Source organism: Phyllobates terribilis, unplaced genomic scaffold, assembly GCF_046119375.1.
Source record: "Phyllobates terribilis strain yellow unplaced genomic scaffold, ASM4611937v1 Scaffold_3__8_contigs__length_932513732, whole genome shotgun sequence".
NCBI lineage: Eukaryota > Metazoa > Chordata > Amphibia > Anura > Dendrobatidae > Phyllobates > Phyllobates terribilis.
In genome coordinates this window covers 242,232,754-242,744,874 of record NW_027362763.1, presented here as the reverse complement: position 1 = coordinate 242,744,874, position 512,121 = coordinate 242,232,754, and the positions used below count along the sequence as shown (strand labels likewise).

The following is a 512,121-nucleotide window of genomic DNA, read 5'->3' as shown; positions in this document are numbered from 1 at the left end:
AACACAAAAGAGAATGAAGCAAAAATCAAATCATTGATCATTTCACACAAAACTTCAAAAATGGGCCAGACAAAAGTATTGGCACCCTCAGCCTAATACTTGGTTGCACAACCTTTAGCCAAAATAACTGCGAACAACCGCTTCCGGTAACCATCAATGAGTTTCTTACAATGCTCTGCTGGAATTGTAGACCATTCTTCTTTGGCAAACTTTTCCAGGTCCCTGATATTTGAAGGGTGCCTTCTCCAAACTGCCATTTTGAGATCTCTCCACAGGTGTTCTATGGGATTCAGGTCTGGACTCATTGCTGGCCACCTTAGAAGTCTCCAGTGCTTTCTCTCAAACCATTTTATAGTGTTTTTGGAAGTGTGTTTTGGGTCATTGTCCTGCTGGAAGACCCATGACCTCTGAGGGAGACCCAGCTTTCTCACACTGGGCCCTACATTATGCTGCAAAATTTGTTGGTAATCTTCAGACTTCATAATGCCATGCACACGGTCAAGCAGTCCAGTGCCAGAGGCAGCAAAGCAACCCCAAAACATCAGGGAACCTCCGCCATGTTTGACTGTGTTCTTTTCTTTTAATGCCTCTTTTTTTTCCCTGTACACTCTATGTTGATGCTTTTTGCCAAAAAGCTCTACTTTGTCTCATCTGACCAGAGAACATTCTTCCAAAACGTTTTAGGCTTTCTCAGGTAAGTTTTGGCAAACGCCAGCCTGGCTTTTTTATGTCTTGGGGTAAGAAGTGGGGTCATCCTGGGTATCCTACCATACAGTCCCTTTTCATTCAGACGCCGACGGATAGTACGGGTTGACACTGTTGTACCCTCGGACTGCAGGGTAGCTTGAACTTGTTTGCATGTTAGTCGAGGTTCTTTATCCACCAACCGCACAATCTTGCGTTGAAATCTCTCGTCAATTTTTCTTTTCCGTCCACATCTAGGGAGGTTAGCCACAGTGCCATGGGCTTTAAACTTCTTGATGACACTGCAAACGGAAGGCACAGGAACATTCAGGTCTTTGGAGATGGACTTGTAGCCTTGAGATTGCTCATGCTTCCTCACAATTTGGTTTCTCAAGTCCTCAGACAGTTCTTTGGTCTTCTTTCTTTTCTCCATGCTCAATGTAGTACACACAAGGACACAGGACAGAGGTTGAGTCAACTTTAATCCATGTTAACTGGCTACAAGTGTGATTTAGTTATTGCCAACACCTGTTAGGTGCCACAGGTAAGTTACAGGTGCTGTTAATTACACGAATTAGAGAAGCATCACATGATTTTTCAAACAGTGCCAATACTTTTGTCCACCCCCTTTTTTAGGTTTGGTGTGGAATTCTATCCAATTTGGCTTTAGGACAATTCTTTTTGTGTTTTTTCATTGAAGACAAATTAAATGAAGAGAATAATACCAAAGAATTTGTGATTGCAATCATTTTCAGGAAGAAACTGAGTATTATCTGACAGAATTGCAAGGGTGCCAATACTTTTGGCCACCACTGTAAGTGTGAAATAAGTGGTAATAGCTAATAAGTCAGTTCTCTCACATGTCAGCGCAAAAAGTGAATTTAGCTTTTCAGGCAGATCAGTGTGCACAATGAATTGTAGCAAGGAACTAAAGGGGGAATTCCACATGTTTTTTTTCCACCATGGATTTATCCTCAAGGAATCCACTATAAAATCCATGTGTGACGTCTCGGACTAAATGCATGCAGATTACACACTTTGCCATAGATACAGTACAGACCAAAAGTTTGGACACACCTTCTCATTTAAAGATTTTTCTGTATTTTCATGACTATGAAAATTGTACATTCACACTGAAGGCATCAAAACTATGAATTAACACATGTGGAATTATATACTTAACAAAAAAGTGTGAAACAACTGAAAATATGTCTTATATTCTAGGTTCTTCAAAGTAGCCACCTTTTGCTTTGATGACTGCTTTGCACACTATTGGCATTCTCTTGATGAGCTTCAAGAGGTAGTCACCAGAAATGGTCTTCCAACAATCTTGAAGGAGTTCCCAGAGATGCTTAGCACTTGTTGGCCCTTTTGATTTCAATATGCGGTCCAGCTCACCCCAAACCATCTCGATTGGGTTCAGGTCTGGTGACTGTGGAGGCTAGGTCATCTGGCGTAGCACCCCATCACTCTCCTTCTTGGTCAAATAGCCCTTACACAGCCTGGAGGTGTGTTTGGGGTCATTGTCCTGTTGAAAAATAAATGATGGCCCAACTAAACGCAAACCGAATGGAATAGCATGCCGCTGCAAGATGCTGTGGTAGCCATGCTGGTTCAGTATGCCTTCAATTTTGAATAAATCCACAACAGTGTCACCAGCAAAGCACCCCCACACCATCACACCTCCTCCTCCATGCTTCACGGTGGGAACCAGGCATGTAGAGTCCATCCGTTCACCTTTTCTGCGTCGCACAAAGACACGGTGGTTGGAACCAAAGATCTCAAATTTGGACTCATCAGATCAAAGCACAGATTTCCACTGGTCTAATGTCCATTCCTTGTGTTCTTTAGCCCAAACAAGTCTCTTCTGATTGTTGCCTGTTCTTAGCAGTGGTTTCCTAGGAGCTATTTTACCATGAAGGCCTGCTGCACAAAGTCTCCTCTTAACAGATTTTGAAGAGATGTGTCTGCTGCTAGAACTCTGTGTGGCATTGACCTGGTCTCTAATCTGAGCTGCTGTTAACCTGCGATTTCTGAGGCTGGTGACTCAGATAAACTTATCCTCAGAAGCAGAGGTGACTCTTGGTCTTCCTTTCCTGGGGCGATCCTCATGTGAGTCAGTTTCTTTGTAGCGCTTGATGGTTTTTGCAACTGCACTCGGGGACACTTTCAAAGTTTTCCCAATTTTTCACACTGACTGACCTTCATTTCTTAAAGTAATGAAGGCCACTCGTTTTTCTTTACTTAGCTGCTTTTTTCTTGCCATAATACAAATTCTAACAGTCTATTCAGTAGGACTATCAGCTGTGTATCGACCAGACTACTGCACAACACAACTGATGGTCCCAACCCCATTTATAAGGCAAGAAATCCCACTTATTAAACCTGACAGGGCACACCTGTGAAGTGAAAACCATTTCCAGTGACTACCTCTTGAAGTTCATCAAGAGAATGCCAAGAGTGTGCAAAGCAGTCATCAAAGCAAAAGGTGGCTACTTTGAAGAACCTAGAATATAAGACATATTTTAAGTTGTTTCACACTTTTTTGTTAAGTATATAATTCCACATGTGTTAATTCATAGTTTTGATGCCTTCAGTGTGAATGTACAATTTTCATAGTTATGAAAATGCTGAAAAATCTTTAAATGAGAAGGTGTGTCCAAACTTTTGGTCAGTACTGTATGTAATATATGCCGATTTTTTCAGAGATCTGTTGCATGCAAATCCACAGCAGAAAAATACACAGAGTATGAATCTATCCTTACTGCTTAAAGGGGTTTTCATATAAATGGATAAAATTGCAAAATTCTTGCAAAAACAAGCAACTTTACGATTTACTTCTTATTAAAAATTCTCTCTGTTCTGAAAAATCGAGGGCTTTTTAATGTTAATTGTTTAAAGCTCATTGCTTAGGCTACTGGCCATTGCTGCAGTCTATCAAAGGTGGCTGATCTCCTAGACAATGATAGAAGTGCATACAAGCTCATTTCTATAAAGCTTGAAAGAGCTGACCTGAAGCTGGCCAGAAAGCTTCAGTGCCCAAGCGCTGCTCTGATGCTCTGTTTACAGCATGGAAGAGGGCACAGTTTGGTCAATCAATCAAGAATTTAGTTCTTCCTGGCAAGCAGGAAGCTGGCAAGGCAGGGAAGCGATGTGCTCCTGAAGATGTTGAGGCAACATCTTTCCTTTAGAGAGTAATTTTTATTTCAGAAATCAATAGTTCTCATGAAAATACAAAAGTTTGTTATATATCTTATAAGAGAAATCTGCTTATTTCTCCCCAGAACTAATCATTCATCTCTGTCTTTAGCTCCTCCCTTCTTCTTCCCCCCTCCTTACATAGAATCTTATCAGCACCAGCTGTCATCTCCTATATCAGTTATGTAATAATCTGTCTTCACTGAATACAGATTTTACCCAGGAAATTCGATTTTTTTAAAATGATCAGCCCGATATATTCCAAAGTTTCTTATTTTCATATGTGCTATTGATGTATGAAATAAAATGACAGTTACTCTTTAAATGTAGAGGTTGGAACACAACGTTCATACATGCTCACACCATGTAAGGGAAATCTATGGGTCTTTGTCAATACCACATATTATTATGGAGCTGAGCTTTTGTTTTTCTAAAAGTGGCTGACAAACAGCACGTCTGATATTTGCTGTAATAAGCATAGTAAATTGCTGATTCCACATCGACGACTTTCTGGACAGAAACACATTTACTACTGATGCGTACTCATTTTCAGCTACATTCATTTTCTATTAAGTAGTCTATGGCTGTCCCAACAATTTTACCAGGCATGTCCCAAGAGAAAACCATGATTATGCTTTATTTCCTCCTACATATCCATGTCTCTTTCTTTAAAAGGATTATTCCCTGACAGAAACAGCCAAGTACTATACAGTATTCGGCTGCTTGGGTCAGCCCCATAATAATGCACAGAGCGGGGTGGACAGGCACCCATTGTTCTTCCATCAGCCATCTGTCACCTAGAGGCTTCAATGTGGAAAAAAATGTTGCATTTACCTTATACATTTTAATGGTTTACTCATTTCTACCATATTTGCAAAGGGGATCAGTAGGTAAAAGGGCCCACTCCCTGCAATAGCCCACTACAATAGCATCTTAGTATAATTAGATAGTGCTGATACATTTCACAGCTCACAATTACGGGTATAGGGTTTGTGGCGCCCTGCTGCGCATTGGTGCCACAGAACCCAGAAGGGTGCATGGATGGACTTCTCCACAAGAGGCCCTCACTACATTCATACACCTCCACCTTCCACCTCAAACCAGCAGAGGGAGCCCGTTAGGGACATATATAGGGAGGGTGGAGCTAGGCAGCTCAGTGAGTGTGAAGTCAGTGTTCAGAGAGGAACACAGCTCAGAGTAAGCTGAGAGTGTGCCAACGCTTAGAGAGCGGTGAAGACGGAGCAAGCCAGCTGCCAAGTAGTGAGGGCCCCGAGTGTGGTCGACGACGAGAGGAAAAGGAGAGTGGAGCTAAGGGGGCAGAGGGGCGTAGTAAGCTCACCCCGATTTATGTACCGGACACCGGGTCCGCGCCTACAGGGACTTCTTATACTCAGTAGGAACCACCGGAACCCCTGGAGAACTACAGGTCCCAGGTCCACCTAATGCTGATTGTAGTACCAGGGCTAGGAGTCATAGAGGTCCCAGCATCCAGGGAGAGTGATCTCCAAATAGAAGGCCCTACCACCAGGTCAGCAGGTGCAGAGAGAGACAGTAACCAAGCTAGGCCCAGCTCCAGGCAGGCCAGAAGCTTAGAGAAATAAGCAACGGATCAGGAGGCCCTATACCCGCTCACTGGGGAGAGTCCAGAAGTGCGCCCTTCACCTGGAGTACCCTGAACCGTGCCTGCAGCATCACCAGTAAAGGTACTGAAGCTTACCCCTGTGTGAGTGTCCGTCCTTCCTCCGGGACCATCCTGCCGTCTCTCCCCTGCACCACCACCCAGTACATCCCCCACGGTGCCCTGAGGCCCGCTCCACCTGTGGGGAGCCATTCCATCACAAGCCGCCCTAACATCTGCCTCAGAGGACTGTTGCAGAGCTGGTGATCCTCACCAGACACCACAGGTGGCATCACGAATAATCCCAAAAACCCCATATAAAAGTATTCCCCCATTTCACTGATCACCCTGGGTCACGGACCGGGCCAGCCACCGTGATATCCCCCGGCAACCAGAGGCCCGGCTGCCGAGTACCCCACGGCCCTGGGGGCGAGTCAGGTTAGAGAGACATAAAAGAGTCCTCTATATTGAGCAATTCAATAGCATGGAGCCATATATTATTCTTGCTGACTGTGTCCACCCCTGACTGCTCTGTATTGTATACCTTTAATAAGATTGTCTTGCAAAGAAAATGTGCCAAATCCGGCATATGGCAAAAATCTGACATGTAACTGGATTGATTTAAATAGGCTTCAAGTTGGCATCTCTGCTTAAAAAGATCTGTGAATGGCAATTATCTATGGTTCTGGGATGAAAGTATTGCCAATATAAAGAAGCCATTAAAGGCAGGTGGTCTTTATATGCCCAGAGGGTCTGTACTTCTCTGTCTCTAATAATCACACAGGATTATGAAAGGTTCCAAGAGGAACTAAACATTGCCATTTGGATATGCGCTAATAAATGCATCCTATGTTTTCACTTACAGTGCTCAGCATAAATGAGTGCACCCTCCTTGAAAAGTAAGGTTTTAACCAATACCTCACTGAATACAAGAACAATTATCACAATTTTGACAAGACTGATTAAAACATTTTATGAAATGTAGTTCCCCAACACCAGCAGCATTCATGCAGCCCCACATAAGGACACTGCCACCGCTATGTTTCACCGTGGGCACCAAGCATTTAGAAAAATTAATTTAGACGTTTCATGGTGCCTACAGTGAAATATGGTGGTGGCAGTGTCCTTATGTGGGGCTGCAAGAGTGCTGCTGGCGTTGGGGAACTACATTTCATTGATGGTGTCATGAACTCACAGATTAGTACTTTATATTGAAAGCGAAGATGCTACCATCACTCTATGCGCCTTGGTAAACGTTCACTTTTCCAATGTGGCAATGATCCAAAACACACATCTGTTGCATTTCTGAAGAACAGGGTGAAAGTGATTCAGTGGCCAAGTGTGTCTCCTGATCTGACCCCAGGGCCGCCATCAAGGCATTATTGCCCTTAATACTGCATTGTGTGTGTGTTAGTGAGGAGGCGACGGGCAGTATATGTGATAGTGAGGGGGATGCTGCTGAGGGGAGGCTGATGAGAGTGAGGCTACTGAGGGGAGGCTGATGAGAGGGAGGCTGCGTTTGGGGATGCTGGTGAGGGGAGGCTGCTGAGGGGAGCCTGTTGAGGGGAAAGCTGCTGAGGGGAGGCTGGTGAGGGGGAGGCTGGTGAGGGGGAGGCTAGTGAGGGGGATTCTGCTGAGGGGATTCTGCTGAGCGGAGTCTGCTGAGGGGATTCTGCTGAGGGGAGGCTGCTGAGGGGAGGCTGTTGAGTGGCTGCGGAGCGGGGGGCGCCAATTTTGTTTTAAGAGGGTGCCAACCTCTGTAGACAGGTAGGGACCAGTCTAAATGGGGTGGCCCCCCTCCCCCCTTTACCCTTCACTACTTGATAATTTTTTTATATTATCACTTTGAGTTATATTTTGAGGTGTATTTACATTCTAAAATGTATAGGTTTTTAATGAATACCAATAAAGATATTTTTAGTAGTGTATAATTGGTAAATACATTACAGACCAAAAGTTTGGACACACCTTCTCTACCTCTTGAAGCTCATCAAGAGAATGCCAAGAGTGTGCAAAGCAGTCATCAAAGCAAAAGGTGGCTACTTTGAAGAACCTAGAATATAAGACATATTTTCAGTTGTTTCACACTTTTTTGTTAAGTATATAATTCCACATGTGTTAATTCATAGTTTTGATGCCTTCAGTGTGAATGTACAATTTTCAAAGTCATGAAAATACAGAAAAATCTTTAAATGAGAAGGTGTGTCCAAACTTTTGGTCTGTACTGTATATATGCAATAATATACCCTATTTACATGTATCAATTCGGTGATCGCAGGCTGCGGCAGTGGGCAGGTGGCGGAGGTGGGCGACCATTAGATTCTTCTTGACTTCTTGACCAGTTTTTGGTTGGGGAGGGGAGGGAATGATTGATGGAATCTGCAATCAGAAATGAAAATTATTTAAAAAATTGTCACAATCTGGTTACAATTAGTTTTAAAAAATGTATGTGACACATTCCCTTAAAGAAAAATGAATAAAATATACCTAAAAAAAGAGTATTGGATATTTTTAAGAAATGTTTAATAGGTTAGAGTAGAGTAGGGCCCGGCCAGAAGAGTCTCCTTGTTGTGGTGGCCAAAACAAAAGCTGCTGGCTATGTGTGTGATATGGTGTTCGATGGGAACTGTTAATGTGTGATGGTTGAGGACGTGGTGCGGAAGTGGAGTTTTTCCAAGAGTGGGCAGTGAGATCGTGGAAGGTTCGAGGAGTGGGGGAGGACCTGGGGTGGCGCCTGGGCGGAGTCTCAAGGGGGCCCGGAAATTTTGACAGTATGGGGCCCTGAAATTCCTAGTTGCAGCCCTGCCTGACTCAGCCGAACACCTGTGGGGAATTCCGAAGTTGTCATCACTCTCCATACAGGCTCTAAAAGACGTCGTTCTTGAAGAATGGAAAGAGATGTTGTAATTTGTCACCAACTTGTTCATCCCAGGCCTAGAAGACTTGGTGCTATCCTTAAAAATCATGGAGGTCATACAAAATACTAGATGTAGTCATTTTTGATGTGGGGTGTATTTGTTTTGGCATCAACTAATTTGAGGAAAACTGAAGATTACTTTCATATCATGGGATATAAAATGTTCTATGAAACTTGTCAAAATTTTGGAACTTGCTGTTGTGTTCAGTGAGATATTGATTAAAAGCTTACTTTTCAAAGGGGGTGTACTCATTTATGCTGAGCACTGTATATGGAGGAATGTTGCAGTTTTTGGGCAATATCAATTGTGTACAAGATTCAGCTCTGAATTGGATTTGCACACTATGCTGTTACTATGCTGTTAGTATTATACTTACTTTCTATGTATAATAATTAAACCATGTAGATAGTGACTCTCAGGTCCTATATATCATGTGTTATTGTACTAACTACATTTTAGGCGAATGATTATTTTAGCCATTAAATCTAACCCAGTGAAAAAGATAAACGCAGTGTCTTGGATAGCTGATTTTCTCAAAAAACAAATAAGTTTCTGTAGGGAAATTTAATAGGCGACACCTCTACTGAAAGGCTGCAGGGTTGAGTCCAATTATAGAAAAGAAATATGTTTATCCGTAGGGACGATTAGCGCCTGACGTATTTTACTCTTTGTGTTGTCATTACTACAGTATTTATGTCTTGTTACATATAGTATTTGGCCAGGTTATAGCTTACCCTTCACAGCTGTCAGATATATAATGATGTCTGGTAGACTAAATTAATGGGCTCAGCCAAGAGTTAAGTGCGCTCCTTAATTCTGTGTTTGCAAAGGAGCGCAATATTGTCCTGTGAGTCCCTCTAGGGGTGAAGTTGTGCTATCATTGTTATGACAACAGACTTCTGTGATCAGTTCGGAACCCATATCAGATTCCTAAAGCTTTGTTCACATGTCCAGTTGTCATTCGTTTGTATGAATCTAGTTTTAAAAAACTGGATCCGTTATATATGGAGGAAAAAAAGGAAACCAAGGTGTCCAGTTTTTAATTTATCCATCTTTGAAAAAAAAAAAAAGTGGATCTGTTTAAAAACAGATACTTTGCATCCATTCTTACTAAATGCACCTCTGAACTCCTCTGCTAAATGCTAAAAACACAGTAATCAAAATATTTTGCACAAATTTGGTACAAATAGAGTTTTCATGATATACATGATGAGAGAAGAAGGCAGTACTACCTGGGCCTACATAATGTTCACAGAGGCAGCAGTATCTATACAGTGGCTTGCGAAAGTATTCACCTCCTTGGAATTTTTTGTGTTTTGCTACCTCAAAACCCGGAAATTCACTGTTTTTTGAGGGTTTGCATCAGTTCCTGTAAAGAACATGCCTACAACTGTGAACATTTGGTTATATTTTTATTGTGAAGCAAACAAAAAATAGGACAAAATAACTGAAAACTTCAATGTGCATAACTATTCAGCCCCCTAAAGTCAATACTTTGTAGAGCCTCCTTTTTCAACAATTACAGCTACAAGTCCCTTTAGATAAGTCTCTATGAGCTTTCCACATCTTGCCACTGAGATTTTTGCCCATTCCTCAAGGCAAAATTGCTACAGCTCCTTCAAGTTAGATGGTTTCCCCTGGTGAACAGCAATCTTCAATTCTGACCACAGATTCTCAATTGGATTAAGGTCTGGTCTTTGACTAGGCCACTCCAAAACATTTACACATTTCCCTTTAAACCACTCGAGTGTTGCTTTAGCAGTATTCTTTGAGTCATTGTCTTGTTTGAAGGAGAACCTCCATCCCAGTCTCAAATCAGACAAACTGAAACAGGTTTTGCTCAAGAATATTCATGTATTTTGCATCATCCACCTTCCCCTCGACTCGGACCATTTTCCCTGTCCCTGCATCCGAAAGACATCTCCACATCAAGATGCTGCCACCACAATGTTTCACTGTGGGGATGATGTTCTTGGAGTGATGAGCTGTTTTGGTTTGGCAAGACATAGCGTTTACCTTGGTGGCAAAAAAGTTCAATTTTGGTCTCATCTGACCACAGAACCTTATTTCATACATTTGGGGAGTCTCCCACATGTCTTTTGACAAATTCAAAATGAGCCTTACAATTTTTGTGTGTAAGAAAAGGCTTTTTTCTGTCCACACTTCCATAAAGGCCACCTCTATGGAGTATATGGCTTATTTTGGTCGTATGGAAAGATACTCCAGTCTCTGCTGGGGAACTCTGCATCTCCTTCAGGGTTACCTTTGGTCTCTGTGCTGCCTCTCTGATTAATGCCTTCCTTGCCCGGGCTGAGTTTTCCCTGTGTACAGTCATTTAGGTAGGTAAGAATTAAATGTCTCAAAATATTTCTGCCCCATGATCACAACATGTCATGCACTAATTAAAAATATAAAACTGCACTCCTTGGCCCAGACACAAAGTAACACACAGATGATCTTTTATTAATAGAATAAATGCTCCCGTCCTTTCTAAATTCTTCTGTTGCAGATCATCAAGGGACTGATGGGGCCCACCTCTACCCGTTCCTGCTCTTCTGCCTTATCCCGAATGCTGCAGCAGACACTATAGCAGGGCTTGGTGTCAGAGTAAGGTTTAGGAATGGGAAACAATGAGTTTCTGAATATCCAGTCATAGGTCCACATAGAGTCAGATTGACCTGTAAGTATACACGTGTAGAGTGACTGTACTCTTCTGTCTTCGTCTGGATATATTTGTTGATATTTTGGGATCTAATGGCTGTAAATAAGGGAGGGGGGCTGGGTTCTTAGCCTCAACTCTGTAAATGGGGATCTGTAAATAACTGGGGTTCGGTCTGGGATCTATAAGCAGATGTAGTCTGGGTCCCATATTTATCTAAGGGACTTGATGTCAGTTTTTTATTTATTTAGGCCTTTTTTAAACCCTTCATGGCTAAACTCTTGTACTTCTTTTTGTGCTTCTGTATTTTCCTCCCCTTCCTAACTTACGTATTCTTTTCTCCAACATAGGCATATGAGGGCTTTTTTTTGTGGTTGAAGTTGTAGTTTTGAACTACAACATTTATTTTTACCTGGAAAAAAGAAAAAAAATCGAAGTTTGATAAGATTTAAAAAAAAGCTGATTCCAGCATTGTTTTTTGATTTAACGGTGTATGTTGTGCAGTAAAAATGACTTTGAAACATGATTCACCATGTTAGTAGCCTTACGGTGACACCAAACAGGTATGTTTTTTTTTTTTTTTCTTAAAGGAGTTGCCCGGCATTAGGCTACAAGTCTACAGCCACTCTATGTGACTGCAGACTTGTGAATCCTCACAGCGCGCGCACTGCAAGGATTCTCCTGTGCCGGGAGTGGCAGGCGCATGACTGCAAGAATGTGATTTGCATACATGCGGTCAAGTGCCAACTAGACCTACTCGGTCTCTCTCAATACAAGTGTATTGAGCGAGGCCAGAAACGTTCAGTCGGAAGGTGGCCGGAAGTATCAAATACTTGCGGTCACATGACTGCTCACTCCTGGTGCTGACACTGGGGTAACCTCATAGCACACAATGTGCGCGATGTGAGGATTCATTCACAAGTCTAAAAGGCCATTAAAAAAATAGATTTCTGTCTTCATTATCTGAGAACTGTAACTTTTTTATATTTCTGTCGATGTAACTCAGTGGGGGCTTGTTTCATACATGGCGAGCTGACATTTTTACTAATACTTTTTTGGATAGATGGAATGTTTTGATCTCTTTATTGCAATGTTTTAGTGTCATCTAGAAACCCAAAAAAACGTAATTTTGGTGTTCCAATTTTTGTTTTCATTACCGTGTTTATCCTTTGGGTTAATTCATTTTATATTTTGATCGATCTGATTCTTATGGCTAGAGCAATAGCGAATATACATTTTTTTTCTTATTTATTAGTAATGGAGTTAGGGGGATAATTAAACTTTTTCTATATTTTTTCTATATATTTTTTTTTACTTTTTTAATTTTTTACTTTATTTTTAAGTGTTACTTTATATTTTAGTAGTGAACTTGATCCTGAGATCATCTGATTCTTTATCCCCTTTACCCAGAAGGTGGTTTGCACATTAATGACCAGGCCAATTTTTGCAATTCTGACCACTGTCACTTTATGTGGTAATAACTCTGGAACGCTTCAACGGATCCCACTGATTTTGAGTTTGTTTTTTCATGACATATTGTACTTCATGATTGTGGTAAAATTTCTTTAATATGACTTCCGTTTATTTGTGAAAAAAACGGAAATTTGGCGAAACTTTTGAAAATTTTGCAATTTTCAAACTTTGAATTTTCATGCCTTTAAATCAGAGAGCTTTGTCACACAAAATAGTTAATAAATAACATTCCCACATGTCTACTTTACGTCAGCACAATTTTGGAACCAAATTTTTTTCTTGTTAGGAAGCTATAAGGGTTAAAAGTTGACCAGCGATTTCTCATTTTTCCCAAAAATTTACAAAACCATTTTTTATGGACCACATCACATTTGAGGGACCTTTATAACAGAAAATACCCAAAAGTGACACCATTCTAAAAAGTTCACCATTCAAGGTGCTCAAAACCACATTCAAGAAGTTTATTAACCCTTCAGGTGCTTCACAGGAATTTTTAGAATGTGAAAGAAAACAATGAACATTTAACTTTTTTTCACAAAATTACTTTAGACACAATTTTTTTTATTTTTGCAAGGGTAACAGGAAAAAATAGACACAAAATTTGTTGTGCAATTTCTCTTGAGCACGCCAATACCCCATATGTGGGGGAAAACCACTGTTTGGGCGTACGGCAGGGCTCGGAAGGGAAGCAGTGTCATTTGACTTTTTGAATGTAAAATTTGCTTGAATAATTAGCGGACGCTATGTCACGTTTGCTGAGCCCCTGATGTGCCTAAACAGTGGAAACCCCCACAAGTGACACCATTTTAGAAACGAAACCCCTCAAGGAACTTATCTAGATGTGTGGTGAGCACCCTGAACCCCCAGGTGCTTCATAGAAGTTTATAACATTGAGCAGTAAAAATAAAAAAATCAAACGTTTCAACAAAAAATGATCTTTTAGCCCCAAAGTTTTCATTTTCACAACAGTAAGACGAGAAAATGGATCACAAAAACTGTTGTTCAATTTCTCTTGAGTATGCCGATACCCCATATGTGGGAAAAAAACACTGTTTGGGCGAATGGCAGGGTTCAGAAGGTAAGGAGCACTGTGTGACTTTTTGAACGCAAAATTGGCTGGAATCGAGAGCAGACGCCATGTCGCGTTTAAACGGCACCTGATGTGTCTAAACAGTGGAAACCCCCACAAGGGACCCCATTTTGGAAACCAGATCCCTCAAGGATTTTATCAAGGGGTATGGTGAACATTTTGAACCCAGAGGTACGACACAGAATTTGATAACATTAGGTCATCATATTGAATAAGTTGTCATTAGTTTTGAGCACATGTGCTAGCTACTTGAGTTTGCATCAGGTACTCGGGTATGCACCATGTATCGCGGGTGCTCGAGTGACATGCTCGAGTCCCCACCCCACATGTTTCATGGTTGTTAGACACCCCAAAAAAAACATGCGGGGATTTTTTTGGCTGTATAACATCCACAAAACATATGAAGCGGAGACTCGAGCATGTCACTCGAGCACCCGCGATACTCAGTGCCTACCCGAGCACCCGATGCAAACTCAAGTAGCAAGCACTTGCGCTCAACACTAGTCACTATATCGTCATCATTTTGTTTTTCTTTACTTTTGAAAAATCCCAACCCCAACACAACCCTAACCCTAATAAAACCCCAACCTTAACACAACCCTAACCCTAATACAACCCCAACCTTAATACAACCCTAACCCCAACACTAATACAACCCTAACACAACCCTAACTTTAACCCTAAACCTAACACAACCCTAACCCAACCCTAATACAACCCTAACCCTAGCACAACCTTAACACAACCCTAACCCATTCCTAACCCTAACACAACCCTAACCTTAACAATAACTCTAACACAACCCTAACCCAACCCTACCCTAACCCAACGTCAACCCTACCCTAACCCTAACACAACTCTAATACAAGCCTAATTCTACCCCTAACACAACCCTAACTTTAACCCTAACACAACCCTAACCCTAACACAACCCTAATACCATAACTCTAATCCTAGAGTTTATTTTTTACGCCGTTCCTCGTGCAGTATAAATGATTAGACGACTTTATTCTTCGGGTCAGTGCAATTACAGCGATACCAGATTCATATCGGGCTTTTATGTTTGGCAGCTGTCACACACTAAAAGACGCTTTTTTTTGCAAAGACTAGTTTTTGCAACCATTTTTCCATATTTCGGCCGACAGAGTCATGTAAGGGCTTGTTTTTTTGCGGGACAAGTTGATGTTTTTATTGGTACTCTTTTCAGGCAAATTATATTTTTTGATCGCTTTCTATTCCGATTTTTGGGAGACAGAATAAATAGAAACCAACAATTCAGAAATTGTTTTTTTTACACCAATCCGCGTGTGGTAAAATTAATAAGGCAGCGTTATTTTTCGGGTCAGTACGTTTACGATACTACATTTATATAGTTTTTTATGTTTTGGCGCTTTCAGACATTAAAAACTATTTTATAGAAAACAAATTCTGAGAGCTATAACTTTTTTATTTTTCGGCTGATGGAGCTGTATGGCTTCTTGTTTTTTGCGGGACAAGATGTCGTTTTCAGTACCATTTTTATTTACATTCGTTGCGTTTTATTCCATTTTTTGTTTTGACGGTATGATGATAAAGCATCGTTTTTTTGCTTAGATTTTTTTTTTTACCGTGTTCACTAAAGGGGTTAACTAGTGGGACAGTTTTATAGGTCACGTCGTTCTGAATGCGGCAATTCCAAATATGTGTATTTTTATAGTTTGTTTGGGGTTTTTTTCATAATATTTATGGGTACAGTATATTTTTATTTTTTTGGATTATTTTTTCTTTTTTTTTTATATTTTTACAATTTTTTTTCACTTTTCTTCGCTATACAGGCTGTCAGCCCTGCAGACACACGTTAGATAGATCGTGCACTGTGCATGATCTATCTAACTTCCTGATGCCTGGTGACCCTGATGTCGTCATGACGACATCGGGTTACCATGGCAACGATCGGGACCCCACGCAGATCTCTCCTTGGTTCCGGAATGCTGCAATCGGGTCCGCTCCTGGCACATAGTAGCAGCTGACACCCTGCGGCGATTGCACCCGCACAGCTTCTGTGCGGGCGCGATCGGTGAGGCGTAAAAATACGTATCTGGTTATTAAGGCCAAGGTCACAGAAACATATTATTATGCTTCACGTCAAAAAGGGGTTATTCTATATACTATACCTAGCTATCAGTTATCTCCCGTGTTTCTCAGCCAGTATCTCACAGGTATGGAGCGGGCTCAGCTCCTGAGCCCTGTCACGGGTGTGTCAGATGTGACAGACAGTCGCCCTGCAGTTGGTTGCAGAAGATCTCTTCGTTTGGCATTACAGACACCTTCTTAAACCTGTCTCATTCTAGGACCCAGCGGCTATCTCCCTCCTGCTAATTGACACTGAGGCCTGGGTGTTTAAATACTTTCTGTTTGCAGCAGGGTGGGGTCGGCGATATTCACATGTTTCATTGTGAAGGCTTGGAGCTGCTGCAGTCTGCTTACTTCCTCTCTGGTGCTAGGAGGACGTTTGGTATAATCTCTTTGAAGTCGGTTCAAGCTAAGTTACTTGTCCCCTTGTGTGTCTCCCTTGTTTTCTTTATTTGCTAGTGGGGACTGACTAGTGCTCATCCCCCTTCTCTATCCAGGGCCAAGCACTAGAGAAATACAGGGCTTAGGTTCCTGTGCGGCAATTTGTGAGGAACCAATATAGGGACGATAGGGAAGTCAGGGTGATATCAGTTCAGCCTAGGAGGTCTCCACTTCCCCTTACCCTAGCATCTGGACTCCCTTTCCCTCTTCCCTTCGTGTTGCACTTAGTCTTTCCCACACCTTACGTGACAAGCCGACTCTATACATTGTCACCCAACATATGATGTGTCCATAAGTTATATTTCAGGAATGGGGTTAAAGCAGAGCTGGGTAAACTGCGACCTTTGGGCACATCCAGCCATCTGGCTGTTCTAGTCTGGCCCGACAACAGAGACAGCTGAAGGGCTGATGGTTCATGGGCTGCACCATGATCTCGTCCTCTGTCGGTCTGCTGCTGCCTGCTGTCTCCAATATCCAGTTCCTCGGGATGCAGACAGTGGTGAATACTTTGGAGGTGGAGGCCGCCAGCTGCTTCTTCCACCAACCACTTGTGAGCCAGCAGACGTGATGACGTCATTACATCATGTCTGGTATGCAAAGAGTCAGTGTATCGGAGACCAGTGTTGAGGAAAGTATGTGTTGTTTTTTTGTTTTTCTTCATGCGTGTATGGGATGTTTACATGTATATAGGAGGCTATGTGAGGGTTCATACTGTACTTTGGGGGCTATGTGGGGGCTCATACTGCATATAGTAGCTATGTGGGGGCTCATGCTGTTTATAGGAGCTAATACTGTATATAAGAGGTTATGATGGGGCTCAAACTGTATATATGGAGATATGTGAGGGCTCATATTGTATATAGAGGCTATGTGGGGGCTCATACTGTATACACAGGTTATGTGGGGGCTCATACTGTATATAGAGGGCTATGTTGCGGTTCATACTCTATATAGGGAGCTATGTAAGGGCTCATATTGTATATAGAGGCTATGTGGGGGCTCATACTGTATACAGGGGTTATGTGGGGGCTCATACTGTATATAGAGGGCTATGTTGGGGTTCATACTCTATATAGGGAGCTATGTAAGGGCTCATATTGTATAGAGAGGCTATGTGGGGGTTCGTACCACATATAGTGGGGTGTGGGGGCGCATACTGTATATAGTAGGCTATGTGAGGGCTCATACTGTATAAAGGAGATTATATCGGGGTTCATACTGTATATAGGTAGCTATGTGTGGGCTCATATTGTATATAGGGAGGCTATCTGGGGGCTCATACTGTATATAGAGAGGCTATGTGGGGGCTCATGATGTATATAGGAGGCTATGTGGGGGCTCATACTGTATTTAGGAGGTTATGTGGGGGCTTATACCATATATAAAAGGTTATATGTGTTATGATCTGCAACATAAGCTAAGGAAAGATAGGGGAAAGCTGTCCCTACAGTAAGACTAAGCTGAATCCCTACGATGTAGCGGGCTGCCTGTTCCTTGTGAACAGACCCGCCTTAGTCCTCGGCTAGTCTGAACGAAGACCTATAGCATTAAGGGAGGGGTCCCTAAATAAACTAAGGACTGGGACAAAAATGGGACACCTCCTAAACAGAAGTTGTTGCAGAGCACAAAAGACAAACTGACAAAAAGTACCAGAGGTCCCAGAGGACCAAGCGAACTAGACAGAGATAGGCACCGAAGCACCTGGCTAGAGAGACAGTCAAACAACACTGAAGTCCAGCAAAGCCAGAAGGGCGGAGCTGGAATATATAGGCAGATGGTCACGTGGAGAGGCTATGTGGGGGTTCATACTGTGTATAGGAGGCTATGTGGGGCTCATACTGTATATAGAGAGGCTATGTGGGGGCATATACTGTATATAGGGGGCTATGTGGTGTCTCATACTGTATATCAAGGGGCTATGTGGTGGGCTCACACAGACAGTGGGCTATGTGGAGGCTCATACTATATATCAGGCTATGTGGGGGCTCATACTGTATTTAGTAGGTTATGTAGGGGCTCATACTGTATGTAGTGTGCTATGGGGCTAATATTCTATATTAGGGCTATGGGGGGCTAATTCTGTATATGGGGGCTATGTGGGGGCTCATAATGTATATAGAGGACTATGTGGGATCTCAAACTGTATATCAAGGGACTATATGGTGGGCTCATACAGTAGACAGTGGGCTTTGTGGGGGCTCATACTATATATAGCAGGCTTTATGGGGGTCATCATACTGTATTTAGTAGGTTATGTAGGGGCTCATACTGTATATAGGGGCTATGGGGGGCTAATACTGTATATGGGGGGCTATGTGGGGGCTCATACTGTATATTGAGGGGCTATGTGGGGGCTCATACTCTATATAGGGGGCTGTGTATGGGCTCATATTGTATATAGGAGGATGTCAGCATACTTAATTCAGGTTAATATTAAGTGATAAAATTATATTAATTATAATTATTTTATGGTAATATTAACATTGAGCAGAATTAGTTTGTCTATTTGTTCGGCTCTCCACAACAGTGACAGTCTCTCATGTGACCCCTCGGGAAAATTAATTGCCCATCCCTGGGTTAATGGATCTGATCTGAGGTCTTTATATATTTATTGCTTTGTATTTGTTTAGGTGGGTCTGATCTGGGGTCTGAAGGTGTTCTCAAGGGAGTCGACTGTATTATTTGTGATTAAAATGCCATATGTTGGGCCGGCAAATGTGTTCTAATAAAATGGAGAAGGCATAAAGATCAATGTGTCCCATTCCGCACACCTTATGTTCTTCCCTTTAAGTCTTCTTGATATCCCTTCAACTTCACATGAGCCCAGTAGAAGACAGCAACCAATTCGACAAGGCAAGTTTTTGAACAAGTGTTAAGTACATGTGTTAAGTGTTAAGCCTTTATGGTTGCCTAGCTGTCTTTGATTGACTGATGATGCAGTTCTCCTTACCCCCCAATAGCAATTGATCTAATGGGGTCCTGTTATCAACTACTTATTAGGGATATTTATACAAGTATCATACAATAGACTAAAATAGATTTGTTGCTACTCACAGTAGGAAGTACAGCTCTGAAGCACAAACTACTACTCTATAAATAAAATACTATGCAGACTGTGCAGAAGAACTTCCTGGGCAATTAATTATAATTAGGTCATACTAATAAAGCTTTAAAGTATGATACCATTACACGTTCACAATATTATCATTGCGGTTCAGGAAATGTTCACTAGATAGAAGAAAAATATTTTTCATGTGGTGAAGCAGTCAGGCTACACCTTTCCTGTTCAGCGATCAAGCAGTCAAGTAAAAAATGTCATATGTTTTCTCTGCAAACTATTACATGTTTACTGGGTTTAAGTTACCGACCTAACAATATTGTAGCTGCAGTCATTAGTTCTTCTACAGCATGTGCTTATTTAATGAAAATGATGGTTCTACTGGTCCAAAACGAGAACCATTTCTTGCAATTCCGCATTGTGCATTTAATGGACAAGAACAAATAGCACTCTCAGTTATCAACTTATTCATGCATTTCAAGTAGGAGTAACAGAGGAACGGAAGAGCAGAGTTCTCAGATGAGATAATTAATATTTGGTTGCACACCCTTTGGAATATATAACTGCAATCAATCACTTCCTACAACCATCAACAAGCTTCTTACACCTCTCAACTGTAATTTTGTACCACTCTTCTTTTCAAAACTGCTCCAAGTCTCTCATATTTGAAGGGTGCCTTCCCCAAAAGCAATTTTAAGATCTCTCCACGGGTGTTCTGTAATGGGGCAGGTGGTGAAACCACTGTGCTGTGGTGCGAGGAGAGACCGGAGGGGCGTGACTAGGTGCCTCACCAAATCCAACCTTAGATCTACGGCGGCTTATCGACTCCGTGATCTGAGGAGGGACGAGGGAGGTGGACCAGGTGCTACTCCGGTACTAACCTCGGGCAGCTGACCCCCAAGGACAGAGGGCTGGCATGTTGACAAACCGGCTGGCATGGCTGAAGGACAGGCAGGCTGGCATGGCTGATGGACAGGCAGGCGGACACGGCTGATAGACAGGCAGGCGGGCACGGCTGATGGACAGGCAGGCGAGCACAGCTGATGGACAGGCAGGCACGGCTGATGGACAAGCGGACGGGCGCGGTTGATAGGCAGGTGGGCGCGGCTGATAGACAGGCAGGCGGGCATGGCTGATAGGCAGGCTGGCGCATCCACTGGGACCTAAGAACTGAGAAGAGTGTTACTAACCAACTAGCAAAGTAGCACAGGCACCTCCATATTGGAGGAGGTGCCTTAAATAGTTAGTGTCCTCTGGATATCCCCTTGCACCCTAAGCACAGTGCAAGGTGAGCTGTATGCAGTGTGCACACCCTGGGCAGTGTCCTCATGGTGAGAGGATGCCGGAGCAGGAGACCCCGGCCAGGGGCCGCGGCAGTAAGGGGATCGGCATCTCTGCCGGGGAATGAGGGCAGGAGGCAGAGACACCAGCGCTACATCTTCAATGGGATTTAGATCCAGACTCATTGTTGGCCACTTCAGACCTCTCCAGCTCTTTGTTTCCATCCATTTCTTGGTGCTTCTTGAAGTATGTTTAGGGTCATTGTCCTGGAACACCCATGACCTATGACGCAAACCCAGCTTTCTGACACTGAGTGCTAAATTGCCACCCAAAATCCTTTGGTAATTTTCAGATTTCATGATGCTTTGCACACAGTTAAGGCACACAGTGCAAGAGGCAGAAGGACAACCCCAAAACATATTTAAACTTCTACCATATTTAACTGTAGGTACTGCGTTATTTTCTTCGTAGACCTCATTCCATTTTCGGTAAACAGTAGAATAATGTGCTTTACCAAAAAGCTCTATCTGTCTCATCTCTCCACAAGATGCTTTCCCAGAACAATTTTGGCTTACTCACGTGCATTTATCAAGCTGCAGTCTAGCTTCTTATGTCTCTGTGTCAGCAGTGGAGTCCTCCTTGGTCTCATGCCATAGCGTTTCATTTAATTCAAATGTCAACGGATAGTTTGTACTGAAACTGATGCAACCTGAGCCTGCACGATAGCTTAAATTTCTTTGGAACTTGATTGGGGCTGATTATCCACCATCCGGACTATCCTGCATTGCAAGCTTTCATCAATTTTTCTCTGCCATCCCCGTCCAGGGAAATTAGCTACAGTGCTATGTGTTGTAAACTTTTTGATTATGTTGTGCACCTTGGACAAAGCAACATCAACATCAAGATCTCTGGAGATAGACTTGTAACCTTGAGATTGTTGATATTGTTAAACAATTTTGGTTCTCAAATACTTAGACAGTTCTCTTCTCCTCTTTCTGTTCTCCATGCTTAGTGTGGCACACAAAGACACAGAATGAAAAGATTGAGTCAACTTCTTCCCTTGTTATCTGGTTTCAGGTGTAATATTCATATTGCCCACACCTGTTACTTGGCACATGTGAGTTTGAATGAGGATCATATGCTTGAAACAAAGTTGTTTACCCACAAATTTGGAAAGGTTCCAACAATTTTGTCGGGGCCATTTTGGGGGTTTTGTGTGAAATGATGTCCAATTTGCCTTTTTTTCCTCTTTTTTTTTGTGTTGTTCCAATACACACAAAGGAAGTAAATATGTGTATAACAAAATGTGCAATTGCAATCATTTTCTGGGAGAAATACTTCATTTTCTGGAACAATTTCCAATTTCAATTTGGCCACCACTTTCGGCCATGACTTTATATATACTGTATAAATATATATGGATATTGTATAAATAAATAAATAAATATATATATATATACAGTACAGACCAAAAGTTTGGACACACCTTCTCATTTAAAGATTTTTCTGTATTTTCATGACTATGAAAATTGTACATTCACACTGAAGTCATCAAAACTATGAATTAACACATGTGGAATTATATACTTAACAAAAAAGTGTGAAACAAGTGAAAATATGTCTTATATTCTAGGTTCTTCAAAGTAGCCACCTTTTGCTTTGATGACTGATTTGCACACTCTTGGCATTCTCTTGTTGAGCTTCAAGAAGTAGTAACCGAAAATGGTTTTCACTTCACAGGTGTGCCCTGTCTGGTTTAATAAGTGGGATTTCTTGCCTTATAAATGGGGTTGGGACCATCAGTTGTGTTGTGCAGAAGTCAGGTGGATACACAGCTGATAGTCCTACTGAATAGACTGTTAGAATTTGTATTATGGCAAGAAAAAAGCAGCAAAGTAAAGAAAAAGGAGTGGCCATCATTACTTTAAGAAATGAAGGTCAGTCAGTGTGAAAAATTGGGAAAACTTTGAAAGTGTCCCCAAGTGCAGTTGCAAAAACCATCAAGCGCTACAAAGAAACTGGCTCACATGAGGACCGCCCCAGAAAAGGAAGACCAAGAGTCACCTCTGCTTCTGAGGATAAGTTTATCCGAGTCACCAGCCTCAGAAATCGCAGGTTAACAGCAGCTCAGATTAGAGACCAGGTCAATGCCACACAGAGTTCTAGCAGCAGACACATCTCTTCAACAACTGTTAAGAGGAGACTTTGTGCAGCAGGCCTTCATGGTAAAATAGCTGCTACCAAACCACTGCTAAGGACATACAACAAGCAGAAGAGACTTGTTTGGGCTAAAGAACACAAGGAATGGACATTAGACCAGTGGAAATCTGTGCTTTGGTCAGATGAGTCCAAATTTGAGATCTTTGGTTCCAACCACCGTGTCTTTGTGCGACGCAGAAAAGGTGAACGGATGGACTCTACATGCCTGGTTCCCACCGTGAAGCATGGAGGAGGAGGTGTGATGGTGTGGGGGTGCTTTGCTGGTGACACTGTTGGGGATTTATTCAAAATTGAAGGCATACTGAACCAGCATGGCTACCACAGCATCTTGCAGCGGCATGCTATTCCATCCGGTTTGCGTTTAGTTGGACCATCATTTATTGTTCAACAGGACAATGACCCCAAACATACCTCCAGGCTGTGTAAGGGCTATTTGACCAAGGAGGAGAGTGATGGGGTGCTACGCCAGATGACCTGGCCTCCACAGTCACCAAACCTGAACCCAATCGAGATGATTTGGGGTGAGCTGGACCGCAGAGTGAAGGCAAAAGTGCCAACAAGTGCTAAGCATCTCTGGGAACTCCTTCAAGATTGTTGGAAGACCATTTCTGGTGACTACCTCTTGAAGCTCATCAAGAGAATGCCAAGAGTGTGCAAAGCAGTCATCAAAGCAAAAGGTGGCTACTTTGAAGAACCTAGAATATAAGACATTTTCACTTGTTCCACACTTTTTTGTTAAGTATATAATTCCACATGTGTTAATTCATAGTTTTGATGCCTTCAGTGTGAATGTACAATTTTCATAGTCATGAAAATACAGAAAAATCTTTAAATGAGAAGGTGTGTCCAAACTTTTGGTCTGTACTGTATATATATATATATATATATATATATATATATTTACACAAACCAGAGAAACCTGACCAGCACCTCCTAATGTGAACTGGTGCCAGCTGCTGTAGCTATAAAATATATCAAAAGAATGCCGCAGCACTCTGTATGGCCAAGATACGTCTTAACAATGAAAATATTAGATCTAAACTGTTTTGCTCAGCAACAAGTACTTACAAAAAACGAAGGTTTTTAGCGCATAAATTGGCCAATTCATGTGTGCCCATCAGCCACGGCAAGGTAACCTCCCCCTGATGGGTAACTACTCTGCCTTCCATGCCACTTTTGGGCTACAAGCTTACAACTAAACAGACAAACATGTCTTGTTCTGGGCTAAAAACACCTACATTTAAAGGGCGAGCAGAGCTATTTATTCATCACCTGCTGGTTAATGGGAGGAGTGCAGAATCAGGCAAGAGGCAGTTACACCCCCTTATAGTAATACAAACCAGAGAAACCTGACCAGCACCTCCTAATGTGAACTGGTATCAACTCAAAGTTGAAGTTACGCAGGGGATGGATCTTTCAGCAAGACAATGATCCAAAACACCGCTCCAAATCTACTCAGGCATTCATGCAGAGGAACAATTACAATGTTCTGGAATGGCCATCCCAGTCCCCAGACCTGAATATCATTGAACATCTGTGGGATCATTTGAAGAGGGCTGTCCATGCTCGGCAACCATCAAACTTAACTGAACTGGAATTGTTTTGTAAAGAGGAATGGTCAAAAATACCTTCATCCAGGATCCAGGAACTCATTAAAAGCTACAGGAAGCGACTAGAGGCTGTTATTTTTGCAAAAGGAGGATCTACTAAATATTAATGTCACTTTTCTGGTGAGGTGCCCATACTTATGCACCTGTCAAATTTTGTTTGAATGCAGATTGCACATTTTCTGTTAGTACAATAAACCTCATTTCAAGGCAGAAACATTACTGTGTCCAACAGTTATTACATATATCAAACTGAAATAGCTGTTGCAAAAACACCAATTTTTATGAAACATTAAGCTTAAGATTAATAGGGGTGCCCAAACTTTTTCATATAACTGTATATATATATATATATATATATATATATATATATATATATTATATATTGTGGTAAAGTGACTTGCTCGGCTCTCCCAGAGGCAGACACAGGACACACATCTCAGGTTAACTTCCTGCTGGTTTATTTAGACGGTATAAACTCCAGCAGGTTTCCACAAAAATATACAAGCCCTTTCCGGGGTAACGGAAAAACAAAAGATAAAGTATAACAGAGTCCATTAGCAATCGAGACTTCGCCCGCTTTGGTTAGCACAGTGAAGTCTCACCGAACACCAGTCCTTCGGTGTTGCTCTCTGGCTTCACCAAACATAGCCTGGAAACTTCCCTCTCCAGGCCACACACTCCAGAAAAAACAGTGACTGGAGCATTTAAACTCGCTCAGCCAAACCCTGAGGGGAGGTATTGTGAATGGCTTCCCAACCTCTTTGCCATTCACAAAAAAACACACCCTTTAAGTGAGTTAACCCCCAGCATATAATACGCTGGCAGAAAGTTTGTAGGTTTCTGTTCACACAGGCTAGCAGCCAGAGTGACACATATGTTACACGCACGCCACTAGGTTCAGATAGGGGTGAGACAGGTTGCATAAATTCTTTGGAATCATGGGGGAACCGTTACTCAGGGCGACCATAGACCATGTGCTGCAGCTTATCTCAGGCACACAGGGGTATTGACCCGCAGGCACAGACACGTAGGTTGTTTCACTTGCTGACCAGACACACTTGATAAGAGTCCTCATAAACGGTAGAACAGTAGCATTTAATAAGAAGTCGCATAGCCAGTGCAAGTTAAGTCTTATGAGCAACAGGCTCCATTGACAAACAGTACAGTTTCCTTAGAAGCACAGAAATTCACAGTCTTCCCAGTAGTACAGGAGAGCACAGTTATATTGCAAGGGCACACTAATGAACACAGAATTCTTTATAGCACAGTGAGATGGAGGAGGGGGGAGGGTTTGCTGAGGGAGATGATCCCTGTGACACCATTTCTTCCAGTCCTTATCTTTCTGCCTGACAATACTCTGCACTGCTAGTTCAGGAACTCTACCTGACCTGTGCTTAGCTTCACTCCTGACTTGAATCCTTTCACTTGTAGGGGCACTTCTGTGAGATACAGAACACACACCACCTTTCTTTTTGGCACCAGACAGACAGTAAACAACTTCCCCACAATCCCCCTGGTCTCTGCTAAAACTCTCCCTGTCTCCTGTGACTGTGTTAACCCCTCTAGTTGCTGGATGCTTTTAAAGCAACAGCGCTACTTCAGCATGTCACACATACCTCCCCTTGTATATAACACCTGTGACTCTGTCACATATTCCCCTCTGCCCAAAGCCATGGGTATGGGCACCTTCAGATACCAAACAGGGAATTCTAGAGAGGGCATCAGCGTTCTCGTTTAACTTCACTGGCCTACGCTCCATGTGAAAGTTAATGTCCTGAAGACCTAGGAACCATCTAGTTACCCTAGCATTTTTACCCCTCTTTTCCCTCAACCATATCAAAAGGGCATGGTCTGACACCAATTTAAACTTCCGGTCTAGTAGGTAATATTTTAGTGTGTCTACGGTCCACTTTATGGCTAAACACTCTACTATTGCGTAGTTCTTCTCGCAGGACGAAAGCTTCCGGCTCAGATAGAGAATGGGATGTTCTTCCCCATTTATCTCTTGAGAGAGTACGGCTCCTAGACAGTCGGGCACCCCGGCGTGCTATGGGACCCGTGAGCGCTGTGGTGCCAGCGCCCGCCATCCCCCCCCGGCTTGCTCAGGGCGCGGCACAATACTTACTTCTCCCTATGCCTCCGCAGCAGGCCTGGTCTCTTCCACGGCTGCTGCACTGTGACTTCTCAGGTCAGAGGACGCAGTGACGTCTGTACACCGCGTGCTCTCCTGAGCCATCACAGCGCAGAGCGGGAAGATGCTGGAAACGCGGCTGAGGAGTCTGGAGCAGCGGCAGCAGGTGAGAAATTAGGTGAGTATTTTATTTTTTTTATATGTATGGAGGCATGGGGCATTATATAGGGGGAGACAAGTGACATCCTGCATGGGGCATTATATTGGGGGGGGACAAGTGACATCCTGCATGGTGCATTATATGAGGGGGGAGAGGTGACATCCTGCACAGGGCATTATATGGGGGGGAGAGGTGACATCCTGCATAGGGGATTATATGGGAGGGAAGTGACAGCCTGCATGCGGCATTATATGGGGGGGTGACATCCTGCCTGGGGCATTATATGGGGTGTGACATCCTGCATGGGGCATTATATTGGGGGGAGAGGTGACATCCTGCATGGGGCATTATATGGGGGGAGAGGTGACATCCTTTATGGGGCATTATATGGGGTGGTGACATCCTGCATGGGGCATTATATGGGAAGGAAATTACATCCTGCATGGGGCATTATATGGGGGGAAGTGACATCCTGCATGGAGCATTATATGGGGGGGAAGTGACATCCTGCATGGGGCATTATGTGGAGGCACAGCCTGCATGGGGCATTATGTGGGGGCCAGTATTCTGTATGGAGCGTTATAAGGGGGCCAGTATCCTCTATGGAGCATTATATGGGGACCAGTATCCTGTATGGAGCGTTATATGGCCACCAGTATCCTGTATGGAGCGTTATATGGGGACCAGTATCCTGTATGGAGCATTATATGGGGACCAGTATCCTGTATGGAGCATTATATGGGGTCCATAATACTGTATGGAGGACTATGTGGTGCCCATAATACTGTACGGAGGACTATGAGGGGTCATTATTCTGTATGGAGCAATATATGGGGCCCATAATACTGTATGGAGGACTATGTGGTGCCCACAATACTATATGGAGGACTATACTGTCCGGTCTTCACTGTGCGCTGCGAGGATTCGCCGGTTTCTGAGCTTTTGTAGAATTTACAATAGTTATCGCTTATGTAATGTAAGAAGTGAAATCTTCGCCATTGTAGTATATATATATTTTTCTGCGGTACCTGTGCATCATGAATCGTGGTATGTATTAAAGGGGCCCACTGAGACTCTTTCGCCCAGGGCCCACAAAAACTTGGAGTCGGCCCTGCTCCTAGACCAACCTCTGAAGCGTCTGTCTGGACCACGAACTCTTTCTTAAAGTCTGGTGCAACCAGAACCGGCTGCTTACACAGTGCTAGCTTCAACTGTTGAAATGCGGACTCTGTTTTCTCCATCCACTTCACCATGGTTGATCTGGTGCCTTTCAGGAGATCCGACAGTGGCGCGGCCATCATGGCAAAATTTGGTATAAACCGCCGATAATATCCCACCATTCCCAGGAACGCTCTCACCTGCTTCTTGAACAGTGGTTGCGGCCAGGTCTGGATTTCCTCCACTTAATTGACTTGCGGCTTTATTTCACCTCTCCCGATGACATAGCCCAAGTACTTGGCCTTCTCTTTTCCAGCGGCACATTTCTTTGGATTTATAGTAAATCCCGCCTTCCTCAGAGCATCTAGAATGGCCTGTAGTTTAGGTAGATGAGTAGCCCAGTCTGGGCTAAAGACTACAATGTCATCAATGTAGGCTGCGGCATACTTCTCATGTGGGACTAGGATCAGATCCATAGCCCTCTGGAAGGTGGCTGGGCCCCCCTGTAGGCCGAATGGCATCCGAGTGCATTGAAAGCACCCATCAGGTGTTGAGAAAGCCGTCTTCTCTTTGGCCGTCTGGGACATGGGGATCTGCCAATAGCCCTTCGCCAGGTCAAGGGTGGTGATATACCTCGCTGGTCCCAGCCTCTTGATGAGCTTGTCGACGGGGGGCATAGGGTAAGCGTAGCACTTGGACACCTCATTGAGCCGGTTGGGTTTTGGCACGAGGACGATTGGGCTCGACCAGCCACTCTTTGACTCCCCTATCACACCGAGGTCTAACATCCTCTTCACCTCATCTGAGATCACTTCTTGGCGTGATTCAGGAATTCGGTACGACTTCAGATTCACTCTTACATGTAGCTCTGTTAGTACGTCATGCTCTACTACCTGAGTATGCCCCGGCAACTCTGAGAACAGGTCACGATTCCGCTGTAGCAGTTCTCGACACTGTTGCTTCTGGGCTAGAGTTGCTTCTGGGATAGAGTCTCTGCTATAGTGACCTCTTCCACCTTGCCTTCAGGAGCGGCTCCCAGGCAAGGAGTTTCCAAAGGTTCCCGATCCCGCCATGGCTTGAGCAAGTTCACATGGTACACTTGATGCGACTTTCTTCGGCCAGGCTTGCGGACTTTATAATTAACTTAGCTGACTTTCTCCACCACGTCACACGGACCTTGCTATTTGGCCAGGAACTTGCTCTCGACTGTGGGGATTAGCACCAACACATGGTCCCCGGGCTGGAACTGGCTCAGCCTCGCCGATCAGTTATAGACCCTTGCCTGGGCTTCCTGCGCCTGGAGGAGATGCACCTTCACGATCGGCATCACTTTCGCTATTCTTTCCTACATCTTGACGACATGTTCAATGATGCTCCGGTATGGCGTAACCTCGGCTTCCCAGGTTTCCTTAGCAATATCCAGGAGCCCTCGCGGATGTCGTCCATACAGTGGATCAAACGGAGAAAAGCAAGTAGAGGCTTGTGGAACCTCCCTTACTGAGAAGAGCAGGAATGGCAGAAGGTAGTCCTAGTCATGTCCATCCTTCTCTACGACCTTCTTGAGCATAGCTTTCAGGGTCTTATTAAAGCGCTCTACTAGGTCGTCTGTCTGCAGATGGTAAACAAAGCTTCGCAGTTGGATAATCTTGAGAACCTTGCACAACTCCTTCATTACCTTGCTCATGAACGGGGTCCCTTGATCAGTTAGGATTTCTGGTCAAACTGGTCCTGACAAATATATGGACAAGGTCCCTGGCTATGCATTTGCTCGATGAGCTCCTTAGCGGTACCGCTTCGGGATACCGGGTCGCATAGTCCATGATCACCAGAATGTATTGGTAGCCTCGGGCTGATTTGACTAAGGGTCCTACTAGGTCCATAGCAATCGGGGACCTCTATCACCGGTAGTCGAACTAATGGACTACGGAAGTGGGAAGAGGGAGGGGTTTGGCAGGTGGGGCAGGACCTACAATAGTCTAGAATTTCTCGGTAACATCCTGTCCAATAAATCCTTCTCAATATCCTCTCCTGAGTTTTCTCGACCCCTAGGTGTCCCCCCAGAACACATGAATGGGCCATATCTAGTACCCTCCGTTTGTATGGCCCTGGCACAAGCAGCTGTTCCACTATCTCCCCATCCCTTAGTTTGGCCACCCGATATAACAACTCCCCCTGAACTGCAAATCGGGGGATCCTGGTGTCAGCCCCAGGCTCTTGAGCAGCCCCTTTACATACGGTGACCTGGTCAAATGCCTCCTTTAAGGACAGGTCCCGAACTTGAGCAGTCCCAAAGTTCTCTCTGGACACATCTAACTCAGGGAGGTCTGCCTCCTCGGTCACCGTCTCGCCCTCATCGCCGGCAAGGACGCACAGAGGGAACTCATCCAATTGAGACTGCATCAGGGGTTCTTCCCCAGGGACCTGGCTTTTTCCCACACTACTTAGTCTGGTTCCCTTTCCCCACAAGTCCCAAAACAAAGCAAAATCACGTCCCAGTATGACGGGATGTATCAGGTCCTTAACCACCCCAACCTTGTAAGATTGGGCACCACAGTCTGTTCCCACTGTCACTGTGGCTATGGGATAGTCCTTCCTTCCCAATGGATGCACCAAAAGCCAACAGTTTTGGAAGGAACCAATTAGTGGGGAAGGGTAGCTCTGATTAAGCTCACCCTCCCAGAGTCTAACAGTCCAAGCACCTTTACTCCATTAATCGATACGGCACACACTTGCGGCCCCTCGCAGGGTCCACTTCAGGCTGGATAAGCATAACACCGTCTGCCTAGGCTGCAGTTCATGAGCTCAGGGGACATATGACACCGGGCAGCTACGTGTCCAGGGTTGTGACACCACCAACAGACTATATCCTTAACAACATTCCTTGCGGCACCTTCAGTGAAAGTGGGACACCCCCCAGTTATGGCTCTAAACCCCTTCCATGGTGAACCCGCCCCCTTTTGGATATCCCAATACGGGGAAGTGACTATATCCGGTTTCTCCAACAAGCCTACCACCTTAACTACTCAGTAAACTAACTTTCCCCTGTCCCCTCCTTCTAAATATTATTCGGAATCTGCACCCTACTATTCATCTGTCTCCACACCCTCCATGCACACGATAACTGCACTCGATTGAGTATTGCACTTAAACATATGGGCTGATGATCATGCAGCTTTATATGAAAATCCCAATTTATTATAATTGCCAGACCTGAAATAACAAGCACTTTTCACCTATTGTGTCCACCTATTGTGTCCCCCCATTTCCTTGTAGAATGTAAGCTTGAGAGCAGGGACCTCACTCCTAATTTAACTGTTTAAACTGTCTTAAATTGTATTGAATTTATTGTGTGTACATGTCCAACTTAATTGTAAAGTGCTGCGGAATATGTTGGCGCTATATAAATAAAAAAATATTATTATTATTATTATTATTTCTCAACCACCTGGTACCTGTCTATCAGGCCGATGAAGTCATCTGTGTTCTGGGGATCGCCCTGGGCAACCCAAGTCTGTACCGACTTGGGAAGGGAGTGTATGAATCTATCAATCACCACCCGCTCGACCATCTGTGCCAGAGTGGAGGACTCTGGCTGCAACGACTTCTGAACGAGATGCAGTAGATCAAACATCTGCTAGCGAGGGGGTTTGTCGTCGGCATACGCCCAGTGGTGGACTCGTTGGGATCTCACCACCATATTTACTCCCAGGCGTGCCATGATCTCTGTCTTCAGTTTAGCATATTCCTTGGCATCCTGCAGTGCCAAGTCATAATATGCCTTTTGGGGTTCACCCGACAAATATGGCGCCAGAACTTCTACCCACTGTTCTGGTGGAAGTCTCTCCCAATCAGCCACCCTCTCAAAGACTGTCAGAAAGGCTTCTACATCATCCCCGGGGGTCATCTTCTGCATGGCCCGTCTTACTGCCTTCCTGACATGTGAGTCATCAGTCGAGCCTGGGGGCGGGGCGGTTTCTCTGCCCTGGATGGCGTCCGTAAGAAGCTGTATCTGCTGTTGCTGCTGCTGCACCTTTTGCTGCAACTGTATCTGTTGCAGAAACAGTTTAGTCTTTTCCTGATGCTGCTGCATGCTCTGCTGTCTCTGCAAGTGTTGTTGGTGCTGCGCTTGTTGGCTTTGAAGCAGGTGTTTGAGGAGCTCCTCCATGCTGCCGGACATCTCTGGCTGGCTGACGGCCTTCACCCAGGACATCCACCGTTCTCTGTGGCAGGTACACATGTTCCTGGCATCTTACCAGCACTCTCACACCAACTGTGACTTGCTCGGCTCTTCCAGAGGCAGACACAGGACACACATCTCAGGTAAACTTCCTGCTGGTTTATTTTGACGGCATAAGCTCCAGCAGGGTTCCACAAAAATAAACAGGCCCTCTCTGGGGTAACATAAAAACAAAGGATAAAGTATAACAGAGTCCATTAGTAAGTGAGGCTTCGCCCTCTCCGGGTAGCACAGCGAAGTCTCACCGAACACCAGTCCTTCGGTGTTGCTCTCTGGCTTCACCAAACATAGCCTCGAAACTTCCCTCTCCAGAGCACACACTCCAGAAAAAACAGTGACTGGAGCATTTAAACTTGCTCAGCCAAACCCTGAGGGGAGGTATTGTAAATGGCTTCCCAACCTCTTTGCCATTCACAAAAAAAACACCCTTTAAGTGAGTTAACCCCCAGCATATAACATGCTGGCAGAAAGTTTGTAGGTTTCAGTTCACACAGGCTAGCAGCCAAAATGACACATATGTTACACGCATGCTACTAGGTTCAGATAAGGGCAAGACAGGTTACATGAATTCTTTGGAATCCTGGTGGAACCGTTACTCAGGGTGACCATAGAACATGTGCTGCAGCTTCTCTCAGGCACACAGGGGTATTGACCCGCAGGCACAGACACGTAGGTTGTTTCACTTGCTGACCAGACACACTTGACAAGAGTCCTCATAAACAGTAGAACAGTAGCATTTAATAAGAAGCCGCACAGCCATTGCAAGTTAAGTCTTATGAGCAACAGTCTCCAGTGACAAACAGTACAGTTTACTTAGCAGCACAGTAGTTCACAGTCTTCCCAGTAGTACAGGACAGCACAGTTCTAATGCAAAGGCACACTAATGAACACAGCATTCTTTACAGCACAGTGAGATGGAGGGTTCACAGAGGGAGATGATCCCTGTGAGCACAAAGTTTGTAGGTTTCAGTTCACACAGGCTAGCAGCCGGAGTGACACATACTACCCCTCGTATATAACACTAGTAACTCTGACACAATATATACATATATATTGCAATGCAGCGGCTTGCTGCATTGCTAAAATATCCAGGGGGTGTGTTCTGGCAGACCATTTACCTCCCCCTCAGGTGACTGATCACATGACAGTGACATCATCACAGGTCCTGTGTGCACAGAAAGATATATAAATCCTGGTGGTTTTGAAATAGAGAGAGAAAGAGGCCTGGTGAGGCCTGGTGAAGACTGGAAGGCAGAGGCTGGATCCCTGTGTTTGGGATACCAGTAGCCTTGGAAGGCAAGAGGCCTTATCCCTCTGTGGGACTCCACTAGCCTGGAAGGCAGAGGCTGGATCACTGTGTTTGGGATACCAGTAGCCTTGGAAGGCACGTGGCCTGGAGGCCACATCTGGGAAGCCTTAAAGCCACAGCTGTGGCAGAACCGACCTGATAGAAGCAGCTGAGACCCGGCAAAGGTAAATCGATGCTATAAGTGAATATTGTTGCTGTACCTTGCTGAAGTCTGTATTTGAAGTCAAGCGGGCATAGCTGTCACTGAAAAGGCTCTAGGATACATGTGTAACATCCCGGACGAGCCCCAATGGACAATGTTATGAGCGGTTTATAATATGTAATAAACTGCTGGTTTTCATATTACCGGAAAACGTTGCATGTGTGCTTTAATTGATCCGGTGAAGCGAGTACCCCCAGCGTGATGAATAGCGCTACCTTACATCTGGTTGGAGAATGCGGGCAACTGCAGCCTGGTTGCTAGGGGTAACGGCACAGGTCGACGATTGTGGATGCAAGCATCTTGCTGTGGCTCGGCGGGGTTACGAAAATTGTTGTCACACTCAAACCTGGTTTGCTGTGGCTCGGCGGGGTCACAAAGTTTAAAGCATCTGGCTGTAACTCGGCGGGTTTACGAAAATTGTCGTCGCACTCAAACCTGGTTTGCTGTGGCTTGGTGGGGCCACGAAAAATTTTCCGGGGAGATTGGTATGAAGTGTCTAGTGTGAACTGTGAACCGCGATGTCTATGAATGGAGCAGTATCCCCAGACGGAAGGGAGAAGTGGTTAGTAGTGTTGAGCGAACATGCTCGACACTGCTCGGTACTCGCCCGAGCATCATGCTACTCGGGATGTTCGGTGAGCACCGAGCATTTCCGGGTTACTCGGACGGGAGCTTGGGTCTCCGCCCTGCATGTTTGGCGCTCTTTACAGAGCCAATGAACATGTAGGGATTGCCAGCCAGTCACTGTAATGCTGCAGCCATGTTGCTTGTGGGCATTACATTGATTGGCTGGCCGCACAGCGTCACCTCGACTATTTAAAAACCGGGCGCCGCCATCTTGGACACAGACGGCTGGGATCAGACAGTGTAGGGAAAGTGTAGTAAAGGCTGCCAGATCAAACAAACAGTCCTTCTCAGGACTAATATCCATCCCAGATATCAGGCAGGCAGGCAGGCTGTATAGGAGACACAGTGGTTATACCAGCAAATGCTGCATTACAGTCCTGTGTGCTCCTGTTGCTGAAATTGCTGGACTTAGCTCCAGGTCTTGGGGGCCAGGAAAAATACTTTTTTTTTCTCATCTAAATCCTCTTTTTTTCTTTCCTCCTTCACACTGTACAAATACCCATCTTATTAACCTTTTGGTGTCCCGCCCCCCCCCGCCCAAAAAAAAAAAAAAAGTGTGCGTCTGTGACAGTTCAGACACAAATATATTTTTAAAAACAGTCCGGTGTAGGCCAGAGAAATAGAAGTGTGGTTTTGCAGTTCCACGGTTCAAACCTCTCTATTATCCACTTTTTGGCCATTTTTACCTAAAAAGAACAGTTTGAGTGTGTCGCGCACTGTTCAGCGGCAAATATATCTATTTAAAAAAGTCTGGTATACACCAGTAAATTACAACTGTGGTTTTGCCGTCCCACGGTAAAAAATCTCTATTATCCAGCTTTTGGTATTTTTTCCGTAAAGAAAAACAGTAATAGTGTCTCCTGATTGTTCAGACACCAATATATCTGTTTAAAAGAGTCTGGCATACACCAGTAAATTATAACTGTGGTTTTGCCGTTCCACGGTAAAAAATCTCTATTATCCTGCTTTTGGCATTTTTTGCCGTAAAAAAAAAAAAAATAATAGTGTCTCCCTGATTGTTCAGACACAAATATATTTGTTGAAAATAGTCTGGTGTAGGCCAGAGAAATAGAAGTGTGGTTTTGCAGTTCCACAGTTCAAACCTCTGTATTATCCACTTTTGGGCCATTTTTACCTAAAAAAAAACAGTTTGAGTGTGTCGCTCACTGTTTAGCCGCAAATATATCTATTTAAAATTGTCTGGTATACCCCAGTAAACAATAACTGTGGTTTTGCCATTCCACGGTAAAAAATCTCTATTATTCAGCTTTTAGTATTTTGTTCGTAAAGAAAAACAGTAATAGTTTCTCCCTGATTGTTCAGATTGTTTAAAAGAGCCAGAGAAATAGAACTGTGGTTTTCCTCTTCCACGGTTCTAATCTACTTTGTATTACCCTTTTTCCATTGATAGTGCGAGTGTAAGCTATTTTACTTCCTTTACAATGTGCAAGGCGCGTGGCAAGGGACGTAGAACTGGATGTTCTGGTGATGGTGCGTGCAGAGGACGGGACCGTAGCCAAGGTGAAGATGTGCCACAACCAACAGCCACATCTTCTCGCTCCCACTTCTTGACCAAATTACTACGGAAGCACAGAAACACTACAACACCAGTATTGCGAACTGATCGGTGTGAACAGGTTATTAATTGGATAGCAGATAATACTTCCAGTTACCTGGGCACCACAACCTCCGGTCTTTCTTCCACACGGTCAAATCTTAGTAGCCGTGAGTCTCGACCGCATACTCCTCCTCACCCTGATGCTCCTTCCTCCCACCATGCCGAGTGTCATCAGACAGCAACTGATCCCACACTTGGACACTCTGAAGAGCTATTCACGGGTCCATTTCCAGATTTGTGCCCCTCGCCTGCTCCGCTTGAAGTGGTGGAAGAGAATATCCCATGTAGCGATGCCCAAATATTTGAACAGCCACGGCCACAGGAAGTCGACGCTGGCAATTTGTCACAAGAGGTGGACGATGACGAGACACAATTGCCAGGAAGTGAGGAGGAGGATCATGGTGCGCAAGTGGAAGAGGAGGAGGTGGTGGATGATCTAGTAACTGACCTAACGTGGCAGGAGGACATGCAGAGCGAGGCCAGCAGCACACAGGGTGAGGGAGGCAGAGTACCCCAGCAGGCAGGAAGAAGCAGTGTGGTGGCCACACACAGAAGGCAGGCAACAGTTCCCCGTAACACCAACACAAGGGACGTTGCCAGTACAACCTGTAGGTCTTCCAGAGTCTGGAATTTTTTTAAAGACTCTGCTGATAACCCCAAAAAGGCCATTTGTACCACCTGCCATGCCAGCATCAGCAGGGGTGACAAAACTACCAGCCTGACCACCACCAGCATGATCAGGCACATGGCAGAAAAGCACCCGACTTTGTGGGGTGAACCCCAGGGTCCACGACCAGTGTCAGCGGGTGTCACTACTGCTTCTTTCGCTGTTGTGCGTGCAATAGAAACCCCTGTTGTGTGTACAAGGCAATCCCCTATCCATACTGCATGCAAAGATGCCCCCTCCTCTCAATCTTCACTTGTTATGGCAGTTTCTCAAGAAACAGCATCAACGTCCACGTCCACGTCCCACCGCAGCGTTCACTTGTCCATATCCCAGACCTTTGAACGAAAGTGGAAATTCACAGCCAACGCCCCACAGGCCACAGTCCTAAATTCGCACATTTCACGACTGCTTGCGTTGGAAATGCTGCCTTTTAGGCTGGTGGAGACGGAATCCTTCCGCAACCTTATGGCGGTGGCCGTCCCTCGGTACTCGGTCCCTAGCCGACACTATTTTGCCCGATGTGCCATCCCCGCACTACTCAAGCACGTGTCCCAAAACATCTGCTGTGCCCTCAACAACGCAGTTACTGGGAGAGTCCACCTGACAACGGACACGTGGACAAGTGCTTGTGGCCAGGGACGGTACATCTCCCTGACGGCACACTGGGTAAACATAGTGGAAGCCGGGACCCAGTGTTACGGATCCGGGTGGTGGAACCTCTGTGCCGCGGTGCAAGGAGGGACCCAGAGGGGCGTGACTAAGTATCAACTCAGGCCGACCCTGGTCGTACGGCGGCTAACGACTCCGTGACCAGGGAGGGACCGAGCAGAGGGACCAGGTGCTACTCTGGGGACGACCTTGTAAGAGAGCACGTGGCTCCCACGGGTCAGCAGATTCGGACTGACCGGTATAGCGGATGGACACAACAGGCAGGCAGAAGTCTCTGGATAGTTGACGGGTAGTCACGGCACGTGACGGTAGAGCAGGTTGAAGTCTCTAAGTAACAGACAGGTGGTCACGGCAAGTGACAGCAGGAGCCTCCAGGTAGGCTACGGCAAGTGACGGCCAAGCAGGCCGTAGTCTCTAGGTTAGCAGGCGGGTGGTCACGGCAAGTGACCGCAGGAGCCTCCAGGTAGGCTATCAGGTAACAGGCAGGTAACAGGCGAGTGCTCCCAGGTGAGCCGGCTAGTAGGCACGGCAGGTAGCAGGCAGGTAACGGGCAGGAACAGGCAGGTAACAGGCGAGTGCTCCCAGGTGAGTGGGCTAGCAGGCACGGCAGGTAGCTGGCAGGTAACTGGCAGGTGCTTCCTGGTAAGCAGGTGGACTTGCCCATAGACAGACTGGCGGGTAGAACGGAAGGCAGACTGTCGGGCTAGAGTGTAGTCAGACTGGCGGACTGGAACAGTAGTCAGGCTGGCAACTGGACCTGAGGGCTGAAGCAGAGGTAAGTATACTGTGCAACAACTTTTGCTTGGGCACCTCCACTTTGGAGGAGGTGCCTTATATAAGGGAGGACCCTTGGCCATTGGCCGGGGACTCCTTAGGACAGCAACAGGAAGAGGAGCGCAGGAGGACGCCGTGCGGGGAGCGGAGAGGTGAGAAGGACGGCGTCTCTGCCTGGCAGGGGGCAGAGACGCCGATGCTAAAGTACCCCCCCTTTACGCCCCCTCTTTTTTAGGCCAGAAAGAAATTTTTCAAGGAGAAGCGGGGCATGGATGTTCTCCTTGGGTTCCCAAGTTCTCTCCTCTGGGCCAAACCCCTTCCAATCCACCAGAAAAAAGGTTTTTCCTCTTACCCTCTTGGTGGCCAGAATATTCTCTACCTCAAACACATCCTCAGCAGAAACCAGAGCAGGGGAAGAACCTGGATTGTTGGAAAAAGAGTTAAAGACAACTGGTTTGAGGAGAGATACGTGGAAGGAGTTGGGAATCCGCAAGGTGGCTGGGAGTTTCAACTTGTAGGCCACTGGATTGATTTGCTTAAGGACTTCAAATGGACCAATGAACCGAGGACCCAACTTAAAGGAGGGTATTTTGAGCCGAACATGTTTGGAGGAGAGCCAAACCTTGTCTCCCGGACGGAATTGAGGCGGATCCAGACGTCTCTTGTCAGCATGTCTCTTCATCTGCTCGGAGGACTGAAGAAGCGCGGACCTAGTACTCTCCCAAATGGTGGAGAATTCGTTGACCAGAGACTCCGCGGCAGGGTTGTCCATAGAAGCGGAGACGGGAAACGGAATCCGGGGATGTTGACCATAGACTACAAAGAACGGAGACTTGGAAGAAGATTCACTCTCATGGTTGTTGTAGGAGAATTCGGCCCATGGCAGGAGATCCACCCAATCAGTATGGTGAGCGTTAACAAAGTGCCGGAGGTAGCTGGTAAGGATCTGGTTGATCCGCTCCACTTGACCATTGGACTGTGGATGATAAGCGGAGGAGAAGTCCCGGGTGACATCCAGCAGCTTACACGTAGCTCGCCAGAAACGAGAGGTGAACTGAACCCCTCGATCCGACACGATGTGGAGGGGTAGGCCATGGAGACGGAAGATGTGGAGGAAGAAGTCCTTAGCTAGCACTGATGCAGACGGGAGACCAGGCAGGGGAATGAAGTGAGCCATTTTAGAAAAGCGGTCGGCGACCACCCAAATGACTGTACAACCGGCAGAGACAGGGAGGTCTGTGATAAAGTCCATAGCAATGTGTTGCCATGGAGCATCAGGTACGGGAAGAGGCAGGAGATGACTGGCTGGTAGATGTCTGGGAACTTTGTTGCGGGCACAGGACGAACAGGCTGAGACAAAGTCTACCACATCCATGCGCAGGGTAGGCCACCAGTAATGCCAGGTGATGAGCAGGAAGGTCTTCTTTTGGCCAGCGTGGCCAGCTAGTTTAGATGAATGACCCCAGCGAAGAACCTTCACACGATCTGGTACTGCTACAAACGTCTTACCGGGTGGAAGACGAGTCAGATCCAAGGGGGCCACATTCAGGAAGGATCGGGACAAGACGTCGGCTTTGACATTCTTGTCCGCCGGGCGGAAGTGTAGGACGAAGTCGAAGCGGGCGAAGAACAAGGACCACCGGGCCTGGCGCGGGTTCAGTCTTTGGGCATTCTGGAGATATGCCAGGTTTTTGTGATCCGTATAGATGATCACCGGGTATAGAGCCCCTTCAAGCAGGTAACGCCACTCCTCCAGCGCCAATTTAACAGCTAACAGTTCTCGGTCTCCTATGGAGTAGTTGCGCTCCGAGGAAGAGAAGAGTTTGGAGAAGAAGCCGCAGGTTACCATTCTCCCGGAAGAAGACTTTTGGGTGAGCACCGCTCCGGCTCCGGAGGAGGAAGCATCTACCTCCAGGTAGAACTGTTTGTTGCAATCCAGACGGTGCAGCACTGGGGCCGAGGAGAAGGCTTGCTTAAAGGAAAGGAAGGCCTCCTCAGCTTCGGGTGACCATTCCTTAGGATTTGCTCCCTTACGGGTGAGCGCAGATATGGGAGCAGTCCGAGAAGAGAAGTGCGGGATGAAGAGATGATAGTAGTTGGCGAAGCCCAGGAATCGCTGAATCGCCTTCAACCCCTCCGGACGGGGCCACTATAGGACAGCAGAGAGCTTCTCAGGATCCATTTGTAGGCCTGTCTGGGAGATAACATAGCCCAGGAATGGAAGAGAGGTCTGCTCGAAGAGGCACTTCTCGTATTTTTCATAGAGGTGGTTCTGCCTGAGCCTAAGCAGGACCTGACGAACATCCCTCCGGTGTGTGGGAAGATCCAGAGAGAAGACCAAGATATCGTCCAGGTATACCACCACGCAGGAGTAAAGAAGATCACGGAAGATGTCGTTGACCAATTCTTGGAAGACAGCGGGAGCATTGCAGAGACCGAAGGGCATCACACGGTATTCATAGTGACCGTCCCGGGTATTGAATGCCGTCTTCCACTCATCTCCTTGACGGATTCGGACCAGATTATACGCTCCGCATACAGTACAGACCAAAAGTTTGGACACACCTTCTCATTTAAAGATTTTCCTGTAATTTCATGACTTTGAAAATTGTACATTCACACTGAAGGTATCAAAACTATGAATTAACACATGTTGAATTATATACTTAACAAAAAAGTGTGAAACAACTGAAAATATGTCTTATATTCTAGGTTCTTCAAAGTAGCCACCTTTTGCTTTAATGACTGCTTTGCACACTCTTGGCATACTCTTGATGAGCTTCAAGAGGTAGTCACCGGAAATGGTTTTCATTTCACAGGTGTGCCCTGTCAGGTTTAATAAGTGGGATTTCTTGCCTTATAAATGGGGTTGGGACCATCAGTTGTGTTGTGCAGAAGTCAGGTGGATACGCAGCTGATAGTCCTACTGAATAGACTGTTAGAATTTGTATTATGGCAAGAAAAAAGCAGCAAAGTAAAGAAAAACGAGTCGCCATCATTACTTTAGGAAATGAAGGTCAGTCAGTCCGAAAAATTGGGCAAACTTTGAAAGTGTCCCCAAGTGCAGTTGCAAAAACCATCAAGCGCTACAAAGAAACTGGCTCACATGAGGACCGCCCCGGGAAAGGAAGACCAAGAGTCACCTCTGCTTCTGAGGATAATTTTATCCGAGTCACCAGCCTCAGAAATCGCAGGTTAACAGCAGCTCAGATTAGAGACCAGGTCAATGCCACACAGAGTTCTAGAAGCAGACACATCTCTACAACAACTGTTAAGAGGAGACTTTGTGCAGCAGGCCTTCATGGTAAAATAGCTGCTAGGAAACCACTGCTAAGGACAGGCAACAAACAGAATAGACTTGTTTGGGCTAAAGAACACAAGGAATGGACATTAAACCAGTGGAAATCTGTGCTTTGGTCTGATGAGTTCAAATTTGAGATCTTTGGTTTCAACCACCGTGTCTTTGTGCGACGCAGAAAAGGTGAACGGATGGACTCTACATGCCTGGTTCCCGCCATGAAGCATGGAGGAGGAGGTGTGATGGTGTGGGGGTGCTTTGCTGGTGACACTGTTGGGGATTTATTCAAAATTGAAGGCATACTGAACCAACATGGCTACCACAGCATCTTGCAGCAGCATGCTATTCCATCCGGTTTGCGTTTAGTTGGACCATCATTTATTTTTCAACAGGACAATGACCCCAAACACACCTCCAGGCTGTGTAAGGGCTATTTGACCAAGACGGAGAGTGATGGAGTGCTACGCCAGATGACCTGGCCTCCACAGTCACCAGACCTGAACCCAATCGAGATGGTTTGGGGTGAGCTGGACCGCAGAGTGAAGGCAAAAGGGCCAACAAGTGCTAAGCATCTCTGGGAACTCCTTCAAGATTGTTGGAAGACCATTTCCAGTGCATATCTCTTGAAGCTGATCAAGAGAATGCCAAGAGTGTGCAAAGCAGTCATCAAAGCAAAAGGTGGCTACTTTGAAGAACCTAGAATATAATACATATTTTCAGTTGTTTCACACTTTTCTGCTAAGTATATAATTCCACATGTGTTAATTCATAGTTTTGATGTCTTCACTGTGAATGTGCAATTTTCATAGTCATGAAAATACAGAAAAATCTTTAAATGAGAAGGTGTGTCCAAACATTTGGTCTGTACTGTAGATCCAGCTTGGAAAAGATCCTGGCGCCCTTAAGGCGATCAAACAACTCGGAGATGAGCGGCAAGGGATATTTGTTCTTTAACGTGATTTGATTGAGTCCTCTATAATCAATACAGGGGCGTAGCGAGCCATCCTTCTTCTTGACAAAGAAGAATCCGGCTCCAGCCGGGGAGGTAGATTTCCGGATGAATCCCCTAGCCAGATTCTCCTCAATGTACTCAGACATGGCCCGGGTTTCGGCCGCCGACAACGGGTAAATACGCCCACGGGGTGGAGTGGCGCCAGGTACCAGGTCGATCGGGCAATCATATGGCCTATGAGGTGGCAGTGTCTCTGCTTCCTTTTTACCGAAGACATCCGCGTAGGACCAGTAAGGAGCCGGTAGACCGGGTAAATTAGCTGGGGTAGGTGGAGGACGAGTAGGGCGAACCGGAATCAGGCAGGTCCTTTGGTAATCCTGCCCCCATCGGAGTACTTCACCGGATTGCCAGTTCAGCACGGGTTCATGTGTCTGGAGCCAGGGTAGACCTAGCAATAGGGAGTGAGAGAGTCCGGACAGCACATGGAAGGAGATTTTCTCCAAGTGCAGCATTCCCACCTGCAGGGTAAGGGGCTCAGTGACGAGCAGGATGGTCACCGGAAGGAGTCTTCCATCCACGGAGGCGACGGACAATGGTTCAGCCAGAGGTTTGGTGGGAATTCGGTATCTCTCTACCAGGGAAAGGGAAATGAGGTTTCCAGCAGCTCCAGAATCCAGAAGAGCAACTTCAAAGAGACGGTTCTCTCCCCAGGAGATAAAGACAGACAAAGTCAAGGATGGAGAGGGCTTACTTTTGCCTAGGACAACCTCTCCGAGCGGTCCTAGACACTGAAGTTTCCCGGCCTCTCCGGGCAGGAATGGATCAGGTGCTCTTTACTGCCACAATAGAAACAGCTCCCCTCGGCTCGACGTGACTCTTGGCGAGATTTGACCATCTTGGTCTGGTCAATCTGCATGGGTTCGGGCGAGTGCGCCCGGGGAGTGACTGGTTGCGAGGCAGGTCTCTGAAAAGTAGGAGCAAGGCGGGGGAACTTTCTCTCCTGGGTGGTCTCTTTGGTGCGTTCTTGGAACCGGATGTCAATCCGGGTAGCGAGTGACACCAGGTCATCCAGAGTGGTTTAGAATGTCCCGACCGGCTAGCTCATCCTTAATCCGACCGGACAGACCCACCCTCCATAAGATGGACAGCAGAGCCTCGTTATCCCAGGCAAGCTCAGAAGCGAGGGTACGGAACCGTATGGCATATTGGCCCACGGTGAGACTCTCTTGGCGAAGACGTAGCAGAGAAGAGGCTGAAGAGGTTTTTCGCCCTGGTTCATCGAAGACTTTCCGGAAAGCAGCGAGGAAAGATGACAGGTCAGACACCAGGGGATCCCCTCTCTCCCACAGGGGATTTAGCCATGCCAGTGCTTCCCCAGTGAGATGGGACATGATGAATGCCACTTTGGCCCGGTCGGAGATGAACTGATGTGCCAAAAGTTCAAAGTGCAGGGTGCACTGGTTTATGAAGCCTTGAGCTAAGGTGGGGTCGCCACCAAAACGAGGAGGTGCAGAAAGTCGGGGACCGGGGCTGGATGCCATGGTATTGGTGGGCAGCGGCGCTGCCGGAGCGGGAGTCGTACGACTTGAGGTGGACACAGGAGGGACAGGCAGTGTATCTAGGCGGGAGTTGACACTCCGCAGGAAGTTCAGAATGGTTTCCTGTTGGGATCTCTGATGGGACACCTCCTGGTATAGGTCAGAGAGCGAGGGAGCTTGGGTGCCACAGGGTTCCATGGCCCGAGCAAACTGTTGGCCCGAGCAAACTGTTACGGATCCAGGTGGTGGAACCTCTGTGCCGCGGTGCAAGGATGGACCCAGAGGGGCGTGACTAAGTATCAACTCAGACCGACCCTGGTTGTACGGCGGCTAACGACTCAGTGACCAGGGAGGGACCAGGTGCTACTCTGGGGACGACCTTGTAAGAGAGCAGGTGGCTCCCACGGGTCAGCAGACTGGGACTGACCGGTATAGCGGATGGACACAACAGGCAGGCAGAAGTCTCTGGATAGTTGACGGGTGGTCACGGCACGTGACGGCAGAGCAGGTTGAAGTCTCTAAGTAACAGACAGGTGGTCACGGCAAGTGACAGCAGGAGCCTGAAGGTAGGCTACGGCAAGTGACGGCCAAGCAGGCCGAAGTCTCTAGGTTAGCAGGCGGGTGGTCACGGCAAGTGACCGCAGGAGCCTCCAGGTAGGCTATCAGGTAACAGGCAGGTAACAGGCGAGTGCTCCCAGGTGAGCGGGCTAGTAGGCACGGCAGGTAGCAGGCAGGTAACGGGCAGGAACAGGCAGGTAACAGGCAAGTGCTCCCAGCTGAGCGGGCAAGCAGGCACGGCAGGTAGCTGGCAGGTAACTGCAGGTGCTTCCTGGTAAGCAGGCGGACTTGCCCTTAGACAGACTGGCGGGTAGAACGGAAGGCAGACTGTTGGGCTGGAGAGTAGTCAGACTGGCGGACTGGAACAGTAGTCAGGCTGGCAACCGGACCCGAGGGCTGAAGCAGAGGTAAGTATACTGTGCAACAACTTTTGCTCGGGCACCTCCATTTTGGAGGAGGTGCCTTATATATGCGAGGACCCTCGGCCATTGGCTGGGGACTCCTTAGGACGGAGCGCGCGGCCCCTTTAAGAGAGAGGGAGCGCGCGCCCTAAGCACAGTGCCCGGGAAGCTGCGCGCGCCGGCAGCGGGAAGAGGAGCGCAGGAGGACGCCGCGCTGGGAGCGGAGAGGTGAGAAGGACGGCGTCTCTGCCAGAGGCGCCGATGCTACACCCAGTCGGACTTTGGGATGGAACATATCCTCCCCACACCGAGGATTGCGGACCCTATGTCAGTCAGAGTTGCCCTCACAGTGTACAGCTCCTGCGCATCATCCTCCTCCTCCTCCTCATGTTCAGCCTCCATCTCAGATATCAACACACCAGTTACAAGCTGGAAGCACTGCAGTACTGCCTCCGCCAAGCGGCAACAGGCTGTGCTGAAACTCATAAGCTTTGGTGAGAAACCTCACACTGCTTGTGAGTTGTGGACAGCTGTGAAAGAGCAGGCAGATCTGTGGCTGAGACCGCTGAACCTACATCCAGGCATGGTCGTGTGTGACAATGGCCGTAACCTGGTGGCGGCTCTGAGGCGAGGCGAGATCACACACGTACCATGGCTGGCTCATGTGCTTAACCTCGTGGTTCAGCAGTTTCTTAAATCGTACCCCGAGTTGCCAGATCTGCTCGTCAAAGTACGCCGCCTGTCAGCTCATTTTTGCAAGTCGGCTACAGCTTCCGCTGCCCTTGCTGTGTTGCAGCAGCGTTTGCAGCTTCCGTCACACCGGCTGGTGTGTGATGTCCCCACACGTTGGAACTCTACCCCCCACATGTTGCAAAGGATTTGTGAGCAGAAGAGAGCATTTGTGGAGTTCCAGCTACAACAAGGCCGTCGATATTCAGGTCAGACTCCACACATAAGACCTCAGGAGTGGACCTGGATGTCTGACATATGTACCATCTTGACAAACTTTGAGGAGTCCACCAAGATGGTGAGTGGCGATGACGCCATCATTAGCGTCAGCATTCCACTTGTCTGTCTTTTGCAACGCTCTCCGCAGAGAATTAAAGAGGAGGCATTGCAGCCAAAGTATGATGAGATGGATCAAGAAGCCGTAGCAGTCGATTACACACAGCCCAGCCTCATCTCATCCCAACGTGCATTGAGGGACAATGAGGGAGAGGAGGAGGAGGAGGAAGAACAGGAGCTGGTATCATGCGCTGTAGACGGTAGTACCTGTACAACTGTCATACCATCGGTTCAGCGTGGGTGGTCTGAGGACAGGGGGGAGGAGGAGGAGGAGGAGGAGGAGAGCATGGTCAGTCGTCATCTTGGTGAGGACACGGAAGTCTTGCCCGATACCAGTCTGGCACGCATGGCTGACTTTATGTTACGCTGCCTTAACCGTGACCCTCGCGTTGTCAAAATGTTGGGTGACAGTCATTACTGGTTGGTGACACTTTTAGACCCCCGCTACAAGGAGAACTTTCACTCTCTTATTCCTGAGGTGGAGAGGTCTACAAAAATGGGGCAGTACCAGAAGGCCCTTGCTGCAGAACTGTTAAAAAAATTCCCATCTGAACATGCTAGCGGCAGAGGTCACAGTTCGTTGCCCAACCAAGGCGTACATGCGAGAGAGACGCAACTCCAGTCCAGCAGAGGCAGGGGAACACTGTCAACATTCTGGGACAGTTTTCTCAAACCCTCCCTTTGGACAGACCCTGAGGCGCGGGGTACTCTCACAAGGAGTGGAAAGTTTCAAAAGATGGTGAGGGAGTACCTTGCCGACCGTACCAGCGTCCTCCCTGATTCCTCTGTGCCTTTTAATTATTGGGTATCCAAGCTGGACACTTGGAATGAACTCGCTCTGTACGCCTTGGAGGTCCTGGCCTGCCCTGCCACTAGCGTGTTATCGGAGCGTGTTTTTAGTGCCGCTGGGGGAATTATAACTGATAAGCGCACTCGCCTGTCAACTGACAATGCTGACAAGCTGACCCTTATCAAAATGAACAAGGGCTGGATTGGGCCAGACTTCTCATCACCACCAAATGACAGCAGAGTAACATAAAGTCAAATCCACTGTGTTATTTCGGGAGGTGTATTCACATGCACCGCTTCACACCCACACATGGGTATACACTTCCTCATTTCGGCTGTTTTATGTTCTTCTCCTTATCCTCAGCCTCCACCACCACTATACCACCAGGGTGACCGTGGTCCGTGTTGCCATTATTGAAAGTTCCTCCGTCCTTATTTTTGTCAGCTTTTGCTTGGAAGGCATAAGCAAAGACTATGGGAGACCCAGTCCCCAATAATAGTAATAATGTTTGTAATATGCTGTACTGCATGGCTCTTGTAAGGGGCATTGCAAGTTTCTCCTTCCTAATTTTTGGCAGCTTTTGCTTGGAAGGCATAAGAAATGACTATGGGAAACCCACTCCCCAATAATGGGAATAATGTTTTTAAGATGCTGTACTGTATGGCTCTTGTAAGGGGCATTAAAACCGTCTTGTTAAGCTACTGCGACCTCCACCACTTTTCCAAGGGGCATTCAAACCGTCTTGTTAAGCTACTGTGACCTCCACCACTTTTCCAAGGGGCATTAAAACTGTCTTGTTAAGCTACTGCAACCTCCACGACTCTTCCAACGGGCATTGCATTTCCTCCTAATTTTAGTCAGCTTTTGCTTTTCAATGCATAGGCGTACACTAAGGGAGACCCACTCCCCAATAATGGGTAGAAGGTTTTTAGTACGCTGTAATCCACGTCTGTTTCAAGGGGCATTGCAGTTCCTCATAATTTTTGGAAAGCCTTCCATTCACTGCTTAGGCCAACAGTGTACAGGAGACCCAGTTGCTATAAATGGAAAAAATAGTTTAGTTAAGGCCCTCTGACCTCCATGTCACTTACAAGGGGCATTGGAGTGCCTCTAAATTTTTGGTAGGCATTGTGACGCGCCCCCTGGGCCCCGTGTGTGTGAGGATACCCGGAACCGGACCTTTTGTGGATGCTGGGGGTTGTAGTTCTTGCGTGGCGGGGACCCGGTCCCGTGGCTCAGGGTGGTCAACCCAAATGGCGGTCTATTTATAGGGTTTTGAAATTAAATGTCCGACTACGCCACCCGTGGATTGCGACCAGAGTGAACCGCCGCTGCAGGGCAGACCGCTGAGGCTGGTGTTGTGGGTGCAGCTGAGGGTAGTATAACTCCCCACGGGAGGAGTATAGCCTCAGGGCAGTAAATAGGGATGTTGGTGGTGATAGTGTGCGGGAGCAGCAGTAACCACACGGAGTCTGTCATGCAATTCGGGGTCTTTACTGTTGGTGGTATTAAGGGACCCATCCGGAATACAGGTTAACAATGGAGGCCTGGTCAGTCTGAGAGCAACTGGGAAATCCCGCTGGTCAGGGGGGGTTTGTAGGCCTACCGTGCTGACTCCACTCTTTCTTGGCTATCCCGCTGTAGTGTAGTGGTAGCCCACGTCTCTGAGTGTACCGTGTTGTTCTCACCAGTATGACTGGCGACTCGGGCCTTCCGTACCTCTCACCCCTCCGGGGCAGTAGTGGTCCCTCTCGTGTGGCTGAGCCTCCGGGCTTCCTTGGGCCAGAGGACTTGAAGTCCCCTGCGTGGTGGTTTTCTGCTGCTGGGCTTATAACCCTCACAGCCTCGGACTCCAGTGTCCGGCTTTGTAAGTCTCTAGCCAGGATGAGCTCTTCTAGCTCCCCTCCTGGCCTTGTGTTCCTCCTCTGCCTACAGGGACTCCTCAGCCTGCTGCTGACCTGTCCCTATCTGCAACCTCACTGGAGCTTGTCTCTAAGTCGTCTGTCTAACCCTGCCCCAGATCCAGTTTATAAAGGACAGATTTCTCCCCTCCCTGGACTGAGGCAGGAGGTGCTGCATGCTAATTGTCCCCAACCATGGAACCTCCCACCTGCTCTCAGACATGACATTGCTGCCACTGTGGTGACCAGACCTGGGGTTCCACATTCCCCCCTAGTGAAATTTAGTACTCCGGGACTAAACATATTTTGCAAAAACACAACAGGTAATAACAATACAGTAACATATATACAAGAAGTTTAGTCTTTTTAGGTCACGGCGCTTCCGTAACCAGGTGTCCTTGTCACCCACTTTGAGGGACCCGTCCCAAACCCTCCACGTAGGCCCTGGGGTGGCTACAGGGCTTTGATGATCCGGAGTTGGACCACGTCTTCAGCCACCTCCACGGGTTTTGTGTTCTATGGTCGTCTTCAAAAGAGGGCACCTTACCAGGTGCAACTATGTACAAGGTACAGTTCCGGCTATCCATTGTCCATAACCTGTTTGTCCATTGAACTAGAAAAATATAATTAATAACCAGGTAACACAGACATTAAACATTTCCAACTTTTGCACTTATACAGGTAAATACGACATATTAGATTCTCCAGCGAGCGGGTACCTGGCCTTTAGTGCTCCTGTTCGACCTACGTAACCCACTGTCTGGTGGTACTCTATTCTGGTCCCCTGTTTCCACCCCCTGTGTACTGGGTGTTCTCGTGTCTGCACTAGAGGTGTTTGCAGCTTTCTGCGTACTCTTTGGCTCACCACGGGCATGGCAGGTTCACTACTAGCAGAGGGTTGATTCTCCTGGGCTGCTGGTATGTACTCTTCTGCCTCCGGGGCCACTTGCTCTTCCAACACTACTTGCTCTTCTGCAGGCCCTAAAGGGGCTGGCTGGAGAAAGGTAAGGACAGGTACCACTATAGCGTTGTTGATTTGTGTCCAGGACCGGGGAAATTCTCCGAGCACTGTACTGACCATTTCTTCCCTTTCCTCTGCGGGTTGAGGGCTATCTTGGTCTTCATCAGCGCTTTGCAGCTGCTCGGGACACTTCTTCAGGTGGTCTCTGGAGACAGTGGCTGTGGTCTCTCCTCTATCCTTACTGATAACAAATACCTTTGGGTTTTCATGGCTTGAGGGCAGTACGGTGTACGGATCTCTCTCCCATTGGTCATCCAACTTGTGGAGCCGTCTCTTCCTCTTCAAGACCTGCTCTCCAGGTGCCAGGGGAGCAGCAGGAGCATGCTGGTTGTAATTCCTCTCTTGCCTCTCTCTTGCTTGAGACAGACTTTGCTCCACACTCTCCTGTACTTTCCGGTACTGCTGCTGTCGTTCTGTGTCCCAGTCTGCTTCTGGTGAGGTGTCCTCAGGTGTCAGGACTCCCATCTCCAGGTCAATTGGCAGCTTACCAGGTCTTGCTCTCATTAGGTAAGCTGGGGTGCAGTTGGTAGAATTTACTGGGATATGGTTATACAAGTCCACCAGATCCGGCAGTTTCTCAGGCCACAGGCTGCGTTCCTCCAGGGGCAACGTCTTGAGCAGGTCTATTACTACCTGCTTCATTTTCTCACACATCCCGTTGGTTTGGGGGTGGTAAGGCGTTGTCCTTATCTTCTTGCAGCCATACAGGTTGCAGAATTCCTGGAAGACTTCAGCCTCGAACGCTGGACCTTGATCAGTCAACACTTGCTCTGGATACCCGTGTGGACGGCAGAAATGCTGCTGAAAGGCTCTGGCGGTCGTCTGAGCTGTTAAGTCTTGGACAGGGACCACCACTAGGAACCGGGAGTAGTGATCTACGATTGTGAGGGCTTAGACGTATCCCAATCTGCTTGGAGCCAGCTTTACGTGGTCCAGGGCCACCAGCTCAAGGGGCTGCTTTGTGATGATGGGCTTCAGGGGAGTCTTCTGGCTGGCGCGGTCCTTCCTCCTTAGGTTGCACGGGCCACAGTCTCTACACCATCTCTCTATAGCCCCTCTCATGCCTACCCAGAAGAACCGCTCACGCAACAGGTACTCCAGCTTCTTCCATCCAAAGTGCCCTGCTCCGTCATGGTATGCTTCTAGGACCATAGCCGCATCCTGCCTTGGGACCACTACCTGCCAGGTCAGCTCGTGTGTTCGAGAGTTGACAGTTCTGCGGCACAGCCTCCCCTCGTAGAGAAACAGCTTGCTCCTCTCCTTCCACAGCTGTTTGGCCTCTTCTGGAGCATCCGGATCAAGGTGGGTATCAGCCCGGGTCAGCATCTCTTTTACAAGGCTGACTGCGGGGTCACTATCTTGTGTCTCTGCCCAGCCGTGGTGGGGTAAGGGATTGAACGTAGCGGTGGCAGAGCACCTCTCCTTTACGCAGTGGGAACACTGGGTGATCCCATGACGGTGGAATGCAGGGAGTTCAATTTCTTCCAGTTCTTCTGGATCCTCTTCCCCGTCCTGCAAGTGAGGCATTCTGGACAATGCATCTGCGTTGGCATTTGCGCGTGTTAGAACCTTGCTCTTAGGTTTTTTCTATTGCTGGTCACATGACCTTGTTGGCCTATTTAGTCCTGCTCAGCCCTTCTTGCTTTGCTGGACTTCATTGTATTACTACTCTTTAGCTAGCCGGTGCTCAGTATCTAACTCTGTTAGTTTGCTTGGTCTTCGGACCTCTGTGTTCTATATTTATTATTTGTTCGTCTGTCTGCTACTATTTCTGTCAGGAGGTGTCCATTTTGCTCCCAGTCCCTAGTACTTGTAGGGATTCCTTCCCCACATCTATAGGTTTCCGTACAGACTAGCTGAGGACTTTAGCAGGTCTGATTGCAGGATCAGGTCCCCTGTTACATCGTAGGGATCAAGCTGAGTTCTATCGTAGGGACAGATCTCCTCTCTTTCCTTAGCTCTGGTAGCAGAACATAACAGTAAGTCCAGCCCGCAAATTCTCTAAGGAAAGATTTTTCTGTTCCATCATGGTGTCGGTTCAGGATTTGGCTAAACGCCTGCAGGGACTCTCTCTGGAGGTGGCCGAGCTCCATCAGCACGTGAGTAACTGTTCTGGAGCACATTTCTTGGAGCCTAAGGTACGTTTGCCTGATTTATTTTTTGGTGAACACCAAGAATTTTTTTCATTTAAAAATGCTTGCTTATTGTATTTTCGTTTGAGACCCAGGTCCTCTGGGGATGAATCCCAGCGCGTAGGGTTCATAATGTCACTTTTGCGCAAAGAACCTCAGGAGTGGGCCTTTTCTTTGCTACCTAGTGATACATGCCTTAGATCAGTGGATAGTTTTTTTTCTGCTTTGGGGCTATTATATGATGATCCTGACCGTGTCTCATCTGCTGAGACTGAGTTGAGACGTTTGAGACAGGGATCAGGTAATGTGGAAAAATATTGTACTCATTTCCGTCGGTGGTCTACTCAAATAGGGTGGAACGATTCTGCTCTGAAGAGTCTGTTTCTGGCAGGGCTTAGTGAAAGGGTTAAAGACCTGCTAATTGCTTATCCCACACCTGAAGATTTGCAACAGGCTATGCAATTAGCTATACGGGTGGATAGGAGAATGCGTGCAAGGGTTAATGAGAGCAAATCCTCTGCTATGTCAGTTTCTGGTCATATGAATGTGTGTACTAACAGTGGAGAGCCGATGGAGATTGGAGCGATGGCACCTCGCTCTCAAGAAAAAGACCGCAGATTTTCTGAAGGTTTGTGTTTCTATTGCGGAAATTCTGGTCATTTCATTAAAAGCTGTGTGCTTCGTATGAAGAAAGAAAAAAAAATGGTCAGTCATGCCCGTATTGCCTGTTTAAATTCCAAGGGTGTATTTTTAGCTGCTTCCACTATTGCTCAGGAAAAATTAATGGAATTTCGGGTGTTTGTCGATTGTGGGTCTACTCTGAATGTAATTGATGGGGGATTCTTGGAAAAACTCAATTTAAAACCCGAACCTTTGTCATCCCCCATTGCTGTGGTTTCTGTGGATGGCTCCCCTTTGAAGAATGTTACTCTCAAGGTCTGTGAATTTCCCCTCACTATTAATGGTGTTCACCATGAGAAATTGGATTTGGTAGTTTTGAATAACTTGCCTTCTCCGGTGGTGTTGGGATTGCCCTGGTTAAAATTGCACAATCCTGTACTGGATTGGTCTACCAATGAAATTAAATCCTGGAGCCATAAATGTTATGACAAGTGTTGTAACGGGCGCATTGCAGCTGTGGATAGGGGGGAATTGCCTGTTCCTATTCAGGATTTTTGGAGAGTTTTTTCTGAGAAGGAATCGCAGGTTTTGCCTCCCCATAGAGACTATGATTGTACTATTGAATTTGTCCCTGGAGCGACTCTTCCTAAGAGTCGTTTATTTAATCTTACTATTCCTGAGAGAAAGGCTTTGGAGGAATACATACAGACAAGTTTGGCCGCCAGTCACATTAAGCCCTCTAAGTCTCCTGTGGCGGTTGGATTTTTTTTGTAAAAAAAAAAGGACGGCGGTTTACGTCCTTGTCTGGATTTTCGTGAGATTAACAAAATTACTGTACGCAATCCTTACCCACTGCCATTGATTCCTGATCTGTTTAACCAGTTAGTGGGGGCCAAGTGGTTCTCTAAAATTGACCTTCAGGGGGCATACAATCTGTTGCGCATGAAGGAGGGTGACGAATTGAAGACTGCTTTTAACACTCCTGTGGGTCATTTTGAGAATTTGGTTATGCCTTTTGGTCTTACTAATGCTCCTGCATTTTTTCAGAATCTTATTAATGACATCCTTAGACCTTTGATCGGCAAAAATGTGGTTGTGTATTTGGATGACATTTTGATTTATTCGCCGGATCTGGAGTCTCATTGGCGGAGCATACGTGAGGTATTACAGTTATTAATGGACAATTCACTTTTTGCTAAGCTGGAGAAATGTGAGTTCGCTGTACAGAGAATTAGTTTTTTGGGCTACATTATCTCCAGCGAAGGTTTTGAGATGGACCCGGTGAAAGTTCAAGCTGTGCAGGAATGGCCTAGGCCTATTGGTTTGAAGTCGATACAGAGGTTTTTGGGTTTCGCCAATTATTATAGAAAATTCATTAAAAATTTTTCTATTATTGTCAAACCTCTGACCGATCTCACCAGGAAAGGTGCTGATGCGGTTCAGTGGACTTCTGAGGCCATTGAAGCTTTTGTGTATCTCAAGGAGAGGTTCACCTCTGCTCCCATCCTTATGCAGCCTGATGTGACTAAGCCGTTTTTGGTTGAGGTTGATGCTTCCTCTGTGGGGGTTGGCGCAGTATTGTCTCAGGATAACGGGGATGGAGTACATCCCTGTGCCTTTTTTTCAAAAAAATTTTCGGAGACTGAACTGAATTACGATATTGGTAATCGGGAATTATTGGCTATTAAACTCGCATTTGAACACTGGCGCCACCTCTTGGAAGGTGCTGAATTTCCCGTTCAGGTTTTTACGGATCATAAAAATCTGATATATCTTGATGCTGCCAAGCGCCTGAATGCCCGTCAGGCTAGGTGGGCACTGTTTTTCTCGCGGTTTAATTTTTCCGTTACTTACATCCCAGGTACTAAGAATGTTAAGGCGGATGCCTTGTCTCGCAGTTTTTCTCCCATAGTCGGTGCTGAGAAAGAGGAGAACATTTTACAAGAAGGTGTTGTGATAGCTGCTTTGGACTCCGTTTTGGAAGATGAGATTCTTAAAGCACAGGAGAATGCCCCATCTAACACTCCCCATGGGAGGTTGTTTGTGCCTGGGACCTTTAGGAGAGATTTGTTTCTTGAGTGTCACGAATCTCGGTTGGCAGGTCATCCCGGAATCTCTGAGACCAAGAGACTGGTGGGTCGCAGTTTTTGGTGGCCTGGATGGCAGAAGGAAGTCATTAAGTGGGTGCGTCAATGTACTATATGTGCTAGATCTAAGTCCTCACATACTCCTGCTGCGGGGTTGCTTTGCCCTCTGGAGGTTCCCAGTGCTCCTTGGACACATTTGGCTATGGACTTTATAACTGACCTTCCCCCCTCTGAGGGTTTTACTGTCATCTGGGTGGTCGTGGACCGTTTTAGCAAGATGTGTCACTTGGTTCCCTTCGTCAAACTGCCCTGCGCTAAGACTCTCGCTAAGGCCTTTGTCAAGGAAATTGTCAGACTTCATGGCGTTCCTACTGACATTGTTTCTGATAGGGGACCTCAGTTCGTGGCTCGTTTTTGGCGCGCCTTTTGTGACAGGTTGGGAGTTCATTTGTCGTTCTCATCCGGATATCATCCTGAATCTAATGGCCAGACAGAAAGGAAAAACCAGGATGTTGAGCAGTTCTTGCGTTGTTTTGTGGCAGACAATCAAGAGGGGTGGTCTGAGTTTCTGCCACTTGCTGAATTTGCTTTGAACAATCATACATCTTCTTCTGCTGGTTGTTCGCCTTTTTTTTGTTGTTCTGGGAGACATCCGTCGTTTGGGTCGTTCTCCAAGTTGGTATCTGCCGTGCCTGAGGAGGAGAATTTTTCCGGCGATTTGGAGAGAGTTTGGACGGATGTGCGTGGTAATCTTCAGGAGGCTAACAGAAAATCTAAAGACTACTTTGATAGGAAACGACAGGAGGTTTTGTTCGCTGTTGGTGACATGGTTTGGTTGTCCTCTAAGAATCTGCGGTTGAGGATTCCTTCTAAGAAATTGGGTCCCAAGTTTGTAGGGCCCTTTAAGGTGCTTCAGGTTGTCAACCAATCTGCTGTTAGGTTGGAGGTTCCTACCTCCTGGAGAATTAATCCGGTGTTTCATGTCTCTCTGTTGAAAAAAGCTGTTGCGTCGGATTGTGACGCCTCTGCCTCTGTTCCTCCGGTGGTGGAGGACGGGGAATATGAAATTTCTCGCATCCTTAATTCTAGACGGTATAGAGGTAGTTTGCAGTATCTCGTGGCCTGGAAAGGTTTCGGACCCGAGGATAACTCATGGGTGAGGTCGGATGATGTTTCCGCGTCCAGACTTATCAGAGCGTTTCACAGGAGATTTCCTGATAAGCCTGGTCCTAGGGGATCGGGAGGATCCTCTTAAAAAGGGGGGTACTGTTAGAACCTTGCTCTTAGGTTTTTTCTATTGCTGGTCACATGACCTTGTTGGCCTATTTAGTCCTGCTCCGCCCTTCTGGCTTTGCTGGACTTCATTGTATTACTACTCTTTAGCTAGCCGGTGCTCAGTATCTAACTCTGTTAGTTTGCTTGGTCTTCGGACCTCTGTGTTCTATATTTATTATTTGTTCGTCTGTCTGCTACTATTTCTGTCAGGAGGTGTCCATTTTGCTCCCAGTCCCTAGTACTTGTAGGGATTCCTTCCCCACATCTATAGGTCTCCGTACAGACTAGCTGAGGACTTTAGCAGGTCTGATCGCAGGATCAGGTCCCCTGTTACATCGTAGGGATCAAGCTGAGTTCTATCGTAGGGACAGATCTCCTCTCTTTCCTTAGCTCTGGTAGCAGAACATAACAGCGCGCCCTGTCCGGTATTTGATAGTAAATTCATAATTGGACAGCCGGGCCATCCATCTCTGCTCTAGGGCACCAAGTCTTGCAGTGTCCAGGTGTGTCAACGGGTTGTTGTCCGTGTACACAGTGAACTTAGAAGAAGCCAGGTAATGCTTGAAGCGTTCGGTGATCGCCCACACCACTGCCAGGAACTCTAGCTTGAAGGAGCTATAATTCTCAGGGTTTCTCTCTGTGGGTCTCAGCTTTCTGCTAGCATAAGCAATTACCCGTTCTCTGCCCTGCTGGATCTGGGACAGTACGGCTCTTAGCCCCACGTTACTGGCGTCGGTGTGGAGGATAAAAGGCTGGCCGTAATCAGGGTAGGCCAGGATCTCATCCCCTGTGAGGGCCATCTTCAGCTGGCGGAAAAACTCCTCCTCCAGCTTGTCCCACTTAAAGGGTGGCTTCTGACTTTTAGTCTTTGACTGACCTAACAGGAGGTCCTGCATAGGGGCTGCCATTTTGGTGAACCCGGAGATGAATCTTTGGTAGTAGCCTACCAACCCGAGGGACTGCCGCACTTCCTTTATGCTGGAGGGTCTTGGCCAGTCCTTAATCACCGTGATCTTGTCAGGGTCTGGGGCTACTCCGTCAGCACTCACCACGTGTCCCAGGTACTGTACTTTTGGCTTCAGTAGATGACACTTGGAGGGTTTCACCTTTAGGCCGAAGCCTGCCAGGGCATCGAATACCTCTGCCAGGTGCTTTAGATGGTCCTCATAGGTCTTGGAATACACAATGACATCGTCCAGGTAGAGTAGGACCGTCTCGAAATTTCTGTGCCCCAGACAGCACTCCATCAGCCTCTGGAAGGTCCCTGGTGCGTTGCAGAGTCCGAACGGCATACAGTTGAATTCACTGAGACCCATCAGGGTGGTGAAGGCGGTCTTCTCCTTGTCTGACTCTGCTACAGGAACCTGCCAGTACCCGCTAGTGAGATCCAAAGTAGAGAAGAAGTTAGCAGATTTTATTGCAGCCAAAGACTCCTCTATCCTAGGTAACGGGTACGCATCTTTGTGTGTTATTCTGTTGACCTTTCTATAATCTACACACATCCTCATAATGCCATCTTTCTTTTTTACAAGAACTAGAGGAGCTGCCCAGGGGCTACAACATACCCTTGGCATTCTGATAGTGTGCAGGGGGTACAGGCCGGTATCTCTCTTTTATGGGTGGATGGTCTCCTGTGGGGATTTGGTGTTCCACCCCCTTTACTTGCCCAAAGTCTAGCGGATGTTTGCTAAAGACTCTTTCGTACTCCTGCACCACCCGGTAGACTCCCTGTTTTAGGTGTGAGGAAGTGGAGTCGGTGCCCACATGCAGTTTCTGACACCAGTCCTCCATTTGTTTCTTGGAGCCGTTACCCTCCTCTGGTGAAGATGGAGGCAAGGGTTTGGTTAATGGTGAACAATTTGGCTAGAGTGGCATACCGGGGCAAGTGTACTTCTCTTTCCCCAATATTTAGGATGCGGACTGGTACCCTCCCATGGCGGACATCAACCACCCCCTGTGCTGTCAAAATGGTGGGCCTACTGTCTGAGTAAACGGGTTCTACCATAGCTTGGTAGTCTCTACCTCTTAACCCGATTGCAGTTCGGCACCAGATCATCATTTCACTTTTTGGGGGCATGGCGATAGGGAACGGGTCGTTCATCCTAACGCTACCAATCTCACCACCAGACAGTTCTACCTGTTGCCGCTTCATCAGGACTCTGATCTCTTTTTGTAAGACACGCTGCTGGCTGGAGCTGGCATTCATTGCAACCTGCTGTAATATACCAATTATCTCTGAAAGACAATTTTCAATAACGTTAGTACCCAAGGTTATTTTAGGGTGACTTTCACGACGGTCAATGTCCACAATAATCAGTCCTTGCGCTGGCAGTTCAACTTTACCAATTTTGATGGTCACCTCCTTGAACCCCACCTGCGGCATGGGCTGACCATTGCTGGCGATGATGCTCAAGTCATTATCTGGCTAGCGGGTAATATCCGTGTCATTCCTGTACCGCTTGAAAAGTACATAGGGGATGGTGGTTACCTGTGACCCGGTGTCCAACAGTGCACTCATAGGAATGCCATCCAGTACCACAGGCAAGACTGGTCGTCCCCCCACATACTTGTTACGCCAGTTTGACGGGCCTGATGATCTTACGCCTGGGGGTTGGCCCTCTGCCCCAGGTTGGGCTCATTTAAATTACAGTACCTCGCAATATGTCCTGGCTGGCTGCAGCTGCGGCAGATGGGTTGTCCATCCTGGTCGTAGCGGTCCATTGGCTTCCCTCTGGACGGTGGGATCCTCTTCTGTCGGCGCCACGGGACGTCCTCCGGACTGGTAGCCAGCTGGATCTTTCCTGGAGAGGATACCTGTAACGACTGCACAGTCCTGGTTAGTGCGGCAACGCTTTTGGTCAGTTCTTGGACCTGATGGTGCAGGTCTGTAGACGGGGTACTATTCATAGTCTGTGCATTGGCTCCTGCAGGTTCTGTAGACTGGGGCGCCGCCTCCTGGTGATAAGTGATAGCAGGGCGCCTGGAGGCCGCAACGCCACCGGGTGCGGGTTCTCGGAGTACCCGGATGGCTCTGTCCTTAAACTGCGCAAAGTATAACTCAGGGTTCTGCAGGGCCATTAGGCGTAACTGGGTTCGGTGGGCGCTGGACAGCAGACCCTCAATGAATTGTTCAGTCAGCAGTTTATCTGCATTCCGCACACTGTCAGGGTCTGCCTGCTTAATGGCTCTCAGGGCTTCTTGCCAATTCAAAGCATAGTCTCTTATACTGTCTTGGGCCCGCTGTTTGCACCCATAAAATCTCATTTTGATCTCTGCTGAGGTGCAGGTATCAAAAGTGTCCTTTAGACAGTCTAGAATCTCCTTCACGGTCCCCTTGTCCCTGACTGACCAGGACTTTACTTCTCGTTGGGCCGCACCGGTTAACTGGCCTTTCAGTATGCTCGCTTTTTGTTCCTCCGTCAGGTTGTATACTTTAAATAGGCTATATAGTCTCTCTTTAAAGTCGCTCAGGGTATGCGACTCCCCTGAGTACTGAGGCAACCAGGCCGCTCCGGGGATGTAAGGCATCATGAACGGCATTACTGTGGCAGCGGCCGCACTGGCAGTTCCCTCCGCTTCCAACATCTTCTTCCCCCCTAGTCAACCGTGGCCTACCTTCCGTTGATTTTCTTGTGTAGGCCGTGGCTCCGCAGGCGACCGTCGGGGTTGAGGACCTTGCGTCGAGTCCTGGTGATGTCAGCGTCCGCTCGCTCCTTTCAGGACCTTGCGCAGCGTCCGTGCGTAAGGTGGGGCTCCAGTTCTTGCGCGCTTTCGTCGTCCACGCCCCTCTTCTTCCCGCGTGGCGTCCCAAAGATGGCGCCCGATGGCGGGAAAATGGCTGCGGATGGCGGGAAACTCCACCAAGGTAAGTATTACAGTCTTTTTCCAGGCACGCAGTACCCGTTGGTGGCGGGCACGAAATCCTGCCGACTACGCCAAAAGTTGACGTGCCCCCTGGGCCACGTGTGTGTGAGGATATCCAGAACCGGACCTTTTGTGGATGCTGGGGGTTGTAGTCCTCGCGTGGCGGGGACCCGGTCCCGTGGCTCAGGGTGGTCAACCCAAATGGCAGCCTATTTATAGGGTTTTGTAATTAAATGTCTGACTACGCCACCCGTGGATGGCGGCCAGAGTGAACCGCCGCTGCAGGGCAGACCGCTGAGGCTGGTGTTGTGGGTGCAGCTGAGGGTAGTATAACTCCCCACGGGAGGAGTATAGCCTCAGGACAGTAAATAGGGATGTTGGTGGTGATAGTGCGCGGGAACAGCAGTAACCACACGGAGTCTGTCATGCAATTCAGGGTCATTACTGTTGGAGGTATTAATGGACCCGTCCAGAATACAGGTTAACAATGGAGGCCTGGTCAGTCTGAGAGCAACTGGGAAATCCCGCTGGTCAGGGGGAGTTTGTAGGCCTACGGTGCTGACTCCACTCTTTCTTGGCTATCCCGCTGTAGTGTAGTGGTAGCCCACGTCTCTGAGTGTACCGTGTTGTTCTCACCCGTATGACTGGCGACTCGGGCCTTCCGTACCTCTCACCCCTCCGAGGCAGTAGTGGTCCCTCTCGTGTGGCTGAGCCTCCGGGCTTCCTTGGGCCAGAGGACTTGAAGTCCCCTACGTGGTGGTTTTCTGCTGCTGGGCTTATAACCCTCACAGCCTCGGACTCCAGTGTCCGGCTTTGTAAGTCTCTAGCCAGGATGAGCTCTTCTAGCTCCCCTCCTGGCCTTGTGTTCCTCCTCCGCCTACAGGGACTCCTCAGCCTGCTGCTGACCTATCCCTATCTGCAACCTCACTGGAGCTTGTCTCTAACTCGTCTGTCTAACCCCACCCCAGATCCAGTTTATAAAGGGCAGATTTCTCCCCTCCCTGGACTGAGGCAGGAGGTGCTGCATGCTAATTGTCCCCAACCAGGGAACCTCCCACCTGCTCTCAGACATTACATTGCTGCCACTGTGGCGACCAGACCTGGGGGCCACAATTGCACTCACTGTATACCCTATAACTGTGTAGCCGAACCGCTCCTTCTGGTACAGAAACATATCCTACAAGACATGTGTGGTTGACTGGCCTGATATTGATGTGAATGGTCCCTGTTCCTCCTGCTCTTTCTCCTTTGCCACCACCTCATCCATCATTTAATACCTGAAGCTTTGTTTTAACGGGAGTCATAGAACTGGGATAGTAGCAGGAAAACATCCAGCAATCCTCAGAGGAGGTAGGATATGCGCCAAAATGCTGACCACCTCAGGCCTAGCCGCTACAACATACATGCGCTTGCATTCCAAGAAAACAAAGCAGATGCTAACTTCTATCATCATCATCATGTTCCTCACCTTGGCACTCTCAACTCCCCTGATGGAGAAGCCAGGGTCCACTGGAGGAGTCTGGTTCTCTGGTGGGCTCGTCCAATGCTGCCCTAAAGCAGGCCAGGCTAAGAAAAGTGTGTAGGAAGGTGACAGGAGAAATAGGGGCGGCTGGGGACCGTTTATGGACACCCGGCCGCCCCCATGCGGCCGGGGACCGAGCGTGGACACCCGGCCGCCGGGCGGCCGGGGACTGAGTATGGATACCTCGCTGCCGAAGCAGCCATGAGGTAGTGGCCAGCTTCGGCCTCCTCCAAACTAAAAGGCCCCATTTCAAGTGAAAGCTAGCAGTATGGTATTGCAGCCTGCGGGTGGGTGGGTGGTTGGCTGCATATTTGCGCTTGCATTGCAAGGAATGGGAGAGGTACAATTGAACACTGCCCTGGGACAAGGACTTGCACGGGGATAGTTGCAAGTCTGCATCTTCTGATGCGGCAAGGATCACTTCTGATGGGCACACTTTTAGGCAGTGACCTGGGAGTCAGAGATGCTTCCAGGGGTCTTCCCCATGCTGTTCCCATGTCTTTTCAGCACTGTATGCATGTGTCACACAGCACATGGCCAGATAAGGTTGTAAAATGTTAAAATGACATTTCCCGGTGAATGCATTTGTCACGGTTGAAAGCAATACAAAAGTGCTATAACGCATGAAAAATCCTACTTGTGAACATAGCCCAAGGTGTGTAGGAGTATTTTTGTTTTTGGCTATTTATTTTACCTTATACACAAGTCTTTACCCTGGAAAGGAAATTCCTTGACATATTTCACAGGAAAACAGTTTCAGTTTCGTTTTTGAACGTTTTATTGTGAGCCCGTAAAAGTGGCTTAATACCTCTGACCACGTTGTTGACAGCAGTGACCTGGGGGTCAGAAATGCTTCCAGGGGCGATCTCCATGCTGCCCCCATGTCTTTTGAGCACTGTCACTATCGTTTTGGGCACTTTTTAGGCTTTCTACAGACTGCCGTGGGTGCGCCGCAAAAATGCTTGGGTCTCCCATAGACTAACATTGGGCTCGTTGCTCGGGTCGAGCACCCGAGAATCACGGTGAGCTGGCCCGAGCTTTGAGCACCCGAGCATTTTAGTGCTCGCTCACCACTAGTGGTTAGATGTCCAGCTGCAAACGCTCTTCAGCAAAATAGAGTTTCCTGAAGAAATGCAGGAGTTGATAAAGATAGCTGTGAAGGGAGCAGCAAATGAGACTGAAGCTGTTGAACGATTAAAGTGCCTGTTAAAATCGCAGCAGCAGGCATTTGAGAAACAGCAGCAGGTATTTCAGAAACGACAACAGGACTCGCAGCAGGCATTTGAGAAACGACAACAGGACTTGGTACAGGAAGGGCAGGAGCTGTTGGCCCTTTACAGAATGGCGGTAGCGGACCATTCCTTGAGTTCTCCTGTGGCGCCGGTACTACCCCAGAGTGCCCAGGGAGGTAGTAAGATATGTTGTGAACGGGGTCTTAAGACTATTGCGGGTTTGTTTTTTTAAAGTACCCCCTACAGGTGCGTTTGTCCAAAAGGGGGTGGAGTCTCAAAAGGGGGCAGAGTTTCAAAAGAGTGTGGAGTATAGAAAACCAAAATTGGTTACTGGTTGTGGGTTGGTACCGCCTAAAAATGACAATTTGACCGTTGATAACGGGGTAGCTCCAGTAGAAGGGGTTGACGTCAAAGTGGGAGGTGACTTGTTGGTCCACAACACCATGGGGAGTGACACAGACCCCGTAGCTGACGGTGACACTACGAAAGTAGAAAGAGAGTTCAGTCAGGAGGAGGTAGACGATGTGATGAAGTCCCCCTCTCGTCGTCGACGGTGCAAGGGCCACAAAAAAGTTGCTCCTGTAGCCTTTGCTGAAAGGGCAAATAAAGAAAATGCAATGTTGTGTGCCTTCATTCGGAATGTGGATCCTCCTTTAGAAGATCAGGAGGAAGATTTGGATGCAGTTCTGCAGATTAGTCACAAGCAGGATGATCTACTAAGACAGAAGGATCAGGAACCGACAGCCCTGAAAGAGGAGGTGGCCAATGCTGACCAAGAGCTGGAGCCTATCAGGCAGCAGTATCAGAGTGACGTGCAGCAACTAAAGAAAAACATGGAGAACGTATCCCCGGACCAGCTGAGCCTGGAGTGTGAACGGCAGAAAATAAATCAGGTTGTGAGGAACTTGCAGAGAGAACTGGAGGAAATCAACAAATGGAAGGAAAAGTTCCAGAAAAATAAAGAGGAGGTTTTTCAGTTGGAGCTTGACAAAGCGGAGTTTGAAGATGAGCTGTGCGAGATGAAGGATCGTTTCTCCCTGGTACAATTAGAGCTGATGCAGGTGAAGCAAAAGCTGGATGAGGGTCTACACCAGAGGGATAGGGAGCTGTCCGCCTTAAAAGAGGCTCTGCAGGATGAAGTTTCTAGACGTGATCAAAACCTAGAACGACTGCGCGAACAGTTCAATCGGGAGCTGTGTGAATCCAAGAAGGAGTATGGTGAACTCAGTAATGATCTGCATCAAATTAAGAGAGACTATGAGGATCTCCTCAAGGTTAAGGGAAAACTAGAGGATGATAAGGCAGATGCAGAGCACATGCGCCGAGTGATTGAGACCACTCTACAGGACACCCGGGATGAGAATGAAGATCTCCGCAGAAAGATCCCAGGACTGTAAGCTCAGGGTAAGGAGCTGCAGACGTTCTGTGATGATCTCCAGAGGGCAGAGACGTGCCTTAAGGATAGAATCTGCAAGGTGGAGGAGTCTATCGAAGAGATAAGTATGAAATGGAAGTGGTCAAGATGAGAATTCTTGAATTCATAGCTGTGAGTCAGCTCAGGGGAAGCATACAGGGTGAAGAAGCTGAAAGTCCTTGTCCCTGAAACCTGAGCCTGATGATCATTTGAAGACCACTGGTGAGACAGAAACGTCTCGGTACAAGTGTCTCATAGATGTACCCGAAGATTTGAGAGAAGAATGCACCAGAGAGTCAGTGCATGAAGAGTTTAAGAAGGCCATGGGAGCCTGTAAGGTGTACTCGACCTCAGAAGCTAAACAGCTTGTGGTCCTATCCACAACCGAAGTCACAGTGAAGAGGGTGGCTATCCTAAGTGACATGCACTGGCGATGTGTTTTCGCATGAAGCGGTTTGTCCGGTTGAAAACGGAACAAGCCATTAGCCAACTGGAGCTTATGAGAAAAGCTCAAAGTCTGCGGGAAGAAGTCATCCGGGTGCCTCATGCTTTGGTAAGAAAGCTCATTGGGAGAAATGGCCGAACCATGCAAATGATGGTAAAGAAGTCTGGTGTGATGAAAGTAAGTAGTCCACGTGATCGTCAGGACTGGATACCAGATGAAGACGGCATGGTCTCATTCTCCGCTGTCGGAGCGGAAGAAAATCTTGCATATATACACATGCTGATGGAGTACCGAGTTACCTACCTGCGAGAGGTAGAACAGTTGAATCTCGCCAGACTGCAAATGGAAAGACAGCATCGTCTGAGCAGCAGAAGAAGGCAGCCGTCTATAAGTTGTGGGACCAGACAGAAAAAGGGCCCTTCAAATAATAGGACGGCTACAGTAGAAGTTAGAGACCTTCCAAGATTTCCTGAGGAGAATGGGCGTGGGTTTAGAGGTAGTGAGACCCTCCAGTAACTCAGGTCTGAGAGGCCTATACAAACGACCCAATAGAGTATGGTACAGCACAAAGTCAGACCTGACCTTAGATACAAGGGCAAGTGAGTCGCACTGCTGTATTGACCGCTGGGAGCGGGGGAGGTCTGACAAGGTTACGACTGACTGCTGGGAGCAGGGGAGGTCTGACAAGGTTACAACTCGGAAATGTGACTTGACGAAGTTTGTGACAATGACAGATGGTAGGTCCTTACGGAATGGGCTAATGTTGATGACTAATGTTCCAGGGGCTGAGCAGCGCAAATGTCAAGTACATGGTCTCTGTGTGAACTGTGGGTTATAATGATTGTGTATATTATGTGTTCAACCCCACAAGTTTGAACAGAGGGGGGGATATGTAATGCAGCGGTTTGCTGCATTGCTAAAATGTCCAGGGGGTGTGTTCTGGCTGACTATTTACCTCCCCCGCAGGTGACTGATCACATGACTGTGACATCATCACAGGTCCTGTGTGCACAGAAGGACATATAAATCCTGGTGGTTTTGAAATAGAGAGAGAGAGAGGCCTGGTGAGGCCAGGTGAAGCCTGGAAGGCAGAGGCTGGATCCCTGTGTTTGGGATACCAGTAGCCTTGGAAGGCACGTGGCCTGGAGGCCACATCTGGGAAGCCTTAAAGCCACAGCTGTGGCAGAACCGAGCTGATAGAAGCAGCTGAGACCCGGCAAAGGTAAATCGGCGCTATAAGTGAATATTGTTGCTGTACCTTGCTGAAGTCTGTATTTGAAGCCAAGCGGGCATAGCTGTCACTGAAAAGACTCTAGGATACATGTGTAACATCCCGGACGAGCCCCCATGCACTATGTTATGAGCGGTTTATGATGTGTAATAAACTGCTGGTCTTCATATTACCGGAAAATGTTGCATGTGTGCTTTAATTGATCCGGTGAAGCGAGTACCCCCAGCGTGATGAATAGCGCTACCTTACAATATATATATATGTGTGTATACATACAAACCAAGAGAGCTGTCCACTACAGTCAACCATACATTAGACTAGGGGTCTCAAACTCAGCCAGATCAATTGGCCTCACATATAAGAAATTTGAATATGAAGGGCCGTGTTATTTGCGGGAGAAGATTACGTTTTCAGTGATACCATTCTTTTTCTAAATTACATTTTGATCATCTTTTGTTTTGCCATGCTTTTTATTCTTTTTAATGATGTTTATCATATGGGTTATGGTACGGGTCTTCTCTTTTAATTCAATTTTTACATAAAACAGCAATTTTAGTGGCCAAATATTAATCCATTATTTTTTATCCTTTAATTTACTTTTTTTTTTTAAATGTTTTGCTTATTTTTTACCCCAATCAGCCTCATACAGTGATATAGTTTTACAATTAGCCCCATATAGTAATTCTGGCTCCCATCCTGTAATAATGTGTCCAATCTTCTAATAATATCCCAAGCCCGCAATAGTGTCCATCAGCTTGTAATAATGTACCAAATCCTGTAATAATGTCCCCAATCCTGTAATAATGTTCCTCAGCCTGTAATGTCCCCTGTCTTGTAAAAATGTCCACAGTCCTGTAATAATGTTCCTCAGTCTGTAATGTCCCGTCTTGTAATAATGTCCCCAATCCTGTAATAATGTTCTCTGTCCTGCAATAATGTCCCCAATCCTGTAATAATTTCCGCTGTCCTGTTTTAATGTCCCTTCCTGTAATGTCCCTCAGCCTGTAATAATGTCCCCAATCCTGTAATAATGTCCCTTGTTCTGTAATGTCCCCAATTCTGTAATAATTTCTCTCAGCCAGTAATAATGTCCCTCAGCCTGTAATAATGTCCCCAATCCTGTAATAATGTCCCTGGTCCTGTAATAATGTCCTATCTTATAATAATGTCCCCTGTCCTGTAATAACGTTCCTCAGCCTGTAATAATGTCCCCATCCTGGTCCCCTTCTTGAAACAACGTCCCCCATTCTGCTGCTTTTCACATACACATAAAAAAATTCTTCTCACCTGACCACGCTCCTTCGGCTAACATTGTCCTCTTCCTCCTACACAGCTGGGGCGCTTAGTAATGACCTCATGTAGGGCCGTGCTGGGATGCCGGCTTCTGATTGGCCGGTGGCTGGCATTGGTATTGTGGTGCAGAGAGCTGGTCTCTATTCCACAATACATATCAATTGAATGTGCGTCTGAGGATGCACATTCAGTTGAAAAAAAGCGGTGAAGTAGAAGGGCACCTGGCTCACTGGACACGATTGCTTCAGGGGCCCTCGGGCCACACAACGGATCCTCAGGGGCTGCATGCGTCCCTCGGGCTGCGTGTTTTTGACCCCTGCATTAGACAATGCGGAAATGGGTACGTTGTGGGCATTATTAGAAAGTAAACTCAATGCCTTTAAATACAAAGTAATGTCATAGTCATCACAAACTTACCTGTCCCTGTTCTCGGTCTGATTCTCTCAGTCAGATGCGCCCCTGCTGGATTTATTGAAATTTTTAAAGGTCAATTAAATTGTCTGGCTGAGGGATCAATCAAAGCATCCGGTTAGGGGACCAGTCAAGGAATGGGTTTAGAAATTGGATTAGTCTCCTGGGGCTCTATTCAAATCACTTGTATATGTAAATCTCCTGTATCAACTGTACCCTTCCTCCCTGATGCAGTTTTGTATTGCTATTCAGTGTATGGGCTGGTTTTTTAGTCATTCTCCTAATTAATCCTTGGATTCTCCCAGTGGCTTGACCTTTCTGACATCTCTCTGCCATTGACTGTGATTGATCCCCTAGATCACTGATGGCGAACCTTGTAGAGCCCGAGTACCCAAACTGCAACCCAAAATCCACTTATTTATCGCAAAGTGCCAACACGGCAATTTAACCTGAAGACTGAGATTTTAGTTTAGAAAAAACAACTCATACAGAGAGTAGGCATGGGCAGTAGAGAACAGACGGGGCAGCAGAGAACAGATGGGTTCAGCAGAGAGCAAACGGGGGGCATGAGGGCAAGCAGAGGCAACAGAGAGCAGGCAGGGGCAACAAACTACAGCCACAGACAGGAGCAGGGGTGCCAGACTGCAGATATAAAGGTATATGCTCCCTCATCCTGGTATATGCTCCACCATCCTGGTATATGCTCCCCCCATCCTGATATATGTCTCCCTACCCTGGCACATGTTCCCCATCCTGGTATATGTCCCTCCATTCTAGTATATGTCCCTCCATCCTAGTATATGCACCCTATCCTGACATATGTCCCTCATCCTGGTATATGGCCCCATCATGGTATATGGCCCCTCCATCCTCGTATATGCACCCCATCCTGGCTTATGTCCCTCATCCTGGTATATGTCCCTCCATCTTGGTATATGGTCCCATCCTGGCATATTTCCCCCATCTTAGTATATGACCCCTCATCCTGGAATATGTTCCCTTATCCAGGCATATGTTCCCCCATCCTGACATATGTCCCCCATCCTGACATATATTCCCCCATCCTGACATATGTCCCCTCATCCTGGTATATATTCCCCCATCCTAGTATATGTCCCTCATCCTGGTATATGTCTATCCATCCAGGTATATGTCCCTCCATCCTGGTATATGTCCCTCCATCCTGGTATATGTTCCTCCATCCTGGTATATGTCCCTCCATCCTGGTATATGCACCCCATCCTGGTACATGTTTTTCCATCCTGGTATATGTTTCTCCATCCTGGTATATGTCCCTCCATCCTGGTATATGTTCTTCCATCCTGGTATATGAACCCCATCCTGGTATATGTTTCTCCATCCTGGTATATTTTCCCCCATCCTGGTATATGTTCCCCCATCCTGGTATATGTTCCCCCATCCTGGTATATGTTATTCCATCCGGGTATATGCACCCCATCCTGGTATATGTTTCTCCATCCTATGTATATTTTCCCCCATCCTGGTATATGTTCCCCCATCCTGGCATATGTTCCTCCATCCTGGTACATGTCCCTCATGCTGGTATATGTCCCTCCATCTTGGTATATGCACCCCATCCTGGTATACAGTACAGACCAAAAGTTTGGACACACCTTCTCATTTAAAGATTTTTCTGTATTTTCATGACTATGAAAATTGTACATTCACACTGAAGGCATCAAAACTATGAATTAACACATGTGGAATTATATACTTAACAAAAAAGTGTGAAACAACTGAAAATATGTCTTATATTCTAGGTTCTTCAAAGTAACCACCTTTTGCTTTGATGACTGCTTTGCACACTCTTGGCATTCTCTTGATGAGCTTCAAGAGGTAGTCACGGGAAATGGTCTTCCAACAATCTTGAAGGAGTTCCCACAGATGCTTAGCACTTGTTGGCCCTTTTGCCTTCACTCTGCGGTCCAGCTCACCCCAAACCATCTCGATTGGGTTCAGGTCTGGTGACTGTGGAGGCCAGGTCATCTGGCGTAGCACCCCATCACTCTCCTCCTTGATCAAATAGCCCTTACAAAGCCTGGAGGTGTGTTTGGGGTCATTGTCCTGTTGAAAAATAAATGATGGTCCAACTAAAAGCAAACCGGATGGAATAGCATGCCGCTTCAAGATGCTGTGGTAGCCATGCTGGTTCAGTATGCCTTCGATTTTGAATAAATCCCCAACAGTGTCACCAGCAAAGCACCCCCACACCATCACACCTCCTCCTCCTCCATGCTCCACAGTGGGAACCAGGCATGTAGAGTCCATCCGTTCACCTTTTCTGCATCGCACAAAGACAAGGTGGTTGGAACCAAATTTGGACTCATCAGACCAAAGCACAGATTTCCACTGGTCTAATGTCCATTCCTTGTGTTCTTTAGCCCAAACAAGTCACTTCTGCTTGTTGCCTGTCCTTAGCAGTTGTTTCCTAGCAGCTATTTTACCATGAAGGCCTGCTGCACAAAGTCTCCTCTTAACAGTTGTTGTAGAGATGTGTCTGCTGCTAGAACTCTGTGTGGCATTGACCTGGTCTCTAATCTGAGCTGCTGTTAACCTGCGATTTCTGAGGCTCGTGACTCGGATAAACTTATCCTCAGAAGCAGAGGTGACTCTTGGTCTTCCTTTCCTGGGGCGGTCCTCATGTGAGCCAGTTTCTTTGTAGCGCTTGATGGTTTTTGCAACTGTACTTGGGGACACTTTCAAAGTTTTCCCAATTTTTCGGACTGACTGACCTTCATCTCTTAAAGTAATGATGGCCACTCGTTTTTCTTTACTTAGCTGCTTTTTTCTTGCCATAATACAAATTCTAACAGTCTATTCAGTGGGACTATTAGGTGTGTATCCATCAGACTTCTGCACAACACAACTGATGGTCCCAACCCCATTTATAAGGCAAGAAATCCCACTTATTAAACCTGACAGGGCACACCTATGAAGTGAAAACCATTTCCGGTGACTACCTCTTCATCAAGTTCATCAAGAGAATGCCAAGAGTGTGCAAAGCAGTCATCAGAGCAAAAGGTGGCTACTTTGAAGAACCTAGAATATAAGACATATTTTCAGTTGTTTCATACTTTTTTGTTAAGTATATAATTCCACATGTGTTAATTCATAGTTTTGATGCCTTCAGTGTGAATGTACAATTTTCATAGTCATGAAAATACAGAAAAATCTTTAAATGAGAAGGTGTGTCCAAACTTTTGGTCTGTACTGTATGTTATATGTACAGTATATTTCAATTCAGCATGGATTATCACCATGAATCCACTGAGGTTTGTATACATAGAAGCAGACTTTCCAAGCAAGATAAGATCTGCCTTATTTTAACAGATGCACGTACAGGAATAAAATAAAAAAATTATGAACTTTTGCAAATATTCTTTATTAAAACTAATTATTTCTACTGCTCTTGTACAGATCCGTGTCTCTGTGTTACAGGCTACAAGCCCTGTGTGGTTTTATCCAGCAGTCATCTCACCATACATCTTTCCCCTACTTCTTACTAACTTGCCATGTCATTATGGAGTAGGGCAGTGATGTACAAATGTGAAGCAACTTTAACAAGAATTATGGTATTGATTGAAATCAAATCTACGTAAACTTAATACAAGTTATAACCGTAAGAAAATTGGAAAACAGTCATACGGATACAGGTAGTTTATTGGGCAGTACAGTTCCTGGAGGCAAAATATGAGTCCCGAAAAGGCTCTCATCCACTGGCCCTGTTCTACTTAGAGCACCATTCCAGTGTTTTTATTTTATTACAGCGCTAGAGTGGTGAATCTTATCTAAGGTCCCTGCCCCAGTTTTATACTTACCGGCCGAGAAAAAAAAATTGTGCGGCACATGGATGGCGATTGACTTGCAATGGCAAGTGCGATCCGATTCTCGCTTCCAATGGCCGCATGTTATGATTTTTTCCTCATCAGTCAGATTTGAGCTGAGAAAAAAAACACAGATCGGCACTGTCTCATTTACTAACATTGGTCAGAGTGTAATGCGATGTTTTCTCGCATTGCAATCCTCCGTATTATACGACAGTGTGAGCGAGCCCTAATAATAATAAATAAAAAATGTTCTAGTAAATTCTCCTATATCTGTCTCAGGACTGCAGTCACTGTGCTCCATGTAAAAACTGCCTAAAGGGAAGCTCTACTGACACATAACCTGACCAACAACAGCAATGCATCTCCGGCATGTGTGGGGAATAAATGAAGAGGCTATGGCCGCCTGCCCTTCATTGTCTGCACACAGTAGTGCCGCTATGCCTGGTACAACTCCGTCCCGTACACTTGATGGTATAGTGGTGCAAACAGAAGAGCTACTTTGTCTGGGCAAACAATGACGGAGAAGTAATAAGGTCCTTCTGTCCTCTTCTCAATGTATTCTCAGCATTAGTTACTTATGTGCATTTCTGGGTAAAGCTGACAACTGACCTAGAGATGTGGCCATGCTCCGTAGAAATGGGATATACTGTAAGTGAAAACAATCTGTATTAGTAACATAGTTTTTAAGGTTGAAGGAAGACTAAGTCCATCTAGTTCAACCCATAGCCTAACATGTTGATCCAGAGGAAGGCAGAAAAAAACCATGTGGCAAACACTAAGCTCCACATTGGGGAAAAAAATTCCTTCCTGACTAATTCCCTGGATCAACGCCCTATCAAGGAATCTAGTATATATAACCTGCAATATTATACTTTTCAAGAAAGGCATCCATGCCCTTCTTAAATTTTAGCAGTGAATCACTCATTACAACATCATGCGGCAGAGAGTTCCATAGTCTCACTGCTGTTACAGTAAAGAATCCGCGTCTTATGATTAAACCTTCTTTCCTCCAGACGTAGAAGATGCCCCCTTGTCCCCGTCTCTGGCCTCAGAGTAAAAAGATCAGTAGAAAGGTCTTTGTACTGTCCCCTCATATACTTGTACATAGTAATAAGATCACCCTTAAGCCTTCTTTTTTCCACAGTAAATAACCCCAAGTGTAATAACCTGTCTTGGTATTGCAGACCCCCCAGTCCTCTAATAACCTTGGTCGCTCTTCTCTGCACCTGCTCTAGCTCAGCTATGTCTTTCTTATAGACCGGAGACCACAACTGTACACAGTATTCTAAATGTGGTTGCACTAGTGACTTGTATAGAGGTAAAATTATGTTCTCCTCATGAACATCTATGCCTCTTTTAATGCATCCCATTATTTTATTTGCCTTTGCAGCAGCTGCCTGACACTGGCCAGGTCTTTTTCAGTTACAGTTTTGCCCAGTGATTTACAATTAAGCATATAATTATACATTTTATTTCCTCTACCCAAGTGAATTACCTTACATTTATCCCCATTAAAGCTCATTTGCCATTTATCAGCCCAAGCTTCTAGTTTACATAGATCCTCCTGTAGTATAAAATTGTCCTCCTCTGTATTGATTACCCTGCAGAGTTTAGTGTCATCCGCAAATATTGAAATACTACTCTGTGTGCCCCCTACAAGGTCAATAATAAATATGTTAAAAAGAAGCGGGCCCAATACTGACCCCTGTGGTACCCCACTGTTAACTGGGACCCAGTCTGAGTGTGTTCCATTAATAACCACCCTTTGTTTCCTATCACGGAGCCAATTCTTAACCCACATACATATATTTTCCCCTATCCCCATTGTTCTCATTTTATGTATTAACCTTTTGTGTGGAACCGTATCAAAAGCTTTTGAAAAGTCCATATACACAACATCCACTGCATTTCCTTGGTCCAGTCCGGAACTTGCCTCCTCATAAAAGCTGATCAGATTAGTTTGACAGGAACGGTCCCTCGTAAACCCATGTTGATATTGGGTCATGAGGTTATTCTTCTTCAGATACTCTATTATAGCATCTCTTAGAAAACCCTCCAGGATTTTACCCACAGTAGAGGCTAATCTTACCGGCCTATAATTTCCAAGTTCGGTTTTTGTCCCCTTTTTGAATATTGGCACCACATTTGCTACACACCAGTCCTGTGGTACAGACCCTGTTATTATTGAATCTTTAAAGATTAAAAATAATGGTCTATCTATGACGTTACTTAATTCCTGCAGTACTCGCGGGTGTATCCCATCCGGGCTCGGGGATTTGTCAACTTTAGAGATTTTTAGACGCCGCCTTACTTCCTGCTGGGTTAAGCAAGTGACATTTAATGGAGAATTTTTGTTATCACTGATCATGTTTTCTGTCATGCGATTTTCTTGTGTAAATACTGTTGAAAAAAAATCATTTAGCATATTGGCTTTTTCCTCATCCTCATCCACCATTTCACCCAGACTATTTTTAAGGGGGCCAATACTATTATTTTTTAGTTTTTTACTATTTATGTAGTTAAAGAATATTTTGGGATTATTTTTACTTTCTCTGGCAATGAGTCTCTCTGTCTCAATCTTTGCAGCTTTGATTTGGTTTTTACAGAATTTATTTAATTTTCTATATTTATTTAATGCCTCATCACTACCTACTTGCTTTAGTTCTCTAAATGCTTTCTTTTTGTCACTTATTTGCGCCTCACTATTTAGCCATAGTGGTTTCCTCCTATTTCTAGAATTTGCCTTCCTGAAGTTTAGTGTCCTTGTAACCCCTCTACTACACATCTTATTAAAGGTTACATGAAAACTTATTATTTTGTGATCACTATTACCCAAGTGACCCCCAACTCGTATATTTGATATGCAGTCTGGTCTATTGGCTAATATTAGGTCTAGCAGTGCCCCCCTTCTTGTTGGGTCCTGAACCAGTTGTCAAAGGTAATTATCTCTCATAGTTGTCAAAAACCTATTACCTTTGCTTGAACTACAGGTTTCTGTCCCCCAATATATTTCAGGGTAGTTAAAGTCCCCCATAATAATGACTTCTCCTTGAGTCGCTGCTTCATCTATTTGCTTTACGAGGATATTCTCCGCTGCTTCCATTATTTTTGGAGACTTATAACAAACCCCTATCAGTAATTTATTATTTTTTACCCCTCCCCTTATCTCCACCCACAAGGACTCTACATTTTCATTAGATTCACATATATTCTCACGCAAGATGGGTTTTAAGGATGATTTTACATATAAACACCCCCCCACCCCACCCTCGCTTGTTTGTACGGTCATTTCTGAACAGACTATAGCCCTGTAAATTAACTGCGCAGTCATGGCTCTTGTCCAGCCATGTGTCAGATATCCCTACCATGTCATAATTATTTTCCAACAAAATTAATTCTAATTCCTCCATTTTGTTGGTGAGGCTTCTGGCATTAGTGTACATGCATTTTATGTATCTCTCTGTACCTCTATTCCTTCTTACTATAGTGACTGTTCTAACCCCACCCCCAATTTCTTTATTTGTGCCCAGGTCACTATCTGCACTATCTTCCCCACCTATAAAATGAATACCCTCCCCCCAATCCCTAGTTTAAACACTCCTCCAACCTTCTAGCCATTTTCTCCCCCAGCACAGCTGCACCCTCCCCATGGAGGTGCAGCCCATCCCTAGCATAGAACCTGTAGCCAACTGAGAAGTCGGCCCAGTTCTTGAGGAACCCAAACCTCTCCTTCCTACACCAATTCCTGAGCCACTTATTTATCTCCCTAATCTCCCGTTGTCTTTCTGGCGTGGCACATGATACAGGCAGTATTTCAAAGAATACCACCTTGGAGGTCCTTGCTTTAAGCTTGCAGCCTAATTCCCTGAAATCATCTTTAAGGACCTTCCACCTACCTCTAACTTTGTCATTTGTGCCAATGTGCACCATGACCGCTGGGTCCTCACCAGCCCCTCCCAGTAATCTGTCAACCCGATCAGCGATGTGCCGGACTCGAGCGCCAGGTAGGCAGCACATTGTTCGACGATCCCTGTCTTTGTGACAGATTGCCCTATCTGTTCCCCTAATAATTGAGTCCCCCAATACCAGCACCTGCCCGGCCTGCCCTGCTCTCTTATTTCCCCCTTACTGGAGCTGACACTCCTCCCGCTTTCAGAGGACATGCCTTGCTGCAACAGTGCTACCCCTGTACCGACACCCCCCTCATCTGCCAACTTTGCAAACTTATTGGGGTGTGCCAGATCAGGACTAGCCTCCCTGGCACTCTTCTCTCTACTTCCCCTTCTGTCACCCAGCTAGCTGCTTCACTGTCCTGTAGCTCCCTACTACCACCCTCCCCCACATCTACCCCAGTGAGCAGCAGACTCCTTTCCATATTGTCAATTAGGAAACGTTCAAATTCACACGCTCAGTATTTGGTCAGTATTTGACATCAGTATTTGTAAGCCAAAACCAGGAGTGGGTGATAAATACAGAAGGGGTGACGTGTTCCTATTATACTTTTCCTTAGATTGTCCCACTCCTGGTTTTAGCTTATAAATACTGATGTAAAATACTTATCGTGTGAACGATTCCTAATACAGATTCTTTTCACTTCCAGTATATCCCATATCTACGGAGAATGGCCACATCTCTAGGTCAGTGGTCAGCATTCATATTGAAAATCATTGGTAACCTGGTTATGCTGAGCGATGCTGGAGCCACATGTATATTTTTCTCAGACCACAGTTGTCGTAAACTCTATGACACATCATCATTTTTTAAATAATTTTTTTGTCTTGTCTTTCTTCTTGCGCTGGCGATTTGCCACCACATTTATCAGAATAGTTGCATAATGTTTGATGAATCGGTGCAAATTCTAAGATTTGAATTGAACCTTTTTAGAGTAAAAAGTCGTAGGATCCTCTCAATAAGCTTTAATGTGTCGTCTGTCAGGATTCAACTGCGCAAAAAAACTAATTAGACAGATTTCGTCCTCCGCTCGTGTATAATTGTGCAAAAATGTTGTGACCTGTAGAAAAGCTGAAGATGAATTAGGTTAAACCATCTGATAAGGAAAATTGCATTCATAGCACTTATGCCACCCCCAAATAAAGATAAAACCAGACGAAGCCAAGTCTCCAAGATCCTATCCCAATATGTAGTAGGTGTAATAATAATAATATTAGCAAATATCTCCAATTAGAAATGTAGTATAGTTCTTCTGACTCACTATGTCACTTACCCCATTTGCAGGGCATTGCAGTAGCTTAGGTGTCTGTGGTTTCAACCACTAAGAGCTGTTTGTAACCATGTATACCTAAGCTACTGCAATGCCCTGCACATGGGGTAAGCGACATAGCGAATCAGAATACTATACTACATTTCTAATTGGAGGTATTTGCTAATATTATTAGTATTACACTTAATACATATTGGAATAGGATCTTTGAGATAATAACCCTATAATGAAGACACAAATTAATAATGCAGCACAGATAAAAAATAAATCAACATTAGAAATAAGTCACACAGATGAGGATGAATCGGCCTCGGTGATTTTTCAGGGGCTTTGAGCAGTAAAATTACTATTGGAGGGAGGAGTAGTCCAGCATAAATAGGTGAGGTGCAGTTCAGGCTTCTAGGGCTAGGTTCCCATGATGAGCTTTTGGTGAGTTTTTGACACTGCGTGATTTCCCTGCATCAAAACAGCAGAATCTTGGGGTATGTGCAAACGCTGATGATTTTGTGTGCAGAAATTTTTGCATCTCTTGGCAGGAAAATACAGTCTCAAAAACATTGCGTTTTTTTGCCTGCGTTTTTTCAGTGAATTCAATAGGTGAAAAACACAAGCAAAAACGCACAGAGAATTGAATAATGCAGATTATTTTCTGCACCAAATCTGCAAGTCAAAAATACTCATTGCGTGCATGACGCTTCAGGTTCCTCATTCACTTTTCTGGCATCAGGTTTTGCTAACAAATCCACACAGAAAAAAACGCATCGTGTGCACATGGCCTTACAGTTCCAACAAAGTGGATGGATTTATAGAAATCTCCGGCTCACTGTGCTTTTTTTTAACTTGGCATAAACTGCCCTGCTGTGCGTATTTCACATCCACATGCCAATTTCACTTGCGGGTACACTGCGTTTTATGTGCGGATTTTCCCCATAGACTTAGGCTATGTGCCCACGATGCAGAAATGAAGCAGAAAATTTCTGCAGCATTTCTGCATCTCCCTGGCAGAAAAAACGCATGCAGATTGTACATGCGTTTTTTCCTGCCAAATACATGCTTATTTGAAGAGTTCTTCACATGCATTTCCGCATGCGGATTGACAAACGCTTTCCAGGCGATTTTAGCATCACTTGGAAAGTGCTTGACAACTAGGTCACACTATATAAATCCATGCAAACAGCATGGATTTATATAGTGTGACCGTAAAAAAAATGGTAAAAAATAAAAAAATAAACCTATACTTACCTTCCGATGGCCCGGCGTGTGTTGCTGCGCTCGTTCCTGGCTGCCAGCTGATCGCAGGACACTGCACTGAAGGGCCTGTGGTCCTTCAGTCCTGCCCGCAAGCACAGGGAAGGAGACCGGGGGCCGTCGGAAGGTGAATATAATCTTTATTTTTTATTTTATTTTTTTTACAGGTACAATGGTACCCAGAGGGGGAGAAGAGGGAACTCCAAGAACCCAAAAATTAGACCAGAGGGTGAAGAGTTGGCACAAGGGTACCGGATCCCAAGCTGGTGGAGGGCCCTAATCCTTAGCCAGAGACCGGAGGTCGAGGGCAGGATCTGCCACGACCACCCACTAAATCCACCCGGAAGGCAAACCGTGAATAGGGTCAGGGAACCCAGAGACAAGGGTTTTACCAACAAGAGGCCCGAGGGAGCCGGACTTAGGTGGATCCCTGGTGGGGAAGGCCAGAGAGAAGGACAAGTCAGAAAGGGAGCTCAGGACCACGCTCCAGAATCACCTGGGGGTTGGCCGAGTCCAGGACCTGGTGGACGCAGCACGGCTCGGGCGGTCACTCAAGGCCGGAGTGACCAACACAAAAGCAGTAAGTAAAACCCTGAACTGCACAGCCCGACTCGGAGTCTTATTACTACTCTCACTGCACCACCACAACCACCACCCTCTACAGCTGACCCCCTGAGGCTATACCCCTCCCGTTGGGGGTTATACTACCTGAGCTGCACACACACCACCAGCCTCAGCGGACCCTGCTGCAGCGGCCGTAGTGACCGCAAATCAACGGGTGGCGTAGTCGACACTAAAGAACATCCAGTAACATCTGTAGGACTGCCACACACTGAGCTTGACACCCTGGGCACGGACCGGGTCACCGCCACTCGGAGACTACAACCCCCATCTGATCCGGCTCCGGGTATCCCCCAAACAACACTGGCCCAGGGGGCGCATCAATAACATCACTTGGAAAGTGCTTGACAACTAGGTCACACTATATAAATCCATGCAAACAGCATGGATTTATATAGTGTGACCGTAAAAATCAAAAAAATAAAGCTATACTCACCCCGATGCCCCGGCGTGTGCTGCAGCGCTCGTCCTGGCTTCTTCCGGGTAGCCAGGCTATCGCAAGACAGCCTGCGGTCACATGACCGCGACGTCATCTCAGGTCCTGGAAGATAAGCGCTGCCGGCAAACAGAGAGAAGCCGCCGGACAGGTGAATATAAACTTTATTTTTTATTTTATTCTTTTTTTTTTTTACAGGTAGAATGGTACCCAGGTCTGGATGAGAGTCTCCTCTCCTCCAGAACTGGGTACCATCCGCACATTGCGACGCATGATATCCGCTTGTACAAATGTACAGACGCGGATATTATGCGTCTCAATGCAAGTCAATGGCGGCCATTCCACTGCGCTTCCGCAAAATGAATGAACATGCTGCGGATTTATGAGCGCTGCAGAAACGCTGCGGAAAAATCCGCAGCATGTGCATTGACATTGCGGAATGCCATTGGGGACCATGGGGTGCGGATTACCATGCGTTTTTGAAGCGTTTCCGCTGCGGAAATTCCGCAGCGGAAACGCATCGTGTGCACGCAGCCTTACGCGGCGGAAATTCCGCAGCATAAACGCTTGAAAAACGCATCGTGGGCACACAGCCTTACATTAGATGCGGAAAATCCACAGATAAAAATTGACAAGTGTTTCTAGTGTGTTTCCACCTGGGAAAAGTATCAAAAACACATGTAATCCGCACCTAAGTTTGTCAACAAGGTTCTGTCAACATCAAATACCAGGAAGTATCACACACACTAAAACCGCAAGTAACCTCATTTACATAATTGGTGCAGAAATGGGGCAGCAATTCTGCAGGGTCAATAACGCATCAAACGCTTATAGTGGGAACGTAGCCTGGGAAAGCTGGGTGATATGAGCCCTGTGATGGATGGGCAGCCACCAGACTTTTCCTGACACAGACACTAGTGGGTGATCGCTCTGTGACATTGGTGCTGGTTCTTCCATCTCAGCAGCACATGCAGAATTCATTCCACGTCTGTAGCATCTGCTGGGAGAGTTGTGAGCCGGGATCCCCGGGGATCGCACACTGTGACCCCAGTCCCGGCTGAAGACGCTGCTGAACTTTGTATCAAGTCAGATAAGGAGGAAGAAAGTGAGTTCCGCTTCCTTGAGCTGCAGAGCAGCAGTCACAGCGCAGCAGAGCGGGTGACGTGCCATCATCTGCCCGCCCGCCCCGGAGACCTGTCCGCACCGCCTGCCCCATCCCGTCCTCCCGCCTCCTCTGCAGCCTCCCTCCCCTTGGACGGCCGGTTGCCCCCGGTGATCGCTTTGATGGAACCTTCCCGGAGATTCACCAGAAGCCTCCTGAAGCCGGGCACGGCGGCGGAGATCAGGCAGAGCGCCTCCAAGGCAGTGAGCAGGGAGCAGCGCAGGGTGAGTGCTGGCAGGGCGCCTATAGGGCCACCCGTGTAATGGCAGGTCTGCACGATCTGTGCTGCTCTCCATGGCATCCTTTCCTCACACTGTGCATGCACTTTGTTGCTTTGTTTTTTTTCTGTACAAAAAGTAAAAAAAAAAAGAATCTGCAGATCAGGATTGTTGGAAAGAAAAAGAATCTACAATTGTAGTGGAAAGTTCTGCAGCTGACCCAGTAATCTAAACACCCCATTAATCTAAACACCCCAGTAATCTAAACACCCCATTAATCTCAACACCCCAGTAATCTAAACACCCCAATAATCTAAACACCCCATTAATCTAAACACCCCATTAATCTCAACACCCCAGTAATCTAAACACCCCATTAATCTAAACACCCCATTAATCTAAACACCCCAGTAATCTAAACACTCCATTAGGATAACTAGAACCAATATTCAGTTGTGGAAATTTCCCCAACAAAATTTGCAGCGTGGGAATTCATAAGGCTATGTGCACACGATGAGTTTTTCATTCTGCTTATTGTCAAAAAAATGAAAGTAACCTATTTTACTTAATGGGTGCAGAAAATCTGCCAGATTAAAAGCTCATAGTGTGAACATAGCCTTATGTCTGAGGGCAGACCGCAGTGTCTGGACCCAAATTCACCAGCCTCAGATATGCTCGTGACACCAACCCTAATGAGTTTTAATATCTGCACTTTATATTCCTCTTTTGAAATAGTTTCTAACATTACAAGTTATGTGATTACTTCTTTATCTGACTCAAAGATTTGTAATAGAACCATATGAGTTGTAGTGTCAAAAACACAGCAAAGAAAACATGTATTCGAAAGAGTTAGCAATACAGTGTAGGTCTGTAATCCACAATGTGGCAAAAAAAGCCAAGCTTATATATATATATATATATATATATATATATATATATATATATATATATATATATATATATTATGTATAAATTTATATATTTTTTAAGAATCACAAAATGCAGAAGAAAAAAACCCCACTGTGTGACCATGATGTTTCTTGCCTAAAAAAATGCGAATAAACAGGAGAAATTTTACATTTTAGTTTCTGACCAATACCCATGGGTGACATGCATCTGTGGTCTGGCAGGGAGTTCTATGAGGGGTGTGATGACTACCAAACCCCACAGATACCACAAATTCATGGCTGCCTGCTCTCGGCTCTCTAATGTTAAGAAAACAGAAATTTTTTAGTTTTTTTTTTTTAATGAATCCGCTCTTCCAGTCTTCCAATTCATTTCTATGGAAAATCTACTTTGCTGTTCACTAGGAGTTTTTTTCAATGTTATATTTTTCCTGAAAAGGTTTTGAGAAACTCCTGGTGGGAAAAAGAAAGTGCAAGTCGTTTCTCTGAAGCAGATCCTTATGGAAACACTACAAACGAGGCACCGTCCAATAACAAGATGACAAATCATGCATCTCCTGAATGCCCTGGTATAGACAGTACAGACCAAAAGTTTGGACACACCTTCTCATTTAAAGATTTTTCTGTATTTTCTTGACTATGAAAATTGTACATTCACACTGAAGGCATCAAAACGATGAATTAACACATGTGGAATTATATACTTAACAAAAAAGTGTGAAGCAACTGAAAATATGTCTTATATTCTAGGTTCTTCAAAGTAGCCACCTTTTGCTTTGATGACTGCTTTGCACACTCTTGGCATTCTCTTGATGAGCTTCAAGAGGTAGTCACCGGAAATGGTCTTCCAACAATCTTGAAGGAGTTCCCAGAGATGCTTAGCTCTAGTTAGCCCTTTTGCCTTCACTATGCGGTCCAGCTCACCCCAAAACATCTCGATTGGGTTCAGGTCTGGTGACTGTGGAGGCCAGGTCATCTGGCGTAGCACCCCATCACTCTCCTTCTTGGTCAAATAGCCCTTACACAGCCGGGAGGTGTGTTTGGGGTCATTGTCCTGTTGAAAAATAAATGATGGTCCAACTAAACGCAAACCGGATGGAATAGCATGCCGCTGCAAGATGCTGTGGTAGCCATGCTGGTTCAGTATGCCTTCAATTTTGAATAAATCCCCAACAGTGTCACCAGCAAAGCACCCCCACACCATCACACCTCCTCCTCCATGCTTCACGGTGGGAACCAGGCATGTAGAGTCCATCCGTTCACCTTTTCTGCGTCGCACAAAGACACGGTGATTGGAACCCAAGATCTCAAATTTGGACTCATCAGACCAAAGCACGGATTTCCACTGGTCTAATGTCCATTCCTTGTGTTCTTTAGCCCAAACAAGTCTCTTCTGCTTGTTGCCTGTACTTAGCAGTGGTTTCCTAGCAGCTATTTTACCGTGAAGGCCTGCTACACAAAGTCTCTTCTTAACAGTTGTTGAAGAGATGTGTCTGCTGCTAGAACTCTGTGTGGCATTGACCTGGTCTCTAATCTGAGCTGCTGTTAACCTGCGATTTCTGAGGCTGGTGACTCGGATAAACTTATCCTCAGAAGCAGAGGTGACTCTTGGTCTTCCTTTCCTGGGGCGGTCCTCATGTGAGCCAGTTTCTTTGTAGCACTTGATGGTTTTTGCAACTGCACTTGGGGACACTTTCAAATTTTTCCCAATTTTTCGGACTGACTGACCTTCATTTCTTAAAGTAATGATGGCCACTCGTTTTTCTTTACTTAGCTGCTTTTTTCTTGTCATAATACAAATTCTACCAGTCTATTCAGTAGGACTATCAGCTGTGTATCCACCAGACTTCTGCACAACACAACTGATGGTCCCAATCCCATTTATAAGGCAAGAAATCCCACTTATTAAACCTGACAGGGAACACCTGTGAAGTGAAAACCATTTCCGGTGACTACCTCTTGAAGCTCATCAAGAGAATGCCAAGAGTGTGCAAAGCAGTCATCAAAGCAAAAGGTGGCTACTTTGAAGAACCTAGAATATAAGACATATTTTCAGTTGTTTCACACTTTTTTGTTAAGTATATAATTCCACATGTGTTAATTCATAGTTTTGATGCCTTCAATGTGAATGTACAATTTTCATAGTCATGAAAATACAGAAAAATCTTTAAATGAGAAGGTGTGTCAAAACTTTTGGTCTATACTGTAAATGAGATTCTAGCCTGCCTTCCACCATGATATGTACACAAACCCCATACAGCAGCAATGGCCCCTGTGATCACATGTTAAACAAGAAGAATCGGGGCCATAAGGGTTCGACAGTGCGCGGAAGGCACAGAATTAATAGGATGGGGATACTTTTGTTTCTCAGTTTTAGTTATATTACAATATTTTCCACCTGGTTGCACCTGGCAGCCTTAAAGGGGTTGTCCATTGAAAACAAATTAATACCTATCCACAGGATATATGATAACTTGCTGATCGCTGGGTGTCCGACTGCTGGAACCTGCATCGTTCAGCAGAAAGGGGAATTTTTATCCCCGGCAACCTTTATTACCTGACTACTGCTCCATTCATTATCCGTGGGGCTGCCGAAAAAGTGGCTCAGCCCTCAGCCGCTTCACAGGGAATGAATGCAGTGTATGTCGCACATGGGCGACCTACACCCCCAGTGATCGACAGGTTATCACCTATATTCTGGATAGGTGATTAAATGGGTTTTCCAGAGAAAACAAGTTAAGGGCTTGTTTTATGTCCCCAGATCATGGGGGTGCTGGGTGTTGGAACTCCATGGATTTCAAATTGAGATAAGCCACTAATATGTCACTACCGGACAACCCCTTGAATCCACCAAACATCTAATCATTAAAAGGGTTGTCCACTACTACACAACCCCAGCTTTATCAATTCACGATCCCATATCTTCTAAAAACAAGGGATACTTACCTCCAGTTCCCGGCGGTGATGTGAAGTTGTGGTCACGTCACTCTCTGGGAATGTCGGCGCCGCTGTGGGAGGTGAGAGTACAGTGTTTTATTTTATATGGGGTCCTGAATTGATTAGGTCGAGATTGTCTAGTAGTGGAGAACTCTTCTAACTTTGTCTGGATCAGTCAGCAATGTGCTCTTAGCCTTGGACTGGATGGATTTGGCCTCTCTGCTCTTATTTTCTCCCAAATAAGCAGTCCGAGGGGTTTGCACATTTATTTGAATGGCACAGTGTAATTCTAAAAGAAGTGACAAGACCGTGGAAAATGATGGGAGCATCTCCACTCAAGGATATGAGCACACGTGTTGTTGAGAAATAAAGCTATATGTCAGCTGACGAAATACAAAATACAATGAGGTTATTCTCCGGAAGATGCTTGTTCATGGTTACACGTAGTAATACTGTGAGTGAAAAAGGGAAATGGGGTTTGCTTATCTTGTAGTCCCACTCGGTAGTAATATCTGTCCTGGCGGCTTCTACTTTACTACGAGTTGCTGAAATATTAGCAGAAAACAATTGCATTTATAATATTAGGTCACTTGAACATTCAGTGATAAAGCACGTGTTCATATCTATTCTGATGATGTTGGGAGGGGGACAACTATACGGGGCCAACTTGCCCAATTAGAGGCCTCATTATTAAGAGCCTTTACTAGAAGCCAACCCAAAAAGATATATGCCAGTACTGAATTGCTATTCACATTGAATAGAAGTCTTGGGGTAAGGCCTCCTTCACACTTCCTGGTGTTTCCAGTACTGGAAAAAACAGTACTGGTGAGATCCATGGTCCGTGTCCTTGTGACATCCATGTGACATCCGTGTGTCCATGTGCTGTCCGTATCCATGTGACATGTATGGAATGAAATGCATCATAGAAATTAAAGAGTGGTAGGTATTAAAGATGTTCAAAGATAGAGTTAGATAGCAATGAGGAACATAGATAGAAATGTCAGTGTGACATATAATCAGTTCTTTGCGTGTGTAATTTTCTGTACTTGAATTTATTGAATACATTTTTATTACGCAGCTGAGGGACAGCAGACAGCTGTGGACTGGTGTTATTATTCTGGGAAGGGGCCAATATCCATAAAGGTTCCCAGCCTATTAATATCAGCTCACAGCTGTCTGCGTAGCCTTTACTGGTTATTAAAAAGCGGGGACCCGGGGAGGCGTGGCCAGGACCTCAATGTGAGAAGAAGTGTGTGTGAGGAGCTCCTGCTGAGCTGAACACAATAGAGGCATAGAAGAGGCAGAGTGCCGGCATTTTCACCTCAATTACAGCACACATGGGGCCACGACGTGCTAGGACACCGGCATCCACTCCAGGGCCAGTGATAGCGACCGCACTGGACACCTTTCTTCAGAAGGACTCAGCACCTCATGGTGTCCCTTGAGCAATTTTGGCTGGAACCGACCGGGCTGCAGCAGCCTCAGACAGAGCACAGAGGTGAGGGGAGTGGGAACCAATCTCAGCTTGCGGCCCCTGCTGATGTGGATTTGCAGGGGCACCTAACAGCAAAAAGTCGAGGCAGAGCTGTGAGAGTCGTCTCCTCTGCAAATAAGACTGTTACAACTCACACGAGGTGCACATCAGAGCCCCCCTCCCCCTCCTCCCCACAGACAATTGCACAGATAACAGCATGTGCTGCTGATCATCCCCAGCCCCCATCAGAAGACGGGGAGGCTGCCGGGGAGACTGAGGGAGAGGGGAATATTTTCACTGTCCATGGTAAAGGGGGTGGAGACTTGTCCTCTTCCCCTGGCTGTACTGTGGATGAATGGGGGGTTGGGAGCCTGTGCCCCTGCATGGCAGAGTTACCTAGAGCATTTACCCTCCAAGACAGACTTCAAAAACCTTATAAAGGAAGTCAAGGATACCTGCAGGTCAGAGATTGCTTGTGTGAGACAAGACCTGAGGCACTTGGCAAATCGTATAGAAATACTGGAGGATGATCATAATACTACTAGAGCTCATGTAACAAAACTACAACAAGTGACCACCCAGCAAAAATCAGTGATGCAGGATATGCATGCCCACATTGAAGATCTTGATAATAGGGGAAGAAGGAGCAATATACGGGTGACTTGTCTCCCCGAGTCGGAGGGGGTGGAGGATCTCAGAGCTATACTTCAGGAGATCTTTAACTCTATCCTGGGTGATAGTCAGCCTGCCTCGATCAAATTTGATAGAGCTCACAGAGCCTTGAAGCCAAAAGGTACTACAGCATTTCCGAGGGATGTAATATGCTGCTTGCATGACTTTGAGCTGAAAGAAAAGATAATGGCCAAGGAACGGGCCCAGAAAGCCATAAAGTATAGGGGGGCGGACATCCAGCTCTTCCCGGACCTGTCTAGAATTACCCTGCAGAAGAGAAAGCATCTTAATCCTCTGCTCAGCATGCTCCTGGATAAGAAGATTCCCTATAGATGGGGCTTCCCCTTTGCTTTAATGGCTCGCAGGGATGGGGTGTCGGCAGTGCTCCGCTATCTTCTCCCCCCGGAGGCTCCACCTCCCGTATGGCAAAAGGTGGGGAGGCGGGGCAAAGAGGGAACGACACCTCGCAGGCCTGGAGAGCAGGGCCCGCCCTCTGGAGTGCATAAGAATAACTATGGTTGACTGTAAAACCCGGAGCATAAGCGGCTTCGCTTGAGGGTTTACTTTTTGTCTTTATCGCTCTTTTTCACTTACAAGCCGGTACTCGACGTCAAGTTCTGAAATACTTATGTTTGATATTTTTCTATGCCTTAAATGAATGAATATTTTAAAGTGTCACTTTGACAACCTGTTTATAAATGCTCAGTGGGGTTCCTTGGGTTTTGGGACAAGGATTTTGGTTATTGTTTCTCTTCTCACAGGAAGTTTTTTTTTTCCCTTTTTCTGGACTCCCTCCAATATATTTTTCCAAAGGGTTGTTGGACAGCAAGGACATTGTGATTTCCCTTAACTGCATAGTACGTTTTTGAACTTAGTGGGCTCACCTTGTGCCACGGTAACAACCCTTCTCCAAGAGTTACTCTTGGGAAAATTGTTCTGATCTGTTTTGATATTTGTACATGTTTTCTCTTAATTTTGGTTTGCTTCAGTCTGTGTCTCCCCCACATCCCACTGTCTTTCCCCTCCCTCCTTTTTACCTTTTCTTTTCCTTATCAAGAGAGCAGGGGTCATTCATGAAGCTCCATGGCAGGTCATTATGGGGCGGGAGGCTGCAACGATTGTCAGTGAATATGATTATAAGCAGTAGTTCACCTTTTCTCACTAGCAATGGTTAAGTTGATCACTTTGAATGTAAAGGGGCTTAATTCCCCTAGAAAAAGAAGGCTCACACTGCAGGAGTTGAAGGCTCAGAGAGCGGACATTGCCTTTTTACAGGAGACCCATTATGACCGGAGTGGGACGTTTATATTTGCGGCCCATCATTACCCTTCTGCCTACTCTGCCTATAATAATAATAAAAAGGGTGGAGTGGCCATACTTATAAAAACTTTATGTCCAATTCAAATCTCACGAGGACCCGGCAGGTAGATTCTTGATACTGGAGGGCTTTTTTCAGGGCAAAGCAATAATATTGTGCAACATTTACGCCCCAAATTCGGGCCAAATACCCTTTATTCGCAAGGTTCTAACTAGCCTTCGACGGCTGCAGCCTGGGGCATTGTTGGTGGTGGGGGACTTTAATATCCCGTTCTCAGAAATAAATGATAGGCTTGCTTTGAGGGGGAACCCGCCATCTGCTGGTTCGTCCCGATTATTATTGGAATTTAGAAAATTGATCCGGGCAAATTCCCTTTTTGATATGTGGAGAATAGATCATCCCAAAGAAAAAGCTTACACTTTTTATTCAAATCCGCATCAGACTCATACCAGAATCAATTACTTTTTTGCTAATATTGTCACACTTAGAATGCTAGAGAATGTGGAGGTGGGGTCCATAACATGGTCGGATCATGCGCCGGTAATATTAAATTTAAAGTTGGGTCTCAGTTCCTGCAGAGCCTGTCACTGGCGACTGAATGAATTTCTGGTAAAGGATCCCTGTATTCAAAAATCTTTATCAAATCATTTAACCCAGTATTTTGAACTAAATTTGGGATCTGTGCCCTCCCTTCCTATTTTGTGGGAAGCGCATAAGGCGGTAATAAGAGGGTGTTGTATTGCAGAGGGAGCGAGGCTTAAAAAAAATTCAAGGCAACTTTTCTCGAATCTTAATTCTCAGATTCGCATTCTGGAACGTAGATTTGCCTCTTTTCGGTCAACTGGGACTCTGAGGAAGCTGTTGGCCACTAGGGACAAATTGAAGGATCTCTCCATCCGTAAAGTGGAGAAGATGCTTGTATTTTCAAAACAGAGATATTATGAAAAAGGGAACAAGGCCCATACCCTGTTGGCTAGGCAATTGCAGGATCGCTCTGTGGCCGCGGCTCCTCAGGCTCTTAGAGACGATGAGGGAACTACCCACTATGACCCGGGGGAATTGTCAAATATCTTTTATAAATTTTATAAGAAATTATAATCTTCAGGACCCACTGGCAGGCAATCCAGAATATAGGCGATCAGAGATAGACAGCTTTTTTCGGAGGATTAGTCTGCCAGTTCTTTCAACGGAGGCACAAGAGTCCCTTAACAAACAGATCACTCTTGAAGAATTAACTGACATTTTGAAAGATTTGCCCCTGGGTAAGTCACCAGGCCCGGACGGTTTGACATATCTATATTATAAAACTTTTGCGGATATACTACTCCCCTATATGGTTGACCTTTTTAACTCCTTCCTGATGGGAACCCCGATTCCTAGCTCGCTGTCTCATTCATATTTGGTGTTAATTCACAAGGCTGGTAGAGATCCCCTTGACTGCGCCAACTATAGGCCCATAGCCCTCTTGAACTCGGATTTAAAAATATTTACCCGTCTCCTTGCAAATAGACTGAATGTCTGGCTCCCGCACATGATTCATAAGGATCAGGTGGGGTTTGTGCCCTTCAGGCAAGGAGGAGACAACACAAGGAGGGCTGTGGACCTGGTGGATGTGGTCAATAGGAATAAGTCTCGGGCGCTTCTCCTCAGTCTTGATGCGGAAAAGGCTTTTGATCGCCTTAATTGGCCCTTTATGTTTGAGACAGTGAAGAGTTTTGGGATATCAGGTGCTTTTCTAACAGCACTAAAGGCCCTTTATTCTTCTCCCACGGCGTCCATTAAACTTCCCCATTGTGTATCACCCAGTTTCTCTATAGCAGATGGTACAAGGCAAGGCTGTCCTTTATCCCCACTCTTGTTTGCCATGTGTATCGAGCCTCTAGCGGCAGCAATAAGAGTTAATCCTGACATATCGGGGGTGGAGGTAAGGGGTAAAGTATTTAAAATTTCCCTATTTGCAGACGATGTGCTACTGACCCTCACGAATCTGCATATCACCCTCCCTAATCTTAAAGTGAGACTTCGGGAATATGGCATGATCTCAGGATATAAGATTAATTCTAAAAAAACAGAGGCACTTCCACTAAACCTTCCCCATGAAGAATTAGATCATCTTAAACTGAATTACAAATTCCGGTGGAAGTCAGAGAGTATCAAATATCTGGGGATTAACATGACGTCAGACTATGGGACCCTGTTTGCTCATAATTTTCCGCCCCTTTTTAAAGAATTGAAGGGTCTTATGGTCAAGTGGGCCAATCTTCATATCTCATTTTTGGGGCGTATATCGGCGGTTAAAATGTCTCTTATTCCTAAACTCAACTACTATTTTGAAACTCTGCCAGTTGGGGTTCCTATGGGGGAGTTGAGGGCTCTCCAATCCTGTATAATGAAGTTTATATGGAATAATGGGAGGCATAGAATCTCCAAGCAGGTACTGATCTCGGGGAGGGAGCAGGGGGGTTATCGGTCCCGGATGTGGTTAAATACTATTGGGCGGCTCACTTGAGAAGGATTTCCTCGTGGTCATCCCTTTGGGCATATAATAAGTGGACAGAAATTGAAAAATTATGGACAGCCCGAGTTCATCCGAATTCACTACTGTGGTCTGAGAAATCTGTTAAACTCCAAACCACTTTACTGGGCCCTATGCAATTCACTAGAGACATATGGGACACCTGTAGGAGGAGATTTCCTCTTTCTTCTAAACACTCCCCGATGATATCGTTTGTCTTTCAGCCTTTGCTCCCTCAGAGCCAAGAATCATCGATGGCTCATCCCTGGATCAACGCAGGATTGTTTAGATTTGCGGATATAGTGGACAGAAACACCTTAGTAATACATCAGTTTGATTATTTAAAAGAAAGTTTTAACATCACTAACCGGGAATTCTATCAGTACATACAGATTCAGTATTTTGCAAAATCCCTGTTTGGCTCATATAAAGTGTCCATCCCCACAGAGTTTGAGAGGCTGTGCAGGAGAGGTCCCTCTATCAAGGGGTTGATCTCGGATATATATAAAATAATCAATTCACCGGTGGGTGGACCCATCTTCCAGCACCCTTATATGTCTAAGTGGGAGGGATTCTTGGGAAGGAGGCTTTCCCCTCAGACATGGCAGACAATATGGTCTAAAGCAGCTAAGACATCAATCTGTACCCTATACAAGGAGAACCAATATAAAATTTTAATGCATTGGTACCACACGCCCGATGTCCTGAATAAAATGAACCCGCAGGTCCCGAGTATATGCTGGAGATGTGGATCATCTGTCGGCACTCTGACACATGTTTTCTGGTTCTGCAGCAAAATAGTTCCCTTTTGGGAAACAAAAAGAAAACTGATTCAGGAGGTGCTATTTACAGAGATTTCTCTGGAGCCCTCTGTTTTCCTTCTCAATGTGACCCCTGGGGGAATGGATAGACATTCTTCCAAATTGCTCCTCCACTTGTTGACAGCAGCGAGATGCATGATTGCGCTTTGCTGGAAAAGGGACTCACCACCCTCTAGACAAGAGTACTACGCTAGGGTCTGTGATGTGAGGCGGATGGAGTCCTTGACCGCAAGTCTTAATGCAAAGATGGACCTGTTCGAGACAGTATGGGCCCCATGGGACTACTATTGGGCGCAGCGTAGTGAATGATCAACTGCTTCTTGATCTTTTGTCTATATCGTTCTTCCTTTCCCTTCCTTCTCTCTGTGTTGTCTTTTTTTTTTTTCATTGTGTTTCATGGACTGTTATTTAAAATGGATCTCATATCAGATATTTGAATTTGAAAGCTTTAAAGTGATCTCTAATGGGCCAGCCTGTTGGAGGCCTAAGTGTTTCTCTGATATGAAAATGTGAATGACTTTTCTGTGTTCTATGTTTGCTAAAATATGTGAAAAATTGTAATAAAAATTACAGTTATAAAAAAAAAAAAAAGCGGGGACCCAAAAATAAAATTACGTGGGGTCACCCCTTTTTAGGGGATGCACCATTTCTGGAGAGGCTGAGGGCTGGTGTCATTAGTCTGGGAAGGGGGCCAATATCTATGGCCCTTTCCCAGCCTACTAAGATCAGCCTGCATCTGTCTGTGTAGCCTTTGCTGGTTATTAAAAAACCTGACGTGCTCACTATCATTGAATACAATGGGTGTGCGTGTGTCCATATTTACAGTTCTTAAAAAACTGATTGCATACGGGCATAAAAAATGAACGTGTGAAGAGGGCCTAACTTAGAAATGTGAGTACATGGGCTGCATGTACTATTAGTATAATAATCCTAAGGCCATCCCTGACAAAGCATTAGTGAAACGTGCGTCGGGTTGTTGGTGGGTGAGTCTATATGTATATATTCTTCTTATTATATGTCCTTACATCCTTTACCTTCTTTCTAGGGCTCCCACACCTTTCATATCTGCATTGTGCCATGTTGTATACTAATTTCCCTATTCCTTGCTTTTAACTATATTTCTTAATAAAGATTTATATCATTTGTATGTATATTATGTTGTCCTAGCGCTATTCCCTCCTTGGTGCTCGTTGCATATTGCATGCAATTAGGACATTTACCACGCTTGGAGTTACAACTCTATTTATACATTTATAATTAGAGGTATTTGCTAATATTATTATCATTATTATACCTACTACATATTGGGATAGGATCTTGGAGACTTGCAACTTGGCCTTCAAAAAAAAATACGGACAGGTGAAAATGGGTACATGTTCTTTCTGTGAAAAACGCAGAAAGAACATGTAAGTAAAATACGTACGTCTGAATGAAGCCTTACAGAAGGGCTCTCCCTTTAAGCCATATACTATAAGAGGACATAGACAGGTGGCCTTGATGAAATAACTAAGTTAAAATGTTGTACCCTAAAGAAATGTTATCCTTTGGTGATTATGAATGTTTGACCGCGGGGACACCCAGTGATCCCAAGATGTACTTTCTCCGACAGTCGCATAAACAATGAAAGGAGCAGAGGCTGGGCATGCGCACCTCTGCCGCTTTCAGGATGGAGTCGAACCCCAAGGGAATTTTTTTTTTTTGAGAATTAACTCTTCAAATACATGTTAATATACTAAATTGTAAAGTGTATTACAGAACTTTTGGCATAAGAAGAATATAATAAAGCCATAAAATAACCCTTTAAGCTCTGTTCACACAGAAATGGGGCCAACTGTAGCAGAAAGCCCTCATTGACTTTAATGGGGTCCATCTGGTTTCCGTTTGGTGTCCATTGTCTGAAGAGAACAAAAAGCCCTCCATGATGCGTTTTTCTGTTCTGTTCAGAAAGTGCACTATGTTTCAAAATGATTTTTTTCAACTTGGATGTAAAATGTCACAAGCACATGTATAAATAGCTTGTAATTTAGCCTTTTAACCTTCCCTAAAAGCAGTGTAATCAATGACCTTGGGAATAGCATCAGTATGTGAAGGACAGATTCCCATGTCACCATCGCCTTCCCCTGTGTGCACTGCAGGAAACAGATTTTCTATACAGAAATAAAGATATGTTAAAAATGCTTTGCTGGGTCACACAAACGAGACAGAGGCACATACTGCACACACTCATACAGTTGAAATCAGAAGTTTACATACACTATATAAAAGACACATATGCATGTTTTTCTCAATATCTGACATGAAATGAGAATAAACGTTTCCCGTTTTCAGTCAATTAGGCTTACCATAATTTCGATATTTGCCAAATGCCAGAATAATGAGAGAGAGAGAATGTTTTAAGGTATTTTTATTAGTTACTGTAAAGTCAAAAGTTTACATGCACTAAGATTACTATGCCTTTAAACAATTCTGGACTGCCCATATGATGAGGTCAGGTGTTTGGAAGCTTCTGATGTGTTTTTGGCAATATCTGAGTTAATTAGAGACACACGTGTGGATGTATTTTAATGCATACCTGAAACACACTGCTTCTTTGTGTAGCATCATGAGAAAATGTATAGAAATCAGCAAAGATATCAGGAAGAGAATTGTGGACTTGCACAATTCTGGCTCATTCTTGGGTACAATTTCAAGATACCTGAAGTACCTCGTTCATCTGTACAAACAATTACCGTATTTTTCAGACTATAAGGCGCACTGGACCATAAGACGCACCTAGGCTTTAGAAGAGGAAAATAGAAAAAAAAATGTAAGCAAAAAATGTGGTCATGATGCCCTGTTAAGGGGGAGGGGGTCTGCTTCTGACACTGTTATAGGGGTAATGTCCCCCAATTCGGTTAATATCCCACATCCTGGTATATATGGCCCCCTCCTTCCTGTTATACGTGGCCCTCATCCCCATCCTGATTTGCATACCACCACAATCCACCATCCTGGTATGCATGGCACCCCAATCCCCCATCCTGGTATGCATGGCCCCCTCATCCCTCTTCCTGCTATGTATGGCACCCTTCATCCTGTTATGTATGGCCCCCCTCACACCCATCCTGTTATGTATGGCACCTTCATCCCTCTTCCTGGCATGTTTGGTACCTTCATTCCTCTTCCTGGTATATACGACACTCTTCACCCATGGGAGTGGTGAATATTCATGGCCTTTAATAGCGGGCACACTGACAGCTGAGCGCAGCAGGAGCAGTGCTGCGGCTACAGCGTGCGCGCTATTAGGGAGAATGAATGGTGACTGCTCCCCACGCATGCAGTCCCGGCGTGGGGAGCAGTGACTATTCCGGCACAGAGCGGGACACAGCGCTGGAGGAGAGAGAAGGTGAGTATGAAAGTTTTTTTTTTTTTCTGTGCAGCGTGACGGGGATCAGGGGGTGCGAAGCATACCAGGATGATGGGGCCATACATACAGGGATGAAGGGTGCCATACATACTGTGATGAGGGGGGCCATACATACAGGAATGAAGGGTGCCATACATACCAGGAGCCGCGCTGCAGGCACAGTGTGTCGGTTATTAAGGAAAATTAATATTCACTGCTCCCCAAGCCCATGGGCGTGGGGAGCAGTGAATATTCATTTTCTTTAGTAGCGGGCACAGTGTAGGCTGCAGCAGGCGGCTGCTGCCTCCTGTGCACCGCTACTCCGCCACTGTCTCTTTCCCCACATCACCCGCCACCCACAGCCACAGTATTTATGTATATCAGACTATAAGACACCCCCCCCCATTCCACCAAAATTTTTTGGGAAAAAACTGAGTCTTATAGTCCGAAAAATATGGTATACACAAGTACAAACAAGATGGGAATGTCCAGCCATCATATTGCTCAGGAAGGAGACGGGTTCTGTGTCCCAGAGATGAATGTGCTTTAGTACGACATGTGAATATGAACCCAAGGACAAAAGCAAAAAACATTGCAAAGATGATGGCGGAAGCTGATAAGATTCTGTCAATATCCACAGTGAAACGAGTACTGTATCAATGTGGGCTGCAAGGCCACTCTGCCAGGAAGAAGCCATTACTCCAAAAGAAACATAAAAAAGCCAGATTAATGTTTGCAAATGCACACAGGAACAAAAACCTTAATTTTTGGAGACATGTCTTGTGGTCTGATGAAACTAAAATGTAACTTTTTGGGCACAATGACCATTGTTACATTTGGAGGAAAAAGGGAGAAGCTTGGAAGCCTGAGAACACCATCCCAACTGTGAAACACAGGGGTGGCAGCATCATGTTGTGGGGTTGTTTTGCTGCAGGAGAGACTGATGCACTTCACAAAATAGATGGCATCATGAGAAAAAAAGATTATGTGGCAACACTGCAGCAAAATCAGAAGACATCAGCCAGGAAGTTAAAGCTTGGGGGGAAATGGGTCTTCCAAATGGACAATGACCCGAAGCATACTGCCAAAATGGTAACAAAGTGGCTTAAGGATAACAAAGTCAATGTTTTGGAGTCGCCATCACAAAGCCCTGAACTCAATCCTATTGAAAATTTAGGGGCAAAGCTGTAAAGGCAGGTGCAAGCAAGGCGACCTACAAACCTGGATCAGTTACACCAGTTTTGTCAGGAGGAATGGGCCCAAAGCTTGTGGAAGGATATCCCAAACGTTTGACCCAAGTCATTCAGTATAAGGGCAATGGTACCAAATACTAATGAAATGCATGTAAACTTTTGACTTTGCAGTAAGTAATAAAAATGCCTTAAAACATTCTCTCATTATTCTGGCATTTGGCAAATATTAAAAATTATGGTAATCCTAATTGACCTAAAACGGGAAAGGTTTATTCTGATTTCATGTCAGATATTGAGAAAAACATGCATATGTGTCCATTTATATAGTGGATGTAAACTTCTGGTTTCAATTGTATGTGCTGATTAATAAATGTGTAATACGCTCCCTGGCTGAACACGGACGAGGGAATCTTCGGAAGGTAAATGTTCTCTGGCATTGTATTTGAACATAGGAGGCTGTGACTAGTATATGGGACGGTATCAGATGCATTATAGTTGCTGTGTTTGGGAAGCATTGTAATTTGCATTCTATGGTGAAGATACTGTGGTTGGTCAGTTACTGTATATTGTCGGTCAGTCCTGCCCGCGAGTACCTCTTCTTCTCTCCACCCTCTATGTATTGCCTATTATACATGGATAGAAATATCTTAACAGTAAGGCTGAGTTCACACGATGCGTTTTTCATGCGTTTCCGCAGCTTTTTTGCAGTTGCGTAAACGCCGCGGAAACGCATGAAAAACGCATGGTAGAAGGGCAGCAATGTTCCCCAATTGAAATCCGCATGTGCTGTGCCCATGATGCGGATTTTTCCGCAGCGTAAACGCTGCGCTCAAAAATCCGCAGCATGTCAATTAATTTTGCGGAAACGCTGCTTTTTTGGTGCCATTGACTTGCATTAGACCGCATGGAATCCGCATCACTGTATATGTTGATGCGCTTTTCATGTGGTCTAATGTGCGGATGGTACCCGGGTGTGGAGGAGAGGACTCTCATCCAGACCCAGGTACCATTAAAAAAAAAAAGAATAAAAGAAAAAATATATATATTCTCACCTTCTGACGGCCCGCGCAGCGCTCCTGCTTGGTTCCCCGCACTTCGCGGTTGAATGAAGAAGGACCTTCGCTGACGTCAGAGTCATGTGACGGGTCACGTGACGCGGACGTCGGCAGGTCCTTCAGTCTTCACTGCCGGTAGCCGGGACTGAGCGAAGCAGGACACCGGGGGCCATCAGATGGTAACGTATAGATTTATTTTTTATTTTTTGACATTCACACACTATATAAATCCATGCCGGTTGCATGGATTTATATAGTGTGAAGTTGACAAGCACTTTCCTAGTGATGCTAAAATCGCTTGGGAAGCGCTTGTCAACCCGCATGCGGAAATGAAAGTGAAGACACCTTCATTTCCGCATGTCCCTGGCAGGAAACCGTATGTACAATCTGCATGTACAATCCGTATGCGTTTTTTCCTGCCAGGGAGATGCAGAAATGCTCAGGAAAAAATCCTGAGCATTTCTGCATCGTGTGCACATACCCTAAACGATCTGTAAACAAATCAACAGTAAAGGTGCTCACATCAATTTTAGGCTCTGTTCACATCTGCATATGAAATTTATTCAGTGGGCAGATCTGTCAAATATTGGTTGTAAACAGCACCCAATAAACATCATTGACTGTAATGGGGTTATTTGTGTTTCCATAATGTTTTTCATTTTATTAGTATACGCAGCATGTTGCACTATTTCTTTTATTTATGCAGTATGTTGCACTATTTCTTCTCTCTATGCAGCAGGTTGCACAATTTCTTCTCTCTATGCAGCAGGTTGCACTATTTCTTCTCTCTATGTAGCCTGTTGTGCTATTTCTTCCCTCTATGCAGCCTGTTGCGCTATTTCTTCTCTCTATGCAGCCTGTTGTGCTATTTCTTCTCTCTATGCATCATGTTGCGCTATTTCTTCTCTCTATGCAGCCTGTTGTGCTATTTCTTCTCTATGCATCATGTTGCGCTATTTCATCTCTCTATGCAGCATGTTGTGCTATTTCTTCTCTCTATGCAGCATGTTGCACTATTTCATCTCTCTATGCAGCCTGTTGTGCTATTTCTTCCCTCTTTGCAGCATGTTGTGCTATTTATTCTCTCTATGCAGCATGTTGCGCTATTTCTTCCCTCTTTGCAGCCTGTTGTGCTATTTCTTCTCTCTATGCAGCATGTTGCGCTGTTTCATCTCTCTATGCAGCCTGTTGTGCTATTTCTTCTCTCTATGCATCATGTTGCGCTATTTCATCTCTCTATGCAGCATGTTGTGCTATTTCTTCCCTCTTTGCAGCATGTTGTGCTATTTTTTCTCTCTATGCAGCATGTTGTGCTATTTCTTCTCTCTATGCAGCCTGTTGTGCTATTTCTTCTCTCTATGCATCATGTTGCGCTATTTCTTCTCTCTATGCAGCCTGTTGTGCTATTTCTTCTCTCTATGCAGCCTTTTGTGCTATTTCATCTCTCTATGCAGCATGTTGCGCTATTTCTTCTCTCTATGCAGCATGTTGTGCTATTTCTTCCCTCTATGCATCATGTTGCGCTATTTCTTCTCTCTATGCAGCCTGTTGTGCTATTTCTTCTCTCTATGCATCATGTTGCGCTATTTCATCTCTCTATGCAGCATGTTGTGCTATTTCTTCTCTCTATGCAGCATGTTGCACTATTTCATCTCTATATGCAGCCTGTTGTGCTATTTCTTCCCTCTTTGCAGCATGTTGTGCTATTTCTTCTCTCTTTGCAGCATGTTGTGCTATTTCTTCTCTCTATGCAGCATGTTGCGCTATTTCTTCCCTCTTTGCAGCCTTTTGTGCTATTTCTTCTCTCTATGCATCATGTTGCGCTATTTCATCTGTCTATGCAGCATGTTGTGCTATTTCTTCCCTCTTTGCAGCATGTTGTGCTATTTTTTCTCTCTGTGCAGCATGTTGTGCTATTTCTTCTCTCTATGCAGCCTGTTGTGCTATTTCTTCTCTCTATGCATCATGTTGCGCTATTTCATCTCTCTATGCAGCATGTTGCGCTATTTCTTCTCTCTATGCAGCATGTTGCACTATTTCATCTCTCTATGCAGCCTGTTGTGCTATTTCTTCTCTCTATGCAGCATGTTGCGCTATTTCTTCCCTCTTTGCAGCCTGTTGTGCTATTTCTTCTCTCTATGCAGCATGTTGCGCTATTTCATCTCTCTATGCAGCATGTTGTGCTATTTCTTCCCTCTTTGCAGCATGTTGTGCTATTTTTTCTCTCTATGCAGCATGTTGTGCTATTTCTTCTCTCTATGCAGCCTGTTGTGCTATTTCTTCTCTCTATGCATCATGTTGCGCTATTTCTTCTCTCTATGCAGCCTGTTGTGCTATTTCTTCTCTCTATGCAGCCTGTTGTGCTATTTCATCTCTCTATGCAGCATGTTGCGCTATTTCTCCTCTCTATGCAGCCTGTTGTGCTATTTCATCTCTCTATGCAGCATGTTGCGCTATTTCTCCTCTCTATGCAGCATGTTGTGCTATTTCTTCTCTCTATGCATCATGTTGCGCTATTTCATCTCTCTATGCAGCATGTTGTGCTATTTCTTCTCTCTATGCAGCATGTTGCACTATTTCATCTCTCTATGCAGCCTGTTGTGCTATTTCTTCCCTCTTTGCAGCATGTTGTGCTATTTCTTCTCTCTTTGCAGCATGTTGTGCTATTTCTTCTCTCTATGCAGCATGTTGCGCTATTTCTTCCCTCTTTGCAGCCTGTTGTGCTATTTCTTCTCTCTATGCAGCATGTTGCGCTATTTCATCTCTCTATGCAGCATGTTGTGCTATTTCTTCCCTCTTTGCAGCATGTTGTGCTATTTTTTCTCTCTATGCAGCATGTTGTGCTATTTCTTCTCTCTATGCAGCCTGTTGTGCTATTTCTTCTCTCTATGCAGCATGTTGTGCTATTTCTTCTCTCTATGCAGCCTGTTGTGCTATTTCTTCTCTCTATGCAGCATGTTGCGCTATTTCTTCTCTATGCAGCCTGTTGTGCTATTTCTTCTCTCTATGCAGCCTGTTGTGCTATTTCATCTCTCTATGCAGCATGTTGCGCTATTTCTTCTATCTATGCAGCATGTTGTGCTATTTCTTCCCTCTATGCATCATGTTGCGCTATTTCTTCTCTCTATGCAGCCTGTTGTGCTATTTCTTCTCTCTATGCATCATGTTGCGCTATTTCATCTCTCTATGCAGCATGTTGTGCTATTTCTTCTCTCTATGCAGCATGTTGCACTATTTCATCTCTCTATGCAGCCTGTTGTGCTATTTCTTCCCTCTTTGCAGCATGTTGTGCTATTTCTTCTCTCTTTGCAGCATGTTGTGCTATTTCTTCTCTCTATGCAGCATGTTGCGCTATTTCTTCCCTCTTTGCAACCTGTTGTGCTATTTCTTCTCTCTATGCATCATGTTGCGCTATTTCATCTCTCTATGCAGCATGTTGTGCTATTTCTTCCCTCTTTGCAGCATGTTGTGCTATTTTTTCTCTCTATGCAGCATGTTGTGCTATTTCTTCTCTCTATGCAGCCTGTTGTGCTATTTCTTCTCTCTATGCATCATGTTGCGCTATTTCTTCTCTCTATGCAGCCTGTTGTGCTATTTCTTCTCTCTATGCAGCCTGTTGTGCTATTTCATCTCTCTATGCAGCATGTTGCGCTATTTCTTCTCTCTATGCAGCATGTTGTGCTATTTCTTCCTTCTATGCATCATGTTGCGCTATTTCTTCTCTCTATGCATCATGTTGCGCTATTTCATCTCTCTATGCAGCATGTTGTGCTATTTCTTCCCTCTTTGCAGCATGTTGTGCTATTTTTTCTCTCTATGCAGCATGTTGTGCTATTTCTTCTCTCTATGCAGCCTGTTGTGCTATTTCTTCTCTCTATGCATCATGTTGCGCTATTTCTTCTCTCTATGCAGCCTGTTGTGCTATTTCTTCTCTCTATTCAGCCTGTTGTGCTATTTCATCTCTCTATGCAGCATGTTGCGCTATTTCTTCTCTCTATGCAGCATGTTGTGCTATTTCTTCTCTCTATGCATCATGTTGCGCTATTTCATCTCTCTATGCAGCATGTTGTGCTATTTCTTCTCTCTATGCAGCATGTTGCACTATTTCATCTCTCTATGCAGCCTGTTGTGCTATTTCTTCTCTCTATGCAGCATGTTGCGCTATTTCTTCCCTCTTTGCAGCCTGTTGTGCTATTTCTTCTCTCTATGCATAATGTTGCGCTATTTCATCTCTCTATGCAGCATGTTGTGCTATTTCTTCTCTCTATGTAGCATGTTGCGCTATTTCATCTCTCTATGCAGCATGTTGTGCTATTTCTTCTCTCTATGTAGCATGTTGCGCTATTTCATCTCTCTATGTAGCCTGTTGTGCTATTTCATCTCTCTATGTAGCCTGTTGTGCTATTTCTTCTCTCTATGTAGCCTGTTGTGCTATTTCTTCTCTCTATGCAGCCTGTTGTGCTATTTCTTCTCTCTATGCAGCCTGTTGTGCTATTTCTTCTCTCTATGCAGCATGTTGTGCTATTTCTTCCCTCTTTGCAGCTTGTTGTGCTATTTCTTCTCTCTATGCAGCATGTTGCGCTATTTCTTCCCTCTTTGCAGCATGTTGTGCTATTTCTTCTCTCTATGTAGCATGTTGCGCTATTTCATCTCTCTATGTAGCCTGTTGTGCTATTTCATCTCTCTATGTAGCCTGTTGTGCTATTTCTTCTCTCTATGTAGCCTGTTGTGCTATTTCTTCTCTCTATGCAGCCTGTTGTGCTATTTCTTCTCTCTATGCAGCCTGTTGTGCTATTTCTTCTCTCTATGCAGCATGTTGCGCTATTTCTTCCCTCTTTGCAGCCTGTTGTGCTATTTCTTCCCTCTATGCAGCATGTTGCGCTATTTCTTCTCTCTATGCATCATATTGCGCTATTTCTTCCCTCTTTGCAGCGTGTTGCGCTATTTCTTCTCTCTATGCAGGATTTCGCGCTATTTCTTTAAGACCGGCGTTGTTCAGGGCTGGTCTTGATTAATTGAAGCCTTTGTCTTTCTTGCTTCCATACACTTCTGTATTTTCTACACAGAATTATTTTTATGTAACACATGACTGGTTAATGTCTGTGATCACATATAAAAATGTCACACAATTTCGCAATTTATGATGAATATAATTGATAAATATATGAATAAGTAAAAATGAATACATATCAATATAGAAAACACATTTATGGTGGTCATACACTTGGATATCAGCTTATCCTGCAGGACAAATTCTCTTTATATTTTCCTCATATTTGGGGAAAGTCTGACACTTTTATAAGCATTAAATAACTTCTTATGTGTTCGGTTGACTTACGGTACGTCTTATGAGTCTGGCCACCACAGTGTAACCTTGTGCATGGAGCCTGACCTGAGACCCTTCGTCACTACAGAGCCCAAGAAACGTTTTGTGCTAATTCCAACCAGGATATTGCATCTGTATAGAAGATACTCCTCCTGATTCGGTGAACGCTCTAAGTTTGGATGACTTCCCCTCTGTTTAGCTTTAGGCAGACCATCTTTGTGACATATGCTTGAAATTTTTGGGCTGGTCAAGTTCTTTAGCATCTTCAGTTGGAGGCCTGCCATTTCCTAAACAGGAGATGAAAAAGCAGGAGATGAACTAAGACTTGATATGTTACATACAGATGACAGATAACCGTGTGACAGTTTAGAGGAAGTGCTGGATTGTGAGAATTGAGGAGCATGCGCTAGTAGACCTTCAAGAGGACAGTATTATTTCCTCATGTTTAGGTGCAGTATTGCGATTTACATCGATATAATGACACTCAGTATGTACTGTCCTCCCTAGAAGGGCAAGCAGTCAGATAACAGAGAGAATAAAGCACCAAGGAGCACATGATGCTCCTAAGAAGTACAATATCTGTACTCATAAAATATATTAATGAGGTTGGCCAACACTTTTTTTATTGATGGCCTGTCCTTAGGGTAGGTCATCAATATCTGATCAGTAGGTGTGTGACACCCGACAACCCTGCCGATCAGCTGTTACCAGCGCTGGCAATATCCGGAAGTTCTCGGATGCTGCCGGAACAAAGCAACTTAGTCAAAACTATAGTGGCCGTGGCCGGGTACTGCCGATTCACCTCCTATTCACTTGAGCTATAGAAATGACAGAGTTACTGTGTTATGGCAGAATCCGAGAACTTCTGACTGCCAACTTCAAAATCTGATCACTAGGGATGCTGGATGTTGCACCCTATCCAATCACATATTGATGGCTTTTCAATAGGAAAGTAGTGGCCAACCTCGTTAAAGAACCCCTTTAACATTGATTTTTTTTTTCAATAGGCCTAAGCTACTCTCGATTTTGTTTTCTGCCTGACCACACCCCTTTAACAGATTTCACCCCTGCTTACCCATTCTCTACGCACTTGACACCTTCACACCTCCTCAAGACACTGGGGCATAAAAAACCTCATGAAATTACTTATTTGCAGGAGGTTTCAGCAGGACCTGGGAGATTTGCTAACTTTTGGAATGCAGTGTCAAGTTGATGTTTGTTTCAACTGTAAGGCTATGTTCACACATCATGTTTTTTTCTGCTTTTTCTGCAGCAAAACCTGATCTCTTGCAAGGAGTTTTTTCAGGATTTTTCTTGCGTTTTTTGCTGCGTTTTTTCAGCGTTTTTTCCACCACCCATTACTTCCAAAGGATGAAAAAACGCTGAAAAAACACTGAAAGAAGTGACATGTTATATTTTGCAAAAAAACATTCAAAGCACAAAATCCTGACCCAAAAAAAAAAAACGAGCTCTGTGCATGAGGTTTCTGGAATCTAATAGACTTTGCTGGTACTGTGAAACGCAGCTGTAAATTTGCATAAAAAAAGCATAAAAAAACGCTGGAAAAACCATGATAGCCTTAGTAGTTGCTGCAGGCAGTTATGGTTTAATTAGGAAAGACAAAGATCATCTTTTACATTATTTTGTCTCACTTTATGTATGTTTGAAGCTTTTTACATTGGCTGCTGTGTCTTTTAGTTACATCTTTATGGTCTGAGCTACGCGTAAAAACAGATTTGTGGATGGGCAGTAATGTAAAAACATATGTTATCCAGATGCATATGAAATGACTTTTAAACACGCATGATCCTGATCCTTTTATTTATTAAGTCATCCTGTCTTCTTCCTAAATGTGGAGTGATTGTAAGCAAAGAGAGTTTGTCAAGGGAGAAAATATTCCTTTAAAGGGGTTTTCCCACAAACAAAAGTTGATTTTAATCACTAGATCTTAAAATAATAATAACTTCCACAATTGAATGTATTTAAATAAAATGTTCCTGTGCTGAGATAATCTTATAAATGTGCCCCTGCTGTGTACTGTGTAATGGCTGTGTCTGACCGTACAGGGACATGGTCTGATCATACCACAACTCCTGGGCAGGGGAGGAAACAAAAGAGGATACAGACAGGACAGCAGGGGATACATTTAAGGTTGTGAGGTAAAACATTTCCCTGCCTGTTTTACTTCAAAGAAAGAATCATTTGCGATCCCATGCTGTAACGTCTGTATACTTTTTTTTTCTTATCTCCCTCCTGCCCAAGAGATGTGGTATGATGAGACCATGTTCCAGCACGGTCAGACACAGCCATTACACAGTTTATTTAAACACATTCCATTGTGGAAGTTATTGTCAGGGCTGTGGAGGCGGTAAGCCAAACCTCCGACTCCAACTCAGACTCCTCAGTTTCCACAACTCCAACTCCGACTCCACGACTCCCTCATACATGGCTCATGTTTAAGTGATAAATTTACTGTAGCACAGATTCATCTCAGCTAAAAGTCTAGACCCTTAGATCAGGACAGATATTTACAGGACATTTCATAACTTTCCCAAATTCTTATGAAAAAATATTCCCCACAAACTGCATTGAGCTACTGTACCCAATTCATTATATATTTTAGGAGTTGGAGTCGGTCCATTTTATACCAACTTCGATTCCGACTCCACCAAAATGGGCTCAGACTCACACTCCTCAGCGCTGGTTATTATTATTCCAAGATCTATTGATTAAAATCAATTTTTGATTGTGGGAAAACCCCTTCAAGTCTCTTAATTCGAGATCACTAGCTCTGACTACCGGTACAGGAGTGACTTGAAAAATCATTCCTTGGGATCACAATTGTAGCTAAAAAGTACAATTCTCATGATACTTTGATATTTTGCAGCTGCAAGATATGACGCACCTGTCTATGTCTTCATAGTCAGAACAGTAATTTAAACAATTAAACCATTCAAAGCATAAACAACAGACATGCTGACTTTTGGACTTTGAAAAAAAAAACAGTCCTACTGAATAACATTGGTCCGCCTGGTGGTTATTTTTTTTTCACCTACAGTCCAAAAATATGATTATGTGAATGTGGCCTAAAAGTGTAAACATACTGATAATGCAAAAATATATATATATTGTCATGTAGGAAGACTGCAACTATTACAGATATTGAGATGGATTTGAACTGTGTGGTAGATCTTTGTAATAATACCGCTAAAATCTATGACTTAGATGGGACATTTAGAATGTTTAGAATTATGATAAACACTTGGAATTACTATAAAAATGACAAATCCATCATTTGGCTGAATACATGATCATTAATCTCTGTCTTTATGTTATAGTAACCTTACTTGCTTCAACGGCCGTGTTGTTCAATCTGTTTTATGCATTACAATGACAGATTTAGTGACAGCAGAGTGCTTCTGTCTCGCATTTAAGTTGCAAAGTGACAGCTGAATCTTATTTGCTGATCCTGGAACTCGATAGAAAGATATAACTATACAAGTGCTATGTGCTGCTGCAAGATTTCATATACAGTATGGGGCAGTTACCTTGTCCCAGTATTTATTTCAGCTTTTTTCTGTGTTTAGTAAACTCTTGATTTACCAGTTCCTTTTATGTCCAAAACTCTGTTGGGTCAGGTTTCCAAAAGGTCTTTAGGGGAATGGGGCAAAATTATCTTTTCTTGCGTCATATTTTGCCACGTGATCCTTCAGAGACCCTTGTGTTGATTCATTTAAATTTTTTTTTTTAACGACCTTTGGCTCGATCTCGAGCCATGGTGACTTGATGGATCTGTTGGAAGATCAATCTTTTGCAAGCCTACATAGGTCCATCATGATTTTCTCTGCGGTTACCTTGATAGTACCAAGCCAACGGTTTGCTGGTCTTCCTCTTTGTCTTGTTCCTTCTATTCTTCCGACCATGATGTCCTTCTCCAGTGATTGCTGTCTGATTTCGTATGAGGTGTCCAAAACAGGCAAGTTGTAGCTTGGTGATCCTTGCTTCGAGTGACATGTCTGGCTTGATTTTATCCAAAATTGATTTATATGTTATTCTTGCCATACTTGGTATTGATAACATTCTTCTCCAGCAACACATTTCGAAGGCGTTGATTCTTCTTCTGACTTGTTTCTTTATTGTCCAGGTTTCGCATCCATATGTTACCACAGAAAAGACCAAACTATGTATCTTCATAGCCAGTGAAATGTTTCTCGATTTGAAGACGTTGACCAGTAACTTTATTGCTGAATTGCAAATAGCTATTCTCCAATTGACTTCCAGTGTCATCACTGCATTTTGAGTGATCATTGATTCAAGTAGATTGAAGTCCTTTACAACTTCCAGTTGGCCGCCGTCCATCTCCAATGTCTCCCAGTCGTACCTGATAGTAGTCAAGATCTTTATCTTCTTTGTATTGAGTAGCAGTCCCATGTTCGAGCTTTGCATATTGACACTGTGTAATAAGTCCTTCCTTCCATCTATGTTTGTTGCTATCAATGTTGTATTGTCTGCGTATTTAAGACTGTTGATGATTCGTTCAGCAATTTTGATTCCTTCTTCTTTTGCTGCAAGTCCAACCTTCCTGAAAATAGCTTTTACATATAAATTGAAGAGAAATGGTGACAGGATGCAGCCTTGTCTGATGCCTCGCTCTACTTTAAACCATGCTGTGCTCAGTTCAGACTGTTGCTTCTTGGTCGATTTAAAGCTTCCTAATGAGGCTGATCAAATGGTTCAGCACACCCGTATCCTTCATGATGTTCCAAAGTGTTTGGTGATCTACACGGTCAAATGCTTTGCTGTAGTCGATGAAGCAAAAATAGTTATACTTGTATTATATGGCCTTTTCCATTATCCATCTAATGTTAGCAATAAGATCTCTTGTTCTCTGCCCTTTCTGAATCCTGTTGTTCCTCTGGCAGTTTTTATTGCCAAGGTAAGGCCGTAACCATATTTTTAGCATCTTCAGTAATACTTTGCTGGCATGAGGTATGAGCACAATAGTCCGAGAGTTTCCACAGTCTCTAGAAAAATATTTAGATTGGAGAGTCCTGAGTGGTTGATACCTTTTAATGGCTAACTGAAAAGATGGTAACAAATTGCAAGCTTTCGAGACTACGCAGGTGTCTTCATCAGGCTAGTATAACATAAAATCTGAAGAGTCACATATTTATACACAATAAGACACAAAAATAATGCTACACAGTCTGTAGCATCTCCCTTCTTCGGAATAGGAATAAACACTGATCTTGTCCAGTCCATGGGCTATTTACCAGTTGTCCATATCTGTTGATACAGGCATGTGATGACAGCAACTTCTGCTTCAGCTTTATTGGAATATTGTCACATTCAGGTGCTTTGTGGTTTGACAGATGCTCTATCGCTGTAACGACTTTGTCTTTCATGATGTTCGGTTCTCTATCATTACCAGTCTCAGTTTCTTCCTATATCACCAAGTCGTTCTTGTAGAGGTGCTCCGTTTACTCATTCCATCTTTCCTTGATCTGTTCTGGCTCAGTTAGTTTGTTCCAGTTGGCATTCATGCCCATTCTTGGTTGAAACTTTTGTTGTATCTCTTTAATCTTTAGGTATGCTTTCCTGGTCTTGCCCCTCAGATGTTTGCCTTCTGTCTCTGCACATATCTTTTGGTAAAATAGATCTTTGCTCAAATGGCTCACTTTAGTCTTTTACTGATGTTGTCTGCGGCCTGCTTGTTACCTTTCCCTTTTGCCATTCATCTTTCTTTGATGATTTTTAGGATCTCTTCTGCTAACCATGGCTGTGGGGGTTTCTTCTACCTCTTGTTTATGGTCTTACTTGCTTGTTTAGTGATAATAGTCTTTATATGTGTCCATGTGTCCAGCCTTTCTTTCATCTGTATCCAGCAATATAAATCATTAGTGCAGACCATTCCAAAAAACTTCAGGTTTGTTGGTCAAATCAAAGTTGGAAATAACCTGTTGTCTAGTCCATTTGCGCAGTTTAAATCTAATCGTTGATGTCAAAAGTTCAATCATGACTAGTTTCACAGTCAACTCCTAGCCTTGTTCTCACGGCATTGATCCGCATCCTCCATCTTTGCTGAACACATATGTAGTCAATCTGATTCTTATACATAGGCCCTATTTGGTGATGTCAATGTGTAGAGTCGCAGTTTGTGATTTTGGAAGAAGGTGTACATGATGGACAGTTGATTTGTCGTACAAAAATCAATTTTCCTCCAGTCTCATTTGGTTCACCAAGTCCAAAGTTTCCAACAACGGTTGCATGTTTCCCATGGCCCACTTTGGCATGTATCAATTCTCCCTTGATAATGAGTAAGTCTTGTTTTGGCGTCTTGCCAATTTCTTCTAGAACTTGATTGTAGAATAGTTCAATGTCCTCCTCCTTGGCATCTGTTGTTGGTGAGTAGACTTTTATAACTGTGACATGGTTTGCGCTACTTGTAGTCATATCGAGATGACTCTATGACTGACTGCATTGTACTTCAGGATAGTGCCTTCCAGACTTCAGTTGAGAGTAAAAGTGACACCATTTCATCTTCGGTTATCACTGCCAGAATAATAGACCCCATAATCATTTGACTAGAAACATCCAGATTGAGTCCATCTTAATTCACTAATTCCGAGTAAGTCGAGTCAATTTTGGCTTTTACGATTTCAAGTTTGTCTTGGTTCATCGTTGGTACATTTTAAGTTCCCTATATTCCAAGTTACGAACTTTATTATATCTATGCAGCTTTTGACCATCCCTTTCAAACAATCGACATCTGCACCAAGGCGTCCTTGTGGTTTTGATCCTGACGCTACACAAGCATTGATCATACTCGGGTCGACCATTGGCTCTTCCCCTGTAGCTTGTTGAATGCCTTCTTCCCTAGGGTAGGGGGGCATCTTTTAGCACTATATTGAATTCCTTTAGTTGTACTCGCCATCAAATTTTCTTGGCATAATACAGAAGTAAATTGCCAGGCATTTTTTACGCGCAGTAATATGGACTCGTGAAGGATCCTTACTAGTGTTGCGCGAGCATGCTCGACACTGCTCAGTACTCGCCCGAGCATCACGCTACTCGCCCGAGCACCACGCTACTTAAGATGCTCGACGAGCACTGAGCATTTCCGGGTTACTCGGGCGGGAGCTCGGGTCTCCGCCCTGCATGTTTGGCGCTTTTTACAGAGCCAATGAACATGCAGGGATTGCCAGCCAGTCACTGTAATGCCGCAGCCATGTTGTTTTTGGGCATTACAGTGATTGGCTGGCCGCACAGCGTCACCTCGAGTATTTCAAACCGGGCGCCGCCATCTTGGACACAGTCGCTCCGGATTAGACAGTGTAGGGACAGTGCTGCTGAGCTAGGGAGAGATTTATCCTGCAAAATAGTTAGTGTAGGGTCTGTAAAGGCTGCCAGATCAAACAAACAGTCCTTCTCAGGACTAATATCCATCCCAGATATCAGGCAGGCAGGCTGTATAGGAGACGCAGTGATTATACCAGCAAACGCTGCATTACAGTCCTGTGTGCTCCTGTTTCTGAAATTGCTGGACTTAGCTCCAGGTCTCGGGGGCCAGTAAAAATCCTTTTTTTTTCATCTAAATCCTTTTTTTTTTTTCCTCCTCACACTGTACAAATACCCGTCTTATTAACCTATTGGTGTCCCCCCCCCCCCCCAAAAAAAAAAGTGTGTCTCTGATTTTTCAGACACAAATATATCTGTTGAAAAGAGTCTGGTGTAGACCACAGAAACAGAAGTGTGGTTTTGCAGTTCCACGGGTCAAATTTCTGTATTATCCAGTTTTGGGCCTTTTGTATCTAAAAAAACAGTTTGAGTGTGTCGCTCACTGTTCAGCTTCAAATATATATATTTAAAAAAGTCTGGTATACACCAGTAAATTATAACTGTGGTTTTGCTGTTCCACGGTAAAAAATCTCTATTATCCTGTGTTTTGCCTTAAAAAAAAACAGTAGTGTCTCCTGACTGTTCTGACACAAAAAATATATCTGTTGTAGGCCCGACAAATCCAAGTGTGGTTTTACAGTTCCACGGGTCAAATCTCTGTAGTATCCAGTTTTGGGCCTTTTGTATCTAAAAAAAACAGTTTGAGTGTGTCGCTCACTGTTCAGCCGCAAATATATATATTTAAAAAAAGTCTGGTATACACCAGTAAATTATAACTGTGGTTTTGCTGTTCCACAGTAAAAAATCTCTTTTATCCTGTTTTTCGCATTTTTTGCCTTAAAAAAAACCAGTAGTGTCTCCTGACTGTTCTGACACAAAAATATATCTGTTGGAAATGGTCTGTTGTAGGCCCGACAAATCCAAGTGTGGTTTTCCAGTTCCACGGGTCAAATCTCTATAGTATCCAGTTTTGGGCCTTTTGTATCTAAATAAAAAAACTCTTTGAGTGTGTCGCTCACTGTTCAGCCGCAAATATATATATTTAAAATTTTATGGTATACCCCAGTAAACAATAGCTGTGGTTTTGCCATTCCACGGTAAAAAATCTCTATTATTCAGGTTTTGGTATTTTTTCCGTAAAGAGAAACAGTAATAGTTTCTCCCTGATTGTTCTGATTGTTTAAAAGAGTCGGGTGTAGGCCAGAGAAATAGAACTGTGGTTTTTCTCTTCCACAGTTCTAATCTACTTTGTATTACACTCGCACTATCAATGGAAAAAGGGTAAGTTATTTTACTTCCTTTACAATGGGCAAGGCACGTGGCAAGGGACGTGGAAGTGGAAGTTCTAGTGATGGTGCGTGCAGAGGATGGGGCCGTGGCCAAGGTGAAAATGTGCCACAACCAACAGCCACATCTTCTCGCTCCCACTTCTTGACCGAATTACAAGGGAAGCACAGAACAACACCAGTATTGCGAACTGATCAGTGTGAACGGGTTATTAATTGGATAGCAGATAATACTTTCAGTTACCTTAGCACCACCACCTCCGGTCTGTCTTCCACACGGTCAACTCTTTGTAGCAGTGAGTCTCAACCGCATACTCCTCCTCACCCTGATGCTCCTTCCTCCCACCATGCCGAGTGTCGTCAGACAGCAACTGATCCCACACTTGGACACTCTGAAGAGCTGTTCACTGGTCCTTTTCCAGATTTGTGCCCCTCGCCTGCTCCGCTTGAAGTGGTGGAAGAGGAGATCCCATGTAGCGATGCCCAAATATTTGAACAGCCACGGCCACAGGAAGTTGACGCTGGCAATTTGTCACAAGAGGTGGATGATGACGAGACACAGTTGCCAGGAAGTGAAGAGGAGGATCATGGTGCGCAAGTGGAAGAGGAGGAGGTGGTGGATGATCTAGTAACTGACCCAACGTGGCAGGAGGACATGCAGAGTGAGGCCAGCAGCACACAGGGGGAGGGAGGCAGAGTACCCCAACAGGCAGGAAGAAGCAGTGTAGTGGCCGCAGACAGAAGGCAGGCAACCGTTCCCCGTAACACCAACACGAGGGACGTTGCCAGTACAAGCGGTAGGTCTTCCAGAGTCTGGAATTTTTTTAAAGACTCTGCTTATAACCCCAAAAAGGCCATTTGTACCACCTGCCATGCCAGCGTCAGCAGGGGTGACAAAACTACCAGCCTGACCACCACCAGCATGATCAGGCACATGGCAGCAAAGCACCCGACTTTGTGGGGCGAACCCCAGGGTCCACGACCAGTGTCAGCGGGTGTCACCACTGCTTCTTCCACTGTTGTGCATGCAATAGAACCCCCTGTTGTGTGTGCAAGGCAATCCCCTGTCCATACTGCATGTAAAGATGCCCCCTCCTCTCAGTCTTTGCTTATTATGGCAGTTTCTCAAGAAACAGCATCAACGTCCACGTCCCACCGCAGCGTTCAATTGTCCATATCCCAGACCTTAGAACGAAAGCGGAAATTCGCAGCTAACGCCCACAGGCCACAGTCCTAAATTCGCACATTTCATGACTGCTTGCATTGGAAATGCTGCCTTTTAGGCTGGTGGAGACAGAATCCTTCCGCAACCTTATGGCGGTGGCCGTCCCTCGGTACTCGGTCCCCAGCCGACACTATTTTGCCCGGTGTGCCATCCCCGCACTACACAAGCACGTGTCCCAAAACATCTGCCGTGCCTTCAACAACGCAGTTACTGAGAGAGTCCACCTGATAACGGATACGTGGACAAGTGCTTGTGGCCAGGGACGGAACATCTCCCTGACGGCACACTGGGTAAACATAGTGGAAGCCGGGACCCATTTGGACCTTGGGACGGAACACATCCTCCCCACACCGAGGACGGGCCCTATGTCAGTAAGAGTTGCCCCCACAGTGTACAGCTCCTGCGCATCATCCTCCTCCTCCCCCTCATGTTCAGCCTCCATCTCAGATATCACCACATCAGTTACAAGCTGGAAGCACTGCAGTACTGCCTCCGCCAAGCGGCAACAGGCTGTGCTGAAACTCATAAGCTTAGGTGATAAACCTCACACTGCTTGTGAGTTGTGGACAGCTGTGAAAGAGCAGGCAGATCTGTGGCTGAGACCGCTGAACCTACATCCAGGCATGGTCGTGTGTGACAATGGCCGTAACCTGGTGGTGGCTCTGAGGCGAGGCGAGATCACACACGTACCATGCCTGGCTCATGTGCTTAACCTCGTGGTTCAGCGGTTTCTTAAATCGTACCCCGAGTTGCCCGATCTGCTCTTGAAAGTGCGCCGCCTGTCAGCTCATTTTCGCAAGTCGGCTACAGCTTCCGCCGCCCTTGCTGTGTTGCAGCAGTGTTTGCAGCTTCCGGCACACCGACTGGTGTGTGATGTCCCCACACGTTGGAACTCTACCCTCCACATGTTGCTAAGGATTTTTGAGCAGAAGAGAGCAGTTGTGGAGTACCAGCTGCAACAAGGCCGTCGATATTCAGGTCAGACTCCACACATAAGACATCAGGAGTGGACCTGGATGTCTGACATATGTACCATCCTGACAAACTTTGAGGAGTCCACCAAGATGGTGAGTGGCGATGACACCATCATTAGTGTCAGCTTCCCACTTGTCTGTCTTTTGCAACGCTCTCTGCAGAGAATTAAAGAGGAGGCATTGCAGCCAGAGTATGATTAGATGGATCAAGAAGCCGTAGCGGGCGATTACACACAGCCCAGCCTCATCTCATCCCAACGTGCACTGGGGGACAATGAGGGAGAGGAGGAGGAGGAAGAACAGGAGCTGGTATCATGCGCTGTCGACGGTAGTAGCTGTACAACTGTCATACCGTTGGTTCAGCGTGGGTGGCCTGAGGACAGGGGGGAGGAGGAGGAGGAGAGCATGGTCAGTCGTTATCTTGGTGAGGACACGGAAATCTTGCCCGTTACCAGTCTGGCACGCATGGCTGACTTTATGTTACGCTGCCATGGCTGACAACCCTTGCGTTGTCAAAATGTTGGGTGACAGTCATTACTGGTTGGTGACACTTGTAGACCCCCGCTACAAGGAGAACTTTCACTCTCTTATTCCTGAGGTGGAGAGGTCTACAAAAATGGGGTAGTACCAGAAGGCCCTTGCTGCAGAACTGTTAAAAAAATTCCCATCTGAACACGCTAGCGGCAGAGGTCACAGTTCGTTGCCCAACCAAGGCGTACATGCGAGAGAGACGCAACTCCAATCCAGCAGAGGCAGGGGAACACTGTCAACATTCTGGGACAGTTTTCTCAGACCCTCCCTTCGGACAGACCTTGAGGCGCGGGGTACTCTCACAAGGAGTGGAAAGTTTCAAGCGATGGTGAGGGAGTACCTTGCTGACCGTACCAGCGTCCTCCGTGATTCCTCTGTACCTTTTAATTTTTGGGTATCCAAGCTGGACACTTGGAATGAACTCGCTCTGTACGCCTTGGATGTCCTGGCCTGCTCTGCCGCTAGCGTGTTATCGGAGCGTATTTTTAGTGCCGCTGGGGGAATTATAACTGATAAGCGCACTCGCCTGTCAACTGACAATGCTGACAAGCTGACCCTTATCAAAATGAACAAGGGCTGGATTGGGCTAGACTTCTCATCACCACCAAATGACAGCAGAGTAACAAAGTCAAATCCACTGTGTTATTTCGGGAGGTGTATTCACATGCACCGCTTCACACCCACACATGGGTATACGCTTCCTCATTTCGGCTGTTTTATGTTCTTCTCCTTATCCTCAGCCTCCACCACCACTATACCACCAGGGTGACCGTGGTCCGTGTTGCCATTATTGAAGGTTCCTCCATCCTGATTTTTGTTAGCGTTTACCTGGAAGGCATAAGCAAAGACTGTGGGAGACCCACTCCCCAATAATGGGAATAATATTTTTAAGATGCTGTACTGTATGGCTCTTCCAAGGGGCATTAAAACCATCTTGTTATACCACTCTGACCTCCACGTCTCTTCTGAGGGGCATTAAAAGCATCTTGTTATACCATTCTGACCTCCACGTCTCTTGTAAGGGGCATTAAAACCATTTTGTTATACCACTCTGACCTCCACGTCTCTTCTGAGGGGCATTAAAACCGTCTTGTTATACCACTATGACGTCCACGTCTCTTCCAAGGGGCTTTAAAACCATCTTGTTATACCACTCTGACCTCCACGTCTCTTGTAAGGGACATTAAAACCGTCTTGTTATACCACTCTGACCTCCACGTCTCTTCTGAGGGGCATAAAAAGCATCTTGTTATACCACTCTGACCTCCACGTCTCTTGCAAGGGGCATTAAAACCGTCTTGTTATACCACTCTGACCTCCACGTCTCTTCTGAGGGGCATTAAAAGCGTCTTGTTATACCACTCTGACCTCCACGTCTCTTCTGAGGGGCATTAAAAGGGTCTGGTTATACCACTCTGACCTCCACGTCTCTTGTAAGGGGCATTAAAACCGTCTTGTTATACCACTCTGACCTCCACGTCTCTTCTGAGGGGCATTAAAAACGTCTTGTTATACCACTCTGACCTCCACGTCTCTTCTGAGGGGCATTAAAAGCATCTTGTTAAGCTACTGGGACCTCCACGACTCTTCGAACGGGCATTGCATTTCCTCATAATTTTTGGAAGCTCTTGCTTGGAAGGCATAAGCAAATACTATGTGAGACCCACTCCTCAATAATGGGACTAATGTTTGTAATATGCTGTACTGCATGGCTCTTGTAAGGGGCATTGCAAGTTGCTCTGTCCTAATTTTTGGAAGCTTTTGCTTGGAAGGCATGAGCAAATCCTATGGGAGACCCACTCCCCAATAATGGGCCTAATGTTTGTAATATGCTGTACTGCATGGCTCTTGTAAGAGGTATTGCAACTTGCTCCATCCTAATTTTTGGAAGCTTTTGCTTGGAAGGCATAAGCAAATACTATGGGAGACCCACTCCCCAATAATGGGACTAATGTTTGTAATATGCTGTACTCTTGTAAGAGGCATTGCAAGTTGCTCCGTCCTAATTTTTGGAAGCTTTTGCTTGGAAGGCATAAGCAAATACTATGGGAGACCCACTCCCCAATAATGGGACTAATGTTTGTAATATGCTGTACTGCATGGCTCTTGTAAGAGGCATTGCAAGTTGATCCGTCCTAATTTTTGGAAGCTTGTGCTTGGAAGGCATAAGCAAATACTATGGGAGACCCACTCCCCAATAATGGGAATAATGTTTTTAAGATGCTGTACTGTATGGCTCTTGTAAGGGGCATTAAAACCGTCTTGTTAAGCTTCTGTGACCTCCACGTCTCTTCCACGGGGCATTGATATTGTATTTTTATTCCACTGCGACCTCCACCACTCTACCAAGTGGCATTAAAACCATCTTGTTAATCTACCGTGACCTCCACGTCTCTTCCAAGGGGCATTAACACAGTCTTGTTAAACCACTCTGAACTCCACAGCTCTTCCAAGGGGCATTAAAACAGTCTTGTTAAGCTACTGTGACCTCCACGTCTCTTCAAAGGGGCATTAAAAGCGTCTTCTTAAGCCACTGTGAACTCCACAGCTCTTCCAAGGGGCATTGAAATGTTGTTTTTAATTACCTCTAATCTCCACGACTCTTCCAACGGGCATTGCATTTCCTCCTAATTTTAGTCAGCTTTTGCTTTTCAATACAAAAGTGAAAACTAAGGGAGACACACTCCCCAATAATGGGTAGAACTCTGTAATCCACGTCTGTTTCAAGGGGCATTGCTGTTCCTCATAATTTTTGGAAAGCCTTCCATTCACTTCTTAGGCCAACAGTGCACAGGAAACCCAGTTGCTATAAATGGAAAAAAAGGTTTAGTTAAGGCCCTCTGACCTCCATGTCATTTCCAAGGGGCATTGGAGTGCCTAAAAATTTTTGGTAGGCATTGCACTCACTGTATGCCCTATAACTGTGTAGCCGAACCGCTCCTTTTGTTACAGAAACATATCCTACAAGACATATCTGGTTGACTGGCCTGATATTGATGTGAATGGTCCCTGTTCCTCCTGCTCTTTCTCCTTTGCCACTGCCTCATCCATCATTTATCACCTGAAGCTTTGTTTTAACGGGAGTCATAGAGCTTGGATAGTAGCAGGAAAGCATCCAGCAATCCTTGGAGGAGGTAGGATATGCACCAAAACGCTGACCACCTCAGGCCTAGCCGCTACTACATACATGCTGTTATGCACACGCCCGGACTGACTGGCGTGTGCGGGTGTTGTGGTTCCACTGGACCATGGACCGGAGAGTGCCTGGAGGGGCGTGACTAAGTATCTGGCCGATCCGACCAAGGTGGAACGACGGCATACGACGCCAGTGCACCAGGGAGAAACCGGGCAGAGGGACCAGGTGCTACTCCAGGTCAAACTCCGGACACGGGGGTTGACCCACGCTGGGATTACTGGAACAGGCAGGTTAGGCTGGCACAGACTGGTGGATGTAAGCAAACACGGCAGGTATGCAGATGGGTGGATACAGGCGAGTATGCAGGCAGGGAGGTACTGGCCGAAAGGACGGGCTGGAGCACAGAGAGGTTAAGACCCAGTACAGACTGGGTCACAGAACCGCAGATGCGGTAGACAACCACAGCAGAGAGGGAACGCCCGAAGCGGTGGGCAAGAACAGAGCAGGACGGGGCTGCAGGAGCAGCGAGCACAAGCAGGGCAGGACAGGACTGCCGGAGCAGCGGGCAGAAGCAGGGCAGGGCGGAAACCGCAGAAGCAGTAAGCAAGAAAAGAGCAGAGCAGAAACCGCAGGAGCGGCAAGCAAGGCAAGAGCAGAGTGAAAACTGCAAGAGCGGCAAGCTAAGCAGGAGCAGAGTGGACACCGCAGAGCGGTAAACAAGGCAGGAGCAGAGCAGAAACCGCAAGAGCGGCAAGCTAAGCAGGAGCAGAGCGGACACCGCAGAGCGGTAAACAAGGCAGGAGCAGAGCAGAAACCGCAAGAGCGGCAAGCTAAGCAGGAGCAGAGCGGACACCGCAAAGCGGTAAACAAGGCAGGAGCAGAGCAGAAACCGCAAGAGCGGCAAGCTAAGCAGGAGCAGTGCGGACACCGCAGAGCGGTAAACAAGGCAGGAGCAGAGCAGAAACCGCAAGAGCGGCAAGCTAAGCAGGAGGAGAGCGGACACCGCAGAGCGGTAAACAAGGCAAGGGGATAGGACTCTGTTCACAAAGAACAGACGGAGAAGGAAAGGCAGAACCAGAAGCACGCACGGTACTTACATAGAAGTAGCGAGCGTACACTAAATTCACAACAGAGGTACAGAGACGACGAGAAGGAATTTAGGAGCGAGTTCAGACTCTGCAGAAAGACACAGAAAACAGACATAGAGGGAAAAGGGAGACAAGGTTAAAGTAGAAACGAGGCACAGACAACAGGGAACAGAGGAACGGGAACAGAGACAGCAAGGCAGGAACACAAACAGGACTCTGTTCAGACGGGAACAGATACCGCAAGGCAGGAACACAAACAGGACTCTGTTCAGACGGGAACAGATACCGCAAGGCAGGGACACAAACAGGACTCTGTTCAGACGGGAACAGATACCGCAAGGCAGGGACACAAACAGGACTCTGTTCAGACGGGAACAGATACCGCAAGGCAGAGACACAAACAGGACTCTGTTCAGACGGGAACAGATACCGAAAGGCAGAGACACAAACAGGACTCTGTTCAGACGGGAACAGATACCGCAAGGCAGGGACACAAACAGGACTCTGTTCAGACGGGAACAGATACCGCAAGGCAGAGACACAAACAGGACTCTGTTCAGACGGGAACAGATACCGAAAGGCAGAGACACAAACAGGACTCTGTTCAGACGGGAACAGATACCGCAAGGCACAGACAGGCAGATCTAGGAATACGGCCCCTAGAAGGCGAAAGAACAGGCAAGAAGCGTGTTCACAAGAACAGACCACAGTTCAGACACAGAACTGGAAAACAGGAAGGAAAACAGGATAGGACCTGGCATGTCAGAGACAAAAAGCCAACTGACAAGAAACAATGCTCAGGCGCCATCTTGAGGAAGAAGGTGGTATAAATACCCAAAGATGGACAGCAATAGGCTGAAGGTGCAACAGGGGCGTGTCCGCAGCAGGTACAAGAAACAGGAAGTTCAGCGGGCGTCGCCCTATGCAGCCAAAACAGACAAACAGACAGCAAGGAGGGAAGCCAGAGAGACATTCTGGACTGGAGATCAAGTGCGCGCTCTTGCACAGTGGGAGATGGACCACCATGCAAGGACGCCGCCAAGTATGTTACACATGCGCTTGCATTCCTTGAAAACAAAGCAGATGCTAACTTCTATCATCCTCATCATGCTCCTCACCTTGGCACTCTCAACTCCCCTGATGGAGAAGCCAGGGCCCACCAGAGGAGTCTGGTTCTCTGGTGGGCTCATCCAATGTTGCCCTAAATCAGGCCGGGCTAAGAAAAGTGTGTAGGGGGAAGTTGGCAGGAGAAATAGGGGCGGCTGTGGACCGTTTATGGACACCCGGCTGCCCCCAGGCGGCTGGGGACCGTGTGTGGACACCCGGCCGCGGGGCGGCTGGGGACCGAGTATGGACACCCGGCCGCCCCCTGGTGGCTGGGGACCGAGTGTGGACACCCGGCCGCCAGATGGCTGGGGACTCAGTATGGATTCCAGGCCGCCAACGCAGCCATGACGTGGTGGCCAGATTCCGCTTCCACATGCCTAAAAGGCCCAATTTCAAGTGAAAGCAAGCAGTATGGTATTGCAGCCTGGGGGTGGGTGCGTGTCAGGCTGCATACTTGCGCTTGCATTGCAAGGAATGGGAGAGGTACAATTGAACACTGCCCTGGGACAAGGACTTGAACGGGGATAGTTGCAAGTCTGCAACGACAGGTGCAGGGTGGAAGGCATCTTCGCATGTACCATGAACAGCGGTTTGGCATGCACACACTACAGCGGAATAGGCTGTCCTTCCCACTAAATGCACTGAGGAGGGCACAGGTAATGTTTTGGTATGCGCGCTTAATCTTATGTATAAGGCACACCGGGACAAATAGGGGCGGCTGGGGACTGAGTATGGATACCTCGCTGCCGAAGCAGCCATGAGGTAGTGGCCAGCTTCGGCCTCCTCCAAACTAAAAGGCCCAATTTCAAGTGCCAGCTAGCAGTATGGCATTGTAGCCTGGGGGTGGGTGGGTGGCATGCTGCACACTTACGCTTGCATTCCAAGAAAACAAAGCAGATGCTAACTTGTATCATCATCATCATGCTCCTCACCTTGGCACTCTCAACTCCCCTGATAGAGAAGCCAGGGTCCACCGGAGTAGTCTGGTTCTCTGGTGGGCTCGTCCAATGCTGCCCTAAAGCATGCCGGGCTAAGAAAAGTGTGTGGGGGGATGTTCCAAGGAGAAATAGGGGCAGCTGGGGACCGTTTATGGATACCCTGTTGCCCCCAGGTGGCTGGGGACCGTGTGTGGACACCCAGCCGCAGGGCGGCTGAGGACCGAGTATGGACACCCGGCCGCCCCCTGGTGGCTGGGGACCGAGTGTGGACACCCGGCCGCCCCCTGGTGGCTGGGGACCGAGTGTGGACACCCGGCCGCCCCCTGGTGGCTGAGGACCGAGTATGGACACCCGGCCGCCCCCTGGTGGCTGGGGACCGAGTGTGGACACCCGGCCGCCCCCTGGTGGCTGGGGACCGAGTGTGGACACCCGGCCGCCGGGCGGCTGGGGACTGAGTATGGATTCCAGGCCGCCAACGCAGCCATGACGTGGTGGCCAGATTCCGCCTCCACATGCCTAAAAGGCCCAATTTCAAGTGCAAGCTAGCAAGCAGTATGGTATTGCAGCCTGGGGGTGGGTTGGTGGCAGGCTGCACACTTACGCTTGCATTCCAAGAAAACAAAGCAGATGCTAACTTGTATCATCATCATCATGGTCCTCACCTTGGCACTCTCAACTCCCCTGATGGAGAAGCCAGTGCCCACCGGAGTAGTCTGGTACTCTGGTTGGCTCGTCCAATGCTGCCCTAAAGCAGGCCGGACTAAGAAAAGTATGTGGGTGGATGTTCCAAGGAGAAATAGTGGCGGCTGCGGACCCTTTATGGACACCTGGCTGCCCTCAGGCGGCTGGGGACCGCGTGTGGACACCCGGCCGCGGGGCGGCTGGGGACCGAATATGGATTCCAGCCCACCAACGCAGCCATGACGTGGTGGCCAGATTCCTCCTCCACATGCCTAAAAGGCCCAATTTCAAGTGCAAGCAAGCAGTATGGTATTGCAGCCTGGGGGTGGGTGGGTGGCAGGCTGCATACTTGCACTTGCATTGCAAGGAATGGGAGAGGTACAATTGAACACTGCCCTGGGACAGGGACTTGAACGGGGATAGTTGCAAGTCTGCAACGACAGGTGCAGGGTGGGAGGCATCTTCGCATTTACCATGAACAGGGGTATGGCATGCACACACTACAGTGGAATAGGCTGTCCTTCCCACTAAATGCACTGAGAAAGGCACAGGTAATGTTTTGGTATGCAATCTTAATCTTATGTATAAGGCACACCGGGACAAATAGGGGCGGATGGGGACCGTTTATGGACACCCGGCTGCCCCCAGGTGGCTGGGGACCGTGTGTGGACAACGCAGCCATGACGTAGTGGCCAGATTCCGCCTCCACATGCCTAAAAGGCCCAATTTCAAGTGCAAGCAAGCAAGCAGTATGGTATTGCAGCCTGGGGGTGGGTGGGTGGTTGGCTGCATATTTGCGCTTGCAAGGAATGGGGGAGGTACAATTGAACACTGCCCTGGGACAAGAACTTGCACGGGGATAGTTGCAAGTCTGCTTCTTCTGATGCGGCAAGGATGACTTCTAATGGTCACACTTTTAGGCAGTGACCTGAGAGTCAGAGATGCTTCCAGGGGTCTTCCCCATGCTGTTCCCATGTCTTTTCAGCACTGTATGCATGTGTCACACAGCACATGGCCAGATAAGGTTGTAAAATGTTAAAATGGCATTTCCCGGTGAATGCATTTGTCACGGTTGAAAGCAATACAAAAGTGCAAAAACACATAAAAAATGTTACTTGTGAACATAGCCCAAGGTGTGGAGGAGTATTTTTTTGGGGGGTATTTATTTTACCTGATACACAAGTCTTTACCCTGGAAAGGAACTTCCTTAACATATTTCACAGGAAAGCAGTTTCTGTTTAGTTTTTGAACGTTTCATTGTGAGCCCTTAAAAGTGGCTTAATACCTCTGACCACGTTGTTGACAGCAGTGACCTGGGGGTCAGAAATGCTTCCTGGGGTGATCCCCATGCTGCCCCCATGTCATTTGAGCACTGTCACTATCGTTTTGGGCACTTGTTAGGCTTTTAAAAGACTGCCGGGGGTGCCGCCGCAAAAATGCTCGGGTCTCCCATAGACTAACATTGGGCTCGTTGCTCGGGTCGAGCACCCGAGTATCACGGCGAGCTCGGCCTGAGCTTCGAGCACCCGAGCATTTTAGTGCTCGCTCAACACTAATCCTTACTGATTCAGAGTTGTATGTTGTCAATACATTCCGCCTCATCACGCAGCGTCTTGCTGCCGACCATTTCATTATATAGAAAATAAAAAATCTAGTTGACAATTTGTTTTCAATTTCATCAGATTAAACTAATATTGCATTGCTCACACAAGTGTAAAACGAGCTGTACGGTTTGTATCTCACTATTTTTTATTCTTTATGTCTGTTCTTAAATTCGCAAAACATCACTTTTCTAGCTTGTCATTTACTGCTTATATAAGACAACTCCCTTTCTATCATTTAATGCAGAACTTAAGGCCATGCTCTATCAAAAATCACATTCTCTGCATGATTTTTTCCTTTATATAGTTTTCACTTGAAATGTTACAATCAGCAGAGTTCTGCAATCAGCCTGACAAGGGAAGCTGAAGCAAGAACTCATAATATAAGTAGCTGCTGTATAATCAACAGTGCTGGACAATCAGGTTTTTCAATACCAGATAAGACCCTCTGACGTTCTAGACTTGAGTTTCTATCAATACAAATAATTTTAAGAATAAATTGTAAAACCTCATGTACAATGTTATATAATGGCTCTGATTGTACAAAGTCCCAAGACTTTGTGAAGGATGGCACCAGAGAGATCACGCAGTATGCCACAACATTTGAAGAATCTGCACCTTGCCACTATTACGTCTGACGGATCACTTAATGTGGTCTCCCCACTTTCACCAGCGTGACGTTCCGCACCCCCTTGAGACATGTACAGTCAGACTGGTACAGTTTTACACAGATACCCCTGTCCGCACGGGCCCAGGAAGGCGCAGGAAGTGAGAGGAGGCGACCCACACATTCACTGACGTGGCACCGCACTCGCTCACACCTCTGAGAAGCCTCTTTCACTAGCCCCAGTGAAACAGAACCTTATCAGCCCAGTAGGACTGCCACTAGTTCCTCATTCGATATAAACCCGGTCCGTTAGCGGGATTATAGCGGGCGAGAAACCAGCCCCGATAGCATAGAAAGTAAAACCAAGAAACGGACTTGTGGATCGAGATAAAAGAGCACCCAAGTTTAAATTATATATTTAATCACCTTAAGGTCACACTAGACAATACGCTATATACACAATGGTTATACATATATAATGATCAGTTATGCAAATACAGGTGATGGTACAAGGTATGCAGAAATATAAGACAGTTACCAGTCAGATGGAAAGCCTGATTGTGGGGGAGGTGCTGCCACATGGGAGGCTTACGGACCCCTCTGTTGCTGTACTTCTCCCCACACAATATGTCGTCGTGACTTCCCCGGTTAAAAAGCACTAGGCCATGCTTTGCAGGAGCATTTAACCTCTTGGTGTCACACACCTCCTGCCCCCTGGGCTGGACCTGAATTCACTCCTCTTGCCTCTGGCAGCTAAAGGCTCCAAAACCTAGGATGGGTCATAACTCCTTAATGGACGGTCCTAGGGAGGCGATTCTGGTGCCATCGGATTCAGCAAGGCCCTTGCTACACATTAAGACCAAACACAGCTTTACTATCTGGTTGCTACTAGCTGTTCTATGTATCTTCCTATCCCTATGTGCTAGAACTAGTTGAGGCCCAGGCGGGCAATCTACATGGGCTGGGGATCTTATAAATATACACGATGTATGGCTAGGAAATATAGTATATCCATAACTCTTTATGGAATTCTTAGCTGTTTGAGCAAAGCAGACTGCATGGTTTGGATCCACAGGGGGTCAGCTCGGATTCTAGCTATCTGGTGGGGGAGTGAGTGCTGACTTTGCAGCTGAAAGGTGGGATCTCTTACTGAGCCAGGTGTCTTGTTACAGCTACACATACTTACAGGATGATTGTAAGCTGCCATTACATTCCCTCTCATCCTTCACATGCTTCTATAGAGGTGCCGTGTGTCTACTGTACCATTATACTACATGCCATTGATTTCATACATAATGCATTTTTTTTTCTTAAAGGGAATCGGTCAGTCAGATCAAGCCCCTTATCGAAACCTTATTTATGGTCATGCAGATCTTGGAAATGTAACTCCATTGACACCTTTACATCATCTATGTGTTACTGCATTCCTGAGAAAATAGGATTTTAAGTAATATGCAAATGAGCCATTAAGTGCTCTGGACATGACAGAGCTCTTAAAGGGAACCTGTCACCAGGTTTTTATCATATGAGGTAAGACCACCACCTTTCAGCCCTGATATGCAGCATTCTATAATGCTGTATATATACCCCCATCCCAGTCTGCAAGACAAGAAAAAGACGTTTTATTATACTCACCTGCTGGGCGGTCCGGTCCGAGGGGCGTTGTTTGTTTTGGTCCGGTGCCTCCCTTCTTGTGATGATCTCCTTCTTGCTTTGTGTGGATGACGCATCCCGTACGTCATCCACACAGTCTCCCCGGCATTGTGCTCCTGCGCAGGCGTACTTCTCTACCCTGACCAGGGCAGAGTAAAGTACTGCAGTGCGCATGCCCCGGGGCTCTTTGATCTTTTCCGGCGCATGTGCGCTGCAGTAATTTGCTTTTCCCTGTTCAGGGCAGAGAAGTACGAGGAGACTGTGTGGATGAAGTATGGGACGCGTCATCCACACAAAGCAAGAAAGCGGACGGTATTGCATGAAGAAGGAAGGCATTGGACCAAGGCGAGCGACGACCCTCGGACCGGACCAATCCGCAGGGGAGTATAATGAAACGTCTTTTTCTTGTCTTGCAGGCCAGGTTAGGGGCATATACAGTGGGGAAAATAATTAACAGAAATTTCCAGAGTCACATAATCAGTATAACAGCATCCCCATATGGGTGTGTCGTATTGGAAATTCCACACAGAATCATATAGAATAAAACTGCACAAAAGAACCACATTAGTAAAGTGAGACAGAATCTTAAGAAAAAATCCAGAAAATCACATTGTATGATTTTTACATAATAAATTTGCATTTTCTTGCAAGAAATATGTATTTGATAGAATAGAAAAAGAGAACTTAATATTTGGTATAGAAACTTTTGTTTGCTATTACAGAGGTCAGACGTTTCCTGTAGTTCTTGACCAAGTTTGCACACAGAGCAGCAGGGATTTTGGCCCACTCCTCCATACAGATCTTCTCCAGATCTTTCAGGTTTCAGAGCTGTCGCTGGGCAACATTGAGTTTCAGCTTCCTCCAAAGATTTTTTATTGGATTCAGGTCTGGAGACAGGCTAGGCCACTCCAGGACCTTGAAATGCTTCTTATGGAGCCACTGCTTAGTTCCCCTGGCTGTGTGTTTCGGGTTATTGTCATGCTGGAAGACCCAGCCATGACCCATCTTCAATGCTCTTACTGAGGGAAGGAGGTTTTTTGCCAAAATCTCACGATACATGACCCCATCCATCCTCCCTTCAATACGGTGTAGTCGTCCCTCTGCAGAAAAGCACCCCCAAAGTATGATGTTTTCCCCACCATGCTTCACGGTTGGGACGGTGTTCTTGGGGTTGTACTCATCCTTCTTCTTCCTCCAAATACGGCGAGTGGAGTTGGTACCAAAAAGTTCTATTTTGGTCTCATCTGACCACATTACCTTCTCCCATGCATCCTCTGGATCATCCAGATGGTCTTTGGCAAACTTCAAACGGGCCTGGATATGTACTGATGTGAGCAGGGGGACCTTGCGTGCCCTGCAGGATTTTAATCCATGACGGCATAGTGTGTTACTAATGGTAATGTTTGAGACTGTGGTCCCAGCTTTCTTCAGGTCGTTGACCAGGTCCTCCCGTATAGTTCTGGGCTGATTCCTGGCCTTTCTCAGAATCATCTTTATTCCACAAGGCAAGATTTTGCATGGAGCCCCAGACCGAGGAAGACTGACAGCCATCTTGTGTTTCTTCCACTTTCTAATAATTGTGCCAACAGTTGTTGCCTTCTTACCAAGCAGCTTGCCTATTGTCCTGTAGCCCATCCCAGTCTTGTGCAGGTCTACAATTAGACAGCTCTTTGGTCTTGACCAGGGCCGGCTCCAGGTTTTTCTGGGCCCCAGGTGAAAGAGTCTCAGTGGGCCCCTTTAACATATACCATGATTCATGATGCACAGATACCGCAGAGAAATATAGGTATAGTACAATGCAAAGATTTCACTTCTTACATTACATGAGTGATATCTATTGTAAATTCCACAATAGCTCAGAAACCGGCGAATCGCTCCACACAGTATACTGGTCCTCATAAAATGCTCCATACAGAATACTGGCCCCCATATAATGCTCTATACAGAATACTGGCCCCCATATAACGCTGCATACGGAATACTGGCCCCCATATAACGCTCCATACAGAATACTGGCCCCCATATAACGCTCCATACGGAATACTGGCCCCCATATAATGCTCTATATGGAATACTGGCCCCCATATAACGCTCCATACGGAATACTGGCCCCCATATAATGCTCCATACAGAATACTGGCCCCCATATAACGCTTCATACAGAATACTGGCCCCCATAAAACACCCCGTACAGGATACTGGCCCCCATATAACGCTCCATACAGGATACTGGTCCCCTTATAACGCTCCATACAGGATACTGGCCCCCATATAATGCTCCATGCAGACTGTTCCCCCCACATATTGCCCTATGCAGTTTGTTCCTCCCTTATAATGCCCCATGCAGGATGTCACCCCCCATATAATGCCCCATGCAGGATGTCACTCCCCCCATATAATGCCCCATGCAGGATGTCACTCCCCCCATATAATGCCCCATGCAGGATGTCACTCCCCCCCCATATAATGCCCTATGCAGGATATCACTTCTCCCCCCCATATAATGCCCCATGCAGGATGTCACTTCCCCCCCCCCATATAATGCCCCATGCAGGATGTCACCTCTCCCGCCCATATAATGCCCCATGAAGGATGTCACTTCTCCCCCCCATATAATGCCCCATGCAGGATGTCACTTCCCCCCCCATATAATGCCCCATGCAGGATGTCACCTCTCCCCCCCATATAATGCCCCATGCAGGATGTCACTCCCCCCCCCATATAATGCCCCATGCAGGATGTCACCTCTCCCCCCCATATAATGCCCCATGCAGGATATCACTTCTCCCCCCCATATAATGCCCCATGCAGGATGTCACTCCCCCCCCCATATAATGCCCCATGCAGGATGTCACCTCTCCCCCCCATATAATGCCCCATGCAGGATGTCACTTCTCCCCCCCATATAATGCCCCATGCAGGATGTCACCTCCCCCCCAATATAATGCCCCATGCAGGATGTCATCCCCCCCTTATAATGCTCCATGCAGGATGTCCCTTTCCCCCCATATAATGCCCCATGCAGGATGTCCCTTCCTCCCCCCCATATAATGCCCCATTCAGGATGTCACCCCCTCTTTATAATGCCCCATGCAGGATGTCACCCCCCCATATAATGCCCCATGCAGGATGTCACCCCCCTTATAATGCCCCATGCCTCCATACATTAAAAAAAAAAAAATCAAATACTCACCTCACTCCTCTTCACCTGCTGCCGCTGCTCAGGTCCGGACTCCAGCATCGCCAGCGTCTTCCCACTCTGTGATGCCTGTGACGGCTCAGGGGAGGGCGCGGTGGAAAGACGTCACCGCGCCCTCTGACCTGAGACGTCACAAGGAGCGCACAGCAGGAAGACAGCGGATCTGCGGCGGCACGGGAAGAGGTAAGTATCCGGATGCCGGGGCCCTGAGCAAGCAGGGGAGAAGGGCGGGCGCTGGCACCGCTCTCCTCTGCCCATAGCCCGACTGGGTGCCCGACCGTGAGTGGGCCCCCCTGCCTGCTCAGGTCCCCGGCACTTGCCCGGGTGCGCCGGGTGTTGACGCCGGCCCTGGTCTTGACCATGGTGGAGTGGTTGAAGTGTGATTGATTGAGTGTGTGGACAGGTGTCTTTTATACAGGTAACGAGTTCAAACAGGTGCAATTAATACAGGTGCAGAGTAGGAGGGCCTCTTAAAGAAGAACTAACAGGTTTGTGAGAGCCAGAATTCTTGCTGGTTGGTACGTGATCAAATACTTATTTCATGCAATAAAATGCAATTTAATTATTTAAAAATCATACAATGTGATTTTCTATTTTTTTATTTCTAGATTCTGTCTCTCACAGTTGAAGTGTACCTAAGATAAAAATGACAGACTCCTCCATTCTTTGTAGGTGGGAAAACTTGCAAAATTGGCAGTGTATCAAATACTTATTTTCCACACAGTAGACACCATTATAGAATGCTGTATATCAGGGCTGAAAGGTGATGGTCTTGCCTCATATGGTGAAAACCCGGTGACAGGTTCGCTTTAACTGGTCTCTGCCTCCCCAGCATGATTCCAGCCCAGCACTAGCCTCATTAGTTTCATTGATAGCTCACTGTCGGATTGATAGCTTCCTTGCCTGATGTCACAGAAAGTGAGCCATTAATCAAGCTAAATAGCATGGTGCTAGGCATGGAAACAACCTTAGAAAGCAGAGGCTTGGGATGTATTCCATCATGCACAGAGCACTTAAAGGCGTTGTCCACTACTATTGAAAATAGCCCAATGTATTTTTATGATGAAAATACGTTTCTTTGTAAATACCCTCCTCTGCTGTTTCTGCCTGTGAGCGGCGCTATCACTGGCCGCTCATAGGCATCACGTGACCCCCGACTGCAGCCGGCTCTGCTGACATCCGCTGATGTTACGTCATGGTTGCGGATGCAGCCGGGGGGGGGGTCCCTCTTCCACGTTCCACGGTGGCTGCTGAGTTGTGGGCGGGGTTACCCCCCCCTGTGTCACACCCGGCATCCACCGCGCTCTCTCCCTCTCCCCATTCATTGGGAAAGCGCGCGGTGGATACTGGGTGTGACGCAGGGGAATAACCCCACCCACAACCCAGCAGCCACCGGGGGGACCCCAGCGCTGAGTCACGCCTCACTTGATGTGACGTCAGCAGGGGATCACGTGCTGCCTGTGAGCGGCCACCGATAGCGCCGCTCACAGGTAGAAACAGCAGAGGAAGGCAATTACAAAGATACTTCTATTCATCATAAAAATACATTAGGCTATTTTCAATTGTAGTGGACAACCCATTTAATGCCTTATGTGCATATGAATTAAAATGCTAATTTTTATATAACAAATCATTTAATTAAAGATGAACTATGACTTGGAATAAACACTAATAAATAAATATTTTTTCCTCTGGTGTAAAGGTTGCTGCTCCTTACTTACTGTAGCATTGTTTCTCTTTTGTTCCTGCTCCTCTCCATTTATAAAATAAAGCCTCCTCTTCCATGTATGTAAATCTAATCTTTTTAACAAATAGTGCGTGGGCCTCTAAATTCCCTACAAAAGTTTTCTTGAGGACCACGCCCACTTGATAACAAGACTAGATTTATATACCAGGATGTGAGAGTGATATCAAGACAAAGAGGCGCCGGAACAAAAAATATACAGTGCCAGATTTAGGAGAACAGCAGCATTTACAACAGGTAAAAAATTACTTATTTATGGAAAGTGATTGGTCCTCCTTAAAGGGAACCTGTCCTTTCCCCAAACACTAATTGGTTTGAAGATATAAAGTTAATCTGCTAGTTAGTTATTCCAATGCTGCCCCGATGCATAAAGAAAAGCGTGGCTATCAGGAAAAAATTAGCTTTATTCCTCCCAGAAGCCGCCGGCTTTCAGTCATAGTGGTGTCCGGCAGTGGCTACAGTCATCGCTTACAGCATTGTTAGTGGCGGCTATAAGCATGCCCCAGCACTTTGACAGCTTGTGTGCACTGCAGGGCTGTCAATCAAAGTGCCAGGGTATATACTTACTGCTGCCAATCGCTGTGTTCTGAGCAGTGATTGAAGCCACTACGGCAGTGCCTCTATAACTGAAAGCTGACGGCTCTCATGAAGAATAAAGTTCATTTTGTGCTGTAAGTAAGACAGCCGAACAGCATTGAAACATTATTAACCTGCATATTAACCCTATATCTGCGGGTTAATAGTGTTTTTTGGGGACATGCAATGTAAAGGTGATTTCCTTGACTATTACTTTTATAGCCTATCCCTAAAAAAGCTGATTGGTGGAGTCTTGCCCTCAGGATCTGATAATCAGCACAATTACGAGGCACTTATTTTCCTGTAGGCTTCTGCCATGTTCCTTACATTCTGTGTTGTACTGTTGCGCTGTTATTCCTACTAGAAATGTATCTATAAAATGACAAGTGGGTGTTACCAGCTGGGGTCATCCCTGCCTGTGGACTGTGCAGAGACACACCCACTTGACAAGGGGATGATAACACCCAGGTTTAAATTTATTTATACTTTTTAGGAGAAATAGGAAATGTACAGCGCTGAGGTCGAAGAAAAGAGGTTTCAGAATTATTAGCGGATTTCATGGGGACTTAAGGTAGTTACAAAGACAGAAATGACAGGACAGTCCTACTTTCTAAAATCAATTTCCAGAGGCTTTTATGTAGATACATAGATTTTTATTCATCAATATATTTTCATATACAGATGTAGCAAAGCATAGTTCATCCATGTAACAGAGCTGAGCTCTTTATTTGGCAAGATGTATAGTGACATTATGATGTGTTCCTGCACATAGACATACTCACATATCTGAACTCATCAAAAGGCTCAAAAGAGATAGTTATCTGACAATGTTCACTCTGCTGCATCTGTATACATACAGTGTAAATATGGTTGTGTCTCTACATCCATGGCTTTCTATGCAGCTTGCATATTGTGAAACAAGGTCAATAAATGCTGCTTGCCTCAAGCTATAAGTGACGCATGAACCCGTTTTGCTTGACCGCAGCATACAGCTACATATTCCGAGAGAGACAAAAGCTGCATAGCAATGTGTCTGGATGTGGGCAGTGCAAATGAATCCTTCCCATTTCATATAATGTAAAGTGCACTTATTGTACTGAATACTTGTTTTGACGTATACAGTATATACAGTGGTGGCCAAAAGTATTGGCACCCCTGCAACTCTGTCAGATAATACTCAGTTTCTTCCTGAAAATGATTGCAATCACAAATTCTTTGGTATTATTATCTTCATTTAATTTGTCTTCAATGAAAAAACACAAAAAGAATTGTCCTAAAGCTAAATTGGATACAATTCCACACCAAACCTAAAAAAGGGGGTGGACAAAAGTATTGGCACTGTTTGAAAAATCATGTGATGCTTCTCTAATTCGTGTAATTATCAGCACCTGTAACTTACCTGTGGCACCTAACAGGTCTTGGCAATAACTAAATCACACTTGCAGCCAGTTAACATGGATTAAAGTTGACTCAACCTCTGTCCTGTGTCCTTGTGTGTACCACATTGAGCATGGAGAAAAGAAAGAAGACCAAAGAACTGTCTGAGGACTTGAGAAACCAAATTGTGAGGAAGCATGAGCAATCTCAAGGCTACAAGTCCATCTCCAAAGACCTGAATGTTCCTGTGTCTTCCGTGCGCAGTGTCATCAAGAAGTTTAAAGCCCATGGCACTGTGGCTAACCTCCCTAGATGTGGACGGAAAAGAAAAATTGACGAGAGATTTCAACGCAAGATTGTGCGGATGGTGGATAAAGAACCTCGACTAACATCCAAACAAGTTCAAGCTGTCCTGCAGTCCGAGGGTACAACAGGTCAACCCGTACTATCCATCGGCGTCTGAATGAAAAGGGACTGTATGGTAGGATACCTAGGAAGACCGCACTTCTTAACCCGAGACATAAAAAAGCCAGGCTGGAGTTTGCCAAAACTTACCTGAGAAAGCCTAAAACGTTTTGGAAGAATGTTCTCTGGTCAAATGAGACAAAAGTAGAGCTTTTGGCAAAAAGCATCAACATAGAGTGTACAGGAATAAAAAAGAGGCATTCAAAGAAAAGAACACGGTCCCTACAGTCAAACATGGCGGAGGTTCCCTGATGTTTTGGGGTTGCTTTGCTGCCTCTGGCACTGGACTGCTTGACCGTGTGCATGGCATTATAAAGTCTGAAGACTACCAACAAATTTTGCAGCATAATGTAGGGCCCAGTGTGAGAAAGTTTGGTCTCCCTCAGAGGTCATGGGTCTTCCAGCAGGACAATGACCCAAAACACACTTCCAAAAGCACTATAAAATGGTTTGAGAGAAAGCACTGGAGACTTCTAAGGTGGCCAGCAATGAGTCCAGACCTGAATCCCATAGAACACCTGTGGAGAGATCTCAAAATGGCAGTTTGGAGAAGCCACCCTTCAAATATCAGGGACCTGGAGCAGTTTGCCAAAGAAGAATGGTCTACAATTCCAGCAGAGCATTGTAAGAAACTCATTGATGGTTACCGGAAGCGGTTGTTCGCAGTTATTTTGGCTAAAGGTTGTGCAACCAAGTATTAGGCTGAGGGTGCCAATACTTTTGTCTGGCCCATTTTTGGAGTTTTGTGTGAAATGATCAATGATTTAATTTTTGCTTCATTCCCTTTTGTTTTTTTTCCTTGCAAGCAAATTAAATAAAGATAATAATACCAAAGAATTTGTGATTGCAATCATTTTGAGGCAGTAACTGAGTATTATCTGACAGAATTGCAGGGGTGCCAATACTTTTGGCCACCACTGTACATATATATTACAAAAAATATATACAGTTTGTGTGTGTATATATATATTGAAATTGCGACGCAAAGAAGGAAAAGTCATGCATGGCATTATGGAACTCAGGATCGATAGACAGATAAATGATATGTGAATGATGAAATAATGTAACAAAATTTTCTAAAGATCTTGACTTATTCGGCCTTGAGTATGAGCACCACTTGCAGAAATACCTGCACTTCCACACCTTTTCTTGCTATCAGTGAGGTTATGAGTGGTTTTCTGAACATTGCTCTAGCACACTGAATGCACTTGGGCACAAAAAATCATCAAGATCCACTGCTGGCTGTTTCCTGTGCAGTTGCTGACCAATGACATCCCATATGAGCTAGATAGGATGCAAATCCAGAGACGCTGCAGGAAATATTAGCACGTTTAGGCAATGCAGGCTGCTCACAGTGACACAAGCAACATAATGTATGGACCCCTCTTATCTTCATTTCTGGTACAGTACACTCAGCTCATCGTTACTTTGATTTGGTCTTGGCACTAGTGATACGTCCATTTCTACAAAGTGTCCCAGGAAACATTTTTCAACACAACATTGCCAGTCTACATATGGCAGGACATTCCTTAGACAACCATTAATAACCCCATTGACAACATGCCAAGGCGTGTATGTGCCTGTATTTCTGCGTGTGGCGCTCATACACAATGCTGAATACATTAAGCTGTTTTGAAAAATTTGATTCCATTTTTTCATCATTTACGTTTTATTAACATGTGTATCGATCCTATAATTTCCATAATTCCACGACTTTTCTGACTTTACCTTCTTGGTGTTATAATTTCAGTATTAAGAAGTTTGTATATATAGTCAATGTCATGGCCAAAAGTGTTGGCACCCTTGAAATTGTTCCAGAAAATTATTGGAATTACCCACGTTTTGTTATACACATGTTTATCTCCATTGTGTGTATTGGCACAACACAAAAAAAAACAGAAAAAAAGGCAAATTGGACATCATGTTACACAAGACCCCAAAAATGGGCCACACAAAATGGTTGGCACCCTCAACTTAATATTTGGCTGCACACCCCTTGGAATAAATAACTCCAATCAATCGCTTCCTATAACAATCAACAAGCTTCTTACACCAATCAACTGGAATGTTGGACCACTCTTCATTTGCAAACCGTGGACAAAGGAACATCAAAATTTCTGAAGATGGACTTGTAACCTTGAGATTGTTGATATTCAACAATTTTGGTTCTCAAGTCCTCAGACAGTTCTCTTCTCCTCTTTCTGTTCTCCATGCTTAGTGTGGCACACACAGACACATAATGCAAAGATTGAGTCAACTTTTCCCCTTTTTATCTGGTTTCAGGTGTAATTTTCATATTGTCTACACTTGTTACTTGCCACAGGTGAGTTTGAATGAAATAAAGCTTGAAATAAAGTTGTTTATCCACAAACTTTATCCACATTTTTTTTTTGTGAAATGATGTCTTATTTGCCTTTTTTTCTGTTTCTGTGCTGTTCCAATACACACAAAGGAAATAAACATGTGTATAACAAAACGTGTAATTGCAATAATTTTCTGGGAGAAATACTTCATTTTCTGGAACAATTTGAAGGGTGCCAACACTTTCACCCATGATTAATAAATATATATGTCATAACCAGCCTTGTCATTTCCCACCATACAGTGACCATATTATGGTAATGTCAGTTCTACACCAGTGCTCTGCAGACCATATATGTGTGTACTGTCCAGGTTCTCACCAAGGATGTTCTCACTGAATGTAGTCATTCATTTTCCCTTTCCTTTTTCATTCAGCCCAGACCACCATGATCACTACTTCCATCCATAACTCGTCCCTGCAACATTTTACATAGAGACATCTTTGGCTTACTGCTTTTCCAGGACCCTCTTCACATTCGCCATTTCTACACAAACTGTGTATTGCTGTAACCAGTGCCCTAGACAATAATAATACCCCCTCTGTGCCTTGTATAGTAATAATAATAATACTGTATAGTAAAAAAAAGAAACACACAATAACAGTGCCCTCTCTGTACCTGAATAGTATTAAAGGGGTTGTCTACTACTAGGACAACCCCTTCTCATACCTCACGCTTGGCTCCGATAAAATAAAAATACTTCATCAGCGCTGGCGTCATTGTCCCCGCCTTTTGTCGAATTGAACATGAAGAGGAAGGCCTGGCTGCAGCTGATCTCTGACTTACTCTTTACGTTCAATTTGTCTGAAGATGCCAGCGCTGATTGGGTGCCTGGCTCACGTGTCACAACAACTGCACGGGAGCCCTGGGACCACAAATGCAAACACCGGCACCGCTTGGCCAGCACCAGCACGAGAGGTGAGTATAAACTTTTTTACTTTATCGGGGCTAAGCGTGGAGGATGAGAAGTAGTTGTCTAAGTAGTGGACAACTTCTTTAATGTTCCTTCTGTACTTCCTCATAGTAATAATGTTCCCCTGTGACTCATTACAGTTATACAGCACCTTATAATAATAATGCCCCTGTGCTTCCTTTAACAATAATCCCCCATGCATCCTTCAGAAGCCGATACTGTTATGATTGCTCAATGCGGCCAATTGCCAGACTAGCTCATTTGCATTTGCCCGATGGCCAGTCCGGCCCTAGCCATAACCTCAAAACTACCTGCCTCATGCTATATTTGGTAGACTCTGCTATAAAGTCATGTATAGAGCTGATACCTGTCATTGTTATCCTGCCTCTGCTGATAAGGAGCCTTGCTGAGAACTTTTCATTAAATGACAGGAAGTATGAGTCTTAATGCCCCAGTGACCACTGTGAAAATTCCAGTGTACAAATTTTGTCCTTTTTTTTTTTTTTTATAAAGATCGTGATATAAAAAAATTCAATAACACAAAAACCTAATTTAAACAATAGTGTTATTTTCTAGAAACCCCAATAAATAGCCATCATAACAATGATTGTTAACATTCCTAATAATTTGACAGGTCTCTTTCAACTTTCATGTCTATAGCCTGTGGTAGATCGCTCACTCGCCTGCACACGGAGGTAGACACAGGTATGCCGTCTCTTTAAATCTTTGGTTGGTTTATTATAATATGGCATAAACCAACCTTTAGTCCGTGAAAATGAACACAGGAAAACGAAATAAAAAATGGTAACACAAAGAACACAGTCCTTGTATTAGCACGGATTCGCCTGCTGAGAGTTCAGCAACTCCCCATGGTTCAGGAACAAACACAAGCTCCCTTCTGGAGCTAACTTTTCCAGACAATGAACCCTGAATGCCTCAGCTGGCCGAGTATTTAAACTCCCCACAGATCACACCCTGAGGTGGAGATATGGTGAATGACCTCCCACCCTTCACAATGGTCATTCACAAAAACCACTCCCTTTACAAATGGACTTAACCCCTTTCAACAAATAACATTCTGGGGGAAACTTAATGGTTTTAGTTCACTAAAGCTAACAGCCTCAGGGAAAAGCATCTCCCCTCCAGTACTTTACCAGTGACTTTTTCACATATCCCCCTCCCCTGCCCAAAGCTGGGGGTTTTGGCACCTTCATTCGCTAAACAGGGTAGTCTGGACAGGGCATCTGTGTTTCCATGTAATTTCCCGGGCCTGTGCTCTACATGAAAATGAAAGTCTTGGAGTGCTAGAAACCACCTAGTCACCCCTGCATTCTTCCCTTCCTTTCCCTCATCCATCTCAAGGGCGCATGATCGGACACTAGCCTGAACTTTTGGCCTAACAGGTAGTATCTTAGGGTCTCAATGGCTCATTTCATGGCCAAGCACTCCTTCTCTACGATGGCATAATTCTTTTCACAGGAAGAGAGTTTCCTACTCAGGAACAGGACTGGATGTTCATCCCCATCTATTTTTTGGGACAACACAGCTCCCAAACCGACCTCGGAGGTGTCCATCTGCACCATAAACTCCTTAGTGAAGTCAGGTGCGACTAAGACCTGCTGTCCACATAGGGCGAGCTTCAACTCGCCATCTCCACTTACAAGGACCATTTGGCCATGGATGTCTTTGTACCCTTAAGAAGATAAGTCAGGGGGCGGCTATCATGGTGAAATTTGGGATAAATCACCGATAATACCCCACAATTCCCAGAAATGCACAAACTTGCTTCTTGGAGTTCGGTTGCGGCCAGCTTCGGATAGCCTCCACCTTATTTACTTGCGGCTTTATTTCACCCCTTCCGATGACCTAGCTCAAGTATTTTGCCTCTTCCTTCCTGATGGTGCACTTCTTTGGGTTTATCGTAAACCCTGCCTTCCTTAGCGCATCCAGTACTGCCTGGACCTTCTGTAAATGACTTCCCAAATCCAGGCTCAATATTACGATGTCATCCAGGTAAGCTGCAGCGTACTTCTTGTCAGAGGCTAGTAACTGGTCCAAGGCCCTCTGGAAGGTAGCTGGGGCTCCGTGCTGACCAAACGGCATCCCGGTGTACTGAAAGCACCCATAAGGAGTAGAGAACGCAGTCTTCTCCTTGGCACTTGGGTACAAGAGAATCTGCTAGTACCCTTTCGTTAGGTCCAGGATGGTGATATATCTAGCTAACCCTAGCCTCTCAATAAGCGTATCGACTCGGGGCATCGGATACGTGTCGAATTTTGACACCTTATTCAGCTTCCGGTAGTCATTACAGAACCGCCATTCTCCATCTGGCTTCGGCACCAGGACAATGGGGCTCGACCAGCCGCTTTTTGACTATTTGATGACGCCCAGGCTCAACATTCTGCTCACCTCTTTGGAGATCACCTCGTGACGAGCTTTCGGAATCCGATACAGCCTTTGATTCACCATCACATGCGACTCTGTCAAGATTTCGTGTTCGACAACCTGGCAGCTCTGAAAACAAGTCCCGGTTCTGCTGGAGCAGCTCTCTGCACTGTTTCTTCTGGGCCGGTGATAGTGTCTCTGCCACTGTGACATCCTTGACTCGGGCTTCCGGATGGGCCCCCAGGCACGTAGCTACCACCGGCTCCCTGTCTCGCCAAGGTTTGAGCAGGTTAACATGGTACACCTGATATGGCTTTCTTCTCCCTGGTTGGTAGACTTTGTAGTTGACGTCACTCAACTTCTCGACCACCTCTTATGGCCCTTGCCACTTGGCTAAGAATTTGCTCTCCATCATGGGGATCAACACCAACACTCGGTCTCCAGGGCTAAATTGTCTCAGTCTCGCCGACCGATTGTAGATCCTTGCCTGGACCTCTTGGGCTTGAAAGAGGCTTTCCCTTACAATCGGCATCACCCTTGCGATCCGGTCTTGCATCTGGGCCACATGCTCGATGACGCTTTGGTGGGGTGTTACCTCGGCTTCCCAGGTCTCCTTCACAATGCCCAACAGTCCCGAGGGTGCCGTCCGCAAAGCAGCTAGAACGGTGAGAACCCCATAGAGGCCTGGGGAATTTCCCTAATGGAGAATAGCAGGTAGGGAAGTAGGCAATCCCAGTCTCGGCCATCCTTCTCCATGACCTTTTTAAGCATGGACTTCAGGATCTTATTAAACCTCTCCACCAGGCCGTCCATCTGCGGATGGTACACTGACGTCCTGAGTTGTGTAATCTGGAGAGCCTTACACAACTCTCTCATCACCTTCGACATGAATGGAGTTCCTTGGTCTGTCAAGATCTCCTTTGGCAGGCGTGTTCAGGAGAAGATATGTACCAGCTCTCGGGCTATACTCCAGCAGTGGAGTTTCTCAATGGTACCGCCTCGGGGTACCGTGTTGCGTAGTCCAGCACTACTGGGATGTATTGGTGACCCCTGGTGGACTTAACTAAGGGCAATCCCAGGTCCATAGCAATGCGGTCAAACTGAACCTCTATAATGGGTAATGGGAACAGGGGACTACGGAAGTGGGACACGAGAGCAGTTAGCTGGCATGTAATACAGGACCAACAATAATTAACCACCTCCCGATGACACCCAGGCCAGTAAAACCTTTGAAGGACCCACTCTTAGGTTTTGTCTATGCCCAGATGCCCCCCTCAAGACATGAGAATGGGCTAGGTCTAGCACCCTATGCCTATAGGGTCCTGGTACCAACAGCTGCTCTAACACTTCCCCTCTCTGTTTGGTGACCCGATATAGCAAATCCTCATTAACTGCAAAATAAGGAAACCTGGTGTCAGCCCCCGACTCTTTGACGACCCCATTTATCACAGTCACATTGTCCCATGCCCCTTTTAACTTAAGGTCCTCCATTTGAGCAGTCCCAAAATTCCCCCTAGAAACCTCCAATTCTGGAATCACATCCTCATGGGTCACAGTCTCGTCCTAGTCACCTGCAAGGAATCACAAGGGAAACTCTTCCTCTTCTGACTGCAAAGATGATTCTTCATGGATGAATCGGCTCTTACCTGAGTTAGTAGATACTCCCGCCTTTCCCCACAAATCCCAGAACAGTCTGAAGTCCCGCCCGATTATTACTGGGTGTAGCCGGCCCACAAACACCCGTCTCAGACCCAGAGTTAGTTTTTATTGTCACTTGGGCGACGGGGTAGTAATTTGGCATCCCCGTGGATACAGCGGATGCCAATATACTTCCCCGGGATCAACTGGTGGGGGAGTGTGGCCTTTACCAGGGTCACCAAACTTCTTGAGTCCAGGAGTCCCGACACTAATACTCCATTTATGGTTACGGGACAGGACTGGGGCCCTTCACAGGGTTGATAGTCCACACTGCTGGCGGGGTAGGCATAGTATGAGCAGCGTCTTCCTACTCTGCAGTCCATCTGCTTAGCGGAAATAGGACAGCAGGCAGCTATGTGTCCAGGACCGCGACACCTCCAGCAGATCATGTCTTTCCCAGCGGCCTTTTGTAACCCCTCAGCAACCCCTTGGGACCTTGGACTTCCCCCAGTCATGGCTCTACTCCCCCTCTTTTGGGACTCTGGCTTCCCCTGAGTACCCCAGTATTGGGATGCAGCACCTCCCGGCTTCCTTAGGGACCTCTCGACCACCTGGCATCTTTCTATGAGGCCGACCAGGTCATTCGCATTCTGGGGGTCTCCCTGGGCAACCCAGGTCTGCACTGGCCTAGGTAGGGAGTGCACAAATCTGTCCATGACAACCCGCTCAACCATCTGGGCTGGAGTGGAGGACTCCAGCTGCAACCAGTTCTGGTCGAACATTTGGGAGCGAGGGGGTTTATCCCCATAATACGCCCAGTGCTGAACCCTTTGGCCTCTGACTGACTTAATCACTCCAGCACGTGCGAGTATTTCAGTTTTAAAGGGAATCTGTCACCACTTTGGAGTTATCAGACCTCTACTATGGGCATACAGGGTATAGAAAAGTAAATCTATACATACCTGTATGGCCCATGGTAGAGGTCTGAATGCAGAGAAATGTAGTTGTATCTCCTCGGCTTTTCACAGGCTTGGCATCCCCCGGACGCCAAGCTATCCCCTCCGATTTGCTTATTCCAATTTCCGCCTATGTCCACGTTTACCATATTTCCCCCCCTCCCCGCACGTCACAGGTCCTTGTGACGTGCGCTTTTTTTCCCCTCACCTCCCGGCGCATGCGCAAAACGCGGCTCACAGGGAGAACGCTTTGTTTCCTCCCGGGCCCGTTTGGCTGAGCACAGTGCCACAGTGCTCTATTGCGTATGCGCCGGGAGGTGAGGGAGAAAAGCGCACGTCACAGGGACCTGTGGTGTGCGGGGAGGGGGGGAAATATGGTAAACATGGACATAGGCGGGGAATTGGTGCAATAATAAGCAGATGGGCGTAGATAGCTTGACGTCTGGGGAACGCCAAGCCTGTGAAAAACCGAGGAGATAAAACTACATTTCTCTGCATTCAGACCTCTACCATGGGCCAAACAGGTACGTATAGATTTACTTTTCTATACCCTGTATGCCCATAGTAGAGGTCTGATAACTCCAAAGTGGTGACAGATTCCCTTTAAGTTTAATATACTCCTGGGCATCTTGCAAGGCCAGGTCGTAATAATCCTATATATATATAAAAACAGGGGGCCAGCACTTCCGACCACTGCTCTGGCGATAGCTTCTCCCGCTCTGCCACCCGCTCAAACACAGTCAGAAACAACTCCACATCATCACCTGGGGTCATTTTTTGCATGGCTCGCCTTACCGCTTTCCGGACGCTCGAGTCATCACCTGGAGTTGGTGGAGGGGCTGTCGGCCTTTCATGAACCGCCTCTGCGTGCAATTCCATCTGCTGCTGCTGTTGTCGGAGCTGGTCCTATTGGTGCTGCTGCTGTTGGTGGATTTGCTCCAATAGTAGCTTGCTTGTCTCCTGCTGAGCTAGCACCAGATGCTTGACCAGGTCCTCCATACTGTCGGTCTTCGTTTCCTGGCTTATGGCCGCCTTTACCCAGGACATGCGGTTTGTCCTCAACCGTTACACGTGCCTCCTGGGGATTTTGCCCGCACTTCTACATCCACCTGTGGTAGATCGCTCACTCGGCTGCACATGGACGTAGACACAGGTATGCCGTCTCTTTAAATCTTTAGTTGGTTTATTATAATGTGGCATAAACCAAACTTTAGTCCGTGAAAATGAACACAGCCCGCTGGGCAAAACAGGTAGACAAAAGCAAAAATGGTAACACAAAGAACACAGTCCTTGTAGTAGCAGGGATTCGCCTGCTGAGAGTTCAACAACTCCCCACGGTTCAGGAACAAACAAAAGCTCCCTTCTAGGGCTTACTTTTCCAGACACTGAACCCTGAATGCCTCAGTTGGCGGAGTATTTAACCCCTTTAGAGCCCATGCCGTATTAGTACGCACATTTGCATACTGCCCGTTCAGTGAGGGCTGCTGCGCTGAGCCCTCACTGAACGGAGCACATGTCAGCTGATTCTTACAGCTGACATGTGCCCGCAACAGCTGCGGGTGGAATCGCGATCCACCCGTGGCTGTTAACCTGTTAAATGCCGCTGTCAATCTCCGACAGCGGCATTTAACGCGCGCTTCCTGGAAGCGCGTCCTAAGCCCCGCCCACCGGCGACCCCGTCACGTGATCGCAGGTCGCCAATGGGCGTGCTTGACAACCCAGGGTCTGCAGCAGACGCCTGTGGTTGTCATGATCTGGTCGCTATGAGCGCCACCTAGTGGTCGGCGCTCATAGCACAGGACCAATTCTGCTATATGCAGGGGATCTGCTGGTCCCCTGTATGTAGCAGAGCCGATCAGACAACTGCTGCTTCTAGTCTCCTATGGAGACTATTGAAGCATGCAGTAAGTGAAAAAAAAAAGTTTTTAAAAAAAATAAAAAATATATAAAAGTTTAAATCACCCCCCTTTTGCCCCATTCAAAATAAAATAATAAAAAATTATCCCCACATACACATATTTGGTATCGCCACGTTCAGAATCGCCCGATCTATCAAAATAAAAAAAGAATTAATCCGATCGGTAAACAGCGTAACGAGAAAAAAATTCTAAACGGCCGAATTACGTTTTTTGGTCGCCGCAAAATTGCAATAAAATGCAATAACGGGCGATCAAAACATCGGATCTACACCAAAATGTTATCAATAAAAACGTCAGCCCGGCGCGCAAAAAATAAGCCCTCACCCAGCCCCAGATCACGAAAAATGGAGAAGCTACAGGTCTCGGAAAATGGCGCTATTTTTTTTTTTTTTACCAAATTTTGGAATTTATTTTCACCACTTAAATATAAAAGAACCTATACATGTTTGGTGTCTATGAACTCGTAATGACCTGTAGAATAAGAATGGCAGGTCAGTTTTAGCATTCAGTGAACGTGGTAAAAAATAAAAATAAAAAACAACTGTGGTATTGCACTTTTTTTGCAATTTTACCGCACTTGGAATTTTTTTCCCGTTTTCCCGTACATGATATAGTAAAACTAGTAATGGCGTTGAAAAGTACAACTCGTCCCACAAAAAGCAAAAACGACAAAACCCAAGGTTGCGAAAGGGTTAAACTCCCCCAGATCACACCCTGAGGTGGAGATATGGTAAATGACCTCCCACCCTTCACAATGGTCATTACAAATGGACTTAACCCCTCTCAACAAATAACATGCTGGAGGAAACTTCATGGTTTTAGTTCACTTAAGCTAACAGCCTCAGGGAAATATATCTCCCCTCCAGCACTTTACCAGTGACTTTGTCACAAGCCAGTGATTCCATGGTGCAGTACATATGAGAAAGGGTTACATACAAAATACAAATAATATGGTTGTCTAACAATTTTTAAAGGGGTTTTCCAGTTATTCTCTTCAGCACGTTGACGTCATGTCAACAGCACTGCAGCCAATCAGTGAGCTCAGTGGCTCTGTCCATGAGCCGCAGACCTCACTGATTGGCTGAGACTCAGCGCTGGACCCAGGGAGGGTGAGGTGAGTAGAGCACAGTTTTTTTTGTTTGAAGAAAAAAAGTCTACAGCCAGAGGACAGGGGCTTTACTAAACAGGAAAAATTCATTTAATCACAACTGGGGATTAATGCTGTGGTACCTGAAGTATGTCCGACATCTTTTTTTGCATTTTTTGCCTGTTAAATCCAGCCTAATTTAGAGGATTATTCCACATCATAGGTGACAAAATATCTTTTTTATTTTCTAGAAGTTTTTATATACAGCACTTGAAATAGCCGGCAGACATGCAGGACGCGTACAACTGATGTATCATATGTAACTGGCTGGATTACGGTCTGCAAATTAACCATTAGATGGAGCCCTTCATCAGATGCTGCTGTTCAAGGCACATCATTCCCTTTCCCATTAATTCTAATAGGAGAGTCACAATCTGTCTCTGTCCTTCTTATTACACTGCTTCATCGGGTCATTAGTTATGGTGACAAACATGACCTTACTTCTTACTTGTTTCTAACAGTCAATGGTTCCAGTGTTTGCCCTTGGAATGCCCATAACAATTACAATTCTTTGTCAGTGAATTAAATATAACAGGAAATGATACAATGTTAGCCAAGAGAACAAAACACAAGACAATTGGAACTCAGATCGTATATAATGTGAAAATACCCCTCTGTGTTCACCATGATCACAGTTTTTATCTGTTTATTATTTTATGTAAATTAATTTTTATCACTTATTCTCATTTCAAGCATTTATGTGAAATTTATCAAGGATGCTGCACCAATTTTTTGGTGGAAAAATGTCACAAATTTGTCAGACACTGTTTTTGCACAAAAATTTGTGTTTATTTGCAATTTTACACCACTGTAATGGATGGGAAAATGGGAATGGTTATACACGTAGATAAACTGGAATCCTGATTCATGAACTTTTTATAATGTTGCAAAAAAAATCTGAATTCTCAATGACTTCGGCCTCCTTCACATATCCGTATAATAATGGTACCGGAAAAAACGGTACCGGTGTTATCAGTTTTTTGGATCAGTGTGCCATCTGTTTTTTTCTGTAATGGCTTAAAAATAATCACTTCCAAAGTTTCTCCTATACTTTGCAATGTTAAACACTTACAGCACACGGATGGCACATGGACGAAATCTGTGTGCTGTACGTGTTTTTCCCAGACCCATAGACTTGTATTGGCCTTTGTCTTCCGTGCTGAAGGAGAAAAAAAGGACATATGTGCAGCACCATAGGTTATAATGGGTACATGTAGCATCCATGAAAAAAATAGATGCCACACGTACTGCAAGCACAGATATGTGAAAGGGGCCTTAGGCCTCCTTCACATGTCTGTATAAAACTGGGACCGAAAAAAACAGTACTGGTGTCATCAGTGTTTTGGATCAGTGTGTCATCAGTGTTTTTCCGGTATGGATAACGAAAGAGTGAAATTAAAAAGCTTCTCCTGTACTTTGCAATGTTAAACACGTACAGCATACAAATGGCACACAGATGCCATCCATGTGCTTTATGTGTTTTTCACAGACCCATAGACTTGTATTGGCCCTTTGTCATCTGTGCTGCCGGTAAAAACAGACACATGGTGCATGAAAAACATGTGCATAGCACCATAGGTTATAATGGGTACATGTGGGGTCCATGAAAAAAACGGAAAAACACGCGTGAAGGCCTCAATCAGATGTCCGTGTTTCACGTACATGTTCTGTGTTTTTCAAGAGTACAAAATTTACCCTTTATAGTCTATGGGGCTGTCCACATGTCTGTGTTTTTTCTTGGACCGTGTGTAAGTGCAAATCTCACAGAAAAATGCAGTTTTTCTCTGGTATCATGGTTTAAAAGTGCCCATATAAGTCTTTGGGTCTGTGAAAAACATGTCACAAAGATGCCATCCGTGTGTTGTCCTTATTTAACATTGTAAAGGATAGGAGAAACTTTGTAATTTCTTTCTTTCTTTATAGATCTGTGAAAAACGCTTATGACACTGATGGTAAAAACGGACACACGGACTGTACACTGATAAGTCACTGAATCAAAACACAGATGAAACCGGTGCCATTTTTTTAAACACGGACATGTGAATGAGGCCTTAACATGTGAATGAGGCCTTAAAGGGAATCTGTCACCACCTGGGACGTATATACTAATATGGACAACATACAGGTGATAGAAATGTTCAACTAGTCCTACCTGTATGCCTCATATTAGAGGTCTTGTTGCTCAGAAATCTTATTTTATAACTTTATCCTAATGTTTCTTCCAGGTCCCGAGCCCGGAAGGAATCCCCTCCTCTTCTCTTTATTATAATACCTCCCCTGCACATCACTCTGTTCTGTGATGTGCAGTTGCGGTGCCGTAATCCCGCGCCTGCGCCCTGCACTCCCTCCCTTCTATGGGCAGTGTATGCAGGGATCTTTTGCACAGGCGCCGACAAGTCACTGCGACTTCCGCTCCAGTGACTTCTGGCGTGCCAACTATAAGGTGCTCTCCCCACTTCCTCCCTGCATAGTCATCGCTAGGAACCATGTGTATATATGTATACATGTGTATATACATATACACGTATATATACACACATGTATACATATATATGTGCTAGGAACCATGTGTATATATATACGTCTATATGTGTATGTACAGTGCCTACAAGTAGTATTCAACCCCCTGCAGATTTAGCTGGTTTGATAAGATGCAAATAAGTTAGAGCCTTCAAACTGCAAACGAGAGTAGGTTTTATGAACAGAAGCATAAATCTTACAAACCAAAAAGTTATGTTGCTCAGTTGAATTTTATTAAATTTTAAACATAAAAGTGTGGGTCAATTATTATACAACCCCTATGTTTAATATTTTGTGGAATAACCCTTGTTTGCAATTACAGCTAATAATCGTCTTTTATAAGACCTGATCAGGCCGGCACAGGTCTGTGGAGTTATCTTGGCCCACTCCTCCATGCAGATCTTCTCCAAGTTATCTAGGTTCTTTGGGTGTCTCATGTGGACTTTATTCTTGAGCTCCTTCCACAAGTTTTCAATTGGGTTAAGGTCAGGAGACTGACTAGGCCACTCCAACACCTTGACTTTTTCCCTATTGAACCAGGCCTTGGTTTTCTTGGCTGTGTGCTTTGGGTCGTTGTCTTGTTGGAAGATGAAATTACGACCCATCTTAAGATCCTTGATGGAGGAGCGGAGGTTCTTGGCCAAAATCTCCAGGTAGGCCGTGCTATCCATCTTCCCATGGATGCGGACCAGATGGCCAGGCCCCTTGGCTGAGAAACAGCCCCACAGCATGATGCTGCCACCACCATGCTTGACTGTAGGGATGGTATTCTTGGGGTCGTATGCAGTGCCATCCAGTCTCCAAACGTCACGTGTGTGGTTGGCACCAAAGATCTCGATCTTGGTCTCATCAGACCATAGAACCTTGAACCAGTCTGTCTCAGAGTCCTCCAAGTGATCATGAGCAAACTGTAGACGAGCCTTGACATGACGCTTTGAAAGTAAAGGTACCTTACGGGCTCGTCTGGAACGGAGACCATTGCGGTGGAGTACGTTACTTATGGTATTGACTGAAATCAATGTCCCCACTGCCATGAGATCTTCCCGGAGCTCCTTCCTTGTTGTCCTTGGGTTAGCCTTGACTCTTCGGACAAGCCTGGCCTCGGCACGGGAGGACACTTTCAAAGGCTGTCCTGGCCGTGGAAGGCTAACAGTAGTTCCATAAGCCTTCCACTTACGGATGATGCTCCCAACAGTGGAGACAGGTAGGCCCAACTCCTTGGAAAGGGTTTTGTACCCCTTGCCAGCCTTGTGACCCTCCACGATCTTGTCTCTGATGGCCTTGGAATGCTCCTTTGTCTTTTCCATGTTGACCATGTCTGAGTGCTGTTCACAAGTTTGGGGAGGGTCTTAAATAGTCAGAAAAGGCTGGCAAAAGACATCTTTAATCCACACATGTGAAGCTCATTATTCTTGGTGCCTGAACTACTTCTTAATACTTTAGGGGGACCAAACAGAATTCTTGTGGTTTGAGGGGTTGAATAATAAATGACACTCTGAATTAACTTTTTACGTTTTAAAAAAAAAAAAAAAAAAAATTTGCTGCAGTGCATTTCCCACTTCCAGGCTGATCTACAGTACAAATGTCACAATGCCAAGTTAATTCCGCATGTGTCAACCAGCTAAATCTGCAGGGGGTTGAATACTACTTGTAGGCACTGTATATACACATGTATACATATATACACATGGTTCCTAGCGATGACTATGCAGGGAGGAAGTGGGGAGAGCACCTTATAGTTGGCACGCCAGAAGTCACTGGAGCGGAAGTCGCAGTGACTTGTCGGCGCCTGTGCAAAAGATCCCTGCATACACTGCCCATAGAAGGGAGGGAGTGCAGGGCGCAGGCGCGGGATTACGGCACCGCAACTGCACATCACAGAACAGAGTGATGTGCAGGGGAGGTATTATAATAAAGAGAAGAGGAGGGGATTCCTTCCGGGCTCGGGACCTGGAAGAAACATTAGGATAAAGTTATAAAATAAGATTTCTGAGCAACAAGACCTCTAATATGAGGCATACAGGTAGGACTAGTTGAACATTTCTATCTCCTGTATGTTGTCCATATTAGTATATATGTCCCAGGGGGTAACAGATTCTTTTTAAAAGATGGCGTACAAAGAAAAAATAGCACTAGACAGATGTGTTACATCATCATCAATACTGATAAAGGTTGGTAGAAATAATGACACAGCCTCAAGCCGAATTGGCTTCAAAAATTCCCCTCATGATATATCCCTATTTCTATTAGAATCATTTAGCATTGCCATGGCCCATGATCCGACATGCTGAGTAAGATACACTGGCTCAGTTATAAAGTGTTTCTGGAAGCTTTGACATTGCTGACAGATAAGTGGAGCTAAGGGGTAACGTCTCTCCTTGTGGAGAGTGACATGCCGGTGTGCGGAGCCCATGCAATGCTCCTCTGGGAAATTATAAATGCAGATTGTCTCTTTAGAAAGAAAGAGGCTTGAACCAGTGGCGGACATATCATTGGTGCAACATGTGCAGCTACCCAGGGGCCCAAGAGGTAAAAGGGCTCATTTCGACCTTAAAAGCAAGTAGAATTGTGCATTATGAGGATCTATTGGACTGCAAAAGGCCCATATACTTTTCTTGGACAGGGGCCCTCTTCTTTCTTTGTCCACCAGTGGCTTAAACTCTAGCGTCACCTATAGGAAGCAGTACTAAAAGTCAGTATCAACCCTTTAACGAGCCTTGCCACAAGACTTAGGATAAAAGCCAAAGCAAACAGGTGCTTGGGGTGTTTGCCCCTCATTAGTGCAAAGCAAGAGGTCTGATTTGGCATGATGAGATGCCTCTGAGGGGGGTCTAATACATTCCCAGTATGAGATATATATGGCATATAACTTCTAGAGATTGTATTTGGCCTGCAAGCAAAATAAAATGCAATACTCAATACATTAACTCTTTCTTAGCCAGTGAAGTATGCTTACTCCAGCAGTATTAGGGTTACTCAGGGTTACATAAGATGCTTAATGGTCTCATGCAGAAATAGTCCACTTGGCACGTTCTTGCTTTAGAAAGTTATGACTTTGCAGAGCGTAAATGGAGATAAAAAATCTGCTTCTAATTTCCATGCGAAAATGTTTGGCACGTGTGTGTAGTAACGTGGAATTTTGAATGAAACACGTAAATTCGCCAGTATCTAGTCAGCAGTTTACAGGGCTGCGGTGTTCTGCGCTACAGCTGCTTTGCCTGGAAAAAATTTCAAAGCATTAATTCCAACAGGCTCCAATCATTTCCTATTTGTCTTCATACATAAACCTGATCTGGACGGGGCTCCTCAGGGGATACAGATTTTGTCGATTCATAAGATATTTCAGTCCTGAGAAGTTTCTCTTGGAATGCAATGTGGTGGCCAATCCAATGTAGCTGGATATGAATATTGTGTAGTGTGAATGTACAGCATATGGTTTCTCCGCATGATACTGTGCCACAATGTAAATCACCAGCTGTTGCCAAGTCATGTCCATGTCCATGGTGTTTGCCCAATATATATCTATCACACGGATATATGTTCTCTTCATTGCTCCATTCCAGAGTTATTCTATTCTACACAGCTGGTGATAGTGGAGCATTCAGTTGTGAGTTTCAGAAAGTAAGTGCTGCCATTATTATGTTATAAAGTGTCAATGCTGCTCAACATTTTCACTTCAAATTATATAGTAGCAAAATATAATAGCTTTGCGTACGTGTCCTAATTCAGTAGGAATGAGCCGCTCCACGAGCGGGCCCCAGAGCTGTGCTGAGCTCAGTAGCGGTGTCCTGTCACTCAGTGAGCTCCACTCAGTGCAGGGCGCCCCGCTCGCTGAAGTGGCTCATTCTCCCAAGTTCCTCGGCGTCATTGGTCAGATGATTACAGCAGGGGACATCACTGGACAGATGAGTATAAGGATTTTATTATATTATTCTTATTTTTACACAAGGACACTGCGGGAGCAGACACTACTACCCTCATCATTGTCCTTGCTTGTGCTGATCACAGCGCGAGCAAGGGACAATGATGAGGGCAACGTTCAGCACCTGGCGCTAGGGAACAGCGCTAACTGTACACTGATTCCCAGGTGGCGGTACGTGTGCTCCTGATGCGGCACATGGGTGGCACACAGTCACACACGGACACGGATATCTCCGGTACCGGAAAAATCAGGACTTGTGAAACCGGCCTAAGACAGCGATCTAGCGGTCTACACGTGGCAATCGATCGCTCTACAGCTATTACAAAACTACAGCTCCCAGGCAGTCAAAACATGCTAGCAGCTTTAGTTTTGTAACAGCTGGTTTGCCATCACTGCACCTAGGAGAACAAGTCCTTTAACTGTCATATATAACAAACTTACAAAAATTGTTTAATATTGCAACCCTGTGACAAATACCAAGTAAAAAACTCTGACATAACCAGGTTTGATTCCGACTCGGCATGACATCAGGAATTCTGAATTCAATATATGAAATATACTGAAGAAAGAAGTGCGTGATTTGTCATGTTGTTAAAGGGTTAAAATAAAAAGCAGATCAGATGAAGGCTGTCAGACTTGTGTCTCACATGTACTTTGGCATGGAGTGATACTATAAGAAAGCATACAGAGTCTTGGGATTGCTACAAATGACTGTGCGGTAGGTGAGATACGCAGTTTTCATCATCTGTCAAGTTCAATTTCTCTTTTGTAAGTATCTGGAGAATTGTGTCTAAGCTGTTCAGTCATGATGTGCCAGCCTCCGCTGTGTTACATGGGCCTTCAGAGAAGTCCTTGCCAAATGGTTATTCTCAAATGTTTTAATCAAGAAAGCTCCTAGAAACTTTTACCACTGACTGATACATTACATTTAGAAACTGCACGAAATGCTAAAGAAATTAAATATTTATGTGACTCCGTAATACCCTTCTTTTTTCCCTGGCGTCTTGCTTGAACCACTTGTGGGTTTGTCTTCGAGCCAGAGAAGATCCTTCGACATATGGAACATTTAATTCTTCAGATTATTCATGCTCTGTCTCCTAACAAATGATATTAGACCAAATCCATTTCAAAGTAACTGACTGCACATAATGCAGAACTTGAGATGTCTAAGGGGGGACATGGTTCACATGTACAAGTACGTAAATGGGCAACTGAAAGCTGTTTCATGTCAAACTCCATCAAAAACCAGGGGGTTTTCCCTTTGTCTGGAGAAAAGTTTCAATTTCCGGAAGTGACAAATGTTCTGTACCATGAGAACTATCAATCTGTGAAACAGCCGCCCTGAGAAGCTGGTCACAGCCAGAACCATTGATGGTTTAAAAAAGGTCTTAGATGCTTTTCTAGAAGAAAATAAGATAGATACTAATGTAAAAGTGTGGGATCCAAGGGGTAACATTTCTCCTTGCGGAGAGTGACATGTTAAGCATGTCAAGTTGAGGAGACTTTTAGGCTGTGTGCCCACGATGCGGATTTAATGCGTTTCCGCGGCTGCATTTCCACCGCAAAAACGCATTAAAAACACATGTTAAGTTGTCTGCCATGTTTCCCAGTGATAATCCACATGTGCTGTGCACATGCTGCGGAAATTTCCACTGCGGATTATCATTGCGGAAAAATCCGCAGCATGACCATTCATTTTGCGGAATCGCGGCGAAATCGCTGCTATTGACTTGCATTGGACCGCATGACATCCGCATGACTACATGTGCACATGCGGATATTACACGGATCAATGCTAGGATGGTACCCGGGCCTGGAGAAGAGGAGACTCTCCTCTAGACCCGGGTACCATAGTACCTGTAGTTAAAAAAGAATTAAAACAAACAAAAAAAACATATACCGTACTTACCTTCTGATGGCCCCTGTCTGCTCCCGGCGGTGTTGCTGGCTCTTCGGCTGCTCGCGGTGGTAAAAGGACCTTCCATGACGTCATTTAGTCATGTGACAGGTCACGCAACCGCCGACGTTGGCGGTCGCGTGACCTGTCACATGACTAAATGACGTCATGAAAGGTCCTTTTTAGAGCACCGTGAACCGCCGTAGACACCGGACGCACCGGAGAACGAGACCGGGGGTGAGTATAGTGTTTTTTTTAAATTTTTTAAACTTTTTTTTTTTTTTTTTTTTTTACTATTGATGCTGCATTTGCAGCATCGTAACTTGGTCACACAACATAAATCCATGCTGGTTGCATGGATTTATATAGTGTGACCAAGTTGTCAAGCACTTTTCCAAGTGATGCTAAAATCGCTTGGAAAAGCGCTTGACAACCCTCATGCAAAATCGCATGTTCAAAACACTTCACAAACGCTTCTACCTGGCAGAAAAAAACACATGGAGAATCCGCATGCGTTTTTTCTGCCAGGGAGATGCAGAAACGCTCCGCAGCATTTCTGCATCGTGGGCACTTAGCCTAAAGCTGCAATGCTCCTCTGGGAAATATGCAAATTGTCTCTTCAGAGAGGAAGAGGACTAGAACTCTAGTGCCACCTAGAGGAAGTAGCAATCCTAAAAGTCAATATCGACTCTCTAACGAGCCTTGTCACATGACTAAAGTGTAAAATTCTTGTTCTCAACGTTTATCCAGGCGACTGATATTCGGGATCCGGAGAGAAAACGTTGTTTTTTCGATCAGAGTTGTGCATGGACATTTGTATTTTTTTCAGCCATACTATGTAATGGTCACTCAAGCCAGGTGGACAATATATGATTTATTGACCTTGTTTTTAAGAACTGAATGAAAAATTCTGCAGATACAAAAGTGAAGCAGTACTTTCTATGAAGGCTTTAAAACTTAAAAACTACTTTTACCAAGTTATTTTAACTAGTATTATACTTTCCATTGGGTTACAGTGGCCTCAGGTTACAAAATATTAAATTTATAAAAGTTTTTCTGGGCTCATAGTAATTTTAAAGTGAATCTGTCACCAGGTTTTTATGTAATCCGAGAGCCCCATAATGTAGGGGAAGTGATCCCGATTCCAGCGATGTATCACTTGCTGGGGTATCTGCTGTTGTTTTGATAAAATCATTGCTTTTTCTGCTGCAGATCCAGCATTGCTGAGCTCTGTGTTATCCTGCCCACACCACTGATTGACAGAAAGCTGCTAATCAGTGCTGGGGGCAGGGTTATATAGAACAAGAGGACTACATGACACAAGACACTTAGTTCTCTAGTGATAATCTCCTGCTGATAAACCACTGATTTTATTGAAACTACAACAAGCAGTCCAGTAAGTGACACATCACTGGAATTACGGTCTCAGCCGCTACATCATTCTGCTCTCAGATTAAATAGCAAAAACCTGCTAACGGATTCCCTTTAAACCACATTCAACTGTTCCACATGTAAGGACAACCAACCATCCAAATGCAGCCACAGATCTGTTGGCTTTTAGAGCCAGGGGCAGCTGCAGGCAACTACACATGAATGCAGTGCAAAGAACATCTTCTTCACAGCAATTATTCCTCTTGTTAGGCTATGTTCCCACATGTTGTGTTTTTTTACATCAGAAATCTGCAGCAAAACTGATCTCTGGCTGGAAATCAGCTGCGTCAAAAACGCAGGTGTTGCTGCTTTTTTTGATGCGTTTTTTTCACTGTCCTTCTGTCTCTATTTATGCATGTACATAAAGTTTTATGAAAAAAAAAGAACCCAATTCTATTTTGCCATCAAAAATGCAGAAAAAAATTTACCTGCTTTTTTGGTGCCTTTTTGGAGTGTTCTTTCAGCATTTTTTTTCACCACCCATTACTTCCTAAGGGTGAAAAAACGCTGAAAGAAGTGACATTCTCTATTTTCCAAAAAACCCAACGAAGGCACAAAATACACAGCAAAAAAAAAAAACAAACAAGATGTGTGAACAGAGAATTCTGGTTTCTCATAGACTTTGCTGGTACTGCAAAACGCAGCTGAAAATTTGCATAAAAATCTGCAGCAAAATGCGCTGAAAAACCCAACGTGTGTGAACATGGCCTTACTGTGATGGGCAGAGCCTTGTGTCTCTTTGTGAAAGGGATTGGACACAGATATACTCCTGCTTGTAGGGCTCTGTTCACACTGATGTGTTGAGGTCTGTTTTCACATGATAATGGATCTAATTACTCACCTTGTTTTTTTTTTTTAAAAGGGTAATATCGCAGTAGACTATTTTATTAGAAACCATAAAAATGAGTCTAAGTCTGGGGCTACACAGCGAATTTCGCTGCAGCATGTGACCAAAGTTCTCTAGGTGTCGCTTCTACATTGCAATGAGATACCAGAGCATTCACATTAGGACCCTGAGGATACTGCGAGTGCAACAAGCAAGTCACAAGAAATTCAGTTTGACTTCTTGCTACTTGCTTGCCACGGTTGCAGTAAAGCCAGGGTCGCGATGTGGCCCCAGTTTACTTATATTGTGCTGTAATATAGGAGCGTCTCCGAACGATCTTTGGTCGCACCACTAGTGTTGCAGCCAAAGTCGCAGTGTAGCCCCCGCAGAATGGTTAAGTTCACTTTCATGTCTGTATTAAACTCATAGGAAGCAGAATGCACTTTATACATTATAGACAAGCTCAGAGAATCCATTTTAATATGTCTATGATTGATCATCTAAAAACAAGACAGTTAATGACCTTAAAAAAATACTAACAAAATCATACAGTATTTCCTCTCAGACCCGGCTGCCATCAGTATATTTTGGATGCAATGTCTACCAGTCGCAACGTCAAAAGAAACATTCTCGTCTTATTAGGGCCGCCGACAACTTGAGCAGCCAAACTTAATTCAGTTTTTGCAACTGTGGTCTGTAGCCACTAACCATATTAGTGGGTGGCCCTGGCATCATGCATGATCTACCAGTAAAATGTATAATAGCAGATGTTCTAAGGTTTGGCTGGCACAGATGGGCGGCCACTCTCACACTTCCCATTAATACATATATACAAGGGGTCTTTCATTTCTCAGTTCAGAGAGGACTAGTATAGTAGCCTAATTTTACTGTGACTAGTCTTTCTGGAGGAAAGTATGGAGATATGAAAATGATTGTATTGTCACTGGCCATGTGTTTCCTTTAACCCCTTCATGACCTTGGGATTTTCCATTTTTTTACTTTTTTCGTTTTTTGCTCCCATTCTACCTAGACCCATATCTTTATTTTTCCATTAATATGGTCGTGTGAGGGCTTGTTTTTTTGCAGAGGAGTTGTACTTTTGAACAACACCATTGATTTTACCACATAGTGTACTGAAAAATGGGGAAAAAAATTCCAAGTGTGGTGAAATTGCAAAAATAGTGCAATTCCACAATTGTTTTTTGGGATTTTTTTTTACCATGTTCACTAAATGCTAAAACTGAACTGCCACTATGAGTTTCCATTTTCCAGACCCATAGCGTCCCCATTTTTTGGGATCTGTTGCTGAGTGAGAGCTAATTTTTTTCGCGCCAAGCTGACGTTTTTATTGATATGATTTGGGGGTAGATATGATGTTTTGTTCACATGTTATTGCATTTTATTGCAATGTTTTTGGCGAACCAAAAAAACTTAATTCTGGCGTTTTGATCTTCTTTTTTCTTGTTACACTATTTACCGATCGGAGATAGACAGGGCGTTTCTAAACACTGCGATACCAAATATGTGTATTTTTTTTTTCAATGGGACAAAGAGGGGTGATTTGAACTTTTTATATATATTTTTAAGAACTTTTTTTTTCTACTTTTTACTTGCTTCAATAGTCTTTTTAGGAGATGTGAAGCTGCGATCATCTGATCGCTTGTGCTTGAGCACTGCTATGTGTAGCAAAAATCATCATCTGCTATGAACGCCGGCCATGGGCCAGCTAAGTATATGTGACAGATGTAGGGTTTCAGCTCTCTAGTAGCCACTTGGATACACACCGCCACAGGTTTTTATATCAAAACAGCACAAAGTTTATTGTCCATCATAAACTTTACATCTTTCTCCAGTACAAATGAATAACATAAACAGTCCTTTCTTCAGGCACAATGAAGCAAAGTAAATATAGTAGCCTCACTGACCTCAGTATTTCAGGCCAAAGCAGCTGCAGCAGTTTAAACACATTCACCAGACAAACACACCTGTATTCTGCTCCAGCCCGCGCTGCACACGGCTAAACTAACCCAGTTGCCATAATTAGGCTAGATTATGGGAACGACCTTTTTCACCCAGGCTCTTTTGGTTGCTCCTAAATCCTGGACCCAAAATCCAGTCAAATTAAAACTTTCTCAGTAACCTAGTGTTACTGGTACAGACTTTACATTACCGAGGCCAACCACCTCAGTGACACATATCTGCCATCCAGTACCTTACCTTCTGCTTTCTTACACAGAACATAGAATGGGTGGGGTAGATATACAGTATTATTAGTTATATGATTGTGTCTGCAGCATCTTTATTACTAGTATTACATTTCCCTTTACAGTAAACCTGTCCCTAGGAGAAGTCACTATACACTAGGATGTTCTTAAAGATGACCTTGGGCTCCTAGGGTTGAGTTTCTTTGCTGAGTTCCCTGTCACTTCTTGGTGCTTAGATGTCAGCCACATTGGGGTCACTGGGTGAAGAGGTTTTAAATGTCAAGTCCACCCAATGCTAGATTATTTATAATTTGGTGGTATTTTCCTGTAAAAATGAGACAAGTGCCATCAGATGATTCCATGGAAGATTCCTGAAATTATCTTTCAACCTAAGCCTAATGTGAGAGAGATGACTATCTATTCTAATAACAATATGTTGGCAGTGATGTAACTTCTAGCTACGAACCTGTTTTATTCCAGCAGATGTTGTGGCAGAGCTGATATAACATATTTCTTTAGGCTTTCCTAAGAACTGATGAACAGACAAACGTATGTTCATAGGAACGCTAATTCTTGATCGTTGCTCCATGTAAAGTTTCCCAGGGAGCAGTTGATAAAAAAAAGTGCTCACATGTCTGCTGAATTCATCTTCCTAAAAAGTGGGGGGGTTGGCAGCACAACCCCTCATGTGAACAGGCCGGGCTAACAACTGTAATGACAGAAGGGCAAATAAATGATCTTTATGGTTTGATCACCCATGATGGAATGATCATTCGTACAAGCAATTAAAGGGAAAAATGCAATGGGAAATTAAATATGCCAATTGTCTCTTCAGAGAGACAAGGAGAAACATTACCCATTAAAGCACACCTGTCCGCAGGATTGTAAACTACAGTAAACTACATACACTGTCAGGTGGGCGAAATTACAATAATTAAAATGTAAAGAAATCCGTCCTGTAGTTCTTGTGTAATCTTTACTTTCAGTTTGGAGATAATGATATGCCCGTTCTCCGGGGTGACCTGTGGGGTGGGCTCTATCTGGTGCTCTTCTTATATATTCATCTGTATGCTCTTACACAAGAACCATAGGACGGATTTCATCAACCAAGGTATCATATTAATCAGTGTCATGTCGCCCAATCTGACAGTGTATGTAGTTTACTGAGCACAATCCTGCTGACAGGTGCGCTTTAAGCCCCAGTCAGAGGGCTCTTGTCATGATACTGTAGCAGGATTTCCTGGGGCAAGGGGCTTCTTCCCTGTCCCTCAAGCTTTGAGGACCCTAGGCTATCCCTGTTCCCCAAATTATCCCTGATGGTGGAGATGCTGCGGTCTCGTACCTTGCTATGCTCCTATTTGCACGCTGATCTGTTTCCACCCCCATCCAAGGAGGTATGGGACAGAATTGTATAGGATAACACAAACATGACAGACAGGGGAAACAGACAGGGATATAAGAAAACTACTATCAAACAAATACACTCCGCAACAACCGAGTGGAAATGAAGGAAACAGAAAGAGGGACAAACCAAATGGGAAGAGGATTATGATAAACTCACAATACCAAATCCATGCAGATATCTCCTGTAAACAACACCAACTGACTGCTACTAATTCAGACTACTCCTTCACCACCAAACCAGGAAGTTGTAAACTATCACCAGCAATTCCCTAGTGTAAGTGGTGAGCTTATATACCTGAGAGGAGTGGCCAACACAGAACAGCTAAGACAATTCAGGACGGAGAGCTCCAGGAGATGGACAGAACTGATAAACCCTTGCTATAACAGAGCATGGAAGACCTGCACTGCTAAAAGGAAGGTGAAGCAGATCTTATACGTGCAGGGGTTTGTGTAACCAGATGCCGCAATCTTCTGGCTCCTCTCTGCTGCGGTATCCCCGTGACAGCTCTCATACAGCCAAATTAGATCACATGCTATGCACTGATGAGGGGCAACACCCCGAAACACTTGTGTGCATATTGAGATTCTGGTTTAACTTTTATCCTAAGTCATGTGGCAAGCTAATTAAAGGGTTCACATTGACTTTTAGGATAACTACTTCCAATAGATGGTACTATAGTTCAAATCCTCTTCCTCTCTGAAGAGACTATTTTCATATATAATTTCCCAGAGGAGTATCGTACAGCCTATAAGACTCCTTACCTTAGCATGTCAGGCATGTCACTCTCCATGAGGAGAAAAGTTACTCTTTAGATTCATACATATAAGGATATGTACAGTGGCAACCAAAAGTTTTGCATCTTTTTTAAACGTGTGATTACTTCTGTCTGGTTGTTGTGATGCCATTTTGCTGATGATTTTAGTAAACCAGAGGTAAATGGTTGTGAGCAATAAGGACAAATTGTTTTATCCCTTTACATGTTAGTTTTCAACATTTGCTGTGCCAAATGTTTTGCATATTTTGTCATGGTTAGTTGAATTTTGCCTAAATTTTATTATTTTTTTTTTATTTTTATTTTTTTAAGCGTGTATTTTTAGGTTAAAACATGGCAAAGACAAAGCCAAAATTATCACCATATGTCAGGAAGCTTATTATTCTGAGAGTGAAGTCAGGCAAAAGCCAAAAAGAGGTAGTTATGGAATTCAACTGTTCTCAGAGTCAAGTGTCACGTATATTAAAGAAAGAAAAAGAAGGTTATGGAACAGCTGACAAACCTAAAAGTGGACAAACATGGAAAACTTCCTCCAGAGTTGATGACATTATTAAGAAAAAGTCAGTATCTGATGTCCATAAAAGTGCTGTACAGATTTCGCATGAAATGAACAAAGAATATGGGGTCAAGGTGAGTCGCCAAACTGTGGTGCGACGGCTAAGAGCAGTACGGTTGAATGCACGAGTTCCAGTCAAGAAGCCTTTCATCTCTGCAAAGAACCGGAAGGTCCGACTTGAGCTTGCCAAAGAACACAGCCAATGGGAAGAGACAGATTGGTCTAAGGTGTTGTGGTCGGATGAATCCAAGCTCAATCTGTTTGGTAGTGATGGCAGCACTATATATGTCGCCCAATTGGAAAGCGTAATGATGTGAGGTACCAAACACCTACAGTGAAACATGGTGGTGGCATTTTCATGGTTTGGGGCTGCTTTTCTGCATCTGCCATTGCCCTTCTGCATAAAATTGATGGAAATATGAATGCTACCATGTACAGGGATATACTGGAGAATGTAATGCTGCCACATGGTAAAACAAAAGTAGGCAGGGGATGGAAATTCTAGCAAGACAATGATCCTAAGCATACAACCAATTTACTCAAAAATTGGTTAGCAAAGAAAAATGTTTGCCTGTTGCAATGGCCAAGCCAATCACCTGATTTACACCCTATAGAGCACCTTTGGGCTGAGTTAGGGCAACGGGTTGGGGCCTGTACCCATAGTAATAAAGATGAATTGTTTGCAGATTTGCAAATGGAATGGAGCAAGATCGCTCAGGATGTCTTGAATACCCTAGTGGCTTCAATGCCCGGTCGGGGTGGTGCAGTAATTAAAGCTAGAGGTTATGATACAAATTATTAGTTATGGCATTGTAAGCAATGAATTACTCTCTATTTTGTGATCAATAAATAGTATATGCAAAACTTTTGGCAGTCAGTTTTCTTTAATTAAATGACCATACCTATACTCAAAAGCATTTTGGTTAAAATTAAGGTCTTGCATGATGACAACTTCATTCACTTTCAATTCAACACCAGGGAAATGGCCTCACAACAACCAGACAGAAGTAATCACACTTTAAAAAAAATGCAAAACTTTTGGTCGCCACTGTACATAGATATTTCTTAAATTATATATGCTTTTTATCTTTTCCCACTTTTTATGTCTTTTTGTTTCTTGTCTTGGAGATTATTGAGAAACATTATCCCAGTGTCATCTAATCTGGTCCTGTACAGATGTGGCACAGTTTAGCAGACCTCTGCTCATTAGTTTGATGCTTTTTGTCTGGTATGCGTTCAGGAAGCTGAAATACTTTTACAGTCTGCTGTGGTTTGAGAAGAGAGAAAGTAGTATTTCTCACTGGTCTTTTCTGTTGTTTCCATTTTCACTACGCATCATAGATCTTGAGGAAAAAAACACACGATGAAAAGTTGCACTTCAAAAAATGAAAGGGACATTACCCTTTTAGCCATTTAAGGCATGTCCACACCATATACTGTACTTTAAAGCAAACTTGCCATGTCCCCAAATGCTATTAACCTTCAGATATGGAGTTAAAGGAGTTGTCCACTACTTTCACATTGATGTCCTATCCGTAGGATAGGCCATCAATGTATGATCGGTCGGGACCCACACCTGGCACCCCCGCCGATCAGCTATTATCGGTGCCAGCGGCAGCAGCCACCGGACGAAAGTCCTTATCTGCTTTGCTTGGCCGTCCATCTGTAGTGGCCGCCGCAGGGTACTGCACATCTGCCTCCCATTGAATTGAATAGGAGGCGTATGTGCAATAACAAGCGCCAGCCACTACAACTTGACGGCCAAGCACCGGCCGGCGGCCGCTGCTGGCACGATAACAGCTGATCGGCGGGGGTGCCGGGTGTGGGATCCCGGTCAATCATACATTGATGCCCTATCCCATGGATAGGGCATCAATGTAAAAGTAGTGGACAACTTCTTCAATCTGCAGGTTAATAGCGTTCTACAGCCGACTGCCTGCTGCACTGAAAGCCTGGTTGCCAGGAGAAAATGAACTTTATTCCTCCCAGCTGCCTCCAGCTTTCAGTCATAGAGGCTCGGCTTCAGTCACCGTTCAGTATACAGCGAGCGTCTGTAAGTACGCACCAGCACATTCACTGGTGTCAGACAAGGTGCCAGGGCATGTGTACAGCTGCTGCTCACTGTATACTGAATGGTGTCTGAAGCTGCGCCTGTATGTGTATGTTGGTGAAATCTCTCACTGTGTTCGTCGCTCACTGCTCTGCAGTTTGGTGGAAAAAAGTCTAGATGTGAATGTAAGAAATGAATCTTTAAGGACCTGTTACAGTCAAGATCCTTATATGTTTTGATATTTTCCACCAGCTCATCATAGTTCTCTGCTCTTGAGTTTTCCAAAAAGTTAGTTACCATTAATGTGAATGCTTCCCATGCAGCCCTTTCCTTGCTCTGCAACAGAGAAACTCCTCATCTTGAAGAAGCTTATGAATCTGAGGTCCAATAAAGACTCCTTCCTTTATATTTGCTTTACTCAATCTTGTCAGTGAGATACTTGAGTGCTTTTGCATTTTTATCCATTGCCTTTACAAAAGTTCTCCATTAGGCCCAACGTGATATGCAATGGTGGTAACAAAATCTTATGTGGGTCAACAAGTGATGGATGTAGGACATTTTTACTCCCTGGCTGAAGTGAATGTCGGAGAGGCCAGTCTCTCTTATTGTAGTGATATTCTCTTGCATGACTTTCCCACTCACACAGAAAGCAGCAGTACTTTGTGTATCCACCCGGCTAAGGAAGAGAGCAACAACCTGTAAGTCGCCATAAATGTTGGTCATAGTTCTGTCATCTCAACAGCTGCGTCATGTTGTCACAGGTTTCTTTCATGTGGACTGCATAACCAACTGGAATTGAAGTTAGCGCATTGCTATAATACAGCAAGACGGCTTTTAGGCTTGTTTTGGATGAATCTATAGAGCTTCCATTAAACTGTTGATGTTGTTGCATGCCACAAGATCTCTATGAAGAAGTATTGGACAAGATCTTTGTCACAGTTGTGGAACAAAGGAATCCGAATATCGCCCGCTGGGAGCCGCGCATGCGCTGTGACAAGCTGCTCCGGCCGCACACAATGAAGCTGGGAGCTACACAGCTTCACAGCGCATGCGCGGGAGCCGCTCGTCACAGTGCATGCGCGGCTCCCAGCTCTGCAAGCTTTGCTGGTTGGCCATGTCATACTGCGCAAGCACGCCATACTTACTTCAGCGCGAGCCGGGAGCAGAATTCAAATGCATGAGCGGCGCCAACCCTGACTGAATCACACCCCTATGACAGAACGCGCAGGTATGATATAAGTATATAAAGTGCGTTATACTCATGATATTAACGCCAATTTTAATGAAAAAAGCGTGTTAGTGATGCACATTGCATCACTAACAACACTCTGGGGGCAGTTTACATAGTAGACAGTAGTAATAGAAGACGCAGCACTACTGGAGTAGGGTCCAAAACCGTGAGGATATGTGGAGAAACCTCGGCACACCAAATAGTAGAATTTTGATATTTTTATTTTTTGCAGTCCACAGTAATAAACGTTTCAGTCAGTAAGACCTTCATCAGTGTACGGCAGGTGAAAATGAACAGACAAAACATATCATATTTAACAGAAAAAACAACAATTAGAAAAAATAGGTCACAGTGTCTCATAATAAGATATCATATATGCAGTACAAATGCAAGTTCAGATAACCTACCCAATTACTGGGAAATAGGGCAAGGAGTTGGAGAGCGCAGTGTCCCAGTGCTGGGATTCCTATAAGAGGAAGGCACATGGTGGTTCAGTGGAAAATAGTGTGAAGCTGCTGGGTGGAAGTGTCAGGCTGGACTAGACATACCTTGGGCGCAGTGATGAGTGAGGAGGCTGGCATGACCGCGGTGTCCACCGCTGCTAGTTGATGTGGTGATGACCATAGAGCTTAGTATACAGTTATATGAAAAAGTTTGGGCACCCCTATTAATCTTAAGCTTAATGTTTTATAAAAATTGGTGTTTTTGCAACAGCTATTTCAGTTTGATATATGTAATAACTGTTGGACACAGTAATGTTTCTGCCTTGAAATGAGGTTTATTGTACTAACAGAAAATGTGCAATCTGCATTCAAACAAAATTTGACAGGTGCATAAGTATGGGCACCTCACCAGAAAAGTGACATTAATATTTAGTAGATCCTCCTTTTGCAAAAATAACAGCCTCTAGTCGCTTCCTGTAGCTTTTAATGATTTCCTGGATCCTGGATGAAGGTATTTTTGACCATTCCTCTTTACAAAACAATTCCAGTTCAGTAAAGTTTGATGGTCGCCGAGCATGGACAGCCCTCTTCAAATGATCCCACAGATATTCAATGATATTCAGGTCTGGGGACTGGGATGGCCATTCCAGAACATTGTAATTGTTCCTCTGCATGAATGCCTGAGTAGATTTGGAGCGGTGTTTTGGATCATTGTCTTGCTGAAAGATCCATCCCCTGCGTAACTTCAACTTTATCACTGATTCTTGAACATTATTGTCAAGCATCTGCTGATACTGAGTGGAATCCATGCGTCCCTCAACTTTAACAAGATTCCCGGTGCCGGCATTGGCCACACAGCCCCAAAGCATGATGGAACCTCCACCAAATTTTACTGTGGGTAGCTAGTGTTTTTCTTGGAATGCTGTGTTTTTTTGCCGCCATGCATAACGCCTTTTTGTATGACCAAACAACTCAATCTTGGTTTCATCAGTCCACAGGACCTTCTTCCAAAAAGAAATTGGCTTCTCCAAATGTGCTTTTGCATACCTCAGCCGACTCTGTTTGTGGCGTGCTTGCAGAAACGGCTTCTTTCGCATCACTCTCCCATACAGCTTCTCCTTGTGCAAAGTGCGTTGTATAGTTGACCGATGCACAGTGACACCATCTGCAGCAAGTTGATGCTGCAGCTCTCTGGAGGTGGTCTGAGGATTGTCCTTGACTGATCTCACCATTCTTCTTCTCTGCCTTTCTGATGTTTTTCTTGGCCTGCCACTTCTGGCCTTAACAAGAACTGTCCCTGTGTTCTTCCATTTCCTTACTATGTTCCTCACAGTGGAAACTGACAGGTTAAATCTCTGAGACAGCTTTTTGTATCCTTCCCCTGAACAACTATGTTGAATAATCTTTGTTTTCAGATCATTTGACAGTTGTTCTGAGGAGCCCATGATGCCACTCTTCAGAGGAGATTCAAACAGGAGAACGACTTGCAAGTGGCCACTTTAAGTAGCTTTTCTCATGATTGCATACACCTGGCTATGAAGTTCAAAGCTCAATGAGGTTACAAAACCAAAAAAATTGCTTTAGTAAGTCAGTAAAAAGTAGGTAGGAGTATTTAAAACAAGAAAATGATAAGGGTGCCCATACTTATGCACCTGTCAAATTTTGTTTGAATGCAGATTGCACATTTTCGGTTAGTACAATAAACCTCATTTCAAGGCAGAAACATTACTGTGTCCAACAGTTATTACATATATCAAACTGAAATAGCTGTTGCAAAAACACCAATTTTTATAAAACATTAAGCTTAAGATTAATAAGGGTGCCCAAACTTTTTCATATAACTGTATATATACCGGGGGTGGGGGGCGGGACTGCCAGTGGCTCATGGCCAGTGTGAGGAGCTCTGAGCATCATGGTGAACGCTCATATCCGGTGACGTCACCGGAAGTGACGCGGAACGGGCGAGTGCCCGCGTCTAATTGGTCAAAGTTCGCACATGCATGCGTGTCACCCGGCGTCATAGTGCATTCCAGGAGACAAGAAGTAGCGTCCAAGGGCAGCAAGGTGCATTCCACTGCGGGGGGGTGTTGCACAGTGCTGGAGAGATATGAGGAAGGCATAGATGGGAATGGGAACAATCCTTTACAATTTATCTGGAACATAAGGAAAAACAGAATTAGGGTAAAGCCATCAATATAAGATACAATATAATATGCAAAAACATGATCTGCAAAAACATGCCTCTGTAAGGTGTCCACCTTTATCTCAATAAACAGATACAATATTACAGGATGATCATATAAGACCAAGAGGTTCACATGAATGAGTGCAAGTCATAGTCTCTATTGAGTCCCCTTGGGGACAGGGATTGCAACTCGTGAATCCAGATATGCCTCTCTCTGAGCATACTTATGCGGTCGCCTCCGTGACTAGGTGGCTGAATTTGTTCAATCACTTGAAAGCGTAGTTGAGCAATATTGTGTCCTGCTGCAATGAAATGTTGAGGAATGGGTAGAAGTAAATTCCTGCACCTAATTGTGGACTTGTGTTTAGAGATCCTGTCTTTGATAGGCTGTGATGTTTCCCCTATGTAGATTAAGCCACAAGGGCACTTAATGAGGTACACGACATAATTGATGTCACATGTGAAAAAATCTTTTATAGCATATTTTCTACCTGTTTGGGGATGGTGGATGGTGTCACCTTTGAGGATATTGTGACATTGATGGCATTGGAGGCATGGAAACGTCCCTTTTTTAGGGGTTTGTAAGAACCTCTGACGGGGCCCTGGTTTAGTCGACCCTATATCTGCGCGGACCAATGAGTCCTTGAGGTTTGGTGCCCTTCTAAAACATGGTAAAAAGGGTTGGTGGAAAGCAGTTATAGTTGGGTACCCTGTTTGGAGGATGTTCCAATGTTTACTTATTGTACGAGGGTCAGTCAATAAGTAATGCCTCCTATTTTTTTTCTCCTTAAATAAGGAAGTTATGTTAAATATTTGAATTTGGCACAATTCCTCAAACTTTCTTCTCCAATCCACAGCAATTACAACTTCCTGCACCGACAGGTGGCAGGACTGTATCCTTTTGCAAAATAGCTGACATCAGTGTTTTTATTAGACAACGTTCTGTGATTGAATTCTTGCATGCAGAAGGTGAAACGCCCATTCAAATTCATGAGAGACTGAAAAATGTGTACGGTGATGCAACAGTGGATGTCAGTACTGTTAGACGATGGGTTCGTCGCTGTAACACAGCTGAAGGGCATCACCGTTGGCTGACAAAATGCGGAGTGGCAGGCCAGTAACCGCAGTGACTCCAAGCAACATTCAGCGAGTCGATGACATCATTCGTGGTGACCGCCGGGTGACTGCAGATGAATTGTGTGGCATTATCTGCCTCAGTAAAGGCAGTGTGATGAAAATTATTGGACAACTGGGATACAGAAAAGTTTCTGGGCGGTGGGTCCCAAGAATGCTTTTTACCATGCTGGAATACATGCCCTTGTTAAACGGTGGACCAAGACTGTGGAAATTGATGGAGATTATACTGAAAAGTGACAAATTAATTGTTAATGTTGTGGTTTTCAACCTATGTAATTGCATTTGAATTTCTTGCCAATTAAAAGGAGAAAAAAAATAGGAGGCATTACTTATTGACTGACCCTCGTATGATGTAGAATATAGGCCAAAGGATGGATTGTATGGACAAATGGGATACGGTCGGTCGCGTCTGGACGAGGTTGTCTGTGAGTCTCATGTTGGTCAAGTAGAAGCTCACGGGGGTATCCTCTTTCCTCGAATTTGCGAGTCACTGCGCTCTCCAACTCCTTGCCCTATTTCCCAGTAATTGGGTAGGTTATCTGAACTTGCATTTGTACTGCATATATGATATCTTATTATGAGACACTGTGACCTATTTTTTCTAATTTTTGTTTTTTCTGTTAAATATGATATGTTTTGTCTGTTCATTTTCACCTGCAGTACACTGATGAAGGTCTTACTGACCGAAACGTTTATTACTGCAAAAAAAAATAAATCAAAATTCTACTATTTAGTCAGCCAAGGTTTCTCTACATACATAGTAGACAGGACATGACAGGCTCCCTTTAATGTTTAGGAAGTGATTGTCCAGTAATATACAACCCCTTTACATACAAGCCTCATCCATTGTACACATAATACTACAAAATACAGCTGTGTTTTGGTACAGTATATGTTGTGTAGGAGGGAGTGATATCTTTATAAATATTGATCATAACATCATTTTTAGCATTTCTATTGTACTGTACTTGCGACCTTTTATATAGTGAGACATGTGACACATCTTCTATTAAGACACATTCAATACCACAAAAAGGGAAAGGCAATAACCAGTTGCTCATCAAAGACAATTTTTACCTAGAATGAACTTTGGGCGCTTAACATTGTACTGTTTAATTTCTGTGTATCACAAAGTACACATATTGTATGTGGCTGTGTGCCCACGTAGCGTTTTTCAAGCGTATATGCTGCGGAATTTCCGCAGCGTAAACGCTTGAAAAACGCATGTAGATCCGCACCCCATGGTCCCCAATGGCATTCCGCAATGTCAATGCCCATGCTGCGGATTTTTCCGCAGCGTATATGCTGCAGTCAAAAATCCGCAGCATGTTCATTAATTTTGCGGAAGCGCAGCGGAATCAATGTGCGGATGGTACCCAAGTCTGGAGGAGAGGAGACTCTCATCCAGACCTGGGTACCAAAGAACCTGTAAAAAAAAAGAATAAAATAAAGTTTATACTTATCTTCTGATGTTTTCCCTCCGTCGCGCTGTTGTCTGAAGGACCTGCCACGTCATTGAGTCATGTGACCCATCACATGACTCAATGACGTCACCGCAGGTCCTGCACACAACAGCGTGAGCCGCTCAAGCCTCCGGACGGGGCAGAGAATGCATCAGAAGGTGAGTATAAAGTTTTTTTTTTTATTTTTTACCATTCTGAACAAGTTGTCAAGCACTTTTCCAAGTGATGCTTGGAGAAGTGCTTGATAACCCGCATGCGGAAATGCATGCAAAGACGCCTCACAAACGCTTCTACCTGGCGGGAAAACCGCATGTAATATCCGCATGCGATTTTCCCGCCAGGGAGAAGCGTAAAAAATATGCTTCAGGTCCGCAACGTGGGCACATAGCCTGTGACAGCCATTGCAGAAAAGGGACGGGTGCACGGCAGCGTTCCCAAATGAGATTACTGGATACAGAACCTGTTGTGTCCAGCAAAACTTTACTTTATATCCTAAATAACTATTTTAGATACATATTTTAGTGTTAGCGTTTTAGTATTTATTTTTACATTTACAGAAAAGTCCACGTCATATTTATCTGAACATTGGTATATATTAGGCAAATTCCATTTTTTTCCAGACATGTTTCCCTTAAGAAAAAGATTTAAAAGCTGAGACTGTCTCTAAAATATGCACATCTGCCGTAGTATCAGCTGATACTTTACTGTGCACTTGTAAATTGCGACTGGCTTCTATTGACTTTCCCTTTTTGTGGTATTTATACCAGATTTGGGGTTTATTTTCTTGTCTGGGAATGTGACCCTTTACATATATAGATATGTATAGTTGACGTTGACTGTGATTGTTTTGGGAAAGCAATGTCAGCAATGTTCTTATTGATTCCTATGCTACTATCGTGTTACTGTAGTGTTTGGTGTCCCAAGAGCTTAGAAAATGTAAGCATGTAAAGCTTTTTCACTTTATTTCTATTTTATACTATACGCTGCACAATATGAGTGTTTCTGACTCTTTTCACATTAGATGCCGTTTACTTTTGCATCTTTGTTTCCATTTATAATGGAAACCCAACACTTTGCCAGAGACAGCACACAGTGGATACCATTGGTGCCCGATAAGCCTTGGAAACTTGAGGCCGCGGTTCTTACTGGCAAATCTGGTGGTGAATGGGAATGGCTGCAAGGGTAGACGAATCGATAGCTACAACACCTCACACAGAGACAGACACTCACCCCCATACACAGTGCTTAATGTAATGGGAATACATAACATTGACCAATACTTCACAAACTGTTTACACGTCACAATTTGCACAAAATTGTTGTTTTATGCACCATGCACACCAAAAACTGAAAATTGCGCCAACAACTCTGAAATCCTACACTATTTTCTCCTTGCTGCTGTTTGCGTCCCCTGTTTCTCTATTAAAGTGTTATTCTTAAAGGGGTTGTCCACTACTCAGACAACCCTTTCTCAATCATTACATTCCACCCTATAAAATAAAACCAGCCTATACTCACCTGCAGTACCACTGCCGTTCCGAGTAGTGAACATTTAACATGTGTCTCAAGCAGCTTGCTGCTTCAGAGCCTCTTTTACTTCCTTGTTGCTGGAGGAGGCGATCACTCCTCCTTTAGTGACAGTTCTGGTTCAGGGGCTTCATCCATCTGTTGAGCTGCTTCTTGCTACTGTGACACATTAAAGGGAATCTGTCAGCAGGATTTCATCCTCCAAACTATATATATGTGTATGTAGCTTTTTCAAAGACAAGTCGAGCAATAAGTTTACATGGCCAGTTCGTTCCTTCATTAAAAATGGCTATAGTAGATTTGATGCCTCTGTCACTCCAGTTCTATTCTCTGCCCAGCTCTGACCCTTCCTGACTTCAGGTGAAGGAGTCATTAGTCAAGTAGGGGAAAATACTGGGCAGTGAATAGAGCTGGAGTGACAGAGACAGAGGCTTCATATTTACAAGTAGTTCTTCAGCTACATTTTCATATCAATTCAAACTCTGATTCCTCAGTAATGGAATGGACTGGCCATGTAAAGGTATTGTTTACATGCTGCCTAACTAAAGCAATTTATTAACATGAGATTACCCCATTAATGTTCTTAATGCTTGTAATGATGTGTTGTCCATAGGCTCCTTACATATAGTGAGTGGCTACACCCTATGTATATAGGCCCTTATCAATAGTGCCTCTAAATTCCCCCTATAAATAGTGCAACTGAATGTCCCCTATAAACAAATATGACAAATTACCATAACACATGGTATACAGTTCACTCACATCCTCCTGTTAACCCGGGGGTCATCTCTTTTCCTGTGGACTAGCCGGATGCTGCCTGGAGATCAGTCTGACTGGACCTCCACAACAGAAGACCTTAAGTATGAAAATTGCATTTGTGTGGTCAAGTAGTGACCGCTGGAACCAGCAAGTAGAGCCGAATCCTGAAAGTGAGTACGGTATATTACACAGTGTTATGATTAGGCATGCTGCAGTGCTTGCCGGAAAATTGCTTAGGCCCGGAAAACCCTTTTAACCTAAATATCGTAGTGTATATGTAAAACCAAGGCTGCAAGCTTCTTATGAGCACAGGATTTTCCAAGATTTTTTTTGTTTATTCGATAGGCTTGAAGACATATAAAATAACAGTCTCAGCTATATCACCCTCTGCCGGTCAAGTGCTGCCTCTCCATTGCTGCTCCAGTCTTTGTTGACAGCCTGCAGTGTTGACGTCATGATTCCAATTCACATGAGAGCTGCACCCAATCACTAGAGTCAGCCTTATTAGCCTTATATAGCTATAAGTGCCACACTGTCCACGCTTATTAGCTATAACTGCCACGCTGTCAGCCCTTATTAGCTATAACTTTCACACTGTCTGCCCTTATTAGCTATAACTGCCACACTGTCTGCCCTTATTAGCTATAACTGCCACACTGTCCAGCCTTATTAGCCATAACTGTCACACTGTACGCCCTTATTAAACTATAACTGCTACACAGTCCCCCTTATTAGCTATAACTACCACGTTGTCTGCCCTTATTAGCTATAACTTATATGCTGTCTGCCCTTATTAGCTATAACTGCCACACTGTTCACGCTTATTAGGTATAACTGCCACACTGTCTGCCCTTATTAGCTATAACTGCCACACTGTCCAGCCTTATTAGCTATAACTGCCACACTCTCCCCCTTATTAGCTATAACTGCCACGTTGTGCGCCCTTATTAGCTATAACTTACATGCTGCCTGGCCTTATTAGCTATAACTGCCACACTGTCCACCCTTATTAGCTATAACTGCCACACTGTTCACGCTTATTAGCTATAACTGCCATGCTGTCAGCCCTTATTAGCTATAACTTTCACACTGTCTGCCCTTATTAGCTATAACTGCCACACTGTCTGCCCTTATTAGCTATAACTGCCACACTGTCCACCCTTATTAGCTATAACTGTCACACTACGCCCTTATTAACTATAACTGCTACACTGTCCCCCTTATTAGCTATAACTGCCACGTTGTCCGCCCTTATTAGCAATAACTTATATTCTGTCTGCCCTTATTAGCTATAACTGCCACACTGTTCACGCTTATTAGCTATAATTGCCACACTGTCTGCCCTTATTATCTATAACTGCCACACTGTCCAGCCTTATTAGCTATAACTGCCACACTCTCCCCCTTATTAGCTATAACTGCCACGTTGTCTGCTCTTATTAGCTATAACTGCCACACACTCCCTCTTACTAGCTATAACTGCCACGTTGTTTGCCCTTATTAGCTATAACTGCCACACTCTCCCCCTTATTAGCTATAACTGCCACACTGTCCACCCTTATTAGCTATAACTGCCACACTGTCCACCCTTATTAGCTATAACTGCCACGTTGTGCGCCCTTATTCGCTATAACTTACATGCTATCTCCCGTTATTAGCTATAACTGCCACAGTGTCCAATCTTGTTAGCTATATCTGCCACACTGTCGACCCTTATTAGCTATAACTGCCACACTGTCAACCCTTATTAGCTATAACTTCCACGTTGTCCTCCCTTATTAACTCTAACTGCCATGCTGTCCACCCTTATTAGCTGTTACACTCACACTGTCCACCCTTATTAACTATAACTACCACTCTGGCAGCTTTTGTTAGCTATATCTGCCACACTGTCCACCCTTATTAGCTATAACTGCCACCCTGTCCGCTCTCTTTAGGTATAACCAGTACACTGTTCCTAACTCAAGTGTCCCACCCTAAGCAGTCCTCTTTGCATACTGGCCCCTTCTTTACACTGCTCCCTCAAATTGTCCCCCAGCTCTTACCCCTCTTTATTTTCCCACACTACCCAATCTGTATACTGAACCGCCTCTTCACACTCCCCCTCCCCCCATACTATACCCTTACACTACTACCCCCAATAAAACGCCCTTATTTCTTCGGATCCATAGAGCACTTAGCATCCCTATATCTTCTGTGGCGTAGTAGTAGAGTCAACAGCATGATCAGGTGACCTCATCATGCTACTGCATGTCACCTTAACCCCAGAAGTACCGATGTTCAGAACATTAGTTGTATTTGTAGTTGGGACTGGTTAACAACTGTTTAGGAGAACAGCCGAATCCCACTCTTGGCAGTTGCAAAATTTTGCCCTATTGGAGACACCTCAGACTATGGCCTGAGGCAAAATGCTAATGTCATATCTTGGCAGAAGTGGCTCAACAGCACCCCCCGTGCTCCCTATGCCTTCCCTTCTAATTACACCCCTGCAATAGTGCACATAGTGCTTTTTTTGCCTTGTGTTTTTTTTCCAATTGGAAAAGGAAGCGTGATTTCAATTCATGTGGCGTTTCTGCTTGAAAAAAAATTCTCCAAATTTGACTGCTGAATAAATAGAAGAACGAAAACCCCATACACCAAAAGCACATTAAAAAAAATGTAGGTTTATTTTTACTTGGATCTTTTAGACAGAAACATTGAGCAGATTCCCATTATAGCCAGTGTGCCAGTGCCATTGTGCAGCATGCACTATTCTGGTCTGATTTACGGACCAGCCTAGTGTAGCTGGCAGCTCCTTCACTTGTCCTCGTTGCTTATGAGTACACGGAGCGGCACTCGGATCCAGTCATGTCTGTGTGCTGTCTGCGATTTTCACAGATCCATAGACTTGTGTTCTATCCATGATCCATGAAAAACACACATATGTGACTTACGGACGTCTGAATGAGGACTTAGGACGGGTTCTCATGAGTGTATTTCATGGTCTGTATATGAACCTTAATGCCTGGACAGACCGCTGGTCTTTCTACCTGAACTTAAAGCCCCATACACACATATGAGGCGTTAAAGGGGTATTCCCATCTCCAAGATCCCATCCTAATATGTAGTAGATGTAATAAGAACAATATTAGCAAATACCTCCAATTATAAATGTAGTATAGTTCTTCATTAAAATCTATTTATTTCTTTTTGAAATTTTTGCTTCAGTCTCACTTTTCTGAATGTGGTATGCAGATATCCATATTCCTAACATTCCCATTTATGGAAAAGAAAAAGATTTTACAGTTCCAGAATTTTCTGGAACAAAATGGCCATCTGTGAACTTACCCCTACAGTGTCTTGGGGTAATCCCCAAAATCAGTCTGTGCGGGGATCGCTGAAAGGACCAGTCCTGTTTGGCATAATTTAACATTTGCTATTCACAGTTGCTTTAAATAAAATAAGACATTTTCCTGATTTTTACTTTTCCAGTACGTCCATGCATTATTTGAACAGATGATTTTAATAGAAGCATGAAAATGCAAGTCTCTTCTTGGGAAATAGGAAAACAGGAAAGCTTTTGGTCTTCTTTCGATTCCAGAATTATTTGGAGCCTGCCTCATGCCCTAATGCCTGTGCAAGTGTTCAGTTACAGTGGATGAAGTCTTTTCCTTTAGCTGCATCCAAGCTCTTTAGTTGTGATCAGATGATCCGGGCAGCAGGGACTGATTGGAGAGGCTGCTGGCTGCAGCTGCAGTGTAGGCTGCTTCCAGGGACAAGGAGCCACTGTTGTACAAACATAGCATCAACATAGAAGTTATTTTGTGGGCTTCAGGATGCAGAGATGGGCTGTGCTGCCAGCATTGTTCTGCTCCAAGCCTTTCGCTCTGTGGTACAGAGGAGCTGTCCTCACATTTGCACCAGACGACAAGAAGATCTGTCACATGAAATTGTGCTACAGGATGATGTGGATGAAATAAGCAGACCGAGAACTCTGATCATAATGGTAGAGTATGCCTTGGCAAACTGTGACAGCGGCGGCAGGATTATCTATCCACATCCAGCTGTGCATTTATAATTTAAATTAATCCCTTCTGATTTTTGCCTAGTTTTCTCTGCTGTTTTATATTATTGCGATGCCTATGCTATGCCGTCTATATGTTATGTCTATACTGTGCCGTCTATATGTTATGTCTATACTGTGCCGTCTATATGTTATGTCTATACTGTGCCGTCTATATGTTATGTCTATACTGTGCCGTCTATATGTTATGTAACACAATTCTCCTTTGCTGCTGCATGATGTGACTTGTGATTGCTGCTTAGATGTTGACGTCTTATTGATGAGTGACATGACGGGGGTGACAGGCACAAGCCTCACACCGTACATGACAGATCGCAGTAGGGCAGAGTACAAGGTGCAATTATTTTTTTTATGTTATATCATTATGAAAATAATATGCAATTAGCATTTTATTAAGTGTAGACAATGGGATATAAAAGTGTTTTTATCCAATACGTGACATTTTATGGAAGGCCTGTGGCAAGCACTGTAGCTGGCTGGTAAATATTCATGGGCACTTTTGCTCTGGGCATTAAGTACAGTTGAGGAATGAAGATAACATCAGTGCAGGGCTTTCAGTATGGGATTTGTAAAGGTTTATTGTATGGACACAATGGTCATCATTATAATATACTCCTTGTCTGTATGTGCATTAGTGCAGCAGTGGAGACATCTGGAACAAAATACCGGATCGTCTTCTTTTACAGGATCGGTGTTGGTGTTGGCCTTTAGACTAGTGTTGACAAGCAGGCCAATAAAAACTAGCTCAATGGCCGTTCCTAGAACCACAGAATCTTCTTCCTTAGGCCCAGACAAGACTTGTAAAACAGAGTATCCTGTATACTGTGCCTCAGAATAGCCCAATTCAAGGTCTGCGCCGCAGAGTTTTTGCTTATTTGTTAAAAATTTGCTTAAAGGGGCACTAATCTTAAAGCTTATTGCATTACCATTTAATGAGCATATTAGTGCAATCTATTATTATCTGTTATTGGCCAGTCCTACTTGTGTTCTTCAGTAGAATTACTCATACCGAAGCTGGAAAAATATCTAGCTCCATGATCACTATGGAAAACCCACAGACACATTTATAGGAGGTTGTATTTATGACCGACTTACTTTAAGGTGGACCCAACACCAGATTTTATTTTTTTCAATTTTTTTTATCTCCCAAACTGTTCCAGAGATATGGGTCTTTTTTATTGAGTGCTAATATTTGTGGGCTTTACTTTGGGGGCATTTCTCTAGGCTGCTCAGTAGTGATGAGCGAGCATGCTCGGGTGCTCGCCGAGTATCTTCAGCGTGCTCGGGTGTTATGTTTCAGTCACTCAGTGCTCATGATTTGCGAATGTTTGGCAGCTTTAATACATGTGAGGAATGCCAAAACAACAGGCATTCCTCACATGTATTAAAGCTGTCAAACAGTCGCAAATCATGCGCATAGAGTGACTGAAACATAACACCCGAGCACACTGAAGATACTCGGCAAGCACCCGAGCATGCTCGTAAACCTCGAGTAACGAGCATGCTCGCTCATCACTACTGCTCAGCATTATTATCCTATGAGCACTTCCCGCTTGTAAAGACCTTGAAAATTAAACATACCTCTGGAAATGTGTGGAAGATTTAAAAACAATACCAAAAAAATCAGCAGGAATAAAATAAGAACAAAAATTGGTCACTTTTGACCTGGTCACAGGTCCTCTTTAAGTTGAAAGGGGTGGTCCAAAATAGTCATTTGCAGGGGCGATGCTAGTCTCTGCATGCCGAGTATTTATCTAGCAACATGCACTGACAGTGCGCTCTGTTGCCAGCTTGTTATTTCTGATCTGAGCCGACGAGAGTGCACTGTCTTTGTGCACATCGCACAGTGACACAGCAGGGATTGGCCCAGCCCTGAAACGAAACTGTGACCGCAGCCTCTGCCCCTTAATGACACTTTGTTGAGTATCAATGAGATTCTCAAAATGGAAGTTGTAAAAAAAATAAAAATAAAAAACATTAGTGTAGTGAGGGAAGAATAGGGAATTTTTTAATTAAAGTATATTAGAAAATTGTTTAGATTATGACATTAAATAGATAGGAATTTAGGATGAAATTTAATTTGCATTTCGGGCCACCCCTTTAAAGTTTATTTGGAAAGACTGATTCTGATTGGGGCCTGTTTACACAGGAGGCTGATGAATTACTTATGGGAATAGAACAATCATTAAAATGACCATTCAGTCCCATATCTTCTGTTAGCCTGTTGTAATCAGGGTGATGTGTTGCCGATAACGATGATTTTTTTATCATCATAAACAATCCAGCAAATGAGCGTTTTGCTCATTCGTGTGATCGCTGCCATGTTTACATTTGGTGGATTATTAAGAGCTGGTGTTCTTATGAATGCTCATTCTCCGATTGTCGGCTTGTCTAATTACACCTTTGCATTGAGGTGTATTTCAATGTTAGGATGCGTAGTATATGAAATTAGAAGGATTTTATAATCATTACAACAAATCATTCACTGTTTTCAGCATGAAGCTCTTTTAGACATTGGATAAGAAAGTAATTCAGCTTTATGGCCTATCATACATTAATTAGCCGTAGCAATTAAAAACAACCCCTTTCAGAATTCAGCAAACAGCTGATATTGCTGGGGCTTTGGTGATCACCTTCTGTGGTGGACATGGTATTACATGGTGGCTCTTGCAGAGTGGCACTGCATTTTAACCCATAATTTTAAATCATCAATAAGTGGCGTACTGCAAATGGCAGCAGACCATGCGGTTGCTATGGGGCCCATGAACAGAGGAGGGTCCAGCGCCAGTGTCATCTTCCCCCCCTTACAACCCTGCCCCTCATCACAAGTTCAACTGTATGCACATCCTGGATACAGTTGAAAGCCATGATTAAAGGGGGAGTGCAGCGGGCACTAAGATGTCACTACATTGCGCCCGCTGCAATGAGGTGTGTGGTACTTCAGAGAGCTTGCTGCAGAGACCGGAGAAGCGGGAGAATGAGGAGGAGAGGTGAGTATTGTATTATTATGTTTTTTAAATTAATGAGTACATTGTGGTGGCCATAATACTGTATAGAGGACTATAGGGTGTGCATTATACTGTATGGAGGACTACGGGGTGTCCATTATACTATATGTAGGACTATAGGGAGTGCATTATACTATATGGAGGACTATGGGGTGTGTATTATACTGTATGGAGGGTGCATTATACTATATGGAGGACAATGGGGGTACATTATACTATATGGAGAACTATGAGGTGTCTATTATACTATATGGAGGACTATGGGGTGTGCATTATACTGTATGGAGGACTACGGGGAGTGCATTATACTATATGGAGGTGCATTATACTATATGGAGGACTATGGGGAGTGCAGTATACTATATGGAGGATTATGGGGAGTGCACTATACTATATGGAGGACTATGGGGTGTGCATTATACTGTATGGAGGACTACGGGGAGTGCATTATACTGTATGGAGGGTGCATTATACTATATGGGGGTGCATTATACTATATGGAGGACTATGGGGAGTGCATTATACTATATGGAGGACTATGGGGAGTGCATTATACTATATGGAGGACTATGGGGTGTGCATTATACTGTATGGAGGACTACGGGGAGTGCATTATACTGTATGGAGGGTGCATTATACTATATGGGGGTGCATTATACTATATGGAGGACTATGGGGAGTGCATTATACTATATGGAGAACTATGGGGAGTGCATTATACTATATGGAGGACTATGGGGAGTGCATTATACTATATGGAGGACTATGAGGTGTGCATTATACTATATGGAGGACTATGGGAAGTGCATTATTCTATATGGAGGACTATGGTGTGTGCATTATACTGTATGGAGGATTGTGAGGAGTGCATTATACTATATGGAGGACTATGGGGTGTGCATAATACTATATGGAGGACTATGGGAGTGCAATTGCAAAGGAAGCTGCCAGCAGCGGATCTTGATGATTTGCATGTCCAAGTGCATTCAGCACAGCAGAATATTCTCCAGACAACCATTAATAACGTCATTTATAGCATTCCAAAGGCATGAAGGTGCGTGTATTTCTGCGAGTGGTGCTTATATTAGATATTGATTAAATCAAGATCTTTTTAAAGTTTTCTTTCCATTTTTTTTGTCTTTAAAGTCTAGAATATTTCAGATGAGCTCACCTTTATGTGGGTGACAACTTTTTGATTATGTTGCAAGGGAGCAGGAAACCACTGACCACGAGTTTGTTTGTAGAAGGTAGATCTCCATCAACTTTCTGTAATAATGCTGGAAAATTCAGGTATTAAGTGTGCTCATGAGTGACAAAAATCATACCTTTGCATTATCATTTGCGTATCGTTAACATGTCTATTGATTCTGTGATTTCAATACTTTTATGACTTTTCTCTCTTAGTGCTGCAATTTCAATCAGTGCTTAGTTTTCCTTGTGTATCATTATGAGAAGGTTTAGAAAAGTCCAGAATATTTCAGATGAGCTCACTTCTTTTGTGGGTGACAGTGACGTGTAGGTCATGTTGCAATTGAGCAGGAAACCACAACCCAGGAATTTATTTTAAGATGGTAGATGTCCAGCAACTTTCTGTTATGATGCTGGAAGATTGCGGTAGTAAGTGCGCTCATGTGTAAAAGAAAAATAAAATCAAACACCCAAGATTTTCATTTAAAAACATGAAGAACAATATACACATAGTAAGAATGTCAGATAATATCACATTACTCACTACTAACATGAAATATTACTCACCTTACAGTGTGTGTTATTCTGTTTCCATCCTTTGATTGGCATAGTGGATTCATTGTATCAGATGGTAGCTGCTGGCTGAAAGCGCTTGGGTAAAGCCGGATGGAGTGGCACTAACTTGGCCACAATGAAACTGGAAACCGCAGTAGCGTGTTGTTAAATTGATTATTAAAGGGCGCATGACTTTGCAGCAGAACTACGGTCAGTGCTGATCAGTCTGGCCAAACCTGTTGAAACAAACAAGCATCATGTAAAAAATCCCTAAATAAAGTTGACCCCAAAGTTTGCAGACCACACTAGACATGGCCTTCTTCTTCACTAGAATGACCGGTGCAGAAGCGAGCCGCAGAAGTGAAGAAAATGGTCAGTGTCTGCCATGATCTGCTAACGATGCAGATTGCGCCAAACACTGACAGTCTTCTTCATGAGGATCTTATCAGACTGGCACCTCCCTGGGGAATGATGATGCTTGCACTAAATCACTGGTGGGTGAGGGTTGCCACTAGTGATGAGCGAGTATGTTTTGTTAACCCTTTCGCTGAGTATACTCGGGCGAGCGCCGAGTAGTTACAGCGTGCTCGGTGATATGTTTGAATCACTCCCGTGTGCATGATTTGCGACGGTTTCACAGCTTTATTACATGTGAGGAATGTCTGCTTCTTACACATTCCTCACATGTATTAAAGCTGTCAAACCGTCGCAAATCATGCACACGGGAGTGATTCAAACATATCACTGAGCACTCTGTAAAAACTCAGTGCTCGTCCGAACATACTCGGCGAAAGGGTTAACAGAACATACTCGCTTTTCACTAGTTCCCACTGAAGGGAGAGTGATCACTGACAGGAGACATGTGGTGGGCGGAACGGATAGGGAAGAAAGGCAGCAGAGCTGTAGGTGCAGCGCCCGCCCACTGCATTTGTGCCTCATTTGCACAACAATTCAACAATACATTTCTCAGTTTGATCAGAGGGGGACACATTTTTCTCAGATGTGGAGAATAAAGAGAAATAAAATTCTCCATTTTCTCCATTCTGTCAGTCATATGATGTCGTCAGAGTGCGGTCTGATTTTTTTTTCACAGACCCATAGACTTGAATGGCCGAGTTCGATCCAATAGTAAGAGGCAAATTGTGGATGCTGTGTTTTTTTTCCTAGGACCACTTGGTCCAAAAAAAAAAAAATCGGACGTGCACGGCCTCAGTGAATTACATTGGTCCAGCTGCGATCCAGTGTTTTGATGGAGCGCAATCGTACCATATCTACAGTGGTGTGCACGAGCCCTTACAGTACCTTTACATAGATGGCATTAGTTTGGGATAGAAAAACCTGATGACAGGTTCCCTTTAAGCAAGATTCCTTGCTAGACTAGTGCATACATTTTCCTCTTTATTTTACGCACCTAGGTAGTAATTCATGGTTGTGAAGTGCACATACCCTACAACTATTCTCCTGGCTACAGGATCCTTACATTGTCATTTTGTGGAGCCTTATAATCCAATTTTCCCTTCATCATATGTCCAGAAACATAAAGCTGGTTCTGTACTTGTTACACAGAGAAGTGAATGCGACAATCGGACCTTGTGTTACAGCCTCTTAGCAAAGTCTAGAAGACAAACGTTTACTCACGATGAGGTATCACTTACTCACTGACCCAATGCCCCTCCAGCTTAGGACAGTATCTGAAGTAAATAATGTATGTACAGTAAGAAAGCCACATAGTACTGCACATTAGAAGTGTCCCACTCTCTGGTATCAATACTGAATAACATTGTGATTGTCTGATTAAGACACCTCATTAATGCCCTATTAGTACATGCTGGATTATGTGGGGGGCCGGGTCGGTTCTGGATAGAGCAGCGATCAGTTATAAAGAACATCTCATTTGCTGCTGGGTCCATAACATTTGATTACTGGGGATCTCTGCAGCCGGACACCCGGGGAGCGATCAGTTTATCATCCTGGAAATGATTTCACAACTGATGGACAAATGCCTGAGTGTAATGGTGAAAAGTACAAGTGTCATTATGAAAAGCAGGAATAGTATAGCGTTTCCTGCAGTGTCTGCGTATTGCTATAAGGCATCAGATGCAATGCCATATTGAGGCTCCATATGTCTAAGATATAATGAGAAACCAAAGATATTGAAGAAAGAAAATAAACCGCCATATACCTCAGATTTCATGTGGAATACGGCAACCTATTAGGGGGAGACTTCAGATCCTGGCAGCATGGATTTGATGTATTCCTCTAAGGGCTCATGCAAAGACGACTGTAGTTTCGCTCTGTGTGAAATCCGTCAAAACATTGGATCACACTCAGACCAAAGTTATTTAATGAGGCCGTGCACATGTCCGACTTTTTCCTCCGACCATTCTCAAAAAAAATTGCATTATGCACAATTTGCCTCCGGTAAGTGGATCGCACTCAGTCATTCAAGTCTATCGATCTGTGAAAAAAGTCTGACCACACTTAGATGATTTTCACGGACAGACTGAATGGAGAAGTGTTTTTTTTTTTATTCTCTAAATCCAAAGAAATCGGATCATACTCTGATCACATTCTGATCAGAGTGTGATTAGTATAATCGGACTGATTTCCTCGGATGGAGAGCATGCGGTCGCCTGACCCGAGCCTAACATGGCAGAGTAACCCGTTAATTCAGGTTGTTCTGCTGATTATTTTTGTTTTGCTCCTAACTCCAACCCGACCATAGTCTGCTACTAACCTCAGTTTGCATTAAATATATAACATGTCCTAGTGTATGTAGCTATAGATTACCCTACTACTGCTCTTCTCACTGTCGTGGATGATGAGGATCACAGCTAGATATAAACCTTCTGATAATGGTCCCAATTTGTTGTTCACTGTAGAGTCAGAGAATTGACGGTTTTGCCAGAAAGTAATGTAATTGTACCTGGGTGTAGATAATAAAAAGAAATGTCAGCGAGCATTGTCTGCTTACCGTATAGCCTGCATACTTATTACTGTGTCACCGTGTGACTAATTAGTGCCATAAGTACTAAAGACTTCTTTCTATTAACAAACCTATGAACTATATAAAAGATTACGTTCCTTGTACTTTATTACTACTTCATCCTATTCCAGTCTTTTATACCATGCCACTGCTGGGTTTAATGAGTCGCCGACGTCCTTTATTCCACTGGTCAATAAAAAGGCTCCACAAGATTGGATTTGCTACCATTGTCTGCTAATTTTATGGAAAGTAAGGGTTCCTTTAATTGATTATAGGTTCAAATGGAGCCAAAATATACCCTCAGTTATAAAAATAATTTGCATTGTTTATGCAAAGACTTAGGCTATGTTCACACTTAGGTTTCATATGTTGGAAAAATCAGCTCTTATTTCCAGAGAATCAGCTGTAGAAAGCCGAGGCTCGATCTTGGGGATTTGCTGTCTGGAATGCCATGGATCTACATGTATATTGCTTACCCCGTCACTAAGTGACATGTTACTTTTTTTCTGTGACACAGATTTCATATTTACAGATGGGGAAAAAAGTCATCGCTGCATCAAGTCTGACTTTTATTGAAATCTATAACAGAAGGAACGCTTGTTTTACATGAATTTCTGTGCAGAATAGAGGTTGAATATACTATACTGTATATTCACTTGCCTGCAGTTCAAATATTGCAGTACAGCATTTTTTACTAATAAAATTAGTTGTTTTTTTTTAGGTTTTATAAATACTGATTTCGGGCATGTATCCCTACTAGATGAGGTTCGCTTTGATCATAACACAATGATATTGTTTTCTTCGACTTTTCAGGAGAACAATGTATTATTATGTTGTTAATGTTTGTTTCAAGGTAAGTGGGGAAGCGAAGTACCCAAGAATAACATAGTAATGTAGGTTGAATAAAGACCTAGGTCCATCCAGTTCAACCTTCCTCCCCCAATTGTACTCTCTACACCAACACTACAGTAACTTACTGGGACTAGGCCTCACAATGTATTACCATTTTTATTTCATTGATGCATTGTACATCTCTTGCATGCAGATCATCATTATAGTTATTTGCCTTTTATTCTTTTGCACTTCGTCTCCCCACTTACCTTCTTCACTACCCCCAATATTATTAGCACGACCGCACCATCAGTTTATTCACTCTACTTCTCCCATTTACGGCCACCACACAGGACTGCAGGTCTCTTTGCAGCTTTTAGTACCGTGTTCACCTTCCCCCCTGGGTGCTAGCGTATGTTCACTTTATACATCTTTTAATGTTTATTTCATGTTTTAGTATTTTTTGTTGCCTATGGTGTTACAAGGAGGACATTTGCAGACTTTGTGTATTGCTTTAGTAGGAAACATTTATGTGAAAATAACAAACTTCAAACACGGAGTAAATTCATTAGTTTGATCACAGGGACAATTTCTGCATTATGAAAAACTCACCAATATGAGTAATTTCTACATGGGAAACATAGCAATATATGGCAATTATTCAAATTAATAAGTAATTATGTGCTCTAACATGGGATACATGGGCTGTACCCTTCCCTTAGCAGCTCTGTGTTGTTACTAATAGACCTCCATGATGTCCACATGCCTTAGACCAAGTTCAGACAGATGTATGCAAAACCGTCTGATTTTCATCCAGAAAAAGCTGATGATATTTCGGCGATTTTATGATTTTTATGCAGTCCATATTTCCTTTTTTTACATCTGTATGACATTCCGTTTGTAAGTACTGAGATATCCCCAGCTGTCTGACATACAGCACCAGGACAGACAGCCATAAAGGGGTGGCACACACTGGCTTGCCATTCAAGCAGAGCCAGTAAACTTTCAGGGCACTAATGACCCTATTATCCTCACTCCGGTGCTTAACCACCGTGCCCACCCCTGATTGACCTTACCATTACGACATCCTTCAGGCTGGCCACCAAAGCCGTGCCTGTTCACCACCATGAGGTTTTACGTCCTCTGTTAGTCAAAATTAGTCTACCTTAACTTGTCTGCAAATTCTAACTGACTCCTAAACCGAAAAGCTGTGACCGATTATAAATTCCAAGCCACATATGACACTTTTCATAAAAATTTTATCATTTATAATAATAATTTTTATTTTTATAGCGCCAACATATTCCGCAGCACTTTACAATTTTAGGGGGGACTTATACAGACAATACAGAATAAGCATATCTCATATCAAAAGGAGTGAGGGCCCTGCTCGCAAGCTTACAGTCTATGAGGAAATGGGGGAGACACAAAAGGTAAAATGTACATATATTGTATAACGCAGCCTTGATATACTAAAAAGGATAAATAATAATACATAGACTGGTCGCCAGCCAGTATGTGTACAGTCCTTACCGAGGCTATTAAGTGCATGGATGGTATGAACCTGAAATTGAAGAAGATTTTAATATGGGCCAAAACTGGGACGGACAGATAGTGTGTTGAGGTGATACGCCAGTCTAAAGAAATGAGTTTTTAGGGTCCGCTTGAAACTGTGGGTATTGGGAATTAATCAATCTGTCCTGGGTAGTGCATTCCAAAGAATTGGCGCAGCACGCGAGAAATCTTGGAGACAGGAGTGGGAAGTTCGGATTATGGAGGATTTTAGTTTTAAGTCATTGGCAGTACGGAGGGCACGTGTAGAGTGGTAGACTGAGACAAGGGAGGAGATGTAAGGGGGTACTGAAGCATGGAGTGCTTTGTGGGTAAGCTTGATAAGTTTAAATTGAACTCTATATTGGATGGGCAACCAATGCAATGACTGGCGCAGGGAAGAGGCATTGATGTTTAAACACCTATTTCAATTTAGTGAACTTTTATAAAGCAGATGCCCCAGCAAAAACTTTAAGGAGACTAAACATGGCAAACCTCCGACTCACAAAGAGTCATCCAACAGAGCACTGCACAGGAAATCTCCCCTGTGGAGGAAACCTCCAGGGAACCATGGCTGAAGGATTGCTCTTCCCTTGGGCTTAAAAGGTTAATGCTAACGTTAACTCTTTATAGCCATGATAAAATTGGACATGGTGCAAGATATACAATGGCTAATTCAACAAATATAATAAAGCATTCATCATTATACAAGTAATGGTTAAATAAAGCGTTGTAGGATAGTGATTATAACAGGGCAGGAGAGTGGGTAATGTTATCTCCAGTTCTTCTGGTGAGAGACAGAAGAAGAGAGAGATAAGATAGGAAGATACGTCCTCTTTATAAACCCCACCCTCCTCTCAGTAAGACACCAGGCACAGATATACTGTTCTCTTTCCTCTTAAAGCAGAATCACTCTTGCTTAAAGTCTACACATCTATTCAAACAAAGCTGAAGTAGTTATAGGTCCATCCCTTCCAAAGCCATGTCCCACTTTGCTTAGTACTTCGGGGGTTTCTTTATGGTAAAACCTCATGGAGTTTTGTTTAGCTTTTGATTGCCCAGACACACTACTGGTACCTTAGATTACCCAGTAACTAGCTGTGCACCTTTTCCAGTAAAACAAGATCAAGACAGGTTTTCTGCTTCATGATATAAACAACAATAGTTCTATTCATTTACAGCTGGCAGAGATCCTGAAAACGGAAAGGAATTAAAACTTTGTTACACAATTACTAACCATTATTTAAATAAAACTAGAAAACTCCTTTAAATATTCCCTGCAAGCTTGTCACTTGTGAATGCTCATATCAGATATCAATCTGCTTTCTTTACACAGCATCAGATGTGGATCAGCAAGCTCTGTAGAAGTGCTTATTCCTGTCCCACTGTAATGCTTACAATCATACTCGTACCATTTCTTGTGAGCGCATGTACCTTTTAGGGCTCACTCACACTGGCGTACTACATGGCTGAGTGCTATCTGATGTTTTACTGGATTGCACTCAGCCCAATGTTATACTATGGGTCAGTGCAGATCTGCAATTATTCTCTCATGCCGATTCGGCATAAAAAAAACAATCTCACCATGCTGCGTGTTGCTCCATATTACAAGTCTATGGGTGCATGTGAAACATCGGACTGCACTCATATGTCATCCAAGTGCAGTCCAATGTACGCTCACAGAGACAATGAAGATGGAGAAATTAAGTTTTCTGTCTTCTCCACACTTGTGCTGCGATTCTCTCATGCAAGAAAATCGGATCACATCCAAGTGACACTCGGATCAAGCTCTGACAGAGTTTGAGCTGAGTGTCATTAGCACAATTGGCCCGATTCTCTCCCATGAGAGAATCAACGCCAGTGTGAGCGAACCCTTAAAAGGGATATCCGGGACTTTGTGAAAAACAAAAAATGCTACCTACCAGCCTATTGTGCCCGGCACCGTCATTCGTCGGCACAGAGCGGTCACATACCGCTCCTGCCAGGGATTCAGCTGCCTCTGCTGATGTCATGTCAACAAAGGTGAGGCTTCTGCTCCACCCGGTTATGTCGAGGGGGTGTGACTTCTGACGTCATTCTGATTGACAATGGGCTCCCCCAGCCAGGGGTTGCATAGTCGAGGTATCTACACAGGAAGTAATGGGTAAGCAGCAATTTTTGTCACCATGCTAATGGTAATCTAGTGTTTAGGTTTTAGCACTATATTTTACTGCTTGATCTCATTTGGTATCATGTACTTGACATTTACATACCATAGATATACGTATTCGTTAAATTGTTGCCTATGTGCTCACCCGTACTTTGTGTCATTAACCACTATATTGTCAGCTTGAGTTCTCACCTTTTGATCCAGATTTTATGTAACGGGTCTGGGAGGCGGAACCTCTGAGCTACTATACAAGGGGGCGGTCCTTGTAAGGGAGCGGGTGGTGACCGGGACAGTCTCTGGAAGAACGGGCAGGAGATCACAACAAGTGACTGGGGCAGTCTCTGGGTGAACGGGCAGGAGATCACGGCAAGTGACTGGGGCAGTCTCTGGGTGAACGGGCAGATGGTCACGGCAAGTGACCGGGACAGTCTCTGGAAGAACGGGCAGATGGTCACGGGAAGTGACCGGGGCAGTCTCTGGGTAAAGGGTTGGTACGACCTGTGGCGGCTGATGGTAGACTTGAGCTCCCAGGTGAGCAGGCGAGAGTCTCTGGATAAACGGGTGGTCACAGCATGTGACGGCGGAGCCTCCAGGAAGACCAACAGACAGGCGGCAGATGAGCGCTCCCAGATGAGCGGGCGAGAGTCTCTGGATAAGCGGGTGGTCACAGCACGTGACGGCAGAGCCTCCAGGTAGGCTAACGGACAGGCAGCAGATGAGCGCTCCCAGGTGAGCGGACAGGAGTCACTGGACAGGCAGGTGGTCACAGCACGTGACGGCGGAGCCTCCAGGTAGGCTAGCAGACAGGTAGCAGATGTGCGCTCCCAGGTGAGCGGGCAAGTTGGTCCATAGACAGACTGACAGGAGTTGGAAGGCAGACCGTCGGACCTCAGGCAAGCAGGCAGGTAGCTGAAGTGCGCTCCCAGGTGAGCGGGCAAGCTGGTCCTTAGACAGACTGACAGGAGTTGTAAGGCAGACCGTCGGACCTCAGGCTAGCAGGCAGGTAGCGGAATATCAGGCAGGAATAAGACAGCAAGCTGGCAGGAATCTGGCAGGTATCTGGCAGGTAACTGGCAACGGGACCTGAGGGCTGAAGCAGAGTAGTGAACAGTGCAACAACATTGCTCGGGCACCTCCATTTTGGAGGAGGTGCCTTATATATGGTGAAGTCCTCCGGCCATTGGCCGGGGACTCCTTAGGACGGCGCGCGTGGCCCCTTTAAGAGGGAGGGAGAGCGCGCGCGCGCGCCCTAAGCACAGTGGCCGGGAAGGAGCGCGCGCTGCCAGCAGAGCGGGAGGAGGACGCCGGGCACGGAGCAGGGAGGTGAGGGGAACAGCGTCCCTGCCTAGCAGAGGGCAGGGACGCCGGCGCTACATTTTATATATGTATCTTTTTGTTATTGTGCTTTTTTAAATAAGATTTTTAATTTTATTATTGGCGGATGTATGACTCCTTGTTGTAAGATTAAAATTATTATATCAGGCAGGCTGCCCAGCACTATATAAGGGTACCCCACAGGGGAAGACACCAACACTATGGGGCCTGGCTGCACCCTGGAAGTTGAAAAAATGCATGAGGTCTTAGTTGATATTTGGGCCAAAATGCGCAATCCGTGTCAAGGGTTCTCATTGTCTTGGAAATTCATACACTAAAATTAAAAGCAATTCACTGAAAAGGACATAAATCCCCAAAATATCACAGATAAAAGCAGCAATGATTACCAATGTTTGGTCACAATACTTATGCACTACAGGATGCAACAATCCCCCATGAAACGATGTAATACTGATGAGACCTCCTCTCACACTGACCATTCATGGAGGCCGGCTTAGTCTTATAAATTTACTCAGATAGGGGCTCAGTTCAGATGTCAGTTTTTCACATACGAGTTCAGTAGGTGTTTTTCACGGATAGAGCTTGTACCTATTATAGTCTTTGGGACTGTTCACATGTCCCTGTATTTTTGCGGACCAAGTGGTCAGCGCCAATGCAAGCCTATCAGTCTGTGAAAAATCAGACAGTACTCAAAAGCCATCCGTGTGCTGTCTTATTTTCATGGACTGTTTGCTAGTGGAGCTTAAAAAACCTAATCAGTTTATTTTTTGCATATGAGAAAAACTAAGTTATTACCATCAGACACTGACCAAAAATAAATGACTGATGAAAATTGGTCAATTTTTTCAGTATTAGAAAAATCATTCAGATTGGAGACCTGAGGCTAGTAAATGTTTTGATCTTTGCAGAATGAAGCCAGCCCCTCGTGTTGGTGTGGGGTAATGGGTGTCTCCCTGTGGGGTGCACTTACATAGTGCTTGGAAGCCCCTTGATCTAATAGTATTGGTGTGAGCAATAGGCTGTAAGCCGGCATGGTGCACTACATGTACCGGCACCTTATACTAGCCTTAAACCTCTTAAATGTAGGTTAAAGTACAAATTGTTGATAAATACTCTGTAGATATGGTCTTTAATTCAATATGTTCGAAGGTTCAGGATTAGCTTTATAAGAAGCTAGACTTTTATTTATTCATTGAACTTCTGTGTGGTACAATATTAAAGGAGTTACTGGCTTAGACAAGCCTTTGTTATTGCCCCATTAGGGAGCTATGAGCTAATAGAGGATTATTGTAACTGGCCTATATCAGAGAATCACATGCGTCAGTCTGCCATTCACTTTAGCTATTAGTATGTGAATATGAGCCTGCTATAGAGAGGAATTTTTATATTTACTGTAACTTTTGGGAGAAAATCCATTCTGCACTAATTACAGTACCAGATTTCATTAACGCTCTGTGCAGAAACTCCTCAGTGAAAAATGACCGGCGCTGTGGATACAACATCTGCCAAATGACAATTTGTGCTGTGGATCTTCACTGCAGGTTTCACACATTGCAATGTAAAAGTCCTATGTGCATATACCCTAAGGCTATATTCTGACATAGCAAAAAAGCTGTGGATTTTTCACTGTGTCTTTTCTTGCAAAAAATCCTCTGTTTTAGAGTTCCAGCAAAGTACATTCGATTTTTAAGAAAAATATCTGCAGCGTAAATCGACTGCGGGTTTGAGAAATAAATTGACATGGTGCGGATGTAGGTGTGAATTTCATCCTTGTCAATGCAAAGGGTAGAATTCATGGCTCCTGCTCCTTCTTTGCAATGATGATATATCAGTGCGGTATCTCCACTGCAGGAAGCACACAGTGGACATGATGCATGGGGTCCATAGCCTAAAATTACAGCACTCTTTACATCGGGGTCTGTGAGGAGTAACATTCGTGAGAAACACTAGTTGGCCACATTCAGCGCCCCTAGCCTTTGCTGACCACTATCAATGTAATACCAACAGACCACCAAAAAAAAGTGAAGAACTATTATGGCCAGTCAAAGTACATACATTACCAGGTAAAGAGCACTTTCCACATTCTGAGACACAGTGACCCCAAAGGTATGCAGAGTGTGGAGCCCATTGACAGTCCTTCTATTTACCAGCCATGATTCCCCCATTGACTGCTACTGTGCCCCTTTGATAATTATAAGAGTCCCCAAAGGGGATTTTAGCTGCTTTTTATTTTAGCTACTCTTTATGTATAACTATTTCCTTCAAGTGTGTAAAATCAGTTTTCAGGGATGAAAAGATCAACTTATTTTTTCCATATAACAAATCAGTTTTTCACAATTATCCTTAATATAAGAACACATTGTGCTGTTTGATAAGGAGACTTTATAGAGATATCATGCTTTCTTGCCTGCATCACACAACACCCACTACACATATAGGTAGAGGGAAAGTAGAGTATAGACAATTCATATTTTTAAAAAAATTTTTCCTTTATTTAATCCATTAAAAAAGAAATATATTTAAAATTAAGCAGGAGGAAAAATGTTCAGCACCAGGGTTTATGTATAGGTCTCAAACCTATAGGATCAGTCAACACCAGTGAATTTATATTATTGCTGAGTTTAGAGCATATATTTAATCAATCACCAAATCCAAGTTCCTTTCTCATAAAGTGCAACTATTGATAAAGTGTCCAGTGCCATCTGCTGAAACGGACCTTACAAAAATGTAAAACAACAGACAAAAGGTGTCTAGTGCTAGCAGCTATAATGGTTACAAAGCCGTATATAAGCTGATGATATCCCACTATCCATTGTGACACAGACTGAACGATTCACATATCTCAAAGTATAATGTATAAATATGTGGTTCTAGCCGTGACAAAAATTACTATCAAGAAGGAGGTTACAATTCAGTCTTTCTCAAACTGGTGATTAACTTACAGGAGAGAGTAGTATCCCCGTGGTCCTGGCGCTGCACCCCGACGGCCGTTTCGCCACGCTTCTTCCTGGGGGCGGTAACTACCATGTGACAGCTGGGACCTTTAAATACTCATTGCTACCAATGATTTAGCGTTGGGGCACCCACGTGATGTTCGACGTAGCGGGCGCATGCGTGCCGTACGGCTTCTCATATATGAAAAGGCGGACTTCCGGTTTAGGTGCTTGGAACGCAAGCGTGAGACGCATGACGTTCCCCGGTGCAACCCACCGGAAGTCCATGAGCGCCGACAGCCGCGCATGCGCACCCATCGAGGATAACGAAGAAGAGTATAGAGGATGCTCCCTAGGTGGATATATGAAAATAAAAAGATAATGACAAGAAAATGGAAAGAGAGTGACAAAAGGTAAGAAAGAAAAATAAGATAAACGCCACTAAAAATAGAATTGGTGATGACAATAAGGAGATGGCATTAATAAAAGATTCATATGCGTTAGATATAATTAGAATAATCAGTATATGCTGATTAATGATGACAATTAGGAGATGGCATTTATAGTAGAAGATTTGTATGCGTTAGATATAGTTAAGGTAATCAGTATATGCTATTCAAACTGTATCCAGTACAGTACTGTACTACAGTTTAAAAACTATTTTTTAAAACTATAGTTATCTCCTCATAATGCTAATGAATGTTAAAATCCTACATTTTTAAAGCCATTTTCAAAGCCATGATTATCTCCTCTTAATACTAATCAATGTTCATCACCAGCAAAATGTGAAAAAAAGTCTACCAAATAATGTAGGGGTTTGGCCCCTGATAGACCTCAATCCCATTCCCCTTACCCGTCATTCTACTAGTAATGTTGTTAAATCCTATGAAGATCAAGAACACCACATTTTAAAAAAGACATAGACAAACTGGAGCAAGTTCAGAGAAGAGCGACCAGAATGGTGACTGGTCTGCAAACCATGTCCTATGAGGAACGGTTGCAGGATTTGGGAATGTTTAGCTTGCAAAAAAGAAGACTGAGAGGAGACTTAATAGCTGTCTACAAATATGTCAAGGGCTGTCACATTGTAGAAGGATCATCTTTATTCTCTTTTGCACAAGGAAAGACTAGAAGCAATGGGATGAAACTAAATGGGAGGAGACACAGATTAGATATTAGAAAAAACTTTTTGACAGGGTGATTAATGAGTGGAACAGGCTGCCACGAGAGGTGGTGAGTTCCCCTTCAATGGACGTCTTCAAACAGAGGCTGGACAGACATCTGTCTGAGATGATCTAGTGAATCCTGCTTTGAGCAGGGGGTTGGACCAGATGACCCAGGAGGTCCCTTCCAACTCTACCATTCTATGATTCTATGATTCTAACAGCATTAATCATCATTGTGAGCTAAGTCCAAATAGAAATATAACACATAGTTAATAGACCTTACATCCCTATGCATGACAATATTCTACATATAGTCTTTTGTCCTATCTATGAGACCTCCATAACCATGTATGAGAAACAAAAGGAAGATTCTCTGATTGAGGGCTCGCCCTCGTCCGCGTAAATAAAATCGCTCTAATGTTACTGAAAATTAGGAGAAGTGTCATGCGAGTACAATGCAATTTTCCTCACGTACCATTCGTATGTCATCCGTATGACATGCGTTTTCAACATCAGCTTTTACATACAAGTAATTCTCCGTCATTTAAAGCTAGTTTTCTAACAAAACAATCCTATATACTGTAGATAGAAAGATATATGTCAGTGAGATACTGTATATAATCAGTGCTTTGCTTGTGTAATAATAATAATAATAATTTTTATTTTTATAGCACCAACATATTCTGCAGCACTTTACAATTTTAGGGGGGGACTTGTACAGACAATGAAGACATTACAGAATAAGCAAAACTCAGATTTTAATAGGAGTGAAGGCCCTGCTCACATGCTTACAATCTATGAGGAAATAGGGGAGACACAAAAGCTATGTGCCCACGATGCAGAAATGCTACATATTTTTTCCGCTTCTCCCTGGCAGGAAAAACGCATGCGGTTTTTACAAGCGTTTTTCCTGCCAGGTAGAAGTGTTTGTCAAGCGTTTTTGCATGCATTTCTGCATGCGGGTTATCAAGCGCTTTTCCAAGCGATTTTAGCATCACTTGGAAAAGTGCTTGACAACTTGGTCACACTATATAAATTCATGCAAACAGCATGAATTTATATAGTGTGACCAAGTAATAGTTAAAAAAAAGAATAAAAATGGTAAAAAAATGAAGATTATACTTACCTTCCGATGGCCCCCGGTATTTTCTCCGCTCCGCCAACGTCAGCGGTCGCGTGACCTGTCACATGACTGAATGATGTCATGGCAGGTCCTCACACCACCGCGATCCATACAACAGACCGGATGCATCGCTGAGGAGACCGGGGGCCATCAGAAGGTAAGTATAATCTTTATTTTTTATTTTAAATTCTTTTTTAACAGGTTCTATGGTACCCGGGTCCGGAGGACAGTCTCCTCTTCTCCAAACCCGGGTACCATCCGCACATAGAATCGCTTAATATCCGTGTGTGCAAATGTGCTGACATGGATATTATGCGTTTCAATGCAAGTCAATGGTGGCAATAACGCTGCGTGTCCGCAAAATTAATGGGCATGCTGCGTATTTTTCCGCAATGATAATCCGCAGCGGAAATTTTCGCAGCATGTGCACAGCACATGCGGATTATCATTGGGGACCATGGGGCACGTATTACCAAGCTTTTTTTAAGCGTTTTTGCTGCGGAAATTCCGCGGCAAAAACGCTTAAAAAAAATGCATAGTGGCCACGCATCCTAAGGGTATGTGCACACGTTGAGTATTTTGTGTGCAGAAATTTGTGCCCCATTTCTGCATCTCTTGACAGGAAAACACAGCCTCAAAAACGCAGAGAATTGACATGCTGCAGATTAGGTGGCAAGTCAAAAATAATGCACATGCAAATGACACTTCAGGTTTATAATTCACTTTGCTTGCATCAGGTTTTGCTAGAAAATCTGCATGGCAAAAACGCACCAAATCTATAATGTGTGCACACAGCCTAAAATTTAAAATAGTGTAATTGTAGCAAATTGTAACATTTATTTATTGTTAGTTATTTATGAAGGAGTTGGAGTCTGTAATAGTGCATTTGAGTCAGTAATTTCCAGCTTCCGACCCCTCCATTATTCTAAATACTAGAAACATCTCTGAGCACCTGTGATAAATCTCCATATGATTTTATATGCATTTATTCATCTGTACATAAGCATCACTGGGAGACTTGCATGGGGTCATTTAATGCATTAATTACAGCTGATCTTTGCTTTGCATGACAGAGGTTGTGTAATTACTGCTAAATGATCTGTTGTTTCCTTATTGTTATTATATTCTTAGTAATTTACTCATTTTTTCTTCCAGGCACAAGTCTTTCCGCTGCGCTATATTATACTCAGGAGTAATTAGTGTATCCTTATGTTATACCTGATGTTAATGATAATAATGGGGTTAAGCTGAAGGTCATCATAATTTATTACATGTGATTAGTGCAAAGACCTATTTTATATTACTGATACTTAGAGCAATTGCTGCCAGCTGCCTGACAGTTTTGATCGTTGTCAGGTGCCAGTTGGAAAATCTTGTATGAAAAGTGACTGAGCGGCTTTATTCCGTATACGCCAGCTGTTGTGACATCATCACCATCATCATACAGAATAGGGAGAACAGGAACATTATTTTTATTTTAATCTGTTCATAGTCTGCATTTTTTTTCGTTGTGATGGATGGCGCTATTACTCAAAACGCTAATCATGTCACACCAACTATTAATAGCAAGCTGGTTAGTTAGATCAAGAAATGTATGCTATAGAGCAGGGGTCTCAAACACGCGGCCCGCGGCCCGCATGCGGCCCCTGAGGCTGCTTTATGCGGCCCGCAGGCACAGACCCCTTGACGATCCCGACCTGGTCCAGGAGGAGCCGCCGACAGCAGCGCTGAATTGCCACACAGAGACTGATTCCCAGCACTGCATTTCCAATGACAGCCGCTGGCCAATCAGAGGCCAGCAGCTGATATCTGCGTGTCGGCGCAGCGAGTATGACGTCATTGTCATATGCAGATGTCAGCTGCTGGCCTCTGATTGGCCGGCGGCTGACATTGAAAATGCAGTGCTGGGAGACAGTCTCTGTGCGGCAATGCAGCGCTGCTGTCGGCGGCTCCTCCTGGACCAGGTCGGGATCGTCAAGGGGTCGGACTCTGTGGTGCCTGCGGGCCACATCTGCAGGAAGGCCGCCGAGGGAACGGAGGACAGGTGAGAATCATCTTTTTTTTTTTCTATTTTATGTGTGTGAAGAACAGCACAGGGGGCACATAGCCACAAGAGGGGACCTGGATGGGGCACATAGCCACAGGATGGGGACCTGGATGGGGCACAGAGCCTCAAGATGTGGACCTGGATGGGGCACATAGCCTCAAGATGTGGACCTGGATGGGGCACATAGCCACAAGATGGGGACCTGGATGGGGCACAGAGCCACAAGATGGGGACCAGAGCCACAAGATGGGGACCTGGATGGGGCACATAGCCACAAGATGGGGACCTGGATGGGGCACAGATCCACAAGATGGGGACCTGCATGGGGCACAGAGCCACAAGATGGGGACCAGAGCCACAAGATGGGGACCAGAGCCACAAGATGGGGACCTGGATGGGGAACATTGCCACAGGATGGGGACCTGGATGGGGCACATAGCCACAGGATGGGGACCTGGATGGGGCACATTAGTACAAGATGGGGACTTGGATGGGGAACGTTACTACAAGTTGTTTTCCATTATTACTATATGATGCTAATTGTGAGACAATATTACTGTATGTGGCCAATTGGGGGAAATAAAATTGTAAAAAAAATAAAAAATAAAATAAAGCATGAAAAAATATTGGGCACTAAAAATGCTGTTTTATATGTAAACTAAAGTAAACACAAAAAAGTGCACGTTTATTATCGCCACATCCATAACGACCCAAGCCATAAAAAAATAAACACGGCAAAAATGTTCAAAAGGTGTATACAAAAAAAATGGTATCACTAAAAATGTCACATTGAACAAAGAATGCGGCCCCCCAAATTCAAATTTTTTCCATGTGCGGCCCATATACCCAGCCGAGTTTGAAACCCCTGCTATAGAGAGAAGTAGTGCGAGAACATACTTATGATGTGTTAGTGACAATAACAAAAAATGTAGGATCTGGGCAGCTGTCAGTTGTCTCACCCAAAGAACACTTTCATTATGATGATCTCGGGTGAACTGTCAGTGAGCTCATGAAATCACAGACCTCCATTGCATCAGTTGCTGGGGCTGGTGAAAACTTCAGTTTGATTAATTCTGTCAGCGCTTCCTATAAATTACAAAAAATGTGTAAATAAAATCATTAAAAATATACAGAAAACTTATTTTTATTGAAATAAAATGTATTTGATTCCATGAAGCCCTAGTGTTTGCTGGAGTGAGTCGGAGGTCACAACTCAATAAAAGACTGTTAGAGCCTCGTTCTGGCCTCGTCCTGGCTCCCATAGACTTTCATTGAGAGCTTATCATGTAGCTTCTGACTTCCGGCCAGTCACAAGATGGCGACGTGGGACCAGGGCAGCGCCGAATAAAGGTGAAGACAGTGGCGGGTAAATTTAAGACAGGGGCAGGGACCTTAGTTTAGTAGCACTACTCGAGCACTGAAAAAAACAACAACGCTGGAGTGGTGCTTTAAATACGTACAACATAAAATAAATCCCACATGTCTGGTATCACCATGTGCCTAAAAGCGAGATACTTTAAATATGAACACTTCATTTAGTTAACCAAAGAACAGTGTAAAAGAAAAAAATCCATAGGAGGACCGTATTTATGTGCTTGTACCTTCACAATTAAATTAATTAAAAGAAAAAACACTAACAGATGCATACCCCAGATTCTAAAAACTGAAAACATGTCCCATAAAAAAGAAGTCCCCAGCCAGCCATGTCAACGAAAAAAGCGGAACAGTTTAATGATACGGAATGTAAAGATGAAAATATAAAATTAGTTGGCTCTTAAGGGATTGAAAATGTGGCTGCCATATTAGCTTGAAATATTGACCTGTATAATTAAAACATCAGCTCTTTGTAATTCACTGCACTGCCCTCTCCTGGTATAAGACCAGACACCAGTGGTCTTAGGCTGTGTTCACACCGAGTTTGTTTGCAGAGTTTTTGGAACAGAAACTTTGGAAAACCACAAGGAGTTTAAAAATTATTCGCTTTAATTGAAGAGTTTCTGCTCCAAAGGCACAGAAAAAACCTCAAGTGTAAATACATTCATAGCAAGTTGTTGTGTCCTGTGATCATAACTGCTGAAGTAGACCTATCTCATAATTACCAACATTTGTGGGTGGGTTTTGTGTAAAAAATGTCCCTTTGAGCTTGGAATGCTGCAAATTGTTTGCAAAAAATCAAAATCCTCCATTAAAATTCAGGAGAGTTGGCATGATATATGCTATCTCTACCTGCTCCCATCACAGTCGCTTCAACACAGGATTTGCTGCGGGCCACCGGCAGTGGCGGTGCGATGCTGCTGCCCTGGTGGTGGCGGGGCAATGCTGCGTCCTCGTCCTCAGAAGTCAGTGGTGAGCGGAGGCAAAGTTCCCTATCCCATACATAGCCCTGCGCTGTTCTTCGGTAAAATGGCCACCGGAGCATGCGCAGATCGAGATCTCGTCTCCCGAGATCTCAGTCTGCGTATGCTCCAGCGACCATTTTGCTGAAGCACAACACTATGTACGGAATAGGGAACCTTGCCTGTGCTCACCGCCGACTTCTGAGGATGGGGCCACAGCGTCGCCCCACCACCACCGGGGGCCCACAGTATCGCCCCACTTCCGCCGCAGCCGCCACCAACCTCCTGTATCTGGGACCCCGATCCGACACTGCCCCCCCAGGTAAACCGTAAGTTCGCATTATAAGATGCACCACCTTTTTCCTCCCAAATTTGGGGGGAAAAAAGTGCGTTTTATAATCCGCAAAATACGGTACTTTAAAATTCAGCCAGGAGTGGATGGAAATAAAAAATGATGGCTTTCACCTGCACATCTTAATTCTCTGTTATGGAACATCCCCTATAATCCCCCTTCAAATTAATAATTAGGCACAATGAACCTTACCAGGAATATTTGGAAGACCTGTTCTAAAAATTTAAACTAGCATCTACTAATTCACCCCTTACATCCTTCCTCTATCATCCAGGCTTCCCAGAGGGATTGACTCCTTCTTTGACGTATATCTGGTCCCACACAGAGATATTTAATTTCACAGATATAACCAACCAGGTAACAAGAAACTTACTTACATATGACTATTTTAGTATATCAAAATTAGACATTACACTTCATCCCTGTTTCATGCCCTGCGGGTTTCCAGTCCAACTCCATTTGAACGTCTCTGTAGAACCGGTCCCTCAACAAAGGGCTTAATCTCTGATCTGTATGCCATTCTACAAAGGCCTGATGATGACCCCCTGATTAGGCATCCATACATGCTTAAATGGGAGGGTTTCCTGGGAAGAGCTCTGGATGAGATGGAGTGGCAACTTGTTTGGTCTAGAGCAGTCATTACAGTATCTTGTATCACTTACAAAGAAAATCAATAGAAACTCTTACACTTTTGGTATTACACTCCAGAACATTTACATAAACTTGACCCCTCAACATGCTGGCGATGTACTCTAACAATGGGAACTGCCTTTCATATATTTTGGGTCTGTCCCCTTATAACTCCATTTTGGACTTCTGTTCAATCTGTAATTAGGCAAATCTTTGATCTGACCTTACCGTTAGAGCCTCAGATTTTCTTACTGAACCTATTTCCTCAGGTTAAATCCAGAAAAATAATCAAACTCATCTTGTATATCCTGACAGCTGCACGGTGCCTGATAGTATCCCACTGGATACAGACCTTCCCCCTCCCTTCTAGATCTATATACTAGAATAAAGGACATTAAAAATTATGAATATCGCATTGCCATGAACGAGAATAGGATTGAAAAATTTAATCTAGTCTGGTCTCCTTGGGACACCTTTTGGATACCCTTGAACCTATGAAAAAGCATACCTTCTGATTTGTTCAATTCTCTCTCCACTTCTATACCCCAACTCCCACGCCTCCCCCCTACCCTCACGTCTAGTGTTAGTTTTGTCTGTCTCCCCATGTCTTTGAAATGTTCTAATATAAAATAATTAACTCAATCTTATGATTTACAAACTATATAATCTAAGAATTTGTCTTATTATATGCTCTACAATTGATTTAAATTGTTTCCACTGAAACACAGTATATCTAATTTATACTGTATATTGTCTTGTTTTCTCTGAATTTTTTTTCTTCTTTATTCTGTAAAATATCTAAATCTTTCAATAAAAACTTATAATTAAAAAAAAAAAAAAGTCGGCCAGGTACAAGTTGGATTGACTGTCAATGATGGACACGTCTCCCTATATGCGCCCGCAGAGAGAGACCTGCCACTCAAGGGGGGTGAGCAGGGAGGAGCCGCTGGAGGCCCACCTCCGCCTTCCCGACCGGTCTCCTGTGTGGATCGGCCCCCAGAGAGTTTTAACGTTTTTTTTTTCTTTTTCTGAAATGCTGCAGAGTTTCCGAGTCAAACATACTGTATATTTCTGAAATCATACAGTCAGTGGGTGCTCATGGATCGCCCTAAGTGTATGTGCACACAACATCTTTTTGGGGCAGATCCCACCCACCCGAAAAAGCTCCCATAAAACACTCAAAAGAATGATCATAAGCATTTCTATGTAAAAATACCCTGCTGTTCATATGTTCAGTCTTTTGCGCATCTTTTAACCACTTCAGGTTTCCAAAGATACCAGTCGGTTAAAACAAGTGTTATCCACTCTGAAAAAGATCTTTTTGACTGCTTTGGTAGCACTTTTGCTTGAAAAAACACTAGTGGATTCTTCATTGTTCAATGGAATTAAAAACATACAGAAAAAGATGTCACAAATTGCTGGAAAAAAGCTAAAAAAAACCACCGACAGTCAAAAACATCAAAAAAACACTCAAAATGTGAGAAAAAGACACTTCAGGAAATAATTCCAGCCTTTCTTGGAGCATTTTCCTCTTGAAAATCTTGGCAGGTTTACCTGCCTGAAAAAGACGTCCTGTACCCAGACTGTGCCTCACCTGCACCCGAGATCATCTTCTCTCTAGGGTTAGTTTCACTACAATAAGCAAAATTCTGAATTTTTTTAGATGTGTTAAAATTCATAACAACAGTTGAGCAGTGTGCACAAAGCCTGTACTGTACCGCAGTGCTCGGAGGCTGCACAGAGCCGCATGAGCTGCCATACATCAGGTGCCACACATATGGAGTCCGCATACACATGCATTTTATCATTCGCTGTACAGTACATTCTGAAAGACTCATTAATGGAGGAAAGGAAAGAAATATGTGGGCATAATGTGGGAACACTCTTGGCACTAGTGTCACATTTTTGCAGCTGCTATTATGTACATCTGGAGATTGTAAACTGTGGAGTGAATGGAAGAAAGCTGCAATACCCAGCCCAGTGGCTACTAAGCAGTGTAACAATGAAGAGGCCCCATGCCTCACCCAAGATGATCAGTCCCTTTAAGCAGCTGAGCGGAGGGAGTGCAGAGAGTTGAGTATGTATATCAGTTTTACAGTACTGATAGGGAATAAGGCCTCATAATAACATATCATTGATCATTAAGGAGTTAAAAGAATCTGTAATATTTTTACAAATATTTTGTAGATGTAATATTTTGCAATATTTAGTGTGCAAAAGACTCTGTGGCCAGATATTGACTGGAAATCAGTGGGTAAATATGAAATGTAAATCAAACAGCAAGTCTTTTGTCGCTTTGGGTTTTTTTTTCACATTTTTTTTAATGGAACCTGAAATTTTTTGCTAAATGTAGCACTAGGTTTGTTAACTTTTTTAACATGTTTTCCTATAGGCTTTTCCACAGTAAAAAATGAGTATTAAAAAAAGCTACAAAAAATGCGAAAATGCATGACAATCACAGATCTTTTTATAAGTCATAAATGAAAACGCTGCTAAACACTGTGTACTTTAGTGTAAAGTACATGCGTGTGGGATGGAAATGCAAAAAAAAATGACTGCAGTTTTGTGGTGTAATTCAGTGCAAAATCCACACGTTTTACAAACTAATTTTGTCCCAGATTTTCCACAATTTACACCCAATCATTAACAAATGTGAACTGAACTAAAACAACGAGCGTATAGTTGACCTGCACCACAGTGGGGGTTTTCGCAACGTGTGAATGAGATTTGGTAAAATCAACAGCTTATTACAGTACTAGCAAAGATGATGAGATTTTTTTACTGTAAGATATTGCAGATTTTCTTCCCAGAAAATCTAGAAAAAATATCTGTAACGTATGGTGGGCATACCATTATACTGTAATAATGGGCATAAACAAAATTAGAGAGATTGCAGGTATTTCCAGTATGTGCCTAATTATTTTCATTGATGTACTTTATGTATATACAACTCATCAATTAGTCATCGGGAAGCAGTGAATTGGAGCAGACTTTTAGTAACACATTTATAGGCTTTGACAATTGAATTCCAAGTACATTTATCCTGTTTTATATAAAGATTTTGATACATTGAGCAACAGAAAATGTGCCACTGTTGACCACAATCATTGCCTGCCATGGGTTAATGGTTGTGGCGGCAGAGGAACTGACCACACAATGGTTACTATAGGGCTGGACTAGTACTGAACTGTTCTTACAGTCACATAGTCATTATTATTTATTATTATAGCCCCATTTATTCCATGTGAAAGGGTATATATAATAAAAAAACATGTACAATAATCTTGAACAATCCGAGTCACTGACTGGTACGGGAGGAGAGAGGACCTTGCCCACGAGGGCTCACATTCATAGCATTTTCCTACAGCGGCTCACTAAGGATTTTTATAGCTCTGATTGACTTTTCAAGGCACAGAAGTTATTTTGCAAGTCTGCAAATATTATTTAGTAAAGCATAGTAATATATATAAAGCAAAATGATCAAACTGTTCTGCTGTCCAGATTTCTTCTCTGGTGGCACGTCCCATTTGTATGTGGGGTTTGACCCATTCTGAGTTTTGATATGGGGCTTTATGATTTTTGTGTTTCCTCTTCATAAATGATATGTTTCTTGGAACGGCGAATGACATCCAGAGAAGTTCACCCAGATTTTCTAGGGCTCTGAACCGCCGATCTGTTTTTTTTTAGCAACAGACCTCCCACTTCTGTGTTATTATCCGGCCTGACAGATTTACTATTCTGGCGTCTGGGAGTATAACATGAGTGTATTTTCCATTGAGGTTGCAAAGCAGCAAGGAAAAAGCTAAGAGAAATCTGAATAGCCAATCCGACTGAAATGGACAATTAATTAGTAATGAGTAGTTTGTATATTTTCAGCTATTACGTATATACATGTGCAAAACAAATAATACACCAAACCGTATAACGGGGCCCTGCTGTGTAATTATCGGGCATCTGTATGTACCAAACCCACATTTACAACAGATACACTAATAAAGATATTTATATATTTATTCATTAGTATTTTTCTGTTTCTTTTTAAGGGTTATTTTTTCGTCTTTCATGTTCAAGATTGGAATAAAAGCTTCTAGGTTACGGCCACCTGAGCCGGAGTTATAAAAACAGCTGAGAGATTCTGCACTATGCATAACTTCCATAGAAATTAACCCCTTAAGGACCGAGCCACTTTGTACGTTAATGACCAGGCCAATTTTTTCAATTCTGACCACTGTCACTTTATGCGGTATACCTCTGGAACGCTTCAACGGATCCCGCTGATTCTATGACTGTTTTATCGTGACATATTGCACTTCATGATTGTGGTAAAATTTATTTGATATGACTTGCGTTTATTTGTAAAATAAACAGAAATTTGGCAAAAATTTTTAACATTTTGCAATTTTCAAACTATGAATTGTTATGCCCTGAAATCAGAGAGATTTGTCACACAAAATAGTTAATAAATAACATTTTCCACATGTCTACTTTACATCAGCACAATTTTGGAACCAAAATAGTTTTTGGTTAGGGAGCTAAAAGGGTTAAAAGTTGACCAGCGATTTCTCATTTTCCAACAAAATTTACAAAACCATTTTTTTAGGGACCACATCACATTTGAAGTCACTTTGAGGTGTCAGTATGACAGAAAATACCCAAAATTGACACCATTCTAAAAACCACCCCTCAAGGTGCTCAAAACCACATTCAAGAAGTTTATTAACCCTTCAGATGCTTCACTGGAACTGAAGCAATGTGGAAGAAAAAAAATTAACATTTAACTTTTTTTCACAAAATATTAAATTTAGACCAATTTTTTTTTATTTTCACAAGGGTAACAGATAAAAATGGACCCCAAAATGTATTGTCCAATTTCTCCTCAACATGCTGATACCAAATATGTGGCGGAAAACTACTGTTTGGGCGCATGGCAGGGTTCGGTAGTGAAGGAGCGCCATTTGACTTTTTGAATTCAAAATTTGCTAGAATAATTAGCGGACTCCATGTTGCGTTTGGAGAGCCCCTGATGTGCCTAAACAGTGGAAACCCCCCACAAGTGACCCCATTTAGGAAACTAGACCCCTCAATGAACTTATCTAGATGTATGATGAGCACTTTGAATCCCCAGGTGCTTCACAGAAGTTTATAACATAGAGATGTGGAAAAAAAATCACAAAAATTTATTTTTAGCCCCAATTTTTTTATTTTCACAAGGGTAACAGGAGAAAATTGACCTCTCATTTTGTTGTTCAATTTCTCCTGAGCACGCCAATATCCCACATGTAATTGGCAACTCTTTTTGAGGCACAGTGCAAAGGTCAGAAAGGAAGGAGCACCATATTATAGTACAGATTTTACTGTTATGGTTTGAGGGTGCCATGACCCACTAGGAGATCCCCTGAGGTGCCATAACAGCAGATTCCCCCATAAATGACCCCATTTTACAAACTACACCTCTCAATGAACTCATATAGGGGTGCAGTGATCATACTGACACCAAGGGTGTGTCACAGAATTTTATTCCATTGGGCAGTGAGTAAAAAATAATTTACCGCAAAAATGTTGTTTTAGCCCCAGATTTGACATTTTCACACTGGATAATGGATAAAAATGGCACCAAAATTTGTCCCATAATTTCTGCTGAATGTGGCAATACCTCACATGTGACTGTACAGTACTGCTTGGCCACACGCCGACACTCAGGAGGGACGCAGCGCTATTTGCCTCCTAGAGCGCAAATTTTCCTAGAATAGTTTGCGTACCCCATATACAGAGCCCCTAAATGCTAGAAGAGCAGAATCCCCCAAGTGACCCCATTTTGAAAATTATACCCCTGCCAAACATGTGGACACTAAATGTGGTTTAGACACACTGCGGTGCTCAGAAGGGAGGGGGGATTTGGATTTGGGAGCACAGAATTTACTGGATTTCTTTTGGGGGGCGAGGAGCCATTTAGCTTTTCCAGAGCCTTTGTACTACCCGTAACATGGAAACCCCCCTAGATTTCCATTAACACATGACAGACCTGAGTGGGGGCTTTTATGTGAAGCTTTTATTGGGAACATTTTACATAACATTTTAGATCACATTTATCCTGCGCTCTACACTGAGCACTTACTTTGAGGTTTCCATCTAAATCTCCAAATGACGTGATTCAGATGAAACCCTGGAGGGATCCATTCACTATAATGAGACAAGGCAGCAGAGTTACTCTGGACTCCATCTGGCCTCTGTTCAGCGTTATCCTTCTTTTCAGAGGTGCACAAAACTGTGGCTGACCACGCTTTTATTTACACCTAAAAAGATGGACCCAGCTGGATCATAGGTCAGACGCCGTCCACAGTGCCTCCATCTGTCTCATTACAGGGAATCTTCCGTCAGGGGTTTCCGTCTGAATCACGTATTTCAGAGATTTACACGGAAACCCCGGTGTGAGCGCCCAGCGCAGAGCGCAGTTTACAAATGCGCCGAGCCTTACTGCGATCTTTGGGAGGCAGAATACACAAATCAGCAGCAGGTGAAGAATTGGTTTTATATATTTTTTATGTAGTTCCTTGTGCAGTATAAAAGTGAATAAACGACTTTATTCTTCGGGTCGGTGTGATTACAGCGATGCCAGATTCATATCGGGTTTTTATGATTGACAACTGTCACTCACTAAAAGACGCTTTTTTTTTGCAAAAACTAATGTTTGCATCTCCATATTTAGAGAGCTATAATTTTTCCATATTTCGGCCGACAGAGTTATGTAACGGCTTGTTTTTTGGGGGACGAGTTGACGTTTTTATTGGTAACACTTTTTGGCAAATTACATTTTTTGATCGCTTTCTATTCAGATTTTTGGGAGGCGGAATAAACAAAAAACAACAATTCAGGATTTTTTTTGTTGTTACTTGTGTGGTAAAATTGATAAGGCAGCTTTATTCTTTGGAGCAGTACGTTTGCAGCAGTACCACATTTATGTAATTTTTTTTTATGTTTTCAATGCCCTACATTGATGATATCATAGAGAAGCTAAGGTCAGCCAGATACATCACCACCCTGGACTGGATGTAACGAAAGGTTACTCCCAAAACCTTCTCTCTCAAAGTGCAAAGGAGAAGACTTCCTCTTGTACACCTGATGGTTGCTTCCAGTATACCAGAATTCCTTTCGGGCTGCAAGGAGCCCTAGCTACATTCTGGAGGGCCATAGACCGGACCTAAGCCCCTCACAAAAAGTAGTTCGCAGCTTACCTCGGTGATATTGTGATATTCAGCCCTGATTGGGTAAGTCATCTGCAGAAAGTCTAGGCTGTGCTGGATGCGCCGAGGAAAGTGGGGTTTACCATAAACCCAAAGAAGTGTACCATCGGGAAAAAGAAGGGAAGATACCTGGGCTACATCATTAAAAAAAAACAAAGTAAAGCTGCAAGTGAATAAGGTGGAAGCATTTTAAAATTGTCCGAAACCGGTCTCCAAGGAACAACTTCAGGCATTTCTGGGAATGGTGGGATACTGTCAGCGGTGTATCCCTAATTTTGTCATGATAGCCGCAGCCCTGACCAACCTTCTTAAGGGCACGAAGACTGTGATCATGAAGCAGAGATGGCATTCCAAGAATTGAAACTCAGGGCTACAGGATTTTGACTTTCATGTGGAACACAGGCCTGCTAAGCTACACGTCAACACAGATGCCCTGTTTAGACATCCCTGTTTGGTGACTGAAGGTGCCAAAACCTAAGGCTTTGGGAAGAGGGGGGAATATGTGACAAGGACACTGGCAAAGTAGTACTGGAGAGAAGATGTGTAACACTAAGATTGTTAGCGCCAGTGATATAAACATAGAAAAAGAGTTCCAGCACACGAAGTATAGAAAGAGGTTAAGCAGCCATCTTAGTGCTAGGGTGAATAAACACCTGTAGAAAGGGAAGAACTCAGAGGATAAAATCCCAGCCTTTCAGAGCATTTGGTGTGGGATGGGCCTGGAGGTGAAAGCTCTGAGCTTTTTTGTCATATGAAGGAAAGACAAACCTGGGATTGTTTGTTCTGAAGCGGGCGGTTACCCGTAGCAATAAGAAATGTGCCATACATTATGGTTATGTTTTGTTTTTCCTGTTAAGCCAGGAAGGCTGAGTTTGTTTTTGCTAACATTGCCATGGTTTATGCAGTTCTCTTAATAAACTCAGCAGATGATTTAAAGAGACAGTGTTCCTGTGTACCTCTATGTACTACCAAGTGAGTTGATCTACTACACTGTCTTATACTTCTGCAGCTTTGAGGATTTACTAGAATTGTGTTCAATCTAAGGTCTTGGAATAATAACAATTTCCACAATAGGAGCCATCTGAAGCCCATCGCAACTTTAATGTTGCAAAATATACTCATGGCATTGGTTACAAAACAATTTCTAAAGTACTGAAGGTTTCAGTGAGCACTGTTGGGGCTATAATCCAGAAGTGGAAAGAGCATAATTTCACCATAAACCGGCCATGACCAGGTGCTCTTGCAAGATTTCAGACAGGGGAGAGAAAAGAATTATCAGAAGAGTTGTCCAAGAGCCAAAGACCAGCTATAGAGAACTACAGAAAGACCTAAAATCTACAGGTACAATTGTTTTAAAGAAAACTATAAGTAATGTACTCAACCTCCATGGCCTGTATGCACGCTCACCACACAAGACTCCATTGCTGAACGGAAAGCATGTTCAAGCGCGTTTAAAGTTTGCTCAAAAACATTTAGACAAGACTGTGAAATACTGGGAGAATATAGTACAGAGCAAAATTGGAACTCTGGATGCCATAATACACACCATATTTGGAGGCCAAAAGTCACTGCAAATCACCCCAAAAACACCATACCAACAGTAAAGTTTGGAGGTGGGAACATCATGGTGTGGGGCTGTATTTCAGCATACGGCACTTGCAAACTTCATATAATTGAAGAAGGGATAAATGGACAAATGTACTGAGACAAAGTTGCACATTTCATCAAGACAATGATCCCAAGCACACAGTATTGGATGTGTTTAAAAAAATCCCATGCTTTAATGTCTGTATACTATGGGGTGCATTATACTATATGGAGGACTAAGGTCGGGTGCACTATACTATAAGGAGGACTATGGAGAGTGCATTATACTATAGGGAGGACTATGGGCTGTGCATTATACTTCTGCTATAGAGCCCCATGACTTCTTTGTTCACCCCCTTTATATACATTAAAGAACAGCAGCAGAACGGGGAATATATACCAGGATGGGGGATATACAGTTGTGCTCAAAAGTTTACATACCCCGGCAGAATTTTTCCTTTCTTGGCCTTGTTTCAGAGAATATGAAGGATTACAAAAATACTTTTTCTCCACTCACATTTATTGGTTGGGTGAAGCCATTTATTGTCAAGCTACTGTGGTTTCTTTTTTTAAATCTTAATGACAACCAAAAACATCCAATTGACCCTGATCAAAAGTTCACATACCCCAGTTCTTAATACTGTGTGTTGCCCCCTCTAACATCAATGACAGCTTGAAGTCTTTTGTGGTAGTTGTGGATGAGGTTCTTTATTTTCTCAGATGGTAAAGCTGCCCATTCTTCTTGGCAAAAAGCCTCCAGATCCTGTGAATTCCTGCGATATCTAGCATGAAGTGCGCACTTGAGATCTTCCCAGAGTGGCTCAATGATATTGAGGTCAGGAGACTGAGATGGCCACTCCAGAACCTTCACTTTGTTCTGCTATAGCCAATGACAGGTCGACTTGGCCTTGTGTTTTGGATCATTGTCATGTTGGAACGTCCAAGTACGTGCCATGTGCAGCTTCCAGGCTGATGAGTGCAAATTTGCCTCTAGTATTTGCTGATAACGTGCTGCATTCATCTTTCCTTCAACTTTTACCAAGTTTCCTGTGCCTTTGTAGCTCACACATCCCCAAAACATCAGCTATCCACCTCAGTGTTTTACTGTAGGAATGGTGTTCCTTTCATCATAGGCCTTGTTGACCTCTCTCCAAATGTAACGTTTATGTGGCCAAAAAGTTCAATTTTGGTCTCATGACTCGAAATTACCTTGCTCCAGAAGTTTTGACGCTTGTCTCTGTGCTGTTTGGCGTATTGTAGTCGAGATACTTTGTGGCATTTGCACAGTAACAGCTTTCGTCTGGTGACTAGACCATGCAGCCCATTTTTCTTCAAGTGCCTCCTTATTGTGCATCTTGAAACAGGCACACCACTAGTTTTCAGAGTCCTGAAATTCAGCTGATGTTATTTGTGGGTTTTTCTTTGCATCCCGAACAATTTTCCTAGCAGTCTTCGCTGAAATTTTTGTTGGTCTACCTGACCGTGGTTTGGTTTTTCCAGAGCTCCTGATTTTCCATTTGTTAATCACAGTTTGAACGCTGCTGACTGGCATTATCAATTCCTTGGATTTTTTTGTATCCCTTTCCTGTGTTATACAGTTCAACTACCTTTTCCTGTAGATCTGTTGACAATTCTTTTGTTTTCCTCATGACTCGCAATCCAGAAATGTCAGTGGCTGGATGAAAGATGCAAGAGTCTGTCTTTATCCCAGAAACTCACTCAGCTTTTATGCACACACACTGATTACAAGCAAACAGGTCACAGGTGAGGATGTTACTTTTAGCAGCCATTCAAACACATTTGTGTCAAATTCTGTTCATGTTATCAGGCCAAAATCACCAGGGTATGTGAACTTTTGATCAGGGTCATTTGGATGTTTTTAGTTGTCATTAAGATTTAAAAAGAGAAAACACAGGAGTTTGACAATAAATGGCTTCACCCAACCAATAACCATGAGTGGAGAAAAAGTTTTTTTGCTATCATTCATATTCTCTGAAACAAGGCCAAGAAAGGAAAAATTCTGCCGGGGTATGTAAAGGTTTCAGCAGAACTGTATATACCAGAATGAGGCACAAGATAAGGGACATATACCAGGATGGAGGGCGCATATACCATAATGAGGGATATATATACCAGGATGGAAAATATAGCAATATATATATATATATATATATATATATATATATATATATATACAGTACAGACCAAAAGTTTGGACACACCTTCTCATTTAAAGATTTTTCTGTATTTTAATGACTATGAAAATTGTACATTCACACTGAAGGCATCAAAACTATGAATTAACACATGTGGAATTATATACTTAGCAAAAAAAAGTGTGAAACAACTGAAAATATGTCTTATATTCTAGGTTCTTCAAAGTAGCCACCTTTTGCTTTGATGACTGCTTTGCACACTCTTGGCATTCTCTTGATGAGCTTCAAGAGGTAGTCACCGGAAATGGTCTTCCAACAATCTTGAAGGAGTTCCCAGAGATGCTTAGCACTTGTTGGCCCTTTTGCCTTCACTCTGCGGTCCAGCTCACCCCAAACCATCTCGATTGGGTTCAGGTCTGGTGACTGTGGAGGCCAGGTCATCTGGCGTAGCACCCCATCACTCTCCTTCTTGGTCAAATAGCCCTTACACAGCCTGGAGGTGTGTTTGGGGTCATTGTCCTGTTGAAAAATAAATGATGGTCCAACTAAACGCAAACCCGATGGAATAGCATGCCGCTGCAAGATGCTGTGGTAGCCATGCTGGTTCAGTATGCCTTCAATTTTGAATAAATCCCCAACAGTGTCACCAGCAAAGCACCCCCACACCATCACACCTCCTCCTCCATGCTTCACGGTGGGAACCAGGCATGTAGAGTACATCCGTTCACCTTTTCTGCATCGCACAAAGACACGGTGGTTGGAACCAAAGATCTCAAATTTGGACTCATCAGACCAAAGCACAGATTTCCACTGTTCTGATGTCCATTCCTTGTGTTCTTTAGCCCAAACAAGCCTCTTCTGCTTGTTGCCTGTCCTTAGCAGTGGTTTCCTAGCAGCTATTTTACCATGAAGGCCTGCTGCACAAAGTCTTCTCTTAACAGTTGTTGCAGAGATGTGTCTGCTGCTAGAACTCTGTGTGGCATTGACCTGGTCTCTAATCTGAGCTGTTATATATACTGTATATATATATATATACATATATATATATATATATATACAGTGCCTACAAGTAGTATTCAACCCCCTGCTGATTTAGCTGGTTTGATAAGATGCAAATAAGTTAGAGCCTTCAAACTGCAAACGAGAGTAGGTTTTATGAACAGAAGCATAAATCTTACAAACCAAAAAGTTATGTTGCTCAGTTGAATTTTATTAAATTTTAAACATAAAAGTGTGGGTCAATTATTATACAACCCCTATGTTTAATATTTTGTGGAATAACCCTTGTTTGCAATTACAGCTAATAATCGTCTTTTATAAGACCTGATCAGGCCGGCACAGGTCTGTGGAGTTATCTTGGCCCACTCCTCCATGCAGATCTTCTCCAAGTTATCTTGGTTCTTTGGGTGTCTCATGTGGACTTTATTCTTGAGCTCCTTCCACAAGTTTTCATTTGGGTTAAGGTCAGGAGACTGACTAGGCCACTCCAACACCTTGACTTTTTCCCTATTGAACCAGGCCTTGGTTTTCTTGGCTGTGTGCTTTGGGTCGTTGTCTTGTTGGAAGATGAAATTTCGACCCATCTTAAGATCCTTGATGGAGGAGCGGAGGTTCTTGGCCAAAATCTCCAGAAAGGCCGTGCTATTCATCTTCCCATGAATGCGGACCAGATGGCCTGGCCCCTTGGCAGAGAAACAGCCTCACAGCATGATGCTGCCACCACCATGCTTGACTGTAGGGATGGTTTTCTTGGGATCGTATGCAGTGCCATCCAGTCTCCAAACGTCACGTGTGTGGTTGGCACCAAAGATCTCGATCTTGGTCTCATCAGACCATAGAATCTTGAACTAGTCTGTCTCAGAGTCCTCCAAGTGATCATGAGCAAACTTTAGACGAGCCTTGACATGACGCTTTGAAAGTAAAGGTACCTTACGGGCTCGTCTGGAACGGAGACCATTGCGGTGGAGTACGTTACTTATGGTATTGTCTGAAACCAATGTCCCCACTGCCATGAGATCTTCCCGGAGCTCCTTCCTTGTTGTCCTTGGGTTAGCCTTGACTCTTCGGACAAGCCTGGCCTCGGCACGGGAGGACACTTTCAAAGGCTGTCCTGGCCGTGGAAGGCTAACAGTAGTTCCATAAGCCTTCCACTTACGGATAATGCTCCCAACAGTGGAGACAGGTAGGCCCAACTCCTTGGAAAGGGTTTTGTACCCCTTGCCAGCCTTGTGACCCTCCACGATCTTGTCTCTGATGGCCTTGGAATGCTCCTTTGTCTTTCCCATGTTGACCATGTCTGAGTGCTGTTCACAAGTTTGGGGAGGGTCTTAAATAGTCAGAAAAGGCTGGCAAAAGACATCTTTAATCCACACATGTGAAGCTCATTATTCTTGGTGCCTGAACTACTTCTTAATACTTTAGGGGGACCAAACAGAATTCTTGTGGTTTGAGGGGTTGAATAATAAATGACACTCTGAATTAACTTTTTACGTTTTAAAAAAAATAAATAAATAAATTTGCTGCAGTGCATTTCCCACTTCCAGGCTGATCTACAGTACAAATGTCACAATGCCAAGTTAATTCCGCATGTGTCAACCAGCTAAATCTGCAGGGGGTTGAATACTACTTGTAGGCACTGTATATATATATGTATTTTTAAAAAAAATCAGGAGGGGCCCGGTCCAAATCTTGCAACGGGGCCCATCAGACTCTGGTTACGCCACTGCCTCCTATATATAGTATGAGCCCCCACATAGCCTCCTATATAAAAACAAGCAGTGAAATGTTTTACCTCACAGAAAGAATCAGCTGTGATCCTGTGTTGTAATGTCTATACTCTCTCTTTTGCTTCCTCCCCTGCCCAGGAGATGTGGTTTGATCAGACCATGTTCCTGTACGGTCAGACACTTCCATTACACAATACACAGCAGGGGCACATTTATAAGATTATCTCGGCACAGGAACATTTTTTAAACATATCCAATTGTGGAAATTATTATTATTCCAAGATCTATTGGCTCCTTCTATGAACTCTGAGCTTTGGTTCCTTCGATAAATTTTCTATTGGATTCAGGTCAGGTGATTGGTGGGAGTTTCCTTGGCTGTGTGTTTGGGATCATTGTCTTGCTGAAATGTCCCCCCTTGTTTCATGTTCATCATCCTGGCAGATGGCTGATTTATATTAAGAATGTCTCGGTACATTTGTCCATTCATCCTTCCTTCAATTATATGAAGTTTGAAAGTGCCATATGCTGAAGTACAGCCCCACACCATGATTTTGCCACCTCCAAACATTACTGTTGGTATGGTGTTTTTGGGGTGATATGCAGTGACTTTTGGCCTCCAAATATAGTTTGTATTATGGCATCCAAAGAATTAAATTTTGCTTTATACTTTATTCTCCCAGTATTTCACAGTCTTGTCTTAATGTTGTTGAGCAAACTTTAAACGCGCTTGAACATGCTTTCTGTTCAGCACTGGAGCCTTGCGTGGTGAGCGTGCATACAAGCCATGGAGGTTGAGTACATTACTTATAGTTTTCTTTCAAACAATTGTACCTGTAGATTCCAGGTCTTTCTGTAGCTCTCCACAGATGGTCCTTGGCTCTTGGACAACTCTTCTGCTAATTCTTTTCACTCCTTTGTCTGAAATCTTGCGGGGAGCACCTGGTCGTGGCCGGATTATGGTGAAATGATGTTCTTTCCAATTCTGGATTATAGCCCCAACAGTGCTCACTGTAACCTTCAGTACTTTAGAAATTGTTCTGAAACCAATGCCATGAGTATATTTTGTAACAATAAAGTTGCGATGGGCTTCAAATGGCTCCTATTGTGGAAATTATTATTCCAAGATCTATTGATTAAAATGTACTTTTGTTCATGGGAAAACCCCTTTAATTGAGTTTATTGGAGGTTATACTTTGATGTGGAAGTGTTCCCTTCATTTTTTGAGCAGTGTATGTAGAAATAAATTAATGCACATTTTACTTACATTGTTGATTTATTTTCTACACATTTCTGAACTGTTCAGGCTGACATAAGTGTTAAAAAGTGTATAATAAATTAACATACATTTTACTAATGAGTATTGCCAATAATGGAAGATGTGTGGAAGAAGGCAAATACTGCACATAAGTGCTAGTTATATTTTTTCCCCTACAGAACCACCGCAGATACATGTTACTCATGCGTACATTGTTGCTAAGTTAAGCCTGTTTATGTAAATGTAAACTTTGGTCTTATTGGAAGGTGTGAGCAGCGCTTCTTCCTTGCAGTATGAGGGTTAATGACACTTCCCTTTTACAAGTGTGTCAGAGTTCTGTTCTGCATAGCTGTAAGAAAGGCTCAAGGTTTCACATGCAACCTGGCTATGGAAACTGTGCTCCTCAATACAATGAGCTTGAAGGGGAAAGTGTTCAGGAGGGAGCAGTGCCCAGAAGCATGGAAAAAGCGGAAAACCGTGAGAAGAGTATATCAAGGGGGGCTTCCAAGATTGAGCTGTGTAGGTGATGATACTTTCCGTTTTCACTATTGTTTGTTTTTTGGAAAAATGGAAGATAGTCATTTATCGAATTTGTTTTTAAGCTACTCAGATGTATAGTATATTTAGTATTATTGATAATTGTAACAGACTACAACTATATATATCATATATAATCACAAAATATTTAGTGACAAACCAATGTTAGCTACATCTGCACTTGTTAAGATTTGATCTTGTTATTATCAGTGGATCACTATCTACTAAGTCTGCACTAAGGGGAGTCACCATGTGTGTCTTCATGCTTTTCCTCCAGAGTAGGGGCTAATAAGTTACTATACATCATACCTATTCACAAGACTTTATGGTAACATAACATCAAACAGCCAAATGCTAATCATGGGCATCCAGCTCCTCTGCTTCCATGCCTTAGGGTGTGACTAACCAGATTTTATCGTAAAGAAACTGTAGACATCAGTTATGAAACGAAACCTTCCTTGCATTGAGGGAAATGGCAGTGGTTGTGTGTGGGTATTATTTAGTGATAATATGTAAGGTAGACTTCATGGGTAATACTTGCATATAGATTCTTATAGGTGTTTTTTTTCCATGGACCTTTATATAAAGTTAGAGGTAGACGAACATAACATTGCACATTCTGTGGTTATCAGTTCCGTTTCCGACAGTCTGTATCTTGAGTCTTACTTGTAAAGGAGGAAGTTTGGATTCATGGGCAAGTTGCAGATATTTGAGGCGGCAAAACTTGGTCCATTAAGTTTTTACATGTGTGTTGCTAAAGAGAAAGGTAAATTCAGTAAATATTGCCTAGTAAACCCTATAGTATGTATGATTCAAGATGGAATATACCGTATATATTGCCTATATGTTACTTTAATGAAGGATTTCTATATACAACCTCTAGCAAAAATTATGAAATCACCGGGCTCGGAGGATGTTCATTCAGTTGTTTAATGTTGTTTAAAAAAAGCAGATCACAGACATGGCACAAAACTAAAGTGATTTCAAATGGCAACTTTAGGGCTTTAAGAAACACTAAAAGCAATCAAGATTAAAAATGTGGTACTCAGTAAGGGTAATTTTTTCAGCCCAAGCAGAGGGAAAAAAATATGGAATCACTCAATTCTGAGGAAAAAATTATGGAATCACCCTGTAAATTTTCATTTCCAAAACTAACACCTGCATCAAATTAGATCTGCTCGTTAGTCTGCATCTAAAAAGGAGTGATCACACCTTGGAGAGCTGTTGCACCAAGTGGACTGACATGAATCATGGCTCCAACACGAGAGATGTCAATTGAAACAAAGGAGAGGATTATCAAACTCTTAAAAGAAGGTAAATCATCACGCAATGTTGCAAAAGATGGTGGTTGTTCACAGTCAGCTGCGTCTAAAATTTGGACCCAATACAAACAACATGGGAAGGTTGTTAAAGGCAAATATACTGGTAGACCAAGGAAGACCTCAAAGCGTCAAGACCGGAAACTTAAAGCAATATGTCTCCAAAACAGGAAATGCACAACAAAACAAATGAGGAACGAATAGGAGGAAACTGGAGTCAATGTCTGTGACCGAACTGTAAGAAACCGCCTAAAGGAAATGGGATTTACATACAGAAAAGCTAAACATAAGCCATCATTAGCACCTAAACAGAAAAAAACAAGGTTACAATGGGCTAAGGAAAAGCAATCGTGGACTGTGGATGACTGGATGAAAGTCATATTCAGTGATGAATCGCGAATCTGCATTGGGCAAGGTGATGATGCTGGAACTTTTGTTTGGTGCCGTTCCAATGAGATTTATAAAGATGACTGCATGAAGAGAACATGCAAATTTCCACAGCCATTGATGATATGGGGCTGCATGTCAGGTAAAGGCACTGGGGAGATGACTGTCATTACACCTTCAATAAATACCCAAGTTTACATTGATATTTTGGACAGTTTTCTTATCCCATCAATTGAAAGGATGTTTGGGGATGATGACATCATTTTTCAAGATGATAATGCATCCTGCCATAGAGCAAAAACTGTCAAAACATTCCTTGAAAGCAGACACATAAGGTCAATGTCATGGCCTGCAAATAGTCCGGATCTCAATCCAATTGAAAATCTTTGATGGAAGTTGAAGAAAATGGTTCATGACAAGGCTCCAACCTGCAAAGCTGATCTGGCAACAGCAATCAGAGAAAGTTGGAGCCAGATTGAAGAAGAGTACTGTTTGCCACTCATTAAGTCCATGCCTCAGAGACTGCAAGCTGTTATTAGAGTCAGAGGTGGTGCAACAAAATACTAGTGATGTATTGGAATGTTCTTTTGTGTGTTTGTTTTTCATGATTCCATAATTTTTTCCTCAGAATTGAGTGATTCCATAATTTTTTCCCTCTGCTTGGTCTGAAAAAAATTACCCTTATTGGGTACCACATTTTTTATCTTGATTTTTTTTAGTGTTTCTTAAAGCCCTAAAGGTTCCATTTGAAATGACTTTAGTTTTGTGCCATGTCTGTGATCTGCTTTTTTCAACAACATTAAACAACTGAATGAACATCCTCCGAGCCCGGTGATTCCATAATTTTTGCCAGGGGTTGTACTATGTATTAATAATGAACCTTAGATTCTAAACTCTGGTGACTGTGAGGCTGTGTGCCCACTATGCGTTTTTCAAGCGTTTTTGATGCGGATTTTCTGCAGCGTAAACGCTTGCAAAACGCTTGGTAATCCGTGCCCCATGATCCCCAATGAAAATCTGCATGTTCTGTGCCCATGCTGCGGAATTTTCTGCAGCCGATTTTCCTTGCGGAAAAATCCGCAGCATGTCCATTATTTGTGCGTTTCTGCATGCGGATTTGAGGTGCCAATGCATTTGAAAAACGCAAGTCAAATCCGCATGTAAAACGCGTCAAAAACGCGTGTAATATCCGCAAGCATTTTTACATGCAGAAACGCTGCGGAAATTTTCTGCTTCATTTCTGCATCGTGGGCACATACCCTTATAGTTATGATTATTACTTATTTATTTCTTTATACATCTCCATCCTGGCAAATTTTGGGTGATTACCCCCAAGGTGTAGAAAGAGCCCCAGACAAGATAAATCATTGCAAGTAATTTCGGAACAGCAGACGTAGAATGGAAAGCACCTAAGCAACGCAGTTCTTTTACTTCGTGCTCTTCGGCAGGTTCTTTGACTAAAATATGAAGCAGCTGCATTAGGTGCATTATGCATGCTGCATTATGTATATACGTCTGTATATCAGGGAACATTGTGTGCAGTTTCCTAAGGCATGATAATGTTATCGACCAAATCATTCTTGTTGCGAGCATGAGAAATCAATATAAGGTATGGAGGTTATTCGGAAATTAAACTTAACATGACTTAGCTACACCCACGTAGCTGTGTTATGTCAGTGTATAGCCACTGGTGGACTATAGGATTCCATAAACTGCAGATTTGGGGAATTGCCATTTCCTGTAACAATTCTGCTTTGGGATTTCATTATAAAAAAAATACCTTTTTTTCCCAAAACAGCATCATATCAGTCCATGGATTGAGCTAATTGAACCACATGGGGTTTATCTGCTACACTAGCGCAACCTGAAACTGACGTGACACTGAATTTGTAAGAAAGCAGTCATTCTATGCAGCCCCTTTAAGTGATGAAACAACACCTACCCATATGCCTCATTACATGATCTGCCGTTTTACAGAAATGTCTGACTAGTTGCTGGGGGCATCTGTATAAGAAGGTTGTTTATGATGAGACAGTCCCTTAAAGCAGGATCTCAGCTAATAAATGTAAATTAGTGAATTGCACATAATAGTATGCAATGTCTAGTTTATGTGGATAACAAGGTCTCCACTATTGTTACAGGATAACCATTGCTGCTGCTTCTATAGAAACAATGTATGCATCTGCTGGGTTTTAAGAAGCTGATTACATAAATCATCTTTAAAAGGGTTTTCCACTTTAAGAGAAGTGAACCCCAAGTGCTTTTATATACACAATGTAACAAACAGCAGGTACTTCTCAGATCCAGTGCCAACTCTCCGATGCTATTCCAGTCTCAATGTTTTGACTGCAGCATTGACATTATATCGGCAGCTCATATAACCACTGCAGACAATCACTGAGCTCAGCACCTCTGCCTATATAAAGGGCATGAGTCTCTGAGCTCAGGGATTTCCTGCAGTGGTGATGTAACGTTAACAGTGCGGCCAAAACACTGATACCGGATCAGCAGCAGAAAGCCAGCACTGGACTCGATAAGGGAGAGACTCCGGATCAGCAGCGGAGTGCCAGCACTGGACTCGATAAGGGAGAGACTCCGGATCAGCAGCGGAGTGCCAGCACTGGACTCGATAAGGGAGAGACTCCGGATCAGCAGCGGAGTGCCAGCACTGGACTCGATAAGGGAGAGACTCCGGATCAGCTGCGGAGTGCCAGCACTGGACTCGATAAGGGAGAGACTCCGAATCAGCAGCGGAGTGCCAGCACTGGACTCGATAAGGGAGAGACTCCGGATCAGCAGCGGAGTGCCAGCACTGGACTCGATAAGGGAGAGACTCCGGATCAGCAGCGGAGTGCCAGCACTGGACTCGATAAGGGAGAGACTCCGGATCAGCAGCGGAGTGCCAGCACTGGACTCGATAAGGGAGAGACTCCGGATCAGCAGCGGAGTGCCAGCACTGGACTCGATAAGGGAGAGACTCCGGATCAGCAGCAGAGTGCCAGCACTGGACTCGATAAGGGAGAGACTCCGGATCAGCAGCGGAGTGCCAGCACTGGACTCGATAAGGGAGAGACTCCGGATCAGCAGCGGAGTGCCAGCACTGGACTCGATAAGGGAGAGACTCCGGATCAGCAGCGGAGTGCCAGCACTGGACTCGATAAGGGAGAGACTCCGGATCAGCAGCGGAGTGCCAGCACTGGACTCGATAAGGGAGAGACTCCGGATCAGCAGCGGAGTGCCAGCACTGGACTCGATAAGGGAGAGACTCCGGATCAGCAGCGGAGTGCCAGCACTGGACTCGATAAGCGAGAGACTCCGGATCAGCAGCGGAGTGCCAGCACTGGACTCGATAAGGGAGAGACTCCGGATCAGCAGCGGAGTGCCAGCACTGGACTCGATAAGGGAGAGACTCCGGATCAGCAGCAGAGTGCCAGCACTGGACTCGATAAGGGAGAGACTCCGGATCAGCAGCGGAGTGCCAGCACTGGACTCGATAAGCGAGAGACTCCGGATCAGCAGCAGAGTGCCAGCACTGGACTCGATAAGGGAGAGACTCCGGATCAGCAGCAGAGTGCCAGCACTGGACTCGATAAGCGAGAGACTCCGGATCAGCTGCAGAGTGCCAGCACTGGAGAATCTGTTAGCAGATTTTTGTAATTTATTCTGAGAGCAGCATGAGGTAGGGTCAGAGAGCCTGATTCCAGTGAGGTGTCACTTATAAGGCTGTGTATTGTAGTTTGAATACAATCAGTGTTTTATCAGCAGGAGATGATCACTGCCTGACTAGGTCCCATGTGCATGACAGTCAGGCTAATCTGCTTAACCCCGCATCCTCCATTGATTGGCAACTTGCTGACAATGCATGGTGTACACAGGAAGCTGCCAGTCAGAGGTGTGGGCGGTGTTATACAGAGCTCAGCTTTCTAAGCACTGCTACATCTTCAGCAGAGAAAACAGGGATTCTATCCAAACTGCACCAAGCAGCCCAGTAAATGACACATTGCTGCAATCAGGGTCTCTGTCCCTACATCATGCTGCTCTCAGCTTGCACAGCAAAAACCTGATGACAGATGCCCTTAAAAATCACCCTGTAAAAATTGGGCAGAGTGCAGTGCAAGTAGTGAATCATTGGCGTTGCCGCAGACTGGCCAGGACCTGGCTGCAGCGAGCTGGTTAGTCTTTTCTCAGTTATTTTCACTCGCTTCCTGCTCACCTCAAACAAATATGGTCACAAACTGCAGAAGCAAAAAATATTCAGAAGGTAAACTGTGAGGTGTCAAAATCTGACAGGTGTAATATGTGTGTGTATGATGTGTGTGTGATATATGTGTGTGTGTGTGTCTGATATGTGTGTGTGTGTGGGATATATGTGTGTGTGTCTGATATGTGTGTGTGTGGGATGTATGTGTGTGTCTGATATATGTGTGTGTGATATATGTGTATGTGTGTGTCTGATATATGTTTGTGTGATATATGTGTATGTGTGTGTCTGATATATGTGTGTGTGATATATGTGTATGTGTGTGTCTGATATGTGTGTGTGTGGGATACATGTTTATGTGTGTGTCTGATATATGTGTGTGTGTCTGATATGTGTGTGTCTGATATGTGTGTGTGTGATATGTGTGTGTCTAATATGTGTGTGTGTGATATATGTGTATGTGTGTGTCTGATATGTGTGTGTGTGATATGTGTGTGTCTGATATGTGTGTGTGTGTGATATGTGTGTGTCTGATATGTGTGTGTGTGATATGTGTGTCTGATATGTGTGTGTGGGATACATGTGTATGTGTGTGTCTGATATGTGTGTGTGATATATGTGTATGTGTGTGTCTGATATGTGTGTGTGATATATGTGTATGTGTGTCTGATATGTGTGTGTGATATATGTGTATGTGTGTGTCTGATATGTGTGTGTGATATATGTGTATGTGTGTGTCTGATATGTGTGTGTGATATGTGTGTATCTGATATGTGTGTGTGATATATGTGTATGTGTGTGTGTGTGATGTGTGTACGGCATAGGCACAATAAACAGAATTGGGAAGTAGTACAGATGCACTTGTGAGTGCTGAGCATACAGTAGCCTGTTCTTACAGAAATCCTGTTTTATTTTATTTTTTCATGCAACAAACAGTTTCTGGAAGCTTTTGGCTCATGATTCATTCTGACACGTTGTAGCTGTATGACGTCATTGGAGTAGAGATAATAAGGTATAAATTAGATTAATTAGAAAATATTAGTTTATATGCAGAGGGCAGGTTACATAATTATTAGTGTTGTATATACAGCTGCACTATATTGTACACTCTGCAGTGCAGTACGGGTCAGTGAGCTTTTCTGATGATCAGTAGCTGCTGATTGTGCCTCCCCATTGTGCAAGTTACATTATATCCCACCATGGTGCAGTCTATATACACTGTACGGCTGGTACTTATATGAAACTCTGCATGACAGACAGCAAATTACCAAATATCACTAGAAGAATAATGGCTGTGTACAGCACAAGTCAATGAGCAGCAATGCAATATTCATAGCAAACCTCCAAGGGGGCTTCTGTAGCATGTTAGAATTATGTAGGGACATTAATTAAAGAGCATTTCCTGTAACTTATGTCCTCTACTGTTAACTTCTTAAAGGGTTATTCCCCAAAAAAATAAGTTAGATCCTATCTGTGGGTTAAGGGATAACTTGCTAATTGATGATCCTGAGATGCCAAGAACGGGGCATCTTAAAGGAGTTGTCCGACCTTAGGCTACAAGTCTGCAGTCACTCTATATGGCTGCAGACTTGTGAATCCTCACATCACTTGCACTGCACACTGTGAGGAGGCACCGGCGACCAAGAGCGAGAGTTATGTGGCCACAGGTATGCGATTTGCATACTTCCTGCCACATTCCAACTAGATTGTATCCTGCCTCGCTCAATATATTTGCATTGAGCGAAGCCTCCTCCATCTAGTCGGCACGTGACCGCATGTACGCAAATCACTTGCCGTCACGCATCTGGTACTCCTGACACCAGAGAACCCTCACAGCGCATAGGGAGAGTGATGTGACGATTCACAAGTCTGCAGTTACATAGTGACTGCAGACTTGTATCCTAAGGCCGGACAACCCCTTTGACATTTCACAAGTCATTGACAGATGTCAAATACGCACTTTTTTGTGCCATAATATCCTATTGCTGTGTTGTCTGAGTCAGTCTCACCTTTGCTGGATCTATATCAGAACTTAGAGCAGTTCAGTCACATTCAGGTGAACATGACTGAGCTGCAGCGCCAGCCATTACTAATAGTAGATAGGTGTGCTTGGTAAACAGTAAAGGAGAGGTGGCACTCACTGCCGCCTTTATTCAGCTGGTGTAGTGGGTTAACAAGAGTTAGACCCTCTCACTGATGTAATATTGATGCCCTGCCCTAATGATTGGCTATCCATTTTTTTAGTTCTGGAGGACTCCTTCAGCTTTACAGATGCAGTAGTAGTGAGTAGAATGGAATAATTGTGTTAATAATGCAACTTTTAGAAAAAAAGTGTATTTTGTATTTTACATTAAGTCATTCATTGCCTAACTTAGGTGCCAGTCTCAAACCACTTTTGCAGACTGCGCAGAATTTTTGCTAGTGCAATGATCCTTGTGGTTTTCTGAATTGATGATCTATTGTCTTGTGTTTTTACGTTGTGTCTTAGTCATATGTCTTTCCTTTGATTTCTGAACAGTTACAGATTTGTTTCAGATTTCCATATTAATTAGGCTATGTTCACACATCATGTTTTTTTCTGCGTTTCTTTTCTGCAGCAAAACCTGATCTCTTGCCAGGAGGTTGTTCAGGATTTTTGTTGCTGTTTTCTTGCTTTTTTGCTTTTTTTTGGTTGCATTTTTTCAGCGTTTTTTCCAGTGTCCTTTTGTCTCTGTTATGCATGTACATAAAGTTCAGTGAAAAAGAAAAAAATAACATTCTAGTTAAGGCCCAAAAACGCTGCAAAAATGTCACCTGCGATTTTGGTGCGTTTTTTCAGCGTTTTTTTCACCGCCCATAACTTGTGAGCATGAGATTTCTGGAATCTCATAGACTTTGCTGGTACTGCAAAACGCAGCTGAAAATTTGCATAAAAAAGCATAAAAAAACACTGAAAAAAACATGATATGTGAACATGGCCTTACAGAACAAGGACCCAGGTATCATCTCAATTAAAGGGGTTGGCTGGGTTTAGGCTACAAGTCTGCAGACACTCTATGTGACTGCAGACTTGTGAATCCTCACATCGGGAGCACTGTGCGCAATGAAGATTCTCCGAGGGCTGGAGCGTCGGGCTCATGACCGCAGATATGTGATTGGCATACATATGGTCACGTGCCGGCCAGATGGGAGTGGCCTCACGCAATGCAATTGTATTGAGCGAGGTTGAATATGCAAATTGCATACTTGTGGGCACATGATCTCCCACTCCATCTCCGCATTGGCATTGGAGAATCCTCACAGTGCGCAGTGCACGCGATGTGAGGATTCCAAGTCTGCAGTCACATAGAGTAGCCTAAGCAGGGCCGTGGAGTCGTTAAGCCAATCCTCCGACTCTGACTCCACAGGCCAGACAACCTTAACAATGAGATATAGAATCTACCCACGTAAGTCTAACATTTTACATGTCTGTGGGATTTTTAGATTTATATGAATCCTCAATGTGGAGTTACAGAGGTATTTTGGTGTGAACTGCTTTAGAGTACTCAAAAAATATAATATACAAAATCATAGTCATTTTGGATGATCCCAGCTGTTGCTTTTTCTGCCAAGAAAATTGGTCATGTTAAATCCCCAGAGGATACATACAAGTTGTCTGAGTTTCTGATGCTAAACCCTTGCCAAGAATACATACAGTAGGACACTTCTTCAATGCAGCCCTTGCTGGGGTTATTACACAGCCTCATGCCCCCTTCACAGTCTGCTTGCATTAGGATTTTTCGGAAACCTTAGTGAAGCAATGTAGCGTTCTGATCTCGCACATACACATTGAGAATATGCCAGTGAGACATTTCATAAAATCTAGTGGTAGCCTGAATTTTCCAATTGCTTCACCTACACATATGGCAGAAGCACATGGCAAGTGTTAAATGCTTTACCAGCACTGTCATTAGGAAAATAATTTATAAGCTGTGATATGTAATATTGAGTTTAATGCTCAGTAAAGCCATGTGCTGGAGGGAAGCCAGAATTGTCTTGAATGTTCTCTGCCATATGTTCTGGATGCACATTCCAGGGATACAGAAGGGGATGTGTCCCTCCAGGACTCCTCCACATTACACTGAATTCTCTCCTTTCTTTACTAAATATCTTCATCCCAGCCCTGGTTATTTCATATCTGAATCACTGTGTCGGCCATATAAGCACTGACATAGTTTCTTAACAATAGTCATGTAAATATTATGTGAGTCTAATCTGTATTCTGTTGTTTCTTTATATACCTACTGTGCGATATGGATTTATATACTATATAAAAAATGGACTTGCTGGCTGGAATAACTTTGCTTTACATCAGGTTGGTTATGTTTGACAATTGTATGGGTCAATTATTATTCAGCTACTCATATTTCATTATGGGTGAATATTCACATCAAGGCTTAGGCTATGTAGAAGCATATGGGCATCTGTAAAGTCATGGTAAAACCACATTATTACTGCGTCACATTTTTGTAGTATTTTCAAAGTTGTTCAAGAATAGGGATGAACGAATCCAAACTTAAAAGTTCGGCAAACACTGACTTCTCCTGGAAGTCCGTTGCAGTGTTTGAAGTTCCAGGGAGATAGAGGATGAGAGAGGCAGAGAAAGGGTTAGGGAGGGAGAGAGAGGGTGAGAGAGGCAGAGAGAGGGGCAGAGAGAGGGGGAGAGAGGCAGAGATAGGGGGAAAGAGGCAGAGAGAGGGGCAGAGAGGCAGAGAGAGGGGTAGAGAGGCAGAGAGAGGGGGAGAGAGGCAGAGAGAGGCAGAGAGAGGGGTAGAGAGGCAGAGAGAGGGGTAGAGAGGCAGAGAGAGGGGGAGAGAGGCAGAGAGAGGGGGAGAGAGGCAGAGAGAGGGGGAAAGAGGCAGAGAGAGGGGCAGAGAGAGGGGTAGAGAGGCAGAAAGAGGGGGAGAGAGAGGATTTTTTCCAGCTCAAAAGTTCGGGTTCGCATTCTTTTTAAATGGGCTTTGGGCAGGGGCGTACATAGGAATCATGGGACCCCATAGCAGAAGTTCTAATTGGGCACCTACCCCCCAAAAAAATGTAAATAATTATCTGGGTCACAGAAGAGCAGATCTCACAACTTTCCAGCCTTTACATAGTAATTTTCCTCCTGCTGAAGTCCTAGATTCCTTTTTCATTGCCCCATAAAGTTTGATGCCAACAAAAGTGCCCCCCAAACATAGTATGATACCCCCACGGTGAATTCCTCCACATGCACAGTTTAATGACAATACTGTACCCCACCTCAACTCCCAGGGCAAAGTATGCTGACCCCAACACAGTATGATCCTCCAACTGTGACCCCTACACAGCCCCCCATGCAGTATAATGGGCCTATATGCAGTATAGTGGCCCCACACCTCTCCACACTCCACAGAGTATAATGCACTCGCCATGGTCCTCCATACAGTATAAGGCACTCGCCATGGTCCTCCACACAGTATAATGCACTCACCATGGTCCTCAACACAGTATAATGCACTCGCCATGGTCCTCCACACAGTATAATGCACTCCCCATGGTCCTCCACGCAGTATAATGCACTCCCCATGGTCCTTAACACAGTATAATTCACCCCATTGTCTGTACGCAGTATAATGCAGCCCCCTATAGGGTAAAATGCAGCTCCCCCCCACCATAGGGTAAAATGCAGCCCCCAGTCCTCCAGTATTATCATTACTCACTGATTTATAAATAAATAAATACTTACCACTCCTCGTTCTCCGCTGCTTCAGTCTCTGCAGCGCGTCTCTCTCATCACCTCAGCAGCTGCCAGCTCCACTGTGTGACACAGCGTGGAGCGTTATCACCCCACTGCGTCAGACGCAGAGTAGGAATGATGGGAGAGAGAGTGTCACATGACGTTCTCTCCTCCATCATTGCTATCAACCAGGGAAGGCTCCAGGTTTTCGTGGGCCCTGGGCGAAAGAGTCTCAGTGGGCCCTTTAATACATACCAACATTCATGATGCACAGATACGGCGTAGAAATATAGGTATAGTACACAGGACCCAGGCTGTCCCCTCATCCTTCACATATGCAGCCACGCGCGCACACGGTACGCAGCCACGCGCGCGCACACATGGTACGCAGACACGCGCGTGCACACGGTACACAGCCACGCGCGCACGCACACGGTACGCAGCCACGCGCGCACACACACGGTACGCAGACACGCGCACACACACGGTATGCAGACACGCGCACACACACACGGTACGCAGACACGCACGCACACACGGTACGCTGACACGCGCGCGCACAAACAGATACACAGATAAGTACACATACAGACATACGTACATATTTGAACACATTCTTAAAAACACATAAAACAGACATAAATATATATATACACAGTCATACACACTGACATACACACAAGACACATTAGAAATATATTTAATATGGGGATTGGGGAATCTGGCGACAAGCCTCACTCACCTGTCCCTTGGCCTGTGTCCGGTCCAACTGTGCGGGGTCGCCGGCTTGTCTGATGGCCATCACAGGCCCTCGACCATCAGTGGGGCCCACTCGCCGTCGGGGCCCACACCGCTTCCCCAGCATCTCCGCAGCGAGGACCTCCGGCAGTGTTTGATTGCCAGCACTTCATCGGGGCCCCCTTCGGGGCCTCCCTTCATCAGGGCCCCCTTCAGGGCCTCCCTTCATAAGGACCCCCCTCGGGGCCTGCCTTCATCAGGGCCCCCCTCGGGGCCTGCCTTCATCAGGACCCCTCCTTCATCGGGGCCCCCCTCCTGCACCCCCCGCTCCGCAGCTTGATTGCCGCCCCACTGTCTTCAGGCATGGCCGCGCGCAGTGCCCTATGCGGCTGTGTCTGCTAGCAATGACGTGGCAGGGGCGACACAAGCACAATTAAAGGCGCAGTGTCACCCCTGCCGTGTCATTACTACAACACACAGCCGCACATCGCACTGCGCGCGGCCATGCCGGAAGACAGTGCCTGTGGGCAGCAGCAATCATGCAGCTGAGTGGGGAGTGCAGGAAGGGGGCGACTGCTATGGGGCCCCCTCCAGCTCACGGGCCCCATAACAGTCGCGTGGTCTGCCGCCATTGGCGGTACGCCACTGGCTTTGGGTTCTGGTTCAAGTTTGGGTACAGTTCTGGTCCCTGAATCGAACTTTGGAATAAAGTTTGGGTCGGTTACCAGAATCTGAACTTCCACGGTTCCGCAGCTCATTCCTATTCAAAAACGATAGTTTAGCACTTATACAATGACTCATGGGTGAACAAAGAAACACTGCAGCTGTAGTCTATTCACACTCCAACACAGTCACAGGCGATACACCCCATCTATATAAATGGCTGCTACCACCTAAAAATTTCTTGCCTAAAGCCCCTCAACATTAGATGGCTGCTTATATTTTCATGTGTGATGTATTAATAAAATGTATGCATTGGCTACATATGTTAGTTAAACTCTGTGTAGCTGTAGTGAATCTTCAGGCTGTGTGCCCACTATGCGTTTTTTAAGCGTTTCAAAGCGGCAATTCCCCTGCAGAAATGCTTAAAAAACGCTTGGTAGAAGGCCTGCCATGTTCCCCAATGATAATCCGCATGTACTGTGCACATGCTGCGGAAATTTCCGCTGTGGATTATCATTGAGGGAAAATCCGCAGCATTATCAATTATTTTACGTAATCGCGGCGTTTTCGCCGCCATTGACTTGCATTGAGTCGCATAATATCCGCATCACTACATGTGCACATGCGGATATTAAGCGATTTAATGTGCGGATGGTACCCGGGTTTGGAGAAGAGGAGACTCTCCTCCAGACCCAGTTACCATAGTACCTGTAAAAAAAAATAATTAAAATAAAAAATATACATTATACTTGCCTTCTGATGGCCCCCGGTCTCCTCAGCGATCCGTCCTGGCTTCCCGGCAGCTCGCGATGGTCTAAAAGGACCTGCCATGACGTCATTTAGTCATGTGACGGGTCACGCGACCGCTGACGTCGGCGGTCCAGTGACCTGTCACATGACTAAATTACGTCATGGCAGGTCCTTGTACACAACAGCGAGACACCGGGGAGATCGGCCGCATCAGATAAGAACACCGGGGGCCATCAGAAGGTAAGTATAATATTTATTTTTTATTTTTTACCATTCTTTTACGGTCACACTATATAAATCCATGCCGGTTGCATGGATTTATATAGTGTGACCAAGATGTCAAGCACTTTCCAAGTGATGCTAAAATCGCATGTGAAGAACGCTTCAATTACGCTTGTCCCTGGCAGGAAAAACGCATGTAAAATCCGCATGCGTTTTTTCTGCCAGGGAGATGCAGAAACGCTCAGGAAAAATCCGGAGCATTTCTGCATTGTGGGCACTTAGCCTTAGGGCTGAGGAAGCAAAGGCAGCTATAATGTAACTAGCACTCAATATTTTTTGGCGCTGCATATTACAGTTCCAGAAAACTGGATGAGAATTTTAGAAATCTCATGCCCACTGTGCTTTTTTTACTTTGTGTAATAGGACCTGAGGCGCATGTTTGAAATATACGCAACATGTTAATTTCTCTTGCGGGAATGCTGAGTTTTATGTGCCCGTTTTCCCCAAATGCATTAGATGCGGAAAGTCCTCAGGTAAAAACACACATCAACCACACATGACTGTATAAATAAAGTTTTGTCAAAGCCAAATACCAGAAAGTATCAAAAACAAAGCAGCTTTATTTATAACATAATAATAGTTTTATATAAAATATAGCACTTTATAGTATACAGCACTTTACAATTAAGCGGGGACATGTTAACTTAAGACAATAAAGACACTACAAAGTTACACATAGATCAATCAGGAGGCGTGAGGGCCCTCTTTGCAAGCTTACAATCTATAAGGAAATGGAGAGGATATACCAAATGGGGGACACAAACCAAAAGGAGACAAAAATCGCAGCATTAAAAATGCGCTAAAAACGCAAACGTTTATTAAACACACTCACAAGCGCAATGAAAAAAATGCCTTTGGGTATTTTGCTGTAAAATGAATGAATGAACTAATAAATAAAGATGGGGGATAGATTACACATGATCATAACTGGACTTGAACCAACACTATATCTAATTTATTATAAGACTCCTGAGAAACGAGCTATTTTCTATGAAGTCATTCATTTAAAGTTATAGTAACTGGAGACATGACTCCAGAAATCCAGGTTTGGGAATACGTTCTAAGATAGGCTTTCACTGTGGATATATAACGTGAAAGATTAATATGCTTTAACATTTCTACTTTAGGTTTTGTAAGTTTCTATCTCAGTAATCTCTCCTATCTCAGTAATGTAACAATCTATCTTCACTAAGTACACATTTTACCAGTAAATTGAGAATTTTGAGACTAAAAGAACAATCTTACAAAGTTTATTATTTTCATGTATACTATTGATTTATGAAATAAAAATAAAAATGACGGTTATTCTTTAAATAATCTTTACATATAAAACATCACATCCTCTCTTTTTTTTTTTGTGGTCAGCGGCTGTATTTTTAGCAGAAGCAGAATATTTTATTTAAAAGAATTGTGCTGTTTTTCCAAATGTAATTGTAAAAAATATGGTATAATCAAAAGTCCCATGAATAGTATACAAGTTATCATTGTCACATTAGCCATTATTAATCATGTGATGTATAACATTGTGACCAGGCTCTAATAAGACCCACAGTCCTCATATTATTGTGACAGTCGTGTCTTCCGTTTATACTGACAGCCATTATTTTTCATGCTAATGACTGTGTGCTTGTCAGGGCACTGCTCCTATTAATCTTTCCATTGAATCCTAATAATAGTAGAACCTTGTTGAAAATCCTGCCCTATAACCGTACATGAATAATTCAGCTTCTGGAGCTGGTGTCTCATTTTCATTACTCCTTGATTAAAGCTCCTGTTGGAAAAGAGGATGGGGGCATAAAAGAGTAAAGTATCTGATTTATTGTACCGGTGTGAAAATCTTACTTTTCTTCAGGAAGTGTTTCCTGTAGCTTTTATTATATATCTACCTTGATTATAAACATTGTTTTTTTTTATCTTGCAGCACGAGAAGCCTAAACTCTTAGAGCCATTGGATTACGAGTCCGCCATTGCAGAACTAGAAAATAGTTATTCCAACGACCCTCTGAAGGATCTTGTATTATTTCCCGAGGACGACTTTTCAGTAAGTTCCCACTTAAAATGTTACTTTATCTTTTAGCCACTGTTAAGCCCCCGTCTCACATAGCGAGATCGCTAGCGAGATCGCTGCTGTGTCACGGTTTTGGTGACGCAACAGCGACCTCACCAGCGATGTCGCTATGTGTGACACTTTGCAGCGATCAGGCCCCTGCTGTGAGGTCACTGATCGCTGCAGAATGTCCTGGACCATTTTTTGGTCGTTGCTCTCCCGCTGGTCAGCACACATCGCTGTGTGTGACCAGCAGGAGCAGCGATCAGGCTGGTAACCATGATAAACATTGGGTTACTAGGGGCACACGCGCACCTAGTAACCCGTTGTTTATCATGGTTACGAGCCTGCTAAAGTGAGCGGTAACCTCCCGCTCACTGTAGCAGAGTGGTAACCATGATAAACAGCGGGTTACTAGGTGCGCGTGTGCCCCGAGTAACCCGATGTTTACCATAGTTACCAGCCTGCTCCTGCTTCAGCAGGCTCGTAACCAGGAGCAGGACATCGTGGAAAGATTCTTTCCACGATGTCGCTGCTCCCCTGATCATTGGTGAGCCTGCCTGTTTGACAGCTCACCAGCGACCACATAGCGATGCAGCAACGATCCCTGACAGGTCGTATCGTTGTCGGGATTGTTGCAGCGTCGCTAAGTGTGACGGGGCCTTTACTCACAGTTGAATTCAAACACCTCATTTTTTTGTTCTTCCTTGCGATAAGTTGATTACTCTACACTCCCTCGTGAAGAACATGAATGCTCTGACGAATATTCACATGTATTGGTGGAGTTGGTAGAGGTGGTGTAATGACGGTGTATTGGCACCTTTGGACTATCTCTAGTTGTAATCTCTGCTGCATCCTTGGATTGGCATGGCCTTGTTACACCAATGTACACTACAGGGAAATATAATACTTACATATTGGTGTCACTTTGTGTTTATGCCACACGGTAGAGGTCAAATAATAGTCAGCACTGTAATTTTGCTTTCAATGTGGAATAGCCAAAGGAACGTTTTTAAACATGCCATCTGGTCCTTTCCCAAGCTCTCACCATTCTGGTCTGAGATGGTCTTCTTAATGCATTCCCATTTTGAGTTCCCTGGGCTCCTCTCCCAGACGCAAGTGTGTCTCCTTGGATGATTTGATTTAGAATTCCTACAAACAACTTTTCTTTTGCATCCTTCTTTTCTGTGCGAGGAAAGTGGTCAAAATGTTGTGGAGGTCGACAGATATTCCTCTGTTGTGTCATTGGCTTAAAAATATATTCCCTTCTCTGAAGTACTTATCCAGTACTCTAGGAAATGGTCAAACAAATGTGAGATGGTCTTGTCAGTTGAGTCTGAGGCTGCAATTACGGTTTTATCCCCCCAAAATTATTAGCTAAAGGGGTTTACTTCAGCTAGTATCTTACTTATTGCACCACTTCTCTAGGGGTTGGTAGTGAAGGAGTGAATGAATGAGTGGGTGTTAGAGTGTGTATGGATGGTTACGTCTATATGTGTGGATGTTTTTGAATTTCCCCAATTGTCTATAGAAGTGTTTGGTCTGGAATTGCCACACTTGTGGTAACTGAATCCTCCTTTACTCCTGGATTACATTGATATCTTCGTCCAGAGAGTGGCCTGCGTGTCTTCAGGATGTATACTTATTCCAGTTGTCTTTATCTTGATGATAAGTTTGGGTTCCCCTTCCCATACTGTTAAAATGATAAATGCGCCTTTCGTAGGTTGTTTTCACTTTTTTCAGTATTTTTATATTTACATTATAATAAATAAAAATTAAAAAAAAAAAAAAAGATGATGTTTTGAGAGAGGTCCGGATACGCCCATTGGGCCGCTCAGAGACTATTAGCATACAGCACAGGACAAATTTAAAGCTTAAAAGGGTTTTCCCATGAATAAAAGTTCATTTTAATCAATAGATTTTGGGCTAATAATAAGATCCACAATTGGACGTTTTTTAAAAAAATGTTCCTGTGCTGAGATAATCTTAGAAATGTGCCCCTGCTGTGTACTGTGTAATGGCTGTGTCTGACCGTACAGGAACATGGTCTGATCATACCACCGCTCCTGGGCAGGGGAGGAGGCAAAAGAATATGCAGACATTTGAGCAGGGGATTGCAAATTATTCTTTCTTTGAGGAAAACATTGTTTAAAAAGAAATCAGCTGTGATCCTGTACTGTAATATCTGTATACTCTTTTGCTTCCTCCCCCGCCCAGGAGCTGTGGTATGATCAGACCATGTTCCTGCACGGTCAGACACAGCCATTACACAGTACACAGCAGGGGCACATTTATAAGATTATCTCAGTACAGGAGCATTTGTGTTAATCACATCCAATTGTGTAAGTTATTATTATTCCAAGATCTATTGATTAAAACCAACTTTTGTTTGTGGGAACAGGGCTTGTAAAGAGAGGTCGTCAAAGCTGTGGAAGCTAAGTGCTCTTCTGTACTGAGTGTAGGCAGAGTACTAACACCCATTACCAAAAACATTCTAGATATTATTTATAAACGTAAAAAATTAATACAAGGCGATTTTAGTAATGAAGTTAAGGAAACAGACTTTCCTTACGTAAGGTCTTTTTTTTTTTAGATTTTACTTAGAATGGAATGTATGAAGAAAAGGAAATACACGGTTTCACTTTTTTCTTTGTCCGCACCCTTTTTTCTGCTTCGCGCCTACTTACTGTTTATATCTAGGCAACCACATTCTGTAAAGACATACAGTACTAATGTAAATTACTGCAGTCACTAAAATCAGTTGCAGATTGCCTTATGGAGCAATCCCAAAATGTAGATCACTTTAAGCGTTTTAGAAAACCATAACTGTGTGTAATCTATGATATATAAAGGTTGGAATTATCTGCTAAAGGATTATTCTTGTATGGAATACTGGCTGCTTGTATTGGAGTTTAATGCATATTTCCATAATGGAACATGTACCTATTGCTGGCAAGTATTGCATCATAATAATGAGAATAAGTTAGCTCTTAACTACTCCAGCAGTATTTCTATATTGTATGAAATTCCAGTATGATACATGTGGCTTAGTCATAACGAGTGCATATAAAGGGAATCTGTCAGCAGGTATTTTTCTACGTAATCTGAGGGCAGCATGAGGTAGGGGCTGAGACACGTTTTTATTTGTTAGGCTGTGTGCTGTTGTTTCAATACAATGAGTGTTTTATTAGCAGGAGATTATCACTACCTGGACTGGTGACCATGTGAGACCTGGTCCAACTCACTCCCAGCACTGTCAATGTACAATGTAGACAGAAAGCTGTCGTGGAGCACTGCTACATGCTCTGATTGTGTCACAACTGCTGCACCCAGTAAACTAAGTGACACACTGCTGGAATCAGGGTCTCTTTTCCTACATTATGCTGTTCTTAGATAAGGTAGCAAAAAGCTGGTGACAGATTCTTTGTAAAGGAAAGCTGTCACATTGAGACTGCAGTCCATTTTGCAGGCACAGTGTTATAGAACAGGAGAAGCTGCACGGATTAATATATGTAGCGCTATGCACACGTTTTAAGCAGGTGTAGAAATAATGCGCAAAGTAAGAATGCTTTCAAGAATAGAAGTGTTAATAGTTTATTTTTATCAGTTAGCAAAATGCAAAATGAATGAACAAAAGAGAAATCTAAATCAAATCAATACTTGGTGTGACTGCCACTTGTCTTCAAAACAGCATTAGTTCTTCTAGACAGACTTGCACACCATATTTGAAGAAACTTGTCCTAGAGGTCGTTCTAAACATGGGGAACTAACCACAGATCTTCTGTGGATGTAGGCTTGTGCAAATCCTTCTGTCCCTTCGTGTAATCCCAACAGACTTTATAATGTTGAGATCAATTCTCTATGGGGGGCCATATAATCACTTCTAGGACTCCTTGTTCTTCTTTATGCTGGAGATAGTTGTTAATGACATTGGCTGTATGTTTAAGATTATTACCCTGATGCAGAATACATTTGGAGCCAATCAGAAGCCTCTCTGATGGTAATGCATGAAGGGTAAGTATCTGTCAATATTTCTCAACATTAAGGATACTAAGAAATGGCAACATTGAGGACTGTGTAAGCAGTGGTCGACCAAGGAAGCTTAGTGGAGCAGCTGAAAGACAAATCATGCCTGCTTCCCTTCAAAACTGAATACATCCGGCAGGGCCAAAAGCTCAGAACTGGCAGAAACCAGTGGGACCCAGCTACACCTATCTACTGCTTATTGAAATCTGGCCAGATATGGTCTTCATTGAAGAAGTGCTGCATAAAACCATAAATTCGAAACTAGGCCAAGCTGCTCAACTATGACAAAAACATAGGTATTGGGGTGCAGAAAAATACCAGCAGGTGCTCTGGATTGATAGATCAAAATGTGAAATATTCGGCTGTAACAGAAAGCAGTTTGTTGCTGAAGGGCCGGAGACCAGTGCAATAATGAGTATTTGCAATACCATCAGGGAGGCGTCTGAATGGCTCCACATTTACCGTATTTTTCGGACAATAAGACGCACTTTTTCCCCAAAAAATTTTTGGGAAAAGGGGGTGATGCGTCTTATGGTCCAAATGTACCGTTCTTATGATGTGGGTTGGGGCAGCTGGGGCTGTGGAGGCGGCTGGGGCTGTGGCAGTGGAGGGGGCTGTGGCAGCTGGGGTGGCGATGGAGCGGTGTTACCCAGTGGGCGCAGCCATGAATTCACTATGGCCACGCTAGACATCAGGAGGTGGGCAGTCTCCCATCCATATCGCACGCTGCCGTGACGTTACTAAAAGGCAGGGCCGGGGCAACATAAAACAGAACAGCGTGCAGTCATCCCCGGTCCTGCCTCTTAGTAACGTCACTGCAGCGCGCAATCTGGATGGGAGACCGCCCAACTCCTGATGTCTAGCATGGCCATAGTGAATTCATGGCTGCGCCCACTGGGTAACACCGATCCATCGCCGCCCCAGCTGCCACAGCCCCCGCCACAGACCCCTCCGCAACCACAGCCCCCTCCACTGCCGCAGCCACTGCCCCCTCCGCAGCCACAGCCCCCCTCCGCTGCCACAGCCCCCTCCGCTGGCACAACCCCCTCCGCTGGCACAGCCCCCTCCGCTGACACAGCCACAGCCCCCTCCACTGGCACAGCCCCCTCCGCATCCACAGCCCCCGCCGCTGCCACAGCCCCCTCCGCATCCACAGCCCCCGCCACTGCTACAGCCCCCTCCGCAGCCACAGCCCCCTCCTCAGCCACAGCCCCCTCCTCAGCCACAGCCCCCTCCGCTGCCACAGCCCCTACCGCTGCCACAGCCCCCTCTGCTGCCACAGCCCTCTCCGCTGCCACAGCCCCCTCCGCTCCCACAGCCTCCTCCACCAGCACTGCCCCCTCTGCAGCCACAGCCCCCTCAGCAGCCCCAGCCGACTTCGCTGCCGCAGCCCCCAGCCAGTGTGACCCCGCTCCCTGCCTATCCAGAATGAGAGGCAGGCATTATAAGGTAGAAGTAAAGTATAAAGTAAAGTGAAAAAGCACATGTCAATAAACACTGTACCGCTCCTGTGGTGAACTATAACTCCCAGCATGACATAAGAGCTGAAGGACGTGCTGGGAGTTATAGTTCTCCTCAGAGCAACCACATGACAAATGTGTGGTGAACTATAACTCCCAGCATGGCATAAGAGCTGAAGGACATGCTTGAAGTTATAGTTCTCGGGGCAAGCATATGACATAAATGTGGGGAACTATAACTCCCAGCATTCCATAGGAGCTTTTTTTCCCTATTTTCCACCTCTAAAACCTGTGTGCTTCTTATGGCTCGGTGCGTCTTATAGTCCGAAAAATACGGTATTCTGTAGCAGAACAACAACCCCAAACATACAGGCAATGTCATAAAGAACTATCTTCATCATAAATAAAAACGAAGCGTCCTGGAAGGGATGATATGGCCTCCACAGAGCCCTGATCTCAATTTCATCCAATCTGTGTGAGATTACATGAACCGTCAGAAGGAATTGCACAAGTCTACATCCACAGAACATCTGTGGTTAGTTCTCTAAGATGTTTGGAACAACTTCCCTGCCGAGTTCCTTCAAAACTTTATCAAGATCAATTGATGCTTTGATTCTCTTTTGAAGACAAAGAATAGTCATACCGAATATTGATTTGAGTTAGATTTGTCTTTTGTTCATTTACTTTATTTTGATCAATCAACAAAATGGAACCTTTTAAAATTTCTGTTGTGGAACCATGTTTAATTTGCAAACTTTTTCCACACTTGCTGTCACGATTCTTTTTATCTGAGCGCCTGGACGCAGTAAATGACAGTTCTGTCGTCCAATCTAGGAATGGGGCATGCTGAGCTGTCAGTATGGTGATGGACAGCTCAGCCATCCAATCTGATGTTGGGGCATTGTGAGCTGTCAGTGTCTGGGGCAATAGTCTAGCCATCCAATCAGGACCATGGTGTGCTGGTTCTTCATCCATGTGTCTCTTGTCCAGAGTAATTACCTGGCTATTTAGCTGGCGCTCTGCCTTTGATTGCTGCCAATTGTAGCTTTGCTCATGAGGTATGTGCTTGCTCTGTGCTCCTTGTCTGGTATTCTGATTTTTGCTGCCCGACCTAGGTTTTATCTCGACCATTCTTTTGCCTAGCTCTTTTGTCGTGATCCACTATCTTCTTGGAATATTGTTCTCAGACTGTTTCCTGACTACGCCTTTGCCTCATCTCTCTTTCTATGACGTACTCTCTTGGCTTTTGACCCCGGACCTCTTGCATATCCAGCATCACAGCTTATCCGTGAGTAGTGACTAGCATCACATTTACAGTATATTGCAAACATTTTAGGTATGTCTGTGAGAAACAATTCAATTTAACTTGCATTTTATTCACTTAGATCCCTGTTCATTCTGGGCTTTTCAGCCAAATGGGCAGTTCTTCCAATTAATTGACTGTTTTACATGTATACTGTACATGTGCACTTGTATACTTGTACCTGTGCATTCAGACATAACTGTCAATCATTACACAGGACTGCCCACTTGACTGAAAAGCCCAGAATAAGCACAGATCTAAATGAATAAAACTCAGGTTGTACTGAATGTTTTCCCACAAAACTATGTATCGACCTGCTCAGCTTCTCCCACTCCATAACTTACTAAGTGCAAATTGAGCTAAATTTTCAATGTGACAGATTTGCTTTAAATGTATGTAGCATTAAAGGGGTTGCTTAAACGGTATTTTACCTAGCTATGCAATTAATGTCTGATTCGCAGGGGTCTACCTCCTGTGAGTACCAAAAAACCACTAGATCTAAACAGCTGTGGCTTGAGAAACGTGATCTGCCCCTTCATCTCCACGGTGCTTTCTCTAGAGGCAGCAGGGTTAACCGCTTAATAGGCCGAACATGCGTTCCTCAAAAAAAGCCAAACTTGTTTCAGTAAATACTTGTCTTAACCATGAAATTATTTTAGAGCATTAGTTCTAAAATTAGTTATTAGTTATAAAACATCTGCATTTGTGTCATGCCTCCTAGAAATATGCAAATAGCCTCTTCATAGAGAAAGAGAACAGTAACTCTGGTGCCTTCTCCTCCCAAAAAGGTAGCACCAGGAACACCATGCTCTTCTTCTATGAAGAGGCTATTTGCATAAGTTATTTTCCAGGGAACCTTGCATGTACCTGTAACTCTCCCTGCACCTGCTTCAGGATCGTCTTCAGGAGAAACTTTATCTCTAAAGTCCTGGAAATGTATGAAGAAATTGACAACCGAGTGTTTCCATTCACCTGGTTATTAGGGTACATTAGTGCACAGTCTGACCCTCTCAGACCTGACAGTAGAGTTAACAGGTCCATGCACTTCCCTCAAATATTTTCAATATTATTAATATTTCCTAAATTACTCTTCCTCTGGAATGGGGAATCTGTATACTGGAAACATCCGACTATAATTTGATTACAGGCTCTACTGCTGTGTAGGACTTTTGATTTACACCCTTCCCTACCTCTGGTTTAGTTAGTAAATCATTGTGAGAAGATTCGGACAAGTCCACTGCTGAGCATATTACCCTGGGTATCTCCATAACAAAATCACTGCAGGGCACAGTGCATGGAGCCTGTACAGTGGCACAATGGGTTCCTGTGGCTCCATACTACAGACATCTGTGATGAATCTATAACAGAGGTATATTTAGATGAAGTATGGGCCCCTAGATTTCTATGGGTGCCACGCACAAGAGCCAAAAAATGCTATTTTGGTTAAATGTGGTTGTTACTTTGCTTTAAATGTTGCAGAAAGATGCAGGATAAGGATACTTCAGAACAGGAACATACAATAATCATCGGTCCCTATAACATGAGTCTTAACTGAGCACACCCCTCACCAGTACCTCCCCCAAAAAATATTATATAGTGATGTCCACTCAGTGCCACCTCACACATTATAAGGCCGCCACAGTCTCACAACACAGGATGATGACATCCACAGTCCCACAACAAAGGATGATGGACAACACAGTATGATGTCCCTCTCAGCCCCACAACACAGTATGATGCCCCCCCCCAGTCTCACAAAAACAGTATTAAGGCCCACCCAATCCCACAACACAATATGATGGCCCCCGTTGTCCCACAACACAATATGATGGCACCCACAGTCCCACAAAACAGTATGGTGGTCTGCTTCTGTCTTACAAAACAGTATGATGTCCTCCCTCAGTGCCACAACTGCGTGTGCTGCACCATAACTCAGGGACTGGAGTGAGATTTCTGGCGTAAGGAATGCAACAGCTCATCATGAATGAAATGAGCTATGGCGTCACGCCCCTGGTACGCCGCCATCCCGCCACAGGCAGAGCTGGACAAAACTAGCACGAAAACACCAGAATTCTGGCGTAAAATCTGTGATTAATCGGGGCCAAAGTGTCTATCAGGTGAAAATCTATACACACGTATACACTGTACGTGTAGTTATACATTCCCAAGTGCCCAAGTTATTTTTTATTTTTCTTGCATAGAAGTAAAAGATTTAATTCTATGGCTGCCAATGTTTTGTGCTTAATATGTAAGAAGATGGAATAGTAAAGAATGCCCTGCTGCTCATCCATTATGAATGTCCAGAGAAAGGTATCATCCACTACAATAAATGTGCTTTCTCAAGGAGAATATTACAATCAGCACTTGCCTAAAGCATCTCCCAGCAGCGGCACTGAAGGCTCTTGACTCTGATTTGTGTCTCTTCTTCTGTCTTTTTCTGCATATATTTCCTCTAATTCTGCAACTTACGAAATCATACATACAAATGTGAAGGTAATGAGACAACTTACTGCTGAACGTGTCATTGCCTCTTAGGCTTCATGCATATGGTCATATTACAGAGATGTATTATAGCGCCTAAAGATTTTTTTGGAGTCCTTCTTTACAGAGTAAACAGATAACATATAGGCTATGTGCCCACGATGCAGAAATGCTCCAGATTTTTCCTGAGCGTTTCTGCATCTCCCTGGCAGAAAAAACGCATGCGGATTGTACATGCGGATTGTACATGCAGATTGTACATGCGGATTGTACATGCGGTTTCCTGCCAGGGACATGCGGATGTGAAGAGTTCTTCACATGCATTTCCGCATGCGGGTTGACAAGCGCTTTCCAAGCGATTTTTAGCATCACTTGGAAAGTGCTTGACAACTTGGTCACACTATATAAATCCATGTAAACGGGATGGATTTATATAGTGTGACCCGAGAGAATGTCAAAAAATAAAAAATAAATCTATACTTACCTTCCGATGGCCCCCGGTGTCTTGCTTCGCTCGGTCCCGGCTGCTGGCAGATCGCGGTACACTGAAGGACCTGCCGACGTCAGCGTCGCGTGACCTGTCACATGACTATGACCTCAGCGCAGGTCCTCCAGTCCATCGCGATCTGCCGGCATGGGAGGACGAGCGCACCGCATGCCGTCAGAAGGTAAGTATATATTTATTTTTTATTTTATTCTTTTTTTTTTTTACAGTTTTCTATGGTACCTGGGTCCGGAGGAGAGTCTCCTCTTCTCTAGACCTGGGTACCATCCGCACATTAAACGCATGTATTCCGCATGTCCTTATCTAGTGAAGCGGAATCCATGCGTTCTAATGCAAGTCAATGGCGGCGAAAACACAGCACTTCCGCAAAATAATTGGTAGTGCTGCGTTTTTTTCCGCAATGATAAGCACCGCACATGCGGATTATCATTGGGGAACATGGCAGGCCTTCTACCATGCATTTTTTAAGCGTTTCTGCAGCGTTTTTGCCGCTGCGGAAACGCTTAAAAAACACATCGTGGGCGCACAGCCTCATGCTCTTCGCAGACTCCATCAGATAGCTATTTGCTTCCAGTACAAATCTTAGTAAGTGGTACATATGGAAACCGGATTAGCGATATCATGAACTATGTCCAGAATTGTTGTTAGATATATGAATGTATCTAAAGAATTACATAGACAACACGTAGTCTTCCTTTAAAGCGGATCTGTCACAAAATCTCACGGTACAAACTACATACATTATTAAATGGATATCTGAGACCTGATGAGGCTGGTATAACTAACTTAAAAATTCTTGTCAGAATGGCTGTATAATCCTTTCTGTAAGTGTAAACTTAGTCTGACTACCTGGCCTGATTGAGAGCTCCTCAGCTGCCCTCTTCCCTTCTGCTGTTGAATCGCCGCCCATCTAGCCTGATTGACAGCTCCTCCGTGGTCTCCTTTCTGCTGCTGCTGAAACTCCTCTTGCCTACCTTGTCTGATGGATTGAGACTGAATACACATGGACACATGAGTTCTATCATTCTATTGCAAGACTATTAAAATGTTCTTTTTACCATCATTATTATACAGCCATTCTGACATGGATTTTCAAAAGAAGTACACCAGCTTCATCAGTTTAAAATATCTATTTAATAGTGTAAGCCACTTTTATTGTGAAATCTGGTGACAGATCCTCTTTAAAATAAAAAATATATATATAATTTTTCACCCTACACAGCCATGAAGTTGTTAGTATAACTCTTGGATACAAGAGGATGATGGGCTCTTATGTTTCTATAGCATGTGGCATTTGTAGTTATGTGTCCCAAGAGGGTTAAAACAGAGTCCTCCAGAGCCATAATCCTCTTAAAAAAGGACTTGTGCTACCCAAATCTCACATTTATGTTCTGGATAAAGTGTTCCAAGTGCAAACCCACTATTGATGAGTTATTGCCCCCTATTGATCTTGCCAATAATCTGCCTCTGTGCAAGCTGTTGCCTCATGTATAAAGGATTGTAGCCACAAATCATGTTGCCCTTTAAGCTCTGCACCACCATGCTTGTTGGGGACATCAGACCTCAAGAAGGGCCATTGTATCCTGTGATATATTTAAAAGGTCACATCACCAAAGTAGCTGCCACCCCACCCCCCACATTCTCACCTCTTTACAATTTGTAGACTAATGTACCATACATAAAAAGTTAGTTAACTCTATAAACATAGGGCCCAATTTATCAAGGTGTTTTTGCTTGTTTTCTGGCCTAAAATTCATTGAAATGTTGCAAAAATGTAGCGACTTTTGCCATTTTTACACCAATCTTGGCCAGCCCACCGCCCTAGAGTATGTGTAGCTTGGATGGGGCATGGTGAAGCCTTGCAAATTCATTAAAATTTATGCCTCTTTAGTGATGTCAGTTATGCCACAAATGTACTTCAGTCCCTGACAGGAGTAATATTTCTGGTGGAGGCACACGGCAGTTGTAAGATGCACCTGATTCATTAAAGACGTTTTCCCACAAGCAAAGTTAATTTTAATCAATAAATCTTTGAATAATAATTTCCACAATTGGATGTGTTTAATAAAAAGTGTTTATTGAAACACATCCAATTGTGGAAATTATTATTCAAAGATTTATTGATTAAAATTAACTTTGCTTGTGGGAAAACGTCTTTAAGTGGAGGCGCCTCATAATAATTTTGCTGAACCTTACTCCAGCCAAGCACTAGTCTTAATGAATGGGGCCCATAATCTTCTAATGGTTCTTCACCGTATATACCTGGGAAATTGCTGCCAAATGCCGAACTTTTAGCCTTGATGTTACCAATTTTGGATCACTGGAAAAAGTATGCCAAAAAATTATGTTTTTTGTATGTTTTTGCTGTGCTATATCAGTTCTAAAATTTGATCCTGCTTTAAAATACAAGAAAAAAAAAATGAACACGTCTCTTACTACTTTAGCATAAGTATCCTGTCTGTGCAGAGATGTACTGTTTAGCTTGTAACCACATTTGGCCACATCTCCTTTTCATTTCCGGTGACGGATGTCTGCATTGACTATTTCCGGAAAGAGTAAGATCACCCAGAACCTTCATTAGCCATATCTTGTGGTTAGTTTCCTGCATGGGAATCATCATTGTGCTTACAAACAGCTAGTGATATCGTAGGGAGATGTCTCTGTATAAATCTTTGGGCTCTACTGTGCGGTAAAACCAGCAATATAAGGGAAGGGTCAGACGGCCGTATAACTCGGACTGGGATCGAAACGAAAGTGCACAGACTGGCCGGCGGCTCTCCCGACCCCAGAGAGACAGCATATATTCGTATGCAGCTGTCATAGTCCGGTTGGGACAGCCGCCGGCCAGTCTGTGCACTGCGTACGATCCCTGTCCGAGTTATACGGCCGTCTGACCCTTCCCTAATAGTGTCTGCCTTTAAAAGTTCTTTCTTAATCTTTTGCCTCCACAGCCAATTTTCATTTTTGCCCTTTCACTTTCTCTCCCCCTTCTTCCAAGAGCCTTAACTTTCTTTATTTTTTCGGCAACAGTCGTATAAGAGTTTGTTTAATGCGAGACTAGTTGTAGCTTTATAATGACATATCCAAAAAAATGGAGGCAGCACTCAATCGTAGAGTCAGAAATAATTACTTTAATAGCCCATATGGCTGTGGCAACGTTTCAATCTCAAACTGGAGACCATTCTCTTGCTTGAGAAAGGTCTCCAGTTTGAGACCGAAACGTTGCCACAGCCATATGGGCTATTAAAGTAATTATTTCTGACTCTACGATTGAGTGCTGCCTCCATTTTTTTGGATGTTTCAAGGTTTGATATATACCTGGGGGTCTTCTGCACCTGAACATTTTTGTTCTGCGTTTGGATTTTTTTTCTACTTTTATAGTAGACATAGTTTTTTTTTCCATACAATGTACTTTAAAAAAGAAAAAAAATTCCATGTGTGGTGAAATGATGACAAAAAGTGCAATTCAGACATTTTCTTTTCTTTAGTTGTTATGGTGATCATAGTGCAGGAAAAATGACCTGGCTGCATGATTCTCCAGGTTCATGTCTCCATTTTCTGAGAACTGTAACTTTTTATTTTTCCATTGATGGAGCTGTGTGAGGGGAGGACTTGTTTTTTTGTCTTTTTTTGCATGGCAAGCTAACATTTCTATTAATACCAATTTGGGGTACATTGCATTTTTGAGGGCGTTGTGTTGACAAAAAAAACTCAATTCTGGTGTTTCTATATTTTATGAAGTTTACCATACAAATTAATTCATTTTATATTTTGATCAATCAAATTTTTACGGACGTGGCAATACCAGATATAGATATTTATTTATTTTTTTAATTTCTTTACTTTTAAACTGGGAGAAAAGAGTGATTCGAATTTTTTTATTTTTTTTTATAATTTTAAACTTAATTAACAAAAAACTTTTTATTATTTTCATTTTATTATTTTAGTCCCCTTAGGGGGCATGAACCTATGTTCTTAGTCATGGCCATGCATCTATAACTTATCGACAATGTCTCTGTACACTGCTTTTTGATGGGTCTTATGGCTGGCTGTTGATTGACTAAAGAAGTTTCTGGTGTGGAGCGCTGGATGCCGCTCTCTTCATTTGTTGTCTACAGTCCATTGGAGCGCTATTTCTGTGCATCCAGATAGAATAAGCGCACATAGGGAGCTGGCATAATCCTGCTTGTATTTGGCGTGTAACTATACCATTGTTTGGCCTATGGTGATTGGCACTTTAAATTACCCACCTTGCCATGTGATCGGCTTATCATTGGTATAATTCTCTGCACTACTTTGGTGTTGCAGTGCATTATACCGGTCATTGTAATGCCTAATAGGCCCTAATGCTTGTACTAAGATGGCAGTTCTGGGGGCCATTGTTAGATTTCTATAGCATCCTATCACTCGGCCCATAATCATATTGTCACAGGGAGGATGGATCTGGCAGTGGCTTGCTTTTCACTGTGGATAAATGGGCCAGGATCATTCTTATGTCCAATTACTGGCATAATATATAGTTGTTGCCAATGGCCACTTGTTCCATTTTACCATTTGTGATGACATATTCACAATGAGGCTTGGACTGGCCCATGGGGGAACAGGGCAACCCCCGGGTGGGCCCCTATGCAGTAGTGGTGGGCACATGAGCAGTGCTTGGCACAGTACACACGGTTCACTATGTACAAAGGCATCATGTCAACATTCATTTAACAAACTACCCAGGGTATTATCATATAGAAGCACAGGTAGATTTGTGAATGAGGGTAATGTAATATTTGCATGTAGCAGAACAGTGGCCCCCAGAGTCAATGTTACTGCTGGGCCCTTGACATCCCAGTCCGACAATGTTCACAATTTACCATATATTTTCCGGCTATCCTCTCACTGCTTTTGTCTACTCCTTGCAATCATTCCTGTTACTTTTGATGAGACACAACTTTTTTTTTAGCTGAGATAAGACATATCCGTTATACATAGTCCAGCTTTGTTGACATTTTACATTATCAACATTACATGTTATAATCTATGGCTTGTTTCCCCTCACATTACATCACTGATCTGATCATGGCATACATATCTATTCCCTATTATCTAGAACCTAAAATCCATAAAGTCATAGAAAATGGTTGCAAGTTTATATTTCCATATCCTCTCTTCTTTCTCTCATGAAGTCATTTTTTGCTTCAATCATTCTCTTACTCTTGCGGTTGTATGACTCACATTGTTCACAGAGGAACCATTCCTTCTCTATTCTTTCTTCCTGTAATTGGTATGAATACGTATAATTTTGTGCAGTCAAACCTCATTCAATGGATAAAAAAAAAAAAATTCAGTTGAGCATTTCTTCATTGTATCACATTTAACATATATGCTTGCTGTTAGTGAATAGAAATCTCCTTGATGACATACAAAAGCCAAAGCAAAAGCTCATCCTGATTACGTCCAACAAAGCTCAGTGTCAGCAGTAAGAACTGCTAAGTTTGGATCTAAACAAGAACTTTTCCGAGTAGTAACAAATGGGCTTGGAAATGGTTATAACTTGAGACAGGAAGCAGAAAATTAGAAAATTGCCAAACTTTCCATCACATAATTATTATTTTATATACAGTGTATGAGACAGAACAACTTCCTCTTGCTGTGAAAAATCACAAATACAGTAAATACCGCTGCAGATTACCAGTATATTGTGGAAAACATGCAGATTTTCTACACCTTTCACCCCTTCCACTACAAAGAATGAAATATGCCCTAACAACCATAGCATACTGTAGGTATGAAATCTGCAAACAGGTCAATTTTCACTGCCTGCAGCATGTGAATAAGATTTTTTAATTTCTCATTCACAATGCTGCAAATAATTCATAGTTGAAAATATGCTGCATGTTCGCAGCGTGGGAAAATTCTGGTAAGGCACATTCACACATACCAGATTTGCTGCAAAAAATTTCTGTAGCACATTTAAAGTAGGCCTCATTGTAATCTGTGGCAGCAAATTCTCACCAAATTGTGAATTTTTCAGCAAATTAGCCACTAGTGATCTGCTAAAATAAATACTATACTCACTTTAATAATGGGAACCCTAACTTGGTCCTCTATCAGTCTGTGTACACGTGGCCTCCAGCAGTAATGATGTGACCGCTGAAGCCTGTGGATTGTCTGCTGCGGTCACACGTGGCACGTCATCATCATTGGAACCATAGAAGCTTCCACTTATTAAAGTCAGTGAGGTGAGAATAGTGTTTGTTACATTTTAAACTTGAAGTCAAGCTTTTTTATATACTGGACTTGTAGAATTTGGCTCTGGATTTTCTGCAAGATCCACAACCATTGGGTTTTGTTATTAATTTTTACTTCCCTGTTCAACTCACGCTAATTTCTGTGCTGAAAATATCCACTGTATTCTGTTGTGTATTTTCCATCTGAAAGTCTGCCGAAATTCTGGAGTAATGGTTCATATTTTAAATCCCTTATAATACCATAATGACAGCATGGTTTATTTTTTTTCATAGAATCATTTACATAAAATATTTTCTGCCTTCTCAATTTAAGGATAGAAATGGTAGACTTAAAAAAATCCAAACCCTGCAGACAGGTACAGCCGTAATTGGGCTTGTTGACATAATTTCAGATCAGTTGCCAAAATCCTAGCCCAAATGCAATGTCCAAGCAGTGTTATACTTTGTGCCATGAGTCATACACATGTGTGACGCTCTCAGCCCTCCCTGGGAAATGGGGTTACTCGGAGCCGGGTCAGTGTAGGTGTCTCGGGGTTGCAGTTGTGGCCCGGACCCGGTCCGTGCCCAGGGCGGTCACATAAAAGATTTAATGGACTTTCAGGGTTGAGTGGTATTTTCCGACTACGCCACCTACGGTTCCCGGTGATGAGCACCAGCGCTGCTTCAGTCCACTGAGGCCGGTGTTACAGGCAGCTAAGATGGGACAGCTCCCCGCAGGCGGAGCGGGCCTCAGGGCAGTGTGAGAAAGGATGGTGGGTGCAGTGCCGCGCAGGAAATAACAGGCTGAAGCGGGGTGTGAAGTCATCCAGGGTATTTTACTCACTTGATGAAGTTTCAGCTGCAAAGCTTCCCTCTGCTCCTCACTGTGTGCTGCAGCCACCAGGAAGGGGGTCCAGCACTTTCCAGATAGATCAGGAGCACCTGTCGAGACCCCTCTGGTGTGTGTTCCTCTCCTTGGTGAGTTCTCCCACTAAGTCTTCACTTGACTGTTTGTGTGGTTAGAACTAGGTGTAAGGCCGGGTCCCACTGGATGAATGCAGGTAGATAGGTACAGGTGGCGTATGCCGCTCCGTCCGTATCCCTCCTGGGATCCACTAAGCCTCCGGGCTTTTCTGACTGAGACCTGAAGTAACAGAGTCAGATAGCGGGGGCCGGTCACCCCTCTTGCAGCAGGAGTCCCTCTGACTAGGCCACAGTAAGAAATACAGGTGGTGTGTGCCGCTCCGTCTGCATCCCCCTGGGATCCTTTTGCCTGTGGAGCTTGTCTCCTCTGCTCCCCTCCAGGCCTTCTTAGGTAGGGACCTTAACCAGGTAGAGGCAGTGGTTAACTCTGACCCACTCCTCGTCTCAGGGCCAGAGAACGAGGACCGTGTATCTTCAATAGGCTGCAGGTTCTAGCAGAAGGCCACAATCAGCGATGAAGATCACAATCAAAGACCTTGAACCTAAGATGGCCGTAGATTAAATATGAATGAATAAGTGTAATCTAAAAGTGTGTTCTCCATCCTCACCCAGTACATGGTTCCCCCTAACTTTGGTTCCCCCCATCTCCTATATCCCGGGCCGGGGCAGCACCCTGGTGCATTTAGGCCCCCTACAGGACAGGAGTGGTGTAGTGTTGAATGGTGAAGTAGGGTCCTGAGAAGTGCTCCATCCTTACCTGGAAGAGGAGATGCCACACCTCTATTGAGGTGCAGTACCCCTGTGGGGACTGAACCCTCAGGGGCGTCACACATGCAATTTATCAAAAGGTGGACAAAAGGGTCATCTGTTCCATTAGTTTTGATAAATTAATGGCCATTTGTGTAAAAAAAAATAAAAAATAAAATAAATAAAAAAAAAAACATAAATCCCTATAGATCACAAAAAAAATATTCAAGTCAACTCAAAGAGGTTGTCTGTTTTATGGACAACATTGTAGCCAATGTTGGCAATGCATTAAGATAAAAAGTAAAAAAAACAAGCTATACAAGCCCTCCCGGCTGCTTCTCGACAGTCCTAGCTTACAATGGTGTCCAGTCATCTACTTCAGCAGTACCGCTGAGGTCTTGTAAACAATGCCCGGCGGTGAACAGTGGAGAGGCGATGATGGAGCCTCAACTGGTAAGTACTGCATAAAGCATTAGCTGCTTTGCCCTAATTTTGTCCAAGAATGGACATCACCATCACCACTACTCAGGCAACCCCTTCTGAATCCCTATGTTTCCCTCCAGTAAAATAATAACACTAAGGCCTTGGCCCCACTATCAGTATTTGGTCAGTGTTTTTTTTCTCAGGAATGGGAGCCAAAACCAGGTGAGGAACAATCAAGAGAAAAAAAAGTAAATAAAGTTCACTCACCATTGGGGTGTGGTGCCGTCTCAGCCTCGCTCGGATCCTGCCAGGGCAGCCTGGTTCATGAATCAGAAAATAGGAGGAATGATCCAGCGTATCAGGCTATAAACTTGAATAAAACATTGCTTTTATTGAGCCATTAAAAAATTCTGCTACCACCATAATAAATCTTAGTGCACACAAGGATCACAGCTGTCCCGACCTACGTGTTTCGACGTGCCGTCTTAATCATGGTCAATCAGAGAAAAGATATAATAGAAACAAGTGCACCAATTCTGCATGTATTACCCACTCTTGGTTTTGGCTCCCACTCCTGACAAAATACTGACCAAATACTGATAGTGGGGCTGTGGCCTTTTACTCACCTTCGATATCGGCGCCATTTTAGTGGCTTCACTCTCCTCTCCTATGGACAAAATTGACATCCGGATGAAGTAAGAGCTGTAGCTGCTCTGTCACTTCCTCTGGATGTCTTGATTCGTTGATAGGAGAGGAGAATGAACCAGCGCTGATTGGCCACAGTGATCTCGTAACATAAAAATGTCATGCGATTCCCGGGAGAGCCAGTGCCGACACCGCTGGAACGGTGCTGGCACCAGAGGTGAGTATAAAGCCATGGCCCCACTATCAGTATTTGGTCAGTATTCGGTCACTATTTTTTCTCAGGAGTGGGAGCCAAAATCAAGTGAGGAACAATCAGAGAAAAGGTATAAAAGAAATAAGTGCACCAATTCTGCATTTATTACCCACTCCTGGTTTTGGCTCCCACTCCTGAGGAAAAATACTGACCGAATACTGATAGTGAGGCTGTGGCCTTAATGTTATTTTACTAGGATTTACTCTCTCAGGTAGGCATTAGGTAACTTTCACACAGGCAATGCGGTGTGGTCCAAACAGGTGCAATTTTGTTGCTTTCATAAAACTCCAAGAGATTCAACCCAAAACAGCCCCTTGTGGGCACAAAGACATCACAGTAAATAAGCAGTTCATTTAGCACAGCACATATGTCAGTGCGGGCTCACCAAAACAGATTACAGTCCTTTTGCCTGAAGCAAGCTTCATACACAGAAGAGGCACGATCCGACCAGTCGCAGTATCCCCTTCTGCCCGAACTCTAGCAGCTTCCAGTGCCAAACAGAAGTGTTCAACTCCATGCACAGTTCACATGGAACAGGGTGCAGCTTCCACACGATTCTCTACAGCTCCAACACACAGACTGCTCAGTTTTCCTAGCTAACCCATGCAGTCTCCATTCAAAGAGAGACCTCGACACGTCCCTCTCTCAGCTACAGCTCACATTTTGGCTGGTCACTCACCAGCAGCACATTCAACTGTGCTTCATCCAGCAGACTGACATATCTAGTATCTAGATTTAGCAAAAATCTAGGCAGGTGCATCTATTCAAATCCCGCAGAGCTAGGATTTAACCCTAGCCTACCTTGCTCTACTCAGGGGGTAAACATAGGGATTCAGAAATAGTGGACAACCCCTTTAAGCATGAGCAATTGTTAAAAAGTATCCAAAAACATGAAGTATAATGGTTAGATATGTTTTGTATCTCTACTATCAGGTATAACAATGTCGTATAATGATATCAAGTGCACAATGAGAGAATAAGATCATGCAGTCAAGAAATGCAAATCTTTCTTTGTTATCATGAGAAAGGTTCTCTTCATGCGACCTAATCAAGAATACACTGAAGTTTAATGGCTTTAGACTCATTATTTTTAAGCATCAGTCTTTGCTCCATCAATATATAAAATCAATCTGGGCGGTGTTCTGTAGGATCTTTGGAGCCAGAACATTCTGACCTCTATTATGATGAGTTTTATTGGATGATGCAGTCAACAAACGCATTCTCTTAAGCAAGGGACATTTTTCAGTCCAGTTGCATTATAGTCTTCATTACAATACATCTTTATTAGGTGAAATATTCTTAGCTGGAAAGGAGCTGATAATATTTGTATAATGTTTGCAAGCTACAAGCAGACTAATATAACATTTTTCTGCTTCCTTCAGACTTCAGGACATACTGGAACATAACCAATTGCCTTGACTATGTTATAAACATTTACCCTAAGTCTGTGAGCTATATTTTTTATAGACTGTTTCCATTTTGAAAAGTACTTTGTGTTAAGCGCTTCGCAGAGGGACCCAGCAAGACCGGCACCAAACCAGTAAAGGTGCAGCAACAGACACATTTGGCACAAGCTGCCCAGATAGGCGAGCTCTTGAGGGCTGGGAATACTCTTCACCCAGCTCCCAGTAAATGGAAGGGGGACTTTGGCAGAGCCCTTCCTAGGTCCACTGTTGCCGGATAGCTGGCATCTGGTGACGTGGCTGTTGCCTATTTGAGACCATGTGAGTACCTCTGCAAGAACCCCAGGAAGTGAAACCAGAAGAGAAAACCCCTGGAAAGATAGCAAGACTAATGCTAGCACCACTCACCACCAGGCACATAGGGAACTGCAATAAACAGCAAAGGACTGAGCAGGGAGCAGGATTCTATAGCCCGCATAATGATCAGGTGTTGATTACCTCCCAATCATCCCCAAACAGCCACTTCCTGCTAGCTTCAGCAGCAGACTGAACATAATCCCACTACTGCTTAGTACCAGACACCATAGCTTCCTGTGTTGCCTGGTAACCAGGGAAGACAGCGTCCCATCTTCCCCAAGCAGAGAAATCAGTGAGAGACACAGCATCCCATGTCCTCACACATCCCACAACACCAGAACGTGATGCTCCACAAGATTAGGACAGTTTCCCTACATGCGTAGTAGGTCCGCCTCCAGTGTCAGGACAATGGCGGCGCTTGCTACCGGAGTAGTGTAGCACCGGACCTGCTCCATTCCCAGGTGGGAGCACAGAACTACGATTTGTAACACTTTGTAACTATAATTGATCTGAAGCACCCGGTATGGCCAGAGAGGTGTCAGGGCACCCTGTTGCTCTTTGCTCTACATTTGCATGCTGTGTGGTTTGTCACAGGACAGTAGGAGAACCTACACAGGACATTACTGCACTTTATTAATGTTCTATATAGATTGTTCTATACTGCCGGCTCAGCATTAGAGCTGGCTGTCAGTCAGTGTCTGGGCATCGTTACTGCATCCGCTCACTATGCACTGAGAGGTGACTGAAGCCGCGCAGGCCCACCCCTTTGACTGAAAGCTTGAGCCTGTCATGAGTAATAAAGTTCATTTCCTCACGGCAGAGGGGATCTCTGAGCAGGCGCTGGGCGGTTCAGAATGCTATTAACCTGCATATTAAGCCCATATCTGCAGGTGAATAGCATTTTTTTTTGTACATAATAGGTTCCGTTTAAGTCAGATTTTGCAACTCACTAGAAAAGATAGTGTGGCTTAATGGGAAATTTGTGATTTATAGGAATGGAAATGTGGTGTAAAAACTGACCGTGTGCCAAAATCATTCCAGAATTTTAGCTCAATATATTGGAGGAAATCCAGGACTGCCAAGACAAATGAGGGACCCTGTGCAAGAACAATAATTGGGCCTTTGCAGACTGATAGCTCATCAAAATGCAGAATTCCACCGATTTTGGAGGTGGAGGTTGGCCCCCTTACCTTACTAGGCTACATAGGTTACACCAATGGTATGCTGGGTAAACTAAGTTAATCAATAGGTTTGTGTAACGTTAGACAGAAATACCTAAAGATATTCCAAATGTATCGTTCTCCATGAGCAACTATGATTTTCCAGTTGTTTAGTCTAAGTTCAAGCTGTCTAAATTTTCAGTGATTAGTAAATGTCCTTAAAGAAGCACTCCCATCAAAATGTGTATCCTCTTAATATATTCCAATCTTAATATTATATAGCACTGTACTTACAATTGCTCTTTCTACTTAGTTAATTCTCTTTTCCATTAGGTCTATGACATCACATGATTCCAAACCGACTAGCTGAATCTTTCTAAGCCCTACGTAAAAACAGAAAGTCTCTTTTCCTTGAATGACTCATCTTTAGAACTACAATTCTATATCACTGCATAGTCTCTGGCAGGGGGAGCAGTGAGCAGCTGGGTCAGGAGGTGAAGAGAAGGATGACTCATGCAGGGAATAGAGACTTCCTGTTTCTACATAGAGCAGAGAAAAGAGAAGAATTAACTGGGTAGAAAGGCAAAATGAGCAATTGTAAGTACACAGTGCTATATAATATGATGGCTGCAATATCCACTACTCGGACAACCCATTCTTAAAATAAATGTTCTGCCCCGATAAAATAAAAACAGCTATACTCACCTCCCGTGCTGACTACATTCCAGCGGTGTCAGTGTAAGAGGGTGTATAGAGATATGTGTGTTGGTGATGACTGTGAGTGGAAGCCACACCTGAAACGATGACATCTGACCACTAGATCTCAGTGACACTCACTGTTGATCTAAATTTTATTAAGTGTTAACAGAACAATACCTGAATAATTTTATGAATGCTGCGATGCAAATAATAGACGAAATGTGCAGTGAAAATGCAATTTTGCTGCTTGAGTTATAAAGTACTTTCATTGCATCATTGCTCTGCCACTCAAGCTGAGGATGGATAAAGTTTGTTTGGTGGAGAGGTGTTGGATTGCCAGGGAGACGGAGCTGAGACGTGACGCGTGTGGTCTGGGAGCGCCTGGTGGATGAGAAAGAAAGGAAGGTCCGGAGTAGGCGAACCTGGTTCCCCCTTTGAGTGCAGCGGTTTCGTGCTCCTTTGATTGGTGACGTCTGGAACAATAATCTTCTATTTCTGTTCGGTGAAGAGCGCGGGGAAGTTCAACAGTGGGATAACATTGAAAAGAGCCGGCCATATTGTGAAGTGTGACACGGCGCCCGCGGAGGGTAAAGCACCATATGTTTTAAACAAGGATGAGGTACCTCATGTTCTTCTTATTTTAAATTCTCCCTGACCGGTCCAACGAGTTAGTTAGGGTCAGCTAGGTGTTGAGACAAATCTAAATGGCTAGTCTCTATGGGACGGTGTCAGCGAGGCACGAACTGTGTTCATCTTGTCATCGACTGTTGATAGCGCGATGCGAAGTTCAGAAGGGTCACAGTCCGTGGTGAAGCTCCCAAGGCACCCACCTGTCTGGATTGAATTTCCCGCAGAGCATGCTAATCAAATGAATTTGTTATCATCTGTGTTCTTGTAAATGGGAATTGAATATGGTTGTTTATTTTATGTTATTCTTGTTAGGTGAACTTGGGTTGTAATACGCCTAGCTGTACAGCTGAGTTTAGTCATATTGGGATCCCAGAAAGTTTATGGATTGGGAATTGTATTAAGATTGTGAACCAGGAGAAAAGACACATATTACGGCTTTCCCTTAGGAACTAGCCCTGTTCAAGTCCAGACACACTTAGGGGAGAGGGGTGGCATTATTGGCCCAAGGGAAGACATCCCCTTACTGGGACCAGGGATATGTGGCTGTTCTCCTGGTAAGAAAAATAAAACACAATTCTTTTGTTCAAGTTGTTGGATTAAAAATTTTACTGTTTAGTTTATTCACTTTTCTTCCCCATACAAACAGGGGCGAGTTTTGTTACAATAAATCTTGTTATTGTTTTACCACCGTTTTTCTTTTGATACAGTGACATCACTTTTAGTTAGATGTTTCTGTGGTTACTGAAGTACAATTCTAAGCATTTCAAAAGTTTTTAAAATTTTACTGACAAATACATAAATTTTATGTAAAAACTCAATATTTACAGTGTTGACCTTTTATCTTTCAAGATTTCCATAATTCCCACCAGCATGCTGGATATCAGCTTCTGGGCAAAATCCTGACTGATGACAACACATTCTAGTCTAATGAGTGCTTGGAGTTTATCGCAGTTTCTTTGGTTTTGTTGTCCACTCTCTTTTTGAGGGTTGTCAATGGGATTGGGATGTTGGGAGTTTCCAGGCCATGTTCACTTTTTTTCAATATTTTTCAATGGTCACTAAGCCACTCAGTTATCACTTTTGCCTGGTCCCTCGGTGCTCCATCACTGGAAAAAGCATTGTTCTTCAATCTTCACCAAATTGCTCCTGGATCGTTGGAGAATTTGCTCTTGGAGGATGTTTAGATTCTTTATTCATGGCCGTATACTTAATCAAAATTGTGATTGAGCTCACTGCCTTGGATGAGAGGCCACCCCCCACATGAATGGTCTTAGGGTGCTTTATTGTCGGACTCATGGTAGTGCCCTTCTTTTCTTCTATGGACACTCATTCTTCCAGATGTCCCAAACAGTCTATAGGAGGCTTCATTAGAGAAAATAAATTTACCACAGTCCTGTGCAGTCTAATCCCTGTGCTTCCTAATTTTCTAAGATGAAACCCCGTTAAGACCAATGATCAGGAGCAATTTGGTGATGAACAATGCTTTTTCCAGCATGATTGAGAATCATGTCACAAAGGAAAAGTGACTCTGTGATCAAAACATCAAAATTTTGGGTCCATGGCCAGGAAACTCCCTGTCGTCGCCACATAATGTGAGACGTTGTGCCTGTTCCAAATTCAATTGTAAATTCAAATACGTGCACAGAAGAGCCATGACTGATACATTGAGCATCAGGGTAGGTATGTCTTTATTACATCATTGGTCAAGGTTTTATAGCTTGTTAATAATCATACATGGTAACAATATAATTGGCTCAGCTTATCTCTACATATGTGCTGACATTAGCATACATACATCTCACTGGCTAAAGGTAATTCTGTCTACCACCAGCTTTTGGATTTTAGGAATCTCTCACTTTCTAGTTTCGGTTTCTTCCTTATCTCTGAGTCTCTAGAAAAAGACATTCCAAAAGACTCCTTATCTCACACACATACTAGCTCAAACTCCATTCTGGTAAACAGAAGATACACGTACAAAAATCAAAATGGAGTCGGGATAGATAAAGTATAACTCCTGCTCTCACACTCCCCATATCGCATTCCTTTGAGAGCCTGTGGATATCCAGCATACCTGGGCAAATTGTGAAGTCTTAAAGAGAGGTTGTCACTCCCAAAATGGCAATTAAACTGCCTAAACATTTATAGAGGTGACATAGCCCCTGTTTAAATCATACTAGGCATGTATTGTTTAACTTAATATTTAATTAAAAATCAACTTTTATTTGATATGCAATGAAGGAACTTAGGAGCATCCTTGGCATGGCCTATGCCTTAGTGTACATCACACCCTTCTATTTGCATAATAAGGCTGCTACTTTATAATGATTGACATGTCCACAAATCTTAGAGCAAACGCTGGGCCTCCTGTCTGCGCCTGCGCAGATACTGGATGATCTCGGCGGTGTGCTCGTTGTGTCAGTGTGGACTCGCGTACACTGTGGTTGCAGCTGCGCTCTAACGCCTGGCTCCTGCCTGTCTGTGGCCGCCGCTCACTGCACCCGGAAATGTACTTCAGTAACCATAAAGACATCTGACTAAAACATACACTGAAATAGCAAACTTTGTGTCAGTCTCAAAACTTATGGCTATGACTGTACTATTGAAAGTAGTAATACACGAAGTAAGAAAAGCCAGCATGGGGGGCAAAAATAATATATCAGAATGACATGTCAGCTACAGTAATGACTCAGAGATGGACTAGTGTATTACTAAAATGAGGGGAGCGGATACTTAAAGGTCAAAAGCAAAGGTGCATTCTCATTTGCCGACCGCGGCCGTTATACAATCACTGATCAGCTATATAAAGCCGATAGGCAGTCAATCAGAATTCTATGTGCAGAAAACGAATGTTAATACAATTGTTTTGAGTGCATAGAATATTATGTTATCAGCAGCACAGTCTGTTTACACAGGACAATGTGATGAGAACAATGATTTTACTGCCAGAATGAAAGATCAAATCACCCGATGAATGAGCGATTTGCTCATTAGTCCTTTGATAGTTGGCATGTTTACACGAACTGATAATCAGCAAATGAGCATTTCTAAATGGGTCTTAAAGGGGAAATCCGAGACTTAAAAAAAAAATGGCACTAACAGCCGGTTGTGAAAACTTCAAAAGGCAAATAGAGTAATCATAAATCACCCAAAGGTGAAAAGTAAAACATAACAACTTCTGCCATAAAAGCACACACACATATATATATATATATATATATATATATATATATATATATATATATATACAATATTGACCAGCAGAAGCGGTCAATGATCGGCATCAGGTACAACAGACAGGTAGTTGCCTCTGTTAGCAACTACATGTCTTTTTTTCTTTAAAGTCTCGGATATCCCCTATAAGTTACTTTTAAACCGTCATAGCACAAAGCACCCCCTACCATTCATGATCATTGAAGCAAAAAGTGATCAATAAGAAAATAAGTAACGTGGTCTTAGAGGAATAGCTTAAGGGCTTTTTCACACGTCAGTGTCTCCAGTACGAGTGGTGACAGTTTCCACACGTACCGGAGACACTGACACACGCAGACCCATTCAAATGAATGGGTCTGTGCACATCTCAGTGTGTTTTCACGGACCTTGTGTCCGTGTGCTCCACACGGAGACAAGTCAGTTTTTTTGCGGACACACAGTCCGCAAAACGTCCCACATGGATGACATCAGTGTGTCATCCGTGTGACACAAACCGGCGCCTGGGAATCATCGCTACAGTTAGCGGTGTTCCCAAGCGCCGGGTGCTGAACACTGCCCTCATCATGGTTCCCTGACGGCGCTGCGATCAGCACCAGTAGGACAATGATGAGGGTAGTGTTAGTCTGTTCCCGGTGTCCACCTGTGTAAAAATAAGAATAAAATAATAAAATCAATGTACTCACCTCTCCTAGGAGTCCCCCGCTGTAATCCATGTGACTGCTGCTGCAGAGGAGCTGGGGAGAATGAGCCGCTCCAGAGCTGTGCTCAATGAGTGACAGGACACCGCTCCTTCCTGAGCTGCAGCTCCGGAGCGGCTCATTCTCCCCAGCTCCTCTGCAGCAGCGGTCGCATGGATTACAGCAGGGGACACCTAGGAGAGGCGAGTTCATAGATGTTATTATTTTATTCTTATTTTTATAGATGGGGACACTGGGGGAACAGACTACCACTACCCTCATTATGGTCCCTGCTGGTGCTGATCACACCGCCGGCAGGGAACCATGATGAGGGTAGTGTTCAGCACCCGGTGCCTGGGAACAGCTCTACCTATAGCGCTGATTCCCAGGCACTGGTCCATGTGATCCTGATGCTTCATACGGACGGCACACGCTTGTCACACGTGTGACACACTCGGACACATGGGACACGGATATCTCCAGTACTGTTTTTTTCCGGTACTGGAGATTTGCGGACATGTGAAACTGGCCTAAAGCTTCTTGGTCCCAGTGCAAAAGATATGAGCTAAGACTGATGACTAAGGGCAAAAGGAATGGTGGACCCCAATACTTACAGATAGAAAAGTGTATCAGTCATTCCTTTAAAGGGGAATTCTCATCTCCAAGATCCTATCCCAATATGTAGTAGATGTAATAATAATAATATTAGCACATACCTCCAATTAGAAATGTAACGTAGTTTTTCTGATTCACTATGTCTCTATCCTCATTGCAGGACCTTAGGTACCCAGGGTTACGACCACTAGCAACTAGCTAACTAACTGTCACTATATCAGTGGTCGTAATCATGGATACCTAAGGTCCTGCAATGCCTGCACATGAGGAAAGAGACATAGCGAATCAGAAAAACTATACTAAATTTCTACCTCTTGAAAGGAAAGGGGGTCTCAAAAAAGCAATTAAAAAAAACAACAACATTCATTCAACTACTACTCAGAAAATGTAATTCCAGACTTATCCAATTCTAGTGTATACAAAAATGATCTGTTATATCTTCCTAGCTACAAAATTGTTTATAACCTGTCAGCTGTAAATTAGTGTAACGTGAACTTATATGTATCACGGTCACATCCAGGCTTTGCAGTGCGAGTATGGACTGCGATGCACAGACCGTCAGTGGGTCTCCTGACCCAAAGTCAGCAGCCTCATACGCATGACGGATGGTCCATGCATTGTGGTCCGTATTCGGAACATGAAATAATAAATTGTGAATCTGGCCTAAGGGTTATTCTGTTCAAATAATAGCCATGTAAAAGGAACCTGTCTTATTGAAACTACTATCTAATCTGGTGTTTGTATGTATGTAAGTCCAATGGGCGGTCCTGTTTAGTGATTGTCAGTCTTCTTCCCTGTATGACTGTGCATGCATAGATAACTGTCATTCACTAGCAGGACCGCCCACTGGACTCATACACATACAAACACCAGAGATGTAAATTAATAAAATAAAAGTTATTCCGAATCCTTTCCAACAAACCTACATATCATTCTTCTGATCTTCTTCTCTACAGATTGGACTGAATGTTCTGCATACTTTACTAACTTTTTGAAAGTTATGGTGACATTGACTAAACTTTCCTTAGGATTAGCAAGCTTTTAGTATTGAGGTTGGGGTGGTGCATCTGTAACACTTCTACCTCTACAGATGTTAAAATGCTGAAGAGTTTTGTATAAAACAATCAGTACTGTTTTTTTTATTCTTGCTTGACAATTTGCATAAAATAAAGTTGTGTACTTGAAAGCATCTTACAAATCTCAAGATGCTGAGAATAAAATTTCACTTGCTAATAAGAGCTTTTTGCTGCCTTACCTCAGGTATAACCATTTGTTATGACAGCTACGCTACTTAAAATCAAATATTTTTGCATATTTATAGGAAGCAATGACACAAAGAAGACTGAAAACCTTGGGGAATCCCACAATAAAATTCACCTGCCTGAAACTGAATGTACTATAATTACCAGTCCTGAAACTGAATGTACTATAATTACCTGTCCTTATTCTGCAGGAGGAGTGTAACAAAGACTGAGATCAGTGTGAGACCAAGATGCCTAGATCTGTGTGCAACATCTGTCATTTCTAGTTTAGTAAAATGATTTTGTTTTTGTTTTCCAATAATTTTTATTGATAAAATGTTTATAAAACAGGGGAAGGATGAGGGAGTAAAGGGAAGGGTGGGAGAGTGGGGGAAGGGAGGGGTGGAGTGCAGGGAGAAAGGGGATAGGGAGGAGCTGAGGGGAAAAGAAGGAGGACAATAAGACAATAAAGCCAACAGAAATAACAAAGGGAAAGTGTAGTATCAAAAACATAATGATACCATAGTACATTAGTAATACTCATTAAAGAACAAATATAAAGAATAAACATTCAACCTTCACCCAATAGCAGAGTACAAATCTTCTTTTACAAACAAGGGAGTTTTAAGAGTAAGCATCAGACCAAAGAACCCATTTCTTCCTATGCTTAGGAAGACAATTATTTATAATAGCAAATCTAAGTTCGAATTCATTGTGTGTAGAGATTCTGTCGATTAATATCTGATATTTTGGAAATGTCTGTTTTCTTCCAAAAAAAGGCCAACAAGACAACAAGAAATATGTGGATGAGAAGACGCCTGCAATGAGGTCCCATATTTCCTAGATCAATAGATAATAGGGCCATCTGTGGGGTGATTTTTAGAGACCTGTTGAGTAACCGGTTTATGAGGGAGGAGATTTGATCCCATAGGGTTTTGATTTTCGGGCAGGACCAGAAGATATGTAATAGGTCAGCTTTAATACCGCAATTTCTCCAGCACAATGGAGATGATTCAGAACTAAAGTGGGATAATGTAGAAGGGGTGTAATACCATCTATTCAAGATTTTAAAATAAGATTCTTGAAGAGATGTTGATAGAGTAGCTGAGTAGGAGTAGTTTATAGCGTCTTCCCATTGGTCTAAATCTGGAGAAATTTTTAAGTCAGATTCCCATTTGGCGAAATATGAATTTTCAACTAAATCAATGTCGTTGTTAAATCAGGAATATAAATTTTTTGTGCCCCAGAACAGGTTGTGGTTAATGTTGCAAAGGAGTTTAGCTGATTGTTCAGAGTTTTTTTTGTTTTATTGATTAAGAATTGTTTTATATAGTCTTTTAGGATCACAAAATGAAAAAAGTCAGATGTAGGTAGATTGAATCTAGCTTTTAGCTCAGAATATAAACAGAAATTATTACCGTTGTATAGATCTTTTATTTTTTTTAAGGCCAAGATTCCAACAGTGAGGGGGGATTAGGGAGTTGTTGAAAGAAGCAATGAATGATAAAGGAAGAGTTTTGATGATGTCAAATTTTTTTACCTTCCTTCTGGATTTTGATATTTTTTTCCAAGCGGAAATAGTAGCTTGGAAAATAGGATTATTAGAGTAGTTGGAAGAGTTTTTAAATAATTGTTTATGTAATAAGTCGCAAGGAGGGGAGTTATTATTTTGGTGAAATTCCAGATTGTACCAGGCAGGAGGGTTATCAGGAGTGAACCAGTAAGAGCTCTGCTTGATCAAGTTGGCCAAATAATAGGCTGTAATGTTAGGGAGACTGGCTCCGCCATTTATTTATTTTTTTGTATAGGATGTTAGTAGGGACTCTAGCTTTTTTATAGTTCCAGATAAAGGAGTTAATTTTGTTTTGTAGCTTCACTAAAGAGGAGGAGGGAATTGTGAGAGGAAGTGTTCTAAAAAGATATAAAATTTTGGAAAGAATAATAGATTTAATTATTAATATTTTACCCAGCCACGAAAGATCATGATTACCGAAGGACAGTAAATCTTTAGCTATGTTAGTATTTAAGTTATCAATATTGAGAGAGATCATAGAATTAATATTTTTGGTGATTGAGATACCTAGATACGGGAGTTCATTTTCTGACCAAGAAAAGGATGAAAGGTTTTTAATTTTATCTATGGAATGGCCATTGAGATTGAAATGCGGAATTTTAGATTTGTTTTCATTAATTTTGAAATATGAGATTTTTGAGAATGCATTGAGTATTTTGGTGTTCAGAAATAGAATTTACAGGATCAGAGAGAGTCAAGAAAAGGTCATCTGCAAAGAGACCAATTTTGTATTGACGTGAAGGAATCGAGATTCCAGATATTTTTGGGTTGTCCCTTATTATTTGAACTAGAGGCTCCATTGCAAGAGCAAAAAGGAGAGGAGATAACGGACACCCCTGTCTGGTTCCGTTAGAAAGCGTAAAAGGTTTTGAGAGATGATTATTTACGTAAATATTAGCCCTAGGGTTTGAATAGAGAGCAGAAATGAAAAGAAGTGACTTATCGTTAAATCTGAATTTAAGGAGTGTTGAATTTAAATAGCTCCAGTTCAATCTGTCGAAAGCCTTTTCAGCATCAAGAGTAAGGAAAATTGCGGGAAGCTTTGAGGAATTGATCAATTTAATGATATTTATAATTCTTCTTGTTCCCTCCGTGGCTTGTCTGCCTCCAACAAAACCAATTTGGTCGTTGATTATTAGGTGTGGGAGGGAGTTTTTCAGTCTGTTCGCTAAAATTTTAGAGTAGATTTTGAGGTGTGTATTAATCAATGAAATTGGTCTGAAGTTTTTGACCTGATCTAAATCTTCTTTAGATTTTGGAATTAATATAATGTTGGCTTTAAGCATTTCTGCAGGGAAAGATCCTTGGGAAGAAGCTAAGTTGAATATTTGGGTCATTTTTGGGATCAGGTGTTTGTTCAAAATTTTAAAATACTCATTAGTAAAACCATCAGGGCCAGGAGCTTTATGATTTTTAAGATTTTGGATGATATCTTCGATTTCTTTTTCGGAGAACGGGGCGGTTAATTGGTCTAAGTCATTAGGGTTAACTTGGGGAGATTAATGGACGAAAGGAATGATTCAATATAATTTTTATTTGGTTTGGGAGAGAGGATTTAGGTGTAGGTTATACAGCTTGTGGTAGTACTCTGCAAAAATGACGGAACCCCTTTAGTAGATGTGATCCTGTCAATTCTATTTTTTAATCTATTGGATTTTAGATGACACATCATAAATCTAGTTGGTTTGTTTACAGAGGTATAGAAATTGTATTTAGAGAATTTGATCATAGAGTCGTAAGAGGAGAAAATTTCGTGTTTTAATTCTTGTCTGAGATTGAAAATTTATTTTTGAATTAATATAGAGGGAGAGGAGGAGTTAAGTTGTAGGTCTTCTTTCATTTTGAGTTGAGATTGCAAAGAGGTTAGTTTAGCTCTATATTTTTTTTTGTGTCTGGACGAGATCTGCATCAAGACCCCCCTCATAAATGCTTTATGAGCATTCCAACAGATGAAAGGGTCCATTCCCTCGGTACAGTTCTCAGTGAAGAAGTTTCTTAGGGCGGAATAAATTTCTTCCGTATAATTAGGATTTTGTAGAAGAGAGGAGTTACATTTCCACAAGATTTTATTTTGGAGATTAGGTCCCAAAGAGATTTCGCACATAACTGGTGAGTGATCGGAGATAGATCTTGGAAGACTTATTACTTTCTTAAATTTAGGGAGAGAAAACACATCAGTGATAATAAGATCAATTCTGGAAGCGGATTGGTGCACATCGAAAAAATGTGTATATTCAATAGATGTTGTGTTGATACAGCGAAAAACATCAAAAAGTTCATTTTTAAAGATCCAGTTGTTGAGAGTGGCGGCGGTATGACGAGTTGGGGAGGAGAAATCTAAATGACCATCTGGTACTATGTTAAAGTCGCCTAACAGAGTTAAGACACCTTTTTTAACTAGTTGGATTTTCCTCATAAGTATATCCAAGAAAGAAATTTGTCTTCTATTTAGGGCATAGATATTAACCCCTTAAGCCCCGGAGCATTTTTCGTTTTTGCATTTTCGTTTTTGCTCCCCTTGTTCCCAGAGCCATAGCGTTTTTATTTTTTGGTCAATATGGCCATGTGAGGGCTTATTTTTTGCGGGACGAGTTGTACTTTTCAACGCCATTACTAGTTTTATCATATCCTGTACGGGAAAACAGGAAAAAAATTCCAAGTGCGGTAAAATTGCAAAAAAAGTGCAATACCCCAGTTGTTTTTTATTTATTTTTTTTACCATGTTCACTGAATGCTAAAACTGACCTGCCCTTCTTATTCTACAGGTCATTACGAGTTCATAGACACCAAACATGTATAGGTTCTTTTATATTTAAGTGGTGAAAAAAAATTCCAAAATTTGGTAAAAAAAAAAATAAAAAAATAGCGCCATTTTCTAAGACCCGTAGCGTCTCCATTTTTTGTGATCTGGGGCTGGTTGATGGCTTATTTTTTGCGTGCCAGGCTGACGTTTTTATTGATAACATTTGGGGTAGATCCGATGTTTTGATCGCCCGTTATTGCATTTTATTGCAATTTTGCGGCGACCAAAAAACGTAATTCTGGCGTTTAGAATTTTTTTCTCGCTACGCCGTTTACCGATCGGAATAATTCTTTTTTTATTTTGATAGATCGGGCGATTCTGAACGCGGCGATACCAAATATGTGTATGTGGGTTTTTTTTTTATATATTTTATTTTGAATGGGGCGAAAGGGGGGTGATTTAAACTTTTATATTTTTTTATTTTTTTTTATATTTTTAAAAACTTTTTTTTTTTACTTTTTGCATGCTTCTATAGTCTCCATAGGAGACTAGAAGCAGCAACTGTCCGATCGCCTCTGCTACATACAGGGGACCAGCAGATCCCCTGCATGCAGCAGAAATGGTCCTGTGCTATGAGCGCCGACCACTAGGTGGCGCTCATAGCGACAAGATCATGACAACCACAGGCGTCTGCTGCAGACCCTGGGTTGTCATGCACGCCCATCGACGACCCGCGATCACGTGACGGGGTCGCCGGTGGGCGGGGCTTATGACGCGCTACCCGGAAGCGCGCGTTAAATGCTGCTGTCGGAGATTGACAGCAGCATTTAACTGGTTAACAGCCGCGGGTGGATCGCGATTCCACCCGCGGCTGTTGCGGGCACATGTCAGCTGTAAGAATCAGCTGACATGTGCTCGGTTCAGTGAGGGCTCAGCGCCGGAGCCCTCACTGAACCGGCGGTACGCAGATATGCGTACTAATACGTCCCCGGTAAGTAAGGGGTTAACAATGGTACTCAATTGATTGTTCAAGTAGTAGATCAAGATATGATATCTGCCCGAGGAATCACAGTGTTCTTCTATCAATTCAAAGGGAATCAAGTTTTTTATTATTGTGGAAAATACTGCTTTTTTTTTTTTATTTAAGGATTCGAAGATATTGGGAAAATTCTTGTGTGAAAATTTTGGGTGATTAGTTTGTGAAAATTTTGTTTCCTGAAGACCCACCACATCTGCGTGGCTATTGCTGATTTCCTTCCATATGGAGTGTCTTTTGTTTGGGCTGTTTAGGCCCCTCACATTGTATGACAGAAATTTAATACTCATGGTGTAATGGGTGCAAAGTGGAATATGATAGATTGAGTTCTTAGAGTGTTATGTGAGATGATGATGGGAGTCTGGTTAGTCGGCTTAACAAAATAGATTTTAGGGTGAATGATAAGGCAGCAAGTAAAATATAAAACTAGGACGAAATAGGCAACTATTAATTGATAACAATAGTAAGTAACAGTGAAAATGTTAATGAATTACAAATCGCAAGAGTAAACTTTAAATATAAACTATAAATCAAGTCCTCCTGAAGGAACCCAACCCAGTAGAGGGTTCTACTTCTTAGTGGGGAAAGTTCGTGAATGAGGACCATGAGAGTAACACCAGAGAATGAAGAGATCCTGGTATAATAAGATAAAATGGGTATAATTTTTTTCTTTTCTCTTTCTTTTTTTTCTAATTTTTTATTTTATATTTTTATTTATGCATAATTAATTACACCCAGTTACGGAAATATAACATGAAAAAGAGTCTTAATACAGAGTGACCTTTGAAACACTGAGCCTGAAAAAAAAAACAGACCAGGATTTAGGATTAAAATTAAACTATTCAGCGCTTGACCTTTGTGGAGGATGTTTCTTTAAGAGAAGCAATGAAATTAATTCCTTCATCAGGAGTGAAGAACGGGATTGTTTTACCCCTAAAGAGTATCAGGAGTTTTAAAGGAAAGCCCCACCTGTAGAGTATGTTGTAACTTCTCTAAATGCTTTCCTTCCTTCAATAGTTTCTTTAGAAAGGTCCGCAAAAACCTTGATATGGCCATAAGGGTCTGGAAAAGTCTTGTTTTCCTTAATGTAATTCTGGATTTTTTCCTTGGTATTATAAAAATGAATTCTCAGAATGACATCCCTTGGATTGTCAGGGGGAATAGATGACGGACGAGGTAACCTGTGTATCCTGTTTATGTTCAGGTCATAATTAGTTAGTGAACCTTTTTGAAGATTGTCTTGACATAATCAGATAGGTTATTTTGAGTGACACTTTCAGGAATTCCTCGCAGTTTTAAATTAATCATGCGACTTCTGTCTTCCAAATCCGCTATTTTAGACTTAAGTTTGCGTATTTCTTGGTGAATGTCGTGGTTGTCTTTTATGAGATTCTCAGTTTTTACCTCTACCTGGATAATTCTTTTTTTATTATCCTCGAATTTTGGTTGAGGGTGTCAAAGTTGGATTGAATAAGGACGGCTTGTTTTACAAAGCCGAGATTCATGTTCTCATTGAGTATTCTTGAAAGATTATCTCAATATTTAGTGAAGGAATTCTCTTCAGATCCAAATTGGAAATCAGGGTTAGAGCTGGGTGAGTGGAGATTAGAGGAGGAATGAACGTCTTTTTTAAAGCGATTTTTTTTTTTTCGGGGCTAATGTTGGGGGAGGAGTCAACAAACTCCTCTTCTGATGCTTCATGGGAAGATGTGTTTAAATGACCCCAATCTCCCGGCTCTTTGCTGAAATGGAAAGATCCATCTCCTCTACAAAGGCAGTATTAGGCATAGAGGAAGTATTTTTATTTTTGGTAGTAATTTTATCTACATCTCGTTTAAGAGGAGATCTGGATTTAATTGGACTAGTTATGTTGGTTGAATCCTCTGGTGGTTTAGAAGAAGATGAGCAGGAATGTGAATGAGATTGGGAAAGTTTTTCTCTCTGAGGTTTGGATTTGTTGGAAAGGTCAGAGATTTTATTAGGGGGGGATTTTATTTTTAGTGCCACTCATTTTAGTAGGTTTAGAAAATGGTATTGGGAATATTTTAAGAAAATATTGGATATAAGAAATATAAGCAAGCAATATAATATCTTAAAGCAATACAGAGTAATACAGCGGTACAGTTTTACTATAATGTACAACTTATTTAGACATTAATATCACTGAAAGACAAGTAATATTGAACCCCTATATCCTTATCGACTAGATCCCAGGAGATAGGTGGTATATAGCGGAAACCAAGGAGTGATCCAACCACTCAGATCAAACAGCGTTGAATCCGATGCGGTATGCTTCTTACCGCAGCCGCGGCGACAAGAAGTGAGATGTGCTGCGCAATCCTTGGCAACGGAGGGATGGAGGGCCGTTGACCTGTAGGTATAGTCACAGGATAATTCCTCACACTTGGCCCGAGATTAGAGAGAGGCTGGAGGGGAAGAGTCAAAGAGGTGAGATCCTGTAGGTGAGATAGTGACAGGAGTTGAAATGTGAGCTTGAAATATGAGCTCCCTGCAGCTAGTGTTAGGGTATGTGCACACGATGCAGAAATGAAGCAGAAAATTTCTGCATCATTTCTGCATCTCCCTGGCAGAAAAAACGCATGCAGATTGTGCATGTGTTTTTCCTGCAGAATACATGCGGATCCACATGCAGATTCACATGCGTTTCCGCATGCAGATTGACAAGCGCTTTCCAGGCGATGTTAGCATCACCTGGAAAGTGCTTGATAACTAGGTCACACTATATAAATCCATGCAAACAGCATGGATTTATACAGTGTGAACCGAGAGAGTGTATATACTTACCTCCGATGGCCCGCGCTGTCCTGCTCACTCCGTTCTCCCGGCTGCCGGCAACTTTGAATTGAAAGACCTGCCGACGTCAGCGTCACGTGACCCGTCACATGACTCTGACGTCACCGCAGGTCCTACAACTCACTGTAAGTGCCGGGAACCAAGCGGGAGGGCTGTGCGGGCCGACAGATGGTAAGAATACATTTATTTTTTATTTTATTCTTCTTTTACAGCTTTTTTAATGGTACCTGGGTGTGGATGAGACTCTCCTCTCCTCCACACCCGGGTACCATCCGCACATTAGAACGCACCAATTACGCAAGTACAAATGCTGTCTTGCGGAATTGGCGCGTTCTAATGCAAGTCAATGGTGGCGAAATCGCCGCGTTTCCGCAAAATTAATTGACATGCTGCGGATTTTTGACCGCAGCGTTAACGCTGCGGAAAAATCCGCATCATGGGCACAGCACATGCGGATTTCAATTGGGGAACATTGCTTCCCTTCTACCATGCGTTTTTCATGCGTTTCCGCGGCGTTTACGCAACTGCAAAAACGCCGCGGAAACGCATGAAATACGCATCGTGTGAACTCAGCCTTAATGTGGAGAGACAGATTCTCTATGTGACTGCAGGAGCCCCTCAGCTGAGCCTGTCACGAGTGGCCATAGGATGTACACGGGGGCCGGGTGGAAATGAGGGGTCTTAAGATACCTGAGAGAAGGAAGACCGGAGAGGAGATGCTTGGTACTGACCTCCGCTCACACTGTATCTGGCGGTGAAGAAGAGGCTCCGTAGTCCAGAGGTGCGGTTCAGCAGAGGAGGATGTCGCAGCAGGTCCAGAGGCACAGAAGAAGACCGGAGGGATTCCAGATGAAGATCAGCTGCAGGTAAGTGGAATCTTCACCGGTGACTCCGTGACCGCTCCAGAGAAGAGGAGGACCGCACTTACACTTGCGCCGGCACCGCGGCGGAGCAGGGGCTCGCCGGCAAGATCTATGGGTTACTCCTCTGTGCCACCAATGATCATCACATAAAGGGTGCCAGACAACTTAGGGCACCTTACTGGACCTGTAGATTGACAGATCCAGATGGACCATGTAATGAGGGGATCGCAGCACACTATACGATGCGGCGGGGTCGTACCGCCGGCGCGGCAACTGAGCAGGGGACCCGCCAGCAGTCTCTTTCAATTACTCCTCTGTGCCACCAACAATCAGATCATGAGAGGTGTCAAACTTCTCAGGGTACCCCACTGGTCACGTTGGTGGGAAAGTTGTGCTGGTCCAGAGAGTGGGGGGCACGTGGGGCACCAAACAAAGTGGCGGGGCCGTTTCACCGGCACCGTGGCTGGGCAGGGGATCCACCGGCAATGACCGTGGATTACTCGTCTGTACCACCACCGATCCCCACAGGAAGGGTGTCAAACTTTTGAGGGCAATTCCCTGGGTACAAAGGTGGTCAATTCAGGGTGGACCGGACGATGAGGGGCATGCAGTGATCTGTGCAAGGTGGCGGGGTCGCTTCTCACCACAGGGTATGCCTGTATACGTGTGACTGCAGAGAAACACGCTCTGTGTACTTGTAGGAGCACCCCAATTAATCTCACCACGCGTTGTTAGGGTACATGGCGTACGTGGAAAAGTCTAGATGGGTCTCAAGTGATTCCCACAGGAGACACAAGCTTCACGGCAGGAAGCAAGGGACTGTGCTGTTGCTGACAGAGAAGAGCCGCCGGCAGTAATGGAGTCTCTCTCCTCTGTAAGACCACAGGACCTCACGAAAGAGGTGACTAATTATTTGGGACAGGCTTCCAAAGATGTTAATGGACCTATAGATTAGAGCCAGGGCACATAGGCCGTGTATTCTTTGGACACGGTGGCAGAGTCGTTTTCCCACGCTCGCCTGGGATGTAACCGCACAGGGGAAAGCCCCTGTCAGGGGTTCTGCTTACCCGCTGGCTTCAGGAGGGAATAGCTTCACGAATAAACCTCCAAAATCCACAAATCTGGTGTCAAAATAGTCCCAGTAAGATACTGAAGGGATCCATATCAAGAAGATCCAAAAAAAAATCTCTTCTGGTAGCTTTAGAGGTCGGCTTAGAGGTTACACTCACGGAGCTCTGGACTTCTACAACTAACATCCTCAGCGTCCAGGACATGCCCCCATGATTTAGTTTTTGAAACTGAAGGAGACTCCTCCCCATCAGTCATGTTCTGTAATATCCAGAACTTGTGATATTTTGGTATATTTTTTCAATATTAATGAAGGCATAGTTCAGTAAAGTTACTGATCCATCTTTAAAGGAATCTGTTATCAGTTTTGGCAATTTTTCTGTATATGAAGAGGTGTCACCTCCCTTGAGATCAGTAGTAATGCTGTTATTTACATTGACGTGAGTTGGGTTGTATTGTCACAGACTCCTCTTAGGCCATGTTCACATGTTGCACTTTTTTCTGCTTTTTTTTCTGCATGCAAAATCTGCTCTTGGCAGTAAAGACACTGCTTAAAAAAAGCAGGTTTTACTGCCCTGTTTGCCACTTTTTTTTACTGCGTTTTCCAGGTACATTTGTCTCTTGTGCATGCTGATACAGTTTAGTGCCTGTTATTCCTGAGTTTTCTGCAGCAAAGCCTGATACCTGCGTTTTTGCTGCATTGTTGCACTTACCCTTTGCTTTCTATGGGTGAAAAAACGCTGAAAGAAGTGGCATGCTGCAGTTTTCAAAAACGCAGCAGTTTTCCAATTCAGTAAGAAAAAAAAAATATGTGTGCATGAGATTTCTGAAATCTCACAGCTTTTGCTGGTACTGTAAAAAGTAGCTTTCAATTTGCATAAAAAAATGCGACAAAAACACAACTTATGAACATAGCCTTAAAGCACCACTCCAGCTTTTTTTTATTACAGCATTGGAGTGGTGCTACTAATCTAAACTCCCTGACCCTAGTAATATACTTAGTAGCTGCCATCTTAATCTGTTATTAGCACCACCACCATTGTGAGGCGAGCCAGAAGTCACAACTCAATGTAAGTCCAGAATGGGGTCAGAGCAAGGCTCCCATAGACTTGTGTTGAATGTTTGTGACTGTTACCTCTGACTTCCGGTCAGTCAGAAGTTGCTTTCACAAGATGGCGGATTGGGACCTGAGCGTCGCCTGGAAGAGCTGAAGATGGCGGCTGGTAAGTATAATATTAGGGTCAGGAAACTTAGATCGGTGGCACCACTCCAGCGCTGAAATAAAAAAAATAAACAGCTGAAGTGGTGCTTTAAATATAAGGGTCCCTTCACCATGGCACAATCAGCTGTTTGCGGCCACTGAGATAAAAATATAGTAATATAAGGCTGATAGAGGCACTTATTGGTCTGTCCCAAGGCCTCAGCTTACATATGTCACTAAATGATCAATGGCAGCATGTGTTCAGATAGGACAAGCTCTGTAAGTGATTGTGCTCACATAAGTGGCAGTATCTCTAAGGCCGGTTTCACACATTCTGATTTTTTCGGTAGCAGAAAAATCCATGTCCGTGTGTGGCACACGTACCAGTTCCTGGGAATCAGCGGTACAGTTAGCGCTGTTCCCAAGCACCAGGTGCTGAACGCTGCCTCCATCATTGTCCCTTGCTCATGCTGTGATCAGCATGAGCAAGGGACAAGGTTGGGAGTAGTAGTCTGCTCTTGCAATGTCCATGTGTAAAAATAAAATAATAAAATCCTTATAATCACCTGTCTGGAGATGTCCCCCGCTGTAATCCTCTGACAAATGATGCTGAGGAGCCGTGGAGAATGAGATGCTCCAGCAAGGGGGCCCAGAGCTGCGCTGAACTCAAGAGCTGTGTCCTGTCACTCAGTGAGCTCAGCGCAGCTCCGGGGTGGGTACGTGTAGTCCTGATGCGGCACATGGTTGCCACACGGTTGCCACACTCATTTGCCACACATGGACACTCGGACACGGATATTTCCGGTACGAGTTTTTTCCAGGTGCCACATGTGTACATGTCACACTGATGACACTCCGTGGAAACACACTGACATGTGCGCAGACCCATAGGTTTGAATGGGACTATGTGTGTCATTGTCTCCAGTACGTGTGGAAACTGTCACCACTCGTACTGGACACACTAACGTGTGAAAGAGCCCTAAGTGTAAGGGCTCCTTCACTTGTCAGTTTTTCTCATACGAGGGCTATCCATGTTTTTCATGGAGAGCACTCGTACCTATGGTAGTCTGTGGGGTACATTACATATCCAATTTTTTCCTCAGACTGAGTGGTTCAAAAGCTTGGAGACGTGTCTGACATTGATCCAAGTGTAGTACCAAGCTCACCAACTAAAGTCTATGGGTCCATGAAAAGATCATACGGCACTCCGATGCCATCCGCGTGCTGTCTGTTTTTCATGTACTTTTGATAGGAGAAGCTTGAGAAACCACCATCAGCTTTTTTTTTTTTATCATCCAAGAAAAGCTGATGAAACTGACCAAAGTCTGATGGTCTAAACTGCCACTTACCAAACTCTCATGACCTTCTGATCAAAAACACTGATGAAACTCAGACCGCTTTATGCGTACAAGAAGAATCACTGACTTCTGAGTGAGCCCTAAATGATATTCATGGTGACATTTACAATGCCTATGGCACGGGAGGGCTAGGCAACAGGGATGGTGCACAACGGAGAAGACAAACTGCGTCCTGAAAATGGAAAATGACCATCAGATCTCAGATTACTGATTACTCGTGGTATGAGAAATTATTGTGAACAAGTCATAATGGTTTTCTCCTTCTTTCGGTTTATTCTAGAAGCTAATCACCTTTGGTAACCCTCCTCATCTCTCATATTGTAGCTGCAAACCAGTAAAAAATCCCTGATGATCACTACTGATCTTTCACATTTTTATTTTACGGAATTGTGAGCAAGACCAAAGGGTTTGTCAGCGCAACAAACAATGTAGATGAATGCATTTATGCATGTGTAGATGATAAAACATACGTAAATTACACAAATAATACCTTTGACCATTGAGAAAGCACAGAGTAATACACAGTGACAGAAATTACTTTAAAGGGAACCTGACAGTAGATTCATGGTGCCTCAACCACGGGCAGGATGAATCAGTCCCTGACTGCTGAAATGTTGCAGTGCTTCAGAGTAAGGCCAGGTTCGCACCAGTGTATGCAAAATCGTACATTTTACATCCAGAAAAAACTGATGATTTTTTATCAGTATGCAATCCGTATGTCATCCGTGTGTGCATTTTTTACATCCACAAACAATCCGTATGTCAATTTTGTACATCCTTATGGCATTCACTTTTTGCATGAACAATTTAAGAATAAAGGACAAATACAGTTTCCTATCTGTACAATTGTTATGTATCCATGAAAAACGCATTATGGTTGGTCACATGTATGTGATCTGTTATTTACACACTCATTGACTTATAATGGGCGAGTCTTATCCCGTATACGGGACCGTGTGTAAAAACGTTCATATGAACTACCATATTGACTTGCATTGGTTCATGTGCTGTCCGTATTAAATCAGTTTTGCATATGGACTTCACACAGACTTTAAATACGTTTGTCTGAACGAGCCCTAAAACATACACGGCTTCTATAATGCAACCAGTATCTGATTCATGCTGCCCGTTGTTCAGACATCATTAATCTGCTGTCTTCTGACACATGCACAAGTAAGAAATTACCACATACCGTGGGGAAAACAAGTATTTGATATACTGCCGATTTGAAAGTTTTCCCACCTACAAAGAATGGAGAAGTCTGTAATTTTTATCATAGGTTCACTTCACCTGTGAGAGACCGAATCTAAAAAAAATCAAGAAATTCACTTTGTATGATTTTTACATAATTAATTAGCATTTTATTGCATAAAATAAATGTTTGATACAATAGAAAAACAACTTAATATTTGGTCCAGAAACCTTTGTTTGCAATTATGGAGGTCAGACGTTTCCTGTAGATCTTGACCAGGTTTGCACACACTGCAGTAGGGATTTTGGCCCACTCCTCCATACAAATCTTCTCCAGATCTTTCAGGTTTTTGGGTTGTCGCTGGCCAACGTTGAGTTTCAGCTCCCTCCAAAGATTTTCTATTAGGTTCAGGTCTGGAGACTGGCTAGGCCACTTGAGGACCTTGAAATGCTTCTTACGGAGGTGCTCCTTTGTTGCCTTGGGTGTGCGTTTCGGGTCATTGTCATGCTGGAAGACCCAGCCACGACCCATCTTCAATGCTCTTATTGCGGGAAGGAGGTTGTTGGCCAAAATATCGCGATACATGACCCCATCCATCCTCCTTTCAATACGGCGCAGTCATCCTATCCCCTTTGCAGAAAAGCACCCCCAAAGTATGATGTTTTGCCCATTCAAGTAAACGGGACTGATCTGGAATACCAGACATAGCTCGTCAACATGTGCGACACTGTTCATAGCAGAAAGTAGCCATCTTTTTGCCATACAGTTGACTATGCAGAGCACAAAATACATTTGTGTGGCTGTTAAGCTAATAGTTAAAAGTATTATTCATAGGAAATATGAAGGTTTTTTTTTTCTTTTGCAGATGTGATCATTAACCCCTGAATGATCACCAATGTGCTTTTGTATGATGATTAATAAGGAGCCTTATTCTATAGTGGCAGGTTTTTGTAGCTTGTAGAATAAGTGCTGCCTGGATGTGCTAATAGGATGTACACTAATAGGTCGGGATATTGAGGACTTCACAACCATGGCTCATCATTATGAGGACAAGCAGTGCTGTAGTAAATACAATTACAGCAAGTAAGCAACCTAGTGTTGAAATCAGAGTCCCTCAGATGAAGCAGCCAAAAAGTCTGCATAAAATGCCAATTATGGAAAATGCATTTCTATCTGTATTACATTAAAAAAAACATCCTTCTGCACCAAAACCTACACATATTATGCCAGGCCATAATATATTGAAGAATGAATTTACCAGAATTTTTAGTATAAAATCGTAAGTAGAAAAAATTTTTTTCCACTGCTATGAGATTATAAAACTAATACAGTAATTTTTATGCAGCTGTAAGGCTATGTGCCCACGATGCAGAAATGCTGCATATTGTTTCCGCTTCTCCCTGGCAGGAAAAACGCATGCGGTTTTTACAAGCGTTTTTCCCGCCAAGTAGAAGTGTTTGTCAAGCGTTTTTGCATGCATTTCTGCATGCGGGTTATCAGGCGCTTTCCAAGTGATTTTAGCATCACTTGGAAAAGTGCTTGACAACTTGTTCACACTATATAAATCCATGCAACCAGCATGGATTTATATAGTGTGACCAAGTAATAGTTTAAAAAAAAAGAATAAAAATGATAAAAAATAATAAAAAAAAATTTTTATACTTGCCTTCCGATGGCCCCTGGTATTTTCTCCGCTCCGTCTGGTCTGTTGTATGGGTCGCGGTGGTGTGAAAGGACCTGCGGTGACGTCATTGAGTCATGTGACAGGTCACATGACTGCCGACGTCAGAGGTCCCGTGACCTGTCACATGACTAAATGACAGCATTGCAGGTCCTCACACCACCGCGACCCATACAACAGACCAGACGCATCGCTGAGGAGACGGGGGGCCATCATAAGGTAAGTATAATCTTTATTTTAAATTCTTTTTTTAACAGGTTCTGTGGTACCTGGGTCTGGAGGAGAGTCTCCTCTTCTCCAGACCCGGGGACCATCCGCACATTGAAACGCTTAATATCCGTGTGTGCAAATGTGCTGACACGGATATTATGCGTTTCAATGCAAGTCAATGGCGGCAATTACTCTGCGTGTCCGCAAAATGAATGGACATGCTGCGTATTTTTCCGCAATGATAATCCCAGTGGAAATTTCCGCAGCATGTGCATAGCACATGCGGATTATCATTAGGGACCATGGGGCACGTATTACCAAGCGTTTTTTAAGCATTTTCGCTGCGGAAATTCCGCGGCAAAAACTTTTGAAAAACGCATAGTGGGCACATAGCCTAAAGAGTAACTAAAAGCCACCAAAATTATGGCCGCTGAAATACAGAGAGGCACAAATGAAAATAAGAAAAGTCCCAATAAGGCCCAAAACAGGCTCGCGTTATAGAGCTTCCATCATATTCCACAACAACTTACAGACATCATCATCACTGTCCCCATTGGAGCTCACAATCCTACTTCCCTATCAGTATGTCTTTGATTGTGAGAGGAAACCAAAGTACATGGAGGAAACCCACGCAAACACAAGGACACACAGACTTATTGCAGATGTAGTCCTTAGTGGGATTTGAACCCAGGACCCCAGCAACAGTGCTAACCACTGAGCCACCATGCCACTCTATGCATAGACATTATACCCTGGGCTCAGCGGCTGGCGTTAGCATCAATTGCTGCCATTTAATCATTTAGATGCTTCTTTCCACCCCTGAAGAAACTGACATGAGACTTGGGGTGGTCTTGGTTTGTGCACTGGTATTGAGGTTTGTGCACACGTATTAAAGGGAATCTATCAGCAGCTTTGTGCTATGTAATCCGAGGACAGCATGAGGTAGGATTTTAAAACACAGAATTCATTAATGTGTTAAATGTCAGGCTCTGTGCTATAGTTTACTTAAACGGAAGGTTTTTTCACTTGGTGATTATCATTGCTGTGACCTGCTGACAAGGTGCTTGCAAGTCTGACTCCGCCCCTTCGGTAATAAGCAGCTCACTGTTTATAGACTATATACATTGAAAGCCTGGTGTGGGTGGGGCTAGCTCTTTCAGCTATGCTATATTCTACATCTAAGAACTCTGATTGTGCCACTACTGCTGCACCCAATAAACTAAGTGATACATAGTTGGAATCAGGGTCTCTTTGCTTTCATCAGGCTGCTCTCAGTTGAGGTAGCAAAAATCTGCTGACAGATCCCCTTTAAATGGTTTAACTTGATTTACTTTTTGTTGTTATCTTCAGTCTCCTCCTTTGAAGTATACATTTTACTATTTGGATTGATTTGAGGGGGAATAGTTTCTGTACTGTAAATTCTATTGCTGTTGTTTGTAGAGCACAGCACTTTCATTATATTTATACTTGTCTGGTTTTAATTGGCTTTATATGTATTAGTACATTAATTAATAACAGCTGATTCTCAGGTTTTCTAAGTGCACAGTCAGACTTATATTCCTGCATCACTTCATCCATATCCATACGGATATCCATATTTTCATGCTTTTTTTATAGATTCTAATGTGATTCATGGCTTTAGGCTTCGCTCACATCTGCGTATAATATTGGCAAGTGCATTGCGATAACAAATCACTTTGCACTCACGCCAATGTTATTCAATGAGGCAGTGTTCATTGTCGAGTTTTTCCTCATAATCGGGCTGAGGAAAAAAAATCGCAGCATGCTGCAAGTGGCCATGTATATATCGGACGAGACTCGTCAATACAAGTCAATAGGTGCGAAAAATGGACAGCATGTTTTTTTTTCTCACACACATCTCAAAGGCGTTATAAAATTCCATCAGCCAAGTACAGTAAATTCACACCCTGAGAATAGATATATATAATAGATAGATATATAGAATAGATAAATATCATGTAGATATATAATTTCACAAGCCCACTACACACTATATATATTAAATTTGCACCCTTTAGTGCCTTTCAGGTGGCACTAAAGGGTGTTTAGCCTAGTTTAACGTAATAAATAAATAGTTAAAAAAAACGATGTGGGGTCCTCCCTGTTTTTAACAACCAGCAAAGGTAAAGCAGACAGCTGTGAGCTGATATTATCGGGCTGGGAAGGTCCATGGTTATTGTGCCCTTCCCAGCCTATAATACCAGCCCGCAGCCACCCCAGAAGTGGCACATCACATGAAATGTGTCAATTCTGGAGCTTTGTCCGGCTCTTCACGATTGCCCTGGTGCTTTGGCAATTGGGGTAATGGGCCTTGGGGTTAATGTCAGCTGTGATTTGTCAAAAATCACAGCTGGCATCAAGCCTTGGTTTTAGTAATAGAGAGGCATCTATCAAACACCCCATTACTAACACAGTAATCAAAAATTAAAACACACAATAAAATACTTTATTTGAAAAAAACTGCCCCACAATTTCCTTGGTTCACCACTTTATTAAAAAAAAACATACAAATCCTCCGAAATCCTTGCAGTCTGGCATAGTCCAGTGAATCCGACCTAGCAATGGCAGCTGAAGGCTAGTATTTTTAGGGTGGGAACTTGGGAAGGGCCCAATATCCATGGACCTTTCCAGCCTGATAATATCAGCTCACAACTGTCTGCTTTACCTTTGCTGGCTATCAAAAATTGGGGGTAACCAATGTAGTTTTTTTTAAACTATTGATTTATTTATTAGATTAAACAAGGCTAAACACCCTTTAGTGCCACATGAAAGGCAATTTTTACAATATGTAGGGGGCTTGTGAAATTATGTATCTGCAGGATAATATAATAGGATAATAGATAATAAATAGATCCATATTAGATCTATCTATTATATCTAATATATTTTTATCATCTATCTATATTTTATATAAGATTGCTTTATTACCTTTGTAAACTAGCTTGAAAGTGAACCTGTCAGCAGGATTGTGCTCAGTAAACCACATACACTGTCAGGTGGGCAACATTACACTGATTAATATGATACCTTTGATGATGAAATCCGTCATGTGGTTCTTTTTTAATCTTTAGGCTGTGTGCCCATGATGCGTTTTTCAAGCGTTTATGCTGCGGAATTTCCGCAGCGTAAACGCTTGGGAAACGCTTGGTAAACCTTCCCCCATGGTCTCCAATGCTATTCCGCACTTTCAATGTCCATGCTGCGGATTTTTCCGCAGCGTTTATGCTGCGCTCAAAAATCTACAGCATGTCCATTAATTTTGTGGAAGTGCTGCGTTTTTGCCGCCATCGTTCTGCATCTGTACTTACGTAATTGGCGCGTTCTAATGTGCGAATGGTACCCGGGTGTGGAGGACAGGAGACTCTCCTCCACACCCAGGTACCATTAAAAGCTGTAAAAAAAAGAATAAAATAAAAAATAAAGATTATATTCACCTTCCGACGGCCCTCGGACTCCTTCCCTGTGCTTACTGACAGATCGCGCAGGACTGAAGGACCTGCACTGACAGTACAGCGTACCACGATCTGCCGGCAGCCAGCACAGGAGCGCAGCAGGACTCGGGGGCCATCAGAAGGTAAGTATAGGTTTATTTTTTTTATTTTTAACCATTCTCTCGGTCACACTATATAAATCTATGCCGTTTGCATGGATTTATATAGTGTGACCAAGTTGTCAAGCACTTTCCAAGTGATGCTAAAATCGCTTGGAAAGCGCTTGACACCCGCATGCGGAAATGCATGTGAAGAACGCTTCACATCCGCATGTCCCTGGCAGGAAAACGCATGTACAATCCGCATGTGTTTTTTTCTGCCAGGGAGATGCAGAAACGCTCAGGAAAAATCCAGAGCATTTCTACATTGTGGGCACATATCATTATCTCAGGAATGAAAATAAGGCTATGCTCGTGCTTCGGGGCGGCCTTTGGAGAGGGGCTTTATCTGGTTCTCTGCTTGTTTATTCCACTGTATGGCTTCTGACAGGTCACTGTGCCTTCACTGACCTGCCTCCTATTTTTTAAATACTGCTTGTGTAATCGTGCTAGAAATCAAGAAATTTACATGTAGCAAAGAGGTGCTAATAAATGCAAGGGGAGATGATTGCCCACAAGCTAGTCCGAATGTCTCCTATTCAGATAGCTCACATGGAAAGGGAAATGCTATATTTCAACATCATCCGCAGATATATCTGTGATCGGTGGACATTCGCTACTGTGAGTTCAAGCGTCAGGATTTTCAGTCTTAAGAAACCACAAAAATGTAATATCAACCCAAATTATGGGTATATCATAGTTATGTTTGGGTGTCTAGGAGTTTCTTGTGGGAAAATATAACACACATTGGAATTATGATTTTTCACCAATGTCTGTGCATACAATTAGCAATTCTCCTCTCACCTGACCAGACATAGGGGTGAGGGGTGTGGATGAGACCCTTTATAATATCTCATCTAGAAAACCTCATAGTCAGATCCTAGGAGAGATAACGTGTATTGTAGATCTGTCCAAATTTCTTTGATGATCTGCTCCGCCCAAAGAGCTCGCGGATCCACTTTGTAATGTATTTTTGTAGTTATTCATTGTATTTTTAAGCAGTTTTTTCTTTTCGGTATGTCTTTTTGTTATTTCATTTTTTTTGCAATTTTTTGAGCACTGTGCCTTTTTTTTAAATTTAAAACTGTAATAAGTTTGCTTGTTTCATGGTGCTGTAAATGTACCCACAACCATGAAGAGGGAAAGTATAGCCTGGTTGTGTTACCCTGTATATGCCAGAGTGCATGAAGAGTTCCTATCAGGTGCTTAGGAAACCTGGGGGCATGTATCCTAATGTGTTACCTAGGGCAGCCGTCTTGCTGGCCTATCAAAACGGCAAGTGGTGGCCGCAAGAAGTGTGAGGTGGCTGTGTGACCTGGCAAGGAGTGCGCATAACTCCGTGTTAGACTGTTGCGATAGGTGAATGGTGGAGTGAGTGTGAGAAGCGGAGTCCCTCCTTTACAGTCATGTGTGCAGCAAGTGGACGGTGTTCATGACAGTGTCATTCAAAATTACATCACATCCCACAAAAAAACAAGCCCTATGGGAAACTAAAAAAGTATGGTTCTTAGAAGAAGGGGAGGAAAAAGGAAAGCACAAAGCGAAAATTCACACAGTTTTGGAGGGTGTAATGGGTTAAACCCAGTCCACAAAGACTTTGATTCTTACTATTTTGCAACTTTTATGGCATCCTGAAGGGGCTTCATACACTATTTGAATTACTTCTGTTACAGGAAAAACCCAGACAATCGGGGATGGTGTGCAGAGATTTCTCATTTCATCTCACACTGTAAACACAATGTTGTCAGAAACTAGACAAAGTTCTAATAAATACTTGTGTTCTAGAAATTATACATAGATGTGTGAAATGTCACATAAGGTTAATTATTTCCTAGTAAGAATTACTTTGCTGCAGTAAATAGTTGGAACATGCTCAAACGTGGAGATTTTTGGCTCTTTTTTGTCATGTTAATGGAAAAACAAAACAGAAAATTTAAAAGCTATGCGAAACGCTACAAAAATACTTAAGAAAAAAAGCACAGGCGAAGTTATTATATACTAGAGCTAGCTTCACTATTATTACAGACGATTTGTCAGCTCTCCTGACATGTCTGTTTTAGGAAATACTTGTATTCCCAATGAAATAAATAACCAACATCTTTTTCTTAGAACCCAGTCTTGTTCTGCTCCTGTTTCTCCTCCAGGAAATACACGAATACATTTACAACTGGGTGTCCAAATTTTCCTTGTTAATAAGACGATACTCTTTTTTCTTTGCTGAACAGTGAGCACAGATGTGAATAGGCGCTGATCTGCAGTAGCCACAGCGGCTACTAAACTGTGTGATGGATTGGAGGGGTACTGCTCCATGTGCTGTTCACATCCAGCCGCTACCTACACTGCCAACAGCTGATCGGTGGAGGACCCCAACCAATCTGATAATGATAACCTATCCTAAGAATAGGTCATCTATCATAAAAAATGACAATCTCTAGAATGTATTCAGCAATATTTGTCAAATTTATTCTTTCACTTGCACATTTTAACATTTTTGCCTATTTCATAAAAAAAATGAATTTTACAACAATATTTCTAAACCTCCCCATTGTATGTCTGTATATAACCTTACTGGTTATTAAAAGGGAAATGTATTACAGACCTGATCAAGTGATATGGGTTTTATCCTTTTGTTAAAAGCCATAGATATGCTTTTTACTCTAGTACCAGGCTTTAGTAAGGCAAGATCTACCTGATACAACTATTGTACAGTAGTATGTGCAGTTGCCAGCAGCTACAGGGGGCTAATGCGGCTCTCTAGCTAATGTGCCTCTGAAGCTGATGTGACTCTGAAGCTGATGCGGCTCTGGAGCTGATGTGCCTCTCTAGCTGATGTGCCTCTCTAGCTGATGTGCCTCTCTAGCTGATGTGACTCTGGAGCTGATGTGACTCTGGAGCTAATGTGGCTCTGGAGCTGATGCAGCTCTGGAGCTGATGTGCCTCTCTAACTAATGTGGATATGGAGCTGATGTGCCTCTGGAGCTGATGTGACTCTGGAGCTGATGTGACTCTGGAGCTAATGTGACTCTGGAGCTAATGTGACTCTGGAGCTAATGTGGCTCTGGAGCTGATGTGCCTCTCTAACTAATGTGGATATGGAGCTGATGTGCCTCTGGAGCTGATGTGACTCTGGAGCTGATGTGACTCTGGAGCTGATGTGACTCTGGAGCTGATGTGACTCTGGAGCTAATGTGACTCTGGAGCTAATGTGACTCTGGAGCTAATGTGGCTCTGGAGCTGATGTGGATATGGAGCTGATGCAGCTCTGGAACTGATGTGCCTTTCTAGCTAATGTGGATATGGAGCTGATGTGCCTTTCTAGCTAATGTGGATATGGAGCTGATGTGCCTCTCTAGCTGATGTGCCTCTCTAGCTGATGTGACTCTGGAGCTGATGTGGCTCTGGAGCTGATGTGCCTTTCTAGCTAATGTGGCTCTGGAGCTGATGTGGCTCTGGAGCTGATGTGGCTCTGGAGCTGATGTGCCTTTCTAGCTAATGTGGATATGGAGCTGATGCAGCTCTGGAGCTGATGTGCCTTTCTAGCTAATGTGGATATGGAACTGATGTGGCTCTGGAGCTGATGTGGCTCTGGAGCTGATGTGCCTTTCTAGCTAATGTGGATATGGAGCTGATGCGGCTTTCGAGCTGATGTGCCTTTCTAGCTAATGTGGATATGGAGCTGATGCGGCTTTCGAGCTGATGCAGCTCTGGAGCTGATGTGCCTTTCTAGCTAATGTGGATATGGAGCTGATGCGGCTTTCGAGCTGATGCAGCTCTGGAGCTGATGTGCCTTTCTAGCTAATGTGGATATGGAGCTGATGTGCCTTTCTAGCTAATGTGGATATGGAGCTGATGTGCCTCTCTAGCTGATGTGCCTCTCTAGCTGATGTGACTCTGGAGCTGATGTGGCTCTGGAGCTGATGTGCCTTTCTAGCTAATGTGGCTCTGGAGCTGATGTGGCTCTGGAGCTGATGTGGCTCTGGAGCTGATGTGCCTTTCTAGCTAATGTGGATATGGAGCTGATGCAGCTCTGGAGCTGATGTGCCTTTCTAGCTAATGTGGATATGGAACTGATGTGGCTCTGGAGCTGATGTGGCTCTGGAGCTGATGTGCCTTTCTAGCTAATGTGGATATGGAGCTGATGCGGCTTTCGAGCTGATGTGCCTTTCTAGCTAATGTGGATATGGAGCTGATGCGGCTTTCGAGCTGATGCAGCTCTGGAGCTGATGTGCCTTTCTAGCTAATGTGGATATGGAGCTGATGCTGCTTTCGAGCTGATGCAGCTCTGGAGCTGATGTGCCTTTCTAGCTAATGTGGATATGGAGCTGATGTGCCTTTCTAGCTAATGTGGATATGGAGCTGATGTGGCTCTGGAGCTGATGTGGCTCTGGAGCTGTTGTGCCTTTCTAGCTAATGTGGATATGGAGCTGATGCGGCTTTCGAGCTGATGTGGCTCTGGAGCTGATGTGCCTTTCTAGCTAATGTGGATATGGAGCTGATGCGGCTCTGGAGCTGATGCGGCTCTGGAGCTGATGCGGCTCTGGAGCTGATGCGGCTTTCGAGCTGATGTGCCTTTTTAGCTAATGTGGATATGGAGCTGATGTGACTCTGGAGCTGATGCGGCTTTCGAGCTGATGTGCCTTTCTAGCTAATGTGGCTCTGGAGCTGATGTGGCTCTGGAGCTGATATGCCTTTCTAGCTAATGTGGATATGGAGCTGATGCGGCTCTCGAGCTGATGTGTCTCTCAAGGGCTCATGTGGCTCCTGAGGCACTAGTTGAAGAACAGTAGTCTATATTTTGCTGGTAATAATTTAACTCTACATTTTCCATTAACAGGTAGAAACCATCCCCCTGGGTATAGAAACAGTCTATTCAACAGTACCCGAAGATGCTGAACAGAAAGCTGAACATCTATTGGTCAAAGAGGTAACAATAAGATATTTCTATAGTAGCTAGAAACATGAAATGTACAATAGAAGGCTAAGTTCACACGAGCGTATAAAAAAATTCTGATTTTCATGCAGAAAAAACACGATCTTTTCATCTTTATAGTCAATTGGCATCTGCTTTTATACCTCAGCAGTTATTAAAATTTACATGACCAAATATACTGAAACACGGAAGAGGCTAGTATATGCTGTAATTATTCTCACGAACATTCATTGGTCCGAGCTCCGTCCGTTTTTTCCACGGACAGCACTCGGACCAAAAATACAGTTATGTGAATGTAGCATAATAATGATAGAGTTGCATACGCCTGTTCTTCTATGTTCAAAATATTTAATAAATATTAATTATAATGTGTAACGAAAAGAGAACCAAGGACATTTGCTCAGATTGCTGTATGCCAGTAATGAATAAGCCGCAGACTATTAGTACAAACAGTTCTCCTGTGAAAAAGAATCCATGAGCTTCTAGATTGTACATTTGCACATCAATGCTTCCTGTGCTTATAAAAAACAAATCTAATTGCACTTCCATAAACTTGCATGAGAATTTTAGGTGCCTGGCAATGACGGGTGCAGAGGTAGTAGTCACATCCAGAGGTTTTTCTACCACACATCACTGTTAAAAAAAATGGCACATGACAGTTGGAGCAAATTTTTTATTAGAGTCCAGGAGCTTCAAACTGAATCTGGCACCAGGTATTCGCCACCTAATCTGAGGGCAGCATAATGTATACAGAGACCCTGAGTCTAGTGATGTCACTTACTGTGCTGCTTGCTGGAGTTTTGATAAAATCACTGTTTTATCAGCAGGAGATAATCACTAGCGGACAAGTAAACCTGCTGCCAGGTAGTCATTCATACTTATTAGTTCTATATAACTTCACACCTGAGTTTTAATAAGAAGTAGAATGCAAATTTGCTTGTTTTTACAAAGCTGCTTGTTTTTTAATAGAAATCTGTTAGCAGGTTTTTGCTATTTAATCTGTGAGCAGCATAATGTAGATATTGAGACCCTGATTCCAGGCATGTGTCACTTATTAGGCTGTGTGCTGTAGTTTCAATACAATTAGAGTTTTGTCAGCAGGAAATGATAACTAGAGGACTAGGTCTCACATGCATTTCAGTCTGGCTAATCTGTGTAATCTCACCCCACAACTGATTAGCAGCTTTCTGCCTATGCACAGTCTATACAGAAAGCTGCCAATCAGTGATGTGGACGGGGTTATACATTCAGAGATCTGCTGCACTCACTGTATGTACTGTAGATGTTTTAACAATGCTGTTCCTTTAATCAAGCTCTGATAATAGAAATGCCTGTATTCCAAGCTAGAGCTGAACAATAGCAATGACTGGTTATTGCGGGCAAGCCGTATAATTGTGTTTATATCAACAATGGGAGTATTGGCAGACAAAAAGGACAGAAGCAATCTGTCTAAAATATCATCAGAGGCAGATCATAAAATCTACATTATGGAAGCAAACCACAAAGTCAAAGCAAACAAAGGGCTGCTTGACTTGAACAATGTGCCACAAAGCATTACCTAATGCTGCCTCTGAGTTCTCATCTCCGTGTAGTTTACCTGTAATCACATTAGCCCCTATCTCTGGATGGAGGGGTCAGAGGTAAAGTGACCATGCTCTGCGCTCTTCATTGTTATCTCTGATGCCCTTGTGCAATCCGTGGAATAATACAGTGAAAAGAGCTTAAAAGCATCTAAGTACAGAGATACCCAGAGGTATACATTACATGGTACAGAGGACATTACCTATATCGTGGGAAACCAATATGATAGTGATCTATACATCACAGGCATTATATGGCTCTATTACCTTGTTTTGGGGTTAGAAGTGATTTGGTGACTTTCTTTGTAGATGTGGATGTCTCAGATTTATTGCACATTGTTACTGAACTTACCAAGTTTTTGCTGTATGTTTGCGCCTTGCAGCCATCTTTTAGGATACTGTATATTCAGACATGACTGGGTATGTGACAGTCCCATTACTTGGAGTAGGGCTTGCTGAAAACCATATACATGCTGCAGATTTAGCCCCACTCTCAGGTCTGGAGCCCCCATTATGTCTTAGAAACAAGTCTGCCCTGTGTAATGACAGAAGGATGCTTCCAATTCTATTTTTCTAATTCATCTAAAACAAGGAACGCTAATTTGCAAATATACTTCTGTAATGTCAGTGATGCACTAGTCTGCCATAGGTCACACACCGTGTAGTGTGCTGATATTACCACTTCACTAAGGCAGGAATAAAAGGAAAAGAAAATGTAGTAGCAAGCACAGTTACTTTCCAGTATGATAATGCAGATACACCAAGGGTGCAGTGACTCCTGAGGCCTAGCTTCTGCTTCTCTGTACAGTCTTTATCACACAGCTGATTGCAGCTGCCACTGTCCTCTCCCATACACCAAAGATCTTAGCTTCCATACCTGCTCCTCAGCTTCTTACAGGCAAGACCAGACACCACACCATGTCTCCTCCTCTCTCCTTCTCCCTGAGCACACACTGAGCTAAGCTCAGGACCTTGGTCAAGTGGTCTCACCATGTGACCTTATTGCCATATATTGAAAGCGGGGCTAATTCATTAACTCTTAGTAATCTGATAGCAGAACACAATATGTGCATCACTTTATGCATATATAAAGCAGTCTGTGTACTGGATCCTCCTGTACATTATCTGCAAAGGGAAATATAAACATTGTGCACACCTAATGAGGTAGCTGCTAGCTCTGCTACATCTTAAAGGTACATACACATACACTATACTTCATTAAAATATCTTACTGTTTAGAGCAGTGTTTCCCAAACCCCATCCTCACGGCTCCCCACAGGTCATGTTTTCAGGATCTCCTTAGCATTACACATGTGATTGAAGTATCATCAAGGCATCAGGAATTCTCTCACCTGTGCAATACTAAGGAGATCCTGAAAACATGACCTGTGGGGGGCCGTGAGGATGGGGTTTAGGAAACACTGGATTAGAGGGTACAGCACCTTTGTAGAACTATGTGTCTCCATGGTAACATACCAAAAATAAACTGTTCAATCTGACCCTGTGATCTGTTTCCTCTTCCATTGTCCGGAGGTTAGGATGAAGAAGGGGCAATGGTGGAGTAGACATACAATGAGTCAGATGTATCTTTGTGGTTCATGCTGTTTGATAAATCCGGCACACCTTCAGACTTTCTAGTCTAAGTTCACACCATCTGTTAATAAGCTTTATTTTGAGCCAGGAATGTGCGCCACAATTCTAGCGCATTTTTTGTTGCATTGTATGTTAGGCAATGCACCTTTTCCGATAAAGTACCCCCTTTTCAGCAAGGTGGAAAGAGCAGAGTGTCTAAAACACATCCCATCAATAAGATTTAGCCCTAATACATGCATAAAAAAAATTCTCACCAAAGATAGACAATCTCTTTAAAAGGTGGACCTGCTATCCAACTGTTTCCCTCCAAAAACAACATCCAACATTTTTGGCCAAAATTTTGCTTGTATGGCTTATACCAACAATTTATTAGAAGATATCAGACCTAGTATCAGGGAGACACAAATCACGACACGTCACCCCCTCGTTGACCAGACCAAGCCTTCACCCAGCTGCCCACCACTACCACTTACATTATCACCAGTCCACACCTTCATATAGGTTGTCTCTGAGGATCAATGACACAGGTGCACGCTCCCGGCTGCCAGTTGCCCTGACAGATGACAATGCCCAAACTGTCGTCAGATCCCTAACATTACCATGGACCTTGGTGATGGGTCACGAGTAGTGTTGAGCAATACCTTCCGATATCGGGAAATGTCGGATCGGATTGGATCGGTACGATACCCAAAAAATATCGGATATCGCCGATTCCGATACCGGAAACCAATGCAAGTCAATGGGACACAAATATCGGAATGAAAATAAACCCTTTCTTTCCTTGTAGGTTAATTCTACATGAAGAAAAACAATTAAGAATAATGTAGAAGGTATTGGGGGAGGTGGAGGAGACATTAAAGGCATAGAGGTTTAGCCCAATCAAATGGAATAGCAGGAATTAATATTTTTTTTAAGACGTTTGGAGTTACAAAGATATTGACTATGTTAAGCTTTTTTATATTTGGTCAGATATTTATGTTTCACTGCTTCCATGCTCTTCACCTTCTTTTTCACTTCTCCCACACTTTCTCCTTCATCATCCTCAGCAGCAGCATCTTTTTCATCAACTTCTTCTTCACCTTATTCATCTTCTTCTTCTTCACCTTCTTCCTATTATTCTTTTTTTTACATTCTTCATATTCTTCTTATTCAACTATTATTCTTCTTCATATTCTACTTCTAAATCTTCTTCATATTCTTCTTCTTCATCATATTCTTATTTGTGACAGGCATTCCTGTAGTTGTTATCTATAAAAGTTTGAAGATTACACCTTCCTTTCTGCCTGTCACAAAAGATTTACAACAGGATTTGTCCGCGTTCAGTTTGGCCTGCAGCAGCAGGTATTTTCCAGGGGCACCACAAGGAGGAACGGACTCACCCCCATACACTGCTTAGTCTTCTTCTGCTTATAATTTAGATAATATCTTTTGCTCTGATTTTTAGTCTTATGCTTAATGTTCTTCTGCTTTTTGTTCTGCAGCTTCTTGTTCTTCTGCTTCTTGGTCTTCTGTCTCTTGTTCTTCTGTATCTTGGTGGTTGTCTTCTTGTTCTTTGTCCTCTTGGTCATCTTCTTCAGAGTCATCTTCTTGGTCTTCTTTGGGGTGATCTTCAGGTTCGTCGTCTTCGGGGTCGTCGTCTTCTTCGGGGTGGTCTTCAGGGTCGTCGTCTTCGGGGTCCTCGTCTTCTTCGGGGCGGTCTTCAGGGTCGTCGTCTTCGGGGTCCGTCTTCTTCAGGGTGGTCTTCAGGGTCGTCGTCTTCAGGGTCGTCGTCTTCAGGGTCCTCGTCTTCTTCGGGGTGGTCTTCAGGGTCGTCGTCTTCGGGATCCTCGTCTTCTTCGGGGTGGTCTTCAGGGTCGTTGTCTTCAGGGTCGTCGTGAGGGAGATCCAGAGTGATTACCAAAAACCATTTCAAAAAGCTTGAACTTGGAAATGTAACAGAAGGTACAAGAAGGCTGAGGAACTGCCGAGAACCAGCTGACGGTACTGGAACCCGGATGGGTAGCAGAAGGTACAAGAGCCAATGGAACTACCGAGGACCAGCTGATGGAACTGGAACCCGGTTACTAAGCAGGAGGTACCTGTGCCAGAAAGCACTACCAAGGACCAGCAGACGTTGGTGGAACTCGGATACCGAGAAGGAGGCACCTAAGCCAAAGGCACTGCCGAGAACCAGCTGACTGTACTGGAACCCGGATGTGTAGCAGAAGGTACACATGAAAAAAAAAGTTGCAAGGCCGCGAGCCGGCCGGAGTTACCGAAACCCACCGTCCTACAGGGGGTGCTTGTCCTATTGGCACTATGGAACCAGCCTTCATTGCCAGATCCTGCAGCCCACATAGGAGTCACCTAAACTGCAGGCACCATAGAGTCGGCTAACCCGACCGCAACACGACAGCACAACATATTGGAGGCAAAGTGACGTTGACACTACCCGGAAACAGCTGGCGTGCTGGAACCAGGCTGGGCAGGAGGGAGTACCCGTGCCAAAGACACTGCTGAGAACCAGCTGACGGTACTGGAACCCGGATGGGTAGCAAAGGTACAAGAGCCAATGGAACTACCGAGGACCAGCTGATGGTACTGGAACCCGGTTGCTAAGCAGGAGGTACCTGTGCCAGAAAGCACTACCAAGGACCAGCAGACATTGGTAGAACTCGGATACCGAGAAGGAGGCACCTAAGCCAAAGGCACTGCCGAGAACCAGCTGACGGTACTGGAACCCGGATGGGTAGCAGAAGGTACAAGAGCCAATGGAACTACCGAGGACCAGCTGATGGTACTGGAACCCGGTTACTAAGCAGGAGGTACCTGTGCCAGAAAGCACTACTAAGGACCAGCAGACGTTGGTGGAACTCGGATACCGAGAAGGAGGCACCTAAGCCAAAGGCAATGCCGAGAACCAGCTGACGGTACTGGAACCCGGATGGGTAGCAGAAGGTACACATGAAAAAAAAAGTTGCAAGGCCGCGAGCCAGCCGGAGTTACCGAAACCCACAGTCCTACAGGGGGTGCTTCTCCTATTGGCACTATGGAACCAGCCTTCATTGCCAGATCCCGCAGCCCACATAGGAGTCACCTAAACTGCAGGCACCATAGAGTCGGCTAACCTGACCGCAACACGACAGGACAACCTATTGGAGGCAAAGTGACGTTGACACTACTCGGAAACAGCTGGCGTGCTGGATCCAGGCTGGGCAGGAGGGAGTACCCGTGCCAAAGACACTGCTGGGAAACAGCTGGCGGTGCTGGAACCCAGGGTAAATACTAAAAACAGAGTGGAGCCAGAGGCCTAATTCGAGCAAGTTTAAAATCAGTAGTAGTAGTGTGAATGTGGACAGAGCAGGAGAAATTGCCGGGCTCACAGCAGGGGATCAGCTGACGTTACTGAACCCCAATAACACTGGAGCAAGTGTTGACTGTGCAGACGGCACTTCTGAACAGCAACTGGCGGTGTTGGAGCCCAGGGATTACAGTTCAGGTGGTAGAAACATGAACACAACAGGAGACCTGGATACTGTTGCCAACCAATTATTTAATCTGGAAGAGGACTGGCAAATTCTTGCGAGATCCAGGCCTTGTTCATTTTCAGAAAAATAAGCCGGTCAACGTTATCGGAGGATAATCGGATGCGACGGTCTGTTAGTACACCACCTGCGGCACTAAAGACGCGTTCCGATAATACACTAGCAGCAGGGCAAGCCAGCACCTCCAATGCATACTGGCTAAGCTCTGGCCATGTATCCAGCTTAGAGACCCAAAACTTGAAGGGGGAAGAGCCGTCTGGGAGTACACTGACAGGGCAAGACATGTAGTCTGTCACCACCTGACGGAAACGTTGCCTCCTGCTGACTGGAGCCGTCTGTGATGGTGTAGACATTTGTGGCGGGGACACAAAACTTTGCCACATTTGGGCCATATTGGTCTTGCCTTGTGCTGAGGCGCTGCGTCTGCTCCCTCTTTGTGCAGAGCTTCCTCCACTGCCTCAACGCACTGAGCTGCTTTGTAAAGCACTAGCAGCACTGCTCTCGGGTGGAATGGAGTTCATGATGGAATGCACCAGTGTGTCTTGGTACTCCCGCATTTTATGCTCCCGGTTCAGCGGTGTTATGAGGCTTTGTAAGTTGTCCCGGTAGCGAGGATCTAGGAGGGTGGACACCCAATCAGCCGTGTTGAGAATGTGGGCGATGCGGCGGGAGTTTCTCAGGCACTGCAGCATGAAATCAACCATGTGCTGCAGACTGCCAACTGGCCAAGAAAAGCTGTCCCCTGCTTGAGGCGTGATCTCTGCCTGCTCTGCATCACCCCACCCTCGCTCTAGATACTGACTACTAGAGCATTGTGTACCTCCTCCCTCCTCTGGACAGATGTCTTCCTCCTCCATTGACTCCTCCTCATCCTCACAAAGTGTCCTCTGCCTAGGCCTTTGTGAGAAACCATGTTGCGCAGACTGTACAGAAGCAGATGGCATTTGTGACTCCTCATTCTCCACCTCTTCCAAAACCTCCTCCCTTAGTGCTTGCAGTGTTTTTCCAAGCAGGCAGATAAGGGGGATAGTCAGGCTGACTAGTGCATCATCTGCACTCGCAATCCGCTTGGAATAATTGAAGGCACGCAAAACGTGGCAGATGTCCTTCATAGAGGCCCACTCAGTGGTGGTGAAGTGTGAACGGCGCGCAGTGCGTCTTGTTTGCGCCTGCTGCAGCTGGTACTCCATTACTGCTGCCTGCTGCTCACACAACCTCTCCAACATATGTAACGTTGAATTCCACCTGGTGGGTAGGTCACATATGATGCGATGTTCCGGAAGGCGTAATCGGCGCTGCAATGTGCGATCTTGCGATGCTGGAACGCCGCAAGTGAGCGCACTCTATGCGGACCTTGTGCAGCAGTGCATCAAGATCCGGATAGTCCCTCAAAAAACTCTGCACGACCAAGTTGAGCACATGAGCCAGACTTGGGATGTGAGTGAGGTTGCCTAGGCCCAGAGCTGCCACCAGATTTCGGCCATTGTCACACACTACCATGCCTGGCTGGAGATTCGCTGGCACAAACCACACGTCGCTGGCATTCCAGAGCTCCTGCACTGTGTGGGTTCGATTCCCCAAATTAATTTCAATACGGCCTGTTGACTTTTGGCCACGGCTGTGCTCATATCGGTCGTAACAGGTAACCATTCACGGGTCGATGAGGAGGTAGACCGTGACAACTCCTGCAGCGCTGATTCAGAGGAACTGGAGTATGAAGAGGAGTCATTGTGTACAGACTGGATTCCTGCAATCTTTGGAGTTGGCAGAACACGTACAGCGCCACTCTCAAGATCTGTACCCGGCTCCACAACATTTACCCAATGGGCAGTGAGGGAAAGGTATCGTCCCTGTCCATGCTTACTGGTCCACGCATCGGTGGTCAGGTGGACCTTGCTACTAATGGCGTTTTGTAGCGCATGTTTAATTTTTCCCTCCACATGCTGTTGCAGGGCAGGGACGGCTTGCCTGCTGAAATAAAAGCAGCTGGGCGCTTTGTATTATGGGACTGCCAATGCCATCAATTTACGGAAGGTGTCAGTCTCCACCAGCCTGAATGATAGCATTTCAAGGGCCAGTAGTTTTGCAATGCCAGCATTCAGAGCCTGTGCTCGGGGGTGGTTTGCCGAGTATGGGCACCTTTTCTCCCATGCTTGTGCTGACGATGGCTGTAGACTGGCCTGGGAGTGTGAGGATGACAGGGAACGTGGTGCTGTGGGTGGAATGACACTGTGTCTCTGTACAACAGTGCCAGAGGTTCTTCCATGGCGACCCTGTGAGGAAGCCGAACCAGCTGTGTGTGAGCTGGAGGAAGAGGCTACAACACGAGCTGAAGAGGTGGTAGGTGGCGCTGTAGGTTGGCCTAGGTCTTCAGTGTGTCTTTGTAACTCCACCACGTGCTTGGTCCGCACATGTTTCCACATATTTGTGGTATTGAGGTTGCTGACACTTTTCCCTCTTTTCGCTTTCTGATTACACAGCTTGCATTTGACAAAGCAAATGTCATCTGCAACTGTGTCAATAAAGGACCAGGCACTGCAAGTCTTGGGAGCGCCCGTTTTGGGTTTTGGAAGAGGCATGCTCCTAATGGGTGCCGAAGTGGAGGCTACAGGCAACCAAGTCTGCCCCCTCCCTCTCCCTCCTTTTTGGGCCGTTCGGGGAATCTCTTCCTCCCACCGCCTTCCTGTACCTCACGCCATGATGGGTCAAGGACCTCATCATCTACACCACCCTCTTCAAACAACTGCTTCTCCTGGGTAGTCTCAAGAGCACAGTACGCACCAGAAAGTGGCACCTGAGTCTCCACATCAGATGCGTACTGAGGTGTGCTGACCATAGGCACTGGCCCACCCGCCTCTTCAGATTCAGAGAGACTAAGCAGTTGCGCATCACTGCATACTACCTCTTCTTCAAATTCTAGAATTCTGCTTGGCTGGCCCCCTCTTTCTAAGCCAAGAGATTCAGAGAACAGAAGTAGAGATGGCTCCTGTCCAGGGCTCTCTGACTGCCTGGGCAATTTGGCAGGTGGTGAAGAGACAGATGGGTGCTCTTCAGTGCTCAAGACCTGAGAGGATCTGGAACTAATTGAAGTCTATGCGTTAGCTGCCATCCATCCGACAACGGCTTCAATTTGGTCCTCCCGCAACAGTGGGGTATGGCGAGCTTCTACAAAGCTGCGCATAAAGGACTGTTCCCTGGTAAAACTGGGGGATGCTGAGTCACTGGTGCCCGCAGCAGGCACAGAATCCCCACGTCCTCTCTCTGCAGGCACAGAATCCCCACGTCCTCTTCCTGCAGAAACTCCACGCCCACGACCACATGCCTTACTCCCTTCCTTCTTCATCTTGGTAGACTGATAAAGATAGGCAGAAAAGTACTAAGGGCTTAGTGTGCTTATTCCTGAACAGCTGCTAACAGGTATAAGAAACACTAATTTTATAAAGTGTGGACTAGACTTTAATATGAGCTAATGTGGCCTACACAACTGTAAAGTGGAGTGTTTGGTGAACTTTATTTACTTTTTTTTTTTTTCACAAAAAGACACTGGATGTGCCCAAAGATGTAAAACCGATAGTATCACAAACTTTTTGAAGCTATTACAATGCAGGAAGGTAACCTACAATGCAATAGATGAGGCTACAAAAAATAGGCTAATACTAATCTGGCTGGGGCTGCAGGGCACAAGGCTGCAGAAAGGCTCCTCTATCTACTCCTAGTGTGTTTGGAAGCAATCTAGCTGGATACGGATGGAACCACACTAATAGGAGAAATCAGGAAAAATGAGCAGCACTAATGCAAAAAAGGACAATGTATGAGGCAGTGACGCACGCTGAGCGGACTACAACCGGACTTGGCTGCAGAACACACTACAGCGTGAGCTGCACTCACACACAGAGACCTCGCAGACAGCTGTGAACAGTGCAGAGAACTGTGCACTTGCGCTGCAAGGCAAAAGAAAGCTTCTCTATCTACTCCTATATAGTGTGTTTGGAAGCAATCTATCTGGATACGGATGGAACCACACAAATAGGAGAAATCAGGAAAAATGAGCAGCACTAATGCAAAAAAGCACAATGTATGAGGCAGTGACGCACACTGAGCGCACTACAACCGGATGTGGCTGCAGCACACACTACAGGGTGAGCTGCACTCACACATAGAGACCTCGCAGACAGCGGTGAACAGCACAGAGAACTGTGCACTAGCGCTGCAAGGCAAAAGAAAGCTTTATAAAGTAGCTTGGGTAAAGCACAATAAAGCAAATCGGTAGCTAAAACTTTCCCTCAGAACAGCAGCGTCCTATCCCTAACTGAATTCACAGCAGAGTGAACCCAAAATGGCGTCGGCGGCTTTTATAGTGCATCATGACATCATTTCAGCAGCCAATCACAGCCATGCCATTAGTTAACATGCCTAACATGCCTAACAGGATGTGCCCACACTTCTTAGGATCCTCATTGGCTGAATAAAATCAAACTGACTCATTGCATTATGGGAACTTCCGATTCCGGTATTCTAAAAGTATCGGAACTCCGATACCGCGAATATCGGTCGATACCTGATATTTCAGTATCGGAATGCTCAACATTAGTCACGAGTAGTGTTGAGCGATACCTTCCGATATCAGGAAATATCGTATCGGATTGGATCGGGCCGATACCCAAAAAGTATCGGATATCGCCGATTCCGATACCGGAAACCAATGCAAGTCAATGGGACACAAATATCGGAATGAAAATAAACCCTTTCTTTCCTTGTAGGTTAATTCTACATGAAGTAAAACAACTAAGAATAATGTAGAATGACATGAAAAGCCGGCAATTCAGCAGCGGCATTCACCGGTACCCGACAATTTACAACAGAAAGAATAGAGCTTCACACATAGATTAGGTAGATAGAACCATGTCAGTCACATATATATGAAGTACTGTGACAGTGTTGCTTACTGTACTTGTCATTTAGTGTAAAGGATTTATTTTAAAAAATATTAGTGTTTTCGTGCACCGTCTCTTTAAGAAAGCCGGCCGGCAATTCAGCATCTGTACCCGACAATTTATAACAGACAGAATAGAGCTTCACACATAGATTAGATAGATAGAAACATGTCAGTCACATATATATGAAGTACTGTGACAGAGTTGCTTACTGTACTTGTCATTTAGTGTAAAGGATTTATTTAAAAAAATAATAGTGTTTTCATGCACCGTCTCTTTAAAAAAGCCGGCCGGCAATTCAGCATCTGTACTCGACAATTTATAACAGACAGAATAGAGCTTCACACATAGATTAGATAGATAGAAACATGTCAGTCACATATATATGAAGTACAGTAATAGTGTTGATTACTGTACTTGTCATTTAGTGTTAAAATAAAGGATTTATTTAAAAAAAAAATGGCGTGGGGTTCCCCTTAATTTTAGGCTCTAGCGGAGGTTAAGCAGACAGCTGGGGCAAATGTTTGAAGCCTGGGAAGGGGGTAATACCCACGGAGCTTCCCAGGCTACTAATATCAGCCCCCAGCTGAATACCTAGCCTTTACTAGCTATTAAAATGGGGGAACCCCCCAAAAAAAATAACGTGGGGTCCCCCCTAATTTAATAGCTAGCACAGGCTAGGCAGACAGCTGGGGGCTAATATTAATAGCCCAGGAAGGGTGCCATGAATATTGGCCCCCTCCCAGGCTAGAAACACCAGCCGTCAGCCGCCCCAGAAATGGCGCATCCATAGGATGCGCCAATTCTGGCACTTAGCCTCGCTCTTCCCACTGCCCTGTAGCGGTGGCAGTGGGGTAATAGGGCTGGGGTTGATGTCAGCTTATAATGCCAGATGACATCAAGCCCAGGTTAGTAATGGAGAGGCGTCTATAAGACACCCCCATTAATAACCCCATAGTCAAAGTTAAAGAAAAACACAAACACCCAGAATAAAGTCCTTTAATTGAAATAAACACACAATTCTTTATTGTTCTAAATTAAACCATACTTACCATCACGCCCATTCCAGCTGAAGCCAACGATCTCCTGCAATAAAAGAAAAATAATAAAGCAACATCATCCTTACCTTTCAATGGTTCCCAGGACAGCTCCAGCTCTGCTACATCGAGATGACAGGCTGGACCGCAGCAGAACGCTGCCATCCAGCCTGTCATCCCGCAGACACTGAGAAGCGCAGGCATGCTTGCGCTCCTCAGTGTCTCTCTGTGACGTCATCCAGATGAGCCGAGTTCATGTCCAATGAACTCAGCTCACCTCATGCACGTCACTGACAGCGTGGGAAAATTCTCCTGCACTCAGCGCTTCAGCGTGAGAATTCTCCCACGCTGTCAGTGACATACATGAGGTGAGGTCATGTCCAATGAACTCAGCTCACCTCATGCACGTCACTGACAGCGTGGGAAAATTCTCACGCTGAAGTGCTGAGTGCAGGAGAATTTTCCCACGCTGTCAGTGACGTACATGAGGTGAGCTGAGTTCATTGGACATGACCTCGGCTCATCTGGATGCCGTCACAGCCAGACACTGAGGAGTGGAAGTATGCCTGCGCTTCTCAGTGTCTGCGGGATGACAGGATGGATGGCAGCGTTCTGCTGCGGTCCAGCCTGTCATCTCGATGTAGCAGAGCTGAAGCTGTCGTGGGAGCCATGGAAAGGTAAGGATGAGGTTGCTTTATTATTTTACTCTTATTGCAGGAGATTGTTGGCTACAGCTGGAATGGGCGTGATGGTAAGTATGGTTTAATTTAGAACAATAAAGAATTGTGTGTTTATTTCAATTAAAGGACTTTATTCTGGGTGTTGTGTTTTTTTAAATACTTTACTAGAAATTCATGGTGGTCATGTCTAATATTGGCGTGACCCCATGAATTTCGGGCTTAGGGCCAGCTGATAATGCCAAGCTGGCCTTAACCCCTTTATTACCCAGTGAGCCACCGCACCAGGGCCCTGGATGAGTTGGGTACAGCGCCAGAAGATGGCGCTTCTATGAACGCGCCATTTTCTGGGGCGGCTGCGGACTGCAATTTGCAGCGGGGGTGGCCCAGAAAGCTTGGGTCTCCCTGCGCTGCGGATTCCAGCCCCCAGCTGCCTAGTTGTATCTGGCTGGGCACAAAAATAGGGCGAAGCCCCACGCATTTTTTTTTTAAATTATTTCATGAAATTCATGGAATAATTAAGAAAAAAAGGGCTTCCCTATATTGTTGTGTCCGGCTAGGTACAAATAGGCAGCTGGTGGTTGGGGGCAGCCCGTTCCTGCCTGCTGTACCTGACTGGACACAAATATAGGGCGAAGCCCCACATAATTTTTTTTTAATTATTTCATGAATTTCCTGAAATAATTAAAAAAAAATTGACGTGGGGCTTTGCACTATATTTGTGTCCAGCCAGGTACAGCAGGCAGGAACGGGCTGCCCCCAACCACCAGCTGCCTATTTGTACCTGGTTGGACACAACAATATAGGGAAGCCCTTTTTTTCTTAATTATTCCATGAATTTCATGAAATAATTAAAAAAAACAAAACGTGGAGCTTCTCCCTATTTTTGTGTCCAGCCAGGTACAACTAGACAGCTGGGGGATGGAATCTGCAGCGCAGGGAGGCCCAAGCTTTCTGCCCCCCCGCTGAAAATTGCAGTCTGCAGCCGCCCCGGAAAATGGCGCGTTCATAGAAGCTGGATGCTGTACCTGGCTGGCATACAAAAATATGGCGAAGCCCACGTCAAAAGTTTTGGGAAAAATTAATTAAAAAATAAATAATAATTTAGGGACTGCATCTTTATTAACTCCTCAAATGTCATTTAGTGTTAAAATAAAGGATTTATTTAAAAAAAAAATGGCGTGGGATCCCCCATAATTTTAGTCTCTAGCGGAGGTTAAGCAGACGGCTGGGGCAGATGTTTGAAGCCTGGGAAGGGGGTAAAACCCACGGAGCTTCCCAGGCTACTAATATCAGCCCCCAGCTGAATACCTAGCCTTTACTAGCTATTAAAATGGGGGACCCCCCCAAAAAAAATGACGTGGGGTCCCCCCTATTTTAATAGCTAGCAAAGGCTAGGCAGACAGCAGACAGCTGGGGGCTGATATTAATAGCCCAGGAAGGGTGCCATGATTATTGGCCCCCTCCCAGGCTAGAAACACCAGCCGTCAGCCGCCCCAGAAATGGCGCATCCATAGGATGCGCCAATTCTGGCACTTAGCATCGCTCTTCCACGCTGCCCTGGTGCGGTGGCAGGGGGTAATAGTGGTGGGGTTCATGTCAGCGCCAGCTGCCATGAAGCCCAGGTTAGTAATGATGGGCGTCTATAAGACACCCCCATTACTAACCTACAAAGTGTTAAAAAGAAAAAACACACACTACACCCAGAAAAAAATAATTTATTTGAAATAAAACACACAATTTTATTTAATTCTTAGTTTACTAAAAATAATAGTTACCTGTCCACGTTCCTGCGCTGATCTCCCATGCACAGCTGTCACATCTGGAGATGGTGACAGCTGTCATGGCTGCTGTAAGCTCACGCTGCCGGGAACACGTCCGCTCCCGGCAGCGGGAGCCACTGACTGAGGTCACCGGAGTGCATTCAGGCAGCGCAGCTCCGGAGACCTCCTTTTCGGCACTGCTGTACCGTGGGAATTTCTCACGATACAGCAGGGCCGTAAAGGAGCTAACCGGAGCAGCGCTGCCTGAACTCCGGTGAACCTTTACGGCCCCGTCATTCTAGCGGCGGCAGCGGTTCAGAGCGGTCACATTCTATGTGGCTGCTCTGAACTGGAGATCTTCGTGGGACACTCGTGGACTACTACGGAGGGGTAAGGATAAGGTTGTGGTTTATTATTTTATATTTTATTACAGGAGATCGATGGCTTCGGGGAATTAGGTGTCTAGGTGAGTATAGGTGTAGTTTTTTATTTTTTACTTTATTTTAGGTGGCGATCGGCGGGGACAGGTAATGTATGAACTAATTTCTTTTAGGTAACCACTGGCCACCAATGACATGTATCTAACATTTATTGGGGACACAGTAGGGCAATTTAAATAGCAGGATCAGGCTGATGGGAACTACTGCTCCCATCGAGCTGATCCTGCTGGCAGGAGTGGACGGGGGACAGACATAGGCCGATGGGAGTAGTAGTGTCACATCGGCCTATGTCTGCCTGCACGCACAGACACCGCGCACACCCGCACAAACATCGCACAGACACCCCGCACACACACCCTGCACACATCGCACAGACACCGCACACACCCGCACAAACATCGCACACACACCCCGCACACACACTAATCATGACGGGTCTGGGAGGTGAGGCTGACCTGTGCGGCCGTGGGAAAGTTCATGTGAGTTCATGCAGTCAAGCATGAACTCACATGAACCCTCTGAGGGCACCGCGGCGACTTCAAATGAACAGCTGATCGGCATCACCTGATACCTCAGCTGTTCATTTGAAATAACTGGCGGGAAAGCGCAGCACAGAACGGGAAAGCCGGCGGTGAAGTCTTTTCACTGCCGGCTTCCCCGCCCGGGTCCTTCGCTCCTTGGTGCTGCGCTCCCCGCCCGGTCCTAATTTACGATTGGGATTGGAGGTGGCGAGGGGAGCGGAGGATCGGGGTGGTAGGCTGCGGGGAAGCAGTATGGGGCTGTGTGATTGTTTAAAAGCCGCCGGCTTTTAAACAATCAGGAGAATTCTCCCCCGCTGGGATGGCATTCTGATGACAGGCTGGATCGCGCTGCCATCCAACTTGTCATCCTTCACAGACACTGCAGAGCGCAGGCATTATGGGAACTTCCGATTCCGGTATCCGATATTGTAAAAGTATCGGAATTAAGTATCGGAATTCCGATACCGCGAATATCGGCCGATACCCGATATTACAGTATCGGAATGCTCAACACTAGTCACGAGTTCTACCTTACAAAAACAAACAATACAAACCGCGTCACACACACATTTTCCTCTTCTTGCCCTACAGATAAGATGATAAAAACAAAAAAAGCTATTTCATCTTACTTGCCTGCCCTTTTTATACACATCTACAGTAAGTCCACCTGACCCTACACCTGGCCCCTTATCCTTCCCGTCCAAACCTCTAAACTTTTGTCCACTATAAAAGGCCATGTATCATTTTCATATAATTCATATTCCCTCAGTATAACCACCCTATCACTAAGGCTCCCCCTCTTTAACACCGCACTTTTAGCCAGGGTCGCAGTGACGCCTTCCACCTTTATGACTCCTCTTTTTGATCCCTTGCATTTCTTAAACAAGTTTCGGCCTTGTGTTTCTGAAAGAATCCATGGACATGTGGCATATTTTCTGTCCAGGTAATGGATGGCACACAAACCTCGCTGAGGGAGTCCTCGGTCTTAGATCTAATGTGCAATGGGCAGGAAATGTTTTAGATCAAACTCTGTGAATGATTTAAAGGATTGTTGTCTGGGTGCGTTGAATTAAGCCGTGCATTGCTCTTAGGTTCTGTAGTACAGAAGTTTCTTTATTTACATAAACTATGATACAGTCATGGATACAGACCTGAAAGAAATAGCATTTTTAGTTGGCCAGCCTGGTTTTCTTGTGAACTCTAGAGATATTCAAAAAGATTGAATTGTTACCTATTAACTTGAGATGTTAATTTAAAGGGGTTGTTTATCTCTGAATAAAAAAAAGTAATATGCACTAAAATATTAGAATAAAGTATACTGTCAAAATTCCTGTTGTCCTTTTACAGTTTGACCACTAGTGGCTACCAGGGCTGTGGAGTCGGTAAGCCAAACCTCCGACTCCAACTCCGACTCCTCAATTTCCCTGACACCAACTCCGACTCCTCAATTTCCATGACACCGACTCCAACTCCGGCTCCACAATTCCGACTCAGACTCCCTCATACATGGCTCATGTTTAAGTGATAAATTTACTGTAGCACAGATTCATCTCAGCTAAAAGTCCAGACCCTTAGATCAGGAATAGGACAGACATTTATAGGACATTTCATAACTTTCCCAAATTCTTATGAAAAAAATATTTTCCACAAACTGCATTGAGCTACTGTATCCAATTTATTACGTATTTTAGGAGTTGAAGTCGGTCCATTTTATACTGACTCCAACTTCTCCAAAATGGACACCGACTCCACGACTCCGACTCCACAGCCCTGGTGGCTGCTATTGTTCACCTTAATAATCGTGCTGCAATCCCACTCCTTGCCACTGGAGGCTGCTGTTGTGTTCTGCAATTGCCTTTTACTAAGATGGCTGATTCTGAACCTGTGGGATCCATCTTGTTTCCTGTTTGGGCCTACTTAAAGCCGCATGGATCTCTCACTCATTGCTTGAGTATTGTCTAGCTGTTAGCCTAATTTCCAATCTCCAAGCTCATGAACATTCTGACCTAGATTGTTCTCACCTATTGTCACGCAAGGTGTGGGAAAGACTTAGTACAACACAAAGGGAAGATGGAAAGGGAGCCCAGACTCTAGGGAAAGAGGGGGAAAGTGGAGACCTCCTAGGTTGATCTAGCGTCACCCTGTCTCCCCTAACGTCCCTGTATTGGCTCTTAACCAATCGCCGCACGCATACCTCGCCCTGTCTTTCCTTGGCGTTTGGCTCAAGCTAGGGAAAGGAGGAGATGAGCACTACGATCTCCACTAAACACTATAGACAACAAGGAAGGACAAACAGGGGAAAAGTGCTTAGCTTTAAATGACTCAGCCGCTGGGTCCTAGAGACAGCGTCTAAGAAGATGTCTGTAATGCCAGTCGTAGAGATCTCCTGCAACCAACTGTCTGTCACCTCTGACACACCTGTGACACCTATCTATGGATTGTTTCCTACAACTCCTTTTGCTAACTACAAGAACTTCTCCTACTGCTTGCTGTTCTGCTCATGCTGGTTTTCAGCAGTACTACGCCAGTATCGTAACATATACTCACCTTACACCTTACAGATTCCTCTTCTTCCACCGCTTCTTGGGTTCCTCGACATCCTCGGTCCTTACGGGTATATGCTCGTAGCAGGAGGCACATGTCTGTCCTTGCTCTGTACATCCTATTCTGGATGTTACTGCTGTAGACAATCAATAGCAGTGACACATTGGTCTCCACTGAACAGGACGCACTGAGACCAGCTATGTATAACCTATCCTGGCCTTACATGTGACCACTGTAGCCAGTCATTGCCCGTCTGACCTAAACAGAAAGTACTGAGACTGGAGGGGGACCCTGGCAGTGCTGGAAGAGAAGCCGCAAGGCATCAGTAAGATAAATGTACTTTGATTATTTTTAAAAATCAAAAAGGTAGGGGTGGACAACACCTTTATGCCACCTTAATACCCTAATTTGAATCTATCAGTTCAGTATAACGTGACTGACTTTTTGTCAGCTTTCCCTTTGGGACGATTGCTAAAAAATAATTGATGATCAAAGATTTAGTCTAGGTTTTTTTGAGAGATTAACCCTTCATTGCCAGTTTTTCTTAAAAAGAAAATGAATGAAAACCATTTATGAAAACAAAGTGGTAAACTAAAAAGTAAAGACGTTTCATTTAATTCATAGATAGAAATGTTCTTTTTCCAACCCAACTCTGACCATGAGTACTACATGTCTTGAGTGTCACCCCTGGCTGATTTCTCTTCTGTAGCAATGGTCTATTCCATGGGACAGGACTCTTATTTAGCGGGGTATCATTCCCTCAAACATTATTCCCAAACTGCAGGGCAGCCATGATCATTATTTAATAAAAACAGCAAAAACAAAATCTGCTTGTTTCTTCTAAGCTTAGGTCCAGTTGTACCCTGGTATAGGTACTTCCCATCAATTCTGCACAGTCCATAGAGGTTATGAGTCAGCACCTGTGTGATAGTATTGGAAAGATGAAGTTTGACTGATTATCGTCTAGTTCCTCATCGGTGGGAGCACTAATCCCAGAGCTGACAATGTGTAATGACATTAGTTATCTTGGTTCATGTCATGAATGTTATTAGGACTAATGATATTTATTCTCCTAGGCCTGCAGGTACTATACCTCCCACTGGCATGTAGTGAATTTCAAGTATGAACAATACTCCGGAGACCTCCGTCAGCTCCTTCAGTAAGTCCTGGAACATATACCTGTGCCGCAGTCATAATGGCTGTACATGGTATTATTGAGATGTTGCACTGGCATTACAATTGTAGGCTCTGACCGCCTAAGAGTTACAAGTCTATTTTTGTAACAAAATGGATTAGCTTTTTATTTTTTTATTTTTTTTTATTAAATGAAAAAAAAAAACAGTTTTGAAGGACTGCAAATGTCAAATTAATTGAATGGGCGCCAGTTTGATTTAATGGGTGTCCTAAAAAAAAAAGAAAAAATGCAGCAGCTAACAAAGCACTGACAGATGATTTAGATACTAACAATCCGCTTGTCTTGTTCCGGTTTTTGATATGATATAAAATTAGGCTTTTTAAACAATACAGCAAAAGTAGAACATGTTATAGAGCGTAGCCGCACATAATGAAGCTGAACAGCATAGCAGGAGCTTTAGCTCCGTTCATAAGATGCATGACACGATTCTGCCACATAAATCAGCGCCGTCTCATCTTGGCATAGAGACAGTGCCCTCCAGCAGTCTGGCACAGTCATATCGTTGCTTGCAAAATTTTTAGGTTAGGTGGGCTGATTATAAAATATTCGGGTAATTTTTGTGTCCTCTATATGCAGAATCGTTGCTGCTTTGCACAAGTATTGTTCAGTTATTTCTATCTGGGACATGGGCAGAATGCACTGCAAGTTAGATAATAATTAATATTAATAATTATTTAATAATTAATATTTTGGTCGCTGCCTCCCAAGATCGAGGGCTCCATGTTTCCTCTATACTTAGCATGTTATTGGATGGTCTTGTCTAAGTATTGGTGTTCCTGTTAGTTAATGGCAAAATTAAGATATGCATGTAACGGTGATCATACGTAGCAGTTTAATTTACTGTAAAGAGGACTTGTCACCTGGTCAAAAGTGACCTGTTTTTACTCTTATTTTAATCCTTTTGCACCCCTGAGTATTTCACTTTTAATCTTATTTAAATATCCTATACAGATCCAGAGATAAGGGCCTTTGTGTTTAGTGCTAATTTTTATATTCTTTACAAGAGGGCGTGGCTCGTAGAGTAATAATGCAAAGCAGCCTTAAGACACACCCACAGAGAATTCTCTGAGCCACGCCTTCTTGTAAAGACCATAAAAATTAGCACTAATAAAAAGCCACATATCTCTGGAACCATATGGCGGATTAAAATATAAATAAAAAACGGAACAGTTGGGGGCATCAGGAATAAAATAAGAGCAAAAACTGCCCACTTCTGTCCTGATGACAAGTCCTCTTTAACAGTTACCCAACACAATTATCCATTGAACTCTGTACATGTGTGAATAATTAAATTCACTGGTCAATCTGTGATACAATACCTGCCGGCTTTCCTGATATTTTATACATTTTGTGTATTCTTCATAATATAATAATTCTGGAGCATATTTCCTATAATTCTACATTGTAACGTTCATCTGTTATCCCTATAAGACAATTATGAATAAACTGACAGCTGGGTTATATTAGATTTAAATGTTTCCTTAGAGTTGATAGGATTAAAGGGAAAAGCCGCCGAACTTGTGAGTGCTGCCAGGGAAGTTAGTTTAAAAAGTTTAATGCAAACTTGAATAAAACTTTTTAAACTAACTTCCCTAGAACAGTCCCTTCAATGGCAGCGCTCACAAGTTCCGTGGCTTTTCCCATTATTCTTATCAACATTTTCGGCATTGTCGGACGAAGCAGCAGCCTTACGGGGAATTCATACAGAGTTGTGCCTTTCCTGCACAATTGATATAGGTGAGCGTAATTGCTTTCACTTACCAAAACTATTTTGTGGTTGATTCACACAAGGAGCGCTCCTCTCCTTCTTCTTTTTTCTCTTTAGAGTTGAGCAATGCTGCCCTATCCGGTCCTCCATTAAAGCCAAACCAGCCTAGTCTTCAATTCTGCAGCCAAAATCTTTGGCATGGCATCCTGGGTGCTTATGGTGTTAACTAGGCCACTAAATGTCATGATGGCACAATGCACATCCTGACATGCCTAGTTACTAAGCCACACGCGATGTCATTGCGTCACGAGGCTTAGTAATCGCCAAAGTAGCCCAGGATCAAGGCTGCAGAAGTGGACACTACCCTTGGCGGCTGCCACGGAGGAGCGGACTGGATGCAATCTTTGTGCTCAACTCTAGTCCTTGTATACCACACGTGTCAAACTCTGGCCCGTGGGCCAAATCTAGCCTATCTAGGTTTTATTTGGCCCTCGACACCAGAACGAACACCCCTATGTGGGGCCATTATTCTGTATGGAGGACTATGTAAGGCCCATTATTCTGTATGTAGGTCTATGTGGGGCCCATTATTCTGTATGGAGGTCTATGTGGGGCCCATTATTCTATATGAACCACTATGTGGGGCCCATTATTCTGTATGCAGGACTATGTGGGGCCCATTATACTGTATGAAGGACTATGTGGGGACATTATTCTGTGTGGAGGACTATGTGGGGCCCATTATACTGTATGGAGGACTATGTGAGGGCATTATTCTGTATGGAGGACTACATGGGGCCCATTATTCTGTATGGAGGACTACGTGGGTCCCATTATTCTGTATGGAGGACTATGAGAGCCCATTATTCTGTATGGAGGACTATGTGGAGCCCATTATACTGTATTGAGGACTATATAAGGCCAATTATTCTGTGTTGAGGACTTTGTGGGGCCCATTATACTGTATACTGGTTGGCCTGGAACTTTGTCCAAGTTTTTCATTTTGGCCCTCTGTGTGTTTGAGTTTGACATCCCTGTTGTATACTCTGATATTGTCCACTCAGTGCTGAGAGTGTATACACACCTTGACAAGGAGAAGGGAAACACTATTCATTTATTCATACATTACTTCGAGGGATAAGAGAAATGGCACAATGTAGAATTGGAAGAAAAAATGCCTTTTATGGGAAATGCAATCATTTACTAATACACATAAATTGTAAATGGTGACAGGTCCTTCTCAATCTACTGGGCACCTTAACTTTCTCTTAAGGCCAAGCCAAAGAATAAAGATAAAAAATAGAGTGCTATGGGAAACATGTAATGATTAAAAACTTTTTTCTACCTAGGTAATAAATAACATGATCGTGATATTCTCTGCCTCTTTTTTTTTTTTTTTTTGCACAGAAATGAATCTAAGAATGAAAAGCTTCCCTCACATTCCTTCGAAATTGACCATGAAGAAGCTGATAAGGATGAGGTAAACCAAAGAGATAACTGAATACGAACCATCCTATTCCAGATGTTTGAATAATGAGCGCACCTCATCAGCTCGTGATAAAATAGATATATGCAAATATGCATTGTTCTTGGGTTCCATGAAATAAAATCTACATTTTTCTTATCTCATTCAGGATACCACGTCCCTGTCTTCTTCGAAAGGAGGTGGCGGTGGAGGAGGAGGGTCAGGAGTTTTCAAATCTGGCTGGCTGTATAAAGGGAATTTTAATAGCACTGTGAACAATAGCATTACTGTACGGGTAAGTAGACGGCATTACTATGCCTTTGTATAAGCAGAGCTGACGGCCCCCTCAGTTCGAGGATAGTTGTATATCATTACGTAGAATGTGTCTGTTCGTTTGTCTCTAGATAATACTAACAATAATCTTTATTTTTATATAGCGCTAACATATTCCGCAGCGCTTTACATACATTATCGTCGCTGTTCCCATTGGGGCTCACAATCTAGATTCCCTATCAGTATATCAGTCTGTAGTAGAATTCTTCTACTACATAAACATTTCTTTTTCTTTCTTTCAGTCCTTCAAAAAACGTTTTTTCCAGTTGACTCAGCTTTCTGATAACTCTTACATTATGAATTTTTACAAAGATGAAAAAATCTCTAAGGAACCAAAGGGCTGCATATTCTTAGACTCGTGCACAGGCGTTATCCAGGTTGGTGTTAGTGGAGCTTCCATTCATGGTGATGTGGGAATAATCTTATAATTAATGTATAAATAGGAGCTTCATAAACATTATTTGGGCTTTTACTGGCTACAAATTAATTGAGCAATTAGCATTTTTAATTTTTGATATCATCTCCATAGACCTTCATTTACTCTACTGTTAATGAATAACACATCAATAAGTCATATACTATTTTACCGCAGTTTTACCGCTTGCAGAAGTGTGTACGTCTCATAGAATATTTTGTAGGCGTCTTGATACATAGAACATACTGAAACGTATCATTTTTGCTTTGCAAATTTACTCTGTATTTCTGCTGTACTGAATTACATACATCAAGATACTTATGGCACCTAAAACGCTGTGGGCATGCTGTGTACATTTATGCCCATCTTGATATTGAGATACACAGATGGACAAAAGTATTGGGCACCTACACATTACACCTACGGGAGCTTTCATAACATCCCATTCTACATCCATAGGCATTAATATATAGTAGGTCCTTCCTTTACAGTTATAACAGTTTCTACTCTTTAGGGGAGGCTTCCTACAAAACTTTGGAGTGTGTCTTTTTGTTGCCCCTTCATGTGAAAAATGATTTGTGAGGGCAGACACTGATGGCGGATGAGAGGGCCTGGCTCTCAATCTCCATTTTAGTTTATCCCAAAGGTGTCCTATAGTGTTGGGTCAGTGACCTGTATCGGCCAGTTAAGTTCTTTCAGACAAAGCTCACCCAACCATGTCTTTATGGACCTTACTTTGTGCACTGGGGCACAGTCATCCTTAAGCAAAAAAGGGCCCTACCCACACAGTTCCCACAAAGTTGGAAACATACAATTGTTCAAAATGTTTTAATATACTGAAACATTAAGATTTCACTTCACCTGAACAAAGGTGTCTAGGCCAACCCCTGAAAAGCAACCTCATAGCATTATCCTTCTACTAAACTTTACACTTGACAATGTGGTCAGGCAGGTAACGTTCTCCTGGCATTCACCAAACCCTGACTCATCCATAAGATTACCTAAGGTATGGAAGCATAATTAATCACTCCACAAAACACATATCTGCAGTTCCAGAGTCAAGTGACAGGGATGTAAGACTTGCATGCAGCTACTCATCCATGGAAACCCATGCCACAACGCTCTGAGCACACCTTTTCAGTGCTGTAGTTAATGTGACATTACTGGACAACCTCTTATTAATTGATAAATTGCCCCACAAAAAATTTAAAAAATACATACTCACCTCCTCGATCGTCGCCATTCCAGTGAAGTTAGCACTGTCTCCCAGCAGTCATATGGCATTATTATATCATGTGAAAGCTGCAGATAATCAGCAGCTGCTGATCGACTACAGCCTTCACTATTCCATCAGATTGGATGTGTTATGATAGTGTAGCAACTCACTCGGGAAAATAGGTAACACACTAAAAACTGCAACTGACCCTGCCGGTTCTTGTACAGACTAGAGATCCTGACCCTGCGGTCCCTAGTGGTTCCTGCATGAGCTGAGATAGCCCCAACCAAGGACTAGACGATGGCAACTCGGATCTATGCTGCCTGAAAGGCCATCAAGTGCTTCACGTTACTCTTAAAGAACCGGAGGGCAGAGTAGAGTGCAATTTACCTACTGAAGGGAAAGTGTGCTGAAATAGAAAGAGATCCCAGAGTGAGTAAAACAAACCAATAAATACAAAATAAAGGATTAAGTACGTAGTGTTAGAGAATATGCCGCCTACTTCCTAAAAAGAAACAGAAGATAGGTGCAGGGTAAAGAACATAAACAGCAGAGAGATAAACCCTAGCTGGTCTTTCACTGACTGGCTTAAACTACAGCAGTATGGCTGGACATCCAAATGAGACTATCACCCGCAGGGGGAAAGTATATAAAGCTGCACACAAAAGGCGATAGGGCAAACAGTTGGGTAAATGAAAACACCTGTTACCCTAAAAAGACTGCAGCAAGGATAACAGATACCAGAGAAAAGGTGTATCTGCTGTGGCTCGGCAGACAGAGAAGCTGACCACAAAGCACATGCTCAAGGGTTCGAACACAGAAGCATGACAGGTCCAATATGGCAAAATACTCAAAGACTGCAGCCGATCAACAGTTGCTGATTCCCTGCAGCATTCATGTGACATAACAATGTGTCACGTGACTGCTTGGAGACTCAACGCTGACATCACTTGAATGGAGCCAGTTCGGCAGATGAGTATATATTTTTTTATTTTATGTGGGGCACTTCAGTAATTAAGAAGGGATTGTCCAGTATTGCACAACCTTTAAGAGGAGGTGTAGGCAGAGCATTGCAAACTTTTATGCTCTGTGAACCTCAGCACTTGGCGACCCGGCTCTGTAACTGAATGAATAAATGTGACAAAATGAAAATCCTGAATTAAGAGGTGTGTCCCTATGTTTGTCTGTATAATATAACTGATGCCTTGTCTTGCTCCACTGGAGAGAGCTGGCTCTAGAAGTCAATGGAGTTATACACGTACATACGTGGCGGCCTTGCTACTGACAATAATGCCTGACCCTTTACCGCTGGACTAAAAAATAACCCTTTTCTATCTATAGGGTCCATTAAAAGGACATATGAAAATATATTTTCTAACCTACACATCCTCTATAAATGTAGGGCACCATTCTTATTTTTAATCAGTCAGCAAGCAAAAAGGATCCAGCGTGAAAGATGCAATGACGGGTGAGTAAAACTTAACATGTATTATTAGTATTTAAAACACTCTAGAGAAAGTACTGGTCACAGGTCGCAGACCTACAATGACTAAGGCTCCAATAATTTCTCTATGGAGTGTTTTGAACTACTGATAATAAATGTTAAAGGGACTCAACTAAGTCCTGCCGCTCTGTGCTTTACGGCGGAGCCAATCATTTATACCCCTTCCCACCTGCTTGTTTTCCCTCTATCTCCACACCCCTCTTCTTTGATTGACAGCTCTGGCTTCATAGAGTCAGAGAAGGGTGGATATAGATGGAAACCAAGCAGGTGGGAAGGTGTATATAAATGATTGGCCGCCGTGAAGCACCTAGCACCTGTACTTGGTTTGAACAGTCTTTCTGTGCTGACAGAGTCCCTTTCAGTTTTATTCACCCTGGATTGCATTTTTCACACTGGATCCTTTTCGCTTGCTGATCAATTGTTTAGAGTTGCTCTGACCTGATCCATGCAAGGCTTCCTGGAACTTCAGATTGTGAACACCCAGTTTGGAGTGCTGAAACACCCAATTTTTTTTGTATATAGTCCTATTTATATGGCAGTAATGTGGGAGATTCTGGCAGTCTAATGCTTATAATTAGTGGTCAACCACCTTCAGCTTATTAAACAGGGATCGTTAGTGTTATTTGTGAGCTAAGAGATCTTTTAGGTTTGGGGATATGTTGGGGCAGTTTTACGTCAGTCACTCTTCCTATCTTGTTGTCCTAGTTCACCATAGTCTATCTGCCAAATCACAGACAGGTTGCATGCGACTCATATTGAAGTATATAAGGGGCAAAGTCACTTCCACTCTGCAACCAGTGGTCACATCACAGTAGGTTTGGGGCTTCTATGTATTTAATAGTGAATTTTTCAGAGAAAATGGTTTCTTCGACAGAGGTCAAAAAATGCAACTACAGCAGATTCCTTTCTTTATGAGAAGAAAGCCTTCCAGGTTATCTATCTGATGTCTAATTTGAGTATGGATTGTTTTTCCCCTTTCTGTTTGTATCAGAATAAACAGCTTAGGAAGCATGCCTTCGAGCTAAAAATGAATGATCTGACATACTTTGTGCTGGCAGCTGAAACTGAGCAGGATATGGATGACTGGATATCTACTCTCAACAAAATCTTACAAATAAATCCTGAAGGAGCTATTCCAGAGAGGAAGAGCGCAGATTTATCTGATCACAAACTCGGTACAAGCAACATTTTTATTCAGTCTAATTATTTCCAGTGACAGGAATCAATGTTATACGGCTCATTTGGCAGTGTCACTTCATTTTATGGTAATTGAATTCTCTGAGCAATATGTCAATAAGAGGAAATCTGTGTAATGCCAGATCCCCAGTAGTCCGATACATGTGCTCCTCCTCTGACTGTAGCATCCAGCAATATAGGAGGACACAGAGATAGAACAGATAGATAGATATGAGACAGATGCATGGATAGATAATTACAGTAGATATAAAATAAACACCTAGGCAGGAGATATGAGAGGAAAAAAAAGAAGAAAGCTCTATCTGGGCGTAGTAAGTAGTGCTGTACTCAATATGAAAAAACAAGATTAGAGTCTGCTCACCCGAGCTGGTTGTGCAATGTAGGCACCACACTGTGAATCACTTGAAATGGGTGGAAATCCTTTCAACAGCATGCAGCTCATCGGGAGGACCGTGCCCAAAGAAACGCCTCCACGTAAATGTCTGGTAAAAGAAAGGGATACGAAGGCGCTTCCATTGGTAAGGGGAATTCCAATCCACAATTGAGGTGAAAAAAAGGCAGCACCTGATGAAGACTTTTATAGTTGAAACGCGTTGTGAAAAAGTTTTTTAAACAGTTAAAATTTAGCATGTTTTTGCTTTAGCACGTTTTTACCAATGATCCCTTTCATGTGTATACTTCGTTTGCACTTTGAGTGTCGAAAGATTCTAGTATTTATTTGCTGTAATAGTGATCCGACATTCAAAAGTTCAAAAGAAGTATACACATGAAAGGGATCATTGGTAAAAACGTACTAAAGCAAAAACATGGTAAATTTGAACCGTTGAAACGCGTTGTGCAAAAGTTTTTTTAAATTATGAAATTCTTTATCAGGTGCTGCCTTTTTCACCTGAATTGTGGATTCCCTTACCAATGGAAGCGCCTTCATATCCCTTTCTTTTACCAGATAATTAGATATAAAATGCAGTTACAAAATTATTCCTCCCACATTGTAAATTAGGTTTATTAGCAAAATGTACAAACTTCCTGATGTTTGTATTAAACTAAATCAAACTAGAAAAATGTAAATATATCAATACAACTAGTATAACAAGTGGTTTCTGCAAATTCATCACAAAATGCCACTTTTACTGATTACTGCAGTCACAGTCTTATTCACCCTTGAATATTATCCCACATTGTCTTGTTGGTAACCCGCATGCCTTCTCAGTGTTGTTCTACTCACTGCATTTGCCGCTCTACTCACTGCATCTGCTGCTCTGTTCCTCCCTGTGTTAGGCTGTCTTGCTGCGCTGCCTCTTTCAGTACTCCAGCACTGCTACTTCTGGAAGGAAGGATGAGAACTATACTACTCCTGATGGCATGCTTTGGGTGCTCACCAGATGAGTAGTATAGTCCTCATCGGATGAGGACTTCCTAAGTCCCAGTAGGACTGGTACAGTTCTGTACACATCGCTTCTTGGATTCCTTTCTTCATCATATTGCTGTCTTTAGCAGTACAGAAAAAGGTCCATTCTCCATTTTTATCCTTTCTTGTATGCATCCTTGGATCTGCAATAGCCCTTTTTTGAGCTTTGTATGGTGTTGTGGTCCCACAATCCTGCCAGGTGAGCACATCCCTGTACCTAATGTTTTCCCATCCTCTATCTGGGTAAGACCCTATTTTGCGCTATTGTTTTTCATTTTTTTCCCATTAGATTTCTGGTGTAATCGCTTTGATGAATCAAGGCATTAATGTTCCTAGAGATACAGTTGGAAACCGAGTTCATGGGTTTAAAACTAAAGGAATGCTGCTACACTAGTTGGATAAGGCAGGAAGAGGAAGTTGTCACCGGCCGCTACAAGATTTCTGAGGAGGGAGGAGCTCAAAAACCCAGTAAATTGTATACAATTAAAGAAGCACTCCTCCTCCCATCAAAATTTGTATCCTCTTAATATATTGCAGTCATCATATTATATAGCTTTGTGAATTTACAATTGCTCACTTTGCCCTTCTACCCATTGTTCTCTTTTTCCATTAGGTCTATGAGATCACGTTATTAAAAACTGACTAGCTGAAACATTCTAAGCTCTATGTAGAAACAGGAGGTCAATTTTCCCTGTATGACTCATCAGTCACTGCAAAAGACAATGGCAGGGTGGAGAGGTGGAGCAGCTGGGTCAGGAATTGAAGAGGGGAATGATTTCTGCAGGGACAAGAGACTTCCTGTTTCTCCATAGCTCGGAGAAAATAAAAGAATTAGCTGGGTAGAAAGGCAAAATGACCAATTGTAAGTACACTGTGCTATATAATATGATGACTGCAATATATTAAGGGGATAAAAACTTTGATGGGAGGAGGAGTGCTTCTTTAAAGTAGTCATCAAGTTTACACTACTATTTTTGGAATTTTCTATTCTATCTGTGGTGACAGTGCACTCGGACGCCAATACTTTTCTTCATTCAATATTATCTTGATGATAGTTATGTTTTACTTCCAAATGCACCTATAAAGATAGCACTTCAGGTGAGTGCCCATCAAGAGACAACTATCACCCCCACTATGGTTATGGCGGTTTATGTTATGAAAGTTCCTTCTTGTGTTTTTTCTATATAAAAAACCCCTTGAGCGACAGCACAAGACCTGAAGCTAGATTTGGTGACAGCAGGCCTTGGGGTTCCAGTTTGCACAGTAGTGCTCATACTAACTAAATACTGTAGGTCTCCATGCCAAAACTCCAAGATGTACATCTCTACTGACCAAACAGCCTCTACATCCCGAATACACTCAAAACAGTTATAAATTACAAATGTAATGTATTTTGTAAGTAATCCCTTTTCACATTTACAGCATCATGGCATCAATGGTGTTATAAAAATAAATAATAACTATACAAATAAGTCTGAGAAATTTTTGGATTCTGTTTCGTGGAGCCATGAAACAAAACTGGACCAGTCAAAGAGGCTCTACTAACTACTAAAGACACTTGCCCTGAAGGGGATAGATAATTCTGAGACTGGAGTAGTCCGTAGAAGTGGCAAGTTGTGATGAATGTGGAGAAACCACTCGTCATATTAGTTTTGAGATATTTAATTGCAATATTCCCATAAAAAAAGAACAAAACAACAAAAAGTTTGTAAATGAAAAGAGGAGGAGCAAAGGGAGTGTGTATAAAATATACATTTTTATTAAATTCTGGCTAAAAGCATTCTTACAAATAACCAGGACAGACAAAATAGCAACAAGCAAAAACCCTGGGGTAGAGAAAACACATACAACATGCAAATATAGAAGGTATTATATTATGACTGATAGGTGGAATCCTGACATGTATACAATCTGTCCTATGTCACACATGCTAAATGAAAGTATGTCAGAAAAACCACCATCAAATAATTCAATAAAAAGAAACCTTACCCATGTGACAGGTGAAGCCCCCCTGGGAATGCACAAGCAGAAAGTGCAGAGCCCTACGTATGCACATTTCGCGTGTTAACCACACGCTTTCTGTATTTCTAAAGAGTTTGTAAATGTTGCTTAGGGAAACTAATTGAACATTGAGGTTCAATCCAACGTGGGCGTTGTTATAAGGTGTAACATCTTTTACTTCAGAGGACCCGGGAGAAGCTCTTCTAAACTATGAGGCTCAACATGAAGAAGCAGACTGTGTAGACAACTCCCAGCACCCTGACCTAGCCAAGGTAAGGCACAACTGGGACTTGTAACAGTGAGTACGAAGAGTACGGTTACAATTATATATGCAATACACGCTTCTGTGTATCCCTCTCCTTTTACTCTTGCACAACTGACACTTGGTATGGCTTCAGGTGAAGCGATTTCCCTGCACGTTGACATGTTGATCTTCTGACATGCGCCTGCTAGGATAATTTTGACAATCATTTCCTTGGACTTCTCATAATCCTCTCGTGGGTGTCTTCAAAAACAATGGGTGTCAAAAAATGTGGCTGTTTATTTTTCTTTTTTTTTTATCAGCCACAACTCCTGTGTTACACCATTTCCATATTGCTCCATGTCTGCTGCTTTTTGGTGGTATTGGTCTCGAATTTGACCAGCACAGCAGTACTGTGTTTCTATGAATGAGCCTGTGTGTACAGGGGCCTGCACTATCCCAATTATTTGTTGAATCGACAGTGGCATGTGGGACACACTCATACATAACACTACCGCCTGATATTGTCTGAATTAAAGAACATCAGGTGATGCAATGGATAACTAAGGTTCAATAATTGAATCAATGATGGTTGGGCATTTAAAGCAAATGTGTCATCAGAAAATTACTAATGCTTTGAATGTTAAACTTATTTTTTAAGACTTTTTGATTATTTTTTTATGCTCCAGGTCTCTAATTATACAAAAAACAAATGTTGCCCTTTATGCCATGACAGCTAACACAGGATTACATTGTTCACATTGGTGACGGTTCCCTCTTTCCTTCACTGCACAGGGACTTCATTGCACAGGTCACAAAGCATTTCTAGAAAACTCTTCCATAAAAGTCAATGAACATTTCCAGTTTGTTGTTTCCTTTCGTCCATTTAGCTGCATATTTTTGAATGCTGGCCACCAAGCTCAGGCAAGATGGAAGCAACCAAGCTCAAGAACAACAATACAATAAAATTAGGAAAAAAATATCACTGTTTTAACATTTTTTTATTTAGCAAGAATGCCTACAAAACTCACAGAAACATTGCCTTCGCACCCTACTTGGTCTGGCTTGCAAGCCTGTCCAAAGATGACAGATTGTTATATTATGAATAGAGATTTTCAATCTACATGGCTTTGTTGGTGAAAAGTTTTATTTATCTGAAAGGGAATCTGTCAGGAGGTTTTCAAACCCAGAGTATTTCTATGTTCATGTAGCTCTTTCAAAGACAAGTTCAGCAACGCCTTTACGTAGACAGTCTTTTCTTCAGTTACTGAGAAATAGCGTTTGAATTGATACACAAATGAGTCTGTAGATCAGAAGCCTCTGTCACTCCAGCTCTATTCCCAGCCCAGCGCCGCCTCCTGCTGCACCAAGCCATTGGCCACACCAGGGGTGCACTGAAGCTCCCTTATTTGCATATTAAATAAAAGTATTTTTTTCTGCAAATATAACGATAAATTGTATATGCCTGGTATGATTTATATAGAGGCCAAGTTACCTATATAAATGTTTAAGTTTAATTTGCACTTTGAGGGTGATAGACTCCTTTTAATAACAGTATAGGAAAGCAGTGTATTGAATCTTGTGCTGTCTTTTCTAGTACCTTTCAGAAACAGATGAAACTATAAGAGCTACCAGGAACTGTGAGCGTAACAATCTGTTCTCCTTAGATCCCGATCTTTGTGTAAGTAACTGAACCCTATGTGCTATCATCTCATCTCTCACTCATTTTAATGTAACACATAGATATAGAAACGTCTGGTATTAGTGCATAATATGTATGGAAACATTGGCAGTCTGTCTTCTTCTTTGTTATTGATCCTTTATGAGAAGAAAATCCCATAGAACAATGGAAGTTTGCCGTACAACCACATAGAGAACAATGACGTGTGTAGGGACAGAAGCCATTGTCTTCGCTAATCCCCTTCTGTTATCATTTATTAGGTAACAAAGCTACAGAATTCAGCAAGTGACTCTGTGCTCAAACCCTTCGAGGAAAAGACAACTAAGAAGATTATAATATCTTGTAAATCGCTAAGTCTGAATCTTCAGGCCTGCATCAAAGAGAATGAGAGTGAACCAGTAACCAATGTATGTAAAAGGATTCTTCCTTTATAGAAGAAAATCAATATGGCATCAGTGTTATGATGGAGTATATTAGAATCCTGTTGCTAAAATTAGTCTTCCTAACAATAACCGTCCAAGTTGTGCACTCAGGAAAACATCAAAGGCATTTTTCTATCTTTATAAATGATAATGCATCATATGATGTCCTTTATTCTGAACACGTGGATATTTCCTCCTAACTCAGAGTTTAGGGCGTCACAAATTCCTTACCTGCTATTTCTACTGCTCTCTCTCTGTAGGATGTGTGTTGCCAGAGCCGTAGCCAGGTATTCAGTTTGCTGCCCTGTTTCTAAATACCCTGGCCAAGTTAAAGTAGCTTTTTGGGGCCCCCGGCACTCAACACCCAAAGTGTATGCCCTGAGTACCTACTAGCTACTCCCCAGGGGAGCAGATTGTGTAGTGTCAAGGAGTAGAAGAGCAGTATCTCAGATCTGTGTTGCCTATAAATAATTATAGCGTTACCTTACCCATTGTAATATGGGGCCTCCTGATAGCTATATGTCAGGGATGTCAAACTTAAACACACAGAGTGCCAAAATGAAAAACTTGGACAAAGTCGTGGTTCAACCAATATACAGAATTAAGGGGCCCCACATAGCCCTCCATACAGTATAATGGGCCCCACATAGCCCTCCAAACAGAATAATGGGCCCTACATAGCCCTCCATACAGAATAATGGCCCTACATAGCCCTCCGTACAGAATAATGGCCCTACATAGCCCTCCGTACAGAATAATAGCCCCACATAGGGGTGGTGGTTCTGTGGTGGCAGGCCAAATATGCTCACCCTGCAGGCCAGATTTGCCCCACGTGCCAGAGTTTGACGTGTGTTATAAGCAGAGGCAATATCTATGAGAGGGGATTGAAATCCCGAGAACTGTAGACCTTTACATACAAACGTTATATAACACCACCGTGCTATTAATGAATAAATGTATTCAACTACTGCTACACACATTAAACCCGAGTTATTTAGTTATCATTTTGTGATCAGAAAAAGTATAAGCCATCTACCAGCGGCAAGGTGATTTCATTGGATGAACCCTAACTTTATTGACTCGCTATGTGCCTAACCAGGGCTCAAATATACTGTGAAGGAGATAAAATGCAGCTTAGTCTGGGAAAGATGGGTAGATAAGGGTGCACAGCTCCGGGGCGACCACAACCCCCAATGCACAATGCAAAATATATAGCACACCTCTTTACATACCCTTATATTTTTCTGCATAGTGTTTTGCATTGGTACTTCCACCTACAGTTGGCCCTGGCAGAAAAAAGCAAGTGAGTTGCACAAATCTGGTCATGGTAATAAAACAAAAAATAAATTCTTCTGCGTTATGGTGTCACCATTGGCTGAACATTCAGGTTTAACATGGTCAGATATTCAAACTGGTCAGATTTGTGGCAGAAATTTCTGTTACTGAAAATCAGGTGAATAAGGTTTCAGTCATTGATTTGTTTTTGCAAAAAAAAAAGTACTGTATATTCCAATGAGGTCAGAAGGCCCCAAAACATCTCTACCTGCTCCCAGGGTATGACATTATTATTAATTTATTATTTTTTTGAGAATGCACAGAGAGATCTGTGACTAGCAGGACTTAAACTTTGTGCAGTCAGCACGATTGTATCCTATTCCTACAAGAGCTCACCACTAAATATGTTCTAAGACCCTTTACTCCTTTTGGCAAAAAAAGTATCCTGATGAATAATTTAACTTCCCCGTATATCACCGGGCCAATATATGCCTAGAGTAAATGTTTATATCTGTCAAAATAAAAAACAGAAGAAAAACTTTGCACCTCCTTACAAAATAAAGAATATGTTAAATCGAACCTAGTTTATATGTAACTTTCTTAATCTTAGCATGACTTAAAGGCTAGCTGTAAAATACTTGTTCTTACATTTCATAGTGATATGTCCAAATTTTTGCTCGTCAAGAGTCCAGTTGCAGATATCCCTATCCTACTCACCTTTTCCCCACTAGTGCAATATAAGGCTGTGTGCCCACGATGCGTTTTTGGTGCGTGTTTGCAGCGCGTAAACGCTCCAGAAACGCATTGCATACCTTATCTCATGACTTCCTATGACATTCTGCAAGTTCTGTGCACATGGTCCGTATTTTTTCTGCGCAGAAAAAATATGGACATGACCAATTCTTGTGCGTTTCTGCATGCATATTTGCCTATACAATGCATTGGAAAAACACATGGTAAATATGCGTCAAAAACGCATGTAAAAACCGCATGCGTTTTTCTGCCAAGGAGATGCAGAAATGCTCAGGAAAATTTCTGCTTCATTTCTGCATCGTGGGCACTAAGCCTAAGAATTCATATGAAGTATATAGTCTTAGTCAGAAGTTTAAAGATAATCTGTTAGCAGCATTTCACCTCCCCCCCCAATCCCCTACTGTTTATATGTACATTTAGATCTTTCAAAGACAAGTCCAGCAATACCTTTACATGGCTAGTCCATTCCTCCATTACTGAGAAATCAGTGTTTGAATTGATATGTAAATGAGGCTGAAGAACTATTTGTAGATCTGAAGCCTCTGTCACTCCAGCTCTATTCTCCACCCACAGCCTCTTCCTCCCTCTTGACTGACAGCCTCTGTACTGTGTGGCTACAGGCAAAGGAGCCATCAGTCATGCAGAATGAGGTGGTGCCTGATAGGGAATAGAGCTGGAGTGACCGAGGCTTTAGATCTACCATATCCATTTGTACATTTGATTTCAATTCAAATGCTCATTTCTCAGTAATGGAGGAACGGACTGGATGTGAAAAGGTATTGCTGGACTTGTCTTTGGCGGAACGACATGGGAATATACATAGTTTGAGGTGTGAAATTCTGCTGACAGATTCCCTTTTAGCTACGATATCTTTAGGCTGCACAGTTTGCCGCCGATCCAACCAGAGCCATGTTCTTACTTTTTTCTTGTACTTTAGTTAATTAGACAGTTCTGTTAGTAAGGTGTTGTAAGGTGTTGAATCAGCAGCAGTGAGAAGTAACTGCTTCACATCCTTTAATTTAAATGGAACTAATTATTTTAGTATCAAAAACTTGATGAGAAAAGTTTTAATAACTTTTGTGGAGGAGGTTGAAATTAATTACTAATAGGATTGGGTATCTGTGGAATCTGCCATTATTGTAGCCTGTGTGTATCCATTAGAAATGATAGAAAGCATTTATAAACCTAATTCCGTTGCATGAAGTTGGTAAAATGAAAGTGTTTTATTAGGACCAATATTGTGGTAAACATCTGTGGAAAGACAACAAGCGCTCCCCATAGTATTAAAGTCCTTGTAATCCCAGTCACTCAATTGGCAATTCACCAGACAGAAGTACACATTAGTACCATGGAGGAAGCCGCCAGCCAAGAATTATCTCCCTCCCAACTGCTCCATGAACATGCGTGCTCAGCCATGCTTTTCAGCATGGTAAGGGGAGCAAGACACAATCATACACCTCTGGTTTAGAGGACCCCATGCACATCAGATTTGCCAAATCTGCCAAAATTGTCTGACATTTAACTAAACTGTATGTTTATATCTTGAAGGTTGAACTGGATAGACTTAGACTTATTATGCCAGATTTATTTAGATACACCAGAATTCTGGCTTTTTTATACCAAAAAAATGTCTTCCATGGCTTGTACCACATTCATCCTTTGTTATAGCCACGTTGTCTGACTCACTTGACAGGCGGTGTGGCTTTAGGGAAAAGGGTGTCGTTTCACTGGAAAAGGTATGCGGTTTGAGATACGACACTGCGTGTGAAAATTGTGCCAACATGTTGGGGCAAATTTCTGGCCCAAAGTAAGGTGATGCAAACGTAAACTAGGCAGTCCAAAAATGTACTAAAATTTTTGACCAGCATGACCAGATTTGATAAATCTGGTGCATTTTAAGGGTAGGTGCACACAACGACTTTTTCAGATGGGTGAAACTGCTGAGTTTTCCAAGAGAAAAACCCTTCAGGAGACGCCTGTTTTTTTTTTACTGAAGTGTCTTTTTACCATTCTGTTGGGTTTTTTTTAAGCGTTTTTCCAGTGTTATGGGGGCATCTATTTTATTGTCATTTTCCAGACATTTTTTTACTGCATTCAACAATGAAGCGCCAGGGTTTTTCTAGGTAAAACGCTTAGAAAATGCTTAAAAAGATGCCCAAACGCCTTTTGAGCCTTCCCACTGTCTTCTCTTATACAGGGCTTTCAAAGCGGAGAATGCCTAAAGAATGGTCGTCTCACTTTTTTTAACCACTTGGCATTTTTGGAAACCTGAAACGCTTAAAACTTGTTAAAAGTAGGTCGATACTACATAGAAATGCATACGTTCATTCTTTTGAGCGCTTTTTCAGGCGGTTTTTGGAATGGAATCCGCCTGAAAGAACTATTGTGTGGACATAGCGTAAGACTGTCCAGTTTGAGTAAGTCTGCCCCAGTATATTTTTTAGCCTTGCTACCTAATGTATTATAAATGTGTTATATCTTGTGGTTTCACCTCAATCACAGACTATTCAGTATAATATAGACCAAGTCTGAACACTAACATTTTCTCTGTTTCTATGTACTGTATGTTAAAGTTAATTTTGGGGTCCTGTTAATTACTTCCCTGTTTGCCCATGCCCACAGATTGAACCGTTCTTTGTAAGTGTAGCTCTCTACGACATCAAAGAAGGGAGGAAGATATCGGCAGATTTCCATGTAGACCTAAACCACGACATTGTGAGACAAATGATTTGCACCTCTACAGTACCTGTGGGAAATGGTACAACATCACCATCTTTCAGTCCTGCCAAAGTACTAGAAGAGCCCGAAGTCCGTGGCTTCCACGAAAAATGGATGCAATATCCTAAGGAGGTAAAGAAGCATAATACAGAGCATTTACCAACAAATCTATCATTACTACCTTCCTTTACAGAAGCACTCAGCTGTGAATTTGTGCTACACATTACCCCTCTTCTGTATGACAAAATCCTGGAAATATCCAGAAGTCGAGAATTGTTTCCATCTTCCGACATTAATTCCTTAAAGGATATGAACATCTTTGAAAGCATGTTTTTTTCTCGTAAATCCATAGTTTTGGGATAAAAAAAATTTTTTACGTTTTGTGCCGTACAGAGGCACTTTGTATCTAGGAATTTTGCTTGCTGCAGAATGAGTTATTCCAAGAATCTGTCAGTGAGCTCTTATCACACTGAGAGTTTGTAACTCTGTTATGTCTTTTTCTGTGCTACTTTTAGCTGATTTATGACCATATCAAAGTTCAGCTCCACTTTGATGTGGTCTGTGATTATAAATTCCATGTCAGAACAAACTCACTCATGGAATCTTAATTGAAAGAGTTGTCCTGTGAAAACGAGTTTTCACTTATCCACATGTTAGTAGATAACTTGTTGGTGTTGGGTCTAACTGCTGGGACCTGAACCAATTGGCAGAAAAGGAACTTTTATGCCCTATAGAATGGAGTGGCAGTGCACATACTCTATCACTGCTTTATTCACCCCAATGGGGCTGCGAAGCATGGGGCTCAGCTTTTTCTGGCAGCCCCATAGAGAATGAATGGAGCGGCAGGCACCAAACTTGCTGCATCTATTTTTAACTAGAATAAAAGCGCCCTGTCAGACATAAAAATTCCCTGATCTGACGATCGGTAGGACACCTACCAGTCAGCAAGCTATCACCTACCCTTCGGTAACTGGACAGCCCCGTTTAACTCATTCTACAACCAGCAATAGACAGTCCAAATGGACTATAGAATGCAAAAGGTTCAAACATTTTGTGAATCACAATTGTAAAATTGATTGTTAGCCCATTATAAAATGGATTTAAGTAAAATAAAAAAATGCCTCTGCAGGTGTCCATATATTTTAATTACCCTTCAGAATGTGTAAACTGGAAATGGCAGTCCTATAGATGTAAAGCCTTTCTGTGATCTGTAAGATTCAATATTTTTTATATTTTAAAATCCTAAAATTTATTAAAAGTTACCGCGCGCCCTGGAGTTACCCCTATATTCTCAGGCACATACTAGCAAAATAACCTCAGTTTCTGGAGTTAGAAAACCCCTTTCATTAGGTTCATGAACATATTTTCGGTCTGAGTGCTGTCTGTGAACATACGGACAGTACATGGACAGCAACGGAACCAGTGTTATTCTATTAGGGTTAACAGATCTGTGTTTCTTTCACTGAATGAATCTGTATGTGACAGAAATGGCAGCATGATCTAGTTTCTTCTGTATTTTGGGTCAGACTCACCCATTCAAGTCTATGAGTCTACAGGAAAAAAAGGATCTCGTACAGAACATTTATTCAAATTTTCTGGATGAAGTGAAGCTGGCAATTTTTTTTTATACGCTTGTGTGAGCCCGGCTTTTGATTACAAATTTCTGTTCCCATGCAATATAAGCCTATGTGTTTCTGTAGTAGCGGGCAACACACAAACCTTGCGTAGCCTTTGATCTCTGCTCTACTAATAGGAATTAGACGACAGATGGAACGCAATATGACTGCAGGATCACAGAACATGCAGGGTGTTTTTATCTGTTACCATGAGCAATAGACACAAAGCATAGAGAAAAAGAATGAATCAAGACTAGTTGCAGATTTGCTTCTTTTTTCATTTTAGATGCATTGGAATAATTAGATATAATGTTGTACATGGCCGTTACGTTTCATGTTCCATATAAGTTGCTTTGAAATCTAATTTCTGGTTCTGGTAATTGTCACTTGTTCTATAATGTCATCATTTTTTTTTCTCTTGCTATGTATCACGCCTTTTTATTTTTATTTCTCAGGCCATTTTCTCAGTGGCCAATGCTCATAATGAAGTGGTATTAATTGCAAGAATAGAAAAAGTTCTTATGGGAAATATTGCCAGCAACGCTGAACCGTATGTGAAGAATTCAGATTCTAGCAAGGTACAGTAGACGCAGCTGGATATTGTATATATGTAGTCCTGTGCTCGTCCCTCTACATGTAGAGCTGTGTCTGAATGTCACCCAGTGTACAATAAAAAGGCTACTCGCTGAGTAAAGCAGAATATGTTGTCTCCACTATGTAGAAGAAATAGTCGTGATTGTTGGGGTAATTTGTCTTAGAAATAATTTCTAGCAGCTGCCCATGAGCAAAAATGCATTAGCAGGTCGTGGAGTGAAGGCTTTTAGTGTTCTTTCCATCTACAAAATCTCCGTAAGCTATGTTTGACCCAGTAAAAATGTTATATTGTTTCTTTTTACATCTCATTATGTCAGTTTTTGCATAAACTAGTCAGACATGTTTTTAGGCAAACCCACATTGCAAATATGGCAGGATTTACTTGTCGGCTGATGTAACGTGTGTATTTTTTTTTTTTTAGACGGCACAAAAACTGCTGAAATCAGCAAAGCAGTTCTGCAGCAGGTTGGGGAAATATCGGATGCCATTTGCATGGACAGTCAGGTAATTAATGATAATCGTGGCTATATGAGCACTGGGGGGCACATTTAGGCTATGTGCCCACTATGGGTTTTGGGGAGTTTTTGTCTCTGCGTCTTACCGTTCCAGCAACTAGTTCGGATTTATAGAAATCTCCTGCCCAATGTGCTTCTTATTCAGCATAAACTGACCTGCGGTGCGTATTTCAAATCCACAACATGACATTCTCTCTTGCGGATACGCTGAGTTTTATGTGCTGATTTTCCCCATAGACATGCATTAGATGCGGAAAATCCACAGTTAAAAAACACACATGCGTTTTTAGTTAATTTCTGCAGTGGAAACGCATTAAAAACGCATGTAATCCGCACATGACTGTATCAGTAAAGTTTGACAAAGCCAAATAATAAATAACATGACACTCCAACGAGAGACAAAAACCGCGATAAAAATGCATGAATAAAAAACACAACGATGAAAAACTAAAAGTAACCTTATTGAGGCCACGTTCCCATGATGAGCTTTTCATGAGTTTTTGATGTTGCAGATTTTCTTCACCCAAGTAAATGAGGTTACTTGCATTATTTCTTTGTATTTTTGTTTCTCTTGTTGGTGTCATGTTTTAAATAAAGCTGCTTTGTTTTTGATACTTCCTGGTATTTAGCTTCGACAATACTTTATTGATACAATCATGTGCGGATTGTGCGTGTTTTTATTGATATACTTTACATGTTGTTTTAGTGCATTTCTGCTGCGTTTTTTACCTCGTCCACGTCTAATGCAAGTCTATGGAAAAAACCTGCACATAAAGGCTCGCTCACACTGGCGTATAAACCGGACGAGTGCAATCCGATAAAAAAATCAGTATTTGTGAGTTTTTTACTTCAGTATATGTAAGTCAAAACCAGGAGTGGAACAATCAGAGGAAAGTATAATAGAAACACGTCACCACTTCTGTATTTATCACTCACTCCTGGTTTTGGCTTACAAATACTGAGGTAAAAAACTCGCCAAATACTGAACGTGTGAACGTGGCTTAAATCTCAGCACACCCGCAAGAGAAATTAACATGTTGCGGATTTAAAACAGTCACCGCAGGTCAGTTTGTGCTAAGTAAAAAAGAAGCACAAATTCCTATAAATCCTTCCACTTTGCTAGAACTATAAGATTCTGAAATTTTGCATCATGGGCACACAATCTGCTCCATCAAAAACTCACCGAAAGCTCATCGTGGGAGCATAGCCTTAAAGGGAACCTGTCAGGTCCCCCATGCCCTCCAACCCAGCAGCATTTACATATATATGACTAATTTCCCTGCCTAACCAGCCCTGTATGATCTTATGCACTGAAATCTATGTTTAAAGAAAGCAGTTTTAACCTCCGCTTTTCAAATACTAATGAGGGCTTTGGCAAGACTAGTCAGCCCTCTTTCCATGTTATCACACCCCTGTAGGCGTGATGACATGATTTGCAGGAGCCGGTGTCATAAGCCGCTCATGCAAATCTCTCGCTCATTCCGGCAGCGTCACTGTGTCTCGGTAGCCGGGTGTACGCTTCCCAGCTTCAGAGACGCACTGCGCATGACCGGAAGTGCAGAAGACGGCTCACAGAACCTTCCATTCTTTATGAAATACCAAGGATATATTAATAAGCTATTCTTATATTTCTTTATAATAATCTTTGTATATATAACTCTTATTTTTTTACAGTATTTGTCTATGAGAAAATCTTCACAATCTGTCATTTTTGCAGGCCAGTATTTAAAGACAACTGTGGAACCATTGATCGGGATTCCAGGTTCTCCCCTCTGTTCAGGCAGGAAAACAATAAGATCTCCACAGAAGACCTCATTAAACTGGTGTCTGAATACAGGAGGTGGGATAATGTAATCTGTATTTTATACAGCAGTTAGTAACTGATATAGTAAACAGTTGTCAGCACTTGTGTGCATTTACACTTATGGTGTGTAAATTGTTCAGATTAGTCGCGGACTTACACATAAGGGCCCCTGTGCATGAACACTATATGGGCCCTTTGCAGCCCAATGGCTCCTCATAATGCACCATTCCACCTACTTTGGAGGTGTTAGAGGGCCCTTTTACCCATGGATGCACCAAAGGTATGTCGGTGCCAGGTTCTGATTTTTAATTAACCCTTACACGTTGCAGGAACACATGGTTTATCATGAATTGCAACTTTTTTTTGCAGCACTTATAGGTGCAGCACATATAAGCCCTGTGTCTCACTCTGTTATTCCTGTATGCAGTTTGACACCTAGTCTCTAGAATTTTGGAGTGATTTTTTTAGGAGTAATCTACTATATAATCGGCTTATCCCGTCTGTCTGTCCGTTCAGGAAATCCCACGTCGCTGATTGGTCCGGCCGCGGCCAATCAGCGACGCGGGATTTCAGAACAAGATGGCGGCTGTTAGCGGCTCATCTGCCACACAGAGGTCAGCGGCGATGCAGCCGGGAGATCACCGGCGCTAGCCGGTCATCTCCCGGCTGCTCGCAGTGGAAGTACCCGCACAGGCAGCGCCGTTCCCCAGTCCTCACTAACACGGTTCGCTGATTGGTCGTTATATTGGCGCGAAATTTAAAACACCGCTGTCCTGATTGGTCGCGGCCGGAGGCCGCCACCAATCGGCAACGAGCGCAGTCCGGCCGTGAATTGGCGCCGGATTTGAAACACGCTTCGCTGATTGGTCGCACCCGCCTGGCCGCGACCAATCAGCGATATTGGCACGAAATTTAAAACACCGCTTCTCTGATTGGTCACGGCCAGCCGGCCGTGACCAATCAGCGACTGGCGCAGCCCGGCCGCGAATTGGCGCCGGATTTAAAATACGCAGGCCACCGTCGGGAGATCAGCAGCAACGCAGCTGGGAGATGACCGGTGCTAGCCGGTCATCTCCCGGCTGCTCGCAGCAGAAGTACCCCGACCGGCGGCCACGCTCCCCGGTCCTCCCTTCAAACTTGCCGCGTGGTCAGCAATGTTGTCACAAGCAGTATTGACAACATGACGTAATTACAAAATTCCTTAGGGGCCCCGGGGGGATACATTGGGGGGTTAATTTAAAGTAGTGCACAACCCATGTAAACACTGCTTCGCTGATTAGTCGGGCCCGGTCGGCTGCATACATATTCTAGCATACCCGATGCGCTAGAATCGGGCCACCAACTAGTGCAACATAATCTTAAGTAAAGGTATTTGGAAAAGTACATCTAGGTTCATGTTCTGTTTATTTCCTTTAAAAACAGAGCAGAGAAGATTAGCAAAATCCAAACTATCCCTGGAAACCTGGATATATCAGTAGATGCTGTACCCCTGGAACAGTCAAGTAGGACGGATTTCTGTTATTTCTAATATATTTTTAATAAGCTAGAACCTTGTAATATCTGCTCTCATCCCTGTGTTGTAGTTACAATGTTGCAATTTATTGTTTCCATATCTTCATATTACTTATCCTGTTGTATTGTCCTTGTTTTTATATTGAATGTAAAGTCTATTGAAATGTGTTCAGCAGAGGCTAAAAGTTCCTGTCTAATTATGTAATTATCAGTATGATGTTGTTGGCAGTGCCCTCCACACTGTCGTCATGTATATTTAGTGGCCACCTTCACTAAGAATTAAATTGATGTTGTATAGCATTGGAAAGTTTATCCAGAAATGTTGTGTGAGAATTAGTTCCTATGTTAGGGCTCATTCAGACCCCAGCTTAGTTATGTACAGGAAATACTTTAATCACCAGGTGATATCTTTATCGAGCACAGTAATGACTTTGCAGTGTCAAGAAGCAAAATAATAAATGTTCTGATCTCTTCTTTTAGGGCAGGAATTAATATGATCAATGATTACCTTGCTCCACAGATATTCATACATTTGAGCACCATCAAAAAGCACTTTAGAACCCATTTCTTGGCCCCATAAATTTAGGGAACCACTATGGCTCAGTGATTAGCACAGCGGTTCAGTGGTTAGCACAATTGCTTTCCAGCGCTGAGGTCCTGGGTTCAAATCCCACCAAGGACAACATCTGCAAGGAGTTTGTCTGTTCTCTGTGGGTTTCCTCCCGGTTCTCCAGAATGTAGACTGTTAACCCCAATGGGCACAGCAATGAAAATATAAGTAAAGCATAATATATGCAATATATAATACATGCAATATATAAGCAAAGCATAATGATAAATAATATGTATTTGACTGTCAATGAAGTAACACCTATACAATCTGGACGCCAATATTTCTGGTTTCTGTTGTGCAGACTGCCTTACCTCATCTCTAATACCAATCAAGCCATTTGGGGAAATAGAGAAATATCCGCCAACTGTTGAAGTAGAAGAATTTGTACAGGCTTCAACCAAATACTCTCAGCCTTACAGGATTTATAAGAACCAAATATATATTTACCCCAAACACCTTAAGTTTGATAGCCAAAAATGTTTTCACAAGGTAAGATGTAAATACAGTAACTAACCATGGCTTTTACAGTTTATATGTCGCTATGATCTGTATAAAGTGTTACGAAACCTTAGTAAATTCTTGCATAGCCTATATTATTGTCCAGAGCAGAATTAAGAGTTCTGTTTACTTCAGAGCAGAAATGTCACAAATGTTCAATTTTTTGCTCAAGGCTTGCTTTAAAAAAGTACGTTTTGTGAACCATATTCTTTACACTAGGCACGGGGCAATCATCAAATACAGGAAGAATTAGTGTAGTTATCCCAATGGATTACGGTGGATTAGCTAATTTGTTTAGGTTAGCTGTGTCTGTCAACAAGTTTGCCAGCAATGATAAATGTCAGAATTATGAATGCAGCTCTGGACTATTAATACAGGCTATAAGGTAGACTCTGTACAAGGTAATGTCATGTTTTTATATAGTTAGGACATGATACCCCATTAAACTGCATTAAAGCTTTGAAACATGTGGAATACATGTGAGATTTCAATACCCACCATGCTTCCTGCAAACCAATGATGGGGGGATTTTATCAAGACAGGTGTCTCAAAATTCTGCTGGGTTAAGATGCCTCAAATTCACTGTCATACCTCTTAGTAAATTTGGTTCATTTTTAGGCTGTACATACAGTGGTGGCCAAAAGTATTGGCACCCCTGCAATTCTGTCAGATAATACTCAGTTTCTTCCTGAAAATGATTGCAATCACAAATTCTTTGGTATTATCTTCATTTAATTTGTCTTCGATGAAAAAAAACACAAAAAGAATTGTTCTAAAGCCAAATTGGATATAATTCCACACCAAACCTAAAAAAGGGGGTGGACAAAAGTATTGGCACTGTTTGAAAAATCATGTGATGCTTCTCTAATTCGTGTAATTAACAGCACCTGTAACTTACCTGTGGCACCTAACAGGTGTTGGCAATAACTAAATCACACTTACAGCCAGTTAACATGGATTAAAGTTGACTCAACCTCTGTCCTGTGTCCTTGTGTGTACCACATTGAGCATGGAGAAAACAAAAGAAGACCAAAGAACTGTCTGAGGACTTGAGAAACCAAATTGTGAGGAAGCATGAGCAATCTCAAGGCTACAAGTCCATCTCCAAAGACCTGAATGTTCCTGTGTCTTCCGTGCGCAGTGTCATCAAGAAGTTTAGAGCCCATGGCACTGTGGCTAACCTCCCTAGATGTGGACGGAAAAGAAAAATTGACGAGAGATTTCAACGCAAGATTGTGCGGATGGTGGATAAAGAACCTCGACTAACATCCAAACAAGTTCAAGCTGCCCTGCAGTCCGAGGGTACAACAGTGTCAACCCGTACTATCCGTCGGCGTCTGAATGAAAAGGGACTGTATGGTAGGATACCCAGGAAGACCCCACTTCTTACCCCGAGACATAAAAAAGCCAGGCTGGAGTTTGCCAAAACTTACCTGAGAAAGCCTAAAACGTTTTGGAAGAATGTTCTCTGGTCAGATGAGACAAAAGTAGAGCTTTTTGGGAAAAAGCATCGACATAGTGTACAGGAAAAAAAAGAGGCATTCAAAGAAAAGAACACGGTCCCTACAGTCAAACATGGCGGAGGTTCCCTGATGTTTTGGGGTTGCTTTGCTGCCTCTGGCACTGGACTGCTTGACCGTGTGCATGGCATTATGAAGTCTGAAGACTACCAACAAATTTTGCAGCATAATGTAGGGCCCAGTGTGAGAAAGCTGGGTCTCCCTCAGAGGTCATGGGTCTTCCAGCAGGACAATGACCCAAAACACACTTCCAAAAGCACTATAAAATGGTTTGAGAAAGCACTGGAGACTTCTAAGGTGGCCAGCAATGAGTCCAGACCTGAATCCCATAGAACACCTGTGGAGAGATCTCAAAATGGCAGTTTGGAGAAGGCACCCTTCAAATATCAGGGACCTGGAGCAGTTTGCCAATGAAGAATGGTCTACAATTCCAGCAGAGCATTGTAAGAAACTCATTGATGGTTACCGGAAGCGGTTGTTCGCAGTTATTTTGGCTAAAGGTTGTGCAACCAATTATTAGGCTGAGGGTGCCAATACTTTTGTCTGGCCCATTTTTGGAGTTTTGTGTGAAAGTATCAATGATTTGATTTTTGCTTCATTCTCTTTTGTGTTTTTTCCTTGCAAGCAAATTAAATGAACATAATAATACCAAAGAATTTGTGATTGCAATCATTTTCAGGAAGAAACTGAGTATTATCTGACAGAATTGCAGGGGTGCCAATACTTTTGGCCACCACTGTATGTCACACTCAGAAATCTACTCCAGATATGGTCCATTGTGTATTTCTGCTATAATTCATCAATGATCGTAAATCCGGGGAGCCGCAGTGGGCCAGGTCACCTCCTCTAAGCCCCAATTACTTTCTAGAAAAGTGGCAAAATGTGGAGGCATAATTATACATTGCACAAAAATATGTGATTTTCTTTTTTACTCTAAATCTAGAGTAAACCCATAATGAATCCCCTCTAAGTCATCTGCAGTAATGTTTGAAAGAGCAGGGAAGAGTCATGAAAATGAGGATTTTGATACCAATTTTTCTACCAATCTTTAGTCATTAGATTATGATTGCATGTAAATGAGATTCTAAAAACATTGCTGAAATTTGGGTCGATTGTTTAGAGTGATTCGTCACCTTTGTACCCCAATTTTGCATCACGATCTGCAATTACTGTTCCGTGAATCAAGCTATATACAGTTATGTGCTACAACCCCTGGCAAAAATTATGGAATCACCGGGCTCGTAGGATGTTCATTCAGTTGTTTAATGTTGTTGATAAAAAGATCAGACATGGCACAAAACTAAAGTCATTTCAAATGGCAACTTCATGGCTTTAACCGCTTCCAGACCGCCCACTGTACATAAACGTCGGCGCTGCCTGGGCTGTGTGCAGCGCCGACGTTTATGAACGGTCGGTGGTCCCGCAGCCCTCAGGACCCCCAGGGTTCTGCAAGCGCTGCGGGTGCGGTGCAGAGCGACAGCTCTGACAGGGGACATCATCGGGACCTGATTGGATCAGGTCCCAATGATGTTAACCCTCTGCTATCTTCTATATGCCGTGATCTATAGTGATCGCGGCATTTAGAAGATAGTGAGAGGAGAGGGGGTCGTCCACTTACCTCTCCGACGGCCCCCTGATATCTGACAGGACCTGCCGTTGTCATGGCAGCCGAAGGTCACATGACCGCCTCCGGATCTGCCATGTATGGTGTCCTGCTAGACTCAGCCTGCAGCTAAAGACTAGCAGGAGACACTGACTGTGAAACTGTCAGCAAAGTTCTCATGCAATCCAATACATACTTATTGCATTGCATGAGAACAGTGATTAGAAAAATAAAAATTAATGTCCCATACAGGACTAAGTAAAAATGTAAAAAAAGTCTAAAAAATGTTTTCAAACTGTTAAAAAAATCACAAAATAAATAAAAATAAATAAATAAAATAGTAAACCAATAAATCCTTATATTTATGCAAAAACAAAAAAAGTACACATATTTGGTATCGCCACGTCCGAAACAACCTGATCTATAAAACTGTTACACTAACTAACTCCTTCTGTGCACACCGTAATAAAAATAAATAAAAAGCGGAGCAAAAAACTATGCTTTTTCATCATATCGCCAAACAAAAAGTGGAAAAAAATGCGATCAAAAAGCAAAATGGAAATAAAAATGGTACCGCTGAAAACGTCATCTTGTTCCGCAAAAAAAAAAACGCCATACAGCTCCATCAGCCGAAAAATAAAAAAGTTATAGCTCTCAGAATAAAGCGATGCAAAAAATATATTTTTTCTATAAAATTGCTTTATTGTGTAAAAGCGCCAAAACATAAAAAAAATATACAGTAAGTGTAGTATCGCTGTAAACGTACTGACCTGTAGAATAATGCTTCCTTATCACTTTTACCACACGCAGAACGGCATTAAAAAAAACCTCAAAAAACAATTCCTGAATTGTTGTTTTTTGTTAATTTTACCTCCCAAAAAACGGAATAGAAAGCGATCAAAAAATGTCACGTACCCAAAAATGGTACCAATAAAAATGTCAACTCGTCCCGCAAAAAACAAGCCCTCGCATGACTCTGTTGGCCGAAATATAGAAAAATTATAGCTCTCAAAATATGGCGATGCAAAAACTAGATTTTGCAAAAAAGTGTCTTTTAGTGTGTGACAGCTGTCAATCATAAAACCCCGATATGAATCTGGTATCTCTGTAATCGCACCGACCCGAAGAATAAAGTAATCTCATCACTTATACCGCTCGAGGAACGGCGTAAAAATAAATAAAACCAATTCTTCACCTGCTACTGATTTGTTTATTATGTCTCTTAAGATCGCAGTAAGGCTCTGCTCACATTTATCCTGCGCTCTGCGCTGAGCACTTACACCAGAGTTTCCGTGTAAACCTCTGAAATATGTGATTCAGACGGAACCCATGACGGAAGATTCCCTGTAATGAGGCAGATATAGGCCACTGTGAATGCCGTCTGGCCTGTGATCCCACGGTGTCATTTGTTTTAAGCGTGCATAAAAGTGCGGTTGGCCACAGTTTTGTGCACTTCTGAAAAAAAGGACACAGCTAAACAGAGGCCAGACGGAGTCCAGAGTAACTCTGCTGCCTCATTACAGTGAATGGATCCCGCAGGGGTTTCATCTGAATTACATCACTTGGAAATTTAGATGGAAACCCCGATGTAAGTGCTCAGCCTAGATCGCCGGATAAATGTCACGTAAAATGTTCCCAATAAAAGCTTCAACTCAGTCCTCAAAAAAAGCTAGTCCCCACTCAGGTCCGTTATCTGTTAAAAAATATAAGGGACTTCCAAGTTACTGGTAGCAGAAAGGCTCTGGAAAAGCGAAATGGCCCTTGCCCCCCAAAAGAAATTCAGAAAATTTTGTGCTCCCAAATCCAAATGCCTATTCTACAATAATTTGTTCTCCAATTGTCAAATAGTGCTCCGTCCCTCCCAGATCTCGCCGTATGGCTAAGCGGTACGATACAGCCACATATGGGGTATTGCCACTTTTAGAAGAAATTGTGACACATTTCGGCACCAATTTTACCCATTGCCCTGTGTGAAAATGTAAAATCTGAGGGTAAAACATTTTTTTGTGGTAAAAATATAATTGTTTTCTTCACTGCCCAATAGAATAAATTTAAAAATTTAAAAATACTCACTACTTCCCTATATGAATTCCTTGAGAGGTGTAGTTTACAAAATGGGATCACTTGTGGGGGTTTCTGCTGTTTTGGCATGTCAGCGACTCTTCAAATGTGACATGGTGTCTGCAACCTATCCCAGCCAACATAGCGCTCATTTCTCTTCTCAACCCTGCCGTACACCAAAGCAGTGGTTTTCCCCCACATATGGGGTATCGGCGTACTCAGGAGAAATTGCACAACAAATTTCATGGTGCAATTTATCCTATTACCCTTATGATAATGCAAAGTTAGTGGATGAAAAACATTTTTTGTGGGAAAAATGTGAAAATTTTATTTTTACGGCTCAATATTATAAACTTCTGTGAAGCACCTGGGGGTGCAATGTGCTCACCAGACATCTACATAAGTTCCCTAAGGGGTCTAGTTTCCAAAATGGTGTCACTTGTGGGGGGGTTTCCACTGTTTAGGCACATCAGGAGCTCTCCAAACGCAACATGGCGTCCGCTAATTATTCAAACCAATTTTACATTCAGCAAGTCTAATGGCGCTCCTTCCCTTCCGAACCCTGCACTGCGCCCAAACAGTGGTTTTCCCTCACATATGGGGTATCAGCGCGCTCATGAGAAATTGCACTAGAAAATTGTGTAGTCCAATTTTTCCTGTTACCCTTGTGAAAATAAAAAAATTGGGTCTAAAGTAACATTTTTGGGAAAAAAAGTTAAATGTTCAATGTTTTCTTCCACATTCCAAAAATTCCTGTGAAACACCTGAAGGGTTAATAAACTTCTTGAATGTGGTTTTGAGCACCTTGAGGGGTGCAGTTTTTAGAATGGTGTCACTTTGGGTATTTTCTGTCATAAAGGACACTCAAAGTTACTTCAAATATGATGTGGTCCCTAAAAAAATGTTTTTGTAAATTTTGTTGGAAAAATGAGAAATCGCTGGTCAACTTTTAACCCTTATAGCTTCCTAACAAAAAAAAATGTTGGTTCCAAAATTGTGCTGATGTAAAGTAGACATGTGGGAAATGTTATTTATTAACTATTTTGTGTGACATATCTCTCTGATTTAAGGGCATGAAAATTCAAAGTTTGAAAATTGCCAAATTTTCGCCAAATTTCCATTTTTTGTGATATCGAAGAAATTTTACCACTATCATGAAGTACAATATGTCACGAAAAAACAGTCTCAGAATCAGGGGAATCCGTTGAAGCGTTCCAGAGTAATTACTTCATAAAGTGACAGTGGTCAGAATTGAAAAAATTGGCCTGATCATGAAGGCAAAAACAGGCTCTGGCGCGAAGTGGTTAAGAAACACTAAAAGAAATCAAGAAAAAAAATGTGGTACTCAGTAAGGGTAATTTTTTTCTGACCAAGCAGAGGGAAAAAATTATGGAATCACTCAATTCTGAGTAAAAAATTATGGAATCATGAAAAACAAACACACAAAAGAACACTCCAATACATCACTAGTATTTTGTTGCACCACCTCTGGCTTTAATAACAGCTTGCAGTCTCTGAGGCATGGACTTAATGAGTGACAAACAGTACTCTTCATCAATCTGGCTCCAACTTTCTCTGATTGCTGTTGCCAGATCAGCTTTGCAGGTTGGAGCCTTGTCATGGACCATTTTCTTCAACTTCCACCAAAGATTTTCAATTAGATTGAGATCCGGACTATTTGCAGGCCATGACATTGACCTTATGTGTCTGCTTTCAAGGAATGTTTTCACAGTTTTTGCTCTATGGCAGGATGCATTATCATCTTGAAAAATGATGTCATCATCCCCAAACATCCTTTCAATTGATGGGATAAGAAAACTGTCCAAAATATCAATGTAAACTTGGGCATTTATTGAACATGTTATGACAGCCATCTCCCCAGTGCCTTTACCTGACATGCAGCCCCATATCATCAATGACTGTGGAAATTTACATGTTCTCTTCATGCAGTCATCTTTATAAATCTCATTGGAACGGCACCAAACAAAAGTTCCAGCATCATCACCTTGCCCAATGCAGATTTGCGATTCATCACTGAATATGACTTTCATCCAGTCATCCACAGCCCACGATTGCTTTTCCTTAGCCCATTGTAACCTTGTTTTTTTCCTGTTAAGGTGTTAATGATGGCTTATGTTTAGCTTTTCTGTATGTAAATCCCATTTCCTTTAGGCGATTTCTTACAGTACGGTCACAGACATTGACTCCAGTTTCCTCCCATTTGTTCCTCATTTGTTTTGTTGTGCATTTCCTGCTTTGGAGACATATTGCTTTCCGGTCTTGACGCTTTGATGTCTTCCTTGGTCTACCAGTATGTTTGCCTTTAACAACCTTCCCATGTCGTTTGTATTTGGTCCAAATTTTAGACACAGCTGACTGTGAACAACCAACATCTTTTGCAACATTGCGTGATGATTTACCTTCTTTTAAGAGTTTGATAATCCTCTCCTTTGTTTCAATTGACATCTCTCGTGTTGGAGCCATGATTCATGTCAGTCCACTTGGTGCAACAGCTCTCCAAGGTGTGATCACTCCTTTTTAGATGCAGACTAACGAGCAGATCTAATTTGATGCAGGTGTTAGTTTTGGAAATGAAAATTTACAGGGTGATTCCATAATTTTTTCCTCAGAATTGAGTGATTCCATAATTTTTTCCCTCTGCTTGGTCTGAAAAAAATTACCCTTACTGAGTACCACATTTTTTTCTTGATTTCTTTTAGTGTTTCTTAAAGCCCTAAAGTTGCCATTTGAAATGACTTTAGTTTTGTGCAATGCCTGTGATCTGCTTTTTTTCAACAACATTAAACAACTGAATGAACATCCTCCAAGCCCGGTGATTCCATAATTTTTGCCAGGGGTTGTACATGCAGCATGCAGACGCACTTAGGCTTACTCACTTTGCTGGAGTTCTTGACAACTTACAACATTTATATTGTGTTTCTGTAAGAAAATAAAAACCTGGTCATGGGATTCGCTGTAGTTGTTCCAATTATTGAGGCTATATTTTGATTGCTTCACATCTGATCCAGATTGTGGTCTGAATGTCTTATCTTGCTATTTTTTTGCAGGCGAGGAACATAATGGTTTGTGTTGAATTTAAGAGCTGTGACGAAGAAGGAAGCCTGCCATTAAAGGTGACAAGTCATATCAAAGCATCACAAAAGAGGATCAATCATATATCCCCCAAAAACATTTATTTGTCTTTTTTATTATAGACGGATAAATGTTTTAGGTGATTTTTTTTGTTAGGTGGACAAGTCCTATCAGCAGTACTCAGTCCCCATACACGGCATACTACCGTATACACTGTATAGTGCACACTACGTAGGTGGGCACTGGATGCCCTTCTTCTACATGCATTCATAGTACTAGAGCTCATTCAGCCATTATATGTTTTCTACAGGAGTATCTACCAAATCTGTTGTATGATGTGCCGACAAAATCTACCTATAATTAGCATGTAAAATATGTGTAGCGTGTGCTATACACTCTCTCAATAAAAGCCATTTTTAGTTCATCTCCTACTATTTTACTTACCAAAAGTCACAAAATTAAATTTAGGACATTTAGACCCTGTCCAGAGCCACCCATAACCATCCTTAAAATGGTCAGAGGGGCCCCACAAGTCTCCTCTTTTAGACGTTGCACAGCTTAATTCTGCCCATTTTTCAACCTGGTTTGTGGGACTGTCTCGGCAAACTTGAGAATGTTAATACGTATATGTACTATGGAAGTCTAGAATCAGGGGAGAACACCTACGATACAGATATATACAAAGGGTGTATCATATATTGCATGTACAGTTGCCATTGACACCCATTTGAAAAGTATGCATGATATTTTTTTTGTTTTTTCATTGTATTTATTTATTTTTTGCAAAAGTTGTATCAGAACTAGAGATGAGAGAACCCAAACTGTAAAGTTCGGAGTTCATACCGGACTAGGTGTCCGGTGCTGAACTCCGAACATGGACTTCTCCGGGAAGTCTATTTTACAGTTCTGTGGGGAGTCCGGGGAGGAGAGAGAGAGATTTTTTCCAGCCCCGAAGTTCGGGTCACTATTGATCTCTATGGGGTTCAGGTTCAGAGTCAAGTTCGGGTACAGTTCTGGTACCCGAACCGAACTTTGGACTACAGTTCGGCCGAACCTGAACCGCCACGGGTCTGCTCATTCCTAATTAGAACTTGTAGCTGACTTTGCTTTTCAGTACAGTTGAGCCAAATATATATATAACTATATATATATATATATACAGTACAGACCAAAAGTTTGGACACACCTTCTCATTTAAAGATTTTTCTGTATTTTCATGACTTTGAAAATTGTACATTCACACTGAAGGCATCAAAACTATGAAATACCACATGTGGTATTATATACTTAACAAAAAAATGTGAAACAACTGAAAACATGTCTTATATTCTAGGTTCTTCAAAGTAGCCACCATTTGCTTTGATGACTGCTTTGCACACTCTTGGCATTCTCTTGATGAGCTTCAAGAGGTAGTCACCGGAAATGGTTTTCACTTCACAGGTGTGCCCTGTCAGGTTTAATAAGTGGGATTTCTTGCCTTATAAATGGGGTTGGGACCATCAGTTGTGTTGTGCAGAAGTCAGGTGGATACACAGCTGATAGTCCTACTGAATAGACTGTTAGCTGCTTTTTTTCTTGCCATAATACAAATTCTAAGTAAAGAAAAACGAGTGGCCATCATTACTTTAAGAAATGAAGGTTAGTCAGTCCGAAAAATTAGGCAAACTTTGAAAGTGTCCCCAAGTGCAGTTGCAAAAAACATCAAGCGCTACAAAGAAACTGGCTCACATGAGGACCGCCCCAGGAAAGGAAGACCAAGAGTCACCTCTGCTTCTGAGGATAAGTTTATCCTAGTCACCAGCCTCAGAAATCGCAGGTTAACAGCAGCTCAGATTAGAGACCAGGTCAATGCCACACACAGTTCTAGCAGCAGACACATCTCTACAACAACTGTTAAGAGGAGACTTTGTGCAGCAGGCCTTCATGGTAAAATAGCTGCTAGGAAACCACTGCTAAGGACAGGCAACAAGCAGAAGAGACTGTTTGGGCTAAAGAACACAAGGAATGGACATTAGACCAGTGGAAATCTGTGCTTTGGTCTGATGAGTCCAAATTTGAGATCTTTGGTTCCAACCACCATGTCTTTGTGCGACGCAGAAAAGGTGAATGGATGGACTCTACATGCCTGGTTCCCACCGTGAAGCATGGAGGAGGAGGTGTGATGGTGTGGGGATGCTTTGCTGGTGACGCTGTTGGGGATTTATTCAAAATTGAAGGCATACTGAACCAGCATGGCTACCACAGCATCTTGCAGCGGCATGCTATTCCATCCGGTTTGCGTTTAGTTGGACCATCATTTATTTTTCAACAGGACAATGACCCCAAACACACCTCCAGGCTGTGTAAGGGCTATTTGACCAAGAAGGAGAGTGATGGGGTGCTACGCCAGATGACCTGGCCTCCACAGTCACCAGACTTGAACCCAATCGAGATGGTTTGGGGTGAGCTGGACCGCAGAGTGAAGGCAAAAGGGCCAACAAGTGCTAAGCATCTCTGGGAACTCCTTCAAGATTGTTGGAAGACCATTTCCGGTGACTACCTCTTGAAGCTCATCAAGAGAATGCCAAGAGTGTGCAAAGCAGTCATCAAAGCAAAAGGTGGCTACTTTGAAGAACCTAGAATATAAGACATATTTTCAGTTGTTTCACACTTTTTTGTTAAGTATATAATTCCACATGTGTTAATTCATAGTTTTGATGCCTTCAGTGTGAATGTACAATTTTCATAGTCATGAAAATACAGAAAAATCTTTAAATGAGAAGGTGTGTCCAAACTTTTGGTCTGTACTGTATATATATATATATATATATATATATAAAATCAAAATAGTGAAAAAAACTTTTGTGACTGTTATATCAGAGGCAGATGCATAGCAATCTGAGGCTAGGGGTGCCATACTACAAATCCATACATCATGGTTCCATAATACAGAATCTAGTGAGGGATATGGGCAGTGTGAGATATTGTTGTTGAATTACTGTAAGTTACGCAGTATTTGCCAACTTTAAAAACATTATTCATTAGTAACTACTAATTTGCATATTACATTTCCCAAAGAATGCATGGCTTATAAGTCTCCTCACTCTGACATGCCATGCCTGGTTTGTCACTCTCCACAAGGAGAAACATTCCCCATTACAGCTTAGTAGCTAGTACCAAAGACGCTATTGCAGAATGGATATTTATGGCTAGATAGAAATTCTAATATCTTGGTAAAAATGGAAATCATATCATGGGGAACTATATTTATTAACTATTTACTTACTGAACTAATTTATTTTTTTAGTTAAAGTTTTTTTTTCCAGTTTTGGAAACCTCTTGTACTTCAGGTGCAGTTTGTTTAAAAAAAAATATATATATATATACAGTACAGATCAAAAGTTTGGACACACCTTCTCATTTAAAGATTTTTCTGTATTTTCATGATTATGAAAATTGTACATTCACACTGAAGGCATCAAAACTATGAATTAACACATGTGGCAGGTCAATGCCACACAGAGTTCTAGCAGCAGACACATCTCTACAACAACTGTTAAGAGGAGACTTTGTGCAGCAGGCCTTCATGGTAAAATAGCTGCTAGGAAACCACTGCTAAGGACAGGCAACAAGCAGAAGAGACTTGTTTGGACTAAAGAACACAAGGAATGGACATTAGACCAGTGGAAATCTGTACTATGGTCTGATGAGTCCAAATTTGAGATCTTTGGTTCCAACCACCGTGTCTTTGTGTGATGCAGAAAAGGTGAACGGATTGACTCTACATGCCTGGTTCCCACCGTGAAGCATGGAGGAGGAGGTGTGATGGTGTGGGGGTGCTTTGCTGGTTTATTCAAAATTGAAGGCATACTGAACCAGCATGGCTACCACAGCATCTTGCAGCGGCATGCTATTCCATCCGGTTTGCGTTTAGTTGGACCATAATTTATTTTTCAACAGGACAATGACCCCAAACACACCTCCAGGCTGTGTAAGTGCTATTTGACCAAGAAGGAGAGTGATGGGGTGCTACGCCAGATGACCTGGCCTCCACAGTCACCAGACCTGAACCCAATCGAGATGTTTTGGGGTGAGCTGGACCGCATAGTGAAGGCAAAAGGGCTAACTAGAGCTAAGCATCTCTGGGAACTCCTTCAAGATTGTTGGAAGACCATTTCCGGTGACTACCACTTGAAGCTCATCAAGAGTGTGCAAAGCAGTCATCAAAGCAAAAGGTGGCTACTTTGAAGAACCTAGAATATAAGACATATTTTCAGTTGTTTCACACTTTTGTGTAAAGTATATAATTCCACATGTGTTAATTCATAGTTTTGATGCCTTCAGTGTGAATGTACAATTTTCAAAGTCATGAAAATACAGAAAAATCTTTAAATGAGAAGGTGTGTCCAAACTTTTGGTCTGTACTGTATATATATATATATATATATATATATATATATATATATATATGCTTTTGTATATATACTGTGCTTTACTCACTCTATACTCATCCAGCGCTCAGTCTCCGCCGCTGCTTCGAGTGTTTGTTATAGTTTGCACAGTTATCATCACGTCAGCAGCGCTGCAGCCAGTGACTGAGCTCAGGTTTTGGCTGCAGGGCTCTCGACATGACGCCAGAGATGCAGACGATAATGGACATTAGAGCAGCAGCAGAGACTCAGGTCTGGACCATGGGAGGGTGAGTGAAGCAGGTATGTTTAAAATCCCTTTAAGATGGAAATGCTATGATCATCATTATCCTAACAGTCAGACTTATATGCTGTGTTGTTTTTGTCTTATATGACATAAAATTCTCTAATTTCTTACCAGTGTATTTATGGAAAGCCTGGTGGCTCTCTGTTTACTACAGCAGCATATACCACAATCCTTCATCATTCCCAGAATCCAGACTTCTACGATGAGGTCAGTATATGACATATCAAGTTTGCTTAAGCTCAATTATTAATTTGTTTGAAGAAGGCATGCTGCAGGGAAAGGAGCCGAATCCGATGGGTTGATGTTATTCAGCTTTGTTATCTAGCAATGTTCAGTCCTATAAAAGTGAGTGCAAAGAAAAAGATGGTGCAGATTCTTCTGATGAGAGTAGTAACTGACCTGCAATACCAACAATGGCCACTAAGCAATATATGGCGCCGTGGTATTCCGCTCCATACATTGATTCTGTCAAAGGTGATAACAGCTGATCGCTGGGGATGTCGGACCCCCATCCATCTTATAACTTGTATTGATTCCCTATGTTAAGGGTAGGTCAGCGAAATCATGGACAACCCCTATATATTGAATGCTAGTGTAAGAATTCATATATTTCATAATGTCCTTTATATAGACAGTGTAGACTTGATTGGCTTACTTATTTTTACTTTTATAATCATGCTTTCCTCTTGCTAACTTTTAGGCTGCGTTCACACTCAGGCTGAAGACCGCAACAATGCTTCTACGGTCTTTCCACTGTTTCCTTGCAGAATCATTTAATTTTGCAGAAAAACAGCTGTTCTACCTGCAACACCACACAGACAATCCTAACGGCCATTTTTGCAAGTGAAACAGCTTTTCCTTGCAAGATTAAGTGATTGTGTAGTGAAACAGTGGAAAGACCAGAGCGGCATCAGACTGTTGTGAGTTTTCACCTACAGTGTAAATGCTGCGTGTGAACCCAGCTTTAAAGGAGGTCAGAAAACCCCTTTCGCACCGTTTTTATTTGTCACACCCTGTTTAAGTGAGGCACAAATGGTGTTTTAAACACATAATAATTAGGTCTAAAACTAAATGCTCCAAAATGCTGCCATCAGCTTTTTAAATGTTTGGAGAAAACAGCTGAAATTCTGTACAAGAAGCTATGCATTGCATTCACCAATTACTTATTGATTTAAAGGGAATCTGTCACCAGGTTTTTGCTACATCATCTGAGAGCAGCATAATGTAGGGGCAGAGACCCTGACTCCAATGATGTGTCACTTAGTGTACTGGATGCAGCAGTTGTGCCACAATCAGAGTTCTTAGATGTAGCATGTAGCAGAGCTCAGCAAACTAACCCCGCCCACACCACAGCTGACCACACCCACACCCCTGATTAGCAGCTTTTTGTGCACATTGTATAACAACAAAACTGCTAATCAGTTCCCTTTTACAGGAGTTGTCCAGAATTTTAAGAAAGCTGCCTAAGAGCACTGTGCTAACCTTAACCCCCCCACCTGCTTCCAGCTCCACTGCTTTCGAGGTCCCTGCTGGTCTTGCAGTAATGACGTTACACTCATCAGTGATGTTACTGCTGCAACCAATCACTGGCGTTAGTTGTGATGCTTGCATGTATGGCATGTGATCATCGAGGCCAGTGATTGGCTGCAGCCAATAATTTCATACCATTTCCTGCTTGTCTTAGAATCCCATACAAGCCATATACACTGCAATGATGGTAATAGCAGAGGTATACGGTACAATACCAGTCTCCTTCTCTTTGGAGAATGAGGATTTCAGCAGCCTGGTGTAAACTGGCTTATTAACCACAGTCAGTTTAGTAACAGCTGCCAGGTTAAGTGGTTCCAATCGAGGACGGTCCATGTTCTGAGCCAAGTCTCGCTGCCAGTTTCCTCTTATATAAAAGGTTAGGCCAATTTCCAGTAAAGCATTTTCCAATGACTGAGATGGAAAGAGGGAGAGCTACAGATACCACAGAAATCTGTAGTTTTCCTACAATTATTTTCGCCATTTTTAATACTTTGTATAATACGTGTTATGGTCAGAATACTTTTCAGAGTACAAAGTAAAGTGAAAAGATCCAACAATGTGAAAGGTTATTGATACATAAATGCTATTCAGAGTTTGGAGTAATTTCATGTAACCCATTGCTTAAGGGGGTTTTACGGTCATATTTTTACTGTAGGGGCCTAATTTTTACTTTGACCCACCCAGCTGTTAGAAGTAAAAAAAAGTTATAACAGGAAAATGCTTTTTCATTCTCCCGGTGCTATTTTATTATTATATTAATGGGCACCTAAGACATGTAATAATGCTCTTCAGGCACGATTGTCATTCATCTCTATGAATAAGGAGGCAATTGTCATCAACAAAACCTTTTAAGCCCCCCATTCACATTAGACTAATGTCAACTGAACGAACCGATATCGACAGGTTTGGCCAACAATCTAATATGCACCACCCAACTGATCATCGGGGAAGATGTCAATCAGACATGTCCAATTTCGGAATGCCGATTGCATTGTTCTCCCGGAGAAAAGCCGCTGGCAGAGATTCCTATTGATGACTTTCTATAGAGAACACAGGAGGGCTCGGCAGAGCGGGCGCTCCAGAGTATGGGAGAGACAGCCAAAGCGTTGAGCTTTGTACGGCTGACATCCATCTGTGTATGTCCGGCTTTAGGCCAATGCAGAAAAGGCCTTAAAAAATGTTGTATGATATCAGTGGGTACGATCTGCTGCAAATCTGGAAAAAAATCAGCAATAGATAGAGCAAGCCAAATTCACACAGATTATTCTGTAGTGTTTGAGTATTTCTGATACCCTGTCTGTATTCAATGTACCGCACTTCAGGCCAGGTTCAGACGATTGTTTGAAAAATTGTCCGCTTTACATGCGTTTCATCAGTGCGGTGTTTATCTCCGTTTTTTACATCCTTATGTTTTCTTAAGTCCATTTTTTATATATTTGTTTGACATCTGTTTTTTTAAATTCACAATGAAAAAGTTACAAAAGGCTGAATACGTTTTCCTATGCTCCCAGCACGCCCTAAGGCCACATGCACATGTTCAGTATTTGGTCACTATTTTCCATCAGTATTTATAAGCTAAACCCAGGTGAGGAACAATCAGAGGAAAAGTATAATAGAAACACGTCACCACTTCTGTATTTATCACCCACTCCTGGTTTTGGCTTACAAATACTGATGTAATACTGACCAAATACTGAGCGTGTGAATGTGAACCTATCAAGCCATTGGGTCTTCACCGGTAACTCAAAGTTGCATAATTTGGGAATTGCCCTCGACTCCTGGGTTATATCAGTTGCACGATGTCATTAACCCCCTCCAGTTCAGTTTCTGCAATGATAGTTGAATAAGAATTCTGCACGTACGACATGTCTGGGTGTTCAGTTTGACAGTGACTAAGGAGAGGTGTAATATTTTACATTTCAGGTGAAAATTGAGCTTCCCACTCAGCTCCATGAGAAACATCACATTCTGTTTTCATTCCATCACGTCACCTGTGACATAAATGCAAAAGCTAATGCCAAAAAGAAAGAGGCTCTGGAAACAGCAGGTATCTTTAGAAGGATTACATTTGCTGGCATTGTAACCATTTCTTGCAATCATGTGGATCATGTACGGTACCAGTGGATATGTTGACTCTCACAAGGATTTTTCATTTCCGCTACATTGAACTTCATAAGTGGCTTTCTCTGTTAATGTGACCGTATCCAACCTGCACAGTGATCTCCCTTTATCTTCTGTTGTCACAGTTGGGTTTGCCTGGCTGCCTTTGTTTAAGACTGAACAGCTCACGTCTCAAGAACACCTCATTCCTGTCGCTGCTTATTTGCCTGCAAGATACTTGAGTGTAGAAGATGGTTCAACCGGAAAGGTACTGAATGCTCCTAATCTCATGTTTAGCAGTTACCCCGACGAGATACATTTTGACAAATTGTATTAATTTGGGAACATAACATGGGGCAACTGAACTAAAAAAAAATAAATTAATAAGCAATCATGTTTTTTAGATCTAAAATGATTTGTGTTAACTGTGGATTAAATAAATATATTTACTGTGTGTGTCCAAAGAAGCATCATGTTGTAGACATTAAATGGTTGCACTTGGCTTTCAATGAAAGCAAAAGGAAGGGGTCAAATTATGAGAATATTCGTCTAAACCACCTGTAAAATCTATTCTGTGGCCCCGATTCATAAAGACCGGGGATGTTCTCACCAGTCTTGATTAGAGGGCGTGGTGAAGTAAGACTCCTGATTCATGAAGAGGTGCACTACGCCAGAAATCTTACTCCAGTCAGACTGTGGCGAGCTGTGGCGTCATGCCCCCACCTCATTTTGGTAGAGCTGGGAGAAGCTGGTGTGAAATGTTAAAAGTTGCCAAATTTTTGTTCAATTCATAGTTGCACCAAACTTTTGTGACTTTTCAAAGCAATTTACTTAGAATTCTGGTGAAACTCCTTTGATGAATTGGGACCTGTATATATATAGGGGGCAGTTCTTTGATACGTGCTACACCAGTCTTGATGGAGTACAGTAACTGCAGCAGATATTTTCATATCAGAATTATGGGCTGTAGACTTGTATCGCTTATATTCTTAATGATTTATTAAGGTTTTCCAATGTGTCCATAAAAATATATTGTCAGTCTGTGATTTTTTGACAAACTGTCCAGAGAAATAAAAAGTCAAGTAGGCAACTCTGTGTTTGGGTCCTACCCTAGGAAGGGTAGGAGTTATATGATTGGGGCCACTAGGGACAGACTTGAGAATACAATACTAAAGTAGGGGGCACATGCGGACCCTCCTGATGTGACTTGGTGGAATGACTGCACACGCCGACCCTCTGTCCAGTGAGATTTTTGTACCAAGCACCGTTATTATTTCAGATAAACATTCATTATGACAAGTCAGTTCCTTTACATTTCTGGATTGTCCACTATGAACTTTATTTTGTGATTTATTTGTCTGTTCATCACTTTTCTTATTCTTGACAAATGAATTGCTGGTAGCAGATCAGTGCCAGCATTTAATGAGTGTAGTTTATATGATGCGCATTCATTTCCTACATTAATTCGTCTGGATTGACCTCTCGTACTTGCTAATACTTCTTCCCCTTTCTACGCTTTGTTGTGAGGCTCCTAAGTGGGTTATGATTTGTTTTCACATACATCTTGTATGCCTGGACTCTGCCCAATGATAACCTCATTCATTGCTCGCAGATGTGCCTTCTCTTCACAAACAAGTCACTGTTCTGCTGGAAACAAACCTACAGTCAGAGACAGTTTTTATAGACGATCAAGTCATGTATTCAGAAAATCCTTTAATGCTTCAGTGAAAGTTTTACACCTTAAAGAGCCCCGGATGCCTCCACATAATGGAAATACATGACAGTGAATAGCCACAGTTAAATAACATTTTGTGTTTTTCATCTAAATAAGTTTATAAACTAATTAATATACGTTTATAGTTGTTGGCGTTGTGTTTTTCGGGTGCCGCTCTTCAGGTGTCCTGTATAGACATACATTTAAAGGGAATGCCCCCTGATCTGAGAACAGCATAGTGTAGAGACAGACCCTGATTGCAGCAATTTGTTGGCTGCTTGGGGTAGTTTTGAAAGAAAATCACTGTTTTCTCAGCAGGAGATTATCACTAGAGGACTAGTAAACCTGCTGCCATGTAGTCCTCCATATTCATGAGCTCTGTATAACCACACCACTGATTGGCAGCGTTTTTCCTACTGTAGTAGAAGAAATACAGCTCAACAGTATAAAACCTTTAACTTTATTGGTTGAAATAAAAGCAAATAAAGTTGAAGATTTTATACAGTTGAGCTGAATTTCTTCTACTACATTCTGATTATCATTGTGGGTGGCAGCGACGTTCATTCTGTGCTCCGGAGAGACTAGGCAACTGCGGTTAGCTGGCTTTTTTCTTTTTTTAAATTCAGCTTTTTGCTTATTCAGTGTACAAAAAAAGCTGTCAATCAGTGGTGTAGCCGGGGTTATATGGAGCTCAGCATTCAGAGAACTGGTAGATGCAGCCAATAAAACAGTGACTGTTTCAAAACTACAGCATACATCACCGTAAGTGATACATCGCTTGAATCAGGGTCTCTGCTCCTACATTATGCTGGTCTCAGATGGGGTAGCAAAAACCTAGTGGCATATTCCATTTAAAGGGAATCTGTTACCCCCAGGCACTTATCTGATATGGGCATACAGGTGATAGAAATGTAAATCTATATGTACCTGTATAACTCATACTAGAGGTCTTGTTGCTGTGAAATGTCTTTTTACTCAGTCAAGTTTCTGATGCTTGCAGTCCCGGGGCCCTGAAGAAATCCCAGCCTACTATGGTAATTATAATCTTTCCCCCCTCCCCTGCACATCACAGTGCCCTGTGATGTGCATTTGCCACAGACAAATCCAGGGACTGTGACGTGCAGGGGAGGGGGGAAACATTATAATTACCATAGTAGGCTGGGATTTCTTCAGGGCCCCCGAGACTCTAAGCATCAGAAACTTGACTGAGTAAAAAAATTTCACAGCAACAAGACCTCTAGTACGAGGCTTACTGGTAGGTATAGATTTATATTTCTATCACCTGTATGCCCATATTAGAGGCCAGATAAGTGCCAGGCGGTGACAGATTCCCTTTAAAGGTAATTTATTGACTGCCTAGAGCCACCACTAGAGGGAGATAAGGAGCTAACTACATTTAGTGTATACAATATAGTCTCCAATGATTTAGACTCGAGTTTTCTTTGTAATTTATGTCTGTATAGTGGTAAGTAAAGAAAAACCAAGCTATGACTGCAATATATTCAAAACACTATTCCATAGGCATAAACAGTACATATTGGCTGGAGATTATCTTAATCATATCTCCCCATTAGTAAGATGGACAAAACTGTGCAGTGGATCCCTAATTATACAACCTAAACTTGAATAAATAAAGTTAACTTGAATAAATTAACATGCAAGTTAATATAGGGTCAGGGAGGAGAGGACCAAAAGAGGGGTAGAAAAAGCCCCACCTCTCCACCCAATAAGGGACTGAGAGTGTAAAGAAACAGGAAAAAATCCTTGATAAGGCTCAACTCAGTATTAATTTAATATTTGAGCATACAGATATAACTCCTATAGTGATGAGTATACACAGAATAATTATGGGCTAGTGCCCTACACAAAAAGAGTACAGGCTTGAGCTATCAGGCTTACCCATCAGAAAAGTAGTTGTGCCCGGTCCAGCACCACATGTAACGCCCCGACACGCGTTTTGCACACTCTATGCTTAAGGGGAGTGTGTAGAGAATTACGCCTCACCACATTTATACACCTCCCCTTTAGATATCCGCCAATTAGTGCACCGCATGTCAGCGCTGCCACAGTGTCTCCGGAAGCATGAGATCTGGCTCTCTGCTCCGGAGATAAGGAGCTAACTACATTTAGTTTATACAATATAGTCTCCAATGATTTATACTCGATTTTTCTTTGTAATGTATGTCTGCATAGTGGTAAGGAAAGAAAAACCAAGCTATGACTGCAATATATTGTAGATACAGTAGTGTTCAAAATAATGGCAGTCCAATATGATTAACCAGATTAATCACTGTTTTTGGTATAAATTATATTACCACATGTCAAACAATTTACCAGTTGGTGCAGTAGATTCTAAGAAAACCAACAGACTCAGCATTCATGATCTGCATGTTTTTGAGTCTGTGTATTGGAATAATTAATTGAAAGGGGGTGTGTTCAAAACAATAGCAGTGTGGAGGTCAATTAGTGAGATCAATCATTCTGTGAAGAAACAGGTGTGAATCTGGTGGCCCTTATTTAAGGGTGACACTAGCACATGTTGTGCATGCATTTCTCCTTGAAAGCCTGAGAAATATGGGTAGTTCGAGACATTGTTCAAAAGAACAGCGTACTTTGATTAAAAAGTTGATTGGAGAGGGTAAAACGTATAAAAGAAGTGCAGACAATGATAGGCTGTTCAGCTAAAATGATCTCCAATGCTTTAAAATGGAAAGCAAAACCAGAGAGAAATGGAAGAAAACAGAAGACTACCATTCGAATGGATTGAAGAATAGCAAGAATGGCAAAGGCTCAGCCAATGATCAGCTCCAGGATGATCAAAGACAGTCTCAAGTTAGCTGTGAGTACTGTGACAGTTAGAAGACGCCTGTGTGAAGCTAATCTCTGAGCAAGTAGTCCCCGCAAAGTCCCACTGTTAAAAAAGAGACATGTACTGAAGCAGATACAATTTGCCAAAGAACAGATCAACTGGCCTAAAGAGATATTGAGAAACATTTTGTGGTCTCATGAAAGTAAAATTGTTATTTTTGGGTCCAAGGGCCCAAACAGTTCATCAGACGACCCCCAAACTCTTCATTCAAGCCACAGTACACTCTGAAGACAGTGAAGCATGGTGGTGCAAACATCATCATATGGGCATGTTTCTCTTACTATGGTGCCGGACCTATTTACTGCATATCAGAGATCATGGACCAGTTTGCATATATTAAAATACTTGAAGAGGGCATGTTGCCTTACGCTGAACAAGATATGTCCTTGAAATGGGTGTTTCAACAAGGCAACAACCCTAAACACACCAGTAAACGAGCAAAATCTTGGTTCCAGTCCACCAAAATTGAGGTTATGGAGTGGCCAGCCCAATCCCCTGACCTTAATACGATAGAACACTTGTGGGGTGACATCAAAAATGCCGTTTCTGAGGCAAAGCCAACAATGCCAAAAATTTGTGGGATTTAGTCAAAGCATCCTGGGCTGGAATAACAGTTGACAGGTGCCAAACGTTGGTTGACTCTATGCAACATAGATGTGAAGCAGTTCTAAAAAACTGTAGTTATACAACTAAATATTAGATTAGTGATTCACAGGAATGCTAAATCCTCAAAAAAGAGAACATATTGTGAGTTTGTAAAGACAAATGCAGACACTGTGTTTTTTTTAGAACAGCCCAATGTTCATTTTTTATTTTCTGTAAAGTAGTTTAAAAATTCTATACATTTCTCCATGTTTTGAATTAGAAAGCAGTGTGCAATGTTCCCAATGCATGGAAATAAAACCTAGTATAAAGATTTTGTGCTTACATATAGTTTAAAAGTCAAGCGTATTCATGAGGAGATCGCCCCCCATGCCTTTCCCCTTCATCCATCACCCCTCAGATGTGTAAGTTACTGCAGAGAGGGCTGGGGGGTCACTTTGCTCATGAATGCACAGGACTCATAAACTAGGAATCTGATTCATCAAAGCTTTAACACCTGTATTCTGGCATAAAAAGGTTTGAGAAAGTCATATAATTTTGGCGCAACTTGAGGCTAAAATTTTGCTACTTTTGGTGTTCTCAGCTCCAACAAAGTGGGCTTAGATGAGTAGGATGAGCACTCGTCAAATTTATGTAGATTGGTGGCGGTCACTATGCAACAAATCTAAGATTTGTGGCGAGGTGCACGCAAAGGTGTATGCCTCTCCATGAATCAAGAGCATCGGATAAGTGGCGTACTAAAATTTGACAAGTGGTGGTTGACAGGCCCCCGTCCTGCTCATCTCCCCCCACTTCATGAATCGGGAGCATCTGACTCTAGCACATCTCCTCAACGAAACTGGTGTGAACAACGCTGCTCTTGATGAATGTGTATAGAGTTTGCATTCAGTGGTTGTAGTGGGCAAGTGGCACAATGTTTTTTTGTGCTGATTTAGTTACTAGGTTTACAGATCCGTAGCTACAGCAATAAAATTCTGTCATATAGCAGCATATCAAGATGACAGATCCTTTTTAAGGTAGCACTCTATTGTGTTATACCCACCGGGCAGGGAGCAGGACTCAGAGACTTCCTCTTGGGTGTTGTTTCAGTTCCTGTGTCCCGCTCTGGTCCACCAGCATCTACAATAGACATAACCAGTATTTCAGTTTAGCCTATGGTCTTCTGGGTGATACATTTGTATCACACCAATATAAAGGGTAAGTTTAGTGGAACTATGCAAATTCCCGATGTTATATGCTGCTTTACAAACGAGACCTAACTAATAGTCGAGAACAAATTTGTGAAATTCTCTTATAGTACTTTTACTTTCCAAATGTAACATTTGCCTTACGTATACATAATCTCATATCCCTTTCTTCCTGTAACAGTATACTGGAAACGATTTTAAATGGGTTGATGGAGGAAAACCACTTTTTAAAGTATCAACAATAGTCGTATCAACTGTATATACTCAGGTGAGAGCTACTTCTACAATGCTTCTATTTCAGATACAGAAAGATATGCCCACCACCAAAAGTATTACATTTTTGTATTTTTTTGTTAATTTTAGGATCCATATCTAAATAACTTTTTCCAGCAATGCCAAAAACGAGAACACGACCTGTCAAAGCCTCCATCCCTAAACTTTCTGGTGTCTTGTAAGGTACGGCTAGACCAAATATAGAAATTATTTTTTTTTCCATTTTGTTTGTTTGCACATGTATAAACCAAGCCATTTATTTTACTTTGGAGCCAAATCTGACATGTCTGAACATCTTGCAGTGAATCTTCAGTATTACCATGAATTGTGGGCCTTTTGTAGCCCTTGCATTAAAATCATACCCTCATGAAGTTGACGGTATTTCTGTCCAAAGAAAGATCCTCAAACACTGGACACCAATAACATAATAGTTAAATGCCAACCATTCCAGATCAGAAATTACCAGTCTGTTAAGTGTTCCTCTGCTATTAGTAATATATTTTTTTAGGGGTAAGTTGTAATACTTTTTCTGATTTTCCATTCCCAGAACCTGCTGAATATTGAGAAGATCCACATGGTTATAAGCTTTCTCCCTGTTTTGTTCAATCAACTCTTTCATGTTCTGACCAAGAATAACGATGATGATGTGATCACAGTAACTACACGGTACTGTTATTGAAGGGGCATAGTAAAGTGATTGTTCATGGTTAGAAGAATGGGGTCCATGTCTTAGATTGTTTGGTATTTCCGATCAGATCCATTGAAACAATTGGGTCTGTGCAGCAATAAAATACATAACCTGTGGACCATTGGGACAATGTTTTTGGAACAAAACGTTATGTTTGTATATCTGTTTTCAATTTATACGTCTACAATTACTTTTCTAGTAAACGTTTCTTAATAAATTTTGCCACTCACTGAAGAACATGCAGATGTATAGACATACACAGAATTCTTTGACTTTGAGTGAAACAAGTTATATATATATATATATATATATATATATATATATATATATATATGTATATGTGTATGTGTGTGTGCAAAGATTATGGAATATATATACACAGTTGAGACAAGAAGTTTACATCATTTCATTAGTATTTGGTACCATTGCCCTTAAACTGAATGAATTGGGTCAAACGTTTGGGATATCCTTCCACAAGCTTCTCACAATAGTTGTTTGGAATTTGGACGCATTCCTCCTGACAAAACTGGTGTAACTGATCCAGGTTTGTAGGTCGCCTTGCTCGCACCTGCCTTTTCAGCTTAGCCCATAGATTTTCAATAGGATTGAGATCAGGGCTTTGTGATGGCGACTCCAAAACATTGACTTTGTTATCCTTAAGCCACTTTGTTACCATTTGGCAGTATGCTTCGGGTCATTGTCTATTTGGAAGACCAATTTCCGCCCAAGCTTTATCTTCCTGGTTGATGTCTTGAGATGTTGCTTCAGTATTGCCACATAATCTTCTTTTCTCATGATGCCATCTATTTTGTGAAGTGCACCAGTCCCTTCTGCAGTAAAGCAACCCCACAACATGATGCTGCCACCCCCGTGTTTCACAGTTTTTAGGCTGTTAAGCTTCTCCAGTTTTCCTCCAAGCGTAACGATGGTCATTATGCCCAAAAAGTTAAATTTTAGTTTCATCAGACCACAGGACGTCTCCAAAAATTAAGGTTTTTGTTCCTGTGTGCATTTTCAAACATTAATCTGGCTTTATTATGTTTTTTTTTGAGTAATGGCTTCTTCCTGGCAGAGTGGCCTTTCAGCCCATGTTGATACAGTACTCGTTTCACTGTGGATATTGACACAATCTTACCAGCTTCCGCTATCATCTTCACAAGGTCTTTTGCTTTTGTCCTTGGGTTGATATGCACATGTCGGACCAAAGCATGTTCATCTCTGGGACACAGAACCCATCTCCTTTCTGAGTGTTATGATGGCTGGACATTCCCATTTTGTTTGTACTTGCATAAAATTTTTTGTACAGATGAACGAGGCACCTTCAGGTATCTTGAAATTGTATCCAAGGATGTGCAAGACTTGTGCAAGTCCACAATTCTCTTCCTGATATCTTGGCAGTTTTCTTTAGACTTTCCCATAATGCTACACAAAGAAGCAGTGTGTTTCAGGTGTGCATTAAAATACATTCACAGGTGTGTCTCTAATTAACTCCGATGTTGCCAAAAAAAACAGAAGCTTCCAAACACATGACATCATATGGTCAGTCCAGAATTGTTTAAAGGCATAGTAATCTTAGTGTATGTAAACTTTTTACTTTGCAGTAAGTAATAAAAATGCCTTAAAACCTTCTCTCTCTCTCTCATTCTGGCATTTGGCAAATATTAAAAATTATGGTAATCCTAATTGATATAAAACGGGAAAGGTTTATTCTGATTTCATCTCAGATATTGAGAAAAACTTACATATGTGTCTTTTTATATAGTGTATGTAAACTTCTGATTTCAACTATGTGTATGTGTGTGTGTGTGTGTGTGTGTGTGTGTGTGTGTGTGTGTGTGTGTGTGTGTGTGTATATATATATATATATATATATATATATATATATATATATATGGTAGCGCTATTCATCACTCTGGGGTACTCGCTTCACCGGGTCAATTAAAGCACACATGCAACTTTTTCCGGTAATATGTAGTCCAGCAGTTTATTACACCGCATAAACCGCACATAACATAGTCCATCTCAGTGGCTCGCAGGAATGTTACATGTAATATCCCAGAGCCTTTCTAGTGACAGACATGCCCACTTGGCTCCAGATACAGCCTTCAGCAAATTAACAATATCAATGTCCACATCAATCAGCGTTTTTACCTTTGCCGGGTCATAGCTGCTTCAGTCAGCTCGGTTCTGCCACAGCTGTGGCTTTAAGGCTTCCCAGATGGGGCCTCCGGGCCACGTACCTTCAAAGGCTACTGGTATCTCAAACACAGGGGGGATCCAGCCTCTGCCTTCCAGGCTAGTGGAGTCCCACACAGGGACCAAGCCTCTCGCCCGCCAAGGATACTGGTATCCTAAACACAGGGGAATCCAGCCTCTGCCTTCCAGGCTTCACCAGGCCTCTCTTTCTCCCCTGTTTCAAAACTACCAGGGTTTATATATCCTTTTGTGCACACAGGACCTGTGATGATGTCACAATCACGTGATCAGTCACCTGAGGGGGAGGTAAATGGTCAGCTAGAGCACACCCCCTGGACATTCTAGCAGTGCAGCAAGCCGCTGCATTACTTACCCCCCCCCCCCCTCTGTTCAAACTTCTGGGGTTGAACACATAATATACACAATCACATTATTACCCACAGTTCACACAGAGACCATGTACTTGACAATTGCGCTGCTCAGCCCCTGGGACATTAGTCATCAACATTAGCCCATTCCTTAGGGACCTTCCATCTGTCATTGTCAAGTCATATTTCCGAGTCGAAACCTTGTCAGACCTCCCCCGCTCCCAGCGGTCCATACAGCAGTGTGACTCACATGCCCTTGTATCTAAGGTCCGGTCCGAATCCGTACTGTCCCGTACTTCATTGGGTCGTTTATATGGGCCTCTCAGACCTGAGTTACTGGAGTTCTCACTACCCACGCCCACTATCCTCAAGACATCTTGGAAGGTCTCTAACTTCTACTGTAGCCGTTCTATTATTTGAAGGGCCCTTTCTCTGTCTGGTCTCACAATTTATAGATGGTTGCCATCTTCTGCTGCTCAGGTGATTCTGTCTTTCCACTCGCAGTCTAGCGAGATTCAACTGTTCTACCTCTCGCAGGTAGGTCACTCGGTACTCCATCAGCATGCGTATATATGCAAGATTTTCCTCTGTTCCTACCGCGGAGAATGACACCATGCCGTCTTCATCTGGTATCCAGTCCTGACGATCACGTGGACTGCTTACTTTCATCACACCAGACTTCTTTAACATCATTTGCATGGCTTAGCCATTTCTCCCAATGAGCTTTCTTACCAGAGCATGATGCACCTGGATGACCTCTTCACGCAGACTTCGAGCTTTTCTCATAAGCTCCAGTTGTCTAATGGCTTGTTCCGTCTTCAACCGGACAAACCGCTTCGTGCGAATACATCGCCAGTGCATGTCACTTAGGATCGCCACCCTCTTCACTGTGACTTCGGTTGTGGACAGGACCACCAGCTGTTTAGCTTCTGAGGTCGAGTACACCTTACAGGCTCCCACGGCCTTCTTAAACTCTTCATGCACTGACTCTCTGATGCATTCTTCTCTCAAATATATATACAGTACAGACCAAAAGTTTGGACACACCTCCTCATTTAAAGATTTTTCTGTTTTCATGACTATGAAAATTGTACATTCACACTGAAGGCATCAAAACTATGAATTAACACATGTGGAATTATATACTTAACAAAAAAGTGTGAAACAACTGAAAATATGTCTGATATTCTAGGTTCTTGAAAGTAGCCACCTTTTGCTTTCATGACTGCTTTGCACACTCTTGGTATTCTCTTTATGAGCTTCAAGAGGTAGTCACCGGAAATGGTTTTCACTTCACAGGTGTGCCCTGTCAGGTTTAATAAGTGGGATTTCTTGCCTTATAAATGGGGTTGGGACCATCAGTTGTGTTGTGCAGAAGTCTGGTGGATACACAGCTGATACTCTTACTGAATAGACTGTTAGCTGTTTTTTTCTTGCCATAATACAAATGCTAAGTAAAGAAAAACGAGTGGCCATCATTACTTTAAGAAATGAAGGTCAGTCAGTCCGAAAAATTGGGAAAACTTTGAAAGTGTCCCCAAGTGCAGTTGCAAAAACCATCAAGTGCTACAAAGAAACTGTCTCACATGAGGACCACCCCAGGAAAGGAAGACCAAGAGTCACCTCTGCTTCTGAGGATAAGTTTATCCGAGTCACCAGCCTCAGAAATCGCAGGTTAACAGCAGCTCAGATTAGAGACCAGGTCAATGCCACACAGAGTTCTAGCAGCAGACACATCTCTTCAACAACTGTTAAGAGGAGACTTTGTGCAGCAGGCCTTCATGGTAAAATAGCTGCTAGGAAACCACTGCTAAGGACAGGCAACAAGCAGAAGAGACTTGTTTGGGCTAAAGAACACAAGGAATGGACATTAGACCAGTGGAAATCTGTGCTTTGGTCTGACGAGTCCAAATTTGAGATCTTTGGTACCAACCACTGTGTCTTTGTGCGACGCAGAAAAGGTGAATGGATGGACTCTACATGCCTGGTTCCCACCGTGAAGCATGGAGGAGGAGGTGTGATGGTGTGGGGGTGCTTTGCTGGTGACACTGTTGGGGATTTATTCAAAATTGAAGGCATACTGAACCAGCATGGCTACCACAGCATCTTGCAGCGGCATGCTATTGCATCCGGTTTGCGTTTAGTTGGACCATCATTTATTTTTCAACAGGACAATGACTCCAAACACACCTCCAGGCTGTGTAAGTGCTATTTGACCAAGAAGGAGAGTGATGGGGTGCTATGCCAGATGACCTGGCCTCCTCAGTCACCTGACCTGAACCCAATCGAGATGGTTTGGGGTGAGCTGGACCGCATTGAAGGTAAAAGGGCCAACAAGTGCTAAGCATCTCTGGGAACTCCTTCAAGATTGTTGGAAGACCATTTCCGGTGACTACCTCTTGAAACTCATCAAGAGAATGCCAAGAGTGTGCAAAGCAGTTATCAAAGCAAAAGGTGGCTACTTTGAAGAACCTAGAACGTAAGACATATTTGCACTTTTTTGGACTTCAACTGTGAGCTGGATTTTTCTGCTTGTTCTACTGGATGTTGCGCCCTGTCTATGTGCTATCCGTGCTCCAGAAGTGTGGGACTGCAGGTGGTGAGCTGGATTTACTTCTGTGACATTTGCCATATGTCTGATTCTAATCAGTTTTTTATTCGATATGCGTATGAAACTCACCGATTCTAATCAATAGGTCCTTAAAAGGGGTTGTCCAGTACTTTTAAAAATATGCCAATGTATTTTAATGATAAATAGAAGCTTCTTTCTAATTACCTCCTGGTGCTGTTTCTGCCTGTGAGCGGCGCTATCGGTGGCTCACAGGCAGCACGTAACCCCCCCCCCCCGCTGATGTAACATCAAGTGAGGTGTGACTCAGCGCTGGGGTCCCTGCTGTGGCTGCTGGGTTGTGGGCGGGGTTATTCCCCTCATCACACCCAGCATCCACCAGGCGCTTTCCCAATGAATGAGGAGCGGGAGAGTGCTCGGTGGATGCCGGGTGTGACTCCGTGAAACCTGAATGTCAGTGTGTACTGTTGCTCTGTCATTGTATTCATGAACCAGAAGGCTCAGGGACGGAGGTCCCCTGCAATAAGGAAGTGTGCTACTCCCTAACCTCACCATGTATTTTACATGTGCCCACACAGAAAGAGCATCCCTAGTCAAGTTCATTAGTGTTCGCACATAGCCATGGCTCCTTCATGGCCCCCACACAGTATGGTACCCCAACAGTTTTTTCCCCACATAGCGTGATGTTTGACACACAGTATATTATCCTCCCGCCCACAGTTAAATATTCCCACAGCCCGCCGCACACAGTATGTCTCCACATTCCCCTAACATGGTATGATGTCCTCACAGTATATTCCCTCACACTGTATAATGTCCCCCCCCAAACTTAGTGAGATGTCCCCATCACTACATTCCCCCACGCCCAGTGTGATGTCCCATCACTCAAGTATGATGTCCTCATAGTGTCCACTACACACTGTATAATGTCCCCACAAGCTTAGTGAGATGTCACCATCAGTAAATTACACCGTACACAATATGATGTCCCCTCCATGCCCCCACACACAGTATGATGTCTCCACAATATCCCCACACACCGTATGATGTCTCCACAATATCCCCACACACAGTATGATGTCTCCACAATATCCCCACACACCGTATGATGTCCTCATCATTAGATTCCCAACAGTATGATGTCCTCACAGTGCCCACCACACACAGTATGACGTTCTCTCAGGCCCCCAACACTTAGTAAGGTGTCAACATGAGTACATTCCCCGCACATGATGTCCCCACAGTCTCCCTACACACTGTACAGTATAATGTCCCCCTCAGTATATTGCCCCACACACAGTGTGATGTTTCCCCACACAAAGTATGAAGTCTCCATAGTCCCCCCACACGCAATATAATGCTCCAATTGCTATTTGCTATTTAAAAGTATTTAGAAATTTATTTTTTTATGACATTTTCTTTAGTTTTTTTTTTCTTTTCCTGAAAATTCACGGTTTGTGTTTGAAGGCTGCCGGTATGTTGTCTTTTAAATCTATTTTGGGGGATTTGTAGTTTTGTATCACTGAGTATTTTATACATAAAAATATCACCATGATAAAAGGTAGAAATTCACTTTACTTCTTTGTTATTAACCAGCCTATCACCCTTTTAAATTAAATGAAGAAGAAACACATTTCCACCAGAGAGTTAAAAAATCTCAGAAGATTTGAAATCCATTAACAGTAATGCACATCTCTGTGCCAGGGTTTATCTGAAGGCTTTCAGCCCCTTATGAGAATTGTATTGAAGATGATATGAAATAGGCACTTCTACTTCTACCTGCCATCCTGCAGATCTATTCATCATCATAATTGTATTTTTGTATATTCCAATCATGTCAATTCTTGTTTTTTTTTGTTTTTTTTTACTGTAGGGTCTTAACAGACATTGTAGCCAAATGTCATGAAGAGCAGCTGGAGCACTATGTCCATTCCTATGTGAAGGTATGACGAGTCCTGAAGAGAAATTACCCTTCATTTTTCCCCTCGTGTACAACATTTGCACAGTTGAGAAGGACACACATAACGGGAATATCTGTAATTAGCACCATGTAATGGATTTACTTTCAGCCCCACTATTAGGTGTTATCACCGTCTGATATAACATCCATGTATAAACTGTGCAATTCATTTTTTTCTCCATTGTTCGCCTTAGTATGTGTTTAAATCACAATCCTATGGAGTCCGGACAGTCCATGAAGAACTTGCCAAAGGAGTGACAAGCCTTCTGAAATGCAATGAGCTTAATACAATTAAGTTTGTACTAAGGGTAAGTTGTATATTTCTGAAAATAATAGAGTTGTGTACAGGAAAATAGAGTATTGTGTATATATACAATATATTGTATATATAGTATAGTATATTGGAAAGCTATGCAACTTTCTGAAGTTCTTTGGGGGAGTTTATTATTCCAACACCAGTTTTCTTCCGTATAAAAATATAATTATGGTGCAGTTATTATTATTATATATTACTTTTTTCGACGGAGCATGCCACTTTTCCTAAACGTGAGCAGTGATTAACGGAAGGGGATGTTACCGTCCACAACAAAAGGTATTTACCGTATTTTTCGGACTATAAGACGCACCGGACCATAAGACGCATCTAGGTTTTAGAGGAGGAAAATAAAAAAATAAAAGTTTAAGCAAAAAATGTGGTCATGATGCACTTTTAAGGGGGAGGGGGTCTTCTGCTGACACTGGTATAGGGTTAATGTCCCCCAATTCTGACAATATCCCCCATCCTGGTATATATGCCGCCCCCCTTCCTTTTATACGTGGTCCCCATACCCATCCTGGTATGCATGGCACCCCTCATCCCTGTCCTGGTATGCATGGCACCCCTCATCCCTGTCCTGGTATGCATGGCACCCCTCATCCCTATCCTGGTATGCATGGCACCCCTCATCCCTATCCTGGTATGCATGGCACCCCTCATCCCTGTCCTGGTATGCATGGCACCCCTCATCCCTGTCCTGGTATGCATGGCACCCCTCATCCCTGTCCTGGTATGCATGGCACCCCTCATCCCTGTCCTGGTATGCATGGTACCCCTAATCCCTATCCTGGTATGCATGGCACCCCTCATCCCTATCCCGGTATGCATGGCACCCCTCATCCCTGTCCTGGTATGCATGGCACCCATCATCCCTGTCCTGGTATGCATGGCACCCCTAATCCCTGTCCTGGTATGCATGGCACCCCTAATCCCTGTCCTGGTATGCATGGCACCCCTAATCCCTGTCCTGGTATGCATGCCACCCCTAATCCCTATCCTAGTATGCATGACACTCCTAATACCTATCCTAGTATGCATGACACTCCTAATCCCTGTCCTGGTATGCATGACACCCCTAATCCCTGTCCTGGTATGCATGGCACCCCCTAATCCCTGTCCTGGTTTGCATGGCACCCCTAATCCCTGTCCTGGTATGCATGGCACTCCTAATCCCTGTCCTGGTATGCATGGCACCCCTAATCCCTGTCATAGTATGCATGGTCCCCCTAATCCCCATCATGCTGCACATTAAAAAAAAATAAACACTCCTACTCACCTTTCTTCTCTCCTCCAGCGCTGCGTCCTGTCTGCCTGCACTGATCTCTCCATGTGAGCCGCACATGACGTCACTGCCAAGGAGAGATCTGCTGCCGGAAGTCACTGCTCCCCACTCCGGGTCTGTGTGCGCGGGGAGCTGTGACTTCACTCTCCTTCATAGCCGGGACCCAGCGGAGCCGCGCTGCTGCTGCCGGCTATCTCATTAAAGGGCATGAATATTCACCCCTCCCCACGCCCATGGGCGTGGAGAGAAGTTGAATATTCATGCCCTTTAACAGCGGGCACAGGAGATAGCCGGCAGCAGCAGGAGCCACAACGCGGCTACACTGTATACTGCTGTATACTATGCTATTAAGGAGCATGAATATTCAGTGCTCTCCACACCCCATGGGGGTGGGGAGCAGTGAATATTCATTTTCTTTAGCAGCGGTGGACAGTGTAGGCTGCAGTAGGCGGCTGCTGCCTCCTGTGCCCCGCTCCTCCACCGATACCGCTCCCCCCACACCACACATAAATATACCCCCCCCCCCCCCAACATTCGGACTATAAGACGCACCCCCCATTTTCCTCCAAAATTTGAGGAAAAAAGTGCGTCTTATAGTCCGAAAAATACGGTACCCTGATGCGACATCATTATTTCATCATGACGCACATGATGCTAAGCCGGCTAATCAAAAGAAGATTGTCGCATGGCAGGAAGTAGAAGGCAAATTCTCAGTGCTCCCATCCAGTGGCCAGAGATTACCAACCTGGCAATCGGACTGGGTCCCGGGAATCGTAATAATGCCACAACGTTTCCATAATTCCATGGCAGTTAGATACTGCTATCAGTCCTAGCCATAGGGAACCCATACACCTTGGATAAATGTCGCTCTCCACGCCCAGAGAGGAGAGGTATATATAGCTTCCAGACAGCTTGGCAGCAATTTGTCTTCCAAGAGAACAAAAAGATCAGGCACTTAAATGCTTTCTGCCCCTTCTCTCCCCTGACATTATCTGTCTGGAGAGTCAAGATGTCACGCTTCTACCTGACAGGACATAGCGAGACAGAAGGGGAAGAAAGCTCTGTCACTAGGGAAGGATACAAGGGAGCACCGCTGAAACTTGCCCTGCACCACCCTGAGCTTCCCAGCGTCCCTAGACGGGGTCTTTCACCCTGTGCAGCAATCACGTTCCTATCCTTGTCTTACCCTAAGTACCACCCTTATTAGTGAGTAGGATAGCAGGAACGCTAGTCCTGCCCTAACATAAAGACACAGAGTTGGAACGGACAGGGATAAAAGAAAACCGCAATCATACAAAACACAATCGAGTGGGGAAATAGGGAAGGAGAGGGTGAGGCAAACCAAATAGGAATAGAGATTGGGAGACACACACACAAACCAACTGCACGCTGATATCTCCTGAAACAACTCCAAACTCCTGCTCCTTTCTCAGTTCACTCCTCCAGCTCCAAACCAGGTAGTTGCAAGCTATCACTGGCAACAATTGATGCTTAGAGGAGAGTATTTAAACCAGAGGGAAGTAATAAACTCAGAACAGCTGAGACAACTCAGGATAGAGAGCTTCAGGAGACAAACAGGACTGATTAACCCTTGCAAGAACAGACCAAGGAAAACCTGAACTGCTAATAGGAAGGTGAAGCAGTTCTAACCAGCGCAGATGTATGTGTAACCAGACGCCTCAGTCTTCTGGCCCCACTCTGTCACAACATCCCCATGACACAAGATGTACATTAGATAGTTGGCTAATCCCAACTAAATTAAATATCAAAAATTTCTATTGAGTTTTCCTTTAGTAAGCCTGTAAAATAATCGTTTATAACCCAAATAATGTGTAATATTACCAGTAAATAGGCAAATATGAAGTTTTATGGTGTCTGCAAAAGAGGTACACTGTGGTGATGAAACACAGGATCTATAGTGGGTGCCAAAGTTTCAGTTACACCCAAGCCCTGGTGCCCAATGGACTCCTCTGCAGTATAAGAAGACACCGTTATTAGGGTATGTGCACACAATGTCTTTTGGATGAGCTTTTCAAGCAGAAGTTGCTTCAGGAAGCAGCTTTTTTTTATATTGTGTGTGCAAACTAGGGAGCGGCTTCCAAGCAGAAGTCACATAAGGATTCACTGGTCACTTCTTTTAAAGAAGCCCTCCCGCAAAGATTTTTGTTAATAAATCTGTGTATATGTGTATGTAATGTAGTGTGTGTGTGTGTGTGTGTGTGTGTGTGTTATACACTCACCTACCGCCGTCTTCTGTGGGATCCAGCACCGTTCTGCTCCTCTTCTGAGTGTCGTCAACGCTGTTCACACCACCCGTTTCACTCTATGTGTGAGCTGGAAGTCTCTACAGTGTAAGAATATGAAGCCTCGTCCTGACACCCCATAGGTTTACATTGTAAAAGCCACTTCTAGGTCCGGCAGAACACATTGTGACCCGGAGAGTCTGCAGAGGGGTGACGTCACTGAGAAGAGGAGCAGAACAGCACTGGATACTGGAGAAGGTGGGAGTAGGTGAGTGTATTAACACACGCATATGAAACTAAATGCACATATACACAGATGTATTAAAAAATCTTCATGGGAGGGCTTCTTTAACCACTGTGTGGCTTTACAAGCATGCAGCAGTTAAAAAAAAACAAAAACCCTGAACATATTTAGAGCATTTTGTTTCTACATTGCAGTGCATGCTTTCTAACATTTATTAAGCACTTTTTCAGGCAGGTTAGGATCCACTTAAACAAAAATGTTGTGTGTACATACCCTTATAAATTCACATGGTTGGTGGGAAGCCCTGTTTTGGATTTTGCCTTGTGGCCTTAGAGATATACAGAAAAAAAAATCAAGAAACTTCGGCACTCCAATCTAGATATTCAGAAGACCAAATTTTATTTCATTTGTGGAGCCCCATAGAGGAAAAATGTGCCAACCGCACGGCATCCCACCGCGATACCTGTTACATATATTTCCCCATCTTCCAGATACTGCCTTGACAAAGACCCCTGTGGGTCGAAACGTTGGCACATTTTTCCTCTATGGGGCTCCACAAATGAAATAAAATTTGGTCTTCTGAATATCTAGATTGGAGTGCCGAAGTTTCTTGATTTTTTATATATGTACTTTTTACTTCAGTGCACGCGAATTTACAATAGTGAAGCGATCCCTTTCTTATCTTATTCTTAGAGATATACAGGACATTACACTTTTTATAGCCACACAGTCCTGTGAGTGTATAAATACTATTGGATTCCACTGTGCAGAAAAGCCGATGGGCCGTGTTATTCTGTATGCAATATCCCATTCAGCATGCTGGAGGCAGATTCTCTAAAATTAGAAACATGTTTCCTTGAAGTAACAGTGGATTTGTATTCTTTTGACAGCACTCCCAGTTTTTCTTTGAAATAATTATCAAGTCCATGGCTCAACATCTCCATGATAAAGACATGATGCAGGTAAATTGGTCATATATGTTATGTCACTTGAGACGAAGCTGCAGAATTAATTGAAGACAACGGCATTAATTTCTATTCTGAAGCCACGTTCTCACAATGAATACAGTGGGTACAGAAAGTATTCAGACCTCTTTAAGTTTTTCACTCTTTGTTTCATTAAATTCTAAAAAGTTCATTTTTTTCTCATTAAAGTACACTCTGCACCCCATTTTGACTGAAAAAAACAGAAATGTAGAAATTTTTGCTAATTTATTAAAAAAGAAAAACTGAAATATCAAATGGTCATAAGTATTCAGACCCTTTGCTCAGACACTCATATTTAAGTCACATGCTGTCCATTTCCTTGTTATCCTCCTTGAGATGGTTCTACTCCTTCATTGGAGTCCAGCTGTGTTTAATTAAACTGATAGGACTTGATTTGGAAAGGTACACACCTGTCTATATAAGACCTCACAGCTCACAGTGCATGTCAGACCAAATGAGAATCATGAGCTCAAAGGAACTGCCCAAGGAGCTCAGAGACAGAATTGTGGCAAGGCACAGATCTGGCCAAGGTTACAAAAGAATTTCTGCATTACTCAAGGTTCCCTAGAGCACAGTGGCCTCCATAATCCTTAAATGGAAGAAGTTTGGGACCACCAGAAGTCTTCCTAGACCTGGCCGTCCAGCCAAATTGAGCAATCATGGTGGAAGAGCCTTGGTGAGAGAGGTAAATAAGAACCCCAAGATCACTGTGGCTGAGCTCCAGAGATGCAGTAGGGAGATGGGAGAAAGTTCCACAAGTCAACTATCACTGCAGCCCTCCACCAGTCGGGCCTTTATGGCAGAGTGGCCTAACGGAAGCCTCTCCTCAGTGCAAGACATATGAAAGCCCGCATAGAGTTTTCTCAAAAACACATGATGGACTACCAGACTATGAGAAATAAGATTCTCTGGTCTGATGAGACGAAGATAGAACTTTTTGGTGATCATTCTAAGCGGTATGTGTAGAGAAAACCAGGCACCGCTCATCACCTGCCCAATACCATCCCCACAGTGAAACATGGTGGTGGCAGCATCATGTTATGGGGGTGTTTTTCAGCTGCAGGGACAGGACGACTGGTTGCAATTTGAAGGAAACATGAATGTGACCAAGTACAGAGAGATGCTGGATGAAAACCTCTTCCAGAGTGCTCTGGACCTCAGACTTGGCCGAAGATTCACCTTCCAACAAGACAATGACCCTAAGCACACAGCTAAAATAACAAAGGAGTGGCTTCAGAACAACTCTGTGACCATTCTTGACTGGCCCAGCCAGAGCCCTGACCTAAACCCAATTGAGCATCTCTGGAGAGAACTGAAAATGGCTGTCCACCAACGTTCACCATCCAACCTGACGGAACTGGAGAGGATCTGCAAGGAAGAATGGCAGAGGATCCCCAAATCCAGGTGTGAAAAACTTGTTGCATCATTCCCAAGAAGACTCATGGCTGTACTAGCTCAAAAGGGTGCTTCTACTCAATACTGAGCAAAGGGTCTAAATACTTATGACCATGTGATATTTCAGATTTTCTTTTTTAATAAATTTGCAAAATGTCTACATTTCTGTTTTTTTCAGTCAAGATGGGGTGCAGAGTGTACTTTAATGAGAAAAAAATGAACTTTGTTTCATTGCAGCCATTTGGTAAATTCTAAAAAGAGTGAAAGCTTTAAAGGGGTCTGAATACTTTCCGTACCCACTGTATTTAGTGAGTTTTTAATGTTGCAGAGTTCCTGCACCTATTTCCTCATTTGGGTTTTGAATGTTTTTTTTACATGCATTCTTATCGTGTTTTTGACTCTGTAGTTTTTGTCTCTTGTTGGTATGTCATGTTTTAAATAAAGCTGTTTTGCTTTGATACTTCCTGGTACCTGGCTTTGACAAAACTTTATTGATCCAATCATTTGCAGATGACATACGTTTTCAGTGTATTTCCGCAGCGGAAACTCACTAAAAACAGTAAGGCCACGTTCACATTTTCAGTATTTAGTCAGTATTTTAAATCAGTATTTGTAAGCCAAAACCAAGAGTGGAACAATCAGAGGAAAAGTATAATAGAAACACGTCACCACTTCTGTATTTATCACCCACTCCTGGTTTTGGCTTATAAATACTGAGGTAAAAAACTGAACAAATACTGAATGTGATAACGTGGCCTTAAAGACATGTCTGGTCATGGTGCCGCATGAGATAGCATCTGGAATCATCATGGTTACTTCTATTCTAGGAGGTCTAAAATTATGTTAAAGATTTTTTTTCTTGTTTTTGTTTTATTTCACTCCACATTTTTTTCAGTTTTCCAATGCAATATATGGTAAATTAATTTGTGCCATTAAAAAATATAACGGAGATTGTCTATATTGTGTAGGTTGTGATAAAATTTTATATACAGCAGATGGTGCATGCTGGGTATTAGGCAGCAGTCCCACTATCAGTATTTGGTCAGTATTTTTTCTCAGGAGTGGGAGCCAAAACCAGGAGTGGGTGATAAATACAGAATTGGTGACTTGTTTCTATTATACTTTTTCTCTGATTGTTCCTCACCTGGTTTTGGCTCCCACTCCTGAGAAAAAATACTGACCGAATACTGATAGTGGGGCTGTGGCCTTAAAGGGGAAAGCGTATCAAACATGACATGATTTTACCCTTGTCTTAACCACAGTGGTTTAGTTTAGATCATGGCAACAACTTCTAGTAATTCTCCTATGACCCCAAGTGGGGAGCAGGAACGGACACAGACAGAACAGGGCCCCGGTGCAAAAACATTATATGGGCCCTTTGCAGTCCAATAGCTCCTCATAATGCACAATTCCACTTGGTTGGAGGTGTAAGTGGGCTGCACAGGTTGCAGTAAGGGTATGTCCGCCCCTGATAGGGAGCCACACACAGGGGCAACCGAGGCACATATAACTCCTGAACAGCTGGGTGGGGACACTGATCTCCAGAGTGATGACCATAAAATAACATCTTCATAAAACCACATATTGATGCCATGATGGTAGTGTCCATATTTAACACATTTTTAATAACTTTCCTATGATTTTGGTACACAGATTTACTGTTATTGCAAATATGGCACATTTGCCGTATGACACAACTACTTTCTGTTGAAAAATAAAACCATTCTGCATCATCATGTCATACAGTCAGTCATCTGTACAACTTATAGTTATGGCGTTATACAAGTTTGGTAACAACAAAGGAGAAGCTGTTATCAGGCCTCTTAAAAGCATTTTTATTATAGCCTGTTCGTTTCCACCTGACATATGGCAGCTTTTAGAAGCACCTCTAGAGGTAGCGCATTTAGATCTTTTATATTTGTGTTATATGCAATGATTGAGTGGGCAGCAATTTATCTCTGATTGAAACTTTCCTCTATTTGTAAGGTTGAGCGCACTGAAAGGTTCCCTAAAACCTTCCACAACGAATTGGAATCGCTTGTCATGAGCTTCTCCGACCATATCATTTGGAAATACAAAGATGCCATGGAGGAGACAAAAAGGGCTAACTTCAGCCTTGCCTGGTTTCTGAAGGTGATAGTTGGTCATTGATTTGATTGTTCCCATTCATTTTTCTTGCTTAGGCCATTGTTTGCATGGAATTTATTTAAAGGGGCTGTTCCACCAAGTTTGGATAACTTCCTGATCGCTGAAGGTCTAAATGCTGGGACCTCCATTGATTTTGGGAACTGGCGCTCTGAAGATGGAATGAAGCGGTGGACCCGTTGGAATGAAGTGATAGCTGATCATGCGCACCTTTGTTCATTAGCTAAGAGACCGCCAGAGATAGTCGAGCAAAGCATTCGGCTGGTCTTCAGCACTTCCATTAAGAATGACTGGAGCGGGGGTGCACATGATTGACCACTCAGTCATGACCACTGGACCAGAGTACTGCGAGTGCGGCATCCCCGGCATCTCTTTCGATTGTAGGCCTTTGACAGCTCTAAAAGGTTCCTCTAGAAGCCTATAAAATCACAAGAGGCATCAGGAGATCCAAAGGTAGTAGGAGGTTCGTAGTGCAATGGTCTAGTGGCTATGGACTACTAGTGGCAAATATTTTTGCTCAAATCTACTAGTGTCTGGGCTGATAGAGACAAAGCTGAAAGTACTGTCCCTAACCCAAAATAAAACATAGATAAAACTAAAAAACAGATAAATATAGAGTTGAAAAAGATATTAACATTCAAGCTTTACAAAGGGTGAAATCTACTCCAAGAATTGTCAGACTTGCAACATTGGACAGATTTTACCATTTCTGCTACATGGCTATGAGAATTTGAAAACCCCTTTCAACATATTTTATTGTGCTTCTCAAAGCATATCCTCCACATCTGAACATGACTTTATGATTTATAGTGCATGGAGAGTCTTGTGCATGTGAGCAATTGTTTCATTTGGTTTAAAAAATCTACAATCTTTGTTTCCTAGCGCTGCTTCACATTTATGGACCGTGGCTTTGTATTCAAGATGATAAGTGGCTGCATCAGTATGTTCAGCCCAGGAGACCACAAGGTAAAGGGTTTATGTGTTCACTCCATTGAAGTACATTATGTTTTTGTTGGTCTAGTAGATATCATATTAAGTTGCATATACTTTTTGCTAACATTTCTGCACCCAATAAAAACCACCCAGACTCCAAGTAAGGCCTCATTCAGACGTCCATGTTACACGTATGTGTTCTATCTGCGTTATTCAAGGATACAACACGTACCCATTGTAGTTTATGGGGCTATTTATATGTCTGTGTTTTTTCACTGACCGTGTGTCTGTGCAGAACTCACCGAAATGTTGTCCGTTGCATCCACAGCACGGATGAAAAGTTCCAGTACAAGTCTATGTGTCTGTGAAAAATACATACAGCACACTCATGACATCAGTGTGCAGACCATGATTAACATTGCAAAGGATAGAAGCTTTGTCATTTATTTATCCTTACGTGACAAACACTGCTGACACATGGATCCAAAACACTGCTGACACATGGATCCAAAACACTGCTGACACACGGATCTAAAACACTGCTGACACATGGATCCAAAACACTGCTGACACACGGATCCAAAACACTGCTGACACATGGATCCAAAACACTGCTGACACATGGATCCAAAACACTGCTGACACATGGATCCAAAACACTGCTGACACATGGATCCAAAACACTGATGACACATGGATCCAAAACACTGCTGACACATGGATCCAAAACACTGCTGACACATGGATCCAAAACACTGATGACACATGGATCCAAAACACTGCTGACACATGGATCCAAAACACTGCTGACACATGGATCCAAAACACTGATGACACATGGATCCAAAACACTGATGACACATGGATCCAAAACACTGATGACACACTGCTGACACATGGATCCAAAACACTGCTGACACATGGATTCAAAACACTGATGACACATGGATCCAAAACACTGCTGACACATGGATCCAAAACACTGATGACACATGGATCCAAAACACTGCTGACACATGGATCCAAAACACTGCTGACACATGGATCCAAAACACTGATGACACATGGATCCAAAACACTGCTGACACATGGATCCAAAACACTGATGACACATGGATCCAAAACACTGCTGACACATGGATCCAAAACACTGCTGACACATGGATCCAAAACACTGATGACACATGGATCCAAAACACTGCTGACACATGGATCCAAAACACTGCTGACACATGGATCCAAAACACTGCTGACACATGGATCCAAAACACTGATGACACATGGATCCAAAACACTGCTGACACATGGATCCAAAACACTGCTGACACATGGATCCAAAACACTGCTGACACATGGATTCAAAACACTGATGACACATGGATCCAAAACACTGATGACACATGGATCCAAAACACTGCTGACACATGGATCCAAAACACTGATGAGACATGGATCCAAAATACTGATGACACACTGCTGACACATGGATCCAAAACACTGCTGACACATGGATCCAAAACACTGCTGACACATGGATCCAAAACACTGATGACACACTGATGACATATGGATCCAAAACACTGATGACACATGGATCCAAAACACTGATGACACATGGATCCAAAACACTGATGACACATGGATCCAAAACACTGATGACACATGCATCCAAAACACTGATGACACATGGATCCGAAAAACACTGATCACACATGGATCCGAAAAACACTGATGACACATGGATCCGAAACACTGATGACACACTGATGAGACATGGATCCAAAACACTAATGACATACTGACGAGACATTGATGACACATGAATCCAATACACTGATGACACACTGATGACACATGGATCCAAAACACTGATGACACATGGATCCAAAACACTGCTGACACATGGATCCAAAACACTGCTGACACATGGATCCAAAACACTGATGACACATGGATCCAAAACACTGATGACACATGGATCCAAAACACTGATGACACACTGATGACATATGGATCCAAAACACTGATGACACACTGATGACATATGGATCCAAAACACTGATGACACACTGATGACACATGGACCCAAAACACTGATGAGACATGGATCCGAAAAACACTGATCACACATGGATCCGAAAAACACTGATCACACATGGATCCGAAAAACACTGATGACACATGGATCCGAAACACTGATGACACACTGATGAGACATGGATCCAAAACACTAATGACATACTGACGAGACATTGATGACACATGAATCCAATACACTGATGACACACTGATGACACATGGATCCAAAACACTGATGACACATGGATCCAAAACACTGCTGACACATGGATCCAAAACACTGCTGACACATGGATCCAAAACACTGATGACACATGGATCCAAAACACTGATGGCATACTGATGACACATGGATCCAAAACACTGATGACACACTGATGACATATGGATCCAAAACACTGATGACACACTGATGACATATGGATCCAAAACACTGATGACACACTGATGACACATGGACCCAAAACACTGATGAGACATGGATCCAAAACACTGATGACACACTGACGAGACATTGATGACACATGGATCCAAAACTCTGATGACACACTGACACATGGATCCAAAACACTGACACACTGATGACACATGGATCCGAAAAACACTGATCACACATGGATCCGAAAACACTGATGACACATGGATCCGAAACACTGATGACATACTGACGAGACATTGATGACACATGGATCCAAAACACTGATGACACACTGATGACACATGGATCCAAAACACTGATGACACATGGATCCAAAACACTGATGATAACTGACGAGACATTGATGACACATGGATCCAAAACACTGACTCACTGATGGCACACTGATGACACATGGATCCGAAAAACACTGATGACACACTGATGAGACATGGATCCAAAACACTGATGACACATGGATCCAAACACTGATGACACACTGATGACACATGGATCCAAAACACTGATGACACATGGATCCAAACACTGATGACACACTGATGACACATGGATCCAAAACACTGATGATAACTGATGAGACATTGATGACACATGGATCCAAAACACTGACTCACTGATGACACACTGATGACACATGGATCCGAAAAACACTGATCACACATGGATCCGAAAAACACTGATCACACATGGATCCGAAAAACACTGATGACACATGGATCCGAAACACTGATGACACACTGATGAGACATGGATCCAAAACACTAATGACATACTGACGAGACATTGATGACACATGAATCCAATACACTGATGACACACTGATGACACATGGATCCAAAACACTGCTGACACATGGATCCAAAACACTGCTGACACATGGATCCAAAACACTGCTGACACATGGATCCAAAACACTGCTGACACATGGATTCAAAACACTGATGACACATGGATCCAAAACACTGATGACACATGGATCCAAAACACTGCTGACACATGGATCCAAAACACTGATGAGACATGGATCCAAAATACTGATGACACACTGCTGACACATGGATCCAAAACACTGCTGACACATGGATCCAAAACACTGCTGACACATGGATCCAAAACACTGATGACACACTGATGACATATGGATCCAAAACACTGATGACACATGGATCCAAAACACTGATGACACATGGATCCAAAACACTGATGACACATGGATCCAAAACACTGATGACACATGGATCCAAAACACTGATGACACATGCATCCAAAACACTGATGACACATGGATCCGAAAAACACTGATCACACATGGATCCGAAAAACACTGATGACACATGGATCCGAAAAACACTGATGACACACTGATGAGACGTGGATCCAAAACACTAATGACATACTGACGAGACATTGATGACACATGAATCCAATACACTGATGACACACTGATGACACATGGATCCAAAACACTGATGACACATGGATCCAAAACACTGCTGACACATGGATCCAAAACACTGCTGACACATGGATCCAAAACACTGATGACACATGGATCCAAAACACTGATGACACATGGATCCAAAACACTGATGACACACTGATGACATATGGATCCAAAACACTGATGACACACTGATGACATATGGATCCAAAACACTGATGACACACTGATGACACATGGACCCAAAACACTGATGAGACATGGATCCGAAAAACACTGATCACACATGGATCCGAAAAACACTGATCACACATGGATCCGAAAAACACTGATGACACATGGATCCGAAACACTGATGACACACTGATGAGACATGGATCCAAAACACTAATGACATACTGACGAGACATTGATGACACATGAATCCAATACACTGATGACACACTGATGACACATGGATCCAAAACACTGATGACACATGGATCCAAAACACTGCTGACACATGGATCCAAAACACTGCTGACACATGGATCCAAAACACTGATGACACATGGATCCAAAACACTGATGGCATACTGATGACACATGGATCCAAAACACTGATGACACACTGATGACATATGGATCCAAAACACTGATGACACACTGATGACATATGGATCCAAAACACTGATGACACACTGATGACACATGGACCCAAAACACTGATGAGACATGGATCCAAAACACTGATGACACACTGACGAGACATTGATGACACATGGATCCAAAACTCTGATGACACACTGACACATGGATCCAAAACACTGACACACTGATGACACATGGATCCAAAAAACACTGATCACACATGGATCCGAAAACACTGATGACACATGGATCCGAAACACTGATGACATACTGACGAGACATTGATGACACATGGATCCAAAACACTGATGACACACTGATGACACATGGATCCAAAACACTGATGACACATGGATCCAAAACACTGATGATAACTGACGAGACATTGATGACACATGGATCCAAAACACTGACTCACTGATGGCACACTGATGACACATGGATCCGAAAAACACTGATCACATATGGATCCGAAAACACTGATGACACACTGATGAGACATGGATCCAAAACACTGATGACACATGGATCCAAACACTGATGACACACTGATGACACATGGATCCAAAACACTGATGACACATGGATCCAAACACTGATGACACACTGATGACACATGGATCCAAAACACTGATGATAACTGATGAGACATTGATGACACATGGATCCAAAACACTGACTCACTGATGACACACTGATGACACATGGATCCGAAAAACACTGATCACACATGGATCCGAAAAACACTGATCACACATGGATCCGAAAAACACTGATGACACATGGATCCGAAACACTGATGACACACTGATGAGACATGGATCCAAAACACTAATGACATACTGACGAGACATTGATGACACATGAATCCAATACACTGATGACACACTGATGACACATGGATCCAAAACACTGCTGACACATGGATCCAAAACACTGCTGACACATGGATCCAAAACACTGCTGACACATGGATCCAAAACACTGCTGACACATGGATCCAAAACACTGCTGACACATGGATCCAAAACACTGATGACACATGGATCCAAAACACTGATGACACATGGATCCAAAACACTGATGACACATGGATCCAAAACACTGATGACACACTGCTGACACATGGATCCAAAACACTGCTGACACATGGATCCAAAACACTGCTGACACATGGATCCAAAACACTGATGACACATGGATCCAAAACACTGCTGACACATGGATCCAAAACACTGATGAGACATGGATCCAAAATACTGATGACACACTGCTGACACATGGATCCAAAACACTGATGACACACTGCTGACACATGGATCCAAAACACTGATGACACACTGCTGACACATGGATCCAAAACACTGCTGACACATGGATCCAAAACACTGCTGACACATGGATCCAAAACACTGATGGCATACTGATGACACATGGATCCAAAACACTGATGACACACTGATGACATATGGATCCAAAACACTGATGACACATGGATCCAAAACACTGATGACACATGGATCCAAAACACTGATGACACATGCATCCAAAACACTGATGACACATGGATCCAAAACACTGATGACACATGGATCCAAAACACTGCTGACACATGGATCCAAAACACTGATGACACATGGATCCAAAACACTGATGACACATGGATCCAAAACACTGATGACACACTGATGACACATGGATCCAAAACACTGATGGCATACTGATGACATATGGATCCAAAACACTGATGGCATACTGATGACACATGGATCCAAAACACTGATGACACACTGATGAGACATGGATCCAAAACACTGATGACACACTGACGAGACATTGATGATACATGGATCCAAAACACTGATGACATACTGACGAGACATTGATGACACATGGATCCAAAACACTAATGACACATTGATGACACATGGATCCAAAACACTGATGAGACATGGATCCAAAACACTGATGACACACTGATGAGACATGGATCCAAAACACTGATGACACACTGATGACACATGGATCCGAAACACTGATGACATACTGACGAGACATTGATGACACATGGATCCAAAACACTGATGACACACTGATGACACATGGATCCAAAACACTGATGACACACTGACGAGACATTTATGACACATGGATCCAAAACACTGTTGATAACTGACGAGACATTGATGACACATGGATCCAAAACACTGACACACTGATGACACACTGATGACACATGGATCCGAAAAACACTGATCACACTGATGAGACTTGGATCCAAAAACACTGATGACACTGATGAGACATTGATGACACATGAATCCAAAACACTGACACACTGATGACACACTGATGACACATGGATCCGAAAAACACTGATGACACACTGATGAGACATGGATCCAAAACACTGATGACATACTGACGAGACATTGATGACACATGAATCCAATACACTGATGAGACATGGATCCAAAACACTGATGACACACTGATGACACATGGATCCAAAACACTGGTGACATACTGACGAGACATTGATAACACATGGATCCAAAACACTGATGACACACTGATGACACATGGATCCAAAACACTGATGACACACTGATGACACATGGATCCAAAACACTGATGACACACTGATGACACATGGATCCAAAACACTGATGACACACTGATGACACATGGATCCGAAAAACACTGATCACACATGGATCCGAAAACACTGATGACACACTGATGAGACATGGATCCAAAACACTAATGACATACTGACGAGACATTGATGACACATGAATCCAATACACTGATGAGACATGGATCCAAAACACTGATGACACACTGATGACACATGGATCCAAAACACTGGTGACATACTGACGAGACATTGATAACACATGGATCCAAAACACTGATGACACACTGATGACACATGGATCCAAAACACTGATGACACACTGATGACACATGGATCCAAAACACTGATGACACACTGATGACACATGGATCCAAAACACTGATGACACACTGATGACACATGGATCCGAAAAACACTGATCACACATGGATCCGAAAACACTGATGACACACTGATGAGACATGGATCCAAAACACTAATGACATACTGACGAGACATTGATGACACATGAATCCAATACAATGATGACACACTGATGAGACATGGATCCAAAACACTGATGACACATGAATCCAATACAATGATGACACATGGATCCGAAACACTGATGACACACTGCTGACACATGGATCCAAAACACTGATGACATACTGACGAGACATTGATGACACATGGATCCAAAACACTGATGACACACTGATGACACATGGATCCAAAACACTGATGACACACTGACGAGACATTGATGACACATGGATACAAAACACTGATGATAACTGACGAGACATTGATGACACATGGATCCGACACACTGATGAGACATGGATCTAAAACACTGATGACACATTGATGACACATGGATCCAAAACACTGATGAGACATGGATCCAAAACACTGATGAGACATGGATCCAAAACACTGATGACACACTGACGAGACATTGATGACACATGGATCTAAAACACTGATGACACACTGATGAGACATGGATCCAAAGCACTGATGACATACTGACGAGACATTGATGACAAATGGATCCAATACACTGATGACACACTGATGAGACATGGATCCAAAACACTGATGACACACTGCTGACACATGGATCCAAAACACTGATGACACACTGATGACACATGGATCCAAAACACTGATGTCACACTGATGAAACTTGCATCTGAAAAACACTGACCACACATGGATCTGAAAACACTGATGACACACTGATGAGACATGGATCCAAAACACTGATGACACATGGATCCAAACACTGATGACACACTGATGACACATGGATCCAAAACACTGATGACACACTGATGAGACATGGATCCAAAACACTGATGACACACTGACGAGACATTGATGACACATGGATCCAAAACACTGATGACATACTGACGAGACATTGATGACACATGGATCCAAAACACTGATGACACACTGATGAGACATGAATCAAAAACACTGATGACACATTGATGACACATGGATCCAAAACACTGATGACACACTGATGACACATGGATCCGAAAAACACTCATCACACATGAATCCGAAAACACTGATGAGACATGGATCCAAAACACTGATGACACACTGACGAGACATTGACACATGGATCCAAAACATTGATGACACACTGATGACACATGGATCCAAAACACTGATGACACACTGACGAGACATTGATGACACATGGATCTAAAACACTGATGACACACTGACACATAGATCCAAAACACTGACACATGGATCCAAAACACTGATGAGACATGGATCCAAAACACTGATGACACACTGACGAGACATTGACACATGGATCCAAAACATTGATGACACACTGATGACACATGGATCCAAAACATTGATGACACACTGATGAGACATTGATGACACATGGATCCAAAACACTGATGACATACTGACGAGACATTGATGACACATGGATCCAAAACACTGATGACACACTGATGAGACATGAATCAAAAACACTGATGACACATTGATGACACATGGATCCAAAACACTGATGACACACTGATGACACATGGATCCGAAAAACACTCATCACACATGAATCCGAAAACACTGATGAGACATGGATCCAAAACACTGATGACACACTGACGAGACATTGACACATGGATCCAAAACATTGATGACACACTGATGACACATGGATCCAAAACACTGATGACACACTGACGAGACATTGATGACGCATGGATCTAAAACACTGATGACACACTGACACATAGATCCAAAACACTGACACATGGATCCAAAACACTGATGTCACACTGATGACACATGGATCCAAAACACTGATGACATACTGACGAGACATTGATGACACGTGGATCCAAATCACTGATGACACACTGATGACACATGGATCCAAAACACTGATGACATACTGACGAGACATTGATGACACGTGGATCCAAATCACTGATGACACACATACCATTTTTTTGCATACATCAAAAACATGGACGTCTAAAAGGGGCCAAAGGGCTCATTCATGTATATTTTAACCGGTCCTTTGGAAGTTCATGAGTTGCCAATTCTGACTCTCCAGTAAAGACAGGTCGCTCACATTGGCGTAACGTGAAGTTAATGGGCCCCAGTGCAAAATGTCTAACAAGGCCACCATGTATCAAGGTTCTGTAACAGTATTGGTCATCACATATAAAGAGACTTTTTTGACCCCCCCTAGGCTCCTGCGCCTGGTACAACTGCATCCATTGCACCTTATACTTACATCCCTGATCACGTACAATATATACTGCCAGATACTCTTCCTTTTCAATTACGATCCTGTTGTTCAGTTTTTAGAAATAGGTGCTTGATTTGATTGATTTTGTCAGATGGGAAGAAGTGACAGCGACTCTTGTGAATTTTACCGTATGCGACCAAATGTTTTGCTTCTACTATTTATTGATCACAACACAGAGTAATTAATTGCTTACAATGCCATAACTTAGTATTTTGTATCATAACCTCTAGCTTTAATTACTGCACCACACCTACTGGGCATTGAAGCCACTAGGGTATTCAAGACATCTTGAGCGATCTTGCTCCATTCCATTTGCAAATCTGCAAACAATTCATCTTTATTGCTATGGGTACGGGCCCCAACCCATCACCCTAACTCATCTCAAAGGTGCTCTATAGCGTGTAAATCAGGTGATTGGCTTGGCCATTGCAACAGGTGAGCATTTTTCTTTGCTAACCAAATTTTGACTAAATTGGATGTGTGCTTAGGATCATTGTCTTGCTAGAATTTCCATCCCCTGCGTACTTTGGTTTTACCATGTGGCAGCATTAGATTCTCCAGTATATCCTTGTACATGGTAGCATTCATATTTCCATCAATTCTATGCAGAGGCCAATGGTAGATGCAGAAAAGCAGCCTCAGACCATGACATTGTCACCACCATGTTTCACTTTAGGTGTTTGGTACCTCACATAATTACGTTTTCCAATTGGGTGGTATATATAGTGCTTGGCATCACTACCAAACAGACTGAACTTGGATTCATCCGACCACAACACCTTAGACCAATCTGTCTCTTCCCATTGGCTGTGTTCTTTGACAAACTCAAGTCGGATCTTCCGATTCTTTGCAGAGATGAAAGGCTTCTTGTCTGGAACTCGTGCATTCAACCCTACTGCTCTTAGCCGTCACACCACAGTTTGGCGACTCACCTTGACCCCATATTCTTCCTTCATTTTGTGCGAAATTGTACAACACTTTTAAGGACATCAGATACTGACTTTTTCTTAATAATGTCATCAACTCTGGAGGAAGTTTTTCGTGGTCGTCCACTTCTAGGTTTGTCAGCTGTTCCATAACCTTCTTTTTCTTTCTATACGTGACACTTGACTCTGAGAACAGTTGAATTCCATAGCTACCTCTTTTTGGCTTTTGCCTGACTTCACTCTCAGAATAATAAGCTTCCTGACATATGGTGATAATTTTGGCTTTGTCTTTGCCATGTTTTAACCTAAAAACACACATTAACCCATTTAAAGCCCAAGACATATTAATACACGTCTGTGCCCTGGGCTTTAAGAGCCTGACCCGTGTTAATACGTCATTGCGATCGCGCGTGCACACAGGCTGTACGAGCGCGATCGCCGCCGGGTGTCAGCTGATTGTCACAGCTGACACCCGGTGCTATGTGCTGGGAGCGGTCCCGCACCGCTCCCGCCACATTGCGGTGGCTAAGGGGAGGTGATCGCAATACTCACCTCATCTTCCGGCCTCCAGCGCTGTCTACCGCGGCTTCCCGGATGTTGCCATGACGACCCGATGTCGTCATGACAACATCCAGGTCACCAGACAGCAGGAAGATTTTTTGGTCATGCGCAGTGCATGACCAAACTATCTTCTCCCTGTGCAGCGCTGACAGCCTGCATAGCACAGGTATGGTGCTCCATTCCTGTGCTATGCAGGTGATCAGAGTAAAAAATGTGAAAGTCCCATAGTGGGACAAAGTATAAAAGTAAAAAACCTGTCAGAAAGTGAAAAAAAAAATTGTAAAAATATTTTAAAAAAAAATAATCAAAAATAAAAATATAATGTACCGATCAATAAGTATCATTATGAAATAAAAAAAAACAATAAAAGTACACATTTGTCACGTGCCTGAAAATGGCACCAATAAAAACGTCAACTCATACCGCAAAAAACAAGCCTTCACATGACTGTCGGCGAAAATATGGAAAAATTATAGCTCTCAAAATATGGCGAAAGATGCGTCTTTTAGTGTGTGACAGCTGTCAATCATAAAAACCCGATATGATTCTGGTATAGCTGTAATCGCACCGACCCGAAGAATAAAGTCGTGTAATCACTTATACCACACGAGGAACGGCGTAAAAAATAAACTTTCGGGTTAGGGTTGTGCTAGGGTTAGGGTTGGGCCAGGGTTAGGGTTGTGCTAGGGTTAGGGTTGGGCTACGGTTAGGGTTGGGGTTGGGGCTAGGGTTGGTCTAGGGTTGGGGTTGGGGTTGGGGCTAGGGTTGGTCTAGGGTTGGGGTTAGAGTTGGTCTAGGGTTGGGGTTAGGGTTGGGGTTAGGGTTGGAATTTTTTTCAAAAGTAAAAAAAAAAAAAAGATGACGATATGGCATCTAGTGTTGAGCGCAAGTGCTCGCTAATTAAGTTTGCATCGGGTGCTCGAGTATGCATTGAGTATCGTGGGTGCTCGAGTGACATGCTCGAGTCTCCGCCCCATATGCTTTGCGGCCCAAAAAAACTCGCGGGGATTGCCTGCCATGCACGAGCGATCCCCGCATGTTTTTTTTTGGGTGTCTAATAACCGTGAAACATGCGGGCGGGGACTCAAGCATGTCACTCGAGCACCCTTGATACATGGTGAATACCTGAGTACCTGATGCAAACTCAAGTAGCGAGCACTTGCGCTCAAGACTAATGACAACTTATTCAATATGATGACCTAATGTTATCAAATTCTGTGTCGTACCTCTGGGTTCAAAATGTTCACTATACCCCTTGATAAAATCCTTGAGGGGTGTAGTTTCCAAAATGAGGTCACTTGTGGGGGGTTTCCACTATTTAGGCACATCAGGGGCTCTCCAAACGCGACATGGCGTCCGCTCTCGATTCCAGCCAATTTTGTGTTCAAAAAGTCACACAGTGCTCCTTCCCTTCTGAACTCTGCCGTGCGTCCAAACACTGTATTTTCCCCACATATGGGGTATTGGCGTGCTCAGGAGAAATTGCACAAAAGTTTTTGGGGTCCATTTTCTCCTCTTACCCTTGTGAAAATAAAAAAATTGGGGCTAATTTTTGTGGAGGGGTCTAGTTTCCCTTGTGGGGGGTTTCCACTGTTTAGGCACATCAGGGGCTCCCCAAATGCAACATGGCATCCTTAATACAAATTCTAACAGTCTAAACCTGACAGGGCACACCTGTGAAATGAAAACCATTTCCAGTGACTACCTCTTGAAGCTCATCAAGAGAATGCCAAGAGTGTGCAAAGCAGTCATCAAAGCAAAAGGTGGCTACTCTGAAGAACCTAGAATATAAGACATATTTTCAGTTGTTTCACACTTTTTTGTTAAATATATAATTCCACATGTGTTAATTCATAGTTTTGATGCCTTCAGTGTGAATGTACAATTTTCGTAGTCATGAAAAATCTTTAAATGAGAAGGTGTGTCCAAACTTTTGGTCTGTACTGTATCTCTCTGATTTAAGGGCATAAAAATTCAAATTTTGAAAATTGCAAAATTTTCAAACTTTTCGACAAATTTCCGTTTTTTTCACAAATAAACGCAAGTGATATCGAAGAAATTTAACCACAATCATGAAGTACAATATGTCACGAAAAAAACTATCTCAGAATCAGTCGGATCCGTTTAAGCGTTCCAGAGTAATTACCTCATAAAGTGACAGTGGTCAGAATTGTAAAAATTGGCCTGGTCATTAACGTGCAAACCACCTTGGGTTGTAAAGGGGTTAAAAAAAAAAAGTTTTAGGCAAAATTTGACTACCCATGACAAAGTATGCAAAACATTTGGCCCAGCAAATGTTGAAAACTAACACTGAAAGGGATAAAGCAATGTCAAACAAAATTTTCGTCCTTATAACTGACATCCATTTACTTCTGATTTACTAAAATCACCAGGAAAATAGAATCACAGCAACCAGACAGAAGTAACCACACTTTTTTAAAAAATACTAAACTTTTGGTCACCATTGTATACTTGTCATTTCATTACTTTTGAGCACTCTATTGCTATTGGTAACATTAGGGCAATTTCTGTGGCTGACAGGTGTCATTACATTTCAGATCTTGTACCAGTACAAGTTTGAGTTTCTCCAGGAGGTCTGCAGTCATGAACATTTCATTCCGCTCTGTTTACCAATACGATCCACAAACATTCCAGGTAATAATCCCAATCTGTGTGTCTGTGTGTTACACGCCAGATCAGAAAAATGATTCCCTGATGCCATCGGCAGACATGCATTCAATGTGGCTAGAGATTATAGATCTGTTAATATGTACCCACTGCTACTTAGTGCCAGTGCTGCAATAAATAAGCAGTTGATATGGTGACTCAGGACTAAAATAGCTGCATTTTCTAATCAAGTTACTTGTTTTATACATATATTTTTAAACATGTATTTTCTTCTTTCCCGCTCAACATCAAGATTCAGTTACACCCACAGACTCTACAAAAGCATACCATGCATTAGGTACGTACTCCTTTACAAAGCTAAGATAAAAACAAAATGAGCAAATGCCCTGCAGTAAATAAATAAATAGCAATAATGCATGAAAATAACATAGGATGCTTAGTTAACATTGTTTTAATAAAAACAAACGTAAAAGCCATCCCACCACGTCCAGGTGACCCTACTCGGGACAGTCCTAACCTCCTAGTATTAAAACCTTACGATATGTCAAATGATGTAAATGTGAATAAGGGCCGATCAGTGGTCAGTGTGAGCATGCTCCTACATTTTGCATGCACACCAACTTATATTTCAGTTCATTTCTTTCATTTTTTGCTTCAGATATTTGTATAGCTGCAAGTACATTGGAAAATTGTATAATGTTCATTATACAAAAATAACATTTATTTACTGAAACTGTGAACCCTTACCTAATTTATAAGAAGGATGATGAAAGGAATGGTTACACTTGTATTATCTCCATTTTTCGGTGAAGACATGCCAGAGTACACGTTAACAGATGACTTCTGTCGGAAACACTTCCTGATCGGCATACTACTAAGGGAGGTTGGTCTTGCATTGCAAGAAGACCAGGATATTCGGCACCTTGCCCTGACAGCACTGAAGAACATCATGGCTAAGCACTCCTTTGATGACAGATATACTAATAAGGTAGCTAAAGCCTCATTGATTCTGCCTAGAAAGTAAATGAGTATTTACTCTGCACTGATACCTATTTATGACGTGCTGTATTCAAATGAATGGAGCAGCTCAGCAGTACCCAAGGGCGACCACTGAACAGTGTAAGCCACTCCTCCGTTACACTGTTTGCATCCGGCTGCCATCCTATAGAAAGGTCATCACTGTGGGTGTAAGGAAAACCCCTTTGGTTCTGAAAATAGTTTGAAGATATTGTATTTGTATACACAGTTACTGCTGAACGGGGTTGCCATAAAAATAATGCATACTCGCCTACCTATCACCCATTGCTCTTCTCATAGCATTGTCTAGGTTCCCCGACGGTCTCCATGCTTCCTCTTCCATCAGGAGCGTACCTGTGACCACTGTAGCAAATCACAATCAACAAAGTAGACCAGTGGCTAGCTCGACAAGAAGGCATTATTTTTTATTTTTAGACAATGCTGTTTTTGGGGAGGTTTAGCAAATTTTTTAAAAAAAGCTGGACAACCCCTTTAAAAACATCATTGAAGAGAAAAAAATCCCAGTGTCCTCTCAGTATTAAGCCATTTAAAAAAATCTCTACTATCTGTACTTGAGATATTTTGAGAACAGAGCCAAATATTTTTGGGCCAAATGAGATGGGCACATTTTCTTATAAAAAAAAAATCACGATTTACTCACCGCTGCTTCTGGTATCTGCTGCTGCGTTGTCCACTTGTCAATCAGTGAGCTCAATGACTGAGTGGAGCATAGCCGCTGAGCTCAGTGAGTGCCTGCCGCGCTGTTGACTTGCCATCGTCGGAGCAGCTAATATTAGATACCGGGAGCAGTGGTGGAGACTCGACTGTGGACCTGGGGAGGGAGAGCAAAGTGCATTTTAGTTTTTTTATAACAAACTATGCCAGGGGATCGGGATTTTCTAAACAGGGACAACGCCTTTAATTAAATCAGTCATTATTATGGCCTTCAGTTAGACCAAGAAGGATTGCTAGCAATAAAACAACATTTTTAGCCATGAAATGATTTTTGAGAGATTTTCAATACATTTTGGTTGAGAATCTCCTTACTGCAGCCATCGTCCTGTAGTTGTCAGCTCCCTGTACATTTAGCTTAGAAATTCTTTTCTAATTTTAAAACTAGGATTATAGCAGAAGTAACATTAATTTTGTACGGTTCTTTTATATATTTTTAGGAGAAGCAAGCTCAGATCGCAATTTTATATTTACCTCTTTATGGCCTTCTCCTGGATAACATGTCTCGCATATTCATGAAGGACTTCTTTCCATTCTCTATTAATACATCCAACCAGGTAAGTTAAGAAAGTTGCGTTGCCAGAGGATGTGCAGTGTGAGAAAGATTCAATGGATCTGGTGTCCTGCAAGTATTGTAAAAGGGACTAGTTCCCTGGATACTTGTAGAGCAGCAATATTGGGGTAAAGTTTTCTCACCACTATATTTTGTATTTATTATATTTGGGTATACATTATTTTAATATTTATACTATTTAATCTTATAATGGCAGTAAATATATGGCTAATGTTTGCAGGGAGGGAATCATATGTCCCTAATGATGAGTATACAGATGAAACAGCAGCAGCTCACAGCTACTGTTTTCTGAGGTAACACATTTCCCTGCTTGAATTAACACATTTCTGGAGACCTACGTTGCCACATTTTCCTATATGATGCTAAACATTTTCCTGTCTGAGGTAACACATGTTCTTGCTTGAGGTAACACATTTTCCTGCCTGAGGTAACAAATTTCATTGTCTGAGATCTCATTTCCCTGCCTCCAGTAACACAGGAGTGAGTGTTTCTGCTGTGTCTCCAGCCCCCTGAGCTCTTCATAAATCAAGTCAGTGATGTAGTAGCTACATCAGCTTCTGAGCTTATATATCATTGACTTGATTTATGATTAGCTCACAGAACTCGTGACATGACAGAAACACTCACTCCTGTGATAAAACAGGCAGGGAAATGTGTCACCTAAGGAAGCAGCAGCTGCAATCTCATGCTGTTTTCTGTATACTCACTTATCATAAATGACTTATGCATTTCCCCTGGCCAGGACCTGTGGTATGTGCTGTCCATAAACTGAATCAGTGCTATATGGTCAGACACAGCCATTACACAGTACATAGCAAGGGCACATTTATAAGATTATCTCAGCACAGGAACATTTTTTAACACATCCAGTTATGGAATTATTATTCTTTTAATATCTATTAATTAAAATGAACTTTGTTTTTGGGAAAACCCCTTTTAAAGTTATATTAAATAGCATGTAAGAGGAGGAAAGCGAGAAATATGAGAAGTTCTTTTTTCTTATACTGCTAATAGATGCTAAACAGATACTTGTAAGGTTACACAGAGAGTTGCTAAGAAACAGATGTTAAAAGGGATTTATCACCTATCATGTCAGTAATGTTTCAGGAGGTTCCCAAATCTGGAGATAGGAGATAAGCTAATGGTCATTTTTCCTGCAGTTCCTGTAATTAATTCCCGCAAATTACTAAGTGAGTATGAAACATTAGCTTAAGATATACCGGTAACACTGGGTGTCATGATATTGTAACTACATGATTAAACTGTCAGACAAATGTGGCCTCCTCTTTCACAAAGGACAATGCCCATAACAGACCTGTAGTCCAAGGTTTAAACTTCACATAGTAATAAGACGTTCACTTGCAGCTTAAAATCTATCATGGAAATCATTTCCCTTATGTATTATAGATGGAGTTCTTTTTTAATTGAGTTGCATTCCTTTTCCACAGCCATTTCCAAATTTCCAATAGCTCAGCATTGTCTCTATACTAATGTAGCCCACTTCAAGGCCAAGGAAATGATGAGACTGTGGAATTTGTATTGTATTCTCTCTGTTCTTCTATTCTATAGATATATTTGTAATATATACAATGTGTGTGTGTGTGTGTAAATATATACTGTACAGACCAAAAGTTTGGACACACCTCATTTAAAGATTTTTCTGTATTTTCATGACTATGAAAATTGTACATTCACACTGAAGGCATCAAAACTATGAATTAACACATGTGGAATTATATACTTAACAAAAAAGTGTGAAACAACTGAAAATATGTCTTATATTCTAGGTTCTTCAAAGTAGCCACCTTTTGCTTTGATGACTGCTTTGCACACTCTTGGCATTCTCTTGATGAGCTTCAAGAGGTAGTCACCGGAAATGGTCTTCCAACAATCTTGAAGGAGTTCCCAGAGATGCTTAGCACTTGTTGGCCCTTTTGCCTTCACTCTGCGGTCCAGCTCACCCCAAACCATCTCGATTGGGTTCAGGTCAGGTGACTGTGGAGGCCAGGTCATCTGGCGTAGCACCCTATCACTCTCCTTCTTGGTCAAATAGCCCATACACAGCCTGGAGGTGTGTTTGGGGTCATTGTCCTGTTGAAAAATAAATGATGGTCCAACTAAACGCAAACCGGATGGAATAGCATGAATAGCATGCCGCTGCAAGATGCTGTGGTAGCCATGCTAGTTCAGTATGCCTTCAGTTTTGAATAAATCCCCAACAGTGTCTCCAGCAAAGCACCCCCACACCATCATACCTCCTCCTCCATGCTTCACGGTGGGAACCAGGCATGTAGAGTCCATCCGTTCACCTTTTCTGCGTCACACAAAGACACAGTGGTTGGAACCAAAGATCTCAAATTTGGACTCCTCAGACCAAAGCACAGATTTCCCCTGGTCTAATGTCCATTCCTTGTGTTCTTTAGCCCAAACAAGTCTCTTCTGCTTGTTGCCTGTCCTTAGCAGTAGTTTCCTAGCAGTTATTTTACCATGAAGGCCTGCTGCACAAAGTCTCCTCTTAACAGTTGTTGTAGAGATGTGTCTGCTGCTAGAACTGTGTGGCATTGACCTGGTCTCTAATCTGAGCTGCTGTTAACCTGCGATTTCTGAGGCTGGTGACTTGGATAAACTTATCCTCAGAAGCAGAGGTGACTCTTGGTCTTCCTTTCCTGGGGCGGTCCTCATGTGAGCCAGTTTCTTTGTAGCGCTTGATGGTTTTTGCAACTGCACTTGGGGACACTTTCAAAGTTTGCCCAATTTTTCGGACTGACTGACCTTCATTTCTTAAAGTAATGATGGCCACTCGTTTTTCTTTACTTAGCTGCTTTTTTCTTGCCATAATACGAATTCTGACAGTCTATTCAGTAGGACTATCAGCTGTGTATCCACCTGACTTCTGCACAACACAACTGATGGTCCCAACCCCATTTATAAGGCAAGAAATCCCACTTATTAAACCTGACAGGGCACACCTGTGAAGTGAAAACCATTTCCGGTGACTACCTCTTGAAGCTCATCAAGAGAATGCCAAGAGTGTGCAAAGCAGTCATCAAAGCAAAAGGTGGCTACTTTGAAGAACCTAGAATATAAGACATATTTTCAGTTGTTTCACACTTTTTTGTTAAGTATATAATTCCACATGTGTTAATTCATAGTTTTGATGCCTTCAGTGTGAATGTACAATTTTCATAGTCATGAAAATACAGAAAAACTCTTTAAATGAGAAGATGTGTCCAAACTTTTGGTCTGTACTGTGTGTGTGTGTGTATATATACATATATGTGTGTGTATATATGTGTACATATATTATATATATATAATGTGTGTGTGTGTGTATGTATGTGTATATATATGTATATATATATATATATATATATATACAGTACAGACCAAAAGTTTGGACACACCTTCTCATTTAAAGATTTTTTCGGTATTTTCATGACTTTGAAAATTGTACATTCACACTGAAGGCATCAAAACTATGAATTAACACATGTGGAATTATATACTTAACAAAAAAGTGTGAAACAACTGAAAATATGTCTTATATTCTAGGTGCTTCAAAGTAGCCACCTTTGGCTTTGATGACTGCTTTGCACACTCTTGGCATTCTCTTGATGAGCTTCAAGAGGTAGTCACCGGAAATGGTTTTCACTTCACAGGTGTGCCCTGTCAGGTTTAATAAGTGGAATTTCTTGCCTTATAAATGGGGTTGGGACCATCGGTTGTGTTGTGCAGAAGTCTGGTGGATACACAGCTGATAGTCCTACTGAATAGACTGTTAGAATTTGTATTATGGCAAGAAAAAAGCTGCTAAGTAAAGAAAAACGAGTGGCCATCATTACTTTAAGAAATGAAGGTCAGTCAGTCCGAAAAATTGGGCAAACTTTGAAAGTGTCCCCAAGTGCAGTTGCAAAAACCATCAATCGCTACAAAGAAACTGGCTCACATGAGGACCGCCCCAGGAAAGGAAGACCAAGAGTCACCTGTGCTTCTGAGGATAAGTTTATCCGAGTCACCAGCCTCAGAAATCGCAGGTTAACAGCAGCTCAGATTAGAGACCAGGTCAATGCCACATTGAGTTCTAGCTGCAGACACATCTCTACAACTGTTAAGAGGAGACTTTGTACAGCAGGCCTTCATGGTAAAATAGCTGCTAGGAAACCACTGCTAAGGACAGGCAACAAGCAGAAGAGACTTGTGTGGGCTAAAGAGCACAAGGAATGGACATTAGACCAGTGGAAATCTGTGCTTTGGTCTGATGAGTCCAAATTTGAGAGCTTTGGTTCCAACCACCGTGTCTTTGCGCGACGCAGAAAAGGTGAACGGATGGACTCTACATGCCTGGTTCCCACCATGAAGCATGGAGGAGGAGGTGTGATGGTGCTTTCCTGGTGACACTGTTGGAGATTTATTCAAAATTGAAGGCATACTGAACCAGCACGGCTACCACAGCATCTTGCAGCGGCATGCTATTCCATCCGGTTTGCGGTTAGTTGGACCATCATTTATTTTTCAACAGGACAATGACCCCAAACACACCTCCAGGCTGTGTGAGGGCTAATTGACCAAGAAGGAGAGTGATGGGGTGCTACACCAGATGACCTGGCCTCCACAGTCACCAGACCTGAACCCAATCGAGATGGTTTGGGGTGAGCTGGACCCCAGAGTGAAGGCAAAAGGGCCAACAAGTGCTAAGCATCTCTGGGAACTCCTTCAAGATTGTTGGAAGACCATTTCCGGTGGCTACCTCTTGAAGCTCATCAAGAGAATGCAAAGCAGTCATCAAAGCAGTCATCAAAGCAAAAGGTGGCTACTTTGAAGAACCTAGAATATAAGACATATTTTCAGTTGTTTCACACTTTTTTGTTAAGTATATAATTCCACATGTGTTAATTCATAGTTTTGATGCCTTCAGTGTGAATGTACAATTTTCATAGTCACGAAAATACAGAAAAATCTTTAAATGAGAAGGTGTGTCCAAACTTTTGGTCTGTACTGTATATATATATATATATATATATATATAATATATATATATATATATATATATCTATCTCACGCAAACAATGTACATAATGACTACAGAAGTCTGAGTTTCAGTCTTCCCTAACAGTGCTATTAGGAGAGTAATAGGCAGGTTGCTATTTGACTGCTGATTTTCCAATTGCTGGGATCTGGAATAAATGAAACTGTGTTAAATTCTCATGAACATTAGGGTGTTTGTGCTTCTGTTTTCTACCCAGGGCTCTAGAGATGACCTGAGCACAGCAACTGCCTCACATAGCCAATCTGCCATAAAACACGCAGCCTCTGCAGATACCTCATTTTCTAAAGATGTCTTAAATTCCATAGCAGGTAATGTCAAGTAAGCTAAGGATTTTATTCCATTGTTTTACAGCAAAGTATTGACTCCAGAAAAGGTCGATAGTGAGTCAGTGTTTTTGTTACTTAGAAAACTATAACTTGTACAAAATGTAAAACTTTGTTTTGTATTGATACTAAATTCATAATTTTTTTTTAAAATCAAATATTTTTTATTGTTAAAACTTTTTTTGTAACACAACAGTAAAACAAATAAAACAACGCAACCAAAGAAGGCACCCAGTCCCTATTCTATCCCTCCCCCCACAACACATCGCCCTTTCAAACAAAACATTTTGAGTTAAATGTTCCACAGTTCTGTCCACAGCAAATTAACAATCTTACAGTATGAATAGTCACAATTGTATTAAGGGGTATCTAACTCTTTCTTTGGAGCAGTTATATACATGTCTAAAGCAGCCCAATGTAGGATTTTGCACCTGTCAAGTAATCTATACATCAATCATAGCAGACCAAGTCGAAATCTATGCAGTTCTCTGGATGCTAGGCCGGAGCAGTCAATCCATGGAGCCCATATTTTTTCAAATTTGGAGATGGCCTTCCTTTTCAGATATATACTTTTTTCCAGATTTAATAACCAATTAATCTTATTTATAAATTCTGTCACCGTGGGCGCCTGCTGTGATAACCAATGTTGGGCTATTAGTTTCCTGGCCATGTATAACATGCATGCCACCGCTATTTTGCCATGTTCGTCAGTGCTCAGATCTTCTATATATCCCAGTATACATACTAATGGTGAGGGATCTGAATCGACTGAGTATGTTCTATCAATGATCGTTATTACATCCCGCCAGAAGTTTTCCAGAGCAGGGCAGGTCCACATCATATGAAGCATGTTAGCCGGGGATGTTTTACATCTAGCACATAGGGAGTCTGGTCGAAGCCCTATATCGTGGAGAAATTGGGGTGTTCTATATCAGAGGTCCCCAACCGCCGGTCCGCGGACCAGGACCGGGCCGTTGGGGTTTTTCAGCCGGTCCGCGGGGAGAGGGGGCCCCTCCAGCCTCCAGCAGGGCCGCCATCAGGGCATGACTGCCCTGACTCCAGTATGGGGCCCGGCCGGTATGAGCCCCCTCGGAGCCCCCCTCTTGTGCGTCTCTCTCCTCATGGGGCCCCCGGCCGCATGCTAAGCGCCGGGTCCGGGACATCTTAGCGCTGCGCTGCTGCGGCAGCACCTTCATGATTCCCCTGACTTCCGGTCATGTGACGGCGCCGTCACATGGCCGGAAGTCAGGAGAACCTGGTGTCAGCGATTTGGACGAGCGCCAGGATTCTGCAGGGATCGCATGGGGGTAAGTATAACAAGTTTTATTTTTTTTTAAATACAATTAACTAGGAGTGGGGGGAATGGGAGATGCACATGGGGGGAGGGGAGAGATGAGAGATGCACATGGGGGAGGGGAGAGATGAGAGATCCACATGGGGGGGAGGGGAGAGATGAGAGATGCACATGGGGGAGGGGAGAGATGAGAGATCCACATGGGGGGGAGGGGAGAGATGATAGATGCACATGGGGGAGGGGAGAGATGAGAGATCCACATGGGGGGAGGGGAGAGATGAGAGATGCACATGGGGGGAGGGGAGAGATGAGAGATGCACATGGGGGGAGGGAAGAGATGAGAGATGCACATGGGAGGGAGGGGAGAGATGAGAGATGCACGGGGGGGTGAGAGATGCACGGGGGGGTGAGAGATGCACGGGGGGTGGATGAGAGATGCACGGGGGGGTGAGAGATGCACGGGGGGGATGAGAGATGCACGGGGGGTGGATGAGAGATGCACGGGGGGGTGAGAGATGCACGGGGGGGATGAGAGATGCACGGAGGGGATGAGAGATGCACGGGGGGTGGATGAGAGATGCACGGAGGGGGATGAGAGATGCACGGAGGGGGATGAGAGATGCACGGGGGTGAGCAGCACATGGGGGGGTGAGAGATGCACATGGGGGGGTTATGTTTACATAACTTTTTTGCCTTATGAAGGGCGGGGGGGGCCCCCAAAAATTTCTTGCACAGGGGCTCACTACAGTCTGTGTCCGCCCCTGGGATGAAGTAAATGCAGCTGAACAGCAGCTGTCAGGACAGCTGCCCTGTCCTGCTGCAGGGCGTGATGGGGCCTCAGTGATGCGGCTCCTGGCACAGCACATTATGTGGGGCTCCTGGCATAGCTCCTGGCGGGGACCTGGTCTACACTATATGATAAGTATGCACTAAACTCCAAATCCCTCCATTACCCCGCCCCCATATGACCAAAGCCCCGCCCACCCCACCCCCTCCTTGCTGGGCCATGGAAAAATGATCTTGCTTCAAGCCGGTCCCTGGTGCAAAAAAGGTTGGGGACCACTGTTCTATATGACTGGTGCAGCACCTGTAAGTGGGAGAATCTATGGGATTCACTCAGAGATAACTGGGGAACTCTTTCTAGTATTTCAGACCACAGCCCCTCTTCAATAGGGCCTATCAAGCCCTCTCATTTTTCTTTTGATCTTATGGGGTGTTTTGCTAATACCAGGTCCAGCAGACCCCTATAAAGCAATGAGATTAGCCCCCCAGAATTATGTGAGCTAGCCATTCTCTGTATTATAGCATTTTGAGGAACTCCATTATTTAGCACAAGACCCTCTGCCTGATATGCTTGTCGTAACTGAAGGTACTTATAAAATTCGGTGTTGGGCAGTCCATATTCATTTTGTATCTGTGAAAACACCTTGAGTGAATCTCCCGCTAAAACATGAGTGAATCTTTCTAGTCCTTTTAGACTCAAATTTTTAAACCCTTCCAATTTATATAGGTTAGGGAGCCATGGCATTTCCCACAGTGATGTAAATTGTGAGATCCCTTGTATCCCCTGTAATTTCCTCACTGCCCACCAAAGTTTGTGTATTAACAGCGTAGTTGGGGTTCTACAAGAGGGTGTCTTAAATTTGTGAGCCTCCAATGCTTCATAGAGTCTGAGTGATTTCAAATGTGATTGGAGTAGAAGACTTTGAGCCCCCCCTCCCCCTCCAGGGTCGTCCCACCCACGAATAAGCTGGAGCTGAGCTGCCATATAATAAACCCACGGATTTGGGACAGCAAGGCCACCCATTATTTTATCTCTTTGCAAAGTTTCCAGTTTAATTCTTGGAGCCTGTTTTCCCCAGATTAAGTCCCTGAACATGCTGTTTACTTTAAGGAAATATCTCTGGGGAAGCCATATTGGAGAATTATGCAATACATATAGCAATTGTGGCATCCAGATCATCTTGACCAAGTTAGTGCGGCCCACCACTGACAGTGTCAATTTAGACCACTTGTCCAGTTTACACTTGAATCTGGCCAGTATTGGGTTGAGGTTTAGTTTCTCATAGTCAATTACTTTAGATGTTACATTAATACCCAAATATTTAAATTCATTGACCACTTGTAAGCCCGAGTCAGTATAGTGAGGTGCATTAATGTTCCCATTATCTATTGGAAGCAGTACTGACTTAGTCCAATTAATCACCAAACCCGAAAATTTCCCAAACTTCTCGATTGTCTCCATAGCTACATATAATGTTTTGGAGGCTTCCGCTAAAAATAGTAGTGCATCGTCAGCATAAAGCGCAATTTTCTCCTCTATATTCCCTCTGCGAAATCCCATTATGCCAGGGTGCATCCTGATAGCCGCAGCTAGTGGTTCAATGGCCAGTGCGAACAGTAAAGGGGACAACGGGCAGCCCTGCCGGGTACCCCTCCCCAGTTCAAAGGCTGAAGTAAGACGCCCATTTACCCTTAATCGTGCCAATGGCCTCTCATTTAGTAGCTTGATCCATGAACTAAATCCAGCGCCCATACCAAATTTCTCCAAAACTACCCATAGATATTCCCATTCAACAGAGTCAAATGCTTTAGCAGCGTCTAGCGAGCAAATAACCCTGTCTCCTGCATTGTCCACTGGCAGCTGAAGATTAAGAAATAGTCTACGGATATTAACGGCTGTAGACCTAGCTGGCATAAAGCCCGATTGATCACTATGTATAACATTAGATATTATGTTATTTAACCTGGAGGCCAGAACTTTTGCTATAATTTTAATGTCCGTAGGTAGCAGGGATATAGGCCTATAGGATTCTGGAAGCAATGGATTCTTACCCGGTTTGGGTATCACTACGATAACTGCTTCTCTCATTGAGAGGGGCAGAATGCCTTCCCTGGCTGCCTCCTGGAAGGTGCACAGCAATTGAGGTAGTAATATATCCCCAAATTTTTTGTATATTTCCATAGGGAACCCGTCCAACCCTGGTGATTTATTATTGGCCATTGAAGCTGTGGCCATTTGTAACTCCTCTAATTGCAGGGGACTATTTAAGTATTTTTTATCTGCTTCAGAGATAGCTGGAAGATCAATCCCCTCCAAATAAGTCAGGATTTGTTCTCTGCTAAACCCTGTTTTGGTTCTGTATAAGTCCTGATAAAATTCTGTACCTTCCTTATTTTTTAAAGCGCCTATAAAGGATGTCCCTATTTGAGCCCTTGCAATCATAGCCAGTAAATGCCCTGCCTTTTCCCCTTATTCATAAAAATGTGTTTGGGAAAATAGTCGCTTATTCTTGGCCTTCTCCCTAATGTGTGTGGAGTATGCCTCCTGCGCCTCTTTCCAGGTCATTTGGTCCTCCTCTGTACCTGATTGGACAAATTTATTTTCTGTGAGTCTAGCCCTGTCTTGCAAGAATTCCCCAAATTGGTTAGTTTTAGTCTTGGATCTATTTATCGCTTGTATCAGGACTCCCCTCAGACAGGCCTTCATAGCGTCCCATAGTGAGTTCTGCATCACAGAGCAGTTATTTTCTATAAAATAGTTTTGAAGAGCTGATGTAATCAAATTTGTGTCTATGATTTGCAGCCAAAAGGGATTCATGGGCCATTTAGTAAGGGTAGCTTCTAATCTAGGCAAAAGACATAGGCTCATCATCAGGGGTGAGTGGTCCGACAGTACTCTAGGTAAATATTCCACCCTTTCCACTAAAGGGAGAATGTGTCCTGTTCCCAGTACTAAATCTATGCGGGAGAGGGTGTTATGTGATTTAGAGTAGCAGGAGAATTGTTGTGTTTTGGGATATTTAAGACGCCATATATCAGTCAAGGATAACTCTGATAGGAGCTCACCAAACTTAGTTATGGGGGTAGCCTCTGTAGCTGTGTCTGATCTGAATCTATCCAAGTATGGGTGTACAATATTGTTAAAATCTCCCATGCATAGCACAGGGACCCCCGGTACTTTGTTTATGAGTGACGCAATTTCCTTCATACTATTATTATTATAGGGAGGGGGAATGTAGAATGCCACTAGTAATAATTCTTTGGTGAATATTCTACAATGAATCCCAATGAATCTGCCCCCGTCATCCACCTTAGCGGATATCAATTCAAAAGGGATAGATCTATGTACTAAAATACTGACACCCCTCGAGTAACTTGAAAAGGTAGAATGAAAACTATGGCTGATCCATGAACGCTTCAGGGCCGCTATATGACTTTTTTCTAGATGCGTTTCCTGAAGACATACCACTGCTGGTGAATTTCCCCGTATATATTCCATGACAGCCGTCCTCTTTAAGGGGTCTCCCAACCCTCTCACGTTCCAAGAAAGGAATTTTACTTGGTTAGCCATTAGGATATAACGCATAGGGGATGGACAGCATACGTATGACAAGCGTTAACATAACTCCGGTTCCCAAATACAAGGCTATGATAATACCCCCTTTTCCATACAAGATCACTGTAATACATACGGGTGGCAGAACTGTGCAGCACAAGCTATAATCATACAACTTACAAAAACATACAAACAGAAAAATACCGATCTATCCAGAAAAATCAGATGGACGGGGGTACCAGTCCAACTCGCATCCGCAACATGAAGCAAGCGAGCAACCTACTAAAAAAGAAAAATAAACGTTTCTTGGGAGCCTGCCATTTTAGGATAATAGACAGAATATCCATTTTCCACTGGGCCATGGATTACTTGGTAACAATTATGACTCCAACAGTCAATCAGATATCTTCTGATGGCACATGACTTAAGTTATACGTCTTCATTCAACGTTGTGGGTTCTGGCGAAGTTGCTGTTCATTTAGATCAAGCCAGCGGAGTGCTTCCTTAGGATTTTCAAAAAAGGAGGTCCCTCCCAGGATGGCCACTCTGAGTTTCGCCAAGTAAAGCATGGAGTATGGTATTTGTAGCTGGCGTAGCCGGCGTTTCACATCCACAAATTGTGCCCTGCGTTTTGACACTTCAATGGAGTAGTCAGGGAAAAAGGACACCTTTTGGCCGTTGACGGAGATGTCCCCTTTATCACGAGCTGCCTTACGGATGCCGTCACGGTCCTTATAGTGGAGCAGCTTCATTAGGACTGTCCTCGGCGGGGCTCCGGGTAACAGCCGAGTAGGAACTCTGTGCGCCCTTTCCACAGCAAATAGAGGGGTCAGGTGTTCTGCCCCAAACAGGGAGAGCAGCCATTTCTGAAAATACTTAGTAGGGTTATTGCTCTCGGTTTTTTCAGGGATGCTAATTACCCTTATATTATTCCGCCTAAGTCTGTTCTCCAGTTTTAGCTAGCAATGCCAGGATCTGTTGGTCATATCTGCGATTGTCACTGATAATTTGAGGCTGTTTATCCTCCAAATCACTAATTATCCTCTCAGCTGCTGTGGTGCGATCTGTTACTTTCTGCAGCCCCTGTCTCATATAGGAAAGTTGTTCCTTAATCTCACCCATTTGATTACTAAGTGAGAACAGGACAGATCCATACTGTGTAACAACCATGAAAGCATCCTTAATTGCAAGCTCTTCTGTCTGCTGGGTTGAGAGAGTGCTGAAGGGGTTAACCTCCGGCTGAAGCTGCAGGCTGTTATCTGAGGTGTCAGTGTTATCTGTATTGTCACATTCTCCTGGGAGAGCAGACAAGTGATTAGCCATCCCCTTCATCTGTGCCTGCACTGTATTACTCAAGGGGGCTGCTCTGTTTGTCCTAGCATAACTGGCTAGTTTAACTGCAGAGTTCATGGAAGTAGACTTGCCTGGTGCATCTGGAGATGTGGAAAGCTTCAGTTTCTCGGTGCCATCTTGAGATTGTCTGTCTGCTCCTGCAGTCACCTCATGGTGCCTTCTGCCTGCTTTCCCAGCCATAAAAAACTCCTTTGTTGTGCAGGGATGGTTACAGGAGCTCAGAGGGAGATGTTATCTCTGGTTTTATTACTATTTAGGGCCCAGTGGAGACTTTTACAGGCTAATGCTCCTGGAGCTGATCTGTCCTGCGACCGCTCACATGTCCAGCCAAGCCACGCCCCACTAAATTCATAATTTAATTCTGATTTTAAAATAATGCAATTCTGCACTCCAATTATTGATACTTTGTGCCCGATTAATCGAGAACGCCGTTGTACACGCCGCTCTTGATGAGGAGTTGTGCTGGAGCAAGATGTTCTTGCTTCATTTAGAGGCATACACCTCTTCATGAATCAGGAGCGTTGGGTGGGTGGCGTGCAGGGCTGTGGGGTTGGAGTCGGTGTCCATTTTGGTGGAGTCTGAATCAGAGTCGGTATAAAATGGACCAACTCCAACTCCTAAAATCTATATTAAATTGGGTACAGTAGTTCAATGCAGTTTGTGGGGAATATTTTTTCATAACAATTTGGGAAAGTTATGAAATGTCCTATAAATGTCTGTCCTGTTCCTGATCTAAGGGTCTAGACTTTTAGCTGAGATGAATCTGTGCTACAGTAAATTTATCACTTAAAAATGAGCCATGTATAAGGGAGTCGGAGTCGTGGAGTCAGAGTTGGAGTCGGTGTCATGGAAATTAAGGAGTCGGAGTTGGAGTCAGAGGTTTGGCTTACCGACTCCACCTTTGTGCACCTTTCGCCACTAATCCTACTCCTGTCCCTGCTAGGGTAAGATTTGTGACATAGCGATTGGCGACGCTCGTCATGAATTTGATGACACACCTCAGTCCTGCCCCAGCTCTGAACTTTGTAACCCCACAAGTCACAAAATTTTAGTGCTGCCTCAAGTTTTGCCAAAATTATGCGACTTTTCAAAGATTTTTCCGGATACAAGAAAAATAATGACCAGAAATTGTATTATTCTTTGTGTGCACACAACAGTTATAGGTGAAAGAGTAACTAAAATTTTTCTTTTTAATAATTGCACATTGAATGGATTATTAGGAAATATTGCAAATCATAATATGAGACTTGTCTTCATTCCTGTAAAACAATTGCATGTAAGTGGCTTACAAAACTTCTGCTCTTCCCCAGTCTATTTTCCTGCCTTTAACGGAATTGATCTCAGACCGTACTTACTTTAAGTACAGATGATGGCGGCTTTCTTTGTGGTGTTGGGAGTCACTATAGTTGGATCATGTAGTCAAGCAGTTTAGGAAAGGTTGGCACCATGAAGTGTTGATGATAACACCGATACCACCTCGGACCTAATTAAGTGTGGTGACGTTAAGATTAATCTAAGTATCTATTATTGGAATGCAGAACCATTTTGCATTCTATACTCTATATTATTGTAGCAACTTTACAGGACATTGGTTGCCTTCCATTTACATATTGTATCTTTGCACTGGATGACGATGCCGAAGAGTAGGACATCCAGTGTCTGCTGTGCATTGACAGACTACTGATTGACCTGCAGGGCAAAGTGAATGTAAAATCTACTGTAGCATTGCAGGTTAATATTGGATCTCTCCCACTACTAAAGAAAGCTCTTCAGAAGATCACATTAGCAATCTGTCATTATGGGTTGCCAAGAACTTCTCCATCTCCATCTAAGTTCTATAGAAAATCTAAATAATGATGCATTTCAAGTTGGGGACTGACGTAACTTGGCACCTTGTCTGGCCATGTCTGGTTGCTCAGCATACACTCTTTAGGGTCTTTTCAGACATCAGTATTTGTTGTCCATGTGCCGTTCCTATAAAAATAGCAGGTACATGCCCTACTCTGGTCCATATTATGGCCAGAACTCAGCATTTACAGTGATGGCAGTCATTTGCTGTCCATTTTCCGTGGATTATTGCTAGGAGACCCTTGGGAAACCTCCTTCCTTTTGTTTTATTTTTTGGGGGTGGTACATAAAAAAATGATGAAATGTAAAATCAATAAACAAACAGACAAAAATTGTATAAAAAAGGAACATGATCCAAAGAAGAAACATTCCATTTTTTCTCACGCACATGCGAATAAGGCTTTATAATGAGGTTGTGAGGCTGCAAGCCCGTCTTACATTAGTCTAGTCTACAGCTGCTAGTAGAATTACCTCTAAACTGAGGGGAAGAAATGGGCAGGAAAACTTCTTTGTTACATGTCAGACACTTCTTTACTGTAGTATGCTTGTTTCTGTTGTTTCTTTAGATCAGTTTTTATGACAAAAGTTCCTAGGTGTGCATAGAAAAGTAAGAACACACCTGTTTTGACAATTTACCAAACCATTTTTTTTTTAAATGGCTGCTATATTTGCTAGATGTACTGTATAATCCTTGACATTTATGCTCTGTGTATGGATAGTACTGCAGAAAATAGCATTCATTCCACTTTCAGCAACATCATGTAACCTCCTCTTTGACGTGTGTGTAGATGTGTTCTCAATTCTCATCTGATCTTCTCATTGTATGTGTTTGTGGCGTCCTCTCATCTCATCACTTTACTCCTGCAGCTTTCTCATCCATTGCCATCACTGCAGGGAATAATGCCGACTCCCGGGCTTCACTGGCCAGTCTTGAATCTATCCCAAGTGCCAATGAGAAAAGCGAGAGGACGGAAAACTGTGAAAAGGTATGTGATCAGAGGCAAGCCGACTGCTTTCTTTATAGTTCTAGTAGGCTTTATACCAGTCCAGTACAGGAGCAGGGAACCTTTTTTTTTTGCCAACAGCCATTTGGATGTGTTTAACATCATTCTTGGGCCATACAAAATTATAAACTTAAAAATGAACCTGCTATATTTGGTCAAACATTTAATTAACTAACCCCTAATGTGATGGCTAGGTCTGCTTCTCTTTGGTGAGGCTGTGATGATAGGTGGTATTGATTATGTTGCTACTCACAACTACTACTCCAGATTTCCATTGATCAGTCTGCAGTCGACTCTTTTTGATGGTTAGTTCTGAAACGAACGGCTAGCTGCAGTAAGTTGTTCCAGACACATATTTCACTGCAGGTCTCCTCAAAGTGGGAAATTCATCACTGCTCATGTAACATTTATAGAATTCAAGTAGTGGGAGGTCTTCAGTATATACATCACATAGCAGACACTGAGATACTGCTGTATACATCATATAGGACACACCGAAACTTCTGTATATACATCACATAGGATACACTGAGACTACTGTATATACATCAGATAGGAGACACTAAGATACCGCTATACACATCACATAGGACACACCAAGACTTCCATATATACATCACATAGGATACACTGATACTACTGTATATACATCACATAGGAGACACTGAGACTGCTGTATGTACATCACATAGGAGACACTGAGACTGCTGTATACAAATAATATTGGAGACACCGAGACTGCTATATATACATCACATAGGATACACTGAGACTAATGTATATACATGACAAAGGAGACACTGAGACTACTGAATATAAATCAGATTGCAGACACCGAGTCTGCTGTAAATACATTACGTAGGAGTCACTGAGACTGGTGTATACATCACACAGGATGCATTGCAACTGCTGTATATACATCACAAAAGATACACTGAGACTGCTGCATACGTCGCACAGCTACCCAAATTGTTGTATACATCACATAGGATACACTGAGACCGCTGTATATACATCACATAGGAGACACTAGGTCTGTTGAATACATCACATAGGATGCATTATGACTGCTGTTTATACACTGCTCAAAAAAATAAAGGGAACACTTAAATAACAAATCCTAGATCTGAATGAATGAAATATTCTCATTGAATACTTTGTTCTGTATAAAGTTGAATGTGCTGACAACAAAATCAAACAAAAATCATCAATTGAAATCAAATTTATTAACCAATGAAGGCCTGGATTTGGAGTCACCCCCAAAATTAAAGTGGAAAAACACACTACAGGCTGATCCAACTTTGATGTAATGTCCTTAAAACAAGTCACAATGAGGCTCAATATTGTGTGTGGCCTCCACTTACCTGTATGACCTCCCTACAACGCCTGGGCATGCTCCTGATGAGGTTGCGGATGGTCTCCTGTGGGATCTCCTCCCAGACCTGGACTAAAGCATCCGCCAACTCCTGGACAGTCTGTGGTGCAATGTGACGTTGGTGGAAGGAGCAAGACATGATGTCCCAGATGTGCTCAATCGGATTCAGGTCTGGGGAACGGACGGGCCAGTCCATAGCTTCAATGCTTCAATTCTTTCAGGAACTGCTTACACACTCCAGCCACATGAGGTCTGGCATTATCCTGCATTAAGAGGAACCCAGGGCTAACCGCACCAGCATATGGTCTCACAAGGGTTCTGAGGATCTCACCTCGGTACCTAATGGCAGTCAGGCTACCTCTGGCGAGCACATGGAGGGCTGTGCGGCCCTCCAAAGAAATGCCACCCCACACCATTACTGACCCACTGCCAAACCGGTCATGCTGAAGGATGTTGCAGGCATCAGATCGCTCTCCACGGCATCTCCAGACTGTCACGTCTGTCACATGTGCTCAGTGTGAACCTGCTTTCATCTGTGAAGAGCACTGGGCGCCAGGGTCGACTTTGCCAATCCTGGTGTTCTGTGGCAAATGCCAAGTGTCGTGCACGGTGTTGGGCTGTGAGCATAACCCCCATCTGTGGACGTCGGGCCCTCATACCACCCTCATGGAGTCGGTTTCTAACCGTTTGTGCAGACACATGCACATTTGTGGCCTGCTGGAGGTTATTTTGCAGGGCTCTGGCAGTGCTCCTCCTGTTCCGCCTTGCACAAAGGCGGAGGTAGCGGTCCTGCTACTGGGTTGTTGCCTTCCTACGGCCCCCTCCATGTCTCCTGGTGTACTGGCCTGTCTCCTGGTAGCGCCTCCAGCGTCTGGACACTATGCTGACAGACACAGCAAACCTTCTTGCCACAGCTCGCATTAATGTGCCATCCTGGATGAGCTGCACTACCTGATCAACTTCTGTGGGTTGTAGAGTCCGTCTCATGCTACCATGAGTGTGATAGCACAACCAACATTCAAAAGTGACCAAAACATCAGCCAGAAAGCATTGATACTGAGATGTGGTCTGTGGTCCCCACCTGCAGAAACACTCCTTTATTGAGTGTGTCTTGCTAATTGCCAATAATTTCCATCTATTGTCTATTCCATTTGCACAACATCATGTGAAATTGATTGTCAATCAGTGTTGCTTCCTAAGTGGACAGTTTTATTTCACAGAAGTTTGATTTACTTGGAGTTATATTCTGTTGTTTAAGTGTTCCCTTTATTTTTTTGAGCAGTGTACATCACATAGGAGAAACTGAGACTGTTGTATATACCACTTAGGAAGCATTGTAACTGCTATATATACATCACATAGGAGACTCTGAGACTGTTGTATACATCATATAGGATACAAATACATAGGTGCCAGTTAAACAAGTGTTCAGCAGACAGATTTCCAATGTGTATGTCTAGGTATATACTGTTTGTGGTAACTGATAAAGGGTCACTTGTGCCCCCGATTAGTTAGCAGTCCAAGGAGTTTACAATAACCCATAAAAGAGTCTTGACAAATGACTTAGGATATAAAGCAAAAGCTGAAGCTTCTTCAAAAGGAAAATTAACTCAGTTTGCAGACAGCTCTTTCTCTGTGCACTGATGAGGGGCAATGATCTTTAAATTGCTGTCTACAAATGGAGGTACAGTAATTTCCTTTAAGAGAAGATTTTGCTTTGGCTTTATCCTACGTCTTGTGAAAAGCAAGGGTAATTATATAATTCTAAGATTGCTACCCCTTATTTGAAGAGGCTGCTCACATACATTTTTCAAAAGGAGCATTATCTGGCCTACATGTCTCTGCATGCCAGCTTTTTTCTCCCCTTAAGGTGAAAGTTTACCTCCAATCCTAGTGAGGAATAGAAGCATCTCACTTTATTACCATACCCCAGGGAACACAGTTAGAGCATTACCTGCAGTGAGAGAATTTGTAAATGAGGAACATGAGAAGAGATTGGGACCAGTTATAATGTAGTTCATTTAGGCCATTGGTGCAGGGCTACTTCTTTTAAGCAATTGATTTTAGTTGGTTTTGGCCATACTTCTATTTTTCTGAATACTCCTTTATTTTTTTCAGGAGATCTCATGGCAGGCAGCGCAACAATTTCTGTTCTCAGTGTTTTGCATAGTAATACAGGAGACCACCCTGACATATTTTTTCTTCCACATTCTGTTTTATTTTTTTGTCTTTACTTTAGCAAGCTGCATTATTATGTATTTTATGACAAGTCAATGATTTGCTTGCAGGTTATCTCTTAATTACTCCAAGTGATTTGGTTATAAAAAATTTTACATGAAAATTAACTGAAGTGCAAGGTGCATAATTGTTTCTTTAAGGCTTTGTTCTTATTAGCTTCATGCCTTGTACTTTTAAGGGTGCCTAGATCCCGACATATCCTGTTAGATCCCATGACTTTATAATGAAAATATCTGATCTTGTGATCTGATCAAGAGCGTACAACACATAGTAGTAGACCACACAGCCACTAGGGGGACCATAAGTCGGGGTGACTGCCCGACCGTCACCAACTAAAAGAATGGGGTTCCCAAAGTCCTCTGCATCAATGATGTGATAGTGAGCATGTGCTGTCTATAGTCATAGGTGCACATGCTTATTCCCTCCATTGACTTTATTTTTGGCACCCAGTTCTTGAGATTGGTGGAGGTTCAGCAGTCAGATCCTCAGTGATGATACATTTATTAACCTTCTAGTCATAGTATATAGGCTGCCAGTGAGATGTGCAGGAGCAGTTAGGTGTTAAGGCCTAGTAGCTGCAAAACTCTCGATGTTCTTTTTTCCTTCAATGTTACTCCTTTCCTTTTTGAACATTGTAAAGTTAGCATGTAATCTTTACTTTATCTTTATGCCGACTTTAAACATGCAATTAATATTACAGCGTCTTGTGTATATAGGGACGACATTCGATTGTTTTCACATTTCTTAGCTCAAGAGTACTGGTTGTATGTTGAGATCATGTCTGTGATAACCAATTCCTCATTTTACAGATTATGAGGCCCCTTTCTCTAATCGGGTCATCTCTTCGATTTGACAAACTTGATCACAGCGAAACCAAATGCCTGCTGATCTGTTTCCTGCACATTATGAAAATGATATCTGAGGGTAATCAATAAAAATGTTTTCATTGACTGATACAAGAGCATGCATAGCTGCGCTGTGACTAATCCATCTCTCTTTCCAGATACATTGGTCTCCTATTGGCAAAGGGCTCCAAATACGGAGATCTATGACTTCTTCAGCATCCTAGAGTAAGTCCATATTCTGCTACTACATGGTATCACATTGTAAAGCTCATGTATTGTTACATTGCAGATTTTACAGTCCATAATATTGGACAGCAATAGCCATTTATAGATTAAGGAAAAGTGAGTATGAACAGCAAGCTGCTTGACTTGGGGTGAAAGTTTCTATAAAGCTCTATTCATATTAGCTTTATAGCTTCTGTTCTTAAGGGTGCCTAGATCCTGACAAATCTTGTCAGATCCCATTACTTTACAATAAAGTATATGATCGGATCATAATTTATTGGCTGTTTCTTGGGAATAAAAAGTATTCTTTCCAATTCAGTTTCATTAACCCCTTACCTCTGTGACCAATTTTTGTTTTTGTACTTTTGTTCTTTCCTCCCCTTCTTCCTAGAACAATAGCTTTTTTGATTTTACCATTGATGAGGGCTTTTTTTCAAGGGACAAGTTGTAGTTTTGAAAGATACCTTTCATTTTACCATGCAATGTACCATGCAATTTGTTTTAATTGCATTAATTGTGCGCTAAAAATTACCTGTAAATATGATTCTCCAAGTCAGTGCAATTATATTGATACCAAACTTGTTGTTTTATTCGTTAAAAAAATACAGAACATCTTATAAGATCTTATCTTCTGATAACTTTTTTATTTTTCCATCAATAGAGCTGTGTTGTGGGGTTTTTTTGCGTGGTGAACTGCAGTTTTTTTCTGTTCTATTTTGGAGGCTCTACAATGTTTTGATCACTTCACTTTTTTGATATATGAGAGATGGCTGAAAAATTACAAATCTGGCTTTTTGATTTTTTTTTTAGCTACAGTGTTTACCTTATGCATTATATAATTTTACATTTTGACAAATCAGACTGTTACGGATGAGAAGATGCAATGTATGTTTATTTTCTTATTTATTTTTACATTGCAAAAAGGGAGTGATACAAACTTTTTTATTTTATTTTGTACTTAGGGGACTTAAACCTGTGATAGCGCTTTCATTGTATACTGCAACACTGCAGTATTGCAGTGTGTAGGAAAATAACTATCTCTCATGAAGTCCTTCACAAAGGGAGGGGGTGTGAGGTAGGTCGGGCATCTAAATAAGCCCACAGAAACATTTAAAAATTATTTTCATAAATTGAGAGCATTCATCCAAATGGTTAAACAGCAGCGGTCAGAGTTAGCTAGAGCTCAGTGATGCAGCTTGCAACCTTTCGAGCATGGAGCAGTTCCTGAGTCTGCTCCTTACACCTGCACCTTATGCAGGAAAAAAAGGGAGGAATTCCAGCTTCTGAAATGCAGCAGACAAAACTTTATTCCATAAAAACAGATTCCATGGTTAAAACAGGATTAGCTTACGTGTTTCGAACTCTCCAACCTGCATTTTTTTTCAAAGCCCTTTGAAAAAGCCCTTTGCTCCTTACACTTGCACCTGATGCAGCTCATTTTATTATGTCCTATGTCGGGAAGGTGTTAAATCTAATAAAGGTATTTAAAAAAAGGGGTTAGAAAGTGAAAAGAGTACTACAGTCATGTCCAAAAGTATTGAGAATGAGACAAATAGTAATTTTTCCAAAGTTTACTGCTTCATTTTTTGTAATGGCAATTTGCATATACTCCTGAATGTCAAAGAGTGATCAGCTTAACAGCAATTACTGTACTTGCAAAGTCAATATTTGCCCAGAAAATGAACTTTAACCCCCAAAACACATTTCAACATCATTGCAGTCCTGCCTTAAAAGGAGCAGCTAACATCGTTTTAGTGATTGATCCATTAACACAGGTGTGGGTGTTGATGAGGACAGGGCTGGCGATCAATCAGTCATGATTAAGTAAGAATGACATCACTGGACACTTTAAAAGGAGGCTGGTTCTTGGTATCATTGTTTCTCTTCAGTTAACCATGGTTATCTCTAAAGAAACAAGTGCAGCCATCATTGCACTGCACAAAAATGGCCTAACAGGGAAGAGTATCGCAGCTACAAAGATTGCACCTCAGTCAACAATCTATCGCATCATCAAGAACTTCAAGGAGAGAGCTTCCATTGTTGTCAAAAAGGCTCCAGGGCGCCCAAGAAAGACCAGCAAGCGCCAGGACCGTATCTTAAAACTGTTTCAGCTGCGGGATCGGACTACCAGCAGTGCCGAGCTTGCTCAGGAATGGCAGCAGGCTGGTGTGAGTGCTTCTGCACGCACTGTGAGGCGGAGACTCTTTGAGCAAGGGCTGGTTTCAAGGAGGGCAGCAAAGAAGCCACTTCTCTCCAGAAAAAACATCAGGGACCGACTGATATTCTGCTAAAGGTACAGGGAGTGGATTGCTGAGGACTAGGGCAAAGTCATTTTCTCTGATGAATCCCCTTTTCGATTGTTTGGGACATCTGGAAAACAGCTTATTCGGAGAAGAAGAGGTGAGCGCTACCACCAGTCTTGTCTCATGCCAACTGTAAAGCATCCTGAAACCATTCATGTGTGGGGTTGCTTCTCAGTCAAGGGAATCGGCTCACTCACAGTCTTGCCTAAAAACACAGCCATGAATAAAGAATGGTACCAGAATGTCCTCCAAGAGCAACTTCTCCCAACCGTCCAAGAGCAGTTTGGCGCCCAAAAATGCCTTTTCCAGCATGATGGAGCACCTTGCCATAAAGCAAAGGTGATAACAAAATGGCTCATGGAACAAAACATAGAGATTTTGGGTCCATGGCCTAGAAACTCCCCAGATCTTAATCGCATTGAGAACTTGTAAGTCAATCATCAAGAGACGGGTGGACAAACAAAAACCAACAAATTCTGGCAAAATGCAAGCATTGATTATGCAAGAATGGACTATCAGTCAGGATTTGGTCCAAAAGTTGATTGAGAGCATGCCAGGGAGAATTACAGAGGTCTTGAAGAAGAAGGGGCAACACTGCAAATATTGACTTGCTGCATTAACTCATTCTAACTGTCAATATAACCTATTGGTACTCATAATATGATTGCAATTATATTTCTGTATGTGATATAAACATCAGACAAACACTAATAAAAACCAGAGGCCAGCAGATCATGTGAAAATATAATTTTGGTGTCATTCTCAAAACTTTTGGCCATTACTGTAGACATAGGCCATGGACAAAAGTCACACATATCCTATGACTAAAAGTAGCACTGTTTCTTTAAATCTTACATTTACAGATTGACAAATTGAGTGCAAATCTGCACAAATCTTAATTGCAAAATTCTTTTTTAATGTATTACAGTGGAGCAACCGCACTAATATGCTTGTAGGAAAACTCAAATGAGTTGGTGGTCATCCTTGGGCGTGGACATTTTCATAAATATACTATACACCAGCGGCTACTGTAAGATGCCTGAGCGAGGTAGTCGAGGCCGAGCTGTAGCTCCTGCACGTTCTGGCACACTACAGGAAAATCGTGTCCCAATCCCAGTATGCTGCTATGTGTGGTGTGCCTCACACTCACTTGTGGCCCATAGGCCTCCGCTTGCTCCAAGCTTCCATCTTCCAGAACCATAGCACACAGTCCAGGAGTCACCAAATGCTTTATAACAGTCACAGTTTTACAGAGTAGTTTACGGTCAATACACTGAAGCAGGTAGGATAGGGCACAGCTGGTTACAGTCTCTCCCACAGGTACCGGACTCACCGGATAACTTCAGCCCTAGTTCTCGGTCTGGGAAGAGCATCCCTTTCGCTAACTCCTCTAGCACTAGGAATTCTTCTCCACCTAAGGCAGTGTAGCCAGATTCCATTGCCTTCCAACTCTGAGAGTCTGAGTCCATCTTTCCCTGCAGCATCGCAGGCTTAGTATGCCCAAAGGCCCAGACACCCATCTCGAGGTCCCAAGGCCGACAGACGGATTTGCACGGAATGGTTCGATGGCAATCCACTGCCCCAAGTAACATGCTTATGTTGTCCCTAGCAGCCCCCTGCATATGACCACTGCTATCACTTCACCACACTTCTCTAACTGAACTTGGCACTTTCTGAACTTGACACTAACTCTCAGTTCTCCCCTCTCCAATCTGGGCCAGCCATTACAGTTAACCCTGTCTAGACTACACTGCAGCCCCAGGGGGTTTTGCTTTCAGATAACATACATTACTATAAAATACTTTTAACCACTTGGGGTGTCAGAGAGTGGAACACCATCTCCACTACTCCCACACTACAGTAGATGGAAAAAGAAGCCATGACATCCCATGACACTTGCTGTTTCCTATGTTTCCACTTTCAGCACTGTAAGATGTGATATAGCAGTGGAGACAGAAGCCTACAGCAAGTCTGTGCTGCTATTCTATGCAAAATCACTAATAAAAGTGATTTACAAAAACGGTATTTGTTGGCAGTCCTGCGCTGCATTCGTTTTTCTGTATAACTGATAGTCTACTTTTGGCAGAGTAATACAGTTTATGACATGTTGACCAACAAACATACTTTTAATCATTACTCATTCAGAAACTTAAAGGGGTATTCCCATCTCCAAGATCCTATCCCAATATGTAGTAGGTGTAATAATAATAATATTAGCAAATATCTCCAATTAGAAATGTAGTATAGTATTTTTGATTCGCTATGTCTTTCCTCATGTACAGGCATTGTAGGACCTTAGGTATCCATGGTTACGTCCACTGATAAAGTCACAGTTAGTTAGCTAGATGCTAGTGGTCGTTACCATGGATACCTAAGGTCCTGCGATGCCTGAACATGAGGTAAGAGAGATAGCGAATCAAAAATACTATATTACATTTCTTATTGGAGATATTTGCTATTATTATTATTATTATTACACCTACTACATAATGGGATAGGATCTTGGAGATGGGAATACCCCTTTAAAACATTATTACAACAGTGGATAACTTTAGATATCCTCTGAAGTTTTCCAGAAATCTGCAGTTTTATTTCAGTTTGGGTCTTGCTCAATCGATGTGTTCCGAATGTGTGTTTTTTGCCGCAGTTTTTTGAAAACACTGTAAAATTGCTGTGTTTTTACTGCGTTTTCAGAAAGTCTCACAAAAAAGGCATCAAGAATGCATCTTGTGAACTCAGCCTTGTGCCAGTGAACAGTGCAAATAAGTAAATTCAGCTTTGCTATACCATATCTGTATATAAGGCTGGGGTCTGAAGTCTGTCTGCCAAGTTGTCTTGTTCTCGAGCTGGACACAACCAATGAAAATGCTTTGCACCGATCCGGTGTCTACAGCCCAATTAAAAAACCTTTATTGGACTGGTTCTAAAACAAGTTCTGCACAACTAATAAGCCAGAATCACCAGTGATCCTATGTATGGCGTCGGTTGTGGCATTAGGTGCCTTAATATATGGGATCGAGGCATTAGTAGAACATTTTGTTAATTTATAAATTACATGTCTTCACTTTGCACTTAATTTCTATTGGAGAATTTGAAAAGGTAAATGTCTTGACTATAAATATTAAATATAACATCCTGATACTGGTCAGGTACAATCATGTGTCCAGCTCATTACTCTTTTTTCCTCCATTCAGAGTATGTCTACAGAACTTCCGATATCTGGGAAAAAGAAATATTATAAGGTGAGCATCTCATCATTACATCACTTTCTTATATTTGGTTACATCTCCACAAAATGACTAATCTGCTAAGTGGAAGTGAATCGAATCAAGAGAGTGGTATTTAAATTAATATAATTTACATCTTTCATAGATATTTTCACAGTTTAACAATTTTTGCTGCAATGTCTAGTTGGCTGGATTCAGTTGGGCGTATTTCATGGACCATACATCAGCCAGAATGCTTCAACTGATCATTGGTCTCTCGACCAGACTTACAGCCTCATAGACTCATATAATGTTGCAAATTCAGGTCTGGAGGCCGTGATCAGTATGTGGACCGTGAAATACACCCATCTGAAACTGACCTTAAAGAGCGTTTTCTGCTTTTATGTAAATCAAGATTAATCACTGTGCATATGAACATTTCTGTAACTTTGTAGTACAAGGAGCTAAACAAGCTTTTATTCCAGACTGATACAAAGATTTGTTCTGCTGATGCATCGAACTCACAGAGCATTGCCTAGACTGGATACCGTTGAGTCAAGTGGGTCAGTTACTAGCAGGACTAGCTGCAATATGCTTGTTTTCAGCCTCCGCATGTAAACCATAATGTTCTTATTCATTAACAGCAAACTATTATATTTAAAATGGTGAGGAGTGGTAATTTAGCTCTATTGAAATAGAACCAGAAAACTGCTTTAAAGATGATCGTTCACCAGATTTCACAATGCAAACTATGTACATTATTGAATGGATCTCTTACACTTGATAAGAATGCTAATTTCTGTCAGAAGAGCTGCATAATCCTTTATGAAAGCTATGTTAAGCTAGCTTGATTGATAGCTCCTCAGTGTCCCTGCTCCTGCTGGGATCTCACACTGCTCAATACAAGCTGCAGCTGTCAGGCTGAGCGTGTGGAGACTGAATACACTTGGTCTCATGGGCTATTTTAATCTATAGCTTTACTCCTAAAATGCTCATCTTAATATCAGGATGATACAGCCATTCTTACATGGATTTTAAAAGTAAATGCATGAGCCTCATCAGATCTAAGGGATCTGTTTAATAACATATACTGTTTGTATTGTGAAATCTGGTGACACAGTAGGATACAATTAAAGTGTTGTTCTCAACATCATTCTTCAGGAGGACACTGCCCCCAGCTTCCCAGCTTATTGCTTCCTGGAACGGGGTGCGCTCCTGATTGACAGTTTTGACCATCGGCATGGTTTTGCCTCCAGCCCAAACTGTGTGCTCTCCAATGCTGCAAGTAGAGTCATGCTTGCCTCTGCAGCATTAGAGGAGCCCAAAGGCACTGAAGCCGACTGCAGAGCAGCACTTCTGAATGCTGTTTTTCTTGCCTGCAAGACAGCCCACCGCTGATAAGACCGCAGAGGAGGCCGATAACATAGGCAGCAAGTAAACACTATAATTGATAATTCCTCCATTGCAAAACACAAGCATTTTGTAATTTTAATATATTATGATGAGAATAACCCTCATGCTTTGTGTACAGTGAGAAACATTCTAGTGAATGGGTTATATAATTGGATTTAGGCCACCTGCTTATTGCACATTGCATTCAAACTGGGCACAACCATGTGTATTTCCATGAGGAACAACCCTCAAGGTCAACCTTGATCACAGAAAGTCCTGTGTCATAACATAATTGGATGTTGAGATAATTCCTTGAGTGGAAGCACAAGCTTCAGTACAATTCTGCCTTAGATATCACCAGTTCCACGTTGATAAAAATTAATGTTAATTGAATGAGATAAAACTTTGTTAATTTCCTGCTACTAGAAAGTGAAATTCAGAAACAACAATATGGGAACGTCCACGGGCGGCAGAAGTCTGTTCTGTACATGTGAATGGGATTATTTCTGCAGCTTGTGCCTAGAATAATGTAAGCCTCATTCAGATAAATTGTGCAATCACAGAAATTTCTGCACAGCATTTTATTTCTTTGAGATTGATGATTACTGTAGTCATAAACTACTTATTAAACCCGAGATTCTGCTCTGGTTGACTCCTCGTTGTATTGAACTAGTCTATTATGGAACCATTATTATTTTCAATGCATCATTACTCTCTAGGTAAACAGGAAATATGACGACTAGTAAGTTAGTAATTCCTCACCGGATCAAAGAAACCATTGCAATTTTGGACCTAGTTAAATAAAATAGCTAGAGCACCACTTTAGGAAAAATCAAGAATTACATGCTTCCTACTGAAATAATATGCTGGCTATGTAACTAGATGAAAGTAAAGGATCCATCATAGAGAGGCATTTTTTGCAACTGTTCTCCATCCAGGCTAGTCAATGAAGGTTACAAATTAGAAACTCCTTAACAGAGTATTTTAAAATGAATTCTCTTAACCAGCACACCTCGTGAAGTGTTCATTAATATGATATTTTTATTTCACTCAATTGTTTAAACAGTATTCCAGTCGCTAATAGTTATCAACTATCTGCAGGATAGGTGATAACTAGTGCTGTAGGTCGGTGGAGGTCTAACTACTATACACAATTGATAGGTGACGGCCGATCGAGGGTTCGGCTGATCATTGCTCTGGCAGCTATCTCCTGACCCTCCATGCATAGTAGCTCTTGCTCTGCCAGGTGTCACTGTGTTCTCTATGAGAGAGATGCTGAAAGACTTCTCTGACAATGATTTATATCAACGAGAAAAAAAGAATTAGCAGTCCGAAATCGGACATGCCAGATCCTTAGCTTCCCCCACATCATCTGTTTTGGGAGAGGAAGCCTCCATACACATTAGACTGTTGGCCAAGCCTTTTGATTTTGGCAGGCTTGGGTAATGTTAGTCTAATGTGTATAGGTGCTTTAAGACAGGGACTTTTGTCCTCCATTTGAATGGGGTTGTAGTAAATATGTAGGTGACACAAGTTCTCCATTCTGGTGTTCAGTGAGAGATTCATCAGTCTGTCCACCATCAATTTAAGGACTCAATTGTGTGGATAGATGAAAACTTGTGTTATCCTGAATGCCACTTTCAATTTACTTTTATGCTGATGCCAAACACAAATGCTGACTAGTTTTAATGAAATTTTATCCAAACAGAAAAATAACAGCTGCTTTCAAACTAGCCCAAGCTACGCTGAACAATGGCACCCTGAAAGGCTCATCTTCACAAGCCGGTCTCCTTCCACAATGGTATGTCCTTCACCCTATTAATATTCATTACATGCCAAATATATAAATCTGTGATGAACGATTCAGTATAAATATAAGACTGGTACAAGGTCTTAAAGGGATTGTCCCAAGAACAAAGTTCATTTTAATCAATAGATCTTTGAATAAAAATAACTTCCACAGTTGGTTGTGTTAAAAAGAAATGCTCCTGTGCTGAGATAATCTTATAAATACTTATACTGTGTAATGGCTGTGTCTCACCGTACAGGGACATGGTCTGATCATACCACAGCTCCTGGGCCGAGGAGGAAACAAAAGAGTATACAGACAGGACAGCAGGGGATCACTGCTGATTCTTTCTGTGAGGCAAAACATGTTTTTAAACAAGCAGGGAAATGTTTTTACCTCACATAAATAATCAGCTGTGATCCCCTGCTGTCCTGTCTGTATACTCTTTTTCTTTCCCCCCTGCCCAGGAGATGTGGTATGATCACACCATGTTCCTGCACGGTCAGACACAGCCATTACACAGTATACAGCAGGGGCACATTTATAAGATCATCTCAGCACAGGAACATTTTTTACACATCTAATTGTGGAACTTATTATTCCAAGATGTATGGATTAAAATGTAATTTGTTTATGGGAAAACCCCTTTAAATGTCTTCTGCCCTTCACCCTGGCAGCTGGAAATCAGCTTCTGGTCCTGACTGATAGCAAACCATTCTTGTCTAATCAATGCTTGTAGTTTATCACAATTTATGGGTTTTTGTTTGTCCACCCACTTTTCATCTTTGGACAATCATTCTTCGAGATGTCCCAAACAGTCTGAAAGGGTTTCATCAGAGAAAATAACTTTATCATAGTCCTCTGCAGTCCAATACCTGTGCTTCCTATAGTTATTTTCTCTGACTAAGCACCTTCAGACTGTTTGGAACATCAAATACTGTGAATAACCTATCAAAAAAGCATTATTACGACTGTTCGTTAGTGTAAAAAAACACTCACTTTATTAGACAGTTAACAATAAAAATATGCTTTAAAATGCAATACAAAGGATCCACACAACATAAAGAAACAGAAAAAAAGAGAAAAGGGTGGAGCAGCTTGAAACTCCAAAGTATTGTACCATGCAACTGAAAATATAAATAAATACTGTAATTTACATATACAGTGGCACATAAAAGTTTGCGCACCCCTGGTCAAAATTACTGTTATTGTGAACAGTTAAGCAAATTGAAGATGAAATGATTTCTAAAAGGCCTAAAGTTAAAGATGACACATTTCCTTTGTATCTTAGGATAAATAAAAAAAAAGTCTGTTATTTTTTACATTTGAAAAAATACAAAAAGGAAAATGGTCCAATGCAAAAGTTTGGACACCCTTGGAGATTTGTGTACTCAGATAACTTTGACCAAGGTTTCAAACCTTAATTAACCTGTTAGGGTCATGGCTTGTTAGAGCCTCCTCTAACCTTGTGCCAAAAAACAGCAGCCGTGGGTTCTTCTAAGCTGCTGCCTATTACTCTGAAAATGAAAATGGTGGAGGTCCACAAAGCAGGAGAAGGCTATAAGAAGATAGCAAAGTTTTTTCAAGCTGCCCTTTCCTCAGCATAATTTCAGTGAGAGCGGCTTGAAGGTTTGCTAGAGAGGCAAATCAGAACACCCGCTTGACTGCAAACCACCTTCAGAAAGGTTTAGCAGACCCTGGAGTTATGGTACATTGTTTTACTGTTCATAGACACCTGCTGTCAGGACTCAAAACCAGCAGCTCTTGTGCACCAGACGGCAGTTTTTCCCTCTGCGCTATTCAGCTTGCTAGACAGTTCCTGGCTTACCTAGATTCTATTACTTGTGTTGTTCCTGAGCCGCTCCACCCTATGTTGTTCCTGATTGGCTTCATCCTGTGAGTTTCTGATTGAACACCCTATTTAAACCTGGCTTGGCACCTCCTTCCTTGCTAGATTATTGAGCTCCCAGCCTTTACTCAAGCTCTCCCTTCACCTGCTCCCTCATACAAGATTATACTGCTGTTCCTGTGTACCGATTCCTGTCTTTTCCTGACTACGCAACCTGCTAAATCCTTCAAGACTATACTACTATTCCTGTGTATCGACTTCTGCCTTTCCCTGACTATGCTACCTGCCGGTGCTGCCCCTAGTGGTTAAAATACCACTATTCCAATTCAGGTCAGTACCTAACACCTGCAAAAATATAGCCTTCATGGAAGAGTCATCAGAAGAAAACCTCTTCTGCGTCCTCACCATAAAATTCAGCGTCAGAAGTGTGCAAAAGAACATCTAAACAAGCTAATTCATTTTGGAAACAAGTCCTGTGGACCGATGAGGTTAAAATAGAACTGTTTGGCCACAATGATCAAAGGTATATCTGAAGAAAAAAGGGCACAGAATTTCAGGAAAAGAACATCTCGCCAACCATTAAGCACAGGGTGAATCAATCATGCTCTGGGGTTGTGTTGCAGCCAATGGCGCAGGGAACATTTCTGGAAGAATTTTCCAAGGAAGAGTGGATGAAAATCCTTCAAATTAAAATTGAAAGACTCTTGTCTGGCTACAAAAAGCGTTTATAAGCTGTGATACTTTCAAAAGTGGGTGCTACTAGGTACAAACCATGCAGGGTGCCCAAACTTTTGTATTGGCCCATTTTCCTTTTTGTAATTTTTAAAATGTCAAAGATGCCAATATTTTTTCAGTGCCTAAAATACAAAAGAAATGTGTCATCTTTAACTTTAGGCCTTTTAGAGAGAATTTCATCTTCAACTTGCTTAACTGTTCACAATCACAGTAATTTTGACCAGGGGTGCCCAAACTTTCACATGCCACTGCATACACCTATATGAAAAGAAGGATGCGGTGATCACCAGTAAATGACACCAGCAGATAGAGCAATATACGATATCATATAAATTGCAGAGCGCAAAATGTCAGCCAGTATTACAGAACATTAATTCATTATGAAACAATTAATATGCTGACAATAAATATACATATGTTCTAGCTGGTGTCATTGACTGCGAAAAACTATAAAATGAGAATATAGCACAAAATAATCACATGCATAATACCATCCAAGGAAAGGGGAAATCAAGGTGGCTGGCCGCGCGTTTCGCACAATGTCACTTATCAGGAGTTTTTGGGAAATGTTTGGGACATCTGGAAAATGCATGTCAGCCGAAATGCAACAGTCTTGAAAAATGAGCGTGAACGCTGTAAATATGTACAGAAACTTGATGTATTTCTCAATAATAGTGTAAAAAGATATGAAAAGCTTATAATTGTACTTCAGTAACCATGGAAACATCTGACTTAAAGATTGAAAAATACTGAATCAGCCAACTGTGTGAAGACCGAAATTTGTGTCGGTCTCAAATTTTTGGCCACAACTTTATTTTAATAGCTAACAATTTTTATAAGAGTTAGCATATCCCATTTACTGTAGTGTCTTCTCATGTTATCGCCATATACAGTATAGACCAAATGTTTGGACACACCTTCTCATTTAAAGATTTTTCTGTATTTTCATGATTATGAAAATTGTACATTCACACTGAAGGCATCAAAACTATGAATGAACACATGTGGAATTATATACTTAACAAAAAAGTGTGAAACAACTGAAAATATGTCTTATATTCTAGGTTCTTCAAAGTAGCCACCTTTTGCTTTGATGACTGCTTTGCACACTCTTGGCATTCTCTTGATGAGCTTCAAGAGGTAGTCACCTGAAATGGTCTTCCAACAATCTTGAAGGTATTCCCAGAGATGCTTAGCACTTGTTGGTCCTTTTGCCTTCACTCTGCGGTCCAGCTCACCCCAAACCATCTCGATTGGGTTCTGGTCTGGTGACTGTGGAGGCCAGGTCATCTGGCGTAGCACCCCATCACTCTCCTCCTTGGTCAAATAGCCCTTACACAGCCTGGAGGTGTGTTTGGGGTCATTGTCCTGTTGAAAAATAAATCATGGTCCAACTAAACGCAAACCGGATGGAATAGCATGCCGCTGCAAGATGCTGTGGTAGCCATGCTGGTTCAGTATGCCTTCAATTTTGAATAAATCCCCAACAGTGTCACCAGCAAAGCACCCCCACACCATCACACCTCCTCCTCCATGCTTCACGGTGGGAACCAGGCATGTAGAGTCCATTTGTTCACCTTTTCTGCGTCGCACAAAGACACGGTGGTTGGAACCAAAGATCTCAAATTTGGACTCATCAGACCAAAGCACAGATTTCCACTGGTCTAATGTCCATTCCTTGTGTTCTTTAGCCCAAACAAGTCTCTTCTGCTTGTTGCCTGTCCTTAGCAGTGGTTTCCTAGCAGCTATTTTACCATGAAGGCCTGCTGCACAAAGTCTCCTCTTAACAGTTGTTGTAGAGATGTGTCTGCTGCTAGAACTCTGTGTGGCATTGACCTGGTCTCTAATCTGAGCTGCTGTTAACCTGCAATCTCTGAGGCTGGTGACTCGGATAAACTTATCCTCAGAAGCAGAGGTGACTCTTGGTCTTCCTTTCCTGGGGCGGTCCTCATGTGAGCCAGTTTCTTTGTAGCGCTTGATGGTTTTTGCAACTGCACTTGGGGACACTTTCAAAGTTTTCCCAATTTTTCGGACTGACTGACCTTAATTTCTTAAATTAATGATGGCCACTCGCTTTTCTTTACTTAGCTGCTTTTTTCTTGCCATAATACAAATTCTAACAGTCTATTCAGTAGGACTATCAGCTGTGTATCCACCAGACTTCTGCACAACAGAACTGATGGTCCCAACCCCATTTATAAGGCAAGAAATCCCACTTATTAAACCTGACAGGGCACACCTGTGAAGTGAAGACCATTTCCGGTGACTACCTCTTGAAGCTCATCAAGAGAATGCCAAGAGTGTGCAAAGCAGTCATCAAAGCAAAAGGTGGCTACTTTGAAGAACCTAGAATATAAGACATATTTTCAGTTGTTTCACACTTTTTTGTTAAGTATATAATTGCACATGTGTTAATTCATAGTTTTGATGCCTTCAGTGTGAATGTACAATTTTCATAGTCATTAAAAAACAGAAAAATCTTTAAATGAGAAGGTGTGTCCAAACTTTTGGTCTGTACTGTATACGACATACATTCCATTGTTTAATGGGGTCCTTCTTTATGGCTCAGATAAGGTTTTGTGACCTATATTGTAAAATTGATAATGCATATAAAACTGGAAAAGTACAGATGAAATGGAATAACAGAGTGAGAAATCTGTAACTAAGTGGTTAAAATAATATACTCCATGAGAAATCCAATACATAGCAGCTGGCCATTTCCACAAATCTGTCTCTGAACACCTGCTTGTAGGATCCCACATTGTAAACTAAACTCCTGGAACAGAGACAGACTTCTACAGTGGGACCCTGGTGTATTGTATCCAAGAAAAGCAAACACTTCTCCGCACAGTGTCTGCATTGTCGCATGTGCCTGAATGGGGAGAACAGTAGCAGATAACAGCGGGCGCTGTCCATATCTGCATCTGTCCACGACATGGATAAAGTGCAGGATCCGTACTGTATCAGGAGCACATTGATTCTTTACAGATGTTGTGGAATTAGGAGTGGATGCTTCATCTACATAAGATGTGACTCAGAGGCCATAGGGGCACAGCAGCAGTTTCCACTTCGATTACTTTGATTTTCTGTTTTATCTACATTTACAATGCTTTATTGCCTACAGTAATGTCTTTTTATGTTTTCAGCACTGCCTAGATGTCTTATTTAACTCCTTGGTGTCCCAGAAAGTTTTGCTCTTTATGACAAACCATCTTTTTTGACTTTTTTTATTTTCGCACTGCAGGATATTGCAATGTTCTTAGAGCCATACGTTTTACTTTTCTCCTTCAGGAGAGCTGTGATAGGGATTATGTTTTGCTTAACAAACTAGTTTTCATTGGCACCATTTTGTGGTACATGCAACTTTTTGATCACTTTTTATTAACTCTTTGAGAAGCAAAATGAATAAGAAACCTCAGCAATTCAATATTTTCTTTAAACCCCATTCACCTTCAGGTATGATTGACACAATGGCCCCGATTAATCAAGACAAGCGTTTTTCACACCGGTCTTGAGGAGGGAGTGAGATGTAGTGTGAGGCACCTGATTTATTTAAAGACGAATGCTTCTTAGTGAATCAGCAACATTTGACAAGTGGTGTGCGCTGCAGCATATTTGATAACTATTAAATGTCAAATAAAAAATATGTCAAGAAACCATCATAATGTGAAATCCAAAACCTGTAGGAGAGAATCAACTTTTTCCCTGATGAAGCTGCTATTAGCAGCGATACACGTGGGGTCTACACCTATGGCACTATAATCTTGCACCTAGAGGTTTTATGGGTTTTGTATATTTTCTTGTCATATTTTTTATTTGACATTTGATAGTTTATCTAATTTTTTCACAAATATTTACTATAGGTTTAGGTTTACCAATATTACAATTACTATGTTATATTGATGTTGTTTCTTGTTACATTCTACCCTCTATATTATACTTGATTGTATTGGATATTGGTATTACATCTTATACTTCACCCACAGTCTCTGTTATATTGTTTTCATGTCCTAACCTTATCGTATGCACTTTTTGTCTCAGATATTTTATCTTATATTATATGGACATGTCTCTTGCATAATTTGATTATCTGAATCTGGTTTATAAGTATATATCATAATTCTTGCATCTGAGCTTACTTATATTCATCTTATGCCATGACGGATAGATTGTTTTCCTCTAGCTTTTATTTGTTTTTAATGGTTGTCCAGTATTCTGTTCATATATTTACAATAAATGTTCAATATCTTCATATAAGTATGCAAATAGCTGGGAGTATTGCCTTTTTTCTTTTTCTTTAAAATGATCTCCAATACTTGTGTAGCACCCTAATTTTACATGGCTGTACATCCTTTTCTTTTACCTTGTTCACTTCTGGTTTTGATCCAAAAATCTGCATCACAAACTGCAGTGGTGTTTTTTAGAACTGTGTGAAGTTGCCCAAAAGGTTTTCCTCACTTTAGACATCTATGGCAACTCAAACACCATGAATGTCTAAAGTAGATGACATCCTTTAACGTTACGTGACGCTTCCTTTGAGAATCCCAGGGGCAGAGGCTGTGGTCACTGCCGCAGCTCCAGCACCCTCCCTGAAACGAGATGTCATCAGTGACGCTTGTTTCAGCAACTGGGCTAGTCCCTGTTCTGTCATTGGGATGTGCACAAAGACAGTGCGCTCTCGCCGGCTCAGATCAGCAGTAACGAGCCGGCAACAGAGTGCGTTGTCAGAATACGTGGCTTGCAGAGACCAGAGCCACCCCCACAAGTGACGTCACTGGTCTCTGCACGGTAGGTATTCTGACAACGCTCTGTTGCCAGCTCATTACTGTTGATCTGAGCTTGTGAGAGCGCACTGTCTTTGTGAACATTACACAGTGACAGATGACGCTCGTCGTTTCAGGGAGTGGGCAGGGCTGCGGCAGTGACCAAAGCCTCTTCCCTCTGATGACGTTTCATTTTAGTATCCCAGTATGCACTGTTTTCTCAAACATAGCGTCATCAAAAAGGAAGGGGAAAAAATAGAAAAACAATTCGATAGTGAGGGAAGGATAGGGATTTTTAATTAAAGTATATTAGAAAATAGATTAGGTTATGGAATTAAATAGATAGGGATTTAGTACTTTGGACTTCGGATCGCCCCTTTAACTGCCCATTAAACAGTAAAATATGAACAGCACAAGGATAACGTTCATGTGCTATCCATTTTTTTTCACAGGGTCATTAACTTGCAGTTTTGATCTACAACACAGATCAAATGAGGGCCTGTGATAAGACACATTGGTTGCAATGGAAATGTTATAAATAACAAATCACACTACCAAAAAAATGGATGTGTGAAAGAGTTCACTATTGTTCAGTACACAGTGTTTTTTTTTGCAGGATGCAGTCTGCACATGACAGCCATAAACACCCAAGATCTCAAACTCTTCCTATAATTCGAGGCAAAAATGCACTTTCCAATCCCAAACTGCTACAGATTATAGAACTGACAAGTTCCATACCTAGTAAGTAAATAAAACGTTGTGAAATATTACTACAGATTTGCCTTTTAATTCCATCTGCGCTAATATTTCATCAGCTCATTCATCCTAGTAATAAATGATGCATACCCCTTAGGATTAATTCACACAATTGCGTAGCAGATTTATTTTCTCATGCATGTATTGGCCCAACCGCTGATCCCTAACAGCGTCATGGGCATTTATGAAGCTGTTTGGGTCGATATGTCCACGATTGGACCAGACCTTGCTGCCAACATACAGAAGAGAAAATACATCCACTATGTTGTGTGAAATGGCCCTTACGTCAAGTTTAATCAGGACCTGTCACTTGCTCCAAAAAATTGAGTCAAAGGGATTTTCCCACAAACAAACTACATTTTAATCAATAGATCTTGAAATAATAATACTTTCCACAATTGGATGTGTTAAAAATTATGTTCCTGTGCTGAGATAATCATATAATTGTGCCCCTGATATGTACTGTGTAATGGCTGTGTCTGACCGTGCAGGAACATGGTCTGAACGTACCGCAGCTGCTGTCCAGGGGAGGACGCAAAACGATATACAGACAGGACAGCACACAATCAAATTATTTTTTCTGTGAGGTTAAACATTGTATAAAATCAGACAGGGGAATGTTTTACCTCACAGAAATAACCAGCTGTGATTCCATGATGTCCTGTGTATATACTATTTTGCTGCCTCCCTGCCCAGGAGCTGAGGTATGATCAGACCATGTTCCTGTACGGTCAGACACAGCCATTACACAGTACACAGCAGGGGCACATTTATAAGATTATCTCAGCACAGGAACATTTTTTTTTAAACCCATCCAACTGTTGAAATTATTATTATTCCAAAATCCATTGATTAAAATGTACTTTGTTCGTGGTACAATCCCTACTTTAAATACCTTGTAAAGTTCCCTGAGCTCCCATGATTGTGCTGCTTTTTTTCCTTTTTTGCCCTGTGTCACTCCATTGCACAGATAATAACATTTGTTGCTTTTGGAGTGCAGTATGTGAAATCTTTGCTTGCACACCAGCTGGGCGATTCTTCAGTCTTCTGTGAGTATCTGAGACTGATAGACTGCTAGATCAGCCGCTGAGCTGTGATTGGCAGCATTTTGGAGGGGTGAAAGTGCATGCCCCCAGAGAAGGCTCTGAAGAATCAACAAGTTGATCTACAATCAGAAATTATATGTACTGCACTCCAAAAGCATTAATTGTGAACATCTCTGCCATGAAGTGAAGCATTGAAGTATTATATTTGAGCAGGTGACAGGTCTTCAGACGCTTAATTTTGCATCTTTATATATGTTTTTCCTCTATTAAGTCACATATGTATTAAACACGACATTATATTATTGTATATACAGTAGGTTAAACTAAAGGCACAATGTGTTTCACTAAATTCTATCAGTACATATATTATATAGTCACATTCATGTAACTTATTATTGTGTTACAGGTAATTCTAATGAAACTGACATTGTGCACCACATTGATTCAGATGCCAACATTGCCACTGAGGTCTGTCTTACTGTACTGGACCTACTTTGCCTCTTTAATCAAAGTCACCAGGTAAGTAAAGTGCAGCAGGCAGCTGAACTGTGATATAAGTGTTGCCTGAAGTGTAGCGTATCCATTGGATGTAATTGTTGTAGTCCTGGATATACACGGTATAAATGGTTTGTCATCTATCCCCTTTTCCTAGAAGCTATACCTCTCTGACAGCCAGAGTGTGCTAATGAAGAAAGTCTTTGACACCCATCTCCTCTTCCTGCAAATCAACCAGTCAGTGGCAGCCCTCCGCCATGTATTTGCTGCACTAAGGATGTTCATAAGCAAGGTGCAAAATCAGATTATATGGCGAAAAATGTCCAACATCTGCATCACATGTATATCTATTAGATCGTCTGGTTGGATGTGATTTCACCCTTCATGCTGCTATTTCATTGACTTTTATGTATAAGGGCTTTTGCAGATACCCATAAATTCTGACATCCGAGAGAATCGGGACGATTATGTAAATGTCACTCTGATCAGATTTTGATCCGAGCGTCAGAACAGTGTGATCTGATTGTCTCAGATGAGAGAATTAGAGCACACTGTGAGGAGAAGATGGAAAACAAAATGTCTCCATCTTCTCCATTCTGTGAGGCCACAGAAATCGGACTGCACTCAGATGTCATCCATGTGCTGTCCAATGATTTTCATGCATTCGTAGACTTGCATGGCCGAGTGCCGTCCAAATATCAGGTCAAACTCTGACATGCAGCGACTATATCCTTTGACAGACTGTCTGAGGAAAAAATCAGATGTGTGCACGGCCCTATAGAATAACATTGATCTGAGTGCGATCCGATGTTTTGTCAGATCACACTCAGACTGATAAAATGGTTGTCTGCACAAGCCCTAATGATAATAATATTCATGGATTCTAGCTAATGCATTGAAAGATCATTAAATGTGAGAGAAGCCTAATCACATGAAATAATCAGCAGATCACTTATTTCATTGTATTGCTTAAAGGCTTTACAAACCTTGAAATAAATGCATCACAAATATATATGCTATGTGCTGAATATTAAGATCTAAATTTACAGTATATAGCATACACATTTGTGTGAATTTGATTTAATCCAGAGGTGCTGCGGTGCTACAAGGTGTAGAGAGCAGATCTCATCTATTGTAATGTATCAAGAAACCCAACATTTTTGGCTGGGGACTGGGAATAGTGCTGTTAACTAAGTGTCTTGATGCCTCCCCTGACATTCAGCACCCTGGGCAAATTCCTCAGTTGCCCCTGCCCACCAGCTACACCCCTGGATTAGTGAGTCTCTTATGGACATAATATAACAGCAGTAACCTTATTGTTATACAATACATTACAGCCGAGTTTGATCACATTTCTTCTCTCTATTCCGGATTTTGTTATTTCTGTAGCTACAATGTATTATCTCCATTTAACGTAATTTGATGTATTTTCCTTCTAGTTCCCTAATGCGTTCTTTCAAGGACAAGCCGACCTTTGTGGTCCTTTCTGCTATGAGGTCCTGAAATGTTGCAATCATCGCTCCCGCTCAACACAAAATGAGGCCTCAGCTCTTCTCTATTTCTTCATGAGAAAGAATTTTGAGTATAACAAACAAAAGTCAATTGTAAGGTCTCACCTCCAGGTAACGTACCTGTCTGCTCACCTGCAGCTTCATAGAACATCATTTTGTACAGTCATTAGCAAATAGACAGGCGACTGACACTGGTCACGCAGGAGTATTACCTCCATCCACAAATAAACAGTCCGCAGGGAGTTTCTTCTACCAGTGAGGCTCAATTTCCAATAGAATGAACATCAGCAATGCCTTCAAGACCATAAACGGTGGCACTCACTGACTTCTTCACATTGCCATCTGTGCAGAACTGGGAGAGGCTGCGGAAATGCTGAGCAACGGCCGTTTCAATGCAGCATTCATTATTATTATTATCATTGAACATTATTATCACAGAAGCTATTAATGAAATCTCACTACTTACTAACTCGTTGTCACTCTGGGCAGCCCCAGTTAACCCCTTTAAAAAAAAAAGCTATCACCCAGTCAAAGTGGCCAGCTTTTGCTGAATGTGGCTGCGAGTAAGCATATCGCATACTTACAGTCCCATGACCACTCAGGTATTGCTAGGGTGGCATCAACAATTTTGGAAGCAGCCTACCCGTCCACACACAACTTAGAATAGATTAAAGTTGACCTAACCAGCCACCTTCAGTGGCATTTGCCCCCATCTTGTGTGTACCAGTTCCTTCCCCCTGCAGATGATGTTAGAGGAGAGAAGGATTGGACAGTATGAATTCAACCCCACCAATCCTTAAAGGGGGTTCTCTAGGCTTTTCACAAAAGTCTCCTGTCACCATATGTAACTGCAGACTTGTGAATCTTCACATAGTAGGCAGCGCTGTGAGGATTCTCCACTGCCGGCGGCAAGACCGAATGGTCATGTGATATGCATATGACGCGCCCCCAGGGCCATGGGGTACTCAGCAGCCGGGCCTCTGGATGCCGGTTGGGGAATATCACGGTGGCTGGCCCGATCCGTGGCCCAGGGCGGTCACCCAAAAAGGGGGGAATTATTTATAGGGGATTTGTCGTGACGCCACCTGTGGAATGCGACTAAAGGGAGCCGCCGCTGCGGAGCAGTCCTCTGAAGCTGATGTTACAGCAGCAGGGATGGTGTGGCTCTCCACAGGTAGAGCTAGCTCCAGGGCAGTGTGGGTTGCGCTGGGCGTTGTAGTGCAGGGAGGGAAAGATGGCACAGATGAAAGAATGGACGGAGGCAGTACGGTGCCGTCATCCGAGTCTTTACTCACAGTTCTTATGATATTTCCACCCGTGCACTGTACGGATGCCAGCCTCCCACGTCGCGCTGCGTTCACCAGGCAGGGGCTCAGCTCTTCCTCAGGCAGATAAGGAACACCTGACGGAACCCAACTTTCTTGTGTTCCTAGCTAGACCGTCTTCATGCTGGGTCTTTCTCCCTCCTGCCCTGCGCTTCCCCACTCTCAATCCTGCTCGGGTGCTCTGAGGTCCCTCCTGTCTTGCTGGAGTTCCCAGACCTGCTTGACCATCACAGAGATTAGAATGAGGCTTCGGCAACTGACTATATAAGCCAGAAGCCTCCGGTTTTCCCAGCCGAGACTTGGAGTTACACGACTGGTCCAGGGGCCGGTCCCCTTCTTGCGGCCTACGATCCCTCTGTCTTCTGAGAGATTCGGGGCGTATGGGTGCCGTCCTGCACTCGCCATACCCCCTGGGATCCCTTCTTTAGATCGGAGCCTACTCCTCTGCTCCCCTCCTGGGCCTCTAGACTGGGCCCTACTTGTGGAGCAGAGCTCCTAAAGAGACTCTGCTCCCTGACTGTCTTCCTGAACTGTTTTTCTGAACAGACCTACTGAACTGCCACCCTAAGATGGCTTCCCTTTATATATCTACTACCATGGTGCTCCTCTAAACTTCTTCCTCCACCCACACCCACTACTGGTTCCCCCCTACCCTTGGGTTCCCCCCACTCCAGCCAGGGTCAGGGCTCAGCAGCTGCGCACATGCATGTTGCCCCTTCAGCCGGCCTGGAGTAGTGTAGTGTTGGATGCAGGTGTTGGGGTTCCGGGCAGCACTCCCTCCTTACCTGAGAGAAGGAGACACCACACCTCTGGGTGAGGTGCAGTACCCCTGTGGCGACTGAACCCTCAGGGGCGCCACACATACTTCTGGGCACATTCTGACTACACGTGTGCGGTCTCGCTCAGTACAAGTGAATTGAGCGAAGCCGCACAGTCTAGTTGGAATGTGGCTGGGAGTATGCATATTGCATATTTGCAGTCACTTGACCGCTTGTTGTTGCCCCAGCACTGGAGGGTCCTTACAACTCGCTCTGTGTGCGATGTAAGAAGTCACAGGTCTGTAGACACACAGAGTGACTGCAGTCTTTTGTGAAAACCTAGACAACACCTTTAATAAGATAAGACAAAGCCAGAGCTGTCTGTCAAACATATATGTCTATGATTGAAAATAGCTGTTGTCTAGTGCTATCTGAGGTGTAGGGACAGATAGCTGCCAGCAGAAGCTACCTAAGATGTAAGGACATTATTAGACCTTGGGTACTTACATTTTACCCCTAACTCTTCAGTATGGTCGCATAATGACCACATACTTTCCAATGATGGCTTCCACTATGGTATAGATATTAGCATTAGATTGATCTACACACAGTAGAGAAATGGCAGTGCTCATTGTGGCATATAATACGTTTAGATTTTTCTGTACGTAATGTAGTAAAACACTTAGTTGTCCTTCATACATTTGTCCCAGTGACTGAATGCCGTTTTGCCATTAGGATTCTTTATAATGGGATATGGAATGAAGTTGCACAATACATCATCCGCTTCCATGTTGTTTCTATTAACAGCTCATTAAGGCAGTAAGTCAACTGATTGCTGACGCAGGCATTGGTGGCTCGCGATTTCAACATTCCCTGGCAATTATCAACAACTTTGCAAATGGAGACAAACAAATGAAGGTAATGGGTTAAACTATTGCTTAAAGAGAACCTGTCATCAGGATTTTATACCGCAAAACTAGTGGCATGTATTTAAAGGTGCTTTAATGCTAATTAAATTCTTACCTTTCTTTTCTTATACAAATCCGTTTTGCTGCTTTAGAGAAATCCATAGTTGAAATTGTATGCTAAGGCTGTGTGCCCACGTAGCATTTTTCAAGCGTATATGCTGCGGAATTTCCGCAGCTAAACGCTTGAAAAACGCATGTATATCCGCACCCCATGGTCCCCAATGGGATTCCGCAAGTTCTATGCACATGCTGCGGATTTTTCCGCAGCGTTTATGCCGCGTTCAAAAATCCGCAGCATGTCATTTAATTTTGCGTTTCCGCAAGCGGAATTGCCTTTGTCCAATGCATAAAAAACGCAAGGCAATTCCGCATGTGGAAAACGCGTGATAAACGCGCGAAAAATGCGCGATAAACGCGTGCGGAATTCCGCATGCGTTTTTCCGGGAGAGGACTTGCATTTATGCAGCAGAAATTTTCTGCTTCATAAATGCAACGAGGGCACATAGCCTTACAAGTTGCAAGTGCAGATGGGTTGGATTTGCATGTTTCTCACTTCTCTACCTTTTCCCTACCCGCTGCCTGCCTCCTGTACACGAGTGACCTGTCAGTATGAGACAGGAGGCGGGCAGAAAATAGGGGGAGAGACAGGAGAGTGGTAAGTGCAGGGCCCACCCCAGTGCACTTGCAGCTCATTAGCATACAGTTTCACCCGAGAACTTCTCTAAAACAGCAAAACGCATTTCTATAAGAAAGGTATGGATTTAGTCAGTATTAAACCACCTTAATATACATGCCAGTCGTTTGGGGTATGAAATCCTGCTAACAGGTTTACCTCAAATACATGTAGACAGATCTTGAGTGCACAGAATAATTAAGAAATGTGTCGTGGGATCTTGTGTTTTTGTGCTGGAGAAATGAAGGTGAAATAGTGGTTTTCGACTAAACCACTGAGATATTGTTAGGAGGGCAACTTCAGTTTGGAGATCAGATCCTTTCTTATCCACATGGTAACATAGCAGGCCAATGGGTAAATAGGTCCCTGGATTATAAAGTGTAACCACTGGATTGACAAAGATTACCACTAGACCCATAAGAAAGATCACTTAGCCACTGGATAACTAAAAATGATTAAAAAAAATCACTTTGTGACCAGTTCATTGTGGTGCTGCGTACTGCTCGATGACATTGCTTTAGTTATCACCATGATCTGCGAACAATATCACTGGATCTACAGGGTGGTTTTTCAGTGGAAGGCAGCTGCCCATTCTAGACGAGGGAGGGAAATTTTGATATTATCTGAGTTTTAAAACTCTTGTAACCCGCCTCACCAAAGCTTCAAAGTATTTTACTGGTCCAGTGTTATTTGTGAGGAAAAATTCAATGGAAACTTTCCATATTGAGGCTGTTGGTATACAACAGACTGATCTCTGGTGCACTATTATCACCTTTCTACACCCCTGGCAACATCACAGTCCTACCTCTTTGCTAACCTAAAAATACTATGGGAGCCTTTGTAGAACGTGTGGTAGGTCCTTTAAACTAATAATCAAACCCTACATATACCATGTACAGTACAGACCAAAAGTTTGGACACACCTCATTTAAAGATTTTTCTGTATTTTCATGACTTTGAAAATTGTACATTCACACTGAAGGTATCAAAACTATGAATTAACACATGTGGAATTATATACTTAACAAAAAAGTGTGAAACAGCTGAAAATATGTCTTATATTCTAGGTTCTTCAAAGTAGCCACCTTTTGCTTTGATGACTGCTTTGCACACTCTTGGCATTCTCTTGATGAGCTTCAAGAGGTAGTCACCGGAAATGGTTTTCACTTCACAGGTGTGCCCTGTCAGGTTTAATAAGTGGGATCTCTTGCCTTATAAATAGGGTTGGGACCATCAGTTGTGTTGTGCAGAAGTCAGGTGGATACACAGCTGATAGTCCTACTGAATAGACTGTTAGAATTTGTATTATGGCAAGAAAAAAGCAGCTAAGTAAGGAAAAACGAGTGGCCATCATTACTTTAAGAAATTAAGGTCAGTCAGTCCGAAAAATTGGGCAAACTTTGAATGTGTCCCCAAGTGCAGTTGCAAAAACCATCAAAGAAACTGGCTCACATGAGGACTGTTAGAACCCTCCTGTTTGTTTTTTCCATCTTGTGTTTTGGGGTCACGTGACCATCTGCCTTTATATTCCAGCTCCGCCCTTTTGGCTGTGCTGGACTTCAGTGTTTGACTGTTTCTCTAGCCAGGTGCTTCTGTGCCTTTCTCTGTCTGTTCGCTTGGTCCTTCTGGGACCTCTAGTACCTATTTGTCAGTTTGTCTTTTTGTGTTCTGCAACAACTTCTCTGCTTAGGAGGTGTCCCATTTTTTGTCCCAGTCCTTAGTTCTTTTAGGGACCCCTCCCTTAATGCTATAGGTCTTCGTTCAGACTAGCCGAGGACTAAGGCGGGTCTGTTCGCTAGGAACAGGCAGCCCGCTACATCGTAGGGATTCAGCTTAGTCTTATTGTAGGGACAGCTTTCCCCTATTTTTCCTTAGTTCATGTTGCAGATCATAACAAGGACCGCCCCAGGAAAGGAAGACCAAGAGTCACCTCTGCTTCTGAGGATAAGTTTATCCGAGTCACCCACCTCAGAAATCGCAGGTTAACAGCAGCTCAGATTAGAGACCAGGTCAATGCCACACAGAGTTCTAGCAGCCGACACATCTCTTCAACAACTGTTAAGAGGAGACTTTTTGAGCAGCAGGCCTTCATGGTAAAATAGCTGCTAGGAAACCACTGCTAAGGACAGGCAACAAGCAGAAGAGACTTGTTTGGGCTAAAGAACACAAGGAATGGACATTAGACCAGTGGAAATCTGTGCTTTGGTCTGATGAGTCCAAATTTGAGATCTTTGGTTCCAACCACCGTGTCTTTGTGCGACGCAGAAAAGGTGAACGGATGGACTCTACATGCCTGGTTCCCACCGTGAAGCATGGAGGAGGAGGTGTGGGGGTGCTTTGCTGGTGACACTGTTGGGGATTTATTCAAAATTGAAGGCATACTGAACCAGCATGGCTATCACAGCATCTTGCAGCGGCATGCTATTCCATCCGGTTTGCGTTTAGTTGGACCATCATTTATTTTTCAACAGGACAATGACCCCAAACACACCTCCAGGCTGTGTAAGGGCTATTTGACCAAGAAGGAGAGTGATGGGGTGCTACGCCAGATGACCTGGCCTCCTCAGTCACCTGACCTGAACCCAATCGAGATGGTTTGGGGTGAGCTGGACCGCAGAGTGAAGGCAAAAGGGCCAACAAGTGCTAAGCATCTCTGGGAACTCCTTCAAGATTGTTGGAAGACCATTTCCCGTGACTACCTCTTGAAGCTCATAAAGAGAATGCCAAGAGTGTGCAAAGCAGTCATCAAAGCAAAGGTTGGCTACTTTGAAGAACCTAGAATATAAGACATATTTTCAGTTGTTTCACACTTTTTTGTTAAGTATATAATTCCACATGTGTTAATTCATAGTTTTGATGCCTTCAGTGTGAATGTACAATTTTCATAGTCATGAAAATACAGAAAAATCTTTAAATGAGGTGTGTCCAAACTTATGGTCTGTACTGTATGACTATTAGACAATTTATGCTAATTCATTCATTTATTATAATGTATTTTCACCCAAATGACATAAGATAAATATGAATAATCCATAATGAATCATGCTTAGTAATACTTTCTTTTCCCAAGAATACGCTATTTCCAGCCGAAGTGAAGGATCTAACCAAGAGGATCAGAACAGTATTAATGGCAACAGCACAGATGAAGGAGCATGAGAAAGATCCAGAGATGTTGGTGGACCTCCAGTACAGCTTAGCAAACTCCTATGCCAGTACTCCGGAGCTACGTAGAACCTGGCTGGAGAGCATGGCCAAAATCCATGCCAGAAATGGGGATCTATCCGAGGTAAATAAGCCTTGTCATCTATAGTCTGTTGTTATGAATAATGTGTTATTCATGTGCACAATGTATAGATTTACTTTTAATGTACTCTTTTAGCATTGATATTCTGAAGCCTCATGCACACCACTTTATTTAAGGGGTTGACCTGCACCTGTGGGTTATCCCCTAACCTTAATTCTGGACATTTTAGGATAGGCGATATTTAGGATAGGCAACCCTACCAATCAGCTTTCTTTGCAGCCAAATGTACACGGTGTATAGAGCCAGAGAGCTGGGCTGCAGTACCTGAAAACAGCCACTATACGAAATACAGAGCTCCGCTGGTCTGGATCCAGGCACGGTGGGACCTGGTAAAGGCTGATCGATGGATTTTCGAGTTGTTGGTCCCACACTGATTTGATATTGCTGATTTGTCCTAAGGATTTAAAGATAACGTTTCACCTTGCAAAGCACTATTTTCCAGGGGTCAATCTGCAGGTAAATAATATGACAATTGTGACTTGCCACCTTACTGAAAGTGTGGCTACCAGGAAAAAATAAACTTCTTTCCTCCCAGGAGCTGCCGGGGCATGTCTAGAGAAGCTACAGTCACCACTTACAGCACTGCTCATTATACTGTGAGCAGCAGCTGTAAGCACACCCTGGCACTTTGATTGACAGCCGGCTTGGCAAAGCATTTAAACAGAGGAAGCTGTCAAAGTTCTGGGGAGTGATTTATGTGACTTGGATGACAGTTAGTCTTAAAAGTGTAGTCTGATGGAAAAAGTTATCATCTATCCACAGCGTAGGTGATAACTTGTTATTCACTGGGAGTCCGACTGCAAGGAACCGCACAGAACGGCTGAATGCGGAACTTTTATGCCCATCAGAATGGAGCGGCAAATGCGATTATGTGACCGCATGCGCCCTAGGGGCTGCCGAGTGCTGCACCTTGCTTTTTCTGGTAGCCCCATAGAGAATGAATGGATTGGCAGTTGTGCATTCACTCTCTGGTTACATTTTTTAGTGGGGATAAAAGTGCCTCATTGGGGAGAAATGTTCCCCATTCTGCTGATCAGCGCAGGTCCCAGCGCTCGAACTCCCAACAATCAGTAAGTTTCACTTATGGATAAATGACAACCTGTTTTCACTGAACAACCCCTTTAATGACCTACCATGTTTCTCTTGCACTGATGCCTATGGCTTTACAACACACCTCTCATGCACCTTACTAATTGACAGCTACATAAAAAGGAAACGGGAAAGCAACACAACCCAGAAATGAAATTGTAATGCTGGACTAAGCCATTGTCTAGACTCAGCACGGGAGTTCCTCTGAATCTCTGAACTGACGACTTTCTGCAGATGGTTTTGCTTAAGCAGAATACAGAGATCTGTGCTTCCAGGATAAACCTTCCCTTTTGCTGGCAAGAAATATGGAAACTGTGACTCAAAGCTTAGTTGCTGATTAGTCTTCTCTTTGTCTCTGCAGATGTGCGCAGTCACTATTCAGTTTGTCACTTCCCTGAATAGGTTTGTTCTTGTTATGTGTAATAATTGACATGAATAATTATGTCCATAGCTGGATGGGGCACTACGGTACCTTCATGTGCTTCTGATTTGATATGGAGGACCCATTATAACAAGTCAGGTCCTCCATTGCATGTATTCCCTTCACTATACATTAGTGCTGTACAATTACAGCTCGAGATCTATCGGATGGAGCACCTGCCTGGCCGGCGGCCGCTGAACAGAGCTGGGTCCTGTGCACAGTATTAGGCGGGGGGAAGGAAGCGGTTTTGTGCAATGGATGCATTTAGGTTCTTCACATTGATTTTTTTCAGTGATGCGCATTTAATATATATCAGGACAAGCTGAGTTGCCTTTTAGCATTATAAAGCATATAGTCGCGGCATACTGCTAAATATCAGCGCTATAGTTTCCTTTTTTCCATTTAATGGCATGGCAGTTGTCACACAACAGCATCTTGGTCAGTATTTTCCATCACTATTTGTAAGGCAAGGTACAAAGAGAATATTTTGTACCTCTTCTGTGTTTCTCTTCCTTTCCTAGTATTGTCCTGTAAATACTGATGAAAAATAATGAAGTAAATATTGCCATCTGAAAATGGCTTAAAGGGGTTTTCCCATGAACAAAATTTCATTTTATTCACTAGATCTTGGAAAAAAATAAGATCCACAATTGGATGTATTTAAATAAAATGTTCCTGTGCTGAGATAATCTTATAAATGTTCCCGTGTAATGGTTGTGTCTGACCGTACAGGGACATGGTCTGATCATACCACATCTCCTGGGCGGGGGAGGAAACAAAAGAGTATACAGACATTACAGCAGTGGATCGCAGCTGATTCTTTCTGTGAGGCAAAACATTTCCCTGCCTGTTTTAAGCAATGTTTTACCACAAAGAAAGGAACAGCTGTGATTCCCTGCTGTAATATCTGTATACTTTATTTTCCTTCCTCCCCTGTCCAGGAGCTGTGGTATGATCAGACAATGTTCCTGTATGGTCAGACACAGCCATTACACAGTACACAGCAGGGGCACATTTATAAGATTATCTCAGCGCAGGAACATTTTATTTAAACACATCCAATTGTGGAAGTCATTATTATTCCAAGATCTAGTGAATAAAATGAACTTTTGTTCGTAGCACAACCACTTTAAGACTAAAATAATAGTAGTTAAACCATAAATGATTGGTTTGTGTTTGTATCGTTACAGGCTGCCATGTGTTACGTCCATATTGCTGCATTAATTGCTGAGTATTTAAAAAGGAAAGGTAAGATACCTCTGAGAATGAGATGAGCCTCAGCTGCCTTTTCTTATCATATTGTAACTAATGAGTAATTCTTGATTGGGGTAAGGTAACTTACTGTTTATTGTGGAAACATGTCTTGTGGTAAAAGGAGTTTCCAAGCTTTCAAAATTACGGAAAGGTACCCATATGTTGAATGATGCCACCATAGCTTAGAAGTACCTTAATTATTTTTCATTTTCATTATCATGAAGCTTTGATTTGATGGAGCCTGGGCTTATCATGGTGGGACTACCTAATCAGGGGCTACAGATTCTATAACTTGTTCCATTCTCACAGACATTGCCTTTGCTTGCAAATACCTGCATGTACAGTACCACTCTTAGGATTTGTTAGTGCTGTTACTCACTGTCTTCTCTGATATCCTTTTCTGCACACTGACTTTTCATTGTCTGCTGACCAGCATGTGAAACATGATTCCTCCAGTGACAGGGAAAGGGGTAGCTGAGAGCAAATGATGTGTGACATCCCATGCAACATGGAGGGGTAGGAGGACAAAATCATATATTAAGGGTACAGCACATCACATAACCAGGAGATAAGCACCAGGGGCATCATCGGGTGCTGGCTCACAGAGGCATCTACAGTGAAGGAAATAATTATTTGATCCCTTGCTGTTTTTATAAGTTTGCCCACTGACAAAAGACATGAACAGTCTATAATTTTAAGGGTAGGTTAATTTTAACATTGAGAGATAGAATATCCCCCCCAAAAAATGAAGAAAATCACATTGTATAAATTAGATAAATTTATTAGCATTTTGCAGCGAGAATTAAGTATTTGATCCCTCTGGCAAACAACACTTAATACTTGGTGGCAAAACCCTTGTTGGCAAGCACAGCAGTCAGATGTTTTTTGTAGTTGATTATGAGGGTTGCGCACATGTCAGGAGTGCACAAAGCTGGAATGGGCTACAAAACCATAAGTAAGACGCTGGGTGAGGAGATAACTGTTGGTTCAATGGTAAGAAAATGGAAGAAATACAAAATGACTGTCAATCGATCTGGGGCACCATGCCAAATCTAATCTCGGGGGGTATCCTAGATCATGAGGAAGGTGAGAGATCAGCCTAAAACTACACTTGAGGAACAAGGCAGCTGGGACCACAGTCAACAAGAAAACCATTGGTAACACATCACGCCTTAAAGGTTTAAAATCCTGCAGTGCCCGCAAGGTCCCCCTGCTCAAGAAGGCACATGTGCAGGCCCATCTAAAGTTTGCCAATGAACAACTGGATGATTCTGTGAGTTATTGGGAGAAGGTGCTGTTACAAAAATTGAGCTCTTTTTCATTAACTCAATTCGCCGTGTTTGGAGGAAAAGAAATGCTGCCAATGACCCTAAGAACACCGTCCCCACTGTCAAGCATGAAGGTGGAAACATTATGTTTTGGGGGTGTTTCTCTGCTAAGAACACATGACTACTTCACCGCATCAATGGGAGAATGGATGGAGCCATGTACTATAAAATCCTGAGTGACAACCTCCTTCCCTCCCCAAGGAAATTAAAAATGGGTCGTGGCTGGGTCTTCCAGCAAGACAATGACCCAAAACATACAGCCATGGCAACAAAGGAGTGTCTCAAAAAGAAGCACAGTAAGGTCATGGAGTGGCCTAGCCAGGCTCCAGACGTTAATCCCATAGAAAACTTATGGAGGGAGTTGAAGCTCCGAGTTGCCAAGCGACAGCCTCAAAATCTTAATGATTTAGAGATGATCTGCAAAGAGGAGTGGACCAAAATTCCTCCTGACATGTGTGCAACCCTCATCATCAACTACAAAAATGTCTGACTGCTGTGCTTGCCAACAAGGGTTTTGCCACCAAGTATTGAGTGTTGTTTGCCAGAGGGATCAAATACTTAATTCTCACTGCAAAATGCTAATAAATTTATCTAATTTATACAATGTGATTTTTTGGGGGGGGATATTCTATCTCTTAATGTTAAAATTAACCTACCCTTAAAATTATAGACTGTTCATGTCTTTGTCAGTGGGCAAACTTACAAAAACAGCACGGGATCAAATACTTATTTCTAGGGTTGAACGAGTATGTTCTATTAACCCTTTCGCCGAGTATGCTCGGGCCGAGCTCCGAGTATTTATAGCTGCTTGGTGATATGGTTGAATCGCTCCCGTGTGCATGATTTGCAACTGTTTGACAGTTTTACTACATGTGAGGAATGTGTAAGAAATAGACATTCCTCACATGTAGTAAAACTGTCAAACAGTCGCAAATCATGCACACGGGAGCGATTTAACCATATCACCGAGCAGCTGTAAATACTCGGAGCTCGGCCCGAGCATACTCGGCGAAAGGGTTAATAGAGCATACTCGCTCAACACTACTTATTTCCTTCACTGTATGTTGTAGTCAATACATTAGTGACTAACTAAATGTACATCATTTGCACGTAATCTTACTCCATGTAAACCATTTTGTACATCATTTTAAATGCTCAGAAAACCCCTTTAACTTGTGTTTGTATCATTTACCACTAAATCCATGATTTTTGCTGTTTGTGCCATTAAAATTGCATGCACTAACTTTTTCTTATTACCACTATACTAAAGTGTATTTGAAACTGCTATACTGTAGGTTACTGGAAAAGTGAAATCTGTCAGGCCCCAAGCATGCTGTTGGAAGAAGAAAATTCCTCTGATTATAACCATTTACTAATCTCCACTGGTGCAAAAAGTGAGTGCCCCTAACACTACATGTGTTGTGCTCGGTCTTGTCACTCAACTTTTTGCAACAAATGCAAGATTTTTATTTGCTTGGATTGTTGCATTTTGCCGTAGTGATCATCATATTTTACTATGCATGGACTGATTACAGAAAAGAAACCTCATTCATAATCTGTTTGCTTTTAATCACACTGAGTAATTATGGGATGTCCTAATTTTTATAGCAAGGCAAAAACCCTCATTTATAATTATAAATTAAATTGCAAATGCAAGTCAATCACTTAATCTCAGCTGAGTGTGTGATTGTCTTCAACCAGTTATGATGCATGGATTACCAGCTCAATATGTTTCTTCCATCACATTTAAGAAGTGAATGTCTTTAGTGTAATACTATGTAATAACTGGACAACCCTACATAAATGCAACAGTGCACCATGTAAAATAAAAGCACCACATACACTCCATTCGATCAATGTCAGCACTACGTCTACCAGCACTTGGGTAATATTGTTATGTTACATGAGCGCTGCAGCCTTTCAGCGACCACTGATAGGACGCAGAGTTCATGTGACATAACAATTCAACATAAGTGCTTGCTGAGACAGAACTGTCTTCACTGGAGCGAAACTAGACCGAAGATGAGTAGTTTTTGTTTTACATAGGGCACTGTTGCATTTAAGAAGAGGTTGTTCAACTAGTGGTCACCTTTATCACCATAAACTTGAACTACGCTCGGATCGCTTTATCCGGCCCAACGACCAGGTCTCGTGGTCTGAGCTAACTGCCTCTTTTGTATGAGGTCAGAAGACCCGGTGTTCTGCCTGGCTATTGGGATCTGAGAGTAGTCCTTATTTTGCACATGGGTGACAGTGGTCTAAAGGCCCCGTCACACTTAGCGACGCTGCAACGATCCCGACAACGATCCGACCTGTCAGGGATCGTTGCTGCGTCGCTATGTGGTCGCTTGTGAGCTGTCAAACAGGCAGGCTCACCAACGATCAGGGGAGCAGCGACATCATGGAAAGAATCTTTCCACGATGTCCTGCTCCTGGTTACCAGCCTGCTGAAGCAGGAGCAGGCTGGTAACTATGGTAAACATCGGGTTACTAGGGGCACACGCGCACCTAGTAACCCCTTGTTTATCATGGTTACGAGCCTGCTAAAGTGAGCGGGAGGTTACCGCTCACTTTAGCAGGCTCGTAACCATGATAAACAACGGGTTACTAGGTGCGCGTGTGCCCCTAGTAACCCGATGTTTACCATAGTTACCAGCCTGATCGCTGCTCCCGCTGGTCACACACAGCGATATGTGCTGACCAGCAGGAGAGCAACGACCAAAAAATGGTCCAGGACACTTTACAGCGATCAGCGACCTCACAGCAGGGGCCTGATCGTTGCAAAGTGTCACACATAGCGACATCGCTGGTGAGGTCGCTGTTGCGTCACCAAAACAGTGACACAGCAGCGATCTCGCTATGTGAGACGGGGGCTTAAGACTGTTTAGAGATGAGTGGATCACTTCGTGCAATGCCGATCCTTGTCCAGGTCAGTGCTCTCTGGCCATGGGTAGGAGCTACCGAAATTTTTTGACCTTCCGGGATCCTAGGCTCATCTCATGATTTGCTGGGGTCAGAAAATTCACGCAGCTCCTGGCAACAGCCTCAGAGCACTGACCTGAAATGTGGACCAGGGTTGTGCGAAGTGATGCGCTCATCCGCTGTGTTAACTTGTTATAGTCATGCAGCGCAACAGGCTTAGCCTTTAATAAGAACTGTTTTAGCTGTAGTCATTGGCAATTCTATATGTCAGTGAATACAGTCTCAAGGGATCTTATCAAGACTCTTTTCCATATGCTCTATTAGGCCAGAGCAGACTGGCTAACTTACATCATGTAATACCTGATGGTACAACCGCTTTACTAGCTCAATCCTCGCAAAATTAGAAAGTCCACTCATCTCCTAAGTCTCATTTTCATGCATCTAGGGAGTAAACTGGTACGTGATACATCTGTAGTTTGCGTTAATCATCAAACAAGCATTTAGCATGCTATATCCTTTGACCTAACACACAGAATCAGTTTGTGACAAACTCTTTCTTACTTGCATAGGCTGTTATCCCTATTAAAGGCATGCTACTCCAAAAAAATAGGGATTTAATAAATCTGTAAAGATGGAATAGCAAAATAGAGATAAACCACTTAAAAGTTTAGATTTGGTGCCATAGATGACATGTTTCCAGTGTCTAACATACATGTGTGAGTGTAAAACCTCTTGTAACTGTGTCCCTGCAGCCACGGTGAGGGAGACTACTAAAACTATGGCTTTATTAACAGGTTTGTTTTCCATGGGGTGGCCAGCCTTTCAGAGTATCACCCCAAATATCAAGGAAGAAGGGGCAATGAAAGAAGACTCAGGAATGCAGGACACCCCTTACAATGAGGTAAGCAGGTAACCTTAAATTCGGATGTAAAGTACTCAAAGACGTGGCAGGAAATTACAGTAAACTGAAGGTGCATTAAATTGCACAATTACAGCCAACTTTTAACAGCTTTTGTCCAGAATTTTACTCTCCCATGAATCTAAGGGGTGAGGAGACTTTTAAAGCCGCAATGCTCCTCTGGGAAATATGCAAATTGTCTCTTCAGAGAGGAAGAGGACTAGAACTCTAGTGCCACCTACAGGAAGTAGCAATCCTAAAAGTCAATAGTGACCCTTTAACGAGCCTTATCACATCACTTAGGATATAAGCCAGAAACTCAATTTGCAGACACTGTGTTTCGGGGTAATGCCCCTCGTCAGTGCAGTGTGTGAGTTCTGGTTTGGCTGGATGAGAGGCGTCAGACCGGTATCTAAGGGGTAACATTTTTCCTTGCGGAGAGTGACGTGTTAAGCATGTCACGGTGAGGAGACTTTTAAAGCCTCTTCCTCTCTGAAGAGACAATTTGCACCTGTCCCATGAATGAATGAATGAATGAGTGAGTGAATATGTGAGTGTGTAAATGAATAAGTGAATATGTGAGTGAATGTGTGTGTGAGTGCATAGTGTAGACTACGGTACTCTATAGAGCCAATGACCGGTGGACATTTCATTGGTGCAACCTATGCAGCCGCACAGGGGCCCATGTGGTAAGGGGGGGGCTACTTCCACTTCCAAAGCAGGTAGTGGCTTCTGACATAGACAGAGCTATTGGACCGCAAACGTCTTTGTCTGCCACTGACTATCATCTTTGACCCTTGGATGAACCTACAGAAGTAAGACAGCTATAGCTGCTCTCTTGTGTGAGAATTTCCAAAGGAAAATGTAGATTAACTGCAGTCAAACCTGAAGTTGTATATGAGTGCCTGACTGTACAGTACAAACACTATGCAATACTGCCCACGTTCCCCCTTGAAGAACAAGTATATTATTGTATTGTGTAATGTGAACATGCGTTAATGTTGTGTTCTGCCCGACATTAGGGAGAGTTAGAGTTAATGATTATGACTAGCCCATAGTGGGAGGGGATAAGGTGAAGGGACAAACCGTTTCCTGTCAGGATGTCAGATAGAGCCCAGTCTGAATTTGAAGTAGATCTAAGGTCTGGAAAGTAAGCAGTGCCACATAACGTGAGTGTCCTGAAGTAAGGAGAAACCGAGACGGTGGTTAGTGTGAACCGGAGTAGAGAAAAGGGAAACTGAGAGGAGGATGGAGTGACCAAACGGAGACTTGTCCTGGGAGAGGACACCTATCAGTACGGCCCAGAGTTTATAACTCCGAGAGGTAACTGCCAAGACGGGACAGAGTACATGAGACGAAAAGAGTGGCGGAAGTTCTAGAGCGTCAGTGACAGGGAAGATAAGTACCGGCCATACTGGCAACATAGTTCCCGTGAGGGAAAAGAAGACGAGGACTCTTGCTATCTGGACTGTAGTACTGAGCTAGGCTGTGGTGAAGGAAAGTGAAACAGTGGAGATAGAGTACGAACGAGTAACGAGAAAGGAATTGGAACTGCGTGTAGAAAATGTTCCGTATAGTGAAGGAAACGTTCATGAAGTTGTGCACCAGCTATCTACTGTATATAATTCCCGCCAAGTTATTGTTCAGTAAAAAGTTTATTTTTATACTGGTGGTCTCCCTCATTGAACTGTTCAACATCTGGTCCTGGCCAACCCAAGTCATTGGTAACATGCGGCCTCCAAGGACGTAGCCCCCATAGCACAAGTCCACACACCCAGCCATGACCCCCACCTTCATGTAACACTATCTCTCTGTGCCATGTTAAACACCAGCACACTGCAAGCATTATATACATGAATATAATTGCAACACATGTAAAAATGTAGTTCTTTGCATACGTTTGATCAAAGTTTGGTAGCCCGTCTCCCATCTACAGTATAACTTCTTTTAAAAGGAACATTAATGTTAGACTCGCCTCTCTCATTGCCTAAGCCTCATATAAAGTGGGGAAGCATGGGACCCAGCTATACTTTGTTCTAATTAAAAACAGTGTTGGTGTTCCGTTCACGCCCGGACTAACTGGCGTGAGCGTGGTTAGTGATCCCGCTGGACCATGAACCGAGGAGTGCCTGGAGGGGCTTGACTAAGTATCAACTCGGTCCTTCCTACAACGCCTGGGCATGCTCCTGATGAGGTTGCGGATGGTCTCCTGTGGGATCTCCTCCCAGACCTGGACTAAAGCATCCGCCAACTCCTGGACGGTCTGTGGTGCAACTTGACGTTGGTGGATGGAGCGAGACATGATGTCCCAGATGTGCTCAATCGGATTCAGGTCTGGGGAACGGGAGGGCCAGTCCATAGCTTCAATGCCTTCATCTTGCAGGAACTGCTAACACACTCCAGGCACATGAGGTCTGGCATTGTCCTGCATTAGGAGGAACCCAGGGCCAACCGCACCAGAATATGGTCTCACAAGGGATGATCTCATCTCGGTACCTAATGGCACTCTGGCTACCTCTGGCGAGCACATGGAGAAAGAAATGCCACCCCACACCATTACTGACCCACTGCCTAACCGGTCATGCTGAAGGATGTTGCAGGCAGCAGATCGTGCTCCACGGCGTCTCCAGACTCTGTCACGTCTGTCACATGTGCTCAGTGTGAACCTGCTTTCATCTGTGAAGAGCACAAGGCGCCAGTGGCGACTTTGCCAATCCTGGTGTTCTGTGGCAAATGCCAAGCGTCCTGCATGGTGTTGGGCTGTGAGCACAAACCTCATCTGTGGACGTCGGGCCCTCATACCACCCTCGTGGAGTCAGTTTCTAACCGTTTGTGCAGACACATGCACATTTGTGGCCTGCTGGAGGTCATTTTGCAGGGCTCTGACAGTGCTCCTCCTGTTCCTCCTTGCACAAAGGCGGAGGTAGCGGTCCTGCTGCTGGGTTGATGCCCTTCTACGGCCCCCTCCACGTCTCCTGGTGTACTGGCCTGTCTCCTGGTAGCGCCTCCAGCCTCTGGACACTACGCTGACAGACACAGCAAAACTTCTTGCCACAGCTCGCATTGATGTGCCGTCCTGGATGAGCTGCACTACCTGAGCAACTTCTGTGGGTTGTAGAGCCTGTCTCATGCTACCACGAGTGTGAAAGCACAGCCAACATTCAAAAGTGACCAAAACATCAGCCAGAAAGCATTGATACTGAGATGTGGTCTGTGGTTCCCACCTGCAGAACCACTCCTTTATTAAGGGTGTCTTGATAATTGCCAATAATTTCCATCTAATGTCTATTCCATTTGCACAACAGCATGTGAAATTGATTGTCAATCAGTGTTGCTTCCTAAGTGGACAGTTTGATTTCACAGAAGTTTGATTTACTTGGAGTTATATTCTGTTGTTTAAGTGTTCCCTTTATTTTTTTGAGCAGTAAATATATATATATATATCCAGTACAGACCAAAAGTTTGGACACACATTTTCATTTAAATATTTTTCTGTATTTTCATGACTTTGAAAATTGTACATTCACACTGAAGGCATCAAAACTATGAATTAACACATGCTTGCACACTCTTGGCATTCTCTTGATGAGTTTCAAGAGGTAGTCACCGGAAATGGCTTTCACTTCACAGGTGTGCCCTGTCAGGTTTAATAAGTGGGATTTCTTGCCTTATAAATGGGGTTGGGACCATCAGTTGTGTTGTGCAGAAGTCTGGTGGATACACAGCTGATAGTCCTACTGAATAGACTGTTAGAATTTGTATTATGGCAAGAAAAAAGCAGCTAAGTAAAGAAAAGCGAGTGGCCATCATTACTTTAAGAAATGAAGGTCAGTCAGTGCGAAAAATTGGGAAAACTTTGAATGTGTCCCCAAGTGCAGTTGCAAAAACCATCAAGCGCTGCAAAGAAACTGGCTCACTTGAGGACCGCCCCAGGAAAGGAAGACCAAGAGTCACCTCTGCTTCTGAGGATAAGTTTATCCGAGTCACCAGCCTCAGAAATCGCAGGTTAACAGCAGCTCAGATTAGAGACCAGGTCAATGCCACACAGAGTTCTAGCAGCAGACACATCTCTACAACAACTGTTAAGAGGAGACTTTGTGCAGCAGGCCTTCATGGTAAAATAGCTGCTAGGAAACCACTGCTAAGGACAGGCAACAAGCAGAAGAGACTTGTTTGGGCTAAAGAACACAAGGAATGGACATTAGACCAGTGGAAATCTGTGCTTTGGTCTGATGAGTCCAAATTTGAGATCTTTGGTTCCAACGACCATGTCTTTGTGCGACGCAGAAAAGGTGAACGGATGGACTCTACATGCCTGGTTCCCACTGTGAAGCATGGAGGAGGAGGTGTGATGGTGTGGGGGTGCCTTGCTGGTGACACTGTTGGGGATTTATTCAAAACTGAAGGCATACTGAACCAGCATGGCTACCACAGCATCTTGCAACGGCATGCTATTCCATCCGGTTTGCATTTAGTTGGACCATCATTTATTTTTTAACAGGACAATGACCCCAAACACAACGCCAGGCTGAGTAAGGGCTATTAGACCAAGAAGGAGAGTGGTGGGGTGCTACGCCAGATGACCTGGCCTCCACAGTCACCAGACCTGAACCCAATCAAGATGGTTTGGGGTGAGCTGGACCGCAGAGTGAAGGCAACAGGGCCAACAAGTGCTAAGCATCTCTGGGAACTCCTTCAAGATTGTTGGAAGACCATTTCCGGTGACTACCACTTAAAGCTCATCAAGAGAATGCCAAGAGTGTGCAAAGCAGTCATCAAAGCAAAAGGTGGCTACTTTGAAGAACCTAGAATATAAGACATATTTTCAGTTGTTTCACACTTTTTTGTTAAGTATATAATTCCACATGTGTTAATTCATAGTTTTGATGCCTTCAGTGTGAATGTATAATTTTCATAGTCATGAAAATACAGAAAAATCTTTAAATGAAAAGGTGTGTCCAAACTTTTGGTCTGTACTGTATATATATATATATATATATATATATATATATATATATATATATATATATATACAACACCACTGTGCAAAATAACTCTACAAACATCAATTGAAATGTGAGATACTTTGCACACTTTTGATCAAAGTGTGTGAGGCCATTTACGAATTACAAGGCAACCTCTTTTTAGTTGCTATCCTGTACTAAAAAACTCACTTCTTTCTTCAAAGGAAGAGGGGAGGCATGGTCTCCATATGAATACCTGTACACTATGAAATTCATAAGAAAATCTCCATTGTCATTTTTATCTTTTCGGCTATACATATATGCACTTTCTCATCAGTTATAATAAGCTACATGTTATCACTATCATTGCCGAAACATGATGACCCTTCAGCTCATACATGAATACAGAGGGTTTTTTCACACCTAAGTGCACATATACTGTAACATGTGTACCATCTACATTCAGTCTCCAAAAAAAAAAAATTACTTTCCTTTTATTGGGAGATAAAAATACTGCCATGGAGAATTTTGAGGCTATACAGAATTCCTTTGTGTACAATAGGCATTCTTGTGTATGGTGCTTGTTCTTGTCTTTTGCACTGATAAATAGCTTCTTGTCACGTGTTTGTGTCATTTGTGACTTTAGAGCACTTTGGTGGAGCAGCTGGACCTATGTGTTGACTTCCTCTGGAAATCTGAACGATATGAGCTAATTGCTGATGTCAGTAAGCCGGTAATCGCTGTATTTGAGAAGCAGCGGGACTTCAAGGTAAATTCATGTTTTGTGTGAGGGACGTCTATCATATATGGACAGCTGCATTATTATGGAAATCTTAACTATTGTGTGAATATCTATTTCCTTTCAATTCTGTTTTAGGCGCTTTCTAACTGTTACGGTAGGATCACCCGACTGATCTCTCCACATCCGAGAAAAACGGTCTGATTACTCTGATCAGAGTTTAGTCATGGTGGCATCAATTTTTCTCAGATGTGGAGAGAAAAAGAAAAAAGTTTCTCCACCTTTTCCATTCTGTCAGTGTGTGAAAATCGGACTTTACTCGGATGTCATCTGAGTGCTATCTGACTTTATTCACAGACACATAAATTTGCATTGCTGATTTTGATCTGATACTCAGATCAAAACTGAACATGTCTCTGATTTTTTCGCTCTGATGAAAGTTGGACATGTGCACAGCCCTTAGAATCATATATACGAGAGCTATCAATGAAAACCACGTATAGCACTTGTCCTATAAAACCGGTCATGTGCATGAGCCCTTAGTGTTAATCATCTGATAATCACAGCTCAAAGGGATCAATCACAAAATTGATCAGAACAGACCTATCCTATCTAGCACTATATTAGTGTCAACTGGACTTTACTTATTAAACAGGATTTTTTTTATAAATTTAAAATACACAAAGATGCAGAACAATATAATAAGACCACAACAAACAAATGCAAATCCACCTGCAGGTTAGTGTCTACACTATGTTCAGCTGAATGTCTACACACTGGAATAAAACAAAGGAAGAAAGTAGAGCAGCACTGAGACAGTAGAGAGAGTGGGAAGACAAAAGAGTCTCGGAACTTCTAAAAGAATATAAGGAATTCTGTTAGAATTTCTGCCATAATTTACAATGAATTGCAAATCATTTGACTACATTTGCATGTTGCGTACTTTCTTTTTCTTTCATATGCACTATTCAGACATATCCACTTTTAAAATGTAGTATATATTTGTCTGTGTCCACATCTGTGTTTTGTCTCCATTTACAGCTACAGCGTTCTGCCAGAACCATTGCACGACAGACACCGATGGTGGCTGGCTGACCCCGATGGTGGCTGGCTGACCCCGATGGTGGCTGGCTGACCCCGATGGTGGCTGGCTGACCCCGTGACTTTAAGGGTCTAACACATCTGTAGTTTCAACAGGAAAAATATCACGGCATGCAGTGCTAAGTTTCCCATTAAAGATGGAATCTGCAGCCAAGACACCACACTGAGCCCCTGACACGAGTGTGAACGTAGTCTAAGACACATATACAAATTTGCTAATAATTGTTTATTATGTGTTCACCTCTTTCAGCGACTGTCAGAACTGTACTACCGTATACATCGATCTTACCTGAAAATTGCAGAGGTTGTAAATACAGAGAAAAGGTTATTTGGGCGGTACTACCGAGTTGCCTTCTATGGCCAGGTAAGTGGACTGTAAAATATTCACGTCTGTATTAACCATAGGGATCTGGATTAGTGATGAGCGAGTGTGGTCTGTTAACCCTCTCGGCAAGCATGCTCTGGTGCTCGCCGAGTATCTTCAGCGTGCTCGGGTGTTATGTTTTAGTCAATCTGTGTGCATGATTTGCAACTGTTTGACAGCTTTAATACATGTGAAGAATGCCTAACAAACAGGCATTCTTCACATGTATTAAAGCTGTCAAACAGTCGCAAATCATGCACAAAGATTGACTAAATACTCAGAAAACATCCGAGCATGCTCGTAAATCTCGAGTAACGAGCATGCTCGCTCATCACTAATCTGAATGTGTCTGGCCACTAGCTGGTTTGTCATAAAAAAAATACTTTAATGATATACAACTTATCTCTGAATATGTAATAATAACCAAAGCTACCATTTGTATCTCAAAGCAAATCTTTCAAGTACATGCAGTATACTGACAATTAGTACAGTACGTCAGTGTATAATATCCATAGAATAGACTTGAGACTGGCAGCCCAAGCATTTTTTACACTTCTTGAATTATTTATACATCTCATTATACAGAAAAGATTACTTACTTTGTCTAGAACCCAATTATTATTCATTCCAATGCAGAAAAGGCAGAAGCTTCAGCAAATGTTGTAATTATATCGTAATGTCTATCGGGATAAAAACAGATAAAATTCTGATAGTATCAACTCCATGTAAGAAATTAAATTAGATCAGATCAGATAAAATATACATCGTGGAGGGAAAACCAGTTAAAGGGGACATCTGTTCTAACAATCTGATATAGTCAGTAGATTTAGGACGTCTGGTCTGAAGAATACACAGGATGGGGTCCTGCAGCCTTGGTCACACTGATCTGATCTATAGTGGTGGTGGTAATGCTCAGAAAAAAGTCACAGATGTATCAATACCATCTAATTCTTAGTGCAAACGTAGACTAGACAATCTTACACTGTACCTGACCTATTAGAATGGTTCATGCTGTTAGATAATTCTGGCTCATTTTTGGACTGTCTTTTCTAAAGTTGCATCTACACTGCAATATTATGTATTATCTGATGAACCAGCAAAGCATTCACTCATTGGGTGAAATCATCTTTTGTGCTGCACACAAGATCATGGTTCTCCGCAGCACATCGTCCCTTCTAAACAGGATTCACACTGCAAGAAAAATGCCAAAATCAATTATAGATGGTTCACTGCATATCGTTAGAGCGATCTGCCTGTGTAAACAGGCTATTTAATGACTGCTCAACAGCAAACAAGTTACTGATCGGCGCTTGTTTAGTGCCACCGGTTGGTTTGTCTAAATTAACCTTAAGTTTATATCACCTATTAGTTGGATAACTTAGCGCCAGAGATTTTTGTCACAATTTTTGCACATGATATTGCATATCAGGCAATGCCCCTTTCCGCTGAGCCATACCCCTTTTAATCAAGGTCACACCTCCTTGTTGCCCAAGGCGCAGAAAGTGTCTAAAACACTTAATTAATATAATAGTTTTTTGACGCATTTGTGCTAGGATTCTGCTACATTCAGCTTGATAAATCTTTTCCTTCGGTCTCTGCATTTGGAGTTTGTTTTTCATATATACTGTAAATGGTTAAATTGGCATTAAAATAAAGACCACTAGGATCAGGTCTCTTGCCTTTGCTGGTGTCTCAGCTCCTATATCCTCCCAGTCAACTCTAAGAAGAAACCTTTTTACTATCAGTATGAATTATCAAAGATACACATCAAATTTCATTACTTCACAGTGACGATCACACCATACTTCCTTAAAGGGGTTCTCTAGGAATACAAAAAAATAGAAAAAAATGTCACTATGAATCAATTCCTAAATACCTGTAATTAGCAAATTACATTCATTTTGTCCATAGAGGTAATCACTACAGGATTGGCCGCTGTCCTTTTACCCTGACAGCAGTTTCCTGAGCAAATTCGTTCAGAGAAGAGCTACTAGGATGGTGAGCGGACTGCAAACTATGTTCTACGAGGAACAGTTAAAGGATCTAAGAATGTTTAGCTTGCAAAAAGAAGGCTAAGAGAAGACTTAATAGCTGTCTACAAATATCTGAAGGGATGTCACAGTGTAGAGGGATCATCCTTATTCTCATTTGCACATGGAAACACGAGAAGCAATGGAATGAAACTGAAAGGGAGAAGATACAGATTAGATATTAGAAAAAACTTTTTGATAGTGAGGGAGATCAATGAGTGGAACAGGCTGCCATGAGAGGTGGTGAGTTCTCCTTCAATGGACGTCTTCATACAGAGGCTGGACAGACATCTGTCTGAGATGGTTTAGTGAATCCTGCATTGAGCAGATGGTTGGACATGATGATCCTGGAGGTCCCTTCCAACTCTAACATTCTAGGACTCTATGATTATAGAATGTTAGGACAGGAGCCTGTGAGCATGTGCAGGAGGAGGCTTTGCTGCTGTCCCCTGAAGATGGCTATACCACAGAATACCTCCCTACACAAAACACATGTTATTACCTTATTAAAGGGGATTAATGATTTATTTGTAATGACATTCTGTTTCTGATTTTATATTTTTCTATTCCCAGAGAACCCCTTTAAATTCCCACTCACAGTAATACGGCTCAATCACCTAAAGTATTCAGACATTCTATATTTCTTACAAAACATCATAGTAGAGATATATATGGCCTCGGTACTAAGGAACCATACAGCATCTTGTGCACTGCTTTAATGCTCCATGTGCACTGCTGCCGTGTGCATTAGTCCTTAATATAATATGTAATAAAGGCCCAAATATAGACACCCTCTTATATACTATGGATTTGATTGTCACTCCATCTAGTGGCAGTAAGAGGTAACGCAGAATTCCATATACTAGTAGTTCTTCACTATTAGCCCCTTCATTTATTTTGAATGGGCGCAGACCAGTATTTCTGCGGTTTCCACAGATTATGGTGGGTTTATGATAAGTGCAAAATCGGCTTAAGGAGGTGAATAAAATAGTAAAAACAGATTTTTGTGAATTCTTGTAAAAAGGTGATGAATTTGACTCATAGGATAAAATAAATCAGTGCTAAAGCCAAGAAACACACACTGGCACATGGCTGCTGCTGGAAGGTGAAGGCAGTCTCCCAAGAGAAATAATGGAGGCGACTATCAGGCAGGTTTTCTGCTCCAGCTCATTTGCAGAAAGGAAGTACCTGGCTTGTTGGCAGCAAATGAAATGTGGCATATTTAATCCAGCAGAACTGTTCTCATCGATGACTGCTTCCCAGTGTCAGGCTTTAAGGATTTCTCAGTCACTCAGTGATGATCTGTGGCCGGTGAGATCTTCTTGACTCCTGAACTGGAATCACACAACGTGCAATGACTTTTACAATCCCTCTTCATTTTCCGACTCAATCTTAATGCATGCATTTGCTCTTTTTTCCCGTCCGATCCTATTGAAGGCTGTGGTAAGTGCCTCATTTCTGCTTGCCTATTTCCTTACCACTCACACAGACAGCGCCAGCTGTTTACCCATGATGTTTTACATCTGATATATTAATACAAGCTAAAATGTTCATTTGTCGCTTCCTTCTGGTGAAATGTGAGAGTGCTGTGTTCATTTGTGTCTGTTTACATCCCAACATTCATGGCAGACTGTAATAATGCATCTGTTACAGAATTAGGGAACTTTACAGTATGTAGTGAATTGAAATGAATGGAAACTGAGCTGCAGTCCCGAGAGTGACCACTACACAGTGTACGGCGCTGTGGCATTCCGATTGTGTACAATGACTGCACCGCCATCTATCAGCCGATCTGTGTCAGACCCCAACTATCCTGTGTTAATTGGTCATCATTATATCAATCACAAACAACCCTTTCAAAGAGGGTTTTCACAACATTTTTAAAATTAGTAGAGGGAAGGGAATAAATAAAGTAGGAAGTTTTCACTTGCCATTCCAATCCCAAACAACTCAAGTGCTGCTCTTGTGGTCTCTGCCAGGACCAGAAGTGTTGCTGTCCCATTCATTTAGTCACCTGACCTATGAGGTCCCTGATTGGCTGCTGGGTCAGGTGACTGACTGATTGAGAGGACGTCATCACTTCCGGTGGTCGGAGGTGTGTATTGCAATGTCAGCATAGGCGAAGCCTGCTGTCTCCAAGTTCTGTAAATACAACTCTAGGTTACTGTACATCACAATTAAAGTCTGTAGAAAATAAGTAAAGCAATGCACTTGCAAAGACGTTTATATTATATTATAAATTATATTAATTTTCACATAATAGGTGGACATTCACTTCAGCTAAGTCTCTCGCAGTCTTACTATTTTACATTGCCAGGTTTACCACAATTTGCCTTTTTTATAATGAAATAAATAGCAGTAAGAAGGATAAACATCCTATCCATTCTCAGCAGGAGGAATGTGGTATTACACGGAGCATAGTCAAATGAATGTCTTCCAGAATATGAGAAAATGTTGGCTGGCTTCCTCTGCCCTGGCCTATTGAGTCCTGATCAGAGGGTGGCGGGACATTATTAATTCTATATGCCCTAATATTACATATAAACATGGATTGTCCCAAAGTTTGTATGATACAAGAAGCTGTCCATGGAAACAACTTCTCTAGATGATAGAACCATATATTTGTATATTCTACTGCATAATATATCTTTAGAACATACAATGTATACAGTCATATTTTACTTTGTTTTTGCGGGAAATTTTGTTCATGTCTAATACAAATTATTAAGACATATTTTTAATAATTATTTATTTTCCCTTCATTCCAGAGTACAGCACATATTAAAAAAGGTGCAAACAGGATTTACAGTACATAATATACATATAAATATGACTAAATGAGAGACAGAACAGTACTGCAAAAAGAGAGGACCCTGCCCGGAACTATAAGGGAAGCGGCCTGGAGATAATAGTTGGGGGGAGAATCTTCTCATATGGCAGTGTGGTGGCAGCAGGGCTGTTTGAAAGTTGCAGGTTTTCTAAATAAATGGATTTTCAGCTTGTTTTTTAGGGTTTTGAAGATGGGAAAGAATCTGACCTCTTGTGATGGAGAGTTCCATAGTATGAGTAATGCACGGGAGAAATCTTGGAGGAGGTTGTTTGATGACCAGCAAGAGGAGAGCAAAGATGGAGATATTGCGAGAACCTGGGATTATATGTGTGGAGGTAGCAGGAGATAAGGTCAGCGATGCATGCACAGGACAGGTTATGGACAGCCATTATTAGTATTTTGGATTTAATTCTCTGGGCATTGGGCCGCCAGTGGAATAATAGGAAAGAGGTGAAGGGAAGGGATAGCAAAGGGACCAGCAGATTACCAGGCTGCACATTAGGGATGGATTGAAGGGACAGAGTCTTGAGGGACTTGAACAAAGAGAGAGGGCGAGATGAGGAGGTGATATGTTAATGCAGGGATGTGAAACTCAAATACACAGAGGGCCAAAATTAAAAGCTCCCTCCTCCATCATTGCTTTCAACTGTATAGGCATTCAGGATAAAATACACTCACCCTGCGGGCCAGATTTGGCCTGTGAGCCAGAGTTTGACATGTGTATGTTAAGGAAAAAACTATATGCCAGGTTGGTGAGATATAAAGAGATCCCGGAGAGCGCCAAGCATGTGATGTCAAGGGATAAGCGTGTTACAGGAGGGAGTGGGCAACTGTCTAGAATATAGGGGACCATGAGAAGTAGCACAAATACTGTTGAGGGGCTTTGGTTAGGTTGTAGTGGAGTAGGATTCAATGTTAGATTGTAACCTGTTGAAAAGACGAGAGGACAGTTCAAGGTGGATATGTTTAAGGAGTTTAGAGGCAAATTAATATAATGAGATGGGGCTATAGCTGGACAGAGAGGACCAGTCAAAGGTTAGCATTTTTAGAATGGCTCGAGTGAAGAAAAGAAAGGATGATGTACCTCAGCTGAGATGATAGATGTGTGTAGGGCATCAGGTGACCGAGTAGGGAGCGAAAAGTTTCATAGTTGTTTGTGGTTGTGAGATGGAAAAGATGAGAGTTGTGGACTAGTCCTGTTTAGCAGAAATAAGTGCAGATTGGAAGTTGACGAAAGTTTGTTGGTGATACGGTCGCCTTAGAGCAGGTTTTTTTCTAAACACCCTGGTAGCCTGCTCTAGTTTTCTCATCAGATTGACATGTCCACGCTGCCTATTGATTTGTTGAGCTCTCTTGTGTGTGAGAGGAGTGACTGAGTGGAGAATTGAGGTATTTGTGGTATTTTAGAAAGAGGTTGATGCTTCTGTGTCATGTAATGAAGGTAGTATTGAGTGAGGTAGAGGAGAGTCAGTCAGTCTGTGAATGTAAGGGTAGGTTTCCCACAGGGTCTGCCGGTTTCTTTTTCTGGTGCGAGGGGAGAGGGATTCTCGTAAAAAAAGGGAACACTGTAAATAGATTATGGTCAAACAGGGGGAGAGCTAAAAGGTTATATCTGGAACAGGTTGCATCCATTGTAAGTGGCTTTGGAGATCCTTTGAGGGACTGATGGAGAAGGTAAGTAATAGCAATTTGGAGACACCTGAATGGCAGGTGTCAGAGGGGATGTTGTCACCTATGGTGATTATGATGATGGGGATATCTGATGGTAATGTAAGAGCCAGGTAGTAATGTGGTCCATAAAGGTGGTAGCAGGGCCTGGTGGACCACTTGGAGGTAACAAGAAGATGCTAACAAAGTATACTTGAAAAGAAAGGAGCGTGAGGACGGAGGGTAGAAGTATAGGAGGTGGAAAGAGCAGTTATCTCATAAGCAATGGACATATTTTCCACCATGTTTGTAACAGGGTCAGGGGTTGTGAATAAATTAAAAGTTGCCATAAGGGATTAAATCATGGGCGGCGGTGCTGGGGGGTGTCTGCCATGTTTCCAGTTTAGTCTCGGAAGGATAGATTATGAGAAATAAATAGGATATGGATGTAGGAAAGTTTGTTGCAGACAGAGCATGCATCCAAAAATGCCCCGGAGAGAGGGATTAGAGAAGCACAGGTCACACAAATAGGTTTAAGCTTTAAGGTTAGTGTTACTGCCAATCTGAGCGATATAGAAAGGAAAGAGTTAGACAACATTTGGATGAGGATGATTTCAGCGAGCTCAGTTACAGATTTACCAGCAGAATCTGGTGTTTTATTTGCCTCCCATCTCTACAGATAATTTGTAGAACTAGAGGAAAGTTGCTTCTAAGCTCTATATCTGACCACTAGATGGCACTGTTGTATAGTCATGTTTTCTTTTCTAGTCTCCTGATTTCTATCTATGGTATCTTTTATATATTACTAATATAAAGGGGTATAAAAATACATAATTATTCTATATATAATATCCCACTATTTGACACATTTGTTTTTGTTCCTTATAAATAACATGTACGCCCAATCACAAATAGGTTCAAATAGTTTCCTTTTTACTGGATATGTCATGAGCTTTTCAATAGCTTTCCATGATGTACTATGGCCATTAAAGAAGTTGTCCACTACTTTTACATTGATGCCCTATAATGTATGATCGGCCGGGGTCCCACACGCAGCACCCCCGCCGATCAGCTGCGGGGCTCCGCCATCAAGTGGTAGTGGCCTCCGCGGTGTACTGCAGATCCGCCTCCCATTCAATACGGATAGGGCATCAATGTAACAGTAGTGGACAACACCTTTAAGCTGCTTCCATTATAGTCTATGGGTCATAGATTACCCTGTTGGGCAATCATCACTGGCATCCGTCACGTTACGGCCATTATGGCTTTATCTTTAATACATACTTGATGAAAAGCTGTTGAAAATATCCTGACAGATCCTTCTATTGTAGGTCTGTGACAGATGCCATACGGTAGCATCGGCCACCTATTGGCTTCCATGTTAAAAGTGTACACATTTAACCTATACATTAATCACTGGATTCTGTTGGATGTAGAAGTGTAATCTATTACACTCTTCCATAGTTTTTTTTCCCCTATAGTAGTGACAGGCTGAAGGACACATAACAGAGCGCTATGGACACGTTTGGCTTGTACATTGGGGGCTTTCCATGGGTACATGCTGAATGTTATACAAACCAAATGTGAACATACAACATTAGGATTCATTACCTAACTGAAGCCAAATAGCTATTAGAAACACCACTGAGGTCTATGGCGGGTTAACAGATATGTTTTAAGCGTTATTTTCTGGAAATGGCAGAACAGATTACCATAGAAGCATATAAGAATATACCACATGTACATGTAATAGTATAAAACACAGAGAAATGAAGCAGGTAAAGACTGCAGAAAGATGAAGCAACTTATGACATTGGCCCTCTGGTCCCACACAGAATTATCAAATCACAAGAAACTGTGAAATACTGACTTTATTCACATTCACCCACGTTGAAACGTTTCATGTATGGGAGATACATAAAGACTCCAGGAGTGCTGTCATTCTGATTTGAACAAGTTAGGGACATTTCCAGAGGATATAGCACTGTATATCTAGTGTGCTGCGGTCACAGTTTGGATAAAGTTTGTGAAACTAAACTTTAATGTTGGTCATCCCCGCTGATATTGGTGGCAATAATCTAGTATGTATGGGGGCACCCTGACTCTTTACTGACTCATGGCAACGGGAGAAATAGGGGTCGGCCAGTTTGAACTGACTCTTTTATTTTTGGGGCAATAAGCCGCTGTCAGAGCTTTCTCCACTTTTCTCCTTGAAAACACATGAACGTTCTTCCAAGAGATCTACATCTATCACGTGTGTATTTCCAGCTTGAGGCTTTGGGCACATGTATGTATATATAGCTGTATTTTCTGTTCAGCAACCAAGCTCTGAACTGTACAGCCATATGTCTCTGTTATTGTTTCATACAGACATACAGATTTTTGTATAAATTTAATAAAACAATAATTATGGCATGTTTCATCAGATGCCATATATCTGTAAATGTGTGCATAGGGCCTAGCTCACTAATGGTGTAATGCAGTAGGATACCATAGGAATCTGTTATTTATCAGTATCACTAGGAAATCTCATACAGTGGCGTTGCCCAAGTAGTGGTCCTTTAAACAAGTAGACCCCACTACTGAATAATGTAAACACCCTATTGAATAGATTGGGGGATGTAGACAGATAAACTTGTGCTGATATGTCTTCTTAGGCCATATGTTTAAAGGGAACCTGTCAGCTGATTCGTGCTGCCCATGAACTGACTGCACAATTTCAGCCAGGTATATTTTTCTTTCAAAAGCTCCAGCGTTTCAGAGAAGATATAGTTTGACAATTCGGGAACCATAGCAAGAGATGAGACTAGTCCAACTCCATCGTGGCCGGCTTCTCTCCGCACTGCTCTAGTTTATTGGCAGGCCTCTTGATGTGTGTACATAGGGAGAGAGCTGTCAATCACCTGGAACAGTGCTGGACTATTCTAGTCCATGGTCCCTGGCCAGATCTTCAAGCTGTTTTTTCTCTTTAGAGAAAAACATACCTGTTGCAGTCGTGCAACCAGTCTGATTCCTACTGCCTGTGGTTTGGGCATCTTGAATCAGCTAACAGCTCCCCTTTGGTTGCTGATTTTTGGATTTTGGCTACTGGCTGCAGTTCTTATAGCCAAGCCCTTGAGATATTTCTTCAAATATAATTGATGCCGATGCATAAGTATGAAAAATATATTCTACTATTCTTAATTAGTATTAGAGAACTGAGTCTCCAAAATGCACTAAATAGGGTTCTATGAGACGGCCCATCAGTAATACAGCGATGTTACCTGGTATAGGTGCCCAACTTCACCCAGAGATCGTACAGGACACCGTGGACCCATGTCACTTTAACTTCTTAGATATTGAGGAAATTGGGAGAGTTGTGTGTTATTGTTACTTAAAACTAAAGCCCAACTAAACCGTGTCTGCGTTTTTACAAGAATTGAGCGATGCAGCTACTCATCACAAGCACGAATCCTCATCATCCATTAATAATTCTGTTTCTAATGCATCAAAGATTCTGCTTGCACATGTGTACTGGCTGTAGGGTGCGTGATAACCTCATTGAAGTGACTAACTGGAAGTCGCAGCTTTGGGGAATGAATCCCAAAGTACTTCCCTGTAAACTTGAAATATACTGATCATCTCTTTTCAGGGTTTCTTTGAAGAAGAGGAAGGAAAAGAATATATCTACAAGGAGCCCAAATTAACAGGGCTGTCAGAAATATCACAGAGGCTGCTCAAGTTGTATAGTGATAAGTTTGGAGCAGAAAACGTGAAGATCATTCAAGATTCCAACAAGGTAGGTGATGTGTACGAGGGTGAGGATATGGATATCGTTATCCTCCATAGTCCTGTCCTGGTGGTCCGAAAACTGGAAAATTTGTAATACATCTCCATGGATCCATAGTATTGCAGTTGTACGAATGGGTATACTGGGGATGTAATATAAGCATGGACTTGAAATGTATGTTAAAGCTGTACTGTATAAGGCTATGTTCACACTCATTTTTTTTCTGCAGCCAAAACCTGCTCTCTTGGCAGTAAAAACGCTGTGTTCAAATCACCTGTTTTTCAGCCTCCTCGTGTCACTTTTTGCAGTGTTTTCACTGCCTTTTTCATCCACTTTTGCAGTGTTTATAGTGCGGCAATTCATGTGTGCATTGTCCACAGTACATGTTTATTAAAGTTACATTTATTCAACAAAAACAGGGAAATATGCAACGAAAAACGCTGTTGCTTTTTTGCAGTGCTTTTCACTTTCTCATTGCTTTCTATGCGGTGAAAAAGAGCTGCAAAAATGCTGAAAGAATTGACATTCTGCAGAGTTAAAAAGAGCATGCATGAGATTTCTGAAAACTCGTAGCTTTTGCTGGTACTGTAAAAAGGCGCTTTTAATTTGCTTAAAAAATGCAGCAGAAAAGCCCTCTGCATGTGAACATAGCCTGAGGCTGTTACCACGATAATCTTTTGGTGAGTTTTTGCGTTGCGTATTTTCAAAAAAATGCAAATGCGGAAATAGTGCAGAAAATCTGCAACATCAAAAGCTCATTGTGGGAACGAAGCCTTAAGCAGTAAAGGAGTTGTCACTGACACTGGAAGTGCGAGACCTCTTTCTAGATTTAACAGAGATAGTGCTGATATATCTCACTGTAAAACCTATATGTATGGGGGCAGCCCAAGGGTCCCCTTCCATCTAACACCTTAAATTAAAACCCAGTTGTCTCCTGTGAGATAAGCAGTGTCAGCTGAGTCTGGTAGCTTCTTACCTCCAGGTCCAGTTCTTTACTTTCCGCCATCCATTGTTAAAATCACACATGACACAACTATAATCATTGAGAATATTTGTGCTAAAAGACAAACTGTGACAATTATGTTTTCCTATATTTTTACTATACTTCCACAATAGTTTTTTTGGATTCTCAGCAAGATTTTGCTTTCTGCTAGGACTAAAGCCCCCGTCTCACATAGCGATATCGCTAGCGAGATCGCTGCTGTGTCACGGTTTTGGTGACTCACCAGCGACCTCACCAGCGATGTATCTATGTGTGACACTTTGCAACGATCAGGCCCCTGCTGTGAGGTCGCTGATCGTTGCAAAGTGTCCTGGACCATTTTTTGGTCGTTGGCCTCCCGCTGGCCAGCACACATCGCTGTGTGTGACCAGCGGGACCAACGATCTGGCTGGTAACTATGGTAAACATCGGGTTACTAGGGGCACGCGCGCACTTAGTAACCCGCTGTTTACCATGGATACCACTCTGCTACGGTGCGCGGAGGCTCCCGCGCACCGTAGCAGAGTGGTATCCATGGTAAACAGCGGGTTACTAGGGGCACACGCGCACTTAGTAACCCGATGTTTACCATAGTTACCAGCCTGCTCCTGCTTGCAGCAGGCTGGTAACGGGAGCAGGACATCGTGGAACGATTCTTTCCCCTGATCGCTGGTGAGCCTGCCTGTTTGACAGCTCACCAGCGATGTATTAGCGATGCAGCAACGATCCCTGACAGGTCGTATCGTTGTCGGGATCGCTGCTGCATCGCTTAGTGTGACGGGACCTTTAGTGCTGAATTCTGCTGCCCCCCTCCACTTTGCCTCTATCAGCTCAGATAACATGTATAGTGATGGGGATAGCCTAGATGATAAGCCATTTTAATCTCGTACTTATCCAATGTATATGCCGTGGAAATCTTATTTTCATCGAATAGCAGAACATTATAAGAAGTGTTATCTGGGCGCATACATCAGCTGTAAGACTTGTAAAATGGGACACATTATGGACTAAACTGGAATACTTTGTTAACACCTCACCTTTTCTACAAGTATTCCTTAATGTTTATTTAGGTGAATCCTAAGGATCTGGATCCCAAATTTGCCTACTTCCAAGTAACATATGTCACGCCTTACTTTGATGAGAAAGAGCTTGAAGACAGAAAAACTGATTTTGAGAGACACCACAATATAAGCAGATTTGTATTTGAGACTCCATTCACCTTGTCAGGGAAGAAACATGGTGGAGTGGAGGAACAATGCAAGAGGCGCACCGTACTGACCAGTAAGTGACTACTGTCCATCCTGGTATGCATGGCACCCCCATCCTTGTATGCATGGCACCCCCATCCTGGTATGCATGGCAGCCCCATCCCCATCCTGGTATGAATGGCACCACCGATCTCCATCCTTGTATGCATGGCACCCCCATCCTGGTATGCATCACACGCCCATCCTGGTATGCATCACACGCCCATCCTGGTATGAATGGCACCCCCATCCCCAGCCTGGAGTGTATGGCACCCCCATCCCTATCCTGGTGTGCAAGTTATTCCCATCCTGGTATGCATGGCACCCCCATCCTGGCATGCATGGCACCCCCATCCTGGCATGCATGGCACCCCATCCCCATCTTGGTATGCATGGCCCCCATCCCCATCCTGGTATGCATGGCACCCCCATCCTGGTATGCATGGCACTCCCATTTTGGTATCTATGGCACCCCCATCCCCACCCTGGTACGCATGGCACCCCAATTTCCATCCTGGTCTGCAAGGCACCCCCATCCTGGTATGCAAGGCACCCCTATCCTGGTATGTATGGCACCCCCATCCTGGTATGCATGGCACCCCTCTTCCCCATCCTGGTATGCATGGCACCCCCATCCCCATCCGGTATGCATGGCACCCCCATCCCCATCCTAGCATGCATGGCACCCCTATCCCCATCCTGGTATGCATGGCACCCCCATCCCCATCCTGGCATGTATGGCACACCTATCACGCTACACACATAAAAAATAAAGGATTCTACTCGCCTTCCTTCCCTCTGATCCAGCGCTGTGTCCTGTTTTGCTTCCAGCAGCTGATCTCACTGCCATGCGCCCTCACACACTGAGGTCAGCTGCCGGAATATTCACTACTCCCCACGCCCATAGTCCATGCAGTGAACATTCATTCTCCTTAATAGCACTGTACTGTTAGGGGAGCGTCTTATAGTCTGGATGTACGGTCCAGCTGTGGATGGTTTGGGGTGTGGGGGGGAGCGGCAGTGGCAGATGAGCGGGGCACAGGAGACAGGAGACGCCTACTGTGGCTAATACTGTGCCCGCTGTTAAAGAAAATAAATTTTCACTGCTCCCCATTCCCATCAGCATGTGGAGTAGTGAATATTAATAGCATTCAAACTGTAAGCACAGCCGCCGCTCCTGCATTGGCTAGGCGATCATGTGTGCCCTCTATTAAAGAGAATGAATATTCACTACTCCCCACTCCCATAGGAGTAGACAGTGTAAAAAGCGCCAGATTTACATTATTACAGTGGCCTAAGCTGGTTGGTAATTTGCCTGACCAGTCTGTCTACACCAGTTAGTTGGCTTACTTTAGGACAGAAATTTGCCCCAAAGTTTTGAAGCATTTTTTTGCACACAGTATTCCATGTTAGGCCACACTCTTTTACACAAAGTCAGATCCTCTTGTCAGAGACAAACCACAGAACGTGTCTAAAACACAAAAATCAATGTGGTGCAAGCCATGTAAACACATAATACGCCATGTAAATTTTTGTGGTACTTATAACCTAGCCAATCTCACCAAGTCTGTTTAAACATATTTGCACCTCCAATAGGACACTGTATCTTAGCTGCTGATAATGCTGTTCCAGGCGATGATGGGCACTATCCTGTACAACAGGATACAATAATTGAATCAGTGTGTAAGTGTAGCACCCTGAGGATTCGGCTGCTACAGGGGTATTGCACCTCAACCCAGAGGTGTGATATTCCACTCCCGGGTAAGGATGGAGTGTGGGACTGAGCCCAGAAAGCTGCATGCACTACACACATCCCATTTCCGAGGAACAGACCAACGGTACTCCCACTTAGAAATGTGCAGGTACGACCGAGTCTGTTCCTGGCTGGAGTGGGAGGGGGGTGGTACATCCCAAGTAGTGTAGGGGCAGATAGGGGGAGCAGCCTGGGTAAAGATAGGAGCTCATTGGGTGCTGGTCACCTGAGCTCACACATAGAGGGAGTATTTAAGGTGGGCACCATCTAAGATCAGGGTCAGTCAGTCTTTGCAGAGGAGTCAGTTTGCCACAGTCGGTCAGTCTGTGAGGAGTCAGTCAGCCTTTTGCAGAGAAGCCAGAGGAAGAGGAGCAGAGCAGCCCCAGGCCCAGAGAGAGTGAGAGAGGAGAGTCAGAAGGACCCAGAGAAAACAAGCAGGAACTCTGAGAACCCATATACAAACCTAGGGTGAAGAGTTGGCAAAAGGGTACCGGATCCCAAACTGGTGGGGGCTCAAGCACACCTCAGCCAGAGACCGGAGGCCGTGGGCAGGATCTGCCACGGCCACCCACCACATCCACCCTGAAGGCAAACCACGTGTAGGGTCAGGGAACCCAAGGCCAAGGGTTTCCCAACAGAAGGCCCGAGGGAGCTGGACCTAGGTGGATCCCTGGTGGGGACGGCCAGAAGACAGGACAGGAAGGAGGGCTCAGGGTCACGCTCCGGACTTGCTTGGGGGTTGGCTGAATCCAGGACCTGGTGGACGCAGCACGGCTCGGGTGGTCACTTGAAGCTGGAGTGACCGGAACATCAGCAGTAAGTAAATATCCTAAACTGCACAACCCGACTCTGTCTTTAATTACCATCTGTGCTGCACCACCACAACCCCCATCCTCTGCACCTGACCCCCTGAGGCTATACCCCACCCGTTGGGGGTTATACTATCAAAAGCTGCACCAACACCATCAGCCTCAGCGGACCCTGCTGCAGCGGCGGCCGTAGTGACCGCAATACAACGGGTGGCGTAGTCGACATAAAGAACTTTATAACATCTGTAGGACTGCCACACACACTGAGTTTGACACCCTGGGCACGGACCGGGTCACAGCCACTCGGAGACTACAACCCCCATCTGATCCGGCTCCGGGTATTCCCCTAAAGAATATGGACCAGGGGGTGCGTCAACTTTGGCGTAGTCGGCAGGATCACGTGCCCGCAACAACCGGGTACTGCGTGCCTGAAGAAAAGAACGAGTTTACCTCAAAAAGAAGTCTCCCGCCGGTTCCGGAGGGTCCCCGCCATCGGACTCCATCACAGATCGATTCCCGCCGGTTGTCCGCCATTAACAGCTTTTTCCCGCCATCCATGGAGTTTCCCGCCACTGGGAGATGATTCCCGCCATTTCCAAAGGTTTCCCGCCTTGGAAGAGCGGACGCCATTATGGGCGTGCCAGAGGGTGGCAAGAGGCCACCTCCCATCGTGGGCCAGGACCGAAAATGGCGCCAAAAGTGGAAACCGCCCCCACCAACAGAGACTGTGATGCTAGAGGTGTCTGTCAGCGTGAAAGAACTGCCCCTGGAGCTGACAATCACCAAGTGGCCCCGGGACCGCCCTCGAAGTGGGAGGACTGAGAAGAAGAGAGCAAAGATGGGTGTCGCCTGGAGCAGTCTGGAGAGAGCGCACCCGGAGACAAGAAGCCTAGAGCTGAGTCCAGAAGAAGCTTACCCGGAGATGGGAGAATAGCAGAGCAGCACCGGCCCGCTGGCCAGGAGCCTGCTGGAGACAACAGAAGGAGAGCAGAGCAGCACCGACCCGTTGGTCAGGAGCCTGCTAGAAGCAACGACCCCACTAGGCCTAGTGGAGGTCTTGGCACAGCTCCCCCGAGATCGGGAGTGTGCACAGACCGCGCTGGAGGGCCTCGCACGGAGGATGGCCCGGGTGCAACGAGAGACGTTGGCGGAGTGGAGCCGAGAGATGGCCCAGCGGACCGAGACTCGTCAGCGGAGCACGCCACCCGAGACGAGGAGACAGACCGCCTCTGAGGATGGCGCAGGAGGACTGAAGGCCGGAGACGGCGCCGAGAAGGGAGCCGAACGAAAGGAGGCAGGTAAAGGGGACGTCTCTACCCCAAACCGGGAAACCGCGCACCTGCCCCAGCTCCCCGTCGCAGAGCCCGAAGTACCCCCTGCCGTGCCCGTAACCGCAACGTCACCGCCACAGACTAGGCCTCAACCGGAAGCCGCAGCCGCGACCCCTGTGACGTCACACGCCTCGACCCCGAGCGTGACCAAGCAGGAAGTACCACCAGCCTGGTCGCAAGGCCTAGTACCCCCGGGCGCCGCAATACCAACAGCGCCCCCTACCTCCACGGAGCCACCGGCCTGGTCGCAGGGCCAAGTAGCCCAGGGCGCCGCCGTCCTTACGGTGCCCTTCACTTTCCAGGTGCCCCAGGCCTGGCCGCAAGGCCTGGGCAACCCGGGCGCCACCACCACCGCGCCCATAAAACCAAGAGTGCCGCATCTGGGAGAAGATCTGTTTGCCCAACATACGTGCCCGGATGGGCAGCCCTTTATTTGGCCACCGGAGTTTCACCATCCCCGACTCCGGAAAGGGAGACCCCTAGACGAACCCCTGATTCCGGTTCCGAAGCCTGTAAAGAGGACCTCGCCCCCGCTAGAGGAGGCACAGTTTGAGTGGGACCCCACCGGAGAAGACCTCATGGGGTTCACTCAGGAGACCCGGGCAGCCGCAGCGGAGCGTGCAGAGTGCTGCCGCCAGCAGCTCGAGGTCTTTGAGAGGGAGCGGAGAGAGAGGCGGGTCCGGGAACAACAAGCCCAGATAAGGAGCGCGGAGCAGAAGAGCCGGGCCAGGAGGAGTCCCCGTGCAGCCCATGGTCCCCCTTCCACCGGGACTGTGATCAAGTTTAATATGCAGCACGGGTGGGGCTTCATCCGAGATCACCGCACCCCAGGCGACGTCTTCGTGACCAGGAGAGACGTTGAGTCCCACCTACCGGAGGGACACAGAGGTCGTGACCTGTATATAGGGGACGAGGTCACCTTCACCCGGCACAAGTGTGCCAAAGGACCCTACGCCCTCCATGTGCATCGCCTGACGGAGGAAGAGCTGCGGTGTGAGGAGGAAGAACAAGAGGACCCGGACGGGTCTGAAGCTAAAGGTAACCACAAAGAAAGAGCAGGAGGACGTCGTCGTTGAGTACGGCAGAGTAGAAGCTGTATATAGTTACCCGTAGGGGTACCAAAGAAACTGTTGCTGATAATATAGTCCCTGTTGGGACCAGCAAGTGTGAACTGTTTACCCGTTTATCCCTTAAATCCCACTGACCGAGGACTGAGAGCGGTCATTCCTCCCTAATACCTGGCCGAGGACTGAGAGCGGCCATATCCCTTGTAAATAGTTGCGCGTCCTAAAGCGCCCCTACTGGTTTTATAGGAAAGCCACGAGTTCCAAAGACTGTCGCACTTTACCCGGTCACACGTTGCACAGTGACCGGAGGAGGAGCCAGAGGCGACGAGAATGTTATTAATATGAAAAGTTTTATGATGATGCTGATATATATATGATATTTTATATGTTTTTATTATGTTGTTTATATGAAAAAAAAAAGTATGTTTGTGGATGTTTTATATCTTACAGCCCGAGGACGTGCTGTGATTTACCAGGGGGGAATGTAGCACCCTGAGGATTCGGCTGCTACAGGGGTATTGCACCTCAACCCAGAGGTGTGATATTCCACTCCCGGGTAAGGATGGAGTGTGGGACTGAGCCCAGAAAGCTGCATGCACTACACACATCCCATTTCCGAGGAACAGACCAACGGTACTCCCACTTAGAAATGTGCAGGTACGACCGAGTCTGTTCCTGGCTGGAGTGGGAGGGGGGTGGTACATCCCAAGTAGTGTAGGGGCAGATAGGGGAGCAGCCTGGGTAAAGATAGGAGCTCATTGGGTGCTGGTCACCTGAGCTCACACATAGAGGGAGTATTTAAGGTGGGCACCATCTAAGATCAGGGTCAGTCAGTCTTTGCAGAGGAGTCAGTTTGCCACAGTCGGTCAGTCTGTGAGGAGTCAGTCAGCCTTTTGCAGAGAAGCCAGAGGAAGAGGAGCAGAGCAGCCCCAGGCCCAGAGAGAGTGAGAGAGGAGAGTCAGAAGGACCCAGAGAAAACAAGCAGGAACTCTGAGAACCCATATACAAACCTAGGGTGAAGAGTTGGCAAAAGGGTACCGGATCCCAAACTGGTGGGGGCTCAAGCACACCTCAGCCAGAGACCGGAGGCCGTGGGCAGGATTTGCCACGGCCACCCACCACATCCACCCTGAAGGCAAACCACGTGTAGGGTCAGGGAACCCAAGGCCAAGGGTTTCCCAACAGAAGGCCCGAGGGAGCTGGACCTAGGTGGATCCCTGGTGGGGACGGCCAGAAGACAGGACAGGAAGGAGGGCTCAGGGTCACGCTCCGGACTTGCTTGGGGGTTGGCTGAATCCAGGACCTGGTGGACGCAGCACGGCTCGGGTGGTCACTTGAAGCTGGAGTGACCGGAACATCAGCAGTAAGTAAATATCCTAAACTGCACAACCCGACTCTGTCTTTAATTACCATCTGTGCTGCACCACCACAACCCCCATCCTCTGCACCTGACCCCCTGAGGCTATACCCCACCCGTTGGGGGTTATACTATCAAAAGCTGCACCAACACCATCAGCCTCAGCGGACCCTGCTGCAGCGGCGGCCGTAGTGACCGCAATACAACGGGTGGCGTAGTCGACATAAAGAACTTTATAACATCTGTAGGACTGCCACACACACTGAGTTTGACACCCTGGGCACGGACCGGGTCACAGCCACTCGGAGACTACAACCCCCATCTGATCCGGCTCCGGGTATTCCCCTAAAGAATATGGACCAGGGGGTGCGTCATAAGCAACAGCAATCATCCTGAATTACAGGGAGCAAGAAGGAAATGGTGCATTCCGGAATCATATTTGTGCTCCAAGAGCGCTTGTCCCTCCTATTGCAATATTACACTAACACATCCTGATACATGTACTCTACATACATGGCCAAGCTACAAAAGCTGATTTAGCTGCTCTAATCTAGCAAAGCCATTCTTACCTACTCCCCATATGAAGAGCTAAAGTAGGAATAACATTTGGAAAAACATGGCCTATATCCTATAACCATTTCATGGACTGCTCCTTTTCTTCTGCAGCCAGCCATTCATTTCCATATGTTAAAAAAAGGATACAAGTAATCGGCCAAGCAAGCACCGAACTGAATCCCATAGAGGTTGCAATAGATGAGATGTCCAAGAAAGTCCAGGAGCTGCAGCAGCTTTGCACAATGGATGACGTGGATATGATAAGATTACAGTTGAAGCTTCAGGGGAGTGTTAGCGTCAAGGTGAGAAGTGCAAATAGCTCAAATTAAATCTGTATTTCAACATTGTTCAGCTGTTCTCTTCTGTCTGATGTTTAAAATGTCATAATTATATCTACTCCAGTTTTCCAAAATGTCACCTGGAAATGCTGCTCTTAAAGCCTTCACTGTTCAGAAATGGGCAATCTGGCTGGCTGTGTCAGTTTCATCATTCACTGTGGCCGAGGGACGCTGTGAATGAGAGCTCATCAACCCAGTGGGATCTGGAGTGTGCAGGTGTTGGACTATCAGTATTGTGAGTGACAGCCCAGCTGTCCAATCTGATGTTGGGGCGTGCTGGGCTGTCAGCATTTTGATTGACAGCCCTGCTACTCAATCTGATCTAGCCTGCAGGCATTCATCCAGGTACCTCCTGTTCTTAATTGCTAGCTACTTAGCTGGTTAGCTATGAGTAGACCATTGTCAGCTGTAGCTTTGTTTTGTTTGATGTATGCTTTGCTCTGTGTCTGATTCCCTGGTCTTGTTGCCAGACCTAGTATTTCCCATGACTTGTGTGTGTAATCCCTTTTTGCTCTTGACGATCTCTGACCTCAAGTACCTGACCCCGGACTTGGCTTAATAATAATAATAATAATAATAATAATAATAATGATTTTTATTTATATAGTGCCAACATATTACACAGAACTTTACAATTAAGCGGGGACATGTACAGACAATAAATTCAATGCAAGATAAGACAGTTTAAACAGTTACATTAGGAATAAGGTCCCTGCTCGCAAGCTTGCAATCTCCAAGGAAATGGGGGGCACAATAGGTGAAAAGTGCTTGTTATTTCAGGTCTTCTGACTATCTGTTTGTCTTATTCTCTTATCTTGATGTACCCTCCTAGCATTTGACCCCGAACTGTTACTTGACCACACCTTCGTCTTGCCCCTCTGTACTACGAGCCCTCCTGGTATCTGACCTCGGACTTCCTGACTACCCTGTCTCACGGCTTGTCCGTGAGTAGGGACTCAGACAACCTAATGATTTTGGTCATTGGTGGTCAGATTACTCAGAAATAGTTGAAGCAGGTAGCTGTATGTGTAATTAACTGACAGTATCCTTAGTTTGAGGTGAATAATATGAAAAAGTTCTCCCCCTAAATTTACATTAGAAAAATAACAATACCATTATGTGTCTTGGCTGCTTTTCCCCATCTCTGCTCATCTTACCATTACAGTGTGACTGTTATCAGAGAGGCTCCGATTCTTACATTTACCGATTTGTCCTTCCAACACATCAATTTCAAGAACTCAATGTTCACTTGCTTCCTAGTATAACCCACTCTTTAAGCTGCAATCAATCAGAACTAAGTTTTTAATTGAATCCGTAGAGTTAACAATTAGGAAGAATGTCTCCCTTTCCATAATCTTCAGATTACAACACAAGTATCTGGAAGTGTAACGACTTGGGTAATAGTTTCCAAGTTTCTGACAAATCTGTCGTAGGCCGGGTTCACATAGCATTTGCCCTACATTTAATGGCTCCATCGGGGCTTACGTCCAATCCCCTGCCAAACGGGGTTTGGGTGTGTGCCGAAGGGGCCATTGACTATAATGATGCGAATGGAGTCAGTGTGCTCTGCCATGCATCGTTTTGGGCCATATATGCCTAGCAAGACGTAGTCTATTACATCTTGGCACTTGCCTCCAACAGGCTTAGACGGCCGAAAATGATGCACGACAGAGCACACTATGACTCTGTCTGCATCATTATAGCCAATGGCCCGTCGGCATAAACGCCTTAATCCTGTTTTTCGGGATTAGAGTGTTGAGGTGTCAAATAAATAAAATCTCCACTTGTCCTATCAGCTTGCAGGATGGAGAATCCCCCATATGTCATGCTGATGTAAGGGAAGTTTTTCTTCTTAATAAAAGTTACATTTTGCACTTTGTTTGTGGAGCTACATTGAAAAGATTAGGTTCAAAGAAGAGCTGACATTTTATCCTTATCTATATTAAATGTAATTTTTGGTGTGATTCTTCGTATCCTATGTAGATGTTTATTTGCCTCTTTATCTTCTGAATGTGAACATTTCTGTACTGAAGTCTAATTTGCTGGGTTTTAGGTAAATGCCGGGCCGATGGCATACGCTAGAGCATTTTTAACAGAGACAAATGCCAACAATTACCCAGAAAACCAAGTAAAGCATCTCAAAGAAATATTCAGGTATGCAAAGTACATTTCTGCATTGCAAAAAAAGCACTAGGACATGTGTATAAATGATGCAGTGAGAAGTTATTTACTGTCATTTGATGGTAACACGATGTAAAGAATTAAGTTATTGGTTATATTGTCTCCATTCCCAAAGCTTCACATAAGATAGCCATATAATACAATCACATCCTGCCAATCACTTGGTATTCTGTACTGCCAAAATACAAATGACCAGTCTCTGTTGAGGAACTTTTCTGTTTCCACATATTAGTGCTGAAACAAAATATTAGAAATAAAGGGCATCCGTTGCCTTCCTATGAATGAGAATACGCAGGTAAAAGTTACCGCCATGGGTAATCTGTCAACTCCATAGAGACATTTGTTTGTTAGGGCTTTTCGTAGATTTTATGAAGACGATTTCCAAGCAAAACTTAAAAGTTGCGTTATATTAGGAAGAAGGCGACATAGCAATTGCCACATTTTGGTAATATTTTTTTATGTTTTAAATACAAGGACAAATTTCCATATTGACCAATCTGTAGCCTAAACCTATTGCTCTGCATTTTGCCACATTAACTCTGTTCTTTCCGCTCACTCTTTTTCAGACAATTTGCAGATACTTGTGGCTTGGCTTTAGAAGTAAATGAGCGCCTAATAAAGGAAGATCAACTGGAATACCAAGAAGAGATGAAGTCTCATTACAGGGAAATTCTGACAGAACTCTCTGAAGTCATGAATGAGCCGGTGAGCGGATAAAAATAACCTCGCATTAGTAAAGATGGGAAATATTCTTAGCTAATGAAACCGTAGACTAGTGCCAAATGCCTGAAACTGTCTGGCCTTAAATTTCACATTTCTTTGTGGATGTTGTCTGTGACCTGTTCATTGTCAAGTATATCAGATATCACTGTCTGTGAAGATGGCTCTCATCTATCATTAACCCAAAGTGAAATCTAGGTAGACCACAAATACCCTGGGGGGACGGTACCGCGAGTCTGACAGTGATGATAAACCGGCGTGCACTTAGGATAGTGCAGTTGCCCCGCTGTAGCTATATACGCCTGCTCTCACTATAACACCTGGACACAGGTAAAACTCTCCCTATTCTTAAACCAAACCTGTAAAATGTGGACAAATGAAGGTGTTGGCTTATTGGGGTCATCTTTCTCTGTTAAGACTCACAAAATCACTTAAATATAATTTTAGCTTCTACAATTAGACCGTATTTTAGCTCTGCATTTAGGGCCAGGGTGAAGGGGGTGAATTTACCAACGGCTGTGCATTACTTTAGGGGAGTAAAAAGAATCACAAATTTCGGCATGTGCCGTAGTAAAGATAAAATGTGTGACTTTTTGTTAGGGATAGATTTGCGTTGAGCAAACACCAAAAGATGCATCACATTTTTTAAGAGGTGTGTGTGCCTCTTCATAAATTTGGTGCATTTTATGCCAATTTACTTTAGTTTAAAACTGGCATAGGAAATAATAGTTATAGTAAATTATGTCCACCCTTTTCATGCAACTAGCCTGCAAAAGGCCTTGTTCCTCCTCCACATCTGTATCTCTCCTTATGTCTGAGCAATGCTCCTATGGATACAGCTCTACTCCAATTCATATTAATCTGCTCTTCACTGTTGTTAGAGGGAATCTGTAAGCAGGTTTTGTTGTGTAATCTGAGAGCAGCATAACGTAGGGACAGAGACCCTGATTCCAGAGATGTCACTCACTGAGCTGCTTGTTCAATAAAATATGTGGTTTATCAGCAGGAGATAACTACAGGACTAGGTACCTCGTGTCATGTAGTCCTCCTGCTCTGTATAACTCTGCCCCCACCACTATTATGATGTTCACAGGACAAGAATAAAGTAATCTGGCTGGGAACATGTTAAACCAACAGCATGATCCCCCTAACAATTGTAATTAGGGATCTAACATGAAGAAAGATCCCAGAGAATGATAACTTATATAATGCACAGGAACTGGAGTACTAACTTCAGCGTATATATAGAAAAATATAGATTTTTTAATGAAACAACAATGTAACAAACATTGCACAATATAAAGAGAAGTGGACTAAAGAAGATCCAAACTCCCCAAGGATTAGTAGGCTATGGTCATGAATAGCTGAATTATATAGTAGTGTACAGTATAAGAAGGCTAAACAGAGCAATTGAATAAGACAAAATATATTGCATAGTAGACCACTTTGTCATTGCCTAGTTACCCATATATAGCAGCATAGTAGCATTGCTGTAAACAAAGTACATTATTAGCAGCCATTTGAAATAAAGTACTTACCCATCATAAAGTGCCTGGGCAGAATCCTGGGGACCCGATTCATTATTGCAATTGTGCCTCTTTTTTTGTCTAATTTTTGGCGTTTTCACTTGATTTTCATTTGCACCGAATTCTTTTAATTTGTAACATTTTTAAAGACTAGTTTGTTTTTTCCTGTTTTTTATGCTGATCATTGTGGGGTTTTTGAAATGTTTTCAGCTGATTTATCAATTGTGTAAATGTACTCCAGTCTCCCCTTGCTTTTATGTACCATATGTCTGAAATTTTCTTCCACAAATTTTGCAACATTTTGTTCTAAAAAGTTGCAAAACCAGTTAAAAAGAACCTGTGAGATGATTCATGCAGCAAGAATCGCAGCTTAGCTGCACAATTGCAGAAAATCTCACACAGGTCTGACGTAATCCTGGGAATCTGACGTAGTCCACAAATGGAAACCAGAAAAACATAAAAAGAGAAAAATGAAAATAATACATAGTCTCTCGTTCACCAATTTATTTGAAACAATGTTCCCACTCAGCTGTGAAATAGTCAAGCGTTCCCTGAATCCAGCCCCGGCGACTGTGAATAGCAGTAAAGTTACTGCTATTCACAGTCGCCGGGTACTGACGTCAACTCTTAACAGTGTTGTCAGGTCTATGATCTAACCCAGCATCTCCTATGTGATGTATATTCTCCAGCCCCAGTGACTCCTATGCGATAGTTATGCTCCAACCACAGTGTCTCCAATGTGATGTATGTTCTCCAGCCCCAGTGACTCCTATGCAATGGTTATGCTCCAGCCACAGTATCTCCTATTTGATATATATTCTCCAGCCCCAGTGTGTCCTATGTGATGTATATTCTCTAGCCCCAGTGACTCCTATGCGATGGTTATGCTACAGCTACAGTGTCTCCTATGTGATGTATATGCTCCAGCCTCAGTGTCCCCCATGTGATGTGTATATAGCATCCCCAGTGTATCCTACATTATGTGTATGCTCCAGCCCCAGTGTATCCTATTTTATGTATAAAGCAGACTGTCACGCAAGGTGAAGGAAAGACTACGTGCAGAACTATGGAAAGAGGAGGAGGAAGCCCAAACACTAGGGAAAAGGGGAATGGAGACCCCTAGGCAGATATGATAGTCACCCTGACTCCCCTAACATCCCTAAATAGGTTCCACACCTATCGCTGAGCAGGAAACCTAATCCCTGACTGCCACTAGCGTTAGGCCCTAGGTAGGGAGGGGATGGGGTAAGCACTAGTCAGCCCCCACTGCAACTAAAGACAAACAGGTAGACGGAAAAGGAAAACACTTGGCATGATCTCTCTGGTGTCTTCTCAAGCTAACTCCAAGAAGACACTAGCCGACTACTAGTACTTCAAGCCTGGACAGAGGAAAATAGAGCTATTACCAGCGACTCTCTGGAGAGATCGGAGGTATTTAAACATCCAGCAAGGGTGTGTCAGTTAGCAGCAGAAGGTGTAGGTAACTGCTAGGTCCTAGAGGGAGAAGGATATCACTACACTACAGAGAAGATAAGATCAAGAAGGTGCCTGCAGAGCCAAGCGCAATGACCTTCTACAGCTGGATCCAGGACGACTGTCTGTCACACCTGACACACCCGTGTCACAGACCTCCCACTGCTTGTGTTCTATAAATGTTTTGTCACCAGTGATGAGTTTCCCACTGTGAGGAGACATGTAGTGTAAAATACATCTGTCTTCAGAACAACTTACTGCTGTAAATACTTTACAAAACTTATTATCACAAAGAGTTGATTGCGCTCCAGAATGGCCCAAATCTGGAAAAGCAGTTGCAAGTAACAACATGGTCAATACCACTTTACATCACACGTCTCACCAAAGAGAAGCAATTCTAGCCGTCACATTAGGGTTGAGTTAATTAATTGTTTTACCAATTATACTAGGATCATTTTCAAGTTAAGAATTTTGTGCAGCCCCAGAGCACCTTCTTAGTGCTGTTCTTGGTTGGGGTGTCAGTTTAGGTGGACAGCCATATCTTGGTAGGTTTGCAGTTGTGCCATACACCTTCCATTTTTGGATGATGGATTGAACAGTGCTCCGTGACATGTTCTGAGTATGGACTATTTATTTTATAACCTAACCCTGCTTTACTCTTCTCCACAACTTTATTCCTGACCTGTCTGGTGTGTTCATTAATTTTCACGATGCTCTTTGATCTCGTTCTCAAACAAGCCTCTGAGGCCTTCATAGAACAGCTGTAGTTATACTGAGAATAAACTAAGGTTGACTCAGTTTACTAATTATGTGACTTATGGCAATTGGTCACTCAGCATTTTATTTAGTACCAGACTATAGAAGGGTGAATACAAATGCATGTCACAATTTTCAGATTTAGATTTTTCAAATAATTAGAAAACGATGCATCATTTCCTTTACACTTCACAAATACTTGCCATTTTGTGTTGTTATATCTTAAAATCCAAATAAAATACTTTTAAGTTTGTGGGTGTAATGTGAAAAAATATGGAAAAGTCCACTGGGTGTGAAAACTTTTTCAAGGCATTGTATTTGGCTGCAATTGTGCAAATCACAGGCCGCTTGAATCGCATGACAGGTCTCCTTTGAAAACAAAAATAAAGAGCATTTTTGTTTTTGTTTTTGTTTTGCAAAATTCATGAACTACATGTTCTACTTTGAAGAATTTGGTGCAAAAAACTTCAACAAATACCGCAAGACAAAAAAGAGAATTGACTTACAAAAAATTGCAGATGATGAATCAGGTCTAATATCTTTTGAATGAAGCATCTGTAAGTTTGCCCCTGACAAAGACCTGAACAGTCTATAATTTTAAGGGTAGGTTCATTTTAACATTGAGAGATAGAATATCCAAAAAAAATGAAGAAAATCACATTGTATAAATTAGATAAATTTATTTGCATTTTGCAGTGAGAAATAAGTATTTGATTCCTCTGGCAAACAACACTTAATACTTGGTGGCAAAACCCTTGTTGGCAAGCACAACAGTCAAACATTTTTGTAGTTGATGAGGTTTGCGCACATGTCAGGAGGAATTTTGGTCCACTCCTCTTTGCAGATCATCTCTAAATCATTAAGATTTTGAGGCTGTCAGTTGGCAACTCGGAGCTTCAACTCCCTCCATAAGTTTTCTATGGGATTAAGGTCTGGAGACTGGCTAGGCCACTCCATGACCTTAATGTGCTTCTTTTTGAGCCACTCCTTTGTTGCCTTGGCTGTATGTTTTGGGTCATTGTCTTGCCTGGCGGAGGGAAGGAGGTTGTCACCCAGGATTTTACAGTACATGGCTCCATCCATTCTCTCATTGATGCGGTGAAGTAGTCATGTGCCCTTTGCAGGGAAACACCCCCAAAACATAATGTTTCCACCTCCATGCTTGACAGTGGGGACGGTGTTACATAGTTACATAGTTAGTAAAGCCGAATAAAGACTTGCGTCCATCAAGTTCAACCTGTTAGTTCTGTAATTGCTAAAGTTGATCCAGAGGAGGGCAAAAACCCCAAATGATTTAGCCAATCTTCACCTGAGGAAAAATTCCCTCCCGACTCTGAAACCAGAAGTCAGAATAAATCCCTGTATCAACCTACTATTTTATTCTATTTTTAAGTATACGCTGAAATCTGCCTGGTATCTAGAAATGCATCCAGTCCCCGCTTGAACTGGTGTAGTGAATCCGACATTACCGTCTCCTCACTCAGTGAATTCCATATTCTCACTGCTCTTACCGTAAAGAACCCCTTCCTATGCTGGTGCTGAAACCTTTTCTCTTCCAGTCTTAGTGAGTGCCCTCTTGTTACCGTAATATCCCTCCTTTTGAACAAATCCCGGGCAAGGTCTCTATACTGTCCCCTAACATATTTGTACACATTTATTATGTCCCCCCTCAGCCTTCTCTTTTCCAGGCTGAATAGTCCTAGTTTTGCCAACCTCTCTGGGTATTGCAGTCCCTCCATTCCCTTTATTAATTTTGTTGCCCTCCTTTGTACCTTTTCAAGCTCATTTATATCCTTTCTATATATTGGGGCCCATAACTGAGCACAGTATTCCAAGTGTGGTCTGACCAGTGCTTTGTACAGTGGAAGAACAATGTTCTCATCCTTTGCAGCTATACCTCTTCTGATACATCCCATTACCCTGTTTGCCCTTACAGCAGCGGCCTGACTTTGGGCACTCCAATTTAGTTTGCTATCAATCAAGATGCCCAAGTCCTTCTCCATCTCTGAATTCCCCAATGATTTCCCATTCAGTGAGTACTGGTGACTTCCATTTTTCCTTCCCATATGTATGACCTTACATTTCTCCTCGTTAAACCTCATTTGCCATTTAATGCTCCACCTACCCAGCTTATCCAAATCCCTCTGTAGGTCTTCACTATCCTCTTTTGTATTAATTGTTTTACATAACTTTGTGTCATCTGCAAATATTGATATTTTACTATTTATCCCGTTGACTATGTCGTTAATAAAGATATTAAATAACATTGGGCCTAGTACAGACCCCTGTGGTACCCCACTAGTGACGCTTACCCAATCTGAGTATATTCCATTTATAACCACCCTCTGCCTTCTATCCTTTAGCCAGTTAGCTACCCACTTGCAGACATTTTCCCCCAGCCCCATCATTCTCATTTTGTATACCAACCTATTATGTGGCACGCTATCGAACGCTTTTGAGAAGTCGAGATACACGACATCCACTGGTTCCCCCTGATCTACTCGAGAGCTAACCTCCTCGTAGAAGTCAATCAGGTTTGTTTGGCAGGAGCGATTCCTCATGAATCCATGTTGGTTCGGGGTTAATAGATTATTAGCATCAAGATGCTCCATGATTGCCTCATTAATAAAGCCTTCAAAAATTTTGCCCACAACGGACGTCAGACTCACCGGCCGATAGTTTCCAGCGTCACTTTTCGCTCCCTTTTTGAATATTGGCACTACATTCGCCTGTCGCCAATCAAGTGGTACAGACCCAGTCTCAACAGAGTCCTTAAATATAAGATATAACGGTCTGTCTATCACATTACTTAGTTCCCTTAGTACCCGTGGGTGTATGCCATCAGGTCCTGGTGATTTGTTTATTTTAATGTTACTGAGGCGTTTCTGTACCCCAGCTTGGGTTAGATTTGTCATACTTAGTGGAGGATTAAGTTTGTCTCTTCTCATTTCGCCTGTTAGTTCTTTTTCCTTTGTGAAAGTTGACGAAAAAAATGTATTTAATAGATTAGCTTTATCCTCATCTTTCTCTATGATTTTGCCTTCATCACTTTTTATCGGTCCAATATTATTCGATTTAATCCTTTTACTATTTATATACGTAAAGAACAGTTTGGGATTTGATCTACTTTCCCTAGCAATACGTCTCTCTGTTTCCTCCTTTGCTATTTTTATTTGTTTTTTGCAGGTTCTCGTTTTTTCCTTGTAACACATTAGTGCCTCCTTGCTGTTTTCCTGTTTTAATCTCTTGAATGCCTCTTTTTTGCTATTTAACGCCCCTTTTACGTTCTTATTCAACCATATTGGTTTCCTCTTATTTCGGGCCCTTTTATTCCCATACGGTATATACCTCTCGCACTGAGTATTCAGAATTCTTTTGAAGGTTTCCCATTTACTATTCGTATTTCCTTGATTAAGAACTTTGTCCCAGTCTATAAGTTGAAGGTTTTCTTTCAGCTGATCAAACTTCGCCCTCCTAAAGTTTAATGTTTTAGTTGTTCCCTTATTGATAACCCTACTGAAGGGCATTTTGAAATTGATAATATTATGATCGCTATTACCTAGGTGCCCCCCTATCTGTACCTCAGTTATTCTATCAGGCCTATTAGTCAATATTAAGTCCAACACTGCCTTCCCTCTCGTTGGTTCCTGCACTAGTTGGGAGAGATAATTATCCTTGATATTTGTCAAGAACCTTTTTCCTTTCTGCGATCTACAGGTTTCTGTTTCCCAGTCAATATCCGGGTAGTTGAAGTCCCCCATTACAATCACCTCATTATGTTTTGCTACTTTGTCTATTTGTCCTAATAGCAGTTTCTCATTCTCCTCTGTTATATTAGGTGGCTTATAGCAGACCCCCAGTAATATTTTATTATTATTTTTTGCCCCCTCTATCTCTACCCACATGGACTCGACCCCCTCTTCTCCCTCTCCTATATCTTCCCTTAGTCTGGGCTTTAGACGTGACCTTACATATAAGCAGACTCCTCCGCCCTTCCCCTGTTTCCGGTCCCTTCTAAATAAACTATAATCTGTTAAATTTACCGCCCAGTCGTAGCTATCGTCTAGCCAAGTCTCTGTTATACCTACGATGTCATACCTCTCCTCCGATATAAGCGCCCGCAGCTCATCCGCCTTATTGGTCAGGCTTCTTGCGTTGGTCAGCATGCAAGATAAAACTTTGGGGTTATTTAGCATCCTATTCTTCTCTAACGATCTAACTGTACTATCCCCACCCCCCTCTCCACCCTCATTATATTCACTTCTCCCCTTCCCCCTTGCTTGCCTCACATCCCACCTATTTCCTTGGTTTCCCCCCCCCCGTCTCTAGTTTAAAAACTCCTCCAACCTATTAGCCATCTTCTTCCCCAGCACCGCTGCACCCTCCCCATTGAGGTGCAGCCCGTCCCTACGGTAGAGCCTGTAGCCGACAGCGAAGTCGGCCCAGTTCTCCATGAACCCAAACCCTTCTGCCTTGCACCAACTCTTTAGCCACTTATTCACCTCCCTAACCTCCCGTTGGCGCTCCTGTGTGGCTCGCGGGATTGGTAGTATTTCTGAGAAAACTACCTTGGAGGTCCTTGCCCTAAGCTTCCTACCTAGATCCCTGAAATCATTTTTAAGGACCCTCCATCTACCACTCACTTTGTCATTGGTGCCAATGTGGACCATGACCGCTGGGTCTTCGCCAGCCCCACCCAGTAACCTGTCAAGCCGATCCGCGATGTGCCGGACTCGAGCGCCAGGGAGGCAGCACACCGTTCGGCGATCCCGGTCTTTGTGACAGATTGCCCTGTCTGTCCCCCTAATAATAGAGTCACCCACTACCAGGACCTGTCTAGCCTGCCCTACACTTCCCCCCTCCCCCTCATTACTGGAGCATACACTCCCCCGGCGGTCAGAGGATCTGTCGTGCTCCAATAATGCCGGTTCTGAACCAGCCTTCCTATACTTCTTCCCTCTATCCCTTCTAACTGTTACCCAGCTCCCTGCCTGTTCAGCCTGCGCTTCCCCACTAAGCTCCACCCCCAGTGTTGACCCATTGAGTGTCTGCTCGGTGAGCAGCAAACTCCGTTCCATGTTGTCGATGCTCCTCAGTACCGCTATCTGAGCACTTAGATCCAGGATTTGGGCTTCCAAGTGCACGATATGCTCACATCTCTCGCAGCAGTATGGATCCCTGAGCGGTAGCTCAGGGAATGCATACATTGCGCAAGATGTACACTGCACGGCTCCGGCCAACATGGACGTCATTCTAAATATGGGGATACAGTCAGTATATATGTACAAGTACAAAACACAATTATTTATATATAGGTGTATGGACGGGGATCAATTAGGGATGTGCAAGTGTATCGATTAGATATCGGCGCGGGATCAGTTAAGTATGGACGGGGGATCAATTAAGTATCAATTAAGTATGGACGGGGGATCAGCTGAGTGGGTCAGGTGGATTAATTAAGTATGGACGGTGTGTCAATTAACTATGGACTGGGATCAATAAGTATGGACTGGGGAAATAATTAATTGTGGACTAGGGAATCAATCAATTAATTATGGACAGGGGGTTTAATTAAATAGGATGGGGGGTAAAGCAAATAAATAGGTATGGACGGTGGGTCAATTAACTAAGGACTGGGGATCAATAAGTATCAATAAATATGGACTGGGGAAATAATTAATTGTGGTCTGGGGAATCAATCAATTAATTATGGACAGGGGTTAATTAAATATGGTGGGGGATAAGGCAAATAGATAGGGACTGGGGATGAGTAAAAGTGGACAAGGGGAATCTATTAAATAGGACAAGGGGGATCAATCAATTATGGGCTGGGGGGGTCAATCATTTAAATGTGGTCAGGGGGATCACTTTAATATGGACGGGGGGTGGTCGGGGATCAATTAAATGAGGACGGGGGGGTCAATTTAATGTGGTCAGAGGGATCAGTTAAATATGGACGGGGGTGTTCAGGGGAATCAATTTAAATATGGACGGGGGTGATCAATTATATATGGACGGGGGGGTAATCAATTAAATATGGACTAGGGAATACAATACAATTACAATACAGATACAAATACAATACAGTACAGTACACACTTGGGTTCAGTAGGGCCGCTTATCGCGGCCTCCTGCCCCTCACTCACCTCCTCTAGGGACGCTGCACGCTATCACAGCGCGCTTGTCCCTCCGGTCGCCTCTTACCGGTCCTCCTGATCACCTCCTGGTCACCACCACCTGGCACCCTCCGCTGGCCGGCACTGCACGCTGCCACAGCGCTCTCTTGCGCTCGTCGCTCCGGTCGCCTCCTACTGGTCCTCCCGGTCCGCTCGGTCACCTCCGCCTGGCTCTCCTCCCTTCCCAGGGTCATAGGCAGCATTTCTCTTCCTCCTAACATGGCGAGTTGAGTTAATGCCAAAGAGCTTAATTTTTGTCTCATCTGACCACAGCACCTTCTCACAATAACTCACAGAATCATCCAGGTGTTCATTGGCAAACCTCAGACGGGCCTGCACATGTGCCTTCTTGAGCAGGGGGACCTTGCGGGCACTGCAGGATTTTAAATCTTTAAGGCATAATGTGTTACCAATGGTTTTCTTGGTGACTGTGGTCCCAGCTGCCTTGAGATCATTAACAAGTTCCCCCCGTGTAGTTTTAGGCTGATCTCTCACCTTCCTCATGATCAAGGATACCCCACGAGGTGAGATTTTGCATGGTGCCCCAGATCGATGTCGATTGACAGTCATTTTGTATTTCTTCCATTTTCTTACTATTGCACCAACAGTCGTCTCCTTCTCACCCAGCGTCTTACTTATGGTTTTGTAGCCCATTCCAGCGTTGTGCAGGTCTTGTCCCTGAAATCCTTAGAAAGCTCTTTGGTTTTGCCCATGTTGAAGAGGTTAGAGTCTGACTGATTAATTGAGTCTGTGGATAGGAGTGTTTTATACAGGTGACTATGTAAGACAGCTGTATTTAATGCAGGTAACGAGTTGATTAGGTCTGTAGGAGCCAGAACTCATGATGGTTTGTAGGGGATCAAATACTTATTTCTCACTGCAAAATGCAAATACATTTATCTAATTTATACATTGTGATTTTCTTGATTTTTTGGGGGGGATATTCTATCTCTCAATGTTAAAATTAACCTACCCTTAAAATTATAGACTGTTCGTGTCTTTGTCAGTGGGCAAACTTATAAAAACAGCAAGGGATCAAATACTTATTTCCTTCACTGTAATATGTTATAGTGATATAATGACTGTAGTACAATAAGACTGGCACATTAGCAGGGTAAAATCTGTGAAGGTGTTCTTGATGTTACATTAATTCTTTACTTGTACTTTACTCATCACATAAACTCTTACTGTCCATTCCACCTGTATACCACCATTTATGTTGACATATTTCTCTCCTCTCCATGTTAACACAAATGCACGTTGACTATACATGGCTATATGTTTATTTTTGACATGAAGAACTACTTGGATTCCAGTCTTGTGTTAATGCATTCTCTCTCTTCTCTCAGCTGTCATGTGACCCTTGCGTGTTCCGCTTCTCTTCCTCTTTGTCTAACATTTCACTGAGTACTTTAGGGAATATCGGTATGTTCTTTACTTGTCTTCCAATACTTGGCTTGTGCATGCTAATCCTTACTCACCTTTCACCTCTTCTTATGCATTGACTCATCTTGGAGGTAACCTTATACAGTACTGTAGTGTTGGTAGCGAAGGCAATGTAGCGCCTTACAAAACAAGTGTAACAAAGAGTAATTGTATTTGTTTTGTTCCCCTCCTTTATATTCAAATTGAAGTCTTATAAACCTGTATACATTGCCTAACCTCTGGGAGAGCAGCACTTTTCAGTCTTTGAATCTTGCTTTCCCCTTGTGGCTGGCTGTAACTGTTATAAAGACAGCCAGTGACCTGAAACTCCCAATTGGACAGCGTACTGCCGCAGCTGCCAGTAGGGAGTCTGTCAAGGGTGAAATTGTCAAGTGAACCGCAGCAAAATGCTGCGCTATGTGTTTTCAATTTTGAAGGTCGCTGCCCATCACTTGCTGTCAGGCTGAGATTATGTTCTTTTTTTTTTTTCCTCTCATTTTTTTTCCTATAAAAGATCACTTATCGGGAAGACCCAGCAAAACCCATGTCTGAGAAACAATGCACTCTTCGGTCAATCAATAGAACAAATACAGGGCTGCCAAGCACATCATCAAAAGCCGACTCCTGATTGGACCCACACAGTTCTCCTTCCACAGACTGACCTGATCAAGGACTTGCTTCTTCAGGACACAGATTGTAATTTTAATTTATTCTGAAGTGTTACCGCCAGTGCTGACAGCAGCGCTAGCGAAATAAGTATGCTGCCTATCCAATGGACAAAACAGTGTTTCAGACCCCTTTTCTGCCGAGGGGTAAACCAATGGCAGATGAGCACTCCCTTTATGACATGGTTGTCATTATTCACGCTAAACCTAATATTATTTTATCTCTGGCATCTATTTGAAGAGTCTTAATTCTATGTTTTATAATAAATAAGCATATTTACATTGAAGATTGTAAATAGGAGATGTGTAAAGTTTGTCATTTTTTTATAGAAATGAACCCATATCCACAAGATAACTAAGAGTCTATAGAAATCCTTAGATAAAGATTTATTAAAGTATTTGTGAATGTGCTTGGTTATTATGTGGTTATTCTGCATGATGAGAGCAAGACACGGCTGAGAGCATGGAAAGAAATTAATAGATGCTCCTGGGCGATAATAACAAAATAAAAAGGTGTATTAAATCAGATGGGTGATGCATTTATGAGGTGAAGTACACAAGTTGACGAGTCTTCGAGGAGTGGAGATGTGCCATTTAAAAGCTGGAAGAAAATACTGAATATTTGAGTGTATTTCATTAGTTATTTTTTTAAATAGATTTTCTTTTCTTTTTTTAAAAAAGGACTTGCCTGTTCTCTTTATATGTCTGCTCTAGTAAATACATGTATACAAATATACAGTACTGTGAAAAAGTTTTAAGCAGATGTGGAAAAAAGCATACTATACATACAGGAGATGCTGGAGCATGCTTTCCCAAAGCTCTGCTTATACCGTTCCTCAGTTATTCCTATTAGAAATTTAAGGGGTAATGACTCTCATTGTGGAGAGTGACACACTTGACATGTCAGTGTAAGTAGACTGAAAGGCCATGCAATGCTCCTTTGGAAAATTAAATATGCAAATTGTATTTTCCAAGAGGAAGAGGACATGAACTCTCGTGCCACTTATTGTTAGTATTATGTTGTTATTATTATTATCGTTAAAGGGTCGATATTCTCATTTAGGATTGCTACTTCTAATAGGTGGCACTAGCGTTCATGTCCTCTTTCTCTCCGAAGAGGCAGTTTTCATATATAATTTCCCAAAGGAGCATTGCATGGCCTATAAGTCTCCTTACACTGGCATGTTACTCTTCACAAGAAGAGACGTTACCCCTTAGTCCCCAGTCAAGAGTTTTTAAAATAGCCAAATTAGATCTCTTTGCACTGAGGGGGAGCAACACCCTGAAACACATGTCTGCAAATAAAGATTCTGGTTTGGCTTTTATCCTAAGACATACAGCAAGGCTCGTTAGAGGGTCAATATTGAATTTTAGGATTTCTACTTCCAATAGGTGGCACTGGAGTTCCTCTTCCCCTCTGAAGGTGTAATTTGTATGTTAGAAATACATTGACAATTGGGTGTTACCATTTGACTTTTAAGTGGGTGTGTCTCTACACAGTTTAACCCTGTCAGCACCGGATTGGACAGTATCAGAACATGTAGGGACACACCCCAACTGTTGATGCCCAGTTATTAATTTATTCATATATTTTAATCAGGAATAACAGAGGAACAACACATCCCAGAGTTATGAAAAAATTATTCTCTACTATTGAATTTTATGGGGAATACAAGGATTTATTTACACGGCTAAATTATAAATAATGAAAGGTCTTCCTTAACGATCAACTCTAGATTTATGGAGCTTTTAATTTTACAAGTTTCCTATTGATCAAGTGACGATGTCCCTCAGGAGCTACATGGAAATGAAGCTGAGTATCCTGCTGTTGGGACACCCAGCTGTCTGCTGCAAATGACAGCAGTATACCGCAGAGGAAAATTAGGGCAATCATTTAGCTTTTTTGTACAGCCGCTATAGGGTAAATGCAATTATAAGCTTCTGCTCAAAATCAATGTGCCATCCATGTTATCTTTTAGGACATGATAGATCCTGTACATTAGAGGCACTCTTTGTACCAGCTTTTTGCTCAAGCCAATCCATTGAGGGACTCCCTCCTATTGACTCAGTATGTCCTAGTAGGTACTCTAAACTGGAAAATAAATAAATCCGTTCTTAATTAATCATTTATTATTGTATCCCTTATGCTAAAGTAAAATTATTATTCTGTTTTTATTATGACACCCCCCCTTTTGAAAAGAAATACAATGATAACACAAATCACTACATGCAAATGAATTTTTGGATGAGAATATCTGCATTTTTTAAACTACACTTTGAAGTTTGGAAGAAATATTTCAACAGTCAACAACCTGAATATTCATATTTCTCTATTAAATTAATGATAAGACTCAATGTCTGATCGGTCAGGGTCCAACACCCTGCCAATCATCTGCCGGGGCTGCTCTATTGCGAAGCTGCTCCATCTCCTGGTAGTGGCCGTGGTAGGGTACTACACATCCACCTCATTTTCAAATCAATCAACCCCCCTCCTTAAAACTGCAGATATGGGCATGCAGGTCTTTGAAATGTAAATCTATCAACACCTTGATAGATTCTATCTTGTTGCTACATTCACAAATACTTAGTGTTTTAAGTGCTCTGGGTGTGACAGAGCACTTCCCAAGACCGTGCATCCCTGACCATCACCAGCCTATTTACCTTGATTGATAGCTTGCTGCCTTTGTGATGACAGGTGCCAGGCAAGGAAATCCGACAGTAAGCTATCATTCAAGCTAAAGAGGATGGTGCTAGGTGGGAAAACAACCCAGGCAGGCACAGACTTGGGAAGTGCGCTGTCACTGCCATGGTACTTAACACCCCATTTTCTTGTGAATTAAAACACTAATTACTCGGGAATCCAGTAACAGATAGAAGATATAAAAGTGTTCATTGATTTACTTTTCAATGATCTTTATGCCGATGTATATGGCTTGAGGAGTGGATATAAGGACACATTCCCTTTAATACAAGAGAAACATACTTTCATGGAGGTATGTCGGAAGTTTTGGTTTTTGCTATAATTCCACTACAGTCATTTCCTTAAAAAGGATCTGTCACTTCTGACATGTCTGTTTTCGTTTGCTGTATTTGTATTTCTTATAAAATACTAATTCTGAAGCATCTTTCCTTCTAATGATCCAGTTGTTAATTTATTCACTAATCTCCGAGGTGAATTACTGAGGAATTACACAGTGCCGAATTGTGAAAAGTAAAGTTGTTCCATCATTCTAATTTCATGGTCAATATAAATACTTTTAAAGAGACACGAGGAGAACTAACGAGCCTTCTTTAACTATTACTCCCCCTTTATAGTGATAATATGGTTATTTTTAACATTTTCTAATCATGCAGCTACATCTACAAAATAATATTTTTCTACATTTGCCTTCTATGGCTGAGCAGCTGCATGTGAGTTTCAGTTTATCATGCGTGGCTGGAGGTATGGAGAGCACACCTTCACTGAACCTGGAAATAGTAGAAATGCATTCCCTGGAGTCTGACATGACACTTCACCATCTGGCAGTCTGAATGATGAATCTGGGGATGGCAGATGCTGGGAGAAATCTTTATGACTAAAGGTGTGATGGAAATTCGACAGTTCCAATGATGGGATATTTTAAAGATTAAAAGGATATATTAGAAAGCTGTGTGATTTCAGCTACGTAGTAACAGTTTGCCAACAGGCACAAAACAAATGGTTAATAAAAAGCATTTGACTGGCTTTCACAGAGCCTGACCTCAACTACATGGAACTGCATCGAGGTCACTTGAGAAGCAAACAGCAAGCCACCCCATATCACCAGAAATTTGAGTCTGAACTCACTTATAATATTAGAACTTAAAGGGGTGGTCCTTAACTTCAATTTTTTTTTAATCCTAAATATATGTCTATTTAATGTCAGAATCTAATCTCTTTTCTAATATACTCTAATTAAAAAGTCCCTATCCTTCCCTACTTCTCTAACTGCTTTATTTTTTTACCTACTTTCCATTTGATGACACTTTATTTGAGAGCACTCAATGCATGCTAAGATACTCAAAGGAGTCGTCATCAAGGGGCAGAGTCTGCGGTGAATGCCCCCACCTTGAAATGAAGCGTCAATAGTGACATCTGTTTCAAGGGCTGGGCTAGTCCCTGCTCTACTGAGCATGCGTCTGTTGTTAATTCCGACATATGCTCAGTAGGGTCTTATCACTTTGCAATATTCTTCTCAGTGACAGTGCGCTAACTCGCCGACTGATGAGAAGTTCGGCAAGCAGAGACCAGCCCCGCTCCCCACAAATGACGTCTTTTGCAGGGATGTACTCTTTTTGCCAGATCTTTTTTTGTAAGCACACTGTTAGGGAGCGCACTGTCACTGTGCAATGAGAAAAATATGGCACAGTGACAAGGGAGCTTGTACTGAGCATACGCCAAGATTGACAACCTACGCATGCTCAGTAGAGCCGGGACTAGCCCCGTCCCTGAAACAGATGTCAGCGGTGACACTTCGTTTGATCGTGGGGGCAGAGGCTGTGGCTATAACCTCAGTCTCTGCCCTCTGACGACAACTCATTTGGGTATCCCAGCATGCACTAGGGGCTCTCAAAGCTTCATCAGGAAGTAGGAAAAAAAAATAAAGCTGTTAGATAGTGTAGTGAGGGAAGTATAGGGACTTTTAAATTCAAGTATATTAGAAAAGAGATTAGATTATGAGATTAAATAAACAGATATTAAGGATTAATATAAATGTTAGTTTTGGACAACCCTCTAATCCTCATGTCATGTCATGTCATCAGGTCATGTTCTAGTTCTTGTGAAAAGATGTCATGACATACACCAGGGGTCCTCAAACTTTTTAAACAGGGGGCCAGTTCACGGTCCCTCAGACCATTGAAGGGCCGGAATATAGTTTTTTAAAAAAAACTATGAACAAATTCCTATGCACACTGCACATATCTTATTTTGTAGTAAAAAAAACAGGCAGCATAGGTACTCAATAGGCAGGTAAATGTCCCCAATAGGCAGCATAGGTCCCCAGTAGGCAGGTAAATGTACCCAATAGGCAGCATAGGTCCCCAATAGGCAGGTAAATGTCCCCAATAGGCAGGTAAATATCCCCAATAGGCAGGTAAATATCTCCAATTGGCAGCATAGGTCCCCAATAGGCAGGTAAATGTCCCCAATAGGCAGCATAGGTCCTCAATGGGCAGGTAAATGTTCCCAATAGGCAGGCTGTTTCCCCCTTTTAACGCCATATGCTGGCTGTTCCACCCCTTATAATGCCCCATGCAGGCTGTTACCCCCTTATAATGCCCCATGCTGGATGCCACCCCCCATATAATGCCCCATGCAGCATGTCACCCCCCCATATAATGCCCCATGCAGCATGTCACCCCCCCATATTATGCCCCATGCAGCATGTCACCCCCCCATATTATGCCCCATGCAGCATGTCACCCCCCCATATTATGCCCCATGCAGCATGTCACCCCCCCATATTATGCCCCATGCAGGATGTCCCTTTCCCCCCATATAATGCCCCATGCAGGATGTCCCTTCCCCCCCCTATAATGCCCCATGCAGGATGTCACCCCCCATATAATGCCCCATGCAGGATGTCACCCCCCCCATATAATGCCCCATGCAGGATATCACTCCCCTGTCTTTATAATGCCCCATGCAGCATGTCACCCCCCCCATATAATGCCCCATGCAGCATGTCACCCCCCCATATAATGCCCCATGCAGCATGTCACCCCCCCATATAATGCCCCATGCAGGATGTCACCCCCCATATCATGCCCCATGCAGGATGTCACCCCCCCCATATTATACCCCTTGCAGGATGTCACCCCCCTCCCCCATATAATGACCTATGCCTCCATACATTAAAAAAAAAAAAAATCCAATACTCACCTCACTTCTCACTTGCTGCCGCTGCTCTACTCTGGTCTGGACTCCAGCGTCGCGGCGGCGTTGTCCCGCTCTGCGCTGCCTGTGACGGCACTCGGGAGGGCGTGGTGTAAAGACGTCACCGCACCCTCTGACCTGAGACTTCACAGGAAGCGCAGAGCAGGAAGACAGCGGATCTGCGGAGGCACGGGGAGAGGCAAGTATCCGTCTGCCGGGGCCCTGAGCAACCGGGGGAGAAGGGCGGGCGCTGACACCGCTCTCCTCTCCTCTGCCCATAGCCCGGCGGGCCGGATAAAAGTCCTCCATGGGGCCGCATGTGGCCCGCGGGCCGTAGTTTGAGGACCCCTGACATACACTGTCAATGTAAACAACAGGAAATAAATTATAGGGATGTGATATTCAGCTCTTTAGAATCATGTAGTGGATTTAAGCTGGAAAGAGCCATTGCTGTTACCAATGTGTAAAGCAGCAGCATATAAAAAGAAATCAAATGTCAGAAAAAGTCCTAGGAAAATCAAGGTTTGTGTGTTGACTTTTTTACTATATATTTTCATTTCCATATCTATGAATTATTACAGTTTATTAGATTAGATGCCTCTCATCCCCCTTCTTCCTGCACAAGTTCCAGTCTACTCACAACGCTCTTCCAAGGGAAGCCAATGCAGTGTAGCATACTTTACCTTGACATTTACCACATTACATATCATGATGTAGAAGACATTGACTTGACATTTTTAATGGCATTATAATGAGTTAAATGTCCAAACTCTCGCTGTAAAGCAATTCCCTAAAAATCACAAATCTATCCGCACGTGGTGACCCAATAACTCAAAAAGACTGTCCTTCAGATACCAAAACATGCACCCACCTTATGGGCAACGCAGTCTGCTAAGAGCCACTGAAATGGAGTTGATTATATAAAAATTATATCCTATAGGGTAAATAAATGGATTTTTGAGCAGGATGCCTTCTGTCCATGTGGTTTAAATAAATGACTGAGTTATTTGCGTTTGATTAATGTTTGAGATTTACTTGAATGTGGAAAATAAAATGTGATATTTCAGTAGATATGTGGACCTCATAAAGGTTGCAGGTTAATTGGGCAGTGGTATTTCAGCTGGGTCTGTATATATAGGAGTGAGAGAATAGCCCATGCCTGATGAAGGAGAGTATGCATCTCAGAAACGCGTTGTATGTGGACCTTGCTGCTATTGTGACGTCAGTCTGGACACTGCAGCTTCAGTTTCAGCGTGGAGAGTTGCCACCGGCCGGGGCACTCTTCGGAACACGTTGGAATATTGTTGGTGGATCTATAATAAAAACATACTATCATCCTTCTAGATATTTCAAGTGTCCCGAAATCTACAACATATTCTTGACATTGAAATACAGATATTGGACTGTTTATTAGGTTAGTACATACTTTGGGATAAGGAAGGGCTTTCTTTTTGGGTCACCATGTGTGGAAGGATTTGTTACTTTATATTGGTTACATATTCTCTGGTGGATTGGGATTCCTATCTGCTGCAGGCGCACTGCATATAGGATATTGATAGTGCCACCATGTGTGAAATTTATTCAGTCTTATAAAAGTCTCTAAAAATGTTGTCACAACGATGTTGGCAAAATATCTGTCTCCTTATTCATTTAACAAAAAATAAGTTTTTCTGTGGGATAAAACCCCAAATCTAGCTAAGATTCTCATCCCTCCCCCCCAAAAAAGACCCAAGACACACATGTTTGCAATTATTTTCTTTTAACTTTCAGTGCTCATTATACTTTTAGAATATATTAGAAACAGCATGGACTTAATAAGAATACCCTGTTTTCCATCATTGTTACAACATGACTGTCCTTTCAGACACAAACAGTGGAAAAGCATGTTCTTACTGCCATCTTTCCCATAAGATATAGCTTTGGTGCACATATCAGTCTAATATGTCCAGGAACTGTCACAATTTCATGTTCTGTAGCTTGCCATTCACTGTTTTTGAGTGGGTGGTTCCTCTTAATCAGCATTCTACCAGCACTCTATGTGCATGAACTTCCTTTCCCTCACTTGCCAACATTCATCTGTGTGACAGCATTGCAAATCAGGGATGTTCGTGGGCAGAGCCGATTTTTGGGCACGAACAAGCCGGAACCACGAACACGAATTTGAAATGCCAAATAAATTCGCTCAAAACTAGTCAGGACTCATTGCTTGCCATTTTACAACAGTCCATTTTTTCTTTTTCAACCATTCCAGTGTACTTTTGGATGTGTGCTTTTGGTCATTGTCTTGCTGGAGGACCAACCCATGATCTTCAACTCAAACCAAGTTTTCTTACATTGGGTAGGACATTACGCTCTAAAATCTCTTGATAATTCTCTGATTTCATGATTCCTGTGATATGGTCAAGGCCTCCTGTACCAGACACAGCAAAGCAACCCCACAGCATTATGGATCCTCCACCATGCTTAACTGTTGGTAAGGTGTTCTTTTCCTTATAAGCTTCATTGCGCCGTCTGTAAACAAACTTTTGCTTTGCATTGCCAAAAAACTCTATATTTGTTTTATCTGTTCACAGAACATTTTTCCAGAAAAATTGTGGTTTGTCAAGGTACTTTTTGACAAAGATCAGTTGTTCCTTTTTATGTAATTTCTTCAGCAATGGTTTTTTGGCTTTCGCCCATAAAGCTCTTCTTGATTTAGCGTGGGGCGTATGGTACTTGTTGAAACCATGACCCCAGATTGCTCTAGGTTGGCCTTCAGGTCTTTGGATGTTTGACGTGGTGTTTTTTCCACCTTTGAAGACATCTCTTGTCAATTTTTCTTTTCCCCCACATCCAGGGAGGTTCTTGACGGTTCCATGCTTGGCAAACTTCTTAATAACATTGCGCACTGTTGAAACTGGGATACCAAGGTCTTTGGAGATGGCCTTATACCCTTTGGAAGTCTTGTGTTTGCAAATAATAGCAGTTCTGATGTCCTCAGACAGCTCCTTTGTCTTCACCATTGTGACAAAGGAACGGGGACTACCATGTGCTTTTTAAAACACTGAAGTCATTCATTGGCTAATTCGTGTCACATGGGCACCGACAATCACAGGAGAATCTCTTTTGTGATTTACCACTGGCGAGTTAAAATGTGTTTCCATACTAAATGAATGTAAAGGGTGCCAATACCAGTGACACAGCAAGCTTTAGGTTTTTCTATTTTTTCCTCCCATTTTTTTGGTTTCAAATTATTGTTTATCATTTGCTCTTTTGTATTTAACACCAGGGCCCTATACAAAAATTGTTTCACTTGATTATTTTTTTTCAGGAGATATTTTACATTATGTACTTAAACTTCATGGGTGCCAATAACGATGAGCAGGACTGCACAAAATACCCATTTGCACAAAACTTAACGTTAATGTTGATGCAGTGACAATATTCTCTCATAGAACAGACTTGAAAATTATCTCATTTTTAGATCCAAAATTCTGTATGAATTAAACAGCTTCTAAATATATAAGAATTTTAGATAAAAAAAAAACTCGAAACGGCATTGAAGGGTGGACACTCAATTTATGTCAAATAAATTGTGCTGCTAAACATGATCACAGCATGCCATGTTCTGTTTGCCAGGGCTTTTTCCAGGCAACTCAATCTTTAAATAAAATGGACTGGTCGCTTGCTGTGAAGGCCTATAGCTATTTAAGAATTAATCAATCATGCACGCATTAAAAGAAGCTACGCTGACAGTTATAAACATAGTAAAGTCTCGCGGAAAGCAAAAACCACACTGGTCTAAATAATTAAAGGCCTCTTGTCTAAACGCTTAATCCAAGCTCACATCCTGATGAAAGACGACCTAGAGCTAGGGACTGCCTGCTATTGTACAACTGATCTTTAGTAAATAATGCTACAAGCAGAAGATGCGCTGACTCTTGCAACATCCTCCAAAGACACCACCATACTGGAGAGAAAGCGTGAAATAGGGGAGCCCTTTAATGGAGGGGGACACACACTTACTGAGGGTGATCAAAGAACTGCGTTCAGAGATCAATAAGCTAGAGAAAGAGAACAAAGAACTCAGAGGAGAATTAAGTCAGGGTGGACATAACACAATATCCGGCAAGGAACGAGAGCCTAGATCTGCCATCAAATGTGACCAGGTACAAAAGGAAGAGGTGAAGTGCAAAAGCCTGCTGCGGAGAAATGTGTCCGTCCAGTCCGCTGACCTGCTGCAGGAACAGAAAGGTGATGTACTAAGCTTTCAGGTTCCTTAACACCATGGCGGCTGTGCATGAAAACTAGTACAGAGGTTACTATACTGTGGTATCATTTATAGTAACCAGGTTTCTTGTTTTATTTCTACTCTATAGCTGTATGCAACCAATCACACAACATATCCCCCCCCACATCTGTATACCAGCCTTCACTTTAATATTATTATTATCATTAGCCTTTCTCAAGCACAGTGCTTTGGAATATACATTTTTGGCAGAAATTAGACAATTTTCATTATTTGTATTAATATATTCTGTACACTCTTGTATTCTGTATTTGCAAAAATTATAAAATGAAACTCGAAAAAGTAAATTCAGAGGTGTAAAGTGAATCAGTCTTGGTGCAAAATCTGTACAGAGGCCCTCACTTACAACATGCTATATTTAATACTAATGTCATCTTATGTATAAGGTGAATACCAGACTCCCTAAGACACCAGGGCCCATGTGCAACTGCTACCTCTGCACCTACTGTAGCTACACCCCTGAAAAAAACAGTAACTTAATATACTATAGAAAACTTATATACAGTACAACAAAGCATAGTATGTCCACCTCATACTCTAGATCTGAATTCTGCACCTTACTAATTATTTTTCCTTAAATTATTTACACTAATCCTAAATTTCATCTCAGTTTCTAACTCAAACTGACTGCTTGTAAGTATTCATTAGTGGTTTCACTCTTGTCAAATTATTTGGAGCATTAATTTTGGTAGCCAACTGTCTGAAAATTCCTGAAGGGTCTGCGTAGCCAGTGAACTCTTTTCCACACATTTATTGACTATGATTTTCCCTGAAGCTAGAGGACCTTGTACACATTTTAATTATAATTATCATCATTTTGCGGTTCACAGTAATTGTTTCTAATGTGACATACAACATTGTGCAAAATTTTTAAGCAGACATGGAAAAATCACTGTAAAGTAAGAATGCTATCAATATACAGTCATGGCCAAAAGTTTTGGCACCCTTGAAATTGTTCCAGAAAATTATTGCAATTACTGTTTTGTTATAGACTGAGAAAAAAAGCAATATACAAAAACTATCGCACCTCCTGATTGTTTTTTTGGTGCCCGGGTAAGGTACCAAACCAGAATCAAGTCTATCAAAAAACCCGGCACTCAAAGAGATAAGTGAAGTTTATGGAGTTTTTAATAAGGTGAGTACAATATTATAAACAGACGTTTCGGTCCCTCAGGACCTTCATCAGTGTACTACAAAATAAAAATAACAGACAAGAAGAAATTAAATACAGACAGTGGTCAAATTACAGTATTAAATATACAGGAACAAAAATTATATAAATAAGTGCAGTTCGTCCGAGCTGCAAATCTACCTTCCTGGGAGATGACAAAGGAGGAGGGAGGGATTTGGGAGGAATTTAGTTGGATGTCCCGTGAGAGAGGAAAAAAAAAAAAAAAAAAGGGGAAGGAGTAACATACCAGAGTGGAGGTCATGTAGGTGGACAGATTCCACTATGGTGACTGTAAGGGAAAAAGTGGCTAAATAAGTTATGGCCTATGTATATAACTGAGGTGAAGATCAAATGAACTAGAGCAAACCTGAAATAGAAGCTGGAATCAAGAAGCTGTAATATCCAAAAGATATGGAAAATCTTGTAATGGAGACTGAAAGAAGAGAAAGAGGGCTGAAGTGAGAGAGGCACATTCAATAACTCCCTCGTAAAAGGAAATATGTAGTGGGTAGCGTGTACCTGTAGTCTCCTGTCCTGTGGAAAGTCCTCTAGAGACGCGGAATCCACCGCTTGTCAGGAGGAAATGTAGTGTCCCCGGTGTGTCCACCCGAATTTATATATGAGGAAGTGATGGCTGTAGGACGCCGCAGGAGCGTGCGAATGAGTGAGGACCCGAAACCGGAAGTGACGCGGAGTGCGCGTCATAGGGTACATAGTCAGGTGCCGGTCACGTGAGCGGAAGTGCCACTGTTTGCGTTCCAGCAGGGGGATATGCGTTCCACTGCGTGTTGTTGGAGAGGAGCAGGCTATTGGAGGAAAGGGAGCCAAAAACGGGAACATCCAAGGGGAGCAGGAGAGGAGGCAGAGGTCTAGGTGGGATGCTGGGAATAAAGGAAAACACAATTAGCAAGATATGCAATAACATAGAAAAGTAGTCAATGTACACCCCACATACTTGTCTGTCTGGATATAATCATAAATAGTGGGGACAATACTTGTATCAATTCCTAATTATTTCTATTATGCATCAAAATGAGCTGTGTAGTATTGCCGTGGTTCACCTGTTATATGAAGGAAAGCAAATCATAATCTCGATTAAGACCTTTGGGGGTTAAAGATTGTAATTCGTGAATCCAAAATGATTCCCTACGTTTAAGCATCCGAATTCGGTCGCCGCCTCTGCGTGGTATAGGTACATGGTCTATGACCTGGAATTTTAGTTGTGAGACAGTGTGGCCAGCGGATGAGAAATGTTGTGGCAATGGTAGTAACAAATTTTTATAGCGGATGGTGGACTTATGTTTAGATATGCGATCTTTTACTGGTTGAGTGGTTTCTCCAATGTAGATAAGGCCACATGGGCATTTGATAAGGTAAATTACAAAAGAAGAATTGTATGTGAAGTAGTCCCTGATGTGGTATTGTTTGCCTGATTGTGGATGGTAGAAGGTACTACCTCTGGTGACATTGTTGCATTGGAAACAATGGAGACAAGGGAAAGTACCAGTTTTTGGGTTTGAGAGGAATCTTTGTCTCAATCTGGGGGTGTTGGTAGGAAGGTCAGCTCGAATGAGGTGGTCTTTGATGTTAGGAGCCCTTTTGAAACATGGGAGGAAAGGGTTCTTAAATTCAGGGACAGAAGGATACGCTGTATGTAGGATTTTCCAATGCTGGTGAATTTTTTTATGAAGGATACGTACTGCTGGATGATAAGTGTGGACAAAAGGTAGACGATCAGAGATGGTTTGACGGTTTTGGGTGTCAGAATCGAGAGATTTTTGTAAAAGGGCAGGGGGGTATCCCCGTTCCACAAACTTGTGTTGCATTTCCCTGAGTCGGGTGTCCCTGGTGGTGGTATCACTAACTATGCGTCTAACCCTCTGGAACTGGGATTTGGGTATGGATGAAATAGTGGATTTAGGATGTAGACTGTCAAAGCGGAGTAGGCCATTTCTGTCTGTCGGTTTGACGAATAGATCTGTGGATAAGAAACCTTCTCCATCTTTTATGACCTTAGTGTCTAGAAAATTAATGGATTCAAGGCTGGATGAAATGGTGAAATTGAGGCCCTCCCAAGCCGTGTTGATGGTATTGAAAAAGATGTCAAGAGATTCCATGGAGCCTCCCCATAAGCAGAATATATCATCTATATATCTTTTCCATACCATCGCATGTTTTTTGTACAGATCGTTAGAATAGATGACCTTCTGCTCAAATTCCGCCATGTAGCAGTTCGCGTATGGGGGTGCTACATTTGAGCCCATCGCGGTACCTTGTTTCTGGAGATAAAAGGTGTCCCCAAATAAGAAGAAATTTTTTTTTTTTTTTTTAAGGACTAAAGTCAGTAGGTCCAAACAGAGATTCCGTGTGTCGATGGGTATGTTAAATCTCTCTAATAGATTGTCCACACATTCTAAACCCTTGTTGTGTGGAATTGATGTGTATAAACTATTCACATCTAGGGTTACAAGCAAAGAGTTAGGTGATATCTGGTGGATAGAATGAATTGTGTCCAGAAATGCCCCTGTATCCAGTAGGTAGGACGGGCTTTTTTGGGTGAGTGGGGTGAGTACTTTTTCAAGAAAGATGGACAAGGGGGACAATAAGGAGTCGGTGGAGGCGACGATCGGACGTCCTGGAGGGTTTTCAAGGCATTTGTGTATTTTAGGAAGAATATAAAATACAGGTGTGATGGGAAATTTCTTGACCAAAAAATCACGTGTTTTAAGATCTATAGTATTGTTTGTTAGATAATGGTCGACTGTGTTGAGGATAGAAGCACTGATGTTATGTGTGGGGTCAACTTCTAGTTTCGAGTAAATCTTAGTGTCACTCAGTTGGCGTTCTATTTCTAAGGTGTATTTATCTTTATCCATGACTACAATTGCCCCTCCTTTATCCGCGGGTTTGATTATAATGGATTTGTCAGTTTCCAGTGTTTTGAGGGCTTGTTTGTCTATGTTGGACATATTGTGGTGGTAGTGAATTAGACCTTTTTGCATGTCTCCCCTCAACTGTTCAAAGGAATTATTAATAAAGCCTATGAAGGTTTCCACAGCATGTTTATCCCGGGGTGGACGGTATGTGCTCCTGGATTTGAGACCTAAACTCGCCGCAGTGATCTGAGCTGGGTCTGATGGGGAAGTATTTGGAGCCATAGGGGATAGAGGCTCCTGTGAAAAGTGTGCTTTGAGGCGAATGGAACGATAAAATCTTTGTAGCTCCATATCGAGCAGAAATGTGTTGAATTTGCCAGAGGGGCAAAAATTTAGTCCTTTTTGTAAAGTGGAAATCTCAGCGACACTGAGAGATCGCGAGGAAATATTAACAACTAACGTGGTTGTACCTGTGAGCATGTCACTCGAATGAAGTCCGTATTGCTTCTTCCAGGTGCCTCCTCTTCTGGTCCTTTTCTTCTGGGAAGTCTCTTCTGATTGCCTAAAAAACGGGTGGAGGAAGGGGGGTCTCGTCGGTCTGTCTCCGAACCTGAAGTGGATGGTTCTGATGAGGAGTTTCTGAAGCGTGAAAAATTGCGCCTGGGGGCTTGTCTGTCGCGCCATCTGTAGACTTTGTTTTGCTGATAATCTTCTAAGTCTCTGGCGAATTTGATCCGTTTTCTGCTCTCTGTATCTCGTCTATGTTGTTCTATGATAGTATCCGTTCTCTTTTTCAGGGTTGCAAATTCCTCTGGCGGGACCAACGAGGAGAGTTGTGTCTCGATGCTGGAGGTTTGTTCCTTGACTGCTGAGATATCTTTCTGTAGGAATTCAATAGTGAGAGTCATTAAATCAAACGAACATTTATTGAGTATCTTTTCAAATTTAGAGCAGTACTCTTTTTTGTCGCTGAATAAAGTTGGGCGTAGAGGGACCCTCAGGCCGCGTGGAATCCGCTGGACACGAACATACTCAGAAAGAGTGGCGCAGTGAAGTTCAGTGTTGGTCAGATGTCTCAATTCTCTCTCCCAGTCCTTTCCTCTTGTTTCCTTGGGTGGAACTTGGAGGAAGTCGCAAGGAAGGTTTGATTGTGAAATAATTTGGGTAGTTTCTTCAGCATTATACGAAAAGGTATTGGTAGTAGTCATGACCTATCAGGGTGCAGATATATAGGAACCATGTACAATATACAAAAACTATCGCACCTCCTGATTGTTTTTTTGGTGCCCGGGTAAGGTACCAAACCAGAATCAAGTCTATCAAAAAACCCGGCACTCAAAGAGATAAGTGAAGTTTATGGAGTTTTTAATAAGGTGAGTACAATATTATAAACAGACGTTTCGGTCCCTCAGGACCTTCATCAGTGTACTACAAAATAAAAATAACAGACAAGAAGAAATTAAATACAGACAGTGGTCAAATTACAGTATTAAATATACAGGAACAAAAATTATATAAATAAGTGCAGTTCGTCCGAGCTGCAAATCTACCTTCCTGGGAGATGACAAAGGAGGAGGGAGGGATTTGGGAGGAATTTAGTTGGATGTCCCGTGAGAGAGGAAAAAAAAAAAAAAAAGGGGAAGGAGTAACATACCAGAGTGGAGGTCATGTAGGTGGACAGATTCCACTATGGTGACTGTAAGGGAAAAAGTGGCTAAATAAGTTATGGCCTATGTATATAACTGAGGTGAAGATCAAATGAACTAGAGCAAACCTGAAATAGAAGCTGGAATCAAGAAGCTGTAATATCCAAAAGATATGGAAAATCTTGTAATGGAGACTGAAAGAAGAGAAAGAGGGCTGAAGTGAGAGAGGCACATTCAATAACTCCCTCGTAAAAGGAAATATGTAGTGGGTAGCGTGTACCTGTAGTCTCCTGTCCTGTGGAAAGTCCTCTAGAGACGCGGAATCCACCGCTTGTCAGGAGGAAATGTAGTGTCCCCGGTGTGTCCACCCGAATTTATATATGAGGAAGTGATGGCTGTAGGACGCCGCAGGAGCGCGCGAATGAGTGAGGACCCGAAACCGGAAGTGACGCGGAGTGCGCGTCATAGGGTACATAGTCAGGTGCCGGTCACGTGAGCGGAAGTGCCACTGTTTGCGTTCCAGCAGGGGGATATGCGTTCCACTGCGTGTTGTTGGAGAGGAGCAGGCTATTGGAGGAAAGGGAGCCAAAAACGGGAACCTAGACCTCTGCCTCCTCTCCTGCTCCCCTTGGATGTTCCCGTTTTTGGCTCCCTTTCCTCCAATAGCCTGCTCCTCTCCAACAACACGCAGTGGAACGCATATCCCCCTGCTGGAACGCAAACAGTGGCACTTCCGCTCACGTGACCGGCACCTGACTATTTACCCTATGACGCGCACTCCGCGTCACTTCTGGTTTCGGGTCCTCACTCATTCGCGCGCTCCTGCGGCGTCCTACAGCCATCACTTCCTCATATATAAATTCGGGTGGACACACCGGGGACACTACATTTCCTCCTGACAAGCGGTGGATTCCGCGTCTCTAGAGGACTTTCCACAGGACAGGAGACTACAGGTACACGCTACCCACTACATATTTCCTTTTACGAGGGAGTTATTGAATGTGCCTCTCTCACTTCAGCCCTCTTTCTCTTCTTTCAGTCTCCATTACAAGATTTTCCATATCTTTTGGATATTACAGCTTCTTGATTCCAGCTTCTATTTCAGGTTTGCTCTAGTTCATTTGATCTTCACCTCAGTTATATACATAGGCCATAACTTATTTAGCCACTTTTTCCCTTACAGTCACCATAGTGGAATCTGTCCACCTACATGACCTCCACTCTGGTATGTTACTCCTTCCCCTTTTTTTTTTTTTTTTTTTTCCTCTCTCACGGGACATCCAACTAAATTCCTCCCAAATCCCTCCCTCCTCCTTTGTCATCTCCCAGGAAGGTAGATTTGCAGCTCGGACGAACTGCACTTATTTATATAATTTTTGTTCCTGTATATTTAATACTGTAATTTGACCACTGTCTGTATTTAATTTCTTCTTGTCTGTTATTTTTATTTTGTAGTACACTGATGAAGGTCCTGAGGGACCGAAACGTCTGTTTATAATATTGTACTCACCTTATTAAAAACTCCATAAACTTCACTTATCTCTTTGAGTGCCGGGTTTTTTGATAGACTTGAGAAAAAAAGCAAACTGGCATTAACTTCACACAAAACCCCAAAAATGGGCCAGACAAAATTGTTGGCACCTTTCCAAAATTGTTGGTAAACAACTTTGTTTCAAGGATGTGATGCTCATTCACCTGTGGCAAGTAACAGGTGTGGGCAATATGAAAATCATACGTGAAACCATATAAAAAGGGTAGAAGTTGACTCAATCTTTGCATCGTCTGTGTGTGTCACACTAAGCGTGGAGAACAGAAAGAGGAGAGGAGAACTGTCTGAGGACTTGAGAACCAAAATTGTTCAATAATGTTAACAATCTCAAGGTTACAACTCCATCTCCAGTGATCTTAATGTTCCTCTGTCCATGGTCCACAACATAATCAAGAAGTTTACAACCAATGGCACAGTTTCTAATCTTCCTGAACGTGAACGGCAGAGAAAAATTTATGAAAGGTTGCAACATAGGATAGTCTGGATGGAGAATAAGCCGCCCCAATCAAGTTCCAAAGAAATTCAAGCTGTCCTGCAGGCTCAAGGTGCATCAGTGTCAGCACGAACTATCTGTCAACATTTAAATGAAATGTAATGCTATGTCAGGAGACCCAGGAGGACCCCACTGCTGACACAGGGACATAAAAAAGCTAGACTACAGTTTGCCAAAATGTACGTCACTAAGCCAAAATCCTTCTTGTAAAGTGTCTTGTGGACAGATGAGACCAAGATAGAGCTTTTCAGTAAAGCACATCATTCTAATGTTTACCGAAAATGGAATGAGGCCCACAAAGAAAAGAACACAGTACCAAATATGGTGGAGATTCAAAGATGTTTTGGGGTTGTTTTTCTGCCTCTGGCACTGGGTGCCTTGACTTTGTGCAAGGCATCATGAAATCTGAAGATTACCAAAGGATTTTGGATCACAGTGTGGTGCCCAGCATCAGGAAGCTGGGATTGCATCCTAGGTCGTGGGTCTTTCAGCAGGACAATGACCCCAACCATACTTCAAGAAGCACGCAGAAATGGATGGAAACAAAGTGCTGGAGAGTTCTAAAGTGGCCAGCAATGGGTCTGGATATAAATCTCATTGAACACCTGTGGAGAGATCTTAAAATTGATCCAAATGGTCCAAAATCCCAGTTGAGAGGTGTAAGAAGCTTGTTGATGGTTATAGGAAGCGATTCATTGCAGTTATTTATTCCAAAAGGTGTGCAACCAAATATTGAGTTGAGAGTGGCAACAATTTTGTCCAGCCCATTTTTGGGGTTTTGTGTAAAATTATGTCCAATTTGCCTTTTTTTCTCAGGTTTTTTTGTGTTGTTCCAATACACACAAAGGAAATAAACAAGTGTATAACAAACCGAGTAATTGCAATAATTTTCTGGGAAAAATACTTAATTTTCTGGAACAATTTCAAGGGTGCCAACACTTTCGACCATGAGTCTATATACCAACAAGTCTTCTCAACTCACATGACCTGATATACGCAGGGACACAGTGCTGCCCTAATCATTATCTATTGGTTATATACCCACAGGAGAGAATTATTTCTTCTTAAGAATCTGTTTGAACTCAACATTCATATCAGACTATTCCCCAGGCGACATTGTATTTAATGTATTAAAGATGATTTCTCTGCATTGGAAATATATTTTAATTTATGTGCATGCTGGGTTAAATATGTTACAGAAATGATGGAAAACTAATAGCGCATAGAATAGACATTTTTATATTTTTATAGTCCTGGCAATTTATATTGTGAACTCATTAGAATCTCCATAACTTCATATTGTTATATTGTACATTTAAATTTGTCATCAGCAAGTATTAGGGTGTCAAGGCGAAATACCTTATACATTCATTTAAAGAGGTTCTCCAGTCTTCTGCTAATAGTCTGCAGTCATGGGTGGTCACGTGCTCGCAAGTGTATGGTTTGCATACATGTAGTCATGTGTCGGCTAGACGTGCATGGTCTCGCTCAATTCACTTATATGCAAATCGCATACTTGCGACGTGACTGCCCACTCTTGGCAGCAATACTAAAGAATCCTGACAGTGTGTATTGTGTTCCGTGTAAGGATTCAGAAGTCTGCAGTCACATAAAGTCACATAAGTGACTGCATACTTTCAGCAGAATGCCAGGTAACCTCTTTAACCCCTTCAGCCCAAAGCCTGTTTTCAACTTCTTGACCAGACCATTTTTTTTAATTCTGACCAGTGTCACTTTATGTGGTAATAACTCTGGAACGCTTCAACGAATCCCGGTAATTCTGAGACTGTTTTTTCGTAACATATTGTACTTCATGATAGTGGTAAAATTTCTTTGATATGACTTACATTTTTTTGTGAAAAAAATCGGAAATTTGGTTTTAATTTTTATGCCCTTAAATCAGTCATGTCACACAAAAAAGATAATAAATAACATTTCCCACATGTCTACTTTACATCAGCACAATTATGAAAACATTTTTTTTTGTTTAGAAGTTATAAGGGTTAAAAGTTGACCAGTCAGTTCTCATTTTTCAACAAAATTTACAAAACCATATTTTTAGGGACCACATCACATTTGAAGTGACTTTGAGGGGTCTATATGACATAAAATACCCAAAAGTGACACCATTCTAAAAACTGCACCCCTCAAGGTCATAAAAAACACATTCAAGAAGTTTATTAACCCTTCAGGTGCTTCACAATAATTAATGGAATGTGAAAGGAAAAAATAAACATTTAACTTTTTTTCACAAAAATGTTACTTCAGACCCCATTTTTTTTACTTTCACAAGGGTAACAAGAGAAAATAAACCCCAAAATTTGTTGTACAATTTCTCCTGAGCACACTGATTCCCAATATGTGGGGGAAAACCACTGCTTGGGCGCACTGCAGGGCTCGGAAGGAAACTAGCGCCATTTGACTTTTTGAATGTAAAATTTGCTGCAATAATTAGCGAACGCCATGTCACGTTTGGAGAGTCACTGATTTGCCTAAATAGTGGAAATCCCCTATAGGTGACACCATTCTGGAAACTAGATCCCTCAGGGAACTTGTATAGATGTGTAGTGAGCACCTTGAACCTCCAGGTGCTTCAAAGAAGTTTATAATGTTGAGCCGTGAAAATAAAGAAATCACATTTTTCCACAAAAATGTTTCTTTTAACCCCAAATTTTGCATTTTTACTAGGGTAACAGGAGAAATTGCAACCTACAATTCGTTATGCAATTTCTCCTCAGTATGCAGATACCCAATATGTGGAGGAAAACTACTGTTTGAGCATATGGCAGGGTTTGGTAGTGAAGGAGCGCCATTTGACTTTTTGAATGCAAAATTTTCTGGAATAATTAGTGAACTCCATGTCGCATTTGGAGTGCCCCTGATGTGCCTAAACAGTGGAAACCCCCACAAGTTACACCATTTTGGAAACCAGATACCTCAGGAAACTTATCTAGATGTGTGGTGAGCACCTTGAACCCCCAGATGCTTCACAGAAGTTTATAACGTTGAGCCGTGAAAATACAAAAATCAAATTTTTCCCGCAAGAATGTTTTTTAGTCCCAAATTTTGCATTTTCACAAGGTTAACATGAGAAAATGGACCCCAATATTTGTTGTGCAATTTTTCCTGAGTACGCAGACTCCATATGTGGTCGAAAACTACTTTTGAGGGATAGTACAAAGCTCAGAAGGGAAGAAGCATGAAATTGGAGTTCAGATTTTGCTGGACTGGTTTGAGGGTGCCATGTCACATTGGTAGAGCCCCTGGGGTGCCAAATCAGCCGAACCCTAAATAAGTGACCCCATTTTACAAACTACACCTCTCAATGAATTTATCTAGGGGTGAAGTGATCATATTGACACCACAGGTGTGTCAGAGCATTTTATACCATTGGGCAGTGCAGAAAAAATAATTACATTTATACCACCAAAATTTTGTTTTAGCCCTAGATTCTACATTTTCACACTGGGAAATGGGTAAAAATTGCACCAAAATTTTTCCCACAATTTCTGCTGAATGTAGAAATACCCCATATGTGGCTGCTCATTACTGCTTAGCCATATGGCGAGACTGGGGAGGGACAGAGCGCTTTTTGCCTCCTGGAGCACAGATTTTCCTAGAATACTTTGCGGAGTCCATATACAGAGCTCCTATGTACTAGAAGAGCAGAATCCCCCTTTGTGAATTTATCTACAGGTATAGTGATGATTTTGACTCCATGGATGTTTTCCAGAAACAAGCAGCATTGTATATTGCTAAGTGAATATTGTAAACTGCCATTGTAGTGACCAGTATGTTGTAGTGACCAGTATCTTATGCCCAGCTCATGCCTCTGGAGGCATGCACCCGTAAATTAGGCGGGCTGTCATCGCTACAGATATAAATGTACGCCGAGCCTTATTGCAATCTTTGGGAGGCAGAATGAACAAATCAACAGCAGGTGAAGAATTTGTTTTATTTATATATTGTTTCGCTGCTGTCACACACTAAAAGACGCTTTTTATTGTAAAAACAAGTTTTTGCATTGCCATATTTTGATAGCTATAATTTTTCCATATTTCTGCCGACAGAGTCATGTGAGGCTTGTTTTTTGCAGGACGAGTTGACGTTTTTATTCGGACAAATTACATCTTTTTATCTCTTTCTATTCCATTTTTTGGGAGGCAGTGTAGTGCCGGCGTCCCTGCCCTCTGCTAGGCAGGGACGCTGTTCCCCTCACCGCTCTGCTCCGTGCCCGGCGTCCCTCTCCCGCTCTGCTGGCAGCGCGCGCTCCTTCCCGGCCACTGTGCTTAGGGCGCGCGCGCGCGCCCTTCCTCCCTCTTAAAGGGGCCGCGCGCGCCGTCCTAAGGAGTCCCCGGCCAATGGCCGGAGGACTTTACCATATATAAGGCACCTCCTCCAAAATGGAGGTGCCCGAGCAATGTTGTTGCACCGTTCTACTCTGCTTCAGCCCTCAGGTCCCGTTGCCAGTTACCTGCCAGTTACCTGCCAGATTCCTGCCAGCTTGCTGTCCTAATCCTGCCTGATTTCCTGTTACCTGCCTGCCTGCCTGAGGTCCGACGGTCTGCCTTACAACTCCGGTCAGTCTGTCTAAGGACCAACTTGCCCGCTCACCTGGGAGCGCACATCAGCTACCTGCCTGCTTGCCTGAGGTCCGACGGTCTGCCTTACAACTCCAGTCAGTCTGTCTATGGACCAGCTTGCCCGCTCACCTGGGAGCGCTTCTCCGCTACCTGCCTGCTTGCCTGCCCGGAGGCTCCGCTGTCACGTGCTGTGACCACCAGCTATTCCAGACTCTTGCCCGCTCACCTGGGAGCGCTTCTCCGCTACCTGCCTGCTTGCCTGCCCGGAGGCTCCGCTGTCACGTGCTGTGACCACCAGCTATTCCAGACTCTTGCCCGCTCACCTGGGAGCGCTTCTCCGCTACCTGCCTGTTTGCCTGCCCGGGGGCTCCGCTGTCACGTGCTGGGACCACCAGCTATTCCAGAGACTCTTGCCCGCTCACCTGGGAGCGCTTCTCCGCTACCTGCCTGCTTGCCTACCTGGAGGCTCCGCCGTCACGTGCTGTGACCACCTGCTATTCCAGAGACTCTCGCTTGCTCACCTGGGAGCACACATCCTCCATCTGCCTTGCTAGCCTACCTGGAGGTTCAGCCATCACAGGTCGTACCTACCCTTTACCTAGAGACTGCCCCGGTCACTTGCCGTGACCTCCAGCCCGTTCTTCCAGAGACTGCCCTGATCACTTGCCGTGACCTCCTGCCCGTACACCCAGAGACTGTCCCGGTCACCTGCTGTGACTGCCTGCCTGGTCGCCACCCGCTCCCTTACAAGGACCGCTCCCTTGTATAGTAGCCCAGAGGTTCCGCCTCCCAGACCCGTTACAGTTTGCTCGGGCCATGGAACCCGGTGGCACCCAAGCTCCCTCGCTCTCGGACCTGTGTCATGAACTGTCCCGTCAAAGGTCCCAACAGGAGTCCATCCTGGGTCACCTGCGGAATGTCAATACTCGCCTGAACACTCTGACTGCTCCACCAACAACCTCCGCCAGTGCCATGTCTCGCAATCCGGCAGCTCCGCTGTCCACTAACACCATGATATCCTACCCCGGACCTCGGCTTTCTGCACCTCCTCGCTTCGGAGGCGACTCAGCCCAGGCTCGGGGCTTCATAAATCAGTGCACCCTGCACTTTGAACTATTGTCCCACCAGTTTAACTCCGACCGAGCCAAAATTGCATTCATCATGTCCCATCTCACCGGGGAGGCCCTGGCCTGGCTAAATCCTCTATGGGAGAGAGGAGACCCCCTGGTGTCCAACTTGCCTGCTTTTCTCACGGCTTTCCGGAAAGTCTTCGACGAACCCGGACGGAAGACCTCATCCACATCATCGTTGCTACGCCTCCGTCAGGAAAGTCTCACCGTGGGCCAATATGCCATACGGTTCCGTACCCTTGCCTCGGAGCTGGCCTGGGATAACGACGCTCTGGTTTCCGTCTTCTGGGAGGGTCTGTCCGGCCGTATTAAAGATGAACTTGCCGGTCGGGACATTCCTACCACTCTCGATGACTTAATAACTCTTGCCACCCGGATTGACCTACGGTTCCAGGAGCGTGCCAGAGAGGTCACCCGTGAGAGGAGGTTACCACGTCTAGCTCCTACTTTTCAGAAACCCGTTACTCCTTCTGTCTCTAACCAGGTACACCCTCCTGAGCCTATGCAGGTCGACCAGACCAAGATGGTCAAGACCCGTCAGGACTTACGCCGTGCCGAGGGGACCTGCTTCTACTGTGGCAGTAAGGAGCACCGGATCCGTGCCTGCCTGGAGAGGTCGGGAAACGCCTGTGTCTAGGTTCGCTCAGAGAGGTCCACCTAGACAAGAATAAATCCTCTCCATCCCTGCTGTTGTCAGTTTCAATCGTCTACGGGGAGAACCGTTATTTCGAACTAGCCCAACTGGACTCTGGAGCAGCCGGGAATCTTATTTCACAGTCCCTGGTAGAGAAATACCGCATCCCCACCAAACCTCTGGCTGTACCCTTGTCTGTTGCTGCCGTGGATGGGGGGCTCTTACCACGCCCCATCCAACTCATCACCGAATCCATTACTCTGCAGGTGGGAATGCTGCATTCTGAAAGTATCTCCTTCCATGTTCTGCCTGGACTCTCTCACGCCCTCTTGCTAGGCCTACCTTGGCTCCAGAAACATGCACCCGTTCTTGACTGGCAGACCGGAGAAGTCCTTCGCTGGGGACAGGGCTGCCATAAGACCTGTCTGGTTCCCGTTCATCCCGTCCGTCCTTCTCCTACCCCAGCTAATCTACCTGGACTTCCGATTCCTTATTGGTCTTATGCTGATGTCTTTAATAAAAAGGAGGCAGAGACACTACCCCCTCATAGACCATACGACTGCCCTATCGACCTGTTACCTGGTACTTCTCCTCCCCGTGGGCGTATTTATCCATTATCCGCTGCTGAGACCCGGTCGATGTCCGAATATATTGAGGAGAATCTGGCCAGGGGATTCATCCGGAAATCTACCTCCCCGGCGGGAGCAGGCTTCTTTTTCGTCAAAAAGAAGGACGGCTCTCTCCGTCCCTGTATAGACTATAGAGGCCTTAACCAGATCACGGTGAAGAATAAGTACCCCCTTCCGCTCATTCCGGAGTTATTTGATCGTCTGAGGGGGGCTAGAATCTTCACCAAACTGGACCTCCGTGGGGCGTACAACCTGGTTCGTATCCGTCAGGGGGATGAATGGAAGACGGCATTCAACACCCGGGACGGCCACTATGAATATCTGGTAATGCCCTTTGGCCTCTGTAACGCTCCTGCCGTCTTTCAAGAGTTGGTCAATGACATCTTCCGGGACCTTCTCTACTCCTGCGTAGTGGTGTACCTGGACGACATCTTGGTCTTCTCTCCGGATCTCCAGACTCACCGGAGGGATGTTCGTCAGGTCCTGCTCAGGCTCAGGCAGAACCATCTCTACGCTAAATATGAGAAGTGCCTCTTTGAGCAGACCTCGCTTCCGTTTCTGGGCTACATTATCTCTCAGACCGGCCTACAAATGGATCCTGAGAAACTGTCTGCCATCGAGAAATGGCCCCGACCAGAGGGGTTGAAGGCTATTCAACGGTTCCTGGGCTTCGCCAACTATTACCGCCTCTTCATCCCGCACTTCTCTTCCCGGACTGCCCCAATTTCCGCGCTCACCCGTAAGGGTACTAATCCCAAAGAGTGGCCGCCCGAAGCAGAGGAGGCCTTTCTTTCCCTAAAACAGGCCTTCTCTTCCGCCCCGGTGCTGCATCGCCCGGACGGCAACAAGCAGTTCTTCCTGGAAGTTGACGCCTCCTCCTCTGGAGCCGGAGCGGTACTTACTCAAAAATCATCTTCCGGGAGAATGGTAACTTGTGGCTTCTTCTCCAAACTCTTCTCCTCTTCTGAGCGCAACTATTCCATAGGAGACCGAGAGTTATTGGCCATCAAGCTGGCGTTGGAGGAGTGGCGTTACCTACTCGAGGGGGCTCTTCATCCGGTAATAATTTACACTGACCACAAGAACTTGGCTTACCTCCAGCATGCCCAGAGACTTAACCCGAGCCAAGCCCGGTGGTCCTTGTTTTTTGCTTGCTTTGATTTTGTTCTTCATTTTCGCCCGGCTGACAAAAACGTCAAAGCAGACGCCTTGTCCCGATCCTTTCTGGTGTCCGATCTCGAGGAAGAACCTAAACATATCATCGATCCCGCCAGAGTAATGCAGGTGGCTCCCGTGAGTCTAAATCGTCTCCCTCCCGGTAAAACGTTTGTTTCAGTACCTGATCGGGAGAAGATCCTACACTGGGGCCATTCGTCTAAACTAGCTGGCCACGCCGGTCAGAAAAAGACCCTCCAGCTTATTGCCCGGCACTATTGGTGGCCTACCCTGCACAAGGACATAATAGACTTTGTTTCTGCCTGTGTGTCCTGCGCCCGCAACAAAGTCCTGAGACATCTGCCAGCCGGACGCCTCCTTCCGCTTCCTGTACCTGCTGCCCCCTGGCAGCATATAGCAATGGACTTTATAACTGATCTCCCCGTCTCTGCCGGTTGTACGGTCATTTGGGTGGTCGCTGACCGCTTTTCCAAGATGGCTCACTTTATTCCCCTGCCAGGCCTTCCGTCTGCACCCGAGCTGGCTAAAGACTTTATCCGCCACATCTTCCGTCTTCATGGCCTGCCCCTCCACATCGTGTCGGATCGTGGGGTACAGTTCACCTCACGTTTCTGGAGAGCCACTTGTAAACTACTAGACGTCACCCTGGACTTCTCTTCCGCTTACCACCCACAGTCCAATGGTCAAGTGGAGCGGATCAATCAGAACCTGACCAGTTACCTCCGGCACTTCGTTAATGCCCACCATTCTGACTGGGTGGATCTCCTACCATGGGCTGAGTTCTCTTATAATAATCACGAGAGCGAATCCTCCTCCAAATCCCCGTTTTTTGTAGTCTTTGGTCAGCATCCTCGGATTCCTTTTCCTGTCTCCACCTCTGTGGACAACCCGGCTGCGGAATCTCTCGTTAGCAAATTTTCCTCCATATGGGAGAGTACCCGGTCCGCACTCCTTCTGTCATCCGAGCGTATGAAAAGACACGCTGACAAAAAACGCCTGGATCCTCCACAATTTCGTCCAGGAGATAAAGTCTGGCTCTCATCTAAATATGTTCGACTCAAGATACCTTCTTACAAGTTAGGGCCTCGGTTCATCGGTCCTCTGGAGGTCATCAGTCAGATCAACCCGGTGGCCTATAAATTGAAACTCCCGGCCAACTTACGGATCCCTAACTCCTTCCATGTATCTCTCCTCAAACCCGTGGTGCTTAACTCTTTTTCCAAGTCTACAGGTACGCCTCCTGCTCCGGTTTCTGCTGAGGACGAGTTTGAGGTAGAGAACATTCTTGCCACCAAAAGGGTAAGAGGAAAGACCTTTTTTCTGGTAGATTGGAAGGGGTTTGGTCCTGAGGAGAGAACGTGGGAGCCCCGGGAGAACATCCATGCCCCTCTCATCCTAGCTAAATTTCTATCTGGCCTAAAAAAGGGGGGGCCTAAAGGGGGGGGTACTGTAGTGCCGGCGTCCCTGCCCTCTGCTAGGCAGGGACGCTGTTCCCCTCACCGCTCTGCTCCGTGCCCGGCGTCCCTCTCCCGCTCTGCTGGCAGCGCGCGCTCCTTCCCGGCCACTGTGCTTAGGGCGCGCGCGCGCGCCCTTCCTCCCTCTTAAAGGGGCCGCGCGCGCCGTCCTAAGGAGTCCCCGGCCAATGGCCGGAGGACTTTACCATATATAAGGCACCTCCTCCAAAATGGAGGTGCCCGAGCAATGTTGTTGCACCGTTCTACTCTGCTTCAGCCCTCAGGTCCCGTTGCCAGTTACCTGCCAGTTACCTGCCAGATTCCTGCCAGCTTGCTGTCCTAATCCTGCCTGATTTCCTGTTACCTGCCTGCCTGCCTGAGGTCCGACGGTCTGCCTTACAACTCCGGTCAGTCTGTCTAAGGACCAACTTGCCCGCTCACCTGGGAGCGCACATCAGCTACCTGCCTGCTTGCCTGAGGTCCGACGGTCTGCCTTACAACTCCGGTCAGTCTGTCTATGGACCAGCTTGCCCGCTCACCTGGGAGCGCTTCTCCGCTACCTGCCTGCTTGCCTGCCCGGAGGCTCCGCTGTCACGTGCTGTGACCACCAGCTATTCCAGACTCTTGCCCGCTCACCTGGGAGCGCTTCTCCGCTACCTGCCTGCTTGCCTGCCCGGAGGCTCCGCTGTCACGTGCTGTGACCACCAGCTATTCCAGACTCTTGCCCGCTCACCTGGGAGCGCTTCTCCGCTACCTGCCTGCTTGCCTGCCCGGGGGCTCCGCTGTCACGTGCTGGGACCACCAGCTATTCCAGAGACTCTTGCCCGCTCACCTGGGAGCGCTTCTCCGCTACCTGCCTGCTTGCCTACCTGGAGGCTCCGCCGTCACGTGCTGTGACCACCTGCTATTCCAGAGACTCTCGCTTGCTCACCTGGGAGCACACATCCTCCATCTGCCTTGCTAGCCTACCTGGAGGTTCAGCCATCACAGGTCGTACCTACCCTTTACCTAGAGACTGCCCCGGTCACTTGCCGTGACCTCCAGCCCGTTCTTCCAGAGACTGCCCTGATCACTTGCCGTGACCTCCTGCCCATACACCCAGAGACTGTCCCGGTCACCTGCCTGCCTGGTCGCCACCCGCTCCCTTACAAGGACCGCTCCCTTGTATAGTAGCCCAGAGGTTCCGCCTCCCAGACCCGTTACAGGCAGAATGAGCAAAAACTAGCAATTCAGGAATTGTTTTTTGGGGATTTTTTTATGCCGTTCCGCGTGTGGTAAAATTGATAAGGCAGCTTTATTCAGTATGATTACAGCGATACCACATTTATATAGTTTTTTTTATGTTTTGGCGCTTTTACACAATAAAAACTATTTTATAGGAAAAATAGTTATTTTGCATCGCTTTATTCTGAGAGCTATAACTTTTTTATTTTTACGCTGACGGATCTGTATGGCGGCTTGTTTTTTGCAGGACAACATGGTGTTTTTAGCAATACCATTTTTATTTATATTCATCTTTTTGATGAATATTCCACTTTTTGTTTAGCAGTATGATGATCAAGCATAATTTTTGCCTTGTTTTTTTAAATTTTTTACGGTGTTCACTGAAGGAGTTAAGTAGTGGGATATTTTTATAGGTCGGGTCGTTCCAGATGCAGAAATACCAAATATGTGTACTTTTTAAAAAAAATATATTTATTGGATTATTACTAGTGTTGAGCGAGTATGTTCTATTAACCCTATCGCCGAGTATGCTCGGGCCGAGCTCCGAGTATTTATAGCTGCTCGGTGATAAGGTTAAATCGCTCCCGTGTGCATGATTTGCGACTGTTTGACAGTTTTATTACATGTGAGGAATGTGTAAGAAATAGACATTCCTTACATGTATTAAAGCTGTCAAACAGTCGCAAATCATGCACACGGGAGCGATTCAAACATATCACCGAGCAGCTGTAAATACTCGGAGCTCGGCCCGAGCATACTCGGCGAAAGGGTTAATAGAACATACTCGCTCAACACTAAATTACTTTTTTCTTTTTTTTGTTCTTTATTTTGTGATTTTTTTAAAAAATATTTTTATCATTTTTATTAACTTTTTTTTTTTATACTTTCACATTGTCCCAGGATGGTACACTGTCTGCTGATGGCAGGAGACAGGGAGCTTACGCTCTGTGCGATGCTCTGCCACTATTGACAGCAGCATGACAGGGGTTAAATGCCCACGATCAGTGCTAGCACCGATCGTGGGTGTTGCTGCGGGGTGTCAGCTCTCACATAGAGCTGACACCCGCACTCAATAGCGGCCGCGCTCAGCATGAGCCTGTGCGATCGCAGCACTTTGTGGGAACCCAGCTCCCGCAGCACCGTACATAAATGGTGCTTGTCGGGAAGGGGTTAAAGAGAATCTGTCAGCAAGATTTCACACCCAAAACTCTTTATATGTGTATGTAGCTCTTTCAAAGACAAGTCTAGCAATACTTTTATATGGCCAGTCTGTTTCCATGTTAGTGAGAAACCAGCGTTTGAATTTATATGCAAATGAGGCTGAAGAATTATTTGCAGATCTGGAGCCTCTGTCACTCCAGCTCTATTCCTCACCCAGCGCCTCCTCCTGCTTGATTGAAAGCCAATATGCTATGTGACTTCAGGCAAAAGAGCCATCAGTCAAGCAGCAGAACCGAAGTAGGCAGCACATGGCAGGGACAAGCTCTCCAATGAGCTCTCTTTGCTATTCATTCCATCACTCTCAGGAGGCTTCCCTCCTTCTCTGCTTCAGTGATGTAGTAAAGGGGCTGTCTGTCTAGCTCAGTTCAATTGTCAGCTCTTTTCTCAGTCATGGTTGTTTCAGTGATACAGAAAGTTGCAGCTCTCTTCAAGCACATTACTAACACATAGAGGAGGAAAAACTATTAAATGTTAACATTTTATCTAATTTCATATGACATATCTGGATGGAGTAGTACCTGCACTATGATTTATATTTTTCTCTAACTTTGAAAGATGGCCGTCCAGGACAGGGCTGTTTTGTTTTATTGACCAATTTTGGAGTAAAAAGTCACAATATTTTTAATAAGCCTAAAATGTCACACATTAGTCTTCAACTTCGCCTAATGCCTTCACCCCTGGAACTTTCTTTTTAATTTTTCCTCCACTTCTTCCAACAGCCATAACTTTTTTTATTTTTTCATCCACATAGCTGTGTGAGGGCTTGTTTTTTGGGGGACGAGTTGTAATTTTCAATTACATCATTCATTTTATCATGTGATGCATTGGAAAGGGGGGGGATTCCAAGTGCATTGAAATTGCAAAAAAAGTGCAATTTCACAATTTTGGGGGTTTGATTTTATTTAACATGTTTACTATATGGTAAAACTGACCTGGCAATATGATTCTGCAGGTCAGTACGATTACGCAGATTCCAAACGTGTATAGTTTTTTTTTTCTTATTTAAGTGGTGAAAAAAATTTGGAAATTCTCAAAATAGAAACAACTTTTCTCGTGTCGCCATTTTCTAAGACCCGTAACACTTTTAATTTTCAGAATATAGTATTTTTGAGGGGTTACTTTTTGTGCCCTGAGATGACATTTTTACTGATACCATTTTGGGGTAGATGTGATGTTTTGATCTCCTCTTATTGCATTTTATTGCAATGTTCCATGGGCCAAAAAACATAATTCTGGGGTTTGGACTTTTTTTTTGTTATGCCGTTTACCAATCAGATTAATTTATTATATATTTTGATAGATCGGACTTTTACAAACACAGTGAAACTAAATATGTGAATTTTTTTATTGTTTTATTTTTAAAATGGGGCAAAATGGAGGTGATTTGAACTTTTTGTGTCTTTTTTTATTTTTTTTTCGTATTTTTAAAAACTTTTTTTTTTTACTCTTTGCTGTATTTAATAGTCCTCTTAGGGTACTTGAAGCTGTGATCGTCTGATCACCTGTACTCTACATAGCAGGACATCATCACTGCTATTTATCGCTAAAATCACAATCTCCTGTGAACGCCATCTAAACGCTGGCTTTCACAGAAAGATCATCATGACAAGCACAAAGGTCTTCAGCAGACCTCCAGCTGTCATTGCAGCCTATCGGCGCCCTGTGATCACGTCACGGGCGTGCC

The 512,121-nt window shown here is 43.4% G+C and overlaps 1 protein-coding gene across 6 annotated transcripts; it reads left to right on the top strand.

Moving 5' to 3' along the window:
* The first annotated feature begins 79,444 nt into the window (after nt 1–79,444).
* Nucleotides 79,445–480,877, top strand: DOCK10 (dedicator of cytokinesis 10). 6 transcript variants are annotated; one of them, XM_073674692.1, is made up of 56 exons: nt 79,445–79,725; nt 228,285–228,404; nt 281,571–281,660; nt 301,356–301,438; nt 304,590–304,662; nt 304,817–304,942; nt 305,223–305,357; nt 309,107–309,290; nt 312,905–312,993; nt 314,560–314,643; nt 314,904–315,050; nt 319,716–319,943; nt 321,883–322,005; nt 322,443–322,525; nt 324,254–324,376; nt 325,763–325,842; nt 326,767–326,954; nt 335,216–335,281; nt 340,050–340,142; nt 343,389–343,512; nt 343,712–343,833; nt 350,120–350,206; nt 350,302–350,394; nt 350,759–350,877; nt 357,906–357,975; nt 358,187–358,300; nt 362,968–363,039; nt 366,445–366,591; nt 367,486–367,569; nt 381,594–381,690; nt 381,956–382,000; nt 382,476–382,651; nt 383,853–383,969; nt 389,230–389,341; nt 399,058–399,176; nt 403,617–403,731; nt 403,811–403,877; nt 409,375–409,422; nt 412,487–412,579; nt 420,531–420,655; nt 422,123–422,235; nt 422,369–422,503; nt 423,651–423,833; nt 426,613–426,723; nt 430,517–430,732; nt 433,451–433,508; nt 436,138–436,236; nt 438,559–438,665; nt 444,273–444,395; nt 445,717–445,830; nt 455,969–456,115; nt 458,159–458,369; nt 465,319–465,509; nt 467,599–467,699; nt 468,293–468,431; nt 480,317–480,877. In XM_073674692.1, the coding sequence occupies exons 1-56, from the start codon at nt 79,624–79,626 to the stop codon at nt 480,428–480,430; spliced, it is 6,525 nt and encodes a 2,174-aa protein (XP_073530793.1). In that variant the 5' UTR covers nt 79,445–79,623; the 3' UTR covers nt 480,431–480,877. The 6 variants fall into 6 exon arrangements, with proteins under 6 accessions (XP_073530793.1, XP_073530791.1, XP_073530790.1 ...); XM_073674690.1 differs by lacking the exon at nt 79,445–79,725 and adding an exon at nt 172,217–172,537 and having other exon boundaries at nt 399,085–399,176; XM_073674689.1 differs by lacking the exon at nt 79,445–79,725 and adding an exon at nt 172,217–172,537.
* Nucleotides 480,878–512,121: the final 31,244 nt, after the last annotated feature.

Coding starts and splice junctions, on each gene's coding strand:
- DOCK10 (XM_073674689.1), top strand. CDS start 172,376: ATGGGCTGTGCTGCCAGCATTGTTCTGCTCCAAGCCTTTCGCTCTGTG. Junction 314,644..314,903: donor CCTTAGATCCCGATCTTTGT/GTAAGTAACTGA, acceptor ATCATTTATTAG/GTAACAAAGCTACAGAATTC. Junction 382,001..382,475: donor AAAAGCATACCATGCATTAG/GTACGTACTCCT, acceptor TTTTCGGTGAAG/ACATGCCAGAGTACACGTTA.